Genomic DNA, 437,284 nt, shown 5'->3' with positions numbered 1-437,284 from the left:
AAAGCAAAATGTCACAGCAACTTGATTATTATGTAGTTCCTGCAGATTTAAAGAGTCCTTCTTGAGAATACATTGCTCAGTCTAGAATACAATATTGGGTTCAATTATTTTTTAAAAAGCCTTTGTACATTTAACATTTCCTGTTACTATATGCATTGTATAGGCATATGAATGTTATAGATGAATGTTGTAAAAATCATGGGATATGAGGTTGTTGGAGTACAATTTCAAATCCATTAGCTCATCAAAGGGAAAAGACATTTCAGGAACTCAATGATATCTTTTCCACTACGAGCAAACAGAGGAAACGTTCCCTTAGAGATCATCACTGCCGTGTACTTTAGACCAGCAGCTGCGGCTTTATGTCAATGTACAAAACCACCTTCCTAAGACAGCAAAGACAGAGTTGCTACCAGCGGTACAAAGCGATGCTTGGACATCAATGCCAGAAGAGTTTGAAGCTTCTCTTTAATCAACCCATTCTGTTTTTGTTCATTAACACTCACTTTGGTATCCTGAATAGAAGGGTGTAGTTTGACTTTTTAGAAATCTGATTTTTAAATGGATTGCAACCAAATATTTTGCTTTTCAAGGGGGAGGACAGGCAGGAGGAATTTCAGGGTCAGCTTCCAGCTGACTGTCCTTTCACCAGTACATAAAGAAACAAATTCACCTTGAAGGTTGTCACTTCCCTTTCACCACTGATGTGCTGGAGAGAGCCCCTTCTTAAATTGAAAGGTAGATGTGTGCATAGACTGCCCTCCAGTGGAGGCAAAAGCAGTAGCAGGCATTCAAGAGGGCATGGGATAAGCACAGAGAATTGTTGAGGGAGATGAAGGACATCAAGGTGAAGTTGGATAAAGTGGGGGTCTATCATATTATCAAAAGTGTGCAAACATTATTACTAGTAAAGAAAAACTTTCAAGTCCATCAAATCAATAAATGCCAAAAGTCTAGAAAAATATATAATTCTTTTGCATTATAAGTTTTTCTGCAGCATAAGATATATGTATGGTAGAATATCTGCGTGTTTGAATCCCTAAAGAAGTCTATTTTGGTGGGTCTGTGTGGGAGTACTGGAATGTCATAAACATTGGCGAACATACCCTAGCAGTGGAGTTTAACCTTGGATGATAACCTGTTTGGGGGTTGAAGGTCTTTTGCTAGTGTATCTCTTGGTCTACATTCACTCTGGAATCATTTTTATTTTATTTCTTTATGAACTAAATGTTTTAATGCTTAAATGTTTTTTTTTAAGATTTTTGCATATTTTTTATGGTTTTCTGTGAAGGCTTATTCCGTGTATAGTGGCTGTAGCTTGCAGACTAGTGAAAGCTTTTCTGGTCTGTGGCAGTTTCTGAGTATACAGGTTTTCCTTTGCAAAATATATTGGTTTGTAATTTGGGTTTAAATATATACATTTTTGAATGTGTTATATTTTTTCTAGCTTTTTGGTATTTATTGGTCTGAGCAAACAAGGTAGGTCTTACAGACCTTATCTGTATTAATAGGAAAGTGACAAGACATCCCCTCCTGGACCAAGTACTCAAAGTCTTTGATTAGTTCAAGGTCCTTGAATTCTTAGAGGTTAAAAGGAAATGACTGTCTACAGATCATTTTGTGTAGATCTGAATCCCTCTTCTTTTGTCTTCTTTCTTTGGGTACTGGGCACCCTAGATGAATCTTCAGCCTTATACTATCTCTCAATTACGTTTCAGGCCCCTAACCTGTCGATTCCCCAAGACTTTGATAATAAAACTTAACCATCACGATCATCACAAAAGCATCCAATAAAAAGCAGGTCAAGCTTTTCGAGTTAGTATGACAGAATCTATTGTTTGCTTTAACTTTCACTCTACCCCTAGGATGAAGGAACAGTCCCACAAGACGTTGGGATCTTTTACAAAGATGCACTGTTTTTAGTGCATGCTAGCCATGTAGATACCCATAATATTCCTAAAGGCATCCACACGGTTAGCACATGCTAAAAACGCAAGTGCACCTTAGCAAAAGGGGCCCTAACTGCAGCCCTGAGGACACTCGTTAAGGTATTGCAAGATCATTGTTTGATATCAATATTTCCGCAGTGAGTCGTCGTTGCTATCTTAGGTTTGAGCTTTGTCCTGTTCCCTTGTGCTCTTTTGGCAGCTGCTTTTCTTCTACAAGGAGATTACACATGCGGCCTATGCAGCAGCCCAGTAACAGATCAGCTTTAATGTGATCTTTTAATTGCCTGCCACACCAACCTCTAAAATTTCCATGTACTGACAGGTAGCGCCATTGATTTACCTCATGCTACGTGTAGGTTTCGACAGCAGTGTAGAACATTTTGGTTTCCAAAATAGTTCTTCCTCCGGATTAATAGCCATTGGGTTTCCAAAAATTGGGAAACAAGCAGTTTCATATGTTTGTCTGAATTAAAATGAGGCAAAAAAAACACTGATGAAAATACAATAGTTCTTGAACAAAGACTGCCATGATGCCATCGGGAAAGGATGTTATTACATACTATTTTGACAGGCAGCTGCAAGCTAATGATGCAATTAAAATAAGTTTTCATGGTTTTACGTAACACTTTAATAGACAATACTGCAAGAGCATTTTGTTGAATAGTAATGCCAGATACGGTGGCACGCCATGCATTCTTATGCGTGACTGCCTTGGGTTTTCACAATTCCGAGAAAGCAATGTGAGAAGAGTAAAAACACTTATTTCAATGACATTCAATGGTATCACTACTAAACAAAATGGCCTCCCTACTTGCCAGCTGAGGGATACACTACATTACAGTAACTGCATAAAGTATGAAAAGTGGAAACTATTTTATCTCATTGAATAACTCTATTGCATTCCACAGTCTGTATGATTATAATCCTGTTGTGGTTAGTTGTCCTTGAAACAAGGTGAAAGAACAGTCTCTGTTAGGATCAAAGTTGTCAATCTTAATGCATTTGTGTCAATTCTCATGCATATCAGTGGGGCACCACAAGAAGGTCGTATTGTTTTCTTTTCATAGGAAAAACTTACAAAGATTTCAAAGGCCTCTGTTAAAGCATTGTAGCTCAAGGAAAGGGATAAAAATGTTATAACCTTTCCCAGATGTTCCTGCTTTCTAACAACTGGGGATCCATGGTGACCCCATGATGACCTCATTGATGTGCACATGAAAGCCTTTTACAGATGCACCTAGAGAAAGAGTGAAGAAACAATCTGATTGGCCAGTGTCTTCTCTGTGAATATCTAAGCATAAATGTACGTTAGCTGCAGCATTATCAAGGTCATATCTTAGTTATTAATATATTACCCCCAATAGCTGCAGCATTATAAAGGTCATATCGGCTTTGATTTAAGACATAAGTTCAAGATCCCATTTTCCAAGTGAAGTTTTCCCATCACAGACCACCTTTTGACAAAAAGGCCTTACAATTGGTGTAAACATATTTCAGAATTTTGCCTATTTTTAAAATGCTTATATATTTAAATTCAGGTTAGACCTAGACTTAAGGTGGAATCAGCATAGTGTCCATATATAATATATACTCAGTCATTAATTTAGACAGGCTTAAGATTCTGTAATGATTCAAGTATTTTACCATTGAAATACTAATATTCTGATATTCACAGTGAATTTTTTAAATTTATTTTTGGCTGAGAGTTTTCTGCTCCTTCCTCAGGCTTCCAACTCAATGGTGAACAAGCCTGTATTAACCTATGGTGCTGTGAGCCTTTTTTCAGCACTAGCTAGGGACTTTTCCGCTCTCTTATCTTTCCTACCAACTTACTTAGCCAAGTCATTGCAGTGGCCATCCTTTACAGGGTGCCACAAACCGGGGCTGCTGAAATTGTGGACTCTAGATTTAACCACTAAGTATTACCATTACACAATGGGGCTCCATTGCCCCAAAGGCTGAGAATGAGGCCGTCCAAGCATTCTTATACCAAGAGACTCCAGGTATGGAAGAACTGACTCGTGATTTCAAACTAACTCCTCCATTAGGGATGAACGGATGGAAAATTTTTTGTTTTGAGTCATTTCCTGTTTCATTTTTTTTGGGGGGGGGTGGGGTGGGGAGGGTTGGCCATTTTGTCATTACAGAAGCAATGTCATTAAGGGTGCACCTTCTTTGCAAATCTTTCGGAAAATATGCGCAGTCTATTGATAATGCGTGCACGCATGCACTAATTCGCACATGTGCATACATGCACACACACTATTGGGAAAGGGTACACACACTTATTTTCACTGTTATTAGCAAATGAAAAAAAAACACACAAAATGTTATTGTTTTCTCTGTTTGTTAATGATGTGCAAGGACATGGGACATGTTGATATTTCAAATGCCAATGCAAATGACAACCCGTCTCTATCCTCCATATGACAGTGTACGGCAGTAGCCCAGCCCTAATTGTCTTAGTTTTAGGTGGGTACCTTATGTTTGACTATTTGCAATTCTGTGTGGGCTTTAAAGCATATGCGCCTTACTGAAAATGGATACCTAAATATACAATGTAAACACGTTATACACAGGTGTTGGGGTGTAAATAAAACATGGAGCTACTTCGCACTACCTAAGCTAGAGCACTGGGCTAAGTGAAAAGAAGAATTTAGATATGACCTGGAGAAGTAGCTTAATGGTTAGTACAGTGGGCTAAGAACTCTGGGCAAGTCACTTAACCCTCCATTGCCCCAAGTGCATGCTAGAGACGGCCCATAGAAATATATGGGTGTCTGTAATGCTTAGCGTGTCTTTATTTTTAACCTGCTAAAAATGCTAGTGCTCCTTTGTAAAAGGACCCCTTAGATTGTGAGCCCACTAGGGACACAGAAAGTACCTGTACATAATATGTAGACTGCTTGGGTTGTACCACAGAAAGCTGGTCTATCAGATTGCAATGAGTACCCAGTCAGGCTGCTCCGGAGGTATGATGGAGGGATAAAACTGGGCTGTGGACAATTTTCTAAGAACTCAGTTACTTACCAAAGGCATGGGCTTAGAGAGCTTCAAACAATGAGCTATGTTTTTAGTGATTTTCTCACAAAGGTGAAATCTTTTTTGAAAATAGATGCATTTACTATATTGTACCTGCAGAGCATTAATCTGAGGATCTCTAGCCATTCATGTTTATAAGGGTAGTTTTTAAAGCTGTTTCCACAGGCACGGCAGTGTGCTAGCTATAGAAATCGCATATTACAAAATTTCCCGCTGCTGTGAACTTTGGCTTTCAAAATTCAGCAAAGTCCACGAAGTGAAAGGTATGTGCGTGGCACACTTTTTACATGTAGTGAGTAACTTTACAACGAAACATATTTCTGTTTCTGTAATATTACATCCAAAAAAATGATTATTGCTAAAGTAGGGGTGGGCAACTTCGGTCCTCAAGGGCCACAACCCAGTTGGGTTGTCAGGATTTAACCAAAGAATAGGCATAAGATCTATTTGCATGCACTGCTTCCATTGTATGCAAATAGATCTCATGTATATTCATTGGGGAAATCCTGAAAACCCAAGTATCCTTGGGTTGCAGCCCTCAAGGACTGAGGTTGCCCACCCCTGTGCTAAAGTGTAACAAATTGCTATTCAGTAGGAAGTAATGGGGCAGGAACCATTCCCAACCAGTTAACTCCCACTAACCAGGTCCAGCACAGGTATTTGGTGGCACTTAACTGGAGATTGCTGCTGAGTATCTGCTCCGACTTGCAGCACTATTCAGTTAGTGCAGTGGTTCCCAAAACCTGGTCCTGGAGGCACCCCAGCCAGTCAGGTTTTGAGGCTACCTACAATGAATATTCATGAGAGAGATTTGCATACACTGCCTCCACTGCATGCAAATCTCTTTCATGAATATTCATTGTGGATATCCTGAAAATTTGACTGGCTAGGGGTGCCTCCAGGACCAGGTTTTGGGAACCACTGGGTTAGTGCCAGAGCAGTCCGGGGGCAGTGTTTTTCAACCCATTCCTTAAGGCACACCTATTCCCATCAAGTTTTCAGGATATCCACAATAAATATGTATGAGATAGATCTACATACCAAGGAGACAGTGCATGCAAATCTCTCTCATCCATATTCATTTGTGCATATCCTGAAAACCTGATGGTCCAGGGGCAGAACCTGGGTAGAGCCAGAAGTTATGTGTGCACCACTGATATTCAGTGCTGGCGCTGTGCCCTCATAAGTATCTGAGCAAGTTGGGCTGAACAAAAGGCTGGCATAACTTGCCCAGATAACTATGGAGGGGCGCCAGTGGACTGGATCTTCCGCATCGGTATCGCCTGGCACCGAATATCCAGTGCAAAATAATCCCATGGCTACCAGCATTTAACAATACACCAGTGGATCCCAAACCTGATCCTGGAGGCACCCCAGCCAGTCAGGTTTTTAGGATATCCACAATGAATATTCATGAAAGAGATTTGCATATACTGCCTCGACTGCATGCAAATCTTTCTCATGAATCTTCATTGTGGATATCCTGAAAACCTGACTGGCTGGGGTGTCTCCGGGATCAGGTTTGGGAACCCCTGCAATACACTGACCACCACAGGATGAATATTGACAGGGAGATTTTCACTGCTAGCTTGCACAGAGCAGGTGCACCCTAACTCAGGGCTACTGAATTCTGGTCCTCAATGGTCCACAGGCAGGCCAGGTTTTCAGGATATCCACAATGAACATGCATGAGAGAAATTTCCATAAGAAGGAGGCAGTACATGTAAATCTCTCTTATGCATATTCATTATGGATATCCTGAAAATATGGACTGCCTTTGGAGCTTGAGGACCGGAACTGAGTAACCCTTAGCCAATACCCAGTCCTCAGCCTTGTGCCACTTCTCTAGAGGTCTGTTATTTTATTATTATTTTGTATAGTTTTAGGGTCTTATTTTAAGTGCAGTTGTCCTTTGGAACCCTCAGAAGCCGCTGTCCTAGGTCACTACCTAGTCCTGCCTAATGGATAGGCCAACCCTTAGCTTATATATAACTAGCCGTTAAGCCCGTAAAAACGGGGGAGTATTGCAGCCTTCCTCTCTCCCCTGGCCTCACCCCGTCCACCGATCCTCCCCCCCATATCCAGCAACCCTCCTCTTTCCCTTGGCCTTCCCCCCTCCCCCCATGTCCAGCAACCCTCCTCTCTGCCCTGCTCTCACCCCATATCCAGCAACCATGCCCTTTCCCCCCTGCCTTCCCTCCATGTCCAGGTACCCTCCTCGCCGCCACTCCCTCCCCCCTCCCTCCATGCCGGGCCCCCTGCACTGACCTGACAGCGCCTCTCACCTCTGTGTGAAAGCGCTACAGGCAGCAGCAGATCGCTCTGCTGCTGCCTGCAGCGCTTCCACATGGAGGTGAGAGGCGCTGTCAGGTCAGTGCAGGGGGCCCGATACGGAGGGGGGTGGGGATGGGAGGGAGGATGGAGGCTGGAGGTTGCTTCACGCGATGTTCGTTTCCAAGCGGCTGACAGTCCGACTCCGTTTCCCTCTCTGTTCCGCCCTCTGACGTCATGACATCTTGACGCGAGGGCAGGACAGAGAGGGAAGTCTGTACTGCGCATTTGCAGATGAGTCGGTCACTTGCCGTTTATATGTTTGATAGCTAGAGCATAACCATAAGAATATTAAACCTGCCAATCATGCTGAGTCTATAGAACATACAGCATGGGCTCTGTAATGTAGTCTACAGTATGTCAAGCCTAGGTGGAAAAATCTATCTATAACTTATCTTTTATGCAGTTTTCCAGTACACTGCAGTGATGATTAAAGGAACCATAATCTACAGCTAGCACAGTAGATTAAACAGCAAAGCTAGAAAGATAATATCAATCTAGGGAGGACAATAGGTATTAAATAAAGAATGTTTTTAAGAAACATTTCCCTATGTTTCCAACAATCTACATCTGGTTTTCTTTCCCTTTTTTTTTTAAGTTAAAACAGATTTTAGATCACATGTGCAGCACTATTTTGGTGACTTGCAAAGCTTCAGCTTAACAAGTCAAAAACCATATCTTGCCATCAGAACAGAAAGACAAAGGCGTTTGTGAACTGCTCTCTGCCTTTCTGCTCTCGGTCTGTTACTTTTGGGAGGCTGTGCACACGGAAAGTAATGGACCATTTTCAGCCGAGAGTTTCTGGAGACCATAACCAATGCACTCACTTTTACTTTGTACCCTGTGTGTGTTGCTTTTGTTTTCTGTGTTTTAATAAATCCGTTACAAAATGGCTGGGCCAAATGTGTCGTATAGTCATTTTAATGCTACTGTTACTTTAGAAAAAAAAATTCATTTTATAACTAAAGGCTTCGCTCTCTTTCACTTTCTTATTTTAATGGATAATTCTATGTGGATCCCTCCATTTAGGTGCCCTGATACCATGGGGTGAGAATCTACTCTGTAATACAAGTGGCGTAGCCAGACCTGGCATTTTGGGTGGGATCAGAGCAGTGCTGTTCAAAGTACTAGGTCAAAATACTTAAGTAACAGGGGGAAAAAAAGTACAGTGAAGAGCACATTAAAAAATTTACTTAAGTAAAAAAAGGTTATTGCCTAATATAATACTTTTTGAGTAAAAAGTAAAAGTACTGCAACTACAATGAATGCAGTTACTGTTAATGTTTTTATCCCAACAACTTTACTGCTCTACAATTCAATCCACTTTGCTTTTAGTAAAACTACATTTTTGAAAATGACTATCACTCATGTGAGTGTGCTGGTGAGTTATTAATCCAGCACAGTTAAGAAGATTCAACAGCAGAAAGTGGACTGCTCAGTCTGATAAAATGTTCCTTCAAATCAGGCCAGATTTCAATATTACTGATGGCTTCTGACTGGATCTGCAGGTTATGATCAAGGGAATTTGTGAAACGCTTGACTTCCATATAGCAAAGAGTATTTTATCATCATTATTTTCATTATCATCTGCATTATCATCGTTGTGCTGTCCAATTACAAAGATGGTTTTCATAAAGTTGGAATCATTGTCTGTTGTTCTAATAATTTTTCGTCTGATGGCAAACTCTGTTTGAATATCTTCGAGAACTGGTGCAAGAACATCAAGGAACCCTTAAGGCTTAACCCTTAACCCTACCTGCTGAGACTGCTGGCAGCTTTCTTAATTTCCTCCCTCCCTGTCACCTGCAAGTCAAGTATTTCTCTCCTTTTATTATCTCCCCCTTTTCTTACCCCTCATGGTTCCAGCGTTTCTTCCCTTTTCTAACCGCCCCCCCCCCCCCGCGGATCCAGCATCTCTCTCCCTCCGGCTCCCCATGGTCCAATGGTGGTGCTAACCTTCCTCAACAGCTGCAGGCAGGGCAGGAGCATCACAGTGATTGAAAGAAACGGCCACAATCTTCCCTGTGACGTGTTCTGATGTAATTTCCTGTTCCGCAGGGGCAGGACATGCCACAGGGAAGTTTGTGGCAGTTTCTTTCAATCGCTGTGATGCTCCTGCCCTGCCTGCAGCTGTTGAGGAAGGTTAGCATCACCACTGGACCATGGGGAGCGGGAGGGAGGGAGACGCTGGAAAAGTAGGGGGGGTAGAAAAGAGGAGACTCGCTGAAACCGCGGGGAGGTAGAGTGGAGGAGTGGTCTAGTGGTTAGGGTGGTGGACTTTGGTCCTGGGGAACTGAGTTCAATTCCTACTTCAGGCACAGTCAGCTCCTTGTGACTCTGAGCAAGTCACTTAACCCTCCATTGCCCCATGTAAGCCGCATTGAGCCTGCCATGAGTGGGAAAGTGCGGGATACAAATGTAACAAAAAAAAAAGGGGGAGAAATGCTGAAACCATGGGGGAGGGGGGAGGGGGGAGGGGGGAGGGGGGGTAAGAAAAGGAGAGAAACACTGGAACCGAGGGAGGGATAACAAAAGGAGAGAAATGCTTGACTTGCAGGTGACAGGAAGGGAGAACTAGAGGGAGGGACAGACACAGGAAGAGGTGCTGAAGGGAGAGGTATAGATATTGGACTAGCTTGGAGGCGATGGGGGCTAAGACAGAGACTGATTGGCTGACTAGGGGAAGAAAGTGGAAATATACTGGATGGAAGAGAAGGGAAGAGACCCTCAAGACCTAGGAGGGAGACATACTGGTCCCAGGATGGGGGGGGTGTGAGAAGAAGGGAAGAGAGAGGAGAGAGGAGAGAGACAGAAGAGATGCTAGGTATGGAGGGAAAGGGATAAGGACACAGAAGGGCAACACTGACAAAGACAGAGTGGAAACTGCTGAACATAAGGGCTAAATCCGGACACTTTGAGGGCAGATGCTGAAAGCAGAGGAGGGACAGGGCCACAGTGGGGAGATGGTGGACAGGACGCAGGAAGATGGTGGATATGGAGACAGAAGAAATTTCAAATGGATAGGATACATTGCAAAGACAAGAAAAAAAAACAGAGAAAAGCATAAAACAGACACTGGGACCAAAGCGAATAGAAAAAAAAGAAAATGGTCAGACAACAAAGGTAGAAATGTATTAATTGGAATATTTCAGCTTTTGGAAATGTACATCTGCGATATTTGCATTTCTTTTTCATTTTCTCTAGCATTTTTTTTTTTTCACTAGGTAGTTCTTTGGTGTTTTAGGGCCCAGTGTAATATTTACAGTGCTGGTTTTTCATGCATAAGGTTGTAGCTTTTCCTGTCCTGGGAGTTAGTGCAGTTATAGTTTGGTAACGTTTTGAGTGTGTTTTTGCCTGTTTGTGTATAGTGTTTTGCAGTGGCGGGGTTGTGTGTTGGCCTTCCGTTTCTAAGTGTCATGCTAATTTAATCCTCATAATGCTTGAAATACAATTTTGAACTATGGTGGAAAGATAAAAGTAAAAAGAAAAAACAATGATATGAAAAAATGAATATTGCACAGTGAAATTGCACATTAATTTAAGGAACATTGTTGTTAGTAAAATTTCACCACAGGGGTTTTTGCACCAATGACTGAGTAACCGCTAAAGATGTGTTCTGTAGCCTCAAAGTGGACACTAGAACATCTTGTGAGATCTGAGGTCCTTTTTTCCCCCCTTAGAATAAGAAGTGAAAAGTGGACCTGTGTGGTTCTCTATATGTTGTAGTTTCACACTATTTGGGTTGAGAAGACTTTTTGTTTTGCCATTTTTTGTTAATTAAGTGGCATTACTGATACTAAAAACACCAGAAAGGGTTTTAGAGACTAAATTATGAGACTCTGTCTCAAGGGATCTTGAAATACAATTGAACTATTTCCATAGGCGTGTTGGCTCAGGGCAAGCGGAGAGAAGAGAGGCAGACTAGCTGCAGGCCTCTATGGAGGCGTAGGCATCATCTATGAACACTTTTTTCAAACTGCTTTAATTCAGTTGCTTAAGAGACTTATATACTGTATGTCTATTCAGTGGGATTCCTAGGGGGGGGTGGGTGCGGTCCGCCCCGGGTGCACGCCAACGGGGGGGGGGGGGGGGGGTGCCGCGCGTGCCTGTCCTTTATTCGTTCCATGCTCCCTCTGCCCCGGAACAGGTTACTTCCATTCCACTCCTCTCATTATTTAGAACATAAGAGTAGCCATACTTGGTCAGACCAATGGTCCATCTAGCCCAGTATCCTCTTTTCCAAACAGTGGCCAAGCCAGGTCACAAGTACCTGGCAGAATCCCAAATCATGGCAACACTCCATACTACAAATCCCAGGGCAAGCAGTTGCTTCCCAAGTCTGCCTCAATAGCAAACTATAGACTCTTCCTCCAGGAATTTGTCCAAATCTTTTTTAAACCCAGATACGCTAACCGCTGTTACCACATCCTCCGGCAGTAATGCAGCTGGAGGACTCACCACTCAGCTTAGAGAGAACCGTGCTAACCATGTCCCATTGTGGCTCCTACATCTTGGTGCCAAGTTATAGAACTGCTCCCTATGAGCATTTGCACACATTACAGTTTATTTTTACACCTTTCTCCACTGTTTTCTCTTTCAAAGATGACCAAACCTATCCTGAGGAACCCACATCTAGTCAGCTTTTCAGTTATTCACAGAGAACAAGCCTGGTACAAATGTGTTTCTATTGGTTTTCCAATGTATGGAAATTTATCTCATGCAACACCCATTGTGGATCGGTTGAGAACCAGACTGACTAGGAGGTCCTCTGGACAGATTTGGTAAAGTCAGATGTATTCAGTTCTTGTTAGACGATTCCTTGTCCATCTTATCCAGTGTACAAGTCAAGGTGCTCATAAAGTAATCACTAAGCTTTCAAGTATCTCAGAGGCAATATCATATCTGTCCTTAGACCTTTTTTATTAAATTTTAGCACTGTGGTTACAGCCGGATATAATTTCTAGCAGCACCCAGATTCTTTACCGATAAGACAAGAGTTCTTTCAATTTTCCTTCCCTCTTCATAAATCAATATGGCCCAGGCATAATATCGTTTTGACAGTTTAATAGTTTGCCTCGATATTGCATCATAACTGTGACCTCAAATGCTCAGTCCTAATATCCAAATGCTTCTTTATCTCCTTATTTTTCTGTTCATATTACTATTTTTAGCTGCTGCATTATTAATTCCTGTGCCATGTCATTCTCTGTTATTAGGTCTTCTGTTATCATATTCTTCTATTCTGAATGTGGAGATGCCATGCATTTGCTTCAACAAAGCATCTCAATAACACCATGAAAAATGTTTGCATATAAATTAATTTCCAGTTCCAAGTTATTCCATTTGGTTTTGTCTCTTCTTTTAAAACAATTGAACCAAAGTCAAGCCTTCAATTCTGCTATACTTAGCAAGCGCAGAAAAAGTTTGAATCAACTTGATTAAATCTTAGTTTTAAAATTGACTAATGCCCCTCCAGACAAGGTGATATGTATTGTATAAAAGGTCTGAATTGTAGTGCCAGGGGGCTACCTTAGAATCTCAACTAACTTTTGTTTAATATCCTCATCTGTATGCCATCTGACCCCATCACTTTGCTTACTTTTAGTTTTACTAGCTCCTCACAAACACAATCTTCAGAAAAATAATTTGAGGTCTACCTCACTTCCATATTTTTATTTATTTATTTATTGCATTTGTATCCCACATTTTTCCACCTATTTGCGGGCTCAGTGTGGCTTACACTATATTGTGAATGATGGAAATACAATATGTTGCATTATGATTATGGGTTACATTGTGAAGAGTTATGGGAAGACAAAGTCAGTGTCAAAATATTATTTGGGGAATAGAACAATGGAATGTAACAATGGGGAATTGATAGGGCGATAAAACAATAGCAAGAGGGTAGAGTTTTAAGTGTGGTGAAAATATGGGGGGAAGAGAATGCCGAAGAGAGTGTATTGATGCATTTCTATTGGTGTGTATGGACTTCATGTGCTTTGATCCTTGCAATAAATTTTCTCAAAGAGATGAGTCTTCAATAGTTTGCGGAAGTCGGTTAGTTCGTAGATCGTTTTCAGGTTGCGTGGTAGTGTATTCCAGAATTGCGTGCTCATATAAGAGAAGGTTGATGCGTGCAGTACTTTGTATTTTTATGCCTATGCACTTAGGGAAGTGGAGATTGAGGAGAGTTCGGGATGATCTTTTAGTGTTTCTGGGTGGCAGGTCTATTAAATCAGACAGGTAAGCAGGGTCCATCTTCTGTGGTCCTACTTCAGTGCTTTCCTTAATAAAATGGAAGAAGGTGTCCTCAATATCGCTGTTCTTCAGAAGATGAGGAGGAATGGATGGGATCAGGAGCCAGGACAGATGTCAGCACCTGTACAGAATGAACCAAAAACAGTAGAGGTGACCAAAATACTACTACTATTTAACATTTCTAGAGCGCTACAAAGTGTACGCAGCGCTGTACAAACACAGAAGAAAGACAGTCCCTGCTCAAAGAGCTTACAATCAAATAGACAAAAAGTAAAGCATTTAAATTTAAAATATTTAAGCAGTCAAGCACAAGAGAACAGTCACAGAAGGACTGAAGATGTTGAAGGGTGGTCAGTGTGATTAGGTGTAACTCTGGTTGGAGTAGTGGGAGAAGGTGATAGAAGAATAGAAATGGGTGAGGTAAAAGTAATGAGTGGGTTGATAGAGAGGTTATATAAGACATGTCACTCTAGGGGTGGGTGGGTAGAGGGGTAGGGTGGGTGGGACTAAGTCTAAAGCAGGAGAAGGTATTCTTTGCAGCCTATCTGTGAGATGGAAAATGCTCTCTGAAGCTGCTGCTGCTATAAGTTGTTAGTTTTCTCTCCCTGAAAGAGATCCAAGCCACACCCACGAAAATAGGGACAAAGCACCAGGGTGCACAACTTTCCTTTATTTAAGTGTCTTCAATTGACTCGACACAGGCCGTGTTTCGGCCTATTGGCCTGCATCAGGAGTCTGAAGATCACAATTTATTGTCAAAGTAAATATTCATGTATCAGGAGCACTCAACAACTGAATATCCTGAACGGGACTGATCTGGTTCAAATCAAGAAACACCAATAGTGGTTCAAAAAAAGAGATCTGGTCTAATTCTTCTTCAGCAAACACACACCTGCTTGAAAAGGCAAGGGCAGTCCCAGGAGAGGTAACACAACTGGGAGTCAAAGCAGCCAAGATGAGGCAACACCAAGCCTCTGTGCTTCTGCCACTCCTGTACAGGCCAATAATATGCCTTCTGCCACCTGTTGCCTTGCATCTATGGGAAGATGGAGTGATGTGTAGAAAAAAAGACAGATTTCTCGGGGGGGGGGGGGGGATGGGGGTTGAGAGAAAGAAACAGACAGAGCTAGCATGGGGGAGGGAGCACTATTGAAAGAAAAAAGAGTTTAGTGTACCCAATAGAGGAGGAGGAGGATGAAGGATTGGGGGAGGGGGGGCTGAGAAAGAAAACTTGCTCCAGTGCTTTCCTTAAACCGCTACTAAACGGACTTGGAAAAATCCAAAATTCCAGGAATAACATGTATAGAATGTTTGTACGTTTGGGAAGCTTGCCAGGTGCCCTTGGCCTGGATTGGCCGCTGTCGTGGACAGGATGCTGGGCTCGATGGACCCTTGGTCTTTTCCCAGTATGGCATTACTTATGTACTTATGTACTTAATAAAAACTGAACAGAAATATTTGTTAAGCAATAAGGTTTATCCTCATCAACCACTAGATATTCTTCCCCTTTTGAGTACCACGATGCCACTTTGGTACTTCCATTTGTCACTAACGTATGTAACCAAATTTTTTCTGACATTTTGTTGTTTTGTTTGCACTTCCACTGTCCCAGCTCCTATTACATTTATCCAGATATTGTTACCTGGCTTCATTCTTCTGTGATCTCTTATAGTAACAGATTTTAACCTTTTTCCTCTTAGCTTTTCAGCTCCTTTCAAAAACCATAAAACCTCTTTTTTTTTCTCTTACCTTCATTAACTTTCTTAATAAATAGGTTTGTTTCCCTTCCAATATCTCCTTTCAGTTTAGCTTTCCACTTTCCCCAGGTGGTCTCATCCAGCTGATGATGCCTCCGTCTTGACAAATTTAGTATTTCTGAAATTTAGTACCTTTCTGCCCAATTTTCAAAAGGGTTTAACCAGGTAGGAGAGACTCCTGCCCAGTTAAACACTGCTAAGCGACCTGGCACCTGATATTTAGCGGATCTTAACCAGCCATCTCCTAACTGGTTAGGTTAGGGGTGGGCAGGGGCAGAATAGGGGTAGAGAGCCTACATAGCCAGTTAGCGTCAATTTTCAGTCCACTAAGTAACAGCATAATGTTAGGACAGGTAAAGGGTGTCCTAACTTTATGCACTAACGTTAACAGGGCACCAGTCTGAATATTGTCTGGCGTCCAGTTAACTTCTGGGTGATCGCTGATACCTGGACATTCATTGCCAAGAACTGTGCATGCCCCAGCACAGGGTCAGTTCAGTCTGTGGCTCCAGTGCCACCTTCCACAGTCTGAATATCAGACCCTTTACTTTTGAATGAACCATCACTACCAGCACTCTAATGCTGAACCATACCATCCGACGATCACTGGATTCTAGATTATCCACTGAAAAATTAGAAGCATGTGCCCATTTGTAAGCACCAGGTAGTATCACCCCCCTCCTGAGTTCTGATACCAGCTGCTAGAAAAGTTCCCCCTGTAGAGAATTCCGGATACATAGTAACAAAGTAGATGACTGCAGAAAAAGGCCTGCACGGTCCATCCAGTCTGCCCAAGAAATGTGCCACTTTTTTGTGTATACCTTACCTTGATTTGTACCTGTCTTTTTCAGGGCACAGACCGTACAAGTCTGCCCAGCACTATCCCCGCCTCCCACCATTGGCTCTGGCACAGACCCTATAAGTCTGCCCAGCACTATCCCCGCCTCCAAACCACCAGCCCCGCCTCCCACTACCGGCTCTGTTATCCAATCTCGGCTAAGCTCCTGAGGATCCATTTCTTCTGAACAGGATTCCTTTATGTTTATCCCATGCATGTTTGAATTCCGTTACCGTTTTCATCTCCACCACCTCCCGCGGGAGGGCATTCCAAGAATCCACCACTCTCTCCGTGAAAAAATACTTCCTGACATTTTTCTTGAGTCTGCCCCCCCCCCCTTCAATCTCATTTCATGTCCTCTCGTTCTACCGCCTTCGTATCTCCGGAAAAGGTTCGTTTGCGGGTACATTACAATATTGCATAAAACATGGACTTTGAATGTGGCCACCAGGTGTCACTCTAGAGCAATGAGCACAACTCTCCCTTTCCTTTCCCCCAGGGCAATGAATACAACCTCCATGGCATCACCAGCTCCAGCCAACCAGACTAGACATAGCAGTATATAGCCTTTCCATTGAACTGCTGGACTTGCCTACTTGTCTTTTTATTAACACTTTTCCTTACCCTATATTATAAAGGGTTTATGGCAGTGTTCTTACACCAGCCCTTGGAACATACAGAGCCAGTTGGGTTTTCAGGATTTCTGCAATGAATATTCATGAGCTCTATTTGTCTACAATGGAGGCAGTGCATGCAAATAGATCTCAAGCATATTCATTGTGGAAATCCTGAAAACTAGGCTGTGGACCTCGAGGACTGACATTGAGCATCTCTGCTATAAAGAGTTTATGGCAGGGTTCTCAATCCAGTCCTTGGGAAACAACAAGCCTGCTGGGTTTTCAGGATAACCTCAATGAATAGTCAAGAGATAAATTTAGATGCACTTCCTCCTTTGTATGCAAACCTGTATCATGAATATATATTTTGGATATCCTGAAAACCTGACTGGTTAAGACTGAGTTAAGAACCACTGGTCTGTGGGAAACCAGCCCAAATGAAAGGAGTGCTGTGCTAACCCAATAGGGATAAATCCTTTTGCTAATGTTGGAGACTCTAAGCTGATTGGGATCCAGATACGAAAGAGAATCTATAATTCCTGGCACTGATCTGAGCTATGGACTGGGTGACTTACTGGATTTGTCCATTATAACATTTAAATAAAAAGAATCAACTCCATAATCAGGGCTCATGGTGTTAGAAAAGCAACATGATTCAGGATGGATGACATATTGAAAAACAGGACACTGTCAAACCAAGTATGACATAATTGGAAATCTTCACTAGTTCTTCTCGAAGGCTATAAATGTGAAGGGGAAGAGACGCAACCAGGCTAATTAGCCAGAGCAGGTCAAATAGAGGAGCTGCTGCTTTCGCATCTGCTGAGATTCTCAGCTGGAGAATTGACAGTGATACCCGCACCATGCAACAACAGGTACTCAACTATTCAACCCAAGAGTTCAAATATGCTGCCAGAAAATAAAACAATAAAGCAACAAACCACGTCCATCACTTTCCAGTTACTAAGTAGAAAACCAGTAATTGTTTTAGGAGTTTATAAATTTAGATGTTTCATTTCAAGCTAATTAGGTGTTCTTGAAGGGTATTAAAAATTAGTGTGTACTGGTGCTTATGTTGCAAAATTAAATTTTAGGTAGATTTTTAGGTGGATTCCATTTTTTACTTTACCATTTTTTTAGTTAATTACTCTCATCTTTCCCAGCTGTCACTCTTTCTCAGGCCCTGTCATTATTCTCAGCAGTGACTCTCTCTCTTACTGTGGATCTCATCATCCCCGGCAGGCACTTTCTCTCTCTACCCTCCTCATTTCCAGCTATCACTCAATGCTCCCATCTATTTGCAGTAGTGACTTTACCTCTTTCACACAATATCCTCCCTCAATGGAGCAAGTTTTCTTTCTCAGTGACCCCTCCCCCCCCATCCTTCTTCTCTACTGGGCACACTAAACTCCCTTTCTGTTAATACTTCTCCCCCCACCCCGAGCTAGCTCTGTCTCTTTCTCTCAACCCCCCCCCCCACCCCCGAGAAATCTCTGTCTCTTTTTTTACACGTCACTCCGTCTTTCCATGGATGCAATAGCAACAGGTGGCAGAAGGCACATTATTGGCACAGAGACCTGGTGCTGCCTCATCTTGGCTGCTTTGGCTCCCAGTTGTGCTACCTCTCCTGGGACTTCCCTTGCCTTTTCAAGCAGGTGTGTTTGCTGAAGAAGACTTAGATCAGATCTCTTTTTGAACCACTATTGATGTTTCTTGATTGGAACCAGATCATTCAGAATACTCAGTTGTTGAGTGCCCCTAATAAGTGAATATTTACTTTGACACTGAATTGTGATCTTCAGACTCCTGATGCAGGCTAATAGGCCAAAACACGGCCCATGTCAAGTCAATTGAAGACACTTAAATAAAGGAAAATTGTGCACTTTGATGCTTTGTCCCTATTTTGGTCACCTCTGCTGTTTCTTGTTCATTCTGTACAGGTGATGACAGCCGGTTTTCTCCTGTCCTGGCTTCTGACCCCATCGTCTCGGTCTTCTGAAGAACAGCGATATTGAGGACACCTTCTTCCATTGTCCCACATAGAGGATGGCTGTCTGATGATGCCCTCTGGCTGCAATAGCAACGGCTATATGATGCCATCGGACTGTCATGAGTGAGGATGATTTCTGGGGTTGAGTGTTTCTAATTGGAAAAAAAATAATCCATTGTGTGGGGAGGGAGGGGTTATGAAGATTTTCCAGTTATAACCAAAAGTCAGAAGCCCTAATTATACTTCACTTAAGAGTGGAAATTAAGATGAAAATCATTGTCTTCTCAGCAGGTCGGAAGAATTAATGCTCAAAACATGAATAAAGCTGAGCTGTCAGTGAAATATTTATGGGGTCTAGCCTATGCCAGCTGTGTGATTGGCAGCTTGTCGACTTCCTAAGGGCACTTCCTGCAGTCTTGCTTAAGCAGCTATTATAATATGACATTTTAGTAACATACTGACGACATTGCATCTGTTAAGATGCCATTTGAGATGAAGTAACGTTGGCTTGCATCAATTCGATATTAAGCTCCAGTTTGCAGTTTATATATTAAAGGTTTTCTAACATTAAATTTATAAAATGTGTCCTTACTCCCTAGGGCTAAAGGAACTATTTGAAATCACAACTGTTCTAAGCAAAATACAAACTTGAAAAGCTCAAAGTCTTGTGTGTCTTGAATGTGATATATTTATGTCCAAGAGAAAATGTATATAGCACAATGTGAGAAACCTAAGGATGAACTTTTATTGGAAACAAAGAGAAAATTCCAACAAAATTTCATGTTTCCTTTTGTTTTGAAAATAAATAAAAAAAGTATTTTTCATTTTTTTTTTTTAGATTCAGGCCCCGGTCTCACTGTATACAAAATACCATCCATGGGTCTTCACTTTGTTTCCCCTACCTTGCGGACCGCTCTCAGCATCTTACTCCATAAGTGGTGTGCAAAGAAAAGGGAAACTCCCCCCCCCCCCCCCCAAAAAAAAAAATAAAAGTAAAACCTTCCAACCAATGAAATAATATGAAACTAAAAGGGGGAAAAAGCCCTGCATATCCCTCATTGAAAGACCCAATGCCTTGTGAAGACATCAGCAGCTGATTTCTGAAAACAGGCAACAGAAGTCAGCATTCAGCAGGTTACAAATCACATTAACATGATATTTCAGAGGTAGATATTCCTGCCTTCTTTATCCCCTCCTAGCCCTCTCTGTTGGGGTTTTTCGTTAGCATACTTATTTGCATACATACATCTCATAAATGTTCATTATGGTTATTTTAAAAAAACAACATACGCACTAGACTAACAAAGACAGACCCTCACATGATACAAAATAGGGGCCCACAAAAATTAAATAGAGATGCCATCAAGAAAGCCAGACTCTTTAAGCAGTGCAAATACTGATAATAGAGAAACAGAAATGTATTTTTCCTGCAATCTGCAAAATAAAAAAAAAGTAGAAAAAAATGTACATTCCACAAAGCAGGCACATCTTAGTCCTTAAAAGCATTAAATGAAAATATTTTCTTTTCTACCTTTGTTGTCTGAGCATTTTATTTTTCTAATTGGGCTGGTTCCAGTCTCTTTTCCACATTACATGTGTCAGTCATCTCCTAAATTCTTTTCCAGGTTGGCTTTTCCATTTCTTCTTCCCTCCTCTTGTCTTCTTCCTTTCCTTCTCTACATACCTTTCATTTAATGTTTTCTTTCACCCTTTAGTCCTTATTTTCCATTTCACTTCTCATCTACCTCATCCCCTTCTCCCATACCCTTTCCAATGCCTCTCATCCTCTCTCCAGTCTTCAAGGTCATTGACATTATGCCTCAAGCTTTCCTCACATCATCCCCTTTTCTTGTCACTGTTCTCTTATCCCTCATTTCACATCCTCACTCATTATCCCAACCCATCAATATACCCCCACATATCTAAAACTGCCAAGTATTCACTAGTCCCTCAAATTCCCACTCCATCTCTCTGATCCATAATTTCCTGCCTGTTCCTCTTCCTCTCCCCTTTATCCACACCTTCTAGCCCTATCCAACTTTTGCTCTGTTCCCCTCCCCTCTATCCATAGCCCCCAGTCCCAACCATCTCCTGCTTATCCCCCCCACACCCTAGTCTCATCCATTGCCTGCTTCTTCACCCCCCACACCCCCTAGCCTCATCCATCTTCTGCTTCTCCCCCCCCCCCACAAACCCTCTAGCTTCATCCATCTCCTGTTTCCTCCCTCCCACTCAGTATGATCCAGTGTTCCCCTTCCTCGCTCCTGCCCCCTGCCAGTGCGAGCCAGTGTCGCTCTCTTGTCCTCTCCCCTACCCCTCCTCTGGTCTGCAGTCTTCAAGGTGTCCAGACTGGTTCAGGGCTGCCAAGAGCGTTAGCGATGTAAGCACACTGCCTTCAGCCTGCCCAGAAACCTTCTCTCTGTAGCAACTTCCTGTTCCCATGTAGGTGGGATGCTGCAGAGAAAAGGCTTCCGGTGCAGGCTGAAGGCAGCAGGCTTACATCGCTAATGCTGTCGGCAGCCCTGAACCGGTCTGGACACCTTGAAGACTGCAGACTGGAGGAGGGGTAGGGGAGAGAAGAGGATGGGAGAGGCAATGCTATGCCAGAAACTGCAGGGAAGGGGGTGGAAGGAGATGCTACACCGCTCGGGTCAGGAGGTGGCAAGCCGTTTGTGGTGTCACTGCTCTCCTTGTCCCCCCCCCCCCCAAACTACGCCCATGGGGTTTTCAGTGGTATTTAACCAGTCAGTGCTGCTGAATATTCTCTCTATCACAGCATTGTCCATTCAGTGCTGGAGTGGGCCATGGACAGAGTCAGAGAACTGGAAGATATACATGCACCGGTGATATTCAATGTTGGTGCCTGCATACCTAACCGGATCCAATCACAAAGTCTTTTTGTTTTTGTATTATTGTTGGTGTGGATCTGAAGCGCCTCTCGAGTGTTTTGTGCTTACCCAACAGGACAGATGGGATTGCACAAAGAAGAGTCTTATCTTTTCCCAGTTAGATATATAGATGCCAGCACTGAATATCGGCCGGCCTCTGCATGTCGTCTGGATCTTCTGAGGAAGAAAAGTCCATAGTCTGCTATTGAGGCAGATATGGGAAGTACACTGCCCGGTTACCATTGGGTTAGCGCAGGAGCCCTTACCGCCACCTCAATGGGTGGCAGTAAGTGCTCCTCCCCCGTAATGGCCTGTCAAAAACACACACAGGCCTCTTTTTAGTGCAGCTTAGTAAAAGGGCTCTTTAGTTAACTGTAAAATCCTGCATTATGATGTGTTATGCCCAGATTCTAGTGCACTTTAATAAAAGGACCCCTTAATGTCCCAAAGAAGAAAACTAGGAATCATGAAATATTAACACATTGTGTGAACATAAAAATAGGTCTATCTAAAAACAAATTCTTAGTCCGATACAAAAGGACATATCAATTCAGAGAGATACGGCTTGTATTTTATTTTCTCATTCCATAAATACATGTCTGAATTTTCAGTCAGAAGCATAACGCATTTCAGCAGTTAATGCCTATCAATGAATGCAATTAGCTTGATAGAGTCAGTCATTTAAAATAAAAAAAAAAAGCATTTTATTTTGGTGGTATCATGGATAAAGCATGGTAAGATGGGCACATTTTTTTCTCTTGCTGTTGATCAAATCATAAACATTTTAAATTGTAAAAACATCATTTCAACCAACACAACAATTAAAAAAAAAAAGTTAACAGAACCCTCCTCCCAACATAACAAACAAACAGTGGCTTTGCTAGATGTTTCTACATTTTTTCATTAGACTCAGTTTGTTCATACAGTCAAACTTTCAAATGTTTGCATTTCAAAGTAACAGCACCAGGTACATAAAAATCAGCATGGGAGACATGGATGTTTTGGGAAAAAAATGATCACTCTGATAATTTCGAATGGTTAGAACTAAGTAATAAGTGCAAGATCTTTCCTGTTTTGGTATTTATAAGGTTTTCAAAGCTTATGATGTGATCCAGTTAAAAGAGAGAGCATTGGATAACATTATTACCTAGGTCCTCGAGTAACTGTGCAATGAACACTTTTCCCAATCTGTGTATAAATTATATCTGGGTCCATTTTCCCTTGCGGTATGTGCACTGCTCATATTGTCAGAATGTGAATTTCAGAGATAGAACCCAGCCACACCTCCTAAAGGGAGGCTGGGCACAACCGGGCCGATGGCCTGCGACGATAAAGGGGGGAGGGGAGAGGAGGGTACCGGGAAGATAGAGGGGGAATTAAGCAGACAAAGGGTTAAGGCGGGGAAAGGGAAGGGAGGGGCGGAGAGAGAAGAAGGAAAAAGGAAGGAAAGGAAAGGTGAATCGCCCTTGGGATCGAGACAACAGAGAGAAGGCAGCGCTGACCCACCCGCCCACCCAGGCATAGGGCGCTAATTGTCGCAGCAGGCATTAAGAGGAGAGGTTTACGCAATAACGACGGGGGGTACACAGCAACATAGCAGTAACAGTACTAAATGAGATGCTGATAACGGGGGCAGAAAGACCTCTTACAAAGTGATAAGCATAAGCAACAGTAAGGCTGCAGAGTGGCAGCAGGAAAATGTGGACAGCATGTCTCCTGGCTTAGGTGGCCAGAACGCCATAGTTTGAGATTAGGGCTGGGCATCCTTAAGCGGGATGCACCAGGAGGCTACGGGTGCTGGTAATTGGCACAGGGAACGCACAGGCTGCTTGGGTGGCAACCTGTGGGTCATACAAAGCATTTATGAGGTCCAAAACTGTGTACCCCAAGTTATTATTAGATGATAAATTGTAGTTTTGTGGGTGTAATAATTGTGTTATAAGATGTTATGACTTATGATGTTGTTTTGAATTATAATCTAAAACGTTCCTGGCTGCGGCCAAATAAAATCCAACTCTCTTTAAGATGCTGTCGGTGTGGTGTTTGCGAGGGAGGGGGAGCAAGTGCCAAGTGCACGAGTTGTTGAATGTGGTGTGCTTCCTAGTGTATCCAGGCTTGGATTTTGTGGGTTTAGAGATGGCAGATATTATTATTTGCTTATTTGCTAATGGATAGGAAGCTGGGTCTTCTTTTCTTCTGCTATTTACTGCTTACATTGCTCTTTGTATCTGCAAGTTTTTGAAGCATTAGAACAGACCAAAAAGAGATTTTGAGTAGCCTTGACTAAGGCCTGCACTTCAGTTAATTCCAGAAATGTATCCTAGGATTTGCATAAGGCACTATTTTCACTCTTCAGAACAATTGCTTCTAGGTGGAAAAGGGATCAATCAAACGCATTTATACGTCCAAATAAATGCATTTTAATTAGTGTAAACAAGTATTTTGTGCCATCAGAACAACCTATTCTACAGTACATATATGTTTATAAAATCTATAAGCTGCCCCCTTGGTACTAAATCAGGATTCACCCCAGGTGATGAACAATACAATTCAAACTATCACAGCAGTTAACAAATTATCACCTCAAAAACACAGCAACATATATACATGCATTGCTGTTCCCTTCCCACCCCCATCATTTCAACTCATCTACAGACTCACTGCCTCCAAGTTGGGGGGGGGGGGGGGAATGATCACCCATCCCCAAATAGCGACCTCAAACTACCATCATGGCTCACTCAGCTTTGGAAATAGAGAAGCTTTAACCTTCCTCATAAACAGGTAATTCTCCTCATACATAAATAGTATAGGAAATTAATCTGGATGCTATCATAGAGGAAGCTCTAGCCTGGTTTTATGAGATATTAAGTTTCTTTCATTTTAGGAATTCATAACAATTCACCTTGCACAGGACACAAAATTCATCCTCATTCAAATCAACCAGTTTATTCCTCAACTATCTTGGGCCATTCTCCCCAAGTACTTGAAATGTCAGGTAGAGGATCTTAAATTTAAACTCTAAGGGCCTGATTTATGAAGAGACAGGATGGGAAATAGTCTATAGTAATTCTGGCCCTAAATGTAAAGAGAAGTTGAAATAGGTTAGATCATCAGCATATAGTGTGGTTAGACATTTCACCCATAATGATGTCAAACTGATCAATGGAGCTTGAAGTAGAAATGTAGTAAGTTTTAAAGTGTCCCTTAAACAGGAGGAAAAATCCACCCTTTACAAACTTTATCTAACAAATGGAACCTCAAACCTCCAACAAGGGACCATACCAAAGTACTTATAACACCTTGTATATACAGGAGTAGATTACTATCATAGGTTCCTACTAAGAAAGGAGAAGAGAAAAAAAGCCCAAACGAAAAAACTCATCCTAATGAGAAAACCGTATGGGTTAAAAAACTGTCCTCCCCTCTTGTATTTAAAGACACTGTAAAAGGAACACCAAAACCACACCTACCTACGCTAACCCCTACCCAGAACCAGACTACTTATTAGGAGACCCCTCGGGAGAAGAGAGCCCCAAGCAAACTAACTCAAGCACTAGAGCAGTAGGGGAAAACCCAAACCTGCCCACTGTTTAGTAAACTTAGAAGCCCCCCGTGGCCAAGCATCCAAAATGAAAATAATTCTTGTACTTAGCTTTGTCCCAACATGGAAACTTCAAAACGAGCCTGCAAAGTTGAGATATGAGGAATGCTGGCCACTAGCGATCTGCAATCCCTCAAGGGCTCCGGAGCCTTACAAAAAGTAAAAATAATTTGACGAAAGGCGCCGACCCTCCAAAACGACGCTGGAAACTGAGTCTCTGTCGTATAAGTGCCACAGATGGTATAGGATGTGCCAGACTGTGATCCTACATATAATTGTAAATTTAGGGATGTTCTCACAGACTTTGAGATCAAGCGAAAAGTGGAAATCCCTAGATTAATGCTTTAGAGCAGGAATGCAATGCTATGGTATATGATGAATCCCTAAACTAATGACAGGGCTTAAATTCTGAATTACAATTTTTGGTTCCCATCTCAGAGGTAAAGTTAGGCTTTCCTAAGAGCCTATAAACCCCTGGTTACCTGGGTGACTTTGAATTCAGTTCAGTTTTGTAACCCTGTTTTGTCTTGATGGAAGACAGACAACATCCAGAATACCTTGAACCCCGTCTCTCCCCCCCCCCCCCCCATACACACATTAAAACAAAATCATTGGTTGGCCCCAAATTCACAGTCAGTGAAACTAACACAAAACTAGAAATTCAGTTTTAAGTACTGGGGGCGGAGCAGAGACCAGCTTCAAAAGAATACTCAATTCTCTGTATGTGAAAAAGAAAAACATGGTTTTGTAAGGTGCACTGATAAATACCATTCTTTCGGCTCCAGAAGTAAAACAATTTGATGGGCTTTTTTGAATGTTAATATTTGGAATGCATACATTACTGAGTAGTACACACTTTCACACTCAGATCCCGATTAGAAAAATAATCATGCACAGATTAGATAGAACACCACAACTGCAGTGCACCAATCTACATACAAATGCTTATCATTTTTTTTAAATTTGACCATTGTTGCTTGTCTCTCATTGAAAAGGGTGTCTCTGAAATACTGACTACGAAGCAACACAGTTGTACTACTGCCAATCATTTCTGCTCTATTAGCCTGCAACCATAATACTGTGACTATTTTTCTATTTAATTTATTGCCTGCGTTCCATTATTGCCCCAACCCTTCCTGGACTGTGTGCCTGTGGTGGCTTAGAAACTCATTGGCCTGAAGGCTGGAAGGGCAGCTTCTATATCATATGTATATTGCACCCCCATATTATTCAGTAGGATTTCCACTGTACCGGAGGTCACCCTTCCTGATCTGAGCATCACTGTCTCCAGGTCCAACCAGTCCCGATATTCTAAACCTGTGTGAATGGGCTCCAGCCCATGTGACTGAATTTTAGTGCAACCAGTTTTTTGCTAACTGTTGAAGCTGGATGAGTTGCAGTTTTCTCTCCCCTTTTGAATTGTGGGCTGATCACAGGTACACGGAAACTTGACGCTGCTATGCCTATTTTGTATTAATTGTTATGGCTCCCTGTTGCGTCACATTTTTTAAAAACATCTGTACATTAGTATTTAAGGATTTTGATTTAGGTTATTCCATTTATCTGGGACGACGTGAGTCTACACAGAGATCAGACAAAACCAAAGCAGGAATCCAAACAGAGACCGAAAATAAAGAGGGAAATAATTGAATCAAATTGCTCAATACAATTCATATTAAACATACATAATTTGAAGAACAAAAGGATGATTTGAAATGTTCAGCATGGCCGTGTTTCACTCTAAGGTGGCATCAGGGGCACATAATTGCAAAGTGTAAATTCACCAAATACATGAAGACACTCATACAATTTTAAAGTCTTTATGTAAGCCAAATGGGACATGCATTATCCAGCAGTCTCATACAATTATTACATCTTTACACACTTTGTTTCAAGCACAATTGGAAGATTTTTGAAACTGCTGAGTAATGCAAGTCCCATCTGAAGTACAAAAAAAAAAAACGATTTAAAATTGTATGAGTGTCTATGTATGTGATGAATTTACATGTGTGTTGTGACTTTTTAAGAGCAGCTATGTGCCCCTGATGCAACCTTAGGGCAAAACATGTCCTCCTTTTGTTCTTCAAGTTGTACATTTTTAATATTTCCTGCTTTGGTTTTATCTGTTGTTGTTGTTTTTTTAAACCAGATATAAAGATGGGAGGATCTCAGAGGTCATCTGAGCACATGTCATGCAGTTCAACTTGAGGTGACTCAGAACACAACTTTTTAAATGTCTCTTTACTAAAGGGCATTAAGCACTTAGGGACTCTTATCAAGCTGTGCAGCAATGCCAACGAAGCCCATTCAAAGTGAATGGGCTTTGCTGGCATTGTTGCACCAGGGACCACTAGTTTGGCTTGATAAGAGGTCCTTACAATTAACTCAGGGAAACAGGCTACTGAAGTAAGGGCTTTTTGCAGTAGTTTTCCTGTTTCTGTGCTTAAAACTGCATTTTACCTCTTTCAGAGTTTCCACCCCCCCCCCCCCCAAGGAGTGTGGCATGGGCAGAGAGTGGGCATGGATGCATTAGCCAGCTAACGCGTTACATTTACCACATGCTAACTGGCTAATCATTTACTGCTTTCTAAATAGGAAGTTGTCCTGTGTTAACTCTCAGCAGGTACCAAGTCCTAATGGGAAATGTTAATGCACATTCTACAAAAATAAATAAATAAAAATAGTGGTAATGCCCTTATAAGGTGTCATGTAAAGTTTGCAGCCACTGTACGGTAAAATTCTGCAGTAACTGCAAATGTTCGTGCATTTTAAAAGGGCCCTTTAGATTTTTGGCTCCCATTCTTTGAATTCTCTTTTACTGTTGTTACAGATGGAGACTTCTTATTTAAGATATTACAAATTGTTTAAGGCTTTTTGATTGGAGCAATATTTTTTCTAATTTGTGCATACAAACATGTGAATAAGAATAGCAAATTAATATAACTATTGAGGGGTGATTCTTTGTATATTGGGTGCTTTTGACACTGTTGATCACCACCTACTTCTTGATACGCTGTCTTCATTTGGATTTCAGGGCTCTGTTCTGTCTTGTGTTTTTCTTCTCATCTCTCCCATCACATTTTTAGAGTATGCTCTGGTGGATTCTCCTTCACTACTCTCCTGCAATCAATTAATGTACCTCTTCTCTTCTCTCTCTACACTTATTTCCTTGATGCTCTGATCATCTTTCAGCTGACTCCCCCTCAGATCTATCCCTCTGCACCAGAAACTTCACCAGGAATCCAAGCCCAACTCTCAGCCTGTTTGTGACATTGTTGCCTGGATGTCTCATTGCCATCTGCAACTAAACATGGCCAAGACTTGAAAAAAACAGCCGAAAATCAAAATGCTGACCTTAATAAAACAAGGGTTAAAATCTTTATTTAAATATTATGTGCAAATCGAAGATTGCAAGCTCTGCTCATACAAAATATGCTTGCAAGCCCTGCTCATAAGAAGTAGAGAGAAATTATAGCATAATATATTGCGGAGACTAATGGCATTTTTATATACTGGCTGTGTTGACGCCCTAGAACAGATGTCTTACAAACTTAAAGCCTTGGGGTGCCTCCAAGACCAGGTTTGAGAACCACTGCACTAAGCCATCTCTCTCCTCTTCAATCAACTCAGAATTCTGCTGCACAATACAGTCTCCATCAGTGTCGCTATACTCACATAACCCTTCTTTTCATTGGCTCCCTATCCATTTCCGAATACAGTTTAAACTCCTTACTAACTTACAAATGCATTCATTCTCCAGCTCCTCAGTATCTCTCTTTTCTATCCTTACACCCCTCCTAGGAACTCAGTTCATCAGATAAGTCACTCTTATCGGTATCCATAAGTATTGCCATACTGGGAAAGACCAAAGGTCCATCAAGCCCAGCATTCTGTTTCCAACGGTGGCCAATTCAGGTCACAAATACCTGGCTAGATCTCAAAAAAGTACAAAACATTCTATACTGCTAATCCCAGAAATAGTGGATTTTCCCCAAGTCCATTTAATAATGTCTATGGACTTTTTCTTTAGGAAGCCGTCCAAACCTTTTAAAAACTCTGCTAAGCTAACCGCCTTTACCTGCCCTGCTAACTCTAGACTTCGTTCTTTCCATCTTGCTGTGCCGTATGCCCGGAATAGACTTCCTGAGTCAGTGCACAATGCTCTTTTCTCTGGCCCTATTCAAATCTAGGTTAGACTCCCATTTTTGAGGCTTTTTAACTCTTAAACCCGTTTTCACCTATTCAATACCCATGTTGTTTTAATCATCCCCATAATAAATGAACTCCCTAATCTCCTATTTGTCTTAAATAGATTGTAACCATTTTAATGTTTATTATAGTGTAAGGCAGATATCAAGTTTTAAGAAATAAATTAAAAAAACTCCCATTGCTCTATCTTCTGATGCTTCTCATTCCAGAGCACAATGGAAGTGCTCTATACCTCATGAGAATAAGGTGTAAGGTTAGCTGTGCTACATCTGGTTATATGAAAACCTCTAGTTTTGGCTTAGTTCCTGGCACCTGATTCCAAGATGGCGTCTTAGTGGTTTAAGCCACGGATGCTCTTTGCCTATCTTAGACTGGTCTAGTGTTCCTGCTCCAAAGGATGGGGAAAAGGAACGGTGCATCCAGGGCAGTTCCCGTGGAAGTTTGAGTTACCACTGACACTTCGCCAGATGACGTTTGCAAATTTTCAGGCTCTGGCGCGACCCCGACCCTTGACATTGTCAGCTCAGCCGGTGCTGTTACATTCAAACAGTAGCAAAGACAGGGTGGTGTTCAGCTCTGAGCTATGGATTGCGCCTCCCCAGTCAGAGCAGCAATCTAAGGAACTGTCAGCATCTTTGCTGGGAAGCCTGCCGTTAGTGGTTTCCACACTGAGGGCAGAGCCATCTCTTAGGAAAGCAGAAGGTGCAACTCTAGGACATTCAGCACTGGAGGAGAAAGAGAGCTCTGTTGGGGAACAAGAGCCTTCAGTCAGAGTACTGAAGACTCTGGTAAAACCTGCAACTATAACCGTAGAAGTACTCTGGGATTCTCTCAGTGATTTGAATTCTTCTGTGCAGCAATTTATGAAGAAATTAGGACTGTCTCAAACTGTTACGGAACTTTCTCAAGGTTTTACCAAGAACAATACTACAATGGATATAGTACAGACCAAAGTCCAAGAGCTTAGTCAATTATCTCAAACATTAGTGAGAGACAATTTGTATTTTCACCGGAAAGTGGAATATATGGAAAATCTAGCGAGATACAATAATTTGTGTTTTTTGAACTTTCCTAGATCACCTTTAATAGCTCCTGGTGATATGGTGGAGTACTGTATGGAGGTGTTAAAATTGACATCTAAATCTTTATTACCTACTGTTCGTGCCTCCTATTTGGCCCTCCGAGGGGCGGAAACATCTGCTGATCATTAACATCTAGGCCAATCTAAGTTTGATCTTACAGGCTTCTTGGAATCTTCTCTGGAAATTGTTACTCAGAGGACCACCATGATTGTCACCTTTGCTCTTGAGATGGACCTCAATAATGTACTAAGGGGGTATTTTACTAAAGCTTAGCTCGAGTTATCTGCAGCAGGGCCCACTGGAATAAAATGGGCCCTGCTGCAGATAACTACATTGAGCCTGCCATGAGTGGGAAAGCGCGGGGTATAAATGTAACAAAAATAAATAAATAAAATAAAAAATAACTCAAGCCCCCCTTAGACTTTCTTTATATATAATTAATGATGTGTTTTTTGGGGTTCTAAAGTTTGCATTTTTTCCTGATTTGTCTAACATTTCTCAAGAGACGCCAAGATTTTTTGGCTCTTCACCCCAGAACTTTGGCTCTGGGTACAAGTTTTGTAATTTCCTTGTCAACATGTGGTTTTGTTTCAGAATAATACATATTTGTTTTTTGACCCAGAACAACTTGTGAACTTTCTTGAAGCTAGAAAATAAGTTTGTGCTGTGGTTTGAATCACTGGGGGCTGATATGGGGGAAAGGAATATAAATATTTCCTTTTTGTGGATTATGACTTTAATCTTGGAATCTTTTTTCCTTAATAATGTTGTATAGAATATTTTGCCTTTTCTTTTTCTTCTTTTCTTAAGAAATTCATTGTTTTGCTTAATTTCTTATCATGTGATGTAATATAAAAATTTGCATGAATAAAAAAAATAATAAAAAAAGAAAACCTCTAGTTCTACGTGTATTTTATGTATGAACCATACAATATCATCCTATTATTCAAGTAGATTTATTATCATTAATTTTCATTTCATTTACAGCACATAATGACACAGTGATTATGTTCAGAAACAAGTAAACCAATAAAAATTACATTCCTTGGCCCCATACTACTACCATAGAGCAGTCAGTTGTTCAAACAATGAAAGTATTACCATAGAGTCTGGTTTGTGTTCGTGAAAATCATTTGAAGTACTTAAAATCAAAACTAAATCCATTAGGGTGAGTCAATAAATAAAGCACGTTTAATTCACCTTTCGAAAAAAACTTGTTTTTTTGAAAATTGGGATTGGAAATAAAAAAACAAACAAAAAATACCCTTAATAGATAAGTGGAATTCTGGGCTGCTTGTTTGTCCATGGTTTAGAGAGTGCATTTGTCTAATGCATTCTGAAACTTGAAGTCCTGGGGGCTCATTTTCAAAGCACTTGGGTCACAATATTGACACAGCGAGAGTTAGGCCTGCTAATTCCTGCTGTTGCCAGCATATCCGGCAACCAGCATTGAATTTCCGGGGTTTGTTTTTGGTGCCGCAAACATAGCCGGTTAAGCCGATATTCATCAGCTGACTGGCTAGGTTCTAGTAGCCAAAGACAGACCTGCTATTTAAGCGGGTTTATCTGGCCACTAAGCTTAACCGGTCAACCGGTGAAAATCAGTGGTAACCAGCTATGTCATGCTACATAGCCAGTGACCAGGCTAGTTGCTGACCGGGATATTCAGCAGGAGATAGTCGGTTATCTCCCGCTGAATATCAGCGGATGGCCGGCTTGAGTGTATTAAATACTTTTGAATATCGGGCGATTAGACTTACATAGTTTCATAGTGTTAATATGTAACTTTGTAAGTCTAAGTGCTTTGAAAATATGTCTCCTGATGTCCTTCACAAGAAAACAACTGGCAGTACATGACCCGGAGCAGTTTCATGTGCAAGTGAAAAGCAAGGGCACAACTAGCCAGATACCCAAATTACAGGGTAATTTTACTTTTCTTTATAGAATTCTAGCCTAATGCATTTATATTTTAGACATGATCTCTTACACCAGCCATAGAGGTATAAAACACCTGTACCTACATACGCATATAGGATTTTATAATCTACATACACTGAACATATGCCCTGTCCATGCTATGCTCATAAAGTAAACACCATTGAACATTGGCATATACTTACAAAATAGCTTCTAATCGGAAAATGGACATTTAACACATTTGAGTCCACATATGCAGGTAAACGATCTTGTTGCCTAGATGCAGGCAGTACTTCACAGAACTGCTTCTTACTGGAGCGATTCTGCAATACTGTGAGCCTATATTTAGACAACCAGGTGCCTATTCTAGACAGGAAAGTAGCAGCCTTCCTTCCTTTATAACAGGGTTTCTCAATCCAGTCCTCGGGACACAACCTAGCCGGCCAGGTTTTCAGGACACTCACAATGAATATGCATAAGATAAATCTGATTTGCACGGAGATAGGACATGCAAATTTATTTCATGCATATTCAAAGTGGGCATATCCTGAAAACCTGACTGGCTAGGTGTGTCCTGAGGACTGGGTTGAGAACCCCTGCTTTACAGAATACTAGCAGAACAGGTTAGATATGCAATCTACACATGAGCACTTGCGCCAGCCATAAAGCTGGTGTAAGTGCTCATGCCCTACATAATGTCTGTGCTCCGTGACCATGATCACTGCCTGTATGTAGCTGAAATTTTGGCATTTATGTGCGTCTGTGCATGTATATGCCAGTAATATAATCATTTACATGCATATTCAGTGCATAAATGTTAAGCTCCTCCTTTACAGAATTGCTCCCCATGTGTGGACTGGAGGAATTCTCAGGGTGGAGCATAGGAGGGGGGGGGGGGGGGGGGGGGTAGAATTTATGTGCATTCTTTATTATACAAGCGTTTGTGCATACTGAACACCAGTTGTAAATGTGTGTGGGTACTTTATACGGGGTATTTTTCAAATTCTAAGTATGCGCATGCTTTTCTTTTGAAAACAGGTTTAACTTAGGTGCATATTTGCCATACAACTTAAGCAGCTTGTTAGAAAAATTCTCCTCTAATTTATTGTGTTAAGAGCTAAAATAAATGAGACCCAAATTCCTCAAGCCAAACGTAGTTGCAAGTGCAGCAAAGGAAGTGCTAAAAGTCAAGTGGCTATATCTGCTGAACAGTGTGAGAGAAATCAAGAATCAGATTGGCAAGACCTTCAAACCTTCACCACCACCTGGGACTGATGCCTCTCAGCTAGACTATAGTACAGCCTCTAAAGGAAACCATTTTTTAGACATTTGGCCATGGCAGATCATTAACTACCACAACTACAGTAGAAACGTCAGGGAAAAATACTGCAAGATGTAGAAAGTCTGACAGATGTGCTAAGGCTCAAGCAACACACCCACCAGCCAAGTTTATCTGGCTACTCCAATAAGTATCATAAGACCCTGTGAATAATTTGTAAATGGCCAACTGGTTGATGACCAGAAAAAGTAAACACTGGGCCTTCAGGAATGAGAAAAATGCAATCCTTTATTCATCATTAATAAAGGATTGCATTTTTCTCATTCCTGAAGGCCCAGTGTTTACTTTTTCTGTTTGGTTGCTTTTGTATGCTGCTTTCCCTCTGTTTTGTGACTGTATACGCCCAACTGGTTGATGAAGCAGGTCCTGGATTAGGGTTACAGGATGAGTGGAAGTGCGTAAGAATCAGAAGACCAGCGAGGAGAAAAACAAAAACAAAACCCAGGAAAGATCCACATTCTCCTTGAGGAACCGATGGGCTGGAATCCAGGTTGGGAGCATGATTTTAACATTTACATGCCAAATGTTGCAACATCTGCATGATTAAACTGAGGCATTAAAAAAGAAGCCACTGCACGGTGACATAGAACACAAAGCAATCTGCAGATATCTGCTTGGTGATGTTACAGAATCCGAGTGAAAAAAAGGCTTCCCTTCTTAGATGCAGTTCACTTGGCGAGAAGTACATTACTGAAAAACGTTCATCTTCAGCAAAGAAGAAAATGTAAAATACAAAATACACTTTGACACGCCAAAGTCTTAACCACCTGATTTTCCACATGCTTGAAAGTTTGCTCCCTCTTTCTCCCTTACCTGACAGCCCTGCTGTCTTATGCTTTTACTCTGTAGTGTAAACCAGCTTTGGTCTGAATTTGTAACTTTATTCCAGTATAAACTTCTTTCATTTAAGTCTTGACACGAATCTAATCCAAGTAATAGATGTATGGATATTTAAGAGAGTCAGATATGACTTTCAAATGACACTGAAAATCTGTTCCTCTAGAAGAAATAGATTTTTTTTTTCTCCTTTTAATAAAAGGAAGCACATGAGCCACTGAGCTATTTATACACATTACTACAGAGTTCATCATCTTTTCTCAGTCAGCAACATTTTGTTTTTTGCTTTGCATTTGTGCACATTCAAAAGTAACATTACAGAAAGTGTATGCAAACTTGACGCAACATCAGACAATTTTCCTATGATATCTGGATGTGTCGAGTTCTTTGATGCAAACAACATTCTTCACACTTTGCTTCAACAAAGCTTAAGCAGGCAAACAGGAGAAATGAGTTGAATGATAGGAGCCCAGGGTGGATATTACTCAAAGTTAGGATCTGTAATCCTTTTTGCTGTATGGCTTGTTGCCCAAAATGCTATCAATCTCATGTATAATGGACGATGACAATTTGGGTAAGACCTGCGTAAAAAGAACAGAGCAAGCAAAATAAACTGGTTAATAAATCAATTGACAAAATTCTGTTTAGATTCTGAAGTGCATTTTGTTAAATATTTGAACGCGTGAGCATCTGCTGCTTAATTTATTTATAAAAAAACCTTATATTCCGCACAATCCAAAAGTTCTAGGTGGACCACAAATTGTACATTCATAATATAAAAATCACATTATACATTCAAAAATAAGACCTTTACACACATAAAAAATGGCCCATAAAAATCAGTAACGACAGAACCAAACACAAGCTTGCATGTACTTAGATCAATCAGTCACCCTCTCTTATACCTGTAGAAAGAGAAAAGCTTTTAATTTTCTTTTAAAATCTTTCATGTCCTGAATCTTTCTGTCTCAGTTGTTATTTGTCGCACAACATAGGACTTATTATATAAAAAATAGAGTTTCTGAGAACAAAGTGTGATGGAACATCTAATATACCGTATTTTTCGGACTATAAGACGCACTTTTTTCCCCCAAAATTTGGGAGAAAAATGGGGGGTGCGTCTTATAGTCCGAAGGTAGCGTTTTTGGACCTCCGTTGTGTACTTACAGGATTCCATGTTCCCTGGTGGTCTAGTGACGTCGGGGCAGGAAAGAGCCCCCTCTTTCCTGCCCATCGCGCTGCTCTCCGTGCTTCTCAATGCTTTCTGACGGTCTCGGCGAGATTCAAAATGGCCGCCGAGATTCTCGGCGGCCATTTTGAATATCGCCGAGACCATCAGAAAGCATTGAGAAGCACGGAGAGCAGCGCGATGGGCAGGAAAGAGGGGGCTCTTTCCTGCCCCGACGTCACTAGACCACCAGGGAACATGGAATCCTGTAAGTACACAACGGAGGTCCAAAACCCGGACAAGACGCACCGGAGCACCTAGGTTTTAGAGGAGGGAAAGAGGAAAATTTTTTTTTTCCTATTTCCCTCCTCTAAAACCTAGGTGCGTCTTATGGTCCGGTGCGTCTTATAGTCCGAAAAATACGGTAGATTGATCTGCCAATCTCAACGATTGCGTGGGCCAATATAGTGTAGGTTTTGGAACGCCCATTTCCACATCCTTAAGCACGCCCCTTTTTGCTGGTGCGCGTTAGAATTTAGGCGCAGTACATTACAGAATACGCTTAACAATGTACGCTAAATTCTAATTTTTGCCAATTAGGGCTCCTTATTGTTTAAGAGCTGTTGACGTTTAATAGCTTGTTAAAACAATTTACGCGCATATAGAACATGCATGCGTAGATTTACGCGCGCAATCGCACATAACTCTATATAGAATCCGGGGGTATGGGACCCTTTTACTAAGGCGCGGTAGGCCTAAAGTGGGCCTACCGCGCAGTGAAAGGGCACTATCACAGGCCTCACTGAGGCGACCTACAGTAGTTTGACCAGGAGCGCATGCTACTCCCATGGTAAATATATATATATATTTTTTTGCGCATGTCTGCCATGCTTAGACACTTGCACTTAGCTCTACAGCTGGCATAAACATGAGCTACCTAAATGTTAGATGCATCTATGACAGGTTACATTAGTATTCTATAATGGAACACAGTAGTATAGATTCCTTTATAGAATAGGTTCCCACTGCTCTCCCTTGGGGTGGCTATTTGTAAGTGTCCAGTTATAAAATTGCCCTCATGGTGTATTGCTTTCCTGGAAATTCTGCCAAGCTAGCCACCCACTTTCCACTGATTCATCTAATTTATCGAGAATTCAGTGCCATGACCAGATGCAACACAAAATTCTTGAGGCACGCTGGAGATCATTTTGGTAACTTTTATAAAACATTGTACAATCAACACACACTATGCATTTACAGTGTAAGGATTTAATTTTGTTGTGGTAGTGGACACGCAGGGACGGACCTGTATTGCTCCAATATTTTCCAGAAGTTGATCAGCATTGGAAGCCCCTAGTAAAACGGAGCTAACGCCTTCGTTTCTCAGACACCAAGCTGAAACACCAAAATACAAAGTTGTATGTAACAGGAACACAAACTACAGTGCAACAATGGATTCTGTTTGGATAATACGCAAATTACACAGCATTTCATTTTACTACTACCAAATATATGTTTGATGGCAGGGAAAGGCAAGAAATGAAAGGTTCTTTGAGACAAAGACAAGTGCTGAAAACAGAGAAAACTCATATGATATACTTTGGTTAAGGTGAACATATACCTCTTAATTTAGCTTGAGTTATCTGTAGCAGGGCCCATTTTATTCCTATGGGCCCTGCTGCAGGTACCTTGAGGTAAGCTTTACTACTACTACTTACCACTTCTATAGCGCTACAAGGCATACGCAGCGCTGTACATCATACACGAAAAGACAGTCCCTGCTCAAAGTACCCGGGGGGGGGGGGGGGGGGGGGGGGGGGGGGGGGGGGGGGGGGGGGGGGGAAGAGACAAGAGTGGAGAGGTACTGGGGAGAGGTAGAGTGAATGCACTTATAGGTCAGTAAGAGAAGTTTGAATTGAATGCGGAAACGGAGAGGGAGCCAGTGAAGTGACTTGAGGAGAGGGCTAATGTGTGCATAGCTTTAGTAAAAGACCCCCTTAATGTCTTCCTCATCTTATTCAATATGCACAAAACGTTACTTGATTCTACTGGTTAATAACATTAGATACACTGTTATACAAATTAATAATATTTGTATCTATTTAGGGAATGGGTTACTGTATTAACGTTTGAGTTTTTCTTCCCTGTAAAATTATTAAATGTTTTCTAAAGGTTTCCAAAACTATATTTTCATGGAAAGGGGGATTGATTTAACGACCTCTTAGAGAAAGTGCTGGAAGTAAACATGGGAACAGAGGTCACGGCAGCCTGGGATACAAATAAGCACATCCCTAGTTGCAAATAAGTGAGGTGAAAGCTGGAGAGCAACTGGGGTCAACGGCACTGCTCCAGGAAAGTAAGTTGGGGCGAGGGTCCTCATCTGCCATTATGTTTTCTGTTTTGGATTTTTAGCTCTAATTTCACAACATATTCTACTCCATTCTTACAATAACTGGGATTCACTGAGCCTTGTTAGCAGTACGATGAAAGAACACCGTTTGGCTAAAACCATCCTTCATAACGTTAAAGCCCTGAAATAATGCAATTCTGTTTTCTGTTGGTTTGGTTACTGCATACCGATTGCAAGCTGCGGGAGGGTGCAACCCAGGCGCTCTGCGATAGCTTGCAGCTCCTTCAATTTCGCTTGCTGTCGCCTCCCCTCTTCACTCAAGATCTTATCTTTTAACCATTGATAACCCTTTCAGAAAAAAAGACACATAAAACACAAAGATGAAACATGATATGGGAGGGATCATTTATTTTTCTGACAAGAGACTTTTTGCAAAGCACGCAACGTCTCTGTTTGCAGTATAAAAGCAGAAGCTTGGTTTCTGACATTCCTACCCAACTGTCTGTGCTATTTAATACATGGAAGTAAAAAGTCCATAAAGTAAATATACCTTTCATTAGAACAAAATGAAACTGACAACTGAGAGCAAATTTAAGAAACTTGTAGCTCCCAAAAGCTAGTACAGAAGTTCATTATATTAGTCCAATGAAATGTTATCACCTTAAATATACTGACCCCTATTTCTGTGCACTGGGGTGGACCAACATGGCAACCACACTACTTAATCTGTGTTTTTTTTCCCCCCATAAAACTGGGAACAGTGAATACATTGATAAGGCCTCCGACATGAATGTTAAAGTGGAACTGTTTTGTGGCACTGTTATGAATCTGCTCTTGGAAGTTATTTTTTTTTTTATTTAATGCATTTATATCCCACATTTTCCCACTAGTTGTAGGCTCAATATGGCTTACATAAGCTGCAGTAGGACTACAGTACAAATAGTATATTTAAACAGTACAAACAGAAAAATGTTAAACAAAGGTTGACATTATAATCAACGTTCGGAATAGTAAGGAAAATTATAGATTTAAGTGATTTAGAATTATTTGAAACCAGAGAAAATAATCTGATTAAGTTTAGTGTGGATCTGGAGACTCTAGGCCTTTGCAAAAATGTTAAACAGAGGAAAAGGAAGGAAACCTAGTAGGCTAAGCCTTTTATGTTTCAACATTTTTTATTGATGACAAACCGGTTCATATATAGAACTCGAAGAATCACATTAGCAAAGCATAGAAAATCACAGTAACCCCACATAACCGTCATCAACCTGTTGTTTTTAACTATTACTTCCCTCCCCCCTACTCCTCCCGAGCTAGTAAAAGAGGGATAAAATGTACTAGAATAGTTTTGCTTTCTCCGTTTGAAAAGCGATAATCCACTAGGTTTCTTTCCTTTGCTTCTGTTGATTAACATTTTTGCAAAGGCCTAGAGAGGCTCCAGATCCACTTAAGGTCTGTGTGCAATAAACTGCAAACAAAACTCACAGCTCTCAGTACTGTTGCTTCCTATTTCCTAAAACTGACATTAAATTATTTCCAAGAGCTGAGCAGAGATTAAGTGAGCAGCACTAGGAATCCCTCCCAGAGTCTGGGGGCTGGAAAGACATCTCCTTCAGAGCCAATGCCTCCCTCCCTTGGACCCCAGCTGAGCCATTAAACACATTAAACATTGGAGTGGAGGTGTAGCCTAGCGGTTAATGCAGCGGACTTTGGTTCCTGGGGAACTGGGATCGATTCCCGCTGCAGCTCCTTGTGACTCTGGGTAAAGTCACTTAACCCTCCGTTGCCCCAGGTAAACCGCTTTGGATGTGGTTGCAAGAACTGTAGAAAAGCGGTATAACTTCAGTCTTCTGTGCCACTACAGCTTGAGGTTTAAAAGCGGTGCTAAAATTTCTAGTATTGTTCTGTTTGTTAACCTACCTCTCTTCTTTACATTAACTCTATTGGGCAATTGGAAAAAAAGGCTCCTATTTCAGTACCGAATCTCTGAATTTAAATCAGTTATTTGGGACAGTCACATTCAGAGCTACCATGCACAAATATAGTCCCCTTTACCTTTAAGGACGCTCTTGAGTAAGGTGGGATCCCACTGTCATACTTCCCAGAAACTATTCCACAAGCTAACGGGGACCATGTCATAGCACCCACACCTGTTGGAGATTTAAAAAGGAAAGATGACACTGCAAAAATCTGCTAAAATGAGATTAACAACAGTAATATTTACAATTTACTGACATCACAATAAGGGACCTATTTACTACACACTGTGTTAAGGTTTTGCAGTTCCTTAACATGTTCCTAAAATCTATCAATATTAGATATTAGGAACATGTTTAGATTGAAACAAACAAAAATAAAAAAAGATAGATTTGCTCCACTACTACTATTTAAATCTCTGAAATGCAAAAAATACCTTTTTAAATAAGTAGCAGATAGTGGTAACTTAGGGGTTACAAACACCATCCATTTGTTTTTAATCCTAACATACCTCTGCTATAATTATTAAACGATTTTCTGTTTTGTGTGTGTGTGGCTTTTTCTTTTTATTTCATTGGGCTCTGCTCCTGCCTGCCTTACATTTCATATACACGTTACAATGTTGTTGTGGAGGAACTGAGACCACTGTTAATCTGCCATCATGGAATATTCCTACTATTTGAGTTTCTGCCAGGTACTTGTGACCTGGATTGGCCACTTTTGGAAACAGGATACTGGGCTAGATGGACTATTGGTCTGACCCCGTATGGCTACTCTTATGTTTTTATGTGCTGTTGCATAGGGAGGAAATGAGTGAACTGTCTTGTTTGGTCTGAGGAACTCTCAACCCAGTTCTTGGGACACACCTAGCCCAGTCAGATTTTCTGGATATCCACAGCAAATATGCATGAGATAAATTTGCATAAAGCGGAAGCAGCACATACAGATTTATCTCATGGATATCACTGTGGGTATCCTGAAAACCTGACTGGCTGGGTGTATTCTGAGGACTGGGTTGAGAACCCCTGGTCTAACCCCTGTTCTTACCACATGACGAATGATATTTTTTACCTATTTTGTGGAAAAGCTCAGGCAACTGTACTTCCACCTTCTCCCTCTGGAACATGTGGTACTCAGCTTGCTCGCAGATTGGTGGGATCAGATTAAACTGTCGAGCTACGGAATATGCTTCCTGAAAACATACATGCGAGACAAGAGAGCAAAATCATCCCCTGTAAACTTGCCATTACATGACACAGAACTGACAGAAAAATCCCCAATGTTTAAAGTAAGATCCAAAACAGCACTTGTAGTCACTATAAAGAAAACATGAATACAAGGAGTATTTCCAGTTTAAAACAAAATTATAGTACATAAAAACTGAATTCTATCTCCCCATGAACTGCAACTCAAAGTCTGAGGAGTCGTGACAAAGTACTTTTAGCAGGCTACAGGGAAAAAGAATCTGTTTTTGTCTCCATCTCCCAACATATTTAAATCCAATACACAGCCTCGACTACTGCAACTTGCTTCTCACTGGCCTCCCACTCAGCCATCTATCCCCCCTTCAATCCATTCAGAACTCTGCCGCACGTCTCATATTCCGCCAGAACCGAGGTACTCATATCACCCCTCTCCTCAAGTCACTCCACTGGCTTCCGATCAGATACCGCATCCAATTCAAGCTTCTCCTCCTTACTTACAAGCGCACCCGGTCTGCTGCTCCTCACTACCTCTCTACCCTCATCTCCCCCTACGTTCCTGCCCGTAACCTCCGCTCACACGACAAATCCCTCCTCTCAGTACCCTTCTCCACCATTGCCAACTCCAGGCTCTGCTCATTTTGCCTTGCCTCACCCTATGCCTGGAACAATCTTCCTGAATCCCTAACGCCAAGCCCCCTACCTACCCATCTTCAAATCCTTGCTTAAAAGCTCACCTCTTCACAATGCTGCATTCGGAAACCTAACCTTTCGAACATATAGGTTGCCCCAATCTGTCTGACCTTTCAGATTATCTGTACATTTGTCTTCTAGATTGTAAGCTCTTCGAGCAGGGACTGTCTTTCCATGTTAAATTGTACAGCGCTGCGTAACCCTAGTAGCGCTTTAGAAATGTTAAGTAGTAGTAGTAGTAGTACACAGGTTGGGGGTTGGGGAGCTTTGCCAGCCTCTGCTTATAGCAGCTCTGCCCCTTCTCTTTATACCACCCCTTTTACTTCTCTCCACATCCTCTCTCCATTATTTATTTATTGCATTTGTATCCCACATTTTCCCACCTCTTTGCAGGCTCAATGTGGCTTACATTATCCCTTTTCCAGTCCCTAAAAGCAAGGCTTTTTCCCACTGGCCTTCACATTCATTTTTTTTTGAAGTGTGTTGCTAGTTTCTGCATTAACTACCCTGTACAGTGAAAGCTTGTGAACCCCAAGTACAATAGTGAGACTCGCAAGTTCTTACCACCCTACCTGGTTTAATAGAAACTAGTCTTTTTTTTCAAGTGCATATCAATTTAGTGTTTCTCAAGACAATAACGTATAATGTAGGAGAGAGTAAGATTAATTCAGAATCAAGTGAATGAAGCACTAAGTGAACCCCTAAGTTTCCTTAGTACACGTAACTGGAATTAGGTATTTAAATGACTATTTAACAAGTAAACCACCCTTCAGGGTAAATCTGCTTGACTGAGTTTGGGCATCTTATCAAACATATAAACGGCGAGTGACCGTACTCACTCGCAAATGCGCAGTAGAGACTTCCCTCTCTGTCCCACCTCCGCGTCAATACATGATGACGGGGGGGCGGGACAGAGAGGGAAACTGTGCGAAGGGGAGAGAACCGCCGAGGTCGCCGCCACTGGTACCCCCCCCCCCCCCCCGGAGTCACCGCTGCCACCACCCGGCCCCATCTCTTTGCTATTCGACTTACATCTCTGCAGCAGGCAGATCAGCTGAGCTGCCGTTGGCCTTCCTTCCCTGCCTGTGTCCCGCCCTCGCCGACGTTACGCCACACGAGGGCGGGACACAGGCAGGGAAGGAAGGCCGACAGGAGCTCAGCTGATCTGCTTGCTGCGGAGATGTAAGTTGAATAGCGAAGAGACGGCCGGGTGGAGGGGTGGCGGCGAACTCGGGGGGAGGGGGCAGCGGTGACCCACTAGCCCATTTTAACGGGCTCAACGGCTAGTCCTATATAAAGATCCAAAAGGTTTTGGTTTACACCATAAAAATTAATGATAATTCAACTTGCTACAATCAAAAGATATTTCAGGGGACTTGTGGAAGAGGGATAGTTGTTACTCATCAGGGTTACAAAAGTATTTCTAACTTTTGACACTGCATTTATCCATTATTTGACAACTGCTCCAACTTACTAACCAACATACAGGATTAATTTGTACAAACTGGGAATCCAGGCAACAAATTTCCAGCAGATGTTAAAAAAAAAGCACACTGTACCATTATCTCCATGGAACTCCAGCGAGATGTTCCCCAATACATGGCCATTCCTTGATTGATGACATGGGTCATTGCTCTTACTGTTTCTGTTTGGAAAAGCAAAGAATGGAAGGGGGAGAAGACCACATGGATTGTCAGTGCTTAATCTAAGTATAGGCTTCACTTATAGAACGGTCTGACATCGGGTGGCACAGAGAGCAGATGCTGCAAGAACATCTTGCAAGCAGTGTAAGTTAAGTCTTCAAACTTCCAGATGCAATATTTAGTTATGTTTCGCTTGTGTCGATTATTTACTTTGAGGGGGGGTGGGGGATATTCATCTAGCAAGTTTTTTTTTCTAAATTCTAAATCAACTTGTTTTAAAAAATCTGACAAAAGGATGATGGAGGTGGGGTAAATTTTGAGTGGAAATGAAATGAAGGGAAGACAAATTTAACGCCGACAACAGCTGCAACTGAGTACACCCCCTGATCTGTTTTGCTATTGTTAAGGGGAAAAGACAGAAGAACAAGCCACTCATGATGGACTGGATGTGATTAAGTTAGGGTAAAACATGAATGCAACACAGAATTAGTTGCTTCCTTACATTCCATTTCTCATACTACCCCTCTCCTCAAGACCCTTCACTGGCTCCTTATCCGTTTTCGCATCCTGTTCAAACTTCTTCTACTAACCTATAAATGTATTCACTCTGCTGCTCCCCAGTATCTCTCCACACTCGTCCTTCCCTACACCCCTTCCCGTGCACTCTGCTCCATGGATAAATCCTTCTTATCTGTTCCCTTCTCCACTACTGCCAACTCCAGACTTCGCGCCTTCTGTCTCGCTGCACCCTAAGCCTGGAATAAACTTCCTGAGCCCCTACGTCTTGCCCCATCCTTGGCCACCTTTAAATCTAGACTGAAAGCCCACCTCTTTAACATTGCTTTTGACTCGTAACCACTTGTAACCACTCGCCTCCACCTACCCTCCTCTCTTCCTTCCCGTTCACATTAATTGATTTGATTTGCTTACTTTATTTATTTTTTGTCTATTAGATTGTAAGCTCTTTGAGCAGGGACTGTCTTTCTTCTATGTTTGTGCAGCGCTGCGTATGCCTTGTAGCGCTATAGAAATGCTAAATAGTAGTAGTAGTAGTAGTAATTCCATTTACACATACTTTGGTAAAAGTCATCCAAAATGAAACCTTCAAGAGTAGACCGATAGTCATATTTAACTATCTGACAGGCAAGTGAATGAATGACAATTATTATTAGGTTGATGTTTATAGCTAGTTACATAACTAGCATTCACTGGGCCCAGGCAATAATATTGAGCGGTATTATTCAGATGTCACCAAATATCATGTCTGACTGCCTCGGTACTATCTAGCTTGTGCTGGGATGGTCTGGCGATAGAGTTGGAAGTTATTTGAGTACCACCAATATTCAGTGCTGGTACCTGCATAACTATCCAGTCAAGTTAGGCAAGACTGATAGCTATCCTAATATGCCCAGGTACTTGCAGGGATATTTTTATTACTGAGAATAATAATCAGAATGAAAATTTTCAGGTCATTAGTTTTTGAGAACTAGAACTACAAAACTTGTTTTTTTTCACAGTGAAAACTAGATAAGAATAAAAAATGTATTGACCCGAAAACAATAAGAAAACAAAGTTACTTACCTGTAGCAAATGTTCTCCGAGGACAGCAGGCCAATTAGTCTTACATGTGGGTGCAGAAATTGCTGCCTAGTGTACTTTCACTTTAACAGTTTGAAGTAGTACTACCACCGTGCATGACGGGGTGCTTTCCAGCCTGAGTCGTGAACTCTGGACCAACAGTACTATATCATAGCTAATACTAGATCCAACTCCTAGGGGAGGTGGGAGGGTATGTAAGACTAATTGGCACGCTGTCCTAGAAGAACACCTGCTACAGAAAAGTAACTGTTTTCTCCGAGGACAAGCAGGCCATAATAGTCTTACATGTGGGATTCCTAGTTCTCAGCCTCTCTGAAAACATGAGGACAATAGGGACTCACAATGGCAAGTCCAAAAAGTCAATTAACGTGAAACTATATAGTGAGGATGAAGCATTGAAAAGAATAAAACGAGTCCAGGAGGGTACAGTTAGGTTCTAGACCCAAAACAAATTCTGCAAAATTGTTTGACCAAACTGGCTGTTGCATTGGGTATCCTGCTCAAAGCAGTAAAGGGATGTCAATGTGTGGACTGCAAATCTCTTCAACAGAGGATGACCTCAACTGGGCTACTGACACAGCCATGGCTCTCACATTATGAGCCTTGACATAACCCTCTAGAATAGAGATGCAAGATGCATTTACCCATGGCTACCTGTCACACGTCTTAGAATTATCCCTAGCACCCACATGGGATTAACCCTGTGGCCACCTGGAGGGTCTAAGCCCAGCACTGCCCAGGTCTGCCTGAACCTGTGCACGTGTCCCTACACTGGAATACCCTCCATCCATCTGCCTCTGGACAAGTTCTCCCACACGCAAGTTATTTCCCTTGTGGTTTCTAGGGGTTCCACAGTTCCCAGAAAGCACTCACAGAACAAGAACACAAACTGCCAGGATTCTTAGTCAGTCCAGGACACCAGAGCTAAACAACTAATAGTTTATTATCAAAAAAATTAGAACAGTGAAAGGTAAAAGTTTAAACAGCAAACAGGAACAGGTAACAAAAAAAAAAAAAAGGTTTGGTGTTAAATCTAGCTGAACACTTAAATAGTACCTGGGTAGGTCAAGAAAAAGAAACTGCTTACAATATTGAACAGGGCCTCAGGGCAGAGGTCTACTCCCTCCACACTCCCAACTGAGACTGGGGAGTTCTAGTACATTCTGGGCTAGGTCTTTGGCTTCAGGGCCAATCAGGGCACAGAGCATTAGCACTAAGGATGTTTGACCAAGGACACTGCAGGTTACTTTTCCCTTTTGGGGAATGTAGCTAAAAACAAAACAAACCTCTGTTACAGCTATAATTTAGAGGTCAAACACTACCTGCTGGCCAACCACGGGAAATACCCTGAAGGGAAAAGTTGTCATAGGGCAGCAATACTAATCACAAAGCATGGGAGCCCCTTGTTCACCACACTACCACCATCCTGTTGGGATCAAAAGAAACAAAGTTGAGGGGACTGTCTATAGGGCCTAGTCCGCTCCAAGTAAAAGGCCAAGGCTTACTTGCAGTCCAAGGTGTGCAATGCACTTTCACCAGGATGGGCACGTGGTTTGGGAAAGAATGCTGGCAGGGTGATTGACTGGTTAGATGGAACTCTGACACCACCTTAGGAAGGAACTTAGGGTGGGTGCGGAGAACTACCCTGTTATGATGAAATTTCAGGCAAGGTAGATCCGCTACTAAGGCCTGAAGCTCACTGACCCTGACGAGGATGATTTTGAATCCACGCACTTCCTCAGTGGCGAGTCCAATACAGATCGATCCCGGGAGCCCTGCATTATGGCCGGTGCCAAGGCAGGTGGAGACCCACTCGATGCATGTCCACTCTCAGTGTCTGAGAAAGGTCTAGTAGCCATTGGGACCGATTACTCCAATGGCGGTGCAAACGCCGAGGCCGACAGTGAAGTCGACGATTCGGATCTGGATCCAAAAATCTTCTTTTTTCTGAGCATCTTTGGATTCTTTTCTGCATACACAAAGAACATGTTTAGAGAACTGTGGTCTGACCCAAAACACTGGATACACCAGCCCCAAAGATGGTCCTATTGCACCGGGTACAGTGCTTAAAGCCACTTGGAACTTTAGATGACATGGAAGGAAAAATGGCTGAAGCTAAATCAAACAACTCAATGGTGAGGAAAAAAAGGGGCAAGCTCCCCTGAAAAATCTCAATGCTACCCCACTGGTGCTCAGGTCTAAGTAGGCCTTCAGAGCTGAAAAAGACAACTTAAAAATGGAGAAAATAAACTCTAAGAAGGAGGTACATGAAAGGTATACTTCTGTACAAAAAGAAAATTATGAGGAACAAAGCCAAAAATTCCCTTGAGGGAAGGCACCAGCTGAGAAAATAAAACAATGCACTGGGCTCCATGGATGACATCACCTACATGCAAAGGAGCCAACTTTTCAAAATTAATGGGGGTGCTAAGCCCAATGGAAATAACCCTTCCCTGGACAGATACAAGGAATTTTCTCAATATTGGGGGTGCTCAAGCACCCACAGAGTTGGCTCCAATGCCTACATGTAAGACTATTGTGGCCAGCCTATCCTCAGAGGACTATAATAATTTCTGTTAACGAAAATTTCTTAAAGTGGAATGAAAATGATAAGTGATGTAGATTGTGCTTTCAAATGCCTTCAACCTGAGCTGGTGCACTCTTAGTGGTAGCTGGCAGGGATCCTAAGCCCTGCCAGCTGAAGATGACGCTGGAAAACTGCTGACGCCAGCAATCATACATCTTCAACTTTCAGTGCATGGTAGACATTATCTGCTTGTGTTACTGGTTTGGTTTCACATGGAGTAAAAACACCAAGGGGCCCTTTTACTAAGGCATGCCTAAAAATGGCCTGCGCTGGTCCATTTCCTCAGCGCACCTGGAAAAAAAGGCATTTTGTTTTGTGCCAGAAAATAGACACGTGGAAAAATTAAAACCAGAGAGAGTCCACTTTCAGCCTGCGACCTTACTGCCAACTACTCACTTAGTGGTAAGGTCTCGCGTGCTAACCGGGCGGTAAGCGTTCAACGCGTGTAATCTGCCGATTACTGCCAGGTAAGCGCCATGCGGTAGAAAATAGAAAATATTTTCTACTGCATGCTTTACCGCCCGGGGCACGCAGTAACGCCAATTTGATGAGTAGGCGCCTACGTGCCTTAGTAAAAGGGTCCCCAGGTCACGTGGTATTGGTTTGATTTTACACTGAAAAAAGCACGTTATGTGCGTGTGCTATTCTGAGGGCTGTTCTAGATTTTTTTTCCCCCTTATTTGCTGACTTTTTTCTGTTGCTGGGAAATGAGAGCATTTCTTAAACTTAATGCTAAATTTGAACAGTTATAGTGGACTTGTTTGAGTTATTGTTTTGGTTTCACACTGAGAAAAGTACTAACCCCTCCCCCCAGATTCTATATAGCGTGACCGAAATTGTGCACGCAAATCCGGTCGTATTCTGGATTTGTGTGTACAATTTAATTACTTAAGCCAATCAGTGCTGATAATTGCCACTTAACAAGCAATTATTAATACTAATTGACCTGAATTAGAATTTACGTGCACAACTTGCTTGGCGTATTCTGTAAAGTGGTTCGCATAAATTCCAATGCACGCTGCCAAAAGGGGATGTGGCCATGGGTGGGCTGTTGCCATTCCAAAAATCTATGTGCATGGTTACTGAACACACCTGCTTCGTGTCTAACTTAGGCGCCAGTATTTCCACTGAGTTTTTTTACTTGGTGTAAATGGACGCGCCTAGAGTTAGGTATAGGCATGGCCACTAGGTGTATTCTATAAACCGGCTAGGCATATTCTGTAAACCACACCTAAATCTAGGCGCGGTTTACAGAATATGTTTAGGCGGAAATAATTTTGGTGCTGATTTTTCAGGCGCCATATATAGAATTTAGACGTAAGTCATGTGCTATTAGTTTGGTTTTACATTGAAAAAAATGCACCAAGTTATGAGCACGTGATATTCTGAGGGCTGTTCTTGATATATATATTTTTTTGTTTGTTTTGCTCAATAAAAAAAAAAAAGCAAGAACTGAATAAAAACTAAAAATAACATTGTTGACAGAATATAAAATAAGAATTAAAATTACATGTTTGAGCATGAATAAAAACTATAACTAAATTTATTTTTCCTAAATAAAATATCTCTGGGTATTGGTCCTGGAGATCAGTGGTACCTGGATAACTTCCAGTGGCCACTTGAATACCCAGTCCAGTATCCAGATACAGCTCGGTGCTGAATATTCAGGTACAGAAAAACCTGCAGAATCCAGCATTTAAAAAAAAAAAAAACCACCACTGGCCAGCATGGGATAAATATTACCCCACAGTTTCAACGTAACAATTGTTTATCTATAAAAGGTGTTCCCTGATGTTAGCAGTGCAATGAAGCACATGAATGGTTCATATGTCTATCTCATTCTAGTGCAGATCTTTTCAGAGCTTTCGGGCATGCTTGGTAGTCATCTAGTGCTGTCATATGACCCATGTGCATGGCTCTATTATACTGATTGGCTCTACTGAATTGAATGCTACTTTACACTTCATTCCTCACTTTGGGGACCAATGATCAAATTCCCTGTACTGTTCTGAACAGTGCTGAAAAATTAGTGCCAGAACAGAGCGGGGAATTAAAGCCCAGATGATCAAAACTAATAGTATGCAAATTTATGCGCACTATTAGTTTTGATCATTGGGGGACTTCTGTGGGAGGATTGTGCCTGGGCATGCGCTCAAGGCACAATCCTTCCACAGACCAGGCTGGAGGTCCCCTTCCCCCCAGCACGCAAGAGGCTGGAAGTCCAGTGGACCTCCAGCTCCCCTAACCCCTCCCCAGACAAGTTTCCGGTGGACCTCCCAGTTCACTAACACCCCCTCACACCAAAAACACCTTCCCTGGTGGCTCAGTGGGAAACCCTACCCCACTCGCTCTGGTGGTCTAGTGCTCCCCTGAACCTTGAAGATGGAGGAAGGAGTAGCACTCCCTCCTCCTTCCAGCGCCACCTCCAAAATTGTGGCTACACTGGGTGGGGCTTCCATACCATATACAGGGGGGGGGGTGCTACACCACTGGGGGGGGGGGGTTTAGATGCTTCAACACATAACTACTGAATGACATAATATGACTGTCAATGTTTTACTGATATAAATTTAAAAAAAAAGAAAAATAAAGATCAGTATACTGGTTGCAGGTAACATTTTTATTGGCTAACTGAAAATTTGTTGTTCACTGGGTCAGTGTATACTGACCAAGAACGCAAACTGGCTGCTCTTGAAGACTGGTTACTGGGCTTGACACAATGGTTTAACATAGCGTGGTGCGAATTTTGTTATATTCTACTCTAACCAATTCTTTACTCCCTTAAACTAATCAAATATTTTAAGTTAATTTAAACCATAATGCTTTCTACCTAAATTACTGACCTCTATTTAAAGCAGAATATTAAAATTCAAAGATCTGTTTGTGTAACAGTCAAGCACTGTGAAAACATATGTAAGTATGTCATCACAAACACTAGAGGCTCGATATTCAAAGTGATTTCAGTGGGCTGGAGAGGCTCCCGTCTCAGCAAAGAGTAAAAGAACACAAAGCTATACAACTTCTTTTTTAGAAAGTATCCTTTGTTAAAAACCCCCTCATAACATTTGTAGAATGAATACTGCAGTGTTTTGATATAACTCATTAACAGGCCCTTTTACAATGCCGTGGTATAGGCTACCACAGCGCTGGCATGTGTCAATCAGGCACTGCTGCTGGAGCCTAGCGGTAGAGCCTGGCTCCTCTGCATGCCATTTCCGGCGTGCTGGGTTTTTAAAAACATTTTCTGCACTGTGGGCTGACCCTCGGTGGTAATCAAGTAGTACTGCGCACTGCCCAGTTACGTTAGGTTAGCGCGGGGAGCCCTTACCGCCTCATAAGTAGTTGGCAGTTAAGGGTTTGCCTGGGAAATGGCCACACGGCAAGTGGTTAACTTGGTGCATGGCCATTTCCTTTAAAACAAAATGCCTTTTACCTGCTGTGCTAAAAGGGGGTCTCAGCGTATGGCAAACCCGTGCGCCCATGCCACCGCGGGCCTCCTTTAACCAGTGTGGTAAAAGGGGCCCTAATTCAGGCACATAATTAACACTGCCTCCAATATCTGTACTCAGTATGGGGTTATGTTTAGTGACAACGCTAATCGTTAACTGCACATAATTTTACAAAGACAATGGGATAATATTGTTAATGTGGAACACACAAAGGTTACAATGCTTGCAAGGCATACTGCATGTGTGAGTTAACTGGAAGCTGAAGAGCAAGTATTTCTAAACGTCGGCCATTGCATTCCTGACACGACAGGGCTGCCGTGTAAACTAATACATGGCATATGCACGTTTTCAGTACACTGGGTATTGGTTGTGTACTACTGTACCTTTATCAGCACAAGTATGCAGATACAAATACATGTACATACAAATAACTGGAAAGAATGAGAAATAAGTAACTGTACTATGCCGTCTTCTGATTACGTATGTTAGCCGAGATGAGAACAGTCAAGACAGAATTTCCCTGCAATATTACACAAGATGCTTTCTTATAAGATATTGAAAAGTAACTAGAATTGTAAATGTGTTGACGGGTCAATGTGCCTGCCAAATAAAATGCATGTATTGCGCCAAACTAACTTTTAAATGTGTAACCTGTGGTAGAGTTTAAATTTTAGTCATTTTTTTTAAACCAGAAATCCTTGCTCCTATTCTTCCCTGAAATGCAAGTCATGCAGTTTTTTTCGTTAAAGCCAAGGCATAAAACTGTGCCAGAGAGAAGCAAATACAACAACCCCCCCCCCCCCCCAAAAAAAAATATGTATAAATATACATATGTCACCCACACCATATCTAAACTTTCTATTACATGCATTGTCATGTGGTGGCTTACAGGAACTGACTGTTCACCTGTCAGAACTCCAGTAGGTCTCTACTCTCTAGCAGAAAGTTGCTGAATATTAAAAAGATTAGTCACAGATAGAATGGACAATTACTAAAGTTGGGCAAATTAAAAAAAAAAAACAACTCCGAATGTCATACAGTTTTCACCTTGTTGCATAAGAAAAATCTGACTTGCAAAGTTATTATATCAAACTTCTGGAACTTAGTAAAAGGTATGTTACCACACCCCCAGGCATTGCGATATGTTTGTTTTATAGCATATAAATTAAGCTATCCTGACACTGTAATCATTATGCAAGTAGCTTTGTACAGTAAACAGAGGATGGTAGCAAACAACCCAACAGATATTAAATTTATACTCCAGAAAACCAAGACTAGTTACCAGCTTTCATCTCTAAAATTTAGCTCAGGGTCTACCCTGAACTCCCCTTGCATTGAAAACTATTCAGTGTAGCATAAGAAGATGACATTTGACGTATTTTCAAAGCACTTAGCCTTCCAAAGTTCCATAGAAACCCTTGGAACTTTGGAAGGCTAAGTGCTTTGAAAATGAGCCCCAATTAATTATCACCATGGTATCTTTCAATATGTCCTCCTATGGCAATGCACTAACCTGGATGTATTTGAAGTGAACCGCACATGTGCAGCTTTCAACTGAATCTATATACTTTTTTCAGTGTTTTATTGCTTTGTATCTTTGAATATACCTTGAAATGAATAAAACTTAAAAATATGGAAGTTCCTTTTTTTTTTGTTATGATGTATTTGGACACTTTAAGAGATTTCTATTTTGTTCCCTTTTTTAAGGATGTTCTGAGAAACTGATATGATATTTTTTCTCTTTTTTTTTTTTTAGAGCTGTTATGTAATTTTGCATATGATGTATTTCTTTGAACATCTGTTTTTTGTGTTATCTCTCCTTATTCAATAAATACTTCTTTAAATTTCAAAATGAATCTATCAATCTATACACAAGCTTGGGGTACACAGTATCCTTATACACTTTTGAATGTTTGATGTGTTTAATAAGCAACACGTTTTTTTTTTTTTTTTAGTTAAAGGTGCACTCAAAACCACCTGATGAGAATTAATGTGTCTCAGATTACATTTTATAACAGATCTGCATAATTAATGCATAACTCCAGGCATAGAAGCCAGTTCTGTGGGTGCTGAGTATGAGTACAACTCCATCATTATGTCTGGAAGAGGGTAATTTACAGTTTAGCACCTCCACATATTTTGAAACGTTGAAGCCTAGGACTCCGGGAAGACTAAAATATTTCCTTCGAGTTGACTACAGTACGTGGAGTGCTTGCAGGATCACTGGTACAACATACATAAGGCTAGCAAGCACATTTTGCAAAGTAAACTCCCGTGTAGTGTTTCCCTTTGAAAAATCAATTCACGGGATAGGGCTTCAGAAGGAAGGATGGGTATTTTTCGACCACAGATTATGCCACTTTTTTTTTTTTACCAACTTGAGTACTTTTTACTCACAGGTGGTTTGGGCAATTTTCAGCAGGACTCTTCCTGGACATAAATATACTACATCACACATTAGTAACTCTAACATGCGGTTAGAGTTACTAATGTGTGCTACTGTGTTAACATGCATTAATAACTAAACCTTCAATGCATAAAACTGAACCTGTAGTAAAATAATTCACGCTAACAGTGTTAGCGTGTAATAAAGCGATGGCACGCATCAATAACTCTAGCTCATGGTGTTGCTGAAGAAAATTATACTTTGTCAAAACTTTTTTTTTAGTTTAATTTCTTTTGGATTTAGCTCACAAGTTTGTCATTGGTAGCTCAAGGCAAGCTATGAATAGGAGGTATTCCCTTAAGACACAGGAAAAAAAAATGCATAAAATTTAAAAACGAGTGTCTCTTAAATCAGACCGAGCCACGTATCCACATTCCTCTCTAATTGTGAAAAAATTGAAGAGAGCATTCAAAATCATTACATTTGTGTTTCTAACTCATTAGTTATGATTGACAATTATTAATTTATAGATTCATCAGTCATGATGGGTATTGATGCATAGCTTGTGAACTAAAATACTAATGGCCCTGTTTACTAAGGCTAACAATTGGTGTCTCTAGCGTTAGCGCACACTAGTTTTTAGCGCACGCTAAAAACGCTAGTGTGCCTACAGCACGGCTTAGTAAACAAGGCCCTAAATCAATTATATATGTGCATTATAATATGATACCACCTGTAACAATTAAAACTATAGAATAATGTCTGCAACCTCACGTGTTTCCAGCAGATTATTGGTGTAAAAATTTTGGTTGCAATGAATACTTATCAAGGTTTGCCCAACCCTAGTAGATAATCTTCAAGAGTAAACATACATCAAATTCACATTCCTACTGAAGGTCAGGCAGCATCACAGGGGATTCTCATTCCACATTACAGGAATGCACTGAGCTGGTAATGTGTTTGACAAGCAAGTTCACTGTATCCACAATCAAAAATGGCAGTGATGCAGTGTTCCTGCTAATGCAGTCTGCGGCGGTCTCAGCCACTTAAAAAAAAAATGTTAAAAGGCATGCACAGAAGCTAGGAAGAGAACGGAAAATGGTAGATAAGTAAAATAAGGGAAAGGAAGGAGAACTTAAACACATATCAGTTTTGGCTTTTTGCTTTCACTTGCAAGATGTTCTTAATGGACATATACATTTTCCATTATGCATTTTATGGAGAAGTTATGTCACTGGGATAAGAGGATACTAAAAACAAAATATATAATCTGTCCCATAAAATGCCCTTTGGACACGGAGGTCAGTATTTAGACCAGGGGTACTATGTACCTTCTATGATGAATGTTCTTGACTTGGAAGAACTAAATGGGTCCCCTGGTAATAAAAGAAAGATTTAAAAGACCAGATTTTACAGCTGTAGGAATAGTGCAATGATTGACAAAAGGGGCACAGGGCAGGAGGGGGAAGCAGGAGATTGCTGGCAAAAGAATCACCTTTTGAATTACCCTAAATACTTTTAAAACAAGGAAAAGGGGAAGAAGCTTTAGTTTCTTTGCTGGTGGAGCAGAGTACACAAGAAAACAGAATATGTAAAAGTGGTCAGATAAAGAACATTAATGTTAAGTACATAAGTAATGCCACACTGGGAAAAGACCAAGGGTCCATTGAGCCCAGCATCCTGTTGCAAATGTTTATATTTTTAAAGAGATTTTGTGAGCCTGATTTATCAACCTTTTCCTCATGGACAGAGTATGGGAGAAAAGCCTAACAAGCAGATGATCAAACAGCGCTCTAAAATTAGTGCTGGAACAGCGCGGGGCATTATTGGACCTATGATCAGAGATAATGACATGCTAATTTAAGCACGCAATTCTCTCTGATCATAGGGAAGAAGTGCGGGAGGATTCTGCCTGAGCACATCCCGCACTTGTTTCAAAGGTCTGGGCTCTCAAAAGCCCAGACCTGTGAAACACAGGGGCAGGAGGTCCATGGGACCACCAGACCCCAACTACCCCTGCCCTGAGCAAGGCAAAACTGGGGTTGGAGGTTCCGGCAGACCTCTGATCCCCCCCACCCCAGGTTCAGGGAGGGATGGAGATCCGGTGGGTCTCCAGTCCCCCTAACCCCTTCCCTCAGCATTTCTAAGAAGTCCCTGGTGACCCAGTGGGCGACTGACAACCCCCCTCCCAGTGACAGGGGGCTGCAGGTCCGGTGGACCTCCGGTCCCCCCGATCCCCACCCCAATACAGGTTCAGGGGGGCTGGAGATCCTGTGGGTCTCCAGCCCCCCCACCCCAACATTAGCAAGAAGTCCCTAGTGGTCCCGGTGAGCTGCTGTCAATCCCCCCACCCCCTCGAGTTGGAGGAGGGAGGTGGCCTCACCGGATCTCCAGCCATCCCCAAACCTGTGTCGTGGGACCAGAGGTCCGATGGACCTCCAGCCCCCTGTCGCTGGGGGGGGGGGGGGGGGTTTGCTTCATTGGGGGGACTGGGGGCCTGCTAGCATGTAAATGCATGCTGGACAGGGCTCACCATTCCTCCCCGATGGTCTGCAAACCCTAACGCCAGCTCCGAGCTGGTGTAGGGTTTGCAGCGGCCAGCGAGCCAATCTTTGGTGTGCTGGTCGCTGATCATTGGGGATGAATAGGTTTAGCATGCATTTGCATTGTATTTACGCTGAGCCCTGTTCTGCATGTATTAGTATGCTAATTGTGTTCAGAGCCCGCGAGCGTGTTGTTTCACGTGCTCTGATCATGGGACGGTAGCAAACATAGTTGCTAGTATGGCGCTAATAGCCTCTAGTGCCTGTGTTTGCTTTTGATCATCAGGGCATCTACTATAATAAAACACACCCTCAACGTTCTGAGGACACTGACGTCACTGCAGGCACTCACACACCGGTTCATAAGTTCATGGTGGTGAAACCACAACACTCACCATGTCTTCATGCCCCGCCCTTGCGTCACACGTGATGACGTCGAGGGCGGAACACGTACACAAGGCAAATGAATGCATGGGGAGCAGCCTCTGAGGATGTGCCCATCACCCCCCCCTTTCGCCCCCTCACTCCGCCCCTTTAAAGGTACCGCCCCACCCCCCGTCGCCCCCTCTTCCCCTCCCCTTACGCCACTATCCATGGTGATCTAGCGGTACCTGTTCGCTCGGGCAGGAACGAAAGAGGCCCCGCTTTCCTGCCTGGAAGTGCTGCTGCTAGCTGCCCGGCTGCATCGTGTCTGAGTCCGACTCTCGTAGTTTCAAAATGGCCGCCGAGAGTTCAAGCTGGCGGCCATTTTGCAACGCCAAGAGCCGGACTCCCACACGATGCAGCAGGGCAGCTAGCAGCACCACTACGGGCAGGAAAGAGGGGGCTCTTTCTTTCCTGCCCCAACCGAACAGGTACCTCTATACCACCAGGGAGACTAGCGTAAGGGGAGGGGAAGGGACTCCCGTGCCCGCTAGCGCCCATTTCATCAGAGGCAGAAACGGGCCTTTTTTTACTAGTTAGTGAATAAGATCCATAAAGACTAGATGTTGGACAAACACAATTTAATTAAGGGAAAATGTTTCAACGAGTTTTGTAAAGAACACTGAACGTCATTTTAAAAGTAAAAAAAAAAAAAAAAGTGTCAGCATCAGTTTTAGCTGACCACAAAAAGCTTACTACTTGTCCCCCTCCCTCAACCCCTTCCCAACTTGCTGATTTACAAGATATCTATTCTTTTCCTTTTATGATCTTTTTAATTTACTCAAGGTGGGGGCAACTCCATTCCTTGAAAACTACCAACCAATCAGGTTTTTTGGATAACCTTAATAAATATTAATGAGAGAGATTTGCATGCATTGTCTCCAATGTACCCAAATCTCTCATACATATAGTCGTCATTAGGGTTGTCCATTAGACCTTTCTGGTTGATAGTTCACCCCACTCCCAGATTTACTCTACTTCTCGCAAACCTGATTTAAATTTTGCTATCAGATGATGTTCCCAGTTAAAACTAACTGTAAAATCCTTCAAAATCTTCAGCCGTTAGTGTTAGCATATTTAACACCACTCCAGGCCCTAGGTACTCAGCATTGATCCCAAGGACACCAAAGGGAGAAAATCTTTGGTAAAAACAAGTCTGTTCAGAACACTACAGAAAGGAAGATATGCATACTGCATTAGCAGGGAAATTTGTGCTATCTTTTAAGGGTTCTTCCTATTTAGGAGATTTGCTTCTTTAACAAGGACTGGGATTAGATGATTCCAAGAAAAAAAAATCTGAAGTACTGATGAGCATATTCTTCAACAAGTTCTGCTTGGGCCTGCTGTGGAAAGAAGGGTTGACTTATTCTTGCCTATTATATACCAAAAGACTGGAACCTACACAGGTGATGATCAGCTTGGAATAATCAAATGTAGATATCATACATGAGTTTTTGCACAATCAGGCTCATTTTCAAAAGAGAAGGATGCCCATCTTTCTACACAAATCGGAAGATGGGCATCCTTCTCACAGGGTCGCCCAAATCGGCATAATCGAAAGCCGATTTTAGGCGTCCCCACTGCTTTCCGTCGCAGGGACGACCAAAGTTCACAGGGGCGTGCCAAAGGCGGGACTTGGGCGTGCCTAACACATGGACATCCTCGACCCATAATGGAAAAAAAAGGGCATCCCTGACGAACACTTGGACGACTTTACCTGGTTCTGTTTTTTTTACGACCAAGGCACAAAAAGGTTCCCGAACTGACCAGATGACCACCGGAGAAAATCGGGGATGACCTCCCCTTACTCCCTCAATGGTCACCAACCCCCTCCCACCCTCAAAAAATATCTTTTAAAATATTTTGTGCCAGCCTCAAATGTCATACTCAGGTCCATCACAGCAGTATGCAGGTCTCTGGAGCAGTTTTAGTGGGTGCAGTGAACTTCAGGCAGGCGGACCCAGGCCCATCCCCCCCTACCTGTTACACTTGTGGTGGTAAATGTGAGTCCTCCAAAACCCACCACAAACCCACTGTACCCACATCTAGGTGCCCCCTTCACCCGTAAGGGCTATGGTAGTGGTGTACAGTTGTGGGTAGTGGGTTTTGGGGGGGCTCAGCATACAAGTAAGGGAGCTATGTACCTGGGAGCAATTTCTGAAGTCCACTGCCGTGCCCCCTAGGGTGCCTGGTTGGTGTCCTGACATGTCAGGGGGACCAGTGCACTATGAATGCTGGCTCATCCCACGACCAAAGGGCTTGCATTTGGTCATTTCTGAGATGGGTGTCCTTGGTTTCCATTATCGCTGAAAATCAAACGACCAAGTCTAGGGACGACCATCTCTAAGGATGACCTAAATTTCAGGATTTGGGCGTCCACGACCGTATTATCGAAACGAAAGATGGACATCCATCTTGTTTCGATAATACGGGTTTCCCCGCCCCTCCATCGGGACGTTTTGCAAGGACGTCATCAGCAAAACTTGGACGTCCCTTTCGATTATGCCCCTCAATGTATTTTTAAATGTAAAGACCATGTGATGAGAACAAGTTTAATAAAAAGGCTCTGAAGATTTGAGGACACATTATCCACTTTCTAATGCAGAAGACTAATGGGAGGTAAGCAGGAAATGCACCAGTTCCCTCAGCTGCTGTTCTAGTCATAACATAACTTCTACAAATATACATGTGTATACACAGAAAATCTTTCCAGCTCCTAAGAGATTTATTAAATTTAGTAAGGTCCTACCTTCCATCGGCGTGTTAGGGTCCGGTCTGTTTGCAAAGACTACATCTACATACTCTAACTGCAATCGTTCTAAAGATGCCTTCAAACCTAGGAGTTAGTAAATAGAAAATTGACTTATTTTTATTACATGGTTTCTCCCATGAGATAAAGGTACCATTTCACAAGCAGAGAAAAAAAATTCAACAGTTGTCCCTGATGACTCTAAATGCACTTGGCTTTCTTCAGCAATGGCCTCTCTGGTCCCATTCAGGTAATTATTAGTTTGAAAAATGAGAAAAAAAAGTGGAAAAACAAATGTTGGTATTGAAGTGTCATTTTTACTGATCTGTAGTAAAGGCATGGCGATTACCTTGATATTCTGTTGTCCTGTGGATCTTAAGATAAACTATTATGATCTGATACATTCTTCAGTAGATCAGTTGACACATAAATACTTCAAATTCTAGACGATATATAGATCTTATCAGAATTGTCTCATCTGTACTAATCAGAACACTGCCAGGTTTAGTCACCCCACAGTGAAGAAGATTTGCAAAAATGATTTTTATATATCAAGCCACATCCCTAGAAAGGGAATTCTTACAATAGAGGGATGAGTATTATGTATCCATTGAAAAAAGGGTGATGGATACATGGAACAGCCTTCCAGGTGAGGTGGAAAGGATAAAACAGTAGAAGAATACAAGAAAGCCTGAGATAAGCACCGAAGGATCCCTTATGGTGAAATGTTGGGAGACAGAGCTACTGAGGTCTTTGGAAATGTACCAGGAAATAAATTGGGGCAAGGAGATATGATGGCAGGTAAAGGCTGCAAGGTGTGTGTGTGTGTGTTAAAACATATCCAAATACAACTAGAATACATTTTCAACAAAGTCAAAATGTCTTACCTTCTATGATATGCTTTCTAGACAGTCCCCTCTCAGTCTCTGCTCTAAAAATCATAAAAATAGTTACAGTATATGCAACATATCATCCAGAACCAGAAAGAACCAGAAAACACAAATCTGTATTACATACTTTCCTCCCCAGAAGATTTTAGTAGTTATGACCAGGCTAGACCGTCTGTGAAGAAGAAAGAAATACTTTATATTTCTCACAATCCAACTTTAATTTTTAATTTACTCACACTTTTAACTTTTCACCCTTTGCATTTAAATAGTTGAAATTACAATTCTTAAATACATATGGAAAAAAAAAAAAAAAAAAAAAAAGAGTCTGATTTTCACCAGTCTCAGTAGCAATGACATCTTTGTTTCACTTGCCAGTTTCTTCCTGCCTCTGTTGGATTTCCAGCTCAATTTGAACAAAGACTGGAAACTGGCACTCTGTGCTGTTATTCAAACTATCCAGCATGGCTTTGCTCTATCTGATATTCAATCCCAATGTATTTAATCCAATTATCCTAATAGACTTCAGCTAGTAGCAGGCACCAGCAGGGGTGTATCTGAAAGTCGGCGGTAGCGGGAGCCGAAGCCAGAGTGAGGGGGCACATTATAGCCCCCCCCCCCCGCCGCCGCCATTTCCAACCCCCCCCCCTGCTGCCGTGGGTACCTTTGCTGGTGGGGGACCCCAACCCCCACCAGCCGAGGTCCGCTTCCTCCTGCCGCTGCGAGGTTTTTTTAAGTTCTTCATCGGGATTCGTCCTCCGTCACTCTGTGCTGCTGTTCAAAGAAGCTGCTAGCTGAATGCAGTTTCGGACTGAGTCTGATGTCGCTGCTGCACGTTGTACGTGCAGGACGTCAGACTCATGTACAACGTGCAGCAGCGACGTCAGACTCAGTCCGAAACTGCATTCAGCTAGCAGCTTCTTTGAACAGCAGCACAGAGTGACGGAGGACGAATCCCGATGAACTTAAAAAATCTCGCAGCGGCAGGAGGAAGCGGACCTCGGCTGGTGGGGGTTGGGGTCCCCCGCCAGCAAAGGTACCCACGGCGGCAGTAGGGGGGTCCAGGGCGAAATCTGCGGGGGCCCAGGCCCCTGTGGCCCCACGCAGATACGCCCCTGGGCACCAGACTCCATCCAGAACCCTACAATCATGGGCATTAAATCTGATCGTCAGATGTTGCCATTGAGTACGACTATGATTAGGTTATTGGGCCAGACCAGCAATGGAATTTTTCTATATTGTATACTGCTACATGATGGTAATGAAGGCTAACAGGATTTTTTTTGAGTCAGCTGTCATGATAGACTATTCACATGCAAAGTTCACAAGTACAACTGCCCCCCAAAGTTTACATGCATATTATACTGGCTAAATCTGGCAGGGAAATTGTATTGCCAAATATTATGTGGAAGAGCAGTGGTCCAAGCTGAAAGATGTTATGAATACAACAATAGATCTTTATACATGGAAAGTAAACGAAAATAAGAGAAACAGGAAGACTAGATGGTTCTCCAAACAAGTAACAAAAAAAAAAAATAAGGGAGAAAGAGGCTGCATTCAAGAAATACAGACAAACGTGACAAGAGGATTACAGAAAAGATTACTGGATTAAACTCAGAGATGTGAAGAGGGAAATACGGCTAGCGAAAGCGGAAGAAAAAATGGGGAAAGGAGAAAAGCTAGGAAAGGATTTGTAAGACTGAAAGATACTGAGAATGGCTGTATGGAGAGTGATGAGGATAAAGCGAAGGTGCTAAACAACGTCTCTTCGGTATTCAAAGAAGAAAATCCTGCAACCAGATGATCAAAAGCAAACGCGGGTGCTAGAGGTCAATAGCGCCCCTACTAGCGCCCACATTTGCTTCCGCTCGATGATCAGAGCTGGACAGCGTGTGAAACAATGTGCTCGCCAGTTCTGAGTGGCTAATTGCATGCAAATGAGAGTCTCCCACATTCCTCCTTAATGATCAGCGGGCAGTGTGCCAAATAAGAGCACTGCTCCTGTTGCGAACCCTAATCCAGATGGGAGCTGGCATTAGGGTTTGCCAGCAAATTGTTTGTGAGGCCCCACTTGCAGTATCGTGTTTTGGAGGCTGTATCTTGCTAAGGCGATAAAAAGAAGTGAAGTCATTCAGAGAAAAGCGACAAAATGGCATGAGGTTTATGCCAAACAAGCGGAAGAAATCCAAAAAGACCAGACTGAAATCACAGATGGTAAGAGCACCAAAAAAAGTTTTATTAGGACCCTACACGGTTCGTGTTTCGGCCGAAAAGGCCTTCTTCAGGTTATTCAAGTGTAACATTATTATTTAACTAGTAAAAAAGGCCCGTTTCTGACACAAATGAAACGGGCACTAGCAAGGTTTTCCTTGGCTCCCCTGCAGTCACCCATGTCCAGTGACCCCCTGCAGCCACCCATGTCCAGCGACCCTCCTCTCTCCCCTGCCCCCCCTCCAGCCACCTCCTCTGGACATGGATCAGCTGTGAGGCATGTTCCCCCCCCCCCCCCAGGTTCTGGTTGACATCATAATGGCTACGGTGATGTCAGCCTGATCTACGGAGCCTAGCAGACCAACTCGGAATGAGCCACGGTCCCAGGCAGCAAGTCAGAACGTTGGAGGTGAGAATTATTATATAGGATTATTTTCTTAATATATCTTGTTTAGTTTTTACTTTTATTTTCATTTCAACACATATCAATTTACATCACATATAATTTTAATATGGTTTATAAGGTTGAACTGACATTTCCATATTTATAGCCATATATTTTTAATATACATATTTCTGTATGCGTCTCTGGACGGTTGAAACAGCATTACCATATTTACATGGTTTTTGCCTATGTTATGTAAATTTGTCCTCATTGCTATTTTTATTTCAGATTATTTCAAATGTTGCATCCTCAGTTATCTTTTATAATGGTTTGTGATATTACATGTGTTTAGATTTTTATGGTTTTAATTGTATTTTAATGTCACCATTATACATTATATACAGAATTTCGCATGAAATACTTTTATATGTGTTTTATATATATGTTATATTTTGTTTTAGACCCCTGAAGAAGGCCTTTTCAGCCGAAACACGGACAGTGTAGGGTCCTAATAAAACTTTTTTGGTGCTCTTACCATCTGTGGTTTCAGTCTGGTCTTTTTGGATTTCTTCAGCTTGTTTTGTGCGTTTGGCATTTTTTTTGCGGGAGATTTGGACTCTCTTTTTGTTGTTCTCTGAGGTTTATGCCACAAGACCCTGGAGGTAAGCAGAGACAGGGTGATATGATACAGACATTCAAATATTTGAAAGGTAATAATCTACAAACAAGCCTTTTCCAGAGATGGGAAGGTGGTATAGAACTAGAGGTCACGAACTGAGGTTGCAGGGAGGCCGACTGAGGAATAATGTCATAAGTACTTTTTCATAAAGAGGGTGATAACCTGGAATCCCCTCTCGTGGGAAATTCTCTCTCGTAACGAAATTAAAAAATACATAGGATAAACACAAAGGAATCTTGTGATGACTTCTACGGCCTGTGTCCTGGGAGTGGCGGGGACCGATCAAGTATGAGTTTCTCTTGTTGGGCAGACTGGATGGACCGTGCAGGTCTTTATCTACTCTATCATCTTACTATGTCCCGTTTCATAATCTCAACTAAAACGTGCTCTTGGGAACAGATTTCTCCTTAATCCAAGTGACAGTCTGTGCTGTTAGCTAAATTAAGTGAGGGCACTATTCAGACCACTTTTTCACATGGGCAAATTGGTATTAATTGGAATACCTTAGTATAGTGGTTCCCAAACCTAGGCTACACTTTTCCGCTTAGGTCTTCCAACCCCCCTACCTTTTGCTGGCAGGGATGCCCAAGTCCTCCCAGCTGAAGAAGTCCCCTACCTGAGGCCCAAGCGTTCCCAGGATTGCAGGCATAAGCAGCTGAAAAATACCATCAGCTTCCAAGTTCTTCAGGCAGCATGGAGCTCGGGCCTCGGACCTCTTCAGCAAGTGAGGCTTTGGCATCTTGCTAGCCCGCAACAATTTTGGAGGGAGCTGTAAATATGCTGCGGTACACCAGGGTGCCAAGGAGCACAATTTGGGAACCTGTGCCCTAGTTATTATAGCTAAACAAGTTTTAGGCCTTTTTTATTTTTCGTTTTATGTTAAGCATTAATCTGCACTTTCGAGAGACAGGGGGATGGATGGGGGTGGGGGGCACAAATCACTGTCAGACCAATAACCAGACCTGTCCCTTAAAGGGATGCAGGCTTCAGGGTGACTTGGCCAAAGCAGAAACTTTTGAGATGGAAGTGAAGAACTGTAGTGGATTGGTGGTTTATATATAATTCTAAATTAACAGATGTCTTCAACTATACAGTTCTTCCATGTGGATTGCTACAGTATCTGGTCCACTGGCATTAAACGAAGGATGGGGGCTAATATTACTTCAATTTGTCCCATTCCCTCAAAGTGCAGTAACTGAAGCTTCCATGGTAGATACTAAATTCAGTCCAAACCAGTGGCATAGCTGAGGGGAGGGGGCCTTTGGGGTCTGGGCCCTCCTACTTTAGGCTCAGCCCCCCCCCCCCCCCCCCAAAAAAAAAAACTGCAGCACCAGTTAAATGGATGGCGGTGATGCCAAAGTTCCACCATCCAAAGAAATTCGCTGCTGAGCTGCTCCCCTCCTCCTCGTGCCATTGCTGTAAGGCCACCTGCCCCTCCCCCCCCCCCAAATCAGAGAGCTGGCTACGCCCCGATGCAAACACGAGGTTTCTTTATTTTTAGAGGTTGCAGATTTTTCTTCTAGTGGTCAGGATTATTTCCTTGCACAACACACAAAGAAAACGTACATCTCATGGACAAAATTCTTCTTCATTAAATCAGTGTCCATCTGCTCCCACATTAAGATTTCATGCAACTGTGTAATGCTATCAGGTTTGCTGTAGCACATAGATAATAAATGACACCACTCTTGTACCAACCCAGGTCATTATAATATAATGAAGCAATTACTACAGGATAATGGGAATTTAAGCTCCATAGTTTTAATGAATATTTCCAATGGAAACCCAGGCTAAGCTGCAGGCAAACACGTTTTCTGAAAGACTAGTACTGGGATCATGTTTTATGAAGCATCAATGTTTTTATTAACTCTTAAGAGGGGATGTATATTAAAAAAAAGGCACTTTCCATGAAAAAAACACTCTACTTAAATATGCTGCATTTTTTAAAAATCAGTTTGGTATTTCATATTGTAACGAAGTTCCTATTATATGATTCCAGGTTGGGCTGGCATGAAAGGCTTTCATGTTCTTGTAGGAAATGACTGGATAATATAATCAAGAGAAATGGTCCTTTCTATACTGCTTTTTCCAAGTACTTCTCCATCTTTTGACCACATCTTGATCAACAAAAAATTGAAATCATTTTCAATGTTGCAAGAACAATTCAATATAAATTCCAATCAATACTTCCTTTCCCATTTTGTAAGTTTTTGCTAGCTGAAGTCAGCAAGAAAGAAAACATGCTTTTGTTAATTAGCCTCTTAAAACATAATCCTCTGTTTCTTTCCTAGCAACCCTGATCAAGCTGCATTGTCATCCAAACCATGGACTAATACACATGGGTCTTGGGGTGGGGGTTGGTTAAGGTAAAAGAGCCTCAAACAAGCCTGGTCTTCAGCATACCCAAAATGAATATTCATATGCGAATTTGCATCTATTTACATATTTGGTCTCTGCTGAAAACCAGTCCTTGTCAAAGGTCTTGGCAAATTGATGAAACCCTCAGTAAATTAACATTTGGCTTGGACTGGAAAACCTTTGCTCTGTTTTCCTCTAGACAACCTGTTAAAGTAAAAAAAGATTATTCTAAGGGTTGCTAGGTCAGGGAATGGCATTACCTGCTTATTGTTAACTCATACTACTAATCTGTATTTTTTTTTTTTTGATGTGAAAAATTTTTTATTCAACAATACAATAACAGTTTGATACACATAACAGTAGCCACCTGACCACAAAACTCTCACATTCAAAGCTACCAATATTTGACATATACCCGAAAGTATGTCATTTTCTCCCTCCTCACCTGTCCCCCCCCCCACCCCCCTTCCCTACCCCTTCTACCTCATTACTAATCTGTATTATATATGTCACAGCTTCTGGATTTTCAGAATTTTACTCCAGTTTATAATTCACGTATAGATATGGAAAGAAAAATTACCATAACTTTGGATTTAACTTTATTGGCCTTCTAAAAATCTTTAACCTATCACTTAAAATTATATCACAAAATTGCTCATGAAATCGTCAGTCCCAGAAATGCCAAGGGCAATTATTATTCAAGGCACTTGCTTTAGACATTTTTCCCTTCCAATACAAACAGTGAACCTGTTAATCTAGTAAACTGTTACTGTGGCCTTTAGTGTAGGACAAAATCTCTCTATATAAAACGCACCTCCAACATTCTAATGAAGCCTCACTTTCCCAACGTTCTAAAGTGAGGCGGCAGAGACCACTTTTTGAACATCAGTGTTTGCCCCGCCCACGCGCTGCTGATTGGCTGTGCCTCAGGTGATGCACACAAAGTACGGTTCCACCTCCCAAACACTCACATGGACTTAGAAACCACCAAGCCTTTGAATGGGACCGGTGCTGCAGAGGAGCAGGAGTGGGACAGCGAAGAAAATGCAGCGGCGTTCAGGAAAAAAAAACAAACACACACGAGTCCCGCCCCTTCCTGAGGAGGGGGTAGCTACCAGCACGGGGACCAACCACGAGGAAAGCGCGGACGAAGAACGCCACTAAACAACCACTACATCGCGGACCTTACTCTGCAAGCTGTTCATGCGGTGAGTCTCCAAGCCAGCGTTCAGTGCCTACAACAGAGACTTCCAAACACATGCGCCCTCAGCCCCACCCCCCCTAAGGAAAGCCACCCACATTCCACACTAAAACCAAACCAACCCCCCCCCCCAAAAAAAAACCCCACCCAAACGGAAACCTCCGGCGCCCAACCCCCACCCCCTAAAAAAAACGGATCATAGCCCACCTGAGTGCCCAGCTGAAATCAGTGCCTACAAGGAGACCTCCAGACACATGCGCCCTCAGCCCCGTCCCCCCCTACAGAACACCACCCACATTCCACACTCGAAAAAACCCCATATCTACTCCTACTGCCTGCCTGCAATGGATCCCTCTGGTTTCAACAAAAATACAAGTGCCTACAAATACCACATCAGAGTGCCCTGCTGAATTAAGATTACTGTATCACACTCACACACAGAGAATCACCCCCTACCAGCCACAAAAAAACCCCACATCTAATATGGACAATCAGCATCACTCACTAACACACATACATACAACCAAACTGCCCACCACCCAAAATGCCACACACTGCCATGGACAGACAACATCTTGCTTTCACACTCACACTCATACACACACTCCCTCCCCCAACCCCCTTAATACAAAACTGAAACAGTAAAAACCTACATCTCTCTCTTACAAACACCCACAGAATCCCATAATCCCCCCCCCCCCAAAAAACACAAACACTCATACAGAACAACCCTACCCCACAAACACCCCCCCCCAAAAAAAATAGCATACACCCATAGACCCCCCACAACCCCCCCTCAAAACCACAAACACTCATACAGACTTTACAACTTAAAAAAAAACAACTCTTTTCCTTTTTAAAAAAAATATATCCCTTAATATCAAACAGAAAAAGAAAAAAAAAAAACAAAAAACCACATGCTAGCGCCCGTTTCATTTGTTTTGGAAACGGGCCTTTTTTTACTAGTAAATAATAATTACCTCCATCCTTTCTTCTTAATAATATTTCCTAATACAACTTCTGCCCTAGAAGATACAAGATCCAAAATTTAATACAGGAAAGAATCCAGATAAAGTTCCTCTGTTTTATACATACATATAGATAGATATAGATGATATATAGACATATAAAGAAAACATGCTTCTTCCAATTAAAACTAACAATACGGTTTGCTTACAGTGATCCAAATGAAGGAAGAAAGTTTATGGAATTCTGGACAATTATGTTACACACACAACGTAATTCTGTCCTGATTTCACAGAAATAATTGGAGCAAATAAAATACTGAAATACATGTGATAAAGTGCATCTGAGAACACTTTCTTATAAAAATATGCTTCTACTGCAGTCTGATTAAAATTCAACACTGATAAGAGCACAAACCCCAGTGATTTTTGTGCCATGCTTGGACCCCCTTTCCCCCCACAGGGTATAAAAATTGAGCAATATGAGAACTTAAGAGTTATAAAAAAAATTGGAAAAACAAGTGACAAATACAAGGGGAAATATAAAGTGTAACTCCAGGAACCATATGTGGTTCAAACTCAGACCCATGAAAGGTTTTAGTTTTCTTCTCTGCATCAGAAGGATGAGAGGTTAATAGCTGCAGCCCAGGACAGAGACCAAGAACATGTGGCAGAAAGATACAGAAATATTTGTCATTGCTTTGTGTGCCACATGATTGATCAAAAAGAATTTTTAAGTACACATGGATAAGCTGCCTATATATGTTACAAACTCCAGATGGACTATATCTTTGGCATGATGCAAGTACATAAAAGAGAAAATTGGTAGATTCCATTAAATTGAAAGTAACAAGTAAAATCAGACATGGCATCCAATAAGAAGTTAACAGACAAGAATCACTTGTACCTAAAGCAGCCTGCTCCAGTCTAGGAAAGCCACAATCAGGTTTGGTTTTCGGATACCCAAACAGGCAAAGTTAACTAGGCACTGCTAAAAACAATATACTCATTAACAATATAAGACCAATACTGGGTCAGACCAAAGGTCAATCAAGCCTCCATCCCGTTTCCACCAGTGGTCAGTCCAGGTGAATCGCTGGACATGGATGGGATGGGAGGGCAGGGGAGAATCGCTGAACATGGAGGAGAGGGCAGGGGAGAGACAAGAAATCGCTTAGCCTTCCTAGGGCCCATTTCATTTTTGGAGAAACGAGCATTTTTCGCTTGTGCAACATAATGTTGATAAAAACCTTATTTTGTAGTATCACCTTTTTTGTCTAGTCTTTTTAAAATTATATAAAAAAGGAGGAAAAGACCAAAGCCGTCTTGTCTTGACTTTCATTGCGATGAGAGCTGTAGTATTGCTCCAACACTCCAAAGATTTGGGTCGTTACGATGCGGTAAGAGCCGCCTGACTGCCATAATGCTGGGAAATCCACAACATGCAGTGGATAACACTGTTACTAAGCCAAGTGTGTTTTTGTTTCTTCAATATATGACTGTGAATTTTTTGATATAATTAAAGCAATAAGTAAGATTTTGGAGGTTTTTTTTTTTAGGTCTATGATTACTTTTTTACTGGTTGCAGATTTTAAAAAGTCTTTACGCTTAAGAACTACATTATTGTAAGATTCTCTGCACCAGGTTGATGAAGTCTTTTCCTCCTTTTTTGATATAAATATAAAAAGACTGGTCAAGAAAGGTGATACTACAAAATATGTACGTATTTTTTCACTGTTATATTACATTGTTTTCCTGGGTGTTCACCATTGTTTTCTAAGTTGCCACTTGTACACTTTGTGGCAAATCTGATCTGATTTTTGATATTTTGCTTTTATGTTTAACATTCAACAATTTTTAGCTTTCATGATTTTTTTTTCTTAAGGAATAGGTGTACATCTTCAGTGAAAACCAGAATTTGGCATTACGTTGACAAGATCGTGCCAAATATACATTAAGTACAACTTAGTACAGCCAGGAATGTGAACACAAAAATCATTTAATTGGTATCCCCAGAGAGTAAGAACGTTTAATTAATGTAGCATTTTGTGATGCTGAAAAACTAGTCAAGCAATTAGCTATATGACAATTTTTTTTTAAATGGCAGTTCTCTCCTGATCCTTTGGGCTTCCAGTTCAATTAGAACCAGCCTCTGTTGGGCTAATCTGTCTTTCATTTGCAACCACACAAGGCTTTTGTCCTTTTTTCTTATGGTCCCTTCCAACACCTTATTATTATTATTTTTTATTAGCCCTGTCATCACAGGTGACAGATCATGACTCCCTCTGGAAACCAAGCTCACTTGTGATGTGGAAAATGAATTTACAGGTCCAGCTAACCTACTAATCTCTGTAGCAAGATCTAGCGAAATTTAACAGGACTCTGGACGGCTGTTAAAAATGCAGAAAGGATGGTTTTTTTTGAAAATTTTAGTGGAACATAATTTAACTTTAGTTAAAGCTTTCATTTTAATCAGCTTTTAAAAATCTGTCTTAAATGTCAGTACTGAAATTGTAAAGTGCTGGAGCCCGGGAATGCTTCATTGTAATAGATATGGTTTGTTCACAATAAGAAGCATTATCGGAGATTTCTGAGGAGCTACTAACAGTCCACTGCCTGTTCCTGAAACTAACCGCTTGGCAGGGGTGTCAAGCATAAGCCTTTTATTTTCCTAAATAGATGGCAACTTTGATTGGAAAACGCTCACAGCGGCCACCCACAGAATGAACAACAAAAGGACAGACTAGTTTGGAAGGTAACTAAAGGCCCATCCAGATGAGCATCCTGGCAAGTAGTAAGCTCTTAAGTGAGCAATAATCTTCCCCATTGGCATTTGCCAGGTATTTGCTCTTAACCCAGATAGGCCATCTCAAAGATGTGGTGCTGAGCTGACCCAGCATGCCGTGGCTTAGATTCTTAAGAGGACAAAATTCAGTGAGGCAATGAAAAGGCAATTTATCAGAAAGTTACCAAGATAAATGTATGAGAATATTTGACAGAATTTATCTGGATAACTTTATCCATATATGCTCAGCCAAAATCTGTAACATTAGATCAGCTATTAATTTTTTTTTTTAATATTGCAATTTGTTGATCCAACAGTGCTTTTCTGATAAGAATGTCTGCTTGGGAGCCCCCCCGAAAACCAATCAGGTTCAAGGCGCTACTGGATCTCAAGGCAACATAACCCTCCCCCGCCACATCTCCCATACCCTTGCTGCCAAACTTGGAGTGGAGGAGCAGCCTAATGGTTACTGCAGCGGTCTGAGAACCTGGGGAACCTGGTTCGATTCCCATTGATGCTCCTTGTGACTCTGGGCAAGTCACTTAATCCTCCATTTCCCCAAAATAAGCACCTGCCCATGGGTGGGAATAATGTGGGATATAAATACCATAAATAAATAAATAAATAAATAATAAATAAATGTAAACTGCTTTGATTGTAACCACAGAAAGGCAGTATATCCCCTTTCCCTTTCTTAATTGGTAGGTGGCGGACATTAGTTGTGGGGGAAATGGGCTCAGCTGGCACTCTCAACAACACTTGAAGATAACACAGGGTGTCACAATAGGGAAGATCAACATTCTCAAATTAAGTCTTCTTGGTTCTTAAGAGTCTCCAGCTTCTGATGTACAGCCTGTAGCTTTGTCTCATCTAAAAGCAGGGTCTTAACTTTCTAAATTCTGCTCAACAAATTTGCCCTGTATTCCAACAGAGCATGTTGGACATCCTTTATCCTCTTTGGAAGAGCAAATTCCAAATGAGATACGACCATCCATAAGGTACCTACAGCCAGTGTACCTCCTACTTTAGCTATCACCATGCAAGTTGCTTCTGGCTTCCCAAACTGCCATGATCTTCCATGCACCTCAGCGGTTCCTGGCCTTGTGAGGACAAAATCCTCACCCAAGCTCATGGAAACATCTCCTCAGACAGCACAGCCCCTCTACCACTTAGCGTGGCATAGAGAACACACAAAACTGGCTTCCAAGTGCGCCACAACATCCACTCTGCAATGCTCAGCAAAGGTATGCAGCGTTGACTACATCGCTGCCGTGCAAATATCTGCCAGAGACTGTAAGGTAGACGTTGCTCAGGATGTTGCTGTATGCTTCGTAGTATCAGCCCACAAGACCTGAGGAGACTGCTTCCCCACAAGCAAATAAGCTGACGTGATAGCCTCATTCAGCCATCTAGAAACTGTGGGCTTAGAAGCCATGAGGCCACGCTTCTGTTTACCAAAACCACAGTCTGTCTGATTTGCAAAACTCATTCATGACTTCCAGATATCTAATGAGGACTCTATGTTTCAAGGAAGAATACCGAGCCTCCTCATTCACTCTGTGAAAGGACAAAAGCTCCACTGATTGGTTGAGATAAAATACTGATACCACTTTTGGAAGAAAGGAAGGAATCATGCACAGGGACACCCCCTCCTCTGAAAAGCAGAGAAAGGAATCCCAAAGTTCAGAAACCCTATGTGCTGACGCACCAAGAACACTGTCTTTAGCATCAGATCTTTCAAGGAGGCCTTCCAGAGTAGCTCAAAAGGAGGGTAATGAACAGCCCAAAGGACTACATTAAGGTTCCAATCTGGACACAGGGTACGAAAGGGAGGCCACAAGCGACTCGTTCCCCGCAAGAATCGAACGATATCCGGGTGGGCTGCAAGAGACGGCTGCTGTAGTCAGCCCCTGAAATAGGCCAAAGCTGCAACCTGAACTTTTAGAGAACTCAACGCCAATCATTTCTGAAACTCTGCCTGGAGAAACGCTAGGATGTTTGTGATCTGAGCAGAGAAGGGAGAAAGTTCACACTCAGAACACCAGCCCTTGAATATCTTCCACACTCTCGCATACACCATGGATGTAGAACATTTCTGAGCCTGAAGCAGCAAAGTAGCAATCACCGAATCAGAATAACTTTATCATCTTTATTGTCTCAACAAAGCCCTTTCAATGGCCAAACCATAACACCAAAGAGGCACAGATCCTCAATGAACACTGGACCTTGCTTCAGTACGCAGTATACCTGAGGAAGACTACTACTACTACTAATATTTAACATTTCTAGAGCGCTACAAAGTGTACGCAGCGCTGTACAAACACAGAAGAAAGACAGTCCCTGCTCAAAGAGCTTACAATCTAATAGACAAAAAGTAAAGCATTTAAATTTAAAATATTTAAGCAGTCAAGCACAAGAGAACAGTCACAGAAGGACAGAAGATGTTGAAGGGTGGTCAGTGTGATTAGGTGTAACTCTGGTTGGAGTAGTGGGAGAAGGTGATAGAAGAATAGAAATGGGTGAGGTAAAGTAATGAGTGGGTTGATAGGGAGGTTATATAAGACATGTCACTCTAGGGGTGGGTGGGTAGAGGGGTAGGGTGGGTAGGATTAAGTCTAAAGCAGGAGAAGGTATTCTCTGCAGCCTATCTGTGAGATGGAAAATGCTCTCTGAAGCTGCTGCTATAAGTTGTTAGTTTTCTCTCCCTGAAAGAGATCCAAGCCACACCCACGAAGTTCAAACTGTCAGTGGGGAGGGTGAGGGGAGGAAATGGCAGTGCTTGATGAAAAAGAGAGCTCAGTTTGATAGGAGATATACTATAGGATGTCATTCTGAGGCCAGGCTAAGTCTAAAGCAGGAGAAGGTATTCTCTGCAGCCTATCTGTGAGATGGAAAATGCTCTCTGAAGCTGCTGCTATAGGTTGTTAGTTTTCTCTCCCTGAAAGAGATCCAAGCCACACCCACGAAGTTCAAACTGTCAGTGGGGAGGGTGAGGGGAGGAAATGGCAGTGCTTGATGAAAAAGAGAGCTCAGTTTGATAGGAGATATACTATAGGATGTCATTCTGAGGCCAGGCTAAGTCTAAAGCAGGAGAAGGTATTCTCTGCAGCCTATCTGTGAGATGGAAAATGCTCTCTGAAGCTGCTGCTATAAGTTGTTAGTTTTCTCCCCCTGAAAGAGATCCAAGCCACACCCACGAAGTTCAAACTGTCAGTGGGGAGGGTGAGGGGAGGAAATGGCAGTGCTTGATGAAAAAGAGAGCTCAGTTTGATAGGAGATATACTATAGGATGTCATTCTGAGGCCAGGCTAAGTCTAAAGCAGGAGAAGGTATTCTCTGCAGCCTATCTGTGAGATGGAAAATGCTCTCAGAAGACGGATAGGATCCCTTCCTAGCATTCAAATCAGGTCCACGTACTACGGCCTCCATGGCCAATCTGGGGCTACGAGAATTATTCAATTCCGTCAGGGCATTAGGCGCACGCTGTTGACAAGAACAAGCGAGCCTGGGCACGGCCTGCTGAGGCTGGCAAGAAGGAGCGTACCTACGCCTCTGAGTAGTAGGAACTCCTCTTCAACTAGCCCAAAAACCTCCTGGATGAGCAGGTAGTTGCAGGAGAGCGTATCAAAAGAATCAGTGTGCTTCTTGATGAGGTCAGCAACCTCCTCCACACTTCTCTCCATAAAGGTTATCCCCTGGCACATGTCATCCGCCAACCTCTGCTGGACTGCTGGGTTCAAGTCAGATATACACAGCCATGACGGTCTGTACATCGCTATACTTTGAACAGAGATCCTGGATGCCACATCAAAAGTGTTGAAGACACCCCTAGCCAAGAACTTATGACACCTTCTGCTGCTTGACCAACTGGCAAAGTGAGTCTGCTTGTTCCGGTGGAAGAAAGTCTGCCAAATCTGACACAGTGTGACTAAGGACCGCAAGTACAGGCTCGTGTAGAGCTGGCACAATTAGATATGGGAGATGAGCATAGAGGCCTGATATATCTTCTGCCCAAAAGAATTCAGGGTTCTAGCTTCTATGCCTAGGGGTGCCGAAGCACAGTCACTAGAATATCTGGCTCTTTTAAGCATGGATTCCACCACCAGGGAATAATGAGGCAACTGGGGCCTATCAAATCCAGGGGAAGACTGAATCCAGTACATGGTGTCAATCTTCTTAGGGAGATCAGGGACCGACAGAAAGACTCCCAGTTCTTCACTTGAACGTCCTGTAAGATCTTGTGAAGCAGGACCGTCACAGCCTCTCTAGAATGTATCCCTTGCCAATATACCTCACAGGTGGCTCCATGCATATTCTTGAAGCACTTAACAAGGAAGTTAAATTGTAATATAAAGAAAGGTACATCTAATTTATTTTACAAGCTAGTGAAAAATAAAATCTGCATTATTACTGCTATAATTATGTTTAAAGTACATATAAGTCTATGAGAGATTCCTCTCAAAGAAGTGGGGAAAAAGGTGGTGTTTGGATCTGAGCTACATAGGGAATCTACCATGTACATCTACCCAAGAGGGTGGAGTAGAAAGAAAAAAAGCCAAAAAAACCCTCTGTTTTGTATAGAGAGAGATATGCAGCAAGTGGGCTGTTGGTCTTTTTCTGCCCTCATCTATTATTATAAGGATTTTACTACAAATGACCAGAAAATTCAATGAAATAGGGATAACCATCTTGTCATAGTAAATTAACACAAAACCTAAAATATGATAATCCTAGTATGGAATACAGACAGCCAGAACTACAAAACCTCAATTACCTTTGGGAAAACATTTATAATGACAGAAATATTTATGGCTTATCCCGATTTTAAAGTTTATTATAAAATCTGATATACCATCTTAGAGGAAGCCTATCAAAGCAGTTTACAATAAAAAGGACAAAACCAAGAATATTCATGAAAAGAACTACAATAATGGACAGGAAAGAGGAAAACCAAACCCAGAATGAGGACAGGGAAGGGAACAAAGAAAGAAGGAAGCAATTTAGTGAAAACTAGATTTGGTGCTTACTTTCCTGCTGCATAGACTTCTGCAGTGTCAAACAGGTTGATCCCATTATCGTACGCCAAAGTCATCAGCTGTTCTGCCATCTGCAAAGCCAAAGTTGCAAGGTTTGCTTACTGAGATTCAAACAAGTTTAGCAAGCAGAAACAAAGCAGAACTCAAACTATATCTATATATGAGCTCTTAGCTATGTCTTGACATATTCCTGTCTCGTGTTGTAAATCAGTTTATTCTACTACAATTGAATGATGTTGACATTACTCTCTTGTCTTTTCCTCTTTATTATGCCATTCAGCCCAAGAGTCAAGGAATTACCTCATATGTGTCAACATTATTTCTGAAGTGGTATAATAAATCAGGAATTAGCCCATCACATATACATACATACACACACTTTTTAAAAATTTTTATATACATTTTTAAATTGTGCTCAGAAACTAAATTGTGCAGGATAAACTTTACTGGGACAGTATACACTCAATTTCCATCATCACACAGTCCTTCAATTTCATCTTGGATGGCGGAATTTAAAAATCAATAAAGACAAGTGTCTCAGAATCTTGTAAGTATCAACATCTTTTTCTTGCAAGATGTAAATGCTTCCACCATATAGGCAAAAAATGAGTGCTCCTTGACCATCCCTCTGTAAACCTTCAATGTTAATAGCACATCTTCAATGTTAATACTTGCTCCAACAAATATTAACATTGATGGGACCACTGTGCCGTTCCAACTAATACAGTACAATCTCCGATAAAGCCGGACATGGTGAAACTGGGACCCCAGTTGGAGCAAGTATTACTGAGGATGGTCAAGGAGCACTCATTTTTTCCTTCCTCATCCCTTTCCTAATATGAGTAATACCTGACATTTTATTTGCTTTTTTTGTCACCACACACTGAAGAGAAGATTTCAATGTATTGTCCACTGTGATGCCCTGGTCCTTTCCCTAATGTGGAACCTATCATTATGTAGGTATAATTTGGATTATTTTGTCTGATATTTGAATGCCTAGTCTCCAAAGTCTTGTAAGGACCTCCTGCAATTTCTCACAATCTGCTTATGACTTAAGAACTTTGAATAATTTTGTGTTGTTGGCAAATTTGATCGCCTCATTCATCCCTCTAGATCAGGTCCCAGTACAGATCTTGGGGATAAATCACTATTCACCTTTCTCTACTGTGAAGATTGACCATTTATCCTTACATTCTGTTTTCTGTCCTTTAAGCAGTTCCCAATCAACTAAAGGACAATGGCTCAGGAGTCTCTCATGAAGGATTTTATCAAATAGTTTCTAAAAGTGCAGATATACAAAATCAATGTCCATGTGTCAAAGGGATACTAATATGCCTAACTTATATTATGATTTTTAACAAGAGTAATGCAGACTTTTAGCTACTCAGTAACCAAATGTCCAATGTAAAATGTTATCTAAGGCATTTGATCTACCATAGATTACCATAGACGATTCTCAGTTTTCCTGTGGTTTCCCAGGAAAGCCTACAGAAGCTCCACTAATTTCAATGAAATTGAGAGTGAATACTTGCAGACTGGTATAGAATTCATTCTTTGAATTTTATGGACTTTTCCTCTTTGTAAATTTCTTTAAAAGCAAAGTTAGTCACTTCAGTTTAATAATAGAGGAAAAGGTGAGTTCTTGCACCTAGTAAGGGTTAGTGTTGAGAGATTTAGTAGGAACCATGAATTGTTAAGGTGATGAGGTAGATAACACCCTGTATAGACAATTTCAGCCTAGCACCCCTGAGATGTTTATTGAGGTGGTTGACAAAATGTAATAGCGTATAGTGGACATGAAGCCAAAGACTATTCCTAGTGCTGGATTGGTTCAAGATGATGTAGCTCCTCTGTTTAATGGAAAATTCAAACATTTCTGGAGGATGGGGTTATGTCTGATGCTCTTAAGCAAGCAATGATTCATTCTCTTTTCAAAATATTTGATGTGGCAGTAATTAGAGCTTACATTAACAACTCCATCTCAAGCTTACCAGTTTTGATTACATTAATTTAACAGGTCACACGGAACTGGATGACTTTATTATATTCATTTTAGACCCCAATGAACCAAACTTTTACGTAACAGATCACTGCAATATTTTTGGGTTTATGGGCCTGGCAGTTTCCTATTGCTCCTTTTAGTCTTGCAGCTCCATCCAAACTAGGGTTGTGACCCAGCAATATGATTCATCATTCATAACCACTTTGGTAATCCTTTCACTTTTGTTATATCCTCTTCAACTTTCCAGTCCAGTTATCACAGTGATAGTCCCCAGCTGGGGGCCACGCACCACAAGTGCTCAATCTGGGACCCTACATTCATGGCACCCGATGTCATGACAGGCCCCATACTGTAGAGGGCTGTGAGCACTGACTTTCCAGCACTGAGTCCAGTTGACCCAGGAATCAAATTCAGGTCCTTTTGCATGGCAATATGCCATACTGGGGCTCATTTTCAAAGCACTTAGCCTTCCAAAGTTCCATAGGTTTCTATGGAACTTTGGAAGGCTAAGTGCTTTGAAAATATGCCTAACTGTCAAGTATGCCATCAGGCCATCTCCAACCTCACTAGCTGTAGTTCCATATTTTTGTTAACAGAATATCCTTAGTCTTACGAGACATGATCTGCGGGAGCTTGCTGAAATAAATCTACAATTTTGATTAACAAAATTAGTATGTTCTATGACTATTTTCCAAAATTAAAATCATGGCAAGTAGATTACTACAACTCTACAATGTTTATGACTTCATTAAAATACTAAAGAACGTGTGGTTTTTTTTTTTTTTTTTTTTGGGGGGGGGGGGGGGGGGTATGGACTGGGAAGTGGGACGGAGAGAAGAATCATGGTTTGGCATACCTAATGATTAGCATATCATCAGACACATAAAACATGTGGAGATCTGATTTACACAAAACACCAATGATAAGAGTTAGAAAAGAAAGAAAAGGAAACAACTGAATAAACTTGATCACTTCTTTCTATACAAGGCAATGTAAAATGAATTAAAAAAATATAAACATTATGATGACATTATAGAGGCTGAAGACAAATAACCAGCATTTTTCACGTATGTTTATTAGGATATGAATTTTTAACCCAAATTAAATATCACTTATCAGCATAAGATATTCCATTATATAGTCAGCTGTTTTAATACCGGCATATCATAGTGAAAAGATTTTAGTGACTTCCTGGTGTCACTTTTCATATTCTTGCCTCAGCCAAAAATGACAAGGCAAACAAGTAGAGTATATTGCAATAACCACTCTAAAAAAAAAAAAAAGGCACGGTTTTGGCTGCTCTCCAACATGGAAAACTTTGCAAGTCTAAGTACAGCTGTCCAACAACCTGGGCAAATAAAACCAGGGCCTATTATACCTAAGCATAAAGTACAATACAGTGGTTCATTCCTATAACTGTGTGGATGTAAGGATGCATACACTGATTTCAGAGAGCTAACTAGTAAATTCTTCTACTTGTCCTACAGGTTTATGGACATCTCTCTAACACAGAAAGCAACCAGATACTTATAGACAATAGATCAAACATCTAATTTTACTACTGCTGTTAAGTATAGCAATGCAGTTCAAAGGTCAACAGAGAATTATAGTCTTGACTGCTGAAAGTCAAAGGTAAGGTTGTGCATCAAGTTGGTAACTCCACAGAGATCACTAAGAAGGGGAGTAGGGAGGAGGGGATAACACCCTTGGGAACAATAGCTTGCATGTACCTGCAGGTATTTTCAATTCTTCAGTACTCAGAATATACAACAAAGACTCCTACCTACATACGGTGAGTATCATTTTGCTCTGTTCACTATATATTAGTAATAACTTCTGAAAATATTTTTAAACTAAAGATGATATAGTAAAAAAACATAGTAGATGATGGCAGAAAAAGACCTGCGCGGTCCATCCAGTCTGCCCAACAAGCATCCACTACTGTCTCTTTTTTTTTTACTACTGTGTAGCTCTAATTTATTATGAAGATATATCTACATATATTTTTAGTGAGCAAACACTGCAAGTCAACACAGTTCTTAAATAAACAAACAAAAGAAAGACTGTTCTTTAACACACTGTACAGCCTGGTACTTTCCACAGTTTTGATCTCTCTATATGTGTCGCCTGTCTGTTGGCTAGAAAACAATCAGTGCTGAAAATATCAGAAAAGGTCATGAATAAATTGATGGCAGCCAAGCGAAGTCTTATCAGTTTACTTGTTCATCAAGTAGAACCATCTGCTCTCAGAAGACTGAGGATGTACAATGAATAGATACTGCATGGCCTGTCTAGTTTTAGAAAAAAAAAATAATTTTTATTTTAAATGGTGAAAGTCTTCAAAAATATATAGAAACCATCTACAACTTCAATACACCCATATTGCTGATATGAGATGAAGTAAATTGTAATTTAAGAGAATAAATACACACACGTATGTTAAATATAGCCTATGAAAGAATCAATGAAGTGAAAAAAATTTCTGAAATTTCTCACCAACACCTATTCACACTACATAGTGATGGGCAATCAGGAACCACTGGTTATTCAGTATGAAGTTTCAAGTTTATAAAAGTTTGATATATCACATATCATAATAAATCTTCACAGTTTGCAATTTAAAATTATTCTATTTAAAAGCGAAAAGGAAAGTTTATACTGTTAAGCCTTACCTTTTATTTTTTTTGAAAGATATTTGAAACTAATCTCCTGAATAGTATTAAGTTCCAGCCCCTCTAAATTTGGGGTCTAATACAAGTTCATAATATATATTTTTCTTTTCTTTTTTTCTATGGAAAATTACCTGTAATCTGTAAAACTGCTTTGCTTGTTCAAGATATATTCTTGTAAATTAATGAAAATGATAAATAAAGAATTTAAAAAAAAACAAAAACGAAAAGGAAAGCCATCAAAAGACAAAGATTAGTTCAGCTGTCTCAAGCTCCTAAACCTAGCGCTGCTACCAACCTGTGTCCTGAGTGGCTATAATAAAAAGGTGTTAATTATTAAAAGTTTTGAACCTTTGGTAAGAAGTCTCTAATTGTAGGTACAATGGCAGATTGTTCCAGTGTTGGCTGATGACATTGAATATTGAGGCATGAATGTTGGCAAATTGAATAACATGGAAAGATGGAATTATTAGAAGATTCTGCTGGCAAAACTGTAAAGTGCGGCTTGGGGTATATGGTATGAGTAACTGGAATAGGAATGATGGAAGGCCCATACCCATACGTAGAATGCTGTGTATTAGAATTAAAATTTTGTATGGAATTCTGGCCAATATTGGTGGTCTAATTTGAGCTACGGGGTTGTGCGGTCTCGGCTTTTTGCGCCTGAAATGAATTTTACAGCAGTAATCTGTATAAGTTATAATCTTTTGAGATCAAGCGGACATCTTGGAAAAGAGCACTGCAATAATCTAAATGTCCAAGAACTAATGAATGGAGAAGGATATGCAGGGCCTTAAAAAGACAAACAAACCCAAAGCACAATCTGAGTGTATTTTCTTAAACTTATAAAAGCATTTTTGTGTAATCAGTGAAATATGGTTTTGAAAATGTAATTCATCATCAATGATGAACTGACTTATTTGTATTTGCTTGCCATTGATGGCCAGTTCAGTGGATAGTTTATCTTTGATACACGAAAAAATTAGGACCTTTGTCTTTTCAGCATTAAGCTTCAATTTAAGTAATTGCAACCATTCTGCAATCAATCTACTACTACAACTTATCATTTCTATAGCGCTACTAGACGTACGCAGTGCTGTACACTTGAACATGAAGAGACAGTCCCTGCTCGACAGAGCTTACAATCTAATTAGGACAGACAAACAGGACAAACTAGAGATAAGGGAATATTTAAAGTGAGGATGATAAAATAAGGGTTCTGAACAAGTGAATAAGGGTTAGGAGTTAAATTGACAAAGATATAACAACTGAATATCATCTGTGCAAGTAAAAAATTTGATTTCTAAAGCTGATTTAAAAATAACAATGCGGGTGCTTAAACAGATCCTTGCGGAACCCCACAGGCATAGACATATGAATTAGACAGTAAATTATTTCAAAGTACTTTATCATGTCTGTCATTAAAGTATGGGCAAAGCCATTTGAATACAAGATCAGAGAGTGGGGAAATATTCTCTGTTGAAATTTAAACAAGTTTAAGGCCAGGTTCTCTATGGGGGTCTTTTACAAAGCCATGGTAGCATTTTTAGCTCACTTCGGTCTTCAGCGAGGAAGATGTGGTTGAGATACATGTGCCAGAAACGGTATTCAATGCTGACAAGTCAGAGAAACTGAATCTAATCTCTGTAAACCTGGAAGATGTAATGGGGCAATTTGACAAACTGAACAGTAGCAAATAGCCTGGACTGGATGGTATGCATCACCGAGTACTGATAGAACTGAAAAATAACCTTGCGGAATTATTGTTAGTAATATGTAATTTATCTTTAAAATCAAATATGGTACCGGAAGATTGGAGAGTGGCTGATTTTTAAAAAGGGTTCTAGAGGTGATCCCAGAAATTATAGACCGGTGAGCCCGATGTTGGTGCTGGGAAAAATGGTAGAGACTATTACAAAGAACAAAATTAAAGAGCATATACATAAGCACGGATCAATAAGACAAAGCCAACATTGGATTTAGTGAAGGGAAATCTTACCTCACATATCTACTACATTTCTTTGAAGGGGTGAACAAACATGTGGATAAAGGTGAGCCGGTCGATATTGTGTATCTGGATTTTCAAAAGGCATTTGACAAAGTACTTCATGAAAGACTCCAGAGGAAATTGGAAAGTCATGGGATAGGAGGTAGTGTTCTATCGTGGATTAAAAACTGGTTAAAAAATAGAAAACAGAGTAGGGCTAAATGGTCAATATTCCCAATGGAGAAGGGTGGATAGTGGGGTCTGGCAGGGGTCTCTACTGGGACCACTACTTTTTAACATATTTATAAATGATCTAGAGATGGAAATATCTAGTGAGGTAATTAAATCTGCTGACGACACAAAGCTATTCAAAGTTCTTAAATCGCAAGAGGATTGTGAAAAATTGCAAAAGGACCTTACAAGACTGGATTTGACAGATGACATTTAATGTGAGCAAGTGCAAAGTGATGCATGTGAGAAAGACAAACCCAAACTACAGCACAGTGGAGGATGGCCAGTTCAAAGGAAGGCTCCCACAGCTAGTTTAAATGCTGTTAGTTTAATCCCAGTTATCAGGAAGCCGAGTAGGGGAAGGCTGGTTGGAAGGAAGACCCCCAGGGCTAGTTTAGTTATTTGAAGCTTTGTATGTTGAGTAAATTGAAGTCTGCGATTGCTGAAACTGATTTTCGAACAGCCTTACAGAGTATGGTTCACAGTGGGCTAGATTATTGCAACTTGGTTTATTTGGGTTTGTCAGCTAACCGTATTGTCTCTGCAAATAGTGCAGAATCTGGCTGTGCAACTTCTCATGGGATGTTCTAGGTTTGAGCATATTTCTCTAATCCTTTGTAAAATTGCATTGGTTGCCTATTATATTTCAGATTAAATTTAAGATCTTGATGTTAATTCATAAGGTGTTATATGATAGCTCTGTTACATGTTTATACTCCTGAGAGATCATTGCATTCAGAAGATGCTTTTTTTCTCAGTCCCTTCTCTGGGACAGGTTCATTGTGCAGACAATAGGTGGTGTGTATTTTCAGTTTCTGGTCCAAGAGAGTGGAACCAGCTACCAGCTGCAATTCGAGTGCAGATACTGTTTCTTGTCAGCAACAATTGAAAGGTTATCTTTCTAGGTCTGCGTATGGGGTATTTCTTGATTGAAATCATTAGGGTTTAGTGTAGCACTGTTTGAAAGGGTTATTTTTATTAATTTATTTTTATACAGTGCACATTTTGGTAGCATTTTATTTTTTTTTAAAGTTTGTTTGATTTTGTTTGTATTTTGTGCTCGTTACTGTTATCGTTTTGTGTACATTTTTTTGTTCTCTGACTATAAATACATAAACCTTAACTTTAGTTGTTGAAGGGGAGTGGTGTTTAATCCCAGCTATGAAGTAGTCCAGTGAGAGGAGGGCTGGGTAAAGAAAAAAATCCCAAAGCTCTGGAGGTAGTTATTTTAAAATTGCAAGAAGGAACCAGAGACTTAACTGCTTCTAACCTTATGAAGAATATTTACTCAGTGTGTTTGTTTTATGATTTATTAAAGATCCTGCCATCTTACTGACTCAACCCAGAGCTGCTATGTTACCGATTCTAGGAGGAAGACTTTTTGGCCGGCCCTGGTTTTAAACTTACATCCTAAAGCGGTGTAGTATTTGTAGTCCATGATTCTATCCATTGAAATCAGTGCTGCAGATCCCATAATGCACCAAGATCAGGTTGGCACTGGCTAAAAAGTCTCCCTCCTGGAATGGATAACTTGGAAGCTCTGTCAACTTCAGCGTTTGCTTCATAAGCACAAGTTCAAAGGTGGTGAAGGCTTCCAGAGGAAGGGGGACGTTCTGTCCCTGTGACCAGAGGGAGCTATGGTGGTAGGACATCACTATATTCACTGCTGAATAAAAGAGGGCTTATACACTGGTTGCAGAAACAGAGATATTGTTACACGTCTTACCTCGTCTGTGATCTGGCCTCCAAATGTCACCCATGTTCCTAAAAGTGTAAATGCAAAAATCAGTGCAAACATGGATTATATCACGTTCCTTTCCAGATTCAAGCTCAAGGTGAATAACAGTTCAGCTATGGTAGGTAGGTCCCTGCCCCAGAGAGCTTAAAATCTAACTTGGTATCTGGAGCAATTGCTCTTGCTCCTACCGTGTCCTAGGTTCAAAATGGTGCTAGTGATCTCTTGCTATAATCTTGCAGAACTACTGCTAGGTGTCATGGGACCTGGAGAAGTAGAATCAATTGGGAATTGCTTTTGCTCTTTTTACATATAGGGACCATTGCGACCCCAGTGAAAACCGGAATAGGGGGATTTGGGTGGCCTGGAAGTGGGTCTGTCAAAGAGTCCATCAGGATTTTTGAATGCGGCCAGGATTGGGGGAAGAGAATCAGGTGATGGAGCTAACCTTGGTCTTCATACCTGCCCTTCCATATTTTTTTGTTAAAGTGGGGACATTATCAATTGGATAGACATCTTGTACACTGCCCTTCCAGGAGGCATGCGAGTGTCTCTGGGCAAGTATAAAAGGCTGAGCTATATATATTTTTTGACAGCGATGTGTATTCCCCTTGTAAAAATGGGATTACACGATGCTGTAGGTCCACCATCACTATGCCCCCTTACCATTTAGATACGACATGGATCCACACATGTAAACGGCAGCTTTCCAAAATTGTCTTTATCCATATCTGACCATCTACACATGTAAAAGCTGCTATTTACACATAGGGATCCTTATAAATTAAAGGCCTTATTTAGAGAAAGGGGTGCCAAAGAAATAAAGGAAAAAAAAGAGAAAGGATAACTACTTTTCTTTGACAACTATCGATTTACAGAAAGAGATCCAAGATATCAAAAGAAATCAGCAAGAAAGAAAAGAAGCAAAAAAGGTACCCAGCTTAGTATTCTTCTTGCCAACATCTAAAAATAAGGCCGCCAGGAATTCAGCTGATTTAAGAAGAGATGGAATAATGTACTCTATGGCATTACAGTAGTCCAATTAAGCAAAATCAAAATTTCACTTCACTGTAAGCATGTTCAGCTTTATCATTAGCAATACTTGCTTTTTACACTCAAATATCAAACAGAATTTAAAAAATGGGGAGGAAAAAGCCTTAGATAATGCAGATCATTTCAGTTCTTGAAATTCTTTGAATAATCCTGCTGCATCGATCACTGGCATAAAAAACCTCTCCTGATTATCAGTTGAGAACATTGATCTTTACTTAATATTTTTATACTTTCTTAATATTCTCAAAAAAACAGATACTTAGCTCAAATGCACCGTTATCATTGTAGCTATTTCGCGGGACCCATCTACTGCTTCAGGGGGGGAAATTTTCTCAGATGTACTCTCTCTCTCATCGTTTCTTTAGCTGATCACGCTCAATGCATGTTGGCTACCTTTGACTTAAGATAGCCAGCTATCTTAAGTCACATTTTATGCAATGAGGCCTATGATACAGAACACACGCAGGTGTGCGACAATCCCATAGCCCATGGCTAAATCAGGCTAGTAGGTCCAAAGACTCATTACTAAAAACAAATAAATAAATAGTTTTTTTTTTTTTTTTTAAATGGTTAGCTGACAAAAAACAAAAAAATGATGGTTTGCCTTTTGAGATTGAAAATAGACACCCTATTACAAGGAAAAGAACAGATCATAATTTGTTATTGGATAAAGTGCTAGTTAAACCAAGTTGTACTGGTGTGTAGAACGACTTACCTAGACCAAGGCACGAAACTCTCAGTCCAGATTTTCCAAGATTTCTGAAAATACAAAAATATATCTCAGACTATAAACGAATGAGATTAACAGTGCCAAGTTTAAGAGGTCAAAGCCACAGAAAAATAACACAGTGATACATGGTTATATCTTTATAATTACAGTAAAAAAAAAAAAAAAGATACTGCATGTTTTGTAGGGTGGGGCAGCTAGACAAATATTAAATCTTCCTCATCAAGAAGTGAATGTCATTTTCAGCAGTTCAAATCTAGGTAGAAATATAGGACAGAATCTGCTTGGTCTCAATAGTAGGATTTTCTGAAAAGGAGTCCGATTAAAGGGAACTTTCTGATAATTCTACTGGATTATGGTAATTTTACTGTATAAACTGAATCCGATTTTGGATAACAGAAATTTCTACAGTTAACAGAATATGAGCTAAAGCCTGTGATTTTTTTCAGATAAAGGTGCTCCACTGTACTAGTCCAGAAATCTAGGCAGAAGAATAACTGTACACACGCTATTTTTATTTCTTTAAAGCACCCAACCATATGACCATTTGTAACCCTTTTCATCAGTAGGTGTGCAAAGTTAGTATACATGATGCATGTTGCATTCACTGAACTGAATTCACAGTGCAATATGCCATGCTTTCAATCAGCTCAGCTGAAAAGGTAAAGAGAAGTCTGCAACTGGGCTGCTGGAGGGAACTGAACGAAGTTGTGGGGAGGGATGAGAAGCTTAAACATATAGGGATGGAGAGTGTGGTCCTGCTAGGCCTTGGCAAACATGGAGAAAAGAAGCTCTCTAGGGGTCTGGGTGTGCTGGCTTCGCCTGTTAGAAATGAATGCTGACATCTCTCCATTCCATGTAGTGTCTCTGGGGCTGGAACCATTTCTGCTTTATAGAACACATTTAAAAATCACTATAAAATTATTATAGTTTATGCTTTATTTCACTCAGGTCAACGAAACTAATAGAGAATGTACATATGCATAGTGAGCTAAAGCATAAAAACTACATTAACGCTTACATTTTAGTAAAATTAATATAAAAACTATTAGTGACATATAGGTCACCTGGCCTTTGCTTTACATATAATATAGGTAGCACTGATAAATTACAGTACACACAATCACCTCTTATACACTCCAAGAATTCATGTAAAGTTGTTAACAAGGTCTTGAAAAGATTTAGCTTTTAGTTACTTGCTTTTCTAAATCTAAGCTCAAGACAATTTAGGTACAGTGGGAGGGTTTAAATTCTTAGGGGTCCTTTTACAAAGGCGTGCTGAAAAATGGCTTGCGGTAGTGTAGGCGCGGGCTTTGGGTGCACGCCGATCCATTTTTTTAGGTATTTGAGAGTAACAACATACTACCAATGATCAGAGCAACTAATTTCAGGGCACATTTGAATGGGAAGAAATAGGGCATGCACACGCATTACAAACCAATCCGCATCAATCTAAATCCACTGATGTTGACATTTAGCCTCAAATAAAATCAGAGAGGCAAGACCACTATAAATTTATGGTTTCCTAAATAAGCAGCTGCCTTGGATACTGAATAGCATTTCTAATCATAAACTAAGCACATTTCAATCTCAAATACAGACACAAGCAATTAACTTAGATAATTATGGCCTTTTGTTTATGCCAATTTATTTAGTGCAAAAGTTCTTTATAATACTGTGGATTAACTTGGCGGTTAAATTTTAAAAACACTGACAGACTGGTTGTAATTAAAGAAACCAGAAGATTTTAAACAGTTGCTTCCTCAGAAAACAGTACTCAAATAGAATGTCCTACACAGAACATGTACATTGATTTTAGTTTAAAAATGTATCACCTATAACCTAGGCCAGTGCTTCCCATACTTTTTTGGTTCACGGTACCCTTCGTGTCCAAGCAATTTTTCGTTGCACCACCCCCTGGCCACACCAGTTTCTGCGCCCCCCCCCCCCCCCCCCCAGCCACACAGGTCTCTATCTTTTTCTCTGCACAAATATAACAGTGCTAGGGTGCCCTATATCCAGCCCCTCCAAATGACACACTGATTACGATTTATAACAAATTACTACTCTACCTATGAAAAGTTATTCTGTTATTATATTTACTCTGTATACATCTGTATATGTAGTATACACAAAAAATAGTACATATGAGTTTATCTTGTCGGGCACACTGGATGGACCATGCAGGTCTTTTTCTGCCGTCATCTACTATGTTACTATGTACGTTACAAGCTGGCATGTTTGAAAACACAAGTGAGATTAAATTAAATTGCTACCAGCAATAAAGAATAACAGCATGGATGCAGCAGCTGATAGGTTGGTAGGCTAGGTTTACTTGCTTTGTTTTGAATGGGAAGGGGAAACAGAGGCTGACCTATTGGCTTCAACTTTTTCACTTCATCCCGTCTCCTGTTTTCATCCAACCTCCATAGCAGCAAAAGCGAGTCCACAACGCTGTGTGCCCAGTGGCTGCAACAACAACAACAAAAAAAAAGCAAGCAAGCAAGTGCGGGGCTGCAGCAGCCTTCAGGTATGCGTTCTCAGCTCTGCTGGTCCTCTGCCCCTGCCAACATCAACTTCCAGTTCCGGGGTCAGAGGACCGGCAGAAATGACAGCACATGCTTGAAGGCTGCTGCAGCGTTTGCTTTTTTTTTTTTTTTTTTTAAATTGTTGTTGTTTTGCTGCTGCTGCTGTCTGCAGTAGTGGTTTGGGTGGTGGAAGGAGGGAGGTCGGGATTTCGCTGCAGCGCACAGTTTGGGAAATGCTAACCTAGGCGATTTACAAGTCAAACATACATAATAAAAACAGTCTGACAACAAACACAGCAAACCAAATATCACAAAAAACCCCCCCACTGCAAATACAGCTCTTTTTCAAGAATTATAACACCAGGTGCTCCTACATAAAAGCTTCAACAAACAACTATGTTTTTAACAGTCTCTTAAACTGAACCACATTGCTGCATAAATGAAGCGGACCCAGGAGGGCATTCCAGAGGCGAGTCCCAGCAATAGAAAAAGAAGTTTGGCTCATTTCAGCATACCAAACTTTTCCTACCATGTCCAAAGATAGGTGAACCGTTCTGAGCGCAAGGATCGCCGTGGCCAACATGCACAAACAGTTCGAGTAAAATACTGTGGAGCCATTGCATACGTTTGATGAATTAAAACCAAAGCTTTACAACAAATTCAAAACCTCCACATAAATAACATTTACCAGTGCTAAGTCATAAATGAGAAACTCAATTTTAGGAAGGATGTGGAGATGGGAATTGAGATGTCCAGGTTGGGGTGTGCACAACTCTCCCTGTATTATCAAAGGCATTGCCAAATGCAGAGCCCCTTGTATAATATGCATAAGGACATGCAAGAGAGCAGGTCCATGCCTCCCCACATCCCATGGAAGCAGTGATTTAAAAAACCTATACGTATGGGGGGGGGGGGGGGGGGGGGGGGAAAGAGGGAGGATGCTACTTTCTCTCCATATGTGTGTGGAAGCATCTTTTCAAAATTGCTTCTCCTGTTCTCCAAGCGCACCTCAATCCCCTTTACCGGCATCAGATCTTCCCCTTTCCAGCAGGAAGCACCTCCCCATGCAACCACCCTGAACATGGTTAACCTAGACCAGGGATAGGCAACCTTGGTCCTAGAGGGTTGCAACCCAGTTGGGTTTTCAGGATTTTCCTAATGAATACACATGAGGTCTATTTGCATACAATTGAGGTACTTCATACAAATAGATCTCATGCATATTCATCTTGTTACCAATCTGGGTTCCTCAATTCCAATTAGTTGCAAAATCTTTCTACTACTACTGCTAAGCAACTAGGATATAAATTGAATCTTTATGACATTTTCTCAAAATCTTTATACAAAAGTTATTAAAATGCGTTATACATTCTACAAAACCACTTACTCTTGCTTACATACCAAACATTCCTCAAAATATCTTCAGTTTTACACTTCACCCCTAAAAACATCAATGCAATAAATGAAAATCAATAACCAGCATTTGATAGAATGCCATACTTGAAGACTCAGTACTTATCTTAATGTTTCACTACCAACAGCTACAAAGTTCATTGCATATTCCTTCCCAACTCTTCTTGTAATCCAATAGTCATATATCTTCCACTCCGGACTCCTTAATTCATAACGTCGTTCCGTTGGAAAATCCTGAAAACCCGAGTGGGTTGTGGCCCCCAAGGACCAAGGTTGCCCACCACCCCTGATCTAGGCCCTCCTAAACATGTTTAGACATTTCCAAAATATCTATTTTTGAAGAGACATAGAGCAAACCTTCCCTTCCAACAAAGGCATGGACTTTTTGTTCTGAAGATTCTAGTATTTCTATACAGCCATTATGAAAGATGAAAAAAATAATAACCAAGAAAAACCAGAAGTTCTACCAATGCAGTAGATAACTGAAGGAAAGGAAACAAACAAACAAACAAACGAGTGAATTAATTAATTAAGCGATAATTTACACAAGTCATAACAAAGGCCACTGTCACAAATCAGTGTAATGGAGCCATGTCTGAGATACTGAAGGCAGTAATTCCCTCCCCTTCATAACTATGGTATATGTATCATTTTTCATGAGTGAGGCGTCTACATGGCTGCTAGTACTGAAGATGCAAAGAAAGCAAAAATGTTTCATGTCAGCCCCCTATCTAAGAACAGAGTCAGAGAAATAGGATTTGGTGATAGGGTTACTAGACAGCAATTTTAAAGCAGCAGTGCATGCTAGTCGGAAATATTTCTGGCTAGAACAGACTCTGCCAACATATGTTCACTGTATTACCAGTTAATAACATGCACCACTGTTTTACAAATACAGAATATAGCAACAGATGAACCATAATGCCCAGGTTTCCAAATTAATTGCAACACAGTTGCATACATAAAGATGCTGGATGATTATTCATTGTGGAAATCTTGAAAAGATATCTGTTTGTGGCTGTCGGGAACCAGCCACGTTGCCTTGCTCAAGAGTCTGTCTGAAGCCAGAAGGTTGGCTGAAGTGTCTGTTCTATTGCTCCAGGCCACTAGGGACAAAAAGTACATGCATATAAAATGAAAACCACTTTGGAAGTACTACAGAAAAAGTATCTCAAATCCATGACCCTTTACCCCTTCTGAAAAATGTTCAAATATTAGACCTCTATCAACAGTTCTCCAGTCCTCCCCCTGCATGAGTGAGGCTGTTCTGCATGCTTCCAGCATCACTATGTTTATTTGTTATTTGATAAAACTGCCCATCGTGTCACAGAATAAGCCGGCACCACTAGTTGCAAACACTGTGGGCAGAATGCAGCCAATGGTGCTGGGAGCACTAGAGGCAAGCTCTAGTCAAAAGAAGGGAGGTGGAACCTGCAGAAGTTCTTGTGCTCTGCAAAGTGAAGCTTAAGTATGAGGGAGGATTCAGAATACACAGTAACATAGTGGATGATGGCAGATAAAAACCTGTAAGGTTCATCCAGTTTACCCAACAAGATAAACTCATTACATATGTATACCTGATCTTGATTTGGCCTTGCCATTTTCAGGGCACAAACCATAGAAGTCTGCTCAGCACTGTCCTCGTTCTAAATTTCTGAAGTTGCAAGTCCCTGAAAAGTTCCACTGAAGCCCATCCAAATCAATTCATCCACGATCATGGCACAGACCACAGAAGTCTTGCCCAGCACTGGCTTTGCTTTCCAATTAGTGGTGTTGCTACCTAATCTCCACTAAGCTTCTTTGGATCCATTCCTTCCAAACAGGATTCCTTTGCATCTATCCTACACATTTTTGAATTCCGTTACTGTTTGCATCTCCACCAATCCCATGGAAGGGCATTCCAGGTACCTACCACCCTCTCAATGAAAAAATACTTCCTGACATTATGCCCGAGTTGGCCCCCTTTCAAGGTCTATCACCTTATCGTCTATGAAAAATGTTTATTTGCAGATTTATACCTTTCAAATATTTGAACATCTGTATCATATAACCCCAGTTTCTCCTTTCCTCCAGTCTATACATGTTCACATCAGCAAGTCTCTCCTCGTACGTCTTGCTACGCAAGCCCCACACCATTTTTGTTGATTTTCTCTGAATTGCTTCAAGTCTTTAGCAAGATATGGCCTACAAAACTGAACACAATACATCAAGGGGGGGCCTCACCAATGACTTGTACAGGGGATCAACACCTCCTTTCTTCTGCTAGTTATACCCCTTCTCTATGCAACCTAGCATCCTTCTGGCTGCAGCCACCGCCTTGTTGCATTGTTTCATCACCTTGAGATCCTCAGACACCTTAGATAGAAAGCCAGTGAGTATCTTGGATGAGGCGATGAGAAGGGGTAGGAATTGGAGAGAGAGAAGGCATGTGTGAGGAGGCTGGTGCACACAAAGAAAAGAGTGGGCAGCAGTTGAAAGAACTTTACATGCTGATGGGCAGAGCTAGTTGAGTGAAGGCGATATTTACCATGTGAGAACATAAGCAGCAAAAAGCACCACAAAACCAGAAGTCTCTATGTCTTATTCACTGTGCATTTTTCTATGCATTTCTCTAGTGGGGAGCATACTAAAGTGAACAGACATTGCTCAGCTCTGCAAATTCCTTTGAAAACTATCCTTCACCTGCCTTCACTCTTTTTTCTTTCAGAAAGTTTAACATAATTTTATCTGTTGCTTCTTCCATTTATAAAGGTTTAAAAAAAAAAACAAAAAAAAAAAACTAAATATTTAACGATAAGACTCCCTGACATCATCACTTTTATATTTCTAACAAAAATCTTTGTTTTAGAAAATCAGGAACTCTATGTCTTTGTTTATGCATTGATTTAGGGGTATATGCAGTGTTTTCTGCATTATCTGACTTTTCAGTCATCTGGCAATGGGTCAAGTCCAGTTTAGGTCAGATAATTGAGATTGTACTGTATCACTCTCTGGGGTGAGACACCCTTGGCATCTCTGGGTTCTACCAGAAGCAATGGAGGGGAAAAACCCCAACTTGCCCAGTATCTCTACTTTTCAGACCAATGCTCTAATCACTAGGACACTCCTCTCAAAACATGTGTTTTCACAGCCTCCATGCTAACAACTTGCTACATCTGCCACACCCAGAATAAGGCCTTGCAATTTTTCCCCATGCTACTTCTGGAGAGGCAATGTGCAGGAGGAAGGACATGAATAAAGATCTATGGGGGGTGTCAGGGAATGCATGAATGTTACTCAGCAGTGTTGTATGCGTGTGTGTGGAAGGGGGGGGGGGGGGGGGAGAATTCAGAAGAGTAATGTGGGGGTACATAGAAGTGCCCCAATACAGTACTAATCCAGCTCTATTAAATACTCTTTACAGGAAACACCCTTATACTGTTTGCCTTTGTCCTACCTTGCATTCTAATTCTTTCTAGATGGCTGTTTATGTTATAACACAGTTGCTTAAGGAAATTTAGTACATCATAATACTACTTCCATTTTTTTTTATCCTACAACCTACGGCTAGGTCCCTAGCTGTGGCATCTAAAATACCTGCATTCTAAAGCTTATCTCCATTATCTATTATTTGACTAAAGACATTTAATCTTGCTGCATGCAATCATCAGCTCACAGCCCTTGGAATTATCTTTGTACACTGACAGCTTTTACATACACTTCAGTTACTCCAGATCATCCCATTATCCGAAGTTTTCTGTAAAAACGCAGACACATTATACTTACATCAGTAGGAAAATGCTTACTATTAAGTCTTCCACACGTTCAAAGATCTGATGCAAGAAAGGTGTGTTACTGGCATTTACTGCCAAAGCTTTCACTACATTCAGTACCACGGACAGCGCTTAAAATCCGTCACATTTTAACCAAGTCTCAGAATGCTGCTAACTCATTTATCGTCTCAAAACGTATTGCTTGTTTTTATTCAAAGCAGGTCTTCACTTTCTAATAAAGTATTTAATACTACCATGGCTAGTTATTTTATCCCTAATATTGAGTCAAATGCTGCTTAGCTATGAATAAAACAAACATTCTCAGCAAACATGAGCTTTGTTTCCGGTACCAGATACTGTATTCAACGATCAGCTTGCTTTATTCAATCTATACCTCAAACATATGCATTTCCGCTTGATTCTAGGATTATCGCCAAGTTTAAACGCACACAGGTACAATCCAGATGAAATGGCAGCTGCTGACAAAACTGAGTAATCGGATTTACTGTACAGTAATCTGACCTACACCAGCTTCTCTTGAACGAACAGAGATGATAGATTCCAAAAAATCCTTCTTCATACCTATATTTCATTCCTGGTTGTTTCATGGTGGACTCACTCGAGGATGGACCATTTTGCACGGACAACTGTCCTAGGCTCCGAGCAACGATAGCCACTGTTCTGAATTTAGCTCGCGTTCCAAGATTTGGACTGCTAGCATTTTGCCTGTTAAGTCGATCTTCTGCACTCCTGGTTTTCAAACTGTGCTCTGAACAAGCAAACGAAACCTGCATAATGTGTTTTTTTTTTTTTTCTTCGCTTTCCTCTTCGGTTGTACAAATTTTTTTTTTAAATAGGTCAAAATGGTTTTTTCACGTGCACGGCTTACTCTCCTTTTGATGGAAGACGTAAAATAAAAGAATGCTGGCTTTTTCTATTACGGACGAAACTTTTCAAAGGTAAATAATATTATAACCACTCCGCGCACATATTTAATCTTTTGTATGATTAAACCTTTGTAGGGCTATACAAATCTGCAGTCTCCACAAAATACTTCATGATAACTAGCAAATAAATGATTGCATTTTCCAGATTACATTCTGATATCATCAGCAAGTACCCCCCAGTCTTCTCTGCTGCTGCGTGCACAGGGGTTTTTCTGCTTTGGAGACAAATTTCTAAAGTTTCAGGGGCGGTATGAGAATACTTCGTATCACTGCAAAAGCAGAATATCTTTCTGTAATTTGTTACTTTCAAGTTATGTAGAACCAAGATAGCAAAATGGCAGCTATCACGTCTTACAGGTACAGCCAAGTCTGTGCAGGCTGCCCAATGCAAACGGTACCCAGCACTTTAAAAATATCCAAACTTCTCAGCTCTTGCTAACCATACTGAAATACGAAAATGTCTTGGTACCAAATTCTTTGACTCAGTTAGAAGAACTATCTCCAGATAGTCTGGACGCTCTCTGAACTCCAGTGAAGCGAATGATTCAGAAGCTTGCCCGAGTCAATCTGGTGACCAGTGAGCTATTAAGGAAGCATTCAGCAATTCATTATTAACAAGGGGGCGGGGGAGGAGTGGGGAGGGGGTGTGGCCAGTGCTCCTGACACTCTGGAGTAACTGCAGAGGCAACTACCGTTTTACTGTGTAATATTTTGTGCCCAGGGTATTGTGCTGGTACACTAGAACAAAGAAACGTGTCTTCTATTGTTATGCCATTCAATATTTTATGAATTACATGTGGCAGAAGGTATCCCCACATTTCCACTTTATCATTTTTAACAGGGCAAATGCAAAGAGGTATTTCAATAGCTGCAATGTCAAACCTGGTTTAACTCTGTGTACCACAAATGTACAAATCTTATTTTGCACATTGACTGCACCTAATCTGCTCTGCATGACTTGATAAACTGATACTTTTGTGGGTTAACGTAATGCACAACGCCATTAATTTCAACAGCATCGCCCTGTAAATTATGAAAAATCAGCTATACAGTTCAAACAGCTATTCCCTGGATGAAGAGACCAATGAACAAAATATAAAATAATTTAGGTGTTATTTTTGAAACACTTTTGCTGTTTTACGTGTGCATAAACTGACGGTCATGTTGCATACATATCTAACTTTCAATTTTACAAAGCCGAAATATACACATCTACAACTGAGGAATGTGTGTAGAGAGGTAACTTATTTTTTAGGTACTCTGTCCCATTTTGTCCGAGAGCCTTGAAAATCAAAGATGGAGTATAGCTTTGTAAGGCTACTGGTAGCCCATACAGTTTTTTTTTTTGCAGGAAAAATGTGATGTGGTCTCAGCGTTTGTAACCCTTTCATCATCTGTGTTCCAAATTCTGAATTGGCTGGAGATGCTACAAACTCCTTTTGGTCTGAGCAATGACCAGGTCATTACAGTGGTAGTCCATGTGCTACATTATCACAGCACGGACCACTGTTATCAGACTCACTTTCTCAATACATGGAGAGGTTTCATAGTTCCACAGGTATTAAAAACAGTATTTAAAGATTATTTGAATTTTATATAATTTATTTTAAAATTTCTAACCCACTTATACCCAAGCAGCTTATATAAAAATACATAATAAAACAAATCACATACAAATACATAAACAAATCACATCGATTAAACCACTCACCCAAGCACCATCCCACATCATCAATACTACTCACAGGATATCCTTCATAGTTTTCCCAGGAAAAAGATGTTAGATACTGGCCAGTAGTTTTTCAGCTTGTCCGGGTCAAAGGAAGCTCTATCGTTAGGGGGTCACCACAGTCCTTTTAGTACTGTTGGCAGATGCCCTTCCACATGACAGTAATTAAGAATTTTAGTGGCCCCTTCAATGAGGACATGGGATAGAAAGCTACCCAGCTTAAATGCTTCAGTATGCTTCATCCAATAGGCATCCTAGTCACCCCATCTACCCTCAACAAAACATTACAGCTGGGAACATTCATAAAAAACAAACTGTTATCCAACCAGACTACACATTTACAAGGGAAATCAAAATCAAATCTGGTTCTCAAAGAGGAGACCTCTGGCGAAGAGCCAGGAACTACTTCTTTCTCTCCTGAGTCTACTTACAAACATCCAGAAATACTGAACCATCCTACCTCAAAACACATCATTCTACAAACGAAAACATGAAAGCAAATCGCTTCCCTGTCCTGAAGGGAAAAACAAAACAAACAAATGATGTGTTGGGATAGCGAGGAAAGGGATAGTGAGCTGTGGCAAACCACAAGGGATCGGCAGATCAACAATTGGCTGCCGGATCCGACATCAGTTGCTGGGACTCACCTGGAAGGTAGAGCGGCAGACGAGCCGCCGAAGGCTGCCATGTGCTCCTCCTTGTCTCGGCAACATACCCACAACACTGCAGCGACGCTGCCCTGCTCCAGTCCCCACCTGCTCCCGGAAAGAGGACCCACCTGCAGATTGAGGACGAGCGGCCGCAGACATCTCCGACAGCCTTCCAAAGCAACTATAGCTCGGTGGTTGAAGGAGGCTATTGCTTCTGCCTATTTACTGAAGGGCCGTAAAGTGCCTCTGGCATTTTTGACTCATTCCACAAGGGGGGTGGCAGCCTCTTGGGCAGAAAATAGTATGATCCCTCCTCTTGATATTTGTCGGGCAGCGGTTTGGTCTTCTCTACATTCCTTTGTGAAGCATTATAGGCATTCATGCGAAGGAAGAGGCCAGTTTTGGTGCGGCAGTTTTGAACTCAGGCCTTCAGGGGTCACGAGCCTATCTAGTCCTTGGATAAGAAAGGGAGATAGGGATAGTTGGAAGGGCAGGTAGGGTCCAATGAATATTTTTTGAGAAGCAGTGTAACTACGGCATGTTTGAAAGCATCACAAACAGTTGAAGTGGAAAGTGAAAGACTGAGGATATGACAGATAGAAGGGATGACAGTAGGAGTGATAATACTGAGTAGATGGGTGGGAACAGGATCAAACGCACAGGTAGTCAGTTTGGAGGTAGAAATAAAATGTGCAGTTTCCTCTTCAGCGATTACAGAAAAGAAAGAAAAAGAGGCAGGGGTTGAAAGAGGATTGACAGAATGGACTGGGGGAAGGAGAGGAGAAGATGACTTGGTTGAAAACTCAAGGTTAATCTTGTGAACCATGTCATGAAAATACACAGCCATAGTCTGGGAAGAAAGAGAAGGGGAAGTTGGAGGTGAAGGCATTTTGAGGAGAAAGTTCAGTGTGGCTAAGAGATGTCGAGGGTTTGAGCCAAGAGAGTTGTCAAGTGGATGTTTAGTCCCATTTGGCAAGTGAAAGAGCAGAGTAGAAGGCAGTCAGCAAGAATTTGAAATGTATAAAGTCAGAATGGGAACTGGATTTCAGCCAAAGGTGTTCAGCAGATTGGGCACAAGAACATAGATAGCGGATTCTAGAGTTCTACCAAGGCTGGGATTTGTTATGCCATAGAGAACAGGGAATGAGAGGAGTGAGAGTATCCAGAGCAGAATAGTATTATACAATGAGGCTGTCTCTTCCTATTATAGGAAGAGACAGCCTCATTGACAGACTTGGATAACATAGTGGTTGAGAAGAGGGATCAAACACTGGTAGAGAAAATCAACAGTCTGAATTCTTTGCTTCGGTCTTCACCGAGGAAGATTTGGGTGGGATACCGGTGCCAGAAATGGTATTCGAAGCTGACGAGTCGGAGAAACTTAATGAATTCTCTGTAAACCTGGAGGATGTAATGGGGCAGTTCTACAAAGTGAAGAGTAGCAGATCTCCTGGATCGGATGGTATTCATCCCAGAGCACTGACAGAAATGAAAAATGAGCTTGCGGAGCTATTGTTAGTAATATGTAATTTATCCTTAAAATCGAGCGTGGTACCGGAAGATTGGAGGGTGGCCAATGCAACGCCGATTTTTAAAAAAAGGTTCCAGAGGAGATCCGGGAAATTATAGACCGGTGAGTCTGACGTCGGTGCTGGGCAAAATGGTAGAGACTATTATTAAGAACAAAATTACAGAGCATATTCAAAAGCATGGATTAATGAGACAAAGTCAACATGGATTTAGTGAAGGGAAATCTTGCCTCACCAATCTACTACATTTCTTTGAAGGGGTGAGCAAACATGTGGATAAAGGTGAGCAGTCTGATAGTGTGTACCTGGAATTTCAGAAGGCGTTTGACAAAGTACTTCATGAAAGACTCCAGAGGAAATTGGAGAGTTATGGATAGGAGGTAGTGATCTATTGTGGATTAAAAACTGGTTAAAAGATACAAAACAGAGAGTAGGGTTAAATGGTCAGTATTCTCAATGGAGAAGGGTAGTTAGTGGGGTTCCCCAGGGCTCTGGGCTGGGACCGCTGCTTTTTAACATATTTATAAATGACCTAGAGATGGGAGTAACTAGTGAAGTAATTAAATTTGCTGATGACACAAAATTATTCAAAGTCATTAAATCGCGGGAGGATTGTGAAAAATTACAAGAGGACCTTACGAGACTGGGAGACTGGGCGTCTAAATGGCAGACGACGTTTAATGTGAGCAAGTGTAAAGTGATGCATGTGGGAAAGAGGAACCCGAATTATAGCTACATCATCCAAGGTTCCACATTAGGAGTCACGGACCAAGAAAGGGATCTAGGCTTTGTCGCTGATCTGTTGAAACCTTCTGCTCAGTGTACTGCTGCGGCTAAGAAAGCAAATAGAATGTTAGGTATTATTAGGAAAGGCATGGAAAACAAAAATGAGGGTGTTATAATGCCTTTGTATCGCTCCATGGTGCGACCACACCTCGAATATTGTGTTCAATTCTGGTCGCCGTCTCAAAAAAGATATAGTGGAAATAGAAAAGGTGAAGAGAAGGGCGCCAAAAATGATAAAGGGGATGGGACTTCCCTATGAGGAAAGGCTAAAGCGGCTAGGGCTCTTCAGCTTGGAGAAAAGGCGGCTGAGGGGAGATATGATAGAGGTCTATAAAATAATGAGTGGAGTTGAACGGGTAGATGTGAAGCGTCTGTTTACGCTTTCCAAAAATACTAGGACTAGGGGGCATGCGATGAAGCTACAATGTAGTAAATTTAAAAAGAATTGGAGAAAATTTTTCTTCACTCAATGTGTAATTAAACTCTGGAATTCGTTGCCACAGAATGTGGTAAAGGCAGTTAGCTTAGCGGAGTTTAAAAAAGGTTTGGCCTGCTTCCTAAAGGAAAAGTCCATAGACCCTTATTAAATGGACTAGGGGAAGATCCACTATTTCTGGAATAAGGAGTATAAAATGTTCTGTACTTTTTTGGGGATCTTGCCAGGTATTTGTGACCTGGATTGGCCACGGTTGGAAACAGGATGCTGGGCTCGATGGACCTTTGGTCTTTCCCAGTATGGCAATACTTATGTACTTATGACTGTGTTAGTGCAGTGGGCTTTGATCCTGGTGAACTGGGTTTGATTCACACAGAAAGGTGGTGTATCAAGTCCCGTCCCCCTTACATTTCTGAAATGTATTGGTGGATATTGGATGGGAATAAGTGGGGGGAGGGTGTTTAAGTATAAATGTTATCAGATGATGGTCAGATAGGGGAACTGAGGTGCAGAAACTGGAGAATGAGCAGTTGGAGAAGATAGTGGTCATTCTGGTGAGTAGGGGTAGTAGAGCACAGCTGTTAAGAGCCTCAAGCACCCAAATGTGGTGACGTTTTCTATTTGCACTCAAATTGCTTTGGAAATCCATTTATATCATGTCTACAGCAAATTCTGCTTATTACTAAGACTTAAGTTTCATGGTCAGCATGGCAGATGGAAAAAGTTGCTTGCTAATCTCTCAGGAGAACTTCTATTTGTAGTGTGCACACATCAGAGCAAATTCCCTGCATTTTGTTTTGTAATATGAATTGTCTTCATCCACACCTGAGCAATCAACCTATTTTAGGTGTCAGTTGTACTGGGTGCATTAAAGATGACAAAATGGAAAAAACTTAGACCCTATCCCAAATACACACTTCCGTTTATGAGGATTTATATAGCCACAGCATCAAAGATTTTTATTCATGGCTCCAAGGACATTTTTCTGAGTTAATTCCCACCAACCTCTTGCTATAATCCAGTGTACCCAAATCGGTCCCAGAGTACCCCCTTGTCAGTCTTTTCAGGATATCCATAATGAATATATATGAAAGAGACATAAATACAATGGAGACAGTGTATGCAAATCAATTACATGCATATTCATTGTAGATATCCTGAAATCCCGACTGGCAAGGGGGTACTCTAGGACTGACTTGGGAAACACTGCTATAAACCATCCAACAAAGCAACACTCCTAGGTAAGGGTCTAATCTGTGACTCCCTTTAAATACATCAGGTATGCACACTTAAAAAAAAAACTTCGCCGATACCCCACCAAACTTACAGCTACTTCCTACTTGACACACAAGGCTGCCATATATTTATGTTCATTATGGACTTTCTATACCGCCTTTAGTGTAACGACAGCAAAGCGGTTTATAAACTAAAACACAAATAAGAAAAGAATGCCATAATCAAAGACAGGACAGAGAAAAGAAAATACAAGATTGAAAAATACACTATGAGGCATATTTTCAAAGCACTTTGGGAGGCTAAGTTCCATATGTTTCTATGGAACTTTGGGAGGCTAAGTGCTTTGAAAATAAGCCTCTATAGGGTTTATACAAAGGGTAGAATGAGGAGTAAAGACAGATCAGCAGCTCATCATGCCTGCAAGCACCCTTCTCCATAAATTAATGTACTGGAAAAACCTGAACAAATGAAGAAAAAACAGAAGTATTGTGGTTTGGCTTGAACCCTACAATTATTCCTCAATATATTAAAATTACTAATGACCTGTCAATTCGAGTAGATAGGGAATCTAGGGTAGTAGTGTTATACTTGATTTCACTATCTATGGAATCTCAGGTAAAGAATACTATTCGCAAAGCTTATTATAAGCTTAAACAACTTCATTTAATACGTTCTTATTTCTCATGTGAACACTTTTGGATTATAGTGCAATTGTCAATGCTTCCCTTACTAGATCATGACAATTTTTTGTATATAGGACTTATGGTTAAACAAATAAATAGGTTACAGATGATACAAAATTCAGCGGCTAAGTTGATATTCAGAGGTTTAAAATATTACAAAGTTTCTCCATTGTTGGCTAGGTTACACTGGCTTCCAGTTTCAAAAAAAAAAAAAAAAAAAAAAAAAAAAGTTAAATTCAAGGTGTTATGTCTTGTATTTAAATGTCTCTACAGTTTTTGCTCTGCTGACCTTGTGAACAGTTTTATGCTACTAAAAAGCATATCATCATCAAGATCATACAACTGGTTAATATTGGCTTTTCCATCTGTTAAAGGAATTCGTTCTAAGTCCCTATTCTGCAGATCTTTGGAATGATTTACCTTCTGATTTGCGTTATTTACCAAATTTGTTTACTTTTAGAAAGTTTTAAAAACACACGTGTTTTCTAATTAATTAGTTTTGTATCTGTATTAGTTTTATTTTTTTTAATTTGACGTTATATCCTGATGAAATGCATCAGTATCCTTTACGTCGTCTTACCTTGAATTTTGCATTTGAAAATTTGGCGGGTTATAAATCCTGTACCCATCCAAGAACCAAACCTTGCACCACACCACTGATAACATCCTTTCCCTCAAAATAAGCTCCAATTACCACTACCCTGTTGCCTTGCACTCAATCAGTTCCTAACCCAGTCAGTCACTTCATGGCCTATACCGAAGACACTTAGTGTATTTATTAGTCGTCTGTGTGGAACCATGTCAAAGTCTTTGCTAAAATCTAAATACCACTTATCTAGTGTTCTCCATCAATTCAACTCTCTGATCAGCTAGTCAAAGAAATTAAATCAGATTTGTCTGACAAGATCTGCTTCTAGTGAAACCATGTTGCCTCTGATCCTGTAATCCATTGGATTCCAAAAACTATTATTCTCTATTTTAAAAGTGTCTCCATGTTGCCTCGGGTCTTGTATTCTATTGGATTCCAAAAACTTTACTATTCTTCATTTTAAAAGTGTTTCCATTAATTTACTTACCATAGAAGACAGACTTACCAGCCTTTAGTTCCCAACCTCTTCTTTACTTCCACTTTTGTGGAGAGAGCCCACATCTGCTCTTCTCCATTCTTCAGGGACCGCTCCCGACTCTAGAGAAGCACTGAAAAGGTCAGCCAGCAGAGTCGCTAGAACTTCTCTAAGTTCCTTCAGTACCCTAGCCAGTCAGGTTTCCAGGATAACCACAGTGGATATGTATGAGAAAAATTTGCGTACCCTGCCTCCATTGTATGCAAATCTATTTCATGCATATTCATTGGGAGTATCCTGATAACTTGACTAGCTACGTGTGTCCAAAGAGTAGGTTGAGAACCACCGATCAAGAGAGAACCAAACTATTTTTCTCCTAGACACAAAAGGGATAATTTTTAAAGGCAAGTAAAATGCCACTTATATAAATGCCCCACATACGTATCTGTAAGTGTGATAACAAGATTGTGTGCACTTATATTTGATTGTAGTAGGTGTGTTCAGGGGTGGGTTTTTGATGAAGAGCAGGTGAAGCTGTGATTTACACTCTTTATAAAATACAAGCTCCTGGGTTGGTGTAAATGTATATGGCTTCATTATAGACACGATTTCTGCAGCCTTTCAGGAACAATGTTATAAAGACACATGGAGGGGCATTTTCCAAACAATGTCCAGGTCAGAATTGGGACATCCTGCTGATAACGTCCCCCCCCCCCCCAAACAAAAAGTCCATCTCAGTGATTTTCAAACAGGAAAAACAGAGGTATTTCCAGTTCAAAATATGTGAGGAGGACATTATTGCACTGAAAACGTCCAGAATGAACAGCCATTTTCCAAAATGAAACGGCCAAAATATGAATGCCAAAAAAGCAGGGACAAAAAAAGTCTGGCATCATTCGCACAACAATGGTCACACAGACATCCCTGTAGAGGAAGAGAGCAGCATAGTGGTCAGAGCAGTGGACTTTAAACAACAGGACTCCGGTACAAATCCGACCTTAATTCCTTGATATGTTATTGTGAGCCCTCTAGGAACAGATAAAAACCTACTATAGCTAAAGGTCCACCACTACAATAGCCATCACACTTGCAGGTGTCTTATAAATTCAGGCACAGTAGGTATATCTGTGTTCCAGGAGGGTTCATATTTTTGTACAGACATAAAAAAAAGAGTTAAAAGTGAGAGTTACATCTGGGTCCCATTGTTCAAAGTCCACTGCACTGACCACTTGGCTACTACTTACACTTCCTTGCTGCTCTATTAGGAATGGCCATAATACCTGAAGTTGTCATAGAGCCTGGTATCCACGGTTACTTTCACTTTCTATGGGGGTGAGAAGGGGTCAGTAACCACTGGGAGATGAAGGAGGGGTGTCATGCCTTCATCCCTCCAGTGGTCAGCTGACCAGTCAGGGAACCTTTTGTACCCTGGATGTGACTGAAACAGGTCTAGATAAAATGTTGTTGCCTTAGATGTTTCTTCATAAGTACATAAGTAATGCCATACTGGGAAAAGACCAAGGGTCCATCGAGCCCAGCATCCTGTCCACGACAGCGGCCAATCCAGGCCAAGGGCACCTGGCAAGCTTCCCAAACGTACAAACAATCTATACATGTTATTCCTGGAATTTTGGATTTTTCCAAGTCCGTTTAGTAGCGGTTTATGGACTTGTCCTTTAGGAAACCGTCCAACCCCTTTTTAAACTCTGCTAAGCTAACCGCCTTCACCACTTTCTCCGGCAACGAATTCCAGAGTTTAATTACATGTTGGGTGAAGAAAAACTTTCTCCGATTTGTTTTAAATTTACTACACTGTAGTTTCATCGCATGCCCCCTAGTCCTAGTATTTTTGGAAAGCGTGAACAGACGCTTCACATCCACCTGTTCCACTCCACTCATTATTTTATATACCTCTATCATGTCTCCCCTCAGCCGTCTCTTCTCAAAGCTGTATAGCCCTAGCCTCCTTAGTCTTTCTTCATCAGGAAGTTGTCCCATCCCCGCTATTATTTTAGTCGCCCTTCGCTGCACCTTTTCCAATTCTACTATATCTTTCTTGAGATGCGGCGACCAGAATTGAACACAATACTCAAGGTGCGGTCGCACCATGGAGCGATACAACGGCATTATAACATCCTCACATCTGTTTTCCATACCTTTCCTAATAATACCCAACATTCTATTCGCTTTCTTAGCCGCAGCCGCAAACTGAGCAGAAGGTTTCAGTGTGTTATCGATGACGACACCCAGATCCCTTTCTTGGTCCGTAACTCCTAACGTGGAACCTTGCATGACGTAGCTATAATTCGGGTTCTTTTTTCCCACATGCATCACCTTGCACTTGCTCACATTAAACATCATCTGCCATTTAGCCGCCCAGTCTCCCAGTCTCGTAAGGTCCTCTTGTAATTTTTCACAATCCTGTCGCGATTTAACGACTTTGAATAACTTCCCATTCCATTATCGGAGAAGGATGTCCTAATTTTGGGCCTGCCCAAAACACATCTCTTTACTATTTGGACGAACTGCAGAGGTTGATGAAAATTCTGTTTGTTTGAAACACTTCGTGGCAAGCTAAATATTCTCTATTTTAACTTTCTATTTACATGTCTTGAATATATTGAGAAATAATATGTTGGAAGAAGATTATTATATAGACTGGACTGTTTGCACGATGGGTTGTTGGAGTTTTTCTGACTGGTGATGTTTCCCTTGAGGAAGCTATTTGCTGTCTGATGACAGAGTTGTAGGTCTTACTTTCAAGGCTCACGGACGTCTTTTCTCCAATTATCAATTCCTGCCTCTAGATGTTGCATTTTGTTTTACCCAGATGTTTTTTTGTGGTTTTTGAATAAAATAAAACAAATCAATATTTATTTATTTGGTTTTTGCTCACACCGTTTCAGTAGTAGCTTAATGATTCATTTTTGATAGCAGTAGAACACTCCCAATACATGTGTACTAGAGCGCTCTGTTTGTGTATCTTTAGTTTTTCAGCTGTGTGGAGATAACTAGAAGAATGCAAAAATCATACACTGCATAATGTGAAAATTTCAAAGAGTAATAGATACATGGACCATTCTCTCAAGATTTGAAAGGTGTGCTCTACAGACGTCATAAAATTTTTAAAAGCCATTCTTTACATTATATGCATGTCTATCTGCTCAATCCCCTACCTTTCCCCCATTCATTTAACCCTTAATCCTGCCAACTCTGCTTATTTCTTTAATTTTCTCAGCATCGTCCCTACCAAGTCTCAATAATCTCCCTCAACTGCAAGCCTCTATCCATCCCAAAGCCTCAATTTCTGTGTGTGTGTGTACGTACATTAGAAAATGTTACACCTAATGATTTTATAGACTAGGAAAGGGAAGCTCCTTTCAGCAATTTAAAGAGAAACTAGGGTTTTCAGCCATTGGCTAGTAGTTCAAAGCTGACTGGTTGGTAAAAGACTGACATTAGATTCCTTTTGTGGGTAAGACACTGGTTTTTAACTATATAAGATGTTTAAGATAAAACGCTGGTTATTTTAAAAATGTTTGAGTAATGAGAAATATACTGTCTTTATAAACTTATTTGCCAAGCAGATGGTATAAAAGACATAGAACATGCCTGAGGGGCACAAAATTATATTGTAATTAAAACTCTCTTGGGTCTGTAAACTCATTTTCTAAAAGGAAAAGAATGAAAATTCAAACACAAATATTTTATCAATATTGAAAGTTTGTTATGATGTATAGCTTCTATAGAGCACCATCTGCAAAAATAAAATATTTTAATGCATCACCAAGCCTAAATCAAAGGCTCAGATTATTCCATTAGCTTAACAATTTGGCTCCACTTAACGTTCCCAAATGCATATTAAGTTCCAATCTCCAATGTCACTTGCAATTACCAATATGCTTTAGTTACACAAGAGACGCGCTACAAAGAGACATGGGCACTAGAGAATGACACGGGGACAAAGTCTGTCCCCGCCTCCACCCCATCCCCGCGAGCTGTGTCTGATCCCATCCTCAAAAGCCTTGGTTAGGATTTTATATTTAAATCATTTTATTAAAGTATAGAAAGAAACAATATTTTCTACAACTGTCACTTTATAAATCACAACAAATACAGAACAAGGATAAAAAAACAAAACAAAACTGTCTCCCCTCCCCCTCACAAGACTGCATTCCCAGTGTCCAGAGGGAGGGAAGATTTTTCAAAGGAAGATTCGTGTAAGGATGATGGATGTTGTTGCCATTTATGTTTGGAGATATTTTTGGAAGACCCTCCTGAAACTCAGCACTCTGCATTTGCCTCTGGCCTACACTGCTATCACAGCCTCTTCCTCTCTTCACACTTCACTACCCTAAAGGTGGCTGGCTGGTTGCTGTTAGCAATGCAGGCCTGTATCCTGTTTTTAATTTAACCTTTTTGTGTGGTGGAGGCCTTCCCCTCCTCATGCTGTCTCCTGCTCCCAATTACCTCCTCCTTGCGTGGCGGTGTTATTTCCTTCCGGACATAGTTCAGGCGCCCTCTGCCGCCATTTCCTGCAGCCGTGACCAGAGCCAGCGGAGGATGGAGCGGCGCTGAGGAAGACTGGCAGCGCCCCGGAGCATAGGGGGCCCAACCATGAAGCTCCTCAAACTCTCTCTCTTCTGCTGTAACTTCTTGTTACAGGAAGGTAAGGGAGGGAAGAACAAAGGAAGGCGGCAGGGAGGATATGCCAGACTCGTGGTAATCGTGTTTTTTTTATTTTTTACTGTGGGAGAAAAGGATTTATACCGTTCCCGCGGGGTGGTAAAACATTTTGCTCCCATACCAGAGGTAAACCTTGGTAAACAAGAAATTTTTACAGCGGGTCTCCGTCCCCATGTCATTCTCTACTGAGCACATCACCCCACCCACGCAGGTTCTAAGTACTTGTTTGCCAAGGAGTTTTAGATTAGTGACTTCGGTTATTATATTTGTGTTTTTATTTCCTGTACCTTAATAAAGCTCAGTGTCCAGCTACACATATAGGATTACTACTACTACTACTTAACATTTCTAAAGCGCTACTAGGGTTACGCAGCGCCGTAAAATTTAACATAGAGGTACAGTCCCTGCTCAAGGAGCTTACAATCTAAAAGACAAGTGAACAGTCAGTCCAATAGGGGCAGTCTGGATTTCCTGAAAGAGTTAGGTGCCGAACGCAGCATTGAAGAGGTGGGCTTTAAGCAAAGACTTGAAGATGGGCAGGGAGGGGGCTTGGCGTAAGGGCTCAGGAAGGTTGTTCAAAGCATAGGGTGAGACGAGGCAGAATGAGCTGAGCCTGGAGTTGGCGGTGGTGGAGAAGGGTACTGAGAGGAGGGATTTGTCCTGTGAATTGAGGTTTCGGGTGGGAACGTAAAGGGAGATGAGGGTAGAAAGGTAGTGAGGGGCGGCAGACTGAGTGCATTTGTAGGTAAGAAGCAGAAGCTTGAATTGAATGCGGTATCTGATTGGAAGCCAGTGAAGTGACCTGAGGAGAGGGGTGATATGAGTATATCGGTTCTGGCGGAATATAAGACGTGCAGCAGAGTTCTGAACATATAGGATTAGATTCTATACATCACGCCTAAACATTTGGCCCCAAAATTAAATTTGCCTGTGCATTCTATAAAGTATTCCTTAATTTAGGTGTACTTTATAGAATAAGCCTACATTTCCATGTGGTTTATAGAATATGCTGAGCACCAGTCGTGCAAATAAATTTAGTTGCGGGCAGTTATGCCAAGTAAAACCTGGTGTAAATGCTGATGCCTAAATTAAGCGCGGACCAATGTGCATAGGTTTTAGAAATGCCCATGACTTCCCCATTCCATGCCCATGGCAATGCCCCCCTTTTCAACTATGCAACTTGGAATTTACCCACACCACGTTACAGAATACGCTTAGCACGTAGTGCGCACAACTTCTAATTAATGTCAATTAGTGCTGATAATTACTTGCTCACATCCATCAGTGCTGATTAGCATGTTAATTCCTAGTTTTTATATAAAAAAAAGTCTGCAAGGGCTTGAGCCAGAGGCAATGACTCGGGAGTGTCAGGAGTATGAAAAATAGTGGGGACTTTGTAAGTTTTATAAAGAATTGCAGTGTTGGGAGCTTTGATAATTTTAGCAGTGCAGTGGGCTTTTTTTATATGAATGGCCAGTACTTTTAAAATTGACCAGTGTAGAAAGAGGGATAGTGATGCCATCGTCTTTCAGCCTGACAGAGTTGTATCTTAAATTGGCATAGCTCTTCAGTATACCAGACTGTATATTAAGAGAATAGCGCGGGAAGTGAGGGGTGCAATGAGATTATAAGCCGTTTTGAGAGATATGTTCCGGTGAGCGACCTGATCTTCAAGTGGCAATGGAGCGAAAGAACCAATGATGAATGTTGGATGAGAACGGCTGAAGTAATTTTATGTAAATCACGGGAGTAGGTGGTTTTATTAGAAGGCATTACTTGCGTTTTGGGGAACAGACAAAATAAGAAGAAGGAGAAGCTTGAAGTGGAGGAGTGGCCTAGTGGTTAGGGTGGTGGACTTTGGTCCTGGGGAACTGAGGACCTGAGTTCGATTCCCACTTCAGGCCCAGGCAGCTCCTTGTGACTCTGGGCAAGTCACTTAACCCATTTGTACCCAGCGCTTTCCCACTCATGGCAGGCTCAATGCGGCTTATATGGGGCAATGGAGTGGGAAAGCGCGGGGTACAAATGTAACAAAACAAACAAATAATAGAATGGTCTGTCCAGGGTAGGGAGTGTAGTGCTGTTAGTTGGAGCGAGTAAGTATGGATTGGTGAGGTAAGAGTCAGATCCAGTATGTGTCTTCCACTGTGTGTAGGGGTCTGTACAGTTTGGGCAAAGCTAAGATCTGAAAGGAGAGAAATAAGATCTTCGGTATAGGGAGAAGTCGGGTCGTCGTGTATGTTAAAATCTCCCAGGATAATAAGATATTGGGAAGCAAGACAATGATGACTTAAATTCTGCAGCTGGTCATAGGAGGCTGTGGTTGGGGAAGAGGGTGATAAGCAATTGATCTAAGGGAGGGGAAGTATTGCTATTGAATTACTTGAAAAGTGAGAAGTGCACTGCCTGTCTGAATAGATAAACCAGCGACCATCTACCCTTCCGGAAGCTCCTAAAAACTCACCTCTTCAAGCAAGCCTATCCAAATGACCCGACTTAATCCATGAGACCATCCCATAACACCCCTTCCTCCTTTACCTCTACCTCACCTATCATTTTACTTATCCTAACCTATTCTAAGCAACCACGTCTTACCCCTACCATTCTACAGCCATATTCCTTCTGTGATACTTTGTAACCCATACTATGTAAGTCGCTCTGAACCTGCTATTGAGCGGGAAAGAGCGGGGTATAAATGTAACAAATAAACCAATTAGGTTATGCGCATTGTTATGGAATACGCCTTGATTTCCACACAGAAATCTCAATGCGATATACAGAATCCGGGGGATAGAGCAGGGGTTTTTCAACCCAGTGCTCAGGACACCTTTAGCAAGTCTGGTAATTCCCTAATCCCTTATTTGTCCTGTTTGTCTGTCTTAAATAGACTGTAAGCTCTGTTGAGCAGGAACTGTCTCATATGTGTTTAGTGTACAGCGTTGTGTATGTCTAGTAGCGCTATAGAAATAAGAAGTAGTGGTTTTTAGGATATCTCCAATGAATACACACAGGATACATTTGCATACAATGAAGGCAGTGCATACAAATCTGTCTCGTGCGTATTCACTAGGTACTCCTGAAAACTAGACTGGCTAGGAGTGTCCCGAAGACTGGCTTGAGAATCCTCGATATAGAGGGTAATTTTATAAAGCATTTTCAGCATGTAACTACGTTTTACATGTGCAAAAAGGCTGATTATGTGATGGCAAATGCAATGTTCTGTTCTGAAAAAAATTACCTGCAGATAAAGCAGATGCAATCTGTGTGTGTAATTTTGCCTTAAGTGATATTCAAAGGAAAGATATCTATGGATTTTTTTTTTATTTTGGCACAATTTGTCAGTTGGTTTGGACTATCACCATTACTGGATGAGCCTATCAGTGAAGAAATCTAATTACAGATATATACTATTTGCATAGTGTCAGGATTGCAGGAGGTCAAAATTATTGCTGGACATACTTATATTAATATGAAATCAGTTTGACAATATTAAACCACCTTCTGACCTCTGATAAACTCTCCCCCCTCTCCTGCAGGAACCATTGAGGATGAAATGAGCCAAATGGTGCTCAGAGAGGCCTGATAGCCCTTTGGTTTCTCAATTACTCTTGATTAACATACCTTTTGTTCCATCTGGGAGCAGGGCTTCAGAGCAACCAAAGCTAGACACAGTGTGGCTCCAGGACAACCTGTGAAAGTTGTCACCTTTCCTGACTTCAGAAAGTATCTGGAGTTCTGTAAAGGAAATAACTGGGAAAGAGAAGTTTTTGATCTCTTTCTGCTCCTGTTCCCTCTCAGTTCTTATTAGGTATAAAGCAGAGCTCACTAGGGCTCTCCCGCTCTCTCTGTCTTTCTCTGTGCAGCAGAGCACAGAGCTCAGCTTGGGGTCTACTGCCCCCCCCCCCCTCTCTCTGTCCCCGGGCACTTCTCTGTGTCCAGGGCACTAGGTCTCCCTCTTTCTTTCTCCCTGCAGCAGAGGGCATGGGACTCTGCTGGGCTGTCTTTGTTTCTTCTTCTTCCTTCTCTGCACACCTCCATCTTTAGCCACCAGAGCACCTGGCTCTGCTCCCCCCCTTCTCAGACAGCCCTAGTCCAAGGTTTCTTTCTTCCTATGAACAAACACCCTATCCTTTCTTTCTCCCTCCCTCTAAACACACACACCAAGACAGCTTGTACCCTTTTTCCTGTACTAAGTGCTGTGAGCCAATACATATATGCAAATATAATATACTTTATATATCCAAATCTGTGTGGATTGCGTATTCTTTGGTAACCCACTGCCTCTGTGAAGTGGACCCCGGGACCACCCTAGACAACGATAGCTGACACATAGTATTTCTGGAATTTTCTAAGAATGGTAGCATTTAGCCTACATTATAAATAGACAATTGCAAGCCACCGTGCAGTCTGCTGGAAAGAGCAGGTACTTTTGGCACATTATCTATCACTAGTAAAAAAGCCCCGTTTCTGATGCAAATGAAACGGGGGGGCTAGCAAGGTTTTCTTCAGAGTGTGCATGTGGGAGTGTGTGTGTCCCTGCCCTCTGCCCTCTCTCCCTCCCACTCGGAGTCCAGTCCTTCAGTGTTAAGTTTCCTGCTGTTCTGTGTTACAGAGAAAGTGAGGGCAACTCTCTCCCCTCCCCCTCTGAGTCCTTCACTGTTACAGAGAGAGGGATTTCGTGCTGTGCTGTTTTCCTTCACTCATGGGGAAACCGGATATCTCTGGCGCTTCACACTTCCGGCTGGAGGCTTCAGTGGTGCCTTATATATATATACTAGTAAAAAAGCCCCGTTTCTGATGCAAATGAAACGGGGGGGCTAGCAAGGTTTTCTTCAGAGTGTGCATGTGGGAGTGTGTGTGTCCCTGCCCTCTGCCCTCTCTCCCTCCCCCTCGGAGTCCAGTCCTTCAGTGTTAAGTTTCCTGCTGTTCTGTGTTACAGAGAAAATGAGGGCATCTCTCTCCCCTCCCCCTCTGAGTCCTTCACTGTTACAGAGAGAGGGATTTCGTGCTGTGCTGTTTTCCTTCACTCATGGGGAAACCGGATATCTCTGGCGCTTCACACTTCCGGCTGGAGGCTTCATAGAACGTTGGTCTTGCCTTTTCTTTTATATATATATAGATCATGCATATGGTATCCTACTACAGTTTCATTGATACTGGCGTATGCTGAGCTGCAGTTTTAAAAACAGTCTATAATATTTAATATTCACTGTACTTTTCTGCCCTCTGCTGGCGTATGAAATGCAATCTATTTGTTCTAAAACTGTAACACATGCACCACAAAGTCAAATGTATATGCAAACCAGTGGCGTAGCTACGTGGGGCCTGAGGGGGCTGGGGCCCCCGCAGATTCACCCTAGGACCCCCCTCCCGGCGAACCCGCCCGCCCCCACCACCGCCTACCTTTACTTTTGCTGGCGGGGGATCCCACTCCCCGCCAGCCGACGTCTTCTCAGTCCTTCCTGCTCTTCAATTTGTTTGCTGACGTCCTGCACGTAATTGTACGTGCAGGACGTCAGACTCAGAGAACAGTTCTGTTCTCTGTCTGACGTCCTGCACGTACAATGTGCAGGACGTCAGCAAACAAATTGAAGAACAGGAAGCGACTGAGAAGAAGACGTCGGCTGGCGGGGAGTGGGATCCCCCGCCAGCAAAAGTAAAGGTAGGCTGCAGCGGCGGCGGGTTCGCGGCGGGAGGTGGGGGCTAAAATGTGCCCCCTCCCCCCGGGCTCTGGACCCCTCTCCCATGGAAGGCTGGCTACGCCCCTGATGCAAACAGAATGTTAATGCTATTAGTCATTTATATAGGGCTACTAGACATATGCAGTGCATTACAGTTACATCTATGAAGCTACTCATTAAGGGACAGACATACTAAAAAGGTTTTTCCCTTTTTGTGTCTACCTGGCCTAAGTATAAATGAGAAGAGAGAGCAAATGTATTTGTGTGTGTGTATATTTTTCCAATTAATTTTATTTTCCAAGAGATGAAAACAAATCTGAACCAGCTAACCTATTTCAAGGGCATTACTCTGTTCACGCTTTCCAAAAAATACTAGGACTAGGGGGCATGCGATGAAGCTACAATGTAGTAAATTTAAAACGAATCGGAGAAAATGTTTCTTCACTCAACGTGTAATTAAACTCTGGAATTTGTTGCCAGAGAATGTGGTAAAGGCGGTTATAGCTTAGTGGAGTTTAAAAAAAGGTTTGGACGGCTTCCTAAAGGAAAAGTCCATAGACCGTTATTAAATGGACTTGGGGAAAATCCACTATTTCTGGGATAAGCGGTATAAAATGTTTTGTACATTTTTGGGATCTTGCCGGGTATTTGTGACCTGGATTGGTCACTGTTGGAAACAGGATGCTGGGCTCGATGGACCTTTGGTCTTTCCCAGTATGGCAATACGTATGTACTCTCTACCTGTATATAATTCTTCAGGGGCTCTTTTACTAAACTACGCTAAAAAGTGGCCACTGCTATCTCTGGTACGGGTCTTTCCCCGTGTGCTGAGGCCTCTTTTAGCGTGGCAGTAAAATGGCCCCATTTTCTCACAATTCCCAATTAATGGCCACTCGCTAATTACCCCAATAGCGCGTGAGCACTTAGCGACACTTAGGCTGTAAGGGCTCACGTGCCAATCCTGCACTAATTGGTTCGAGTGCAGCAATGTAGCTGCGCAAACCGACTGGCGCAGAACACGCCTACTCTTCGCCCCCCCAGACATGCTGCCAATTCTAAGAAAACAAATTCTATTTTTTATTGCGTGGGAAGCGCGTACCGATCCCAAAACTATCCCAGGATGCCTGAACGCTCCCCATGGTAGTGCTTTTTAAGTTGCAGTCAGTCTAGTATGTCCGTTAGGTCTACTTTTCCCTACTACCCTATTGATATTGTAGTTCTTTTTCTTAAAACTAATGTGTTATTTGTGTCTTAGTCTGTACACCTCTTAGCTTTGTACGTCACTCAAAGCGGTATAGCAAATATGAATAAAGTACTGTTACTAGCTAGTTTTCCATATTTTAGGACTTCATAGCTCATTCTAAAGAAGATATTTTACCTGTTCGAAAAGGCATATCCTAATGACCCAACTTAATTATCTGAATCCAGCAACTCAAAGAAACCCAAACTTGTTATGAATTTAATGAACTTTATATAACCTCCCTCGCTATGTTTTCCTAATGTGTCTGTACATATCTATTTCATTTAAAATAACATCACTCTATATTTGTTTCTTCACCAGAGGAGGCTTTCGCCCCACGGCGCTATGTAAGCTACATTGAGCCTGCAAATAGGTAGGAAAATGTGGGATACAAATGAAACAAACAAATAAATATTTAGTGGAAAATCTAGGATATTTTTCAGTTGCTAATCTGAATGCCTTGCTCTGAGCGACATAAAATAACCCAATAATATGCTTTAAATAAAGAAATTTTGGAATCAACCCTTATTGAGAATTTTACCTTTTCTACAGAAATAAACTCTACGGAAGGCAATTAAAAAAACAACTCCTTTTCTCATTAAGAGCTTCTTTTACTAAGGTGCGCTAACAGATTTAGCTAAAATGGGCTTCTAATTAGTGCACTAAGTTTCAAGCGTCATCTTTGATGTATCACCAATTAAATAATATCTAAGCAGTGTACAATGTAAACTAAAATATATAAAGGGGATATAGAAGCAGATGAAGACAGCCATAACAGGAGGCTTAGTTTACAAAATCAAATTCAAAAAAAGTTATCTAAGCCCTGAGGTCAGGACAGCTGAAAATTAAGACACATTAAATGCATTCTTGAATGCATTTAACCAAGCACATAATCTTTGCTGAAAATAAACTTTACCAGCAATGCCCAGATTTACAAGAAGAAATTAACTGCTACGTACTAATGGAACCATCATCTCTTAAAAATAATCCATAACATCACTAGAAATAAAACTGTTCCATTACAAGAATACTGGTTTCCCCTGCAATCCTGAAGAAAACCCGAGACCACTCACAGGGCCAGTCTTAGCAATTGCGGGGCCCTGTGCAGACCAGTTCAGTGGGGTCCTTCATCCTGCCCTGCTCTCTCCCCTACCTAGCCCCTTCCCTATCTAGCTCCACCCTGCCCTGCTCTGCCCCAACCCTGTTGATAAGATTTTTAAAATTCTTATTTATGAAATTTCAAATAAAGACAAATCAAGCAAAACTTGTACAGAAAAAAAAAAATCAAATACATAGAAAACCTAGAATTAAGCAATGAAAAACCAAATTATTCAGTTCAAGTCCACTACAATTAGGAGTTCCAATTCTCATAAAATAGAGAACAAAGGAAAAATGTTAACTAATTATGGCACCAGTGGACTTACACTTAGTTCTGCGGGGCAGAAGCAACTCATGATCAGTCCTACCCTGCTGCTACTTGAGAAATTCTGTGCAACTGCAAAGTGCAGTATTTTGCATAGAATTCCCCAGTAGCACAGATTTAACCTTTCCTCTGCAGAAGAAACCATTTGAAACAAGAGCTGGAATGCAAGAAGCAGTGAGTGCTAGCTCAGCAAGACTGCAGGAAGCACAGCAGAGGAGCAGATCTGACTCTACAGCACTCAACGAGATGTACCGTATTTTTCGGACTATAAGATGCACCGGACTATAAGACGCACCTAGGTTTTAGAGGAGGGAAATAGGAAAAAATTTTTTTTTTCCTTTTTCCCTCCTCTAAAACCTAGGTGCTCCGGTGCGTCTTGTCCGAGTTCGGGATCGCCCTCCCCTACTCACGTCAGGCAGCATACAGGAGGACGGAGGAGGATGGAGAGCAGCGCGCTGGGCAGGAAAGAGGGGGCTCTTTCCTGCCCCGACGTCACTAGACCACCAGGGAACATCGCTGACGTGAGTAGGGGAGGGCGATTCCCGAACTCGGGGGGAGGGCGATCTGGAATCGCTACCTTCGGACTATAAGACGCACCCCCCATTTTCCTCCCAAATTTTTGGGGAAAAAAAGTGCGTCTTATAGTCCGAAAAATACGGTAACTATCTAGAAATACAGCTCCTTGCTAATTAGGAATGCTAATCATGTTAATATACAAACAAACCTCTTCCAGAGATGTAGGTGAAATAGAACTAGAAGAGATGAATAGAGGTTGCAGGGAGGTAGACTTAGGAGTAATGTCATGAAATACTTCTTCACAGAGAGGGTAGTAGATGCCTAGAACGCCCTTCCAGGAGAGGTGGTAGAGTCAAAAATGGTGAGCAAATTAAAAAATACATGGGATATAGGGGATACCTAAATAGAAAGAGGATGGCTGTTGAGGTGTTATGTTGAGAAAGAGTAGTGGGGGAACTAAGGCCAAAGCCATACAGACTTCTATGGTTTGTGTCCCACAAAAGGCAAAAAAAAAGGTGAAGCTTCGTCAACTCCAGTGTTGTAGCTCAATTGTTTTTGCCACGCACTGCGAGTGAGGGTGCTGTGCAGCTCTGGAGAGAGGGGATGACATCTTGACTAGTAAGTTGAATACTGTCAGCAATACTTGGGGATGATATATGGTTATAACCAAGACTCCACCATGTTTGGCTGTCTGTATGGTTGGAATGGTGGAGACTTGACAACCAGTGTTTTAAGCTTGGGTGGTTGAGGCCTGCACATAGTGGCGGGCATGGCTCTGGCCACCTTGTCAGGTAGACTGGATGGACCACCTGGGTCTTTATCTGCCGTCATTTGCTGTGCTACTGTGTGTGTTACTATGTTCATTAAACCATGTTTTCTCAAGTGGTAACAAAGCCAGAGGGACACAGTGGTGGCTATGCAGTAGTGATATATATATATATATCACTACTGCATAGCCACCACTGTGGCTTTGTTACCACTTGAGAAAACATGGTTTAATGAACATAGTAACACACATATAACAATCCACATCATCACAACACTGGCTATATGCCTGTGCACTCAAAGGGTGAAATTGCAGGAAGTCCTGCATTCATACTTACTAATGGTAGGCTAGCAGCAGAATATCAAATATCAAATCAAATCAATAAACCAAATCTATGTAATAGGTATTTCAATAAGTAGAAATGTTTAAGCACCTTTACAAGACAGCTAGAAATTATCCATGGCACATCTAACTTAGGTTCTTTGTAGCTAATATATTGAGAATATGCTTTGTTCTATGCCAGGGATCCCAAAACTACAGCCTGTTAACAGAAAGTGACCAATGAAACTGGCTTCATATCCTAATTAACTAAACTCTATATATAACCTATTGTCTTAGGCACCAAACAAAGATGTCACTAGTAACCAGAGCTTCAACTGGTAAAACAAGCTAGTCCCAGACCACTGAGTCCAGGGGGACCACGCTGGAGGGAGGACAATGTTGGCTTATCCTGCTATGTTGATGTGCTGCACTGATCTGTTTTGTGCTGCTCTACTTTGTTTCCTGCTGTGCCTCAGGGTTAGGTCGGTCCTCTTGCTGCTCCACTGCTGGCCCCGCCCCAGTGACATCATTGGGAACGCGGGGTAAAGAACAGGAGGACTATGCCAGAGGCATGGTGCGCCGACGAAGGAGCGTGACCAAGGAGCTCCTTTGGGTGCGAGAGTTTTGCTTGTTTTGCATATTTGGCAGAATGTATGTTATCTCAGTTCTTGCTGGTAATGGGCGTTATGGGGGTTTGTTAGGTTGCCAGACATCGCAGGTTATTAGAGGCCGGCACCATTTGATTTCTGTTCATCTCGAATCCTCTTTGGAGGATTGTGTTCTTCCCCATTGAAGCTGGGACTGGTAAATGCACGTTCAGTGCAAAATAAGACATTGTTAATTTACGATCTATTGCTTCAAATTGTGCTTGATGCGACTGAAACTTGGTTTGAAACATCAGATATTGCTTTGGTGAAATCATGTTGTCCGACTGGTTATACTTAGGCATGTCGGGATGTTAGGAGAGGGGGATGGGTATTGTTAATTTATTGTGTCTGTCTAGGTCAGTTTCCAGACCATCTCACAGAACGCCAGAAATTATTTGGTCTCAAAATATGTGCATAGTTTGCCCTAATGCATTTCTATGGGAAAAGCAGTTCCAACAGCTGCATCAAACTCTTGATTCAGAGTAACACAGTGAATAAGAAATTGAACCTTTCAAGCATCCTTCCTCTTTCACCTCCTCTCCCTACCAAACAGATATATACACACAAACAGACATTCAGAGAGCTAACATGGCCTATAAGAATGGCATAGAAAAGCATTAGTAAATAAGACCTTTGTCAGGTTCTCAGGTTCAGAGCCCGCGGGGCCGGGCTCTGGAGCAAACATGAGCCCTTGGGCTGCTGACGAGGAGCGACAGCAGCAGGCAAAACCCACCAACCAACACTGGGTAAGCACACCGGCAGGGACTGCAGGCACTGCCCAGCGAACCGGAACACCTGGACTGGAATCCCCCGGACTGGAGGACACAGGACTGGAACACTGGACTGCAATCCCCCGGACTGGAACACACACCGGACCAGAACACACTGGACTGGTCCCCCGGACTGGAGGACACAGGACTGGAACACGGGACTGGAGCACGCTGGACTGGTCCGCACAGCTTCACCTGTGCTTAGCTACTAAGCCCCCCAGGAGTTGAGCTTCTGGGTTCGAGTAGCCGACAGGACTTACTGGATACCGGGTGACATAGGGACCAGGACTGGAAACAGAAGTGCTCCTAACCCTAAACTGATCTACGTGCTCCCAAGCCCTAAACCAGCAGGAGTGTTCCTAACAGTAAACTGACAAAAGGACTTCCTAAGCCCTATACTAAACAGGAGCTCCTAATCCCTGCTCAAGAAAGGAACTTCCTAAGCCCTAAACTAACAGAGCAGGGAACTAAACACAAAGCTAACACAGGTGCTACTAAGCACCAAGCTACAAGCAGAGCTTTACACTAATAAGCTGAACACAGAACTAACCAGCTACCTAAGCACTGCTCTAGCAAGCTAGATACAACTAACAAGGTGCTTCCCAAGCACTACTCTGGCAAGCAACCAGAAGAGCTCCTAGCACTAAAAGGGAAGACAGGGGAGCCACAAGGAAAAAGAAGGGAAGCTAACACATAAGCCAAAAGTGATTCTAAATCACCAAACACCAACAGCAAAGACTGCAATGCTCCCAATAGGACAATCCCAGAAGTACTTCTAACAGCAAACTCTGCAGTGTTCCTAACAACACCAAACCCTGAAGTACTTCTATCAACAACAGAGCTTCCAAAGCCCTACACACAGCAATGCTTCTAAAACCAAGAGGGAAAAGCAGGGGGACCAAACACACAAACACCAGTGCACACTGCACTAACCTGGACCTTAGCAAGCAGGGAAACTAGACACAGAGTCAGAAGTGCACACTGCACCACCCTACCTACAGCAAACACCACTGTTGCAAAGGCCCTGAAGGAAACAACACCACTTCCTTATCAAGGCCCTCCCTGATGATGTCACACTCCCGAGACCTAGGCAAAAGCACACTGACCCAGAGAGGCCCAACCCACACCAATGCAAAACCGTGAAACACTTGAAGCCAGTACACCCAAAGAGTGTTAGAGCAACTCAGACTACACCCACAGCTGCAGTGAAGAGACAATCAGAGCCCTGCTGCTGGAAGCTGCCAGCACAGAGAGACAGAGCCAGCTCAGAAAGGACAGACAAAGAAACAGAAGCCAGCTAAGAAGCTGACCCCCAGGAAAGAGGTAAGTTTGAGAGGGGTTCAGACCCCAATCATAACAACCTTAGAGAAAGAAATGAAAGGTGACTGGCCAATTTTTCTCTTTAAAATGATTGTTGAGGCTGAAAGGAAAAGAGAAATGTGCAGGGAGAAGGAGGCATATTGAAGGACAGAGACTGTGGAGTACAAAGTGGGACTGGGAAGGAGAGAGAGAGAAAAAAAAAACAGCTGAGGACAGTAGATTTAAGAGCTAAATTGCTGGGGATGGCAATGAGAGAGAGTGATAGGGACCAGGGCTCAGAATGAGATTGCTGCCTATGTCACTGATCACTGGGAGATAGATGCAGGTGGAGGGGAGTAAAGCAGAAGGTAACCTGTCAGCTTTCAAGAAATAAATATTACTTGCCACAGCCCTGTGAAATCTGCCTCTCTTCTCTGGGATTTCACATCATCAAGAGGGTTGGACACATTCTATACCCACCAAAGCAAACTTTGGAGGGGGGGCACCATCCGAATAGTGGTTGACACTAAGGGCTAAATGCACTAAGGTCCTCGGAAGAGCCGTTCCCTTACTGATTCCATAGCGAATCGGTAGGGAACGGCCATGCATCAAGGAAATGGAATGAACATGAACTGCTCGTTGTAGCTCACTTGCATTCTCTATTCCCTCGGAAGCCAGTCATCCGGTCGAGCATGCGCAGAGCAGCCAAGCGTTATGCTGGCTGCTCTGCGCATGCCAAAGACGTCCAAAAAGGACGTCCCTGACGAGCACTTGTCAGAGCCGCGGGCCGGAGCGCAAGCTGCAGCCGCCGGTATAGCCGGTGATCCCTGCCGCCCCACTCTCGGAAGGAGAGGTGGATTGCGGCTGACCGTGCAGACCCTCCTCCCCGGGAAAGCGCCAAATGACCACCGCCGGCATCGGGACGTGCGAGGACATCCAAAAAAACTATTTGGACGTCCCTTTTGATTATGCCCCTCCTCCAGGTCTCTCAGCCAATCACAGTGCGTTTAGCTGACAGAGCTAAATGTGCTGTGATTGGCTGAGAGAGAGCTGGAGGAGGGGCATAATCGAAAAAGACGTCCAAATAGTTTTTTTTGATTTGGACGTCCTCACATGTCCCAATTCTCTCCGGCGGTGGTCATTACAGAAGAACACCCATCACAAAAAAATCTGGGGGAAAAACGTCCAAGTGCTCGTCAGGGCCGTCCTTTTTTTTTTTTTTTTTCAGTGAAGGACGTCCATGTTAGGCACTTTAGAAGGACGTCCCTGACGAGCACTTGGATGTGGCTAGGCAGTGAAGGGCGTCCATAAAGGCTGGCCCTAACGAGCACTTGGACATTTTTTTCCCGATTTTTTTTTTTGCGTTACACTTATAGAAGTTTTTAGAGGCGAATAATCCCGCGCAGCCCCAACAAGAGGTACAGACCTCCCGTTAGATTTTCCACGGTTAGGCAATCGGAAAATGGTAGTGCATCTCATTACAATACAATTTATACACATTATAATACTAATTTGCTCATCTGCATTCTGTTTTCGTTAGCTGCTACCGTGATGCATTCCGTTTTCGTTAGCTGCTACTGTGTTCGGACAATGCCCTTTTGTGCATGTCCTGGTTTACTACTTGCACGTTGAACTGGCTAGAACCAGTTTAAAACCCACGTTAATGGCTCGTTTAGTGCATCTGGCCCTGAATATCCACATAGGGAAGTAAATGTCAGTGCTATCCAGACAGCGTTACTATTAATCCTGTTATCTCAATACCTAACTCAGGGGCATATCTGGACTCCGGCGGTAGGGGGGGGCCAGAGCCAGAGGGAGGGGTCACATTTTAGCCCCCCCCCCCCGCCATTGCCGGACACCCCCCTCCTTTCCCGCCATCGCTTACTTTTGCTGGCGGGGGACCCCAACCTCCACCAGCTGAGATCCGCTTCCTCCTCCGAGTCCTACCTTTAAAAATATTTCTTCAGCTGGCGGGGCACATATTTCGGAGTCTGACTGACGTCGTAACGTGCTGCGACGTCAGACTCCGAAACTGGATTTCAGTTTTGCACAACAGCAGCAACACGTCGGCCATGCGGAGGACAAAGATAGAAGAAAGTTAAAGAAGATCTCGGGTCGGCTGGCGGGGGTTGGAGTCCCCCGCCAGCTGAAGAAATATTTTTAAAGGTAGGACTCGGAGGAGGAAGCGGATCACGGCTGGCGGGGGTTGGGGTCCCCCGCCAGCAAAACTAAGCGACGGAGGGGAGGGTTGACGGCGGTAGGGGAGCCAGGGCGAAATCTGCGGGGGCCCAGGCCCCTGTGGCCCCACGCAGATACGCCCCTGACCTAACTGGATAAAGTCAGGACAGACTTTTTGCAGTTCCATCTTTATCCTAATATCACTGATATCTCAACAACTTCTGACTCTGCCCCCAGAATTATCCAGATAATGGCAAGGCAGATACTTTCCAAACTGTGTCACAGAATATCCTGATCAGCAGTACTTATTTGAATAAGTGTCACTGAAAATTGACCTATCAGTCAAGATGCATACCTCAAGAATATGAACAAAATAAAAGTAATTTAAACTGCACCAAGTTTAATTTTGTCATGAGTAGCTACAGTGTAAGCTCCAGAAAATCTTCTGGGTTCCATGACAATGAACAAAGATAGGTGACCAGACTTGAAAATACTGGATGTAAGCATACATTTCCATGCAAAATCTTGGCAGTAAAGGATGCAGTTTTGCACACATCGCTTTACTTAATAAATAAATAGAAATGATGTAATATGGGATCCAAATACTATCTTTCTTCACTGGAAAGTAAACTCAAAGAACAAGCATGACATTTTAAAGCACGTTCTCAGTTTTAATAGAGTTATCCAATATATTGGGTCTGCTGAAAACTGCTAACAGGAATAATAGTTTCATTTCTCTGATTTCCTAGAAAAATACTTACCCTAAATGTGGAGGTGTGCATGACACTTTTTAAAAAATTGTCACATTGGGACAGGCATAACACCATATCCTGTTTGTAATTACTCCCTGCCTGGACTGAAAAGTGGATGACCTCTGTAAACCCAAATATTCTCTGCTCCATACCAGTGCTGCTGCTTGTGAAAGGGCAACTTCTTTCTTATGCTTCAAATGTATTGGTTCCGAAATACAGCTCTCTTCCAAAAAGCAAATAAAAGCCTTTCTTACCTGTATTTCATGCCTGTTTTACGGGCTGTGCATTCTTCCAGAGATAGCCCATGCATTCTGAGGAATTCCTCCATGTTTTTGGTTTGCGCAGCAACTCTAACCTCTCGAAGACGCTGAAGTTCCACCACATCGGTGTGGCGGACTTGGTTGATGCCCCAATCTGAATGATATCTACTTATCACACTTTTCAAGCTCTCACTGTAGGACACGGTGGACAGCATTTTGCTGTCTGGTCTCGGAATCTGTGAATTTTCCAGATGTAGACTTTTAGAAGAGGCTGGCTTCTTATTGGGTTGGCCTCTATATTCATTACAACTTGCTCTCTGAGCGACAAACATTGTGAAGTTGTTAACAGAGAAAGTGACCAATGAAACTGGCTTCATATCCTAATTAACTAAGCTCTATATAACCTGTTGTCTTAGGCACCAAACAAACATGTATACATGCATGTCACTAGAAACCAGAGCTTCAACTGGTAAAACAAGCTAGTCTCAAAAAGTTAGCCTGAACAATAACATGTACACCGGATAGCCTGCATCAGTGATACCTAAGAAAACTGCATTCACTTAAGAAGCAAATCAGATCTCTTATTTTCATGCAAAACAAAGGTCCTTAAGCAGCACAAAAATAACTGAAGCAGAAAAAATAAACCCACAGAAAGAACATGCAAAATATTTTTTAAAAGAAATTCAGGCTAAATCTTGAGGAATTATGTGCAAAAGTATTCATATGGAGACAAACATTTGAAATACCAGGGCTCTGTATACTTCCAAATTGTTTAAGATTTTTATTTATTTATATTTTTATTGAAAATTTCCAAATGTACAGAAACAAGTAACACATAACAGTGAATATATAATAAACAGAAAGAACGCAATAAACACAATATACAAGTAAGCAATGTTTAATAAAGAAAATATTAATAGGGTGGATATTCAGGAGAATATAAAGGACAAAGGGTTAACGATTTTTAACAGTGTCTGGTGATTAGTATTTTAGTGTGGTGGGTGACTCCATTTTTAATCTTGTATACAGAACCCACATTAAGGGTGTGATTTACAAAGCTTCCCCCCACCCTTCCACTTTTTTTTTTTTTTTTTTAACAAACGGGAGAAAAGCTATAGTGAATTAAGCCACAAAAAACAGGGGAAAAACACACCTTTGATAATACCAAGGACAAAATACAGAAATTCATTCATAGACCTCCCCCTTATCAGCTGCTTCCAGCTAGCCTACTTTGCAGATTGCAAAATATCTTTCCCAACTGACAGGACATCATACTTAAATATTAATGCTATTACTTTACTCCAGTCTTTGACTTATGCAAATTTTCACCAAGTGAAACTGAATAAGATTATGTTCTCTAATTAAAATTAATCGAAACCTTAATTTGGTAATGAGACTGAAAGTGCATCAGTGTCTCTGAGGGGTAAAACAGAATTTGTATATTAGGACAAATTACATCCGATCAACCTTGAAATGAAATACAATATGGCATCCAAACTCTAAAAAGCAATGAAGCATAAAAGGCTTGCAACAACTCAAGAGCAATTTACCTGGGCAAAGTGGTTAAACTCGTGTAACATAATGGGGCTTATTTACTAAGCTGCATTAGCTGTCAGCATAGCAGTTAGTTCACGTTAACGTGGAAGGGGGAATGGAATGGGTGCAATTAAAGCTACATGTTACAGCTACGGCATCAAGTTATCTGCAATGTGGTTAAAACACAATAACATTTCATCTCTTAACTAAACGAGAAACTGCTGGGAATGCCCCTAACAACTGACAGAGTGGTTATGGTGCATTAATTTTGGCAATTTATGCATGGTAAATACAAAATGCTTACCAAGCTGTAATAAGAGTGGAGTAGCAGCCTAGTGGTTAGAGCACCAGTCTTGACATCCAGAGGTGGCTGGTTCAAATCCCATTGCTGCTCCTTGTGATCTTGGGCAAGTCTGTGCCAGAGCTGATGGTGGGAGGCAGGGATAGTGCTGGGCAGACTTATACGGTCTGTGCCAGAGCTGGTGGTGGGAGGCGGGGCTGGTAGTTGGGAGGAGAGGATAGTGTTGGGCAGACTTATACGGTCTGTGCCAGAGCCGGTGGTGGGAGGCGGGGCTGGTAGTTGGGAGGCGGGGATAGTGCAGGGCAGACTTATACGGTCTGTGCCAGAGCCGGTGGTTGGGAGGCAGGGATAGTGCTGGGCAGACTTATACAGTCTGTGCCAGAGCTGGTGGTGGGAGGCGGGGTTGGTGGTTGGGAGGTGGGGATAGGGCTGGCCAGACTTATACTGTCTGTGCGCTGAAGAGGACAGTACAAATAAAAAAGTAGCACATATGAATTTATCTTCTTGGCCAGACTGGATGGACCGTGCAGGTCTTTTTCTGCTGTCATCTACTATGTTACTCTGTAAGTCACTTAACTCACCAGGTGCCTCAGGTACAAACTAGATTGTGAGCCCTCAAGGGACAGAGAAATGGCCAATGTACCTGAATGTAACTCACCTTGAGCTACTACTGAAAAAGGTGTGAGCAAAATCCAAATAACGAAAATAAAATAAATAAATGCAAAGTTCAACAATGCAAGTACTTGAAGCCAGATAAAAGAAAAGCATTCCTGAGTGAGTGCTTGTTCTGTCATCATGTTGAGGTTGAAAAACTACTTACATTTTGGCAGGGTTTAATTTCTGCCAGAATGGGGTGAACAGCATTCTGGTATTCTTGAAGCAGAAAGAAGCGATACCATAGATTCACCCACGGGCATAGTTCAGAGGGGCATTGCCCCTCCACCTCCCAAAGCTACCAGACCAAGTGCATCCCTCTCCCTCCCCCACATGGTCCAGCATCTTCCCCCTCCCTACCCATCCAGCGTTGCTCCTTTTTGATCCCCCCCTCCCATACCCCATCCTCCCCTGGTCCTGCGGTTCTTTCCCAAAAACAAATGATAGATAAGCCTGCACAGAGCTTCATGCAGCAGGGTGTGTGCAGAGGAGGCAGTCCTGGAACAGCATGGCTGAGTGTTTAAGCAAGAAACTCTGTGCCAGCTGCTCTATTGCTTGGTGATTTTTATTTTAAGAGCTCACAGCTGCTGCAGTGGGAAAGAGCTGTGGGACGGGAGGGGGGGGGGGGGGGGGGGGGGGGAGAGAGAGAGAGAGGGGTGACAGACCATGTGGGGAACGGGAAGGAGATGAAAAATGCTGGAGCATGTTGGGGTGGGAGAGAGGAGATGCTCAACACCAAGGAGAAGGGAAAAGGAAGACCAGTGCCTGCTTAAGGAGCAAGCCAGCGAGGGCACCAAATATGCCCATTTCACTGGATCGCCCCTTCACAGCCAATGAGACCATGTTCTTCCCTCGCACCGTTGTGCTAGTCCTCTTCCTCAGCTGCTCTACAGCTTTGAAACCAAAGAGAATGTGCCTAGTTTTGCGTTGTCAACCTGCTGGGTGGGGTATTTATTTATTTATTGCATTTGTATCCCACATTTTCCCACCTTTTTGCGGGTTCAGTGTGGCTTACAATATAATATGAATGATGGAGATATAATTTGTTCCAACTTGGTTATGGATTACATTGTGAAGAGTTATGCGAGACAATCAAAGTATCGTTAAGGAATATAACAATGGAACAAAACCTTGAAACATTGGAAGGAGACAGCGGGAAGTTAAAAGGGCAGTATTAAGACACGAAGATATATGGTATACATATTTCTGTGAGTAAAGGTATGGGTGAGGTGAGATTACGGGGGATGGGAGTTCAGAAGTGGATGTATTGATGCATTAATGAACAGTGAGTGTGGACTTTATGTGTTTTGGTTCTTTCCGTAGATTTTTTTCAAAAAGATGGGTCTTCAATAATTTGCGGAAGGAAACACAACTGCAACAAGCAGCACAACTGCTTGACAAACATGCTCTCACCACTGTTGGGGCAGGTAGGTGAGAGCTAAGGCTTAGTGACTGGAGGCTGATGCTGGGGTTGAAGGGTTGCTGGAAGAGAGCAGAGCATGGGAAGAAAGGAGCTGGGGAAAGGAAAAAGGGAGAAGAGGGCCAACACAGGGGCTGGAAATTGAGTTGAGAGAAGTGGATTTTGGGAGAAGTGTCTCATTCTGGGGCTGGGAGAAGGAAGATGATGCTGCCAGGTGGCAGTGGGAGGAGGAGGTTGATGCTGGTTGAGTGAGAAAGGAGGACAGTGTGGCAGAGGCAAAGCAAGGGCTTATGCAGCAAAAGGTGGAGCTGGAGAAGCAGACAGATGGATGCTGAGGCACAAAGGAAAGGCAGGGTAAATGAATACTGGAAGAGGAAGTAGGTGGGCAGATGCTGGGGAAGGGGGTTTGAGGCAGAGATGGGGATTGGATGCTAGGAGAGGTGAGGCTAGAGAAAGAGGAAAAAGAGGCAGAGGGCTATGAAAGGGTGAGAAACAAAGGAAGTGAGTGGTGGAAATGGAAGGATTAGAGAAGTAAGCATATGACATAGAAAGACACAGGGCTGGGGAGGGAGGGAGAAAGAATAAAATCTAGCTAAGAGATAAGAAGGCATAAGAGAAATGGAAAAAAAAGCTGAAGGGTCAGTGCAACGTCCTTAACCGGCACCCTGCACAAGGGACTCTCCCCTCTCCCTCCCCACCCCCCAAAAAAAAATCACTTATGGGAGAGGAGCACTCCAACTGATAACTTTCTCAGAGAATATCGAGAAACCACTGGTCCGATGTAATCTGAGCACACTGCACAGAGTCAAGCAGCGGACTGGCATCCCATCATTAGTCACTCCGAGAGGCAAGTGATGAGCAGCCTGTGTCCCCTTAGCCTCCTTGTCGATTCAAAAGGATGACTGCGGCCAGAAGCAAGGCTACTGAAAGGATGAAAACAGATTTCAAGGCATGGAACCACCCTGGCTGAAATATCCAGGCCTTTACAACTGAGGGCATGTTGCACCCATCCGGAAGGTCAATTTCCGACAATCCTCAGGCAGGCGCTGAGTCTTGGATGCCCCCCAAAGCCTTAACCAACTTCTCAAGAGCCGCACCAAAGAGCAGCCTACTCCGAAAGGGGACTCTGCCTAGAGCCCACACCCATCGGCCAATGGCCAAACTACAGGAGTTGGCGGTCTGGGACAGTCCGGGATGGTCACTGCTCTCTGCTTGGCTGCCGAGCACACAAAGGCATACAAAGAGTCTGCCAACCTGGACTCTTGAGGTAAAATCCGCCAAGGACTGCACCTCCATCTCCAGCCTTCCCTCTGCCACCTGTTGCATACAGGAGCAACAAGCCCTTGTTGTGTAGGAGCTGCATATGGTTGCGTGCAGGGAAAGCATCATGACCTAGAAAGCTTGCTTCAACGAAGCTTCCAGCTTCCTTTCGTAGACATCTTGCAAGGCGAGGTCCCCCTCAACCAGGACAGCTCTCTTCTGGGTGACTGCTGCCACCAATGTGACAAACACTGGAAGTGTAAAACTACCCAGGGAAATCTACAGTACTGGGAAAAGGTGAGAGACGGCATTCGACACCCAGAGTCTCATACACGAGGAGGGCCACTGGGCCAAGATGATTTCCTCAAGCGTCTCATGGACAGGGAAGAGCCAGGAAGGCCTCCTAGTGCTAGCCAACTTAGGGCTAGTCACCGCAGAGGACAGGGACTCCTCCACGGAAATGCGAAGCACTTGCAGCACCCCAAGCAAGGAGGGCAACTTCACCCTACAAAAAAGACGAACGGCCGAGGGTGTCAGCTGGCTCTGCAGCCAGCCGCTCCCCCAACTTCCCCCTCTGCAAAGACTGTCCTGACAGGACGGACGAGGGCTCCGACATCAGAGGAGATGGAGGGTCCAATAACCACACCTCAGAAGCCACAGCAAGACTCCTCTGTTTCCTAGAAGGATCCCAACATAGAGGCCGAGAAGAGCCCTGAAAGACACCCTGCCCCAAGGAAGGAGCCTGTTGCGGAGACCTCTGCATCAGGAAAGCCTGAAGAAGTATAAGAACAGAAGACCCTAAGAATAGCCATACAGGGTCAGCCCAATGGTCTACCCAGCCCAGTTCCTGCTTCCCGCAGGACAAAGTCGAGACAAACAGCCAACGACATACCTGCTCCTGAGACAGCCACCAGCGGGGGAATAAAGACCAGCAGTGTCAGAATCTGCACCAGGTGTTGGCCGTGAAAATGAGCCTGGCACAACGGCAACAGGACCACGGGAGGTGCGTCAACATCAGGGAAGAAGGCTCTCCCACCCCCAAAGCCCACAAGCCATCTGCTCCAGCATCAGCCGCCACCACGGGACCAAGCCCTGTTGTGTTCCGAACCTCATTGGCTGACGGTCGCAAACACGGCTCTTGCTGCGCGTCAGCGTGCGGAGGGAGAATAAGCGTGGGAAGATCCTGTGTTGGGAAAACTGCCATGCGGATCAATGGCGCTGCAGTTTCCACCACGGCCGACTTCACACATCCCCCTGCGCGGATGCTTCCTGCAATGGGAACAGCAGTTGCTGAGCCCTGCCGACATCGCCCAAGGCATCGAATCCCGCTGGCAGGAAAAAGAAAGAAAGAGAGCACTCACCCCCACTCCACAGCCAAAGAACAGGCAGCAATTGACCCCCAAATATAGGCCCCTGTTAGGCACCCCAGAATCTCACCTCATTCTTCACTTGCAGGAGATATGAAGAAAAATCTTTTCATTCTGTCTTTGTTTTGATTTTTTTTTTTTTTTGGGGGGGGGGGGGGGGCGGTCTAAAGTGAACTTTCTTGTTCTACAACAGTTTGGCAACCAAAAATCAATGCACCTACAAATGCACTCAATCTGCAGCCCCTCATTACCTCTCTACTCTCATCTCCCCTTACGCTCCTACCCGTAACCTCCGCTCACAGGACAAATCCCTCCTCTCAGTATCCTTCTCCACCACCGCCAACTCCAGGCTCCGCCCTTTCTGCCTCGCCTCACCCTATGCTTGGAATAAACTCCCTGAGCCCATACGCCAAGCCCCCTCCCTGCCCATCTTCAAATCCTTGCTCAAAGCCCACCTTTTCAATGTCGCTTTCGGCACCTAACCATTGTACCTCTATCCAGGAAATCTAGACTGACCCCAATTTGATTGACTGCACTTTTTTGTCCTTTAGATTGTAAGTTCCTTTGAGCAGGGACTGTCCTTCTTTGTTAGATTGTACAGCGCTGCGTAACCCTGGTAGCGCTTTAGAAATGTTAAATAGTAGTAGTAGTAGTAGTAACTTTCTTGTTCTACAACAGTTTAGCAACCAAAAATCAATGCAGCACAGAGTACCCTGAGTGAAAACCTTTGCCAAATTATTGTTTTTTTTCTCTCTTTCCTTGTGGAACTGAGCCAGAGGCCGGTTGGTAGGAAAGGGGTAGGGGGACACCCAGGGTGGGGGAGGAATATGGGGTGACCAGGTATGCTCCCTAAAGCTGGCACCGAACAGCCAGAACACCCTAACGCTCCACTGACTAGGAGCAAGAGATCAGGAACACCACAGAAACAGAGAAAACCAGGAGCTAGCAGAATTCCATCCATCAGCCTGCTGGAGATAGAAATATACTGACTTGCTGAGAAGCTACACATACTATATCACTGTGTTTAAGTCAGTGATCTCTATCTCCATCTGCTGGTAGATGGACACAACTCACTAGTTTCTGGATTCATCTGCTGCTGCTAAGGAAATATTCATTAAAACCTCAATATTTGAACATTATAATATGGGAACTTTTTTCCATTTATTAGAGTTCCTCTGTTCAAATGCTTCAGAACTGATTTGATGTAAGTTGTAACTAAAGAGTCAGTATTCTGGTCAAGATTTAAAAAAATGGCAGAATAAATACATTTCTAGTGGGCACTATTGGCTCTTATAGGGTCCTTTTACCAAGCTATGGTAAATTTACTAAACTGGCTTTAGCATGCCTTTGCGCAAGGTTCTCCCACTTGCTAATGCCATTTTTACCGTATAACTAAAATGGCAGACTTTCCAATTTTTTAAAATATTAATGGCTAAGTGCTAATGTCGCCATTAATGCATGGACTTTATAAAAAAAAATTACGTAAGCTTACACCGACACCTATTTTGTAGGTGGTAAGGGCTCATGTGGTAATCCTGTGCTAACCAGTTAGTGCATGGCAATGTAGCTACGCTAGCTAATTAGCACAGAAACGTCCATTCTCTTCCCCCTGACGCGTCCCTAAAAAGATATTACAACAAATGTGGCCCATGGATTAGTGCACAATAACTTGGCAGTTCTCGCAGGATGCATGAGCATGGCTCACAGTACACCATTTTAAGCTGTGTTAGGCATGTATCAGCGCCTAACGCAGCTTAGCAAAAGGGCCCTGAGGATGTACCGAGATGAAGAAACTGCAGCAATCCTCCCTTGGTACCCTCACATGTTATTGCTGAAGATTTAAAAAGGAAATGAGTAAGATACCCTATCGATTCAAGTCACAAGTTCCGACATAGACCATTAATTTGATTTTTATATAAAGAAACAGCCACCTTACATTTGGGAAAAACACAATGTCATATCAACACTACTGTAGATCTCCGTGTTAAGATATTCAGTTACATAAATCTATTCAAGTACTGTTTTGTCTGGGAATAAATCTGGCACCTTGATTCTCCCATATGCTTCCATCAAATTGTGCTCCCTTGCTTTCAGTTAATTTTGTCAATAGTCAAAACAATCACATCAAACAGTTCTCCTAGCATGAAATTCTGCTTATTACAAAAGTCTAACTTTCATCATATGGCATCGATCAGCTTTGTGGCATGCATGCTCAACGCTTTCTTGGCCAGTGTATTGAAATGTTAAAAAAATGCACTGTTGCCATTTTTATCTATGAATTAATTGTGTAAATATTAAAAATTGTTCTCCCAACCATCTTTTGGCAAATGTATTAGTACTGCACTAAAGGGCCCTTTTACTAAGCTGTGTTAAGCAGCTATGGGTTTTACTACGCTATAGACATTAGCGCAAGCCTGTGCTAATATCTTCTGTGATAAAAAAAGGAGCCAGGACAGTAAAATTAATGCATTAGTTGCCTAATGTGAGAGAAGACAGGAGCTGGGCATGACAAGGGTGGGTGGAGAAGTTGTCAGCTATAACACCTTGTGCACGAGTCGGTAATGTGCGTTAACAATCAGCAGTCTATTAGCTCAGCTGCTGTAATGCAAAGGGCAGTGCCACTCCTCCCAGACACCTCCTCCAGATCCAAGCTCCCAACCCTGGATATACCCCCTCCAAACACACCTGATCCTACCCTGCACATGCATATCCCCCCCCCCCCCCCCCCCCCCCATTAACTCCATCTGCCAACAAAAACATCTACCCTCCCTCCCACCCTCTGGGACTTACCCGAGGAGTGGCCATTAGTGAAGTCAGTGGAGAGGGAGTTGTCTCCCTTTTGCTCCCACCCAGGACTGCACCAAGATCCAAAATGATGCTGGTGACACATAGTGGTAGTCTCGTGGTACTACACCTAGGGAAGTACTGCGAGATTAGGGGGTCATTGGTGACATTTTGGATACCGGTGCAATCCAAGGTAGGAATGAAGGGGGAAAGCTCCTGTCCAGCCCCACTGAATCCACCAGTGGAAAGTCCCAGAGAGGGTCAAAGGGTGGGGTAGAATTTTTCATCTGGGGTTGAGTTTTATGGAAAGGACACAGTCTTAGCATGGAGGAATTGGGTCTTCAGGAGGGGCCTTGGTATGAAGGATAAGATGCGTGCGGGGGGAAATCGGAAAGAGATGCTAATACCTAGGGAGCAAGGTTTTCACTTTGGGAGGCAGGGTTCAGGACTTTGTGGTGGGGAATTGGATAGGAAACAGATGGGGGTGAGGGAGGAGAGTGCGCTCTCTAAGCCTCTCCTGCAATTACCGCACGTTAATTTTTGCTGTTAATGTGCAGTAACTATAAAAGCTTAATGCACTTTTAAGGGTCCATTATTGTATTAACATCAAATTTCCCAACCGATGGATACTCTTTAAATTAACAAACCACTGATGTCAGCTTCACAATCTGACTGATGTAATGTTTACTCTCATAATCTAGGTCAATAGTACTTTATTTTAGCTTGCAGCAAATAGTATTCAGTGTTGAGTCAGAGAAACAAACAAATCTCTATAAACCTGGAAGATGAAAAGGGGTAATCTGAGAAATTGAAGAGTAGGAAATCATCTGGACCGGATGTCATACATGCCAGACAACTGATAGAACTGAAAAAATGAAAATCAAACTTGGTACCAGAAGACTGGCCAATGTAATGCCAATTTTTTAAAAGGGTTCAACAGGTGATCCAGGTAATTATAGACAAGTGAGCCCAACATCAGTGCAGGCAAAATGGTAGAGACTACTATAAAGAACAAAATTATAGAGCATATACATAAGCATGGATTAATGAGACCAAGCCAACATGGATTTAGTCAAGGAAATCTTGCCTCACCAATCTACTACATTTCTTTGAAGGAGTGAATAAACATGTGGATAAAGGGGAGCCAGTCGATATTGTATATCTGGAGTTTCAAAAGGCATTTGACAAAGTACCTCATGAAAAGACTCCTGAGGAAATTAGAAAATCATGGAATAGGAGGTAATGTCCTATTGTGGATTAAAAACTGGTTAAAAGAAAACAGAGTAGGGTTAAATTGTCAGTATTCTCAATGGAGAAGGGTAGATAGTGGGGTTCCCGGGGTTCTGTGCTGGAACTGCTGCTTTTTAACATATTTATAAATGAACTAGAGATGGGAGTAACTAGTAAGGTAATTAAATTTGCTGATGATGCAATTATTTCGCAAGAGGATTGTGAAAAATTGCAAGAGAACCTTATGAGACTGGCCATCCAAATCAGATGATGTTTAATGTGAGCAAGTGCAAAGTGATGCATGTGGGAAAGAGAAACCCAAACTATAACTACATGATACAAGGTTCAACTTTAGGAGTCACCACCCAGGAAAAGGATATAGGTGTCATCATAGATGATATGTTGAAACCTACTCTGTGTGCAGCAGTGTCTAAGAAAACAAACAGAATGTTAGGAATTTATTTAATTTATTAGGATTTATTTACCACTTGTTTGAAGGAAGTCACTCAAGGCGGTGTACAATAAGAATAAATCAAACATGAGCAATAGACAATTACAGCAGTAAAAATATTCAAATAACAATACAAAGTATGGCATAGTATACTACTTACAATGTCAACACAATACATAATAAAACATTTTAATTGAAAGTGTAGGGTATAAGCAAAGATAGAACATATAGATAGGTACGAGGAGTAAGAGGAGTTAGAAAATAAGGTGACCAATTTAAAGAAAGGTGCACATGAGGTCAGAGAGATGGTTAAATATTATCTCAGCTAGAATAGGAGTGGATAAACATGTCCTGCTGATGTATGTGCGGCCCATGTAACTCCTTTTGTGTGTGTGAGTGAGACTAACAAGTTAAGTTACTTCTTCCATTAAAGGCCTGGTTGAAGAGCCAAGCTTTCACCTGCTCCCTAAGTAGAGATAGTCTTGTGTAAAGCGGAACCTTTCAGTGAGTGCATTCAAGAGTGTGGGGGCTGCTCCGCAGAAGGCTTGCTTGCAGGTATCACATTGTGTAATGTCTTTTGGAGAGGGTGTGGTTACTGATAGTCATTGGGAAGACCTTAGTGTCCTTGGAGGTGTGAATCATCCTATTCTTCTGGTACTCAGGGCCATTTCCTTTAAGGGCCTTAAAGATCAGACATAGTTTTAAATTTAGTCCTGCATTGTACTAGTAGCCAATGACGTTTTTGAAAAATGGTGTGATGTAGTCCAGTTGCTTGCAACTGGAGTTAGTGTAAGCCCTTTGTAGTCAGACTGTTATAGAGTGCATTACAGTAATCCAGTCTTGATGTTATCATGGCATGCACAACTGAGAAGATTTACCTTCTTGAATTAGGAATGGAAAACAAAAATGAGAATGTTATACCACCTTTGTATCGCTCCCTGGTTTGACTGCACCTTGAACACTAGGTGTAATTCTGGTCATCACATTTCAAAAAATGTATAGCAGAATTAGAAAAGGTACAGAGAAGGGCAACAAAAATGATAAAGGGAATGGGACGACTTCCCTATGAGGAAAGGCTGAAGTGGATAGGGCTCTTCAGCTTGGAGAAAAGACGGCTGAGGGGAGATATGATCGATGATTCATACCCAATGAATCACTTGTTTACTCTTTCCAAAAATACTAGGACTAGGGGGCCACGCAATGAAGCTACTAAGTAGTAAGTTTAAAACAAACCGGAGAAATGTTTTCTTCACTCAACATGTAATTAAACTCTGGAATTCATTGCCAGAGAATGTGGTACATATGCAGTTAGCTTATCAGGGTTTTTAAAAAGGTTTGGTTAATTTCCTAAAACAAAAACCAATAAGCTATTAAGATAGACTTGGGAAAATCCACTGCTTATTTCTAGTATAAGCAACATAAAATCTGTTTTATTGTTTTGAGATTTTGCCAGGTAGTTGTAACCTGGATTGGCCACTGTTGGAAATAGGATACTGGGCTTGATGGACCTTCGGTCTGTCCCAGTATGACAAATGCTTATGCTCTTATGTAGCAAATATGAAAATATTACCTTTTAAACACACAACCAAGAGGCAACTATGTGGATTAAAAGTGGGAGCTCTGATCATAGTCTAGTCTAGTCTCCCTTTTCCCTTAATTGGAAACTTCATGAGACCTTTGCATACACACTGCAGTTGCAGTTTTTAGAATTTCAATTTCAGCAGCATAACATAAATCAAAGAAAATGTTAATAAAAACAAATACATGCTATTCCAGTGAACTCTGTCTCACTACACATAATGAAGATGTTTTAAAAACCACAAAAGCTTCTCAAATATTTAATGTAAAAACCTAAACGTATCTCAGATCCATCATTCAGTGTAACCTCACACAAAATCAATAGCCATTAGCCTAGATGTTACAGTAAGAACTGTGAACGGTTCCTGTAATAATTTATCTTAAAAAAAAAAATGTTCAGAACAAAATTCCTCAAATAAATAAAACAGTGCTTGCCAAGCTTATATCCGACTCTGTTTTAACACTTAAAAATTCATGAAATCTTGTCTGATATCCAGTGGTCTCGAATTTGGTTGGTGCTCCATCCGTTCAGAGTGCTGGTGGTCTGTATCGAAGCAGTTTTCAGCGCAGCTTGCACCATGTTGTTCCGGCTTGGCCAGTCCGGCCTTTTCCGACTCAACTCGTGGCCTACTACTTTCTCCTGGTCTGGATGGTTATTTCACCAGTTCTCCACCATGGTCTGCCGTACAGAGAGTTGTTCCAGCTACTCAGAGCCGCCTCAACATCTGGAGTTCAACGAAGATCAGCCTTTCTATGACTGTCATCTTTAGATAATCTCTCTTCCTTTTCTCTGTTTCTTCTACTCTGTTCTTTCGCTCCTGTTTCATGTAATTCTATTTGTAACGATTGTAAGCCACTTTGAGTCTGCATCCATGTGGAAAAAAGTGGGATAAAATGTGCAAATAAATAAATAAAATGTCAGCTGCAATAACACAATCTCTTTTCTTTATGTACCACAGGGCTCTCTGGACGCCTAGAAAGAGTAAACTGTCTGGGTCTTCTAAATGGGATTAGTGTTGGTCATGTAAAAACAAAACTGGAACTCTTATCCATCTCCTGTTAGAATATCTGCATCTTGTAATATTTTGGGCAGACGTTTGGGAAAAATTGAAAGATTTTTGGATTCCAAGAATCTTTTTTACCTACATATGTAATCTGGAAATCAGTTTGTATCTCATTTCTCTTTACAGAGCATGATAAGTTATTGTTTGACTTTTTGGTTTCGGTTGCACTGAAACTGATCATTTCGCACTGGAAAGATAATTCCCACGTAAATGTGGTGGTTTGGTGGAATTGGCTTCTGCTATACAAAAAGTATGAGCAATCTACAGTAATTTCCATGTTTGGTCCTAAAACTGCTATTCAGAAATGGAAATCGTTAGACCTTTTTCTCTCCGCTAAGGACTAATTTTATGACTTGAACTCAGCTTTGTGTATTGTACTGTGTGTTTTATCTTGTTGCACTGCTTTTTGTGTTCCTGTATTTTTGAAATTTAATAAAAATATTACAAAAAAAATAATTCATAAAATCACAGATCATGAAAACAAAAATTGCAGATCTCTACTCTTCTCCACGCCCCTCCCGTGTTCACTTCCTCAATTCCATGCGTATCCAAAGCATAAATGCAACAGTAACAACTATTGGTCGAGGGCTTAGTGTTTCAGGATGCACTCACAGAACCAAGAACTTTGCATGAGTTTCCATCCTAACAGGAGGCAGACACAGGAGATAGGAGCATGGCCAGTGAACATTTCACCGATGCATAATCCCAACGCTGATCACCACTATTGGGCATATATCACAGTGGAGGTCCAGAGGGTGGAGAACAAAGTGGTTCCATTCCACAATCTGAGAACCATAAGAACATAAGCATTGCCATACTGGGTCAGACGGAAGGTCCACCAAGCCCAGTATCCTGTACCAGGTCACAAGTACCTGCCAAGATCCTAAAAAAGCAAAAACAGAATTTTCCCAAGGCCATCTTAATAATGGATTATTGACTTTTCTTCTTGGAACTTGTTCAAACTTTTTTAAAACCCTGCTAAGCTAACAGCTTTCACCAATTCACCTGTCAAAATGGTCTCCGCTCTATTTGCTTATCTGTGCGCCTTACTATTAGTCTCCAAATTTTTTCTATTCTGCACCAGCAGATTTCTCCATCATTCAACCAAAATTTTCTATACTGGTAATCTCCAGTCATCGATTATTAACAAATTCTAAACCTCATCTGTTCTCACAAGTACGTTTGCTTTCTCCTATCCCCTTTTGGAGCCTTCCCCTGTGCAAAGTCCGATCCGCAAAGGTCTTCTCAATTGCGGGTTCTTGTGGTCCAAAACCTCTGCATTCCGTGACTACATCCACGCCTCTGGCTCTTGATATCCTCTGTCTGACAAATTTGGATCAGACATGTGGAACATGTGAACAGTTACCTTTATGAATGTTCACTCGATGGTTATGATGTGTACTTCTTAGCTAAACCCTGTAGATCTGGCAGTGGCCTGGCCATCTTTTTCTTTACTTAACTTCAGGTCGAAGAACTCTCCGCTACACTTCCCTATCCTGAAGCTCTTGCTGTTTGGATTGGCTCTCCTACTTTTTCTACTGCCCTCCCCTCCTTATCCCAGACCCAGTGGGACTCCTGTTACCAACATCTTGCTTAAGCTACTACCTGCAACCCCAACATTGTGATTCTTGGATATTTCAAAATTCACGTTGATACTTCAGCCCTCTCTCATCTCAAGAGCTTCATCTCTTTTTTTTTTGTCTGATCTTAACCTTCTTCAGAGGGTCCCCTTTCCTACCCACTAAGCTGGTCACACATTCTTATTCTCTCTCCCATGGATCTTCCTTTTCTACTACCTACCCTTGTTCCTAAACAGGTTCCCTGATCAGATCACCTGGCTATTCATTTTCCATGTCATTTCCACTATCACTATCTACTACCCACCAAGCCCAGAAATGGACCAGACAACTTTCAAGAATTGATCCACATACTCTATCTCCATCGCTTTTTCATTTTTCTCCAGATTTCCCAGACTTGTCTCTAGATGACCAAATTGCTTGCATTCAGTTCTTTCAGATGCTCTTCACTCCCTAGCCCCTCTAAAACCAGCTAATCTTATTCCAAGTGGGGCCTCACCAACGACTTGTACAAGGGTATCAACACCTCCTTTCTTCTGCTGGTTATACACGCTCGATGCAGCCTAGCATCCTTCTGGCCATGGCCGCTACCTTGTCACACTGTTTCTTCACCTTCAGATCCTCGGACACTATCACCCCAAGGTCCGTCTCCTGAGACGGGCTTACTGATCTCTCTCCTCCTATCCGGTAACTCTCTTTTGGGTTTCTGCACCCCAAGTGCATCAATCTGCACTTCTTGGCATTAAATTCCTTTTCTGATTTTATGTGAATTTTTTTAGCGTACACCGCTGTGATCTGCAAGTTAGTTAACGGTAGTATAGCAAATCTCAAATAAATAAATATTAGGTTAAAAAGAATGAAACGTTGTGTGGACAAATTATGTATATATTTCCAGATGTCTCCAGGGCTACCCAGGAGAGAAGGAAAGCTTTTCTTCTTCCTAAACCACTGGGGAAACTTTTCTCCTTCAATTTCCTTTTAAATGTTTTACTAAGTACCAGGGGATTAATTATGCTTTTCTTGAGCCTAGCTAATGGATTGAAATTAGAGCTTTCTAGCTGGGAATGGAAAACAGGCTGTGTTTAGATAATGGAAATTAGTACCACATAGTTCTTCCTTTTCTTTTTTTCTTCTCATGATGAGGACTAGATTGGTATATTGTTTCTTCTCATGAATTGTATTGTACAATACATGTGTACTGTAGATTTAAAGGCTCATTTTCAAAGCACATAGACTTACAAAGTTACATAGGTTACTATCCAGCTTATTTTCGAAGGAGGCGGGCGTCTCTCTTCCGACAAATCGGGAGATGGGCGCTCTTCTCCTAAGGGCGGCCAAATCGGTATAATCGAAAGCCGATTTGGGCCATCCTCAACTGCTTTCCGTCGCGTTCAAGGGGGGCATGTCAGCAGTGTACCGAAGGCAGGACGGGGCGTGGTTAAGAGATGGGCGTCCTTGGCCGATAATGGAAAAAAGAAGGGCGGCCCTGACGAGCATTTGGACGACTTTACTTGGTCCTTTTTTGTTAACGACGAAGCCTTGAAAAGGTGCCCAAACTGACCAGATGACCACCGGAGGGAATTGGGGATCACCTTCCCTTACTACCCCAGTGGTCACCAGCCCCCTCCCACCCCCAAAAAAAATGTTAAAACATTTTTTGCCAGCCTCAAATGTCATACCCAGCTCCATCACAGCACTATGCAGGTCCCTGGAGCAGGTTTTAGCGGGTACTGCAGTGCACTTCAGGCAGGCGGACCCAGGCCCATCCCCCCCTACCTGTTACACTTGTGGTAGTAAATGGGAGTCCTCCAAAACCCATCAGAAACTCACTGTACCCACATGTAGGGGCCCCCTTTACCATTTAAGGGCAATGGTACTGTTGTACAGTTGTGGGTAGTGGGTTTTGGGGGGGCTCAGCACTCAAGGTAAGGGAGCTATGCACCTGGGAGCAATTTCTGAAGTCCACTGCAGTACCCCCTAGGGTGCCCGGCTGGTGTCCTGGCATGTGAGGTGGACCAGTGCACTACAAATGCTGGCTCCTCCCACGACCAAATGGCTTGGATTTGGCCGGTTTTGAGATGGCCGGGCTCGGTTTCCATTATCAGCGAAAACCGAGGTCGGCCATCTCTAAGTCCAGCAATCTCAACATTTAGGTTGGCCATCTCTGAGGTTGACCTAAATGTTGAGATTTGGCCGGCCCTGACCATATTATCGAAACGAAGGTTGGATGCCCATCTTGTTCGATAATACGGTTGGCTCCGCCCCTTCCCGGGGCCGTCCCTGGAGATGGGCGCCCCCGTTTGATTATACCCCTCCAAGTAACTTTGTAAGTCTATGTGCTTTGATAATGAGCACGCATATATATTAGGATGTTTATTTCCCTTTTCTTGCCTTGTTCTTATTTTACATAGTAACATAGTAGATGACGGCAGAAAAAGACCTGCACGGTCCATCCAGTCTGCCCAACAAGATAAACTCATGTGTGCTACATTTTGTGTATACCTTACCGTGATTTGTATCTGCCATTGTCAGGGCACAGACCGTAGAAGTCTGCCCAGCACTAGCCCCGCCTCCCCCCACCGGCTCTACTACTACTACTCAACATTTCCAAAGCGCTACCAGACTCACGCAGCGCTATACTGCCACCCAATCTTGGCTAAGCGTCTGAGGATCCCTTCCTTCTGAACAGGATTCCTTTATATGTTTATCCTACGCATGTTTGAATTCTGTTACTGTTTTCATCTCCACCACCTCCTGCGGGAGGGCATTCCAAGTATCCACCACTCTCTCTGTGAAAAAATACTTCCTGACATTTTTCCTGAGTCTGCCCCCCCTTCATTCTCCTTTCATGTCCTCTCATTCTACCTCCTTCCCATCTCCGGAAAAGGTTAATTTGCAGATTTATACCTTTCAAGTATTTGAACGTCTGTATCATATCACCCCTGTTTCTCCTTTCCTCCAGGGTATACATGTTCAGGTCCGCAAGTCTCTCCTCATAAGTCTTGTAATGTAATTGCAATGTGTTTGATCGTTCAATAAAAAAAATATATGAATTTAAATTAGTTTCCAATCCCTAGTTAAAAAGTCCCTGTCCCATTCTAATTTAGAGCACAGGAAAGCGTAATGAATTGATTAAAGATCACAGAGTTGAGTTCTACAGGTAAATTTTTTTATCCTGGGCCTTCATTTAACAAAGCTCTGAGATTTGTGCTGTTGTGTGAAAAGTTGAATGAAGAGTTTGTAGTAAACAATTTAACAGAATGCCCAAAATAAGTACAGGCAAAACATAAATATGGTAATTGTTAAGAATAAGATAATGGAATCATTTTCTCTGCCTTTTCTTCCTAATAGACTTTTGACTTGTGATGTTGTTCAGCCTCTTCCACTCCACCATATGTTTAGTTACTGGTACAGTGTTCTATGGCTTCAGTTACTGTAACTCTTACCCAAAATCTACATTTATGATGGGGGAGTCCATCTTGCAAGTGCTGAAATATGCTCATCAATGAAAAGAAACAAATTAGTGGATGAACACCAGGATGATGATGATGATACCCATTCACTTTGCTAAACATAGCGCTCAAAATAAAAGATTTCACAGAGTATCAAAGAAATATGGGAAGGGAAATATCCTATATAATAAAACTCACCCTCAACATTCTGAAGACACTGACGCCAGTGAAGCCAAGCCACTGATGTCACTTCCTTCAACACAGGTTCGAAGGGTTCATGGTGGGGAAGCCACCGATATGGCCAAGTCGCCAGGCCCCACCCTCGCGTCAAATGTGATGACGTCGAGGGCAGGGCAATGGCGTCTGAACGACCAAGGGGTCGGTAGGTACGTAGGGAGGGAGAGAAGGGGGGGGGGGGGTGTTGGGGAGGAAAATCTTGCTAGCGCCCGTTTCATTTGGTCCAGAAATGGGCCTCTTTTACTAGTTAAGAATAAGATTAGTAGGTAAAACAAGAGCAGATTTCTCCAAAATTAACAAATGACACAAAACCACTGGCTTTAAAAACAAAATGGATGCCTTAAAAGTAGCTCTGTTCTGGCAGACATGGATGGAGGAAGTGTCTCTAATGTTTAGGTGGAAGCTCACCTGGGAAGCAGTGATCAACACATGGTGTGGTTCGATAGACAATGCTAAGGTGAATTTCAGTCACACCAAACTCAAAGTTCTGGATTTCAAAGTGCTGTCTTCAGCAAAATAGAGAAGTACTTGAAATAGCTGCTGATACGGTAGGAGGAAATAAGGGAAATGGAAAAACTGTAAAAGGGCTTTAAAAAGAGCAGCAAATCTTTATGTAAGGAAGGTAAATAAAAGCAAGAGCTTAAAAAAAAAAAAAAAAAGTAAAATCAATATGGTTCTCCAAAAAGTACTGGCAAAAATAAAGGGAAAGGGAAATGGGACTTTGAGGTTTTTGCAACTACATTCAAAGCGGTTTACATATATTCAGGTACTTATTTTGTACCAAGGGGCAATGGAGGGTTAAGTGACTTGCCCAGAGTCACAAGGAGCTGCAGTGGGAATTGAACTCAGTTCCCCAGGATCAAAGTCCACTGCACTAACCACTAGGCTACTCCTCCACTCATTCCACCAATAAGAGTCAACCTTATCAGTGATGTCACAATGGCTTGATTGCCCAATACTTGGCTCACTTCTGATATTGTGATGTCATAAGGGAAAGGGGGAAAGGGAAATGGGACTTGATATACTGCCTTTCTGAGGTTTTTGCAACTACATTCAAAGCAGTTTGCATATATTCAGGTACTTATTTTGTACCAGGGGCAATGGAGGGTTAAGTGACTTGCCCAGAGTCACAAGGAGCTGCAGTGGGAAATGAACTCAGTTCCCCAGGATCAAAGTCCACTGCACTAACCACTAGGCTACTCCTCCACTCCTAAAGGCACAACTAGAGCATTCACAAAATACACACGATCACAAGAACATCACAGAAAAAAAAACTGAAAAAGACACACAAAAAAGCTTATGTAGAAATAAAACCGGCTAAAAATGTAAGGCAAAGTGGTAACATTTTTTCAGCTATACTGGGAAGAGGAGGAAGGTCAGAGGTAGAATTGAAGGATTAAAAGTCTGATGAACAACGTGTAGAGAGCATGATGTGAAAAAAGAGGAAATGTTAAATATATTCTGTTTGGTGTTCCTGGGAGAAAAAGAAATTCTTGGAGGAGGACCCCAAATGATTTACTAAAGCACATGTGGGAATGGAATATGTTTTTTTTTTAATATCTTTAGATATACTGCAAATGACAATTGTATCAAAGCAGTGCACATCTTAAAATATAAAGGTGAGAAGACAGAGAACAAGAAAGAGAATACAGAAGAGAATATAAGGGAGGCCTAGTGGTTAGGGTGGTGGACTTTGGTCTTGGGGAATTGAGGAACTGAGTTCGATTCCCACTTCAGGCACAGGCAGCTCCTTGTGACTCTGGCAAGTCACTTAACCCTCCATTGCCCCATGTAAGCCGCATTGAGCCTGCCATGAGTGGGAAAGCGCAGGGTACAAATGTAACAAAAATAAAATAGATACTATTGGAGATTCTACATGGAATGTTGCTACTATTGGAGATTCTACATGGAATGTTGCTACTATTGGAGATTCTACATGGAATGTTGCTATTCCACTAGCAACATTCCATGTAGAAGGCTGCGCAGGCTTCTGTTTCTGTGAGTCAGAAGCAGAAGCCTGCGCGGACACATTGCTGATCTGCAAGGGCCGACTTCTACATGGAATGTTGCTAGTGGAATAGCAACATTCCATGTAGAATCTCAATTAGTAGCAACAGTGGAGGAGTGGACTAGTGGTTAGGGTGGTGGACTTTGGTCCTGGGGAACTGAGGAACTGAGTTCGATTCCCACTTCAGGCACAGGCAGCTCTTTGTGACTCTGGGCAAGTCACTTAACCCTCCATTGCCCCATGTAAGCCGCATTTAGCCTGCCATGAGTGGGAAAGGGAGGGGTACAAATGTAATAAAATAAATAAATAAATAAAATAAAAAAACTACTCACACTCCCCCCCCCCCCCGACCAAGGTAAACAGATATGGTAAAAGAAAGGATAGTGTTCTTTCTAGAATCAAATGGGTTGCAAGACCTGAGGCAACATAGTTTTACCAAAAGTAAGATCATGCCAAATTAATCTGGTTGATTTATTTGACTGGCTGACCGGATAAACTAGATTGAGGGCATGTGCTAAATGCAGTCTACTTAGACTGAAGCAAAGCCTTTGATACTGTTGCTCACAGGAGGCTTACAAGGAAACTGAGTGCCCTGGGGGTGGGTCCCAAGGTGGTGAACTGGATCACAAACTGGTTGACTGACAGTTGACAGGTGGTGGTGATAAACTGAATTCACTCAAAAGTTAGGTAAGTAGTGCTTTACCTTAGGGACTGGATGATTCTGAGCGATATGGCTGAAGGGATAGGAGGAAAGGAGAAATTAGGTCTCACCTGATAATTTTCTTTCCATTAGTCCTTCCCACTATTTCAGAACCTGTAGGGTAGTGGTGTCCAACCAGCAAATGGAGATAGAGAGCTGGACTGAACTGAGGCATCTCTCTTGGCATCCAGTCTAGCTCCTCGGTATTTTTATGGACAAGCAGTGGGGAGAAACTCAGCATAAACACAACAACTTTGATCAGCTCGCTAACCTAGCACTAACCAGACGAGTAAACATGTGTGGACTTCTCATCTCTGGACAGCTTTTAGAGAATGGGAGATATACAGGAACCACCATGTAAGGTCACAGTCGTTATCTGACCATTACCTTGCACCAACTAAACATCTCAGAAACCTCAGGAGGGCCTCTGGAATAGTGGGAAGGACTAATGGAAAGAAAATTATCATCAGGTTAAGACCTAATTTCTCCTTCCATTATGAAGATTCTGAAGAGCCCGAAGAACGACATCAAAGTTCCACTCTGGACACAATATATGAAAGGGAGGCCAAATGCGGCCCACTCCCCACAAGAATTGAACGGTATCTGGGTGAATCACAAGAGACTTCTTCTGTAGTTGGCCCATGAAATAGGTCAGCCGTAATCTGAACTTCAACACCAATCCTTTCTCAAGACCTGCTTTGAGAAATGCTAGGATGTGAGAAATCTGAGAACACAAGGCAGAAAGTCTGCGCTCAGAACACCAGCCCTTGAACATTCTCCACATGGAGAGGTAGACATGATGAGAAGTGATCTAGAAATATTAGAAGTGTGGGCTAAAGCTTGGCAGTTAAGCTTTAATGTAAAGAAATGCAGACTGATGCATTTTGGATGGAGAAATCCAAAGAAGCCGTATAGGATAGGAAGAGAGAGGCTGATTCAAAATAAAACTGGAGAGGAACCTAGAGGTGACAAAACAATGTGACAAGGTGGTGGCCTAGGCCAGAAAGATGCTAGGCTGATACAAAATAAAACTGGAGAGGAACCTAGAGGTGACAAAACAATGTGACAAGGTGGTGGCCTAGGCCAGAAAGATGCTAGGCTGATACAAAATAAAACTGGAGAGGAACCTAGAGGTGACAAAACAATGTGACAAGGTGGTGGCCTAGGCCAGAAAGATGCTAGGCTGATAGAGTGTGGTAATAGGGAGGATATGATAATGCTCTGCACATGTAGCTATTGAGGCCTCGCTGTGTTCAGTTTTGGAGGCCATGTTTTGCTAAGGGTACAGAAAGACTTGAAGCAGTTCAGAAGATGATCAAAATGGTATGGGATCTGTGCCAGAAGATTACTACTACTTATCATTTCTATAGCGCTACAAGACAAACGTATGAAGATCTACATATGTATATCCTAGAGGACAGAAGAGACAGGGATGATATGATGCAGATGTTTAAATACTTGAAAGGTATTAATGAGCAAACAAATCTTTTTCAAAGGAAGGGACATGAAGTGAAGCTGCAAGGAGAACAGCTTAAAAGCAATCAGAAAATACTTTTTCAGGGAAAGGGTGATGGTTGCCTGGAAAATCCTCCTTGTGGAAGTGGTTGGAACAAAAACAAATGACAGAATTCAAAAAGGCATGGAAAGAAGTAAAGAGGATCTCTATCCAGCAAGAGGTTGGGATCAATGAAAAATAAACATAGGTGTGTAACATGTACAGAGAGGCAGGAACAACTCTAGCTGCCTTGCTGGGCAGACTAAATGGACCATGCTTGTCTTCATCTGCCATCTGTTACTATGTTAAGCTAGAACTCATCCTGCCACCTCCTTACCCTTTTTGATACGTTATTCTGCTATATAGTACCATTTTTCTAACCATTTTTTTAAAACGTTTGAAGCTGCAGTAATAGCTAGAATTTTCAAGTCATCCGCTTCCCAGTTTCTTAGCTCTATGGATCCCTTCTTTGATTCTGACTGTATTATTTCTTTTCTAAAAATGTTTACAGTATTTTAAAATTCTTCCACCATTTTGAATCTACATAAACCAAGGCGCTTGCACTCAATCATACATGGAAGGTCCCAATTGAGCCTGGACAACTTCTCCTTTTGTTCATTTATTGGATTTAATATACCACCTTTGCTGACAATCAAGGTGGGTACATACCATATGACAAATCACAATATTAAAATAAATTAACATCGGCAAACAAATGATCGTTTTGGCCCACCGGGTTTGCTCATCTGTACCTGCCTGCTCTTTTGTCACAGGTCTCACCAGCTTTGTCATCACCTCCTCTATTCTGCCACTAAGGTCCCTATATGCCTATCCTACATATCCTTGAACAGAGCTTAGAGCTTCTGTTGGAAGTCTGTTCCATGCATCTACCACCCTCACTTATTTTGTGTTTCTCACCCTTCATTTTCATAAGATGACCCTTTTTCTTCAACCTTCCTTTATATGTTTATGAAACAAAACAAAGTCCACACCTTTTGGTGCTTTCCTGAAGTCTGCTAGATATATGGACATTTGTATCATATCTCCTTTCCCTTCTTTCTTTCAAAGACTACAAATTGTACAAAAATTCCCAATGCAATAAGATACACAAATATATAAATACCAATAGGTAAATAAATCCTCCTTTACACTACCAATCACGTTTCACCACTTGTGAGATCCCACACTGTGCAGTGGCCATCGCTCAAGCCAGGGACAGAGCAAAAGCTGTTGAATATTCTCCCCTGTGTTTTCTGAGTCTCTTGACATTTAAAAGTAATAGAAAAACAATGTCTTTCTATTTTTACACACAGTTCCCTTTTCACCTTTACTTAGGTTCTGATATGCCTTGATTTGTCTGTAAGTTCAACTACTTCTGCTGCCCCTACTGATTTTCTGTCGAGGAGTAGCCTAGTCCTTAGAGCAGAAGGCTAACAACCAGCAAAGCCAGTTCATATCCCACTGCTTCTCCTCGTGATCTTGAACAAGTCACTTAACTCTCCAATGCCCCAGGTACAAAATTTGATTGTGAGCCCTCCAGGGACATGGAATAAGTACATAAGTACATAAGTAGTGCCATACTGGGAAAGACCAAAGGTCCATCTAGCCCAGCATCCTGTCACCGACAGTGGCCAATCCAGGTCAAGGGCACCTGGCACGCTCCCCAAACGTAAAAACATTCCAGACAAGTTATACCTAAAAATGCGGAATTTTTCCAAGTCCATTTAATAGCGGTCTATGGACTTGTCCTTTAGGAATCTATCTAACCCCTTTTTAAACTCCGTCAAGCTAACCGCCCGTACCACGTTCTCCGGCAACGAATTCCAGAGTCTAATTACACGTTGGGTGAAGAAAAATTTTCTCCGATTCGTTTTAAATTTACCACACTGTAGCTTCAACTCATGCCCTCTAGTCCTAGTATTTTTGGATAGCGTGAACAGTCGCTTCACATCCACCCGATCCATTCCACTCATTATTTTATACACTTCTATCATATCTCCCCTCAGCCGTCTCTTCTCCAAGCTGAAAAGCCCTAGCCTTCTCAGCCTCTCTTCATAGGAAAGTCGTCCCATCCCCACTATCATTTTCGTCGCCCTTCGCTGTACCTTTTCCAATTCTACTAGATATATACCTAGATAACTCACCGTGAGCTACTACTGAAAAAGAAGCAAGCTAAATCCAAGTGTAAATAATACTGTTGTGTATCCCTCTTTTATTGGCAGTCCTCACTTATCCCCCCTTAAATCCTCTACAAAGCGAATGCTACATACCTGTAGAAGGTATTCTCCGAGGACAGCAGGCTGATTGTTCTCACTGATGGGTGACGTCCACGGCAGCCCCTCCAATCGGAAACTTCACTAGCAAAGTCCTTTGCTAGCCCTCGCGCGCCCGCGCGCACCGCGCATGCGCGGCCGTCTTCCCGCCCGAAACCGGCTCGAGCCGGCCAGTCCAGTATGTAGCAAGACAATACACTTCAAGGGAAGACACAACTCCAAAGGGGAGGCGGGCGGGTTTGTGAGAACAATCAGCCTGCTGTCCTCGGAGAATACCTTCTACAGGTATGTAGCATTCGCTTTCTCCGAGGACAAGCAGGCTGCTTGTTCTCACTGATGGGGTATCCCTAGCCCCCAGGCTCACTCAAAACAACAACATTGGTCAATTGGGCCTCGCAACGGCGAGGACATAACTGAGATTGACCTAAAAAATTTACCAACTAACTGAGAGTGTAGCCTGGACAGAACAAACAGGGCCCTCGGGGGGTGGAGTTGGATCCTAAAGCCCAAACAGGTTCTGAAGAACTGACTGCCCGAACCGACTGTCACGTCGGGTATCCTGCTGCAGGCAGTAATGAGATGTGAATGTGTGGACAGATGACCACGTCGCAGCTTTGCAAATTTCCTCCATGGTGGCTGACTTCAAGTGGGCTACCGACGCTGCCATGGCTCTAACATTATGAGCCGTGACATGACCCTCAAGAGCCAGCCCAGCCTGGGCGTAAGTGAAGGAAATGCAATCTGCTAGCCAATTGGATATGGTGCGTTTCCCTACAGCCACTCCCCTCTTGTTGGGATCAAAAGAAACAAACAATTGGGCGGACTGTCTGTGGGGCTGTGTCCGCTCCAGATAGAAGGCCAATGCTCTCTTGCAGTCCAATGTGTGCAGCTGACGTTCAGCAGGGCAGGAATGAGGACGGGGAAAGAATGTTGGCAAGACAATTGACTGGTTCAGATGGAACTCCGACACAACCTTTGGCAGAAACTTAGGGTGAGTGCGGAGGACTACTCTGTTGTGATGAAATTTGGTGTAAGGGGCCTGGGCTACCAGGGCCTGAAGCTCACTGACTCTACGAGCCGAGGTAACTGCCACCAAGAAAATGACCTTCCAGGTCAAGTACTTCGGATGGCAGGAATTCAGTGGCTCGAAAGGAGGTTTCATCAGCTGGGTGAGAACGACATTGAGATCCCATGACACTGTAGGAGGCTTGACAGGGGGCTTTGACAAAAGCAAACCTCTCATGAAGCGAACAACTAAAGGCTGTCCTGAGATCGGCTTACCTTCCACTTGGTAATGGTATGCACTGATTGCACTAAGGTGAACCCTTACGGAGTTGGTCTTCAGACCAGACTCAGACAAGTGGAGAAGGTATTCAAGCAGGGTCTGTGTAGGACAAGAGCGAGGATCTAGGGCCTTGCTGTCACACCAGACGGCAAACCTCCTCCAATGAAAGAAGTAACTTCTCTTAGTGGAGTCTTTCCTGGAAGCAAGCAAGACGCGGGAGACACCCTCTGGCAGACCCAAAGAGGCAAAGTCTACGCCCTCAACATCCAGGCCGTGAGAGCCAGGGACTGGAGGTTGGGATGCAGCAGAGCCCCTTCGTCCTGCGTGATGAGGGTCGGAAAAAACTCCAATCTCCACGGTTCTTCGGAGGATAACTCCAGAAGAAGAGGGAACCAGATCTGACGCGGCCAAAAGGGAGCAATCAGAATCATGGTGCCTCGGTCTTGCTTGAGTTTCAACAAAGTCTTCCCCACCAGAGGAATGGGAGGATAAGCATACAGCAGACCTTCCCCCCAATCCAGGAGGAAGGCATCCGACGCCAGTCTGCCGTGGGCCTGAAGCCTGGAACAGAACTGAGGGACCTTGTGGTTCACTTGAGATGCGAAGAGATCCACCAGGGGGGTGCCCCACGCCTGGAAGATCTGTCGCACCACACGGGAATTGAGCGACCACTCGTGAGGTTGCATAATCCTGCTCAACCTGTCGGCCAGACTGTTGTTTACGCCTGCCAGATATGTGGCTTGGAGCACCATGCCTTGACGGCGAGCCCAGAGCCACATGCTGACGGCTTCCTGACACAGGGGGCGAGATCCGGTGCCCCCCTGCTTGTTGACATAGTACATGGCAACCTGATTGTCTGTCTGAATTTGGATAATTTGGTGGGACAGCCGATCTCTGAAAGCCTTCAGAGCGTTCCAGATCGCTCGCAACTCCAGAAGATTGATCTGTAGATCGCTTTCTTGGAGGGACCACCTTCCTTGGGTGTGAAGCCCATCGACATGAGCTCCCCATCCCAGGAGAGACGCATCCGTGGTCAGCACTTTTTGTGGCTGAGGAATTTGGAAGGGACGTCCCAGAGTCAAATTGGAGCAAATCGTCCACCAATACAGGGATTCGAGAAAACTCGTGGACAGGTGGATCACGTCCTCTAGACCCCCGGCGGCCTGATACCACTGGGAGGCTAGGGTCCATTGAGCAGATCTCATGTGAAGGCGGGCCATGGGAGTCACATGAACTGTGGAGGCCATGTGGCCCAGCAATCTCAACATCTGCCGAGCTGTGATCTGCTGGGACGCTCGCACCCGCGAGACGAGGGACAACAAGTTGTTGGCCCTCGCCTCTGGGAGATAGGCGCGAGCCGTCCGAGAATCCAGCAGGGCTCCGATGAATTCGAGTTTCTGCACTGGGAGAAGATGGGACTTTGGGTAATTTATCACAAACCCCAGTAGCTCCAGGAGGCGAATAGTCATCTGCATGGACTGCAGGGCTCCTGCCTCGGATGTGTTCTTCACCAGCCAATCGTCGAGGTATGGGAACACGTGCACCCCCAGCCTGCGAAGCGCCGCTGCTACCACAGCTAGGCACTTTGTGAACACCCTGGGCGCAGAGGCGAGCCCAAAGGGTAGCACACAGTACTGGAAGTGGCGTGCGCCCAGCTGAAATCGCAGATACTGTCTGTGAGCTGGCAGTATCGGGATGTGTGTGTAGGCATCCTTCAAGTCCAGAGAGCATAGCCAATCGTTTTGCTGAATCATGGGGAGAAGGGTGCCCAGGGAAAGCATCCTGAACTTTTCTTTTACGAGATATTTGTTCAGGGCCCTTAGGTCTAGGATGGGACGCATCCCCCCTGTTTTCTTTTCCACAAGGAAGTACCTGGAATAGAACCCCAGCCCTTCTTGCCCGGATGGCACGGGCTCGACCGCATTGGCGCTGAGAAGGGCGGAGAGTTCCTCTGCAAGTACCTGCTTGTGCTGGAAGCTGTAGGACTGAGCTCCCGGTGGACAATTTGGAGGTTGAGAGGCCAAATTGAGGGTGTATCCTTGCCGGACTATTTGGAGAACCCACTGATCGGAGGTTATAAGAGGCCACCTTTGGTGAAAAGCTTTCAACCTCCCTCCGACAGGCAGGTCGCCCGGCACTGACACTTGGATGTCGGCTATGCTCTGCTGGAGCCAGTCAAAAGCTCGCCCCTTGCTTTTGCTGGGGAGCCGCGGGGCCTTGCTGATTCGCACGCTGCTGACGAGAGCGAGCGCGCTGGGGCTTAGCCTGGGCCGCAGGCTGTCGGGAAGGAGGATTGTACCTACGCTTGCCAGAAGTATAGGGAACAGTCTTCCTTCCCCCGAAAAATCGTCTACCTGTAGAGGTAGAAGCTGAAGGCTGCCGGCGGGCGAACTTGTCGAATGCAGTGTCCCGCTGGTGGAGAGACTCTACCACCTGCTCGACTTTTTCGCCAAAAATGTTATCCGCACGGCAAGGCAAGTCCGTAATCCGCTGCTGGACTCTATTCTCCAGGTCGGCGGCACGCAGCCATGAGAGCCTGCGCATCACCACACCTTGAGCAGCGGCCCTGGACGCAACATCAAAAGTGTCATAAACTCCTCTGGCCAGGAATTTTCTGCACGCCTTCAGCTGCCTGACCACCTCCTGAAAAGGCTTGGCTTGCTCAGGGGGAAGAGCATCAACCAAGCCCGCCAACTGCCGCACATTATTCCGCATGTGTATGCTCGTGTAGAGCTGGTAAGACTGGATCTTGGACACGAGCATAGAGGAATGGTAGGCCTTCCTCCCAAAGGAGTCTAAGGTTCTAGCGTCCTTGCCCGGGGGCGCCGAAGCATGTTCCCTAGAACTCTTAGCCTTCTTTAGGGCCAAATCCACAACTCCAGAGTCATGAGGCAACTGAGTGCGCATCAGCTCTGGGTCCCCATGGATCCGGTACTGGGACTCGATCTTCTTGGGAATGTGGGGATTAGTTAATGGTTTGGTCCAGTTCGCAAGCAATGTCTTCTTCAGGACATGGTGCAAGGGAACAGTGGACGCTTCCTTAGGTGGAGAAGGATAGTCCAGGAGCTCAAACATTTCAGCCCTGGGCTCGTCCTCCACAACCACCGGGAAGGGGATGGCCGTAGACATCTCCCGGACAAAGGAGGCAAAAGACAGACTCTCGGGAGGAGAAAGCTGTCTCTCAGGAGAGGGAGTGGGATCAGACGGAAGACCCCCAGACTCCTCGTCAGAGAAATATCTGGGATCTTCCTCTTCCTCCCACGAGGCCTCACCCTCGGTGTCAGACACAAGTTCACGGACCTGTGTCTGCAACCTCGCCCTGCTCGACTCCGTGGAACCCTGTCCACGATGGGGGCGTCGAGAGGTAGACTCCCTCGCCCGCATCGGCGAAGCTCCCTCCGCCGACGTAGTCGGGGAGCCTTCCTGGGAGGTGGCCGCGGTCGGTACCGCACGCGGGTACCGACGTCGGGGACCTCAACCTGGGCGATGGGCCAGCCGGCGCCACGCTCGACGGTACCGGTGGCGCAAGCACCGCCGGTACCGGAGGGGTAGGGCGCAACAGCTCTCCCAGAATCTCTGGGAGAACGGCCCGGAGGCTCTCGTTTAGAGCGGCTGCAGAGAAAGGCTGAGAGGTCGATGCAGGCGTCGACGTCAGTACCTGTTCCGGGCGTGGAGGCTGTTCCGGGCTGTCCAGAGCGGAGCGCATCGACACCTCCTGAACAGAGGGTGAGCGGTCCTCTCGGTGCCGATGCCTGCTGGGTGCCGAATCCCTCGGCGACCCAGAGCTCTCGGTGCCGACACGGGGAGGAGACCGGTGTCGATGCTTCTTCGATTTCTTCCGAAGCATGTCACCGGAGCTCCCCGGCACCGACGAGGAGGACGTCGAATCCACCCGTCGCTTCCTCGGGGCCGAGACTGAAGAAGGTCGATCTCGGGGGGGCTGTACCGCAGGAGCCCTCAGGGTAGGCGGAGACCCACCCGAGGGCTCACCGCCACCAGCAGGGGAATGGACAGCCCTCACCTGCACTCCACCCGATGCACCACCGTCCGACGACATCAGCAGACGAGGTCCTGGTACCACCGACGTCGATGCAGCTATCCGATGTCTCGGCGCCGATGCAGAGGCCCGATGCCTCGATGCACTCGATGCAGGGGCGGCCGAGGAAGATGGTCTGGACGCTGACGACGTCGATGCACTCGAAGATCCCGGTGCCGATGCCGACGAAGAGCCCGAGAACAACACGTTCCACTGGGCTAGTCTCGCTACCTGAGTCCGCCTTTGAAGCAGGGAACACAGACTGCAGTTCTGAGGGCGGTGCTCGGCCCCCAGACACTGAAGACACGACGAGTGTCGATCAGTGAGCGAGATAACCCGGGCGCACTGGGTGCACTTCTTGAAGCCGCTGGAAGGCTTCGATGTCATGGGCGGAAAAATCACGCCGGCGAAATCAAAAGCCGAAATGGCGAAATTCGAAGCACCAAATTTAGAGGGAGAAAAAATCTCGACCGAGGCCGAAAAAAGGCCTACCCCGACGACGAAAGAAAACTTACCGGGGCAAAAAAGCTGGAAGTACGGGGAGGATTTACACGAAACCCGGCGGGGGGTTTCCGGAGCACTTCCCGACTAGGACAAAGCTTTCCCGAAGGAAAAAACACGTTCAAACAAATTGGACGCGCGAGGTCGACTTTCCGGGGCTCGACACGGCGAAAACACGACCGTACCGAGTGCGGACAAAAGAAGACTGGCCGGCTCGAGCCGGTTTCGGGCGGGAAGACGGCCGCGCATGCGCGGTGCGCGCGGGCGCGCGAGGGCTAGCAAAGGACTTTGCTAGTGAAGTTTCCGATTGGAGGGGCTGCCGTGGACGTCACCCATCAGTGAGAACAAGCAGCCTGCTTGTCCTCGGAGAACACCAATTACTCTGAACACTGCTGCTTCTGCAGTTCTCTGCTGAATTCCTCTGCTCGGTATCTAAACATACTGATTTTCTGTCGAGGAGTAGCCTAGTCCTTAGAGCAGAAGGCTAACAACCAGCAAAGCCAGTTCATATCCCACTGCTTCTCCTCGTGATCTTGAACAAGTCACTTAACTCTCCAATGCCCCAGGTACAAAATTTGATTGTGAGCCCTCCAGGGACATGGAATAAGTACATAAGTACATAAGTAGTGCCATACTGGGAAAGACCAAAGGTCCATCTAGCCCAGCATCCTGTCACCGACAGTGGCCAATCCAGGTCAAGGGCACCTGGCACGCTCCCCAAACGTAAAAACATTCCAGACAAGTTATACCTAAAAATGCGGAATTTTTCCAAGTCCATTTAATAGCGGTCTATGGACTTGTCCTTTAGGAATCTATCTAACCCCTTTTTAAACTCCGTCAAGCTAACCGCCCGTACCACGTTCTCCGGCAACGAATTCCAGAGTCTAATTACACGTTGGGTGAAGAAAAATTTTCTCCGATTCGTTTTAAATTTACCACACTGTAGCTTCAACTCATGCCCTCTAGTCCTAGTATTTTTGGATAGCGTGAACAGTCGCTTCACATCCACCCGATCCATTCCACTCATTATTTTATACACTTCTATCATATCTCCCCTCAGCCGTCTCTTCTCCAAGCTGAAAAGCCCTAGCCTTCTCAGCCTCTCTTCATAGGAAAGTCGTCCCATCCCCACTATCATTTTCGTCGCCCTTCGCTGTACCTTTTCCAATTCTACTAGATATATACCTAGATAACTCACCGTGAGCTACTACTGAAAAAGAAGCAAGCTAAATCCAAGTGTAAATAATACTGTTGTGTATCCCTCTTTTATTGGCAGTCCTCACTTATCCCCCCTTAAATCCTCTACAACACCAATTACTCTGAACACTGCTGCTTCTGCAGTTCTCTGCTGAATTCCTCTGCTCGGTATCTAAACATACAAGAACCCAAGTGATGCTGAGATTATATAACATCTACAAATAACATGAACAGAAGAGTAAGCAGACCACTGTCAAAAGTTAACTACAAAATTTAAAAACAGAATGCAGAGATTCCTGGAAAAACAAAGGAGAAGGCACTTAAAAGTGAAAAATATTTTTAGTGTACTAATATTTTGGAAGCATTAGTTTCTTTTATTCTATTCAAACTAAATATCATGAAACTCGGAGCCTCAAAACATATCAGATATAAAACAGTGGCAATAAAATATATAAAAGTTTCATACATCGATAATGAATTAATCAATTTAAATATTGAAAACGTTTTCTCAAGACAGACACCCAGGTATGCTATTCCAATTCTTAATACACATAGAGGCATATTTTCAAAGCACTTAGCCTTCCAAAGTTCCATAGGTTTCTATGGAACTTTGGAAGGCTAAGTGCTTTGAAAATATGCCTCATAAGCATTCAAAAGTCTCAAGAATAGGGAAAAAAAAACACAAGAACAATGTTTGTCACTATATGATAACCATATGCATATGGAAAACAGTAAAAAGCTCTCAAAAGGAAGCAGAAAACAGAGCAATGCATTTCAAAGATGCCACGTGCAAGAATTTATAAAGCGTACCCAAGTCAAAAAATGCAGTTGCATTTTAAATAAATGACTGAATTTCATGCTTTACATGACACAAAACAACTGGGAAAATTCTAAAATAAGCAATAGGCTAGGCCCATGAATACAGTATACCGATGGAAAAAATGGTTAAACATAGATATATTCAAGAAACCATGCAAAATGAACTAAAAAAAACACAAAACAAAGCTTAAGTTCTAGAATTCAGCAAACATTAATTCTTCTAACAATAGTACAAATAACTGCCTTGCTATTGTGAAAACTTATGTTCTTTATTTAGTAATAAATGTGGTCAACTAAAGCAGCATAAAACTTTCTGGTTTTGTAAAAAGAGTCATCAAAAACTATATAGAAAAAAAAAATAAAAAACAAAGAAATACTACAAGCTGGGAACCTTTATAGTCCTCTGTAAAATGATCCCCTAGGTCACCCTTCGGATTAATGTGCCATCCAACAAAAGGTCCTACGCAGTTTCAACTAACACCTGCAGCCAGAGGCATAGCTACACTCACCCGGTGTCGTGAAATCCTCCTCATTAAAAAGAAGTTCTTGTTTATTAAGGTTTTCCATAAAGATGTAAAAGATACAGGCACTGGTGTCTTTTTTTTTTTTTTTCCTTTATGGGTGTGCCGCTGCTGAACAGCCAAAGCAATTGGTTAATACAATGAGTCCCTCTAGATTTCAGATCTCGCAGAAGCCCATTAGCAGTATTAGGAGATTTCTATCTTAGCAAAGAGAAGTTAAATTATTCAAGACGGATCTTTCTTTAAAAGCCTTCAAATGTTCACTCTCCTTATGGATTTTGGCATCGCTTACTTTTGATACAGCAGATACTTACCTTAGATGCCTATGTGCTTCCAACGACAGGTTTCAGGGGCTGAAAGAGCATAATTAATCTAGGAATGCTGAGTAGCTAGACAGCCCTGCCAAAATAGATACGGCTCCCCTGGATGTGTTCACTTGTTCATTCTATTACGCTGATTAACTAAAAACTGATAATTAGCATCCACTTAAAAAAAAATTATTATTATTCAAGGTAAACAATATACAATTACAGGAGCTGCCTCATTCCTGAGATTTTATATTATTAATCCCTGCACTTTTTGGATGATTTTTTAAACTCCCATTCTGTCTCTTATAGAGAAAAAAAAAAAGCTTAGGGGTCCTTTTACTAAGGTGCGCCGAAAAGCGCCTGCGCTGGTGTAGACACGTCTATTGGACATGCACATGTCCGTTTTTCAGTGCGCCTACGAAAAAGGCCTTTATTTCTGGCCAAAATTGGACCTGCAGCAAAATAAAAATTGCTGTGCGTCCATTTTGGGACTCTTACCGCCACTGACTGACCTAGCGGTAAGGTCTCATACGTTAACTGGGTGGTAATCGTCTATGCGTGTAGAATGTCGATTACCGCCTGGTTGGCACACGTAAAAAATGAAATTACCGCCCGGGCCTCACGGTAGTTCAAAATTCACATGCGCTGGATACACATAGGTGCCTACGTGGCTTAGTAAAAGGGCCCCTTAGTAAATCAGGGCTGAAAAATCTAAAACAGATGAAAAAATGATTTCTAGTCTTTAGAAAAAAATTTAATTTGCTTTAGTAATCCAAAAACAGTCTTGAATAAATCAAGTCACTCTATTTGGGCCTGCAATTTTCTCCTGTTCCTTCAACCTCAAGTTTAATCAGAACTAGAGTTGTGATCCAGTGCAACCCAGTCCCCCCTCCCCAACCTATCTAGTATGGCTATTGCAGGTGACTAGATGGTGTAATATAACATGCAGAAACAAAAAAGCAACACTGGGCCTTCAGGATTGAGATGATCAAAGTCTCTTGTTTATTAATTGACGGATAGACCCAACACGGGCCGTGTTTCGGCGCACTGGCGTCTGCCTCAGGGGTCAGCTAATCCTGATAAAAAAATTGTAGGTGGTACTGTCACAGTGTAGCACCTTTGATGTGGAATAAAGTCTCAATTGCTCAGAGAGCCTGATCAGCATGGACAACGCTGTCAGTCTAAAAAACCGCCGTGTCGGGTCTATCCGTCAATTAATAAACAAGAGACTTTGATCATCTCAATCCTGAAGGCCCAGTTTTGCTTTTTTGTTTCTGTATTATTTTGTATGCTGTTTTACTCTCTCTTTTGTGTCTGTAATATAACATGCACCACGACTGTCAAAGCCATGCACCTACTGTCCTTGAGTACAGGCAATTAGGGGGTCTTTTACAAAGGTGAACTACTGTTTTTAACACGCGCTAAAAATTCATGTGCACTAAACACTTAGATGCCCATAAGAATATAATGGGCATCTTAGTGTTCAGAGCACGCTAATTTTTAGCACGAATTAAAAATGCTACCAACCAATACCAGAGCTACAGCCACCTACGGAACACCACTACTGTGGTTACTGAGTGGGAACAAATAAACATAAGATCATAGAGAGCATAGTCCACAAACGCCACTATCTAACTGCTCCACCTTCAGCAATGTGGGCATCTACTCTGACCATCACAAGAGGGCCTCTACAATATACTCCACCACAAATTGACACCTGGATACCAAGGGACAAAGTGCTGAAGGCTTACTTGAGGATCAACTCAACCTTTTAATCATGTAAACAATCTGGGGGGAGGGGTGCAGAATGCCTTTTTTCCAGGCACGCTGAGCACATGGGCCTGTGCGCGTCCAAAACATGGGCCCTACACCAGCGCAGGCCACTTTTAGGCACACCTTCGTAAAAGGGCCCCTAAACCAGTCAACAAAACGCTGGCCACTATCGGACAAATGCAGTGGTTTGAGAACTTATAAGTTAAGTACTATTTTTGCAGTGGAGGGCCAATTTATTTCTGTTAACAATAAAAAAAATACTGGAGGTTTTTTATGCCTATCATTGACAATAGAATCCTAAAAGACCATTGTTGTTTGAACTGATCAGAGTCTACTGAGGCTTTTTCCTATTTTTGTTTAAGACATAACATAGTAACATATTAAATGACGGCAGATAAAGACCTGAAAAGTCCATCCAGTCTGCCCAACAAGATAAGTGATACTATATATATATATATATATATATATATACACACACACACAGAGTTTGATTTGTCCTTGCCATTCTCAGGGCACAGACCGTAGAAGTCTGCCCAGCACTTTTTCCTCTTGCTGTATTATTGGACTTGGTGTGAGCTGTCCACCTCCTTCCATTTATTTATTTGTATTGCATTATCATCTTACAGAAAGAGAAAATAGATTTTAATGCTACAAAGATCTCCACATTATAGTTGTTTGTGTTTCTTTTGTTAATAACGTCATGCTGCAACTTTTAATGTTAATATTCTGCCCTCTATAGTAAAAATGACCTCATAGTAGATTTATTTTAGTAATTCATTCAACTTGATTACACACCTAACATAATTATAATCACTAAGCACAGTACATTAAATTAGAAACAATCACCACCCACCCCATCCTACCTGAAAAAAACAGCATATAAAATTAAACAACAAAATAATGTAACACATTCGAGGGATCTTCCTCTAAAAAAGAAGAACAGCCCATGATTAATACTGTCATGTTAAAATATAACATATTAAAACCTGAAGAATCACAAGACCCCCTCTGAATCCTCACCCCACCCAAGAATCCTGCGTAAGAACAGTATCACCAAACAACAAAATCATATTTACAAATATTAAAGCTCAAACCTATTGTGCAAGCCATGGTAATTTCAGGTACACAAACAACAAAGTGTAAAAATGAAAAAAAAAAAAACCAAACAAACCTCAGACAAACACTGGTTTCTCTCAATAGGCAACACCACACAGACACACTTGTGAAGAAAGAAAAGTAAGTCCTCAAAGCTAAAAAGTGGTATATTTAAAACGAATTGGAGAAAATATTTCTTCACTCAACGTGTAATTAATTAAACTCTGGAATTCGTTGCCAGAGAATGTAGTAAAAGCGGTTAGCTTGGCAGGGTTTAAAAAAAGGTTTGGATGGCTTCCTAAAGGAAAAGTCCATAGACCATTATTAAAATGGACTCAGGGAAAATCCACTGCGTATTTCTAAAATAAGCAGCATAAAATGTATTGGTACTGTTTTGGGGATCTTGCCAGGGACTTGTGACCTGGATTGGCCACTGTTGGAAACAAGATGATGGACTTGAGGGACCTTCGGTCTGTCCCAGTATGGCAATACTTATATAATTATGTACTTATAGGGAAAAGATTCTGGTAAGTAAAACTGAGAAGTCGGAAAGAAATTTAATGAAAGAAAAAAAAAAAAACACCACATGCAACACAAAATTTAAATTATGAAATGATTTGCTTGAGACAGATTGCCCATTTTGTAGTTCTTTTGACCTAAGATTCCAGTATCAGCAGAAATCTGCTCCCTGTACTTGGTTGACAGCTAAACATTGAATAATTCTGAGGTCTATTATTCTGGGTATTGGCAAGGAAGTGCAGCTATTATCGATATGAGGTAGCTCCAATAAGGGTTTTTCGAACCTCAGAGTATTCAACCTTCACAACTATTCAGAATGTGCTTTTTCTGGGTTACCAAAGATGATTCTTTTTAAAATCTAAAAATATAAGCTCTAACAGCATTGTAGGCAACCTAAGTCCTCCAGACACCAAACTGCTAAGGTTCTGAGGATATCTTCATGAGATAAATTTGCATACGAAGGAGGCATTGAAAACAAATTAATTTCATGCATCGTCATTAAAAATATCCTGAAAACCCAAATAGGCTGATGGCCATGATGTTTGGAGGTTGCCTACCAATACTCATTCTAATCGTGCACTGTTTCACAAATACGGTACTATGAAAACGAAGAAAGCATTTGCCTTCATTTTCCAGTGATTTTTCAACATTACGCTACTGGAAAGGACCTCAATCTCATAAAGTTCAGCACATTTTCAAACAGACTGGAACCATTTAATGGAAGTTACTGTGCATCAGGATAGACAAATGGATTGAACCTGGCATACAAGTTCTTCTGACACATCTTGGAAAAAAAAAAAAAAAGCTAATTATAGATACCAAACCACAGATGTACTTATCTACACATTAAGTCAGATTTTTTACAGTACTAGAAACAGAGGAAATATAATAAAGTTGCAAACAAATCTCTCTTCCCCACATCCCAATTAAAAAAACCCAAAAAACACAATTCACCAAACTAATAGTATAAAGTATGCATTGTTGCTTTTCTCTTCTAACATATCTTGCAACAAGAAATAAAGCGCTTAGATACCTGTAAAACTGCAGCTGTCTTTTGGGACTCCCATACCGAGCACTTTTGAGCAGCATAGAGAACAAAAGAGAACATTCCAGAAATCAAATTTTTAAGTGTGCAGTATCACACCCCCACCTCTGTCCCAAGATACAACATAACAAGTGTCCCTCTAAAACTAATACAGGCTGGATAAAAACAGTTCTGTACTTCAGAATATAAATATTAAGTATCTTAGATTTCAAAGTAAAAAGCCTTTTGCTAGATAAATCTAATGCTTGGTCAGTGAATTTTTACTACTGCAAACTCTGTACTGTATTCTCTATTTTTTGTTTTCCTTAGATATACAAAGTGCAATTATATTACAGAAAATAAGTTCAGGTTTTTTTTTTTGTTTAATTTTTTTTAACATTTCTTCTCCCATATAATACTGAACTACTATATATAAATAGTGAACTTTTCTGAACATCCAATCATCAATATGTTCCAATACCAACTAGGAAAAGCAAAACTGCTTACTTGTAACTGAGGTTCGCCATAGAAAGCAAGATTAATTCAACAAGTGGGTGATGCTATATTTCTACATTACCTTCCTTAGGCATAGTCCAACCCAAAGCAGTTTACAAACATAAGATAAATCAGACACACGAGTGGGGATGCTGCCCATTGCAGTTGACACAGCCTGCTCTCTCAGAACTCAGAGAAACGTAGGTTTTTCTGTACATCTGAAAGAGTTCCCACTCAAACATCTCGCAAGTTCCACTGCAGACCTTAGGAATCAATGGTCCAGGAAGGTGGCTGGGTGTGTGTTTGATTTATTTTGAGGCCTATAAAGAACCCCTTATTCTACAAATACAATTTTGTTTTCTATATCGTAGAACAGGATGAGCCAGCCACATACATGGGGAATCCTATAGCTTAGAGTTGCTAAACATTTATTGAAAGTTGTTGTTTTTTTTTTTATAGATATTCAGGCTGACTCTGGACAAAAATATTGCTGGAAGGAACAAAATATTAATACAGAAGTCCTTGTACGAGGGTTAAATGAAAAGTAATACCTCCACATCCATAACTTTGGTTTAAATGAAGATATTGTAATGAATAATAAAAACAAAGACTAATGCTTGGAACTCTCTCTTACTACAACTATTTACTTTTCGATATAGCTGTCACTAGGGCTGTATTTCAATTAAAATGTTTAATTGCCTGGGGGGGGGGGGGGGCATGCATTTCCTCCCCTTCCATTAGATATTATATGTTTGCTGGTGGGGATGCTGAAGCCAGTCGAAGAATTCCACTACCAAAGCGTCCCTCTTCCACCTTGTGCTACCTGAGGAGCGAGGAACTCAGCTGGCTGTCTCTAGCCGCCAATGCTGAACTGAGCATGCTTGGGGAGTGCAAGCGTTGGTGTCTGGAGGCACTCTGTTCACTTCCTCGCTCCTGAGGGAGTTCGAGGAAGAAGGGGGGTGATTCAGGCAGTGGATTTCTTCAACTGGCGGGGCTTCAGCTACATCACCAGCCATTGAAGAGGTTACTGTAGCTGTGGAGGGGGCCTTCACCCATTCTCTCTCTCTCCCCCCCCCCCCAAGGGCTCCCTTGTGCCTTCACCCATTCTCTCTCCCCCCCCCCCCCCATGTGCTCCCTTGTGCCTTCACTCATTCTCTCTCTCCCCCTCTGCCTGTGTCCACCTGTGCTATTACCCATTCTCTGCCTGTGCCCCCCTGCACTTTCACCTATTCTCTCTCTCTCTCTCTCATGCTTCCCCACCCGCCCTCCCTCCCGCTGGCAGCTCTCCCCTCCCTTCCCAGTTTACATTGCTTTAAAGTCTTCGCCCTGGAGCAGTAGCATATTGAAACGCTGCCTCGGCCTACACCGGACCTTTCCTTCTGACCTGGTTCCCCTTTCTGAAAACATGAAGCTGTATCAGAAGGAAAGTCCCGATGCAGGCTGAGACAGCGTTTCAATACACTGCTGCTGTTGCTGTAGGGCAAAGACTTAACAAGGTAAACCGAGAGGGGGAGAGGAGAATCGCTGACGGTCCTGGCCTAGTCAGTACTTTTTCAGTTGTTTTAGGCCGTGTGGCTTTGCCCACCTCTATTCCAGTGGTAGGTCTGAAGCCAGGCCATATATTAACAAAGAGATGCTGGACCAGGCATGCGGGCGAGGAAAGGAGGGAGGGAGGGCAGTTAATTGCAGTTAATTGTGATCAACGTGCAGCCCTAGTTGTCACCATTTGTCACACATTTCTGCCAATGATGGACAAGTTATTGAAAGCTGCCACAAAAGAATCGCACTTCTTGTCTCTTTAATCAGTTCACTGTCCTTTTCACCTTTTCATTTGAATTGAACAGATGCCCCTGAAGATATTCCTTCAATTTTGGAAAAAGACGGAAATCACAAGGTGCTAAGTCTAGGCGGTATGGCGGATGGGGTAAGACTGAGATCCACCTTCACAACTGTCTCGGCGGTATTTTGTGCTGTGTGAGGCCTATCATTCTCATGTTGCAACAAAATTTCTTTCCTGTGCTTCCAAACTCTTCTCAATCTTTCTTTCAAAGTTTTCAGGGTTGCAGTGTAATGCTCTGAGTTGATGGATGTACGAGTACAAGGTTCACGGAAATTCATGTGACCACCACCATCCATGTCCCAAAAGACTGTAACCATCATTTTTCCTGCAGAAGACTTTTTTTGAATTTTTTTCTTCACATGTAAACCTTTATGACCACACTCTATGGATTGGCGCTTTTTTTCTGGCCCATGAGCCCATGCTTCATCAGTTGTCATGATTTTCTGAAGAAATTCCTCCCCCCTTCATTCTTGCACCAAGTGCTTACCACATGCTTTCATTTCACGATAGCAATAGCAAAACGGCCTCTTCACAAAGACACTTCTCGCCAACTGAGGTGAAGGAGGAGATTTCAAAGAACAAGTGAACATGGTAGCATGTCAGTACAGCCGTCTATTGATGAATTATGGCGGTGGAAGCATTACTTTTCACTCAGTCATATTTTATTTATTTTAGGGAGCACTAAGGGGACTTTGAGGGAGGAAGGAAGGAAAAGAAAAAAACAAACCCAAAAAAACAGAAGGTGAACACACCAGTTCAGTGAGTAAGGAAATTGAGAGAAAAATACTGCAAGAAGAGAACTGTCTGCCGTAACTCAAAAAAAAAATAAAAAGAGGTGATATGTGGCTGGGCAGGAATTCCAAAACAGCCTCACAGAAAGTTGTTTCAGTGCCAATGAGATCACCACCAGCCTGTGTGACTGATTCATCTGCTTGTGGATAGAGTACCTATCTTTATCAGTTCCTGCTGGTCACATCAACTGAACTTCAAACGCTGATAACAACACACTCATAACCTGGCTACTACCGCTCAAGGAGCAGTCTCACAGCTATTCTTGGTAGAGTCATCCTGTTTGCGTTGCTGGCCATTATTATACTTAAAATAAGGACTTAATTCTCAGTTAGGGTCTTCCTTGCCTTGGACTGGTCAGGGATGTGGATGATGCAGAGGTAGCCTTCATAGCCCTTGGGGGTGGGAGAGAACTGTATGCTGACGATGAATTATGGCCAGATTTAGAGCACGTTTCCAGAAGATGACTTAAGGCATGGCCTCTGGCTGAAGAATGTTGCTGCAGTGATTGGAGTGAAGAAAGCTGGGAAAAGGAGAGGGGAGGGGCCCCCCCCCCCCCTCAGATCTTTGCACATGAAGGCTAGAAACTCAAAGGAATTGAAGGAAACTAAAAAAAAAAAGTGGCATTTTTGGAAGGAGGCTGCACCCTGCTCTCTCAGCCAGAGGTCCTTGTAATATTTTGCCAATGTATGAAGAGGATGCAAGGAAAAACTTAGCAAATATAGGTGGCTGTGCTCGATGCTTCTTTGGTAACAGCGCTTAGGAAGGATTATAGCAAGATCTTGCAGAATATTACATTAACACTACAAAGAAAGTAAGGGTCTGGTGTACTAAAACCTTTTTCCATAATCATAAAATGCAAAAAAAAAAAAAAAAAACCCTTTAGTACACCTGAGCCTATGAACCAAAAACGGTATGTTCCATTTTCTAGCTGATTATATATTATATGAAGAAATTTAGTTCATTTGGGAGACACGTGAGGGAGAATCTGAAACTCTCACCTGTAAATCATTCCTGGAGAGCCGGTCTGTCTGAGCGAGAGTCGGGCTGGTGAGTCTGTGGTTGATTCTGGATACATGGAGCCAGCTGCAGGTTTCCAGCTCACTTACTATTTCACACTGTAAAGGAACTCTGAAAAAGATATTAAAAGCATATATTGAAAAAAAAAAAGTTTTGCTTGACAACAGCATCTTGTTCAAGTACAGCACTTTTATGGGACATCTGTACACTAAGGGGGTAAACGTCTTCTACCAGGAGCCCTGTGTTATAGCTTATAAAGGAATAAGCTATAACACAGGCCCTACTTTCCCTTATAGCAGAACTGACTACTGTAATGGGTTATATTGACGCCAGGATACCAGTTAAAAAGACTGCAGTTAATGATAAACACTGCAGCATGATTATATAATGAATAAGAAAGCTTTTGAGCATGTTACACCACTTTTAGCTGAATTACATTGAGGCATATTTTCAAAGCACTTAGCCTTCCAAAGTTCCATAGGTTTTGGAAGGCTAAGTGCTTTGAAAATATGCCTCAATTGGCTGCCAATTGAACAATGCATTGGCTTTAAGTTACTGTGTTTATTTTTTTGTGTTTTACGTTTAGAAGGTCCTTTATATTTGCAGGCAATATTAAGGATCCATAAGCCTATTAGACAGTTCAGGTTAAAAAAAAAAGGGTTTGGACAAATTCCCGGAGAAAAAGTCTATAGTCTGCTATAGAGACAGACATGGGGAAGCCACAGTTTGCCCTGGGGTTGGTAGCATGGAACCTTGCCAGAATCTTGCTACTATTTGGGTTTCTGCTAGATACTTGTGACCTGGATTGGCCACTGTTGGAAACAGGATACTGGGCTAGATAGACCATTGGTCTGACCCAGTATGGCTATGTTCTTATGACATCACAAGGTTTCCCTCAAGTAGTAAATAACGTTAAAACTTCAAAAGAGCTTTTGAAATACAAGGTCCAAGATTTTGGAATGCTCTACCTTTGGATCTTCATCAGATCCAATGTTACTGAAAATTTAAGAAATATTTAAAAAGCTTGGTTTTAAAGGATGTGTGTTTTTTTTTAGGAAAAGGCTTAAGGTTTAGGTTTAGATTTTATTTAAAGGTTATTCATGTGTAATTTAAATTGTTAAAATTGCAATTCAATTTGAGCTGTTTTTTTGGTGAAGCAAATAATCAAATAGTGTACAACCTTTTTTTTTTGTTCCAGTGCCCCCTTTTAACTGATCAATAAAACCTTTGCAGCTCCTTCCTAAATCACATGTCCACTATTGACTACTGACAGCTACAATATGATGCTGTTAGACGCTAGCAGTGCTGAAATTCTGTACCCGGAAATGGCGATCGCCATCATGGCATAATGTAAGCCACATTGAGCCTGCAAATAGGTGGGAAAATGTGGGATACAAATGCTACAAATAAATAATAAAACATATCGCTAAAATCACAGTAGTATACACTTAATTCTATGAATAACTGTCCTAATAACTGCCTTAGCAAGTTTCAATAAATTACCTCAGATTACAAGACCCTTCTCCATACAGTGTCTGACTTCTTTCCACACCCCTTGGAGATGTGGACACCACTGTTTGAGAACCCCTGTTTTATAAGATACTAGCATAATTGAGTATGTACATACACATTTACACTTAGGCACAAGCAAAACATTCTATAAATTTCGTCAAGGTTTTGGGTCTTAGATGTTCGATTATTGCCTGGCAGGCAGGAGGTGGTTTGGTTTTACAGCAATGATGTTTCTCTGTATTTCTACTGTTTTGCTGATTTTCTCTATCTTTTCTCTCTTTGGTTTTGTAGTTCCTTTCTTTCTGTTTTTGGATTACTGAAGAACTCTAAACCGCTCAGATAATATACTGCTCAGGAAAAACCTAAGTTATTAATAAACTTGGAACTAGATAAGTTACACGTGTTAAAGTTTGAGCTCTCTCCACGTTCCTCATTGTTTACACCCCCTTCACAAAATACACTGTATGCGAATGAAGCAGAATGTAAAGTATGAGAGAGTGTTCTGACTTTAGTTCCAGGATTTCTAATGTTCAAGTCAAAAGTATTCTACAGTAATGTCCAAGTATAAGACATGTGCGCCAAGTTTGAAAATATTGCCTGAAGATCGTATGTAAGCTCTCTTGAGCAGGGACCGTCCTTCCCCATGTTTAAACTTGTACAGCGCTGCGTAACCCTGGCAGCGCTATAGAAATGCTAAGTAGTAGTAGTAGTGTAATCCAAATGTCAGAATTTGTTAAACCTTGGACTGTAACCCCCCTCCCCCTCCCAAAAAAATAATAAACTAGAGATAATATAACTCTGGCAGACCACTTCCATCTGTTTTAGAGATAATCATACTGCAGGTCTAATCATTTAAATTAAAACTAAATGCACATGGTTTAATTTTGAATTATCCATAGGTGATAACTGCGATCAGTGATGTATCCTTAACAGATTGGATTAAAGTGTGTACCTACAGCACCATCTGGTGGACATTAGTCAAACTAAATTTTACTGCTTTGGTTTTTTAAAACATTAAAACAAAGACAATATGCTCTCAAAATGTGCATCTTAATAAGCACCAGTGTATTGCAATCAAATCTATATATAATTATATCAAACATTCAATTCTGCCAAAGGCACAATAAAGTGCAAAATGGAGAAAAACAAAAACAACATAAAGGAATCCTGTTCAGAAGGAATGGATCCTAAGGAGCTTAGCCGAGATTGGGAGGCAGAGCGGGAGGCGGGGATAGTACTGGGCAGACTTATACGGTCTGTGCCAGAGCCGGTGGTGGGAGGCGGGGCTGGTGGTTGGGAGGCGGGGATAGTGCTGGGCAGACTTATACGGTCTGTGCCAGAGCTGATGGTGGGAGGCGGGGATAGTGCTGGGCAGACTTATACGGTCAGTGCCCTGAAGAGGACAAGTACAAATCAAAGTAGGGTATACACAAAAAGTAGCACATATGAGTTTGTCTTGTTGGGCAGACTGGATGGACCATGCAGGTCTTTTTCTGCTGTCATCTACTATGTTACCATGAGGCTTATTTTCAAAGCACTTAGCCTCCCAAAGTTCCATAGAAACCTCAAAGTGCTTTGAAAATATGCCTCAATGTAACTCCCCCTCCCCCAAAATCAAACACCACCTACAACATTTAATTTGGCAAACCCCCAAGGCAATGCGAATAAACTATTCTAGTTACAGCATTACTCTTATTTGGTAGTATTCTCCGAATACATTATAATTATGATAATGACAGCTTTTGCATAATAATGCTGTCAGTGTCATGTTTTTGACAGTTATCTTTATTTCTTCTTAATTTCACTTGCATTCTTCTCACAGTGTTGTGGATTGCATTTAAGTTAAATATTGTTTCAACTAGGTTGCTTTAGCCTAGTTTCCTTATAGTAGTATTTCTATATTTCTTTCTAAGTGTTTGTACCTTGGATTATGTTTCAATCGCAATAAAATAAAATAAAAACATAATTGTGATAATGAAAAATAACTATTCCATAGGAGGGTGGAACAAAGCACAGAATGGCAAACTTGGCAACATTGGCCAATTTTCGGAAGACTCCATTCGTGAGGAGCTAGCTAACCTAAAGGTAGACAAAGTGAAAGGGATGGATGGGCTACATCTGAGGGTACTATGGGAATTTAGGGAAAGTAATGGTGACTGTCTGTCTGTCTGTCCTTTCAATGCGTTAAGAGTCTGGATAGTCCAGAGAACTACAGAAGGGCGGATGACTTTCCTGGTCTACAAACCGTAGAGGTTGGGAACTACAGGCCAGTCAGACTGACCTCGGTGGTGAGTAAATTAATATAACCACTTCCAAGAGGATAGTGAGGTTTCTGAAATCAAACGGATTGCACAACCTGAGACAGAATGGTTTTAACTAGAGGCAGATCTTACCCAACAAATCTGATTAATTTCTTTGACTGGATGATCAAACATTTGGATTTCAGAGGGTGGGGAGTGGAGGAGTGGCCTAGTGGTTAGGGTGGTGGACTTTGGTCCTGGGGAACTGAGGAACTGAGTTCGATTCCCACTTCAGGCACAGGCAGCTCCTTGTGACTCTGGGCAAGTCACTTAACCCTCCATTGCCCCATGTAAGCCGTATTGAGCCTGCCATGAGTGGGAAAGCACGGGGTACAAATGTAACAAAAATAAAATAGATACTATTGGAGATTCTACATGGAATGTTGCTACTATTGGAGATTCTACATGGAATGTTGCTATTCCACTAGCAACATTCCATGTAGAAGGCTGCGCAGGCTTCTGTTTCTGTGAGTCTGACGTCCGACTCACAGAAGCAGAAGCCTGCGAGGCCACATTGGTGATCTGCAAGGGCCGACTTCTACATGGAATGTTGCTAGTGGAATAGCAACATTCCATGTAGAATCTCAAATAGTAGCAACAGTGAAGGAGTGGCCTAGTGGTTAGGGTGGTGGACTTTGGTCCTGAGGAACTGAGTTTGATTCCCACTTCAGGCACAGGCAGCTCCTTGTGACTCTGGGCAAGTCACTTAACCCTCCATTGCCCCATGTAAGCCACATTGAGCCTGCCATGAGTGGGAAAGCGCGGGGTACAAATGTAACTAAAATAAATAAAAAATATTTCCACATCAGTGATTTTTACCGGAGTAGAATAGCAGGCGGTTGATTCCGGGGACTTTTGCGTATTTTCCCCATAGAGACATCTGGGAATATCATAACTGTCTGACAGCAAAAAGGCACACTCTTCTTAGGAATACACCCTCAATACTGCTAACTTATTCTCCTCTAAATCCAAAGTAATTAGTAATGATGATCTCTTACTAATGACATCCTGGGAAGATTCTAAAAAAAAAAAAAAAACTACTTGGAAAATTAACAGCATCCATTCCTCCCTCTTCTCTAACTTGTTTAACTCCTTTAGGTACATAGTAAGCATTTATAATTCTTAGAGAATCTGAATTAGGAAACTGCAGGATCTCTCTCAAGTACATCTTGAGTAGCTCTATAGGAGACAAATAGTGAGTTACAGGAAAATTTAAAAGTCTTAAACTATATAACAAATGAAGTTCTACATGAGCAAGAAGTGGTTATGATCTTGAAAATGATAATAGACCAGAAACTTTGAATAATAAAATGAACATTATTATAGATGATTAATATCGAGATTATTGTTTTTTCCCAGAGTTCCGGGTATGACTCCTAAAGTTTTCCTCAGAAATATTTCCTCAATTATTACTTTAAAAGGAGTGAAGCCTGTGAAAACTGGGATTACTTTAATCAGTGGGATCTGAGTTAGAGACTTATATGTATTGTTAAATAACTTCTGGTTTTAAAAGAGAAAGAATGTAATCAGATGTATTATTTCTAACTAATATTGGATAATAAGTATGTTTCAATGAAAATGAATTGACTATACACCGTATTGGCCTTGAAGAAGCCAACCAGATGATCAATGTGGAATAATGAATTAGATGAGTAATATCTGGGGACAAACAGGTTAACATCACATTTTTTTTCTGTTTACTGTTTAAATTTTTTTTTTTTTTTAACATTTGTACCCCACGCTTTCCCACTCATGGCAGGCTCAATGCGGCATACATGGGGCAATGGAGGGTTAAGTGACTTGCCCAGAGTCACAAGGAGCTGCCTATGCCTGAAGTAGGAATCGAAGTCAGTTCCTCAGTTCCCCAGGACCAAAGTCCACCACCCTAACCACTAGGCCACTCCTCCACTGTTGCTACTATTTGAGATTCCACTAGCAACATTCCATGTAGAAGTCGGCCCTTGCAGATCACCAATGTGGCGGCGCAGGCTTCTGCTTCTGTGAGTCTGAGCGTCCTGCACGTACGTGCAGGACGTCAGACTCACAGAAACAGAAGCCTGCGCAGCCTTCTACATGGAATGTTGCTAGTGGAATAGCAACATTCCTGTAGAATCTCCAATAGTAGCAACTTCCATGTAGAATCTCCAATAGTATCTATTTCTTTTTGTTACATTTGTACCCTGCGCTTTCCCACTCATGGCAGGCTCAATGCGGCTTACATGGGGCAATGTAGGGTTAAGTGACTTGCCCAGAGTCACAAGGAGCTGCCTGTGCCGGGAATCGAACTCAGTTCCTCAGTTCCCCAGGACCAAAGTCCACCACCCTAACCACTAGGCCACTCCTCCACTCTGATCTCCTTGTCTTGTTTCACTCTCCCTATTTAGTGGTCTAAGGAAGAGAATAGAATTACCTGATTGAAATAATTCCTATATATTACCTTCCCTGTATTTCTGGCAAGTTGTTTTATCGCTTGTAAAAATTTAAATGGTTATAAATAAAATTTTTTAAGAAGTCTTAAACTGCATGCGCTAGCAGAGTTATCAAGGTTCTCCATCTGCATGTGTATCCTTTGTCACAGCTGAAACTGCAGATTGCACAGTTTTCAATTGTGAGTCAAACTTCTGTCTTAATTGTCCGGCCTTCCCAAGCCTAATGTTATGTTCAGCCAATTTGGAAGAAGCTTCTTCAGAAAACCTGGCCAACAAAACAAGATCATGCAGTACCTTCTCCATTCTATAAACTGCAGAACTGATATCAGATCATGAAAACATTTCATCTTGTTCAGAAACAAGTAAGCTTCACTGCAGCAGAGGAGCTTAAAACAGGAGAACCTGAAAACCTTACAGGTTCAGGAAGAAAATCCACTGTGAGGGAGGATTCCTACGAAACCAAAGTTCCTGCTACAGTTCCACTGATCTCACTATAAGGCAGGTGCCTAGTAATTTCTCCCACAATGGAGCTGGTTCTGGTAGGGAAAGAACAATAGACTCTTCCCCTGTGCTATTTAATCCCTTAGAATGAAATCTGAGACAGGAGTAGAGGTTTATCATTGTCTCTGAACAATAGAAATAAAGGAGCTATTATTAAAAAGATAAAAAGGTTATTCTCTCACTAATTATAAAGTGATGATTTTCTACTGTATTGGGCTGTTCTGTGAAGACTATTTATCAATTTGTTTAACACTACAGACACCTTCTGATAAATAAAATACTGAGATAGCCATAATGGATTTATTACTTTATATGAAATGCAATTACAGTAAACCAACAGCAAGTTTCTTGAGAAGCAGACAAAGGTATTTCAGCACTTCAGCCTAAGACTTGTCTTCAGACCAAATGCAGAGAGAGAAAAATATTGCCAACTAGTAAAAAAGGCCCGTTTCTGACACAAATGAAACGGGCGCTAGCAAGGTTTTCCTCGGAGTGTGTATGTTTGAGAGAGTGTATGTGAGAGTGACTGTGTGAAAGAGAGTGAGTCTGGGTGCGAGTGTGTGTGTCAGAATGAGAGTGTGTGCAAGTGAGTATGTGAGACACAGTGTGAGAGAGAGAGAGTGTGTTTCACACAGATACAGTGTGTGCGAGAGAGAGAGAGTGTGTGTGTGTGAGACACAGACTCTCTGTGAGACTGAGTGTATGAGACCAAGAGAGTGTGTGAGTGACTGTGTGACACATAGAGAGTGAATGTGATACAGTGTGAGACACAGAGTGTGTGAGAGACAGTGTGTGACAGTGAGAGAGAGAAAGACATTGACTGTGTGAGAGAGAGAGAAAGACATTAACTGTGAGAGCGAGAGTGTGTGTGTGACAGAGATACCTCCCCCCCCCCTCTGTGGTGTCAGGCCCCCCCCTCCCTCCCTCCCTCCCTCTCTCTCTCTGGTGTCTGAGCGTTACTGTGCAGGATGCTGAGCTCTGGCTGTGCTTCAAGGAACTGACCAATCCTATTTAATAGAATGCACCTCCAACATTCTGAAGCCGAGAAACCTCGTGTGGTTGGTCACTTCTGCTTGTGACGAACCCGGAAGTACGTGATGTCAATTCAGGAGATGGATACAGAGAGCAGGAATGCCTCAGCCATGCAGTCAGCTTCAGAATGTTGGAGGCGCGTTTTATTATATAGGATGTACTGAGAAAATGGAACTTTGTGACTTGTCATATAACAAAAGAAGAATCAGCAGTTCCAAACAGCAGCATAATTGTCCTGCGTATTCACTCTCTCTATATAAAATAGCAGCAGTAACAGGTGACATTCCCTGCATCATTATTTCATGTCCTTTGCAAATAATGAAAACATGAAAATAGTGACCCAGTAAAACCAGAAGGGATTCTGTTACCTTAAAGCAGCACACAGTTGAGTATTTAAATAACTCAATAAATGACTGCATACTTCATTAATTTGATGGCACAGTTTTTCTATAATTAGGCATGCCCGCTAACAAATCATCATAAACTAAACATGTAGTGTTATTTCTGTAGAAATGCATAAATAAAGACTAAAACGTGCTGTAATACTCTTTTTTTTTAATCTGCATTGTTAGAATATTGCTGCCAAATTAAAAAGAAAAATCTGAATTCTCACTGTTTGCGATCTATTAATATTTTCCCCACAATGAATAGCGCCTGATTGTACTCAGCAATTTCATTCTATAAACAAGAAACCAAAGTGCTACAGACCTAGGTACTAAAATTATTATAGCATAGACGCACTAAAAATTTTAGTGTATATAGTAAAACATCAGAGAGAGGGGAATTTTATAACAAGGCATTTAGGGGCCCTTTTATTAAGCCACGGCAAAAAGTGGCCTGCGGCAGTGCAAGTGCGTTTTGTGTATGCATGCCGTGCCAGTTTTTGCCTTTTTTTTTTTTTAAAGGGGCTCGAAAATGGACGTGCGGCAAAATAAAAACCAGTACATGTCCATTTTCGGCCTGAGATCTTACCGTCACCCGATGACTTAGTGGTAAGGTCTCATGCACTACCTGGGCAGTAGGAATGCAGCACATGCCCACTGCCGTTTACCACTGCGTAAGCGCCACATGGTAGAAAATATTTTCTACCTTGTATTTTCAGCGCACACCAATTCAGAATTACTGCCCGGGGCACGGGGTAGCTGGGCGGTAATGCTGATTTGGTGTGCACTGGATGCGCGTAGGCCCTTACAATTGCCTTTTTAAAAGGGCCCCTTAGGTAGTGAAGACAAATCTCTCTATATAATATAATTGGTCAATCTGCGTCCCTGGATGGCTGGCTTGCTGGCTTCGTAACTGTATGCTAATGAACTTACAACAGCTCGCCTCCAGCGTTCCCTTCCCTCTCAGTGTCCCGCCCTCACAGAAAGACGAAATGATGTCAGAGTAGGGTAGGGCACAGAGGGAAGGCTGGAGGTGACGCGAGCCCAGCCGAGCCTGCCGTCGCTGCGACCTCAGGTATGGAGGGGAGGGGAGAATTGCTGGACATGGAGGGCAGGACAGAAGAAAATCACTGGACATGGAGGGGAGGGGAGAATCGCTGAACATGAGGGAAGGGGAGAATCACTGGACATGGAGGGGAGGGGGAATCACTGGACATAGAGGGGAGGGCAGGGGAGCGAGACAAGAAAACGCTTAGCGATAGCCTTCCTAGGACCCGTTTCATTTATTCTGAAACAGGCGTTTTGCTTGTGGGCAAACATATTGCGCTATATCTTCTAATATAATAAAACGCACCCTCAACGTTCTGAGGACAACGTTCTGTGAAGCCTTGAAGCCTGAAGCCTTGAAGCCATCTGACGTCACTCCCAGGCTGAGGCTGAAGGGTTCGTGGATTCGTGGTGTGAAGCCTTCAAGCCAGCCAGCCGTCTCTGCCCCGCCCTCGCGACAAACAAACAATATCCGGAAGCGAAACGTCAGGGAAGGAGGCGGCGCTCCCGACGTCTAGCCTTCCCTTTGCTGTGTTCCGCCTTCAAAACAAGGCGGAACATAGCGAAGGGAAAGCTAGACGTCTGGAGCACCGCCTCCTTCCCTGACGCTTCGCTGCACGAACCGCCACGGAGGTAAAGTTAAAAAGAATAAAAAAAAAAAAAAAAAAGGGATGCATGGATGCGAAGGGAGGGGGCATGGATGCGAGGGGGGGGCATGGATGCGAGGCATGGATGCGAAGGGGAGGGCATGGATGCGAAGGGGGGGGAGAAGAGGGCGGGCCAGGCTGGGACATGGGAGAGAGCGTAGCATGGATGCGAGGGGGGGGGTCATGGAAGGGCGAGAGGGGACTTGCTGGAAAAGGATGAATGGAGGCGGCAGGGGACAGAGGAGCATGGATGGGTATGGATTAGGAGGGCAGGGCACAGGGAGAGAGGGGAATTACTGGAAATGGATGAATGGAGGGGGCAGGGGACAGAGGAGCATGGATGGGCATGGATTGGGAGGGCAGGACTCAGGGAAAGAGGGAAATTGCTGGATAGGGAAAAATGGAGAGGCCAGGTGACAGATGAGCATGGATGGGCATGGATTGGAAGGGCAGGAATCAGGGAGAGGGGAATTGCTGGATAGGGATGAATGGAGGGGACAGATGGGCATGGATGGATATGGATTGCAGAGCAGGCCTCAGGCAGAGAGGGGAAATGCTGGATAGGGAAAAATGGAGGGGCCAGGTGACAGAGGAGCATGGATGGGCATGGATTGGAAGGGCAGGACTCAGGGAGAGGGGAATTGCTGGATAGGGATGAATGGAGGGGACAGATGGGCATGGATGGATATGGATTGCAGAGCAGGCCTCAGGCAGAGAGGGGAAATGCTGGATAGGGAAAAATGGAGGGGCCAGGTGACAGAGGAGCATGGATGGGCATGGATTGGAGGGCAGGACTCAGGGAGAGGGGAAGTGCTGGATAGGGATGAATGGAGGGGACAGATGGGCATGGATGGATATGGATTGCAGAGCAGGCCTCAGGCAGAGAGGGGAAATGCTGGATAGGGAAAAATGGAGGGGCCAGGTGACAGAGGAGCATGGATGGGCATGGATTGGAAGGGCAGGACTCAGGGAGAGGGGAATTGCTGGATAGGGATGAATGGAGGGGACAGATGGGCATGGATGGATATGGATTGCAGAGCAGGCCTCAGGCAGAGAGGTGAAATGCTGGATAGGGAAAATGGAGGGGCCAGGTGACAGAGGGGCATGGATTGGAAGGGCAGGACTCAGGGAGAGGGAATTGCTGGATAGGGATGAATGGAGGGGACAGATGGGCATGGATGGATATGGATTGCAGAGCAGGCCTCAGGCAGAGAGGGGAAATGCTGGATAGGGAAAATGGAGGGGCCAGGTGACAGAGGGGCATGGATTGGAAGGGCAGGACTCAGGGAGAGGGGAATTGCTGCATAGGGATGAATGGAGGGGACAGATGGGCATGGATGGATATGGATTGCAGGGCAGGCCTCAGGCAGAGAGGGGAATGCTGGATAGGGATGAATGGAGGGGGCAGGTGACAGACAAACATGGATGGCCATGGATTGGGAGGGCAGGGCTCAGGGACAGAGGGGAATTGCTGGAAAAGGATGAATGGAGGGGGCAGGGGACAGATGGCCATGGATTGGGAGGGCACGGCTCACACTCTCTCTCTCATATACAATGTCTTTCTGACTCTCACTCTCACACACTCTGTCTCACACTGTATCACATTCACTCTCTATGTGCCACACAGTCACTCACACACTCGCTTGGTCTCATACACTCACTCAAACAGAGAATCTGTGTCTCACACACACTCTCACTCACACTGTGTCTCACATACACACTTGCACACACTCTCATTCTCACACACACACTCTCTCACAAACACACTCACACCCAGACTCACGCTCTCTCTCACACAATCACACTTTCACTCTGACTCTCAAACAGTCACTCTCACATACACTCTCCCAAACATACACACTCCGAGGAAAACCTTGCTAGCGCCCGTTTCATTTGTGTCAGAAACGGGCCTTTTTTACTAGTTCCTTTATAAAACGGCACCATCAGAAAGTCGGTGCACATTTACAGAAGATTGGAGGCAGCTCCCAGATCTGCATGGATAATATGCAATAGGCTCATTACATGAACCCAAAATAGCCTTAATAGTATGCATGTACTAATGATATGCACACGTAACCCAAAAAGTATAACATCTTCACACTCTATCTGCCAGATCATTAATGCTATGAAGCGGCTGCAATGTGAAATTAACACATTTATCTGTTTTGTGCTCACAGAGAACAAGCTGGAAGTAATGGACACAAACAGGATTGGAAGTGAAGTAATCTTCGAGCTGGTTTCAAAAGACTATTCATGAGGAGCTAGCTAAACTATGAACTTTCGGAAGGCTTACAATCTAATTTTGTACCTGAGGCAATGGAAGGTTAAGCGACTTGGCTCAAGATCACAAGGAGCAGCAGCAGGATTTGAACCTGGCTTCCCTAGTTGTCAGCCTGGTATTCTAACTACCTGCCTATTCCTCTCCCCCCCCCCCCTCTTGTTAATAGTAATCAGGCACAAATCAGCCCTGAACCTGTGATCCTCAGGTTAGAAGGCAGCTACCTTCCAGCAAGAATGTGAATCAGCATGTGTGTGCTACAGGGGCAGGTTCTGGCAGTCTATAGGCCTCTCTTCTCCATCCAGTCATTAGTTGATAAATAGGTACACTCTCAAAGGGACACTTTAGGTCTCAAGCTGTGAACAGAATAGAGACAGAAACAAATGTTTATTGAAGCCTGTGGTCATCTTCCTGGTGGCATTAATTGAAAGCCGAGCCAATCAAAAAGTCATTCTTCCCACCAGACTCATATTTCAGCTCACATTTGTCAATATCTTGACTAGTTAAGCATCTGTGAACTACAAGCTCAAAAGCCATTAGCATAAACCAAAAAGAACCATAAAACCAAATGTGAGTATAAATGCCTTACAAGTTTATGAACAACAAAAGATATCTTTTAATACCATGGTTAATAACTGTTCAGGGCTGACGGTTGAATTCAAAAAGACTAAGTTGTGCCTTTTAATAATGCAGCACTAAACCACCTACTGTTCATCTCAGGAGTTCAAAAATAAATGTTTCTTCAGAATATGTATCACTGTGTTTTGCTACATAAATCATGCCGTGTAAATGATGGCTTCCATACGTCTTTAAAATATCAGTACTAGCAAATTATTCTTTTAGAAGCTGCTGTAGATTCCAAAAGGTCTACAAACAAAAAATGGTTAACGTTTGAAAAAGAAGATTGCAATTGTAAGGTTTTCTATAACTTACATCTATCATTTTTCAGGTTCCTGCAAGTCAAGTTCTTATTCTTGTCTTGGGTCAACTTAAGACTGTGAGTCCACCTGGGTAGGGACATAATTTTATGTACCAGATTGTAACTCACCTTCAGCTAAGATTAGGAACTGGCAAGTAATTATCTGACTGCTTTATCAGCAGTGTTTATTTATTTTTATTTGTTGCATTTGTACCCCACATTTTCCCACCTATTTGCAGGCTCAATGTGGCTTACATAGTACAGTCAAAGGCGTTTGCTCAGTTGGTGGTTAACAAACACAAAGTTGTATAGTGATCGTACAAGGTATAAGTGGAGGGTCAGAATGGATGAAGATTGCATGTTGTCCTGTTCGATCATATTCATGCTGTGTTGGAAGGTAAAGAGGGTTAGGTGGGTTCGTCGGGGTAGGCCTTTTTGAAGAGGTTGGTTTTTAGTGATTTCCTGAAGTTCAAGTGGTCGTAGATTGTTTTCACAGCTTTTGGGAGCCCATTCCATAGTTGTGCGCTTATGTAGGAGAAGCCGACTGCGTAAGTTGTTTTGTATTTCAGTCCTTTCAATTTGAGTAATGTAGATTTAGGTAAGATCTTGACGATTTGACTTTGTTTCTTATTGGTAAGTCTATAAGGTTTATCGTGTAACCTAGGACTACGCCGTATATGATTTTGTGGACTAAGGTGCATGTTTTGAAGATGATCCGTTCTTTGATTGGGAGCCAATGTAACTTTTCTCGAAGGGGTTTGGCACTTTCGAAGTGCGTTTTGCTGAATATCAGCCTGGCTGCTGTATTTTGGGCGGTCTGAAGTTTTTTTTAATGAGTTGTTCTTTGCAGCCCGCGTAGATTCCGTTGCAATAGTCTGCATGGCTTGATCCACTCGTCTAATGTGGCCTTTGTCCCATCCACTGTACTACGATTTAGCGTGTGCCTATCACTTAACTGTGCCAATCGATAGCAGAATCAGATGTGCAGAGCCTCAAGACCATCAGGAAGACATGTGATTGGAGATGTATTGACTATGAGTTCCATTGTCTAGTTGATCCCACAGGGGCAGTGCAGATCACATCTGAAGCCCCCAATGTCATTCACAGAATACATACTAGCTACAATCCAATCAAAATTGGTTTAGCCGTGCCCACAACCAATGTGAAGGGTCAAAACCAGATGTCAACTTGAATTTGCAGCAGTCCAGACTTGTGTGTGTGTGTGGTCGACCATCTCTTGTGCCACAGACTATGGTCAAGGCTTGAAGGTGGGCCCAGATTTCTTCGTAGCAGGCATCTACCAGTGTACCAAAACCTTGCTAGTCTCTGTGCTGGACTTGCCTTGATGTAGTTTGGACAAGAAGGGGCTATAATTGTCATGATCCTTTCAGATTGCTCTTCTGCATTCAATACACCGAATCTACTATTTTGCTAGGGTGTCTACAATATTCAGATCTTTGACACACCATGCTGAAGTGTTACCAGTCATTTTTGGCTGGTGGAAGTCGGCAGGAGCATTGAGTGAAGTGTTCTTCCTAGAAGTATTTTGAATTTGGCATTCCCTAGTGGTCTGCCTTTCTAACTGTATCCACAAACTTGAGAAAAACTTTCACACGTATTCCAAGCAGAAAGGATGAACCTAGTGCTGCACAGGACACCATTTATTTTTTTTTACCATAGTTTTGAGAAAGGAAGGTGTTACCCAAGAAAGAGAGAGTGGGAAGTGAGAAAAAGAAGAAAAGGGCCAATCAGAAAGGAGGCACATGGCCATCCACAAGACGACCTCAGCAGCCTCAACATAACATCTCCTACCCTCCATTACTGGTGGTGGTGATTTTACAGAAGAACCAACACACTATCCCGCCCCTCACAAAATCAACAGAGGTTCAATCTTTGCTCCCTCACAATGGCTTGCTGACCAACCTAACATTTCCCAACCCCTATAAACATCCCACAAATTTTCACCCTCCCTCACCCTCTTTCATTCTACAGTCTCAAGCACTACACTCCTCCTCTGCTTCTGCCCTACCAGACGGCACCACGGTATCTAAAATAAAAAAATACAGTGGTATATACCATTGCAGCAATTAAAACTGAAGAATGACAGGAAACTGTGTACCAGACATCTTCATGTGACTTTTCTATAGAAGGTCCAACGTAGAACAAACTTCCAGGGCACATTCACTTTTATACTACTTTACAGCAGTTTAAATTTTAAAAACTAATCTATTTTTGCAAACTTTTCTTAATACATAGTTGAAGGATTAACGGAATGGCTTGACAGTAATTCTTTTTTGTTCGTTTTTAGATGTTATGTGAACTATGTTATTTTATTTATGTTTGTATTGTAAGCCGCTTAGTGTTAAATGGGATATAAATATATAAAACCAATCTTTTCCCCTGCACATCACACCGAGCTACTTCTCAATCTCTCTCAACCCTAACCCTACTCTTTCTCCTTCCCTTCTAGAATCATGTCCTATATCCCCTTCTCTTTCCCCTCCCCGATTCATAATCTTTCCTTCTACAGTGTGCTCAGCAGCTTCCCTCCCCCACCACTCGTGTCCCCCCAGTTACCACCTTTTCTCTACCTGCTGTCCCTCTCTTCCAGTCCAACATCCTGTACACACCTCCCTCTCTCACCATTCCAGCTTCTGAGTGATGTCACAGCGCCATAGCCATGGCTTACATCAACAAGGGGGAATCAGGAGCTAGGCTAGCCCTGCCATCTTGAGTCCCAAATCTGGTCCTTAATATGCTGTCAGGACCACCCATTGGACTGCTGAAGGCAGACTCCCTTAAGGACCTCACACTGAAGACGGTCTTCTTAGTGGCTTATCATGTTGGTAGGAGGATATCAGAATTGCAGGTCTTGCCTTGCTGTGAACCATCTCTCTTTCTCAGAGTACTCCATGTCGCAACTCCACCTCTGCACCGCTCAAGCTGCGCTCACAGAAACACTTAAATGGATGTAGAAGTAGGCATAAGCTTTTCATGCATGTACTTTATATGCATATGTGATCCTGTATTTTAAAATCCATTTTTGCAGAAAATGCATTTATAAAAATGATCACCCACAAGACTGACATCGTAATCGCAATATATTTGAAACTATTTAATATTAGTTTAATATAAATATTAAAACTATTTAATATTAGTTTAATATAAATATTAAAACTATTTAATATTAGTTTGTTTCACTCATGATTTTAAAAATTGTATCTTGTTTCTCTTCTGCAACCTGATAAGCACTAAGGGCTCGATACTTAAATTATTTATGCTAAACTTTGAAGACTTATTCTACTAAATTTATCTTCAATTTCATAAACGCCTAAATTTAGGAGCATAAAAATGTTAGGAGCTTACTGATTTTCAGCACCAAGATTATAAATTAGGTTGCTAAATCTAGACAAATGAAAGACCTAAATTTATAAGCATAGCTTTTAAGTTCCTAAATTAAAAAAAAAAAAATTTCAGCTGAAAATTTATGCTCCTAAGTTTGGTTGAAACTATGGCATAAATTTAGGAGCCTCACTTAGGGGGTGTTTTACTAAGCCGTGCTGGAAATCAGCTGGCGATAAATGCCAAGGCACCTATTATATTCCTATGGATGTCTCGGCATTTACCGCCAGCTGATTTCTACTGTGAGCTAAAAATGCTACCATGGGTTAGTAAAAGACCCCTTAAGACCCCAGCTTTTTTTGTTGTTGTAAATAATCAGGCCCTATGTTTTCATAAAACCTTTTAAAAATCATTTTTATTGCTCTTTTCTGTACCTTTTCTAGTTTTGCCACAGAATATTTTAAATGTTTCTTAATGGAAGCAAAGCATTTCTCAAAGTAGCTCAGATGTTCATTGCTTTCTGTACATCACAAGCAGGCAAAAACAAAGTCTAGCTTCGATGTCACAGTATTAAAACTCGGTATCTTGTGACCTCAAATTTTCTGGCTTCATCACATCAAACGTGGAAAACCCCCAGAGAATGTTTCTTTAAATCATTTTAACCTTCCATTTTCCACTTAATAATAACATCTCCTTTAAAAAATATATATATATTATGCAACACTGCATTTTATTGGCTTTTTCTCTATTTTTATTCTACATAATACATTTTTTATTACTTATTCTAGTTAAAATATTCTTCGGACTTGTTTTATAGAATCATATTCCCTTCATCAGGGTTTAGGGAAGAAAACATCTATTAAAAAGGTATTAAATTTGATAGCTATTGTGAGTTTACACATTATGACAGGAAATTGATGACTAATAGATGCTTACAACATAGGTTCTACAGAAATATGGTTTTTGCAATACTTTTATAAAACTCCTACCATAAGAGAACTACCTTTAACAAAAAAAAAAATATACAATCAAAAATCTGTAACAGTCAATTATGAGGTATTTCTGCTACACTGCATCTAGCACCCCTGCTCCCCCCTCAAATGTAACATATTCTAACTTTACTATATAGCACAAAACTGTTCTTAATCACATACAAACACTAGATCACAACTGTAACAATGTACCTACCTTTATCTTATAAAAATACATAAATACAGCTCAGACTTTATAAAGGTTAATTCATCAGGGTGACCAGGGCAAAAGCACAGACAGCTGTCTGGGACTTCTAAGAAACGCTAGACCACATTTAGCACAGAAGAAAAAAACACACACCACAAAAATGGAAAAAAAAATGCAACCTGCCTTTATCTTTGCCTATTAATTCATCTCCTCTCACAACAAAAAACCAAAACACGCACAGAGGAATAGTTTCATCCTACAAAGCTCACCGTCTGCTAGATATCTAGTGCCTAAGGAGAAAGGTGGGGAGTGGGGGACCATATTGTTACTGCAGTAAAATGTCTAATATGCTGATCTGAAATCCCGACAGCATAAGACTAAGTCTGCCAAGCAACTGCATTAACTGCAGAATCTGAAGACACTATGCTTTCCACTTTGATACATGGTATGCCTGCAACAACCTTCTTAAAAGCTGGTGTGTCATGCTATCACTGGCCATATTCACGTGACCTGGATGTCACTCAGCCCTTGCAACAGTAGGTAAACTTTAGAAATTATGGTCCTAAGAATTTTCTAGCTGGGCTCCAAGCTAGGAAAACTGAAGGGAAGAACAAAAGAGTTCCCAGGAGTTTTGGGGGATGGAAGCAGGGGTGGAAGTGTAAGCTGCACTATGCACCAGCCTCTCACCTACCAAGTACCAACTCCTCCTCCTGGCTTTAACAAGGCAGATGCAGAAGGTTTTCTATTAACCCTCTCTGCTCCTGGGCTGATGTGCAGGCCTCGGCTCCGACACAGGCATGAGCATCAGAGGTCACCTGACACTGGCGCGCTGCACGTGGCAACCTCTCAGCACAGTGCCAACGAAATCAGAGATGAGCCTTCCATGTGTGCACCAGCATGTTCCAAGTTCCGTTCCTTCCTTGCCTGCAGTGCTGCGGCTGGAACCCACAGTCAAGCAGAATTTTTTTTTTTTCAGGTACCATTAAATTCTTGCAGGGATGAGTGATTCCAGTGGGGATGGGTTAGATTTCTGTCCCAGTGCAATTCTCTATTTTGGAAAGAACTATAGTTTTTGCTACCCCATGCATGGCACTGGCTCTAGGTCTTAGAAACCCATGCAGGATTCCTGGCACTTGGTCCATATTTTGCTAGGTCTTGATCAATGGAGGCTCCATTCTGCCAAGCTGCCTTGGGATCAAGTTCAGGAGACAGTGCGGTCTCTGGTGCTACTAGAGACAAAAAAATTGGGTGCAACAAGGAGTAGTTCTGAGGTTTCCTGTTGCTGAATAATCCAAAAGAGAGAGTCTGAAGGCTTGCAGCTCCTTGGGACTCTGGGCAAGTCACTTAACCCTCCATTGCTCCTGGTACAAAATAAGTACCTGAATATATGTAAACTGCTTTGAATGTAGTTGCAAAAACCTTCAGAAAGGCGGTATATCAAGTCCCAGTTCCCTTTCCCTATTTGAGATTCTAAATTCTACATGTAATGTTGCTGTTGCTACTATTTGAAATTCTAGAATGTTGCTACTATTTGAAGATTCTACATGGAATGTTGCTAGTTAGCCTAGTGGTTAGTGCAGCAGACTTTGATCCTGGGGAACTGGGTTTGATTCCCACTGCAGCTCCTTGTGACTCTGGGCAAGTCACTTAACCCTCCATTGCCCCTGGTACAAAATAAGTACCTGAATATATGTAAACCGCTTTGAATGTAGTTGCAAAAACCTGAGAAAGGCGGTATATCAAGTCTCATTTCCCTTTCCCCCTTTCCCTTATGACATCACAATATCAGAAGTGAGCCAAGTATCGGGCAATCAAGCCATTGTGACATCACTGATGAGGTTGGTTCTTATTGGTGGAATGAGTGGAGGAGTAGCCTAGTGGTTAGTGCAGTGGACTTTGATCCTGGGGAACTGAGTTCAATTCCCACTGCAGCTCCTTGTGACTCTGGGCAAGTCACTTAACCCTCCATTGCCCCTGGTACAAAATAAGTACCTGAATATATGTAAACCGCTTTGAATGTAGTTGCAAAAACCTCAGAAAGGCAGTAGATCAAGTCCCATTTCCCTTTCCCCAACAGGTATTTCTCCTGTCCAGTATTCAGTGAGGACCCATGTTATGAGACTGGAGCCATGCTGAAGGGGGAGGGGAGGGGCATCTAGTGCATAAACAGCGGTGGTCTGTGGAAGGAGGTATATCTCTATGCGCCTTGGAAAAGAGGAGAGGAAAAAAAAAAGTGGTGTAGGAACTAGTGGAGTTCTATATGTGGGAGGAGTCCATATGTGTCTGAAGATGTGTGAAATACCCTTGAGAGAAAAAAGGGAAAACTGACTAAAGTCCACTAGAGAAATATCTCTCTTAATATGTAGCAGTTGTAAATACTGTTTGGGAGTTGGTGTGCAACACATTCTTTGAAGTCAACTGTTTTGTTTCTTGCTTTGCTCAGCAAAATGGAGTTTCACTTACAAACCTACGTGTGCTATGGAGTTATTTGCAACACACTTTGGAGACAGACTCTCCCCCCATGCCCTCTCCAGATCCAGATATACCCTTAAGTCAAACTGACTCCTAGCAAGATACAGGAGTGGTTTGTCACTGCCTTTTCTCAAGGCATGGAGAGCTAAGTGACTTGCCTAATGCCACAAAGAGCTACTGTGAACTTTGAACCTGGAACGTCCGGTCCCAGCCTGCTTCTCTAACCATTAGGCTACCCCTCCAATCCTAAACTCTCTAGACCAGTGCTTCTCAACCTAGTCCTTAAGGTACATCCAGTTCCATCAGGTTTTCAGGATATCCATAATGAATATGCATGAGATAGATTTACATACCAAGGAGGCAGTGCATGCAAATCTATTTCATGCATAATCATTGTGGATATCCTGAAACCCTGATGAGACTAGGTGTGCCTCAAGGACTGGATTGAGAAGCACCGCTCTAGACCCACAAAAGCACAAAATTTGTTCTGTAGCCCCAAATGTCCACCTTGACAATCAGGGGTGTCACCAGGGACTGCCTACATTCAATTCCCATCTTACTGAGGCTACTTGGCTGTTTCATCAGAGTTTTGTTCATTTTAACCTTACTCTAATAAATTTCCTAAAACCTTTTATTTGTCTCTGTGTGTTGATTAGACTAGGCTCGAAAGAGCAGGGGATTATCTCTTCCATTTACCCTTATAGAGGCTGATATAATTCGCTGTTAATTATGTGAACTAAAAATCTGCACTAAAACCACCCACAGTACACTTTGAGGGGCATAATCGAACAGAAACGCCTATCTCCATGGGCGTTTATCTCCGAGAACGGGTCCGTGAAGGGGCGGACCGAATCGTATTTTCGAAAAAAACATGGACGTTTATCTTTTTTTGAGCTGGGCGTTTGTTTTTCAGCGATAATGGAAACCAAAAACGCCCAGCTCAAAAACGAGTAACTCCAAGACATTTATTCGTGAGAGGGGCCAGGATTCGTACTGCACCGGTCCACCTCACATGCCAGGACACCAACCGGGCACCCTAGGGGGCACTTTTACAAAAAAAAAAAAAAAAAAAAAGGTAAAACGGCTCCCAGGTGCATAGCACCCTTCCCTTGGGTGTTGAGCCCCCAAAATCCCCCTCAAAACCCACTGCCCACAAGTCTACACCATTACTATAGCCCTAAGGGGTGAAGGGGGGCACCTACACGTGGGTACAGTGGATTTGGGGGGCGGTTTGGAGGGCTCCCATTTACCAGCACAAGTGTAACAGGTGGGGGGGGGGGATGAGCCTGGGTCCACCTGCCTGAAGTCCACTGCTCCAGTGACCTGCATACTGCTGCCAGGGAGGTGGGTATGACATTTGAGGGTGAGAATAAAAAGTTGTGAAACGGCATATTTTGTGGTGGGAGGGGGTTCGTGACCACTGGGGGAGTCAGGGGAGGTCATCCCCGATTCCCTCCAGTGGTCATCTGGTCATTTAGGGCACTTTTTGGGGCCTTATTCGTGGAAAAACAGGGTCCAGGAAAAGTGCCCTAAATTCTCGCTAAAAACGCATATTTTTTTTCCATTATCGGCGAAAGGCGCCCATCTCTGATCGGCAGATAACCACGCCCCAGTTCCGCCTTCACCACGTCCCCATCAACGTTGTCCGCATCCGCGACGGAGTGCAGTTGAAAACGTCCAAATTCGGCTTTTGATTATACCGCTTTATTCGTTTTTGGGAGATAAACGTCTATCTCCCGATTTGGGTCACAATATAGGCGTTTTTCTCTTTCGATTATAAGCAGGTTTATGTAGTAAACTAAATGGCATGCAAATAAGAAATTAAAATGTGTGCAGAAAAGGAAACAAGTTGTGTATGTTGCCTTGATAACCCCCACACTTTGAGTCTTAATGCAAACGCTGCTGCTACTGCGGCCAATGCCCTGCCCTGCTGACCTCAGGTAAAATATTCAATCCTGATGCTTGCTCTGCCATTAGTTGCAACACAAAAAAAACAGAGGCCCTGATATAATGACCTACCACTGTTGCATCTTTGTCAGCACTGCTAGCTTATTTAGAAACTTGGTGGCGGTGGTGGGGTGACTTCCTGTAGGGTTTCAGAAGCTCCTATAGCAGGCATAAGCAGCAGCACGGACAAGCTCTAGAGATTTTCTCTGAAGATTCCTGTTGGCCAGATGACAAGTTTATTGAGGTAGCCTTCAGGCTGTACGTTTAAGGCTTAGGGGTCCGTTTACAAAGGTGTACTAGTGGTTTCCGCGGGACATTGACAACACAGCCCATTCAAAGTGAATGGGATATGTCGGCACTATCGCACAGCCAGCCGCGCTAGCGGCTTAGTAAACCCCAGAATTAGTGAGCAAAGAATATAACCTGTTACTTCCTGAATGCTTGCCAAAGCCCACTTAAATACAGAATTGACAGAATTTGGAATTAAAAATATGTTACATCAGTTCTGTTATAAATATTTGCATTTATGTATTACACGCGTGTGGGCGTGCGCGTCCAAGTTTATTAAAGAACTTCCTATTCCGCCCAATGATCAGTACCGTCTGATCGGCTTATATTCTAAAAAGCTAAGAGAAATGTGCAGACATGACTATCCTAGTCTCTATTTGCATATGGAGCACCTTGCATTCAAACTAAAGTAAATCTTTTGGCTAATATTTAGAACAATACATCCTTGATAGCAGATAGCCTGAAACATAAACATAACCTTCTAATCTACTAAACCAGAGCTGCCCCTCACTATCTTTCTACCCTCATCTCCCCTTACGTTCCCGCCCGTAACCTCCGTTCACAGGATAAATCCCTCCTCTCAGTACCCTTCTCCACCGCCAACTCCAGGCTCCGCTCATTCTGCCTCGCCTCACCCTATGCTTGGAACAACCTTCCTGAGCCCTTACGTCAAGCCCCCTCCCTGCCCGTCTTCAAGTCTTTGCTTAAAGCCCACCTCTTCAATGCTGCGTTTGGCACCTAACCCTTACCGTTCAGTGAATCCAGACTGCCCCGATTTGACTGCCCCTATCGGACCGACCGTTCACTTGTCTATTAGATTGTAAGCTCTTTGAGCAGGGACTGTCTCTCTTTGTTAAATTGTACAGCGCTGCGTAACCCTAGTAGCGCTCTAGAAATGTTAAGTAGGAGTAGTAAATGTAGGTCACAAAACCTACATTTGTGGCTGTGACCTGGCTCTCCATAGGTGAATCATTATTCTGTACCTCCAGGGGAGTCACACAATTTTATTTATCTTTGATCATGGTCGTAAAAAGATTGATGAGCACTGCACTAAGCCCTATCATCTAGGACTAAAACAAAATGTATCTGAATTCTGCGATAAAAATCCTGTGCATATCCTGTAAGCACTTGAAGCCATTATTCATCTGTCAGGTTTGAACTCCTGAATCCTGCTAGATTCCAAATTACACCTTCCCTTGAAAAGTTGCATGTCATAAATGGCATTTACTGAGCTGTTACTGGACTGTTGTACAGATTCTTACAGAGCAATAACAGAATGACCCAGTCACTCATATCCACAGCATTATTAACGATCATAAAAATAGGCTTTGAAAAATCTATCTTAAATACATTATGTAATTTTGGATGAGCTAGAGCAACTGAAGCCCGACAAGGAATTTTAAATTGGAAAATCAATATAAAGAGTATGCAAGCAGATTATTTCCAACTTTAAAACTTTGCTGTCAGACACTGAATAAGTCACAAATGACAAAAAAAAGTTAACAGCTTCAAAACAATGAAAAGAAGGTTTTTAAAATATTATTATTTGCCAAGAATGTGTCTTTGGCAAGAATTACAACATCAAAATTGGATTCAAGGTCCCAGGTTAGTGAATGTTGCTACTCTTAACTGTGCATTCCTTCTGCTGCCAACCTTCTAAGTAGCATCCTTGAAAAAAATCATTTACAGAAGATGCTTACAAGGAGCAGGTACAATGCAATCTCAAAACAAAACCAGTACAAATGATAATAATTTGGCCATATCCCATGAATTATATATGTTGTAAAACTGCAATTACATTAATATATTTATCAAACAAAAAAGTACCATGTTCTAGGGTAGCAAAGTAAGAGGATACTCAGACATGATCTTACTTTAACCACGGCTAAGGCTCCTGTCCTGTTTTGTAAGAGGAAAAAGAAAGTCAGAGTTATTCCCCCGCAAGCCCCCTTGTACCTGGCAGAATGGATCAGTTTGTCTCTTGAGGGAGTCAGAAATCTGCAGGAGACTTGATGGTAAGGTCAGATTGTTTCTAGCTCTGAAGAAAGCCAATGTTAAACCTGTCCTACTCTGACTGCACTTAAGAAGTGTGAAGAATACCAGCAATCTACCCCGAGTGGCTACGCCAATGCAGCAACTATCGTCTCCCCCCCCCCCCCCCCCCCCACTGTCAATAGTGCTTCCTTAGCCATGGCACCCCAAAGTTAAGAAAACTACACCAATGGCTTTTAGGGAGATTTAACAAAAATCTATGGTAAGTCTATTTTCATGTAACATTAAGAGGGGGGGGGGGGGGGTCATCTGTTTGCACACACTTAGGCCTAAAAACCCCCCAGCACTTATCACTATTCTATAAACCGTGCTCAAAGTTAGGTGCCATTTATAGAATAGCGCTGTGAACTGTGACTACTTTTAGGTGCGACCATTTACACCAATGAAACTCTGGTGTAAATCTCTGCACCTAAATTAGGCACAAATCCCGTTTATTCTAAAACACCACACATAAATTGTGGGAAAGCCCTTGAACTACCAATGACCCTCCCATGGCTGCATGTGAATTTTTTATTAATGCCAATTATCCAATTGTTAGCATTCGATTATTGGCACTGATTAGCTCATTAATTTGTATGTGCAATTTTTAGTGACTTTTATAGAATTCGGGGGTTATTGTCCATCATTTTTGGAACAGCAAATTTTATGGGCGTTAACCCTGTTAGTAAATAACAGCCTACGGGACTGATAAAACTAACGTCAGTGTTAACATGTAGTTAAATGACAGGTTTGCATGCATGTTATACGGCGCTGAACACTCAGAGGGCTCTAGCACCAGTGTTAATGTGTGTGTTAAAGATGGATGCAAATTGTACTTAAATCTATCTAAATAGATGTTGATGATGTCACTAAGTATTCCTTCCTAATGCACAAACGGAAGCACTGCAATGCACAGAAGGAAATGATGGCCCATAATGTTGACAATTTACTGCTAGGTCAGGGGAAGCGTAGGTGGCTTTCAGATTTACTGCCAATTTCTTATATTAAACTTCGGGTTTAAACTGGAAAAGTAATGGAAGCAATGCTGAAGGAAAGGACAGCGAATTTCCTGAATTCCAATAGGTTACAAGATCTGAGACAACATGGTTTTACCAAAGGTAAATCATGCCAAACAAATCTGATTGAATTCTTTTGACTGGGTAACCAAACAATTTGATCGAGGACGTGCGCTAGATGTATCATACATGGAACAAACCAAAAGGGAATTTGAAACCTATCTGGTAGATCATTAAAGTGATGCATATCAAAACTTTACCAGCCTCGAACGTGGAACACTGTTGAAAAGTATCTATTTGAAGATATTAAGTACAGAATAATTGAACAAATGAAACCATATTACCAAAGAATTAAATGTGATAGCCTTTTTAATTACAAGGAAGAATTCTGGATTGCCGAATGGTGTATCCCTGCAAGGTACGAATACAGAAGTAGAGTGAATGACTAATTTGAACTCTTAAGTGCAAACCATAGTTGTAGCACTGCTGGTGGATGGGTAAAAGCAGCGATTGGTTGAAGACTGGTTTTGCATCTTAAGACAGAAGAATTAGAAGCAAATGACATGAAATTTGGGTCTGGTATGATGTGCCCTCAGTGCAATATTTTATATTGAAACACATTGATATGTAGGACATATACCAGACTTAAATATAGTGGGACTATGTTGACATGTTATTAAATGTGATTTTCACATGTTTTCAAGCAAAATATTTTGGATACATCCCTGTTTGAAGATTTGAATACAGATATTTACATTCAGATTTTAAATTATTTTATAAATTAATCTATAAGAAATATACTCAGTAAACTGGAACTATATTAAAAAAGCTCAAGAATAAGGTTTTATTTCTTTGATTAAATCATGGTCCTTTAAGTTTACAATGGGGTTCATAGTTTTTATGTTCACAACATCACTAAGAAGTTTACTTGATTAGATGATTGGTGGTTACTTTTGTTGTTTCCTTGTTTCGAACCTGGCAACCTACTGTTGGCAAAGCTGTAGATTTTTAGCATTTTTTTTTTGTTACATTTGTACCCCGCGCTTTCCCACTCATGGCAGGCTCAATGTGGCTTACAAGGGGCAATGGAGGGTTAAGTGACTTGCCCAGAGTCACAAGGAGCTGCCTGTGCCTAAAGTGGGAATCGAACTGAGTTCCTCAGTTCCCCAGGACCAAAGTCCACCACCCTAACCACTAGGCCACTCCTCTACTAAAAAAAAAAAAAACCTCCCTCAAGATTATTGCTTCTTCTGTATTATGTCGCAATTAACAGCAAAGTGGTGCATTTCAGGTAAAGCCAAAAGAGAATATGTTTTGTAATTCTAGACGCTCTAAGACATGCCAACTTTTGAGCTGTCTACAGCAAATTGTTTAAAGCTTTTCTATGCTATGAACAGTGGCCAAGACCATTGAGCTATGGAAGTTGTTGATCTAGGTACTAAGGTCTATTTGTTGATTCATCCCTGAAAGAATATTAGAAATGTGTTCTGCGAGTTTTAGCTTTATCATATAGACTCTTGCTAGAGATGAATAAGAATACTGAACTCTTGTAGTCTGACGTTAATTGAACTGTTAAATCCACTTTTTGAAGGTGAATTTATTCATACCTGTTAAACTTTCTTTTCTTGAATCCTGCTACAGCAGTTCTGATCAATGAGTTGAGTCTCCTTGCCTGCAGATTGATGTAGAGATACTGAACTATTCCAGTGGCATTACTGGCATGTCTGATACAGCCTGGCATTCTCTAGTAGCCACTGCTGAACAGAAGGACCACCTCGCTTCACAGCAATTTACTACCACCTCAAAACTAGTGCAGCAAATTGCATGAAATCTCTAACTATACAGTAAAATCACTCTGTCAAATGAATTATATACAAGCCAAAGAGAGATGGCAGGATAAGTCCAAGAGGTATCCTGAGTGCTATTGTCTTCCAGGGACCTCAGCCTCTCCAGGACCAACTTTCAGCAAACAATATAAGCTGCCTCGATCAAACGTGCTATTGAGGACTTAAAAGGCTGAATGACCTCTACACAACCCTTGAAACAGCACAAAAAGCCTGTTGGCCAATGGAAATGCATTGGTCACCTCTAGAGTTTAGCAACGGTTCAAACAGCAAATCTGATAAAACATGGAGAACCAAGTTAAGTTCTCACTGTGACAGAAAAGGCTGCAAGGGAGGCCTAATCTATTTCATCGCTTTCAGACACTGCACAATGTCCAGATCCGTGGCCTGAGAAGTTCCCTGTATTTTGCCCTAGAAATACACTAGGGTTGCCACCCGTACCCTGCTGCAAAAATTCTAGAATATACTGAATATGCCCCTCAGAAGGAAGAAAGCTTGTGCTCCACGCACCAGCGCTTAAAAAGTCACCAGATCCAGACAGATGCCAAGAATGCAGAATCCCTCTGCATTAAAGAGACAAAATAAAAGAGGCTGAATAGCCTTTATTCTTTAGGAGGCTGCCTTTCAAGAGCAAGACTATAAGCCAGAAGGGATCAGGGTCCTGTCACAGAAAGCACAGACCCCTCAGGACCTGAAGGGGACCTGCTGCCAACACTATCTGCCCGAGAGAGAAATACTGGAGAATTCCAGGCTGTGGAAACACACAGGACTGGAAGAAGCCAACCACAACCTCCAAGATGATCAAGGAAAGACTTATTTCCAAGATTCAACATGTGATATGTGCTGACAGTAGAAACGCAACACGAGCAGTTTATTTTAAAGTGTCATATATTTTTATGTTCAAAAATCAAAAAGAGGGGGCAGGGGAAAACGTCTTGATTTTGCTTAAATGCCAACTAAATTATTTCATAAAGCTACTAGTCTTGCTGCTTTGAAATAATGGAATACATTTTAAGAGTAGTTTATACTTATGAGTAGTGCAGCTGTATTATGGGTTTTGGATGCATTAAAAAAACCAAAATGCAAGGGCAGATCCCAGAATCAAATAGGTAGAGAACTGGACTAGTAATTAGTCTAGAGCAGGGGTTCTCACAGCCCAGTCTCTGGGGGCACACCCAACCAGTCAGGTTTTCAGAATATCCACAATGAATACGCATGAGAAGTCTGCATGTACCACCTCCATGGAAATGCAAATCTCTCTCTCGCATATTGATTGTGGGCATCCTAAAAATTTGACTGGTCAGGTGTGTTTCAACTGGGTTGAGAACCCCTGATCTAGACACTGCATACTTCTGATTACATGAGCCATGTGAAAGTTTCTAATTGCAGTTTTAGACTAGCTACTTCCTGCTACCTCCACCACAGAAGGTTTAAGAAACTGTTTTCCTGTGATGTCACTGTGCATGCCAAGCTTGCTAGAACTGTGCACCAAGCTTAAAATAACTAATTCTGCAAAAAAGCAGCCCAGAGCGCCAACTTCCTACTCAAGATATTTTTAACTGTGTAGAGGAGGAAAGGCTTTTCTTTTCAGTCAGACTCAGTTAGCTGAAAGAATTAACTTTCCCCTACAACTTCCTAGGCAAAGCTGACAAAAATTGCTACTGGAAATGGGATTGCACCGACTACTGTACACTACTCTGAAACCACACTGGGCTATGCCAAGTAAAAGTGGAGTACTTTTGCTCCTTCAATTAGATTTGATTTCTGCATACCCCAATCACAGAAGGTAGACGGTAGAGAATGCTAAGGGCCGGAGACATGTTTTAGTTTTTAAATTTCACTACAACCATAGTACTACGTGCCCTACATGCACCTTCAGCTTTTTGACAACCTCAATTTTACTACTACTACTACTTAACATTTCTAAAGCGCTACTAGGGTTACGCAGCGCTGTACAATTTAACATAGAAGGACAATCCCTGCTCAGAGAGCTTACAATCTAAATTTTCAGGTCCCTAGTCCTTTAGCTCCCCTCTTCAACATCTACCGTGTTTCCCCGAAAATAAGACACTGTCTTATATTAATTTTTGCCCCCAAAAATGCGCTAGGTCTTATTTTCAGAGGCTGTCTTATTTTTCGGGGAAACATCGGGGTTGGCCCGCCCGCCCTCCCGGAACTAACCTTAAACGCCTCCTTTCACCTTCGCAGCAAGCAGCAGCAGGGCAGGCCACTCCTTCCTTCCACGTCCCGCTCTCGCTTGACGTAACATCCGTGAGGGCGGGGCACGGAAGGAAGGAGAGGTCTGCCCTGCTGCTGCTTGCTGCGAAGGTGAAAGGAGGCGTTTAAGGTTAGTTCCGGGAGCGACGGTGGGTGGAGGGGGGGGGGGGGCCTTGTCCGGCTCTCGGCGGCCCTGCTTTCAAACAAAAATTTGCTAGGTCTTACTTTCGGGGGAAGCCTTATATCTACCAATTCAGGAAAACCTCTACTAGGTCTTATTTTCAGGGGATGTCTTACTTTCGGGGAAACAGGGTATAATCAAGATCATTCTATGAAAACGTATAATTGGACATCATGCTTTTAAATATTAAACTTTGTTTTGCAGTAGGTGCAGATGAATCTTTGAGTTTGTGTGGCTGTCTAGACTTACTTTTTTTGCTTTGACTGCAGCAGCCTTTGCTGCTCCCCTCCCCCCCCCCCAAAAAAAATAAATAAATAAATAAAAACACTGCCTTAGGACACCACCTAATCGTAATCAGGACAAAATATTAAAACTGATACATGTTTACACATTAATTAGTCACTGTTCAGTGAAGAAGAGTTACTTATTTTTACATACAGGAAGGTGCACTACAATGCTGATAATTGTACTACTGTCAAGATGGGTTGTGCATTGCTGCAGAACAATGTTTGTAGCCATATTAGTTTACTGACTTGATATTACATAGTGGTATCAACGCTACTAATAGAAAAGTATCAAGCAATATAAAAAAAAAAAAAAAAGAGTGAAAACCTTGAAAAATACACATTTAACTTATTTTCAGGTATGAAAAGAACAACGCTGAAATGAATGTAACTTAAAATAGATTACAGATATGAGAACAACAAAAGATTATATAGAAAATGGTGCTCAAACAAGTTAAATTTGATACATTTTTAGAGATACTGTAACTTTGTTGTATAGACAGATATTTGCTCATTCTCTGAGGGAACGAGGTGAAAATTTTGTTATATTTTACCCCACATTCCAACAGAAATAATTGCTGTTATTGTATGTTATTAGTGGCATACCGTTGATTGCAGTTTTAACTCTACCATTGCATTGTTACAGTTACATGAAAATAAAGAAAAACTGATCTAAAACGAAAAATCAGACATAAAATTCAAAATTATAACATGAAAATATAGCATACATGAGAAGCATTCAGTACAGGGCTAAAGAAGAGAAAGAAGAAAAGACGAGCAATAAGAGACACAGTTCCCAACCAAAAGAAATGGTGCAAAGACAAATAAAAGATGCATGTGTGAATTCATTTTTCTAACTTATAAAAGCTCTGGTTAAAAACAAAAACACCCCAAGTTTCTAGGCCTGCCCTAAACATGGGATATGAACTTTCTAGCTTAAGTCTATTGAGAACCATAGCACAGGGGCCAAAATTCAAATCTAACTCTAGAAAAGGCGGCAGTTACTAATGGATTACTCCTCGAGGACCAAAGTGCATGTGAAAGGGAGTAAGGGATGAGGTCAACAGATTAAATGATGTTGGGAAAGCATAGGTTCCTTGATGGCTTTGCATTTTTATTGGACTACAGGAGAATGACATGACATTTTAAGATCACATTATATTTTCAAAGCACTTAGCCTTCCAAAGTTCCATAGGTTTATATGGAACTTTGGAAGGCTAAGTGCTTTGAAAATGAGCCCCATAGGTCCCTAATTTTGTTCTGCCCATCCTTCTGAGTATCTGTCTCAACTGCACTTGCCCCCCCCCCCCCCCCATTTGCTGTTTCATTACATTGTACTGACATTATGAGAATGATAGACATGTCAATGCTCTGTGTGCATGTTAAGATATATTAGAATAGACATAATGTCAGCATAAATACAAATAACTGTGTTCATATAGCACCTATTTAGGGATTTCATTTGTATTGTGCTGATATAAGTATCATATTTCTTTTGTTATACGAATGCTCCTCCAAGCTGCCCAGAATGATGTCACATTTGTCCTGAAGAGGTGCTGAAAGAGAACCTGCTGAGGGGAGGAAAACTTCACTGGTGTATCTTACCTGCTGGAAATTGCATTCAAACTTGAGAAAAGGTAAACTTGGGGATGAATAGGTAATTTCATTCCGCCCGATATTCAGCATTATTTAACTGACCAGGAACGGCTCCTGGCCGGCTAAATAGCCTAAAGCCAGCTAAGCACTAATATCCAGTACGAGATACCTGGCTATGTCAGCTGAATATTAGCGCTTAACGGCTAGCCTGGTCAGAGGACATAGCTGGTTAGCGCCAATATTCACTGGCTGACCGGTTACGTTTATTGGCCAGTTAGAGCCACATAAACAGCAGGTCTACCTTTGGCTGCTATAACTTAGCCAGTTAGTTGGCTTAACTATGTTCAGACTGTCCCCTCCCCACCTCCCCCCCCCCCCCCCCACCAAAAAAAATAACAACCTTGAAATTCATGGCCGGTCGCTGGATATGGCCTGGCACTGAATTTCCGGGTTTGTCACTGACCGAGGGAGGCAGTCCTGCTATCTCCAGTGATCTGAATATCGGCCCCATTGTCTTTTTTTGTTAACTTACTCTACTTATTTAGCAAAGCCAGTTTAGACAACAGTGTAGCCTTTTATGTTTCTGCTAGGATTTTATATAGTTTTTTTTAGAGTCTAGTTTAGTATCTTGTTGCATTTTAGAGCTTGAAATAACATCAATTTAGAGCACAGATACCAGTTGAGGAAAGCCTCTGTTTAGTGTTTATTCAAATTCTAAATTTTCTATTGCTGGGGAAACTATTTTTAGCCTACAGGACAGCTGAGGAAAGTTAGGGATTCTGGTAGGGCTTTTTTCCGTTTTCTTTCTACAGGTGCAAATACTTCTGCAACTGCAGTGTGGCTGGGAAACATCTCATCACCAAAACTTATGGCTCTGTGCAGACAGAAAATGATCCCCATAGAGGGGCTAGTTCCATGTGTGAAGTTTAAGGTAGATCAGGGAGTAGGGATATCAGGACTGTGGCTGACAGAGAGGGGGGAGGTGCTGATTTATAGGTTAGGGGGGGAGTACAGGGAGAGATATCTGCCCCATTTAAAGTCTAAATTTCTTGACTTATCCATGAGTACACACACAATCTGGCCCACTGATTCCAGACATGGCAGCTGCTCATTTTCACAGGGCCCACTCAAAACGCGGTTGTTCACATCAAACATGGGGCCACCACTATGATATCAACAGATCCAACTCTTGCTGCGGGAGCTGGAGGCCAGGGCTCTTCCGCCTCCCTAATATCCAGGAAGGCTCCTTTATGTGCACCACAGAATCTGCACACTATATCCCCTCCTGACCTTGGTAGCCAAATGTGCGACAACGCCGGAGATGCTGAACAATCATGTTGCCACACTCCCCACTGACACGGAGCATTACTGCCAGCACAACCCACCTCAGTCCCAACTAGGGTAGGGAGGAGCAAAATGAAGGACTGCACAACAAGGCAAGCCTAAAGCCACTTTTTTTTTCTGCGTTGCTGGTGCACTCAAGGGCTTGCAAGGTTTCTTCTTGATGGCAGATGAAGTGGAGACACAATGTGGCCCTCCACCAGACACAGGGTCCCAAGGTGGGCCACTAAGAGAGGTGGGCGACCCAGCCTTCCGGATATAACATCACCGGGACACCAAAAGTCCTCATGGATCTGTAGCTCATTGGCTGCCCGTAAACAGAAGGTGGCTTAATTCTAGAATGCTCAAAAAGTTATAAAGTAGTCTTTTTCTTTTATTAAGCTGCAAAAACAATCCAAGTGATCCTAAATGCTCACCCTGGGGACTACACACTAGCTCAGACTGCACAGGCTTACTAAATCCATCTGCTGGCGACTGAAACATATTGCCTGGTTGAGGACTGCACAGGGTGGTGATAAGGGTCAGTGCCTCTCAGTCTTCATATGCTGGTAGGAGTGCACAACCCACATGTCTGGCCTGGTGCAGGCCTTACAGCTGATGGTCCATGTTGAGTCACGTGAAGTTTTATTTATAAAGATTCTGAAGCCTTGACGATTTATCATTAGAGATTTTGAAGCATCCATCCGTCCTTTGTCGTCTCCACTGTTTTTGTCTGTTTGGGATTTGTTGTGGAGTACTTTTCTTCTGTGTTGCTTCTGGACTGGCCTAGAGCAGGGGTTCTGAACCTGGCACTCAGGACACACCCAGCCAGTCAGGGTTTCAGAATACCACAATGAAAATACTTAAATCTGCATATGCTGCCTCAGTGTCTGTCATATACATTTCAGGATACGCATAATGTACATGAGAAATTTGCATACAGTAGAGGCAGTATATGCAAATTTATCTTACGCATTTTCATTGTGGTATTCTGAAAACCTGACTGGCTGTGTGTGTCCCGAGGACTGAGTTGAGAGCCCCTGGTCTAGAGGGGTGCTAACAAAATCTGTTTTGCTGCTGTAATAAATTAAAAGCTCTGTTTGCTGGCTATGAGATACTGGGTTAAGTTTTCTCTATTAGCCCCTTTAATACATTTGTAATTATGGGTTATTTAATATTGCATGTATGTTGCTATGAAAGATTTGTCAAGAATCACAATTTCTACATATATTTCTGCTTCTGAGGAAGTGCTGTACCTAGTTATTTTAATAGAACCATTTTACAAACCCAATCATACAGCAAGCGATCAAGCTACTTATGGTAAGTACCAATCAATGTGCTTTTTTTTTTTTGATACTGTGACACCTAAGAATTTTCATACTATTACTGAGTTTAGATTTAATGCCTCTGTTTTATTTAAACACTAGTAAAAAAGGCCCGTTTCTGTTTGAAAGGAAATGGGCGCTAGCAAGGTTTTCCTGAGTGTGTATGTTTGAGAGAGTGTATGTGAGAGTAACTGTGTGAGAGAGGCTTCTGTTCCTGCTGCTGTGCATTCCCAGTGTTGTGCTGATTCGCTGCTCCCTGTATCGTAGCTCCGCCCCTCTCCCTTCTACTGGCCAATCTGGTGTGGGTTGTGTGACATCACTGTTATCTACTACATGAGGGACACCACCTCCAGTGGAAACAATTGTTCCAGGCAGACTCAGAATGTTGGAGGTGAGAATTATTATATAGGATTACAGCACAAATAAACTAACACAACGCCTCTCTATGTTGGTTCTGCGTGGCTTGCAGATTCAGGGTACAGTGAGGTCTCCAGAAGAAGCTGGAAGTGAAACAGGTCCGTCAGGGCCACACTGTTTTTCATTTCATCCTAAGAGCGATTATCCATTGGGACATGATTACTACAAAGATAAGTGACTGTATACTGTGACTTTAAATTTGAATGGCACAAGTGTGTTGAAGATTTTATGAAATAATAGATTCTTTTTCAATTTTGATTGCATATATAAATAAAAATTAAAGTGGAGTTTTTTTGCACCTAGGATTACTATTTTTAACTATGTGCATGTGGATCTGCAGATTCAGTGACCCTTTTCCGTATGATATTTGCTGCAGTTGTACGAGGTCTTTTCCCTCCCTTATTCTTAAACAGGAATAAAAAGTAGGTGAGAGGGTTCACATAAGGATTCACTGTTAGACTGAGGCTTCTACTCAAAGCCTTATTATATGTTTCCAGATATATAACAAACTCATGCACAAGTTGAACAGCATCATTTGTTGTAACTGTACAGACACATAGCTCCTCCAAGTTGAAACTTATAGCTAAACTGCAGTAAAAGCTCTCTTTACCCCTGCAGTACTTAGTATTTACAAAACATTGTTAATCTAAACATGAATCCGTCCCTCTGTAATATCTAAAAGCCATTGGAACATTTAATTCAGTAATACACAGAGGCATATTTTCAAAGCACTTAGCGTTCCAAAGTTCCATAGGTTTCTATGGAACTTTGGAAGGCTAAGTGCTTTGAAAATATGCCTCATAGTCATTTATCTCCACTGTGCATCCCATCTCACTTCTGATCTTGATGCCAAAATGAATGACTTTTAAAGGTTTCCAAAGCAATCCAGACACAGGTTTAAAACTACCCAAATAAAAACAACATTAGCAACATTCCCACAGTCTCCTCCTGGATGCTACTAGTAGGCTGATACATATTCGCTGTACTACAGTTTGTAGTGTCATTGTTGCATTATAATATTCAACATACCAACAACATGACCGCCAGGTAATGTGCAACTGCAGCAGGGTGGTCAGCGGTTCCCTCACTTCATCATGCAGTGCAAAAGGATGTCCCTCTGCTGGTGCAGCCACCAAATCAATATTAAAACACTAACCGTTCACAACCATGCTACACATATTTCCACAATAAAATATAACAAGGTGGAACTGCAACACGTTGGAATACAATTACTTAACTCTCAGGATCAAAAAAGAAAAACAAAAAAACGGGTACAGGCCTATTGAACCTAACCATCTGTCAGATTTAAAAAGGGAGGGAGGAAGGAACTATTATTCTTAGCGTTTACAGACCCATCTCAGTTGATGTTATTCATTCTAGAGCAAACGCTGGTGGATGAGCATCGTCACCTAGGTCCCTGTGCACTGCGGCATTAGCAGACTCCGACGCACTCCAAAACGAAACTATTAAAGCAATAAGCGTTGGAGAAATTCACTACCAAATGAGGGAGGGGGACAGGGGGGAAGTACTTCTCTCAATCGTACATCAGAAGTGGAAAGAAAGATAACGCAACGGTAACACAGACCGCTTTCGCTTACTGCAGCAGCTCTGCGCTATCTTCTCTTAAGCACCATACAACCCCATTGCTTAGGTACAGAGGCATCAATCCCCCCCCCCCCTCCTCCTCAATGCAAGGAGACCAAAGGGGGGAGGAGGGGGGAATGTGGCGCGAGGGAAGGAGGGGAGCCCTTTCTGTGTTCCCGCCCCCTTCACCTGTCACTGCAGCACAAGCAAGAGAGAGAGTTGCGGCAGTTTGGAGGGGGAGCAGAGTTTTTGCTCAAGTCTCACCAGTTCTGCAGTGCCACCCCTCGATTCCCTCCAACAGCTCGTGCCCATCTCAGTTAACAATAATATCCAAAGAAAAGGAGGGGGGAGAGTTTAAAAGCATATCGACACCTACTCTGCTTTATTCCAGCGGCGATGCTCTCGCGCGCGTGTCACCGCCCGCCACCTTATTAACCGCTCTTCAAAATAGCCCTTGCCGCCTCCAGCCCCGCTCGCGCCCGCTCCCTCTCCAACATGTTGTGTGTGTCTATATGCGAGCGTGTGACCTCGTGGGACGGCGGTATCGTCCAATACCCCGCCCTCCTCTATCCACGCCCCCCTCTCCTTGCGCAATTCACGCCTTAGTGCTATCCGATTGGATAGACTACCCATCCGTCGAGAGGATGCTGGCGTCCATTGGTCTTCTAGACGCAAGGTCAGCGCGCCGCGGTGGGGAAACGAGAGGATTGGAGTGGAGCTGTGGAGGCAGTCGCTGTTGAAGCGCGCGGGGTCGTTTTTGCTTGGCGGGCGGTGGTTGGGGGTTCGTTAATTTGACGTCTGTTTGTGTATAGTACATATGTAAAACCGTGCACAATGGAGTAAAAAATATGGGAAAGAAAAAATAGTGAAGGGTAACTCAGTGGTCCCAGTGATTAAGCGGGGGATTTTTTTTTTCTTTTTTTGGCTTTGGAAGCAGCGCCGTTGGCTCGGGCCTCCAACCGTGCTCTAGCTGATCCAATGTATTATGAAATGTTATTCTGCGTCTAAAGCTTACTCTGAGACTATCGACCATTTTGCGTCCCTTATTTTAACCCTTCCTCTACCCGCCTGGTTCCATATTTAGCTACACTTCCGGTTCAGACTCCAAAATTGAGGACAAGTGACCCGCCTGGTTTCTTGCACAAAATGCAATAAACGGTTCCCCCCGATTAAAATGCATAAGTAAGTAGGTGAGACATATGCTTCCGGTCATCGAAAGTGCGTCTGGTAATCGGTGCCACCTCTGTGCCTGCCAGCTTGGCTTTGCTCATCTCCCTGGTAACCTGAAGCTAAGCGGTGGGAAAAACCAACACAGCCCTAGTGCAGGGGGTGATTGGGACTGTCTTGTTCATAGCGGTCCATACAAAGCGATCGGCTAAGAAATATTTAGGTATCCACTAATAAACTGGTTTGTGTTTAGTTGGCTATAACATTTGGAGGCGTTAAACTTTTGCCGTTTAATATTTACAGATGAAACTGGCTATACCACCTTTCCCCTATAGATGTGGTTTGATGCTGCTGAAATGCTTCGACGGTAACATGGCAGAAGGATGCAGTGACTGTAATGAATGGCGGTAAGTAATTGTGCTGAGTTTCGTTTTATCACTTAAGAATCTTATAAGGTTTATGTTCACGCAGAAGACAAACACTTTGTGCATTTTGTAATTACTAATAATGGGCCTTTTATTTAAAATATGCTTTTCTTGCTGTTATTAAAATATTTATAGACCTTTTGTTTTTGTACCGCACTTTCTATCAATTTGATAATTATTTGAGAACAATGCAGGGCAAGATGAACTCTGCAAACTGCAAAAGCATTCACTCATTTGTACGTTTTTCCACTTTTGTTTAAGAGAGCTGTAGTTTGTTTATCTTTTGTTTACCCAGCTCTATTCCCTTGTTTTTGTACACTGAAATAACTAGAGTATTGTGCATTAGATGTTCAATTGTCCTCTTGCAAACTATCTTTTTTTTTTCATAAATGCCTAGGAAACAATAATTTTGGAGCTACTTAAGGGCCAATGCAGAAAGCCTTGCAGTAGAGCTTGCTCAATGTGTGGCTTCTACACAAAATTAGCGACCAACAAATACTGCAGCATGCTGTAAGCAATGCAGATTACTACTGTGTTAAAATCGGAGCAGTAATCCGCAACTCATTACAAAATATCCAACTTCCTGTCAGTGTCTGATCAGGGATTTGTCTCTGAGAGGAAGGGGACATTAAAAAAAAACATAAAAGTTGCCTGCAGTCTGCATCAGTCCTGATCTTCCTCGACTCAAGCCCCTGCCCTTCCAGTTTTAATGTTTAATGGCACCCTCTGACCCTATCCAACCCCCCTCCCCTAGTTATAAAAATATCTGGTGTCTAGTGCAGATCTCCCCTTCCCTGTACTAACTGGAGCCCCTCTTCCCCTGACTTAAAAAAAATCCCTGGTATCTAGTGGCACTCATGACCCCTCTGCTAGACCCTCCAGACCCCAGTCCTTTAATGTGACAGGAATGATTCCCACTCACTGCTGCCTTTTCACCAGTATCTTTGGCAGCACTTGACCCGACCTGGTGTATCCTGAGATGCCCCGAACTGGGTTGCTACCATATAAAGGAATTTTGCATTATTTGTTAGGCACCTTTCATACTACCAAATAAGGAAAATATTCCCTTTTATGACAAACCCCTCTCCCCAACTTGGTGAATCTAGTGCATCAGGCAAGGTCAGTTGTCCCCATAGACATTCAGTTCTTTATCTGCTGTCACTTATGTTACTGTTATCAAAGATGGAGGTAGGAGCAAATGGGCATCAATCCTTACTCATTAAGGTTCAGGGGTCTAGGGAGCCTGGGAGGGAAAGGAGGTAGGGAGTGTCACTGGACATTAGGGAATTGTGTGTTGTTGTTTTGTTTTTAAGTCAGGGAAAGGGAGGTGGTTTCTGGTCAGTTGGGGAGGGGAGAGATGACACTAGATATTTCTGTAAGCAAGGGTAGGAGTCAGGTCGGGGGCATGGAAAGGGGGTGCCACTAGACTCACCACATTCTCTGACAACAAATTCCAAAGTTTAATTATATGTTGAGTGAAGAAATATTTTCTCCATTTCTTTTTATTTACTAGGTAGCTTTATTGTATGCCCTCTAGTCCTTACATTTTTAGAAAGAATAAACAGTGATTCATGTCTACCTGTTTTCACGCCACTCAGTATTTTATAGACCGCTATCATATCTCTCCTGGTGGTAGGTTTCTTGTATTGTGCCCCTGTGGTAGACATCATCTCACAGTTCTTTGTTGCTGTGGGGTAAATAATAGGTTTATTATCATGCATTTTAATATGCTGTGTGCTGATGTCTATGCAAGAGTTAACTTCAGCTCAGAATCCGTTTTGCATACAGTGGCCATTAACTGATGATAGAATATTTCAACGTTGGGATGTTTGTTTTCTATCGTTTTATTTTTTGGTTGTTAATATTATTTTCACTGTCAACTTTAAAAGCAAGTGTTCAAGAAATCATTGTACAATTACAGTGACGATCACAAAAATACTGGAAAGGGATTTTGGATTTAGCTCATGCCTTTCTTTTTCTCAGTTATAGCTCAAGGTGAGTTACGTTCAAGTAGATTAAGCATTTTCCTGTCCCTTATGATCATACAGAATGGATGAGTAGTCTAATGGTTAGAGCATGGCTCACAGCCAAGCCATATCACTGCAATGTAAGTTGGGAACAAATATAAAAAAAAGCTGTGAATATGTCCGATTCTAGCCCTGGTTCAAGTACATAAGTAATGCCATACTGGGAAAAGACCAAGGGTCCATCGAGCCCAGCATCTTGTCCACGACAGCGGCCAATCCAGGCCAAGGGCACCTGGCAAGCTTCCCAAACGTATAAACATTCTATACATGTTATTCCTGGGATTTTGGATTTTTCCAAGTCCGTTTAGTAGCGGTTTACGGACTTGTCCTTTAGGAAACCGTCCAACCCCTTTTTAAACTCTGCTAAGCTAACCGCCTTCACCACATTTTCCGGCAATGAATTCCAGAGTTTAATTACACGTTGGGTGAAGAAAACTTTTCTCCGATTTGTTTTAAATTTACTACACTGTAGTTTAATCGCATGCCCCCTAGTCCTAGTATGTTTGGAAAGCGTGAACAGACGCTTCACATCCACCTGTTCCACTCCACTCATTATTTTATATACCTCTGTCATGTCTCCCCTCAGCCATCTCTTCTCCAAGCTGAATAGCCCTAGCCTTCTTAGCCTTTCTTCATAGGGAAGTCGTCCCATCCCCGCTATCATTTTAGTCGCCCTTCTCTGCACCTTTTCCAATTCTACTATATCTTTCTTGAGATGCGGCGACCAGAATTGAAAACAATACTCAAGGTGCGGTCGCACCATGGAGCGATACAACGGCATTATAACATCTTCACACCTGTTTTCCATACCTTTCCTAATAATACCCAACATTCTATTCGCTTTCCTAGCCGCAGCAGCACACTGAGCAGAAGTTTTCAGTGTGTTATCGACGGCGACACCCAGATCCCTTTCTTGGTCCGTAACTCCTAACGTGGAACCTTGCATGACGTAGCTATAATTCAGGTTCTTTTTTCCCACATGCATCACCTTGCACTTGCTCACATTACACGTCATCTGCCATTTAGCCGCCCAGTCTCCCAGTCTCTTAAGATCCTCTTGTAATTTTTCACAATCCTGTCGCGAGTTAACGACTTTGAATAACTTTGTGTCATCAGCAAATTTAATTACCTCGCTAGTTACTCCCATCTCTAAATCATTTATAAATATATTAAAAAGCAGCGGTCCTAGCACAGACCCCTGAGGAACCCCACTAACTACCCTTCTCCAGTAAAGCGATGAAAAAGCAGCAAATGCAGTATAATATGTAACTCATGCTTTTGGATTTCTGTTTTTATTGTTCACTTTTTAATTTATACTTTATTTTGACCTTATAAAATGTCAGTTTTTTTTTTTAACCTGTTACTTTAAGTTCTGTCAATTGGCCATCCCAATAATTTCATTGTTTTCTTCCAACTGGGCACAGTGAAGGGAGAAACAAAATGGAGCTGTACTAAATATTCATATTTGAACCGATTCGGCCCTGAATACATTATTCGTATTTAGTGGAATAGTGATTTAAATTTGAATATGAGTAATCCAGGACTCTGCCGTGCACACTTTCCCCCCTGCCGCCGCACCTTCAAAGCACCTTTAATTTCCTCCCTACTCACCTGCTCAACCACAGCCAACAGAGGTTTCCTGTTCAGCCTAGCCTGCTTGTTGAAAAAAGTTCGTCAGAACCCACCCCCAGGGACTGGAAGCATTGCAAGCAATAGAGTGAGCCCCCTTAGTGATGTCAGCAGCAATCCTGCTGTCTGATTGGGCACAGGAGTTGAGAGTCAGCCCGCAAACTGATGTCAGCAGCTGTCCACTGTCTAGACTTCCCTATGAAGAAAGACTAAGGAGGCTAGGGCTTTTCAGCTTGGAGAAGAGACGGCTGAGGGGAGACATGATAGAGACGTATAAAATAATGAGTGGAGTGGAACAGGTGGATGTGAAGCATCTGTTCACGCTTTCCAAAAATACTAGGACTAGGGGGCATGTGATGAAACTACAGTGTAGTAAATTTAAAACAAATCGGAGAAAAGGTTTCTTCACCCAATGCATAATTAAACTGTGGAATTTGTTGCCGGAGAACGTGGTGAAGGCGGTTAGCTTGGCAGAGTTTAAAAAGGGGTTAGACGGTTTCCTAAAGGACAAGTCCATAAACCACTACTAAATGGACTTGAGAAAAATCCACAATTCCAGGACTAACATGTATAGAATGTTTGTACGTTTGGGAAGCTTGCCAGGTGCCCTTGGCCTGGATTGGCCGCTGTCATGGACAGGATGTTGGGCTCGATGGACCCTTGGTCTTTTCCCAGTGTGGCATTACTTATGTACTTATGTTTAGTGACAGGAGGCAGCGTGATGTTATCTGGCCCATTAACTGGGCTGGTCAGTGGGCGGAGCTTGCACCATAATAGTTTGTCCAAAACTATAGCAAATGTTATTGAAAACAATAGCAAACTTGTGAAGTGTGTATTGTTTTGCATTGTGTCTGTTAGGAGGGGATGGGTGGGGGGATGCAAGGGGAGTTTGAGAGGTCTGTGAAAGGGGGGAGGGTTATACTCAAAATTTATTTGTCAGTGCTCCAGAGCTTTCTTTGTTATATAGAGTGCTATATTGTGGATTTCAGTGTTGCGCTATATGCCTTTATTTTATCTTTTGATGACAATAAAGATCGTTATTGCCATCACAAGCAAGCAAACTGCTGCCCATGTTGCTGCAGTCACAGAGCAGGGCCGGGCTGCAGGGAGATGTGGGCACTCGGGGGGGTTGGGGCGGCGGCGGCAACCGATGAGCTGGACTGGGCGTCCGAGCTGCTGCTGTTGCAGGCCAAGGCTATTGTTTTATGTAGAATTTCTATGTAAAACAATAGTCTCAGGTTGCAGTAGCAGCAGCAGCTCGGATGCCCAGTCCAGCTTGTCGGTCGCAGCTGAGTTGCCACTGCCCCCCGAGTGCCCGCATCCCCCTGCAGCCCAGCCCGACTCAGTAATAGTGGTGGTGTAGGCAGAACAATCCCAAAGTTCTGAAGCTTCTGCAGCCATAACAGAGGTAAAATAACAAACACAACAACAATGTAGATGCTGCACCTGTTAGTTGTTTTGGAGAAACCAAGATGGCGGCTGCTGGGGAAACCCAGCTTCAGCTTTTCTGATGTCCCGTTATTAAACCTCCTTGGTTGAAAACCAGCCCCTACAATGATGTCTGCAGCAGTCTCGCTGTCTGATTGGGCACAGGAGTTGAGAGCTTCCTAAATCCAATCTACATTTACTTTGTTTAGGCATTGCCTTCAGATATCAAAAATCTGCTAAATCAAAACACTTGGGGCCCTGTTTACTAAGGCATTCTAGTGTTTTTAGCGCATGCGGAAAATTAGCGTGTGCTGTGTAGGTGCCCATAGGAATATTGTGGGTGCCTACACAATGTGCTCTAAAAACAATATCACACCTCTAGCGCGCGGCTTAGTAAACAGGACCCTTGATCTCTGATTTCATGTTGCTTCTTTTATTATGTATTAAAGTTCAATAGTCATTATTCGTATTTGGCCAAGTAATATTTTTCATTATTCGTATTTGGCCGAATAGTAAAATATGCTATTCAGTACAGCTCTAAAACAAACACACTTAAACCTTAATTCATCCACTTAAACTCTTATTTATTAAAAAAAAAAAATAATTATTATGGGATGTCAACCTCAACCAGACTTTACTGATCTATTTCATATCATTGAAGCTGATGTACTAAGTGATGTAATGTGATTTTTCATGGATTAGCAGCTTGTTTCCATGTACATTAGATACTTGTGTGAGAAATTGTTACAGGGCCCAGCCCAAAAAGATAACTCATCTCACTGAGGTTTTCTCTGTTGTAGAAGCCATCCTGTGAAAATGTTTTATTTCTGAGTACCGAATGAACCGCTTTATATGAAATTGCATCACAGTAACTCATTAATTTTAAATTCCTTATCCTTGCAGAGCAGAACTGGCATGTTGGATTATGCCTCTAACAGCAAATGGAAACAGAGAACAATTGTTTTGATGACTTTACCATATTTTGTAACGGATCTTGGTAAGGGGACCCAGAGAAAGAAAGCAGGCTAAGGCCCACAGACAGTACTGCCAGCTAGATGTAACGTGGTTGGCCTGGCCTTTGGGAAAGAATATAGCAGTAGGTGTATACTGCTAACCACCTGATCTTAATGAAGAGAGATGGTGAAACTTTGTAAGTCTAAGTGCTTTGAAAATGAGCCCCTTAGTGCTTCTAAATGTTAAAAGAGCTTTTGAAAAAGGCCCTCATGGGAGATTTCCTGAGGAAATTAAACACAAAAAAATTGAATAAAAGGCAATGTCTTAATGTGGATTGAAATCCTAGCCTTCCTCACATCAGCCCTGCCCACCAGTCCCCCGACTGCACCTACCTCGACATGCACCCCTGTCTTATCCACATGTTGTTACCCCTTCCTCTGGCTTCCTTGTATCTGTACCCTCCCTGAATTGTAACCATTTGTAATAGTGTAAGCCACATTGAGCCCACTCTTGTGGGATAATGTGGGGTATAAATGTACTAAAAATAAATAAATAAATAGTTAATAGATAGAAAACAGAATGTAGGATTAACTATTTTTAGGGATCTATGCTTGGCCCAGTGCTTAACATAATTATAAATGATCTGTAAAAAGAAACAAATGAGGTGATCAGGTTTGCAGATGACATTTAAAATTGTTCAAAGCTGTTAGATCAAGAGTTCATTGTGAGGAAATGCAGTGGGTTTCTACAAGACTGGGAAATTGGGGATCTAAATGGTAGATGAAATTTAATATGGACTTGTGCAAAATGATGCACATAGGTAGAAATAATCCAAACTAGAATGCTGTATTGGGAGTCGCCTTCCATGAAAGGGATCTTGGTGTTGTCATGATCAATATGTGAAAATCCCCAGCTCACTGTGTCATAGCTGTCAAAAGCAAATAGAATGTTAGGTATTAGGAAAGGATCCACTCATGATTTTGTAAACTGCTATCCTGTCCCCTTCAGTCAGTTGTTTTCACCAAGCTGAAGAGATCTAACCTGTTCAGCTTATCATAAGGGGAGTGTTCTATCCCCTTTATCATTTTTGTGATCCTTCCCTGAACCTATTCTGGTTCTGCTACGTCCTTTTTGAAATGGAGATCCAAAATTGCACACAGTATTCAAGGTGCAGTCACACCATGAACCTATACAGAAGCATGGTGATCTTAGTTTTGTTCTCGATTCCTTTTCAAATAATCTGTACCATTTTATTTTCTTTTTGGCATCTATGACACATTAGGCTAAAAACTGATACATTAGAGCTACTCAAATTAGGAGGAAACAGTTTCTGCAATTAAATGCCTGGATATTGGCTTTAGTTGCCTCCTTTTGTATGTTTTCCATGCAAAAGTTTAATTTTGTACCAGGTGCAAATTGTCTATTCATAGTCCTCTCAATTGCAATTCTAAATATATTGGACTCCTGGGATCATAATAAAGCCATAACAGTTGATTCTTAATGCCATGGCACGGTTAGTGGCTGGATTTGAGATCATATTACTCTGGTAGTCATTGGTTTACACTGACTTTCAATGAAAAGAAAAGCTACGAGAATGGTATGGGATTTGCATTACAAGATGTATGAGGAGAGACTTGCTGACCTGAACATGTGTACTCTGGTGGAAAAGAGAAACGGGTGATATGATACAGACGTTCAAATATTTGAAAGGTATTAATTTGCAAACGAACCTTTTCTGGAGATGGGAAGGCGGTAGAACGAGAGGACATGAACTGAGATTGAAGGGGGGCAGACTCAAGAAAAAATGCCAGGACGTATTTTTTCACGGAGAGAGTAGTGGATGCTTCGAATGTCCTCCCGCGGGAGGTGGTGGAGATGAAAATGGTAACGGAATTCAAACATGCATGGGATAAACATAAAGGAATCTTGTTCAGAAGGAATGGGTCCTCAGGAGCTTAGCCGAGATTGGGTGGCAGAGCCGGTAGAGGGAGATGGGGCTAGTGCTGGGCAGACTTATACGGTCTGTGTCCTGAAAAAGACAGGTACAAATCAAGGTAAGGTATACACAAAAAGTGGCACATATGAGTTTATCTTGTTGGGCAGACTGGATGGACCGTGCAGGTCTTTTTCTACCGTCATCTACTATGTTACTGTGTAACAGGTAGGGGGTTGGGCCTGGGTCCACCTGCCTGAAGTGTAGTGCACCCACTAAAAACTGCTCCAGGGACCTGCATACTGCTGTCAGGGAGCTGGGTATGACATTTGAGGCTGGCAGAAAATGTTTTAATTTTTGTGTGTGTGGGAGGGGGTTGGTGACCACTTGGGGAGTAAGGGGAGGTGGTCATCTGGTCAGTTGGGGCGCTTTTTTGGGACTTGATCCTAAAAATACATGGCTGGTCAGTTGGGGCTCTTTTTTGGGACTTGGTCCTAAAAATACATGGACCAAGTCCGGCTGGCGAAATACTCGTTCGAGCCGGTGTTTTTTTTTTTTCATAATAAGGTGAAGCCGGCCATCTCGTAACCCCGCCCCGCCCCCTTTCCCCCTTCGCTACCCTACCAACACCTCCCCTTGAAGGTTGGCCGGCGCGGCAACGAAAAAGCAATTGGGGCCGGCCAAAATCGGCTTTCGATAATACTGATTTAGCCGGGATTGAGAGATAGCCGGCGATCCCTTTCGAAAATAAGCCTGATAGGAACCCATGATCCCAGGCAGTAGATCAGTGGCACTATCATATTTGTGATGCTTGGGAAAAGAGTTGGCTTGGTTCTTGCGGAAAACCTCAGGAAAATGAGTGATGTGCTTAGAGGCCTGGAGGCACTTACAATACACAAGCCTGGGATCAGGGACAGAAAAGGAAAAAGAAGGAGGCTAGAAAGCTCTCTCTTCCTTTCACCAGTCAATAATAGGATTATGTTCCTGGAGCCAAGGCAAGCCCAACAAGATGACACATCAATGACCTATAATGAATTAGTTTCCAACTGCCAAATACCCACCATTAACATTCAAATCCATAGTGAATTGTTGCATGTATTCCTGACCTAGGGATCTGCTGTCAGTAGCCATGACAGGAACTGGCAAGAGGTTCAGTGATCTCATGTGAACAGAGAAAATCACAACTATTAAAGTTTCTGGCAGCCTCTGAATCATTGAGTGCTAATGTCTTCTCACAATGAAAGGACCACATACAGGGAGACTGAGCCAAAGGCCTTTGGCCACATGATTCAGGTGACCAAACTTAGAGGATACCCTTATGGCAATGATTCCCAAACCCGGTCCTAAAGGCACCCCAGTCAGTCAGGTTTTCAGGATATTCACAATGAATATGGAGAATGGAGACAGTGCATGCAAATCTCTCTCATGGATATCCTGAAAACCTAACTGGCTGGGGTGCCTCCAGGACCAGGTATTGAAGCTGGCATGTGTAGGTATGTTTTGGCAAAATGTCCTTGTCCTGCACAATATTTGTTTATTTGTTCTATTTGATATACCACCTTTCAAAACATGATATTAAAGTGGTGTACAAAACAACATTGTAATATGGCACAAATTAAACAAATAGGAAAATAGAAGCAAGACTTGATATTGTGTGTGTGGGGGGGAGGGGGGGGGGGGTTGCAGGAAGGAAAGAGGTGAACTAACGCAATAATAATTATCCAGTTCATCTGTTAAGTGAGACACGTGCCCTGCCTCAATCTTTGATCTTTCTTTGCAGAAGACGCTCTAAGCCCCAAATCTCCTGTTTGTCTGTCTTGAATAGATTGTAAACTCTTGAGCAGGGATTGTCTCATACATATTTAGTGTACAATGCTGCATATGTCTAGTAGTACTATAGAAATAAGTAGTAGTAGAAGTAGCAGCACATGTGTTCCATTGAAGGACAGACCTGCCGGAGAGCCATTTTTCAAAGAAAAGACGTGATACATTAAAAGGATTAACCAAAGGTTTCTGTGTCTGCAAGGGATAAGTTGGAGGTGGTAGCAGGGTTCCAGGGGGGTGGCTGAAGCTTTCTTCCCAGATGTGTACATCTAGACACATGTGAAGGTGTCCAGCTTTTGGGGTGAGTCTTGACAGGTCATCTCATCCTTAAATCGGTCACCATGTAATCTGTCTCCCTCATGTAGTGTATTTTTTATGATTTTAAAATATTTTTGTTTATTTTCATGCTCTCTTAGACGTCAAGCTTAAGGCATATTTTCAAAGCACTTAGCCTTCCAAAGTTCCATAGAAACCTATGGAACTTTGGAAGGCTAAGTGCTTTGAAAATATGCCTCTTTATGTCTTTGGATGTTGTGCAGTATACAAATTAATAAATTGGTTGTTATAATTCTGAAACTGGTCAAAGATGTGGTTCTGATTTTTTTTAAATCTCCTTATTGCTTATTATGCTAAACTATTACAATAATGTGGGCCTTGATCTAAGATATGTGTTGGGGCCAGTCGTTCTAGAGTTACAAGTGGAAGAATAATCCAAATCATAGTTACTTAATGCTAAGATCCACCTTAGGAGTCAGCACTCAAGAAAAAAATCTATGTGTCATTATAGATAATATGCTGAAATCTTATGCCCAGTGTGTGGCAACAGCCAAAAAAGCAAACTGCTAGGAATTATTAGGAAAGGATTATAAATTAAGGCAAAGAATATTATAATGCCTCTGTATCGCTCCATGGTGTGACCACACCTTGAGTATTGTGTGCAATTCTGGTTGCCGTATCTCAAAAGAGATATAGCAGAATTAGGAAAGGTTCAAAGAAGGGTAACCAAAATGATTAAGGGAATAGAACTCTTATATGAAGAAAGGCTTAAGAGGTTAGTACGCTTTAGCTTGAAAAAGAGATAACTTAGGGAGGATATGATAGAGGTCTACAAAATACTTAGTGGTGTAGAACTGGTAAACGTAAATCGATTTTTTTTTACTCTTTCAAAAAATAAAAAGACTAAGGGACACTCAAGGAAGTTACATGGTACTACTTTTACAACGAACAAATATTTATTCTCTGGAACTCGTTGCCAGAAGATGTGGTATCGGTGGTTAGTGTATCTCCATTTAAAAAAGTTCCTGGAGGAAATGTCCATAGTCTGCTATTGAGATAGACATGGGGAAAGCTACTGTTTGTCCCTGGGATCAATAGCATGAATCTTGCTACTATTTAGGATTCTGTCAGGTACATGTTACCTGATTGGCCACTGGAAGGAAGCAGGATACTGGGCTAGAAGGACCATTGGTCTGACCCAGTATGGCTATTCTTATGTTGTGCTTATGTGATCTCTCTATATCTTTGTGGACCACCAAAAATATTCAGTGTTCCCTGACAATGTGTTGTTCTCAACAGGCTTGTCTGAAGTAATGGTGACCTGGACAAGATGAACAATTGGCAACATATTTTTGCTCAAAATCTTACTGTTCCCCCACATCCCCAGTGGAGAAGACACAGCCACAATGAATCATCAGGATTTCAACTCATCATTAAGACTGTGGAGGGTGCAACTATTAAGCAGGTAATTATTTTTCACCATATTATAGTATAACCCTTCATTGGCGGTAGGTTTCCAAATCCCTTTCTAGTTACTGGATTTTAAACACAGTGGTCAAGTAGTTGTTTTAGTGGTACACTAGAAGCGGAGACAGCCAGGGAGAAAGACACAAGAAGACATCCACTCAGGAGACCATCAAAAGATTAAAACAAACTTTATTGGTCTCAACCTCTCAGCAACCAGTATATGTGTTGACAAGACACAGGTGTGTTTTGTCTGGGAACTGGAATATCAACAAGGGCTAGTTGATATTCCAATGAAGAAAGCTGTTGGATGTAGAGTATTGTAATCCAGTTCACAGCTGGAAAGAAAACGAAAGATGGGGTCACTGATTTACTAGAACTCATGGTCCCATTGAGCTCCCTTGATGTTTAGTGGAGACCAAAGAACTGCATGAAAAGCCACGACCATGCAGAAAGTAGAAGCATGGCCTGGCCCCAGCCACCAGCACTGTTTGTATCATGTGGCAGATAAGGGCCTATATTTTGCTCTTACAGGCCTTTGTTTCAGTTGTATCTAGCATGGTGCCCAAGGTGGTGTTGTGGACTCTGGGAAGGATATATATATATATACTCCTTTCTAAGAGCTAGGGCCTGGGATTACACAGAAATGTTTTGCATGAGCTGTCCAAACGGAAGGGCTTTGTAATGAAAATAGAACTTCTGAAGAGTAGCATTAAACTATCAAGTAAGTAGGAGAGGGTTCCTGCTGGTGCCAGACAGGAGAGTAATGCAGTAGATAATTGTGAGAAGATCCTCTAGCTTCCCCAGGAGGATTTCCTTTAAGGGGAGAGGAAGGGCAAGCCCAGGAACCAGGAGAGATGGTAGGAGACCAAAGTAAAAATTATACCATTTCATTAGCTACTGTGCCTGATTTCTTAACTACTGAAATGCACCATTAATGGTTAGCCCTTCATGGTATGTTCTTTTAATTCACAGAGTGCATTGGAGGGGCTGTCAACAGTAGAGTATCAACTCAGAGTTTCTCTTTTTGATATCACATATCGGTATTTCTTTGGGAAGACGTGGAAAAGTAGTGGAAAATGTATTAAAACAGTCCCAGGTCAACCACCCCGGATCACCTTCAATGAGGTAAGAGAATGAGAGATTAATCTGGGGAAAAAATAATCCAGAAATAGTATAGAAGTTACATTCAATTTGTCGACTTTCTAGCAAGATATGTGTAAACCAGCATCAGCCTGAATCTGAGAAAGCAAATGTGGCTTTTTATGCTATTGATCCAGTAAAACTTATATGGAGATATAATGTTTAATTTTTACAAAATATTTCTAAAAGGCAAGGAAAAGACCTCAAACCGCCCGACCGCTTACTTTCAATTTTAAGCGGCTTTAACTGGGGGCGTGGTGTTCATCACTGGTCATAAAAACCTTGCTTCAAACAATTACTTCAACTTTTAATTTATTTCCAAAAAGTTTATTGGTTTTTTTGTAAATTCTTTTTTTAAAATATATTACCAGTCTCAAGGCTAACTTCAAATTTTATTTGGTTCACAAAAATCTTTACCGTCGGGCAACAGATAAGTGCTATTTGTGAAAATAACTGCTTCATAGCATTTCATAAGAATTGGTAAAGGTTTTTGTGAACCAAATAAAATTTGAAGTTAGCATTGAGATTGGTAATATATATTAAAAAAAAATATATATATATAAACACACACACACACTGATGCTTGTTTATGTATGTCTTAATTTTAGACTCCTGATGCAGGCTTTTAGCCAAGACACTGTACTGTGTCGGGTTTTGAAAAATAAATAATCTTGACTATTAGAACTCTTGTCTGCTGGTGTTTTGTGGAAGAGCCCTGCTACTTTCACTACTCCCTCTGCTGGCCTTTTTATGCTATTGGACACTTCAGCATTTGATTTAAAAAAAAGAAAAGAAAAGCTCAACACTGGTGCTATATTTTATTATTTTATTTATTAGGATTTATTTACCACCTTTTTAAAGAAATTCACTCAAGGCGGTATACAATAAGAATAGATCAGACATGAGCAAAATAGGCAGTTACTCAAATAACAATACAAAGTATGGCATGGTATACTACTTACAATGTCCACACAATACGTAATAGAACATTTTAATTGATAGTGAAGGGTAAAGCAAAGATGGAACATATAAGTAAATATGTATAAGTTCCCTATCCATGAATTTTCAGCAACGGAATTTAGAAAGTTTCACTGGAAATCTTAAAGTCTTCCCTGGTGCTATCTGGGTACTGCTGGGGTAGATCGTGAATGTTGTGCCTAGTGATATGGATAGCTGGAGATGTTAGGCCACCATCTATATAGCTAAGCAGTTTAATTTAGATTGTCAACAAAAATGGACCCTTCTAACCCATACTTTCATGCCTTCCAGTCCTGCTTGGATAACATTGATACTTGATTTACATCCCACTGTCTGCTCTTGAATCTGTCAAATCCCATGGCCCTATGGGTCATGGTAGGCCTTTAAAACCTTCAGTTGTACCCTGACTTTGAGATTCTGCTACCCAGTTGGTTGACTCCAAGTATCTTGGAGCAATCTTTGACTTCTCCTTATCCTTTGAATCACAGGTGGCTGGTGAGGTCAAGGTTAGTTTTCACTCCTTCTGTTGTGTGCATGCTGTATGCCACTACCTGAATACAGCATCCTATAAAACTCTCCTTTATGCATTGGTGACCTCATGATTAGATTATTGTAACATTGTTTATGCTGGCCTTCCCCTTTCTCTCCTGAAAAGACTCTAAAAGGTAAAAAAAAAAAAAAAAACACTTCTATTTGGCTTCTCATGCATACTTCATGCTCTGATTACATCACTAGACTCCATGGATGACGGGCATGGGGGTGATTCGGGGGAAGGTGATTCAACTCTGATTATTTTAAAACATAAAAATGGAATGCTTGGGGAATTCCAAGCATGCCTAATTTATTTGTAAAAGGTTCTGAGCTAGGAGGGTACCATGTGAAAGGCAATCTTCATTTTTTTTAACTTTTAATTATATTCTCAAAGAAAAACAGAACTTTGAGTAAGCATACAAAGCCATAATGAGGAAAATACAAATTAAAGAATTAAACATAAAAAAAGAACTTAATGTCCCTAGGCTTAAATTAGACTACACTAGGGGAGACAATTCAGAAATATCAGAGGAAGTTGAAATAAAAGAAATATGATTAAAGGACCAACAGTGAGTAACCCCTGAAAATCTTATAGCACGATAGTAACACTTAGTGGCATACCTAAGTTGGTTGCCACCTGGGTTGGAGCACTCCCTTCTTCCAGATGCGTCACCCCTCCTCGTCCCAGCAGTAAGGGGGAGAGTTGTTGAGGTTGGAATGGGAGAGGGGAGGGGGTTGTTGTAGCCTGAGGAAAAGAGCTGAGAGCAGCTGCAAGACCTTTGTGATGGTGGGCACAATTGGTTGGGGAGAGGGCACTGACTGCATCAACATATGAGTAGCAGGTCAGCTACTGTAGTTAGTCACAGATGGACATTATTTAACCTTTTCTGGGCCTTGTTAAGAACCAGTTTTATTTATTTATTTTTTTTGTTACATTTCTACCCCGCGCTTTCCCACTCATGGCAGGCTCAATGCGGCTTACATGGGGCAATGGAGGGTTAAGTGACTTGCCCAGAGTCACAAGGAGCTGCCTGTGCCGGGAATTGAACTCAGTTCCTCAGTTCCCCAGGACCAAAGTCCACCACCCTAACCACTAGGCCACTCCTCCACTTGGATTTGCTAGGAGAAAAGTTAGGAAGATTTAATTACTTTTTTAGTATTTTTATACGTTTGACATTGAGGGGCCCTTTTACAAAGGCATGTAGGTGCCTACATGCATCCAACACATGTCAAATTGGCACTATAACCCGGCTACCACATGCCCTGGGCGGTAATTCTATTTTGGCGCACACCCAAAACACATGGAAGAAAATATTTTTTACCGCATGGCGCTTACCTGTGGGTAATCGGCAGTTGATGCGCGCTGGATTATCACCCGGTTAGCGTGTGAGACATTAGCACTAAGTCAGTGGGTGGCAGTAAGGTCTGAAGCCGAAAATGGATGCACACTGGTTTTCATTTTGCCGCACATCCGTTTTCCGGCACAGAAAAAAAAATGCCTTTTTTCCAGGGGTGCTGAGGAAATGGACCAGCACGCTTCCAAAACACGCACCTACACCAGCACAGGCCGCTTTGGGGTGCACCTTAGTAAAAGGGCCCCCTGAAAGTGTAGAGTGTGTTGTGTATTTCAGTGAAAAACTTTTAATACATTTGAACTGGATTTTTTAGATAGCTGAATGTGAAAATGAGTTAAGGCAGTGGATGAGCCAGTGCATGAAATTGTTCCAGTACTATTCTTTTCCTCTGGCTTCCCAGTTTCACTAAAGTGGATTATGGCCTCATTAAGCGACCAATCCAAGAAAATCACAGGAAACAAGCATTGTAGAAGGCTTACTAGGGGCAGAGAAGAACTGTGAAACAATAGGCTGTCCCTGTTCCCTCCAGGCCTCCAAAGTGTGGAAGCAGTAACATATTTTAACAGTTTAAATCAGTGGTTTTCAAACTTGTCTTGAAATAACCCTTAACCGGTCTTATTCTCAGGGTATCTGTAATGAATATGTATTATTTACTGTAAATTTGCATGCATAAATTTGCTTCTATCAGGTCTCCATTCTCTCACACATTAATTATGGGTATCTTGAAAACCAAATTGGTTAGGTGTACCTGCAGGACAGGAGAGAGAACACCTGTTTTAAATTATAGCTCCAATGGAGTGAATTCCTGCTGCTGTTCACAAACCCATCAGGTACATTACTTCCTGTTTCACTGTAGGCAGTAGAGGGCAGTGTTATACCAAAAAAAAATATGATGGACATGAACTAAAGACTACTTGTGCATTGCATGTCCTTTCATTTCTTTGGCATTCCTAATACACAGAGCTAGGATATTTAATGCATTTAAGGGTGGAAATTATTGAGGTAAGCACCATTGTTGGGTTATTTTACCACAGGTCATTATTAGTAATCAGGTCTCTGCATAAAATGGGACTCTGTGCTAAAATAGCATGAGTTGCAGTAAAATAACCCGTTTTAGTGGTAGCCCACGTTGATAATTCTCCCCCCCCCCCTCTTAGTTTACTATTAGAATGCTTTCTCTTGTATATGTGAGATAATTCCTAAAACAGATCCTTATGATAGGCATTTGAAAAGCGTGACTCGTAATAATATCACAGGTGTGTTTTTTTTTTATCTTTAGTGCTAAAGGTTACTACTACTTTTTTTTTTTTTAATGTTTGTTAAAGTTTACTGATATAATACAACTGTCGCAAAACAGCTAAAGAGCAAGTGACATTGTCTAGTCTGTTGGTTAACCCATCGTTTCCCGAACTGTGTGCCACAGCGCACCAGACTCACAAGGGTGCCGCTGACGGAGATGCAGAATAAGCGCACCCGCACGCCTCCAGGCAGACATACAGGCAGAAGGCTGATTGGTCTCCTGTTCCTGTGTGCCGAGACCTAGGTTAATGCGATAACTGCTCTGCCGCTGGCCATGGGTCAGGTCCTTCTTCCTGCTTCATGTGTGAAGTACTTCTGTTTCCACATAGGCAGGAGGGGACATGGCAGGAAGAAGGATATGACCTGTGGCCAGCAACAGAGCAGAGTTAATATGTTAACCCAGGTTCCTTGACACAGGAGCAGGAGACAGAATGAGGGAGCACAGCAGAGGCAGTAAGAACTACTGACACTGGGTCACGACAGCAGCTGAACAAGCCGTCGTCAAACAAAAGGGTGAATACAAGGCAGCTCTTTCTATGCACAGGGGATTAAAGGTGCACCCCCCCCCCCCCCCCCCCCCCACATTGAAACTTTTTTTTCCCCAGAATACCTTTTTGTGTTAAATTCATTTTCCTATAATGTGCCGTCAGTGTCATTGAATCTTTGTTTCCCCCCCCCCCCCCCCCCCCCCTGCTGTAGTGTGTAGACAGTTTGAAATAATTTGAGCATGCCATTGAGCTGGTGTAATTGGGTCCAGGGATGAAAGATGGCTGGACATGCTGATTGGGCAAAAAGGAGAAGAGGGGGAGGCTGAATTTGGTTACTTAAGAATAAAATACTAGTTTTCTTTCAATGTATCAGTTTCATCTCTTATATATAGTTAGTAGTAGTAGTTATATAGTAGTTATATATATATATATATATATTTATTTATTTATTTATTTATTTATTTAGATTTTCCTTACACCTTTTTCAGTAGTAGGTCAAGGTGAGTTACATTCAGGTACTCTGGATATTTCTCTGTCCAAGAAGGGCTCACAATCTAAGTTTGTACCTGAGGCAATGGAGGGTTAAGTGACTTGACCAAGATCACAAGGAGCAGCAGCGGGATTTGAACCGGCCACCTCTGGATTGCAAGACCCAGTGCTCTGACCACTAGGCCACTCCTCCACTCCACGCTCTCCAAATGTTTATATATTATTGCCCCTATATGTTTTTATAGTTCTCTCATTTTCCAAAGGTTCATTTTTAATGTCCTTTTTTAAAATTAATCAGCCAGGATAATCTGTTTGTATTTATTTATTTATTATGTTTGCTATTCCACCTACCAAGCAAACCAGAGTCTGGATGTTTAAATTTTTTTTTTTTTTAGAGTATTTTACAAAAGGCTTTTTGAATGCAGTCTTTTGTTTGATATTGATGTTGCAGGAAATACATGTGATGTACCTTTTGTGGCATATACAATGGATGCAACATTTTACAAAGACACACCGTCAAAAAAGCAACATTACTCAGGGCTCTTCATGGGTAAAAAGCTAATTTACATGTGCACATGGCCATATACGTGTAAGTAACAATTTTAGAAAATCCGCTCTTTAAATATGCACACCCATGGTACTCAGTTTTGAAGTTCTTTGGATGAACCTTACTTCCAGGCATGTAAAAGTTTTATTTCTGGGCATTTGGACACTAGTTTAGAGGAATGACTAAAGGGGAAATTGTGCTTACCTCTCTGCCATTTATAACCACCTTAAAAATCCAAAACTTAGTTTTGGAGCCTGGATCCTTAATTGTCTCCCTGGACACATTCAGTTTACCAGCACATGCACGTGAAATCCATCACATACACACATTAATGCTGGCATTTATACAAGCAGAGCCCTGAGTAATGTTTCTTTTTAGCACATGTAAATAAGGCCTAAACTTTCTAAAACAGGGGTTCTCAGCCTGATCCTCGGGACAATACTTGCCAGTCAGGGTTTCAAGATACCAACGGTGAATATGCATGAGAGAAGATTTGCATAGCAAAGAGGTAATGCTTGCAAATTTATCTTATGCATATTCATTGTGTATATTCTGAAAACTTTTTATATTTAAATCATTTTTATTGGTTTCCATAAACATGAAATACAAACAGAAGATATATACCATCGGTCAAAAAGACAACATAGAAACTTGACCCCCATCCGCTTCCACCCTACCTCTCCCCACCCCTTTATCCCAAAGGTGTCAGATACCAGAGAAGCAAGTATATCAACAAGATGTGCTTCCAGTGGGTTAAGGAGAATTCAGGATTCTAATGGGTGCTACTGTTCCAAGAGCAGAGGCGTAGTCAGACCTCAATTTGGGGAGGGGGGGCCTGAGCCCAAAGTGGGGGGGATACATTTTGTCCTGCCTTCCTGCCACTCTCAACCTCCTCTGCAACCCCATGGCATTAGTGACTATTATGCTGATAATATCAAGTTAATTGCCTCTGTAAATTAAGAACATAAGAATAGCCATACTGGGCCAGACCAATGGTCCATCTAGTTTAGCATCCTGGTTCCAACAGTGGCCACTCCAGGTCAGAAGTACCTGTCAGAAATCCAAAAAGTAGCAACATTCCATGCTACCAATCCCAGGGCAAGCAGCAGCTTCCCCCATGTCCATCTCAATAACAGACTATGGACCTTTCCTCCAGGAACTTGTCCAAACCTTTTTTTAAACCCAGATACACTAACCGCTGTTACTACATCCTCCGGAAACAAGTTCCAGAGATTAACTATTGGATGACTGAAAAAATATTTCCTCCTATTTAGTATTTCCATAGAACTTCATCATGTCCCCTGGTCTTTGTACTTTCTGAAAGATTAAAAAAAAAAAATAAATCGATTCATTTCTACTTGTTCTACACCACTCAGGTTTCTGTTGACCTCAATCATATCTTCCTTCAGACACCTCTTTTCCAAGCTGAAGAGCCCTAAACTCTTTAGCCTTTCCTCATATGAGGAAAGAATCAGTTGGACTGCTAGATGATAAAGGGATAAGAGGGACACTCAGGGAAGACAAAGCCATAGTGGAGAGATTAAATAAACTCTTTGTTTTGGTCTTCACCGAAGATGATTTGGGAGAGATACCAGTACCAGAAATGGTACTGAAAGCTGACGAGTCAGAGAAGGTGAATGAGATCTCTATACACCTAGAAGATGTAATGGCACAATTTGATAAATCGAAGAGTAGCAAATCTCCTGGATCAGATGGTATTCATCCTAGAGTACTGATACTACTACTACTACTACTATTTAACATTTCTAAAGTGCTACTAGGTTTACGCAGCGCTGTACAATTTAACAAAGAGGGACGGTCCCTGCTCAAAGAGCTTACAATATAAGAGACAAGTGAACGGTCAGTCCGATAGGGGCGGTCAAATTGGGGCAGTCTGGATTTACTGAAAGGTAAGAGGTTGGTGTCGAACGCAGCATTGAAGAGGTGGGTTTTAAGCAAAGACTTGAAGATGGGCAGGGAGGGGGCTTGGCGTAAGGGCTCAGGAAGGTTGTTCCAAGCATAGGGTGAGGCGAGGCAGAATGATAGAACTGAAAAATGAACTTGCAAAACTATTGTTAGTAAAATGTAATTTATCTTTAAAATCAAGCATGGTACTGGAAGATTGGAAGATGGTCAATGTAATGTCAATTTAAAAAAAAAGGTTCCAGAGGTGATCCAATAAATTATAGACTGGTGAGACTGACGTTGGTGCCGGGAAAATGGTAGAGACTATTATAAAGAACAAAATTACAGAGCATAGTCAAAAACATGGATTAATGAGACAAAGCAAACATGGATTTAGTGAAGGGAAATCTTGATTCACCAATTCCATTTCTTTGAAGGGGTGAACAAACATGTGTATAAAGGTGAGCCGGTCGATTATTGTGTATCTGGATTTTCAAAAGGCATTTGACAAAGGCCCTCATAAAAGACTCCACAGGAAATTGGAGAGTCATGGGATAGGAGGTCCTATTGTGGGTTAAAAACTGGTTAAAAAATAGAAAACAGAGTAGGGTTAAATGGTCGATATTTTCAATGGAGAAGGGTGGATAGTGGGGCCTGGCAGGGGTCTGAACTGGGACCACTGCTTTTTAACATATTTATAAATGGTCTAGAGATTGGAGTAACTAGTGAGGCAATTAAATTTGCTGATGACATAAAGTTATTCAAAGTTGTTAAATTGCAAGAGGAATGTGAAAAATTACAAGAGGGCTTTACATCTTTAAAAAATGAGAAGCATTTATCAATTTAAAAAAAAAAGAAGTAATTAACCCCAGATATCACATAGCCCAGTTTACATACCTGTAGTTTTTAGGTTATAGAACACTAACAACAAAGTTGGGACTACATAAAGATTTCAAAAAATGAAAGTTGGCCTTCTAAACATTTATAGCCTTTTTTTTTTTAGTTGTAACCCCACTTTTGGTACCTTTTTCCTTAGCGGGTCACATTTATATACATATGTGAGTGTGTGTGTATATATATGTATGTCTTCTTCATATTAGTAATAACAATATATAAATATGGAGCATTTTTACAAAGGCGCACATCAGGCTCTGTGCGTCAAAATAAGACCATGCCCCCCTGGCGGTAATTTTAGATTTTCCATGCACCCATAACGACTGGATAATTTATTTCCTCTCACGCATGGCCTTTACGGCAGTAATCAGAAGTTGGCAAAAAAACTGACTGGTCACCGCACGTGTAGCGCATGAGCCCTTACCGCTGGATCAATGGGTGGTGTTAAGGGCTCTGGCCGGTTTTAGGCTCGCGCTGGTTTGTTTTACTGCATGCCCTTTTTCTGTCCCATTTTTAAAAAGTCCTTTATTGCAGATACAGTAAAAACTGACCCAGCGCACGCCCAAAACGCACCTACATGTCACAGGCCACTTTTTGCCGTGGCTTAGTAAAAGGGTCCCTATGAGACCTAAACGAGTAGCAGCCTTAGATACTGCACATAGACGACTCGACTCTTACAGAATAAGTCTTTAAAAGGGCAACTATTTGGAGCCTATTCTATACATAAAAAAGTAGGCTCCTACTTTTATTTATAATATACTAACGTAACAGATCAAATAATGCCAATATTTTAGACACAACCACATACACCAGTCATAAAGCTGGTGTAAATGCTTGCTCCTAGATTACTAAAATACACGCATAAATTATTCTATACTTTATGCATATAATTGTGTGACTCACCCATGCTCCAAACTCCGCTCATGTGAACGCACACCTATAAAGTTGCACCCACAATGGCGCATAGTTGGAATATTGACATTTGCATGCATAAATAACTAGTATCCTGGCATAAATAATTACTGCACCGGAATGTAACTCTCCTTGAGCTGTACCTGAAGAAGGTATGAGACAAATGCAGATAAATATAATTTATATCTGTTTTTGCTGCCTCAGTCTAGGTGGCTCCTTATATAGTTACCCCCGTAGTGGCCAGTTCTGCAGCACAATTGTACCACATCCTAGACCAGTGATGGGCAACCTTTTGAGCTTGGTGTGTCAAAATTCGCCAAAAAACAGAGCATAACTCGGGTGGTGTGTCACTTTGAGAAAAATCACTGCTACTAGGACCGCCCCCAGGCCCCCCCTACCCGAGATCGCTGCCCACACGAGGTCGCCGGGGCCCCCTCCACCCGCTACCGGGCCCGGAACTAACCTTAAAGCTGCCTTTCACGTCACAGCAAGCAGCAGCAGGGCAGACCTCTCCTCCTTCCTTCTGTGCTCCGCCCTCGCGGACGTTACGTCAGGCGAGGGCGGGACACGGAAGGAAGGAGTGGCCTGCCCTGCTGCTGCGACGTGAAAGGAGGCTTTAAGGTTAGTTTCCGGGAGCGAGGAGGGAGGGCGGACCACACTGCGGCGGCACCGCGTGTCATCGAAAATGGCTACGCGTGTCAGTGCTGACACGCGTGTCATAGGTTCGCCGTCAGGGTCCTAGACAGCTGTGGTTTACAGAAGACTGTTGCTGCAGTGGCTGTTATAAACTATCAGGCGGCACTGAATGAAATCTCACAGCATCATAGCCCCAAGTAAAGATAGTTCTGACTGGGCTAGTGGAAGCCAAAAAGAGCAGCACGACTGGGTCAAGGAGAAACAAAGAAGCCCTAAACTATGAGTCAGAAACAAAACATTTCAAGTACAAATTGTCCACCTATTTAAAAGAAAGCACATGGAAACTCGTTTCTATAAAAGGCCCATCATTACACTGGATACTGCTAATAAATAACTGGCTAATAATTTATTTGGCATTGTGTGTTTATGTTTATGTTTCATCTTACAAAACTGAAGCAAAATGCGCAAGGGCTAATGAACTGTAACAAAGATGACTAACTTTTTAATTACAGTGATAGCCAGAAGGAAGAAAAAAAAAGATTTAATTAAAAGTAACTGTATGCTGGAGGAATGTTAAATTAATTGGGAGAAGCTACTGGTTTTTCACTTTACCAAACAGCAGGTGAGAAATTAATGCAGAATTTGATACAGAGCACCTAAGAATTTCTTGGCACAATAGACACTGTTACATCCTGCAAAATCCTGTTTTACTCAGGACGCCGGGTGGGTGGGGGGGGGGGGGGGGGGGGGGGACGGCTTCTTAAGAGCAATGGTTCCCAAACTGCAGCTCCCCCTCTCTCTCTCTCTGGATATCCCACTGTGACCCATGCCAAATAGTGGAAGTCAGCATGGGTCTGTGAGTCAGTAAACATTCCTTCTGCCTGGGCTTCCTGTTAACACTGAAAACCCAGGCAGAGCACTGCATCTGTGAGAGCACATTGACAGACAGGGCCCTGTGCTGACTGCTGCTGTGGCTGCTACTTTCATGCTTTGGGTAGGTGGGGGGAAAGAATAAGTAGATGACAAAGGAAAGGAGTGATGATGAAAGGTCAGGGAGAAGAAGTATGCTATTTTGTGTTCACTACACCTGGGGTCCTGAGATTTCTTTTTAAATCTTAAAATTTATTGAATTTCAAATGTGAAATACTCAGTGAAACAGGCACAAATGGGCCTCTTAAAGTATCTGCACTCAATGCAAAACATATATTTTATCCTAATTTAACATTTTACAGTCATTCTTTCCTCCTTCTACTCCCCCATTTTCCTGCAAAACAAGCACATTCCACCCTATTTCAACCCCCTTCTCCTCCAATTCCTCCCTCACCACGTCCAACATCAACTAACCTTCACTGATGCTCTCTTCTTTCTTCAGACCCCCAGCCCATATCCCCAGGGCTGGCTCTTAACCTATGGACCAAGTGAGGCAGTGGCTCAAGGCACCTGGTGATAGAGGGCGCCAAAATCTCCAGCCTCTGACATAACTGCCAGTGCCTCACCTGGTCCATAGGTTAAGCCAGCACTGAAGCTTTCTCTTTCCTCCTCCCTCAGTTTCTGGAATCTTTCCCCTTCTCTCCCACCCCCCAGTCTGGTATCTCTCTCTCTCTCCCCCCTCCTTCTTCCAGAGACACCAAGGGTGGCCCCATCACAATGCTGGAGAATCACTCCCACAATGCTGGAGAATTCTGGAGGTTTTTCTTGCAGGCCCCAGCTATATCTAAAACCAGTTCTGGCAGCTGTGTATGCCAAAACTGACAATCAATAAATAGAAAATAAAACTTCTTTTTCTACCTTCGTTGTCTGGTTATTTCCTCGCTGTTTTCTTAGCTGTCTTGCCAGGATCTCCATGTCCAATTGGCATTTCTTCTCTCTAAATGTCTACCATCTAGTTTTTCTCTCTGTCCTTATCTGCCCTGCCCAGCATTGCTCCTGTGTCCCTGCCCCATCCTCCCACCGTGTTGATCACCTTCCTTATGACCCTATTCTTGTCCTGTCAAATATAACTTTTGAGCCCTTAATATCTCCCCTGCTAACTTTCCTCCTGTCCCCTCAAGCCAGCAACATCCTCTCCTTCTCTCTCCTGGCCCCCTGAACCCCCCCCCCCCCCCCCCTCCAGGGGTCAAGCTTGTTGCTCTCTTCTGTCCAAAGACCCCCCACCTGAGTTTCCACCCTCTTCCTAAAGCTCCTCCCCAGCATGAGGATAATGGAAGGTTCCTGCCAATGAACACCTCCCCCCATTGTGCTCTCAGAAGAACCCTGTCCTTCCCCCAGACCTACCTGAACAATAGCCTGGTGGTCTAAGGTAAGGCAGGCAGCAACAATTCCTAGTCGCTGCTGCCTGTGCCGGCTCCGAAGTTCAAAATGGCAGCCACAAATTCTTGTGGTAGTTTAGTGAGAGGTCACTGCCACCACTCTGAACCACAGAGCCAATAACTAGACCACCAGGGCATCGTTCAGGGAGGTCTGGGGTAGGGAGCAGTGGGAGGCTTTTCTTTGGTTGGGAGGCCGGCCGGTTGGCTGGCTTTTGTGGTGGGGCCTGGAATGGAGGGGGGCCTCCCTGAAATGTGTGAGAGGGGGTTTTAGTTGTAAGCTGGAGAATGGGGCTGAAAGTATGTATCTAGGTTAGTCCAACCTGGAGCTGGAAGCAGCTTGCCAGCCACTTACCAACTCGGGCTGAATATCAGGCTCGTTATGTCCACCCTAAGAAGGTAATATTCTAACAGGGGGCCTAGGATATTAAGGCACATAAGCATATATGTTGAATCTATTTTATAACGGTAATGTGTGCCTATGTGCCTGTATAAAATTATCCAAGGGAAATCAGTAGCACATATTTACACCTGTTCCTCATGTGGCTTATACCAATTACCCCCTATACATGTATCAAAAATTGTCAGAGAACAATTTACCTTATAATGTCTTCTAGAACAGTATTTTCCCCAAACAATAATTTCATCCACCAATTAAAGTAAATGACACATCTGAAACTAGTGCCAGGGCACACAGTGTAACATTTCATAATGACAGAAATCTTTAGAGACAGTTCAGACCTATCAATGATCATGTATTTATTAAATTTCCAGCACATGGTTATATGGAAACCTCATTAGAGACTGAATTAGCGCTCTTCTTGAATTTACAAAGTACTCGCAAGGCAGAAATTCAAGTTCTGCGACAGATATTTTCTGTTTTCAAATGGCTCAGCTGGTAGCACCAAAAGAAAGGAGTGAGGTAGATCCAAAGAAGATGTCAAAATAAAAGTATTTATTATGAAAATACTTCTATTTTGACATCCTCTTTGGATCCGCCTCACTCCTTTCTTTTGTTGCTCACGTTTGCTTGAGGATTTTCCTCCTTTTGTGTTACCTACTACTAATCATTTCTATAGAACTACTAGACGTACGCAGTGCTGTACACATTATATTACTACTACTACGACTTAACATTTCTAAAGCGCTACTAGGGTTACGCAGCGCTGTACAATTTAACATAGGACAGTCCCTGCTCAAGGAGCTATATATGGGGACTTTCTCTGTCCCTAGGGGGCTCACAATCTGGTAGCAGGAAATATGTCAACATTCATACAGCACTCATGCAGAACGTAATTAGAAAGACTTTGCAGGAAGAATGCAATGCAACTTGCCTTACTGTCGACTGATATGATGGCAGAATGCTCTAGTACAGGGTCAGCGACATTCTCCCCCCCCCCCCCCCCCCCCCCCAAAAAAAAAAAATAATAATCAATCTATTTTTAAGGTGTTAGCATGCCACACTAGTGGGGGAGAGGTGGGATGACAAACTTAACTGCAATTGGCAACAGTGGGAAGAAACGTCATCAGACACACAAGTGAATGGGGGCAGTCATATTTGCAATGATGAGAAAGTTACTTCCTAAAGATGAAAGGTCTGCAACCCTCAGTTTGCTTTTTCTTGCAGCACGTTCAAGATGCTACTACCCCCCTTTTGTGTAACATCCTCTCCACTTCCACCATCCCCCCTTAAGCAACCTCTTCCTCCCTTCTTCCTTTTTAATGCTGCTCCCTCTCCTCCCACTAACCTCTTTATATGTCTTCCTCTGTTTCTGCTATCTTTTTCTGTGCACCCTCCTTCTCAACCCTTCACTTATGCAACTTCCTCTTCCCCATCAGCCTTTTCTCCTCTACGCCAATTTTGGTCAACCTCTTGTTCATGTTCTATCACCCTTTCTTGTACAGCCTATTCTCAACCCAAACTTTTTCATGCAGCTTCCTACGCCTCCCCCCACCAATCTCCTTCTGAAGCCTCCCCTCCCCTAATACCCACTCCTGTGCATTTTGTTGTACCCCGTCATCATTCCCACTGCAGTCTCATCTCCCATCCATCCCTATGATCTATCCGCCACCTCCCTTCCCTGTACAGCCTTTTCTCCTTGCCCCACTACCCTTCTTTCCTCCTGCTGACATCCCAACATAGCTCAGTCGTCGTTGATCCCACCAAGGAAAGCCCTAGTCTTTCATGTTTTCACCTACACCACAAAGGTGCATGGCCTACCCTAATCTGGGGCCTGCTATGGTCCAGGCAGAATGACCTTGGCACATGTGATGGAAATTGATGACATTTGATCCAATCTCTTAACTTTTTAAAAAGAAAATGGTACAGTTGTGTAGTCTGGGCTGATGTTTTGCTGTGGCCTGATATTAACATGAGTGGCAGTAGGAATGATGGATGTTGACACTACTTCCGGTTTTCTTCTCATCTGCTTGTTCTGCTGCTTCTGCTGACTGGGTGAACCTGACCGCAAAGTGGAGGGGCCATGGCCCACCCAGAAACACCTTAGGCTATGCTCTGGAAATGGCCAGTAATCAAGCTTTAAAGTCACATGTTTTCAATCAAAATTGCTAAGCCTTCCTTAAGAATATTTCCAGACCATTATTTCTTCTTATGCTTTGTCCAATATATTTCAAAGTTTTCCTTTGGAAATGATAAATTCTGCAATGAAAAATTAAATGACATTGTACTGAAAGACTGAGGCTACCAAGCTGACAAACGACTGGCACAAGGGAATGTTTTAAAGCCTTAAAAGTGACTATAAAATAGAATGCGCTATGAAGCCCTTTTACTAAACTGCTAGCACAAGTTTTATGACATGGCAGATATCAATGTGGACGCGCTAATGGCCTCCCCATGTTAAACCAGCCAGTGGCAATCAAGGTGGCAGTTTGGAGTCATCTTTAGAAGTAGTCACCCAGAGAAATACAATACTGGTAACCACTGCATTAGAACCTGATCGGAACTTGGTTCTTCATTTATTCTTTAGAAATCCTGATCTTTTCAGGGATATCCAATAGAGGAGGCAGGACTTTTTGGTTTTGAAGCCGCAGGTCCTGGATATTGCGCCTAGTTTTTTTGTTATAATTTCCTTGTATTTCTATAACTAATTTGGGGTGGGGAGAGGGGTAATGAGGGTAATTCTATTTTATTTTTTATTCCAAACAGCTCAGTTAAATTTTTGAGGGCTAAGGAATATACATTTCTTAAGATTTTGGCCTCTTTGGGAAATGCTACAGTGTTATGATTGGCTACCTTTCCACTGTGGTTATTTGTCTTCTTGTTTTCATTCTTTAATTGTTGTGTAAATGGTTCCCATGAAAACTGTAGTTGAATTCTAAAATTGTATTTTTCCTTTCCTTGGTATTTTTCATCTTATTTTTTTGTGGATTGATTTTTATTGTGTTTCTTTACACAATAACAATGTAAATTGACCCCCCGCCCTTTTACAAAGCCGCACTAGTGGCTGCCATGTGGCAATGCCGACACAGACCATTCACTAGGGCTGTGTCAGCATTACCGCACCGGCAGCCACTAGCGCGGCTTTGTAAAAGGGAGGGTGAATGTGTTATAAAAATAAAGTTTAAAAAAAAAACAAAACAGCTAGTGCAGTAAGGTGCTCTTGTACTGAAGTGTGATAAAATCTGGGTTTAGAGTGTTCTAATGCAGGACCTTTATGGAATTCTAGCTTAGCATGGATCTCGCACCTAACTTTGGGCACCTCACTTACGCCTGCTGAAATCTGATGTAAATGCTGGTGTGCCGCTAACAGCAGTTGGGCATGTAGATGACCCTATTCTATAACACTGCGTCTCATTTTTGGGAATGTCCCTGACCTGCCCACGCCCCCTTTTGAGTTGCACACTATAAAATTTAGGTGTGCTTGTTATAGAATACTGCGCAGGGCAAATCTACGTGTAAACTGAAATGGAGTGGAGGAGTGGCCTAGTGGTTAGAGTTGTAGACTTTGGTCCTGGGGAACTGGGTTCGGTTCCCACTGCAGGCACAGGCAGCTCCTTGTGACTCTGGGCAAGTCACTTAACCCTCCATTGCCCCAGGTACAAATAAGTACCTAATCCGCATTGAGCCTGCCATGAGTGGGAAAGCGCGGGGTACAAATTAAAAAAAAAAATTTAACACCAATTATTAACATCTCACTAATCAGTTTGCACGCAGATCCGAGAGCCATACCCAAATTTTGGCAGCCTAGATAGAATAGTACTACTACTACTACTTAACATTTCTAGAGCGCTACTAGGGTTACGCAGCGCTGTACAATTTAACAAAGAGAGACAGTCCCTGCTCAAAGAGCTTACAATCTAATAGACAAGAATAGGGGTAAATGTTCCCACATTAACCCCGAGTTATCCAGTTAGCGCACACTAACCATAAGGTGCTAGCTGGAAAATACGGGAACGTCCACTCTCCACCTGTAACACGCCCCCTTCTAAAAAATATATTTTTTTAAATAGGTAATGTGCAACCAGGCACAATACATATGTTCTGCGGTCTCTTAGCATATGCTAAGCATGCATTAAGGGCTTAACACTCTTTAGTAAAAGGGCACCTAAAAAAACATGTTAGCTACTCAACACAGGTAGGGCAGAGGTGGTGGAGGCATGGCCAGCTGTGACTGTTAGCATACAGGTCAATGAGAGAAGAGAGCACAGTGTACAGTTAACTTGGTAGAAAGAGAGAGGTTTTTTTCTACTTTATTTAGTTTGATGCAGACTGAACCACAAAACAAATACATCATCACCTCACACAACGTGACATAGTACACACCCCTTAACACAAACAGAACAGTTAGGGGAGATGAGGTGGGAATAGACAAGCACAGGCAAAAAAGAGAGACAGGGAATCTGGGCGAGAACACTGTTCTAGTTATACATGCTGCTCTTTAGTGTATCTGAGTTGCAAGGCTGGCTGCATCATTGGAAGGGGACATCAGCCACTTTGTCTAGTGATATAATCATGGATCTCATGTTTTTGCTCAAGCTGACCCTGCTTGAAAAATGGGGAAGATTACTAATTCCTGTTGTTTAACAAATAACCTGAAATGGAATAAAGCTAAACATTCTGTTTATCTTGTAACCTAGCTTTAAAAAGGTTGTTTCATACAAAAGTGCTCTTTGTGTAAGTGGCTGGCAGCCTTTTTAAAACTGATTACAGTGCAGTTGAAGTGATATACAAGCATAATTTGAAAAAAAAATGTAGTAATGATTGTCTTGAAGAAAACTTCAGTCTTGAACATATGCAATTGTAGGAAGCTGCAATAGAGTCAGAAGCTGACTTGATTGAGGGTAAGACAAAACAGCAGGGGAAGGTCACTAAGGAAACACAAAGAAACCTTGCACTAAGAACTGAAGTGGCACATTAGCAGCCTCTTTTGATACTGAGAGCAAAACTGAGAATAAACCAAGATTTACTATGTACATGCTGAGCAGGGGTGGGGATGAGGTTATAATGGAGACATTTAAATATTTCAAAATATAGAACGCACAAGAGAAACAAGAAATCACAATAGGTGGTTCCGAAGGGGTAGGCTCAGAAGGCAGCATTTAAAAAGTGTGAAAGACACATAGAAAAGCCTCCCAGTGAAGGTGGTGGAGACAAAAGCAGAGGGGGAATTCAAGGAAGCCTATAATAAACACAGAGAATATGTGGTCGTGATGAAGTGAAGGGCAAAGCCACAGAAACTGGCATCTACAGCATTTTCCCAGGAAAAAAGATGGGCAGACTAGATGAAACTTATACAGAAATGGAGACAATAGATAAGAGCCAAGACTGTGATAAATGGAGCAACATTCATGCTACTAATGGTATAACAAAGCTATCATGCTGAACACTGAAGAGGTCATTGTAGCAGCGATATTCGATGCTGTGCTGCCTGTCCTGATTTTCCCTTCCTCCTCACGCATGCTCAATTTCACTAAAACTGAACATGTGTGTTGAGGTGGAAAAGCGGGGAAGGCAGCACAGCATCGAATATCGCTTGGGGAGCCCTACCAGTCCACGTATGCACCATTTTGCACTTGGAGATGGTGCAAGAACAGAGGGGGACCACTCCTGCCTCATCCCATTGCCCTTGGGTATGTCCTGGTAGTTCTCAGTGGATTGGATGGATGGAAAAGACCATGAGTGGGTTTTACAGTTGGGCAGGGAGAATGCTGAAGTGAAGAGAGATTGTAATATGTGTGTAAGGGGGAGCATTGGAACGGGGGAGGAGGTTTCTGAAGGATCTTTCAGATCGCTTTTTGCGGATCCTGGCTAAATATTGGCTGGGAGTTACATAAGTGCAGTGGCCAGCATATGCCCAATCATGCCTGGAAATTCAATTTCATTGCCTTTCCATTGCCTGGCTTTGAATATCCAGGGTTAATTTTAGCCAGTGACAGGCAGGGCGTAAAAAAAAAAATGTTGACTGCCGCCAGCTGAATGTTGACTGGAAGATCACTGTGTATTTTCATGTGCTGAATGAAATTAGCCTTATCTTGAGCATGAAGTGAAGGAACTTAATACAGATCCTGCTGTGGGGTGTCACTTATAAAATTGTCTATCTTAATCAGGTTAGTTTTGAGATCTCCTGCCCTTCAAATTCAGTTTCACTCTAAATGCAACACAGATTAACTGGACAAATGCCATACTGATTTTCAAAAACTGTGTTCTTTTTTTTCAGCCTCTCTATTTCCACACATCTTTAACTCACACAAACCTTGTTGCAGTAATAGAAATTGTGGCCTTAGCCAAGAATCATGATGGAAGCCAACGGAATCTGTCCTGTGGGTTTGGAATTCTTCAGCTGTTCAGTAACCAGTGCAAACCAACAGAACCTAGCACACAGAGCAAAAGGTATTAAATATTGAAGGAGAAACAATAAAGATTAAATTATTATACCTTTTATTTTTCTATGTATTTACTATCTGTAAGGCCAGTATGTGCTATGGGGATTATAGGGATAATTTGTTGTTTACAATAAAACAAAGTAGTTACTGTGCAGAGTGAAGCTTAACTATATATTCTCTTCAGAAAATAGAAAAAAAGTACCTCAGTGACATATTGAAAGTCCTCATTTAATAAAGGAGAAAATCACCATCATTGCTCCAAAAAAATTCTCCTCTTAACCATGTAGACGCCCATAGGAATAATAATAGCGCTTTAGAAATGTTAAGTAGTAGTAGTAATATGGGCATCTACACAGAGCACGCTAAAAACGCTACTGCGCCTTTGTAAACAGGGCTCTAAATGTCAGTGCCAAATAATTACAGTCAAAATTGCTCAAAAATTATTTGTAACAAAAAATAATGTGCATCGTTAACACAAAAGATAACAGTACTAAAAAGAAATAATGAAATACTTAGCTGAGGCATTTCTAATTAATCAATAAATTCAAAAGCCTCCAATTATAGGACATACTTAATTGCTAGATTCCAGTTACAATGGTCTTTACCAGCTTGTTGAAAAACTAACTGGTCAATGTTCAAAGCGACTTAAGCTGGCAGGAGATGCTCCAATGATGATGATTTTTTTCCCTGTATTTACTGAAGACTTTTAGGGCCCTGTTTACAAAGCCGCGCTAGCGGCTGACGATGCAGTACTGCTGACACAGCCCATTCGCTTTGAATGGACTGTGTCCGCAATGCTGCGTGGCTTTGTAAACAAGGGGGTCATTGAGGTCTTTTCCTCCACTTTTTGAAGAAAATAAATGGTTAAGTTTCACTTTGTTCACCAAACTAATCAAATTCCATAGATATCTACTTTTGAATAAGTCATCTAGCGATGTTACTGTTGTAGGAGGAAAAGCCTCAAATGATAGGTTACTCCTTTGTCGATTCCTCAATCGACTTTAGGGAGGCCCATACATTCATCACTGGCACAAAAACCTTCTGTCTTTAATTCTCTTAGATGAAGCAAACACCTTCAATTGGCTCTTAAATCAGTTTTCTGTCAACACTAGTAAGGAAGGCCCGTTTCAAATCGCAATGAAACGGGCGCTAGCAAGGCTCCCCTCCGTCCCTTTGTGTCTCCGTGTGTCGCCGGCCCCCCTGCAGCCTCCATGCGAATGTGTGACCCTGGCCCTTTTGGCACGCCCCCCGTGTGTTCCGCCCTCGACGTCATCGCGTTTTGACGCGATGGCGGAGCAGAGGTACAGTGCATACAACGTTGGAGCTGAGAATGTGCTCCGCCCTCAACGTCATAACGTTTGACGCGAGGGCGGGGCCCACAGACTGTGATTTTCTGTGGCTTCAGAGCTTCGAACTTACGAACCTGGCTTCACTGACGTCAGTGCAAATAGAATGTTGAGGGTGAGTTTTATATATATAGATGTGCAAAAAAAACTTATCTCTCCAGCTGGTCAGTCTTCCACTCAGTCTCTTCCTACTAACCACGGCCCAACTTTGGCCAAGGTTTCGACTCCTGCATCAGGGTCCGTGGTGTCCTCATACCGGTATATTCTCACTGGAACTTTTCAAGTTAGTTCTACAAGCTCTAGTTACATATTAAGTTTCACTTTGCACAGTAGGCATTTTGGATTTACTGTGATTTTCTCTACTTTTTTCTGTTTTTGGGAAATAATTTGGTATCCCTCAAATTGATGCACCATGCTTGCACTTTTCACTCTATGGACTTTGTAAGATTTTCAAAGTCAATGTATATGTGCATTTTCACTTTGAAAATTATCTAATTTGTACTGTACTTTTACATTGCCTTAGGTAATTTTTGATACTGAAAGGAAACTCAGATCTAGCAAGTAGGTGGGTCTTCCAACCTAACTTCATATTATCTTAAAATGTCTTAGTAGTCCTCATTTTCTGCTTCATGTCTTATTTATTGTGGTTCTATTAGTTTTGATTAGTCATATAAATTCTGTATCATAAGCAAAAGAGTACATTTGAGTTGTGAGGTATGAAGTACAGAGTATGTTAGAATGGTAAGTAACATTGAGTCTCCATGCTCTACAAAGCTGTGACTAAGGATAAAGGTTTGATAAGGACTGTGGCATTCACAGTGGCCGTCAAATTTCTCTTTTCTGTTCTAGATTCTCTTGTGGTAGATCAAGCTTTTTCATTTCCTTTGTTTATTAGGGTCTGTGAGTCCAGAAAGAACACTTTTTGTGCTTTTTGAGAGAGAGCTAGCAAAACATACACACTTTTTTAGAAAGATCATAGTTGCTTTAACATTTCCTTTATCACTATTGGACATTTATTTTCCTACTTTCAAAAATGTGGTGGCTACAAATGTCCTGAACAGGAGAGATGGTAAAAAAAAAAAAAAATTAGATTGTAATAAAAAAAAACTGCTCATCTTCCCAGTATTTGTGATTGGAAGAGTTTCATGGAATTTGTATGAAGCCAACGATATAAATATGCAGAGATAATAAGCTTTTTAAACAATATCAATAAGATATAACAGTGAAAGAAAGAAATATTCTGCAAGTCATGAAACAGCTAGTTTTAAAATGGATTTCAAAGTCTTTCGTGTTATATAAAATATTTAAATGAGATGAAGAATCAAAGGATATTATGCAGAATTTGTTTAAGATGATTTTCAGTTGGAGCAGTACCAACAGTAATTCCACTTTTGTGAGGTCTTGAAGTCTTTTTATAAAACTTTATTAGACTGACAATTGATTTGTTTTCTACTTTGGTATGAGAACTCTACTTTAACACCTTCTCTTACATGAGCACGCAGTTGTGGAATGCACTACCTACAGCCCTGAAAACTAATGACGAAATAACTAACTTTCGCAAATCTCTGAAGACATATCTCTTCAACAAGGCCTACAAAGATAACCCATAGCCTTACAAAACTACCTCACCAACCTAGCCAGTATTATAGTCCACCTTCTATACTATCCTGCATAACATCCTCCTTCTTTCTGCCCTTACTTAAACCTTGTACATTACCAATTGTATCTGATAAAATAGTATCGGATGACCTAGAATGACTATGTCATAACAAAACTCTGTAAGCCACATTGAGCCTGCAAATAGGTGGGAAAATGTGGGATACAAATGCAATAAATCAAACATATAAATGGCAAGAGGCGTACTCACTCGCAAATGCACAGTAGAGACCCTCTCTGTCCAGCCCCCACGTCAATACGTGATGATGGGGGCGTGACAGAGAGGGAACCTGCGCACCTGCGAGTGAGGGAACTGCCGTCGCGACCGCTCCCCCCCCCAGGGTTGCCGCTACCGCTCCCCCCACCCGGCCCGGGTGGCGGAAGGGACTCTGGGGGGGGGGGGGGGGGCGACCTATCCGGGGGGGGGGGCTTTCAACCCCCCCCCCTTCCTTTACTAGCCCGTTTTTACGGGCTCAACGGCTAGTAAATAAATAAATGATCCGCTGAGACTTTCCCGGAGTTTTAATGTTTCATGCCCTCTCTGTCAAAGAACATCTCCATTATTAAACTAGTTCATGTAATGTTTTAATTAAATATTCGAACAAGTGATTTTAGTGCAAAATATTCCTGTGTGTTTTGAGTTCATATTGTGTGCACTGGGATATTTCAACCTTACTTACACAAAAAGTCTGAAACATTCTTTTTGCAGAAAGATACTTCTGTTTTTTTTTGAAGTTGGGACTTTCATAAATGTTTTCTTAGGTTTTTGCAGCTGGCATCATTGTTGTGGCTGTCTGGGTCTAGGCACGCCTTCTTACATCATGTCAATGCCAGACATAAGATGGTGTGCCTAGATGCAGCACATAATTTATCATATTCTATAAATTATGCCTATAACTAGGAGCCATGTCCATGGCCCTCCCAAGTTCTACCCACTTGTATGCCCCCCTTTTAGTTAGGCACTATGGCATTTAGGAGCTGTCAGATAGAATAGTGCCTGGTGCACATAGGTGACTGCCTATCAATTAATTTTGTCTTTGATGTGCATAAGTGCTTGTAGAATTGCCCTGCCAATGAACTTATACCATTTTCCTCTCACAACCAAAACACTCTCATAGGAATGCTTTCTTTTCAAAGCAGTTGAAGTACCTGCACTATGGAATGCATATGTATTTTTAATAATATTTGAGGAAGGAATATTTCAGTGAGGATGTCTTACCCAAGAAGTGCCTGTTTACCTAGGTAAATGTCCTTGAAAATTACAGGAGGTAATTTATAAAGGATTTCTCAGATATAAACTCTGTTTTTTGCATGTGCAAGGCCTCTAATAAAACCACTAGATGGTATATGTGTGTGAAAATATGCACAGTAACAAAAAAGATGATCTGCTTGTAGGCTGGAGAGTACTTTGGGTGGAGCATGGACAAAGCCATGAAGGATATGCATAGATTATAAAATACATACCACTATGTACATTTATATCATCTCCCAAGCAGGGTCTATTTCAGCCATGATTCTAACAGGTTTTGTGAAGCCATTTTATAAGGACGCATGGGCATGTATTTACTACTACTACTATTTGAGTTGGCGGTGGTGGAGAAGGGTGCTGAAAGGAGGGATTATGTATTTGGACTTCCAACCTAGTTTACCTGTTACAAAATAACTCTCCAAAGCTGCAAAGCATATAGGCGCATACGGAGGTGTATTTTCAAAGCACTTAGACTTACAAATTTACATAGGGGTCCTTTTATGAAGCTGCGGCAAAAGGGGGCCTGCGCTGGCATTGGTGCGTGTTTTCGATGCATGCAGAGGCCCCCTTTTACTGCAATGAGTAAAAGGCAGGTCTTTCATTTTTTCAAAAAATGGCCACCTGGCTAGTGAAACACTTGCCGCGCGGCCATTTCGTGTTGGGAGCACTTACTGCCACCCATTGCGCTGTGTGGGACGCAGCCTGATACTGAATTATTTGTTAACCACAGCAAAATGCACAGGCTGAAATATTTTGTCTAACAGGAAGAAAAGACTTCGGAAGTTCATGCTAGTATATTTATACTGCCAAAATTCAAAATTGTGACCAACTAACTTTCCAGCCATTTCATGCAAAAATCTCTTTCCTTCCAGAGGAAACCACCCACCTCAAACCCCAACAAATCAGGTTTGAGAACCCACTGTATAAAGAAAAACTGCAGATCTAACAGCATATCCTGAAGAAAGCCACAGCAAGGTGGCTGACATGTTGGTTGGTTCCACTTACTCAGATGTGGCAAGACCCGGACAGCTGCAGCAATGATGCCAGCTGTGGAAACCTAAGAAAATATTTGATAGTTCCAACTTCCAAGAAAACATACAATAGATCAGATGAAATGTTTCTCACCCCACATATGTGGGATTTCTGTTTTAAGAAGATTTGAAAAGAACCAGTTGTTTTATTTGGTTATTATCAGTATCAAAATTATCTCTATAATGGTAAGAAGTGCATGCCAAAGAGTAAAGTTTAAGTTGGACCCAAAATACATGGAGGGGCATAATCGAACAGAAACGCCTATCTCCATGGGCGTTTATCTCCGAGAACGGGTCCGTGAAGGGGCGGACCCAAGCGTATTTTCGAAAAAATTAGACGTCCATGTTTTATTCGCCAAGTTATGAGCTGGGCGTTTTTGCTTTTCAGCGATAATGGACAATGAAATCGCCCAGCTCAAAAACGAATAAATCCAAGGCATTTGTTCGTGGGAGGGGCCAGGAGTCGTAGTGCACTGGTCCCCCTAACATGCCAGGACACCAACCAGGCACCCTAGGGGGCACTTTTACAAAAACAGAACAAAAGGTAAAAGAGCTCTCAGGTGCATAGCACCCTTCCCTTGTGTGTAGAGCCCCCCCAAATCCCCCTCAAAACCCACTGCCCACAAGTCTACACCATTACTATAGCCCTAAGGAGTGAAGGGGGGCACCTACATGTGGGTACAGTGGGTTCGGGGGGGGGGGGGGGGGGGGGTTGGACGACTAAGCATTAAGCAGCACAATTGTAACAGGTAGGGGGGGGATGGGCCTGGGTCCACCTGCCTGAAGTCCACTGCACCCCCTAACAACTGCTCCAGGGACCTACATACTGCTGCCAGGGAGGTGGGTATGACATTTGAGGGTCAAAATAAAAAGTTGTGAAACATCATTTTTTGAGGTGGGAGGGGGTTTATGACCACTGGGGGAGTCAGGGGAGGTCATCCCCGATTCCCTCCAGTGGTCATCTGGTCATTTAGGGCACTTTTTGGGGCCTTATTCGTGAAAAAACAGGGTCCAGGAAAAGTGCCCTAAATTCTAGCTAAAAACGCATACTTTTGTCCCATTATCTGTGAAATGCGCCCATCTCTGTTCGGCAGATAACCACGCCCCAGTTCCGCCTTCGCCACACCTCTGACACGCCCCCATAAACTTTGTCCGCATCCGCGACGGAGTGCAGTTGAAAACGCCCAAAAATCGGCTTTCGATTAGTACATAAGTACATAAGTAGTGCCATACTGGGAAAGACCAAAGGTCCATCTAGCCCAGCATCCTGTCACCGACAGTGGCCAATCCAGGTCAAGGGCACCTGGCACGCTCCCCAAACGTAAAAACATTCCAGACAAGTTATACCTAAAAATGCGGAATTTTTCCAAGTCCATTTAATAGCGGTCTATGGACTTGTCCTTTAGGAATCTATCTAACCCCTTTTTAAACTCCGTCAAGCTAACCGCCCGTACCACGTTCTCCGGCAACGAATTCCAGAGTCTAATTACACGTTGGGTGAAGAAAAATTTTCTCCGATTCGTTTTAAATTTACTACACTGTAGCTTCAACTCATGCCCTCTAGTCCTAGTATTTTTGGATAGCGTGAACAGTCGCTTCACATCCACCCGATCCATTCCACTCATTATTTTATACACTTCTATCATATCTCCCCTCAGCCGTCTCTTCTCCAAGCTGAAAAGCCCTAGCCTTCTCAGCCTCTCTTCATAGGAAAGTCGTCCCATCCCCACTATCATTTTCGTCGCCCTTCGCTGTACCTTTTCCAATTCTACTATATCTTTTTTTGAGATACCGCTTTATTCGTTTTTGTGAGATAAACGTCCATCTCCCGATTTAGGTCGGAACTTGGGCGTTTTTCTCGTTCGATTATAAGCTGGATAGTAACCTATTACAGAAAAGACCTATCTTATAAATTCAATTTAGATTCTTCCATTTTAGTTAGATAAGAATACAATACCAGTTTGACACTCTACAAATTCCCCATATCTTTTACCTTAGCCTTCAACATTTTTCCTACTACTACACTCCTTATCAGTCCCAGAATTTGATAAAATACAGGCCTTCACTACCTCCACTGATAAGCCACTACAGGCCATTGTTGTCGTTATCTTTGATACTTTCCAAACCAAAAATTAATCAACACTCGGGTCCCCTTCCATGTATTAGCACTAAGCTTCTAAATCCATATATAGCTGCCAAAAAAAACAAGTTTTCTCCAAAACATCTAGCCTCCTCCTGCCTATTGACAAATTAGTTTCAACAATGGTCACTCTGTGTAACTTATGCTAACCTTCTTACTACTACTACTAATAGCATTTATATAGCGCTACCAGATGCACGCAGCGCTGAATGGGGCCCTATTTACTAAAATAGGGCTAGCGCTCCTATAGCATGGCTTAGTAAACAGGGCCCTTGATGTGGTCTTACAACTGCTATGGGCTTGTAACAGTGGCATAGCTACGTGGGGCCTGAGGGGGCCTGGGCCCCCGTAGATTTCAGTGGGGACCCCCCTCCCGGCGAACCCGCCCCACGCCGCCGCCTACCTTCCCTTTTGCTGGCGGGGGACCCCACTCCCCGCCAGCTGACGTCCTCTCCCGTAGAACGCAGCGGCACTGGCAGAGAAAAGTCTTCTTCCTTGCATGCTGACGTCCTGCACATAGAACAGTTCTGTTCTCTGAGTCTGACGTCCTGCACGTACATCGTGCAGGACGTCAGCATGCAAGGAAGAAGACTTCTCTGCCAGCGCCAGTGCCGCTGCGTTCTACGGGAGAGGACGTCGGCTGGCGGGGACTGGGGTCCCCCGCCAACAAAACGGAAGGTAGGCGGTGGCGGGGGAGGGTTCGCGGCGGGAGGGGAGTCGGCAGAGACGGGGGGGGGGGGCGACAATGGCGGCGGGAGGGGGCGGCGGCAGGGGGGGCTAAAATGTGCCCCCTCCCCTCGAGCTATGGACCTCCCTCCCACGCAAGTCTGGCTACGCCCCTGGGTTGTAGCCTACAACTTTGCCTTTTATCTTAGTTTGTTGTAGGAAATGAGATACAGCCTTACTGTGCTTGTTAGGGTCATAATTAGGTACCTGTTATTTTTATGATTTTTCTTTATATAGTTAAATTTGTTTCAATTGTTTTGATCTTTTTTACATTTTAGAATAAAATTGTATCATGGAACACCCAGAGCGCTTTTACATCCCATTCTTCAGGACCTTATAGAATGTAAGTTGCACTAAATGCCTTAGGATCTGAGATGGGGAGATGGCAGCAAAATGGGAAAATGAGAATTTTTTTCAGTAAATGTAAATTGTACTTGGCATTTGAAAAATATGCATAGTACTCAAACCTATATGAAACTGGTCATTTTTACTATTTTACCAATATTTTTGTTCTTTCCAGCTCCAACAGAATATAACAGGTGTTTTTCATAGACAGCAGGATTGATAAAGCACACAAGTACCTCCTCTCCCATTCCCCCTCTACTCATCCCATCCTTCTCTTCTCCATGTCCCCTTTTTATCCCTCCTTACCCCATTTCTCCCAAATTTATACTATCCTATCCGTCTACCTTTTCTTATTCTAAGCATACATTATCAAGATCAACTTATCATACACTGTCAAGCTCAACTTATAATGTTTTGAAATTTCTATTATATGACTTTGTATTTCAAATTACTATGTAAGCCGCATTGAGCCTGCATTGTGTGGGAAAGCGCGGGGTACAAATGTAAGAAATAATAAATAATAATAATGTCATTCAACATTGCCAGTGTAAATTGCTGAGCGTGTGTAGTCCCACCCTTGTCACCTCATTTCCCAAGCTCAACACAGCTAAACATCTCTTGAAGAAGTGGGAGGGATTGTGTGCCTTATCCAGTGGCATAGCTACAGGGGGCCACAGAGGCCTGGGCCCCCAAAATTGGCTCTGGGGCCCCTGGTTTGGCTGGCAGGGGTCCCCAACACCCGCAGCTGAAGCTTTTGTCCAGCGCTGGTCTCCGGCTTTCTGCCACTTTTCCTGCCCTGCTCTTCCCCTCACATCGCATTCATTTTATTGAAACTGAGCATGCACGACGCTTCAGAGCGATTTAACTGAGCAGAAGAGGCTCGTGCTGGTCAGCCCAAATGCTAATAGTTAGCAACACGTAACTGGAGAGTGCTGCTGATTATTAGCTCTGGCCCTGAATGTCTGGGCCTAATTCAACCCGTAGCGGTCACTATTTTTAAAAAATGCTGACCTGTATGCTGTATATTGACCCATAAGATTAAGATTTTAAAATAAATCCTTGCTCTTGTAGTCAAGTTACATGATCAGCTCATTGCACATGGTACTATCATGTAGCTGCTATATTTTGGACTAATTGTAATCATTGCATTAACAGGGTTATTCTGGAAAAATATTGAAGTTTAAGCACTGGGATGCTGCGCAGTAAGCCTGAATTTTATATTGTCAATTACGCATGTAATTGCCAATATAGAATACTAGCGTAAGTGGGCATTTATGTGTGAACATTTAGGCACGGCCAATTAGGCCATGTCAACGGCTGGTGTGAATGTCCATGACTATTGCAGTTGTGTTTGTAACTGTCAGTATTCTAGAATCTTAGTGCATAAGTGCTGGGCACGCCCTTGACCTACCCATGTCCACAGCCTGCTTTTAGTTATGTGCTATACATTTTGTGCATTGTTTCTAGAATAGCGACTAAATACAGTTAAGCACAGAACTGCAAATTAGTGCCAATTAGTTCCAATTATCAGTGATTATTGATTTTTAGTGCCAATTAGTGGCTAATTTGTATGTAACTAGCACTAACGAATAGACTTGAATCGCTTGTTTACTCATTCCAAAAATACTAGGACTAGGGGGCATGCAATGAAGGTACAAAGTAGTAAATTTAAAACAAATCAGAGAAAATATTTTGTCACTCAACGTGTAATTAAACTCTGGAATTCATTGCCAGAGAATGTGATAAAGGCAGTTAGCTTAGCAGAGGTTAAAAAAGGTTTGGACGGCTTCCTAAAGGAAAAGTTCATAGACCATTGTTAAATGGACTTGGGAAAATCCACTATTTCTGGGATAAGCAGTATAAAATGTTTTGTACTTTTTGGGGATCTTGCCAGGTATTTGTGACCTGGATTGGCCACTGTTGGAAACAGGATGCTGGGCTTGATGGACCTTTGGTCTTTCCCAGTATGGCAATACTTATGCACTTAATTAGATGCATATAGTTAGTGCCTGGTATGCTTTGGACCCTATCATAATTCTAAAGTATCATATCAGCTTATATCATCTAGAGAACTTCAGTGCCATAGACAGCATAGAAAAGAGCTTTTTGTCCAATAAATCTTATGTAAGTGTGTTGACTCTGGAGGCATCAGCCCGAGATCTGCATTGACACAGGATATATTGACACTGAAAGGACATCAATAACCTTCAAGATTGAGCATTGAATAGAGGTCATTGGAGCCATTCACTAATGAAGTCTTGTCCGAAGTTGTTGAGGGATTCTCAGTCTGTGGTACGGGCATCAAAGAACACTGATGCAGTATATCAAGTGAAGGCTAGGAAACATCAACATTGGTCCTTTTTGGAGTACAGTGGAGATACTTTATTTGATATGGAAGAGTGTACATAAAGTTGGTGCTCAATTAAGTTCTGTTTTACAAGATTGTGTTCTTGAATATAATTTGATATCCAGTTAACAGTGGCTACTGGTTTTCCATTTAATGAAGACTGCCTGGTTGACTTGTATGCTTTCCGTAGCAGGCCCTATGGCCTGGAGTTCATTGCCTATTGAAATCGGAAATGAATTTAATTTGGTTAGTGTGAAAAAATTAAAAACTTTGTTTTTTGATGCCTTTGGATGTGAGTTTTAGTGGACACAGACTAGAGGTTTTTTTTGGTAATAATTAGTATTTATTGTCAGGATTATCTGGTCTTATATGTTGTTTGTATTTTGTGCTGTGCATGTTCTGTAACTGTCCTAGTAGCACTACAATAGATGTGGTATAAATATTGGCTCCTGCTATCAGTCTAAAGGAAATATCCCCAGATGGAGGGCTGGTCTTTCTTCTCAGATCCATTGGAGGTGTGCTCAAATTCAGACTTCCCCCAAAGAATATTTCGTGGACAGAAAATCTGAGTGCTCCTGCGGATCCCCTTAAGATCCTAACTCAAGTATATAATGCATTGAACTTAGGAATTCCTTCATGCCGATCATGCTTTTTGATTCCATGCTAGTCCACCCCGTACTTTATGCTCTTCTCAACAACATCAATTAACTAGGCCACCCGTCAAAATGGTAATTTATAATCAAACACTGCAAATTGATCAAAGCAAGCATTAGGGGGTAATTTCATAACGGGGTGCATATGTGAAATCCCAAAAGGGTTTTTTTGAGTAGCCCCGAATGGGGGGATGAGAATACCTTAGAGCCCATCTCTAAAGGTCTTTAAAAAAATTATTTTGGATTATTATGGGATATTGGATATGCAATATATATAATGCATTGAACTTAGGAATTCCTTCATGCCGATCATGCTTTTTGATTCCATACTAGTCCACCCCGTAGACTGTGTGACCAATATGTTTTAGTATTTTTTTCTTAGAAAGTCAACATAGACGTTGATATGCCTTTATAGAATAGGATCATAAAATAACCCATTGTAGCACACCAATTCTCTTGCAAATATTTACAGGTTCTTTTTACGAAACTGTAAATGTGCATACAGTGTGTACACTCTGTGCACACACATTTTATGAACTATTCATGTACATACTGTCTGCATCCCCTGTATACCTATGCACAGATTGCATTAAGTGCACTCTTGCAATGCATCTACTTTTTACATGTGTATGACCCATGTAATTTTATAAAAATCAGTTTTCACATGAGGAACATGTTTTACTTGCTGAGAATGGCCCGTATGGAATTACATGTTCAAGTATGCATGCCAGCAAGATGATACATAGGTATTCCAGAGGCGTAGTTTGGGAGAGCCGAGGCAGAGTTGTGTTGTATGTGTGTTTTTTATAAAGTATACAAGTACAAGCACAGAGTACTTGCATCGCTTCTGGAGGAGGTAAAATTTTGTGGCCTTACAGGGAACAGTTCTGGATGCTTATTTTATAAAGGTACGTAGACAGCTATGCTGACTTTGAAAAAGCAGCTTATGTTATAATTGATACAGTAGAAGTAGCAATTTTTACAAAAGGTTTATTGATTTCCCAAACCATGAGAGAAACCCATTAAAATATTTTGTTTTTGCTTTCTCTTGGAGTGAACAAATGCCTGACGTTAATAGAGAATAGTCAAGTTTATTACACTTTCCGTCCACACCCTCCTCTGGAGACAGTAAAGCACCTGCTCCCTGAGAACCTGCTGACATCTGGATTAGAGAGAATTCCTGGCATGGTTCCTGCACAAGGAGAAACATGTAAGGAATTTTCTATTTACTTATATGTATGTAGTTAATTTGCGTTTCCAGAGATTATAGTATTTGACTCATAGTAAACATTTTAAATGTTATTCTCTGTTAGAAGTTAGACACGGTTTTATTTTGCTTTTGATTTGAATTGGGTCCTTGTCTACTATAGAAAGTACCGCTGTACTTTGAATTATTTTTATGCCCCTATTTTTAATGGCAGCCAACCAGCAGTGAGATTCAGTGGCATTAACTGACAGTGGAAGACTTCTGAAGTGAGTGCTTTAAAAATACATTCAGAATAATATTTTGGAAATTTAATAGCCTGGCAGTTTCCTCCTCCTTAGGCTCCCAAATGCATTGGGAACAGCCTTGCCTGGACCTGTGGTGCTATGAACCTTCATTTACAGCCACTTGAGCTTTTCTTCTGTTTTTTTTAAATTATTTTCACAGCTTCTGTCATAGGGAAATTCTGTACAATTTTTTTTTTAAACTCTGCATGTTTTGTTTAATTTATTTTGGGTAGCATTCTCCTATCATAAGGCCAAGTTCCATTGTTTTCAGTAATATTACTCTCCAAGCTCCATCCCAAGATGGCAGAGGAGAGGGCCTGATATGAAGCCACTTTCCTCCTGCTCATGCTGTGATTAGCATGGGGAAGAGGTGAGATTCTTTTGAGCTGCAAAGTCTTTCTGCTTGGTTCCTGTATAGAAGTTTATGCCAGAAGTGCAAACGTCTGCACAGATAAAGAATTATGTACAAATTCTGCATTGCACAGTTGCTAATAATTGCCTAAGGCAGTGGTTCCCAAACCTGGTCCTGGAGGCGCCCCAGCCAGTCAGGGTTTCAGGATACCCACAATGAAGATTCATGAGAGAGATCTGCATGCAGTGGAGGCAATGCATGCAAATCTCTTTTATGAATCTTCATTGTGGATATCCTGAAAACCTTACTGGCTGGGGTGCCTCCAGGACCAGGTTTGGGAACCATTGACCTAATGAATAACCATTACAGTTAAAGGTATGGTTGCCTTTCTTATGCTGCACAGGTGTGTGTTCTTGAGGTGATAACCTGTTTACCACTGCTGAGCAGCAGCTGGGGTTCCCTGCTTGGGTGCTGTAGATGATGTGTATGAAAATGTTCCAACTAGGAAATAAATTAGAAAATAATATTGTCACTGTAGATATTTTATGCTTATTATTAATAATAATTTTGGTTCCTGCATTCTTTTAACTGATCAATGAAACCCTTGCACCCCCATTCCTAAACCACTTGTCTACTTGCAACCACTGCCAGCTACATATATCGCTGTTAGCCACAAACTGTTAACTGCTAACTTGTCACTAAAATTACAGTAGTGCATAGTTAGTACAGTTATTGGTAGCATAACTGCCTTCACTCTGTCTAAAAGTTTCAGCAAATTTTCTCAGATTTCAAGATATTTCTCTGCACCCTGTATGATCTCTTCCTTAACCTCTTGGGGGTGTGGCCACCACAGGTTAAGAACCCCTGCTTTAAGCTGATGAGAAGTGCTGACTTGGATTTGATTAGACTTATCCTCTGATGTTCCTAACTAGTGCCATCTTACCACAGAAAATTACTTTAGTAAAATAGAATGTGTAGGCCTGACAGTGTTTTGCTGGGCTTGTGATTTGGTTATTTGCTTTCAAGTGAATTTACAAGCGATCAGCTGTACCAAACAGAAGTACAAACAAATGTATACAAAGTGAGGACTGCTTTTTCATATTTTTTTAATGTGGCATATAATATATCCTCAAGAGGAGTGAAGCTCAAATAACTTCAATACCACAGTAGAACAAAACTTCACTATTCAAGTGTCCAGTATTTTCTCAGATCATAACAATGCAAGCAATCATTCAGTGCGCACTTATCTTACTTTAAATGTATATATTGTTTTATTTTCTTTTTCTTATTCTTTTTTCTTATTTGTCTTTACTAACGGGAGAAAAAGCCTCAGAATAGCAGAGATGTCTAATGTTGACCCATCTTCAAGTTCTTTTTCACCACTTCGATCGTATCGATCAAGCACCATTGCTTATCAATCATAGGCTTAAAAAGCCCCATTTTTCAGATAATCTTGTGTATGCAATTCTTTTTGTCTAAAATAAAAAAAAAAAAAAACAGCTTACTTAGCTTCTTTCAGTCGTCATTCTCCCTGACACTGACCACTGTTTCGTTGTACTTATAAACACTGCCCTAGGGGTGTGACTTGCTCTCTGACTCAAAAATTTCCCGTTAGTAAAGAAAAATAATAAAAAATAATAAACTAAATATAAAACAAAATATACATATACTATGTTTGTGCAGGTTTCTCTTTAATGTTGTATGTAGTCAGCTTCGTTCTTTCACTATGTGTATTGAGCAGGTTGAAATACATGGTCACACTGTATGACTTCCAAACGATTGTACAGAGCCTAATACTGACAATTTTACTGTACTGTAACTTGCTATTTCTGGGTATACCAGCATCCCGAATGCAAGCTCTACAGGTCATCCAAAACGCAGCTGCATGATTGATCACTGGAATACCAAAATCCGAACACATAATGCCAACACTAAAGAAACTGCACTGGCTTCCTGTACAGTACAGAGTGCAATTCAAGACTCTTGTACTGATGTATCAATGCATATTTGGGACAGCCCCTGCCTACTTCTGAAACATTATGGCATCATATAAACCAAAATGAGCGCTAAGGTCCAAGACATCGTATCAACTATGTCTACCTGCCACGAAATCATATAACTACATAGAGACAAAACATTGAGCTGTCTTCATTGCCACCCCATCCTTGTGGAACGCCGTACCGGGATACCTGAGAGCATGTGAAGACACTCAGCAATTCAAGCAGTTACTAAAAACTCATCTGTTCATGAAAGCCTTTCCAACCTCATGAGGGCCTATATAGTTAACTCCATTCCTAGTTTTGTGTTTCTTTTCAACCACACCTGACACCCATTCTGCTGATCATGTTTCCTCACCACATAATTACAACTGCATCCCATTGAAGACTATATATGTGACTACATGTCTATATAAGTGAAGACTATGTATATGACACAGGCTACTAGGTGTCTTCTTCATATAATTGTAACTGCCACCCATCTAAAACCATGTATATGACGATTGTTGAAGACTATCAGGTGAATTTTCGAAAGAGAAGGACGCCCATCTTCCCACACAAATCGGGAGATGGGCGTCCTTCTCTCAGAGTCGCCGAAAATAATGGAAAGCTGATCTTGGTGTCCTCAACTGCTTTCCGTCGTGGGGACGACCAAAATTCACGGGGGTTGTCGGCACCGTACCGAAGGCGGGACTGGGGTGTGATTTAGAGATGGGCGTCCTCGGCCGATAATGGAAAAAAGAAGGGGTCCTTGACGAACATTTGGCCAACTTTACTTGGTCCCTTTTTTTTTCACCACCGAGCCTCGAAAAGGTTCCCGAACTAACCAGAAGACCTCTCCTTACTCCCCCAGTGGTCACCAACCCCCTCCCACCCAAAAAAAAAAATTAAAAACATTTTTTTCTAGCCTCAAATGTCATACCCAGCTCCATCACAGCAGTATGCAGGTCCCCGGAGCAGTTTTTAGTGGGTGCAGTGCACTTCAGGCAGGCGGACCCAGGCCCATCCCCCCCCCTATCTGTTACACTTGTGGTGGTAAATGTTGAGTCCTCCAAACCCCCCCAAAACCCACTGTACCAACATGTAGGTGCCTCCCTTCACCCCTTAGGGCTATGGTAGTGGTGTACAGTTGTGGGGAGTGGGTTTTGGGGGGGGGTTGGGGGGGGGCTCAGCATCGAAGGTAAGGGAGCTATGCAGCTGGGAACAATTTGTGAAGTCCACTGCAGTGCCCCCTAGGGTGCCCGGTTGGTGTCCCGGCATGTGAGGATGACCAGTGCACTACAAATGCTGGCTCCTCCCATGACCAACTGGGGACGACCATCTTAAAAACGACCTAAGGACGGCCATCTCTAAGGTTGACCTAAATTTCATGATTTGGGTGTCCCCGACCGTATTATCGAAACAAAAGGTGAACACCCATCTTATTTCGATAATACGGGTTGCCCCGCCCCTTTACGGGGCCGTCCTGCGAGGACGCCCTCATGACAACTTGGGCGCCCCGTTCGATTATGCCCCTCTATGTGTGCCATCTATATAAAATTATGTATGTGAATATTTGTTACCCACCTTGGATAAAAGCGGGATATAAATGTATTCAATAAAAATAGTCTTCTAGGATACAACCACAATACAAATCGGGGTCCATCCTTGGACTGGTGGTATAGTGCATTCACCAGTTTCTATAAGTGCCTAACAATTCAGTTGGTTACCTTGAAAAGCTCTTTGAGCAGGGACTGTCTTTCTTCTATGTTTGTGCAGCGCTGCGTATGCCTTGTAGCGCTATAGAAATGCTAAATAGTAGTAGTAGTAGTAGTAAATCAAAAGAAATTTATGTTGCTGCTACTGTTTATATTGATGATAGGGGAATAAGCATATAGGGGTCAATATTCAGAGTGATTTAAAGAGCTGGTTAAATCATGTGGGGCTATCCGCTGATATTTAGTAGTACTTAAGCAATTAGTGCTGCTGAATATCTCCACTAATCGCTAAAGTGAAAGTCTGCCTTTTTGTGGATGGTGGAAGGGCAGAGACTGCTTGTCACGAAATGCCTAGCCACCTGCCTGGGGTTACCCCACAGCCACTTAGAGGATCTAAACCCAGCATAGCCCAGGCCCACCTGCACCTGTTGCTTGTGCTCTACACTACCACCCTCCTCCCACTGACTGGGTCCCAACCGCTTCTGGGCGAGTCTCCCACTCACAAAATATCCCCAGTGATTTCTAGGTTACTGGAGGCCACACAGTTCCCAGAAAGCACTCACAAACCCAACACACAAACCACCAGGATTCGTTATCAGTCCAGACAAGCAGAGGCAATCAACTAAAAGGAATGTGTATTGTCTGAAAAATTGAACAGTGAAACAGAAAAAGTGCAACTGAAATATGGATCAATTATAACACTAACTAACCATTTGTTTACTATCTACATAGTACCTGGGAAGATCAGGACATATAACTGTTCACAGATCCTCAGCAAAGAGATCCTACTCTCTTTTCTTCTTGGCTAAGACTGGAGCAAAAGCCAGTAATTCCTGGGTAACTTCAAACTCTGGGCCAATAAGAGCCCAGAACAACATTTGAAAATAGCTGGTTACATCACTGCAGGCACTTACCCTTTCTCTGTGTTAACTAAAGAAGGAAAAGTCAGTGAGTTGCTGAAAGTAGCATTTAGCCGCATAAAAGAGAACCAGCCACATAACTCGGATATTCAATTTCAGTGCCCTGACATGACCTGTAATTGAATATCCAGGAATAAAGCAGTTTGCGTCTTTAAAACAAAAATACCCACTGCCGCCGCCTGTATATCTGCTCTATAGAGTCTGAGCAGACGCAAAGTGCTTACGTCCAAAAAAATGTTGCTGCAGTTAAATCTCCTTCTAGAAATAAAGAATATCTGTGTTTGCCACATAAATATTTCCTCTGCTGATAAATTGTATAAAAGTTCCACTGTCTTAGGTCTCTTCTAAGTGTTTGAAACTGTTTTTTGTGTCAGGCATGTTTTTGAATCTTTCATTTCACTTTGTGCTTTGTTTTTTAAATTAAAGGTCAGTCTTGTCATGCTCTGGCATGCAATGTTGTTTTTATGATTTGGAAATGGAAAGAAAAGTCTGAGCAATTAGTTGTGAGAACTGGTAGATTCTCTTTTAAGTTGTGTTAGAGCTTGTTTGGAACATTTTGTGCAATAAAAACAGTCAAAAAACAGAGCTTCAAGCTGTCCTTCTGATTAGAAAAGTTATTAAGTGAAAAGATGAGTTTTTGGTTGCCTATGGGTGACTGCCTTATAACTTCGAGCTCTTAAAGGCTCAAGATACTGGATAAAAAGAATCTTGTTGGGTAGTGAAATAGAATTGGAATGTCTACTTTTCTGTCATTTTATTTTCTTCCTTTGGGAAAAACAACAATTTGAGTTTGTTTTTGGCTCAGTGAAATGTTGTGATTGATGGCTATATCAGTAACCATCATGAGCATTTCAAGTTCATTATTTTACAAAGCAGAAAGAAAACAACTGTCATTTGAAGCACAATTAGAGTAATTTATGGCAGATGTGCAAAATGTTATCTAAGTGAGAGAGGTTACCTATATAAAGAATGTGGTTAGAGCCTTACAGTCTAATATAATAATACTTAAAAAAAAAACTATCACAATCTGTAAAGTACAAAAATAAATGCCACAAAATGAAGAGAGTGGTTATATTTGTGCCAACAGCTCCAAACCCCCATGATGCATTGCAGATGTTACCGCACTCAGAGTTGAAGAATGTTTTGGTGCAGTAATATGTGCAGAACTCTTGGAAATTAGTGTCTCTGATCAGCTACTTAAAATGAAAACGGTCTGCAAAGATGAGTGTTGGCAGCCAAACTTTGTTGCTGTGAAATGTGACTCTCGCCATAGTTTTCTGATTCATCTACAGATGTTGTGAAAGCTAGACATGGATCAGAATACCCATATGCCGGTGTGGAGTTAAGCTGATAACATTTAGGCTTTTTGTGTGTCTCATCAAAGGGAATTTTTATCACACCCTTAAAGAACTAATCCTGATTTTAACAATGATCAAAACAGATCAAAGAAAGCAGTAGAAGATAGGAAGTGCCAAAAATATAAAGAACCATTTTTGATGCAACCCAGGTACACAAAACAGAAAATAAAACATCATACAATAAAACAAAATCTAGAATTTGCTCTCTAGAGCTCAGAGAGCGCCTAGGTTTCCTGGTTATACATTGGAAGGACTGTGCAAGCGTAGTTTCCTCGGTCTGTCTTTTTTATCTTCTGACTCGATTGTGTTCACTGCTATCCAGTGGCATAGCCAGGAATTTTCATCAGGGGGATGCATTACCAAAGCCTTGAAAACGAAGTATGACCACCTAAACTTCCGGAAATCACTAAAAACCACCTGATACAAAATAGGAGACTACAAAAAACGTGCAGAGAAAAACTGAAACCAGAGATACTAGACGCTGCATATCATACAACACCACAGAAATAGAAAGAAATGCATACCATTTACAGTGCAAAATAAAGTCGACAGACGTAAATTCTCAACTCTGACATAATTCAGTCACTAAACTGTTCATTATTTGTTCACTAAAATTGTCAGCTGCCAACAACACTAAAAAGAACTGTGGTGTGCCCCCTACTGAAAAAGAGCTCACTGGAACAGGACAAGCTCGAAAACTACCAACCAGTCTCCAACATTCCTTTCCTGGCAAAACTTATAGAAAAGATAGTCTGCAGTCAACTTAACAACTGGCTAATTGAAAGTAATTGGCTAGACCCATGTCAATCTGGCCTCAGACCTGGATACGGAACAGAGACAGTTCTTGTGTATCTTCTTGATGATCTGCACAGAAACCGTAACGGGGAATCTGCCTCGATACTAGTGTTGTTCGTGCTCGATTTGTCGGCAGCCTTCAACACAGTGGATCATAATATCCTGCTTACAAGATTGGTAGAAATAGGAATCAGTGGCACAATATTTACTTGCTTCAAATTCTATCAGATAGACAGTAATTAGTTCTGTTCAGCAATAGCACATCATTTCCTTGGGCACTGAAGTATGAGGTACCACAGGGATCCATACTCCCATTTTATTTAATATCTACCTCAAATCTCTAACTGAGCTGCTTAGGTCAATGGACACAAAATTCTACATCTATGCTGATGATGTGCAACTACTCATACCCATTGAACCAGATCTACCGACAGTTCTGAGTAAACTGACTGCCTAACTGCAACTCAGAAATGGGCAAACAACAACAAACTTTGCCTGACCCAAATAAAACAGAGATTCTTTAGGTACCAAACACAAATGGACAAATACCCAATACCTTATGGGAAGTAGGAATGCCCCCTAAAATCACAGGTCAGGAATATTGCTAGACTCATCACTCACTCTGTTTCCACAAATTCAAATAACCTTCAAAACTTGTCTCTTATCACCTATGGCAGCTATGAAATCTCTCTCCATATATTGAAATGATGAGTCTGACCACAGTGGTCCATGCCATGATAATATTACGACTAGACTACTGTAATGCCCTGTACACTGGCCAAACCAAAATGATTGTATCAGCTCAAACTATTTCAGAATGCTGCTGCACAACTGATAGAAGGTTGCAAGCTGCGTGACCACATCACACCCTTCCTGCAAAAGCTACTCTGGCTACCAGTACTGTACAGAGCCAAATTTAAAACTATGTTTGATTTTCAAGGTCCTCAGACAACATGGACCAGAGTACTTAAAGAATAAGTTAGCCCTTTACACAGCTTTAAGACCTCTAAGATCTTCTCAAGGATCATCACTATCTGTACCCTCATCAAAAGAAATTGTAAGATGTTATACCTACCAGTGAGCCTTCTCAGGAGTAGTCCCCATGCTCTGGAATTTATTCCCAGAGGGGCTACGTATAACTCAAGACTACCTCTACTTCAGGAAGCAGGTGAAAGCCTGGCTCTTTTCCCAAGTCTTGAATATATAGGGTGACTGACTATACACCCATTCTGCATTTCAAAGCATCTTATCTCACTGGTTAGATTCATAAACATTTCTCAACTTGGAGGTGATCTCTGTTCAGTTGGATCTGTCTATGCTTGATTGTTACCCTGGGTGTCCTTTATGTGAAATATGAGCCCCTTCAGGCAAAATATGCTGTTCACTCAGGGCCTCTTTCACTAAGCTGAGGCAAAAGGGGGCCTCCACTGTCGTTGGCGCATGTTTTTGATGAGCGCCAAGGCCCCCTTTTTCTTTTCATCAGTCAATGACCATGCGGCAAGTGAAGCACTTCCCCCATGGCTATTTTGGAGGGGGACACCACCCATTGAGGTTGCAGTAAGGGATCCCGCATTAAACCGGCGGTAACTGGGCAGCCCGTGGCACTGCCCGATTAACGCTGGGTACACACCGGCACTACAAAAATAAAAATATATGATGTGCGGTGAGGGTGGGAACTACCGCCGGGCTGCTGCGGTAGCCCAGCAGTACTTTCTTTTTAGCGAGCAGTAAGCCTGTGTTGGGCTTACCGCCACTTTGTAAAAGAGCTCTCAATCTTTTTTTTTTTTTTTTTGTATATTTTTTTCAACTTTGACTGTTCCTGTGAATAGAATGGATTTTTCTTGTTTAGATTCTGAGGCCCATCAACAAGTTTAGGTTTGTTTTGGAGTGTGGTCACTATAAAAGAGCAAATCCAATTTATTAACAGTGTTTCAATCATAGTCAACAGGTTTTATTACTCTAGTATGTTTGGTGCAACACTAATGTAAGACTGTTAGACAAGAGTGGAGGAGTGGCCTAGTGGTTAGAGCACCAGTCTTGCAATCCAGAGGTGGCCGGTTCAAATCCCGCTGCTGCTCCTTGTGATCTTGGGCAAGTCACTTAACTCTCCATTGGCCTCAGGACCGACTTAGATTGTGAGCCCTCCTGGGACAGAGAAATATCCAGAGTACCTGAATGTAACTCACCTTGAGCTACTACTGAAAAAGGTGTGAGCAAAATCTAAATAAATAAAGATACTACTGAGGATAAAATTTCTGGGGCTGATATTCAGTCGGTGATAACCAGTTAGGAGAAGCTTGTAATTCCTGGATTCTTAAATGGCATATAACTGGATAATGCCACTGAAAATCTAAGAGGACCACTGAAGCAGAGCTGGGCAGACCCAAAAGTTATCCAAACACCCAACGATATTAACTCGGATAGGTATTGGTTCTGAATATTTCACCCAGTTAACTCTCAGTGGCCAAGCGAGACCTAGATATTCATGCTGGCGCCTGGATTAGGCCTGGCATTGAATATCCAAATCAAATTTTGCCCATGGTTAATAGCACCATAAATATCACTGATTGAATATTAGGCATGCGATTTTTAGCATTTTGGTACTTGATTTCATTGCTTAGGAGTGTCTGGTTATCACATTTTCATTTTCTAAGATGAACTGTTGCTTATCAGTCAAGATTAACAGGTCATGGTGGTAGACCTTATTGTTGAGCTGCATAAAGCTTTGCTTTGAACAGATCACTGTGACATTGTCCATTTTTCTGAAATAGCATTTGTCTGTACTGGGAAATGGGGAATTTGTACTATGTTCCCCCACTCACTGCATGGTTGTGGATATTCCTCTATTTTTAGAACATCTTTCTCAAGTTTTGAACAGCATAATTGTTATGGGCAGCTTTAATTTGCTTCTTAATGAAGAACTATTATCAAGTCTGGTGGCAGACTTATTGTATGTAATGACTTCATTGACTTTGTGCAGATAATTGAGTCTGCTACACATGTCCATAGAGCAATGTCTTCAAATGATGTAGATTTTCACATAGGACTGACCCTACTGATGAATATAAACCTCAGGGTGAAAGCTCCACTCTGTTCACCAGAGAAATGCCCTCTACTAATAAAGAATTTTTGAACATTCACTGCCAGGTTGGAATTCGGTTTGTCATCCTCTACTCCTGTGTTGCATTCCTTGGATTCCCCTAGAGGCTGTATTCCCGTTTCTGTTTTTTTTGGCATTTAGTTTTGCACATACCATTATAGTAAGGACAGTAGCTGAAGCATCTCAGAAAGGACTTTTTTTTGGAAAGGTACAAGTGAAGCTCTTGAGAACACCAGTGTGAAACAGTAACGCCCTGTTGAGCTGATCAAGAGACCTACAAGCCAGTTAAGTCTATAGCTTTCAGGCCGATTTGATACAATTAAAATAATTATAAAAATTGCTTAAGTAATAAAAATCAATATTAACAACAAGAGGAGGAGGTTTTTCAGACCTGTGACGAGAGCGCAACAAGTAACTCTCAAATAGGCAGTCGTATTTCAAGATACATTCTCTTGATAAAAGTAGCTGAGCATCTGAGATCTTTTCCTCCTTCCTCAGTAATATATAGAGGCATATTTTCAAAGCACTTTGGGAGGCTAAGTTCCATAGGTTTCTATGGAACTTTGGGAGGCTAAGTGCTTTGAAAATGAGCCCCATAGACTCCTAATATATGCACTTTCAGATTATTGTAACATGTTTTAAATATTTTTTAAATTTTTTGATGTTTTAATTTTGTGTTGTCTGTATGATTGATTCTTGTTTTCTTTCCTGTATTTGAATGGAGTTCCTTTTCTGTTGTTTTGTGATTGTAAATTGCCTAGATTTGGTAGTGCCGCAGATGGGCAATTCATTAAATTTCAAAATAAACATATTTTGTTCATTGTTTTTGACGATGTTTAAAACTTTGAAGTAGTCTAACCCTTCTACTTTATCTGTCAGCTTTGGTACAGCGAGAGCATTCTGATCATGCATTTCATTCCAATCCAAAGGATCCATTGGTTGTTTCTTCATTTTATTTTGCTTGTTGCTTCTCTACTCGTGTGTGTATTTTTTTGTGTGTTTGGTGTACAAGGCTAAGCTCAAACAGGATGTACTTCACTTTAATAAAAAGCTGAAAGCATACAAATTCAGCATGGCCTTCTATGAAACAATTTAGTAATGCACTGATGACTTACATATTTTATGTGCTGAGTTTGGAGTATGTTTCATGTCACAAATGTATTTTATAATTGTTAATGTTTTTGTAACCTGCTCAGAACCAGAGAGATGAATGGACTGCAAATGAATAAATTTAATGAAATACCTATTTTGAAAATTAATTTTTAAAAAACCCATGAACTATTACCATAATAGAACTAGCCATTACCTGACTTCACAGAGTTTCATTTTCTGAATTAGTTTTAATACATTAAAGTGTAATGCCATTAGTTAATGACAGTTTGTTCCTTTTATAGGCCCAAGGATTGCATTTGTTGCTTCCTTATAGACTAGCCGTTAATATTATAGCTCTGTTCTATCTGTTTTTTAAATAAAACATAATTTAAAGAGACATATGGAGGAATAAATAACCAAAATTATACTGAAAGAGAAGTGTAATATTTTTTTCAACAGATTTGCATTTGAAAAGACACAAAAGCAAGCACAGATCAGTCGTAAAAATAAGAATAATGAAGCAGTAATCCAAATAGTGCAATCAGATGTTTACTTAGTGATAGTTAGAATTGCTCACGTTCCCTCTCCTCGTCGTTTTACTTTCCTCCCTTATATGCACAAGCATTCATACATTGTGCCTGGTAGAAAGTATATATACAAAGCTATGAATTATTTTCCAGATGATGCTTTACGGAAACCACAACTGCAGAAAGTGGTCACATGCCACTTGGATAAGCTGTCCCTCCAGCTGTACCCATCACTAGAGAAATTTGAAGGAGAACTTTTGGAACTACTCAACCATGACCGCTTACTGAAGGTAATACCTATCATAAAACCATCTTGGTGGCTAATAATTATGGTCACTAGTACTCGATGGCTAAAGGAGATGTTGCAGTGAATCAGGACAAGTGAAGACTTATCCAATCAAGCAATTATTGTTTCTTGTTCTTAATTACTTTTGTAATATTTATGTAATTGTTCTTTTACACAAAATACCCTACATTTCCAGTGTCAATCAGTGATCTAAACCTCTGCTTTAATGAGAATAGATTACAATTGAATCCTAAGAAGAATGAAGATGAGGCCATCTTTTTCTCTATAGGGATAGGGTTTTCTTTCCCCATTGTACCCAAGCTATGTGGATTATGGATTAATGTTAAGGACAGCACCAAAATGCTAAGGGAGATCTTTGATAACACTCTGACCAGGTTAATGTTCTAGGGAGGAGCACCTTCTATATTCTTTGGACTCTTCGTTCTGTGTGGGACATTTTTGATCCCAAGGCTCTGCATACCTTGGCTTATGAACTTGTCTTCTGCCAATTAGACTATTGCAGTGCTCTTTATCAGGGCCTAAAGATATCCCACATCAAGACTCCAGTTTTCCCAGAACAATTAAAAACTATTAAGTAGGCCAAATGTCTGATCACATGACCCTGCTTCTGAAATAGCATCTCTTGACACCCCTTTCACATATATTTCCATTCAAGATTGCAACTCTGGTTCATAGAATATTTTATACAGGTCTTTCACATTTTCTGTGTAGCCTCATCATTATCTATGTTCTGTCATGTTCATTGTGATCTACCCCAAATCTTCTGGTAGTCCCATTCTTCACTAAGATTTGCTATGATAATATTCATTGTACGTGGCTTGTATTTGGAAAGATCTACCCATACACCTCGGATCAGAATTTTAAATGTAAATTTGCTTCAAGGACACCTTACTTTTGGCTGGCTTTTGGACTTCATTTTCCCCGTTAGTTGACTTTCATTAGCTTTTTCTCTAAGTCTTGGGAGTACAGTGATGTTTTGCTGGCTGCACGGGAACTATGACCTAATTTCTTCTTCTGCCTTAATGTTTCTGATCTCTCTCCTATAACTGAGATGTAAACTAGTTTTATATATTTAATATTTTATTGTAAACTACATAGACATTTGATAGGAGGTCTGTCAAGTTTGATAAAATATGTTTTAAATTTTATTCTTTAGACAGCAGAATGTGAAAAATGTTGTAAGGGTTTGAAGACGTTTTTTTGCAGCACTGTATATTGCTTGAAAATTCCTGTGGCCTTCAAAATGAGAATGTGGGAGTAATATTTGTTAATCTAGGTTCTGTAACACAGACATTTTCATTTTACTGTACTGGTGTGACTTGAAATATTAAGAGGAAAGAAATGAGTTACAGACCTAATACTGGTAATGACACCTTACTGAGGGGCCCTTTTACAAAGCGGCAGTAAGGCCAACATGGGCTCACCGCTCGCTAAAAGGGAAATGCCGCCGGGCTACCTCAGCAGCACAGCAGTAGTTCCCACCCCCAATGCGTGCCATTTCCAGTGCTACAAAAACGTTATGTGCAGTATTACGTAATTGGGGGGATCCATACCAGGATTTACACCTGGTTTCAGTAGGCGTAAGTCCTGGTTCCTTACTTTAGTTGCAGGAATTGGCATTATGCTCTGTTCTATAAAAGGCGCTTAACCCAGAGTGCTGTTTATAGAATAGTGTTAAGTGTCGATTTTTCATGGCGCCCAAATTTGGACACCATTTACTGAATCTAACCCTAAGACTTTTTTTCTGATTTTTATAAATAATTATTTATTTTACAGCGCTTGATATATCACAACATATCCATCAGTCTATCTGGTTTACAACTTTAAAACAAAATCATTAAATAGGAAGGGAAAGGGAACGGCAAGTAGGGAGGAAAGAATTGGGGAAAAGAACTAAAAACATTTAGGGGGTCTTTTACAAAGGCACACTAGTTTTTAGCTCTAAATGCTAGAGGCACCCAGAGGGATAAATAGGCATCTCTAGCAATTAGCGCACACTAAAAATGCTAGCACGCCTTTGTAAAAGAGGCCCTTAGGGAAGGGAAGGGTTGCATCAGGAAGAAGGGGGGGGTGGTCTATAGGAGCTGCAATTAGTGGACGTCATACCCTGCTTATGATTAATAACTACTCCTGCTACTCTCAAGGAGTCAGGCATCAATTCCATTTCCTCCAATGAATTGAACATACATGTTGGGGGGGCTGCCAAGTGAGTACCAAACACCTTATAAAATGTTATGGTAAAGCCTCCTTTCTTTAGGTCCTTTCCTACTACTAGAGATTTTATAACCCAAAGCATTTCATAAGAGAAGATTGTTTTGGACACTATCTCTTTTTCTTCCTCCCTCTATCTAACCCTACCCAGGTTTCCCTCTTTGACCTCATTAGTCATGTGGTGCTCTGGCCTGTGTAGTTAATTATATTCCACTAACCTCTGTTGAATTTGGCCGTTACTGACAAGAATCTTTTCCTAGTTATCCCTAGTTTGCAGAATATTATTCCTAGTTTGTTGTCTCCTCAATTTCTGGGCTGTCATACGTCCTGAGTTGTTGCCAAAGTCAAAATGTACTTCTCTAAGGTTTTGCAACTGGAAATTAAGTAATTCATTCTAATCTCGCCTTCTCCAGTTGTTGTAGGTAAGTTTAGTTTTTTAACACATTTAAATTGAATTAATGTATGACAACATCATCCTTACAACAAGTATCACCTTTGCTTTTGAAAGCAGTTTTGGTTTTTGCTTTGTGGTTTACAAATTAAACTGTAGTCTCTGTTGCTTTATAGGATAATTCCATGCCGGATGGCAACAGTCTTGTGATTCAAGAACGGCGGCTCCATATTGGGGTACACAATGGATTGTGCTTTATTCAAAAGCCCCACGTGGTCATAGTTGTGCCAGAGAGGGAAGCATTACGAGGACGATCTGCTAGTTTTAACAAGAAGTGTGAGGCTAACTTCAAATCCAGGTATTTATGCTATCATAAAACTTGTATATTGTTAAAAATAAAAATATATTATTTGCAGCTAAATGGTTATTAAAAACAGAAAATGGACAGCTTTGTGCTGCTCTGCTTATCGATAGTTTGGAGTACTTGAGCTCAAACTGAAATCCTTCTAATCCTGTTTCTATGTTGTATTGCCTAGTAAATCATAAGTGAGACAGCTCAGTGTTTTCTTAAGTTAATATGATGTTATTCATCAGATCAATAGTTTAGTGCCCCCTTTTTTTTTTTTTGTTACATTTGTACCCCGCGCTTTCCCACTCATGGCAGGCTCAATGCGGCTTACATGGGGCAATGGAGGGTTAAGTGACTTGCCCAGAGTCACAAGGAGCTGCCTGTGCCGGGAATCGAACTCAGTTCCTCAGGACCAAAGTCCACCACCCTAACCACTAGGCCACTCCTCCACTGTTGCTACTATTTGAGATTCTACATGGAATGTTGCTATTCCACTAGCAACATTCCATGTAGAAGTCGGCCCTTGCGGATCACCAATGTGGCCGCGCAGGCTTCTGATTCTGTGAGTCTGACGTCCTGCACATACGTGCAGGACATCAGACTCACAGAAACAGAAGCCTGCGCAGCCTTCTACATGGAATGTTGCTAGTGGAATAGCAACATTCCATGTAGAATCTCCAATAGTAGCAACATTCCATGTAGAAGTCGTCCCTTGCAGATCACCAATGTGGCCGCGCAGCCTTCTGCTTCTGTGAATCTGACGTCTTGCACATACGTGCAGGACATCAGACTCACAGAAACAGAAGCCTGCGCAGCCTTCTACATGGAATGTTGCTAGTGGAATAGCAACATTCCATGTAGAACCTCCAATAGTAGCAACATTCCATGTAGAATCTCCAATAGTATCTATTTTATTTTTGTTACATTTGTACCCTGCGCTTTCCCACTCATGGCAGGCTCAATGCGGCTTAACATGGGGCAATGGAGGGTTAAGTGACTTGCCCAGAGTCACAAGGAGCTGCCTGTGCCGGGAATCGAACTCAGTTCCTCAGTTCCCCAGGACCAAAGTCCACAACCCTAACCACTAGGCTACTCCAAACTACTTCAAAAGGGGGCCTGTGCTTGCATCAGCACATGTTTTTGATGCACGACAATGCCCCTTTTTACTGCAGCAGGTAAAAGGCAGGGTCTTTCTTTTCTTCAGGAAATGGCCGTTCGGCAATTGCCGCACATTCATTTCGTGGGGGAACCCTTAGTGCCACCCAGTGAGGTGGCAGTAAGGGCTCCTGTACTAACCTGGCAGTAACTGGGCAGTGTGTGGTACTTCCTGATTACTGCCAGGCACACATCGACTCTACAAAAATAAAAATATTTTTGTAGCGCCAGTTATGATGGCGAGCTGGGAGTGGGTACTACCACCGACTGCTGAGGTAGCCCAGCGGTACTTCCTTTTTAGCGAGTGGTAAGCCCGCATTGGGTTACTACTGCTTTTTAAAAGGGCACCTGAGTGACATGAATGCACTTTGTACATTATCTATATATATAAAAGGCAACCCCAACGTTCTGAAGCCTCCACGGAAGTTGAGGCGCCCGAGATATCCGGTGTGCCCTGGAGTGTCTGCACCGCCCTCGCGTCAAAACGTCATGACGTCGAGGGCGGAGCTATTGACACTCGAGGGCCGAAACGGCCCACAGCGAACAAGGCAAGTAGCTTCGAGGGACGGAGGGAGGGGGCTCCTTGCTAGTGCCTGTTTCATTCCGCTCAGAAACGGGCATTTTTTCCTAGTTATATTATAGGACTCAGTGTGTCTTCATTTGATTTTATAAAAATTGTCGATAAAGAGGTTTAAATATTCTCCAAACCAATATTTTCTAGCTATTCAAGCACACTTCTTATATTGTATTTTTCAATTTCATTTCTTGTATATTTTAAGTTAGTAAATAGTAAATGTTTTTGCTGTAATCTAGTATCTAATTATGCAGATGACATTATACACCCAGCTGTCAATCAATCCAGTTTTCTCAGTTCAAGCTATTTGATAATGTATGAACTTTGAGGGAGATGATGATATCTGCTGGTACTTTTATTTGGGAAGTAGACTAACAATTTAGAAGAACTCGAGAAGAAGAGAAACACATCTCCAAACTCTTTCTGATTGATGTGTTTCTTTCTTAATCCAATTTGATAGCAAGCAGTACACAGAGGCCATGTTCATATATCATGTAGTATAGTTCACACAGGATAAATGGCTTTTCCCCCACATTGATACAAGATATATAAAAGTTTAATGGTATTTGAACATTTTTATATTGTTTTCAATTACAGTTCTTCAATGCCAGTGCTGGTATTAAGGAGTCGGATCCGTCTAACTGAGATGGTGAATCACCCAGGATTTGCAGTAGTCTTTCAGCTTGAATATGTCTTGTCAGGTGTTGGTGGAGTGGATGGAAAGGTATGAATCTTATGATTGTAACTTCATTCTAAAAAAGATGTTTAGTATCATAGACAGGAAAATACTGGAAGCATTTTTCTGTTATCAAAAGAAGCAAAACTACTGATTAATATTTGTGGGAATTTTTGGTTCTAAACTTTTTCCATAAATATATCAAAGTAAGTTGGCATCAGAAAACATAATGGTTGGGCACAGACATTTAAATTACAAGAAATAAAGGAAAAAGGAAGAACAATATTATGTGCACCTAGAGCAGCCCACTATACATGGGAGGGGGAGGGGGATTGGAGTAAACCAATAATCCCAGAGCTATATAAAGGAAATTTAACAAACACAGGGATCTAAGATAATGTCTGACCTAAACAAAATGCTGCTAATCACTATTCCTCTTGGCTTCTCTAATTAGAGTAGTGCTCTCCTCTTCTAAAGCAGCCCTTGCAAGTGATTTAAAATCAAGGAAGTGTTTTAACTGTTGGCTCAGAGAATACCAGCTTGACAAGCTGTAGTTTAATAATGCAGTTACAAGACAAACAAAGGTTATATGAGGCACCTAAAGCGCTGATTCATAGTGTGTCTCTAAGAAAGTCTTCCTTCTGTATAAACCTAGAAAGATGAAGAAAAATCCAAATTCTTCGACCATAGAACAGTGACTAAGCATTTTAGAAATAAATCCGTTCAACCATGTTCAAGTCTTGCTCAAATAGAAAACTGACCAAGAGGGTGGCCATTTGCTCTTCTTTTGTAGATGTAAACGCCAATAGCCCTACCACACCCAGTCTATGCATCAGTAATTGAGTGGGTACTGCTCCACAGTCCTTAGGCTTTTGACTTGCCCTTAGGCAAGAAGAAAATTTTGACTGAAGGAACGGCTTCTGGCTAAATAGGCAACATCTCAGGGAGATATTTCTTAAGTCCCAGGGAGACAAAAGTGGAACTTTGTGGAGCATTCAGGAACTGTAGATTCAAATACCTTGCCTGACTTTCTAGTGTCTCCAACTCGTAATGCAGTAGTGTTTTTGTTTTTAATCTATCAGTAGAAAATTAACAATGCCTTTTTTTATATCATCCATATCCTTCACCAGTCCATAGTCCTTCCCTTATAGGGAGGAACTAGAGCCTCTTGATTTTGCATTAATGCTGATATATCAAAGAAAACGTAGAAATAGCTGAAGTCTTCTGTGCAAATTTCAGTTACTCAAACATAAGTTCCAGGCCTGGCTCCAACTAGGACACTCAGGACCTGGGTCTTCATAGAAAATTTAGGTACTCCTCTTTACCTTTGCAGTCTTCTGATCCTTCTCATGCAAACCTCTGAGCTAGGGCCACGCCTTGCTTCCCTGGGACTCCCTCCACGGTACTGCAGCCCAGCTAACACTTGAGGGAGAATTGCTTGACTTGGAGCCTCCCTCCAGGAGATCCCTGCACTCGGGATCTCTCTGCACTCTGGATCTCTCTCCTGGAGACCTCTTGCCTCAGGGCCTCCCTGAACTGTTCTGCCTTGGGGAATTTAACCACCTCGTTGCCTGAGCCCTGTCCCTCTGACTCAAACCTCTGACATGGCAGGTTTAGCTCCACCTAAACTGCAAGCTCAGAGAGGGAGTGTTCCTAAGGACACCTGCCCCTATACCATTCACTCCCTCACAACACCTTTGACCCCTAGCGATAATCTTGTAGTTCTATCACTAAGGATCAAGTTGCTATTTACACATAGTGATGCTTCTAAAATAGGGGCCATAATGTCACAAAATAATTACCACAATATTATAAAATTGATGTTTTCATAATATAATTAGATTTTAGCCTTTCTTTCTAAATGATGCTCAAGATCACTTATTTACATATTGAATTTAATATACCGCTTCATTTCATGTACCCCAAGCATTTTTAGTAATTTAAGTACAATAAGTTGCTACCTACAAAAGCTTGCAGTCTAGATCATAAGGAGTGTCAGTGAGCAAAGTAGGATTTGAGCCATGGGTTTCCCTGGTTTTCATCCCATTACTCTTAACTGCTTTTCCCCTCTATATCGGTGAAGTTTATTTTGTTGTAACAAAAAAGAAAAAAAAAATCCACATGATACCAACTAAGGGGCCCTTTTGCTAAGCTATGTAGGTGCCTATGCGCGCCAGTTCAGAACCACCACCAGGCTACCACGTGGCTTGGGTGGTAATTTCATTTTTTACATGTACCGGAAAATTTCCAGCGAGCAGCACTAACCGGTCGGTAATCGTCATTGTACGCGTGCTGACGATTACCGCCCAGTTAATGCGTGAGACCTTACCACTAAGTCAATGTGTCGCTAGGCCCAAATGGTCAAGGTCTCAGGCCCAAAATGGACATGTGCCAATTTTCATTTTGCTTCACGTCCATTTTCAGCCCCCCAAAATGGTCTTTTTTGCATGTGCGCTGAAAAATGAACCTGCCCGCGTCCAATTCACGTGTCTACACCAGTGCAGGCCACTTTTTGGCGCACCTTAGAAAAAGAATCCCTGAGTAATTTGCAGTGGAAAGAAAACTAATACGCATCTTTATTTTGATAGCCACAGTGGCAATGTTTTGAACGTATTCCAATATGTAACCTCATGATGTGAAAAACAACTCTCAAATTTGGCGAAAAGTGATCCTTCAATGTTGGTATTAACCAGACCCCTTGAACAATGATGGTTGTATAGAGAGTACTCCTAATATTTTAGATCTAGCTTGTTGAAAGTCTTTTCACTGAGCTCAACACAAACACCCTGACCTTTTTGACCTTCCTTTTCCTCTCTCTGTCTCACTCTTTTTAAAGATTTTAGATAGAATTATTTGTCTTTACAAATTTAACCAAAAATATAGAGCTAGACATACAAGCTGTGAACAGCTGTATAAAGAAATAACAATAACTTTAAATAAAAACAGAATGAATTCAAAACCATAACTTACCTCAAGTCCACTTTAAGGAAATAGAGGAGAGGGAGGAATAATTTTAAAGGGAACAAGTAAAAATACACATATCAACCACTTAATATTTGAGCACCACCTCAAAATACCACCTCTATCACAACAAGAATCGTTCTCCACAGGACAAAATTATTTAACCACATTTTTATCCATTAGGGAAGATTCTGAGGGGCCCTTTTAGTAATGCGCATAGGCGCCTATGCGTGTCCAAGTCATGTCAATTTGGAACTACTGCCTGACTACCACAAGCCACAGGCAGTGATTCCATTTTTTACGCGCGTCCGATATACATGGCAGAAAATATTTTTTATATTCTACCGCGTGGCGCTAACCGGGCGGTAATTGGCCCGGTTAGTGCGTTAGACCTTACCGCTAAGTTAGTGGGTGGCGGTAAGGACTGAGGCCCAAAACGGGTGTGTGCCAATTTTTATTTTGCCGCACGTGCATTTTCGCCCCCCCCCCCCCAACAAAAGACCTTTTTGCAAGTACGCTGAAAAATGTACCTGCATGCGTCCAATGCACGCGCCTACATCAGCGCAGGCCATTTTTCAGCGCACCTTAGTAAAAGGACCCCTAAATGAGAGAGGTGCAAAAAAAAAATGAACATATTTCCCTGAATGTGAACTTTAAAAAAAAAAAAAAAAAAGCTTCAATAGCAATACGGTTTCATCTGGAAAGATGCCATCTTTCTAAGCTGGGTTCAGTGTGCTACATCAGGGAACCAGTTCACTTCATAGCTAAAGAAAGAAATATCTTTTTTTAAACACATGTTTGTACCAGGTTTGTGTCCATTTCTTGAACTAAAGGAGGCCAGCAATGTAGACCGTGATGATATTCAAACATCCTCTCACAAACACTATACACACAAACAAGAAATACATAAGTTCTGGATTTCAAATGGTAAATATAGATAGCTTCAGCTTTATTAATCATACAATATCTAACCTAAATATCCAGGCTCTCTTCCTGTCCCCTGCATTGGTGGAGAGAAGCCTTTCATAGGAGGTTATTAAGGCATCACCTCTGGATCCGTCATCCCATCGTGTGCAAAACTCTGTAACTTTGGCCACTTTTGCAGGTAAAAGAAAAGGTTGAAAACAAGATTGAGAGGATTATAGAAAGAAACAAGAGAGCACCTTGTAAACTGCTTGGACTGTGTTAAATGGAATACAGACTCAATGTGTGAATAAAATGCGGCAATCAACATCATTTTGACAAACACGCATTTTCTTCTCTGGAAAATATCCTGATGCATAATGTGTTGACAAATATGTATAGATTGAGCAACCAAATAAAATAATTGTCAGCCTTGTGAATGAGCTGGCTTTGTGCAAATCACCACAGGTACCAGTTCTTTAAATGTGGTTAATAAGATGCTTGGAATCACAGTACAATACAATCTGGGAAATGTGCTGCTCTGATAAAAGAAAATAGATCTCATGAAATTACCCTGTTCAGCATTATATATTTAAAAGTTCAGAATTTTTCTGATGTGATTTAATTTGAGGCCAAATTAAAACATGCCTTTTATGTTATTCAAAAGAAACAAAAAGCAATTTTCAGGCTGACTTGTTGATCAGAGCCTGTATGTTCTGTCTTTTTTTTGTTTTCTTTTTTTCTGTTTTCCTTTGCTGCTTTCTTCCTTTACTTCATTGACAAGCAAAATGAGGCAGCCACACAAGTGGGTGATTTCATCCAGTGGCAGCAACACGAACCTGCTCTCTCAAAGCTGGGAAAAATCTAGAAGGTTTATCTGAGCATGTGTGGTGCTTTCCTCACAGCTATCTTAAGTCCCTTCAGACTTTTTTGTGACCTACCCATTAGCCACAGAGCATACGCCAACAGTGGGAAGCTGCCTTGATACTATGACTTCACATCCTGGGCATTTTGGTGCTCCTCCTAGAGGCCGTGACATTCAAGGTTTGGAATCCCTAACACTCCATGATGAATTTAAGGTGATTATTGACAACTTCTTTTTTCCTGTATTTTTATTAAGCCATTAAGCCTACTGGGAAGTTCCATCTAAACGTTCTATGGTAAAACAATATGAGTTATCTTAAGACAAAGTAATCAGCTTTTTCTCCACTGAAAGAGAAAACAACCTTCTTGATCCAGAGAGACACTGACTCTCTATTTTCTCTGGTTATGCTCTACTGCTGGCATATGGTTAGGGAAGTCTCTGACTGCCTTCCCTACACAAGTTTGGTAAGGGTACAAACGATATGGTAGATGAACTTCAGTTCCAGCTGGTCCATTGAACATTCTTCATTGGTCAGCATCATCTTGCTAAAGAACAAGAAGTTAGGTCTTACCTGCTAATATTTTTTTCTTTTAGTCCCACTAGACCAGTCCAGATTCCATCCCTTGTGTTTCTAGTCTTACAGGTTCTGGACTAATCAAATTAGTTAGACTCCTAAGTCAGGGGACATTGCTTCAGCTCCACCTAACCTTCCTCTCTGTATTCAACAAAAGATTACAAGAGTGAAAAACTTGAAGGCTCCAACTCCTTACCCTATTTTCCCGTTGTGTTTTTTTTTTTAGGGGTTCAGATATATAATCTTGATATAATATGTCACTAAAATAAGTCAAAAAATCCCTTGCTTTGTCATTTAAAATACTGATGAGCTCACACTTCATGATACTTCTTTGTCTTCATCCACTAGTTAACAGACAAAAGCCTAAAGGTTCTGGATTGGTCTGATGGGACTGAAGGAAAGAAAATTAGCAGGCGTGATGTAATTCCTTCCTCTTGTTCTCTTTGGAGCGCTGGCCTGCTTATGTGCAAAAAAAAAAAAGTTGTTTTTCATGTCCCCAAAACAACCCCTGGTTCCCAAACTTTCCTGAAACATATTACTATCAACTCCCTGAACTTCCCCACTCCACTCCCAAATTCTTTTGGCCACAAAGCTGGTGCTCACCCAACATATGTAAAAAGTGTGGGGTGTCTCTCCCCCACCCGCAAGACCTACCCCACTTTCATGCCGTCCCCGGTATCTACCAAGGTTTGTTGCAGTCTAATGGAGGGGGAGGTTGCTGGTGCGACCCCCCCTCCCCCATTCACCCCTTCCTTTGTGGCTAATATTATGGTGTGGCCTGGCCCCTTAAAAGATGGCAGAACCAACTTTGCTTTGCTGCAGCAGGGAATGCTCAGAAAAACATTTACTGGGGGCATGAATCCTGCACTGTAAATAGGACCCTAAGTTTGTACCTTTGGCAGTGGAAGTTACAAGTGTTAGCCGTATTAAAACATTTGTTCCTAATTCTCATTCTTCTGTTCCAACTATTAGCTTCTCCTCCATTTGTTCTTTCAGTGTTTGTACATGAGAAGTCTTGATTATATGTGAACTTGTTTCATGGCCCACTGGTTTTCTCTGTGTTTGCTTTTCAGATATAAGTTTAATACTAGTTTTCAAATGTCTTTATCCTGAACTGATTGATTTGTTTTACATTTTTCTTTTAACTGCTTACTTATATACTACTCTTTCTTTCTGGTTTTTATTGTATGCCATTATGTCCTTTCTATTTTGTGCTTTGTGAACTGCCTTACTAGTTAAACTAAACATTTTAAAAGATTTCTTCATAGAACCTTCTGACAATCTGCCCTCCCAACCCTGCTTAGCTTCTGAGATCTAACAAGTTCAGGTGCTCCTTGGCCAGTGTTCTAGCCAGAACAAAAAGCAGTTCTTCCATAGTAGGTAGAAGAATTCCATACAATAAAATATAAATACTGTATTTCAAAGCCAACTGTTTCAAAAAGGATCCAGCATCAGGACATCTGCCAAATATCTTTGTTTACCAAACCTAGATTTAAAAATGAGGATCTTAATGTTTATGTAAAAATTAAGAGTCAATAATAGAACAGCAGGGTTGTGGCAAAAATGATCTACCACTGTAGAAGAAATGCCAGGTTTTTTTGATAATAAATATTGAGGCAAAGCCAAGATGATTATTCCCAGAGTGGGAGATTTGTTTTCCTGCACATCCTGGTATTAAGTTTGAATTATTTCTGCTACAACAAATGTTTAGAACGTGAAAAGCTGAAGATGAAGTAGTATGAGATCCAGCAACCATTCCAAAACCAATTTATATCCAACTCTCATGTTCTGTTAATGCTTCACCACTGCTAAACCCCTAATAGCCCCATGAGCCTAGGATCTAAATGGATGCCAGGTTGGGAGAAGAAAGGACTGTAACATTGCTAAAAGCATGAATGTGGTTTGGTAGGTAAGGGAAGATGATGATGACAGTGGGTGGTTGGGGAATTAGGGAAGATGATGGTAGTAAATAGTTGACGGGAGCAGGAGAGAAGGGAAGATAATGGTACCAAAGACCTGGTGGGAGGGCAGGGAAGGTGATTTAATTACATTTTTAATATTCAAGCTTATTTTCTGCAACTAAAAAACACTCAAGAACATATCGGACAATACATACAACATTTCAAACCATATCCCTTTCCCTAAAACCAAATATTATATTTTATTTAATCCTGGTCTCCCCCTATATAATCCAAAACACTGTTTAAAAAGAAGTCTTCAGTAGTTGACAAAAAGGAGGATAAACGTTCATGGTTTTTCTTCAGCAGCTCATTCCAAAGACTCAGTTCTTGCACTAGGACAAGAACATACCTGCATTCTAGCCAGTATAAAATCTTTGACTGATTCCAAGGCTAGATTTAACGATGCACTAGATCGAAGAAGTTGTGTGGAGGGGCATTTTCAACAGAATGTCCAAGTCAGAATTGTGACGTCCTGCTTATAATGTCCATAAAAATGTTCATCTCGCAGCCATTTTTGAACAGGAAAAACATCTGGCTTTCTTGTTCGAAAATACATGACAAGGACGTTCTTGCACTGAAAATGTCCAAAATGAACAGCTATCTTCCAAAATGAAACGTTCAATATTTGAACACCAAAAAAGCAGGCACAAAAACCGCTGGCATTATTTGTACAAATGTAGCCACACAGACGTCCCTGCAGAGCCAGAGGTACAGCCTAGTGGTCAATGCAGTGGACTTTAAACAATGGGACTCAGGTACAGAGCTCATATTAATTCCTTTATATGTTATTGTGAGCCCTCCAGGAACAGATAAAACCCTACTGTACATAAAGGTACACCACTACAATAGCTATCACACTTGCAGGTATCTTATAAATTTAGGTACAGTAGATATTTTTATAGTCCAGGAGGCCTCACATTTATATAGAAATAAGAGTTAAAGTGGAAGTTACACCTGGGTTCCATTGTTCAAAGTCCGCGTCACGGACCACTAGGCTACTCTATACATTTGCTTGCTGCTCTATTAGGAATCACCATAATACTTGAAGCTGTTATAGAGCTTGGTATCCACTGTCTCTTTCACTTCTTGGGGGGTGGGGTGGGGGGGTTCAGTAACAACTAGAAGGTTAAGGAAGGGTCATGCCTTCATCCCTACAATGGTCAGCTGCTCAACCGGGGTACCTTTTTGTACTTTGGACATGATTGAAACAGGTTTAGATGCCCTTCCTTGTTGCCATGGATGTTTCTTCCTGTTCCATTATCGCTGGAAGATGTCCTAATTTTAGGTCTGCCCTAGTTCCAACTAATACACACCTCCTATACACCCTTTGCTATTTGGACAAATTGCAGTATAAAAATTTCAAATTCTGCCTTTCGAAAATTGTGATTTGGATGTTTTTTTTGGCAGATAAATCTTTCTTTTTTGGACCATTTTGAGACATCATCTGCTTCAAAAATGAGTGTTATAGTGTTGTACCTAGTTGATTAGTTTGTCCATAAGTTCAACACCATGTAATGCCTTAAAGACCAGAAAAAGAAAACTCTTATCTAGAATTCCACCGGCAACCAATGTAACGAGAAAAGCAATGGTGTCAGTGTCAATCTAGCCCTACTCTTACTATAAATAACTATTCTTGTGGTCAAATTCTGAACTTGTTGTAACTTTTAAGGGACCTCTTTGGCAACCTCAGAGAAAGAGCATTAAAATTGTCCAACTGTCTTATAACAGTCGATTGGACTAATGTGCAAAAATCCTGGGGGCACAAGTAAGACCTCGACTGTCGTACCAACTTAAGCTTATACTATGCTTTTTGTTTTTTTTTAAACCATTACATCTGTCTGGAAGTTCAGTGTCAGTTGGGAAGAAAAGACAGCTAATGTTTTTACCTTCTGCCTTATCAAATAAACAATGGGGGATGAAGGAGAATAAATCCTTTCTGTAAAGGGCTGACTGAAACAATTATTAAAAACCTATATGTCATGGAATGCCTATCAACCACCTGGGGTTATCCCTGCGACCACTTAGGGGGTCTATCCCCAACACCTGGGCATGTGCTGTACACTAGCACCCTCCTCCCACCGACTTGGTCCCAACCGCATCTAGGCGAGTCTCCCACTCTCAAGTTATCCATGGTGATGTCTAGGTTACTGGGGCCACACTCCCAGTGGTCCCATAGTTCCTAGAAAGCACTCATAGACTGAACACACAAACCACCAGGATTCTTAGTCAGTCCAGTATACTGCAGGCACTGCCTCTCTGTGCCAAACTGAAGAAAGAACAGTCACGCTCTGTCTCAGCTCCACAACAAGAAAACACAACCCGCTGGCCAATAGGAGAAACACACCCCAAGAAACAATCAGTACATCTAACAGGCTTAAAAACCCACTGTTCCGTCACACTGTATGAGCCAGGGAGTAGCTGAAACTCCTGACGTGTATATATTAGGTCATATACCTGCATTCATTTATGAAATAGGAATGCACATGTAGATTTTTGACATGCCCAGAGGGCTGTAGAAAATGTACCAACTCCAGCTTCAAAATAAACATTTACAACATTTTAATATATGGTATTTTATATTTGTATATGTATTTGTTTTGTCCTGGATCTAAAGTATGAGTAAATATAACATATTTTACCAATACTAATAAGCTATGTTTACCAGTACTTTAGGTCCAGGACAAAAAATTTAAAGTCTAATATCAGTAAGAGTCAGAGCTAGGGTTGGAGTCAAAGGTTTGACTCCACAGCCCTGTATGCTCAAACCATGGCTCCAGAAGGCCCCCTTGCAATTTCTATGTATTTTGGACATCCACATGTAAATCGAGCCCTTTCTAAAATTACCATTTTATTTATTTTTTTTTATTTATTTCAGCGTTTTTATCCCACATTTTCCAATGTTAGTTTGGTTCAATGCGGCTTACTATAGAAACATAAACACAGTTCCAATAAAGTTAATCACTATACCAGCAGATAAGACAAAAAAAATATGAACAGATCCTGGTTCAACAAATTATTAAAAGCCTCACATTCTGGCTTTGTTAAAACATTTTCTAAAAAAAAGAAGGCTTTTAGATGTTTCCGAAAGCTTAAGTAGCTATTCATGCCTCTTAAATCTTTGGGCAAAGAGTTCCACCAGTTTGTACATTGATGATAAAACCCTGCAGAATAAATTGACTTATACAACAAGTTCTTGCAGCTGGGATAATATAAAATCTGATTGTTCCTCAGTCCGTGTACTGCATTCCGTAAAGATAAATTAGTCAGTACTGACATATATCCTGGGCACGTCTTATCTTCCGCCTTAACCGATATACTCATATCACCCCTCTCCTCAAGTCACTTCACTGGCTCCCAATCAGATACCGCATACAGTTCAAGCTTCTCTTACTCACCTACAAATGTACTCGATCTGCGGCCCCTCCGTACCTCTCTACCCTCATCTCCCCTTACGTCCTACCCGTAACCTCCGCTCTCAAGGCAAATCCCTCCTTTCAGTACCCTTCTCCACCACCTCCAGGCTCCGTCCCTTCTGTCTCGCCTCACCCCATGCCTGGAACAAACTCCCTGAGCCCATACGCCGTGCCCCCTCCCTACCCATCTTCAAATCAATGCTCAAAGCCCACCTCTTCAATGTCGCCTTCGGCACCTAATCACTACACCTCCTCTCAGAAAACTTATCTACCCCAACTTGACATTTCGTCCTTTAGATTGTAAGCTCTTCCGAGCAGGGACCGTCCTTATTGTTAATTTCTACAGCGCTGCGTAACCCTAGTAGCGCTCTAGAAATGTTAAGTAGTAGTAGTAGTAGTAGTGGCTTGAGCTAAAATTATTCAATAGACCAAGGTTCATAACTCGAAGGCAATACACACCTTGATTGGAAGCCAATGTAAAGCTTGTGAAAGTGGGCTAAACCTTTCAAAGCACGGTTTCCTATAGATGAGCCTTTGCAGCTGTATTCTGTGCTATCTGTAATATCTTCAGAACCTGCTCTCTACAACCTGCATATACTCCATTGCAGTAGTCAGCATAAACTAATACCATAGTTTGAACCAGCATACGAAAAACATCTTTAGGGAAATGCCAGAAAATCCAGATGGAAATTCTGAATAATGCTTCTACAATAACCCCCTTAGCCTCCATAATTACTGTAGAAGCTGAGAAGTAAAAATTCCTAAAAAAAATGTCTGTGTTTTAATATTACATAGAATGTAATGGGTAAATTTTACTTGGAGGTAAACCGCAGACCCAGGTTGATTTCTAGGTTGCCTTTCACTTTATGCACTTTTTATCTAACATCTTACTGTGAACCTGTTATCAAACCTCTGGGTTTCATGTTACTGGCAATTACAGAATGTATCCTTTGATTAGTTTATCACTTAGTCCTGATATATGGGTTAGGACACTGATTTTTTTCTTATTTACAGAGGCCTAGATTTAATTTAATTGCTCACCTTTCCAAATCTGAGTTAAAGGTATGTTACAAACAGGTACACAAGTTATTTTCCTGTCCAAGTAGATAGAAATCCAAATTCCTTCACAAACTGAACTTGTTTGGAAATAATTTATTATTTTTAGCATAACATTTGAGGTTTATTTGAGGTTTATTCCCTTTTTTGTTTTCCTTTCTGACTGATGCTATGAAGCAGAAAGGAACATGCATAACAAAAAAAGTCATAGTCTTAAAAAAAATTAAGCAAAATAAATAGAACACGAAGCAAGTGATAGCTACAGCTCATTCTGCGTCTGCTGCACTATGTAACATTTCAAGAAGATTTACATATTATTTCTGTGTATTCTAGCAATTTCTGCACATCTACTTAAAGCCATTTACTAACTGCCTGTCCTAAACAGCCGTTCTAACTTTGATTATGGAATATGTCTCTTAATGCATAGAATGGCAGCGGTGGCCAAAAAAGCAAACAGGATGCTAGGAATGATTAGGAAAAGGATGGTAAACAAGGCTGAAAATACTATAATGCCTTTGTATTGTTCCATGGTGCATCCACACCTTAAGTATTGTGTTCAATTCTGGTCACCATATCTCAAACAAGATATAGTGGAATTAGAAAAGATTCAAAGAAGAGTGACCAAAATGATAAAGGGGATGAGGAAAGGCTAAAGAGGTTAAGGCTCTTCAGCTTGGAAAAGAGACAGATGAGGGGAGATATGATTAAGGTCTACAAAATCCTGAGTGGTGTGGAACGAGTTTGAAGTAAATCGATTTTTTACTTGTTCCAAAAGTACAAAGACTAGGGGACACTCGAGAAAATGAAGTGGAGATACTTTTAAAACAAATAGGAGAAAATATTTTTTCATTCAACGAATAGTTAAGCTCTGGAATTCTTTGCTGGAGGATGTGGTAACAGCAGTTAGCATATCTAGGTTTAAAAAAGGTTTGGACAAATTCCTGGAAGAAAAGGCCATAGTCTGCTATTGAGACAGACATGGGGAAGGAACTGCTTGCCCTGGGATTTGTAGTATGGAATGTTGCCACGATTTGGGTTTCTGCCAGGTACTTGTGACCTGGCTTGACCACAGTTTGGAAAACAGGATACTGGGCTAGATGGACCATTGGTCTGACCCAGTATGGCTACTCTTATGACTCCTGACACCAAAACATTGGAAGCTGATCCAATCCAGGACCCACAAGCCAGAGGGACTCTGCCCCAGGAACACCAAATCAAAGACCACCTTCCCTTGGGCCCCTAAGACAGGGATCACCTGCTTCGAGAGACTCTGAGCTGGGACCAGAGAGCTCCCATCCTAACCCACCCACCCTACTGGTCTCCTTGGTAGTAACTACATTCTTACACTTAAATTTGAATTCCATTGCCTCCTTTTTTATGGAACATTGCTGGCTGCCAGTTGAACCTATGTCATTTGCCAGCAGTACTTGAAAGAAGAGGAAGAGACCGTCATATTGATAAGTGTGTGGTAACTATTGGGTGAGTGGGTAGGGGTAGATAGCTGGATGCAGGTGGGTAGATTCAGGAATAAATAGAAGGTGCAGAGTCCTTATGAAGCTGTTCTTGCCTCTCACTATGGCCTCTGTAGCTCTGGTTCACACATCCTGCTGGCAACCATCTTAGATACATATATTTAGATCAGGGGTTCTCAAGCCTCGCCATTACAATGAATATGCGTGAGATAGATAGATTTGCATGCCATATGCAAATCTGTCTCATGCATATTCATTGTGGGTATCCTGAAAATCCAACTGGCTTAGGTGTATCCCGAGGACTGGGTTGAGAACCCTTGATTTACATAGGTAGATATATATTCTGGCCAGGATGTGTACAGGATATGTAGACCACAGAGCTGGGAGGACTAATCAGGTAGTCCTGGAAGGGCCATAGAGGTCTTTTGACAGGTTGCTGTTATAGAATACTAGCTCAAGGCCGCATCGGTACTCCTACTTAAGACAGGTCTGTTGCTGGCATAAATTGACATGTGCTTAAGTGCCATGCAAAGCACACAACTGACATACCCATGGTGCTAACAGATATAATGTGCACTAACGATTAGCACACACTAAATGATAAGATGCCCATTATATTACTATTGCCATCTTATCATTTAGCGCACACTAATCAGCACGCGCAAACTCTGTTAGCGCGTCTTAGTAAAAAGACCCCTAAGTGATTTAGGCGCACTCCACCTGACATTCAACCGGCGGCGGGTAGTACTTTGCTCGCTGCTGGCAGTCAACACGGATATTCAATATCTGGCTGTTTCAGGCAACCGGCCTTGAATATCCGGGTTTTTCAACGCCGGTTGCCTGAAACAGCCAGATATTGAATCTCAGAGACTTAGTTTAAGATACCTGCATCTCATAAAAACATCAACAGTTACATTTATGCATTTACCTTTATATGTTTTTATTCTTAGGTACAGTCTACAAGTTCTTTATGTACACCAGCTTACATGCATATGATTCGATGGGCTGCTTGGAATCCTTTCATGGAATCGAGCTCTTCTGAAGTAATACTACCTCTGCAGGGAGGACCCCAACATAACCCTAGCAATGATCTTGTATACAAGACACCTTCCACTAACATGACATCTCATGAGGTAATGTGAACACTTTTAGCTACTATGTTACTTGAGCAGAAGAAAAGGTTTAAGAAAGTCTCCTCTTTACACAGAAGGCTTGTGTTACTAACAGTGTACTATGTTCTAATTGTAATAGATTCCATATACTGTATATGCTCAAATATAAACCTAGACTTTTTGGCCAAAAATTGCCTCTCGGTTTATATTTGAGCCTTCCTGTGTTGTTTGGCATTTCTCCCCTTTTCTCCTTCTCCGTGGTGTCCCCTTTCTTCCGTCCCCCCTTCCCCTGAACCAAAAGAGCACCCACATTCTCCCTACCACTCCCAGAGCCCCCCACCAGGTCTACTGTATAGTCCTCATGGACTAGTGAAGAGTTGGTGCAGGAGCAATCCTGTCGCTCCTGCCCATGCCAGAGGAAAAATTTTATATGTGGTGTGACAAAACGCCTAGGGGCTAACCCAGCGGCCACTTAGAGGGTCTATCCCCAGCACAGCCCAGGTCTTCCTGCACCTGGTCATGTGATCTACACTAGCACCCTCCTCCTACCGACTGGGTCTTACTTGCCTCTGGGCGAGTCTTCCGCTCTCAAGTTATCCCCGGTGATTTCTAGGTTACTGAGGCCATACTCCCATTGGTCCCACAGTTCCTAGAAAACACTCACAGACCCAACACACAAACCACCAGGATTCTTAGTCAGTCCAGACAAGCAGAGTCAATACACTAACCAGGTTATTGTCAGAGTAGAACAGGGAACCATATAAACAGGTGGAAAAGAACAGACATCAACAGATAAGTGAATGTGGATCAAATATAAAACTATCTAAACATTTATCTACTACCTAAATAGTACCTGGGAAGTTCAGGAACAAGATATAGATGCCCACAGGTTATGAGGTTTAACTGTTCACAGGGTCTCAGGAAAAAAGAACCTAAACAGTTAAAAAATACCTCATAGCTTAAGCTAACAGCTTTTGATGCAAGAAGAAACTGTCACTTCTGGTACAGCTTTAATAAAAGAAGACAATCACTATCTTCTGGCCAATTAGGAGAAATACACGTCATCAGTAAAATAATATAGTTCATAGGATTAGAAACCCACTGTTTTGTCACATGTGGTAACTAGCCACTTAATTATATAGGAGGGACATCTTAAGAAGTCAAATGTCACAGATTTCATATATAGTAACATAGTAAATGACAGCAGATAAAGATCGGTAAATCCACCCAACGTGTTCAGTTAATCTGGAATATTAGCGTACAAGGGTTTCATAAATGTGGGTTCCTAGTTTATAGAATTAGCCTTATAGGGGCCCTTTTGCTAAGCTGTGGTATGCATTATTGTGCATGTATTGCAGCTTAAAATAGCTTACTGCAGGACATGCTCAGGCGTCTCTTAGTAAATCAAAATCTGTGTGTGGTAACCATGTGCTAAAAAATATTATTTTTAATGGTAGCATTAGCGCATGGCCATTAATAGAAAAAAAAAATAGAAAATCGACTATTTTCCATCTGCAGTCAAAATGGCCTTGGCGCACAGGAAAACCCTTTCTGTGTTTTTTACAACAACATTCAAAGCGGTTTACATAGTATATACAGGTACTTATTTGTACATGGGGCAATGGAGGATTTAGTGACTTGCCCAAAGTCACAAGAAGCAGCAGTGGGAATCGAACCCAGTTCCCCAGGATCAAAGTCTGCTTCACTAACCACTAGGCTACTCCTCCACTCCGAGAAGGAAGAAACAACGGAAGAGTCAAGGGAAACAGAGACCTCACCTTCAGCAAAATGGAAGGCACCATCCTCATCATAATCCCAGCCTGAGAAAAATGGAGCTGCAGTGGGAATTGAACCCAGTTCCCCAGGATCAAAGTCCGCTGCACTGACTACTAGGCTATGCCTCCACTCAAAAGCCATTTTTTTACCTCAGCTTAGTAAAAAGACCCCTTAATGTAAAAGCTTTTTTTTTTTACTGTTTAAATATTTTATTAAGAAACATCTCAATACAAACATTGTAGGCATGAACAGTTTCGACCCTTACATTCCTCCCTTCCCCCCTCCCTACCACCCCCCCCCCCCCCCCCCCCCCCCCCCCCCCCCATCCCAACTGTCTTTCTTGGGTTAAATGTTGAAATCGAGACCACAGTTCAGAAGCTGGGTTGTACATGCCCACTCTTTTGTCCTTAAGCTGCTCAAGCTCTCCAACCGTGGAGAGTTTCAAAATCCAGTCCAACTGTGATGGAGCCCTCTGTTTTTTCCAGTGCAAGGCAATAACGCTCTTAGCCGCTGTTGAGCACATCCTCTTGAGGCGCCTTTGCCATTTATTACCTCTTCTATTACCTAGTCCTAAGAGGCACCATTGTGGCGTACACTGGAACTGCTTATTCGTGCTTTCAGAGATTTTTGTCGTAACAAATGTCCAAAACGGTTTCAAAATTCGACAAGACCACCATATATGTAGAAAAGTCCCCTCCTCGTCACCACACCTCCAACAAAGTGAGGAGACCGAGTGAAACATGGCATGTAATCGTTGTGGGGTGTAATACCACCTCGTCAATACCTTAAAAGCATTTTCCTTTAACAACACACAGTTTGATGCTTTTTTAAACTTCTGTTACTATAGCCTTCCACTCATTCATCGTAAATTCCTGCTGGAGGTCATGTTCCCATTGTATCATATAAATACATTTCTCAAAAGATCGGCCTCTAATAAATATATACAACAAAGAGATAACTCGGCCCATTTTCCCCAATGACCCCCATAAATTTTCCAATTCTTTGTAATCCTCCGGGTCCCTCCTCAACCACCCTTGTTGGCTCATATAATGTTTAACTTGTAGATAGAAAAAGCTATCTCCCGCCCCACCCCCACATTGTTCCTGGATCTCATCTCCCTTAATGTAAAATTTTTAACATGTGCGGTCCTTCCTTCATGCAGCAGCAGTCTCCTCATCTCTTTAGTTTTGTTCTTTCTGCTCTGCTGAACAGTTACAAAACAAAGCGGTCCCTAAAGCTTGTTCTCAGGTGTTTGATAGGAGTCATTTATTGTAAAAATATTTTTATAGGCATGGAGGTTGTGTAACAGTGAGCAAAAAACACTGTTGTAGCTATATACCAGTAGCTGAAACACTGCTGTATCAGTGTACCATTATGTCACTGTGCTGACGCACTAAATTATTATTACAACTGTTTATTAATTGACGTGGGTTATTATTGGAGGTCCTGTTTGGTTTTTTGTTTGTTAAGAGAGTCTGTGTGATTTTATTCATATTGATTATATTTATTGCTAATATGTTTTGATTAAAGTTGATGTTTTTGTTGTAACTCACCCTGAACACTTAATTGTTGGGCAGGAAATGTGAAATAAATGTATTGGATTTCAGAACATGATCTTTAATGTGGCAAATGTCTCCGAGTTATTTTGAATCAGATATCCAGTTTGATTTTACAGACCTTTCAGAATGTGGTTGATTTTGACATGTTTTCAATTTCAGGTAAAACAGGTTGAATGTGGTACTGTCCATTTCCACTTTTCTGTCCGGTCAGAAGGACACCTGGGAACATCTATAGATTCCATAGCAGATGTCAGTCAGGAGCTCCCACAACCGAAAAGAGCTCCCAAGACAACTCATTGTAAGTGTTCTCCAGACTGCCAGACGTTCAAGTAGGAAGCCTGTTCATTATCCAAATGTCTAGAATTGTGATTAACCATTTGTGCATCTCCCATTCTTCTTTTAATTTGCCTTTCACAATTTGAGAGAAACAGAGATTTCTCCAGTTTATTTTTCTGAGGCGCACAGGTGGACTCTCAGAATATTGTCCGTGGAACTTGTCTGCTAGATACTTTTGCCTTTACATTTTATTTATTAGGATTTATTTGCCGCCTTTTTGAAGGAATTCACTCAAGGCGGTGTACAGTATATTTTAAAAATAGACAATGTCACTGTTCAGTGATGAGAAATCTGGTTCGGTTTAACCAAATTATTTATCCAGTTGACTCTAAGCAGATTTTCGGCTGATTTATCTGTTTAAACCAGACTGCTAAATGTGCAGTCCTAAACCTAAATGGATAAGTTAGCCATTTAAGGGCCCTGTTTACTAAGGCACGCTAGCATTTTTAGCAAGCGCTAAATGCTATATCCCTGTGGGTGTCTCTAGTGTTGGCGCACAGTGCGGTTTAGTAAACAGTTGGGTTAACTATTTATGTGAATCTGCTTAAATGGATAAATTAACCAGATAATGCAGAATATCTGTGCTACTGATCAGTGTTTAGGCCCGTACCTAGAGCACCTTCTGGCATTTCATTTTTTTTTATCCAGATAACTTATGGCCAGACACTGCTCTAGTCTTACAATTGCTTTCTCGTCTGTCTCTTTCAGCTCTTCTGACTTGTATAGCTTCTGGCTCTTCTTTCTCACTAGGCCTCCCATCCATCTCTCATCTTTCACTTCCCACTAGCTGATAGTTTATATCGCCTGCTGAGTGCCTTACTCTTATCCAGCTGTTAGCACTTCTTTTCCCCACGCTACATTTGATTTCTGATTTGTAAAGGGCAATCCATGAGCTGCAGTGTTCTGAGGAGCATCTCAGTATTTGCACTTGATCCTTATAATCCAAGCCCTGCATTATCCTTTTTGCATTATCTTGGAAGCACTCTGTTTAAAATATTGTATTTCACATAAGATAATTCACGCTGAATCAGACTGAGGTCCGTCGAATCTATCGTCTTGTATCTGATAGTATAGTGAGGACTGTGCAGTTGATATTTGGATGCTATCTGATTTGCTCTTTTATTATAATTGTCTATTCAGTCCTGGTTATTTAATTTTATCATTGTCTTAATATCATCTATATCATATCAAAATACAACTTTTTGTTACGCGCTTATCTTATTTATTTTATTTATTTATTGCATTTGTATCCCACATTTTCCCACCTATTTGCAGGCTCAATGTGGCTTACAATATTACAACATGACAAGCATCGTTAAACTTAGAATGAATGTTATTAAAGCATGTATTCCAATTACCAATGACCCTTGGCTAATCCATGGCCAAAATTCATATTTTTCCTTAGATTTACTGCTTAAAAGACAGCATCCACAGCAACTGTTTTTACTTTTAGAAAACACCGTATCAGCTTAGATTTATTCAGGTTTAGAGGTGTGGTAGCCATGTTAGTCCACTCTTAAAGGTTATCAATAGAAATCAAACAAAATAAAACATGGAAAAGAAAATAAGATGATACCTTTTTTATTGGACATAACTTAATACATTTCTTGATTAGCTTTCCAAGGTTGCCCTTCTTCGTCAGATCGGAAATAAGCAAATGTGGTAGCAGATAGTATATATAAGAGAAACATCAAAGCATTACTTTGACAGTTTGGCAGGGTGGAGGGGTGGGTAGGAGGGATGCATGGGGACATCAAAGCATTTCATAGATATTCTAACAGGATGGGTGTCAAAGTAATGCTTTGATGTTTCTCTCATATATACTATCTGCTACCACATTTCCTTTTTTTCCGATCTGACGAAGAAGGGCAACCTTCGAAAGCTAATCAAGAAATGTATTAAGTTATGTCCAATAAAAAAGGTATCATCTTACTTTCTTTTCCATGTTTTATTTTGTTTGATTTCTATTGATAACCTTCAGGTTTAGAAAAATGTTTACAGATTTGAAGTATTTGAAAAGTCTGAATGTATAAATCTGGCCCTCTGAAGTGAATTGAAAGATTGGAGATGGGCAAATAGCTGATAGTATCCGAGTCTCTTGTGATTCTTTTAATCAGAATTGGTGAAAGAGTAGTTGTTTGCTGCTAAATTATTATTTATCTAAAATTCATTGTCATTCCCAGAGGAGTTGGCATTGATAAATGATTTGTGCATACAGAATGTGTAACAGATCCTTGTTGGGTAAGGTTGGCGTGAACTGCCAATGAGATCCATCAAATCATGCACCAAGTAGCAAGTTATAGTATGCAATAGGATATTTTGAAAAACAACACTTAGGGGGGAATTCATCAAACGGTGTTATGGCCATAACATGCATTATGAATTAAAGGAATTAGCACACACTAAAGGCTAAAAGCCCAATCTGTACCTATGCGTTTTTAGAATGTGGTGTGCACTAATTCCTTTAGGGTGCATTTAAGCCATAAGATTGCTTAATAAATTCCCCCCTTAGGGACCCTTTTACTAAGCAGACCCATGCCAACCTCGAATGCATATTAAAACTGCTAGCGCAGCAAAAAATCATTGCTAGCTACCTAACATGCTGAGTGGGCCTGACGCGTGGAGCAGAGGCATTGGCCATCAGTGACAGCTAATGTGCATGTAAGTACCATGTGCTAGCTGTCACAACTGCCAGTAGTGTAGTTGCTCTTACTGCCACCTCAAAAAGAGGTGGCAAGTGTAGCCACACTACAGGCAGTGGAAGAGCACAACCACTGCCTCTAAATTCTCCCAACCTTCCCCCATCTATGCTTTACCCACATGTAAGCTTCTGAACCTCCCCACCCCCTCCCTCTTATCACCTCTGGATCATACCCATAGGTGATGGTAGGTAGTATTGAGGGCCTGGGTGGGAGCAGTCCCCCTCTACTCACACTGTTGCTGCTTTTCTTAAAAAGGCTGCCATGATCCTTGGCAATAGTCTTTCAGTACTACCACTAGGGTGTCAGCCTGCCATATAAGGAGATTGTCTCCTTATATGGATGGCTGACCTCTAGCAGTAATACCGTGAGAGTATCGATAGGAGTCATGGTGGCCTTTTCGAAAAGTGCAGCAGGACAAGCGAGGGCAAAAGGGGACTACTGCTGGTCAGGCCCAAAGTACCACCACTGATCACCTCCAAGTAAGGCTCAGATTGATGGGAGGGTCTAGGTGGGTGGGCGAAGGATTCGGAAGCCTCCATGTGGGCGGGGCATTGAATTGTAAGAGGGGCCTGTTGAATTGTGTTGTTCAGTGAGGGGTGGGGTTAGGGGTTGGACTCTTGTAAGCGGGGTGAGGGATCAGATAGGGTGGGGTAAGTGTGTGGGGAGAGCGCTGTGGCGGCATTAGGCTGTATCATTCTTTATTTACATTAGGGCCAGACTGCATTGTCTGCTGTGCCAGATAGAGCTGTGCCGTTCTCTGGCTCTGCCCTGTGTGGAGGCAGATGTTGGGCACACCCCTGCATTTACCACAAGATTTTGCACTTAAATACATATTAATTTTTGACTTACCGCACTCTGTTAAAAGACCTCCTTATTTGTTAATACTAAAGAAAGAGACATCTGTAATGGTGAGTCTTCTTCCTTAAATTATGATTTTGGTCATCATAGAAAATTGTAACCATGGACGATATAATAAGTATATACATTTCTAATGTACTTTAACTACATTGTCCACATGGTGCATTCCTCAATTATACTTCTTAGTGGACTAATCTAGATCTTTATCAGCTAGACTATAAAATTCATTGTGCTTGATGTAAGCATAAATTTGTTCTTGACTGCTTTTAATATCAATCTGTCATTCCCATCAGTCTTAAATAAGCCTAAACAAGTCTACTACTGCTGTCTTCTTAATCCTTATATAGTACAAATATAAATGAAACCCCAAGCCTACCTTTTCTCCCTTGACCTCCTGCTGCCCCATTGTGCGGATTTCAAAGGGAATTTTTCTGAAGGTATAACACATTGAAAGTTGTTCTTTCAATTCTCAGTTCTAGTTCTTTTTCTTTTTTTATTTATGTATATGATTTTAATTAAATCTATACAAGTACTTCAGTTGTTACAAAAACACAGAAGGAAATATTCCTCTCCAGGAAAGAATTTTCCCTAGCTCAAAAAAAGAAAAAGAAATATTATTTATACAAGAAATCAACCTTTCTTCCTTAGACCACTATAAATTGGGGGAGTGGGAAAAATAACAAGGAGAAGGAAATCCTGTAATTTGAAGAAGCAAAGGCTACCTAATAGAAACCAGTCAGCTATTTAACAACCTTGTTGAGTTCTAGGAAGGCTTTCAATTGTCCAGGGGCAAAAAACCCCCAAAAACATAACCATACCAGACATATTTACATCAACTTAAAAGTAGCCCCAAGATTTAGGATTTCTTGTCTAAAAGCCAGAAAGGTCTTTCTACATTCTTGAGTCCCTTTGGTCACATCAGAGTAAATCCACACTTTTTGTCCATAGAAAAGGACCTTTGAATAACGAAAGTAAATCTTCAACACATTATTCATATCTTGTTCGAAAACAAATTAAGCTACCAAAGTGGATCTCAATGTTGTTTCTGAAATTTATTCCTCAAGGATATCTGAAATATTAGTTAAATCGAACTGTGTTTCTTTAGGTTGCTCCACTGTCACTCCACCTTGGTCTTTCTTCCAAGAAACATCCACATAAAATACCCTATTTACTTTTCTTCAAATTTACAATGCCTCATACAAAACGCAAGGCAGTGGTGAGAGTAGTGCCTCCACCTACCTCAACCTCCTCTCCGGTTCAAATGCTGATTGAGCGGTTCTTCCCGGGTGTTTCCAGATCTATTCGGGGAGTGGATCCCATTGCAGGAGTCTCCGGGGAAGCGGAAACCCTGCTGGGAGAGGAAATCTCCCTGTCTCCACCATCGATATCGCTGATCCCTCCTAGCCCGGCATCGCGAGTGACCCTGGAGAGAAACCCCGTCGATCAGGAAGTGACTTCGACGAGGGCGTCTGGTGAGGACCCAGGCAAACAACCGACAGTCCTGGGCGTTGCGGGAAGCGTTCCCACGGCAGCGCAGACCTCGGAGGTGTCCCTGGAAACCCTAAAGGCGATGTTAGACCAGATCACAGACACACTTCAGAAGACGTCAGGTGATGTAAAAAGCCTTAATACCAAATTTGAAGAAATGAAAAATACCATAGACTCTGTTAAAAATGATTTAACAACACAAGTTCATTCTATAAAAAAAGAAGTAGATATCTTGAAAGAATTTAAATGTGTGGTTTCTAAAGACTCCTTAGATATTCGACGAAAGATTGAACAAATTGAAAACTTTAACCGGCGTCTCAACCTCCGTCTTTTGAATTTTCCTATAATAGCAGGGGAAACACTAACGGATACTTTTCATAAATATCTAATGGAAATTCTCCATATTCCTCAGGTGGCAATACCCCCTATAAATAAAATATATTTTATTCCTCAATCTAAAGATGGACAGCAAGACCTCGGAAAAGATACCGCTAATTTACAAAATATTTCAGAAATATTGGAACAATCCTCTGATATAATTATACACAGAGCCACGGTGATTGTTGCAATGGTCTTTGAACAAGATTACAATAATATTTTAAGATTATACTTCAAAAATATCAAAGCTCAATTCCATGGTATTAAGGTTTGGATCTATCCTGACGTGACAAAAATGACTCAACAAAAAAGAAAACAATTTCTTGCTTTGAAACAAAAAACTATAGAGATTGGAGCTACTTTTTTTCTAGCATACCCATGCAAGTGTGTAGTGAAATTGGGTCAAACAAAATATAATTTCTTTTCGCCGGAACAACTGAAAGTGTTTCTAGAAGTTAAAACAGTGAAATAAGTTAATTCTGGAACTCACAGCCTGTATTTTATTTAAACATGAGTGCCTATTTAGGTCTAGTTTAATTTGCTTAATGCCTATATAACTTCTCTTACTCTTTTTCCCCCCAAGCAATTATTGGGGTCTAAGAAAGGTTAAATTTATTTGTATTTATGTTTGTAATTATACTCATTATAATTTTCTTAATGACGGAAATGTAAATTTCTATTTTAAATGAGAATGTTACAAATTCTTGAAATTATATATTTCTTTACCTGTATTGCTTTAACAAGGTTATCCTTGTGAATTATAATTAAAATTATAAATAAAATAATAAATTAAAAAAAAAAAAAAAAATACCCTATTTAAAGGGGGAATTATTCAGAGGAAAATTGCAAAATCTCTGTGAAATATTTCTTAAGCATATCAAGTGGTGATAGCCCAGCAACTCGGGGAAAATTTAATATCCTTAAATTGAAAAATCAATTTAAAATTTCCAATTGCTCGATCTTCCTGTTGAGCATTAACCTGTCTTTTACAACTGCATGTGGTTTGCGCTAATTCCTTTAGGGTGCATTAAGGCACAAGTAGGTATTTGTAGAGGAAATCTCTGTCCTTCTTCAGGCCATTGTGATCAAACTTGTGCCACCAGGGTTAAAAAGGGAAGGGATTCTATGCCAGGTACTTCCTTATGGGTCAGTTTTATCCCACCCTAGACCTAAGGTCCCTGAACATATCCCTGGTCAAAGAAAAGTTCTGGATGATTTTCCTGGGCACCCTTCTCCTCGTGATTAAGGAAAATAATTGGCTATGCTGTCCAGGGCCACTGAGAAGGGGGGGCAAGGGGGGAAATTCCCCAGGCCTGGGCCTCTCGCTCTCTCTGCTCAACAGGAGCAGGAGAGAGAAAACTCCGGCGCCGGGTCCCCCTTGGAGGTTTTGAAACCGAGCATGCATGACCTGAGAGAAAAAGCAGCCCCAGGGGCAGGCCACAACGGCAGAGAGAAGAGCAGCGCTGGAAGATTCTTCTGTTGGCGGGACCTTGAGAACCCCGCCAACCAAGGTATTACATTTGCGGCGGGCAGGCAGGGCGGCGGCAGCAGCAGCAGTCCTTGGGGGGGCGGCGGTGATGGCAATAGCGGTGACGATCTTGGGGGGGGGGGGGGGGGGCTGGACCCAGTAGTGGCCCTGCCCTGGGCCCGACTCAGTCTCTCGGCAGCCCTGTTGCTCTCTGTACTTAAAGGTTGCCTATACTCATATTTCCCAGTCACAGGAAGTATCTCAAATTCTGCATAGGGAAACACCACTACCAGTACTGCGTTCTGCCATTTGGCCTCACGTCAACTCCCAGGGTGTTCAAGTGTACAGCGGTAGTTGCGGCGTATTTGCACAGACTTGGACTGTATGTGTTTCTCTGTCTGGATCATTGACTAATCAAGAGCACATTGCAGGAGGGGGTATCAGAGTCAATGCATCTAACTATTCAGGTGTTGGATCTACTAAGATTGGTCATAAACTACCCCAAGTTCCACCTTATTCCAGTCCAGCGATTAAGTACATAGAAGCCTTGCAGACATCCAGTAGAGGGCAGCATATCAAAAATAGTAATGAACAAATACATTAAACTGTATTGAAAGTTATGTAATGAATCTTTTTTCCCACAAGTAAGAGCAGAGCCCTTATCAACATTCACTTTGCAAGTCCGAACCAGCAAGCAGGTCACAGCTCAGAAAATATTGAAGCCACATGGCTTCAACAGTGTATGTCACTCCCTTGGCACGTTATCACTTGAGAGAGGCCCAGTGGACCTTAGCTTCCCAGTGGTCACAGGTGGCTGGGAATCTAGTGGATGTCATCCATATTTCTGCAGATTTGACTATGAGGCTACCATTCCAAATGCCACCTCAAAATCGAAACTCATGTGGATGGGCTTCACACCCAGGGAACTTGGTCTGCTTAGGAAATAAATCTCCATATGAACTGCCTCGAGCTAAGGCTTTCAGAGTCGGCTACAGAATCAAATCATTCTCATTCAAGCAGACAACCAGGTTACAATGTTTTATGTAAACAAGCAGGGGGTACGAAATCCTATCCCTTGTTTCCGGGAAAAGTCAGTGGGCCCTCCTTCATGGAATGGTTCTCCAAGCCACATACCTACCAGGAAAGACAACTGCCTGGAGGACGTACTGAGCAGGGTTTTGCAACAGCACGAGTGGTCTCTCAACATAGGTGTAGCCCACAAGATCTTTTAAGAGTGGTGGATTTTTTTTGCCACTCATCTCAACAGCAAGGTCCCCCGTTCTGTTCCAGGCTGAGATCACATGGCAGACTAGCATCAGTCTCCTTTCTTCTACATTGTTGGGAGGGACTTCTATATGCATATCCTCCAATACCTCTCGGAGAGAAAACTTTATTGAAACTCAAGCAAGAACAGGGAACTATGATCCTAATTGCTCCTTACTGGCCGAGGTAGATCTGGTTTCCTCCTCTTCTGGAGTTGTTCGCTAAAGATGCATGGAGATTAGAATACAACCCTCATCATGCAGAAAGAAGGATCTCTTCTACATCCAACCTCCAATCCCTGGTCCTCACGACTTGGATGTTGGGAGCATAGAATTTCAATCCGTAGATTCGCCAGAGGGCGTCTTCTGCATCTTGCTGGCTTCCAGGAAAGACTCCAGTAAGAGATGGTACTCATTTTAAGTGGAGGAGGTTTACTGTTTGGTGTGAGGGCAAAGCCTTAGATCCCCATCTCTGTAAGGGTTCATCTAAGTGCAATTAGGGCTTATCACCATGTATGAGATAAGCCCATCTCTGTACAGCCTCTAGTTGTTCGCTTCATAAGAGGTTTGTTACTAACACAACCACATGTCAGAACTCCAACTGTTTCATGGGATCTCAACGTTGTCCTTCCTCAGCTGATGAAAGCTCCTTTTGAGCCACTTGATTCCTGTCATCTGATTTGTTTGACCTAGAAAGTTGTGTTTTTGGTGGTGGTCACTACAGCTTGCAGTCAGTAAACTTCTGGCCTTAGTAGCTGATCCACCTTACACTAAGTTTCATCACAATAGAGTAGTTCTCCACACGCACTCTAAGTTCCTTCCTAAGAAAGTGTTGGAGTTTCATCTTAATCAGGCAATTGTCCTGCTAACATTTTTCCCTCAACCACATGCCCATTCTGGTTAGAGTGTACTGCATTCCTTAGATTGCAAGCAACCCTTAGCCTTAAGCCCATAGACAGTCCATCCAGCTTTTTGTTTCTTTTGACCCAAACTGGATTGGGGTAGCCATCGGCAAATACACAATTTCTAGTTGGCTAGCAAATTGCATCTCCTTTACTTACGTCCAGGCTGGGCTGACTCTAGAGGGTCATGTCAAGGCTCATAATGTCAGAACCATAGCCGGGTTGGTAGCCTAGTTGAGGTCAGCCTACATAGAGATTTGTCCACACTTTCACATCTCATTACTGCCTTGAGCAGGATACCTGACGTGACAGCCAGTTCAGGTAAACAGTCCTGAAGAATTTATTTGGTGTCTAGAATCCAACTCCACCCCCCTAGGGGTGCACTTTCACAACTAGTATGTAAATAGTTTCAGATTAATTGATTTACAGGCATTGATGTTTTCGGTGAGCCTAGTAGCTAGGGATTCCCAGCTGTGAGAATACAGCAACCTGCTTGTCCTTGAAGAAAGCAAAGTTACTCATCTGTAGCAGATGTTTTCCAAGGACAGCAGGCCAAGTATTCTCACATACCCTCCCACCTCCCCTTGGAGTTGTATTCTTTAGCTTTTGTTAAATGTCTGAGGAACCCGTGTTCGGGCGGGAAGGCACCAGCGCATGTAGAGACTGTTGACAGCCCACAGGGGCAGGGAGCTATGGATTATTACTTAAGGGTGATGCCTAGGGAAAAGGTTCTGGGTCCATGATTGCAGGATGCTGGAAAGAGCCCCATGCATTGCCTTGTGGCACAGGGTCATCACTACAGTGTCCAGACTAGATATGCAGAGGGAGGGGGGAATATCAGATAGAAGAAATAGCTCTGAGTAGTTTTATCTGTAGGCTTTTGGTTCTGATTGAGGTGAAAATATAAAGAAGCTGGAGAAAAATGTCAGTTTAAAGAGAAAACTACGATGCTGATTTCACACAACCATTTTCTGGCTCCACAATTTTTTCTGATGAGGAATCATATTCATGTGCTAAGTAAATCATTTTGAAAAATTAATAATCCTCTGCAATTTTATATTATGAATGAATACGGAGGCACTTTGTGTTGCACAGATAGCATTCTAAAATTTGATAGATTGCAAAAAAAGGTTCACAATTTATTTGTCATAGTGCTTGAATTAATTTCGTGCACCACTAGAGGGCAATATATCATCATGGTAATCCGCTTATTCAACTCCATTTAGCTGGAGTGTGTTTGTTTAATTGGCTTTAAAACAGAAATTGTCTATAGGTCAATTGAAAATACTTAATAGTGTTGTTTCTTTATGTTGAGTGAGATTGTCCTCGATATAAACATATTATTATATGTCGTTGCTGTTGCTTTAAGTGTCTTTTCATAAGGAGAATGCAACTGGTATGAATTACTATCATTCAGTGAATTACAGTGTAATAAATAGAGAGGCACATTTGTGTAAAAACGCTCTTGTCACCTTCCACTGCTATATCTACAGGATTTAAGGAGATAGAGATTCTGCATGTGAAAGGAGCAAAGAAGTAGTCTAGTAGTTAGAGCTGAGAATCTGAGAAATTTCTGTTCAAATCCTACTTCTCCCACTTATGCTTCTTGTGATCTTGAGTAAGTCACTTCACTCTCCATTGCCTCAGGTTCCAGCTTAGATTTCTAAGCCACTGGGGCAGGGTAGTAACTACTGTGATTCATCTTGAGCTTGGGTTTGGAAAGATGAGTAATTTAATTTTAAATCCTATGTCTATACTATTAAGTTACAGGGCAATATTGAAAGCCATTTCCATGAGTAAAGCTGTGTTTCCTCAGCTACCCTCCAGACCAGTCAAGATGCTTGGGTTATGCACGCCTACGAGCAGAGGGAGACTGAGAACACTGAACTGTGAGCACTGTATATGTAACCTGTGCAGAGGGTAGACATGCAGCCTGACCGGTCTGGTAGTCCCTAAGGGTCCCTTGGGTTTCTTTTTTTGGGCTTGTTTTTAAAGGTTTTACCCTGTACTTGGATCTCTCTGTGTGGTTTGGGGAAGTGGATCCGGTGGATTTTCCCCAAGTCCATCTTAATAATGGCTTATGGACTTTTATTTTAGGAAGCTATCCAAACCTTATTAAAACCCTGCTAAGCAAACTGCTTTTACCACATTCTCTGGCAACGAATTAGAGAGTTTAATTACACGTTGATCTCTCCACTCATTATTTTATAAACCTCTGTCATATCTCCCCACAGCTGTTCACACCCTGGTGGCTGGGTCCCTCCCCCTGCTCTGCTCTCCTGAGTAGATAGCATTTGCCTCGGCTCCCATGGTTAGGCAGGAGCCTTCAGAGCCACTTCAGCGTACAGCAGCGGGGCTCAAATAAACTTAAGAAAACAAACAAAAAAACCCCTCCGGTTTCTTGCTGGCTCTATTGTTTTATTGGGCTGTCCGGGAGAGCTGAGCTTTGTTATTGCGGGGAGTTATTTGTGGTTCTTGTGCTGGTTCTTTCTGTCCAGGGTTGTTTCCTTTCCATTCTCCTCTTCCGCGGTGATGTCGGCAGGAAAGCTGTTCATTCCGAGGTTTAGAAGCACCAGGGACACAATGCAGGCTCTGTGAGGAGCCAAAGCCTCTGTCCTCCACTCCTCCGGAATTAACCACGGGCGTTTCTGCGGTAGGCTTTGTTGCAGCTGAAACTACCTCGCAGCCGGGTGTACCAACTGCGGTCCCGATTTTGGCAGGAACAGCCACCATCTTAGCTCCTTCCCGCGCTGCTGAGCCGGCGCGGTGTTTGTAGGACGCCCTCAAGGTTCAGGCTTGGCGCCTATATTCAAAGTCAATCAGTTTTGTATCAGGTTCATATGTTGACATTTTTTGAGGTTAGCTCCTCAGAATTGTTGAATGTTTAGACATTTTTGAAGCATACTCAAACTCTGTCTGATCCATGCCCCTTGTTGGTTTTGAAAGGATTGGGGAAAAAGATTGTTCCTATTTTGGGTAAGGTTGTCAATAGATCTTTATCTGAAAATCATCTTTCTTGTTTGAAAACTGCAACTGTGAAACCCTTTTTTTTATTTTTAAAGGAGGGCCTTGATCCAGTGGTACTTGTACATTATCGTTCAATCTCTGTTTTGCTTGCTCTTTCTAAAATAATTGAAAAAGTGTGCTCGAACAACTGCGTGAATATGTGGATTGTCATATGGTACTAGATGCCCATTAATATGGATTTCATACCGCGTAACTTAAAATCGATCCATGAACTAACCAACTTCCGCAAACTATTGAAGACCCATCTCTTTAACAAGACATACCACAAAGACCAACAAATATGAACTCCTTCACACATACCCAGAATTGTCTTTACTATCTGCTTGTTATATTAATATCTTGCTTTAACATTATCATGTTACCCAAGTTCCTTCTATAATACTAAATGTTTATTTCTTACATATCTCCATTATTCATGATATATTGTAAGCCACATTGAGCCTGGGAAAATGTGGGATACAAATGCAATAAATAAATAAATAAAAATAAAGGGCATAGTTGTGAGATTCTTTTATTGTCTGTTTTTGATGTTCTAAGAAAGGGATTGGACAATAATATATGTAGCATGGTATCACTTGTTATCTTTTCTGCTTTTGATATTGACAATCACAGTATTTTGCTTGAGAGATTATAGGAGATTGGCTTATGGGAAGTAGTGTTTGAATGGTTTGTGTCTTATTTGTCTGGGCATACTATGCAAGTGAGTTGGGAAGGTTTGGTGTCTGATGTTTATTAAGTACATATGGGGGTTCCAGAAGGTTCTGCCTTGTCAACGTTGTTATTTAATTTGTATATGACTGCTTTATGTGCTGTCTTATGGGAACTGCAAGTGGGATTTAGGTTATATGCAGACGTTATACAGGGGTTTTATTTTCCTGTAACAGGGATTTTCTCTCTGGTTGTGTAAAGTTAAACTTATGTTTGCGAGAAATACAGAGCTGGATGCAAAAACATAGTTTCCTTTCCCCAGGTTCTCCGCATTTCAGCCGCTCAGATGTTGTTGGGCAGACTGGATGGACCGTTCAGTTATCTGCTGTCATTTACTATATTATTATGGCATTGAAAATTTCTAAAACGGAAATTCTGGTTGTGAGCATAAATTGTATTGATGGGGGTTATGCTCCATTTAACTTTGGTGATTTTGTGGTTCCCATAAAAGATCAGCTTATAAGCCTGGGTGTCATAATTGATTCACAGTTGTCCTTGCAAGCACAAGGGTTTGAGTTGGTGCAAGAGTGTTTCTTTCCAACTGAAAGTTTTGAGGAAACGTAAACCTTTTTTAATGGCATATGATTTTCAGACTGTGGTTCAAAGTTTGATACTTTCAAGTATTGACTATTGTAATATTCTTTATTTAGGGATGTCTCAGGCTAAGTTTCAAGCTTTGCAGTTGATTCGGAGGCCCTTTTACTAAGTCACATATGCCTTTTTTTTTTGCTGAAAATAGACATGCGGCAAAATGAAAATTGCCGCGCGTCCATTTTGAGTCTGAGAACTTACCGCCAGACATTGACCTAGCTTTAAAGTCTCACGTGGTAACCGGGCGGTAAGGACCTACGCACTCCAAATGGCACTTGGCGTGCAGCCAAAAAAAAAATTTATTTTCCTGACGCATGTATCGGACGTGCGCCAAAAATGAAATGACCACACGAGCTGGGCGGTAGCTCCATTTTGCCGCACGTTTGGTGCGCGTAGATGCTTACGCAGCTTAGTAAAAGGGCCCCTCAGTGAAGGCACTGCATTGGCTCCCTGTTTCTTACAGGGCGCAATTTAAGCTATTGTTAGTTTTCAAAACGTTGTATGATTTGGTATCATCTTGCGTATCTCAGGTTTTGTAACATTATGAGCCTAATTGATCTTTGCACTCTGAAAATGCACAATTGGCTGTTCCTTCAGTGACTCAGTTACATTATACTGGTACTGCTAATACTGCATTGTGTTTTCTAGAAGCAGTAATATGGAACAAAGTGCCGTTACTTTTGCAGCTATTAAGAGCTTAGTACCTTTAAGAAAAATGTGAAGGCGTATTTGTGTGCTCAAGTCTGTTTTGGAATTGTTTGAGAACTCCTAAGAACTCAAACAATTCCAAAACAGACTTGAACACACAAATACGCCTTCACACTTAGGAGTTGAGTACTGCTATGAAATATTTTCTTAATTTATGTTTTTGTTTATGTAATAATATTACTTTGTCTTGTGTTGTATTTTATTAACCACCTAGTTAATAGGCGGGTTATAAATGAAATAGATAATCTGTGGAATACACTTCTAATTCTATTAAATATTGTCTCACTTGTGGATTTTGATATCATTTATTGTGTTGACAGAGCAATGATCTAAATACTTTGGATGGGCATATGCATGTGGTTCACATTTTTCTTTTCACTTTACCCCTGATGCAACCATAAGCTGAAACATGGCCACATCAGCTTTTATGTGATTAGAATTATTTTTGCTTTAATAATCTTAAATAAAAATCTTTTTGTTTTATTTTAATATACATTTTATATCTTTTATTCATACCCTTTCTTTCTTTGTATGATGCGTGTGTTCCTCCTTTGCCTCTTTTTTGTGTGTTTTCAATTCAAAGCTGTTACTGTTAATATATTATTTTTCCACTTTATTGTTCAAATGTCAAAGCACAATTAAAGAAAATATTCAATATTATAAGCTATAAACAAAGAATATAGTAGTTACTATAGTTCACATCAAGGAGCAAAGAAGGCAGAAGAAACTTATCTCAGAAATAGTAATATTTTGGGCTTCAATCTATATTTAAATCCCAATCAATTTAAATCATAACACATAACAACTACCTGTCTGCTTTATTTCCCCAGTAAGAAAAAGATTACAGTTGCAGTGGGTCAAAAAACGTTTTATCTATTCCGCTGATAGTAATAGCACACTTGCAAGGAAACCCAAGAAAAAATGTGGCTCCCAGCTGCAACACTTTAGACCTTCAGGGCCCTGTTTACTAAGCCGCACTGTAGGCACGCTAGCGTTTTGAGCACATGCTAAACATTAGCGCGTTAGCACGCACGCTAAAAACGCTAGCGCGCCTTAGTAAACAGGGCCCTCAGAGTCAAAAACTGTCTCCTATACACCTGGGTTGTCTTGGACACATGGAGGAAAGTGTTAACTTTAGACATTTTAAAATTAAAAATCATTTTATCCTTAGGTTGAAAAACGTTTTAATACACTATTTTATCTTCCTCTTTAAGAGTGGCTCTGATGGAAATCACATTACATAGTAACATAGTAGATTACGGCAGAAAAAGACCTGCACGGTCCATCCAGTCTGCCCAAGAAATGTGCCACTTTTTTGTGTATACCTTACCTTGATATGTACTTGTCTTTTTCAGGGCACAGACCGTACAAGTCTGCCCAGCACTATCCCCGCCTCCCACCATTGGCTCTGGCACAGACTGTATAAGTCTGCCCGGCACTATCCCTGCCTCCCACCATTGGCTCTGGCACAGACCGTATAAGTCTGCCCGGCACTATCCCCGCCTCCCACCACCGGCTCTGGCACAGACCGTATAAGTCTGCCCAGCACTATCCCCGCCTCCCACCATTGGCTCTGGCACAGACCGTATAAGTCTGCCCAGCATTATCTCCGCCTCCCACCATTGGCTCTGGCACAGACCGTATAAGTCTGCCCGGCAATATCCCCGCCTCCCACCACCGGCTCAGGCACAGACCGTATAAGTCTGCCCAGCACTTTCCCTGCCTCCCACCACCGGCTCTGGCACAGACCGTATAAGTCTGCCCAGCACTATCCCTGCCTCCCACCACCGGCTCTGGCACAGACCATATAAGTCTGCCCCGCACTGTTCCCGCCTCCCACCACCGGCTCTGGCACAGACCATATAAGTCTGCCCAGCACTATCCCTGCCTCCCAACCACCAGTCCCGCCTCCCACCACCGGCTCTGGCACAGACCGTATAAGTCTGCCCAGCACTATCCCCGCCTCCCACCTTTGGCTCTGGCACAGACCGTATAAGTCTGCCCGGCACTATCCCCGGCTCCCAACCACCAGCTCCGCGGCTCTGTTATCCAATCTCGGCTAATTAAGCCGTATGTGTGTGGGCAGCTCCTTCCGCACTGCGTGTAATATGTAAAAGACATGTAGGAGAGGTCTCTAAAAAAAGCTGTTGTCAACTGATGCTCCATCCACCAGCTCCCCTTCTTTCCTCGTTATCGACTGCTAGTATATTATTATTTATAGTTTTTCCAGAAGAAATAATAATTACCATTTTTCTCTTTCCATCAAAAGATTTACTTGCTTTCACTGAGAACAGGGCATTCTTCTGAACAAAAGGTTTCTTTGAATAGCACATCAGAGTGTTTCCAAGCTGCCTTTGCTCAACTAAAACAAATAAACACCCCGTTTGCCTCCATACCGACCACAGCAAGTTATTTTTCCATGGAGCATCTTGCAGTGCACAGGTATTCAACTGCGGCATGAACGGTAGCAAAGTCTGCCCTGAAAAATTCCCTGCTTTCTGCTTTGCACCTTTTCTAATCGGACTGCTCCTTTTTCTGGTGCCTCTGCCCTTCTTCCCATAAACTGCTTTCTGTGTAGTTCGGACATATGAGTGGAGGAGTGGCCTAGTGGTTAGAGCACCAGTCTTGCAATCCAGAGGTGGCCGGTTCAAATCCCGGTGCTGCTCCTTGTGATCTTGGGCAAGTCACTTAACCCTCCATTGCCTCAGGTACAAACTTAGATTGTGAGCCCTCCTATGACAGAGTATCCAGTGTACCTGAATGTAACTCACCTTGAGCTACTGCTGAAAAAGGTGTGAGCAAAATCTCAATAAGTAAATAAATATTTGAGATTCTACATGGAATGTTGGTACTATTTGAGATTCTGTTGCTACTATTTGAGATTCTACATGGAATGTAGGTACTACTTGAGATTCTACACAGAATGTTGCTCGTGGAGGAGAGGCCTAGTAGTTAGAGCACCGGTCTTGCAATCCAGAGGTGGCCGGTTCAAATCCCGCTGCTGCTCCTTGTGATCTTGGGCAAGTCAGTTAACTCTCCATTGCCTCAGATACAAACCAAGATTGTGAGCCCCCCTGGGACAGAGAAATATCCAGAGTACCTGAATGTAACTCACCTTGAGCTACTACTGAAAAAGGTGTGAGCAACATCTAAATAAATAAGTAAATATGACTAATGAACCACACAGACTTCAGGAGTAAGAACAGCACTTCCCTTTCCTACCCTCCTCCAGCTTGGTACCCCAGTTGATAACCCAGTTTGCTGACCCTCTACAGTGGCATTGTTTGAAAATCTCATGTACATATATTATTTTAGTCCCTACCTTAAAACAGGCCTCTTATTAATATATACTATTGTTTATTATGGCCCTCATTTTACAAGCTCTATTTCCCATTTGATACATGCATATATTGCCACTTAAACATTTATCTTTCATACATGTCTAAGGGGGGAAGTTATCAACATGTGATATTACCTGTCTTAATGGTAGCCCAAGATGTGCTGTTTTAGCACAGGATTCCATTTTATGCAATGAAACCCTGTGCTAAAATAGCACGACGTAGTAAAATAACTCTCTTAACAGTAACCCATGTTGATAACGCCCCCCACAACAAGTCCCCATTTTACAAAGCCAGTATATGCATATATTAAACCCAAGCAGAAGCCAACCAGTTTGCGATTCAATATTTGGCTGAAACTGGAACTGTGTTGTGCATCTTGCAGCTTTCACTCCTCCTGTTTCAGAACCACACATAGGCCCAATCCCCTCTTTCAGAACCATACATAGACCCAAGCCCCTGTTCCCCCCCCTCCCTCGGGCCTACTGTATCATTAATGGTCTAGAATGGACAGTAGTGATTCCCTATTGCTCCTGCCCAACTGGCTCCACTGACAAAATGGCTGCCAGGACTTCCCATGACAGTTTCACGAGACTATAGGGATGGGGGCTGTTCTATAACTGAGTTCCTCCATTTGGGTGCCAAGATGCAGCATGGAAGCACTCGATTATACTTCCCCCATTGCAGATAAATGATGATTACTTTTGTGCTAATCATTCCAGGTAGTAGGCTGCTCATAACAAAATGAAACATGAAAACACTGAAAATAACATCATCATTAGACTCATCTCTTTTGCCCGATTTCCTTCTTTAGCTTTCTGTTCACCTTAAATAGGGTCCCCATTGTATCGGGAAGGAAACTGGGCAGATTAAGTGGGCCACTACTACTTATCATTTCTATAGCACTACTAGACGTACGCAGCGCTGTACACTTGAACATGAAGAGACAGTCCCTGCTCGACTTTGTTTCTAGGGATCCCAGAGTATTCAGGCACTGCACTCCGTCAGAACAATAAGTTAGTTCTACAAGATATCGGGACAGAGAAATAAGAGAGATACTAAGGAGCCCTTTTGCTAAGCAGCGGTAAAAATGGCCTTAGCATACCCTGAGCATACCCTTTCGCTTTGTCATTCCATTTTTACTGTTGGGGTAAAATGATCGATTTAAAAAAGAATAATGGCCATGCGCTAATGTTCTCTTTAGCGCATCGCCATTAGCACATGAGCCCCAACCACCACCTATTTTGTAGGCTGCAAGGACTCACATGCCAAACCTGTGCTAATTGGTTAGCATGTGGCAATGTAGCTGTACTAACCGATTAGCACAGAACACTCTCACTCTCCGCCCCCAGACACGTCCTCTGCACCAAAAAATAAAAAATATTTTTTAGCACATGGGTAGGGCACGCGCAAATGGCAGAATTATCATGGACTGCCTCAGCACGCCCTTCGGTATACCTTTTTTGCTGTGGTAAGCATGCATTAGTGCTTCCCAGCTTTGTGAAAAGGCCCCCAAGTGAGCTAATGAGGAACCTCAACCATACCCTTCAGCCACTTTACCACTTCTATGCAACCTTCAACTTCAGTTTCCCAATGTTATTCCAAATGATAAAATTCAAAGTTATGCACAAAGAATATAAAATGTATATGTAAAAGTAAAAACAAAGCACAAATATTTTGCCTTTCGAAATCTTTTAAGAAATTGTGAATTGTGATCTTATAAAACTCAGCTTGGCCATGTTTCGGTTTACACCTGCATTGAGGTAAAACATCAATAAAATGTGAACTCCTTACATATGTATGCCCAGGGTCTTCACATTTTTGATTCATCTGTTAACACAATAATTTCAAAATATAGACAAAAAATTACATAAATCAGAAAAGATTTGATAAAATCAGAACTGTACATGTCACAAACTTTCACAGATGCATTCTTTCATGAGTTTTCTGGGTTTGTTTGTTTTTTTGCCTTCTTCTGAAGCAGGCATCTTCCCAGTTCTTCTCACTTGACATTTTAGGTGAATCTGTATTCAAAGAAATTGTCAGCTGTTGTCTTATGTACATTTTTTTGATAGTTGATTTCATACTTTACTGCTCATTCAGCTAGAACAGAAGAAGCTGGAGATCAGGTTTGACTAACAAGATTTGTAAAAAGCAAGTTAAACTTTAAGTTATCATTATATGAAGGCTTACTGCATTAAGTCACACTCCCCCGCATTCTATATATGGCAACTAAAGCTGCACGCTCAAATCAATCAGCATGCATTGTCGATTTGCACGTGCAACTTTATTAATTAGTGAATCAGTCAGCAGCAATAATTGGCCTTAATTAGGATTTACGCATGGATCATATTCTATAATGATTTGAGCGTAAATCCTAATATGCATATTTTCAGGGGGGGGGGCATTTTTAGGGAGGCATTTCGTGGAGTTTCTATGAATTATATGCGCTCATAGAATGCGCCTGACCCGTGCCTAATTTAGGCGCCGGCATTTACATCTGCTTTCAGCAGGTGACTTAATTAGGCACGGATTAGGCGTTATTCTATAAAGTGCGGACGCCCTTGATAGAATACTGCATACGCATAATTTTTCCATCAGTGCGATTTACTGAATCTAGTCTACTGTGTTCAATTGAACTATCAACGGGTAGACCAGGGAGGTCATTGTAAACAGTTGCCTGACATTTATAGGTGCAAACGCACCGTGTAGGCGATGCATAGATTTTGAGGGGCTGTGCACTGGACATGGTCTGGGTAGCCCAAAACTCTATGGGGCCCTTTTACTAAGCCGCGGTAATTTCATTTTTGGCACGCATCCAGTATGCGTGGCCAAAAAATAATTTTTCTTATCGGACGCACGCCAAGTGGCATTTGACGCACATAGGTCATTACCGCCCGGTTACCGCGTGAGACTTTACCGCTAGGTCATTGGCTGGCAGTAAGGTCACAGACCCAAAATGGACGCGCAGCAATTTTGATTTTGCTGCAGTTCCATTTTTAGCAAAAATAAATTTTAAAAAGGCCTTTTTTTACAGGCACGCTGAAAAATGGATCGGCGCGCACTCAAAACCCGCGCCTGCACTATCACAAGCCATTTTTCAGTGCACCTTAGTAAAAGGACCCCTATGAGCATAACTTGATACACCATTTTGGGACATAAAATGCTGATTTATCCATGTAAATTGGATCCTATAAAATTAGATCCTGACTAAAAGTATATATGGTGGAAGTAGGTATGCACTTGGATGGTAGGGGTGTTCAGGGATAGAATTTGGGTGAAGCATGGGAGGAGTTGTGATTTATGCATGCGGGGAACTGGGTTTGATTCCCACTGGAGCTCGGGCAAGTCACTTAAGGGGTCTTTTATTAAAGATTAGCTCAAGTTATCTGCACAGGGCCCATTGGAATAAAATGGGACCTGCTGCAGATAACTCGAGCTATACTTTAATAAAAGATCACCTTAACCCTCCACTGCCCCGGGTACAGAAGCTTTAGATTATAAGCCCACTAGGAACTGAAAAAATGCCTGCTCTTTGTTGTACCACAGAAAGGTAGTATATCAAATCCATTACTCTTTACCTTTTACCCTTTTATTTTATAAAATACGAGCAATCAGATTGTACACATGTACATTTCCAACCACTTTTTAGCAGGACCATGCTTAAGTGCATTTTCTGCAAAATTTGTGCTAGTTGTTATAAAGACACAGGCTAAAAATAGGTGCCTTTCTGCCCTATTAATGTACGCAACATTTTATTATTTCCCTATATACGTGTATTCCCATTTTACAAAGGCAATAAAATGGCTTTTTATTTATACTCTTGGGTACAACAGCTGAACCAGGTGGTTTGCAACATCCATGTCGGCAGACAAGATTTAGCTCAGTTCTTATAACATGTTGTTACTTCTGAACATAAATTTCACAGTTTAATTTTCTTTTGCTCCCCAAAAGGGTCTTTACTCTGCAGTGTGGATTTGATATCTGTAGGAATGGTCTGAAAAATGTTGAATGGTTGTTGTATTATATCAGGAGGCTTGATTATTAAATCTCTATGCTGCTGTTCAAAGAAATGATGAGAATCCAGTGGATTAAATAATTAGCTAGATGGGAGGAGGGGATATAGGGGATAATTTCATAACAGGGTGGCTAGGTGAAATGTCCAAAAAGATGCCTCTCATTCTTTATTTCACAAAGACAAAACAACAACCAGCTTCGAGAGAAGTCATAAAGTCAATGTAAAAATCAATCCTGTATATAATATGGTATATGTATAATATTTTTTAAATGAAATTAAAAGATCATCATATAAAGGAGCTCCGTCAGTATTCATTTAGTGTAAATGCCACACCTGCATTCTTTTCTTCATTTTAAATATAATTGTTTTCAATATGCAGTTCAAAAAACCAGATACAATCACCGTAGGAGTAGTTTAATGGTTAGCAGCAGGATGAAAACCAGAAAGGCCCGGTTGAAATCCTTCTATAGCTTTTTGAGGTCTTGGGCAGCCACTTAACTCTCCATTGCCGCGGGTACAGCTTAGGGGCTCTTTTTCTAACGTGTGATAGAATCTGGACTTAAGGTGTTTTTACACAGGATTTTACCACACACTAAGCCCGGACTTAATGCGGCACCTTTGAAGGAAAGCAATTGTTTCCTTTAGAAGAGTTAAGGCTCTGGCTGAGCCACTAGAAATCAGACATCCAGATTTGGAAATATCAGAAGTGCATGTTTGTACAGATGTGCAGCTGCCACCACAAGAGAGTTCAAAACACCCTGGCTTGAAAAGAGGCCAAAAGGGAAGATTTTGTAATGGCAGAGGATGGATTAAAAAATAAAAAAATAAAAGATCTTGTAAGAATGATACATTGGAATTCTGAACTTTCCTTTGTGGAGGAAACAGTTCAGTTCTCTTAGGTGTACTATAGGGCATATACTTCCTTTTTTTCTTTGGAACGAGAAAGTACCTTGATTAGAGACCATCTCCAGTGGAGGAATATTTTCTGTGGCCCTTGATGGCCTAGAGTAGAAGGTGGACTTCCTCCTAGAAAAGACTGGAATGCCAGAAAGAGATTGGTTACATGATAACAGTTGATCCAAAGGATGGCTATTGAATGGTCTTTTGCCAAGGCAGTAGGAAGGTTTGAACCCTGCCCCCTCCATACACATACAGGGTAGGATAAGTAATCTGCAAAGTGTAGAGGCTTAGAGTGCAGTCTGGTAGAATCTGCTGCTTAGAATAAGTAAGAATCACTCACATAGGCTGATCTCTGTCTTTTTACCTCTGTAGTAAAGGAGGAGAAGGATCAGATGGAAATCCTGTAGACCATTCCTTACCTTTGCTTCACTTGAGATAGAAACAGGAAAGGATACTACAGGGGTGTTTAACCTCAGCCCTCGCCAGGTCAGGTTTTCAAGATTTCCACAACAAATATTCATGAGATCTATGTGCATACAGTGGAGGCAGTTCATGCAGATAGATCTCATGCTTATTCATTTATGAAATCCTGAAAACCCAACTGGATTGTGACCCTTGAGGACTGAGGTTGGACACCCCCGGGGATAGCAGAAGTGAATCTTGAGCAGGCTCACCCTTGAAGTATGACATAGAAATGAACAAGATAAAGGGATCTGAATGAATGTTTCTCTGTGCAGGACATACAGGTCTGAGGAGGGAGAGTGCTCATAGTCTGTGGTGGCTATCACTGTTAACCAACTTATGTAGAAGGCATAAGCTATTGTGCAAAGTATTACACAGAAGTGATAGGATCTGTGCCAAATATGTCTTTCACAATATCAAGATATGTCACAGAAAATATACTAGCATTGTGGTGTTGGACTTGCACAAAACATGAATCCGAGTGCTGCCTATTTATACAAATGTAACAAATAAATAAATAATAGGGGTATCTGTTCTTGTATGCCATTACGCAGTTAATGCACGGAGCCCACTGAGGCTGATTGTATGGCAGTACTCGTTTCCACAGGACCAATTTGATTCTGAGCCAGGGAAGCATAGAAAGGCCTGGGAACCTCCAAGAAAATAGAGCAGGCAGAGTACTCCACAAAATGCATCTGGATATATCGGGCCTCTATGCAGGTGAGAGATATTCACCTGAGGTGGCAGTCTGAGCCGAGTAAGAGATGGAGATGATCCCCTTATGACTTGGATTGTCTGGTATATTACTACCATAGAAAGAAAGCCTCAAATCTGGTTCCAATGATTATGAAGATGTTCTGTCCTTTTCTTTGAGGTTATGACTGGTATCCCTACTGTCGAGGCAAAACAAATGTAGGTCTGTAGGATTGGAAAGAATAAACAGCAAGTAATAAAGCCCACTGCCCCCAAGCAGACTGCTTATTGTCTCTATTGGACAAAAACAAAAAAAAAGCAAGTGATAACTACCGCCCACTTCCTCTTTCAGACAGTCAATCAAGGGCTGCCTTCCTGCCTCAACTGCATTCCTGGGGGCAGAACTGGAATGGAGTTCTTGATTTTATAAAATGTGAAAGTATGCATGTATAACCAACAAAAATGCATGTGTATTTTCCAAATACATAAGAATTTTCCACACTGGGTCAGATCAAAGATCTATCTAGCACAGCATCATCTTTCCAAGAGTGGTCCAACCAGGTGACGAGGAGCTGATAGGACCTCAGAAAGTAACATGATTCTATGATACGTACCCCCAGGGATAAACAATGGGGAGTGGGCCATATTCACTATCCCAGTGGTTCCCAAACCTGGTCCTGGAGGCACCCCAGCCAGTTAGGTTTTCAGGATATCCATGATGAATATTTCTGAGAGAAATTTGCATGCAGTGGAGGGGGCGTGCATGCATATTTCTCTCATGAATGTTCATTGTGCATATCCTGAAAACCTGACAGGCTGGGGTGCCTTCAGGACCAGATTTAGGAGACACTACACTAGCCAGTTATAAGATTGTCGTCCCCCCCCCCAATTGGTGTACATACATCCATGTACTTTTCATTTCCTTTGAAAAATGTAACTTTTATGCACACTTGCTGCACAAGGTGTTTGATTTAAGGATTACTATTTTGCATATATAAACTCACCACGAAATAGTACATGGTTATGGGATGAGGTGTTATAGTATATGCAAAATGTATAAGTTTAATATATATAATGTATAATACTTAAAACTTGTACAGCCTAAAAATAGAGTTCTCATAGGAGAAGTTCGAAAGTAAGCAAGGCAATAGCAACTCTTATAAAAAGGCTGCAATCTTAATGAATCCTAGCAATTAGTGTCTTACACATTTCAAAAAAAAATCTTACAGTACTTTTTTTTCTCTCTCTCTCTTAGCAAAATCCTTAACTCAGATTTCATTTTCTCCTCCGGAGTCTCAACCTGGGCCTGCGGTAAGTGTGCAGTATAAATCCCATGTAAAATGTACTTTAAAAAAAAATTCCTCCTAGTGATATGAAAATATAATCATGTACTCTTAAGTGCATTAGTCCTTAATACCTTATTACGCAATGACCAGTAAAATGTTACTTGGGTGCCACTGACCATTTAGCAAAAGTCTTCGTACACATAAGGAAAATGAATTGCGGAAAATATTTACAGTATATAGTACAGGGGAAAAGTATGTGCATGGCAACAAAGGGGCCCTTTTACTAAGGTGTGGTATGTTTTTGCACTAGCTGCAAAGTCTAGTGTGTAGTAATTGCAAAGATAGTGCATTGACTTGTTGGGCATTTCCAGCATTCCCCACAGACAAGTTCCCTACCTGTTGATGTCAAGGTGTCATTAAGTACATCCTCTCTAATTGCACATTTGACAGTGCATGTTAATTACCATTTGCAACTTGCAGTCCACATCTAATCTCTATCCATGACCTACCCAGTCGCCATCCCATCGTGCAACTACTGCTGGATTTCTACTTCACCGGCTGCTGTTAGCATACAGCAGGCAGCATAAGCATTTAGCGTCGGTGTCTCAGCTTACAGGTCATTGTGGACCTGGTGTGGGCAATTAACCCGAGTCCCTGAGGAAAGCATTGAAACCCGCGGTGTCGGGTGCAACCAGGGGAAGCCTATGTGGATTACAGAATTCAGAGACATGGACATGATTTAAAAGATAAGATAAGTTTATTTTTTATTGAGCACATTCAGTTTGAGCACTCTTGTGTGTTTGCAATAGCACTTCTAAAAAATTTATAATTAAGGGAAAGCCCGATGAAGAGATGCTATGCCACTAGGCAAAATAACCAATGATATTGCCTCTATAAGTGGTGTCTTCCGAGGGTGCTCTTAAATAAACTAAGAACAAATAATATCAGGAACTTGTATATATATAAATAATGCTTAAAGAGAGAAAGTAAAAGGTACTGCTATTTGCAGGCATTGAGTTCAGATCTTTGGTTTTGTAGTTCAGTTAGCATACAGCAGCCATTAGCGCTTGCTAAAACCTATGCTAACTGTTTAGAGCTCTTTAGTAAAAGAGCAGTAAAATGTCCATATTAGAAGTTATGTGGCAGAATATATTATGCTTTTCATGCAAAGAAAATGAAAATTTTCATGCTTTTTAGAAATGTATATTCTGTTTTCGATACTTTAATGTAATGGCATGGAGACTGCTATAGTGGTATTGATTCTGGAAAGTAACCTATAGGCAACAATTCTGTGGCGAGTTTCATTTTAACTGTCAGATGGAACAAGTAAAGTATCCAATGAAATTTTTAGAGAGAACTGAAGAAATCAATCGCATAGTATTAACATTTAATGTTCTTTGAGTTTTGGACTAGCTGAAGTTTCGTGTCTCTGCCCATTAGATGTCTTTCAAATGTTTTGATAAGCTTAACCACAGAACTTTGAAAAGTTGCTGAATTCTGAGAAAATGGGGAAATACTTACTTTGGTGTTCTTGTGTAAAATTCTGAGATGTCATTTCATCAAATGACATCAAATAAAATGAAACATGACATTTAATAACTGATTTTAGATATGACGTCTAAATCCGATTTTGGACATTTTTGTGAAAAAGTCCAAAAATCCAGTAGTGAACATGGCCATTGTCAAACCAGAAAAACGTCCAACTTTTAGTTTTGTAAATAGCCATTTGCTAGATGTTTTTGTGCTCAGTGTGTCTATTTTTTAGGACCATTTTCATAATAAATAACTGAATAAAAATGCACAAAAACAAGCCATTAAGATGTATTTGGGAAGGGGCAGAAATCTTATTAGACTGATCACATAGATATGCCAGCAGAACAATGGGGCACCCTAGGGGGCACTGCAGTGGACTTCACATAAAAGGTCCCAGGTACACATCTCATCATTACCCCCTTATATTGTATGGTGAGCCCTCCAAAACCCACTATAATAACCCTTATATCTGCAGGTACAAGTCAACGTATGCTACCTCCTCTTTCATTAGCACTCAGCTTTGGAATTCTTTGCCGTGGACCATAAAAACCATCACAGATCATCTAACTTTCAGGAAATCTCTGAAGACCATGTTATTCAGAAGTGCTTATCCCATGGCCTCTTCCTGTGTCTCCACTGCTGGAAGCGCATCGATCTAGAGACATTTGGACACATCCCTCTTCCCTCAAAGCTTCCCTTCACCTTCCGTCTATTCCTGCTCTTCCCCATTATCTCTTGTAGGTTTTCTGCTGAATTAACTTCATTTTACTGCATTGGCGTCTGCCTCTGTGGTGCATTGTAAGCCACATTGAGCCTGACACTGTGGGGTACAAATGAGATAATAAATAAATAAATAAATAAAATTTAGGGCACCTTTGTGTGACTTAGGCATGATTGAAACAGGTCTAGACCAAACCGTTTAACTTTTAGCCCTGGATGTTTTTGCTTTATTCCATTATCGCAGAAAAACTTTCAAGTTTTGGGAACGCCCAAATCCCACACCGAGATGCTCTCTTATGATTTGGACACACTGCAGAGAAAAACGTCCAAATGCCACTTATGCCATTTTTTTGTAGATGATTTTCTCTTTTGAAAATGAGCCGCTTTGGGGCTCATTTTCAAAGCACTTAGACTTACAAAGTTCCATAGGTTGCTATGAAACTTTGTAAGTCTAAGTGCTTTGAAAATACGCCTCTTTATGTAGTAAAATATAAAACATTTAGGTTTGATCTAGTATGTGAGATTTAGCTTATTGTTGCAAATGGAAGAAATGTGGCCTAATGTTTTGACGCAAAGAACCTACAGTGAACTCCAGAGGCTACCTTTTTCATGCTTACTCCTGATTTCCTGTGTGACTTTAGTAGTACATTCTGGGACCCAATTAAGTAAGCATATATGATATAGACAGAACAGGGGACTTCATTTTGTGAGCAAGGAGCATAATGCAGATACTGCATTAATTTAATTTAATGTGGAATTTATATCCTGACTCTCACAGTAAGTTTCAAAGTGGGTTACAAAAGATCAAGAATAAAAAAAGCTATAAAAACCTCTCTTTGTGTAATTTTATAAAAGTAATACAATCCCCCACCACCAATATTCAACACCATTTAACCAGCCAGGAATGGCACCTGGCTGGTTAAATGGCACTTAACCGACTATTCCATTCATTCCATTTCCAGCTCTTATATCCCATTAAATCCAACTGGAATCAAAGTGTGTTGCACTAACATTCAAATAATTAAAAGATTTACATATTCAGAAATATTTGTCGAACTATAAAGTTTTCAAAGGTTGTCTAAATTGAAAATATGAATCAATACTCCAAGAGAAATAGTGTTCCACAATTTAGCAGCAATGTAACTAAAAGAGCTGTCATGGAAACACTTAAAGCAGATCCGACTGACAGCTGGAAAACCCAAATTTAGTAAATAATTGGATCGAGTTGACAAACATACTGTCGGATAAGTTAACAACAGTATATGATCCAAAGGACAATATCCATAGGACAGTATCCATTTGTGGTTCAATGTAGCTTACATCCAAGAAAAATCAAGCAAGCCAACTTAAAATCAACTCTGGCCCTTACGGGCAACCAGTTCAAATCCCTCAACAATGGGGTAACATGATCAAACTTTTTCTGACAAGAAATCAGGCTAGCTGCACAATTCTGTAGAAGCTGCAATCGTGCCTGAATATCAGACCCACAATCCTAAAGATACAACAAAGGGGCCATTTACATAAAGTGTGATAAGTTTTTGCACTACAGCACTTTAACAGCAAAAATTAACGTTCAGTGAGTGCAAATACTGTGCAGTTAGTTTTGGGAGTGTGTCCAGCATATCCTACTACTACTACTATTTAGCATTTATATAGCGCTACAAAGCCTCCAGTTACCACCAGGAAAGTTCCGTACCCCATGTGTGAATATTTGCAGTTAACGCAGATACACTTAATGCCCCCTCTTGAAGAGGCGGTAACTGTACCAACACACAGAGGGTCACCAGTGGTGTTCCTAGGTCAGCTGCCCCCTCCCAGCGCATCACCTCCACCCCACCCCCCAGGCACATTGTTCTTACCTCCTGATGGTGCAAGGAACAGTCGTGCGGCTGTCGGCTCCACCGGTTCCCTGCCCCAGAACTGGAAGTAACATCAGAGGGAGCAGGGAACCGGTGGAGCCGAGAGCCGCACAGCAGCTCCGTGCACCCAAAGCGCCCCCCCCCCCCCCCCCCCCCCCCCCCCACCGCCCTTGGTATACCACCAAGGGTCACTGACCATTAGCAATGATGGGACAATTGTGCACCAATTGCAACATACAGTCCACACTTATTCTCTGCTGATAACCTGCCCACTTCCTGCCCCCTAACATGGCATGTAGTTAACATGGGTAGTAGAGCTAATTCACATGTTAATTGCTTAATGCGCTAGTAAAAGGGCTCAAGGTATGTGTGCTACCATTGAAATGCCATGTTGTTAGTTACTAGTTCCCACTGCATAAAAAGGGACTTCAGGTGAAATAGTACTCTGTAACCATGTTAACACATGCAAAACCAGTAGCAGCCATTAGTAACTATGTTTATTTGTTGGAATTTAAGTGGCAGAAATAATGAATTATAATATGAATGTGCATATGCTGAACACTGATTTGCATATGCACATCTGTTTTTATGTGCATTTATCAATTTGTCATTCCGTTTTAATTGGTTCTTGACATCTTTGGTGCTCTAACTGTAATAAACCAACAGGTGTTTGCCTTATAAAATCTCATGCACAGAGCCTCAAACGCAAGGCTGGATATTAGTGTCTTAATCAAAGTCATTTTTCATTTCAGTTGTCAATATCCCAGCTCTCCACATCTCCTCGCTATCCAACTATAAGCCACTCAACTGCAACACTACTGCAGCAGCAGATTCCAGGTCAGCTGCTTCCATCTCCCATGGCATATCAGCACTCACATGCTGTAAGTACCAGCATTTGTTTATTTGTTTTGAAAATTCTTTTGCTTTGTTTAGATATGTTGAGCAAAAATGTTAATTTTATTTATTTTTTTATATAGTAACATGTATGCAGATATTTTTTTTTACATTTTTTATTTATAACCATTTAAATTTTGACAAGCGATAAAACAACTTGCTGGAAATACAGAGAAAGTAATATGTAGGAATTATTTCAGTCAGATAATTCTATTCTCTTCCTTAGACCACTAAATAGGGAGAGTGAAACAAGAAAAGGAGATCAATTAAACAGTAAACAGGAAAAAAAAATGTGGTATTAACCTGATTATCCCCAGATATTAGTCTTATAATTCATTATTCCACATTGATCATCTGGTTGGCTTCTTCAAGACTAATACGGTGTATAGTCAAATCATTTCACTGAAAACATACTTATTGTCCAATATTAGTTAGAAATAATAGATCTGATTACATTCTTTCTCTTTTAAAAAACAGAAGTTATTTAACAATACATATACTTAAGTCTCTAATTCAAATCCCACTGATTAAAGTAATCCCAGATTTCACAGGCTTCGCTCCTTTTAAAGTAATAATTTGATGTATGCAGATATTTTGATGCTTAACTTAAATAATTTACAGGTCAATATTCAAAATATTTTTAATAAATATTTTTATTTTCAAATGCAGATACTACAGTATACAAAATCCACTTTCCATTCAGAATAATATCAATCAACACAACTTTCCTCAAACAGAAATGCAGTGCAATATTAAGTTGCTGATCATAGTAGCAAAAAAATAAATAAATAGCCCCTTCCCCCTCCCGAGCCATACTATACTTCAGGATAATGGGCAGCGTCCTCATTGTCAAGTGGTAGTCCACTTACAAGCAATTGGTCTCTCCAGGTCTTATAGACATACCGAACCTTATAAAAGAAGGTCACTTTACCCCTCCACAGTGCAGTCAACTTGGACATCAAATAAATAACAGGAACCCTTACTGATAGGGTGGCCCTCTGTTTCCGAGCGGCTGCCAGAGTTAACTTGCTCACTGTTAAGATGCTAGTAGCCAACTTTTGGGTAACAAGTTTCACCCTTCTGCATTCTTCAGTCCTGATTATTAGTGAATATTCAAAGCAATTTAACCAGGCAGGAGCGGGCTGTCCATGGATATTCAGCAGCACTTAACTGGGTAGTGCTGCTGAGTATCCATAGAGACTATTGCGGCTGAACCCTGGGGCACTCCACAGAAGAGTAGCTACTAAGAGTGTCCTGATATAGATAACCACCTTAAAGAATCTGTTATCAAGTAATGAGGCGAACCATTTTGATCTGTGGGCTGCTCCTAAACGATGAACAATGCAGCCTTTACTTCAGAGGCCCTATTCACGATGTACATGTGTAACTAGTGGTATTTAACACACGTATTTTAGGTAAACATTGAAAATCCAGTTTTAGAAAGCTGAGATTTACTTTAGGCAGGATAGGACGGGGCCAAAAAATACACCCCTGTTTCAGAAGGAGAATGTACTATCTGTGATCAGCGTTGGGATTTGTAGCTGCTCCCGGGTACATAAAAGCTTCGTAAAAGTGCTTGTTTTTGGCATCACTGTACAGGAGGGATTAGAGGACATCACTCTCTTAATCCCCAGTGTTTGTTTCTCCTAAAATTGAATGCGCCAAATGATTACAGACTCTGTACTTAATTGGGAGAATTTAGATGTGTAGATTTCGAAAATGACACACATACACCTCTATTCATCAACACTTAACAAGTGTAGGTTCTGAAATACCAACTTACGTGTTTAGGTGCTGATGCTTGGATGTGTATGTTGCCTAGTTGCCTCCATTGATGTTTTAGAAATTGATAGTTGTAAAATGCTTGTTCCCATCACACGTAACCAGTGTATACATTTGCATAACCGTGTATTTTAGAAAAGAAAAGGCTTTATGTCAGCAGATCCTTTTCTGAAATACTACTAGAAGTTGACACATCCCCAGCCTGGATGTCTCGATTCCAATTTCTGTGTTCTGTCTTAAACGGAGCCCTGAGCTTAGCAGTCACTCACTTGTGAATTTATAGTATTTATAATCATGTTGTCAGCCAGATAGCAAAATGCAAAAGATATTTATTTGTTCTGGTTTAAGTTATGAAAGTCTGGACATAATAAGGAGGAATTCTTCAAGGACAAGCAGAGCTGTGAATCCTCAAGAATTGTTGACATCACTTCCAGAGCCCAACATAGAAAATGGTACCCCAAAATCTTTTCTAGAAGGATTTGGGCCATTTCACCACATGTACATCTGTTCACAACCAAGATGTTTGGTCTGCACAGGAAAGATTTCTTCAGTTAAATTTCTTAGAACTAAGAGCTATTTGGAATGCTCTAAAGACTTTCGGGGATTGGTTGTCCAAAAAGATCATCTTGGTTCAAATGGACAGCTAGATGACCGTGCATTACATAAACAAGCAGGGAGGAATGGTCATACCTTCTTTGTTGGGAGACCATCAGAATGTGTACATGGGCCATTTCTCAGGGTATATGCCTCAGAGCCAGACAAAGATAATGTCCTGGCAGTCAATCTGAGTTGAGACCTTTGGCTCAGGAATGGATTCTGGATAACAAAGATATCCACAGGACCTTTCGGGAATTTGGCCCTCCCCTTAACATATCTTTTTGCCACTCCATCCAACAAGAAAGTACTTCAGTTTCCCTCCAGGATAGGGTTACACGGAAAACTAGCCTCAGGTTCCTTTCTCCTATATTGGGGGGGGGGGGGGGGGGTCTTCTGTGCACATATCCTCCAATATCCCTCATAGCAAAGACTATTCTCAAGTTCAAGCAAGATCAGAGAACCGTGATTCTCACAGGCTGTCACTGGCTGAGACAAACATGGTTCCTGCTTCTGTTGTACCTTTCCATCAGAAGTCTTATGAGACTGGAGTGTTATCCAACAATGATCACACAAGAGCAGGGCACTCTATTGCATGCTATCATAGAGTCACCTAGTCCTAAGAGCTTGGATATTGACATTGTCATCCTTGAACCTTCCAGACAGTGTTTCGCAGATCTTGCTAGCTGCCAGAAAAAATTCCCCTAAGACAGCATTATGATTTAATTAGAAGAGGTTTGCTTTCTGATGTGAGCTTGATGCCCTTTACTTGCCCTACACAAAGATTGCTTGAATTAGAGTCCAACTAAAACCGGGTTTATGGTTTCGAGCAAAACTGAATCAGCAACTGAAATTTGCCATTTGGCTTCACCTGAAACCCAAACCGTCTCCTCCCCACCCCACCCCCGGGCAGAGAGCGAGCCAGCCACCACCACCACAAAGCCCCTCTGCCCTCCTGGTGGTCTATTGGCACGCATGCCTCCCTCCCTTCCCCCCTCCCTCTAGCTACCCAGGCCTCCCTTTTAAATCTCCTTGTGGTCTAGTGACCTCTTCCAGGTAAGAGTGAACTTCAGTTGCTCTTTCCCCTGCCAGTTCCTAAGCCAAAATGACTGCTGGGACTTGAGACTGCTGCAGGAGATCCCGGTGGCCATTTTGGGCCATTTTGCTATCTGGCTGACAAAGATTATAGATGCTATGCCATCACTTTTGAGTGACTCCCAAGCTTTACCATGATAACATATCAACTGTCTTTACAAGAGACAGAAGCATAGTAAACAGAAAAATGTAATTAATTGCTACCCTAGAGAATGGAAGAGTAGTCTAGTGGGTTAGAGTAGCAGACTGATAACCAGGGTTCAAATCCCACTGATGCTCCATAAATTCTTGAGGAGTCACTTAACCCTCCATTACTTCAGGTTCAAACTTAGGTTGTAAGTACTCTGGGAACAGGGAGGTGACTTACTCTATCCGAAAGTAACTTGCCTTGAACTACTACTTTAAAAGGCTGACCTAATAAAAAAGTATCTTACAATTATCCATAAAAAGGAGGCCTTATTGTACATTTCATTTGGCTTAATGAAATCTTTCTCTGAATATGGTTTATGGCTCCATGAAACACATAGCACCGATTCCTTGTAATATGACAAAAGTGTTATACATGTAGTGAAAATTGAAATATTAATAAATGAATTTTTATGGACTTTGAATTGATTTTTTTTTATATAGAAGATTTGACAGAGTGCCTCAAAACCTAATACCTGTACAGAATAACCTTAAAATCCACAGAGCTAGATTAAAGTTTAACAGTGGCAAATTGGGTGCTGCTAAAGAGAATATAGCTTTTGTCTCCCCAAACACTAATGCTAATTGAAGAGATACAACAGCAGCTTAAAAGAGAACCATTAATATGCAAGTAAAAGCAGGGTATTAAACTGTGGGAGAGGCAGTAACCAGTAAACTTCAGTGTTATCTTGATCACATCTCTTGGGTGGTAGCAGAAGATAATGGTGCAGGTGTGGTCAGGTAGAAGAGAGGGTAGATATTTAGTGGGATTTAACTGGGCATGATTGCTCCTACCCAGTTAAATCCCACTGGCTGGCTCTGCCGCCATAGAAGCCAACTTTTCAAAATTATTGGGGGTGCTAAACCCAATGGAAATAACCCCTCCCTGGACACTTACAAGTTATTTTCTCAATATTGGGGGTGCTCAAGCACCCACAGAGTCAACTCCTATGTTTTCCGCTGATATTCAGTGGCACTTAACCAGTTAGTACTGGTGAACATCAGCACAGACCATTGAGCCAGATTCAGTCCTTGGAGGTCAGCACCCTTAATATATAAATATATATATATATATATATATATATATATATATATATATATTTATATTTAGCAAGAGCTATTGCATAAACATGAGAACTGGAAAAAACATGATGTTTGTGAGATTACTATAAAATACAGGGTCTGGACTTACTTGGTTAGCAGTGATTTTTAGTCTGCTAACCGGGTAAGTGCCTGATAAAGCTAGGACAGCAAAAAGGCTGCCTTAACTTTATCCGGGCACCAGTCTGAATATCAGCCGGCATCCAGCTAGCGGTTTGAAAGATAAGTGCTCTTTCAATACCATATTTTTTGCATTATAATGTAGACTGGTTCAGTATAATTGCTAATTTATGAGTGATATTGAATTCGACGTATCATTTTTTTGCTCAGTATAATTGCAGACGTGTGAGTGACATTGAATACTACGTATCACTCTGGCCAATGATGAACAGAGGATCTATTAAGACCCGTTTAAGCTCTATTAAATGGCTAAAATCTAGGAGTTCCGTGAGGCCTTTTTCCTTCCTGTATTATTCGTAGAACGGTACTACATTTAGAGTTTTATATCATTTTCATTAGGTGGAAATTAGTGTAATTTATTATTATCCAACGATTTTGTATTTCCACACCCTAGGCATTTTTCATAGGTTTAGTTGTGACTCGTATGTATGACAGAGTGAATGAAGCAGACCTTCATATCTGTCTGCCCTGCACAACTGTTTAATGAAGAAAGATTAGTCCTGGGTCTGTGGGTCTTGCTTAATGAACTCTGATTTGATAAGTCAATTGGCATAAAGACCAATGAGTTATGCATATTTAAATTTGTAAATTTTCACTTTCATTTGAATTTGATCATCTTTTAATAGGAGCTTCCATATGCTAGTAATATAACTCATCTGGAAGTCAATCTGAGCCAAAATGATTTGGCCCCCAAATCCTCTCAAGTGGATCAGCTGGAGGAACTGGCTTTCTCCCCTGTGCACGCTCCTATTGTGGCTATGGGAACCCAGACAGGAAGGTAAGACTAAAAGACACATGAAGGTAATATATACTGTGTAACTGAATGCTCCCTTTTTCATTCAGGATTTGTTGAATGTAGATGCTGGCTTCTATTTAGTTACATAATAGCAACAAAATAAAAATGAGTGAATGATTTCATTTTATATTTCTTCTATTCTGACCCTGTTAGAACAGTCCTTGGTGGTTTGGCCCAGATTCTGACCACCAAATATTTAGCACAAATATGTTCTAAAAATACACAGATTTTTTAAAGTTTATAAGAGAAAGAGGATGGGATTTGATGTACTGCTCTTCTGTGGTTAAAATCACAGTGGTTTACATATTATATACAGGGGGGGGGGGCTGATAGAGTGATTTAAGCGGGCTGGAGAGGCTCTGGCCTGCTTAAATCGCCTGTCCTCGCCCAACCACCGATATTCAGCGGTACTAAACTGGGCAGTGCCGCTGAATATTGTCTCTCACCAACCTAAAAAAATGTGGGTCGGTTAGGAGCAGGCCAGGGGGAATGCTGGGGAGGAGCTGGGGCTTATGCGAGTGTCAGCAATATTCAACTGAGGCCCGCAAAAGCTTAAATGGGTGAATTTTCCTGGCTGAATATTGGACCAGGACCAGCATAAGCTTTAAAAAAAAAAAAAAAAAGAAATTGGGCATCCAAATGGCAGATGAAATTTAATATTGGCAAATTCAAAGTGATGTACATTGGGAAGAATAATTCGAATCATAGTTACCTGATGCTAGGGTCCATCTTAGGAGTCAACACTCAAGAAAAAGATCTAGATGTCATTGTAGTCTATATGCTGAAATCTTCTGCCCAGTGTGCGGCAGCAGCCAAAAAAGCAAACAGGATGCTAGGAATTTTTAGGAAAGGGATGCAAAATAAGACCAAGAATATTATAATGCCTCTGTATCGCTCCATGGTGCAACCTCACTTTGAGTATTGCGTTCAATTCTGGTCGCCATATCTCGAAAAAGATATAGCAGAAGTAGAAAAGGTTCAAAGAAGAGCAACCAAAATGACAAAGGGGATGGAACTTCTCCCATATGAAGAAAGGCTAAAGAGGTTAGGGCTCTTCATCTTGAAAAAGAGACGGCTGAGGGGGGATATGATTGAGGTCTATAAAATTCTAAGTGGTGTAGAACGATAGAAGTGAATCTATTTTTCACTCTTTCAAAAAGTACAAAGACCAGGGGACACTCGAAATTACGTGAAACTACTTTTTAAAACAAATAGGAGGAAATATTTTTTCACTCAAAGAATAGTTAAGCTCTAGAACTCGATGCCAGAGGATGTGGTAAAAGTGGGTAGTGTATCTGGGTTTAAAAAAGGTTTGGAGAAGTTCCTGGAGGAAAAGTGCATAGTCTGTTATTGAGATGGATGTGGGGGAAGCCACTGTTTGCCCCAGGATTGGTAGCATGGAATGTTGCTACTAATTGGTTTTCTGCCAGGTACTTATGACGTAGATGGGTGACTGTTGCAAATAGGGTCCTGGGCTAGATGGCCCATTGGTCTGACCCAGTATGGCTATTAAGTTCTTATGACAGTGCATTACTGATGATTTGTAAATTGGATTGGCTGCCAACTGAGGCTCGTTAAGTTTTCAAGCTTTGTGTTTTTAATTATATATGGATGGACCCCACAATATATGCTACCTTAGTTGCAATAAGTGAAAAGAACTATCAAGACATTATCTTGCTCTCTAGTTTCCTTTGCCTCAGGGTGTTACTTGTAGATCAGAATTTTCCACCCGGTTTTCTTACCAGGCATCTAAGTTGGGGAACATAGTAAGTGACAGCAGATAAAGACTTTGAATGATCCATCCAGTTTCCCCAACAGTCACATTCATTATCAATTCAAGATTAAAATCAGCAATGAATGTGAGACTATATACTTGACTATGGTCTTTCTTTGAAGTCCACCTAGCTCTGTCCTTAACATGCTACCACAACATACACGTTATGAAACTGGTTATCTGGCATTTCGTAAAATGTTGAAGACTTGGTTATATTGAAAATTTGTAATTCTGTGAATAATTTGTGAGTTTCGTAGAGTTCATTGTTTTGGGGATGGTTTATGATCTAGGGTATACCCTGTTCTTGATATGCAAACTATACTGATCTAAGTCTTTGGTATGTGCGACCTAGAAGTATCAGTTGTAATGTAACATAAAGTGTTGTGCCTGCATGCATGTGTAAAAGTTGTGAATTTATAAAATATGTAGATGCGCACGTAATCTACACCTTTGGAGCAGATGTAAATTTTTGCATCGTCATTGGTGCATTATTGTAACTGGAGCTGGATCTGTGAGCCTATTTTATAAAGGCACATAGGTGCCCATGCTGCCTTTATAAAATAGATTTTTAAAGTAGGCACCTTTTTTGGACTTCTCACATAAGCATCCTGTTATAAAATCAAGTACTTTGTTTTAAGTTTCATTTTGCAGTTACTTTTTTATGAGATTTCTTCTTCTAGCTCCACGTCAATGCTGCTCGACAACATACTAAGAAAACAATTCATAGCATCTATAATCATATCATCAGCCAGACAGCAAAACACAAAAGATAAGTCTTTGATCCGATCATTTAAGTTATGAAAATCTGAACAGAATGAGGAGGAAGCATGTTCACAGTAACATAGTAATTGGCAGAAACTAAAGACCAGCTGTCCTCTCGAGTCTACCCATTCTCATTTACACAAAGCGATAGAAAACTAGAGGAAAAAAATCAGCTGGGCAGATTGGGTCAATTGATTTGGTCTTTTTCACCACTTACTATATATTATTATGAATGTAATTTCTCACCTTTTTTTCTGTGTAGGAAATTTTCACTTTGCACAAGATGCTTTTGTTTTTACACAGCAGAGAAATACGAATTTCATTGGTTGATCATTTTGATTTACGCTAACAGGTTAAGGGGCCCTTTTACTAAAATATTGTAAACAGTTACCCCATGAATTAGCACACAGTAGCGGTTAGCGCATGGCTGTGATAACAGTTGCCACATGGCTATGATGCTTACAGTGTACTATTTTACCTGGTACCTGCTTGCAGGTGAAGGGAGCAGGAAGTGGATGGGGAATGACTACAATGATATTTTTAACAACGTCCATTCCTGATTTAACTTACTGATCTTTGCAGACGATCCTTTCAACTTCTTTTTAACCATTTTCCTCATTTTGTCATAGTCACCCACATGTGGTGGGAGTTCCTTAAGAAATGCTTCGTAGGCAAGAAGTAGCAATTTAAAATATACCTGATAAATAAGTGGAAGCCAATGTTCAGAAGGAAGGAGTGGAGAGACATGATCATAACTTTCTGACCTAACAAGTTAACCCAGTAGCAAGATTTTGGATATTCTGTAGATGTTTTAAATTCACACATGTAATACTGCAATAAAGTATGTTCTCATAATCCACATGGCTTAAAAGAAAAGAATGTATCAAAATCTTCAATGCTTCCTAAATGACACAAGACCGAAAAGCGAGTAGCTGGATCAAGGCAATAAAACAACTTTTCACTACAAAAGACGTAGGATTTCAAAACTAAACTTAGAGTCTGTATGGCAACCAAGAACCTTCAGTGAATCTACAAGCTTAATCGGGGAGTCCCGCTGAAGTGTAAATAGCATTGGCACCTCATAATCCACTTGACTCCAGATTTTGAAGAATAAAGAACCAGTCTATTATTAGTAAGCCAATGCTTCGAGTCCAAGCACTCATTAAGAGGGGTCAGATCAGGATGGTTATTGGTGATATAATAGCCATTAATTCCTAGTGATTCTGAGGGTGCTCAGTGGACTAATGAACAGATTAAATAGCACAGAGTCAAATACCAAAATGTGGAGTACCTCATAAAATAGCTTATGGATAATAGCATAGAACTAAAAGAGAGATCAAAGGATCTGGAATCCAGGTAGAAGACAAACCAAGCAGACACCTTACTGCATAAGCCAATTTTATGTAAATGGGAAAGAAGCATCCAGTGATCACCTGTAAATGTCACATCAAGTTACTATGGCTAAGGCTGTTATCAGCAATGAAGCATTCTCAATCCTCTTTCTTTTAAATAGCTAAATTGCATTGCACAAACATTGTGATGATATCTTGACATTTCAGGAAGGTAATATTCTGTGCCAAGTTTTTTAATAACATGCTTCTGGTATACCTATTGTATTATCAATCATGGACTTTATATTTTGGGGTATATTTTCCTAACCTGACATTTCAAAACTGTGCTTTATAGTGCTTTGGTGGGTAATTTTATAACTGAGTGCACAGATATATATTGTGTACGCACTCTTCCTTGATCAAATATGGCAAATTTTCAAAGTGAAAGTAGGTGCATACTGCCTTTTTGAAAATTATCTCAAGGAATTTATGTATTTATAGTTACACTAGGCTCTTTGGCACGTACAAAGTTTCCAGGTTATCGTGCACACATATGTGTGTATTTTAAAAAAAATATGCACATAAATACAAATCCTTCCACAGCCCAACCCCCAGAAATGTCTCCTCTCTGTTCTGCTAGTTAAACGTCAGGTACAATTTTACAAGCACCAATGTCCACACATAGGACACTGTTTTAGGCAAAGGAATGACATTCAAAGTTGTCCTTACAGGGTATTTTATATATATTTTAAGGATATAAGTTCCCCCTCTCGTTGATGTTTTTAGACTATGAAACAAAAAAGAATATTGGCAAGCTAGCTTTACTGAAGGGGAATCAGTAAACACACTCAAAAGATAAGCTATATTTTCTCCTTTCAGTTAATCATTTCTATCCATTAGATAAAAGTTTGTGTCAAAATGTCAGAGAAAATTAATCATTTTAAACAGGTGTTTCTAGGATTTTGAGTGTACACCATCTTTTCTAGACCTTTCAGTAAATGGACGGTGATTTTTCTACTTCAGTAACCTTAGGGAAAAAGTTGTTTTTAGGGCTGCACGTTAATTGTGATTAATGTGGCAATTAATGCGATTTTTACGAATTGCAATTAAAAATAATTTATCGCGAGTAGGAAAATTAATCATGACATTTTCGCTGTGCCTTCACATCTGTCTTAACATCATTTCCAGCCAAAGCCTGCCATTCCAGTCTCCTTGGGGTCGGCCTCATTATCTCATCAAGGCTGTGATTGGCTGCCTGGAGTTTTGGCAGGGAACCAATCAGCAGTGCAGATAGGGGTCCTTTTACCAAGCTGCAGGAAAAAAGGCCCTGCGCTAGCAGAGGGGGCCATTTTACCTGCACCAGGGTATTTTTTATCACAGCAGGTAAAAAGCCCCCAGACAAACATGTCCATGCGGTGGGGAGCCCTTACCACCACCCATTGAGGCGGTGATAAGGGCTCCCGCGGTAACCCAGCGGTAAATGGGCAGTATGCGACGATGTCCGATTACCACCACGCAAGCTTGCTCTGGGTGGCCCTGTTGGGCCATCGGTAGTCCTGATTTAGTGTTCGGTAAGCCCGTGTTAGGCTTACCGACGCTTTGTAAAAGACCCCCATAGTGAGGCTGTTCAGAGCTTGTATCCAGCCACCTTGTGCTGACTTCCCATGCTGCCAATTGCTGCTGTCTGCTCGAGCTGCCGCCTGCTGCTGCATGCCCATGCCTGTGCCACTGCCTGCCAGTGCCTCCTCTTGTCTTAGAGAGAGAACTGTAAGCTCATTTGCAGCCCCCTGCCCCCACAGCGTTCCTCCTAATGCTCTGTCTCCCTCCCAACAGCCCCACAGTTCTGCCCCCCCCCCCCCAGACCTCTTCATTTTCTGTCTCCCTTCATCCTGGCAGCCCCATGGTTCTGGTCCCCCTTGCCCCTCCCCAAGGTCCTCTTCATTGCTGTCTTCTTCCTTCCTTCTGACAACCCCATAGTTCTGCCCATTCTGCCCCCCCCCCCCCCCCAGGTTCTCTTTATTGCTGTCTGTCTCTGTCTCTTCCAGTATCCCTACGGTTCAGGTCCCCCCTGCCCCACCCCCCCAAGGTCCTCTTCATTGCTCTCCCTCTTCCCAGCAGCCCATGGTTGTGCCCCCCCATCTCGCCCCCCCCCCCCCGATGTCCTATTCATTGCTGTCTGTTTCCTTCCTTCCCAGCAGCCACATGGTTCTGGCCCCCCTGCACCCCCAGTTCCTCTTCATTGCTTCTCCCTCCCGGCAGCCCCACAGTTCTGGCGCCCTCCCCCCCCCCCCCCCCCCCCCAAGGTCATCTTCATTGTTCCCTCTCTCCCGGCAACCCTATGATTCTGGCCCTCCTCCTCCTCCCCTCCCCCCCCCCCCCCCCCCCCCCCCCAAGATCTTCCTAATCACTCTCTGTCTCCCTCCCTGCTAGCAACCCTGCGGTTCTGGTCCATGTGCTTACAGCCCACTAAGGCCCTGCTGGTATTGCTCATTTCTAACAAGTATGCCTCAGAGAGATCAGGACCCAGCAGCACCTTCATGGGTTGCCAGCACATGCACTGGTCATCTTGTACAAATTGGTTCTTTGATTAGAAGAAAGGAGGTAAGGAGATGAGGGTTAATGCCGAATGAATGAGTTGGAGGGAGGGATGAGAGTTGAGGGAATTCTGCGCTACTGCACAATGCAGAATTTATGCAGAATTCCCCACCTCCACAGACTACCAGAATTCTGCTATTTCCACATACAATTTTAGGCTGTCTGCTTTTGCAGTGCAGAGCAGCACAGAGTTTCTTTTTCCACCTGCCTCCCTCCCTCCCAGCACACTTACCGCTCCAGTGCAGCAAGAGGAGAAGCTGGCCAGCTGCACATAGGGCTGCTTCCTCCTTCTGTTCACTTTGGTCCCCAGAGCAGTGGCGTAGCTACGTGGGGCCTGAGGGGGCCGGGGCCCCGGCAGATTCACCCCAGGACCCCCCTCCCGGCGAACCCGCCGCCGCCTACCTTTACTTTTGCTGGCGGGGGATCCCACTCCCCGCCAGCCGACGTCTTCTCAGTCCTTCCTGCTCTTCAATTTGTTTGCTGACGTCCTGCACGTAATTGTACGTGCAGGACGTCAGACTCAGAGAACAGTTCTGTTCTCTGTCTGACGTCCTGCACGTACAACGTGCAGGATGTCAGCAAACAAATTGAAGAACAGGAAGCGACTAAGAAGAAGACGTCGGCTGGCGGGGAGTGGGATCCCCCGCCAACAAAAGTAAAGGTAGGCTGCAGCGGCGGCGGGAGGGGGGGGCGGCAATGTCAGCGGTGGGGGGGCGGCGCCGGGGGGAGGGCTAAAATGTGCCCCCTCCCCCCGGGCTCTGGACCCCTCTCCCACGGAAGGCTGGCTACGCCCCTGCCCCAGAGGTTCCTTTAAACCGCACGGGCTATATGGAGGCCTGCATGGCTCAAAGGATGGCAGAGGAGCAGGAAGAAGCCCTACATGCAACTGGGCAGCTCCTCATGCCAAGCTGGAGCGGTCAGTGTGCAAGGCGGGGGGAGGGGTATGAAAACAGCTTAGATGGAGTATGGGGGGACGCTGAAAAAAAAGATGAATGGAGTATGGGGAGGGTTGAAAAAAGGTGGAGAGGTGTGTGTGTGTGCGCCATGGGAATGGGGTGAGGCCTGTAGGAAGGTTATTAGTGAATACGGTATTGTTATATTAAGTTTTCCCTGCTTCCTTTATTTTTAATTGTGATTTAAAAATTGTAATCGAAATATAGCCCTAGTTATTTTGTCTATTCACTGTGGAGGAAGTGCATAGGTAAGTACCTATTTGAATGCTGCTATATTATCAAACTAGATAGGATGGAATATTTTACTAGGTGATATCAGAATCATCAGATCACACAGTCTGGTGTTGTCAAAGTCTTTTACTGATATTCGGTGAAAAATGTGTCCTAACAACTGTTCTTCCATTTGAAACTTACAGTTTTTATGAAAAACAAATGAGGTAAAAAAACAACCAAAAAGTTCCAAAAAGACAAATATACTTCTTTTTCAGGGTTACTTCTGTTCTCAGTCGTGCATCTTTGGCCCGGCTACACTCTGTTGGGTTTCCTGAAATCCTGGACAGCAACAATGAACCAGCTGAAATAATTGACCCTTCTGATCCTGTGACTTTTAATGCTCAAAGGGAAGAGGCAGATTATCTGCAGTGCAATGAAATCCTTCTACAGTTTCTTGCCTTTACCAGGTAGAAATCCATAGGCTACTTGCTGAATATGTCTATAATCGTTATGACTACTTAATTAATCTTTAAGTGACTTTTTAGGTATGAGAAGCTGAATATTTTTGCTAAGAGAAAACCTTTTCTTCGTGTTTTAAAAATAGAAGAGAGGGTGATCCCAGTGAGTCAGTAGCACTGCTGTGCTTTGCCATACAAAAGGGGATGGGCTACGTCTCTGGCCGCAGCTTCCAGGAGTAGAGAAGATGCTGAAACTAATGTTTACAGTCTTGGAAGGGGGAGGGAGTTATAGCCACATAATGGCAGCACCTAGTGGCTAGAATTAGGGCCCAGGATTGCAGGGGTCCAGAAAGAAACATTCTGCATGGCCTTTTGGACAAGGACTGTCACTTCATTGATTTGACTAAGGTAGATTGGGAGGGAGTAGAAAATAAGGGGGGGGGGGGAAATACCCATGTAGTTGCAAATGAAAGCTCAAGATAACTTATCCTTGCTCTGGTTCTGACTGAGCTGGAACCTGAAAGGAGCAAAAGGAAACTGCCATGTCAACATTTTTTTTATTTAAAATACATAGATGTTCTTTGAAAAATAGCTAATCTGAAGGGCAAACACTGAAAACGCATGCATACTTTGTACCTGTAATATGTGCAGTGCGGCGGAGAGGATAGCGTTTTCAAAACAACATGTGTGAAGTGTGCATTCTGTTTTTACTCCCCTAACCATGCAGTTGAAAGTTTGTGCATTTGAAATACTGCTCATGCTTTTTAGCCACACCAAAGAAGGGGAGTTTTAAAACAGTGCAATAACTTGGTCTCTAATCAATGGGGTTGATAATTCTTTATAGGACCAGTATTGCACGTTGACCATGCTTAAGCTTTCGGCTGTACAAGTCTTTATAAAGCCAAAGATGTGTGGTTTAAATTGGATTGGACCAACTGTTATACAGAACATACAAAATTCAGCCACTTTTCACAATATATCTTTAAGTGGTTAAGCGAACTGCCTAAATAACAGTTATAATTTTAAACAGATAAGTTATCCATATAAGGTTATACATATACAGGCAATTGGTTCACTTAAAAATATAATTATGCTGCATATCCAGATAACATGTGTCTGTTGAGTATCAATGATTAAATAATAATTTTTGGCAGTAAACATGTCCAATGAAATAATTCAATAGTTCTATAACAAGTTGTCTAAGTAATACTAAGTCCAGCTGTTCTCAAAATAGATACGTTTCCTAATTTTTCAACTTTTTTTTCATTTTGTGGCGTTCTCAAAAAAAGGAAAAAAAAAGACTTCAGAAGCTGAGCGACCTGCTCTATAACGGGGGTCTATTAGCTGAGCAAGCCTCTTCATCAGTAAACTTTCTTGTTTGCCTATTTTGTTTTATTAAATTTTTCCCAAATTTTCCATTAACACCAATACATAGCAAATACATGTTCTTTTCACACTTGAATATTAGGACCACTCGAGCGGTCCAATATTACTCTTCAGACTTCTTACGATAAGTGTCCTAATTTTCATCTTGTGGCATACTTATAAGGTGCAAAAATAGCCAGGTCACATCACTGGAATCTAACCCACACCCGCCTGTCCCCACTAAGATTCATTCCTTCCCCACCCATACCTTTAACCTTTAGAAGTAGTTATTTCATTTAATTATGCTACTGAAATACATTAGAGCACCAATATAGCTGCTACTGGAAAACTAGAACAAGATGGATTGTTACAGATTCCTACACAGACACCACATGCCAGCAGAATCCTTTACCTCAGTTGTAAATGCAGAACATGACTCTCATCTCATACAAAATACGGAACTGCAAAAAACATGCAGACAAAAACTGAAAGCAGAGGTGCAGGACTCTGCATGTCATGCAACACCAGAGAAAAATAAAGGAAGTTTCTAGGCAATCATCTGTTTAAAAATCATGCAGATTGGGAGAGAGTGAGGAATAGTTTCCTTTGACCCAAATGCCAATCTTTCCTAGCCATGTCTAAATTTAGGGGTCTTGGAAACTGAAGCATAGCAAGACATTTGTTTATAAAATTAGCTTTTTTAAAGCACATTCATGTCTATAATTTGAGGCACGTTTGTAGTTAATAAAGTGCAGTTTAGTGATCTCCCAACTGAAATTAAATCTGAACTATCTTAACATGGCAGCTGAGATGCCAGTGTCTCTTGGTGAGCATAGCAGTTCAGTTCTCTAATTTGTGTTTGTGTGATTTTAAACTTCTATACAAATTCATGATTTTGCTAGTCACACAAATCCAGTGGAGCAGTATCATCATTCCTGCAGTGGATCTGAGCTGCTCCCTGGCAATCTGCAACTTTTCAGCAGATACTCTTCATATCTCAATCTGTTTGGGGGGGGGGGATTTATCAATGTAGGCTACCACTAAGGTGGGTTATTTTACCACAGGGTCCCTGGCAATCATAAGTACATAAGTAACGCCACACTGGGGAAAATCTAAGGGTCCATCGAGCCCAGCATCCTGTCCACGACAGGCCAAGGGCACCTGGCAAGCTTCCCAAACGTACAAACATTCTATACATGTTATTCCTGGAATTGTGGATTTTTCCCAAGTCCATTTAGTAGTGGTTTATGGACTTGTCCTTTAGGAAACCGTCTAACCCCTTTTTAAACTCTGTCAAGCTAACCGCAACTTTTCAGCAGATACTCTTCATATCTCAATCTGTTGGGGGGAGGGGAGCTATCAATGTAGGCTGCCATTAAGGTGGGTTATTTTACCACAGGGTCCCATTTTATGCAATGAGACCCTATGCTAAAATAGCACAACTTTTAGTAAAATAACTCATCCTTAACGGTAACCCATGTTGATAATTTCCTCCCTAAGTATCAAAAAGAGTTTCATGATCTTGTTTTGGATACGATTTAACACTTGATGAATTAAACATAACCCCTGAAACAACAGGTACTTCTTTTGTTGATGTTTTTAGGATTCCTCAGGAAGGCATGCAAGCAAAATGGCCAAACACAATTTACTTCACTTTCCAGTTTTACCGTTTTCCACCTGTAACTACCCCACGATTGCAGCTGAGAAACATGGACCAATCTGGCTTGGCAAATTCAGATTTGTCTCAAATCTTAATGCAGATTAACAAGGATGGGTCCATTAATTATGGTAAGTATGATACGAAAGATTTCCTTATATATATAAACAAGGCCCAAGTCAATGAACTGCATTGAGTGGTTGTGGACTTCTTTCTAGTGATCTGTTCTTGTAGTTATAAAATGTTTGTAGAAGTTCAAGTAATAAAATATTTCAACAAAAAAAACCCCAACAATATAGCAGTCAGTTTAGAAGGCATATTCACGTTCTAGATGTGCATAACCTGTTATATAGACATGTATATTGTACACTTGTCTAAATCCTGATTTTAGAAAGCCAGGATACACACATGTGCTTATGGCAAGGGGGGCACGGTGCTTTGAGCAGGACTAGGGTGGACCTTAAAAATAAGCATGTACATATCTTTCCCATTGCAGAAGAGTTATGCACATCTGTGTCCAAACAGATCAATTGTCAGGATGTACACCTGCCACACGGAATGTCTAAGTTTCAGAAAAGGGCTCCTATTTAGCAGCGTTCCACTGGAGCATTAGGGGAGTTCTCCATCTTAATTCCCCAGTGGTTTATGTGGCCTCCATCCTTGAAAAAGTGAAAGTGGCTAAGGATAATGGGCTCTGTGACAGCTTTGGGAAAAGTACATGTGCAGTTCTCTAAAATGGCTGACTTAGGGGCCCTTTTACTAAGCTGTGGTAAGCACTAATGCATGCTTACCGCACCTTAAAATAGCCTACTGTCCTATGGTAAGTTTTGTTTGTGCACGTGCTACCCAAGCGCTAAAAAATACTATTTATTTTTTAGCACTGAAGGCATGTTTGGCTATGCTAATCGGTTAGTGCCTGGGCATTGCTGCATACTAACTAATTAGCGCAGGATTAGACATAAGCCCTTACCACCTACAAAATAGGTGTTGATAATGGGCCACATGCTAATGGGAAAATTATCATGTGGCCATTATTGCAGAAATGTAAAAATCAGCCATTTACTGGCAGCACTAAAATTGACCTTAGCGTGCGGGAAAGACCCACGTTGGCGCTAGTGCAGGCCACCTTTTAGCTCTGCTTAGTAAAAAGACCCCTTAGACATGTATATCATGTATGTTCTGACACGTACATGTATGATGGTATTTTACAATATTCATACACTCTTACGTGCCTGTGATGCCTTGTTGATATTTTAAACATTTATGGTTATATAACATTGATCTTCTTATACATGTAACCAGCACATAAACATCCATTTCAGGAAGTAATTTTGCACAAATCCTGTACTGAAACATGAGATATCCTGATTTGTATGTCTTGTCTAAAATCCACCTCCATCATTGAAAGGTGGTGTATCAAATCCTTTACCTTTTACCCTTTAGTATGATATTAATGACTCCCAAGTAACTTGATGGAAAGAAAATAGATGTTAAATTATTTACAAATAAAACTAATAAAAATTCAACATATTCAAATCATTCAGAAAATTTGATCCAGAAAGCCAAGACAGAAATTCTCATTTTCTGTTCTGTTCTAAAAATGGCATATATCCAATTATATTTCTTGTCAGAAAATTAAGGCATTAAGGAGTCAATTTTAGGCACCACTTGCACATATAAAAACCAGAGATATACATGTAAACTGCCATATATGTATAAATAGTGATTTTAGAAAAAGTGCTACTTGTTTTGGGAGTAATTGTATAAAGGCATTTTTACCTGTAAAATTCCACTTATATAATTACCTCCCCCCCCCCCCCCCCCCCCATGTAAAAGTAAGCAGGGTGACAAAAACAAGCATACTTTTTTTATTCTGAAATAAATGTATTCAGGCAACAAGTTTGGTCATACCATGGATGGCGTCACAGTTTACTTTAATCGAACATTTGCATATGCTCGTGATCTGGTATAAATGCTCATAGCTTCATTTTAGCTGCAATTTCTGTAGCTTTTCAGGGGTAATTTTTATAAAGTGGATGTGAAGGCTCATTTTGCATAGAACGAAGAGATTGGAATTGAAATGTCCAGGTTGGGATATGCCCAGTTACAGTTCTATTGCTGGATTGCACATGTATTGGCTGACATGTACAGCAGGAGCTGCCATTTTAGAAACATGCATGTGGATAAACAGAACAGTACAAACCTAGCAGCTTTCACGTGGGATTTTTCACCTATAGCAGGTGTTCTCCAAGAACAGCCGGCCAGATATTCTCACATCAGGGTAATACCATCCAACAGAGCCCAGTGCGGATGCTGCCTATCGTATACAGCTACTAGAAAATTCTAGCAGCATCCACTGTTTATGCTTGGGTACCTTCCCGCCCAACATATGAACACAGGTTCCTCAGTAGAATAATATAGCTGAAGAAATACAACTCCTAGGGGATGTGAGAGGGTTTGTGAGAATACCTGACCTGCTGTTCTCAGAGAACACCTGCTACTGGTGAATAACTTCGCTTTTTCCAAGGACAAGCAGGCCACTGGTATTCTCACATCTTGAAATCCCTAACTAGCAGACTCACCGAAAACAACAATGCTAGGACATAGGGACTTAAAACGTTGAGGCCTTGTAGTGAATCAATCTTAGACTATATATAATCTAGTTGTGAAGGTACAGCCTGGGATATGTTATTATTATTATTATTATGACGACATTTCTACCCCGTAATTTCCCAAGAAAGCTCATGTTCAATGCAGCTTACATAACAAGAAGAAGCAATACAGAACAATTAATATAAATACTTCAAAACTGGGCCTAGGAGGCTGGAGTTGGAATGTCAGTTTCACAACTTCCATATGTAAATATGCCACTTCCACGTGTAGCTACCCTATTTTACAAACTTATGCATGCAAGTGCCCCTAATTAAGTAGTGAGGCCGCCATGTTTTTCCAAAATGGCTGCCCCGCCGGAAGCTTCAGCAGCCATTTTTAAAATACAGTGGGGCCGTCCGTGGCACAGAAGAGAAAAGTGGAGAGTGCCCGATATGGAGTAACGGCACCAGGTAGGAAAGAGTAGAATTCTTTCCTGCCCCCACAGCCGCAGAGACCACTACACCACCAGGGCGGGCGGCAAGGTAGTAGTATGTGGGAGAGGGATGGCGGCATTGCTGTGGTGTGGGGGGGGGGAAAGCAAGGGTAAGCATGGCAGTCTCTGGCACCCCCCCCCCCCCAAATGTTGGCGCCCCTCTGCTATGCGTACTGTATTCCACCGGCCCTGTGTGTGCCCAGATTAGAGAAGTTCCATTGGCATATTGTTGGAAGTTGGCAATAATATTACATTTAAATTCATGTATGCTGCACTTATGTATATCCACCTATAAAGTATTTCCTTCTCAAATAATAAAGTATGCCTTGAATTATTTCAGGAGGATAGAGGATTGGGGTTAGATGTCAAGGAGGATGATGCCAGCTTGACATTTCTGTCTGGGTTGTGCTAAGCTCCAGAATGAAGATTTGCAGTGTTCTCACTCTCAGCATTTTAAAAGCTGGTGGTTAGTTTGTGCCACATTTGTCTAGTAAGCCACATAGGCATTTCCTGAATAATAATCATTTTATTCTCAATGGAGTAAACAAAGGAAGGCACTCAGTGACTGATACGATACATACACAAAATTTGGTATAAGCTGGTTAGTCATATTTTAATTTTCGAACACTCTTTATTCCACACTCACTGAAAAGTCTTTTATTTAAATTTGTTACAGATGATTTGCATATCTGTCACTTTTATTCCAATTAGGGAAGTAGCAGCTGCAAAAAGATCATTATGACATGTAATATATCATCTTTTCTCTTGAGTAAAGTGATTGGTTGTGTTTATGTAACAGTATCAAGCAATTTTCTTACACGTTCCCCTCTGCAGGGTCTCCAGGATTCCAACTGAAGTATATGGTGGACCCTGAATTTCTAAAGCCAGGAGAGAAGCGCTGGTTTATTCGTTATTTAGCCCTTCAGACTTTACAAATTGATATCTGGGATGGTGATTCTTTGCTTCTTATTGGTTCTGCTGCTGTTGAGATGAAGGTCTGAGCATTTGTTTTCTGTAAATTACCTTACAACATTGAAAATGAGTAGCTTTTGTTGACCATGTTCAGTAGTATTATTTCTAAGGTTTGATAGGAACTTAGGGGTCCTTTTACTAAGCCGCATAAGCGTCTACGTGCGCCCAACACACGCCAAAATGGAGTGACTGCACGGCTACCGCGTGGCTCTTGCAGTAATTTCATTTTTGCCGCGCGGCCGAAAAATATTTTTTGGGGAGGTGCGCCAAGTGGCATTTGGTGCGCATAAGTCATTACCACCCGGTTACCGCGTGAGACTTTACCTCTAGGTCAATGACTGGCGGTAAGGTCGCAGACCCAAAATGGACACGCAATTTTCAGAAAGAATTTAAAAAAGGGCTGAATGTGCGCTGAAAAATTAATTGTCACGCGCCCAAAACCTGCGCAAGCCATTTTCAGTGCACCTTAGTAAAAGGACCCCTTAGAAAATTTTTTTTTAATTTGGACACTAGAGGTATGGCACTTGCCTGGCCTACATGGTGGTGTTTTCCTCCGCCAGCTTTATAAGCAGGCTTATGACTAGATTTGAGAGAATTGTATACAGAAAAAAGAAGGTTGTAATTTTCTTAGTGTCAGCGTCAGACTTGACCAGAAATCTGTGGGTTGTGTCCATTGACCAGCAGGTAGAGATAGAGAATACAGAATTCTCAGCTCTGCCTCATAAGGGCACTATGTAACTTACAGTTGTTTGGTATTTCTCTATCTCTAACAGGTAGTGGGTGGTTCTGTTCAGCTTTGGCCTGATTGGCTGAGTCATGCTTCTGTTCTAGTATTACTGGTTAGAGATGATTTAGGGGATAACTGATCTGCATCCCTAGTTGGTTGGGGATACCCAGAGGGATGGGATGTAATTCTATAACATAGATGCTAATATTTACCGCATATACTCCTCTATAAGTTAAGAAATTATGATTTCAAAATCCTATCAATAAACCAGTCATCTTATTTATGGCTCATTCTCATCAGTCACAATATCACCAAATGGCAACTAAAACATAAAGAACAAGCCGCAAACATATATTGCCAAACGTATTGCAGATAACGTCAACCTGAAAACCCACACAGTTAATCATAAAAATGGAGAAAAAAGCCTCGTACTTATGTGGCAGCATTCAACTACTTTCAGTTTTACAGCTGCTTTCTGTAGTGCCATCAGTGCCATTGTACTCTTACAATTGCTAGCTTTATGGAAAAACAGTAGAAAGACTTTCGCTGTGCTGAAATTGCTCAAGAGGGTACAGCATGCACTATATATGTCTCTTGGTGTGGGAAGAACTTTTAGTTCACGGTGAGCTTGTACAGTGTTCAAATTAAAGACAAGAGGTTTGGAGGAGACATGCAAGCAAGACTGGGGAGTGACAGAAATAAATAGTTGTAATCTGTAAATGTTCTGGCCGGTTGAAAGTTTGTGCTGAGCATGTACATTGAGAGGAGGGCATGCCTGCAGAGAAGTATGCATGATAATTATCAGGTGACAGCTTAAAGCTATTTGATTGGCTGATAGCTCAAGTAGTAGGTTCAAAGAGGAAGTTCAGTGTGAAGGAGTAGCCTAGTGGTTAGAGCACCGGTCTTGTCATCCAAATGTGCCCTGTTCAAATCCCACTGCTGCTCCTTGTGATCTTAGGCAAGTCACTTAACCCTCCATTGCCTCAGGTACAAACTTAGAGTGTGAGCCCTCCTGGGACAGAGAAATATCCAGAGGTGAACCGGCCACCTCTGGATTGCAAGACCGGTGCTCTAGCCACTAGGCCACTCCTCCACTGCACTCCAAAAAAAATACTTTCTGGAAAAGTAATGTTTTGATACCCTGTTTGAAGCCTCTTGTCATAGATAACTGGGTAGTGAATTACAAATTGTAGGTGCTGTTATACTAAAAATAGTTAATCTAATCTGGTCTAGATTAATAATTCAGAAAAAGGGTACTGCAAACAAAGTTTTATGAGATGATCTTAATATCCTAACTGGAAAATAAGGAATCAGTCTAAATAAAAAAAAAAAACGGTTTTACCTACTTGTTGCTTTTAAATGTTATAGAGCACGTAACTGCCATAATTCTACTAGTACTATTCAGTAAGGGGCCTTGTACAAAGGCTTGCCAAAAAGTGGCCTGCGGTAGTGTGGGCACTTGGATGCATGCTGGACCATTTCTCCACAGCGCCTGGGGAAAAAAAGGGGGGGTTTGGGCTGGGAAATGGGACGTGCGACAAAATGAAGCCAGCAAGCATCTATTTATCGCCTGAGCCCTTAACGCCACCCATTGACTTAGCGGTTAGGGCTAGCGCGTTACCCGCACGGTAACCGTCCAGCGCATACCAACTGTCGATTACCGATGGGAACGCCCATGAGGTAGAAAATACAAAATTATTTTCCACCGGGGGTTTTCGGTGTGTGCCATACTTGGAATTGCCACTAGTCGCATGCGCTAGCTGGATGGTTATGCCGATTTGATATGCACTGCACTGGCATAGGCACTTCTCCTTTTGTTAAAGACCCCTAAATACGTAGATATATAGCGTGTAATTGAAAGTGGGCTTAAACTTACACGTGTAACTTACAGAATACTGTAAGTTATGCATGTATCTACAGCACTTAGATTCAAACATTTATACCAACCCTATGGTTGGTGGTTAGTGTTGCACCTAAATATTCAGTGAACATGTAGGCACCTGTGTTTGTTTATAGCAGGGGTGGACAACCTGCAATCCGTTATTAAATATAATGTGGCCTGCAAGATCATGGGAAGTATACATAGAAAGCATTAACCAGAGTTTTGTCAATTTTAAATATTGTATTTCACAAATATTTTCAGAATAGCCGCTCTAGCATTTGGTTTCCATCGTTATTTATATATTACAGAAGGTACTACTACTACTATTTAGCATTTCTATAGCGCTACAAGGCATACGCAGGTCTTTGGAGCTTTGTGCATTTCCAGTTCCAACATTATATAATGTTGCAGTCTGCCAGGGTTAGTACTACATTCACGCGACTCTGTTTGTATAAAGGTTGCCCATCCTTGCTTTATAGAATAGGCTCGTACCAGGCTCCCTGTTAAAGAATTGCCCTCTTAGCATTAGAAACTTCATGCCCTTCTTGAGGAGGGCATGAGGGGGAGGAGGTACAGGCTTGGATACGCATTCAAGAATTTAGCAAATACCCTTCTGATAGAACTTTATAGGTGCTCCCGCTTAACATGACTGTACTTCTTTTTGTAGCATCTACTTCGACAGGGACGGACTGCAGTTCAGGCGTCTCATGAACTAGAGGTCATTACAACAGAATATGAACAGGACTCAATGGTGATGAGTGGAGACATGACTAAACATGGCGCAGTCAAACCTATTGGAGTGTATACTGTTGTAAAAGGCAGACTTCACCTGCGCTTGGGCAATATTGGTAAGGATACTTGACATTCTGACTGTTGCATTTACAAAAGGTTTATGTAGAAATATTAATATTCGGTACTTAGAAACATGAACTTGTTGTGGAGCTTTGTAGTACATTTTAATATACAAGTCACGGCGGAAATATTTATTTAAAAATTTCTATTCCACCTACAACTAAGCGGATCACATAAAAAACAGACAAATAAAAACAATTCTTACCAAATCATCACAGAGATATCAACCCCATGCTTTCACAAACGAATGTTTTTAATGTGATGGTTCTTACATTAAATTACAAGCAGATTGCTTTCTTGTTATCTGGTTTCAGTTGGTCATCCTACTTTCCACCTAATTATAGGGTCGTTATCCCATTCCACTTTAGGAGAACAGTTTTATCTAGTCCTGGCTTTACACTGTGCAATGTTTGAACTTTTAGCTCTGGATGGAGTTTTAGTGAAGGGAATGTTGTATTCTCTATTATTTTTAATGTAATTCACCTTATAGTTTATTGGTACTTGTTAAACTACTTTAACTGGCAAGCAGAGTGATATACAAACTAAACAAATTAGAAAAAGGAAAGGAACTACAAATTAAGAGGACAGTAAACCATGCACACAAGAAGGGATAAGAGGAAAAAGGGGGACAGGAACAGGGAAGGAAGGCAGTGAGTAGGGAAGAAGTCTAAATTTCGTCTGGTGGTTCCAATCAGTCTGTATCTCCATAAGCCTGTTCAAAGTGCCAGGTCTTTAATTCAACCTTAAATTTCTTGAATGAGGGGTTGTTGTAAATAGAGAGGGGGAGACCATTCCAGGTAAATGGTGAAAGAAAGAAAAAGGCTGTACGCCTAGTGAAGTCCAACTGTGTGGCCTTAGGACCAAGGCGGTAGTTGTTTAAAGAACGTAGGACCCTAGCGGGTGAATATGGAATCGTAAGACGAAACTAATAGTTGGGAGTTCCTAATCTGAAATCGATAAAGGATAATGTTGCAATCTTATGGGTGATCCGCAGCCGGTTACCAGTGGTGTTTTTAGCAAATAAGTAATGTGATCATTTCGACGTCCATACCAGAGAAGCCTAATAGCTGTATTCTGGAGAGTTTGTAGTTTCTTTAATGTGGTGCGTGGAAGACTAGCATAGACAATATTACAGTAATTGACACGAGACATAAAGAAAGAAAGGATTAGCACATGGAAAGTATTGTGATTGGAAAAATGACGAATGGCACGTAATTGACGAAGAATGAGGAAACTAACCTTAGACAAGTGTGATATCTGTAGTAAGATAGAGATGGAGGAGTTGAGAATAATTCCTAGGTAGCAGAAGCTGGTAACCGGAGTGACTGGGTGGAGGGGAGGGTCCCAGATAACCAGCATGCAGCAGTTTTATCCTTATTTAGTACTATCTTATGAGCAGATAACTAATTGGAAACCAACTCAAGACATTTCTGAAGAGGGATTGACCGAAGACAAGTGTGGATAAGTTGGGTAAATAAGAAGCATATCGTCAGCATAGAAGTAAGCTTAGATGCCAGTGGATTGAATGAGGGCTACATGTAGGTTCAGCAGTTCCCACGACTCAGAAATTGAATTAGGGATGACGCCGGAATAGAACGGTGGGACAGAAAGGAGGTAAGCCACGAGTGAAGTTTGCCAGAAACTCCCAAGTGAAGACAGGAAGGAAGAAGTGAATGATTAACGAGATCAAAGGCCACTGAAAGATCTAGTGAAACGGAAAAAAATTATTTTATGTTGATCGAGAAGAGAGTATAGTTCACTAAGAAGTTCTGTCATCAGTTGTGTAGTGTGATCAGTATCCTGACTGAAGGGGTGCAGTGCTGATACTTTTTCAGAAAAAGATGATAGATTTATTTATCTCTCTATATAAAACGCACCTCCAACGTTATAATGAAGCCTCACTTTCCCAACGTTCTAAAGTGAGGTGGCAGAGACCGCTTTTTGCTCTTTGAGTGTCTGCCCTGCCCACGCGTCAAACGTGACGACGTCAAGGGCGGAGCACACTCAACGAAACGAAAAAGCCATCAGTGCCCGCATCACCCAAGCCCTTCCCCTGCCAATCCATGAACCATGCAGGGGGAGGAGTAGGGAAACACGCGCAGCGTGTTTCCCTACTCCTCCCCCTGCCTACGAAACACCCTGGAGTGGATACAGAACAGCTACAGACCTCCCTCTTCCGTCTTCCTCCCCCTGTCAGGACTCTGAACCCCCTCCCCGTGGCCTCAGGACAACAGATGACGTCCCATTACAACGTTGCAGGTGCAGTATCCGCCCTCCGCCACGCCCCCCAAAGTCGCCGCCCCCCTCCCCCCCCCAAGTTGGCTACGCAACACCCTCCACCCCCACCCCCATCACGGCTGCGCCTCGACTGCCTCTTTCCTGTTCTGCAGCTTTCGCTCTCTCCTCCGGCGGAGCATGCATTTCTCGAAAAGGAAGTCTCAGAGCTTTAAACTACTGAACAACGGTCAGTAAGAAGAAAGGGAAGTTGAAGGCCAGGTGCTCTTGCGGGGAGCCAAAGGGAGTGCGCATATCCAGCTGCCCTCCCCCCCCCCCAATCCACAAAGGGGCAACTGCAAGACGAAGCGAAGTGGCAGAAGTTTCACGAATGACTTCTGAGCACGTCAGATCTCAGGCGCACCTTAAATCAACAGGAAAGCAAAAGACAGTCTCTTCTCTCTCCTCCCTCTGCAATAGTCTCGCCAAAACCCCCTGGAAAATGGTCTGTTTTAAAACAGATTTTCAAAACAAAACAAAAAAAAAGCAATTTCACATTTGCACATGGAAGTAGCAGGATGTGGGGCTGTCTAACTGCATGATAAGCGAGAAATTTGACAGAGGGAAGATTTATGACTCGACCTGCCTGAACTGTATCCTCAGAGCAACAGATATGGGAGGAGGCAGTGTCCTTTCCTCTGAAAAGCCCTTATTCCCGGTGAAACTTTATGATGCCTATTTGTTTTAGAGGTTTGTTTTGTATTTTGGGGGAGATGGGGAGTTTCAATCAATCTTTATTTTACTTTCAGTTTTATCATTCATGTTTTCTTTTCCTAGAATTAAAAACAAATGGCTGCTGTTCCTGATGTTTGCTGCTCAGAGGATAGACTTCTCACATTAACACACTCTCTCACAGACACACTTGCACCCACTCTCACTGTCTCACACACACACACTTGCACATTCACTCTCTCTCTCACACACAGTCACTGTCACAGACACTCTCTCAAACATACACACTCTGCCAAAAACCTTCTCGCACACACTCATTCTCACATAAACACACTCTCTCACAGACACACTTGCACCCACTCTCACTGTCTCACACACACACACACACACACACTTGCACATTCACTCTCTCTCTCATAGACACACTCTCAAACATACACACTCCGCCAAAAACCTTGCTAGCGCCCGTTTCATTTCAGCCAGAAACGGGCCTTTTTTACTAGTTTGTAATAAAACTTATATTCCTCATTATGCATCATCCTAAGTGGATTACAATAAGAACATTCATAATAAAACAGAAGACATAAAACAGTATATAAACATTGTAGGAAAATCACAGGAATGTGTTAGAACAAAATGAGATACTGTGTATCTTACGCTGAACATTTAGTGGCAGATACTTGGGTATCTTCCCCAGTTGGAGGCCTGTAGGAACAGTAATATTTTAAGGTCTTTTTTGAATTCTTTGAAGTTGGTGATATTTTTAAATCTCATGGGTAGCTTGTTCCATAGTGTAGGTCCAGCAATATAAAAAATTCTGCGGATAAATTCCCCTAAACGGACAAAATGATGCGCTACAATAACCAGCAGACCTTAACGCTATTTTCAGATGGTAGATCTGTAGTTTAGTTGTCAAGATCTCTGAAGTTTGTTATTGTAAAGTTTTGAATACCAGACAAAGGAGTATGAAATTTATCCAGATTTCAAAGTTGATGGAATTCGGCTTTTTCTAGAACTTTGGACATGAAGCAGAGGTTGAAAATGGGGTGGTAATGACTGGGGATTGCTAGGTCTAGGGGTGGGTTTCTTTAGAATGGGGCAAACTATGGCTAACTTCCAAAGGTCTGGGAACTGGCCACTGGACAGATTGAGATTATTGATAGTGTTTTTAATCTAACCCTCTCTAGACCCCCGCTGGCTCTTTCCACACGAAGGTGTACAGAGGGTTTGTTCTTCTAAGATCCTTTTAACCGCCTCCCTGAATTCCAGTGACACCCCTTCCCATGGGTATCTGCGTTGGGGAGGCATCAGAAGGCTCAGTTCAAATCTAATTCCCATGACCACAGCTTTCTGTCTATTAGGATCTAAGTGTATCTTGGGCCATTTATGTTCCCACATATATACTATTAAAAATCAACCCAATTTGGTTCAGTGAGTGCGCCTTACTTGTGTGTGGATTATTTTGTAGCACAAATGACAGGTAAAGAATAAATAGAAATAAAGACAGAAATAGTTCACAGAAATAAAGTGTTTATTCTCACCAAAATCAGGTCTTCAATTTGGTACATTCGTCAGACAGATTCTAGATTCAATTGGACAGAGCTTCGCCCTCGGAGAGCCGTTGGGGAATCTTCCAAAAATCTGTCTAATTCTCATCTCTTTTATAGTCTTTGGTCCCAATACAAGTCTATGGAGAGGGATTTTTTTCTCTAATATTACTTAATCTGTGAGTCATGACCTCCAGTCAGGTGCCCACCTGCCCCTCCTCCCAAAGATTGCTTAATAATTTCAACTTTTACACTTTCACTTCCTCTTTTCTGATCTTATGACAGAGATCATGTGTTTTTATATCTTATGATACCAGGAGCCATTTTCTCAAAGACATTCTCCATCTTAAGAACCAAACTTTTATCATTTGTATCTCTAATTTCCTCATCTTAAGTGTTACACTCAATTTGAAAGTTGTACCAGGTTTCATTAAAACTCACCAAGCAGCCCTGCTTTTGCAGGCTCTCTGCTATAAGGCCATCAGTAGGTTATTGGGCCTAATTAGTGCTTTCCAGCTGTTCCAAGCTGTGCGGCTTGGCCCACCACCATTCCAGTGGATAGGTCTCAAGCTAGAACACATATTAACATTCCCCTCTTCACCCTATCTCATAGGGTGACACCAGGGTTAAGGAACCATGGTACCATCCATTCCAGAAGGTATCCTATAAAATTATAGAATCGAGTGAGTCTAATTGAAAACTGGTATAGTCAGATTTGTTTGAATTAAGGTTATAACGTAGGCACTACTTTGGTTATTTCAATTCTTCTTGGGGCTTACCCATATCTGCGATCAAGTAACATACTATAACTACAGCAATAATATTTCAAAACCTATTAATATGCAGGTTTTACTCTTACTCTTACATATGTGTATATATATATATTGATAACAATCAATACTTCTTTGGTTATATACTGATTATATCTTGAGTATACATTCGCATGGATTACATAGTCATATTGATTATTGATTACATCATTTCATCAAGCTTAACACTATTATATTGCATCCCTGTGTGGTATTACATGATTATACTGTTGCAGTATAGACAACAAGGTGGGGAGCAAACACAATTCTGGTACCTTCAGCCAGGAAGAGAGAAAAGGATCACTATGACAGTATGTGGTGTTCATATTAGCCATCAGTTTTCTCAGGGGTACGAGAGACTGATTTTGAAATGAGGACCACATAAAGGAGCCAGACTAAGGAATGCTCTTGGGAAGCCATACAAGAAGTATTACTCGAATGAACAGGCTGCACAGGTAGGGGTTTGGTTAAATAAAGAACAGCGATAGAGTTTCTGCTGTGGGGGCATTTTTAGGTGGGGCTTTTTGTGAAGTGGTCAGTTGTTGATAAATAGACTAGAGATCTTTAGTGGAATTAGAAGACTTTTGCAGTTTTTCTTTAGTAATAAATGCCTTTTTAGCTTCTTTCAGGTAGTAGTTGTTTTCACAATGGAGTTTCCTGCATTTCTGGAGGTCAGCAGGAGACCCAGATGTTTTCCATAGTCTTTCAAGTGTTTGGTACTGTTTTTTAAGTAGACTGAGGTCAGACGAGTACCAGGAGTTAATTCGTGAAGATTTGGGGCACAAGAATAAAGTGCCAAATTTCAGTCTGATCATTAAGGGGTCCTTTTACTAAGTGGCGGTAAGCCCACCGCAGGATTACTGCATGCCAATCTGGAGCTGCTGCCAGTCCAACGTGGGAGCCGGCAGTAGCTCCACCCCCAGCTTGTGGGGGAGAATTGATTTTTTTTTTTTTTAACTTTTTAAAAAAGTACAAAGACCAGGGGACACTCAATGAAGTTACATGGAAATACTTTTAAAGCAAATAGGAGGAAATATGTTTTCAGTCAACAAATAGTTAAGCTCTGGAACTCATTGCCAGAGGATGTGTTATCAGCAAGGCATTTAAAAAAAGGTTTGGACAAGTTTCTGGAGGAAAAGTCCATAGTCTGATATTGAATAGACATGGGGAAGCCACTGCTTTCCCTGGGATTGGTAGCATGGAAATGTTGCTACTATTTGGGTTTCTGCCAGGTAGTTGTGACCTGAGCAAGGACTTTGTAATAATCCACACTCTGTGTTGTTTCCTTTGTGCCCAGGCATCCTTTATGACTGTTTCTATGCATTTCTGCAGACCAGTGCTAGGAAGTAAGATCGTCACTTGTCTTTGCCACTGGTTGCCTTCTGAACCAACAACTGGACTTGATGATGCAAGTCACTTCAGTACTTCTCCTTAGTTCTGCTTTAATTCTACATGAACATTCAGTGATCCTGAAAACACTATACAAAGACTTCATTGTGCTCACTTATGGTTTTTAATTTCTATTTATAAGGTTTTGTTTTGTTTTTTAAAGGACTACCCTGATTCTACCTTATATTGGGTTTGTAATCCTTGTCAGTTGTCATTCAATCTAAGTATCGTATCTCTGTTGATCATTGAGGGGCCCTTTTACTAAGACGCGTAGGCACCTACACGCATCAAATTAGAACTACCACCCAGTTACCACGTGCCCCAGCCACTAATTCTAATTTTTACGCACATCCAAAACACGCGGCAGAAAATAACTTCTATTTTCTACTGCACTGATGACTACTTCCTGGTAAACACGTGAGACCTTACTGCTAAGTCCTATAAGTCCTACATTCCTCCTCAGGAACTCCGTTCACTGGGTAAATCTCTCTTATCTGCACCCTTCTCCTCCACCACTAACTCCAGACTCCGTTCCTTTTATCTTGCTGCACCATATGCCTGGAATAGACTTTCTGAGCTGGTCAAGCTCCATCTCTGGCCGTCTTCAAATCTAAGCTAAAAGCCCACCTTTTTGACGCTGCTTTTAACTCCTAACCCTTATTCACTTGTTCAGAACCCTTATTTTATCATCCTCACTTTAATATTCCCTTATCTCTTGTTTGTCCTGTTTGTCTGTCCTAATTAGATTGTAAGCTCTGTCGATTGGGTACTGTCTCTTCATGTTCAAGTGTACAGCGCTGCGTATGTCTAGTAGCGCTAAAGAAATGATAAGTAGTAGTAATAGTAGTAGTAAGTCAGTGGGTGGCGATAAGGTCTGAGGCCCAAACTGGACGCACACTGATTTTTATTTTGCTGCACGTCCATTTTTTTTGGGGGGGGGGAAAGGCCTGTTTTGCAGGCGCGCTGAAAAATGGACTTGTGCACGTCCAATACACGTGCCTACACCAACGTAGGCCATTTTTTGGTGCGCCTTAGTAAAAGAGCCTCTGAGCGTGGTTGACTGTAACACTTCTACATTTTGACAGGTATGTATGATGGATATTGTAAATTGTATTAGAATTTGTGTTATTGGGAAAAGGGTAGGGGAGTTGTAATATGTTATATTTTAATTTTGAGCTTCCTCTGGGAGCTGCCTGTTGTAGCAGTGCTATATGTTCAATTGTAAAGCGCTGCGTACGACTGGTAGCGCTATAGAAATGATTTATAGTAGTAGTAGTATATGTTTTGAAGTGCAGGATCATACTGCTGGCCTTTCTTGAGATATTGGATACGATTGTGTTCCATCCCTTTGATCACTGCCAAATGTATTCATTTGTTAGATGCTAATGACAGCAAATATTAAGTTTCTCTCTCTCTTAATGTGAAGGGGATAACAACCCCATAAAGAAAATTATGGTATATTTAAGGAAAGAATCCCCAGATATCATTTATATGCAGTAGTTGCATAGCTGGAAAATAAGGGCAGTGCTGATCAGACTTCTACAGTCTGTCCCAAAAATGGCAAAAACAAATCAGGATCAAGTAAGCATATTTTTTATATCACATTGATATCATATGCTACAAGTGTGGGTGCTGTATATTTCTATGGGGGAGGGGAATTGGAGAGTAAAATGTTGTTATTTAGCAATATGTTTGGATTAATCATGTATTAATAATAAATATGCTCAGGTCATAATAATAAAAGCACTCTTTGGACTATTGGCATGCAGGGGCATTTTCAATATGATATCCAAGGCCAATTGTCGATATTTTGGTTAAAAAAACGTCCAAAATTCTCAGCCTGAACCTAGCAATTTTCGAGCTGGAAAAATGTCTATTTTATTGGTTCGTAAATCGCTAATTTCCAGACTTCTTTGTGTTCAGTACTTCTTTAGGTACCATATTTAAAAAAAAAAAAGGCGTAGAGAAAAATGCACCGAAAGAAGCCATAGGGAAGGCTGTATGACACCATTCCTAACTGGTCACACACACATTCAAGCAGAGCAGAGGGACAGCCTAGTGGTCAGTGCAGTGGACTTCACATAAAAGGACCCAGGTTCTAATCCCACCTTAACACTCTTATTTTATATTGTGAGCTCTCCAGGAACACCTAAAAACCTACTGTACCTAACTGTACACCACTACAAAAGCCCTCAGGTCTGCAGGTGTCTCCTATCTATAGGTGCGGTTGTTATTTGTGGGTTTTGGAAGGCTTTCAATTTCCACCACAAGTGTACTGGTTAGAGTAGGATGTAGACCTGGGTCCCTTTGTGTACAGTCCACTGCACTAACTAGCATACCCCTGGGACCAGCTTGCTGCTCTAATAGTAATGGCTATAATATCTGAAGCTGTCACAGCCTGGTATGTACTGTCACTGTCACATCTTAATCCCTCTGGTGATCAGCTTGTCAGTTAGGGCATCTTTTTGTGACTTAGTCGTGATTTAAACAGAACTAACTATCTTTCGCAAATCCCTCAAGACACATTTCTTCAACAAAGCCTACAATGAAAACCCAGAACCTTACTAATTCACCTCTGAAAACCCACCGTCTAATATACCTAATAAATGCTTTCCTTCTTCTCTCTACTTCTTCCCTTAATTAATCTCTGCACATCAATAATTGTACCTGACATCCAGGAATAACTGTATTTAACAAAATTACGTAAGCCACTTTGAGCCTGCAAATAGGTGGGAAAATGTGGGATACAAATGCATTAAATAAATAAATAAAAAAAACATCCCAGTTTTTTGCCCTACACATTTTTATCTTGTTCCATTATCCCAGGAAAGTGTCCAAATTCTGGGCGTTCCCAAAACACGCCCCCTTGCAATTTAGATGAACTGCAGAGAAATCCGTCCCAATTCTGAGTGTTGAAAATCGCAACTTGGACATTTTCCTGTGAAAAACGTCCATCTGGCACTTTGTGCTGCTTTTGAGACATTTTTCTCTTTTGAAAGTGAACGCCATAGTGTTGTGGTCTTGTGGCATCATATATAACTGCCTATATGTGACACACATGGTGACAGATTGCTGACTGCCCTGGTTGTGATGCCATTCAGTCATGAACGAGTGTAACCTGCACAGAGTGATGGGTGCGGCTCTGGGCACCTTGTTGTGCAAACTGGATGCACTATTCAGGTCTTTATCTGCAATCTTGTGTTCTTGTGTGTTACTGTGTTCCTTTTTTGGTGCTTAGCACTGTGTGAATGCCAATAAAAGCCAACAAATTGGCGAACAGTCAATCAAACAAGTGTTGGTCCTGCCAGTCACAACTGGAAACATTTTTATATATGTTACATTATTGTCCCTGTCTCTATGTATGGACACATATCCAGAAAATATTGCACATTCCCAAAGAATTGACTTACAATAAAATTGTAGATCATTAGGGTTTAAAACAAAATTGTCTATGCACAATGTATAGTTACTAGATTTCTTGCTTTCCATTGCCATTAAAATGATATTGACCAATTGGAAAAGTAACATTTACCTTGAAATCAATATGAGGTGGAACTTAATGTCTCTCTATTGTAAGTAAGAGCTTTCTGCCTTGGAAAAATCAGGTCAGGCGCAGTTTACATGTCAAGTGTGGAAACCAGTGGCAGTATATTTGGAAGAAGATCAGAACTAAATGGATTTGTTTGTATCAGCTGTTACCTGCACTCTTTGGTTTCATTGTTTTGTTTTCTGTTGCATTGAAACTCAATAAAGATTAATGAACTCTTTATAGCCTGCAATGCAAGATACTCCACTTTGTGTACCAATCCTTAGGTATACGGATGCCAGATTCTTTAATGTATCAATTGGGCTTTTATACTTCTAGTTAAGCACTGTATTCCTTTTTGGCATTATTGTTGACTGAACCTTCCTTGGAAAGTCCCAGTTAAAGCAGCCCTAGAAAGCAAGCCTTCAACTGCATTAATCCTTTTTTTGTGAAATTGATTATCAAACGAGGTTCAGTACGCTGCCAACTTTCTGCACTCTTCGAAAAGCTTGTCAAGGCCTATTTCTTGGAAGCCTTGAAGTAACTCTTAGTAATTTCATTTGTATTATGTCTCTGTCATTTTTAATTTTTTATGGTTTTAGGTCTTGTTTGTCCTTTGCTTTTTTTTTTTTTAATGTAATTTATGATCCTCTTCAGCTTTTATGATTCTGATTCATTCTTCAACTGATTTATTTTAATAATATTGTTCCTTGCTCTGAGAACATTACTTTTTATGAGCAACTAAGAAATCTGATAAATAAAAGAATGTTTTGATTTAGTATTATGGTGATAATGTCATCAGTTGAAAAGTCAGATACTTTATGATTGGGAATGCATTTCTCTTCTTTCCTAATTCCTTTATTAGAAGAATATGCTAGAAACAAGCACATGGTATTCTATACGGTGCCTCCTCAAGTGATTTCCAGTATCGTATTTTTTTTTTTTACCTGACTCCACAGCTAGTCTGTTGGAGTTGAGTTGTTGGGGGGGGGGGGGGGGCGGGAAGAAGTTGGGTAGGATAGGGGTTGCTATGGTTTGGGGGGGTGGGTTGAGGCATAGGGTCTTTTCAAGTTTATACACTTTCGTTTGTTGATAAATACTGGAAGTGTATATATGCTTGCCAATTTCTTGTATTGAGGCTACTTTGTTGTTGTATGTTGTAGTCTGCAACTGGGAAGTTTGTTCGGAACGGAAATTAGTATTTGTATTGTGTATCTTCCTATATATTGTATTTCTCAATACTTAATAAAGTGGCCTAGTGGTTAGGGTGGTCGACTCTGGTCCTGGGGAACTGAGGAACTGAGTTTGATTCCCACTTCAGGCACAGGCAGCTCCTTGTGACTCTGGGCAAGTCACTTAACCCTCCATTGCCCCATGTAAGCCGCATTGAGCCTGCCATGAGTGGGAAAGCGTGGGGTACAAATGTAACAAAAATAAAATAGATACTATTGGAGATTCTACATGGAATGTTGCTACTATTGGAGATTCTCTACACCTCTACCCAGGAAATCTAGACTGCCCAACTTGACATTTCGTTCTTTAGATTGTAAGCTCATTTGAGCAGGGACCGTCCTTCTTTGTTTATTTTGTACAGCGCTGCGTAACCCTAGTAGCGCTCTAGAAATGTTAAGTAGTAGTAGTAGTAATGTTGCTATTCCACTAGCAACATTCCTTGTAGAAGGCTGCGCAGGCTTCTGTTTCTGTGAGTCTGACGCCCTGCACGTATGTGCAGGACGTCAGACTCGCAGAAGCCTGCGCGGCTACATTGGTGATCTGCAAGGGCCGACTTCTACATGGAATGTTGCTAGTGGACTAGCAACATTCCATGTAGAATCTCAAGTAGTAGCAACAGTGGAGGAGTGGCCTAGTGGTTAGGGTGGTGGACTTTGGTCCTGGGGAACTGAGTTCGATTCCCACTTCAGGCACAGGCAGCTCCTTGTGACTCTGGGCAAGTCACTTAACCCTCCATTGCCCCAGGTACAAATAAGTACCTGTATACAATATGTAAGCCGCATTGAGCCTGCCATGAGTGGGAAAGCGTGGGGTACAAATGTAACAAAAAAAAATTACATAAATAACATCAAGCTAAAGTAAAATTAGAATTACAAAAGAGAATTCTCTGAGAGCAAGCAGGATGTAATATTCTTGCTGATGCGTAAAATGATGGCGCCTGGCACAGGAACGCTCCTCAGTGTTTTTTCTAGAAGTCTTCAGTAGTGACTCACCATACTCAAGCTCACGTTCTCACTCGCTATTGTTGCATGGGACCAGCTCATGAGGAGGGTTGAACGCTGTTCATTGTGTCCAGCACAGCTCATGTCTTATTCTCCATCACAGTTCTAGTGGCATTTCAATATACGAGTAAGCCACACTGGTTCAGACTGATGGTCCATCTAGCCCAGTATCCTGCTTCCAACAGTGACCAATCCAAGTCACAAGTATCTTGCAGAAATCCAAAGAGTAGCGAGATTCTGTGCTAGTGATCCCAGAGGTAACTAATGGCTTTCCCCATGTCCATCTTAATAGTGGAGAATGGACTTTTGCTCCAGGAACTTTTTACAACCCAGATACATTAACTGCTATTACCACATTCTCTGGCAGTGAGTTCCAGAGCTTAACTATTTGCCGATTGAAAAACAATTTCTGTTTGTTTTAAAAGTATTACCATGTAATTTCATGGAGTGTCCCCTAGTCTTTGTACTTTTTGATTCACAATTGCCCATTTCACTGCACTCAGGATATTATAGACCTCTGATATACCTCCCTTCAAGCCATCTCTTCTCCAAGCTGAAGAACCTTAATCTCTTTAGGCTTTCCTCATTTGAGAGTTATTATTATTTATTATTATTTATTGCATTTGTATCCCACATTTTCCCACCTTTTTGCGGGTTCAGTGTGGCTTACAATATATTATGAATCATGGAAATACAATTTGTTACAACTCGGTTATGGATTACATTGTGATGAGTTATGCGAGACAAAGTCAAAGTATCGATAAGGAATATAATAATGGAAAAGAGCACTGAAACATTGGAAAGAAGTAACGGAAACAAAAAGGGGCAATATATAGTAACAGGAAAACATTTGGTATACATTTTCTGTGAGTAAAGGTATGAGTGTGGTGAGATTACGGGGGATGAGAATTCAGAAGTGGCTGTATTGATGCATTACTGAACAGTGAGTGTGGGCTTTGTGTTTTGGTTTCATTCCATTAACCATTTTGTTTGCTCTTCTCAGTACCCTTTCTAATTCCACCATGTCTTTTTTGGGGGGATATGGCAACCAATATTCATGGTGTGGTGAATAATTTGGTTGATTATCCCCCTTGGGAGAAAGGGATGAGATTGAGGATTTGGAGTGGCTGGTGGCAATTGCAAGATGTTAAAATAGTCAATTTAAGTTCAATAGTACTAAAACTGAAGTACTAATGATGAGGATTCTATAGCCTATTTATGTCTGGATGGTAGACAGAAAATTTGGGTGTGTTAGTACTCTGACTCTAAAGCCATGTTAAAACCATTTTATTTCTTTATTGGGCTTAATTAAATGCCTTTATGTAAGGATTCACCAAAGCTGTTTACAATAGGTATAACGATATAAATAACTTACACTGTGTTATTATTATTATTTGTTACATTTGTATCCCACATTTTCCCACATATTTGCAGGCTCAATGTGGCTTACATAATACCTTGAAGGCATTCGCCAAATCCGGTACGGGATAGGGAAGATAACAATAGTAAAATAGCCAAATGTAAACATGGGATATAATCAATAATGTAAACTTGGAAGTAGGCAAATTAAATCCTTGTAATAGCAATGATGTGATTCAGTATCAGAAATGTATATATCAAAACAGCACATGTAAGGCATTTTCTAAACTGAGACAGATTCATAGATTGAAGCCTTTTCTTACTTGCGGTGCATTGAAGGGTCATAGTTGTAGAATTAGTACTATCATAGCTTGATTATTGCAACGGAGTTTTAGTAAGATTACCTATTTGTTTATTATGAAAGCTCCAGTAAAGTATATAATATGGCTGCCAAGTTCATAATAAGATATTTAGGGGCCCTTTTACTAAGGCGTGCCTAAAAGTGGCCTGCGCTGGTGTAGGCGCGTGTTTTGGTCATGGGCAGGTCATTTTTCCAGCACACCTGGAAAAAAGGCTTTTTGGCTCCCTGTCCGCTTCCGTATACAGTTCAAACTTCTCTTACTGACCTTTAAATGCATCCATTCTGCAGCCCCCCCATTACCTCTCCACTCTCATCTCTCCCTACATTCCTCCCTGTGACCTCCGCTCACTGGACAAATCTCTCTTGTCGTCCCCCTTCTCCTCCACTGCTAACTCCAGGCTTCGTTCCTTTTCTCTCGCGGCACCTTATACCTGGAATAAACTTCCTGAGCCTGTACGTCTAGCTCCATCTCTACCTGTTTTCAAATCTATGCTGAAAACCCACCTTTGCACTGCTGCTTTTGGCTCCTAGCCACTACTCATTTGCCTCCCCCCCCCTTGTTCCTTCTCACCCAGTACTTCCCTCGCCCTTAATTGTCTTGTCTTGTCTGTGTTATTTTAGATTGTAAGCTCTATTGAGCAGGTACTGTCTCTCTGTGTCAGGTGTTCAGCGCTGCGTGTGTCTGGTAGCACTATACAAATGCTAATAATAATAATAATAATTTTGTGTGTGTGTCAAAAATGGACATGTGGCAAAATTAAAAAAACAGCTTTCATCCATTTTTGGTCTGAGACTTTACTGCCCCCCATTGACTTAGTGGTAAAGTCTCACACGCTAACCAGGGTGGTAAGCGGCCAGCGTGCGTAAACTACTGATTACCACCAGGTAAGCGCCACAAGGTAGAAAATATTTTCTACCACGTGTTCTGGACGTGTGTCAAAAATAGAATTACTGCCCGGGGCACGCGGTGGCTGGGCGGTAGTTCCAATTTGGCGCATGTTGGACGTGCGTAGGCACCTATTCACCTTAGTAAAAGGGCCCCTTAGGGCTGAATTCAGTAAATGACGCTCAGTGCTATTTTCTATAACGGGCACTCAACTATGGGTACCTATTATATAAACAGCATTGAGTTCCAAATTTAGGTACCAGGATTTGCGTTGGCTGAAACCAGGTGTAATTCCCAGTGCTCAATTTGGGTGCACGTCCCCTGTATTCTATAAGAAGGCACATAAATTTTAGGAATGCCCATGATTTGCCCATGGCCCCACCTCCTTTTGGGCTGCGCACTATGGGATTTGAGCACACGTTATAAATGGAGTGTAGTAAAATGTGCAGCCAATTCAAAACGGGTGCCAATTAGTGCTAATTAGTACTCTGTTAATGGCACTGATTGGTTCCTTAGCCAATTTAATTGGGCGTACATCTTTGATCGACACCCAGTTTTGGGCACCATATATAGAATCTGAGGGTTAGTAGGGTGGTTATAGTACTATCCTGCTTATAATCGAACGAGAAAAACGCCCAAGTTCCGACCTAAATCGGGAGATGGACGTTTATCTCACAAAAACGAATAACGCGGTATAATCGAAAGCCGAACTTGGACGTTTTCAACTGCACTCCATCGCGGAGGCGTACAAAGTTGACGGGGGCGTGTCGGAGGCATGGTGAAGGCGGGACTGGGGCATGGTTATCACCCGAACAGAGATGGGCGCCTTTCGCTGATAATGGAAAAAAAGTATGCGTTTGTAGCTAGAATTTAGGGCACTTTTCCTGGACCCTGTTTTTTCACGAATAAGGCCCCAAAAAGTGCCCTAAATGACCAGATTACCCCCAGAGGGAATCGGGGATGACCTCCCCTGACTCCCCCAGTGGTCACTAACCCCCTCCCACCACAAAAAATGATGTTTCACAACTTTTTATTTTCACCCTCAAATGTCATACCCACCTCCCTGGCAGCAGTATGCAGGTCCCTGGAGCAGTTGTTAGGGGGTGCAGTGGACTTCAGGCAGGTGGACCCAGGCCCATCCCCCCCTACCTGTTACAATTGTGCTGCTTAATGCTTATTAGTCGTCCAACCCCCCCCCCCCCCAAACCCACTGTACCCACATGTAGGTGCCCCCCTTCACCCCTTAGGGCTATAGTAATGGTGTAGACTTGTGGGCAGTGGGTTTTGAGGGGGATTTGGGGGGCTCAACACACAAGGGAAGGGTGCTATGCACCTGGGAGCTCTTTTACTTTTTTTTTTTTTTTTTTTTTGTAAAAGTGTCCCCTAGGGTGCCCGGTTGGTGTCCTGGCATGTGAGGGGGACCAGTGCACTATGAATCCTGGCCCCTCCCACGAACAAATGCCTTGAATTTATTCGTTTTTGAGCTGGGCGCTTTCATTTCCCATAACATTGACATTCGCACATCAGCCAGCCTTAATAAATGCTTAATTATAAATAATACCAAACAACATTTTCTTTTTGGAATAAAATTTGGCTGCAGCTTTATTTCCAAATAATCATAAATAACTCAATTCACTTAACAACCACTTAGTAACATGTCAATCAATATCTCGGTTAAATTCATATAGCGGTTTAATACTGTTAAGCCATTCGGTCACGAAACTGGCTCGGTTAAATTCATATAGCGGTTTAATACTGTTAAGCCATTCGGTCACGAAACTGGCTTACCTTCCCCAACTTACCCCCATCCCCCCATGTGACTTACGGTGCCGTCAAGCCACATCTCACTCATGGCGGTTCCGCCCCTGAGTTCTTTTCCATTTCATAACTTTCCCAATATTCATTTTAACCGCTTCTGGTGCCTGTAGCACCCTTCATCCAGGCACCCCCTTTTATTAAAAGCTGCTACCGATCCTCCCAAATACTACCCCCCACTCCCCCATGCCCCTCCTAAACTTCTCCAAAATTCAACCCCCAAAATCCCCATCTCCCACCAAAAACAGGGTGGGCCGGGACGGGTCCTTCAACTACCTTTCAACCACCCTCCCCCTCTCCTACCTAACTAACTATCCTTTTCAGCGCCAAATTCCTCCTATCCTGTCCTTTCCTTCCTAACCAATCCAATTCCTTTTCCTTCAACCAATCCCCTTTTCTTTCCCTTTGTTGCTGCCCTGCCAGCCTCCAATTAATTCACCCCACTACCCTCTCTTTTCCCTCCCCCCCACCCTTCATCAATCTAACTTGGCTGCTTCTGTCTCAGCCAATGTTATCACCCTCACTGATTAACAGTGAGGGTTTCCTAACATTGACATTCGCACATCAGCCAGCCTTAATAAATGCTTAATTATAAATAATACCAAACAACATTTTCTTTTTGGAATAAAATTTGGCTGCAGCTTTATTTCCAAATAATCATAAATAACTCAATTCACTTAACAACCACTTAGTAACATGTCAATCAATATCTCGGTTAAATTCATATAGCGGTTTAATACTGTTAAGCCATTCGGTCACGAAACTGGCTCGGTTAAATTCATATAGCGGTTTAATACTGTTAAGCCATTCGGTCACGAAACTGGCTTACCTTCCCCAACTTACCCCCATCCCCCCATGTGACTTACGGTGCCGTCAAGCCACATCTCACTCATGGCGGTTCCGCCCCTGAGTTCTTTTCCATTTCATAACTTTCCCAATATTCATTTTAACCGCTTCTGGTGCCTGTAGCACCCTTCATCCAGGCCACAAGCGGTGACAGACTATATCTTGTCACCGCTCCCCACCAAACAAGCTGCAGCCAAATTCTTCACTAAACAATCCTCCAACAAATCTTGGATTGTACTTAAAAAGATATCAATCCCAATATCGGACAGATGAACTCCATCCGACCTATAAAGACCTGCACAATCCGAAGAAATCAACTCATGCCCTAAAACCAAACCCCCTATTCTCCCCATAAATTTAGACACTTCCCCATTCACCCTACGCCTCAAGCGCTCAATACCTTTTGGATTAATTGCCCCTTTCCACACTCTTCTTGGAATAATGTGTGACCACACAATTATAGCCTCTGGAAAATAACCCATCACCTCCAATAATTCTATTTTCATTAAATGGATTAAATCCACTCCTTTAACATGACATAGATCATTACCCCCCAAATGAATACATATCAAAACTGGTGACGAAAATCTCCGAGCTTGCAGTAAGGCCGGTAGAAGTTGCTTCCATGTCATTCCTCGAATGGCCAACCAACGGATTCGAATACCATATTCCACCAGTCCCAGGTTGGCTCCCCACTTGGATTCTCGAGCATGCTTGTGTGCCCAAAAGACAAATGAATGGCCACAAATCCACACACATATGTCCGGAGGCAATAAATCTGCAAAAGAAACTAAAACAATTTAATGTGACATATTCAATTCCTTTCCCGAATATATCCTTTATATCTGTTCGAACGCCATCTCCCCACACGCTGAATTAACTCTACTGAACCCCCTTCCTGGGCTGCATTTGAAGCCGCACCAATTCGAAAAGAATGTGTGCCATAATCCTTAGGCTCCAAACCCATCAACTTTAAGCCTTTTTTCAGCACCGCTGCAAATTGGTACCTAGTCAAAGGCATTCCGTTCTTATGCACCAACCACACTTCCCCACCAGCCGGCCTTACCTCATCATAAACCACTGCACATTGAACTGGACAAAATTCCAAACTCTTAACCGCACGCAGAGTAATCCACGTGCCTTTTCCCTCCTGATCAGTTTTTGATTTGCGCAAATATAAACGCAAAACCCCCTTTTCCACCATCACCTCCCCTCTCTTCAAACCTTCATCCTCCAGCGCTCGCTTCGAGGAAACTACCAATTCCCCAATCCTGCAAGCTGCAAAGAATGCCACCACAAAAGCCACCTGAAATAGCAGTGTCTCATAGGCCGTAAAACAAATCTTTGGTAACACCTGACACAACTGCACAACTTGTGCATAAAATAGAGGCCTTCTCACCTTTTCTATCCGTGATTTTCCTTGATCTCTAGAAAAACCACACAATAACTTACGAATCAAATAAGTGCCAGCTGGATCTGCCCAACCCATCAATTTTGACACAAATGCTATTGCAGCCATCATCTGGGACACCATCCCAAACGACCATTTTTTCTCCACTGCAAAAGCGATAAGTCGGACCACTCTCTCCTCACCAATCGGAAAGACCAAGTCCCAATCTTTATCTTCAAGAAAAGCTAAGAATCGCCGCCATCCAACTCCATAAGCCTTCCAAGTATTCTGAGCTAATGCTCTCATCAACAGCGCCTCACAATCTCCTGAAAATTGACCCACAAATCTTCGGATATCCTTGTAGGCTCCCAATCTGCTGATGGGGCCAAAGCTCTGAAACGATGAAACTGCAAACGAGACAAGGCATCAGCAATCTCATTACAAACTCCAGGCACATGTCTAGCTGTTAGCCATACATTTAACTGCAAACATTTTAGCACAATTAATCGCAACAGCTCTACTAACATTGGACACCGCAAATACTGTTTATTGATTGCCCAAACAACTGACATATTATCAGAATAAAATGCAATCCTCCTATTACACAACCTCCTTTCCCATAGGAACAAAGCCACCCAAATTGGAAATAATTCCAACAAAGCTATGTTCCTACACAAACCCATCTCTTTCCACCATTGAGGCCACTCCTCTGCACACCATGCACCTCCAAAATAAATACCAAAACCAATCTCTCCTGACGCATCGGTGAATAATTGCAAATCCACATTGGACACCCATACCTCCTGCCACACACAAATGCCATTAAACAGTGACAAAAATGTCCTCCAGACCTGCAAATCTGCTCGTACTGCCTCTGTTAAACGCACTCGAAAGTGCCTCCTCCGCAAACCTACCGTTAGCAATGCTAACCGTCTTGAAAAGACTCTTCCCATAGGGATCACCCGCGTTGCAAAATTAAAATGACCCAGCAACGACTGAATTTCTTTCAACGTCACCTTTTTCTTGGTGCACACTCTATCAATCTCCTGACGCAAAGCCTCAATCTTCACTCTAGGCAGTCTAGACTCCATCTTCACAGAATCTAACTCTATCCCCAAAAACACCAATGCTGTAACAGGTCCTTCACTTTTTTCCAAAGCCAAAGGAACACCTAACTCCATTGCCACAGTTCGAAACGCCGACATCAAAGCAGCACACTGTAACGAATTCTCTGGACCTCCAAACAGAAAATCGTCCAAATAATGCACTATAGAATCCCAACCACTAACTTGTTCAACTACCCAATGTAAAAATGTCGCAAATGCTTCAAAATAAGTACAAGAAATAGAACACCCCATCGGCATACATTTATCAAAATAAAATTTTCCTTCAAATTGGAATCCTAACAACCTAAATGCTGAAGGGTGCACCGGTAATAAACGGAATGCTGCCTCAATATCAGCTTTTCCCATTAATGCACCTTTTCCCAATTTCCTCAACAGATCCACAGCCTGCTCAAAACTTGCATATCCCACAGAACACAACTCTGGATCAATAAAACTATTCACACCACCACCTTCCGGGTACGACAAATTATGAATCAACCGATATGTACCCGGTTCTTTTTTCGGTATCACACCCAATGGAGATACAACTAAGTTTTCAATTGGTGGGTCAACAAACGGACCAGCTATCCGCCCAAGCCTCAATTCCTTCCTCAACTTCTTCCTAACCACCTCCTCATGCTGAATCACAGATACAGCATTCTTACACTTATGATCCAACACTGGTCCTTCAAATGGGATCGGAAAACCCTCTGCAAAACCGATCCACAACAAATACGCATCCCCACCACACGGATACCGACCCAACCAATTTTGTAAAGCAGATATGTTAATAGGAGAAGGGGCCTTGCCAGCCCAAACCGGGGCCACTTGAAGTTCCTCCACGCCCCGACCTTCCCCGACTGCCCAACCCTCCTCTTGGGCATTTAAATACCGGATGGAATCCTTGACAGACACTGCAACAGTGCCTGAATCTGCAAGCCGGCCTATTACATCGACCTGCATTAAATTGGAAACACACATTCCCGGGGGAACTTCCTTTTCCCACCAATCCACTTGTCCCCAAAGTTCCTCCTCCTCCCATCCAGACACCTCCTGTTCGACCCATGCCAACCCCCCCGGTATTTCCGATTGAGCCACTACCATACCCGGGCAATCCAGCAGAGGCTCCCACACGAAAGGGGGGGTTAACAGCAGGTGTAAAATTAGCAATCCACAAATCAACATCTCGGACACCCCAATTCTCAGATTTATCCTTTGCCAAACTCCGCCTAAACTGCTCATCATAATTCACCCAGGCCCAACCGCCATACATTTTATACGCTCTCAAAATTAAATCACAATAACTCCATAAGCCCGGGTAAAGAGCAGGTTTTTGAGCTCCCAAAACACTGGCAAGTACATGAAAGCTTAACATCCAATTCATAATTGTCTTTGGTACTCTCCCTCTTTTCTTCTTTCCATCCTCTTTACCCCCATCCTTCCCCGCACTACCCTCCCTATCTCGTGCTAACAGAGCAAATAAATCTATATATTTCCCTTTTAAAATTCTCTGCTTCCACTTTAACGTTATATAACAGTCTAAAGGTGCAATATTACATACTGTATGCCCCAGCCGGGAAGCCATAACTGTACCTACCATAGGATTATCCCCCATCCCCATGACCACATTCCCCCCAACCACTTCTCCTTCATCCGAAGAAGATGACCAAGACCCTGATGAATCCCAAGAATCTGAAGACTCCCAAACCTGCATCGGGTCTCCTTTCTCACCCCTCTTCCGCCTTTTTTCACTATCCAACCTCCTTACAACATGACACAAATTACGCAAAAATTTTTTATTCCTCAACCTCTTCCTCAAACCTTTTCCTGTCATCTCTTTACCACGACTACTCCGCTCTCTCGCCCCCTCCCGCACTTCTCTCCCCTCCCTCACCCTGTTACCTTCCATTACACCCATTCCCATCAACTCACCCGTTGCTCTCCCACAGGAAGGCCCCTCTAATGGATCTTCCACAGCAACATTCTGCACCGGAACATCAACTCGCCTCTGCATGCCACGTGCCATGTCACCAGTTGTAGCACCAACTTCCATCCTCTGACCCCTTTCCTGCTCCATGTGCCATCCCACCTGACACCCCATTTCAACACCATGTCCACTGCTCACACCCTCTGCCCCATACACAGAGCTCCCCATATCTACCACCCCCCTCCCTGTTGTCCCCCCTTCAGACGTACTCATACCATGTTTTTTCTTGGCACTCACTTTTCCCCCACCTTTCCCACTCTTCTTTGGCCCCATCTACACTGTTGTTTTTTTTTTTTTTTTTTAATAAATATAATTTCCCACGCCACTCACTCCCCAAACACCCCCAGTCAAAATCACCAACCAAACACCCTCTATAAGTAACTTAATATATCCCCTACTTCCTTTACACAACAACACAACCCACCACTACAACCATTCCTCTGATATCTCCCAAATCACTCCAAGTTTACACTGTTATAACACACTGTAAAAACACCTCAGTGACAGATCAAAAACTATCCAGCCCCTCCGATATCACAGTCCCCACAAACCCAAACACTCCCACACTTGTCCTCACCCACCCTCTCTATAAAAAACCCGCCACCCCTCCGATATCAAATCCCCCAATTTCCCACCACTTAAACAAACCGCCAACCTAAAAAACTGCTCCTTCCAATTCTTCCGATATCCCCAGCACCTCCCCGAAACCGGAAGTGCCTCTCACCAACCCACAGCGCTCCTCCGCCTCCCCCCCTAACGGTAACACACTTCCAAGCCGCTTTCCCCCACACAAAATCACCGCCAAATTTCAATTACCCCCCCTTACTATTTTCCGTTTTCCTTCCCCCCTCACCTCCGCGAAACCGGAAGTGACGCGTAGTCGCCACTACACGCTCACGCAGCCGCTCCCCCCCACTTTTAAAACACACTTCTGCCCCCCGTTTCGCCGCCCCCACACACAAAAAACACCACCAACCCAATCTTTTCTACACACCTCCTCCCCAATTCCTCCGTTTACTTCACCTCAGCGAAAACCGGAAGTGGCATCGCAAATCACTCCTCTACTGCAACACCAAGCCCCTCACTTTCCCACCTCAGGTAAGAACCAATTTCTTCCAATTTTCTTTAAAAAACCTTCAAAATTCCTTCAACTACCTTTCAACCACCCTCCCCCTCTCCTACCTAACTAACTATCCTTTTCAGCGCCAAATTCCTCCTATCCTGTCCTTTCCTTCCTAACCAATCCAATTCCTTTTCCTTCAACCAATCCCCTTTTCTTTCCCTTTGTTGCTGCCCTGCCAGCCTCCAATTAATTCACCCCACTACCCTCTCTTTTCCCTCCCCCCCACCCTTCATCAATCTAACTTGGCTGCTTCTGTCTCAGCCAATGTTATCACCCTCACTGATTAACAGTGAGGGTTTCCTTATCGCTGAAAAGCAAAAACGCCCAGCTCACAAATTGTCGAATAAAACATGGACACCTATTTTTTTTTTCGAAAATATGGTTCGGTCCGCCCCTTCACGGACCCGTTCTCGGAGATAAACGCCCATGGAGATAGGCGTTTCCGTTCGATTATGCCCCTCCACGGCTCTAACTTACGTTATTTGCATTTTAAAGTGACTTAATGGGCATTGATGGAAGTTGTGTTGCCGTAACACAGCATTAGGTAAGTCACTGTGGGTTACATACTAATGAGATGGAAAACATACAGATGCATGTAAAAAGCTCATTAGTACATAGATGAGAGCACAGCAAGCTACATTATTACTGGAAAAATAAGACCCCTACGAATATATGCCTGACAAAGTGCATTGGCTTCTGTACTGAATATAAATGCATGAACCCCGCATACTTGCAAGCTTTATATACGTATGAAGAAATGCTTCTGCATCATATATGGAAATTAACAACGTGGAGGACAGTTTTATTGTCAGCATTGCTGAAAAAGCTTTGACTATGAATTTTGAAAATTGCCCAAGAAAAAATTAGCCGCAGATCCTTCAATTTGCTTTTTCCATCTAATAACTTCTTGCATCTGAAACTACTACATAATTTTGGAAATAGGAAAAATGAGACACGTTGCAGTCCTTGCTTTAATCCCACTGGGAACAACTCTGTTCAGTGGGAGGTATGTGCACCGCGGAACAACGTGTACTTCTGTCCACACAGGATGGACAGTTTTCAATTAGTCCTTTTATCTGCAGACATATCCATTTACTTTGGTTCATGGTTTTAGTATCTAGGAAGTTTAGGTAATTCAGTACTATCTTCATTGAAACACTACATTAACTTGTTTTGGGTTATTTCTTCTATATTAAGGCATTTTTTTACTGTATTTTTTTTGAGAAAAGATCCTACGACGAATATCTTAAGCCATTGCATTCTGAAAGGTTACCGTAGCTGTGCACATTCATTCTAAAGTTATCAAGTTAGTGTTTGATTTGTCTTCAGTTTTCTTTACTGTTGAGATCTAGTAATGGCATCGTGTTGTAAAACTCATGAAACTCTGACAAAAATGTGTAGTATATTAAAGAAATATTTAGATACAAGGTACATAGAAATATTAGAATATGACAGCAGAAAAAAAGAGCATAGATCCTATCCAGTTTGTTTATCCAAATCAACTACCCAGTCTCTGCAATCCCTTTATTTCCTCAGAGATCCTCTGTGCTTGTTCCTATGCTTTCTTAAATTCAGAACCACTCTTATCTCTTCCACCTCCACTGGGAGGATGCTCCATATATCCACGACCCTTTTAAAGAAAAATTTCTTCTACTTCGGAGCCTGCTCCCTTCACCCTCATCACATGACCATTGTTTTGGAACCTCCTTTCACACTCATCACATGACCATTGTTTTGGAACCTCCTTTCACACTCATCACATGACCATTGTTTTGGAGCCTCCTTTCTCCCTCATCACATGACCATTGTTTTGGAGCCTCCTTTCACCCTTATCACATGACCATTGTTTTGGAACCTCCTTTCACACTCATCACATGACCATTGTTTTGGAGCCTCCTTTCTCCCTCATCACATGACCATTGTTTTGGAGCCTCCTTTCACCCTTATCACATGACTATTGTTTTGGAACCTCCTTTCACACTCATCACATGACCATTGTTTTGCAACCTCCTTTCTGTTAAGAGGCCTGCATTCTGTACACTTATACCTTGGAGGTATTTACATGTTGCCACCATATCTCTGCTATCCTGTCTCTAAATGATAAACATGTTTAGGTCTTTAAATATGTTCCCATATACCTGACAAAGACTGTAGACTGCATTAATGGCTGCCCTCAGGACGAACTTGGTCTCTAGAATCACAGGCAGTATTCCAAATGAGAATATATTATAGAATATGACCTTCAAAAGCACGTAGATATAAAATGATGCAGTTCTTTTATGTTAGACTACTTATTTTTTTTGTAGTGACAGACATTACCATAATTATATACAAAATGCAGTAGTATATCTTTTTAATACCCAGAATTAATATGCAGTAAAATTGATGAGTAATATAACCTTTTGAATGATAGCTCAGTTTGCCTGGCAGAAAATGAGCTGTAAAAATGTTAATTCTGAATATTTATAGTATAAAGAAATTGTGCTTATTTTAAAAATATTTAAAAGTCTTGCAGACAAACACTGAAATCTATGTATGAGACAGCTGTTTCATGAATCTCTCACTCAGTTTTTGTCTTTATTAAATAAAGATATCTTCCATGTACAGCTCCCTGAAGCTTGCCTTTCTTCTCGCAGGTCATGTTTGTAAGCATAAGTTTGGAAAGTCAGATGTGCTTCCACCGTCAAGGTCCCGTGTGATCACCTCACATGATGGGGCCAGCGGATTCCGTGGGGGCAGTTTATTTTCTCACAATACAGCTAATGGTGAGTGCTCCAGCCCTGCCAGGTTTAGTAAAAATATTTGTTGCTTCTGAGGCTTGAACAATATCAGGGTTGATGCCATATTTCAAGATCACCACAACAAAAGCTCCTCTCTATTGTACAGACTAATCCAGATAATAGCTTTCAATATTTAGCACTTAATTTGTTAAAATAAATGCTTAAATATTTAACAAGAGACCTTCAGTAACTGGACTAACTAATCGAGGAAACTGCTCAAATATCCACTGACAAGCCATTGTGTGAGATCTTTAGAATTCAAGGTTTGCACGTAAGATGCAGTAAGTGCAAAAACTTACAACACTTTAGGAAACAGGCCATATAGTTGTGCTGTACATTTTAATTAACAAGTGGACATTATTAAGTGGATCAACACAGAGGAAGTCATTGTCACTTGGAGAGGAGGGGAGGGGGATCTGGCAGAATATTAGTGGAGTTGACATTCCGGCAATCCCTTCTGTACGTGAGATTGGTGCATCTAATCAGATGACAACATGTGTCATGGTCCCTTATGTACTGCCACTCACCACTTCACTGAGGTCTACGATCAAGAGTAAAAACAGACTGTGCATTAGTGATAATGAAGATGAAATGCACTCAGTCTGCTGCCCCTCACTATCTTTCTACCCTCATCTCCCCTTACGTTCCCGCCTGTAACCTCCGTTCACAGGATAAATCCCTCCTCTCAGTACCCTTCTCCACCACCGCCAACTCCAGGCTCCGCTCATTCTGCCTCGCCTCACCCTATGCTTGGAACAACCTTCCTGAACCCTTACGCCAAGCCCCCTCCCTGCCCGTCTTCAAGTCTTTGCTTAAAGCCCACCTCTTCAATGCTGCGTTCGGCACCTAACCCTTACCGTTCAGTGAATCCAGACTGCCCCAATTTGACTGCCCCTATCGGACCGACCGTTCACTTGTCTATTAGATTGTAAGCTCTTTGAGCAGGGGCTGTCTCTCTTTGTTAAATTATACAGTGCTGCGTAACCCTAGTAGCGCTCTAGAAATGTTAAGTAGTAGTAGTAGTAAATGCCTGTTTGTTGTTGAGTTCATCCCAGAAATCTATCTGATAGATTTTATTTTTTTGCATGATAGTGAAGAATGTTTCTCAGGCTCAGAAGCTGGCTGATATGGACAGTGAACTGGCAGCAATGCTGTTAAGCCGTATGAAGGAGGTTAGTGCATCACTCCAACACACAAACCGAGAGGCCGATGCGATTCGCAGGCGCAAACTGGAGAGAATGATAGCAGTACGGCAGCAAGAGTCACAAGAGAATGTCAGCTTAAGGAAATCAGTCTTACTGGTAAGAAAAATCACCCATTATTCAGACCACTCAGCTAGAGTCTCTTTAGGTTGTAGCACAAAAAAGTTATCTATTTATTTTATAAGAATAGATTAATCCTGCTGGTTTGGTTTGGTTTGGTTAGGTTCTTCCTGGAAAAGCCTACCTCATTGCTTAGAAACCATTTTCTAAACAATGAGGTGACTGTTTCTAGGTTGCTCTATTTTATCAGTGCTGATTGTTTTCTTTGAGTTTGATTGTGACCCCTGCGGCAGCCGGTTTATTCTGCTGAAACACGGACCGTGTCAGAACCCTATACTGGTGCTGCGAATAAAGTGTGTTTAAGCAACATTTCCTGTGGTTGATCGTCTTTTGGCCAGCCTCTACTTTCTCCCATCTGACTTGGTTAGGGTCCCACCGTTTCCATATCCCTACTGGGGTTGGGTGGCAGGATAATATAGTAACATAATAGATGACAGCAAGTAAAAACCTAAACAGTCCATCCAGTCTGCTCCACATTCCCTCTCATTAATTCATGATTAAACCAACAATGAATGTGGTATAAAAATATTTGAACCCATTCTGTCTTTGCCATTTTAGGGACCTAGACCATAGAACTCTACCGGCACTATCCTTACGTTCCAACTACTGAAGTTGCTGTCAAAGCCCTCTGCAGCCCATCCCAACCTGTCTTAACAAACCTTGCTCTTTCCTTCATATTTTCAGCCTTCACCAGTAGAACATGAAGGGATCATTCTGAACTCATGACTCAGGTCCAACATCTGATCTTAGCCAAACAGTCCAAGCTGTGGAGGAACACTTTTCCCAATTAGGGGTTAATTTTATGAGAGCACCCAAGTCATAAAGACAATATAGAGGCCTATGTGCTTTTATAAAAGACGCATCCAGAACTACTAGCCCAAGCAGTACACACATTGTCATACATAAATTTGCTGCTACAGTGAAGAAGGTGTAAATGTGTGTTTGTATGCCTGTGTATATTATAAAATATGCATGTGCACTGCAACTCCACCCCTGCTCCAAGCAAGATGTGCCTACACATGGCACAAGTACAAGTACACCTCAGCTGTTTGAATCACGAACTGATATGTGCATAAATAGCTCTGCACTTTGTAAAAGCCTTCTTCCATCTGTAAAACATGCTGTACATGTGGAATATATTTCATAAAATTACCCCCCAATTGGCTAACCTAAGCATCTATCTTTGGCTAGTCATGTATACTTTAGCCAGTTGGACTTAAGCCCAGTGGTGTGCTGGAGCAGGCTCTCACAGGCTTGCAAGAGCCGGTTGTTAAGTTTTTAAGAATTTTGGGAGCCGGTTGTTAAAGTAGGGCCCTCCATGGCTACTTTAACAACTGGCTCCCAAAATGTGGGCTTGGGCCTCCTGCTGAATTCTCTTTTAATTTGCTGGTGGGGATGCTGAGCCCTGCCAGCCAAGTAAATAGACTGCTGCTGCTCCCAGCTCCTTGTTTCCAGCTCTGAGCAGCAGGCTGGAACTTCTCCAGCATGTGTGAGAAGTTTCAGCATGCTGCTCAGAGCAAGACGTTGGGAGTGGTGGCAGTCCATGTATTGGTTGCCAGCAAAGGTATGCCTAGCGTGCCCGCATGAAGGGAGGGAGGAGAGAGAGGCAAGTGTTGCTCCCCCACCCGGCAACCCCTGGCCCTTCCAACTGCAGAGCTGGCTACGTCTGAAGAAAGAGCCTGTTGTTAAAAATTTACCAGCACACTCCTGCTTAAGCCTATTTTCAGCCACAATCTAACCTACATAGTGTGGTTTTAAATTAGCCTAAAATAGCAGGTTATCTTAGCTGTTCAACTGTGGGCTAAACGTTGGCCCCTTTCTGCACAAAACAGGCGGGCAAGTTCTTTAGGCCACAGATTTTGTAACATTTATCATGTACAGTGGTATATGTTGGAGAGGGTACTCTGTAAATAATAAAATACACTAATTATAGCAGCTGTTCTGCAAGCAATCTGTCTCTTTAAGTCCTGTTGCAGTAGAATTCTGTAGTAGACCAGGGCAGAGTTTCCTTTACTGGTATGCTTTAAAAGTTTTATTGTTTTTGTTCAGAGCAGGTAGGTAATTCTCTGTAAACCTCCTGCCTCCCTCTCCCTTCATTATAGTTATATGGGACTAGCTGTTCATTCTTTCTTGTTTTAAAACTATCTAGGACCTTGGTCTTCACTCCCAATAGGTCAGGTTTTCAGGGGGACTGCCAACGTGTCAGGTTTTCAGGATGTCCCTAATGAATATGAATAGTGATGTGGTAGAATCTCTATTACCGATTAAGAATTGATGTTATAAGTTTATAAAGTTATATAGTTTGATATAGTAAAATTTGTTTGAGAACTGATTTGTAGAATTTAGGCTATAATACAGATAATGAATATTCCTGAGGGAAATTTGCATGCCTTCTGCCTTCATTGTATGGAAATCTCTCATGCACATTGATTAGAGATATCCTGAAAACCTGATTTGTTGGCACGTTTGAGGACTGGGAATGAAGAGTAATGATTTAGGACAAAAATAATATACAATAACTAGAATAAATCCCCTTTGAAAAATATATTTGAATGCTTATTACAAGGATGACACATATTCGGATACCAGAGATGACGATAACGGTGCTTATTTAAGAAACACCTTTGAGAACTGCATAAACTGGCATTTAGATGTTTGTGTTACATAATCGTCTAAATCCCAATTTTACAAAGATGGAATAAACACGTCTAAAACTGAAAAATATACATGTGACAAGGGAGTGTGGTTTGGTCATGTTTTGGGTGAGACTAGGTGTGGCCTAAAAAAGTAACTTGCATTCCCCATTACAGAAGGGCAATGCATTTTTGTGGCCAAAAAAGATGAACTGTAGGATTTACACCTGCTCCCTGGGATATCTGGGTTTCAGAAAAGTGCTCATATGGAGCAGCACACCACTGGAGAGATTAGGTGGGTTGCCCCCTTCATCCCCCAGTGCCCCCTCCCCCCATGCGAAACTGGCAAGTGATATCTCTGTGACAGCTTAGGAAACATGAATATTTATGTTTCTAAAATGGCTGACATAAATAAATGTTCCACCACATAAATATGGAGGTTGATATTTTTAGGCCATACACTTTTTTGTATGTAGTACTCTATACAGTGAGGCAGAACCCTAGCATGTGACGTCAATTTACTCATGAAGACAAGCCCTTGCCAAAATGGCAATTACTTTACTGTACATAAGAAAGTGGTGCTTTATGCACCCCAAGCCAAAATGGAGAGATGTGTAAAGTAGTTGAAATGTTATGTGTATGCAGTTACATCAAGCTGTGATACAGCAAACACTCGCATAAAACAAATGTTTTTATGCAGAATGTAAAGTAAACATTCATTTTCTACCACTGTGAAAAATAGTAATATCTTATTTTAAAGAAGCATCATGTTAAGATTCTATAAAAGCATCCTTGCAGGAAGAAAGTAGAATTCTGCATTATAGAGACAAGTTTCCAAACAGCTCATCCAAATGCGTTTTTTTTTTCTGTATGGGCTAAATTTGACCAGGAAGGAGCAATTTATGGGTATGGACAGTCTACCTGCAATATTTCAATATCCCACCTAGAGCACATGCCCAGGAATGTCTCCCCTAGACCTAGCTGAAAATGCACGTATTGTAGAATCATGTGCATACTTTTAGCATGGTTAAACATGGGCAATTTTCACATGTCCCTGTTATCAGGTAAATACCTCGAGTAAATGGCCTTTGAAAATTGCTCTGTATGGGAGTAATTGTTTAAATCCTTTTGTGTGTGTGAAGCATATAGTACATGTGGGAAACAGTTTCCTATAAAGATGCATTGCCAAATACTCGCAAATAGGTATGTGTGACGACAAGATGATGCTTACCTATTCAGATGCTATGTATAGGGGGTTTAGTACAATTCATCTAATCAAAGTTCATCTAATAGGCAGTTGGTCTAATGGCAGTTAGCCCAATGGTACATTTTGGCTAATAGACAGAGGCATATTTTCAAAGCACTTAGGTCTACAAAGTTATGTAGTAACCTATGGAACTTTGCAAATCTAAGGGACCCTTTTATAAAGACTTGTAAGGGCGCGTCCAGTGCGCACCAAATCAGCATTACTGCCCAGCTACCGCGTGCCCTGGGTGGTAATTCTGAATTTGGTGTGCATCGAAAACACGTGGTAGAAAATATTTTCTATTTTCTGCCGAGTGGTGCTTACCTGGCAGTAAATGGCTGTGTACGCGCGTTGCACACCTATCCCCTGGATAACGCTAAGTCAATGGGTGGCTCTAAGGTCTGAGGCCGAAAATGGACGCACGCTGGTTTTTATTTTGCCGCACGTCCTTTTCCGGCCCCTTAAAAAAGCCCTTTTTCCGGGCGGCGGCAAAAACTGACCCAGTTTGCACACAAAAGACGTGCTCGCCACTTTTTGCCGCGACTTAGTAAATGGGCCCCTAAGTGCTTTGAAAATGAGCTCCGATCCATCCAATAGGACAATTTGTCCAATGGACAGTTGGTCTAATGAGACATTTTGCCTAATGTTAGAGATTGTTTAAAGACTAGGCTAAGAACTTGACCATGAAATCGTTCTATTCTTCACCTTCTATGTTCAGGCTAATTTTGTAAGTATATATTTTTTGTTTATATTTTATTTTTTATCGTATATTTTTTCTCGCAAGGAGGAAAAGGCTTCTGATGTTTGGTATGCTTAATGACTTTCGCATATCGCTATGTCAGCTGCCGAACCAACTTCTTTATTAGCCTAAAAACCTCCTGTAGCAAAATTTTTTTGTTAAATTTATATTATAACTTTATCTTTCCTTTCACTTCCAGCATTGACTATTTCTGTTGCTGTACTTCACGAGTATAATGTCGAGGGCAACACTGCTACTTATCTTTTCATGTAGTGCCGTCTGTTGGTTTGCTCAACAGAACACCTCGGTTTCGTTTGCTTCTTCAGGAGACAAACTGCTTTGCATTGTTTTAGCCGTGCCCTCTTCTTGTTTGTTCTGACATATCTCTTCTAGTAGAGCTGCTTTTCAAAGGAATGTTAGAGATAAAGGTGAAATTTACTATGAAGTCTTAAAACCTGATATGCCTTGAAAATTGACTGAATCTAAATGAACTTCCTCCATGTCTCCCATATAGGAGAGGAACTTCCTCTCTCATTCCTTGCTCAGAGGGTAAGGAAAATTCTCTGTCTCTCCCCTCTTCACTAGTGGTAGCAGTATGAGGTTTCTTGACACAATTAGGGTATATTAGGATAGACCTCACTCATAGAAACAGAAACTTTCCTTGTCAGTGACAAACTTTCGTGTCTTTTAATTATCTTATATTAACTTTCTTTGCTCATATGTGTATATATATACGTTTATAAAATTAACTTCTTCCGTAAAGTTTGTGTTCTAATCTTTAATTTCTGAAAATCCAAAGGTCACTAGACCTGTATTTTGCTGTAATGTTTTCTTATACAATTAAACCGATGTTTGCATCAGTATCCTGTCTCCTCTTTTGTTTAGACCAACTGACCCATTAGCTGTCATGTATTTTAGACCAATTGCCCATTAGACAAACTGTCATTAGACCAATTTGTCAGGGACCTATGTTGCGTAGTTTGTGTGGAGCTGGGATGGAATTGTGATGTATGTGCTTGTTTACTAAAATGTGTGTATACACAAACACATTGTCTCCTTTGGAGCAGGAATAAAGTTGTATAAGAGTATGTATTCACTACTGGGAGTCACTGTATAAGCCTATTTTATAAAGGTACATAGGTGCCTTTATTGCTTTTATAAAATAAGCACCTTTTTGGACTGTCAACAATAGGCACCCTGTTCTAAAATTACCCTCCACAAGTCGAAGGGGCCCTTTTACTAAAGTGCACCTAACAGTGGCCTGCGCTGATGTAGGCGTGTGTTTTGGACGTGCAGGTCATTTTTTTACAGCGTGCCTGGAAAAAAAGACGTGTGTGTGTGTGTATGGCAGAAAATGGACGTGTGGCAAAATTAAAACCAGCGCGCATCCATTTTTGGGCTAAGACCTTACCACCACCCATTGACTTAGCAGTAAGGTATCATGCACTAACCGGACGGTAAGCGGCCAGCGCACGTAAACTGCCAATTACCAGCCGAGTAAGTGCCATGCGTCAGAAATGGAATTACCGCCTGGAGCATGTGGTAACCAGGTGGTAGTTCCAATTTGGCATGCATTGGATGCGCATAGGCACCTACGCGCCTTAGTAAAAAGGCCCCTGTGTTTCCAAAACCTTGCACTGTGATGATCACTTCCAGTCTTCAAGGCCTACCAATGGGTCAGGTTTTCATGTGGAGGTAGTCGGTATCCAAATATCTCTCATATTTTTTCATTTGAGCTATCCTGGAAACTTGACCAGTTGGCAGGGAGTGGAAGTGAACATCAAGGTCCTAGGGTCCTACCCTTTCATATTTAACCCTTACAGCTGTATAAGTGTTATGTATGTTTCATTGTAACCCACTTAGATTGTGTGGATAATGCGGGATATAACTTTGGTAATAATAATAACGATATAAAGAAAGGAGACATGCATGGTACAACACAACACACTCCCAAGTGATACTGTGTGTAAATATCAACAAATACCCTATAGCCATCTTGTTTTGAAAGATGTACCATGCCAGTGACTTTAAATTTGAACATGTTGCTGACATCAGTATTCATCAGTTTTAATACAGAAGAATCTGGAAGTTATTTGCCATATTCCTCAGTACTGAACTATTTGGTATAGGTTTAAACTCTCTGCTGTCATATCTCTAATTTCATTTTTATCCTTTGCATTTTAACTCCTAAAGGCTCGGCGTGAGGAGCGTGTTCAGCATGCCAGAGATCTTCAGATAATTGACTCATACAGAGACCGCATCAAAGCAGAGAGTATCTCCAACATGCTGAGTCAGGCCATTACCTCGCATTACACTATCTATTCTACATTGGGAACAGCTGAATTCTTTGAGTTTGTGCTAAAAAACCCTTACAATGTCCAGCATACAATAACCATTGAAATTGATAACCCAGAGCTCAGGTAGGACAAAAGATCTCTCTTTCACTTTCATGTTACAATACTCTCAAGCTACTATTAACTTGGAGTGTACTGATTAAAGTATAATATTTGGTCCATATATTGGACTCCCTACATTTCCTTATTTAGGGCCCCTTTTACCAAGCTGCAACAAAAGGGGGCCAGTGCTGGCGTCGGCGCATGTTTTACACGTGTTCCGAGGCTCCCTTTTACCGCAGCTGTTAAAGGGGAAGTCTCGTCTTCCTGCAGGAAATGGTCTTGCGGCAAGTAAAGCACTTGCCGCGCAGCCATTTCGGAGGAGAGTCCTTTACTGCCACCCATTACAGTGGCAGTAAGGGTTCCCGCGTTAACCGGGTAGTAACCGGGCGGCAGTGCCCGATTACTTCTGGGTACATTCCGGCGCTACAAAAATAAACACATTTTTGTAGCGACGGAAATGATGGCACGCTAGGGGTGGGAAGTACCGCCGGGCTGCTGCAGTAGCCCAGCGGTACTTTCTGTATAGCGAGTGGTAAGCCCAATGTGGGCTTACCACTCGCTATACAGAAAGTACCGCTGGGCTACTGCAGCAGCCCCGCTTAGTAAAAAGAGCCCTTAGTAATGAACGGGACTGGCAGGAAATTTCTGATGTAGTTCCTGTAACATTAATAAAACGTCTTACTGTACAACTGTCAAACTTTTAAAAATTATGGATTGGACTAGGTATGATAAGTTAAACCTTTGCCAGATTTGATAGTCTGAGAACTTGCAAACCACCCTCACTGTCTTGCTTTTTCACTCTGGATTTTCCTAATGTAGTGTTTTGAAAAGTACTTTCTATTTAACATGTTTATAAACTTTATGTCTGGGCTCACCATTTTCAACCTTGTTGTTCAGTCACCTGACATTCTTTAACAGACTAGGAATAATTCTGTAAGCATCTTTAGTGTATGGAGAAACATTTTTCTTGCTCAGATAGGCACTTTTAAAATTGCTGTTGTACATTCATATATAAAGTAGGTATTCAGAAAGCTAGCATCTAACTTTAACTAATAAACACATTAATGGTCCCAAGGACGATGATGGACACAGAATGAAGGCAGTATTGGCACTTATACATATATTTTATGAAGTTCATGTAGATGCATAGATTCCTATGGGGCTATATGCACACATAATCTTGTAGCCTAATGGTTAGAGCAGAATCGGGGAAACCATGGTACAAGTTACTTAACTCTTCATTGCCTTAGGTACAAACTTTGATTTTAAGCCCTTGGGGCACACACAAATACCTACTGTACGTGAATGTAAGTCTTGTAAGCTAAATCCTAAATCCCTCGGAGCAGATGTAACTTGGGAAAATTTGGGGTAGGCTATTTTATAAATGGATTTTGGATTTATAAAATAAATACAGCATAGGTGCCTTCCCTGCCTTGGCACTGTTATAGAATTATCCTTTGTGTGACTTAATGAAACATTATTTTAGAAATTTCCTGCCTCTGATCATCTCTTCTGTTCTCTCATCTTCTTTCTTATTTTTGTTTTGTTTAAACATAGAAACAGAGAAAAACGAAAGCAGATAAGGACCATATGGCTATCCAGTCTGCCCATCCATGTCATCTACTCTCCCTTTCACTCCTTAGGGGCCCTTTTACTAAGCTGCGTAAGCGTCTACGTGCGCCAAAATGGAGTTGGTGCCCAGCTACCGCGTGGCTCTTGCGGTAATTTCATTTTTGGCGCGCATCCGAAAAATAATTTTTATTTTCAGACGTGCATATTGGACGCGTGCCAAGTGGCATTTGGCGCGAGTAAGTTATTACTGTCCCGTTACCGCGTGAGACTTTACCACTAGCTCAGTGGCTGGCGGTAAGGTCTCAGACTCAAAATGGACGCGCGGCAATTTTTATTTTGCCGCACGTCTATTTTCAGCAAAAATTCAAAAAACTGCATTTTTTACAGGTGCAGTGAAAAATGATTCTGCACACGCCCAAAACACGCGTCTACACTACCGTAGGCCATTTTTCAGCGTGCCTTTGTTAGAGATCCTATGTACTTATCCCAAGCGTTCTTAAATTCAGATACAATTTTCATCTTTACCACCTCCACCAGGAGGCTGTTCCACAAATTCACCACCCTTTCCATGAAAAAGTATTTCCTCAGGTTACTTCTCAGTCTTTCTTCTTTCAACTTCATCCTATGCCCCCTCACAAGAGCCTCCTGTCCTTGTGCTTTTTAAGCCTTGATTTACTTAAATGAAAGAAGAAAACTCTGTACTTTTGAATGCTGTATTATCTTTGCATCTTGAGTATGGTCTTCGGATCAGGTATGACGAAGACTAGTGAGAGGAAAATGTGAGAATGAGGTGCTGAGCATCTAGGCTGCCCTTTAAAGTAACACAACTCCTAATGTTGTTTTCAGTGTCATTGTGGACACGAGGGAATGGAGACACTTCAAAGAACTGACAAACACATTGACAGCTATTGAAGAAGACATGTTTCATCTGCAGGAAAACATTCACACGCCTCAGCTGTATCTGCGGCCCAGAGAGACCATCCATATCCCATTCAAATACCAGACTTTTTCCTCAGCTCATTTAACCATGGCACAAGTAGGAGATATCTGTTGTCTTCTCCCTATATGCTCATATCCAGAGCTCATTAATGCAATCAATAAAACATACTACATTATAATATTATTGATGTGTGTTGTCAAATGTGGTTCATCTTTTTACTGTTTAATTTATTACAAGCTGGTATTTTTAGAGGACAATTTTCATACTCCCCTTGGAGTTTGTAATCTTTTGGGTCATGTGCTTATTCGCAAATTCAAATCTGTTAACACTGTGCAGCCATTTTAACAGATTAAGTAACTATGTGGCTGCAGTTCCATATCTCTGTGAAGTGGCTCATTGGCTACACATCAGATCTGCATGAGCCAATTTTCTTTTTGTAGGTAGGGTAGGTTAGAGCACAGAATATAAATTTGAATGTCTCTAACAAACAGATGCAAGGAGTCATATAGACTGTTTAAGTGGCTGCTTCATGTTGGAGTTTTTCTGTGGCTCATTGTGTAGACATCACTTCTAGGCACAGGAATGCAATTATGCTGTCTGTTTTCTTTATCACATACTGAAGTAATATAAATTAGTGGTGAAATAATATTGAGGAATACATTTCTTGTGTAAAATAGTCAAGGCCAGCAGAGGAGACAGACGGTTCCACTGTCTACTCAAGTTCAATGGGAAATAGGAAGCATGTTCCAAAGATTCCAGATTGGTGACAAAAGCTTCCAGGTCGGCAACCTGCATGAGCTGGCATGGTTTGCAGAAAATCACCACTTTTCCGGGCAGACTAGATGAGTCATACTGATCTTTATCTGTTGTCACTTATGGTGTTAATATGTTGAAGTAGGAGATATTTGCATGTAGTGGTGATTTTTCTGCTAAACCTTGCCAAGTCATGCAGGTTGCCAACGTGGAAGCTTTTGCCCCCAATCTGGAATTCTCTGGAACTTGCTTCCTTTTTGCCATTGAGCTGGAGTGGAAGGTGGAACCGTCTCCTACTGCAGCTCAATAGCAAAACAGCATGGCGTAGCAGAAAATCACCACTACACTCCAATATCCTGCATATCAGCATAACAATTTATGTTACTGTGCTTAGTTCTTAGTTATAGGAAGGGAAGATAAAGCCAGAGACAAATTAGACGTGTAATATTGCTGTAGGAGGGGAAGAGTGGACAAAGCAGGTCTTTGACTGTGTTTAACTTGTATAATAGTGGATGATAGAAAATGGACCGTGCTAACATTTTCAGATTGTCATCTGGACTCTTGCTTACTTGTTTTAGATCTATTTTTTTAATTCTGTCCTAATGTAGAATATTGTTTTCTGCACCATCACGTCATCACTCTGGCTACATTTCATTTTCTGTCTTGGGTTCAAAATTGTTTTGTTAAGTGTTAACCATAGCACAGTAGAAATCTCAGTTGAATATATATGTCTTTGTCCTTAAATGTACTATGTTTTTGGCAGGGTCCTAAAATGATGGAATTTGATAAGGGCACAGAACATGCAACACAGAGGAAGTCAAATGTCATGTTATCAAAACGCATCAAGGTAATTTTAGCAGAGTGAAGGGCCAGGTGAACCGGGGATGAGCTGAATGACATTGGCAGGGGTTAGTCCAGAATTGCTGTAGTTCTCTGTCAGTCAAATCTGCCAATTAAATAAATATTAAAAAAATAAGTTTTAAGGAGAAGTAAGAGTAGTGTGGTAGCCGTGTTAGTCCACTCTTAAAGGTTTTCAATAGAAATCAAACAAAATAAAACATGGAAAAGAAAATAAGAAGGGGAAGTAAGAAAAATTGATACGTCTGAAGGAAGTAGAAAAGGGAAATGCAAGCCTCTGAGGCCACAGATAGAAAAAGTTCTAAGGTGTTCTTATGTTCTTAAAAGAAGCTTAGTAATATAGGCCTTGCCATACTGGGACAGACCAAAGGTCCATCAAGCCCAGTATCCTGTTTTCAACAGTGGCCACAAGTACCTGACAATATACCAAAGAGTAAAACAGATTTTATGCTGCTTATCCTAGAAATAAGTAGTGGATTTTCCCCAAGTCCATCTTAATAATGGCTTATGAACTTAAGTTTTAGGAAGTTGTCCAAACTTTAAACCCTCCTAAGCTATCTGCTTTTACCACATTATCTGGCAACAAATTCCAGAGTTTAATTACATGTTGAGTGAAGAAATATTTTCTCTGATTTGTTCTAAATATACTACTTAGTAGTGTCATTGCGTGCCCCCTAGTCCTTTATAGAGTACAAGCTTAACCAGGTATATACGTATGTACCATTTAGGCATGACCACGAACGCCAGCTATAGGAAGGTGACTCTCAAACAGCGTTATTCATATACCATGGGAGTTATCAAGCTACAGTACTGAGATACCACAGGTCGGTGATTCCCATGATAAATCACTTTGTAGTAAAAGCTCACCTTTTATTGCACCTTGATAACTTTCTCCACTTAGGCATTATATTGGCATACTAAGCCATTGAGCCCGTTAAAACGGGCTATTAGGTCGCCGCTGCCAGTACCCCCCCCCCCCCCCCCCCCGAGTCGCCGCCGACGCCGGCCCGTCTCTTCACTATTCAACTTACATCTCCGGAGCAGGCAGATCAGCTGAGCTCCCGTCGGCCTTCCTTCTCTGCCTGTATCCCGGCCTCGTGTGATGTAACGTCGGCGAGGGCGGGACACAGGCAGGGAAGGAAGGCCAACGGCAGCTCAGCTGATCTGCCTGCTCCGGAGATGTAAGTTGAATAGCGAAGAGATGGGCCGGGTGGATGGGTGGCGGCAGCGACTCCGGGGGGGGGGGGGGGGTACCAGTGGCGGTGACCTCGGGGGGGGAGGGGGAGCGGTGGCGACCTCGGCGGTTCCCTCCCCTTCGCACAGTTTCCCTCTCTGTCCTGCCCCCCCGTCATCACGTATTGACATGGGGGCGGGACAGAGAGGGAAGTCTACTGCGCATTTGCAAGTGAGTACGGTCATTCGCCGTTTATATGTTTGATAAACACGCATGTGCACACATATGTGCATATATGCTTGTATTCTAAACATATATCTGTGTAATGTGTTCATAAATGTTAGCACCTTTGCTGTAATATTGCCCCCATGGTACCTGTACATATGAGACAAGATTATCAGTATCACATGGCTCAAGCTCCTGGCTCTTCCTTTTTTTTTTTTTTTTTAATAATTTGACCCCTTTTAGTTCATTATAACCCTTTCATTTACGGACAGATATCCTTCAAAACAGAAGACAGTAAACCTATTGCAATCCTTCAAGTGAATGTAGAACCTCAGCCCCATGTCATTGATCAGACTTTTCGATTCTATCACCCGGAACTGACCTTTTTGAAAAAATCAATAAGATTACCACCTTGGTACACTCTGCCAGGTAAGCTATATCATTCTTAGTATTTGTAAAGTTGTATATTCATAGCACTGCACACATACAAGGACTACAGAAACCCACAAGAGCTGTATAAAATTAACAAGTTAATAAAAACATACTTATAAATAGAATATTGTAAGGATCTAATGTATAATGTGTTGCAAACCAAGTAAAGATGGGCACGATCCAGAGAGCAATGTGAAAAGAATGTTACCTACAGTGTGTGGCTGTTTGCACAACCGGTTGCCTTTTGCCATGTGTAGAGCAGAAGTTGGTGAACTTAAAGGTAGGTAGTCTCCAAATTTTAATAAACACAGGTGTAAAAGAAGCTACCAGTAACCATGTGCAGGTGTCAGTAAACTAACTGAGAATGTGCAGCTTTGCTAATGTCTGCAGCCTCAAAACTACCTGATTCCTAAGCCACCTTAGTGAATTTTCAGAGAAGCAGCCTACCAAGTTTCTCTTTGAAAATTGTGAAAAGTACATGCACGCTTTTCCATTGCTCTTTTTGCAGCTGAAACTGCAGAGAATAACTATACAGACATATACTTGATAATTCTGTTATGTAGAGAGAGTTTATTCTCCTAAATCAAACATACCCCTGGGAATATGTACTTTAAAAGTGGCCAGTATACTGAAGCCAGGTGGCCAGATCGGGATGGTGATAATGAAGGCCACTGTTCTACCTGTGTAAATGTAAATGTTGGGGACTTGTGCCTACCACACTGAATACATGATCAAGCATTACAAATAACTATAGTATTAATTTGCGTATGCGCTATTTTTCTAGGTGCTCCTGTTGGGATGGAGGGCGAGGAGCCTCAGATCCACGTGCAATGCAGTGACCCTAATATAATTTGTGACAGCAGAAGAATGGTGTGATGTAACATTTTTATTTTATGTAAAACTGATGTACTGTATCCCAGTAGTAATATTTCTGGAAGCATGGGTTGGGGGGGGGGGGGGGGAGAGATGCTGACTTTGCAAGTATGATGTCCCGTGGGTTATGATTACTTGCATGTGGCATGAACTAAAAAGAGAGATGGTTGGAATTGATTTTTGATAAAATAATAATATTAAATGTTTTACCTTTTGGAGATGCTAAGCTAGCTGAGTGGTTTCATCCATATGGTTTTTGCCTGTTCAGATCTATTTTATTATAACCCATCAAAATAGTGAAGCTGTTCTCCCCCCGATTGCAGAGTTCAGCAATGCAGTATGTGAAGTTGGACAATCTAGGAGATTTTATGATTCCAATTTCAGTGCCAGGATAGAAGCGGACCTTATTGGACAATAGAGAATATAGGTTTTCAGCAGATAGTGCAGGCCTCTACCCATTAGCAGGGGAACATGAATTTGATATTTGGATGCAGAAAAATGGATTGTTAAAAGAGCATTGCACATCTCACTCATAGTACATAGCCAAAAACTATGTTGAGCCCTGACAATGTTAACACAGCAGTTCAAACCTTGATTACATCTCACCTCAACTACTGTAATACACTGTACTTCAGACTGCCTAAGGGGAGTGGTGCCTGATGCACTGATCACATAATGGGTAAATCTATGAAGAAGGCGCTACCATCTACATGTCAAATACAAGCATAAATGACGAGAATACCAGCACATATGTGTGCAAATATGTGCATAAATGTTTGGAATCCAGCTGCACGCAATTGTGTAACTACACAAATATCGTTGATAAAGCAAAGTTGGCAGAGTCCAGGTGGAGTGTGCACTTACACACTTAAGTATTCTATAAGTAATCCAACCGACATTCAAAGCAATTTAAACAGGCAGGATAGGTTCCTGCTCACTTAAATCGCCTAGGTCTGCCCAACCACTGATATTCAGCGGCACTTAACAGGACAGTGCCGCTGAATAACCGCTCTTACCAGCCCAAAAAAATGGGTAGGTCAGGGGTGGTACAGGGGGCGGGGTTGGGGAGGAGCCAGCAGTTATGAGGGTGTCGACACTGAATATTGGCTGGGATCCATATAACTATGAAAGAGCAGTCTGAAACTCTGGAAAACCCCTGTTTCCCTCCCCCCCCCCCCCCCCCCCGGCCTCTATTCTATCCTTGGTGGTCCAGTGGGGATGATGGCAGGAGCGAAGACCACTCGCTCCTGCCTCTTGTAGCTGCCTGCATAAAATGGCTGCTGCGACCTCATGGTACTACACAAGTTGTTTGAGGTCCCATAAGAGGTCGTGGCAGCCATTTTTTGAAGGCAGCCATATGAGGCAGTAGCAAGTGGACTTCACTCCTTCACCCAAAACCCCCATTGGACCACCAGGGATGGAAAAGAGGCCCCGAGGGGGGTGGGGGTCTATGGAGCAGGGGGTTAGGGAGACCTTCTGGGGAGGGGGGTCTTGTCATGGGCTGGGGAGAGGGGGAAGGAAGGGAAGGGGGGGGGGGCTAATCAGGGGACAGGAGTAGGCTCCCAGGGCTCCAGAGTGCTTTTCCATGGTTATGAGTGCCCCGGCTGAGTATCGAAGTATAAGCTCTGGTACCTAGCATTAGCCAAATTAGTCCTGGATATTAAATTCTGGGGCCAGCACTGAATATTCTGGACTAATTTAGCTGGCCACGGTCAGTGTTTGTTTGTTTATTTATTTATTTGTTACATTTGTATCCCACATTTTCCCACCTATTTGCAGGCTCAGTGTGGCTTACATAGTACTGTAGAGGCGTTTGCCAAGTCCGGTAGAGAAACAAATACAGGTGGTATTGTGGTTGAGTAAGGAACATATGTTTCACTTACAATGGGGATGGAGGAGAGGAAAGATTATGCAGTGTCCATTACAAACTTTGGTTATGTTGTGTTGCAGAGTGCAGGCATTTATGGTGGGTCGGCGGGGTATGCCTTTTTGAACAGGTAGGTTTTTAATGATTTCCTGAAGTTTAGGTGGTCGCAGGTTGTCTTCACAACTTTTGGCAGTGTGTTCCATAATTGTGTGCTTATATAGGAGAAGCTGGACGCATAGGTTGCTTTGTATTTAAGTCCTTTGCAGTTTGGGTAGTGGAGGTTTAGGTATGTTCGAGATGATCTGGTTGTGTTTCTGAGTGGTAGGTCTATAAGTTCTGTCATATATCCTGGGACTTGGCCATAGATAATTTTGTGGACCAGGGTGCAGATTTTGAAAGTAACGCTGGAGGCTGAATATTGGGTGGATAGTTTTTCCTATTTTAAGCTGTGCACATAGTTCCGGAATCTAGGTGCAAACATTTGCACCACTTCCATAGCATAAGTGCTTGCACCTATGTAGCCCGTTACACTAATTTTCTGTAAACGAAAGTGTCTACTTTCCTTTATATAGAATAGGCTCCATTTAGGTGCCCCTTTATAGGATTGCCCTCATAATGCCTAGACATTAGCTCCTAATTTTATGGCACATAGTAACATAGTAGATGAAGGCAGATAAAAAAAACCTGTACAATCCATCTAGTTTGCCCAATGAGATAAACTCATAGCATAAGATATGATGTGATACTTCATATGTATACCTGATTTTGATTTGTCCTTGCCATTTTCAGGGCATAGACCGTAGAAGTGTGCCCGGCACTGTCTTTGTTCTAAAACTTCTGAAGTTGTCATCAAAGCCCCATTCCAGCCCATCCAAATCTGTCCAGCCACGATCAGGGCACAGGCCATAGAAGTCTGCCCAGCACTGCACTGGCTTTGCTTCCCAATTACTGGTGTTGCCATCTAATCACCGCTAAGCTTTTTTGGATCCATTTCTTCTCAACAGGATTCCTTTGTATTTATGCCACGTGGTTTTGAATTCTGTTACCGTTTTCATCTCCACCTCCTGCGGAAGGGCATTCTAGGTATCTACCAACCTCTCTGTGAAAAAGTAGTTCCTGACATTATTCCTGAGTCAGCCCTGCTGCAACCTCAATTCATGTCTCTAGTTCTACCACCTTCCCATCTCTGGAAACAGTATGTTTGTAGATTAATACATCTAATTCAGGATGCTGGTTTTGGTTCGCAAGGCCTTTAATAATGATCCACGACAGTGTATTGCTATGTCTGCAAAGATATAGTCTCTGTCTTGGTCATTAAGGTCACAAAATCAGTGTTTAATGCTCGTCCTGTCTCTTTGAGAAGTGATATTAGTTGATACCTGGTCACAGAATTTTTTCATAGCTGGCCTGTTTCTTTGGAATTCACTTCTTTAAGAACTAAGGTTGACTGAGACAGAGAAATTTAGAGGAAAAAAATTGAAAGCCTGTCTCCATGCTATTAGATAGAACGCTTTCATTTACAGTTGAGGACATGAGACGCACCACAGGGAACTGAACAGTTAATTAAGCTTAACACAAATTGACTTATACTAGAAGTTTGGTTATTTCATTTGTTTCATGCAAGATTTGAATTCACATAACTGGGAGATTTATGATGCACGCATGAACATTAATGAACAACCACTAGATTGGTACTTTCATTATTAGAGCTCATTGAACCAGTAAAGTTTAGTTCTTACCCTGAGTATCTCCTTTTTTTCACTTAAATATTTGCATTTATATTTTCATATTTCCATTAAGATATTGAGGATTTGGTTGTGGTGAATAGTTTTCCCCATGTGGTGATCTGGACAGTGAGTGAGTTTTCTTGTGGTCTTTTATGACATTTGTTTCCCCCAAAACAAGGGTTCTTTATATTTTGAATTGATTTCTTATATAACCTGGTCCTCCGCCCTTCAAACCAATATAGCTGGTGTTCAGCTCCCACTGAAGGACTTGATCTGTTCCGTAAGTGTTGTTTGGGTAGTTTACTTTCCTTTGTTGCTTATAGTTCCTTGTTAGTGAAAAAAATCCTTTGCAGTCCCTGGAATGATTAAGTTGCTCACAGCCCTTCTTAATACTAAAAGCACTTAGGGGGAATTCTATTAGTAGGCACTGTTTAGCTGCCCCAGTGCCGCAGAGTGAGACACTATTCTGTAATGGCATCCGGATGCCCAGATTTTGTTCTAGAATCAGTATTCCTTACATTTTTATGTGCAGTTACACCAACCGTAGACCTGGTATAACTATGGTCAGGTAAATATTGTAGGAACACGTGTAACTGAGACTGTTTGGTAAGTTACTCCCATAAGTGGGAGACCTGCCTATGCTTCACCCATGTTTACACCCTCCCCCCCCCCCCCCCACCTTGCATTTACACACTATGCCATTTGGGTACACCATTACAGAATAGTACTTAGGTACCCCGATGTCCCTTACACAGGTATGCGTATACTTATGCAAGTAAGTGCTAGTATTTAATATATTTACATGTGCCTGGTTATAAAATTGCCCATTTAAAACTTTACTGCACACATTACTTCCCAACTGTCTAAAGTGTTGTAAGTCTCTTCTTGCTGGTATTCCTCTGTGTAGTCAAAAATGCTTCCAGCTTCTCTAAAACACAGCTGTAAAACTATTATATCATGCCAGATGTTCATATCAAGGCTTCCCCTTGCTCCTGGAGAAATAATGGCTCAGTTTCCTCTAGAACTGAATTAAAAATTCATTGATTCAGGAAAAAGATAACACCACTTCCGGAGGTGGTGTTGACTAGTGCAGGTTATGAAGTTTCCTCAAGTTTTATTGCTTGATTTGTATAAGAGCAGTTTTGCATGCATTTTTGCAACACAGCTCAGGCATATTAGTTGCAATTATTTATTTATGTTTTTAAAAACATTTATAGACACAACTGTGTTGCAGTTCTAGGTGATTTCCAAAATACATACACAAACATTGAACAATAAAGTTAGCGTTATAGCATTTTAGCATGTTAATTGCCCTAAATTGGTTTTGCAAATAAATTCATTAATTGACTAACTTGATCTTGCTTGAATTCTTAATTCAGGGTCCTGGGGAACCACAGGATGTTTTCTTGAAAGTAGCAGGAGGTCCAAGCCCACAGATTAAAAAATTCTTTGTTACAATTTATACGTAAGTATGATAATTGAGGTTATTTATATGTAGACTTATAAAGTATATTTGAAAAAGAAACCTAAGGCAAATTGTCCCATACACAAATGTTAACCCTTAGCCAACCAACTAGGGACCCCAATAATTTTTATGTTAGGCTATAACGAATAGATGGTGTTTCAGCAAATTTTGCCTAGTTTTCACTCAGTGTAGCAATGTTGTTAGAACACATTTTGATGCAGAAACATTTTAAATATAATCTTACTTCTGTTGGGGTCCTCAAGTACCCCCGTATTGCTATTTGAATTAAAAAGTGTTTATTATAATAGCTTTGGGTTTTACCTATGCTGCTAGTCACTTATTGGATAAAAGCAAAGAGAGTAGTGACAGTGCAGGTGACAGAATTCTGGCACAGAATATGAAGACCATGAGGCATATTTTCAAAGCACTTAGCCTCCCAAAGTTCCATAGAAACCTATGGAACTTAGCCTCCCAAAGTGCTTTGAAAATATGCCTCCATGTGTCAGAAGAGTCTCTAGGCAGTGATACTGAAACAGCAGTTGACTCAGACACTCAGTAAGTTGTGTAAAATATAGATTGTGATATCTTTCTCATACACTTTTGATAGATTCTGCAAGTTTTGAGTACACAGTCCCCAGGGACCCCACCTGATCACTTCTATATGAAAAACATGTTGATTGGATGAGGGTTAAATATATGGACTGTTTATTTTATGTGTAATTGCTAATAAAATAGAATATGGCTAATGCAAAGGAGTAATTCATTATTAAAGAATGTGCAATAAGATAATGAGTGGAATGGAATGGGTCGACGTGGAGCGTCTGTTTACGCTTTCCAAAAATACTAGGACAAGGGGGCATGCGATGAAGGTGCAGTGTGGTAAATTTAAAACGAATCGGAGGAAAATTTTCTTCACTCAACGCGTAGTTAAACTCTGGAATTCGCTGCCGGAAAAGGTGGTTGATTAACTTAGCGGACTTCAAAAAAGTTTGGACAGCTTCCTGGAGGAAAAAGCCATAGAATGTTATTCAATGAACGAGGGAATAATACAGTATATATCTAGGATAGGCGGGACAAATTGCTTGTTCTTTTGGCCGCTGTCGGTGACAGGGTGCTGGGCTCGATGGACCCTTGGTCTGTCCTAGCATGGCGATGCTTATGTACTTACGGGCAAGAAGGATTTGATTTGATGTATTTGAGAATCTACTGATAATTAGCAAATATCAAGTAATTTGCAATTCAGTATATATTATATTACAAAAACTTAATGCAACTATGAATATTAAAATACCTCTGTCTACTCTCCCTAAAATATGAGAAAATCGTACCCTGGCCTAGACAGTTCCCAGTACAAATGCAGTACCTGACAACAGGATGAAATTCCTTCCATTAGAGATACCTCGGTCTGTCTCCCCAAAATGTGGGGGAAGTCCAAACTTTGAACAGTTTAAAAAAATGGGAATAGCAAAGCTTTCCCTAACTGCCCACACATAATCATTCTTTTATACTGGATCCATATAACTCAACAGGCTACTTCTGGGGAAAGTCAAGTGTACAATAACTAGCAAAGGAAATTCTGAGAGGATGTCAGTGGTCTTGGTGGTAAGTTATAGTACAAGTCTATCTGCTAAGTGAAGCAGCTGGCTTTTATGTGGGCATGATAAACTGGATAAATAACCTTAAACAACACTCTAGTTGCCAATCCAGGCACCTTAGCAATAAGGTCACATGCTTCCATCTGTTATACCTTATCAGGAGACTGGCCACTGTGATCTACGTAAGTTGATTCCCTTTAAGGCTAATCTGAAAAAAGTCTAATAGAGATCCTTTTGGCATGCTGCATCTGAAAGATGAAAATTCAGCCAGCTTTCCCAACTAAGTCATACGCTGTGATCTTTTCCTTAAATATGTAATCATGCCTACACGACGTCACACAACTCAATTACCTGAAAGTGGGGCAGCAGTCTACTGTGGTGTACAGTGTTAAAGCACAAAAAAGAGAGGAAAAGTCTTTGCAGATAATCAAACTTAGTAGTACTGAATCTAAATGTTACCCAGACTTGACAGTATCAAAGTTGAAATGGCCCAAAATGACCATGTTTTGGTTGAAATGCCTGCCTCAGGAGTCCAAAACTGATTACATGCAGCTGGTAGGAAGAACTGATATCAACAGTGGGTATCACAACAAAGGTTTGAAAATTGCCTTGTCAGCTTCTCACTGATATTAATGAAAAATAATGCCAAAATGTCAACCGAAACATGGCTGCATCGGGTCATTTCAACTGTCTGTGGAACCTCTGTGGTCTTGGTGTCCCTCTCAGGGTTGACACCTCTTCTTCATATGGTACAGTTCAAAAGCCATTGACAAATCTAAGTGTATCCATAGGGCTTCCAGACCTTGCTTGGCACACCTCCAAACACCATCTACCATAGCAGTATCATTTCAGTGTGCTAGCCAGTCCAAAATTCTAACTCTGTTGAATGAAACAGCTCAGTAATCTCCAAATAATTTCATTGTTGTGATAAAACCACCTTTTCTATCATTTTCATTACGTAATGAAGTGGATAATATACCATTTATATTCATGAAAGTTGAGGAATTTATGTCCAAAAATTGAGCATAAAAACTGTGTTTGACTTATCCTTGAGTAATACTTTATGTTCAACTTTAATTCCTCTTCTTTTCTCCACTATTCCGTTCCTCCTCCCCTTTTGTCTATCATCACCCAGTCCCTTCCCTACTCCTCACTCGGGAGGTCATCGTGGCAAATACTGTACTTACTGGTACATTCAGCAGTAGTGTTATGCTGTTTCCAATCCTCCCTTGTACTGAAGTAACAGTACCAAACATGCTAAAGCATGTATTTTCTCTTCCTTCTAGGAAAAGGGAGCAGGAGAGTGCTCATTTCATTTCATAGTTCCCAAGAAAGACACCCTATTTTGGATCTAAGCATATCAGCAGTTCACTTTGGGTGCTTAGTTTCCATATGAAGACCTTGCATTCTGTCATGACCACAGTCATGAAAAGGAACATCAAAAATCCATTCAGTTTGCAATGTTGGGGAGGCATTTCCTGTTTTTGGCAATGCCTTGAGCTGAGGATGACTCCTAGGACTATTTCCAAGGTGATAATGGTGGTAGCAGTAGTCTGATTTACCCATATGTTATGACTGGCTGATCCAGGTCAGATTTGTTGAAGAAGGTCATGCCTCCACTACCAGAGTGATTCCTTTAACATTTGGGATGGGTGGTCAAGTTTGCAAAGAGCAAGAGGTATCCCATTCGGTCCTTGGAATACCTGGGAGCTCATTTCAACACTGCTGTTGAGAGGGCCTTTCTAATCCAAAAAGGATCGGTAAAAGGTTTAGCCTTTGGAATATATCCTGATGCAGGTTTATGATTACTGTTTTATTTTAGTTTTACTTTTGTAATTCAATAATGTGTGTTTATTTTTTCTTGGTTTGTTATATTTATTAAATGTTGATAATTGTTCAGTTGCCTTACTTATTATCTTGTCTATTTTGCAGTATTGTGCTTCTGCTTGTAGACCTTCCAGTCTGTTCTAAGACTGGTTTTCCTTTCAAATGTTGATGTGTTCTTTCACCAAGATTCATGTTAGGGAGTAGAACTTTATGGAAAATTATTAATTAATTGACCCTATGCTCTGACGCAGAGATCCTTGGTTTGCTGCTCCTGTTCAGATTTGGCAGTTCTACATTCATTCTCTGCAACGTGTTGACGTTAGTTGTGTTACTGGTCAGTTGACCCGTCTTTCTCTAGTGCTGCGGGGAACTCAAACAGTTAGGAAAGTGAAAGGCTATACCTCACACCCCCAGGAACTCAAGGTAAGCTTTTCCAATTTTTATCTGGTCACATACAGTAACAATAAGCATTAATCTGTTCTGGTTTAGTATTTGCTAATGAGTTACTCTAATGTAATTGGAAGTCTTTTCTTATGAAAGTTGTTAATTCTGGTCAGTATGCCCCATTAACTTATCATTTTTGTATGTCTGTAGCTATGTGATGAGAGGTGTTAGAAAGAGGGACACAGAAAAAACTTTTAAGCGTAGATATGCTAATCATTATTTTCACTATGGACGAACAATATTGAGTGGCATTTTAGAAAGAATATCCAACTCAGAAAATGGGCACTCAAGTCTGCATGTCCATTTCTTATATATTTTAGAACAGGATCTGCTGACTGTGCCGGAGGCATCCAGTATGAACAACCATTTTGCAAACTGAAACGTCCAAATTATGAACAGGGAAAAACAAAGGAATGGACGTCTTTGTGACAACATAGAAACATCCTCATTATAAAATGTCCACATAGGTGTGCATACAAAGCAGTGGGGTAGCTAACAGGGCAATGGCCTGAAAACCAGGGGACGCAGGTTAAAATCCCACTTCAGCTGTTTGTGATTTTTTTTTTTAATTGTGAGCCCTCTAGGAGCAGAAAAATATCAGGCTTGCAGGTGTCTTATACATTCAGGTAAGATAGGTATATTTCTGTCCCTGGAAGGCTCACAATTAAAACAAAATCAGATCAGGTGGGATTTGAACCTGGGTCCCCTGGTTCTCAGTCCACTACACTATCCATTAGGTGACTCTCAGAACTGTGTGGAGGTCTATTAAGAATGTCCATAGTTTCTGAAGCTGTCGTAGAGCCTGGTATCCCTTACCAGTTTTCACATTTCGAGGGGAAGAGGGAAGGGAGGGATATCAACCACTGGAGGGATTAGGGAGGTAGCATGCCTTAAGCTTAGACATCCATATCCTTGCTTTATAAAATCAGGATTTGGATGTCCATACAATATAGACTTCTAAATGCTAGTTTTCAAATGTCCAAAACAAGAACAGAGCTTCTAAAATAACCGCCTTTATATATGTAACTGTATCTGACAGAAATTTGATGACTCAAAGTTGAATGTATTGTAATATGAGATGTTGTAATAAAATAATAAATTATGTTCTCAGTGAATAGAATTCATAAAAAATTATGTTGAACGAGAATACTTTTGAATCACAAAGGAGGATGAGTAATAGTGGAATGTTCATTTGTCTTGTATAATATATAGTTATGTACCACAAAATGACAGGGTACTGTTGCCTTAAAAAGAAAAATAAAAGAAATAAATTGTCAATGCACACAATGCAGAAAAGTTATATGTATACTTTACCAGTGGGCGTTCACATGCTATAGGGCTGATGGAGGTGATATTCTAATTTTCTTTGAAGAATAGACTTAAAATAGCACCATAACTAGTGCCTATAGTGCCATCCTGTTATCTTTATGTGTATTAGAGTTTTGTTGAGTATTGCTGATCCAATACCAGAAACCTTGGGGACTCTATTTACTAGGCTGTGTTAGCTATTTAACACGTGAATTGCCATATGCTGTGTAGCTCTGTGCAGTGAGTGTATTCTAATTGCCATGTTAAACACCTAATATGGAAAATGTCATTTTCCTCATCATCCCAGTCGGACCAGTCGCCCTACCAACAAATGAAGACGAAACAATTTGTTCGCTGTTACCACCCTATATAAGGACCCTTGCATACATCAATGCTTTTAATATTCTGTAGGACAAATATTCAAAGGGACTGAGGCAATTAGTGATAGTCACTACACATGTAAGTGCCCTGCTCGTGTGTTTTAGTGGCACTATGTAGATATTCTCTCTGACTGCTGTGGTACTATGTGTATAGTGCTGGAGTAGAATGAGATCTTTTCATCCATGTGTACAATAATGGCAGTATTAAAAAAATAAAAATACTCATAGCTGTATTTTATTTATTACATTTGTATCCCACATTTTCCCATCTATTTGCAGGCTCAATGTGGCTTACAAAGACCTGTTATGGCATCGCCATTCCAGGGTTGACAGATACAATTGGTGTTACAAAGAGATCAAGGATGAGAAATAAGATCTAAGCAGATAGTTATAGAGAGGTGATTTTCAGAATAAGGGTGGAGTGGTGAAGTGTTATAGTTAAGCTATGGATTTTCCTTGTAGGCCTTGTTGAAGAGAGAGGTTTTCAGAGATTTGCGAAAGTTTGTTATTTCGTTAATTGTTTTCAGGTCAGTTGGTAATGCATTCCACAGCTGCGTGCTCATGTAAGAGAAGCTAGTCGCATGTGTTAGCTTGTATTTTAATCCTTTACAGCTGGGGAAGTGTAGGTTAAGAAATTTGCGAGCTTATCTTTTAGCATTTCTGGGAGGGAGGTCCACGAGGTCTAGCATGTAGGTCGGGGCATCTCCATGGATGATTTTGTGAACAGTCGTGCAGATCTTGAACGCGATACTTTCTTTGAGTGGGAGCCAGTGAAGTTTCTCTCTTAGAGGTTTTGCACTTTCATATTTTGTTTTTCCAAATATGAGTCTGGCTGCGGTATTCTGGGCTGTTTGAAGTTTCTTGATAGTCTGTTCTTTGCAGCCAGCGTACAGTGCGTTGCAATAGTCCATGTGACTTAGCACCATTGATTGTACCAGGTTACGGAAGATGTATCTTGGGAAGAAAGGTTTTATTCTTTTGAGTTTTCACATGGAGTGGAACATCTTTTTTGTTGTATTCTTCACGTGGGTTTCTAGTGTGAGATTCTGATCGATGGTAACTCCAAGAATTTTCAGACTGTTTGAGACGGGAAGAGAATGACTATTCCTTTGGGATCCTCTTCCTTAGGTGGTATTTGCTAGCTGCAAGATTTCTACCTAATCTAATTTGAAGGAACCTTGTGGGTCTGGATGACAGGGAATTTATTCTCTTTTCTTCCACACATGCTGCAGATGATTTCCATGAGATACTCTCTTCAGTGAAGCATGTTGGAACTAGGAGGTTTCTGCCTTTTTTTTAATTAGAAATTTTTATTGGATTCAAAAACAAAACCATTAGCATAACAAACACCGAGCTACATTGTTTAGAACAGTGTTTCCCAAGTCGTTCCTGGAGTGCCCCCTTGCCAGTCAGGTTTTAGGATGTCCACAATGAATATGTATGAAAGAGATTTGCATATAATGGAGGCAGTGCATGCAAATCAAGTTGATGCATATTTATTGTGGATATCCTGAAAACCTGACTGCAAAGGGTACTCTGTTTTTCCTTCCATGTCATCGAGGACACCCAGCGGCTTCAAATGTTGTACTCGGTGCAACCGGACCATCTCAGGAACCGATACCCATGCCTGGTGTATCCAGTGCCTTGGGCCCGACCATAGCCTAGCCGCTTGTAGTCTCTGTCTTTATTTGAAGAAACGGACTCAAGCATCTCGAGAAGCCCAGCGAGAAAAGCTTTTTAGGGCTCGGTCCGGTCCCTCGACGTCGACAACAATATCAGTACCGAGGGTGGCGGCGGCGGCGACATCGAGAGGAGCATCGACATCGGAAGGAAAGGTAGTGGCTACCCCGAGACCAACTCATGCTGGGAGCAGTGAGGCATCGAGTGGGTTTCCATCTGCCTCAAGGCCTCCTGTTATGCAGGCCCCCCGGGATCGACCTTCGTCGGACCCGGCCCCGAGGAGACATGAGGATTCCACGTCCTCCTCATTTTTACAGAGAACTCTCGATGACGGGCATCGAGCGAAGGCTAAGCAGCACCGTCATCGTTCTCCTTCGACACACGGTGCCAGGAGCTCCGGGGCGTTGTGAGAGTCGGCACCCAAGAAGCGTCGGAGTAGAGAGGACTGCTCCCCCTCTATACAGGAGGTGCCGATGCGTTGATTTCTTGGCAGCCCGATACCTCCTTCCGAGTCTCGACAGATTCTGCCACCAGCTGCTCTACCGACCCCGCAGCCTTCTCCGATGGCGGCTCTCGACGAATGCATCCAGGCCCTGCTTCCAGAGCTTCTGGAGGAATTGCTGTGCCAGTCTGCTTCGGTGTTGGGGGTACTTGCGCCTTCCATGCCGCCGGCTGCAGCGGCGGCTGGCCCTTCTCCTGCGGTGAGATCCCCGGCCTCGGTGCCGCCTGCGGCATTGACGTCAGCTGCCACCCAGGTTGACTCCCCTTCGGCGTCGGTGGAGGAAGCTTCACCGCAGTCTAGGCGGGCGTTAACTTCTCGACATCGCCATTGAGGATGGCTCAGTCTCACAGTGCCCTGACGGAGGTCTTATCCAATACTGAAGAGGAGCGTTCGTGGGAGTCAGAGGAAGACCCCAAGTATTTTTCTTCTGATGATTCCTTTGGGATTCCCTCTGAACCTTCCCATTCACCAGAAAGGAAACTATCTCCACTGGAGAGTCTGTCCTTTACATCTTTTGTCCAGGAAATGGCTACGGCTATTCCTTTCCCTATGGGAATTGAGGATGAGCCCAGGGCTGAGATACTCGAGGTCCTGGATTATCCTTCTCCACCTAGAGAGGCTGTGACGGCTCCTCTACATAAGGTACTGAAGGAAGTTCTTATGTGGAACTGGTCGTTCCCTCTGTCTGGCCCCGTGATCCCGAAGAGAACTGAATCCCAGTATCGGATCCACGGTGAAGCTGGATTGATGAGGTCTCAGTTACCCCACAATTCCATGGTGGTGGACTCCGCCCTCAAGAGAGCCAAGAGTTCTAGGGACTATGCCTCGGCACCCCCAGGCAGGGAAGCTAGGACTCTTGATTCTTTTGGGAGGAAAATGTATCAGGCCGCTATGCTCGCCGCCAAAATCCAATCTTACCAGCTCTTCACGAGCATCCACTTGCCCCCTGTCAGACCTCCACCAGTGTCATGAGATCTCAGCGTCATTCTCACCCAGCTGATGAAAGCTCCTTTTGAGCCACTGAATTCCTGCCATCTGAAGTACTTGACCTGGATGGTCATTTTCTTGGTGGCTGTTACTTCAGCTCGTAGGGTCAGTGTGCTTCAGGCCTTGGTGGTGCACGCACCTTATACTAAGTTTCATCATAACATAATAATAATAATAATAATAACAGAGTAGTCCTCCGCACGCACCCTAAGTTTCTTCCTAAAGTGGTGTCGGAGTTCCATCTGAACCAGTCAATTGTCTTGCCCACATTTTTTCCCCGTCCTCATACCCACCCTGGCGAAGGCAGTTTGCATACCTTGGACTGTAAGAGAGCACTGGCCTTTTACATGGAGCGGACGAAGCCCTTCAGACAGTCCGCCCAGTTGTTTGTTTCTTTCGATCCCGAGAAGAGTCGCCATCGGAAAATGCTCAATCTCAAATTGGCTAGCAGACTGCATTTCCTTCACTTATGCCCAAGCTGGGCTGATTCTGGAGGGCCATGTCACTGCTCATAATGTTAGAGCCATGGCTGCTTCAGTGGCTCACTTAAAGTCAGCCTCCATTGAAGAGATTTGCAAGGCTGCAACGTGGTCATCAGTCCACACATTCACATCTCACTACTGCCTTCAGCAGGATATCTGACACGACAGTCGGTTTGGGCAGTCAGTGCTGCAGAATCTGTTCGGGGTTTAGAATCCAGCTCCACCTCCCTAGGCCCGTTTTATTCTGTTCCAGGCTGCACTCCCAGCTAGATGTATATAGTTTCAAGTTAACCTATGTTATGTCCTCGCCATTGCGAGACCCAATTGACCAATGTTTATTGTTTTGAGTGAGCCTGGATGCTAGGGATTCCCCACTTGTTCTCGGAGAAAGCGAAGATACTAACCTGTAGCAAGTATTCTCTGAGGACAGCAGGCTGATTGTTCTCACAATCCCGCCCACCTCCCCTTTGGAGTTGTTTTCTTATTTATTTATATTCTTTTTGATTTAACAGAGGAGTCACGCTCGCAACGGGAGGAAGTCATGTGCGGTGCGCGCTGTTCGTGCGCCAGAAGACTCTGGCAAAGTTTTATATTGGCAAAGTGTCCCAGGGTTTGACAAGCCTCTGTTGCCTTATCATTCCCTGGTGGTGAATTCTGATCTCAAAAGAGCCAGGAGTTCCAGGGACTATGCTTTGGCACCCCCAGTAAGAGAAACACAAACCCTGGATTATTTTGGGTGGAAAATGTGTCAGACCTCTATGCTCATCTCCTGCATACAATCTTACCAGCTCTACACGAGCCTTTACTTGTGGAATTTGGTGCTCAGTATGTCTGATTTGGCAGAATCCACCGGAGCAGGCCAAATCTCTTTGCCTGCTGGTCAAGCAGCAGAAAGTGTGTCGTAAGTTCTTGGCCAGGGGCACTTATGATACCTTCGATGTGGCATCCCGCACCTCTGGCCAAAGTATAGCGATGCGCAGACTCTCTTGTCTGCGTGTCTCTGACTTTGACCCTGCAGTTCAGATTGGCGGATGCCACATGCTGGGGGATAACATTTTTGGAGAGAAGGTGGAGGAGGTCACAGACCTCATCAAGAAGTACACTGACACCATTGATACTCTCTCCCACCAGGCACCTTCTGCACCTTCCTTCTCATCCAGGAGGTTTTTGGGCAAGTAAAAAAAGGGTCGCACTGCTCACAATGGTCTAGGTATGCTCCTTCTCACCAGCCTCAGCAGGCTCAGACCTAGTGCGCTCGTTATCAACAGTGTGTGCCCAAGGCCCAGCTGGCTCTTCAGTCAAAACAGGGGACAAGATTTTGACTGGCTCCAGCAGAGCATAGCCGCAGTAAAAGTAACTGTCCGGACAACCTACCGATTGTAACCTCAGACCAGTGGGTTTTTCACCTTGCATTGGCAGCAGAGACCACCAAATTGCCCATTGAGAGCGTCTCACCTCGGCTATTGTCACAATGAGGTACTAGCAGAGGAACTCCCTGTCCTTCTAAAGGCCCATGCGATCCAGCCCGTTAGGGCCATGGCTGCGTCAGTAGCCCACATGAGGTCAGCCTCCATTGAAGAAATTTGCAAGGCTGCAATGTGGTCTTTGGCCCACACATTCACATCTCACTACTGTCTTGAACAAGATACCCGACATGGCATTCGGTTTGGACAGATAGTTCTGCAGAATTTGTTTTGGGATCTAGATTCCAACTCCACCCTCCTAGGCCCAAATTTGCATGCATAACTCATAGCACCATATATGGAATTTGGGGGTTAATGCATTAAAACAGAATAACGTGCCACTGTTAAGACGTTTTACATTATTAGACATTTTCTCTGAGGGGGCAGAGAATAGGCGTGGAAGTGTTAAACAGCTAGCATGTTATACTTAGCATGTGCTAACTGGCTAACACAGGGTTAACATGGAAGCACTTGGTGCCTCCTAACATAAAACAAAGACAGCAGGTAAAGACTATATGGTCTATCCAGTCTGCCCAGTCATATAGTGTACTATCCTTTTCTCTCCCTTAGAGATCCTAAGTGCTTGTCCCACACTTTCTTGAATTCATTTACAGTCTTCATCCCCACCACTTTCACCAGGAGGCCATTCCACACATCCACCATCCTTTCCGTAAAGAAGCATTTCCTTTGCTTCTGAGTCTATCTCCTTCATGCTGTGCCCCCTCATTCCATATATTCCTTTGAATTGAAAGAGACTCTCCTGTGTATTTATTCCTCACAGGTATTTAAATGTCTCTATCATGTCTCCCCTCTGCTGCCTTTCTTCCAAAGTATACATATTGAGATCTTTAAGTCTGTCTCCATATGCTTTATGATGAAGATCACTTACCATTTTAGTAGCCACACTCTGGCCTGACTCCATCCTGTTTATATTTTTTTGAAGGAAATGAGGTCTTATACAGAGGATCACTTTCTTTCTTCTGCTGGCCATTCCTCTCCCTGTGCACTCAAGCATCCTTCTGACTTTTGCTATCACATTTTCTACCTGTTTGGCTATCCTAAGATTATTAGATATGATTACCCCCAAATCAGGCTTTTCTTTCATGCACAGAAGAACTTTACTCCCTATACTAACACATTTAGTGTGGAGTGGAGGAGTGGCCTAGTGGTTAGAGCACCGGTCTTGCAATCCAGAGGTGGCCAGTTCAAATCCTGCTGCAGCTCCTTGTGATCTTGGTCAAGTCACTTAACGCTCCATTGCCTCAGGTACAAACTTAGATTGTGAGCCCTCCTGGGACAGAGAAATTGCCATAGTACCTGAATGTAATTCACCTTGAGCTACTACATAGTAACATAGTAGATGACGGCAGAAAAAGACCTGCATGGTCCATCCAGTCTGCCCAACAAAATAAACTCATATGTGTATACCTTACCTTGATTTGTACCTGCCTTTTTCAGGGCACAGACCATACAAGTCTGCCCAGCAGTATTTCCCGCCTCCCAACCACCAGTCCCGCCTCCCATCACCGGCTCTGGCACAGACCGTATAAGTCTGCCCTCCACTATCCTCGCCTCCCAACCACCAACCTCTCTTCCCCCACCTGCTCCGCCACCCAATTTCGGCTAAGCTTCTGAGGATCCATTCCTACTGCACAGGATTCCTTTATGCATATCCCATGCATGTTTGAATTCCGTTACCGTTTTCATCTCCACCACCTCCCGCGGTGTGAGCAAAATCTAAATAAATAAATACTATACCTCTCCCTGGGTTTTTACAGCCCAAATACATGGTCCTGCATTTTTAATATTAAATCTTACCTGCCAATTTCTGGACCGTTCTTCAAGCTTCACTGGGTCTCTCCTCACCATCAGGGGTATCTACCATATTGCAGATTTTGATATCATCTGCAAAGAGGAAATCCTTACCAGACTGCCTTTCTGAAGTATTTCTTACAAAAATTTTTAAGATTTTGTCTTCCGTACCCATATATATGTAGAGTTTGCAGAAATAGACTCGCTGATTGTTTAACCTAAAAGAGAAAGAAGAATTATGTACTCTGCACCCATGGTGTTCACCAAGACAAAAGAGCTGTATTATATCTTTTTGTTTTGCTTGTTTTCTTCAGATTTACCCAGAAAATGTGTTTGTCCTTCCTCCAAATGGAGTGCAAGATCTTCACATAGGTGTGAGGCCTGAAAAAGCTGGCAGCAGATTTATTTACCTCAATCTGGTGGATGTAGATTATCACCAGTTGGTGGCATCTTGGCTGGTCTGTGTGACATGCCGCCAACCTCTTATATCCAAGGTAATTCAACAGCACAGCACATTTCTGATACAGATAATGGTAGGCTGAGCATTTGGTTGCATATTTCTAGTAGAGTATAAGCTGGTGCCCTTGATACCTTTTTAGATGTACAGTAGTTACTTTAAAAGGAAATCTTGACTCACATTTCTGAATGATCTGAAAGTGTAGAAGTAAATGGCTTCCCTTAAACATTGTCACGTTGGGCTGGCCTGGTAGCTTAGTGGCAGTGCTGTGCACCGCATGCAGAGAACCTGGGTTTGATTCCTAGGTCAGGTTTTCCGTTCCCCGGGTTGACTGGGATTGGAGCTGCAGACTTAGCATTCACCTTCCCAGTCTGAGAGCCCCAGTCATCATACAGTAGTGACATCAGGGGACCATATTTTAGGGTCCACAGTGGCAGGGACCAGAATGAGCTCTGGCGCATGACCCACAGCCAAGGACTTTAGATGCAAAGACTGCATTTTGAGAGGGGAGAAATCCAGTGTAATTGTGAATAAGAGGAGCTGGTTCTGTTTTTTAATCTCCTTTTTTTTTTTGACCCAGTGGTTCTTGTCCAGCTTTTTATTTTTTAAATGTTTTCAGTATCATCCCAAATCTGCTTGAAATTGATTTTTTTAAAGAGAGAGATAATGGGATTTCATCTACTCAGGTAGCCACCTCTCTATGATCCCCTTTTACCAAGTGACGGTAAAAGGGGCCTGGCGGTAGTGCTGGATTGGTGCACAGCAAAGCTGTGGTATGGATACCACCGCTTTGTAAAAGGGGACCCTACATTCTAGAAAAATATTCCTTTTTGGAGCTTTGCTATTTATTACAGGTGATTTGAGCACTTCTACTGTGAATGTTGGTTTGACATTTCTTACATGTGAATTTTTTCTACTCCACAAGTACGTTTGCCAAGTTTTGGAGTCCTTGGAACTGCGGACCTACATGAATTTGAGTTGCTCTTATTGGGATATAAAGTTGAAGCTTTGGTATCGTGATTGTTATTTAGGATCAGTACAGCGGTTCATATGCAACTTTGTGGCATTTGATTGCCATTTGGCATCAGTATGGTGGCCTATACATCATAGTTTGGAGACTATTGTTGGTGGACTAATTGGTGAACTTTTGTATTTTTACTATTAAAAAAGGGGTGTCTCCCCAATAACCATGTAGTTGCTCTATGTTGTTATTATGCATTATTCTTTGTTATGTATCCTATACTGTTTATTATAAGCCACATTGAACTCAAACCTATTTGGGATAATGTGGGATATAAATGTCACAAATAAATAAATAAGTGTTATATTTTCATGATTTTAATGGTTTTCAATAAAGTATGTTTTTATAGTTATTTGAATTATATTGTAGGTAATTTGTTATGTTGTGACTTTGTAATAGTACCTTTCTAGATTGTGGACCCAGATTTGTATTTTGCTTTATTAAATTAAAGAGAGATTGCCCTTTCCAGTTACAGATGGAAAATAGCAGTCCAAACCTAATCCTTACTAATCCTACTTCTCCTCATAATTATTCACCCTCTCCCTTCCTTACTGATCTCTCTCTTAATTTTACCCATCTACTTTCTCAAAATGTACTCCTCTGCCCCACAAGAACTAACATTGTAAGCCACATTGAACCAAACATGTTTGGAAAATGTGGGATATAAATGCTACTATAAATAAAAATTAATTAATTAAATCCTGCTTTAAAATGAACACTAATATCATACACAAAACAACTGGGCCAGTGTCTGCATTAAACAGATTAGTTTTTTACTTTTTTGTAAGATTTTATTATGCAAGTATTTTTAAGATCATATTTGAATTTTTACAGGCATTTGAAATAACACTAGCTGCTCGAGGAGGAAAAGGTGCTAACAAGAAAATCACATACACCAATCCATATCCTTCCAGGAGATTATACTCTCTGCACACTAACAGGCCTGATCTGCTCCAGTTCAAAGAAGACACCTTTGAGGTAAGATATACAAAGAAGTATGGGAAATTAATGCTGGCTATAACACATTTTGAGAATAATTTCACCACAGTGCACTTGTTATATATAGGCAACAGATACAAGCAAAAGAAGCCAAACCTCTTCCACAAAGGAGCAGCAAGCAAAAGCCAAAGAGGTGGAAGTCACCAAACCCACAGTCTTGTAAACATGATATTATGATGCACGGTGTCGAAGGCTGCCAAGAAATCGAGCAACACTAGTATCGAGGCAGATCGTCAAGAAGAGATACAAGAACTGTCTTTGTGCTGTACCCAGGTCTGAAGCCAGATTGAAATGGGTCTAGCCAATTACTTTCAATTAGCCAGTCGTTGATTTGCCTGCAGACTGTCTGTTCTGTAAGTTTTGCCAGGAAAGGAATGCTAGAGACTGGTCGGTAGTTTTCAAGCTTATCCTGGCTAATAGACACAGATGGATAAATGAAAAACACTTGTGAATCTTGCACTGAAAACCCATCACTCCACTGTGGTCTTTAAACTTACGGGTTTGGTGACTTCCACCCCTTAGGCTTTTGCTTTTGTTTTTCTTTTGTAAAGGCAGCAGAGACATGTCTGTTCATTTTTTAAAATAGGATTCTCAAAAATATCCCCAGAAAGTCTCTCTTACAATTTTATTCCTGCTCTGAAGTTTGTGTAAATGTCTAGAATATTGGCACGAACTTGCCTAAATGATGGCAGGGCGCCTAGGCGCTATTCTGCAGGTACCCCCTTAATATGTAGTGTGTATTTGCAAGGGGGCAGGGCTCCCACTTATGCATATAATTTACAAAATACTGTAAGTTACAGGTGTCCCCACCACATTTAGGTGCCCACACTTATGCCAGCTCTATGGCTACTGTAACTGCAGGTCCCTAAGTGTTAGCTTTGTGCTCTGGTGCTAGAGGAGTGTGGTAGCCGTGTTAGTCCACTCTTAAGGTTATCAATAGAAATCAAACAAAATAAAACATGGAAAAGAAAATAAGATGATAACTTTTTTTATTGGACATAACTTAATACATTTCTTGATTAGCTTTCGAAGGTTGCCCTTCTTCGTCAGATCGGAAATAAGCAAATGTGCTAGCTGACAGTGTATATAAGTGAAAACATTCAAGCATTACTATGACAGTCTGACAGGGTGGGAGGATGGGGGGTGGGTAGGAGGTATGCATGGGGACATCAAAGCATATCATTGATATTCTAACAGGATGGGTGTGGGTAGGTGAGGGGAGGGTGATCAACAGAGACATACAGTTTTATGGTTTATAATGGGCTAGGAACCCAAGGTCCTTGTTAAGTCCTTTCTGTTGGGTGTTAAAATATTCAATCATTCTGACTTCAAAGGTCTTACGTTCTTGTATGGTTTTAAAGTTACCTTTCAGTATTCTCACTGTGAAATCACTGATACAGTGTCCTGGTTCTGTGAAGTGCTGTCCCACCGGGGTGGGGGCCCTACTGGCTGTATTGTTCATGTGATGTCTATGTAAATTGAATCTTGTCTTAAGCATCTAGCCTGTTTCTCCAATATAGCATCCTTCGTTACATTTTTTACACTGAATGATATATACCACATTGGAAGATGAGCAAGTGAAAGATCCCTTTATGTTGAATATCTTTCCTTTGTGGATGACTTTGGGGTCCTGTGAAATATTTTGGCATAGTTTGCAACTGGATAAATTACAGGGAAGTGTGCCCTTCTGTTCCTTTTCAGTCTGTGATGGAAGTTTACTTCTGATTAGCTTGTGTTTTAAATTGGGTGGCTGTCGGAAGGCCAGTACTGGTGGGGATGGGAATATCTCTTTCAGTAATTCATCCTCCTGGAGTATAGGTTGTAGATCTCTTATGATTTTCCTCAGTTTTTCCAGCTCTGGATTGTATGTCACTACAAGCGGGATTCTGTCTGTGGATTTTTTCTTTTGTACTGTAGCAGATTCTCCCTGGGTGTTTTGAGGGAGGAGGCAATATTCTTGGAGATTATTTTGGGGTTGTAGCCCTTCTGTTTGAAGGATTCAGTCAGGCTTTTAAAGTGTCTTTCTCTGTCCCCTGGGTCAGAGCAGATACGGTGGTATCTTGTGGCTTGGCTGTAAATGATGGATCTTTTTGTATGTGAAGGATGGAAGCTGGAGTTATGGAGGTAGCTGCATCTGTCTGTGGGTTTCTTGTATATGGATGTTTGTATACAGCCATCACTGATTGCGACCGTGGTGTCCAAAAAATTGACTCTTTCTGGGGAGTAGTCAATTTTGAGTCTGATTGTAGGATGGTATGTATTGAATGCAGAATAAAATTGTTTCAGAGTTTCTTCACCCTCCGTCCAAATCATAAAAATGTCATTGATGTACCGGTAGTATTTTAGAGGTTTGGTCTGGTGTGTATTCAGAAATGTCTCTTCCAGCTCAGCCATAAAAAGGTTGGCATATTGGGGTGCTGTCCTGGTGCCCATCGCAGTGCCCATTATTTGCAGATAGATATCATTGTTAAAGTGGAAGTAGTTGTGAGTTAAGATGAATTTGATTAATTTTGTAATAGTTTCTGGTGAGTATTGATGGTCCAGTGTGGATTTTTTTAGGAGTCTTCCACATGCAGCTATGCCATCCGCATGTGGAATGTTGCTGTATAGTGATTCTACATCCATCGTGACCAGAAGGGTGTTAGGTGGTAGTTGCTTGATATTTTTCAATTTATTCAGAAAGTCTGTGGTGTCTTGTATGAAGCTGTTAGTTTTGTGTACGAGAGGTTTCAGAATTCCCTCTATGAATCCAGATATTTCTTCCGTGAGTGTGCCAATACCTGATATGATTGGTCTGCCAGGGTTTCCCAGTTTGTGGATCTTGGGTAGCATGTAAAATGTGCCCACGGAAGGTTGATTTGGTATGAGTTTCTTCAGGTGAGGTTGCGCTTGTGTAGGAAATGTTTTGATAAGGTCTTTCAGCTGTTTTGTGTAATCCTGTGTGGGGTCCTCAGTTAGTTTCCTGTAGTATTTATTGTCTGAGAGCTGTCTGTGCCCCTCTTCAATGTATTTTTGTATGTCCATAATTACCACTGCGCCTCCTTTGTCTGCGGGTTTGATGATAATGCGTTCGTTAGTTTGTAGGGTTCTTATGGCCGCTCTTTCTGGTGGGGTAAGATTGTACAGAATTCTTTTTTGTGTTTGTTGGAGAGTTGTGATTTAACCCTATGTCTGAAACTTTCTATGTAATTATCCAGTCTGTAGTTTTGTCCCTCCTGTGGGGTGAAATAAGTGTTCTTCTGTTTAAGACTGTATTTCGGATCATTTGATGTCTCTCTATTGTGGAAATGTGCTTTAAGACGCATTTTTCTGAAGAATTCTTCTAGGTCTGAATATAGCTGGATTTCATCTAGGTTATTCGATGGGCAGAATGAGAGCCCTTTGGAAAGCACAGAGATCTCATGTTGTGATAATTGATGGTTCGAGAGGTTTATTATCCCCATTTGGTTTGCATCTGTAAAGGTGTGATCAGTATTCCCTGGTTTGTTTGGGCTCTGATTTTCACATGCCTCAGATGTGTATCCAAGTGTCTCCAAAGTGTCTGGAGCTGTTGATTCTGCAGAGCTGTAGCTATTCAAGGATAAGCAGTTTCTCTCTCTTTGATTTTGAAGAAGAGAATATAGCTTTATTTCCTTTTTGCGGATAGCAATGTATTGTTTTTCTCCTTGGATGTTATGTAGGTCCTCTTTAAGTTGGTTCACAAGGTGTGGATGTAATTCCTCCATGTTCCTCATGGTTACATCCCTTTGGGTTTGTATTATTCTTTTTTTCTTGTAGAGTTGATGTATAAGTTCATTTCTTAATTTCTGACTAGTGCGTTTGCAGAGTTTCTCTGCATAGTCAGAATTGTAAGTAGTAACCAAAGGATTTTTGATCCTCAGTCCTTTGGGAATGATGTCATTCTTCTTGCAGATTGTCAGAAAGTAAAGATGACTGTACACTTTTGTTTCTTTTTCCAAAAGTTTGTTCATTTGCTTTTTCATGCGGCTGTATGCGGTATCTTCCATCTTAAGTAGAGGAGTGTGGTAGCCGTGTTAGTCCACTCTTAAGGTTATCAATAGAAATCAAACAAAATAAAACATGGAAAAGAAAATAAGATGATAACTTTTTTTTATTGGACATAACTTAATACATTTCTTGATTAGCTTTCGAAGGTTGCCCTTCTTCGTCAGATCGGAAATAAGCAAATGTGCTAGCTGACAGTGTATATAAGTGAAAACATTCAAGCATTACTATGACAGTCTGACAGGGTGGGAGGATGGGGGTGGGTAGGAGGTATGCATGGGGACATCAAAGCATATCATTGATATTCTAACAGGATGGGTGTGGGTAGGTGAGGGGAGGGTGATCAACAGAGACATACAGTTTTATGGTTTATAATGGGCTAGGAACCCCAGGTCCTTGTTAAGTCCTTTCTCTCTGGTGCTGAAACAAAGTAATTTTTTTTTCTTTCTCAGTCAGTTTTCTTTTCCTCTTTTGAGCTTCCAGCTCCGTCAGATATAGGGCTGTGCGCTAGAGCCATGAAACCTTCATTTCCAACTCTGTGGTGATTTTTCCCCAAGTTTGGAATCCTCTATTCCTACCAAACTACCAGCATTCCTAATTTGGTCATTGCAGCAATGGTACTGGGCTGAGAACCATGAATCATGCTCCATTTAGAGCCCTGCAGTCATGGGTTTTGAATCCAGCTGCTAGATGTCTACTCTCTTTTCTCCTTCCCCCCACTGAGGTTCGGAATGCTGCTGAGGCAGCATTCTAAGCTCGGGCTGGCCTAGGGTACGGAAGCACCACCTTATGACTGGCCCTGTGATTGCAGGGTCCTGGAGGTAGCCCTGGTGCATGACCCCCAGCCAAAGCTATCATGGGAATGACTAGGCTAGTTATATTGGAAAGGGATATAGAGTAGGGGAAAAGAATCCCTATGTTGCTGCAAATAAATGATCATGGTACCAGGTCCCTTATATGAAAGAAAAATATCCTGAGACCCATTTATTTTCTCAAGTGTTGACTAATTAGATGTATTTGACGTGGACTTCTTGGTCTCGGATCACTCTGGCAGTTGCAGCATTTTTATAGACCTTCTGGTCTTTTTTGGTGGGGGGGGGTTCTCTTGCTGTACTGTCTGTTTTGTAGTTCCTTTCTGTTTCTGTTTTATTGTCAACCGTTTTGGCTGTATTCTGAATGGCGGTATATAAGTACCATAATAAACATAAATACATGAGACTATTCACTGGAACACCCGTCTTCCAATTAAAATTCAACTGTTGTATTTCATTCTGGTTCTAAATATTCTTCTGATCTTCCAATATGCCTTAACAGAATTGGCCAACCGACTACATAAACTTTCCATAATAATAAATTAGAATTATAAAAAAAAAAAATCTAAGGTGAGCAAGTATATACCAGTTCATTGATTTGTGAAGAACTTAAGTTCAGTCACCTCTGAGCAAACAGAGCAGTGACCATACCAGATTTGCCTTCTAAGCTTCAAGTGTCAAATAGATGTAGCTGTGCAAAATGATTGTAAAACCAACAGAACAAAGTTTCAAGAAACCCATTAACAGGTGGCTTTGGAAAAACGTTTTGAAAGTAATCTGCAAAACATATGAAAGGATTTTTCTATGATTCATGTCCTTCATATTTAGGAGAGCAGCCCAATCTGAGAGTGAGTTTTCTTAAAAAGGAGTTTTTACCAACTTGCATGCAAAACTCTGCCTGATAAATCCTTATATTTCTGTTTAAATTCAACAACATCAGAACACAGCCTTCTTAATCTATAAAATTGACTCGTGGATAAATTTTCTTCAAAAGGACAGAGATGAAAGCTTAGAAATTGTAGCAGGGTACACTAGTACCAGAGCTTGCAATGGACAGAATTGATAAGGTGATCGTTCGCTCTTTTATTAAAATATGATAGTAAGATAAAGAGAATTTTAAATTAGTGTCAGATAAACATAGAATCTTATTAAGGGGCCCTTTTACTCAGCTGCGGTAAAAAATGACCTGTGTTAGTCTGGACACGTGAATTTGGTGCTTACTAGGCCATTTTTTTTACTGTGGCTGGGAAAAGGGTTTTTTGTAGTGGGGAGGTAAATGGCCGTACACTAAAATTAAAAGTAGCATGCAGCTATTTACTGCCAGAGCCACCCATTGACCTAGTGCACTAATATGGCTGTGTTGCCGATTACCACTGGGAACGGGGCCCCCCCCCCCCCCCCCAGCGGTAGAAATTAGAAAATATTTTCTGCCACAGGAAATAGCACGCGCTAGCTTCAAAATTACCACTGGCCGCCCACGCTACCCAGGCGATAGTGTCAATTTGGTGCACGCTTACCCGCGTGTTAGCCCTACCGCAGCTTAGTAAAAGGGCCTTTAATGTAGCAGATGAGCCCATCCAAATCATGTGCACACTGTCACGGTAGCTCTTCCATAACAGGAACATCTTACTACCGACTTAGATTCAAACAAAGCAACATTTTTCATTTGTTATTTCTTGAGCCTTAGCAGCACCGATAGCTGTGCCTTTAGTCTGTAACTAATAAAACCCTTGGAAAAGAAAATAGTTGACACGTGCCAATTCACAAATGGAACAAGTAGATGCCCAACGAGGAGCCGCACAGCTGTATAGAATTGTCTAGTTCCTCAGCTTTATTTCACAACTATTTTCTTTTCCAGGGGTTTGGTTCTTAAGTCAGGTTTCCCGTTCCCCATGTTGATTGGGACTGGGACTACAGACGTAGCATTCTCAGCCACTTTAGAATGAGAGTCCCAGTCATTATGTCGTGGTGACATCTCTGCTCTCCCAATAGAACTTTATTTTTATTTATTAGCTTACATTTATTACTCACCTCTGCCGAAAGACCCAAAGTGATTTACAACAAAATGTACAATTAATATCCATTACATAAAAACTCTGTACTGTTCCCTCACCCTTATTCTGTCAGTGGATTGCTTTAATTTATTATTAATATGTGCAAATAATAAATATCTAGAATTCTTTTCTTAACTGCTTAGATATTCAATATTACTTAAGCAATATCAAATGGAATAAAGTATTAATTGAGATAAATGTGAGCAATATGAGCATTACCAATGAGGGTTATTTTGTAACAGGCTGCCTGACGTGCACAAGTGTTGTATATGTTACACCACTATTCAACGGGAAAGTTGGCACTTACTTTCCCTTTGAAAATTATCCTACTGAAACTACACACAGGTGTTTATATCTTCTATTTAGTACACACAGGGGCCATTTTACGAAGCTGCGGGAAAAAGGGCCCTGTGGTAGCGGCAGGGGCCGTTTTTCTCACGCACCAGGGTCCTTTTTACCGCAGCGTGTAAAAAGCCCCAGAAACAAAATGACCATGCGGTAAGAAAAGTCTTACCGCGTGGCCATGTGGTGGGGAGCCCTTACCACTACCCACTGAGTTGGCGGTAAGGGCTCCCACAGTATCCTGTCAGTAACCAACCATTTCCAGGATTCCACCCCTCTCACATTGGGCCGGTAGTAGTCCTGGAATAGCGTGTGGTAAGCCCACGTTCAAGTTACCCCCACTCTGTAAAAGGGCCCCATGGTTTTCCAGAACATTTGCATGTATACATTTGAAAATCCGAAAGTATATGTGTAAATCCAAACTCTGTCCCTGGGAACGCCTTTGCTCGTCATAGGTAAAAAAGTACATACAAAACAGCATTATACCCAACTCTGAGCACGCGTAAACAAATGTATAACCATACCCAAATAACATATACAGATACTTTGCCTGTATTTTCAGATTAATGGAGGAGAGGCTTATACTATTGGCTTGCGTTTTGCACCAAGTCAGAATGCTGGCACAGAAGAAATTTTGATTTACATCAATGACCAAGAAGACAAGAATGAGGAAACCTTCTGTGTGAAGGTCATTTATGAATAAAACAAAAGTCACTATCTTCACTGCTTTGAAAACATCAACTTTGAATGACATCTGTCAGCACAACAAGCATGTTGTATTGAATTTGCAAGCAGACATAGTCCAGTTACCAAGTCTTGGCAGATGCATACGGTTATCAGCTTTACATAATGTATAGATTTTCTAGCTCAAAACCATTGCCAGTTTTCTGACACACTGCTGAAAACTGTGTCTACTTCTTTAGCCTGACTTTTTTCCTGCCTTGAATGAGCTTGCAAAGTTAAAAGGTTGCTGAAAAGTTAATAAAAAAAAGACCTTTATAAACTCTCTTGTTATTTAGGAGGGTAATTACAAGGTGCGGTAAAAGGTGGTCTTTTACTGTGGGGATCATTAACATGGTATCTGAGTACCGCACATTAATGGCTCCCCCTCCCCAGGAAATTTCGGCCACTAACCCACAGCCTAGTGCTACCAGGAAGCATTCTTAAATGGGCCAGATCCTAACCCTACTTACTTACCCCTTCCTTATGGGAGCCTTCCTGCAAACACACCTCCCCAGTAGAGAACCCCACCCTTCTGTAGGCCCCCTGGGCCTACCTCTTGCAATCCTTAGTGGAATATGGGGTTTCAGGACAGGAGGGATCCCTAGTTGCTTCTGCCCCTGCTGATGTTGGACACTACTGCTAGAGGTCATCAGCACCATTTTAAACCCACAGGAGGGCTTAGGGAAAGCAAGATTCTAGTCCCGCCATTTTGAGAATGCTGTTTGGGAGCATTGGGCCAAAAGTTGACAGCCCAATGCTCCTGCACAGGAAAAATAAGCACTAGCTTTAAGCTGGTGTTACTTGTCCTGGAATAAAACAGCTTGTATTGCAAGTTTCATTATTCAGTTTGCATAATAATGAGGTGTTTTACTTGCTTGGTATCTCATTGTTATGGTTCCCAAAGTAACCTAAACTAAAGTACATTTCATTAATATACACATTATTGTGTTCAATGCAAGTTAAAGGGTATATAACGTGTTATTGCCTTAACGCACCTTAGTAACTAACCTCCATTTTTTTTTTTATTGCCTGGTTAACTTGCAATCATGTATCATATGTTGGCGTGTTTGTTTTCAATAAGAATGTAAATGTATCCATATTTATAACTGTTGTATAGCACTAAAGATTGATTTCTATGGTTTTTACAGATCTTTAAATGCTATTTTGTGATATGCTTTCAATTTTGTACAAGAATACTTTTATAACAGATGAAATGATTTTCAGTCATTCAGGTTGCTTGATTAAATTGTATGAATCTTAATGATTGGTGTCTTGTTTTATTATCATTGAAGGACAGTACTGTGGTGGTTATGGGATATTTAGGATACTACGATTTCCATTTCTGTTCCTCATGTTCACCTGATCCACAGGGCCCTGTTCTCTCAACATCTTTCTGCTGTCCGAGTATGACTTTTATTGATGGAGGATATGGTCAAGGTCAGTAGGTGCAGCTGGATTTAAAATAAAGTTTTGGACAAGCGTCTGGAGCACAGATCCAGTATTTATTCCATTTATATTCCGCCTACAACCTAGCAGATTCCAATACAAAACATACACAATATAAAACTCACCAACCAGAGCAACTTGGATTGCCACTCCTTACATCTGGGAATGAGTCACAGGCATGGATCTCCACATTAGGGTCTGCAAAGTATTTCAAAGTGGCCACTGTCAGAGATAGGATGCTAGATTGGATCACTGACCTAATCCAGCATGGCGCTTCTTGTGGTTTTATATTTTGGCCTGTGTGCACCCCTTTCCTTCATTATGATGTGCCACTTTCCACCCTTGTTTTTTTTTCACTAATACTTAATTTCCCCACTCATGTTTTACCATGTAAACGGCTTTACAAAGACCAAAAGAACCAGAAAGAATAAATAATATTCAAGTTTTAGGGATCAGTTGTAGATGCAGTGATTGACTTGCTGGTCTCTTGTATAGAAAAGACAGGGCCAATGAGACTCGTACGTGGTTTTTTCAGTGCAGATTGATATATTTTTTTTGTAGGTCCGTGAAAGGACTCGCCTAAGTGCCCTTCCTGAGGCAGCCTATAATTTGGCGAAACAAGGCGCACTTATTGAGGGGCGCCACGGATGGTGTCATCAATTATATGCTAAACAGTTTGAGTATTTCCCCAACCAAACTACAAGCAACCCAACCTTCATAGCCTGCACAGCCTGGAACTTTAAATTTAAACAAGAGATAAGTGAAAAATATTTTTGTACATCATTAGACTGGGGTGTTTTCCTCACAGATTTCGATGTACACATTATTTGGATGTGGGGCAGAAATGCTAGAAATGTTTAAGATTGAGGCTTGACGTAGGTTTATTGGTATGAGGGATTTTGGAGGTGTTCCGGGTTTATTTCCGGTGTGGTGGTTTTGAGGTAAGGTGTCTGCACCTGTATACTCCATTTCAGTAGTGAAGGAGAAGGGGAGTTTTTTATACCATTCGGTTTTCTCATATATTTATGAGTTTTTTCGTATGGTTTTTTCTCTCTTCCTCCTCACTGGAACCTATGATATTATTCTACTCCTTAATATAATAGTGGATTTAGCAATATTTGCAGTGTTTTCCCTATTTGGAACGTTTGAGGTTCCTTGTTTGTTAATATGAGTACAAGGATATTACTTGTTTGATCCTGGAGGTACAAGGTGAGACATCTGAAAAACCATATTTTCAAACCTTTTTTGAGATTTGGAATTTATATATTTTTTGTGCCATATATAGACTCTAGCCCCTAATGTCTATCAGGACCTTATTTCTAAGGGCCGGTACTGCTCCACTAAATGTATTCCAAGATTTCACCCATTGGAAGTCTTTCATTGTAGTCACATCTGAAGGAACTACCAGCAGTGAAAAAGAAGGTGATAGTCTCTGTAAGTCTCTGGTAACACTTTATTTGGAATACTTGGAGACTGCACTTTCAAAAGGAAAGAGTTGGTCCAAAGGTTGGCTACTAGACTGGTAAGTGATCTTCAAAATAAAGCACGTGGGGATAGGTTTAAAGTTGTTTGTTTGTATGTATGTATACTTTGGAAGAAAGATAGGATAAGGGAACTATCATGGATACATTTAAATACTTACAAGGTATAAGGCAGGAGCAACGTAAGGGAATATTTTTCACATAAATAGTGGATGCATGAAACAGCTTCCAAGTTAAAATGCTGACAGTATTGTATTCAAAAGAGTGTGGGACAAGCATAGAAGATCCCTGAGGGGAAGGGATTGTAGAGCTGAGCAGCTGATGTGGGCGTAGACTGGATAGCTGGTTCACCAAAGGAACCAACTTCCCACAAACCTAACACTACACACCAAATGTGGGAAAATGAAATCTTTAACCTACTGTAGATCTAATTCTTTAGGGGCCCTTTTACTAAGCTGTGTAGGTGCCTAAGCACGCCCAATGTGCGTCAATGTGGAGTTACCGCCCGGCTACCGCATGGCCAATGCGGTAATTTTATTTTTGACACGTCTGCTATGCAGGCGCGTGGCAGAAACTAGGCGGTAATCGTCATTCTACGAGCGTAGATGATTACCGCATGGTTAACGTGTGAGACCTTACAGCTAAGTCAATGGTGGGTGGTAAGGTCTCAGACCCAAAATGGATGTGTGCCAATTTTTATTTTGCCGCATGTCGATTTTCAGCAAAAATTTTTAAAAGGCTGAAAAAGTTGTGACCTTTCTCAGTGCAATGGAGATGGAGATTAAAGATGAATAAAACTATGAAAATTTTTGTAAACTTTTAAAATCTTGGCTGTTTGTAAAATATCTGCTGTTTCCTTGTCATCAGCAGCAGATGAATCCATTAACTGATGGGTTATGTCCGCCTACCAGCAGGTGGAGATAGAGAACACTGAAAAAACATAGTGCTCTACAGACGGCTAGCTCCATCTGCCTTCAGTATTCGAAACTTCCAAAGCAGAGTGTATCCTCAAAATAGAATAACATGAACTTTCCTCACAGCGAACGAATGCCCCAGAACAGGAGCAATAATCACACAAAGGAGGGACGATCTCAACCTCCTGTAACAGAACAGAAATCCTGAAGACTGTTTTCCAACTTCTCCCAATGAGGGAACATGTCTGCAGGAAACAACTGAACAAATAAACAGACAGGGAGGGATCATGGATTCATCTGCTGTGACTAAAGGAAAGAAAATTACCAAGGTAAGAACCTAATTTTCCCTTTTATGATTGCAAATCTTTCTGTACTGTTAAGCAGAGCTTCAGGGGCCCTCTTACTAAGCTGCGTAAAAACCTATGAGTGCCCAATGCGTGGCGATTCTGAGTTACACCCGGCTACTGCGTGGCCCGTGTGGTAATCTCATTTTTTACGTGCATCCCCTACATGCACCAGAAAATATTTTTATTTTCTGGCGTGTGAGCAGTATTCGGCATTTTACGTGCTGAAAAATGGATCTGCGCACGCCCAAAACACGCGCCTACACTAGCACAGACCTTTTTTGGCGCACCTTAGTAAAAGGGCCCCTTATTTATTAATTATGTGCACATTTTTTTTTTAATTTTATCTGAAATAAGCAGAAAGCTATTGCTACAGATAAAAAAAAACCCTTTGACTGCTGAGGCCTTTTTCCTCTAGATAAAACTTTTTTTTAAATTGCATATAATTAAGAAGAACTAAAGAATTAGTTCTACAGGGTAAAGCTTTCATTTTCCCACATTTGGTGTGCAGACTGGATAGGCCATATAGTCTTTTCTGCCTTCATTTTGTTTGTTTCTATGAAGAAGGGATCAATGTATTCTCAGAAGCTCAAGCTTTAGAACATGTTTGTTACAGTAGGCTAAGAAAAAAAAAATCACACCCCACACAAAAATCCATGGTTCTTTGTAACAGCAATAAATGTATAAGTTGTAACCTTTTTCAGTGCAATGGAGATAGAGATTAAAGATGAATAAAAACTATGAACATTTTGTAAACATTTAAAAACTTGGCTGTTTGTAAAATGTCTGCTGTTTTTATGATTGCAAATCTGCTTTTTGCACTGTTAAGCTGAGCTTCAATATTTTCAACCGTCTAGAACTGAAGGATTTGTTGGTATATAAGAAACTTATGGGGTGTAGTTATCAACATGGGCTACCATTAAAGCCCATTATTTTACCACTAGTCAACACAAATGCAAAAAAATAGAAGCCCTCGCAGTTCAAAGACACAGCAAACACAGCGAGGGTGACTGAAAGAATGATTGGACGATGTTCCAAACAACTAAAAACGTATTGTTCATCATCCAAGACTTGACATGGGCCTGCCCCAGAAGTCTTAAAATTAAGACATTTAAAAAACAAGATGCAATGTAATCTAAATGACACAGTCAACATGCAAATGATTCTAGAAAATAATAACAAAAGTTAATATGTAGACATACATTCTGGCGGGACTGGAATTTTTTCTTTTTTTACCTCCTGGGGGTTACCCGGCAGTAATCGGGCAATGCCATGCGCTGCCTGGTTGGCATGGGAGCTGCCTAAGTAGGTGGTGAAAAGGGATCCCTCCAGAAATAGCCACATGGCAAGTGTTTACTTACCGCACAACCATTTCCTTTTTTTTCGCTTTTTACCCGCTATGGGGAAAGGGAATGGGGCTTGATATACCGCCTTTCTGTGGTTTTTGCAACTATATTCAAAGCGGTTTACAGGTAGTTACAGTGAAACCTCGGTTTTCATTGACTTCAGTTATCGTCGGTTTCGGTTTTCCTTGATTTTTTTTCAGTGAAAATTTTGTCTCAGATTTCGTTGGCGTGCCCACGTGACCTCGCTGCTAATTTTGCGAAAACAAAGGGTGACCCACGCGTTCTGCTCATTGTGGCGTTGTTTCTCGTTGTGTGAGCATCACCCCGCGCGTCTAACGCAATGCACGCAAGATAAAATCACATGTGCTCAAATCTCATTTTCCCTGTTAAGTGTTTCCCTTGCTAATAAGTTAACCCTTTCGCTTTAGCTCCATCATGGGACTATATTTATTCTCTAAAAAAATGTGTTTTTGGTATGTATTTTGGAGCGTCTAGAACAAATTAATTGGATTTACATTGATTCATATGGAAAAAATTTGCTTCGGTTTTCATCTGTTTCGGTTTTCGTTTGATTGTTTTCGGACGGATTATCAACGAAAACCGAGGTATCACTGTGTTTGTACCTGGGGCAAAGGAGAGTTAAGGGGCCCTTTTACTACGGCACATAGGCATTGACGTGCATACAATGCACTCCAAATTGGAACTACTGCCCATCCACCACATGCCCCAGGCTGTAATTCTATTTTTGATGAGCATCCAAAACATGCAGTAGAAAATATTTTCTATTTTCTACCGAGTGGCGTTTACCCGACGGTAATCGGCAGTTTATGTGCACTGACCGCTTACTGCCCGGTTACCGTGTGAGACCTTACCGATAAGTCAGTGGGTGGTAGTAAGGTCTCAGACCAAAATGGATGCACACTGGTTTTAATTTTGATGCACGTCCATTTTCAACCACCAAAAAAATGCCTTTTTTTCCAGGCACGCTGGAAAAATGACTTGCATGCGTCCAAAATACGCGTCTACACCTGCACAGGCCACTTTTAGGCAAGCCTTAGTAAAAGGGCCTCAAAGTGATTTGCTCTGAGGCACAAGGAGCTGCAGTGGGATTCAAACCCAATTCCCCAAAGTCCACTGTACTAACCGCTAGGCTACTCCTGGCAAACCCACAACCTGATGCTACCTCAGGGCCCCTTTTACCGCAGTTTGGTAAAAGAAGCCTTTAGAATACTGTATACAATTCTGGAGACTTCGCCTTCAAAAAGATATATACAGGATGGAGTCGGTCCAAAGGGAAGCTACTTAAATGGTCATTGATCTTTGTCATAAAGCATATGGGGACAGACTTAAAGGTCTCAATATATATACTTTGGAAGAAAAGCAGGAGATGAGTCTCTTTCAATTTAAAAGAAGCTCTGGAATGGAGGGGCATAGGATGAAGGTGAAAGGAGACAGAGATGAAGGCTGCATCTGAATTCAAGCGAGCTTGGGACAAGTACGTTGGATTTCTAGGAGAGAAGAAAGGATAGTAGATGGCATGGATGAGCATTTTTCTCTGTTTCTATTTTTGCCATTTTAAAAAGTAATTGTGTATTTTCCCAGAACTGTCACAGATATTAGTATCCCTTGCCAGTCTGGCATTTGGTGTGTGTGGTGGGGGAGAGAGACAAAAATCACTGGGATATTAAGGGGGCAGCCTCCCCTAAACATTCCAATGGAGTGTTTATTTACCAAATTATAAATTGCTTGATAGCAGGTGTAACTCCTGATGTTGATCTTTTAGAGACACACATTTAGTCCCCTTCTGAAACAGGGACTAAACATCTATCAACTTACCTCACCTTTGTCTGCCCAAACCACGTTCAGAGCACGCCCCCTTTCCATTTGCATGCTCCCGACTTTGTAAAAATGGAAACTTTTGCATTTATGCAAGACAGACATTTAAGGGCTGATTTATGCACATCTGAAACGCGAAAATGAGGGGCCTTAGTGTTTTTCCATGTTGGACGCCATTTTCCCGTTGGTAATGCCAAACAAAGCAAATCAGCAGGTTAATGTAACAAGCCCTGCTATGTGGTCCAATTTGCACAGTCAGTATTGACAATGTGAGCTGCTGGTTAAAAAAGGTACCATGTAAAATGATCAATTTTTTTTCAAAAGAAATTAAAATATGGAAAGGATTCCAGTGAAAATTGTCCCTAGCATAACGCGTGACAGAAATTGTGTTCAGACGTTGATGGCTTCACAGGACCGTAGCATTTACAAGCAAGCAAGTATTCAGGCCAGTTTAACAGTTCAGAGCTATCACTCCAGGGGCATAAAAGCCATTGCTCTTGAGGTCTGCAATTTGATTCTCTGCAGCAGCAGCAGGTTGTGAATGGCGACCGCTGGGAATTTCTAAGCCTTACCACCACGGGACTGTTTACAGAAGTAGCCTCCCCTGAGAGTAAGCTAAAGGACTGTTGATCACCCCCCCCCCCCCCCCCCCCCCAACGTCTTAAAACTGGCATGCCACCTGCTAGCAAAAGATTTGCACACTGGTAGTCGTCCCCTAAAAAAAGCCTACAGAAATGTCACTGCAGCACTTCCTTCTACATAATTCCAGACTCGCCAATTCAGCTTGCTAGAAATAATAGAATAATATTGTTCAGCTGACAAAGGCAAAGCTGAAACTAAATGGAGCAAACATCATACTTCTGTGCTTTAGTTATTCTACTGTTTAGTAATAGAGTTTTCTCTCTCTCTCTCTCTCTCTCTCTCTCTCTCTCTCAAGAATTGGGTAAGCAAATTCCATCAGGAACTGAACACACAAATACACAATAAACTTTATTATAACATTTCTGGTAAAACAAACAAAAAGAACCCCAGAAACTTAATGATTGCAAAAAGAGAATAAATGCTTTAAATGTTACTATCAAGGAAAAACGGGACATCTTTGGTGTGTGTTGGGGGTGCCCTATCATTTCTAATGCATAGTTAGTCACGGGCATTAATATATGTTATTTATTGCAGCTCCTGTTTTATACAAGACTTATTTATGGTTTATTGTGTTTGATTTACCATTTACTTTGACAGGCGTTTTACAATAGAAATAAAATTACAGTTAGGAGAGGAATACCATAGTTAAAATAGGGAAGAGTATATGCATACATGTCTGCATCCCCACAGATCCCAAGTGCTCACCATTAGATTCTTCCCTTCCTCTGCCTATAGGGCTTTCCTGCACCAAGGTTGGTTCCATTCACTCTCCCCGATTTTCCCCAAGTCAATTCCTTATTGCCACAAAGTTCCATTCCCCATACTACACTCTCCCCAATTTTCCTTGATTCAAACTGCTATTGCCACAAGGTGACATCACTTTTCCTTGACTAACAACTCTGGTGCAAAGCGCTTCCGCTGAAGGAGCACGACCAAGGAGCAGGTCATGCTTCTTGTGTGCTTCTTGGGGTGCTCTGCTCTTTCGCAGTTGTTATTTTAGTCTCTTTGTTTCTGTTCTTCACTTTGGCTTCTGCTTCCCTAATGGCACCCTGCTCTTCCCCTTCTCCCTTGGCCTGCATTCCTGTTTTGCTCAGTCAGTATTTAGTTCCCTTCCCCCACCCACTCAATCATTGTTATAACCCACCCTTCCTCTACCATCCTTCCCTCGTATCTTCAAATTTGGCCTCCTAAATGTCCATTCTTTAAGACACAAGTCTGCTCGTGGCCGAGCTCATTTCCCAGTACTCCTCTGATGTCCTTTTTGTGTCACCAAAACCTGGCTACATCCTGCTGACACAGGTTGATTCCTTCCATCCAGGTTCCCTCTCTTTCCATGTTCCATGCCCTCCGTTCCAGGGTGGGAGCACAGCCTGTTTATTCTCATTTTCTCTTCAAGTAATCTCTTGTTCTGTAAAACCTTTCTCTATCTCAGAGTTGCTAATCCTCAATTTCTCTCCCTCCCATTTTTTGTAGCTCTTACCTACCACCCACCCCCTCATCTCTACCAAAGAATTGCTTGCTTTCTCATCAGAATGCATCAATCTCTACCACCCACTCCTACTTTTAGGTGATTTTAATCTCCTCCCCTACAATCTATGCTTTTCCTATCTTTCTCTCACCTTCAGTATGGGTCTTACTCAACATGTCTCTACCACTACTCACATTGCCGGAAACACTTTGGACTTTATCTTCAACTGTTCTTCTACTATCCCTTCTTTTTTGCTATCCATTTCTGCTATTCCGTGGTCTGACCATTACCTGCTTAGTTTCTCCCTCTCTGGTGCTCCCAGCATCTTCCCCTACACTGGCATTCTTCCCTTTTCAAGTTCTTAATGATACCTCCATTTCCAAAATCTCTGATGCCATCGAGCATCTCGTGCCTCAGTCTCCTTCCCTCTCCCTAGATCAATATGTCCTCCATTTCAACCAGATTCTCTCTAATCTTTTTAGACTCACATGCTCCCCTCTCCAGCCACTCATCCCCTCATTCTCATTCCACCCCCTGGTTTACCCCAGCACTTAAGCTTCTTTGCTGTGCAGAACACAGATAGCTTAAGTCTTGCTTGGCAGAAATCACTCCCTATTCCACACTTACTACAAAGAATATCGTAGCCAATGCTTGGCAAGCCAAGACTGCTTATTTTCGTTGTGCCCTCCCATCTTTAGCTTCCCTTCTTTCTCCCACTTCCCCCTCCTGGAAGTAAGGCCAGGTGGTCCAGTGGCAAGAAATGAGAGCAGTCTCCCTCTGCTCCCATTCCATCCAGCTCCGAGTACCAAATTGACACTGCTGACCCTAGCAGTAGTCTCACTGTACTTCTGTTAGGGGTCAACCTTCCATATAAGGGAGGTGGATAGGGGTTCTGGGAGGGTAGAATGAGGATTAATATGGAAACAGGTAGGAGGGGCTTGGCAGAGGCTCCAGAGGAGGTAATTAAGGACTTGGAGAACATCAGATTTCTGATTGGAGGGGGTAATGGCATCAGACTTCTGATTGTGGATAGGGGCTTTAAGATTGTGTGATTGAGGTCTTGGGAGATTCTGGAGTGTGGAGTGAGAAGCCTTAGGTGAGATGATTGGGAAGGGTTGGGGGGATTCAGAGTGTGATCAAGGAGTGGGGTCCTTGGATGAGATGATTGGATCTGAGAAGATTGGGAGTACATGATCAGGGTTGGGGAGGCATTGGAGAGGTGGGGAGTTTGGAGTATGTGATGGGGGGGGGGGAGCAGGAACAGGTAATGCCACCATAGGAAGCTGAACTATTGAAGGTTAACACATGGGCCTCTCATTACATGCCCAAGCCAATAGCATGGAGGGCCCATGCTATCAGCCCAGACATGCAACATGGTGCCCATGCATTAACTATCTTCCCTGTGCGGTAAATGCGAGACACAAACTGCATTTACAGCACAAGCTTTTCATTTACTTTAAGTTTTGCACTTATGGTAGGTTAAATGGAAAACCTTACTGTACTTTAGTAAAACGGGCACTTAAATAGTAAGCCCTCCGGGGACAGGAAAATACTTACTATACTTGAATGTAACGTGTCTTGAGCTGCAACAAAAAAAGATATGAGCTAAATCCAAACATCCCCTTCCCTGAGTGCAGTTTGTTTCATGAAGGACTTTTATCCTGTTTGAATGTGTGTCTTCTATAACATGTAAGAGGGCCCCTATGTGCGTTAAAAATGTTTGAGCTAAGACATGGAGGGGCATTTTTGAACAGGGACACCCATCTCCATGGCCGGCCATCTTTTTTTTCGATAATACGGTTGGGGCCGCCCAAATGTCAGAGATGGCCGGCCTCGGTTTTTGCCCATAATGGAAACCGAAGCCAGCCATCTCAAACCCGGCCAAATTCAAGGCATTTGGTCGTGGGAGGGGCCAGAATTGGTAGTGCACTGGTCCCCCTGACATGCCAGGACACCAACCGGGCACCCTAGGGGCCACTTCTAAAAAGTAAAAAAAAAAAATTTTTAAATAGCTTCCAGGTGCATAGCTCCCTTACCTTGAGTGCTGAGCCCCCCAAAACCCACTCCCCACAACTATATACCACTACCATAACCCTAAGGGGTGAAGGGGGGCACCTACATGTGGGTACAGTGGGTTTCGGGTGGGTTTTGAAGGGCTCACATTTTCCACCACAAGTGTAACAGGTGGGGGGGGGGGGGTGGGCCAGGGTCTGCCTGCCTGAAGTCCACTGCACCCACTAAAACTTCTCCAGGGACCTGTATACTGCTGCAATGGACCTGAGTATGACATTTGAGGCTGGCAAAAAATGTTTTTAAAGTTTTTTTGAGGGTGGGAGGGGGTTGGTGACCACTGGGGGAGTAAGGGGAGGTGATCCCCGATTCCCTCCGGTGGTCATCTGGTCAGTTCGGGCACTTTTTTGAGACTTGGACCTGAAAAAAAAGGGACCAAGTGAAGCCGGCGAAATGCTCGTCAAGGCAAGGTTTTTTTTTTTCCATTATCGGGCGAAGCCAGCCATCTCAACGCACGCCCCCGTCCCGTCCCCATCCTGCCTTCGCTACCATGCCAACATGCCCCCTTGAACTTTCACCGGCTCTACGACGGAACACAATTGAAGCCGGCCAAAATCGGCTTTCGATTATAGCGATTTGGCCGACTTCAGGAGATCGCCGGCCTTCTCCCGATTTGTGTCGGAAGATAGCCGGCGATCTCTTTCGAAAATAAGCTGGATAGTAAAATAACGTCATTCAAAAGATGCAATTAACAAGATGTCGGAATTTTGCAGTCCCTGTGAATGCTCAAAGTGTTCACCCCCAGCTATAACACAGGCCTTCAGTCACTTGGGGAAGTTCTTAACAGCCTTGTCAACTGATCCCTGTGGCAGGCTGTCCCAGATCATCTGCAGCGCTTCCTTGAGTTCCACGATTGTTTGCTGTTTCAGGTGAATTTTGTGATAGGCCTCCAACATTGCTCCCCAGACAAAAGTCTACGTCACTGTGGCATCATTAGCAGTAAGCTGTTGCCCTCTTTGTTTTTGTTTTTTTTTTTCAAATAATGGTAGTTTTACAGTGGAAACATATTTTTAAATGCATGAAAATCGCTGGGTAGTCAGCTAAAAAGTCTGCAACTTTGCCATGTTTAAAGACAATCTCATTCCATTCAGCACATAAACACAGATAGTAACATCAAATAAAGCTATACAATTTCACATTGAAATTCCAAGTGGTTGCTGAGAAAACAGCAACCCCCCCCCCCCCCCCCCAAAAAAAAAAAAAAAACTCTAGGGGGTTACTTTTTTTTTTTTGCCTCATCCTGTAGGTGTCCTGTTACAGAACCACCCCCACAGTGCTGTCCCTCCACAAATTTATTTTCCCTATCATTTTGATGTACTTTGGTATCACAGCATCCCAATGGTTATCCTCCTTCCGACTTCTCTCCAAGATGCTTATTATGTCTACATTTTCATTTAATGTTATACATTCTAACTCTCCAATCCTGTTTTTCAGACTTCTAGTATTTGCATACAGATATTTCAAAATGTGTTTCTTATTTGCATTCACAACCTGTTTAGTTGTTGATGGCGTAAATTGGAATCATTTGTATCTGTCAGCTTTTTAATAAAATCTACCTCAGGTACTTGAGTCTTTACAACCTGTCTAGTGGGATATTCTGTCTTTCCCATTTTGACAGTATCCTCTCAAGATTGCACAGTACAAACCATGCACTGCCAGCTGAAAGTTCTTCAAAATCCATTTTAAATGTGCTACCTGCAGCCTGTTTCCTGCTTGATTCAAAGCAGTGGTGTACCTAGCTTGCCTGCCACCCGAGGCGGGTCACTGCTGTGCCCCCCCCCCCCCCCCCCGAAGCATATCATCTCCCCTGAGGCATGGCACAGCTCCGAAGCGCATCACCCCCACCACCCTTCCTCCTAGCAAGGGGTTGCATGGGGCAGTCACTCTGCTAGTCTCCTGCCCTGGAACAGGAAGTAACATCAGAGTGGGCAGGGGACTGGTGGAGCCGACAGCCATACAACTGCTTCACACATCCCCTTGATGCCTGCACCCAGGGCGGACCGCCCCCACCGCCCTGCCCTTGGTACGCTACTGATCCAAAATGGAGCATATCCTTTCAGAATAGGTTCCCCCTTCCCTAGAATGTTGCCCAGTTCCTTACAAATCTGAAGCCCTTTTCCCTGTGCCATCCTTTTATCTAGGCATCGAAACTTTGGAATTCATCCTGCCTCTGGAACCCTCCACTGAATTAGGGGGTCATTTCTGAGAATGTTATGCTGGAGTTCCTGGATTTCAATTTTCTACTTAAAAGCCTACATTTGACTTTCAGAATCTACCTATTGCTCTTCCCTGTATTGTTGATATGCAAGTGTACCACAAAAGCCAGATCCTCTCCAGGACTCTCTAAAATCCTATTTAGGGGATGAGTGAAGTCCACCACCTTTACACCAAATGATCATCAAGCCACCCAGCTATCTACATAGCTAATGACTGAGTTACCAAATACAATGGCAGTCCTAATCCTTCTCTCCTGGACACATGTCCATTGTTATGATCTGTCAGTTTTATGTACACAGATGTTAGCCACATTGACCATGGGGTTTTTTAACTACCACATCATGCAAAATAATTGGCTGTTTATTATAGTGTATATCAATTTGTATTTTATCATTATATGAACTTAACCAAACGTAATCCAGTCCATAGCAAAAAATGCATCGTCAATGTATCACCTGTGTAAGCGGTGACTTTTCTAAATTCTTACGTAAACTAGGTTTTCACAGGTGTAAATGTCGCACAACAGTTTCAAAATTACCTCCTAAGTGTTATCAGATGATTCCCTTATGTAAGGGGTAGGTTGAGTCATTTTCTTACAGACAAAATGTAGATTTCTGGGCTGGGCTGGGCCAGTGGCAGTGCTGTGCACCACCATGCAGAGAGACCAGGGTCATTTGGGAAAGGGGGTGTAGAGAGAGGGTCTGAGGCAATCATGCTTCATAGCTCAACATCAGGGTGCTGGACTGAGGAGCCATAATTGCAGATTTTCAGAAGGAGCTCTGTCTCCTAGCTGAGGACCATCAATGCAATGGCTGGGCTAACATAAGTTGGAAGGAGCTATAAAAAGAAATTGTTTTGAGAGACTTATTTCCCTAGGGATAGTAGATGGCATGGATAGGCAGACTGGATAGGATATATGGTCTTCATCTGCTTTTATTTTTCTCTGTTTCTAAGCAAAGGAAGACTACCCATCCATGCATGCATTGGGACAAAGCAAATATTGACTCAGCTTCTGTCTTATTACCTAGAATCAAATGGCAAGCGTAGAAGCACTCAGGTTCGTCCTAGAAAAACACAGCAGAAACCTCTAGTGACTACCAGTATAAGGTATGTGACCTTTTGATTTAGAATACTCTCACAGCTTCTGGGCTGGCTATTCTGCCTTCAATTGATTATGCTAGGAGATGGCGCACTTTGTAATGATACTGTTGTTATCAAAACCAAGTCCTGTGGGAGTAGTCTTGTCTTTGGCTCCAGCTCTCCGGTCTTCATACCGTTACAGTAAGGAGAAGAGGCTGGCAGTTGTATCCCTAGCTGATATACATCTGGTACAATGAAGCTCTGGCTACCACAGCCCCTGCACCTGGAGAAACAAGGAACGGGGTGCACCACACCCTACACAGCTACTGAATCTGCTGGTCGATATTCTGTATCTGGATATTCAAAAGGAAGTAATGTCCTATTGTGGATTAAAAACTGGTTATAAGATAGAAAACAGAGAGTAGGATTAAATGATCAGTGTTCTCAATGGAGTAGATCATGGGGTTCCCGAGGGGTCCGTGCTGGGACCGGTACTTTTTAACATATTTATAAATCATTTAGAGATGGGAATAACTAGTGAGGTTATTAAATTTGCTAATGACACAAAGTTATTATATTGCAAGAGGATTATGAAAAATTGCAAGAGGACCTTATAAGACTGGGCGACTGGGCATCCAGATGGCAGATGATGTTTAATGTGAGCAAGTGTAAAGTGATGTATGTGCGAAAGAAGAAGCCAAACCATAGCTATGTGATGCAAGGTTCCACATCAGGAATCACCGCCCAGGAAATGAATCATCGTTGATGATACATTCATTTATGCCATGGAAGTATTTATACGCCAAACATGGCTATTAGTTAGGAGTTTAGGAGAACCACACTGAAGCAGATTAAACAGTTGTGTAAAGCTGTGACCAGCCTGGCCTCACTTCCTCCCTTTGCAACAACAATAAATAATATACAGCCAGTAACCAAAACATATGTTAATTGATGATATGTCTATAGCTTTATTAACGACCTGATAAATGAATCTTAAGTACCTGAGCTCTTCCTAAATATCCTTTCCTAAATCATTCCTCCTCCAAAGTGGAAAGCCAAGAGCTAATACGTGGTAATCTGAGGGCTTTGTAGTTCAGGAACCCACAGTCCGCCACAGTTAAGCAAGGTCTTGGCCTTCTTCAATAGGCTGCCCGTGTCTGTGTGACGCCAGGGAAATGCTATACAATGAATTCTAGTGTGCATTTTCAATACATTCCCTGTATCTGGTGGTTATGAATTCTTTCAAGTTGTTCAATTAACATCCTCTTTGTCTTCCACCCTTTCTTGTACTAGCGCAGTTCGTTTATTTCTTTAACAGCCTTAATTCTATTTTAGTTCCTTTTCTTTAAATAGGTTATCTTCCTTGAAAGCTGCAAGATTCACGCTACTTAAAAAAGAAAAAAGAGTCTCATCATAATGAGATAATGTGATGTTTGTTATTTTTTTAATAATTGTTGATCTGTTTCATAGACTACCCCTGATTTAGTCTTTCTTGGTGAAATGTTTACTTCGCAGATTTTTTAGGCACCTTATATAGAATCTGGCCCCATTATTGGCCGAGGACGCCCATCTCTTAACCACGCCCCCATCCCGCCTTCGCTACGTTGCCGACACGCCCCCGTGAACTTTGGTCGTCCCCGTGACAGAAAGCAGTTGAGGACGCCCAAAATCGGCTTTCGATTATGCCGATTTGGGTGACCCTGAGAGAAGGGAAAAGGGACTTGATATACCGCCTTTCTGAGGTTTTTGCAACTACATTCAAAGCAGTTTACCTATATTCAGGTACTTATTTTGTACCAGGGGCAATGGAGGGTTAAGTGACTTGCCCAGAGTCACAAGGAGCTGCAGTGGGAATTGAACCCAGTTCCCCAGGATCAAAGTCCACTGCACTAACCACTAGGCTACTCCTCCACTCATTCCACCAATAAGAGCCAACCTCATCAGTGATGTCACAATGGCTTGATTGCCCGATACTTGGCTCACTTCTGATATTGTGATGTCATAAGGGACAGAGAGAAAGGGAAATGGGGGGACTTGATATACCGCCTTTCTGAGGTTTTTGCAACTACATTCAAGGCAGTTTACATATATTCAGGTACTTATTTTGTACCAGGAGCCATCTCCCGATTTGTGTCGAAAGATGGGCGCCCTTCTCTTTCGATTATGCCCCTGATTGTGACAGAATATGCTGCATTAAAGTGTCAACACAATACACACTAAAACATCATAATAGACAGCATAGGGTGTAAGTGGAGGCAGAACATGCAGACGGATAAGATAGAGTAAAAGGAGTGAAATAGAGAGTGACTCACAAAACTAAATTCCACATGGAGTCAGAAAAGGTGCGAGAAAATGATCTCAGAGTAGGAGTGGATTCTGATGCCGAAAGATGTGTAAACTAATTTTAATTAATGGCAATTAGCACTGATAATTGATTATTAGCACCCAATTATTGGTGCTAATTGCCTTGTTTATCAATTAAATTGCACGCACAAATTGGGTACCTACCCATATTTGCATGTACAGTTTTGAATGCCATATATAGAATTAGGGCAACAATGTAGATAACATTTATTTAGATTTTGTTCACACCTTTTTGAGTTGTAGGTCAAGGTGAGCGACATTCAGGTACACTGGCTATTTCCCTGTCTCTGGTGGCATGGGTGTAGTTTGACCGTTTCATTTTGGGGGGGCAATATATTTATATTTTTTTAACTGAAATAAGCCAGCACCATGGGAAAATTTCACTCATTATGCCTCCTCTCACATTCACATAACATCAACATACCTACTGGAAAACTGAACAGGCCAGATTAGTACATATTGATCCTGCATAGGTATTCAATGCTAGCAGAATACCTGGTCTCTTCCATGCATGCAGAATGCAGATAAACCTTCACCAAATATAGAATATGTAACTACAGACTAAAAATAGAAATATGTGGACAAAAGTTAAACTGAACTCCCAAGCAGCCAGTCTTTGCACTCAATACACCAGAAAAACAGTCATGTGGTCCCTCATCCTGTGCAAAATATAAAGACAGCAGGTGTAAATTTCAACACCTCACATATTCTATATACTACATTCCAAATTAAGGGGTCCATTTACTAAGGTGTGCTAATGGATTTAGAACACACTAAATGCTAAGATGACCATTTTATACCTATGGGCTTCTTAGCATTTAGCACACGCTAATCATTACTGCGTGCTAAATCTATTAACGCACCTTAGTAAAAGGACCCCTGAGCATGGTATACTGTCCGAACCAGAAGAAGGTGGTTTGGGCTTTTGAAAGATATATTCATTTAGTCCAATAGAAAACCATTACCTTATTTTCCACTTCGCACTGTTTGTAATATGCAAGTTTTTAAATTAAAAATAATTTTCCTGTGTGGTCTGGTCATTTAATGATTCTAATCATGTTGATTCCAGTCTCTGGTTTCTGCTAACTCTCTTGCCAGGATTTCCTTTTCCATTTGTCATTTCTCTCTCTCCTGTCTTCTTCACTTTCTTTATTACATCCATATCCAGCACTGATCTTTTCCTTCCAGTTTCTTCCATTTATTTTTCTGCCTTTCTGTCCAGATTTCATTATTACTAACCAATTTCCTTCTTGTTACTGCATCTACCTACAAGTTCCATCTCTTTCCCTCACCTCTGCCCCCTTCCACGTATTCCCCAGACTTTCACTAACTCTGTCCTCTCCTTCTTCCATCCTCTCCCCCCCTATTCCATCCTGTTTCTTTCCATCCCCTTCCCCCTTCTATCCAGCGTCTCCTCCTCTCTCTCCCCCTTCGCAGCATCTCCCATCTCTCGCTCTCTCTCATTCCTTTCCATTGTGTTCTCTTTCCCCTTCCATTCAGCCTCTCCCCCTCTCTCTCTCCCCTTTGCAGGATCTTCCATCTCTCTTTCATTCCTTTCCATCCAGCATCTCCCCTTCATCCCTCCATCGAACATCTCCCCTTTCTCTCCCCTTTGCAGCATCTCTCAACTCTCTCATTCCTTTCCATCCAGTGTCTGCACTCCCCCTTACCTCCAGCCATCTCCCATCTCTCTCATTCCTTTCCATCCAGTATCTCCCCCTCTCTCTCTCCTCTTTCCATCGCCTCCCCCTTTCATTCACTGTCTTCCCCCTCTCTATCCTCTTCCATTCACTCTCTCCAGGCTTTCCCTGTTCCATCAGTGTCTCTCCCTTCCATCCAAAATGTCCTCCCTCACGCACCTTCCCTGCCTCACTCACTCTCTCTACCCTCCCCCCCCCCAGCAAGATTAGGGACATAGGCGCCAAACTACTAGCTACTCCTCCTGGATGCTGCTATGGCAGCCTGGAGGAACCACAAGCTTCTGTGGTTTACCCTGCCCTTTCCTGCCTCTCTCTCACTCTCTCCAACCCTCCCCCCACACACACCCGACGCTGCTACAAAACAAAATAAAAACTGCGCAGGGCCATGCTCCTGCGCATGCCACTGCCGGCTTCTGTCCTTTCTTCGGAAACAGGAACTTACATCATGAGGTTGGTGAGGGAGAAGGAGGGAGGCTGGCAGTGGTGCGCGCAACAGGAGTACGGCCCTGCGCACATTTTCATTATGCTTTGCCAGGGAGGGGGACGGAGTGAGTAAGTGAGCGAGAGCCAGAGAAGGAAAGGGAAGAGCATGGAAGTTTGCGGTTCCTCCAGGCTGCCATGGCAGCGGCTGGGAGAAGAGAAGATAGTGGTGGGTTATGTCCAAGGAGGTTTGGGCAGGAGCAGCTCGTTTGGGTGCACTGCCCTCCCTTGCCCCCCCCCCCAAACTATGCCCATGCCTGGTGGGCTTACAATCTAAGTTTGCACCTGAGGCAATAGAGGGTTAAGTGGCTTGCCCAAGATCACAAGGAGCAGCAATGGGATTTGAACCGGGCACCTTTGGATGCAAAGATCAGTGTGCTAACCACTAGACCACTCCTCCATGCCATATATTCAATCTCTATGTTATACATAATTATTAGGGTTATCCTGGAAATTCTACCTGTTTGTGGCTCTCAATGACTGAACTTGGAAACGCTTTATATCAATACACAGAGAGAGCCAGGCTTGGTTAGAGAACATCGTACAACAGATCTTATAGTTCATATTTTCCTACAGAAGTGCCACCATAAATATACACAATGCCATGGAGAATTCCAGGTCAAGCTGTTTGTCACTCTTTCAGGATCTGAAGCCCTTCAGTAACTAACATGGAAGGCTAAGGAATAACCAGAAGCCATTCTTTATAAGCGGAGCTGACATTACAACAACCCACTTTCTTAAGAGATTATCATCAGATGCTGTACAGCTCTTTGTGTTCTGCAAGGAGAGTATTTTTTTATTAGGATTTATTTACCGCCTTTTGAAGGAATTCACTCAAGACGGTGTACAGTAAGAATAGATCAAACATGAGCAATAGGCAATTAACAGCAGTAAAAATATTCAAATAACAATACAAAGTATGGCATAGTATACGACTTACAATGTCAACACAATATGTAATAGAACATTTTAATTGAAAGTGAAGAGTAAAGCAAAGATGGAACATATAGATAGGTAAGAGAGTAAGAGGAGTTAGAAAGTAAGGTGACTGATTTAAAGAAAGTTGCACATGACGTCATAGAGATGGTTAAATATTATCTCAGCTAGGTTAGGAGTGGATAAACATGTCCTGCTGCAGTATGTGCAGACCATGTCACTCCTTGTGTGTGTGAGTGAGACTAACAAGTTAGTTACTTCTTCCATTAAAGGCCTGGTTGAAGAGCCAAGCTTTCACCTGCTTCCTGAAGTAGAGATAGTCTTGTGTTAAGCGGAGCCTTTCAGGCAGTGCATTCTGGAGGGTGGGGGCTACTCTGGAGAAGGCTCCCTTGCGGGTACCACATCCTATAATGTCTTTTAGAGAGGGTGTGGTTAGTGATAGTCCTTGAGAGGACCTTAGTGTCCTTGGCAGTATGTAGAGGCTCATCCTATTCTTCGTGTACTCAGGGCCATTTCCTTTAAGGGCCTTGAAGATTAGACATGGAGTTTTAAATTTAGCCCTGTATTGTGCTGGTAGCCAATGAAGTTTTAGCAAAAATGGTATGATGTGGTTACGTCGCTTGCAACCTTCTATGAGTTTGCTGCTGCATTCTGAATCAACTGGAGCTGGTGCAGGCCCTTTGTAGTCAGACCAGTAGTAAACAGACTCTTCTCTGACGTGTAGAAAATTTGGGCTTTTAAATATCTTCTTAATTTGCTTTTAACACTCAAGCTGAGATGATGTAAAGTTTAAATTGTCAGCACTTATGTAGTGTTTCTGAAGGCGAGAACAGCAGCTTTCTGTGTGAAAATATGCCTAAAGATAGAAACTCATTCCCTTGTACTGTAGAAAGGGAGGGGAAGTGGGGGGAGGGAAAAGGAGAAATTGCTTGAATGTTCAGCTTCATCTGGCGTTTTGTACACTACTAGATACATCTAGTCAAGTACTAAACTAAACCCTTAATTTCCGAGACTTGAGCCCCAATATTCAAAAAAAAGCTGAGCTTCTAAATTTGTGCCTTATTTTCAGCCAAACATAGGAGCCTAAATATTAGCTGAAAATTCATCCTCAATTAGGAACTTAAAAGTTTTGCTTATAAAGTTAGGTCTGCCATTCATTTGGCTAGATTTATAAGCTTAATAGAAACATGGAAAATGTAGGCAGATAAAGACCATATGGCCTATCCAGTCTGCCCATCTATGCCATCTACTTTCTCTATCACTCTCTTAGAGATCTTATGTACTTGTCCCAAGCTCTCTTGAATTCAGATATTATTATTATTTGCATTTGTACCCCACATTTTCCCACCTATTTGCAGGCTCAATGTGGCTTACAGAGTGCTGTTATGACATAGTCATGAGAGGATCTTAGATACATTCGGTGGTAAGCCGAAGATATTAGAAGATAGAGTAGGGGGTGTTAGGGTGGTATAGGAGGTGTATTTATATGATTGGGTGGGTTGTGTGGTGATTTGTGTCTTTAAGGGTTCTTTTTGTAGGCTCTATTGAAGAGACGTGTCTTCAAAGATTTGCGAAAGTTGCTTAGATTGTCCATAGTTTTTAGGGCTGGGGGTAGCGCATTCCATAGCTGTGTACTTCTGTAGGAGAAGGTAGTGGCGTATGCCTGCTTATATTTAAGTCCTTTACAACTGGGGAAGTTCAGATTGAGGAATTTACGGGCTGATCTCTTGGCGTTTCTGGGCGGTAGGTCCACTAGGTTTAACATGTAAAGTGGGGCATCTGCGTGAATGATCTTGTGTACGGTCGTGCATATCTTGAATTCGATGCGTTCCTTGAGTGGTAGCCAGTGAAGTTTTTCTCTTAAGGGTTTCGCAGTTTCGTATTTGGTCTTTCCAAATATGAGTCTGGCTGCGGTATTTTGGGTTGTTTGGAGTTTCTTAATAGTCTGTTCTTTGCAGCCAGCGTACTGTTTTCATCTCCAACAGTTCTACCGGGAGGCCATTCCACAAATTCACCACCCTTTCCATGAAGAAATATTTCCTCAGGTTAACTTCTGGGTCTATTCCCTTTAACCTTCATCCTATGCCTCCTCATTCCAGAGCTTCCTTTCAAATGAAAGCGATTCGCCTTCTGTGCATTTATGCTGCCTAAGTATTTAAATGCCTCTATCATATCTTCCCTCTCCCGTCTATCTTCCAAAGTATTGAGATCTTTATGCCCGTCCCCATACGCTATATGTCGAAGACCACTGACCCTTTTAGTAGCTCCACTCTGAACTGACTCCATCCTGTTTATATCTTTTTGAAGGTGTGGTCTCCAGAATTGTTCACAATATTCTACATGAGGTCTCATACAGGGGCATCATCATTTCCTTTTTCCTACTGGTCATTCCTCTCCCTATGCACCCAGCATCCTTCTAGCTTTCACTGCTGCCTTTTCTACATTTTTGCCTACTTTAAGATCATCACATACGGTCACACACAAGTCCTGCTCCTCTTTTGTGCGAAAAAGTTCTTCACCCTTTAAACTGTACCATTTTCTTGGGTTTTTGCAACCCAAATGCATGACTCTGCATTTTTTAGGCTAGTGCTGAGCTTGGCATTTTTTTCCCTGGACCTAAATCCTCCCCAGTTACTTCCTTTCTATGCTCCCGACATTAAGAGTTTAGTGTAATCCTGAGTATAAATTTAACACTCCACTCTAGTAAATTTTCATAGGGGCCAACTGAAGAGCACAACTCTCAAAAAGTTAGGAGCATAAATCTTTTGAAAATTGAGCCCATGGTTTCTATTTTGGAAAATTGTGCAGGCAAAAAGTCTGCCAAGATATTTTAATTTATACCATACAGATCAGCTCTCTTGTCCTTGCTATAAAATATTTTGAGAGCTGGCTCAGTGACAGCGATGAATATTGATATTCAGAGCGCCCCTGATCTGATTTCCAGATCAGGGCTTGCGCAGTGCAATCTAGGTTGGCCAGAGCTAGGAATTCTGTGGCGCAGTGGCGTAGCTATGTGGGGCCTGGGGGGGACTGGGCCCCCGTAGATTTGGCCTTGGACCCCCCTGCCGACAACCCTCTCAACCCCCCCTCCCGCCATCACCTGCCTTTACTGGCGGGGGACCCCAACCCCCGCCAGCCGAGATCCTCTTCTTTCCGCAAAAGGCTTCCTTCTGTTTCTGATAGGACGTCAGACTCACAGAACGAAGCCTTGCAGATCAGCTGATCTGCAAGTCTTCGTTCTGTGAGTCTGACGTCCTGCATGTACAATGTGCATGACGTCAGAAACAGAAGGAAGCCTTTTGCGGAAAGAAGAGGAGCTCGGCTGGCGGGGGTTGGGGTCCCCCGCCAGCAAAGGCAGGCGACAGCGGGAGGGGGGTCGAGAGGGTTGTTGGTGGGTGGGGGGCAAAGTTGGTGGTGGTGGCAGCAGCGGGGTCGGCAATGGCAGGGGGTGGCGGCGGCGCCAGGGGGGGCTAAAATGTACCCCCTTACCTAGGGCTCTGGACCCCCCTCCCGCCGAAGTCTGGCTATGCCCCTGCTGTGGCGGATACAGTCACAGACCTTGGTGACGAAGGTAGCCAAGATCTTGACACCTTGGGGCTGTGTTTAGAGCACAGGGTTCTGGAAAGAGTCCCGATACATGGCTTTTGTCCTCAATACTCTTGATACAATGGCCAGGGTAGGAACGGTAGAGGGGTCTATTAAAATAGGGGAAGAAACCCCATGTAGTTTGCAATGAAGACTCATAGCACCAAAATCTGATTGAGCTGGGAAAAAAAGGAGGAACTACTGAGTGACTATCTCTCCCCTCCCCTCCCCCCCCCAAAATAAACATTTTGTAAGTCCTTTGTCTCTACTGAGTTTTGATAGAGAAGCAACTTCATTGTCTGGTACACAGACCCCCCCAATTCTATAAATGGCGCTCAAAATTGTGCGACAAATTTCGGCACATGCCCAATTTGCTCATGCAACTTAATTGATTAACGAGCCAATCAGTGTCAATAATTGGATGCTAACAATTAATTATGGGAATTAACTGACTATTTATTTATTTTTATTTATTTGCACATTTACATCCCACTTTTTTCCATAGGGATGCGGACTCAAAGTGGCTTACAATGTACTGATAAGGCAATAGCCAGACCAGTTGTTTTTCAAATACAAATACATTAAATAGGAGAGAAGGAACAGAGTTAGAAGAAATAGGGAAAGGGTAAGAGAGACAAAAAGTAAGACAAGCTGGATTTATATGCGTATCTTGCTAAGTGTTATTCTATAAAGATATGTAGGTAATTTTTTTAGCACGCAACTGAAAGGGGGTGTGACCATGTGAGGAACATAGGTGGATTGGGGCATTCATTAAAGATGCACGCAGTATTATAGAATTTGGGGGAGCTGCGCCTAATTTAAGCACGAGTATTTATATCGGGTTTCATTCGGTGTATATCCTCGCGCCTAAAAGTTGTGCACAGATCCCAGCGCTACATTCTATTTTATAAATGGTGCCTGACTTGGAGCGCTGTTTATAGAATAGCACTCAGCGCACATTTTTTTTCAGCACCTAAATTCGGGTGTCATTTGAAAGGTGTAATTTGTTGGTTTTGCCAATATGTGGCAGGGCAGAGCTTTATACAAAAGTTCTGGTTCCCTTAGGGGTCCTTTTACTAAACTGTGGGAAAAAAGGACCCTGCAGTAGCGGCGGGGACTGTTTATCCCGCACACGGGGGCCCTTTTTACCACAGCGGGTAAAAAGCCCCAAAGGCCTTGCGGTAAGATAACCCCAACCACATGGCCTTGTGACAGGGAGCACTTACCGCACTTACCACCACCCATTGAGGTGGCGGTAAGGGCTCCCGCGCTAACCTAGTGGTAACCGGGAAGCGTGCAGTGATGCCCGATTATCACCGGGTTAGAGCTGTGCTCCAGAAAAAGAATGTTTTTTTCCAGAGCGCCGGAAATGCCATGCGCTCCAGCTGGAACTACTGCCGGCAGCTGTGTTGGGCCAGTGGTAGTTCTGATTTAGCATGTGGTAAGCCCGCGTTGAAATTATCGCTGCCTTGTAAAAGATCCCCTTAATTTTGCCCAAGCATCAGTTCTGAAAAGGAAAGAGCAAAAACGCTTGCTTCCCTAGCTTAGGGGGTCTTTTTCTAAAGCTTAGCTCGAGTTATCTGCAGCAGGGCCCATTTTATTCCTATGGGCCTTGCTGCAGAGAACTTGAGCTAAACTTTAGTAAATGATCCCATTAGGGAGATAGATGTTGAAGAATTGGAGAAGTCTGCCCTCCCTGACTTCAATGAAGAGTCAAGAAGAAAATTGCCTGTCTGCTGCAGATGCAGGACTCCGGTATAAGATTTCCATCCATCTCAGAAGATACTTCAGGGAAAATGAGTCTGAGGAAGACCTGGTGAGGAGAGAAATGCTATACTTGAGCCTAAAGAAACTACCAGTCTGGTGTATGAAGTTGGGCAAAAGTTATTTGCAGCCTCAGATTTGGAAGAGGTTATCAGATAGCAGCATGCATCTCAATCACTCTCAAGCCGATTCTCAAAACCTACTGCCGAGGGAGTTCTGAGAATCGGCCTGTCTGTTTGGAGTGAGTCCCCCAGGGGTGTAGCTATGGGGGCCTGGGCTTCCACAAATTATGTCAGGCCCTGGGCCCCTGATTTGGCTGGTGGGGGGTCCCCAAAGCCCGCCAGCCAAAGCCTTCTTCAGCGCTGTCTTCGGCGCAGCCACGTTCCTGCCCTGCTGTTCTTGCTGCTCCTGTCCACTCTGACGTTCCTCAGTTTCACGTAAAGGAGTGTCAGCGTGCACAGGAAAGGAGGAGCAAGAACAGCAGGGCAGGAACGCGGCTTCGCCAGAGACGGCGCTGAAGAAGGCTTCGGCTGGCGGGGGTTGGGGACCCCCACCAGCAAAGGTATTTGCAAGGCGAGGGGGGTGCAAGGAGGCGCGAGGCGGTGGCGGGGGGAAGTGAAGCGAGGCATGGCGGGGGGAGGGTGGCGGCAGCAGGACGGCACTCAAAATGTGCCTCCAACCTCGGACTCTGGCCCCCTCCCACCGTAAGGTCTTGCTACGCCCCTGGAGTGCCCTGAAAGAACTCCCTAGAGGCTGAAGCATATAAGTGCTTAAGTAATTAAGTTTATGCTTTATTCATAATAGGAAAAGGAAAAAGAAGGGACAGTAATTGATTGTTTCATATCCCATTTTATTCAGTTGCTCTCTGAATTGCCTTGATTCACTTGAGGAAACTTACTTCCAAGAAAGGAACTGCAAATAGATTTCCAATATTTTCTGTTGCTGTTCTTTCCAAGTAAAGATATTCCAGATTCTCTGTGTCTTTTGTGATGGTTTTCAACATGTAGAATTGTTGAAGTGGTTAAAAAAGACTGTACTCATCGGAGAAATTTTACAGTTACTTGTTGCCACTGTGGAAAAAAGCCCAATATGACCAAAGTGCCAAGTAGTTCACAAAATTTTATAGTAAAAGCACTGAGCATATGTGGAGCATTTTTGAGAGAAGGCCTTATGGATTTTTGAAAACCAGGCTCTGCTAAACCGTTTTGACTGATAAAGGGTTCCCAAACTAAATCTCTATCTTGCCAGAAACAAGAGGTCCATGACCTTAGTAAGGGGTGACTCTATGAATTAGAAAACATGTTCATTTTATTTTATTTTTACATGTTTTTCTTTATCTTCAATCCCAAACTAAATCTCTATCTTGCCAGAAACAAGAGGTCCATGACCTTAGTAAGGGGTGACTCTATGAACTAGAAAACATGTTCATTTTATTTTATTTTTACATGTTTTTCTTTATCTTCAATCCCAAAATGGGGAAGAAGCAACATTTACTGGTGATTTAGACTTTGGAGTCTGCTTTAGGAGGAGTCCTGAGACAAGAGTTCAAGACTCCTTTCTACCACTGTGTGACTTTGAGAAGTCCCTTTTGCTTGGGATTTCCAGATTTTGAATTCAAGCCCTTGGCCTCAGCTTGGCCTTCTACTATATGGCTATCTATATTAATTACCTTTGAAAATGCGTAGGCTTTTGTAAAGATGTTTTTTTTAATAGATATAGACAAAAATCCCAGAATACTTTAGAATGAGTTGCACTACTCATCCCTATATGACATTGTAAGAACACACATACCCACAGGGCTTTTGGATACTGATCTGAACACTACAATTGCAGGCGAAGGGATGATTGCTTTCTGTCTCATGTGTGTTCTGGATGATAATGTCTAGAGGCTCTTTTGCTCTTTCCTTTTCAGAACTGATTATTGTGCAAATTTAGAGCTGGAATTTTTGTAAAAGGCTCTACACTACCACCTATTGTCAAACCCAACAAATTATACTTTTCATTTTACACTTGGACATTCTCCCCCGGAATCTATATATGGTGCCCAAAATTGCATATATAAATTTGGGCACACATCCAAAGTGTGCGCACAATTTAATTGAGTAATGAGCTGATAACTAGCAATAATCGGGCGCTAGCAACCAATTATTGCAGCTAATTGGCTTCAATTAGGATTTGCGCATTCACTAAAGATGTGCGCATTGTTATAGAATTAGGGGGATCTGCACCTAGCTTACAAACAAAGATTTACACCAGGTTTCAGTTGGTGTAAATCAGGGGCATAGTCAGACCTCGAGGTGGGAGGGGGCCAGAGCCCAAGGTAGGGGGGCACATTTTGTTCGCTGTCCTCCTCCACCTCCTCTTCGCCGCTCCCCCTCCCCGCCCATTGCCACTGCTATACATCTTGGCTGGCGGGGGTCCCCAACCCCCACCAGCTAAAGCACCCTATGCTGTTTCACTAAAAGGAGCTTGCCCAACGTCAGGGCTGCCAAGACACTAGGCCGGGCCCAGGGCAAGGCCGCCCCGCCTACGCCCCCCCCCCTGCCGCTGCCGCCCCAGTCGCTCCCCCCACCACTGCAGTCCGCGGTCTCACCTGCCTGGCTCCACGGCTCCGGGCCCCCTTCATTCAAAACGGCAGTCGCAGATCACGTCTTTTCTGGACTTCCCTCCCTGTGTCCCACCCTCGTCTGATATAACTTCCTGTTTCCGCGAGGGCGGGACACAGGGAGGGGAGGCCAGAAGAGATATGATCTGCGACTGCCGCTTTGAATGAAGGGGGCCCGGAGCTGTGGAGGCAGGCAGGTGAGACCGCGGACTACAGCGCCGGCGCCCTGACCCTGGCACCGGGCCCCCCTTGGAGGCCCGGTGAATTTTGCCCCCTCCTGCCCCCCCCCCTCTCGGCGGCCCTTCCCAACGTGAGGGGAAAAGAGAGCAGGGCACATTTGGTGCCATTTACTGAATCTACTCCTCTATCTACCAGAGAATGAAGCTGGTTTCTCTCAAACCTTCTGCTTTGCAGGCGAGACATGGGACTTACAAAACGTTTGCTTACAAAACGTTTGCTTTTGTTGGTGGTGAAAGGGGAGGGGGGGGGGCTGCCCAGTAGTTTATCCTTGGCAAGCAGGTCCCTCCTTTGTTATTGTTTTTTTTTAGCTTAATCAGATTCTGATATTCCAATTTGATTTTATGGTACAGAATATTAAGCAGGCATTTCCTATGCTACACTTTGACTTAGAAGTGTTTGCATATCTGTACTTGTATGTGTATAAAATACATCACACAAGGTTGCTTCTTAGGGAAGGAAATATGTTTCCCACTTGCCACAGGGGTTAAAGTATGTTTTTGATTTTGACGACATGATGGCAGGAGCATATTACAGTGCAAGCATCTCGGTGACAACTAAATATGTAATAGTGTATGCAACTCATGTCCTTGACTTGACATCAGCTTGTAGGTATCAACAGGTAGACAATAAGATATATGGGGTATTCATGTGATCCATAAAAGCAACTTAGTGTAACTATAATGACATTTCATATTTACAGTGTACAAGTTTCCATGTGACCATGCTGTCTTCTCTAAAAATGTCTGCTTGTCTTACAAGATGGCATCATGCTGTGCAAAATCTTTAGAAAGAGATTTTTTATTTTTTTGCGTATCAGTGGAGAATCATCAACTCCTTATGAATTCTGTTTTCTTTGACTGATTTCCATCCCTGAAAATGTAAATTCTTTCTTTATATTGCAGAGCAGGGGGTTGGCTCTACACTTAATCACAGCATTACTAGGCTCAAAATCAATTCTCAGGGTTTGGACTGTCTCGGATACCCCTTCTTTTTGGGGTTGAAGTCTGTTACATCATACTGGGTTGATAGAGAGGTAAAAGGTTGGTCAGTCTCTTAAAGAGAGAGAAAATTTTTGTTTTCAATCTGGGACCCTTACGTTTCCTCCCTCCCTCCTAAGGCTCGGAGTCTTATTGTAAATA

The 437,284-nt window shown here is 42.0% G+C and overlaps 2 protein-coding genes across 13 annotated transcripts; one reads left to right on the top strand and one right to left on the bottom strand.

The window, feature by feature from the left end:
- Positions 1–34,694: 34,694 nt before the first annotated feature.
- On the bottom strand, positions 34,695–202,837 carry KCNAB2 (potassium voltage-gated channel subfamily A regulatory beta subunit 2). Of its 6 annotated transcripts, none has more exons than XM_030222118.1 (16): positions 202,704–202,837; positions 166,218–166,347; positions 162,102–162,143; positions 86,324–86,367; positions 84,547–84,584; positions 75,923–76,002; positions 68,126–68,170; positions 60,442–60,486; positions 60,312–60,355; positions 59,425–59,511; positions 43,605–43,690; positions 41,222–41,342; positions 40,229–40,323; positions 38,401–38,521; positions 37,130–37,218; positions 34,695–35,236 (listed from the first exon to the last, which is right to left on the bottom strand). In XM_030222118.1, the coding sequence occupies exons 2-16, from the start codon at positions 166,292–166,294 to the stop codon at positions 35,147–35,149; spliced, it is 1,104 nt and encodes a 367-aa protein (XP_030077978.1). In that variant the 5' UTR covers positions 166,295–166,347; positions 202,704–202,837; the 3' UTR covers positions 34,695–35,146. The 6 variants fall into 6 exon arrangements, with proteins under 6 accessions (XP_030077978.1, XP_030077979.1, XP_030077980.1 ...); XM_030222119.1 differs by lacking the exon at positions 202,704–202,837 and adding an exon at positions 202,096–202,171; XM_030222120.1 differs by lacking the exon at positions 162,102–162,143 and having other exon boundaries at positions 202,704–202,836.
- Positions 202,838–203,067: 230 nt separating this feature from the next.
- On the top strand, positions 203,068–408,855 carry NPHP4 (nephrocystin 4). 7 transcript variants are annotated; one of them, XM_030222549.1, is made up of 32 exons: positions 203,068–203,509; positions 203,798–203,901; positions 209,912–210,000; positions 215,290–215,455; positions 216,430–216,582; positions 235,615–235,787; positions 244,207–244,271; positions 248,328–248,483; positions 260,756–260,892; positions 263,688–263,869; positions 266,187–266,313; positions 280,421–280,603; positions 284,077–284,215; positions 309,012–309,067; positions 313,907–314,035; positions 319,613–319,764; positions 327,686–327,877; positions 330,837–331,021; positions 334,810–334,970; positions 338,224–338,404; positions 364,369–364,497; positions 365,605–365,813; positions 372,646–372,872; positions 375,267–375,456; positions 376,877–376,960; positions 378,643–378,799; positions 379,587–379,672; positions 384,649–384,734; positions 388,408–388,579; positions 397,529–397,708; positions 399,527–399,670; positions 407,467–408,855. In XM_030222549.1, the coding sequence occupies exons 4-32, from the start codon at positions 215,321–215,323 to the stop codon at positions 407,605–407,607; spliced, it is 4,311 nt and encodes a 1,436-aa protein (XP_030078409.1). In that variant the 5' UTR covers positions 203,068–203,509; positions 203,798–203,901; positions 209,912–210,000; positions 215,290–215,320; the 3' UTR covers positions 407,608–408,855. The 7 variants fall into 7 exon arrangements, with proteins under 7 accessions (XP_030078409.1, XP_030078406.1, XP_030078407.1 ...); XM_030222546.1 differs by having other exon boundaries at positions 209,907–210,000; XM_030222547.1 differs by having other exon boundaries at positions 203,068–203,517; positions 209,907–210,000.
- The last annotated feature ends 28,429 nt before the right edge of the window (positions 408,856–437,284 follow it).

Source organism: Microcaecilia unicolor, chromosome 13 (genome assembly GCF_901765095.1).
Source record: "Microcaecilia unicolor chromosome 13, aMicUni1.1, whole genome shotgun sequence".
NCBI classification, from domain to species: domain Eukaryota; kingdom Metazoa; phylum Chordata; class Amphibia; order Gymnophiona; family Siphonopidae; genus Microcaecilia; species Microcaecilia unicolor.
This window is presented reverse-complemented; position numbering and strand designations above follow the sequence as displayed.

Bases quoted from the DNA above. Each gene is read 5' to 3' on its own strand.
- KCNAB2 (XM_030222122.1), bottom strand. From the start codon at position 123,842: ATGCTGTCCACCGTGTCCTACAGTGAGAGCTTGAAAAGTGTGATAAGT. The intron at 59,512-60,311 runs GTAAGACATTTT...ACTAACTCCTAG, and splicing joins TAGAAAGCATATCATAGAAG to GTTTGAAGGCATCTTTAGAA. The intron at 41,343-43,604 runs GTACAGTGTGCT...GTATGTTTTCAG, and splicing joins GGAGTTCCATGGAGATAATG to GAAGCATATTCCGTAGCTCG.
- NPHP4 (XM_030222550.1), top strand. From the start codon at position 215,321: ATGAACAATTGGCAACATATTTTTGCTCAAAATCTTACTGTTCCCCCA. The intron at 216,583-235,614 runs GTAAGAGAATGA...CTTTTTTTTCAG, and splicing joins CCCGGATCACCTTCAATGAG to CCTCTCTATTTCCACACATC. The intron at 384,735-388,407 runs GTAAGTATGATA...GCTCTGACGCAG, and splicing joins TTCTTTGTTACAATTTATAC to AGATCCTTGGTTTGCTGCTC.